Source organism: Meleagris gallopavo, chromosome 27 (assembly GCF_905368555.1).
Source record: "Meleagris gallopavo chromosome 27, MGAL_WU_HG_1.1, whole genome shotgun sequence".
Taxonomy (NCBI): domain Eukaryota; kingdom Metazoa; phylum Chordata; class Aves; order Galliformes; family Phasianidae; genus Meleagris; species Meleagris gallopavo.
This window is the reverse complement of record NC_139430.1, coordinates 1110295-1642766: the sequence shown is the minus strand read 5'-3', so window position 1 is coordinate 1642766 and position 532472 is coordinate 1110295. Positions and strand designations below refer to the sequence as shown.

The 532472-nt window shown below is 49.7% G+C and overlaps 104 protein-coding genes, 3 long non-coding RNA genes, 1 other non-coding gene and 6 pseudogenes across 138 annotated transcripts in view; 48 read left to right on the top strand and 66 right to left on the bottom strand.

The window, feature by feature from the left end:
- Window positions 1–9056, bottom strand: part of LOC104914421 (uncharacterized) — a 12873-nt gene extending 3817 nt beyond the window's left edge. Inside the window, 7 exon segments of the mRNA XM_085209563.1 lie at window positions 1–3057; window positions 3278–3582; window positions 3584–3772; window positions 4568–4840; window positions 4964–5423; window positions 5882–8298; window positions 8762–9056. The exon segment at window positions 1–3057 is cut by the window's left edge and continues 3817 nt beyond it. Coding sequence (XP_085065689.1) covers window positions 1–3057; window positions 3278–3582; window positions 3584–3772; window positions 4568–4840; window positions 4964–5423; window positions 5882–8298; window positions 8762–8899 — 6839 coding nt within the window. The 5' untranslated portion in view covers window positions 8900–9056.
- Window positions 9057–13623: 4567 nt separating this feature from the next.
- LOC100539174 (uncharacterized) lies at window positions 13624–15198 on the bottom strand. The gene is made up of 2 exons (XM_010723895.4): window positions 14950–15198; window positions 13624–14840 (listed from the first exon to the last, which is right to left on the bottom strand). The coding sequence occupies exons 1-2, from the start codon at window positions 15085–15087 to the stop codon at window positions 13830–13832; spliced, it is 1149 nt and encodes a 382-aa protein (XP_010722197.1). The 5' UTR covers window positions 15088–15198; the 3' UTR covers window positions 13624–13829.
- Window positions 15199–22973: 7775 nt separating this feature from the next.
- Window positions 22974–23903, bottom strand: LOC146542716 (uncharacterized). Its single transcript, XM_085209745.1, has one exon. The coding sequence runs from the start codon at window positions 23901–23903 to the stop codon at window positions 22974–22976; it is 930 nt and encodes a 309-aa protein (XP_085065871.1).
- Window positions 23904–24288: 385 nt separating this feature from the next.
- Window positions 24289–29517, top strand: LOC104914420 (uncharacterized). The gene has a single exon (XM_031556928.2). It carries the CDS (start codon window positions 27351–27353, stop codon window positions 29136–29138), a length of 1788 nt encoding a protein of 595 aa, XP_031412788.2. The 5' UTR covers window positions 24289–27350; the 3' UTR covers window positions 29139–29517.
- Window positions 29518–34371: 4854 nt separating this feature from the next.
- Window positions 34372–35096, top strand: LOC109371030 (uncharacterized). Its single transcript, XM_085209871.1, has 2 exons — window positions 34372–34659; window positions 34750–35096. Exons 1-2 carry the CDS (start codon window positions 34376–34378, stop codon window positions 35000–35002), a joined length of 537 nt encoding a protein of 178 aa, XP_085065997.1. The 5' UTR covers window positions 34372–34375; the 3' UTR covers window positions 35003–35096.
- Window positions 35097–40567: 5471 nt separating this feature from the next.
- LOC104914413 (uncharacterized) lies at window positions 40568–44323 on the bottom strand. The gene is made up of 2 exons (XM_010723894.3): window positions 44275–44323; window positions 40568–42545 (listed from the first exon to the last, which is right to left on the bottom strand). The coding sequence occupies exon 2, from the start codon at window positions 42522–42524 to the stop codon at window positions 41559–41561; it is 966 nt and encodes a 321-aa protein (XP_010722196.2). The 5' UTR covers window positions 42525–42545; window positions 44275–44323; the 3' UTR covers window positions 40568–41558.
- Window positions 44324–53312: 8989 nt separating this feature from the next.
- Window positions 53313–54677, top strand: LOC104914422 (uncharacterized). Of its 2 annotated transcripts, XM_085209792.1 has the most exons (2): window positions 53313–54301; window positions 54386–54677. In XM_085209792.1, the coding sequence occupies exons 1-2, from the start codon at window positions 53313–53315 to the stop codon at window positions 54675–54677; spliced, it is 1281 nt and encodes a 426-aa protein (XP_085065918.1). The 2 variants fall into 2 exon arrangements, with proteins under 2 accessions (XP_085065918.1, XP_031412776.2); XM_031556916.2 differs by having other exon boundaries at window positions 53313–54677.
- A 4655-nt stretch (window positions 54678–59332) lies between these two features.
- On the top strand, window positions 59333–60271 carry LOC104914415 (uncharacterized). The gene has a single exon (XM_010723896.3). It carries the CDS (start codon window positions 59333–59335, stop codon window positions 60269–60271), a length of 939 nt encoding a protein of 312 aa, XP_010722198.1.
- Window positions 60272–72646: 12375 nt separating this feature from the next.
- Window positions 72647–73318, top strand: LOC146542715 (uncharacterized). The gene has a single exon (XM_085209546.1). It carries the CDS (start codon window positions 72647–72649, stop codon window positions 73316–73318), a length of 672 nt encoding a protein of 223 aa, XP_085065672.1.
- A 10415-nt stretch (window positions 73319–83733) lies between these two features.
- Window positions 83734–84336, top strand: LOC104914418 (uncharacterized). The gene has a single exon (XM_031556917.2). The coding sequence runs from the start codon at window positions 83734–83736 to the stop codon at window positions 84334–84336; it is 603 nt and encodes a 200-aa protein (XP_031412777.2).
- A 17587-nt stretch (window positions 84337–101923) lies between these two features.
- LOC104914417 (feather keratin B-4 pseudogene) lies at window positions 101924–102857 on the top strand (annotated as a pseudogene). The gene is made up of 2 exons (XR_014879845.1): window positions 101924–101991; window positions 102266–102857. The product of XR_014879845.1 is annotated as a feather keratin B-4 pseudogene (transcript).
- Window positions 102858–108540: 5683 nt separating this feature from the next.
- Window positions 108541–113225, bottom strand: LOC146542714 (feather beta keratin-like). The gene is made up of 3 exons (XM_085209545.1): window positions 113186–113225; window positions 109077–109159; window positions 108541–108885 (listed from the first exon to the last, which is right to left on the bottom strand). Exons 1-3 carry the CDS (start codon window positions 113223–113225, stop codon window positions 108541–108543), a joined length of 468 nt encoding a protein of 155 aa, XP_085065671.1.
- LOC100550719 (feather keratin B-4) lies at window positions 112332–114006 on the top strand. Its single transcript, XM_010723897.3, has 2 exons — window positions 112332–112432; window positions 113214–114006. Exon 2 carries the CDS (start codon window positions 113235–113237, stop codon window positions 113589–113591), a length of 357 nt encoding a protein of 118 aa, XP_010722199.1. The 5' UTR covers window positions 112332–112432; window positions 113214–113234; the 3' UTR covers window positions 113592–114006.
- Window positions 114007–117307: 3301 nt separating this feature from the next.
- Window positions 117308–119431, bottom strand: LOC100538652 (scale keratin). Its single transcript, XM_010723902.3, has 2 exons — window positions 119203–119431; window positions 117308–118118 (listed from the first exon to the last, which is right to left on the bottom strand). Exon 2 carries the CDS (start codon window positions 118096–118098, stop codon window positions 117703–117705), a length of 396 nt encoding a protein of 131 aa, XP_010722204.1. The 5' UTR covers window positions 118099–118118; window positions 119203–119431; the 3' UTR covers window positions 117308–117702.
- Window positions 119432–123601: 4170 nt separating this feature from the next.
- LOC100550565 (scale keratin) lies at window positions 123602–124072 on the bottom strand. The gene has a single exon (XM_003212768.4). The coding sequence runs from the start codon at window positions 124070–124072 to the stop codon at window positions 123602–123604; it is 471 nt and encodes a 156-aa protein (XP_003212816.1).
- A 3626-nt stretch (window positions 124073–127698) lies between these two features.
- LOC104909342 (scale keratin-like) lies at window positions 127699–128457 on the top strand. Its single transcript, XM_085209933.1, has 2 exons — window positions 127699–127960; window positions 128015–128457. Exons 1-2 carry the CDS (start codon window positions 127713–127715, stop codon window positions 128175–128177), a joined length of 411 nt encoding a protein of 136 aa, XP_085066059.1. The 5' UTR covers window positions 127699–127712; the 3' UTR covers window positions 128178–128457.
- Window positions 128458–130124: 1667 nt separating this feature from the next.
- On the bottom strand, window positions 130125–130615 carry LOC146542713 (scale keratin-like). Its single transcript, XM_085209926.1, is given in 2 exon segments — window positions 130125–130231; window positions 130234–130615. Coding segments are annotated over 2 exon segments (489 nt in total).
- Window positions 130616–134315: 3700 nt separating this feature from the next.
- Window positions 134316–134825, top strand: LOC109371027 (scale keratin-like). 2 transcript variants are annotated; one of them, XM_085209918.1, is made up of 2 exons: window positions 134316–134551; window positions 134603–134825. In XM_085209918.1, exons 1-2 carry the CDS (start codon window positions 134316–134318, stop codon window positions 134823–134825), a joined length of 459 nt encoding a protein of 152 aa, XP_085066044.1. The 2 variants fall into 2 exon arrangements, with proteins under 2 accessions (XP_085066044.1, XP_085066045.1); XM_085209919.1 differs by having other exon boundaries at window positions 134316–134692; window positions 134747–134825.
- Window positions 134826–137691: 2866 nt separating this feature from the next.
- Window positions 137692–138057, bottom strand: LOC146542712 (feather keratin 3-like). The gene has a single exon (XM_085209943.1). It carries the CDS (start codon window positions 138055–138057, stop codon window positions 137692–137694), a length of 366 nt encoding a protein of 121 aa, XP_085066069.1.
- A 1127-nt stretch (window positions 138058–139184) lies between these two features.
- On the top strand, window positions 139185–139550 carry LOC104916561 (feather keratin 3-like). The gene has a single exon (XM_085209939.1). It carries the CDS (start codon window positions 139185–139187, stop codon window positions 139548–139550), a length of 366 nt encoding a protein of 121 aa, XP_085066065.1.
- Window positions 139551–142024: 2474 nt separating this feature from the next.
- Window positions 142025–142672, bottom strand: LOC146542711 (feather keratin 3-like). 2 transcript variants are annotated; one of them, XM_085209923.1, is made up of 2 exons: window positions 142591–142672; window positions 142025–142455 (listed from the first exon to the last, which is right to left on the bottom strand). In XM_085209923.1, exons 1-2 carry the CDS (start codon window positions 142670–142672, stop codon window positions 142025–142027), a joined length of 513 nt encoding a protein of 170 aa, XP_085066049.1. The 2 variants fall into 2 exon arrangements, with proteins under 2 accessions (XP_085066049.1, XP_085066051.1); XM_085209925.1 differs by having other exon boundaries at window positions 142025–142411; window positions 142591–142659.
- An 844-nt stretch (window positions 142673–143516) lies between these two features.
- LOC146542710 (feather keratin 3-like) lies at window positions 143517–143882 on the top strand. The gene has a single exon (XM_085209942.1). The coding sequence runs from the start codon at window positions 143517–143519 to the stop codon at window positions 143880–143882; it is 366 nt and encodes a 121-aa protein (XP_085066068.1).
- A 2473-nt stretch (window positions 143883–146355) lies between these two features.
- On the bottom strand, window positions 146356–146721 carry LOC146542709 (feather keratin 3-like). The gene has a single exon (XM_085209941.1). The coding sequence runs from the start codon at window positions 146719–146721 to the stop codon at window positions 146356–146358; it is 366 nt and encodes a 121-aa protein (XP_085066067.1).
- An 840-nt stretch (window positions 146722–147561) lies between these two features.
- LOC146542708 (feather keratin 3-like) lies at window positions 147562–148232 on the top strand. Of its 2 annotated transcripts, none has more exons than XM_085209929.1 (2): window positions 147562–147647; window positions 147833–148232. In XM_085209929.1, the coding sequence occupies exons 1-2, from the start codon at window positions 147562–147564 to the stop codon at window positions 148230–148232; spliced, it is 486 nt and encodes a 161-aa protein (XP_085066055.1). The 2 variants fall into 2 exon arrangements, with proteins under 2 accessions (XP_085066055.1, XP_085066056.1); XM_085209930.1 differs by having other exon boundaries at window positions 147575–147643; window positions 147846–148232.
- Window positions 148233–150328: 2096 nt separating this feature from the next.
- Window positions 150329–150956, bottom strand: LOC100543747 (feather keratin 3-like). The gene is made up of 2 exons (XM_085209940.1): window positions 150889–150956; window positions 150329–150713 (listed from the first exon to the last, which is right to left on the bottom strand). Exon 2 carries the CDS (start codon window positions 150692–150694, stop codon window positions 150329–150331), a length of 366 nt encoding a protein of 121 aa, XP_085066066.1. The 5' UTR covers window positions 150695–150713; window positions 150889–150956.
- Window positions 150957–151817: 861 nt separating this feature from the next.
- On the top strand, window positions 151818–152183 carry LOC146542707 (feather keratin 3-like). Its single transcript, XM_085209938.1, has one exon. It carries the CDS (start codon window positions 151818–151820, stop codon window positions 152181–152183), a length of 366 nt encoding a protein of 121 aa, XP_085066064.1.
- Window positions 152184–154642: 2459 nt separating this feature from the next.
- Window positions 154643–155255, bottom strand: LOC146542706 (feather keratin 3-like). Its single transcript, XM_085209967.1, has 2 exons — window positions 155136–155255; window positions 154643–155068 (listed from the first exon to the last, which is right to left on the bottom strand). Exon 2 carries the CDS (start codon window positions 155006–155008, stop codon window positions 154643–154645), a length of 366 nt encoding a protein of 121 aa, XP_085066093.1. The 5' UTR covers window positions 155009–155068; window positions 155136–155255.
- A 594-nt stretch (window positions 155256–155849) lies between these two features.
- On the top strand, window positions 155850–156520 carry LOC104917257 (scale keratin-like). Of its 2 annotated transcripts, XM_085209927.1 has the most exons (2): window positions 155850–155935; window positions 156121–156520. In XM_085209927.1, the coding sequence occupies exons 1-2, from the start codon at window positions 155850–155852 to the stop codon at window positions 156518–156520; spliced, it is 486 nt and encodes a 161-aa protein (XP_085066053.1). The 2 variants fall into 2 exon arrangements, with proteins under 2 accessions (XP_085066053.1, XP_085066054.1); XM_085209928.1 differs by lacking the exon at window positions 155850–155935 and having other exon boundaries at window positions 156140–156520.
- Window positions 156521–158595: 2075 nt separating this feature from the next.
- Window positions 158596–159243, bottom strand: LOC104915611 (feather keratin 3-like). Of its 2 annotated transcripts, none has more exons than XM_085209921.1 (2): window positions 159162–159243; window positions 158596–159026 (listed from the first exon to the last, which is right to left on the bottom strand). In XM_085209921.1, the coding sequence occupies exons 1-2, from the start codon at window positions 159241–159243 to the stop codon at window positions 158596–158598; spliced, it is 513 nt and encodes a 170-aa protein (XP_085066047.1). The 2 variants fall into 2 exon arrangements, with proteins under 2 accessions (XP_085066047.1, XP_085066048.1); XM_085209922.1 differs by having other exon boundaries at window positions 158596–158982; window positions 159162–159230.
- Window positions 159244–160088: 845 nt separating this feature from the next.
- On the top strand, window positions 160089–160454 carry LOC146542705 (feather keratin 3-like). The gene has a single exon (XM_085209936.1). The coding sequence runs from the start codon at window positions 160089–160091 to the stop codon at window positions 160452–160454; it is 366 nt and encodes a 121-aa protein (XP_085066062.1).
- Window positions 160455–162928: 2474 nt separating this feature from the next.
- Window positions 162929–163576, bottom strand: LOC104915606 (feather keratin 3-like). 2 transcript variants are annotated; one of them, XM_085209920.1, is made up of 2 exons: window positions 163495–163576; window positions 162929–163359 (listed from the first exon to the last, which is right to left on the bottom strand). In XM_085209920.1, exons 1-2 carry the CDS (start codon window positions 163574–163576, stop codon window positions 162929–162931), a joined length of 513 nt encoding a protein of 170 aa, XP_085066046.1. The 2 variants fall into 2 exon arrangements, with proteins under 2 accessions (XP_085066046.1, XP_010724822.2); XM_010726520.3 differs by having other exon boundaries at window positions 162929–163315; window positions 163495–163563.
- A 678-nt stretch (window positions 163577–164254) lies between these two features.
- On the top strand, window positions 164255–164850 carry LOC104916560 (feather keratin 3-like). Its single transcript, XM_010727591.3, has one exon. It carries the CDS (start codon window positions 164421–164423, stop codon window positions 164784–164786), a length of 366 nt encoding a protein of 121 aa, XP_010725893.2. The 5' UTR covers window positions 164255–164420; the 3' UTR covers window positions 164787–164850.
- A 2409-nt stretch (window positions 164851–167259) lies between these two features.
- On the bottom strand, window positions 167260–167625 carry LOC116217763 (feather keratin 3-like). Its single transcript, XM_031557691.2, has one exon. The coding sequence runs from the start codon at window positions 167623–167625 to the stop codon at window positions 167260–167262; it is 366 nt and encodes a 121-aa protein (XP_031413551.2).
- Window positions 167626–168774: 1149 nt separating this feature from the next.
- On the top strand, window positions 168775–169140 carry LOC104916796 (feather keratin 3-like). The gene has a single exon (XM_010727802.4). The coding sequence runs from the start codon at window positions 168775–168777 to the stop codon at window positions 169138–169140; it is 366 nt and encodes a 121-aa protein (XP_010726104.3).
- A 2125-nt stretch (window positions 169141–171265) lies between these two features.
- On the bottom strand, window positions 171266–171890 carry LOC146542704 (feather keratin 3-like). The gene is made up of 2 exons (XM_085209972.1): window positions 171849–171890; window positions 171266–171652 (listed from the first exon to the last, which is right to left on the bottom strand). The coding sequence occupies exon 2, from the start codon at window positions 171629–171631 to the stop codon at window positions 171266–171268; it is 366 nt and encodes a 121-aa protein (XP_085066098.1). The 5' UTR covers window positions 171632–171652; window positions 171849–171890.
- Window positions 171891–172783: 893 nt separating this feature from the next.
- Window positions 172784–173201, top strand: LOC116217762 (feather keratin 3-like). The gene has a single exon (XM_085209934.1). It carries the CDS (start codon window positions 172784–172786, stop codon window positions 173147–173149), a length of 366 nt encoding a protein of 121 aa, XP_085066060.1. The 3' UTR covers window positions 173150–173201.
- Window positions 173202–174898: 1697 nt separating this feature from the next.
- Window positions 174899–175511, bottom strand: LOC146542703 (feather keratin 3-like). The gene is made up of 2 exons (XM_085209966.1): window positions 175392–175511; window positions 174899–175324 (listed from the first exon to the last, which is right to left on the bottom strand). Exon 2 carries the CDS (start codon window positions 175262–175264, stop codon window positions 174899–174901), a length of 366 nt encoding a protein of 121 aa, XP_085066092.1. The 5' UTR covers window positions 175265–175324; window positions 175392–175511.
- Window positions 175512–176410: 899 nt separating this feature from the next.
- Window positions 176411–176776, top strand: LOC146542702 (feather keratin 3-like). The gene has a single exon (XM_085209937.1). It carries the CDS (start codon window positions 176411–176413, stop codon window positions 176774–176776), a length of 366 nt encoding a protein of 121 aa, XP_085066063.1.
- Window positions 176777–178479: 1703 nt separating this feature from the next.
- LOC146542701 (feather keratin 3-like) lies at window positions 178480–179128 on the bottom strand. Its single transcript, XM_085209970.1, has 2 exons — window positions 179065–179128; window positions 178480–178865 (listed from the first exon to the last, which is right to left on the bottom strand). Exon 2 carries the CDS (start codon window positions 178843–178845, stop codon window positions 178480–178482), a length of 366 nt encoding a protein of 121 aa, XP_085066096.1. The 5' UTR covers window positions 178846–178865; window positions 179065–179128.
- Window positions 179129–179829: 701 nt separating this feature from the next.
- LOC104916579 (feather keratin 4-like) lies at window positions 179830–180349 on the top strand. Its single transcript, XM_019611406.2, has 2 exons — window positions 179830–179858; window positions 179962–180349. Exon 2 carries the CDS (start codon window positions 179984–179986, stop codon window positions 180347–180349), a length of 366 nt encoding a protein of 121 aa, XP_019466951.2. The 5' UTR covers window positions 179830–179858; window positions 179962–179983.
- Window positions 180350–182046: 1697 nt separating this feature from the next.
- Window positions 182047–182464, bottom strand: LOC146542700 (feather keratin 3-like). Its single transcript, XM_085209935.1, has one exon. The coding sequence runs from the start codon at window positions 182462–182464 to the stop codon at window positions 182099–182101; it is 366 nt and encodes a 121-aa protein (XP_085066061.1). The 3' UTR covers window positions 182047–182098.
- An 893-nt stretch (window positions 182465–183357) lies between these two features.
- Window positions 183358–183982, top strand: LOC104916788 (feather keratin 3-like). The gene is made up of 2 exons (XM_085209971.1): window positions 183358–183399; window positions 183596–183982. Exon 2 carries the CDS (start codon window positions 183617–183619, stop codon window positions 183980–183982), a length of 366 nt encoding a protein of 121 aa, XP_085066097.1. The 5' UTR covers window positions 183358–183399; window positions 183596–183616.
- Window positions 183983–186108: 2126 nt separating this feature from the next.
- Window positions 186109–186722, bottom strand: LOC109365197 (feather keratin 3-like). The gene is made up of 2 exons (XM_085209965.1): window positions 186603–186722; window positions 186109–186534 (listed from the first exon to the last, which is right to left on the bottom strand). Exon 2 carries the CDS (start codon window positions 186472–186474, stop codon window positions 186109–186111), a length of 366 nt encoding a protein of 121 aa, XP_085066091.1. The 5' UTR covers window positions 186475–186534; window positions 186603–186722.
- An 899-nt stretch (window positions 186723–187621) lies between these two features.
- On the top strand, window positions 187622–187987 carry LOC100540100 (feather keratin 4-like). Its single transcript, XM_085209544.1, has one exon. It carries the CDS (start codon window positions 187622–187624, stop codon window positions 187985–187987), a length of 366 nt encoding a protein of 121 aa, XP_085065670.1.
- Window positions 187988–191026: 3039 nt separating this feature from the next.
- LOC109365198 (uncharacterized) lies at window positions 191027–191734 on the bottom strand. 2 transcript variants are annotated; one of them, XM_085209916.1, is made up of 2 exons: window positions 191326–191734; window positions 191027–191280 (listed from the first exon to the last, which is right to left on the bottom strand). In XM_085209916.1, exons 1-2 carry the CDS (start codon window positions 191732–191734, stop codon window positions 191027–191029), a joined length of 663 nt encoding a protein of 220 aa, XP_085066042.1. The 2 variants fall into 2 exon arrangements, with proteins under 2 accessions (XP_085066042.1, XP_085066041.1); XM_085209915.1 differs by having other exon boundaries at window positions 191027–191734.
- Window positions 191735–194874: 3140 nt separating this feature from the next.
- LOC146542699 (uncharacterized) lies at window positions 194875–195546 on the top strand. The gene has a single exon (XM_085209917.1). The coding sequence runs from the start codon at window positions 194875–194877 to the stop codon at window positions 195544–195546; it is 672 nt and encodes a 223-aa protein (XP_085066043.1).
- A 7812-nt stretch (window positions 195547–203358) lies between these two features.
- On the bottom strand, window positions 203359–204895 carry LOC109365196 (feather beta keratin-like). Its single transcript, XM_085209968.1, has 3 exons — window positions 204854–204895; window positions 203931–204044; window positions 203359–203730 (listed from the first exon to the last, which is right to left on the bottom strand). The coding sequence occupies exons 2-3, from the start codon at window positions 204033–204035 to the stop codon at window positions 203359–203361; spliced, it is 477 nt and encodes a 158-aa protein (XP_085066094.1). The 5' UTR covers window positions 204036–204044; window positions 204854–204895.
- Window positions 204896–209546: 4651 nt separating this feature from the next.
- Window positions 209547–210978, bottom strand: LOC104917256 (feather keratin 1-like). The gene is made up of 2 exons (XM_031557814.2): window positions 210880–210978; window positions 209547–209918 (listed from the first exon to the last, which is right to left on the bottom strand). The coding sequence occupies exon 2, from the start codon at window positions 209895–209897 to the stop codon at window positions 209547–209549; it is 351 nt and encodes a 116-aa protein (XP_031413674.1). The 5' UTR covers window positions 209898–209918; window positions 210880–210978.
- A 2651-nt stretch (window positions 210979–213629) lies between these two features.
- LOC104917255 (feather keratin 3-like) lies at window positions 213630–213980 on the bottom strand. The gene has a single exon (XM_010728457.3). It carries the CDS (start codon window positions 213978–213980, stop codon window positions 213630–213632), a length of 351 nt encoding a protein of 116 aa, XP_010726759.1.
- A 5311-nt stretch (window positions 213981–219291) lies between these two features.
- On the bottom strand, window positions 219292–220027 carry LOC100544060 (feather keratin 2-like). Its single transcript, XM_085209946.1, has 2 exons — window positions 219928–220027; window positions 219292–219612 (listed from the first exon to the last, which is right to left on the bottom strand). Exon 2 carries the CDS (start codon window positions 219586–219588, stop codon window positions 219292–219294), a length of 297 nt encoding a protein of 98 aa, XP_085066072.1. The 5' UTR covers window positions 219589–219612; window positions 219928–220027.
- Window positions 220028–222809: 2782 nt separating this feature from the next.
- Window positions 222810–223524, bottom strand: LOC100543439 (feather keratin 2-like). Of its 2 annotated transcripts, none has more exons than XM_085209956.1 (2): window positions 223458–223524; window positions 222810–223130 (listed from the first exon to the last, which is right to left on the bottom strand). In XM_085209956.1, exon 2 carries the CDS (start codon window positions 223104–223106, stop codon window positions 222810–222812), a length of 297 nt encoding a protein of 98 aa, XP_085066082.1. In that variant the 5' UTR covers window positions 223107–223130; window positions 223458–223524. The 2 variants fall into 2 exon arrangements, with proteins under 2 accessions (XP_085066082.1, XP_003214292.1); XM_003214244.4 differs by having other exon boundaries at window positions 222810–223135; window positions 223463–223524.
- A 2193-nt stretch (window positions 223525–225717) lies between these two features.
- On the bottom strand, window positions 225718–226014 carry LOC146542698 (feather keratin 3-like). Its single transcript, XM_085209957.1, has one exon. The coding sequence runs from the start codon at window positions 226012–226014 to the stop codon at window positions 225718–225720; it is 297 nt and encodes a 98-aa protein (XP_085066083.1).
- A 2711-nt stretch (window positions 226015–228725) lies between these two features.
- Window positions 228726–229022, bottom strand: LOC109364956 (feather keratin 2-like). The gene has a single exon (XM_031557685.1). It carries the CDS (start codon window positions 229020–229022, stop codon window positions 228726–228728), a length of 297 nt encoding a protein of 98 aa, XP_031413545.1.
- Window positions 229023–231749: 2727 nt separating this feature from the next.
- Window positions 231750–232485, bottom strand: LOC146542697 (feather keratin 2-like). Of its 2 annotated transcripts, none has more exons than XM_085209944.1 (2): window positions 232386–232485; window positions 231750–232070 (listed from the first exon to the last, which is right to left on the bottom strand). In XM_085209944.1, the coding sequence occupies exon 2, from the start codon at window positions 232044–232046 to the stop codon at window positions 231750–231752; it is 297 nt and encodes a 98-aa protein (XP_085066070.1). In that variant the 5' UTR covers window positions 232047–232070; window positions 232386–232485. The 2 variants fall into 2 exon arrangements, with proteins under 2 accessions (XP_085066070.1, XP_085066071.1); XM_085209945.1 differs by having other exon boundaries at window positions 231750–232075; window positions 232391–232485.
- A 2795-nt stretch (window positions 232486–235280) lies between these two features.
- LOC146542696 (feather keratin 2) lies at window positions 235281–236016 on the bottom strand. 2 transcript variants are annotated; one of them, XM_085209951.1, is made up of 2 exons: window positions 235917–236016; window positions 235281–235601 (listed from the first exon to the last, which is right to left on the bottom strand). In XM_085209951.1, exon 2 carries the CDS (start codon window positions 235575–235577, stop codon window positions 235281–235283), a length of 297 nt encoding a protein of 98 aa, XP_085066077.1. In that variant the 5' UTR covers window positions 235578–235601; window positions 235917–236016. The 2 variants fall into 2 exon arrangements, with proteins under 2 accessions (XP_085066077.1, XP_085066079.1); XM_085209953.1 differs by having other exon boundaries at window positions 235281–235606; window positions 235922–236016.
- A 2795-nt stretch (window positions 236017–238811) lies between these two features.
- LOC146542695 (feather keratin 2) lies at window positions 238812–239547 on the bottom strand. 2 transcript variants are annotated; one of them, XM_085209949.1, is made up of 2 exons: window positions 239448–239547; window positions 238812–239132 (listed from the first exon to the last, which is right to left on the bottom strand). In XM_085209949.1, exon 2 carries the CDS (start codon window positions 239106–239108, stop codon window positions 238812–238814), a length of 297 nt encoding a protein of 98 aa, XP_085066075.1. In that variant the 5' UTR covers window positions 239109–239132; window positions 239448–239547. The 2 variants fall into 2 exon arrangements, with proteins under 2 accessions (XP_085066075.1, XP_085066076.1); XM_085209950.1 differs by having other exon boundaries at window positions 238812–239137; window positions 239453–239547.
- A 2795-nt stretch (window positions 239548–242342) lies between these two features.
- Window positions 242343–243078, bottom strand: LOC146542694 (feather keratin 2). 2 transcript variants are annotated; one of them, XM_085209947.1, is made up of 2 exons: window positions 242979–243078; window positions 242343–242663 (listed from the first exon to the last, which is right to left on the bottom strand). In XM_085209947.1, exon 2 carries the CDS (start codon window positions 242637–242639, stop codon window positions 242343–242345), a length of 297 nt encoding a protein of 98 aa, XP_085066073.1. In that variant the 5' UTR covers window positions 242640–242663; window positions 242979–243078. The 2 variants fall into 2 exon arrangements, with proteins under 2 accessions (XP_085066073.1, XP_085066074.1); XM_085209948.1 differs by having other exon boundaries at window positions 242343–242668; window positions 242984–243078.
- A 2795-nt stretch (window positions 243079–245873) lies between these two features.
- Window positions 245874–246609, bottom strand: LOC104915817 (feather keratin 1). Of its 2 annotated transcripts, none has more exons than XM_085209954.1 (2): window positions 246510–246609; window positions 245874–246194 (listed from the first exon to the last, which is right to left on the bottom strand). In XM_085209954.1, exon 2 carries the CDS (start codon window positions 246168–246170, stop codon window positions 245874–245876), a length of 297 nt encoding a protein of 98 aa, XP_085066080.1. In that variant the 5' UTR covers window positions 246171–246194; window positions 246510–246609. The 2 variants fall into 2 exon arrangements, with proteins under 2 accessions (XP_085066080.1, XP_085066081.1); XM_085209955.1 differs by having other exon boundaries at window positions 245874–246199; window positions 246515–246609.
- Window positions 246610–249225: 2616 nt separating this feature from the next.
- Window positions 249226–249522, bottom strand: LOC100541489 (feather keratin 1-like). The gene has a single exon (XM_031557545.2). It carries the CDS (start codon window positions 249520–249522, stop codon window positions 249226–249228), a length of 297 nt encoding a protein of 98 aa, XP_031413405.1.
- A 2603-nt stretch (window positions 249523–252125) lies between these two features.
- Window positions 252126–252422, bottom strand: LOC146542693 (feather keratin 1-like). Its single transcript, XM_085209959.1, has one exon. It carries the CDS (start codon window positions 252420–252422, stop codon window positions 252126–252128), a length of 297 nt encoding a protein of 98 aa, XP_085066085.1.
- Window positions 252423–255028: 2606 nt separating this feature from the next.
- LOC146542692 (feather keratin 3-like) lies at window positions 255029–255324 on the bottom strand (annotated as a pseudogene).
- A 2608-nt stretch (window positions 255325–257932) lies between these two features.
- On the bottom strand, window positions 257933–258229 carry LOC104917079 (feather keratin 3-like). The gene has a single exon (XM_031557744.2). It carries the CDS (start codon window positions 258227–258229, stop codon window positions 257933–257935), a length of 297 nt encoding a protein of 98 aa, XP_031413604.1.
- Window positions 258230–260836: 2607 nt separating this feature from the next.
- On the bottom strand, window positions 260837–261133 carry LOC146542691 (feather keratin 3-like). The gene has a single exon (XM_085209964.1). The coding sequence runs from the start codon at window positions 261131–261133 to the stop codon at window positions 260837–260839; it is 297 nt and encodes a 98-aa protein (XP_085066090.1).
- Window positions 261134–263741: 2608 nt separating this feature from the next.
- On the bottom strand, window positions 263742–264038 carry LOC146542690 (feather keratin 3-like). Its single transcript, XM_085209962.1, has one exon. It carries the CDS (start codon window positions 264036–264038, stop codon window positions 263742–263744), a length of 297 nt encoding a protein of 98 aa, XP_085066088.1.
- Window positions 264039–266646: 2608 nt separating this feature from the next.
- LOC104917290 (feather keratin 1-like) lies at window positions 266647–266936 on the bottom strand (annotated as a pseudogene).
- A 4770-nt stretch (window positions 266937–271706) lies between these two features.
- On the bottom strand, window positions 271707–272003 carry LOC146542689 (feather keratin 1-like). Its single transcript, XM_085209961.1, has one exon. The coding sequence runs from the start codon at window positions 272001–272003 to the stop codon at window positions 271707–271709; it is 297 nt and encodes a 98-aa protein (XP_085066087.1).
- Window positions 272004–274607: 2604 nt separating this feature from the next.
- On the bottom strand, window positions 274608–274904 carry LOC146542688 (feather keratin 1-like). The gene has a single exon (XM_085209960.1). The coding sequence runs from the start codon at window positions 274902–274904 to the stop codon at window positions 274608–274610; it is 297 nt and encodes a 98-aa protein (XP_085066086.1).
- Window positions 274905–277508: 2604 nt separating this feature from the next.
- Window positions 277509–277805, bottom strand: LOC104916764 (feather keratin 1-like). The gene has a single exon (XM_010727774.3). It carries the CDS (start codon window positions 277803–277805, stop codon window positions 277509–277511), a length of 297 nt encoding a protein of 98 aa, XP_010726076.1.
- Window positions 277806–280493: 2688 nt separating this feature from the next.
- On the bottom strand, window positions 280494–283965 carry LOC100542256 (feather keratin 1-like). The gene is made up of 2 exons (XM_010728157.3): window positions 283828–283965; window positions 280494–281231 (listed from the first exon to the last, which is right to left on the bottom strand). The coding sequence occupies exon 2, from the start codon at window positions 281208–281210 to the stop codon at window positions 280914–280916; it is 297 nt and encodes a 98-aa protein (XP_010726459.1). The 5' UTR covers window positions 281211–281231; window positions 283828–283965; the 3' UTR covers window positions 280494–280913.
- Window positions 283338–305076, bottom strand: LOC116217796 (feather keratin 4-like). Its single transcript, XM_031557745.2, has 2 exons — window positions 304774–305076; window positions 283338–284065 (listed from the first exon to the last, which is right to left on the bottom strand). Exons 1-2 carry the CDS (start codon window positions 304783–304785, stop codon window positions 283751–283753), a joined length of 327 nt encoding a protein of 108 aa, XP_031413605.1. The 5' UTR covers window positions 304786–305076; the 3' UTR covers window positions 283338–283750.
- Window positions 305077–307648: 2572 nt separating this feature from the next.
- LOC100550780 (claw keratin-like) lies at window positions 307649–308038 on the bottom strand. Its single transcript, XM_031557512.2, has one exon. The coding sequence runs from the start codon at window positions 308036–308038 to the stop codon at window positions 307649–307651; it is 390 nt and encodes a 129-aa protein (XP_031413372.2).
- Window positions 308039–309636: 1598 nt separating this feature from the next.
- On the top strand, window positions 309637–310026 carry LOC109364255 (claw keratin-like). Its single transcript, XM_031557513.2, has one exon. The coding sequence runs from the start codon at window positions 309637–309639 to the stop codon at window positions 310024–310026; it is 390 nt and encodes a 129-aa protein (XP_031413373.2).
- A 2315-nt stretch (window positions 310027–312341) lies between these two features.
- LOC146542687 (claw keratin-like) lies at window positions 312342–312731 on the bottom strand. Its single transcript, XM_085209667.1, has one exon. The coding sequence runs from the start codon at window positions 312729–312731 to the stop codon at window positions 312342–312344; it is 390 nt and encodes a 129-aa protein (XP_085065793.1).
- A 1255-nt stretch (window positions 312732–313986) lies between these two features.
- Window positions 313987–314376, top strand: LOC146542686 (claw keratin-like). Its single transcript, XM_085209670.1, has one exon. It carries the CDS (start codon window positions 313987–313989, stop codon window positions 314374–314376), a length of 390 nt encoding a protein of 129 aa, XP_085065796.1.
- A 2349-nt stretch (window positions 314377–316725) lies between these two features.
- Window positions 316726–317115, bottom strand: LOC146542685 (claw keratin-like). Its single transcript, XM_085209669.1, has one exon. The coding sequence runs from the start codon at window positions 317113–317115 to the stop codon at window positions 316726–316728; it is 390 nt and encodes a 129-aa protein (XP_085065795.1).
- A 1261-nt stretch (window positions 317116–318376) lies between these two features.
- On the top strand, window positions 318377–318766 carry LOC146542684 (claw keratin-like). The gene has a single exon (XM_085209672.1). The coding sequence runs from the start codon at window positions 318377–318379 to the stop codon at window positions 318764–318766; it is 390 nt and encodes a 129-aa protein (XP_085065798.1).
- Window positions 318767–321021: 2255 nt separating this feature from the next.
- LOC100541538 (claw keratin-like) lies at window positions 321022–321411 on the bottom strand. The gene has a single exon (XM_031557741.2). It carries the CDS (start codon window positions 321409–321411, stop codon window positions 321022–321024), a length of 390 nt encoding a protein of 129 aa, XP_031413601.2.
- A 1518-nt stretch (window positions 321412–322929) lies between these two features.
- Window positions 322930–323319, top strand: LOC100540933 (claw keratin-like). The gene has a single exon (XM_085209671.1). The coding sequence runs from the start codon at window positions 322930–322932 to the stop codon at window positions 323317–323319; it is 390 nt and encodes a 129-aa protein (XP_085065797.1).
- A 2247-nt stretch (window positions 323320–325566) lies between these two features.
- On the bottom strand, window positions 325567–325955 carry LOC146542683 (claw keratin-like; annotated as a pseudogene).
- A 1242-nt stretch (window positions 325956–327197) lies between these two features.
- Window positions 327198–327587, top strand: LOC146542682 (claw keratin-like). The gene has a single exon (XM_085209673.1). It carries the CDS (start codon window positions 327198–327200, stop codon window positions 327585–327587), a length of 390 nt encoding a protein of 129 aa, XP_085065799.1.
- Window positions 327588–329845: 2258 nt separating this feature from the next.
- On the bottom strand, window positions 329846–330234 carry LOC100540781 (claw keratin-like; annotated as a pseudogene).
- Window positions 330235–331496: 1262 nt separating this feature from the next.
- Window positions 331497–331885, top strand: LOC100548527 (claw keratin-like; annotated as a pseudogene).
- Window positions 331886–334235: 2350 nt separating this feature from the next.
- LOC104915591 (claw keratin-like) lies at window positions 334236–334625 on the bottom strand. The gene has a single exon (XM_085209668.1). The coding sequence runs from the start codon at window positions 334623–334625 to the stop codon at window positions 334236–334238; it is 390 nt and encodes a 129-aa protein (XP_085065794.1).
- A 1255-nt stretch (window positions 334626–335880) lies between these two features.
- On the top strand, window positions 335881–336270 carry LOC100541083 (claw keratin). The gene has a single exon (XM_010727589.2). It carries the CDS (start codon window positions 335881–335883, stop codon window positions 336268–336270), a length of 390 nt encoding a protein of 129 aa, XP_010725891.2.
- Window positions 336271–338585: 2315 nt separating this feature from the next.
- LOC104917209 (claw keratin-like) lies at window positions 338586–338975 on the bottom strand. Its single transcript, XM_010728376.3, has one exon. The coding sequence runs from the start codon at window positions 338973–338975 to the stop codon at window positions 338586–338588; it is 390 nt and encodes a 129-aa protein (XP_010726678.2).
- A 1598-nt stretch (window positions 338976–340573) lies between these two features.
- LOC104917116 (claw keratin-like) lies at window positions 340574–340963 on the top strand. Its single transcript, XM_031557751.2, has one exon. It carries the CDS (start codon window positions 340574–340576, stop codon window positions 340961–340963), a length of 390 nt encoding a protein of 129 aa, XP_031413611.1.
- Window positions 340964–367924: 26961 nt separating this feature from the next.
- LOC146542681 (uncharacterized) lies at window positions 367925–370565 on the top strand. The gene is made up of 2 exons (XM_085209849.1): window positions 367925–368002; window positions 369440–370565. Exon 2 carries the CDS (start codon window positions 369461–369463, stop codon window positions 369902–369904), a length of 444 nt encoding a protein of 147 aa, XP_085065975.1. The 5' UTR covers window positions 367925–368002; window positions 369440–369460; the 3' UTR covers window positions 369905–370565.
- An 11377-nt stretch (window positions 370566–381942) lies between these two features.
- LOC146542680 (uncharacterized) lies at window positions 381943–383697 on the top strand. The gene has a single exon (XM_085209799.1). The coding sequence runs from the start codon at window positions 381943–381945 to the stop codon at window positions 383695–383697; it is 1755 nt and encodes a 584-aa protein (XP_085065925.1).
- A 2536-nt stretch (window positions 383698–386233) lies between these two features.
- On the top strand, window positions 386234–388936 carry LOC146542679 (uncharacterized). Of its 3 annotated transcripts, none has more exons than XM_085209802.1 (8): window positions 386234–386447; window positions 386544–386765; window positions 386832–386948; window positions 387165–387590; window positions 387699–388031; window positions 388248–388535; window positions 388644–388688; window positions 388743–388936. In XM_085209802.1, the coding sequence occupies exons 1-8, from the start codon at window positions 386237–386239 to the stop codon at window positions 388934–388936; spliced, it is 1836 nt and encodes a 611-aa protein (XP_085065928.1). In that variant the 5' UTR covers window positions 386234–386236. The 3 variants fall into 3 exon arrangements, with proteins under 3 accessions (XP_085065928.1, XP_085065927.1, XP_085065926.1); XM_085209801.1 differs by lacking the exon at window positions 386832–386948 and adding an exon at window positions 388038–388085 and having other exon boundaries at window positions 386237–386447; window positions 386544–386720; window positions 387000–387401; ... (2 more) ...; window positions 388603–388655; window positions 388728–388936; XM_085209800.1 differs by lacking the exon at window positions 386832–386948 and adding an exon at window positions 388062–388085 and having other exon boundaries at window positions 386237–386696; window positions 387306–387833; window positions 388422–388936.
- Window positions 388937–391513: 2577 nt separating this feature from the next.
- Window positions 391514–393082, top strand: LOC146542678 (uncharacterized). Its single transcript, XM_085209869.1, has one exon. It carries the CDS (start codon window positions 391514–391516, stop codon window positions 393080–393082), a length of 1569 nt encoding a protein of 522 aa, XP_085065995.1.
- A 1907-nt stretch (window positions 393083–394989) lies between these two features.
- LOC104916008 (uncharacterized) lies at window positions 394990–396364 on the top strand. Its single transcript, XM_085210081.1, has 2 exons — window positions 394990–395013; window positions 395741–396364. The coding sequence occupies exons 1-2, from the start codon at window positions 394990–394992 to the stop codon at window positions 396362–396364; spliced, it is 648 nt and encodes a 215-aa protein (XP_085066207.1).
- An 18988-nt stretch (window positions 396365–415352) lies between these two features.
- LOC104916010 (uncharacterized) lies at window positions 415353–416631 on the top strand. Its single transcript, XM_085210033.1, has 2 exons — window positions 415353–416111; window positions 416353–416631. The coding sequence occupies exons 1-2, from the start codon at window positions 415353–415355 to the stop codon at window positions 416629–416631; spliced, it is 1038 nt and encodes a 345-aa protein (XP_085066159.1).
- Window positions 416632–426101: 9470 nt separating this feature from the next.
- On the top strand, window positions 426102–427130 carry LOC104916006 (uncharacterized). The gene is made up of 2 exons (XM_085210032.1): window positions 426102–426353; window positions 426453–427130. The coding sequence occupies exons 1-2, from the start codon at window positions 426255–426257 to the stop codon at window positions 427128–427130; spliced, it is 777 nt and encodes a 258-aa protein (XP_085066158.1). The 5' UTR covers window positions 426102–426254.
- Window positions 427131–429016: 1886 nt separating this feature from the next.
- On the top strand, window positions 429017–430284 carry LOC104916007 (uncharacterized). 2 transcript variants are annotated; one of them, XM_085209691.1, is made up of 2 exons: window positions 429017–429129; window positions 429493–430284. In XM_085209691.1, exon 2 carries the CDS (start codon window positions 429514–429516, stop codon window positions 430282–430284), a length of 771 nt encoding a protein of 256 aa, XP_085065817.1. In that variant the 5' UTR covers window positions 429017–429129; window positions 429493–429513. The 2 variants fall into 2 exon arrangements, with proteins under 2 accessions (XP_085065817.1, XP_085065816.1); XM_085209690.1 differs by lacking the exon at window positions 429017–429129 and having other exon boundaries at window positions 429514–429767; window positions 429897–430284.
- Window positions 430285–441446: 11162 nt separating this feature from the next.
- Window positions 441447–444353, bottom strand: LOC146542677 (uncharacterized). Its single transcript, XR_014879841.1, has 4 exons — window positions 443749–444353; window positions 443095–443240; window positions 442734–442868; window positions 441447–442416 (listed from the first exon to the last, which is right to left on the bottom strand). It is a non-coding gene; the product is annotated as an uncharacterized LOC146542677 (long non-coding RNA).
- A 1991-nt stretch (window positions 444354–446344) lies between these two features.
- LOC146542676 (uncharacterized) lies at window positions 446345–447361 on the bottom strand. The gene is made up of 2 exons (XR_014879844.1): window positions 447293–447361; window positions 446345–446884 (listed from the first exon to the last, which is right to left on the bottom strand). It is a non-coding gene; the product is annotated as an uncharacterized LOC146542676 (long non-coding RNA).
- A 2590-nt stretch (window positions 447362–449951) lies between these two features.
- Window positions 449952–451467, bottom strand: LOC100544640 (protein MRP-126). Its single transcript, XM_010726979.3, has 3 exons — window positions 451314–451467; window positions 450620–450778; window positions 449952–450318 (listed from the first exon to the last, which is right to left on the bottom strand). Exons 1-3 carry the CDS (start codon window positions 451380–451382, stop codon window positions 450127–450129), a joined length of 420 nt encoding a protein of 139 aa, XP_010725281.1. The 5' UTR covers window positions 451383–451467; the 3' UTR covers window positions 449952–450126.
- A 3039-nt stretch (window positions 451468–454506) lies between these two features.
- Window positions 454507–456167, bottom strand: LOC116217686 (protein S100-A12-like). Its single transcript, XM_085209812.1, has 3 exons — window positions 456085–456167; window positions 455605–455809; window positions 454507–454794 (listed from the first exon to the last, which is right to left on the bottom strand). Exons 2-3 carry the CDS (start codon window positions 455797–455799, stop codon window positions 454630–454632), a joined length of 360 nt encoding a protein of 119 aa, XP_085065938.1. The 5' UTR covers window positions 455800–455809; window positions 456085–456167; the 3' UTR covers window positions 454507–454629.
- Window positions 456168–457889: 1722 nt separating this feature from the next.
- Window positions 457890–458968, bottom strand: LOC104916257 (protein S100-A8). Its single transcript, XM_010727302.2, has 3 exons — window positions 458731–458968; window positions 458498–458654; window positions 457890–458248 (listed from the first exon to the last, which is right to left on the bottom strand). Exons 2-3 carry the CDS (start codon window positions 458648–458650, stop codon window positions 458021–458023), a joined length of 381 nt encoding a protein of 126 aa, XP_010725604.1. The 5' UTR covers window positions 458651–458654; window positions 458731–458968; the 3' UTR covers window positions 457890–458020.
- A 1564-nt stretch (window positions 458969–460532) lies between these two features.
- LOC100541081 (protein S100-A6) lies at window positions 460533–461898 on the bottom strand. The gene is made up of 3 exons (XM_003213906.5): window positions 461740–461898; window positions 461066–461217; window positions 460533–460732 (listed from the first exon to the last, which is right to left on the bottom strand). The coding sequence occupies exons 2-3, from the start codon at window positions 461201–461203 to the stop codon at window positions 460592–460594; spliced, it is 279 nt and encodes a 92-aa protein (XP_003213954.1). The 5' UTR covers window positions 461204–461217; window positions 461740–461898; the 3' UTR covers window positions 460533–460591.
- Window positions 461899–462533: 635 nt separating this feature from the next.
- Window positions 462534–463387, bottom strand: LOC100540931 (protein S100-A4). 2 transcript variants are annotated; one of them, XM_003213905.5, is made up of 3 exons: window positions 463253–463387; window positions 462850–463024; window positions 462534–462775 (listed from the first exon to the last, which is right to left on the bottom strand). In XM_003213905.5, the coding sequence occupies exons 2-3, from the start codon at window positions 462988–462990 to the stop codon at window positions 462611–462613; spliced, it is 306 nt and encodes a 101-aa protein (XP_003213953.1). In that variant the 5' UTR covers window positions 462991–463024; window positions 463253–463387; the 3' UTR covers window positions 462534–462610. The 2 variants fall into 2 exon arrangements, with proteins under 2 accessions (XP_003213953.1, XP_085065936.1); XM_085209810.1 differs by lacking the exon at window positions 463253–463387 and having other exon boundaries at window positions 462850–463077.
- Window positions 463388–464732: 1345 nt separating this feature from the next.
- LOC109364632 (protein S100-A4-like) lies at window positions 464733–467370 on the bottom strand. 4 transcript variants are annotated; one of them, XM_085209818.1, is made up of 3 exons: window positions 467287–467370; window positions 465372–465518; window positions 464733–464933 (listed from the first exon to the last, which is right to left on the bottom strand). In XM_085209818.1, the coding sequence occupies exons 2-3, from the start codon at window positions 465513–465515 to the stop codon at window positions 464775–464777; spliced, it is 303 nt and encodes a 100-aa protein (XP_085065944.1). In that variant the 5' UTR covers window positions 465516–465518; window positions 467287–467370; the 3' UTR covers window positions 464733–464774. The 4 variants fall into 4 exon arrangements, with proteins under 4 accessions (XP_085065944.1, XP_085065943.1, XP_085065941.1 ...); XM_085209817.1 differs by having other exon boundaries at window positions 467278–467336; XM_085209815.1 differs by lacking the exon at window positions 467287–467370 and adding an exon at window positions 466891–467004.
- S100A16 (S100 calcium binding protein A16) lies at window positions 467307–470078 on the bottom strand. 2 transcript variants are annotated; one of them, XM_010727299.4, is made up of 3 exons: window positions 469928–470078; window positions 468008–468174; window positions 467307–467913 (listed from the first exon to the last, which is right to left on the bottom strand). In XM_010727299.4, exons 2-3 carry the CDS (start codon window positions 468158–468160, stop codon window positions 467749–467751), a joined length of 318 nt encoding a protein of 105 aa, XP_010725601.1. In that variant the 5' UTR covers window positions 468161–468174; window positions 469928–470078; the 3' UTR covers window positions 467307–467748. The 2 variants fall into 2 exon arrangements, with proteins under 2 accessions (XP_010725601.1, XP_010725600.2); XM_010727298.4 differs by lacking the exon at window positions 469928–470078 and adding an exon at window positions 469651–469805.
- Window positions 468112–471487, top strand: LOC146542675 (uncharacterized). Its single transcript, XR_014879840.1, has 2 exons — window positions 468112–468251; window positions 469472–471487. It is a non-coding gene; the product is annotated as an uncharacterized LOC146542675 (long non-coding RNA).
- A 1031-nt stretch (window positions 471488–472518) lies between these two features.
- Window positions 472519–475044, bottom strand: LOC100550012 (protein S100-A14). The gene is made up of 4 exons (XM_010727297.4): window positions 474699–475044; window positions 474384–474469; window positions 473059–473205; window positions 472519–472973 (listed from the first exon to the last, which is right to left on the bottom strand). Exons 1-4 carry the CDS (start codon window positions 474889–474891, stop codon window positions 472854–472856), a joined length of 546 nt encoding a protein of 181 aa, XP_010725599.2. The 5' UTR covers window positions 474892–475044; the 3' UTR covers window positions 472519–472853.
- An 839-nt stretch (window positions 475045–475883) lies between these two features.
- S100A13 (S100 calcium binding protein A13) lies at window positions 475884–477716 on the bottom strand. Of its 3 annotated transcripts, none has more exons than XM_010727293.4 (3): window positions 476796–477716; window positions 476399–476575; window positions 475884–476074 (listed from the first exon to the last, which is right to left on the bottom strand). In XM_010727293.4, the coding sequence occupies exons 1-3, from the start codon at window positions 476976–476978 to the stop codon at window positions 475937–475939; spliced, it is 498 nt and encodes a 165-aa protein (XP_010725595.3). In that variant the 5' UTR covers window positions 476979–477716; the 3' UTR covers window positions 475884–475936. The 3 variants fall into 3 exon arrangements, with proteins under 3 accessions (XP_010725595.3, XP_010725597.1, XP_010725596.1); XM_010727295.4 differs by having other exon boundaries at window positions 476399–476556; window positions 476796–476931; XM_010727294.4 differs by having other exon boundaries at window positions 476399–476632; window positions 476796–476923.
- A 1067-nt stretch (window positions 477717–478783) lies between these two features.
- S100A1 (S100 calcium binding protein A1) lies at window positions 478784–481039 on the top strand. Its single transcript, XM_003203253.4, has 3 exons — window positions 478784–478940; window positions 480517–480665; window positions 480748–481039. Exons 2-3 carry the CDS (start codon window positions 480525–480527, stop codon window positions 480889–480891), a joined length of 285 nt encoding a protein of 94 aa, XP_003203301.2. The 5' UTR covers window positions 478784–478940; window positions 480517–480524; the 3' UTR covers window positions 480892–481039.
- Window positions 481040–481582: 543 nt separating this feature from the next.
- On the top strand, window positions 481583–489340 carry CHTOP (chromatin target of PRMT1). Of its 2 annotated transcripts, none has more exons than XM_085209866.1 (6): window positions 481583–481771; window positions 484016–484097; window positions 485529–485682; window positions 486762–486945; window positions 487043–487180; window positions 488561–489340. In XM_085209866.1, exons 2-6 carry the CDS (start codon window positions 484033–484035, stop codon window positions 488761–488763), a joined length of 744 nt encoding a protein of 247 aa, XP_085065992.1. In that variant the 5' UTR covers window positions 481583–481771; window positions 484016–484032; the 3' UTR covers window positions 488764–489340. The 2 variants fall into 2 exon arrangements, with proteins under 2 accessions (XP_085065992.1, XP_085065991.1); XM_085209865.1 differs by having other exon boundaries at window positions 486759–486945.
- A 266-nt stretch (window positions 489341–489606) lies between these two features.
- Window positions 489607–498660, top strand: LOC146542674 (SMAD family member 4-like). Of its 2 annotated transcripts, none has more exons than XM_085209859.1 (12): window positions 489607–489750; window positions 492390–492638; window positions 493632–493806; window positions 493914–493934; window positions 494051–494239; window positions 494337–494468; window positions 494575–494700; window positions 494804–494857; window positions 494952–495135; window positions 496240–496408; window positions 497564–497702; window positions 497802–498660. In XM_085209859.1, exons 2-12 carry the CDS (start codon window positions 492402–492404, stop codon window positions 498011–498013), a joined length of 1638 nt encoding a protein of 545 aa, XP_085065985.1. In that variant the 5' UTR covers window positions 489607–489750; window positions 492390–492401; the 3' UTR covers window positions 498014–498660. The 2 variants fall into 2 exon arrangements, with proteins under 2 accessions (XP_085065985.1, XP_085065986.1); XM_085209860.1 differs by lacking the exon at window positions 489607–489750 and adding an exon at window positions 491610–492141.
- A 225-nt stretch (window positions 498661–498885) lies between these two features.
- SNAPIN (SNAP associated protein) lies at window positions 498886–499978 on the top strand. The gene is made up of 4 exons (XM_085209867.1): window positions 498886–499069; window positions 499291–499337; window positions 499430–499548; window positions 499642–499978. The coding sequence occupies exons 1-4, from the start codon at window positions 498960–498962 to the stop codon at window positions 499744–499746; spliced, it is 381 nt and encodes a 126-aa protein (XP_085065993.1). The 5' UTR covers window positions 498886–498959; the 3' UTR covers window positions 499747–499978.
- A 212-nt stretch (window positions 499979–500190) lies between these two features.
- Window positions 500191–504049, bottom strand: ILF2 (interleukin enhancer binding factor 2). Of its 3 annotated transcripts, none has more exons than XM_085209862.1 (15): window positions 503936–504049; window positions 503817–503856; window positions 503570–503614; window positions 502826–502930; window positions 502648–502725; window positions 502391–502493; window positions 502249–502314; window positions 502024–502140; window positions 501855–501933; window positions 501624–501711; window positions 501415–501476; window positions 501044–501158; window positions 500879–500969; window positions 500444–500613; window positions 500191–500361 (listed from the first exon to the last, which is right to left on the bottom strand). In XM_085209862.1, the coding sequence occupies exons 1-14, from the start codon at window positions 503938–503940 to the stop codon at window positions 500453–500455; spliced, it is 1155 nt and encodes a 384-aa protein (XP_085065988.1). In that variant the 5' UTR covers window positions 503941–504049; the 3' UTR covers window positions 500191–500361; window positions 500444–500452. The 3 variants fall into 3 exon arrangements, with proteins under 3 accessions (XP_085065988.1, XP_085065987.1, XP_085065989.1); XM_085209861.1 differs by having other exon boundaries at window positions 500191–500341; XM_085209863.1 differs by lacking the exons at window positions 503817–503856; window positions 503936–504049 and having other exon boundaries at window positions 500191–500341; window positions 503433–503579.
- Window positions 504050–504314: 265 nt separating this feature from the next.
- TRNAM-CAU (transfer RNA methionine (anticodon CAU)) lies at window positions 504315–504386 on the top strand. Its single transcript has one exon. It is a non-coding gene; the product is annotated as a tRNA-Met (tRNA).
- A 288-nt stretch (window positions 504387–504674) lies between these two features.
- Window positions 504675–514491, top strand: NPR1 (natriuretic peptide receptor 1). Of its 2 annotated transcripts, XM_085209851.1 has the most exons (21): window positions 504689–505488; window positions 506192–506394; window positions 506683–506796; window positions 507406–507541; window positions 508260–508351; window positions 508436–508571; window positions 508645–508729; window positions 508807–508927; window positions 509051–509125; window positions 509196–509273; window positions 509343–509447; window positions 509573–509644; window positions 509732–509891; window positions 509967–510122; window positions 510824–510992; window positions 511068–511214; window positions 511521–511713; window positions 511796–511970; window positions 513166–513264; window positions 513332–513423; window positions 514198–514491. In XM_085209851.1, exons 1-21 carry the CDS (start codon window positions 504807–504809, stop codon window positions 514258–514260), a joined length of 3153 nt encoding a protein of 1050 aa, XP_085065977.1. In that variant the 5' UTR covers window positions 504689–504806; the 3' UTR covers window positions 514261–514491. The 2 variants fall into 2 exon arrangements, with proteins under 2 accessions (XP_085065976.1, XP_085065977.1); XM_085209850.1 differs by having other exon boundaries at window positions 504675–505488; window positions 509196–509447.
- A 1133-nt stretch (window positions 514492–515624) lies between these two features.
- INTS3 (integrator complex subunit 3) overlaps window positions 515625–532472 on the top strand; it is a 31729-nt gene continuing 14881 nt past the window's right edge. Inside the window, 13 exon segments of the mRNA XM_085209852.1 lie at window positions 515625–516259; window positions 518706–518789; window positions 519713–519796; window positions 523046–523159; window positions 523343–523427; window positions 524540–524606; window positions 526952–527096; window positions 527638–527767; window positions 529845–529942; window positions 530293–530484; window positions 530910–530997; window positions 531300–531379; window positions 532419–532472. The exon segment at window positions 532419–532472 is cut by the window's right edge and continues 38 nt beyond it. Of these exon segments, the coding sequence (XP_085065978.1) occupies window positions 516158–516259; window positions 518706–518789; window positions 519713–519796; window positions 523046–523159; window positions 523343–523427; window positions 524540–524606; window positions 526952–527096; window positions 527638–527767; window positions 529845–529942; window positions 530293–530484; window positions 530910–530997; window positions 531300–531379; window positions 532419–532472 (1323 nt within the window). The 5' untranslated portion in view covers window positions 515625–516157.

The window sequence follows — 532472 nt, the reverse complement described above, 5'->3', positions numbered from 1 at the left end:
TGTGTCTTCACGTACCTTGCCGTTTCACGGGGTCTCCTCGACACCTCTTCTCTGTCCCTTTCTTGGGTTACACGGCGGATCTCTACATCAGCTTCGGCTTCAGCTACAATGTCCTCCCGAGTCCTCACATACCTCTGTGATTCACGGGGTCTCCTGGCCTCCTGTTGTCTCTCCCGTTCCCGGGAAACACGGCGGATCTCAACATCGGCCTCAGCTTCAGCCACAATGTCCTCCCGTGTCTTCACGTACCTTGCCGTTTCACGGGGTCTCCGGGCTTCTTCTCTGTCCCTTTCTTGGCTTACATGGCGGATCTCCACATCAGCTTCAGCTTCAGCCACAATGTCTTCCCGTGTCTGCTCAGACCTCACCGATTCACGGGGTCTCCTGGCCTCCTCTTGTCTCTCCCTTTTTTGTGTCACACGTTGGATCTCCACATCAGCTTCAGCTTCAGCCACAATGTCCTCTTGTGTCCTCTGGAATCGGGCTGATTCACGGGGTCTCCTGGCTTCTTGTCTGTCCCTTTCTTGGGTTACACGTCGGATCTGCACATCAGCTTCAGCTTCAGCTACAGTGTCCTCCCGTGTCCGTTCATACCTCTGTGATTCACGGGGTCTCCTGGCTTCTTGTCTGTCCCTTTCTTGGCTTACACGTCGGATCTCCACATCAGCTTCAGCTTCAGCCACAATGTCCTCCTGTGTCTTCACGTACCTTGCCGTTTCACGGGGTCTCCTGACTTCTTCTCTGTCCCTTTCTTGGGTTACACGGCGGATCTCAACATCAGCTTCGGCTTCAGCCACAATGTCCTCCCGTATCCGCTCAGATCTCACCAATTCACGGGGTCTTCTGGCTTCCTCTTCTCTCTTGCGTTCCTGGGACACACGGCGGATCTCCACATCAGCTTCAGCTTCAGCCACAATGTCTTCCCGTGTCTGCTCAGACCTCACCGATTCACGTGGTCTCCTGGCCTCCTCTTGTCTCTCCCTTTTTTGTGTCACACGTCGGATCTCCACATCAGCTTCAGCTTCAGCCACAATGTCCTCTTGTGTCCTCTGGAATCGGGCTGATTCACGGGGTCTCCTGGCTTCTTGTCTGTCCCTTTCTTGGGTTACACGTCGGATCTGCACATCAGCTTCAGCTTCAGCTACAGTGTACTCCCGTGTCCGTTCATACCTCTGTGATTCACGGGGTCTCCTGGCTTCTTGTCTGTCCCTTTCTTGGCTTACACGTCGGATCTCCACATCAGCTTCAGCTTCAGCCACAATGTCCTCCCGTGTGCGCTCACATCTCACTGATTCACGGGGTCTCCTGGCTTCTTCTCTCTCCCTTTTTTGTGTCACACGTCTAATCTCCACATCGGCTTCAATATCAGCCACAATGTCCTCCCGTATCCGCTCAGATCTCACCAATTCACGGGGTCTTCTGGCTTCCTCTTCTCTCTTGCGTTCCTGGGACACACGGCGGATCTCCACATCAGCTTCAGCTTCTGCCACAATGTCTTCCCGTGTCTGCTCAGACCTCACCGATTCACGGGGTCTCCTGGCCTCCTCTTGTCTCTCCCTTTTTTGTGTCACACGTCGGATCTCCACATCAGCTTCGGCTTCCGCTACAATGTCCTCCCGAGTCTTCACGTACCTCGCTCTTTCACGGGGTCTCCTGGCTTCTTGTCTGTCCCTTTCTTGGGTTACAAGTCGGATCTCCACATCAGCTTCAGCTTCAGCCACAATGTCCTCCTGTGTCTTCACGTACCTTGCCGTTTCACGGGGTCTCCTGACATCTTCTCTGTCCCTTTCTTGGGTTACACGGCGGATCTCTACATCAGCTTCGGCTTCAGCTACAATGTCCTCCCGAGTCTTCACATACCTCTGTGATTCACGGGGTCTCCTGGCCTCCTGTTGTCTCTCCCGTTCCCGGGAAACACGGCGGATCTCAACATCGGCCTCAGCTTCAGCCACAATGTCCTCCCGTGTCTTCACGTACCTTGCCGTTTCACGGGGTCTCCGGGCTTCTTCTCTGTCCCTTTCTTGGCTTACATGGCGGATCTCCACATCAGCTTCAGCTTCAGCCACAATGTCTTCCCGTGTCTGCTCAGACCTCCGTGATTCACGTGGTCTCCTGGCCTCCTCTTGTCTCTCCCTTTTTTGTGTCACACGTCGGATCTCCACATCAGCTTCAGCTTCAGCCACAATGTCCTCTTGTGTCCTCTGGAATCGGGCTGATTCACGGGGTCTCCTGGCTTCTTGTCTGTCCCTTTCTTGGGTTACACGTCGGATCTGCACATCAGCTTCAGCTTCAGCTACAGTGTACTCCCGTGTCCGTTCATACCTCTGTGATTCACGGGGTCTCCTGGCTTCTTGTCTGTCCCTTTCTTGGCTTACACGTCGGATCTCCACATCAGCTTCAGCTTCAGCCACAATGTCCTCCTGTGTCTTCACGTACCTTGCCGTTTCACGGGGTCTCCTGGCTTCTTCTCTGTCCCTTTCTTGGGTTACACGGCGGATCTCAACATCAGCTTCGGCTTCAGCCACAATGTCCTCCCGTATCCGCTCAGATCTCACCAATTCACGGGGTCTTCTGGCTTCCTCTTCTCTCTTGCGTTCCTGGGACACACGGCGGATCTCCACATCAGCGTCAGCTTCTGCCACAATGTCCTCTTGTGTCTGCTCTGATCGCGCTGATTCACGGGGTCTCCTGGCCTCCTCTTGTCTCTCCCTTTTTTGTGTCACACGTCGGATCTCCACATCAGCTTCAGCTTCTGCCACAATGTCCTCTTGTGTCCTCTGGAATCGGGCTGATTCACGGGGTCTCCTGGCTTCTTCTCTCTCCTTTTCTTGGGTTACACGGCGGATCTGCACATCGGCTTCAGCTTCTGCTACAATGTCCTCCCGTGTCCGTTCATACCTCTGTGATTCACGGGGTCTCCTTGCTTCTTGTCTCTCCCATTCCCGGGAAACACGGCTGATCTCAACATCGGCCTCAGCTTCAGCCACAATGTCCTCCCGTGTCTTCACGTACCTTGCCGTTTCACGGGGTCTCCTGACTTCTCTGTCCCTTTCTTGGGTTACACGGCGGATCTCCACATCAGCTTCAGCTTCAGCCACAATGTCCTCCTGTCTTCACGTACCTTGCTGTTCCACGTGGTCTCCTGGCTTCTTCTCTGTCCCTTTCTTGGGTCACATAGCGGATCTCAACATCAGCTTCAGCTTCTGCCACAATGTCCTCCTGTGTCCTGTCAGATCCACTGATTCACGGGGTCTTCTTGCTTCCTTTTCTCTCCCATTCCCGGGACACACGGCTGATCTCCACATCAGCCTCAGCTTCAGCCACAATGTCTTCCCGTGTCTGCTCAGACCTCACCGATTCACGTGGTCTCCTGGCCTCCTCTTGTCTCTCCCTTTTTTGTGTCACACGTCGGATCTCCACATCAGCTTCGGCTTCCGCTACAATGTCCTCCTGAGTCTTCACGTACCTCGCTGTTTCACGGGGTCTCCTGGCTTCTTCTCTGTCCCTTTCTTGGGTTACACGGCGGATCTCCACATCAGCTTCAGCTTCAGCTACAATGTCCTCCTGTGTCTTCACGTACCTCTGCTGATTCACGGGGTCTCCTGGCTTCTTCTCTGTCCCTTTCTTGGGTCACACGGCGGATCTCCACATCAGCTTCAGCTTCTGCCACAATGTCCTCCTGTGTCTTCACGTACCTCTGTGATTCACGGGGTCTCCTGGCCTCCTGTTGTCTCTCCCGTTCCCGGGAAACACGGCGGATCTCAACATCGGCCTCAGCTTCAGCCACAATGTCCTTCAGATCTCCACGTACCTCTGTGATTCACGGGGTCTCCTCGCTTCTTCTTCCCTTTCTTGGGTTACACGGTGGATCTCCACATCAGCGTCAGCTTCTGCCACAATGTCCTCCTGTGTCTTCACGTCCTCTGTGATTCACGGGGTCTCCTGGCTTCCTCTTTCTCTCCTTTTTGGGTCACACGGCGGATCTCAACATCAGCTTCAGCTTCAGCCACAATGTCCTCCTATGTCTTCACGTATCTGGCTGATTCACGGGGTCTCCTGGCTTCCTTCTCTCTCCCGTTCTTGGGTTACAACGCGGATCTCCACATCAGCTTCAGCTTCTGCCACAATGTCCTCCTGTGTCCTCTGGAATTGGGCTGATTCACGGGGTCTCCTGGCTTCCCCTTCTCTCTCTTTTTCTTGGGCTACACGGCGGATCTCAGCATCGGCTTCAGCTTCTGCTACAATGTCCTCCCGTGTCTTCACGTACCTCGCTGATTCACGGGTGCTCCTGGCTTCCTGTTTTCTCTCCCATTCCGGGAAACACGGTGGATCTCAACATCGGCCTCAGCTTCAGCCACAATGTCCTCCCGTGTCTTCACGTACCTCTGTGTTCACGGGGTCTCCTGGCTTCTCTGTCCCTTTCTTGGGTTACACGGCGGATCTCAGCATCAGCTTCAGCTTCAGCCACAATGTCCTCCTGAGTCTTCACGTACCTTGCTGTTTCACGTGGTCTCCTGGCTCTTTCTCTGTCCCTTTCTTGGGTCACATAGCGGATCTCAACATCAGCTTCAGCTTCTGCCACTACATCCTCCTGTGTTCTCAGTAATCTCACTGATTCACGTGGTCTCCTTGCCTCCTCTTTTCTCTCCCATTCCCGGGACACACGGTGGATCTCCACATCAGCTTCAGCTTCAGCCACAATGTCCTCCTGAGTCTTCACGTACCTTGCTGATTCACGGGGTCTCCTGGCTTCTTCTCTGTCCCTTTTTCGGGTTACACGGCGGATCTCCACATCAGCTTCAGCTTCAGCTACAATGTCCTCCTGAGTGCTCTCACGTACCTCTGTGATTCACGGGGTCTCCTGGCCTCCTGTTGTCTCCTCCCTTTTTTGTGTCACACGTCTAATCTCCACATCGGCTTCAATATCAGCCACAATGTCCTCCTGTATCCGCTCAGATCTTACCAATTCACGGGGTCTTCTGGCTTCTTCTTCTCTCTTGGGTTCCTGGGAAACACGGCGGATCTCCACATCAGCTTCCGCTTCTGCCACAATGTCCTCCTGTGTTTTCACGTACCTCGCCGTTTCACGGGGTCTCCGGGCTTCTTCTCTGTCCCTTTCTTGGGTTACATGTCGGATCTCCACATCAGCTTCAGCTTCAGCCACAATGTCCTCTTGTGTCCTCTGGAATCGGGCTGATTCACGGGGTCTCCTGGCTTCCCCTTCTCTCTCCTTTTCTTGGGTTACACGGCGGATCTCAGCATCGGCTTCAGCTTCTGCTACAATGTCCTCCCGTGTCTTCACGTACCTCTGTGTTTCACGGGGTCTCCTGGCCTCCTTTTGTCTCTCCTGTTCCCGGGATACACGGCGGATCTCTACATCAGCTTCAGCTTCAGCCACAATGTCCTCCTGTGTCTTCACGTACCTTGCCTTTCCACGTGGTCTCCGGCCTTCTCTGTCCCTTTCTTGGGTCACATAGCGGATCTCCACATCAGCTTCAGCTTCTGCCACAATGTCCTCCTGTGTCCTCTGGAATCGGGCTGATTCACGGGGTCTCCTGGCTTCCCCTTCTCTCTCCTTTTCTTGGGTTACACGGCGGATCTCAGCATCGGCTTCAGCTTCTGCTACAATGTCCTCCCGTGTCTTTACGTATCTCACTGATTCACGGGGTGTCCTTGCCTCCTCTTGTCTCTCCCATTCCGGGACACACGGTGGATCTCCACATCAGCCTCAGCTTCAGCCACAATGTCCTCCTGAGTCTTCACGTACCTCTGTGATTCACGGGGTCTCCGGCCTTCTTCTCTGTCCCTTTCTTGGGTTACACGGCGGATCTCAACATCAGCTTCGGCTTCAGCTACAATGTCCTCCTGAGTCTTCACGTACCTCTGCGATTCACGGGGTCTCCTGGCCTCCTGTTGTCCTTCCCGTTCCCGGGAAACACGGCGGATCTCCACATCAGCTTCCGCTTCTGCCACAATGTCCTCCTGTGTTTTCACGTACCTCGCCGTTTCACGGGGTCTCCGGGCTTCTTCTCTGTCCCTTTCTTGGGTTACATGTCGGATCTCAGCATCGGCTTCAGCTTCTGCTACAATGTCCTCCCGTGTCTTCACGTACCTCTGCGTTTCACGGGGTCTCCTGGCCTCCTGTTTTCTCTCCTGTTCCCGGGAGATACGGCGGATCTCTACATCAGCTTCAGCTTCAGCCACAATGTCCTCCCGTGTCTTCACGTACCTTGCCTTTCCACGTGGTCTCCGGGCTTCTTCTCTGTCCCTTTCTTGGGTCACATAGCGGATCTCAACATCAGCTTCAGCTTCTGCCACTACATCCTCCTGTGTCCTGTCAGATCTCACTGATTCACGTGGTGTCCTTGCCTCCTCTTTTCTCTCCCATTCCCGGGACACACGGTGGATCTCCACATCAGCTTCAGCTTCAGCTTCAATGTCCTCCTGAGTCTTCACGTACCTCACCCTTTCACGGGGTCTCCTGGCTTCTTGTCTGTCCCTTTCTTGGGTTACACGTCGGATCTCCACATCAGCTTCAGCTTCAGCCACAATGTCCTCCCGAGTCTTTACATACCTCGTCGTTTCACGTGGTCTCGTGGCCTGTTCTCTGTCCCTTTCTTGGGTTACACGTCTAATCTCCACATCAGCTTCAGCTTCTGCCACAATGTCCTCCTGAGTCTTCACATACCTCGGAATTTCATGGGGTCTCCTGGCCTCTTCTCTGCCCCTTTCTTGGGTTACACGGTGTATCTCCACATCAGCTTCGGCTTCAGCCACAATGTCCTCCTGAGTCTTCATGTACCTTGCCCTTTCACGGGGTCTCCTGGCCTGTTCTCTGTCCTTTTCTTGGGTTACACGTCGGATCTCCACATCAGCTTCAGCTTCAGCTTCAGCTACAATGTCCTCCCGTGTCCTTTCATACCTCTGTGATTCGCGGGGTCTCCTGGCTTCCCCTTCTCTCTCCCGTTCTTGGGACACACGGCGGATCTCCACGTCGTCTTCATCTTCAGCCACAATGTCCTCCCGTGTCTTCACGTCCCTCACCGACTCACAGGGTCTCCTTGTCTCTTCTCTGCCCCTTTCTTGGGTCACATGTCTGATCACATCAGCTTCGGCTTCAGCCACAGTGTCCTCTTGTGTCCATTCAGACCTCACTGATCCATGGGGTCTCCTGGCTTCCTCTTTTCTCTCCCTGTTTCGTATTACATGTTGGATCTCTATATCAGCTTCAGCTTCTGCCACAATGTCTTCTCTTGTCCTTTCATATGTCATGGATTCACGTGGTCTCCTGCCCTTCTGTGTTTTCCCTTGTTCATAGTAGTCTTCTTCTAGCTCCTTTGTGTTATTGTATCTGTGTTCTATTACTAGCGGTTCCTGGAGGTATGACTGATGCAGCCTTTCTGAATCCAGGTATTCAGACTTGCACAGCTGGCGGCTGCTTCTTTCAAGTTCTTTTTGTTCCAGCTCACGTAGGTGGTTGCGGCTTCTCTCATCTTTGAGTAATTCAGGCTTTTGGATTTGATTGCGCCTTCCTCTATCTGCTTCTTCTGGCTCATGTGGCCGACGGCTGCTTCTCCCATGTGCCACTGCCTCTTGATCTTGTGGTCGATGGTTTCTTTGATCATACACTGGCAATGTTGATTCACGTGGCTGACGGCCACTCCGCCGGTCTGGCAGCAGCTGTGGTTCACAGGAATGGCTGCAGCTCCTCACGTCTGCTAGTTGCTCTCGATGAGGCTTCTCTTGATTTTGTCTCTCATCTCTGTGTGCTGTCTTCAAGCTGCCGCGCTTGTGGTTTTGTAAATCTCCCAGTCTGTCCAGCTCGGGTTGCTGACGTCTTCGGCTGCTTCGTTGGTCGCATGGCTCTTGGTTTTGTTCTTCATATTCTTGAGGGATCATTTCCCTTGGCCTGGTGCTTTGTCTTGCATCAGCTCTACTTTGTGTGTTACGTTGCTGGCAATGACTTCCCGTCTCCTCGTGTGTCTCAAGATCCTGGACCCTGGTGTCTCGTGGTTCAGGTATGCAGGGGGGATGGCAATTGCGTTCAAGTGTTCGTGATTCCTCTTCCTGGAACTGCTGACGGCTCCCTCTGTTCTTAATTTCAGGCTCTTGGACTGTCTTGCTGCTGGTTATCAGCTTTGTTCTTTGCAGAAGGCGTTGTCCCTTCTGCAGGTACCAGTAGCAGGCTTTAGCCACTCTGAATACTAAAAGCAGAAACTCATTAAAATCGATTTCTCCATCCCCATCCCACTCCAGAAACTGCAGAATCTTGTCAATTGTCTGAGGGTCGTGTGGGTTCTGTAGAAAAAACACACATAGAGAAACAAAAAGCCTTGCTGCTCCTTGTCAGGAAATGCAAATCCAGTGATCATGACAATCTCTTCTACTTGCATCTCTCTTAGGTTCACTTTTGTTGCTCAGCATCTCCTCCGTGGCTGTGTTCCCCATTTTCCTGGTAGTTCCCTGGCTGCAGCTAACCATTTGGAGATGCCATATCCCTCCACTAGATACATTTCTTTCCTATCTTTAAAAGTAAACCACCTCACAGTTCTTTCTCCAATTTTTCCCATTTGTTCACAGCAAAATCTATAGGAAGAGCTTTTGCAGACAGTACAGAACCACACATCTGCTGCTCCCCGTTGGCAAAAGCCTCTGCATCCCATTTCCCTCTGGTTATAAGAATCACTCCCTCTCCAGAAAGTTTTCTGGTCCCCACATTTCAATTTTATCCTTAATCTTTGCCCGTCACTGCAGCACTCACCACTATGGCATCTGCAAATTCCTTCTGAATGAACTCCTTCATCTTTCTTCGGTTGAATTTGGATTGGTCTCCATCTTCCTTTGCATGTTGGTGAAAGACAGTAATGATGGTGGAAACACTGTCTAAGAAGTGAGACATCTTTCTGCAGATTCAAGCAAGCCTGCAAGAAAAGTAGCAGACCTAAGGATGGGAGAGTTTTTGGCTGAACATGGAAGAGGGGGAGGATTGGTGGGGTCAAGCTGTGCACATTAATGAGAGTCTGGGTGCCTCCGCTACTCTCTATGGCAAGCTGTGCTTTACCAGAGCACTGGGAAGATATCCAAATGCTTAGGGGTTTTGGTGGGATGGGGAGTGTCCTCCAACTTGTCTGCTGATGTATTGGAATGACGTTTGGTATGGGATGGCAGGATGCCAGCATTTTTGTGTTGCAGGGAGGGGATTGGGGATGGTGACTCAAGAGATACCCCAAGAACCTGTCCCTGTGGGCTCTACCAGCTCCTTCAGTTTCCAGAACCAACGCAGCTCTTTCTGCTTGGCATTGAGATACACCAGCTCCTCTGGAGAGGTCAGAGGATGTCTAAGGCAATGCTGGAACATCCTGAGAGAGGACCCAGCTTGGGCAGAGGTGGATAGAGCATTCATAGAAGGTTAAACGAGCCCTGTGACCGGCAGCAATGCAAATCAAGCGATGAATCTCATGTTACAGCATCAGCTTATTGTCCAACAGATTTTGGCCAAAGAGAACAGTCAGATCACCCAGGTCAGAAATATTTATTGAATTTAATGGCAATCTCCTGGGCAGAAAGCAGTGCTCATACTTGAGCTTTGTGTCTGGAAACCTAAAAATGCCACCTCTGTGCTCCTTGCAGGATCCCCAAGCCTGTTATCGGCTGCATTGGTGCCAGGATCTCGGCTTGCAGCTGGGGAAGCTGCTCCCTGCCTGCTTGCAGTGTGCACACATGCATGAACATGTGCACGCACCTCTGCATGCAAAACCTCCGTCTTGCTATTTTTACGGAAAACCGAACGCTTCTTCAATCTGTTCACCCTGGGTGGGAGATGAATGCAGACCAAAGTGAGGCGCCAGACCTGGCTCCATCCCTCCCTTTTGTTTGGAGGAAAACTGCCTTTCCACACAACACACAACAAAGAGCACGCAGCTGTCCAAATGGTGAAAAATAACATTTCATTGAATATAAACCCGAAAGATGCCCGGAAAATACTGCAGCAGAAACTTCATTGCCACCCAAGACAGATCCTACAGAAATCATTCATTTTCACCCAGCAAAGCATGCTTTTCTGAAGGAACGACTTACCCAAGTCACCAACGGGATCGAATGGGATTCCTGTGAAGCCGTGCGGAGTGATTGGAGGACCCGAGCGCTTTTATAGGGTCCTTGGTGGCGGAGCAGAAAGGAGCCACCCTTTGTGGACATTGTCCTGATTCATCTTTGGCCAAACCCAGCTGCTCCTTCATGTCCTCAAACGGGTTATTTAACTTATCATCCCATTACCTATCATTTTAACCCAGAAATAGCAGTTGCCATGTGGCAATTCAGGCATCTGCTGGTTCCGCCTAATCCGGACTGTAAAGTTATTTTACGGGCTGATTGTATTTCAGATTTAAAAAAAGAAAAAAAAAATCTAGACTGTCTATAAAGTATATATATACATTAATGGGAGGATGTATTTTTTTATGAACGTGTATCTTTGTAGGTATGCATTTATGTATGCTTAATACATGCACATAAAAATAGCACCAGAGTGAACCTGGGAGGGTGCTGTAAGCAGATGTGGGGACCTGCCCACCGTTTTGCAGATCCTTGGGGCTGGGGTCTAGCAGTTTGACTGGGTTTTACTCATGGAGGAAGGACGGAGGAAGCCCCAAGAACTACAGAAGTTAAATTTAGGTGGGCAGCAGAGAGATCTCCAAATGCTGCAGGAGATCTCTGCTGGTGTGGTGATCTTGTAGCATGTGCTGAAATACATATATATATATTTTTTTCCTTGATAACTTCTTACCGAGGAGCCTTTCATTGTATTATCCAGGTTTTTGTTGGGGAAAAAAAAAAAAAGAAAAAAAAAGAAAAGCCCAAACCAACAAAACCTTTGTGAACAGTAAAATCTGCAAAATGGACTTTTTAACCAGAAAACGCCTATTCAAAGTGCAACGGCTTTTCATTGAGAAAAATGATGATACAACATGTTTTTATGTTAACTCTTTTCCGTGAGCGGATTTCATTCCAACTTTTCTTGATCTTTAATTAAAACTAAAAGTGGAAACGTCTCGGCTGGGAGCTTGATTCATGTTGAAGCTTCATCTGGTCGCTCTAGGCAACTTTTGCTGTAATTGCCTCTCCAATCCCCCTCCTTTTTTTTTGTTTAATATCCTGCAAGTGTAAATGAATTAGAGACCAATGGGTTCCTTTATTGCTCCCAAATTCTCCCCATACAGGGAGCATACAAGGAAAGCTTTAGCCATGCCACTTGGGCTCCGTGTTGGAGCTGAGCTGCATGACATGACGGAGACATTGCGGGCAGCTCCGGAGCAGGAACTTGCCACACAGCCTTGGCTAAGCTGCTCATCTGTCCCATCTGATGGTTAGAACGTACTGGGTGTAGGAGCCTAATTAATTAGTGCTGGTAACACCTTGGGGATACTCATACAAGTGCTCACGGAGGATTGTTACTAACCGTGCTTCATTTTTGAGCTTTTTTTCAGGATTAAATTATACTGGTGTAAATTATACCCCACCTGTGGGATAATGATACCCTTGGGAAACTGTAATTTTATGGTAGATTGCAGTTATTATTAAAATTAGAGCATTACAATGTGGCTGGAGCTTGTACACACGGTGTCCTATAACAGTCTGCAATCCCCGCAGGGGCTGGGGACATCGGGAAGCACCGGGCAGATTTTGGGGTTTTAATAGAGGCAGAGGTCCACAGAAGCAGCACCAAACCATGTTCTCCAAAGGCTTGGGTGTCCCCAGAGTGGACTCTCAAAGGGGGGATTTGGGTCAATTTTTCAGTGCTGTTACCCAGCAGGGTGGGCTCCATTCTCTTCTCTCCATCCAGTTCTGTGTGAATCACTGTCTGTGTTCGTATAGGGTGGCCAAGCCTCATTTGGTTGTTGAGATCACTCATTGGTCATTAGGGCCATCTGTCAGTGGGATCATCCATTGGTGTTTGGATCATCTGTCAATCAGTGAGATCATCCAATGATCATTGGGATTGCCCATTATTTAATAGGATCGTCCAGTGATCATTAGGATTGCCCATTGTTTAATAGGATCATCCATTGATTCTATGATTTAATCTCAGAAGAATTGGGCTCCTCATGGGGCATATAAAAGACTTTTAACACCTCCCAGCCTTGCAGGTGTCTTAAACAGGTCCTTGTGTGTGCGGGGTAATTTTCACTCTGCTGTAATGTTCTCCTTAAAATGAACAACAACAACAGCAACAAAAAAACCTCCCCCAACTTCAAATACAACACTCCAAAAGTAGAATAATTTGGAATAGTGTATAATTATCACATCATTAACAGGACTTGGGGGTCGTTTTTTTACTGGTACTGCAAAAGGCTGTAGTTGATGGACTGAGGAGTCTGGTGATGGGAGAACTGAGGCGGGGCTGATAAGTAGCAAAGGGCTCTTCAACAGTCCTCAACTAAGAGCTGAAAACTGGCATTTTCTGGAAAAGAAAATGTTCTGAGGAACATATCAGATGGAATGGGAGTTTTGATGGATTTGTGATGGAATCTAAATCTTGTCTGTCCCATTTCATTTTGACAACACTCACAGCTGCCATTAAGGTGGGTCGGGGTCTGCTTTCTCCAGTGTGTTTTATCATCACAAGAGCAGAGGTAGTGCATTTTGTGTCCAGCGCATTTAACTGTGACATCAGCGCCTATAGACCAAATCATTTTCAAAAAGTGTCTTCTTAGAGATCATCTTGAAATGCTGCTTTTTCGGTTCTGATTCAGCACTCGGCAAATTGTGAAATTCCGGTGTGTCCCGGAGCAGTGACGTTCTGTTTCCCGGTGAGGTCTCTGTGTTCTGCTTGTCACCGGCCACAGAGCAGGAGGTGCGGGTGCATTTATCATCCACTGATTTGGCTGATAGGTCGCCGGCAAAAGATAATATGGGGAAAAACAGGCTGAGCATCACCTCCCTGCGGGATGCGGAATCCTGGTGGTCCGGCACATCCAAACCCATAATAACCCCTCTGACTTCAGTGGGCTGCTTGCACCCACAATCACCCACATCCCTACGTGCACATCCGGAGCTGGTACCCGAAATTCCCGAGGCTGAGGCCAGGTCCACGTGTGCATGGATTGCGTGTCAGCTTTTTGCACTCAGCCTCCCAGGTGTTACTGGGACCATGTGTATGTGAATAATGGGGGAATAATTAATATCCCTCTGCTCCTCTCAGAGCATTCAGTAGCTAATAGGGATTTTCAATTTTCATACGTGTTCTGCATCTCCCCCTTTATTATTATTATTATTTTAATAAGTGAGGATAAATAAGACAAATCCCTCCCACTGAGCATTCAGAGCTCTTGATTCTTTTTACAGCAGACATGCACAGCGTCTGGAGCAGATGTATGCTGCCAGGTAGCTGCTCAGTGGTCATCATGCCATCGCATCAATCCCAGCATCCACCCTATCTGAAGACACTGGATGTCACATCCCTGCCTGCAGGGACCCATTGATTCACCTTGGGCTGCATGCCCCCAGGACACAGCACCCCAGGGCCATGCGGCTCTGTGTCATGCATGGGATGGACACTGAGGTCCTTTGTGGTAGCTCAGAATGGTGCAGCAATACATCAGGACACCGTGCTGATTTGCAGTCAATTTTATTGCTTTGCTTATACAGGCAGAGGCAGCCTAATACAGGATAAGAGAGAAGGTCTCAAGCCAGGAATAGTTCAGTACAAGCTAGGGGTGCAAGCAAGCTCAGGGTTAAGAAAAGATTGGACAAGATATAACAAACAGCACTGGACAAAATATCCCACCTTGCTGGCACCAATAGCCACAGTTGCTCTGGGCTCACTGCAGTTCTTATTTCCTCGGAGGCCACTGAGGCTGCAGGTGCTCCTGCTCTGCCGCATGTTTTCCTTTGCCATGAGGCCCATGTTGCTGTTGTCCTGGGACACGTTCAGCCTCAACCCCGCTGCCTTCTTGCACCACCACTGTGGGGTGAGGAAGGTGAGCTGTGTCGTGCTGGATCCCTGAGGCCTGGGGATCCGGGTGGGGGCTCGTGCCCCTCACTGGAGGTGGCAGCTCTTGGGTCCCTTTGGGACTGGGGTCCTGCCAAGGAGCTGCATGGTCCTTGGTCTTGTCCGTGGTTCTTTCTGGTGTCTTGGTGGGAGAAATGTGGCTCTGCTCTGCTGGCTCCAGCTCTTGCCTCTGGTGATGGTTCTGTCCTAGCTTTGGTGTCTCGGTCACTTTGTCCTGGTGGGGCTTGGGGTCATGTTTTGGTATTTTTTCGATTTTTTGGGTATTTCTGTCCTTCTCTGAGGTCTCAGTGACTACGTTTTCACCTCTCTTTGGACCCTCTTCTCGTGCCTTGGCCCTGTCATCCTGATGGACATTCTTTGGCATCTCGCTCTTCTGTTTCTGTTGGGTGCCTTGGTTGCTCTTTGGTGTCTCAACCTCCTGAGTCTTTTGAGTATCTTGAATCTTTGGTGTCTCACTCTTCTCAGTCTTTTGGGTGTCCTGGTTCTTTGGTGTCCCATCTTCCTGATTCTGTTGGGTGTCTTGGTGCTTCTTTGGTTCCTCACCCTTCTGGTGCTGCTGGGTGTCCTGATCCTGTTGGGATGTCCCACCCTCCCGCACCTGTTCACTCACCCCCTCCTCCAGGACCTGCTTGTGGTGCTGCTCCCCATCTGCCTCCTCCTGCACTGTAAGCTCCTGATCATCTTCTGGCTCCAGGTACTGCTGGAGTTGCCCGTGGCAAGCCTTGGCCACGCGGAAAACCAGGTTGAGGAACTCACTAAAGTCAACCTTGCCACTGCTGTCTTCATCCAGGAAGAGCAACACCTTCTCAACAGTTCTGGGATCCCGGGCATCCTGCAAGGAAACAACATCAGCAAGGCCCATGAACCCTTTGCAGGACTTCTCTGGGATCAATCACTCCAACAGAAACCCATCCCCATGGCTCGTGTTGCTCGATCCTCACCATGATCACATCCTCAAATTCCTGCTCGATGAGCTGCCGCAGCTCCCCTCTGCTCAGCGTGCTGCAGTCGCCGTCACTGCTGGCATAGGTGTAGAAGGTAGTGATGATGCCATTGATGTTCTCCTGGAGCTGGGCCATCTCCCCACAGAATAGAGGCAGCCTGTGAGAAAGATACCAAAACAACAAAAAGGGTCTTTTGCTTGGTAAGCCCCTCTCATACAGTGCAGCTGGACAGGAAGATGAGCCAGAAGGACTCAATAAAACCAAACAGAGTGTTTTTTCCTTTAGGAGAGCTCAGCTTCAGGAGAATGCTCAGGGCCCTGAGCTCCCACTTTCCTGCAGGGTCTGTCTGGGCTTACCTGGGTGAGAAGAGTATGGTGTGCAGCCAACCTGCTCCCAGCAGTCTTATATACAGCAGTATCGTGCAGGGAGACAGCGTCAGCAGGGTGCCGCATCCTCGCCCAATGAAACTGTCATCCCCCTGTCTTCATTTGTCTCTTGCTCATTAACTTCTGCTCTGGTGCTTTACTCCAGAGTGAAGAGATGATCCTTCCTAAGCTCACCCCACCTGCGGATGCATTTCAGAGGAATTAAGCAGAAAAGGTTATTTTTAGTGCTGTGGGATTTAGCTGGAGGTGATGCCCAAGCAACACCCAGGTCTCTCTAGTGAACGTGTTTGGTGAGCGATGTGAATGACTGACACGGGAGGAGGCAGCCTGGGAGTGCCCGTATGGGAATGAAGAGAAAACAAAACAAAGGGTAAAAAATAAGGATACGCCATGCCCAAATCCAAGTGACCCCCTTCCCCAAAGTCCCACTTTTGGGTGCTGGCAGGGAGGCACCCGGCGAAGAAATCCTTTCCAACAGTGCCACCAAGTGGCACGCGGAGGGGGATGGAGGGGTGGCACGAGCTGCTGTCACCCCTGTACAGCATGGGGAAACTGAGGCACAGTGCGAGGAGGGGACACCTGCTCCTCGAGGTGGTGACAGCCCCAATGTGCCACTTGTCCTGCTGGACGTGGCTACTAAGAGAGACTGAAAAATAATAACACTGGAAATCCACATAGCTCACAACGTATGCTGGGTTTTGGATACAGAAAATAACTCACAGTTTTGTGCAAGAAAAGGCATTTTCAGGAAAAATGCCTGGCTTGGGGAGAGGTTAATAGGAACCAGTGGTAAATCCCTATGGTTGTGCTGGGATGGGATAAGTGGGGGAGCCAAGGAGCCCCCCACACAGCTGGGGCTGCTGCAGGACAGGAGGCTTTGGTGACCCAAACTGAATGGAGGAAACTTGAAGTATGGATTCTGCTTTAATTCCTCTCCATTAATCCATCTGTTTTACCCCATGAAGACTCCTCTTCAGGTGGGGCCCATCTGCTTCTCATTAAGCTGCAATGGGGTGGGGGGAAGTTTCTGGGGGCATCAGAGAGGCAGAAGTACAAGGGGTGTTCTCACAGCTGCTATTTCTGGGCACCAGGACCCCATGCAGAGCACTTTCCTGCAGATAACCATAGACAATAACAGGTTTATGCTGCTCAGGGTTTCACACTTGCTTTACAAAGCAGAAAGGTTGGGAGGTTAGGGGGTAGGTGAAGTTAAAGAAACAAAATGCTGCTTTCAGCAGAGCTTGAAGCAAATGGCCACAGAGCGAAGGGCAGGTGCTGCAGAGCCCTGTGCTGATGAAACCACCTGAAATCCATCTGAGCAATGAAACCACCTGAAAATATTAAGAGGCTTTTAGGGCTGCTCCCCTTGTTCGAAGCTCCCCAGCACTCTGTGACCCTCCTCAAAGCACTGCAATGCTGGTGGGTGTGACGGGGGGGGGGGGCAGGCATTGCAGCACTGGTTGTAGGGCAGGATTTTGCTTTAATGTGACTCCTTCTCCTGTGATGCCACCTGTGCTCGTGAGAAGAGCAAATATTGTGGGAGTTTGCCCTGGAAACAGCCACAGGGCAGCCAATCCAAGAAAGCACTGAGCAGGGTCTGCCTAGGCACAGCATGAGGTGTGGCAGAGCAGCGGGTCTGCAGTTTGCTCGCCGTAACCATCCCAAATCATTGAGGTCTGTTTACCAAAGGAGCTCCATCTTCTGAGCTCACTGGTAGGAAATGTGCTGGGCACCGGGCAAACCCGCTTCTCTGGTAGGCATTGTGTGTTCAGGCTTGGCTGCTGGGAGCCTTTGTGCTCCATTGCCTCCTTTAAAGAGTCGGGCCTCCTAGTTTTTTCCACGTCCACCCAGTCCGCCTGTCTTTGTCTCTTGGGTACAAAGGAGCCTCTGTGCATACCAGAGTGTGTGCTCATCCCCAGCTGGGATGGGGGTGATCCAGTGCGCTTGTTTGGAGATGATTCATGTCAGACGTGCAGCAAAATAAAAGAAAGGTGTGGAAAATGCAAGTGTGGAGCGTTGCACAAGAGGCTGGAAAGAATTTAGCGGCTTTGATTGATATGGGTCTGCAATGTAGGCCAGGCTTAAACCTCTCCCACTGTATTTTAATGTGTAAGACCTAAACTTGGGGTGAACCAAACTCACCTGATGTTCTGTTTGTTGAAAATGGAGCCTTAGGAAACTTCAGAAAGCCCTCGAGATTGAGGGCAGTTGAGATGGAGGGGATGCAGGGGCAGTGCTGCACATGGGGGAGCAGGGGCTGGTGCTGAGATGTGGGGCAGGGGGTGTATGGGGTGGGGAGGGGTCTGTCCCAGAGGTTGAATTTCTCAACAGAACCGCAGCAGGAAATTCCTGTTTATTCCCACATGACTCAGTTTAATTGTTCCTGCTCAGCAGGGAAGGGCAGAGGGGTGGGTTAGCACTGAGGAGGGGGGTGGTGGTGGTGGTGGTGATGGTGGTGAAGTGTTGCACCAAGTATTCAAGGTGTTGAAATGCAGGTTTGGGGGAGATGGGGAGCTCTTGGGGGGCTGAATGGCCCACGTGTGCTTTGGGGGTTGGAGGATGGAGCCAACACTGCGGTGCCTTTGCCCTATGCAGCACTGGGAGGCAGTGGCCATTGCAATGAGCGCCTTCTCGGCCTTTTCCCCTCTTTGTCTCCAAGGGCACCTGGTGCTGAGCCCCATTCTGCCTCACTGTACACACAAAACACCATTCCCAAACTCTCCCAGAGCCCATTATGCAAAGCACTTTATCACTACATCGATGTCATTATCAGGAATTAAGCTAATTGGAGTAAAAATGCTTTATTTTCCTGCGCTGTCTAGGCATTTCAGCAAGTTATTTCTGTTGCTGCCTTCTTCTCTGCTAATTCATCGTGACATTAAGGAGCGTAATACATCAGCTTTTCTCTAATACATGTTTCTATTTTTTTTTTTAACATGTTAATGAGCACATTTAACATATTTCTTCAGAGATAATTGGATTCCGAGGCTCCCTGTGGTAATGCACCCAAAACCAACGAGCGGCGCCTCTAATATCGAAAAGGCTTTCCTGCATTTGAATAATCCCACAATGAAAATTAGGAATTAATCTCCTGGCTGAAACAAGGCTTTCCAGGATACTTTGTTTTGAGACACATTTAATACACGTGTTAACCATCATTCTGGAGAATCTTAATTAAACTCTTCCTTTGCGTTTCTAGCCCAGGACCCACAGAGGGGCACAGGTATTTCGGATTATCTCATCCCCTTAATCCTCCTCGTGAAGGCAGGATTTGTCTGCGCTCTGTTTGCTCACAGCTTATCGAGACGGCTGTTTGAATGCAAAGCACAGAAGGCGGTTTTGAGCACATTGTTTCCTGAAGGGGCAAAGGAGCTTCTGAGTTTCCTTTCTTCTCCCAGACCCAGATCTGCTTAAACATACGTAGCTCCCAGTGCGCTGTCACTATGGTGCTACGCTGAGAACGTGTAGGAATGCCTGTATCTCATTTTAAGCAAATATTTAGTGATTAGAGATAAAAAAAAATAAAGCTAAGAGAGCAGGAGGAAGGTGAGATGAGATTATCCCGTGTTTTCTGAAGCACTGCCTGTATTCTCCCTGCAACGTCTGCACCAGTGGGAATCAGCGCAGAGCGCAGCGCGCACCGCCAGAGGGCGCGCGGTGTGCGCGTGCACAGATTTGTGCGCGTGCACAGCGGTGCACACAACGGTTGGGGGCATGCAGGACTTCAGATCTGCTGCTCCTCACCTCTCCCCCATGATGTATCCGGCTTTGAGAATTTCTTGGAAAGCTTCTGAGCGCAAAGCAGCTCAGAATCACAGAATCATGGAATCCTTAGAGTTGGAAGGGTTTGAAGGCCATCTATTCCAACTCCCCTGCAATGAACAGGGACACCACAGCTAGATCAGGTTGCCCAGAGCTTTATCCAGCCTTGCCTTGAAAGTCTTCAGGGAAGAAGCATCAACCACATCACTACATAACCTCTTTCAGTGCCTCGCCACCCTCACTGTAGAAGATTTTTCCTTATATCTAACCTAAATCTAACCTCCCTGAGCTTGAAGCCCTTGTTCTGTTGCTACAGACACTGCTAAAGATCCTGTTCCCTTCTTTCCTGTTAGCTGCTCTTTAGATCCTGAAAGGCTGCTCTCAGATCACCTCACAGCCTTCTCTTCTCCAAGCCAAAGAACTCTCTCAGCCTGTCCTTACAGGAGAGGTGTTCCATTCCATGGATCATTTCTGTGGCTTTTCTCTGAACTCTCCATGTCTCTCCTGCACTGAGGAATCCACATCTGGATGCAGCACCCCAGGCTGCTCTTTGTGGCAGCACGCAGAGGCCAGACAGGCTGTGAGCTCTTTGCTTTTTTCTCCCTGCTGTGTGTTAGGAGCTTGGAGACCCCCCCCTTCCTCCCTGCACCCAGAGCTGCTTGCTGTCCTCTCCCTGCCCAGCAGCTGGGATGAGGCTCCACACTCCCTTTGGGCTCACTCTGCTTGGGGCTGAGGGTTTGGTGGGGACTTGAGTCACCTCCTGTGGCTCTGGTGGTAGTGAATCACCTGTGCTCATTTCAGCTGCTTCCAGAAGTGGTGATGGGGACAATTTCAGTGCCTTTCCCCGTTAGCTTCCTTGCTGCTCAGTGCTTCAGAGGGAGAGCCTGGTTCTTTTTGCTAGCTGCTTTAGAAGGGAGCTGCAATGTAGGGTGATGGATTTTGGGGGATGAATGTACTTTCTGCTGCCTGGAACAGAAGAGAGCACAGCAGCACCCAGGGCAGGCACAGAGGACGTGATGGGGAAAGGCTGGGAGGCGGCTGTGGGATGGGATGGAGCAATAGGGATGTGTTGGGAAATGTGACCTGGTGGAACTCCATGAGAGGTGGGAGCAGAGCTGGGGTGGTGGCAGCACAGAGTGAGGAGCTGCCTCTTAGCCTGGCAGTGCTGCAGCAACGCAGCCCCAGCTTACTGCTCTCCTATACCTCCAGCTGGGGAAACCACTGACGTTCCTTTTAACATTGCACTGATCTTCCTTCAGTCTGGCTTTCCTAAGCAGCACAGTTTTTTGATGCTCCCGGTTGTTATATCCTAACCTATTATTTGCAACCAAATTTGGCTCAGTGATATGGTTAAAACAAATGCTAAATTTCTACAAATCTTATGACAAAAGAGTAGAAGCATGGATAATGCTGCCGCAGCAGAAGGAAATGACCTGTTCTCCCTTTGTGGGGTTGTTGGATGTTGGAGAGGAGGAAACCAGGCTCTACCAGTTCTGCCTGTGGGCTGCTGTGTACAGAGTAGTGTATGTTTGCATGGAGATGGTGCTGGGTCTGGATGTTCCAGGAGCTTCTCTCCCTAAATTTAGAGCTGTGCTGTGCTGGAGATGGAGCCGGCCATAGCCCATGGGCCAAAGCTGCCTGACACTGAATATGAACTGGATGAATGCTGAACTGGATCCTGAAAACAAGAGGGAAAAAAATAGTATTTTTACCCAGAGCCAACCTGGAAATGTCTGAAGGCTTCTTGTTAAGTATATATTGTGAAGTGTGTCCTGGATGCACTGATGTGAGCACTGTGTACAAGGAGGATGTGTCCTAGCCTGGCTCCTACTTATTGCCCCCATTGAGGCAGTGCTTGAGGTTCATTTGGGGAATTAAGGATATCTGCTCTCCAGAAGGTGGCATTTTGTCTTTCCCTTCCTTTCTGTAGGCAAGGGGCAGATGACGAGCTGATATGTTAGGAATGCCACAATCACACCTCATGCTTCTCCTCCAGCTGTACCAATTACACTCCACCCTGATGTTGATGAGCTGTCACAAGGCAGGAATAATGACAGATGAGAGGAGAACATGGCAACTGCCAAAGGAATGGGGTGCTGGGGGAAGGTGGTGGTGCCCCAGTTTGTTTGAGTGAAGAAATTGTTGGACTGGATGATTTTGGTGATCTTTTCCAACCTTTATGATTCCATGAAATGTCCACTGAAACTAAAAAAGCAAAAAACTAAGTTTCTTGAGGTTAAATTGTCATATAAAACACAAGAAACCTTCAATAACTGTGGGATGCGGTGTCCTTTGAAGAGCCAGAGGAGCCTTTATCTGGGTCTTGGTGAGCATCCCATGGAGCTTTGGGAAGGAAACTGCAGCTTCCTGGAGGAAACAGACTCAGGCTCTGCTTTGTTGTCTTTATGTGCTCAGAAGCAGCCAGGATGATGCCAACAAACCCTGAGCACCATGAATGGCTGTCTGAGCACCAGATGTGCTGGGATGGAGCACTGTGCTGGCATTGCTAAATATGGGGATAGGAGAAGCACAGCCAGGGTGATGTAAGTGTGTAAGGAAGTTATTATTTGAGACGATGTGGGAGAGCACAGCAGTTTGTGAAGGACAGCTTAGTAATAGGGTGTCAAAAGAGGGTCTTGTGGCAATAAACTGAGCCTGTCTGACTTTGCAAGAGCGTGTTTGGGATTATAGTAAACAGTAATCCTCTGCCTCAGTTATTTTTATGTTACTATAGGCTATCTCCACTAATGTTTGATTTATACTGTCTCTAAATATAATACTGCAGATCTAATCTAACTTGTAAAAGAGTCACATTGCAACACAATGGGTATATATAGTTCCAGGCACAAGAATCTGGTGGAGTGGCAGAATGAAATCTGTTGATTTATTTACCGAGAGGGGAAAAAAAAAAAGCAAATGGACAACAGATTCAGATTGATGAGAATTTATTCCCTCCACCCACTAAGCTTTAATTCTTGCTCCAATATAAGGGCTCACTTACACTTTGCAAACGCATGCAGGGCACTAACATGTAGGGATGCTTTATTGGATGCACACACGGAAGCAGAACAACCCTTGCTAACAGAAGACATTAAAGACCCAACCATAATCCAATAAAAATGGCTTTCATTGGCAGCTGTCTAGATGCCTGCAGCAGTTCCATGCCATTTCCAGGCAGCAATGCCCAGGCTGCAGGAGCCATTGGTTTATCCTTCTCCCCATGGTATTTCTATGACTCCTTTACCCACCCTCGGCATAAAGCTGCTGTGGATATTTAGAGAGAGAACTCCACTGCTGGGGAATGCTGTTATGAGCAGAAAACTTTTAATTATACAGCGTTTACCCCAGACTTCACCGGACATTGTGTGGTAGAACTTCAATTTCTCAGCATTATTCTTCCACTGCTGTTCACTGCACATTTTCTGTTCAGCCTTTGCTCTTTCCTCACCCTGGGTGCCTTCTGTCATTTTATATCTCCTTAAAAGACCTTTCTGCTGCTGTTAAAATCGCACCTCTGAGCTACTTTCCTCAATATTCTCATAACAATTTCAATCTAAGAGACCATTAGAAAAAGAAGATAGAAAACCCAAAGGCAGAATCCTAACTGAATTTAAGGCAGATTATGAAAGCAGTTATTTATATGTGGGAAGCAGAAAGGCTGAAGGTGATGAAACGGGGCTTGGCGAACGCAATTAATACATGCATTGCACTTTTGCCATGATTATTGCAGCCCATATGAGGCAATGAAGAATAAGGAGTGTAATTAACAGATGATTGAAAAATTTTTATTTAACGCGAGGCTGTTTTCTCGCCTGTTGATATGGATGAGAAAGCAGGAACTCACCAGGGGAGCTGATGCAAAGAGCCCTTTCCTCACTTGGTACCACGTAGCCAGCTCTGACAGCGGGCCAGGCAGCGCTCCACGATGGCAGCAGTGCAGGTGTTGAGGCGGAACGGTGCCCGTGGCCTGAAAGTATTGCTGGGGCCCTGGGTGGCTGCAGAGCTGCAGGGCTCTGTGCACACCGAGGTTTGAGCCGTGCAGGGATCCACGCATGGAAGTGGGCACTGCTCGGGATGGGAAGCGATGGCAGCCTGGGGGCAGCTGGGATCCTCAATGCAGATGGTGGGGGGGGTCTCCGTGCAGGCTTTGAGCACCTCAATGGTGCAGAGTGGTTTTGGGTGCTGCAGGGGAGGTGTTTCCATGCAGGTCCCAGTTGTATTGAGGATGCAAAGCTCCACTGGTGTGACCCCATGCTGGCTTGGACAGGTCTCCACACCCATCCCTGCTGCCTCAGGGGTGCAAATCTTCACGGACAAGACTGGGTGCTTCACGGGGATGGTTTCCACATAGATCTCATTTGTCACAGGAGTGCAGGGTGACACGGTGTGCCGGTGGGGGAAAGCTTCCACGCATGTCCCCACTTTCTCAGGGGCACAGGGAGCTGATGGAGAGGTGGAGGACTGCAGCAAGATGTCGGTCTCTGGCTGGCATTGCTGCAAGTCACAGGGGTCCTCTGCTGGGCACACACAGGTGGTGACACACTGGGATGTGCAGGGGTCGCAGATGTCCTCAGGTGCAGGGACAGTGGGAGGCAGGCAGGTAGGGCCACAGACATCAGGGCAGGAGGGCACAGCTTGGCACATATCCACCCCAAGAATCTGCTCGGGACAGGGACATGCATTCTGCACAGAGCAGGTGTCAGGTTGTGCAGTGACACTGCATGATGTGCAGAGGTCAGTGGGCACAGCTGTCCCCACACAGGCAGGAGGTGGCAGGCAGGACTGCTCACATGGCTCCAACATCTTCCTTCCTGGAGGAAATAAGAACAACTCAATGTCCACTAACCCAATGCTTCCAAACGGTTGTTTTCCTTATTTCTAGGCTCCCCAGGAAGGTTTGTGCTGATTGTGTTGTAATTCAGGTATGAGGGAAAGCTCAGTAGAGGGGAAATCAGATGTTTGCTATTTCAAAGTCTACAGGCATTCCTTACCAAAAGAAGCTTGGTTATGCTGTATTTCTGCACAGACACCCAAACTCAAGTTCTATATTTAAAGTCAGTGTTCAGCCAAATAATTTCACTCCAGCAGCCCTTCCTTGTGCAGATAAGGATGGATTTAATTAACACTCCTAGCAGAGCTTTGTGCTTCTTTTTTCCCTCTCTTTTCCAGGTGCTTTCTCCTCACCCTGTAACACCCTTGCAGAACACCCAACTCATGCAGCCCTCTCCATCCCACCTTTCTCACTGCTGAAGGCAGCAAGAAGCTCAACAAGATGGAGCCAGGAGTCGCTGGCATGGAGCTCAGTGCTCTTACCTGGGACCTCAGCTGCTGCCGTGTGCGATGCTGTGCTCTTTTTGCCCTTCCACGACAGCTATGTGGCTTCTGCCTCTAAATCCAGTGCTGGGATACCGGGAAGCATTTCACAGAGCATCCGTGGGAATTACAGCAAAATGCAAAGGGAGAAAATGATTACTCTTATCACCAGTAAGATGGAAGAACTAACAAGCAATTCCTCATCATGAAGATGGTAGCAGCAGTCATCTATCTCAGGGGAAGCCTTACACCCTAGATGTTAAAGCCTAAGGATACTCACCCAGCTAAATATCAACGCATGGAGATGGCGAGCAGACCCAACAGCCTCAGCCTGGGATCTGCTGTGTGCACACAGGAGCCTGGCCTCTGGAGACAGGTGCCCCAGGCACACAGACAAGCAGCCCTTCCTAGCACGGCCCTGCTCCGCCTCTGCCCTCTGATGGATTATTTGACTAATTATTTTTAATGGAAACCGGCTATTTCCGTGGCTGCAGCATAACCTCGAGTGATCCAAGATGGCTTGTGAATTCATGTGGCCTTCCAGTGGGGCTGACGTCAGGGAAGAATTTGGGAAATGAATGGATTCTTGGCTTGCTGGCAAATAGCCGGTCAGTCACAGCTCAGTTTTTCCTCCAGCCCAACACATCATCGTTGGCCACTAAGTGCTGGATGGGATGTGGGATATGGGGGATTCTTTGCTTTTTAGCCACAATTGACCTGCTTCTGTCCCTGCCCGTGTCCTGTTTGGATGCGGTGCTACCGGCTGTATGCTCCTGACATGCTCATGGAAACTCTTGTATCATCACCGGTCTCGTGATATTTTGCATCTTCTCCTGGAGCTCCAACTTGAATGACAAAGCACTGTTCCACCACATAGACATTGCCTTTACCCTCGTGTAGGTGCACCCCTAGAGAGCAGAAGGTTGGCAGGAGCATTGACCACCACCGTCCCCATTCAGCCCATTGGTTTACCCAAGTCAATTCAATTATGCCAGTTCAAACCACTGTGGTCGGCAGAACACTGACAACCCAAGTGGTCATGCATCCTGATTTGATTTCAATTTCAGTAACCAAAAGCCACTACATGGGGCATCACCATGCTCAGCAGTGTGAGCACACACTTAAAGGGAGGGCAGAGCGCAAACACAAGAGCACTCCTTTGTCTCCAGATGATATATGGCCATGTCTCTGACTGCAAGTAATACTGGTTCCATGTCTGTGTCACAAGTGACTTAAGGCCAATTCGGAGCCAGCACAGAAGAAATTCTCAGTCTTTGATCTCTTGGAAGCACTTCATTCGTTGACTCTCCATTCTCGTTTATAACCAGGGGATTTCCAAGGAGAACATATTTCCTTCACTTCAACTGTGGCAGGCAAAACAACTGCCACATTGCGTTGCTGCAGTGCCACACAGTGTGCTATCCTTTATGAAGGGTGTATCTTGGTCTTGGTTTGGCCTCTGCACCATAGATATGGGCACAATAAACCCCAAATGGGCACTACTGTGGTCAGGGCACCAAAGGCAGGAGGTGGGTCATCACCCTACAGCGTCACTGCAGAGGGATGGGCTGCGGCAGGAGGTGTTCTACGAGGAGCCTAAGTGACATTAAAAGCCTTTGCACAGTGTAAAGTCTTCCCTGGCTGCCTTACTGCCAAAATGCTACGTGTTCAAGTCTGGCTGGAATGCTGCCTTTGGTTGAAGAGCACACGAAAGAAGCAAGAGCATGGATGCTTGCACAGGATAGTGCTATCCTACCTGTAGCCCTGGCCTGTATGGGTGTCATGGTGGAAGGTGCTAGAACACATACCAAAGTAATATTTATCCGAATATGAGTTAATCCCAAAGGGGATTGTTTCCAGGCTGTATCACCAATGGTTTGTTCCCTAACTCCCGTACATAATACGTGGATCAGGAATTCAGCCTTGCAGGCAGCTGTCATAGTGTCGCATGTACCACCTCAGTGGCTAGGTTTCATTAAAAATTATAATGTAAGCAAGTAATTTTAGGATTGGAGGTGGAGCAGGTCTGGATTATTAAAAAATTGTATTTCCATACCCCTGAGGTGTCTCACTTCCGGAGACACAGACATTGAAATTGTATAAAAGGGTTCATATTGTAGTGTTTCCCAAGCCATTTTGGTTTCGTTTGCTTGTTCCTGGTGGTGAATTGGGTAAGTCTCTCTTGGCTTGCTGGGATGTAGTGTAAAGGCTGGGGAGATTGGGTTTTTGAATGGTACCCGCAGAAGCAAGTTAGAAGACTTACAAGTGCTTCTGCTTAGTAAGATTCGTATGCGGCACTTATCAAGCAGCTAAGCTAAGGGTAAATATCCATTTCACCTTCTTCCAGCTTCTATTTGCTGTGTGTTTTGCAATTGCTGTGTTTTCTCCGTTGGGGTGTATCTCAGGGCAGCTGAGAGTGGACCAACCTTCCCCTTTCCCAGGCACAGTACTGCCCTGTTTTAACCAGGAAATTATTGGGTTTGAGAGGGATCAAAAGGCAAGACAAGGACTTCAAAGACACAATAGTGGGAGGGAAGATAAGAAGTGGAGCCTCACAGGCTGCGGGGTAAGCCATGCCTGGAAGGGAGTCTGGATGAGAGGAGCTGAGGACTTCTGTGGGCAGGTGGAGGCTGTTGTGCCTTCTGCCCATGCAATAGAATCTGGCAAAGTTTGCTTAACACCGTTTTTCACTCCTGTTCTGAGAAGCAGTTTGAGATGTACGTGCAGTGAGCAACTGCAGCTGTACCTGAGATGCTTCCACGTGGAGTTAGTGCCCTGCTGTGATTTCAGTGCGCTTTCCCAACACGTTGCTCAGTATTCCAAGGGAAAAAGTATAGGGTACCTCACTGCATAAAACAGCCTTGTGAAAGATGAGTGCCTCTGTTTTCCACACAGGGTATTTCTCTCCCTCTTTCAGACTTTCCTCCTCCCTCAGCCATGCTTTTCCAAACCGACTGCCAGCGCAGACAGCCCTGCCTCCCACCTCATGTCGTCCTGGTGAGGAATTTGCCCGTCAGAAGAAGCGTGGATCCTTGCAGCCCTGTCTGCAGCGTCTCACGCCTGAACACATGTGCAGAGCCATGTTACTATGCCAGGGTTCCTCAGGGCACCACCACCTACCTGAAACTTGGTAGCTGTGATGTGAGGCAGATTGCCTTGGATCCCTGCTGCCTTGGGATCACCACACACGTGGATCCCTGCTGCCAGGATGGAACCCAGTGCACCACTACATGCGTGGATCCCTGCTGTCAGGATGTCACCAAGTGCACCACCAGGTGTGTGGATTCCTGCTGTCAGGATGTCACCAAGTGCACCACTACATGCGTAGATTCCTGCTGCCAGGATGTCACCAAGTGCACCACCAGATGTGTGGATCCCTGCTGCCAGGATGGAACCCAGTGCACTACAAGATGTGTGGACCCCTGCTGCCAGGATGTTACCAAGTGCACCACCAGATGTGTGGATCCCTGCTGTCAGGATGTCACCAAGTGCACCACCAGATGTGTGGATCCCTGCTGCCAGGATGTCACCAAGTGCACCACCAGATGTGTAGATCCCTGCTGCCAGGATGTCACCAAGTGCACCACCAGATGTGTGGACCCCTGCTGTCAGGATGGAACCCAGTGCACTACAAGATGCGTGGACCCCTGCTGCCAGGATGTTACCAAGTGCACCACCAGATGTGTAGATCCCTGCTGCCAGGATGTCACCAAGTGCACCACCAGATGTGTGGATCCCTGCTGCCAGGATGTCACCAAGTGCACCACCAGATGTGTAGATCCCTGTTGCAAGGAAGTGACCAAGTGTACTACTACCAGATGTGTAGACCCCTGCTGCAAGGAGGTGACCAGATGTACTACCAGATGTGCAGCTCCCTGTTGTGAGGAAGTGACCAAGTGCACCACCAAGTGTGTGGATCCCTGCTGTAGACCTGGGACCAGATGTGCTACTGCATGTGTGGACCCATGCTATGGCAGAGTTACCAAGTGCACCACCAGATGTGTGGACCCCTGCTGTGGAGCAGTGACCCGATGCAGCACTAAGTGCGTGGAACCGTGTTGTGAGGAAGTGAGCAAGTGCACCAGCAGGTGTGTGGATCCGTGCAGTGGAGCTGTGACCAGGTGCACCACAAAGTGTGTGGATCCGTGCTGTGGCAGAGTGACCAAGTGTGCAAGATGCAAGAATCCCTGCTGTGAGGAAGTGAGTAAGTGCACCACCAGATGCGTAGATCCCTGCTGTGGCAGAGTGACCAAGTGTGTGGATCCGTGCTGTAGGGAGGTGACCAGCTGCAAAAACAGGTGTGTGGATCCCAGCTGCAAGGAGGTGACCAGGTGCACCCCCATTTGTGTGGAAACCTGCTGCACTGAGGTGACAAAGTGTGCCACTACATGCGTAGATCCCTGCTGTCAGGATGCCACTAAGTGCACCACCACATGCGTGGATCCCTGCTGCAAGGAGGTGACCAAATGCACTACCACGTGTGTGGACCCATGCTGCCAGGACGTGACCCAGTGCACGACCAGGTGTGAAGATCTCTGCTGCCAGGATGCAACCCAGTGCACCACCACCTGCGTAGATCCCTGCTGCCAGGATGCAAACCAATGCACCTCCGCGTGTGTGGTTCCCTGTGTCCCCCCCTGCTTTGCGAGGCCCACCCCACTGTGCGCCAGCATCTGTGGCCGGCACTACTCCATCAGCTGTGCTGACATCTGCTGCCGCAAGTGAACAGCTCCTTAAGGGGTGGTCCCACAATGGGAGCTGACAGGGGACCCCTCTGCTGTGTCCCTGCTCTGTGCAGCCCCAGCAGCTACGGAATGAAAATGGTTTGCAGACCTCCTGAGCCCTCTGATGTTTTCCTCACCTCTTGGCTCTCCTCATGCCCTGTCCGTCCAAGGGAGGGCAGATCCTCACATGGTTTTCCTTGCATTCTGCATCATATATAATAGATTTATCTGAAGAGTAATGCCTTTCCTTGTAACATGTAACCAGTTGATTTTGTGCCCCCAGGATTATTTGCCTGGGTGAGAGATTCTGTCGTTCTTTTCTGCAGTGATGTGGTTGGAGGAATTTGTCCTTCCTCGCCATCATCTCCTTTTCTTAAATGAAGCAATAAAAACATTTGATCTTGGCACCAGCTGTCTACAAGCTCTCCTTCTCTTTTGCACTCCCCCATTCTCACACCTTCTCTTAATTTCTACCTAAAAGAGTGATCTCTGCAGTGGCAGCTCTTGTTGGAAGGTATGACAAGGTGTAAGGCAGCACCCAGAGACCCAGCACTCATCTAGACCTCCCCAGATGCTGGCTGGGAAAGGGGATGCTGTGTGTCTTGAGGAAACATGCTGAAGTGGAGCAGCTAAATGTTCCCTTCAGAGCAATGGGCAAATGAGCCACTAACGAGGGGGAAGACGAGCAGGACTAAGAGCCTGTGCCTTATGACCCTGTTGCCCTTCATGAACATTGATTGACAAGGATCCAAGGGGTTCCTCTTTAACACCAAATCTGTTTGCAAAGTCTGAGAATAAGCAACCTGCCCAAGAACTCAAAGCCCCATCATTGCTTGTGCCAAGGACACTGCTCTTCAGTTCTCTAGGTGCAGATGCTGCAGGGAGCTCAGCAGCTGCAGAAGGGAGGGAGGCAGCCACCCATCCACTGAGCAGCAGCGTGGGTGCACCTCTGTAGACACCCACTGCTTTGTCTTAAAGGTGCACCAGGGCTTGAGGCTGATGACTAACCTGCAATTAACACGTCTGGGTTAGCTGGACCAGTAGTGGGATGAGCTCAGTCCTACCCATGGACATGGCATTGCACTCTATGGGAGGTCTGGCATCGTGCAGATCATGCTGCCCACATGCAAATCACACTGCCTTCTCATCTCTCCTAGTCCCATTCTTCCTGCAAGCTCTGCTGCTTGTAGGCAGTGCTCAGGGTCCTCACCTAGTGCTCAGGTGCTGCCTGAGTCCCATTGCTACACCACAGATGGACTAAGCTATCAGGGCTGGCTAATTACCCCTCTGTGGAGATCTGGCATGACTCCAAGGCTCCTCCAAAACTCACTATACAAGCAGGGATTACCTTTGGTCCTGCTCCCAAATTTGATGGAATGCTGGATAGTTGGAAGTCTATGGCTCTGAGACTATTATAACAGTTGTTAACAGCCTTCAGTGTTTGCTGGGACAGCTAATGCACTCTGAGCTCTGAAATGTACTCCTCAGGGATTGAGACATAGATTTATTCAGGGAAGAAAAGTCAGATTTGTGTTCTTGAGTGCTGGAAAATCAAAGCAAGTATTTGCAATAGTCAGAAGGCAAAAGCTAGTTCCTCTTTTTCAGCCTTAATGGCATTCAGCTGCTCACTTATCATTCTTCACGGAGCATTCACCTTCCTGAGTAAACAGGAAAAGAGGCGGATAGTGCTGGACTGGGGTTCCTCTTGGCCCAGAAGTAACAATCTCATTACTTGATCAAACAGTCCCTGGGGCATGGACTAGACAAGCCACTTGTTTTCATGTGATGCTAATTGCGTTGTACTCAGTCTGTTGGCATCTCAGCTATGTGAGGATTTCCAAACTCCAGTGATGGCCATAGGAAACCTCCCTGGTGCTGAGTGCCTTTCTGCTGGTAGGTAATGATGGGAGGGGAAAGTCGGGTGTAATGAAGCCCCAGACTGAAAGATGTAATCACAGGAGAGCACGCAGGGAAGTCTTCGCTGTGCTAAGAACAAAGGGAGAATCCTTATTTTCTATGGAAATGCTTTGTACACCAAAATATGGGTGGTGTGCTGAATGGGATGCTGCACAGACACAAAGCTTCTTCCAGTTGTGTATGAAATCCCTGATGCCAACAGTGCTGGATGCAACAGAGGAAGTCTTACTTAGGAGGCTCTTGGGCAAAGCAGAGGATGCTAAGAAATTCACAGGTGTCCGATCTCTAAAGTCTTCAGGAGACTCTGAAATAATTCTTTCTCACTGAATAGCTCAAAGTAGCGCAGCCAAAATGGCCACCAACGGTCATTGCTGCGGAGTGCTGACTCACTGAACTTAATGGGAACAGTCAAACAGCCAAATGGCTCATAAATGTAATAGAGATCCACAAATAAGTGCTAATTTAAAATAATAATCCAGCACTTTGGTGTTCCCACGTATTACAAATGTGGATCAGTTTATATCTCCTAAAATATCTATTTCTCCCAGAACTCATTACAATTTCTTGCTAATCAAATATAACAATAGGGTATAGAATAACACAGTACAAAAAGGGAGAGGTAGGAGCAGCCCTCACCATTGGCTTCAGAATTGAGCCTGGAGCCCTTGGTAAGTGTGGAGAATGGAACAAACCAGTCCTAGAGAATCTTCTCAGTGAGATAAGTGATGGTGGCAGCTGCTGTGAAGGGGCCTTGAGGTGCTGGAGGATGCCTGCTTTTTGAACATCATGGAGGAGGGTTAGTGCCAGGAAGAGGAGATGGGGAGATGTTCTTCCACCAAGATACTGAGCACCTGAATCTCAGGTAGTTGCTCTTGTATGTTTTACAGTCTGCGGGGTCTACTTGATGGGTCTTTTTCCTCACACTGAAACAGATGTCTAACATGAGCAAACCACACCTTATACGTTCCCTTCCTTGGCAACCCTGCACATAGCAGGAGGGTTGAAAGTAGATGATCATTATGATCCTTTTCAACCCAGGCCATTCTATGATTCTATGATTCTATGATTTCATGATTCTGTGATTCCTATCTCTTACAAAAGCTGTAGTTCAAGCCTAGGGAGAAAAAAGGCATGTGATGCACCACGTTCCTGCTGTAAAGGAAGAGAGAAGTGGAAAGAATGTATGAACCATGAGGTGCTGCTGGGAGGATGTCAGGAGAAATGCAAATCTGCTCACACAGGCTCAGGACAGGAACTCAGGTTCCCCATGTAAACACCAGAAAGGAATTGGTACTGGTGAATGATTCTCCAGCATAATCCTTGCGTCTAGTATAAACAGGATGCATCATGCATAGATGCTGAATGGGTTGTTGGCTTTTTTTCTGCCCATTCAGCTTTTTTGTTAGTGATGCAGTTGGCTGCCTACGCATAACTTAGTGATGACATTCCATCTCCATGAGTGGAACATTTTGGAGAAATGAGCATTTTCTTTGCTGTGTATCTGAGTGGTGTATCATGGCTAGGTAAGGGCTTCTATAGCTTACATGGAGCCCTGGGCCTAAATTGTGTTTAAAATGAAGTGCTTTACACTGCTCAGACAATGAAAAATAGTCCTTAGAATGTGTACCCCTTTTCTATTTATTACCTCAGTATCTTGAAGAGGTCCCATTGGAGTTGTGTCCCCATTGGCATTGCCAAGTATGAATGTTGCTAATAGGGGAACAGTGGGTAGGAATGGGTGAAGAACATTTGGGGACCAAAAAGTGGCAGGTGGAAGCAGAAATCTCAATATATTCTGGGAGCATTGGTGGAATACTGTAGGAAATGATCTTTCTTACTATGAGAAGTAGGATGCAATGTTTCTCACAGTAAATCTGATCAATTGCCCACGTACCCTAATAGTATCTGTCTGTTTTTACTTTACTGAAAAAAAAAAAAACAAACAACAAAGGTATTGTTCAGGTATTTATGGAAAAAATGAGATGAATACATCCAGGCGTACTGAATCTTGTTGGAAAAGCAATTCATCTAGTACTTACATGATTTTTTTCCAATTACTGTCTCATTCCCATTGGGATCTGCGTGACATAAGGTAGAAGCAGGATTTGCTCAGGATCACGTTCTACCTGGAAAAAGGTTTCCATCAAAAATTAGGCTGTAGACAAATATGTAAAGCATGTGCAGGTGGAGCCTATGCAGGTTGTTAGTGGTCAGGTCTCCATACCCCTGGGCTCCCTTGTTTCCGGAGGTGACGCCACTCACGCCATATAAAAAGGTTTGCATTTTGATGCCCGCATCAGTTCATTTGTCTACTCCCTCACTCACTTGTGTTGGTGAACGGTAAGTCTTTCTTGTATTTATCAGAGGATAATTTGATGACTGTGCTTCTTGGTTGTTCTGGTCAAAAGGATATATTAACTGCCACAGGAAAGCTTTGCTTCACGTGCTCCTATTCCAGGATCCACCTTGGAATGGGAAGAGGATGTTTGACTCTTAGAGATTGCTCTTCCTTAGGTAGCTTGCAAATGTCCTGTCACATCTTTAGCAACCGTCTGTCTGTTATCCTCATTCATGTTCTATCTTCATTAACCTTTTTTTTTAAACCTCATTAAGTCAGAAAATTACAAAAATTACTGGATACTGCAGAGTAAGACTCGAGACTTCAAAGGAGATGGGTGGGAAGAAGCATTACCATGAAGAAGGAAGCTGAAGGACACCTGAGGGCTGAGCTGCAGGAGGCGACTGGGAGAGTTCAGTGTGGGGAATTGAACCAGAAACAGGAGCTGCAACCTCTGGGCTAACACTTTCCTCATGAAGGAGAAGCCCATTAAAACTTATACAACTCCAATGCTGTACTATGATACACAGTACAGAGTATCTGAACTGGTGGTCTTTGGGCTTTCTCCTCTGGGATTAGCAGCTCGATGTCTACACAGGTGGGATTGTGCTCTGTGGTCTGTTTGAGGAGCTGAAGAAGTGACCAGCAAAAGATGTGCTGTGGAATGTCTGCTGATATAATTAAGAGAATAAGGAAATGGGCTGTTGTTACGTTATGGTTTTTACAAATCTAAACTGTGTGCAGCAGTTCTGAGTTCATAATTGTGGTTTTCCTGGCAGTGATGCCTTTAGGTTCCTGAGAAAGTGTTAGCTGTATGTATCCAGATCCAAAAATCATTCAAGCATGAAATTTTCCCTGATTGACTTCTCAGTCCACCAACTAACTGCTATGCCTCTTTGAAGGGCTTCAGTTGTGAACAGTGGCTTGGGGAGAAAAGAGTCATGATTTGTTTGCCTTGTCTTTGCCTTCCAGTATCCAGCAGGATGTCTTACTACGAGCAGTGCAAGCAGCCCTGCCTGCCGCCTCCCATCTGCCTGCAGAAATGCAGCCAGCGTGTGGAGCCCTGCAGCAACATCTGCGTAAAGCCGTGCCCAACACAATGCGTGGAGGTCTGCCAGAACCCATGTGCTTCTGAGTCCACCACGTGCTGCAGCACCCAGTGTGTGGAGCCCTGCAGCACCCAGTGCAGCACCCAGTGCGTCACCCAGTGCGTGGAGCCCTGCAGCACCCAGTGTGTCACCCAGTGTGTGGAGCCTTGCAGCACCCAGTGCAGCACCCAGTGTGTCACCCAGTGTGTGGAGCCTTGCAGCACCCAGTGCAGCACCCAGTGTGTCACCCAGTGTGTGGAGCCTTGCAGCACCCAGTGCACCACTCAGTGTGTGGATGTCTGTCCCCCTACGTGCATTGATGCCTGCATCAAGCCCTGTGCCACCCAGTGCTCCACGCAGTGCCCCGTTCCATGTGTGGAGCAGTGCAGCACCCAGTGCAGCACCAAGTGTGTGGAGCCCTGCCCAGCACCATGTGTGGAGGTGTGCACCAAGAAGTGTGTAGATACATGCGAGACCGTGTGCCTGGAGCCGTGCGGCACCGTCTGCACTCGTCCATGCTAATTGCCTTCATTGCATGGGCCTTGCGGGCACCCCCAATGCTTTGGTGTATTGCAATATCTGCTGGCTCGTGAGAACCCAGGGAATGAAATACAGATGACAGACCTACCTTCAATGTATCAAAACCTCTCTCTGTTAACCCATGCTTTCTTTGACTTGGAAAATATTTCTCTGCATTTTTCTTCTTGTATCTCTTCTTCCTGTGCTACATCTGCAATCTCAGCACTTTTTTCTTGGTAACTGCAGTTGGCTAATCTTCTATTATCTTGGGGAGATATTCTGCAATGGCTGTACTGTGAGCAGTTGGTGAAGGTGGCTCCCCTTCTATTCTTCAGCTCTCTTCAAGTCTTCAATGTTTGTCCTCTTCCCTTTCAATGTCTACATGCAGCAATAAAAATTGACCATCGATGGCATCAATGTGTCATTTTGTCTTTCTTTAGTCCCCAAATTCCCATGTCTTCAGACCAAAGAACACATTCCTTTAGTTTTCCTCTTAAAAAGCTGGTAAGGTCATGGAGGATTTGTGCCTACAATGCTGCAAACCGAGCTTGCATCCTAATGTTGAACAAAGCCAATAACATAAACAAAACATCACCCCATGAATACCGCTCTGACAGATGTCACAGTTTTATTCTACCTCAAAATAATGGTATTTTTGGTCTTCGTGGCTCTGGATTTTGGGGCCAAATCTGTTGAAAGAATACTTCAAAAGTAACAAAAACCCTAACCTGAGGGAGAAGGCATTGAGAAGGCATTAAGATCACTAGTGTGATCTTAATTATTCATTTAAACCAATCCAGAGGAGATGAAAATGGCCTTTTCAGGCAACTTTTCCTGTGATCCTCATTGACTGAAGACAGAAAATAGGGGATCTGGCTTCAGGAGGTGAACCTTGTCATCATTCAGGAGCAGGTCCTTGCCCTGCAAGGCTGCAGTTTTGTTCCCAAGTTTGCTGCAGATTCTTTGTATGACTTTAGGCAAGTGTCACCATTATTACCTATCCATTCTCTATCTGCAATAAGAAGTTAACTCCCTAGCTGATAAAGCAATTGGCATTGCAGGTTCATTAACATCCGGCAGGAGTCAATAAGGTTTTAATTCATTCACAAGCACACGTTATTTATTTGGAGTTACAATTCTGAAGCCAATGGAGAACCATTGTCTGGGCGGAGTTCTAACCACTCGGATGTCAAGTTTCAGAGATAATGCTACCTTTGTCTTACACACCTGCATGTGACTTGCTCACCTCTGTCTTCATGATGGCCCTAAAATTTCCATGTCTGGGACAGAGGATTATTACCCACCTACCATGTCATTATGGCAAGGGTGGAGAGAGACTGATCTAGAAAAGAAAAGAGTTATATTTAGGTGTGTGTAAACACTGTTACCAAATCAGGTTTTAATGAAACCTTGTGTGCAGGTGTAGAGTTTGACTGTAGATTACTTTTTGTCTTATTTCTGTCAACACCAAAAGGTACAATCACTAAACAGGAACAATGACAGACAAAATGTATCTCACGAAGGCAAACTGTTTCTACATTAGAACACACATTTCCACACGGAGAGACAAAGTGATGGCAGGTGGATCAGACAGCAAGAAAGGGGAAGGCAAGATGGAGACCACACATACACTGTTGAACACAAACTTTTTGTGTCCAATGAACTTTGCCATCCCTAACCCCACAAAGCATCAGTGCCCACTTCCGGACGTGGAAAAAAAATCTGTCAGGCAGTCATGTGCAGCTGCTAGTGAGATCTGTTGTCCAGTTTAGTCACCTCTGACTGATTCCAATCCCCTTCATCCAGCTCTATCAGCCACATTAGTCATTTAAGTTTCCTCTTCTCCCCCTCTCTGCGAGCACTGCTCTAGGCACAGTAATGATAGATGTGAGCATGCTGGGGGAAGTGGAAGAAAGAACTGCTGGGCCGTGTCCATTGTGCTTCCTGTGCCTGATGGACCATGTGTTGCAAAAGCCCTGACACATCGCTCCCCTATGCACCTGTGGTCAGAGTTGTGCATTGCTAAGATTCTCCCATGCATTTAGAGCAAATGAATGATGTTTCGTCCGTGTTAACCTCATGGTCATTAAGACCCCTGATTAATCAGCAATGAATAGAGGATATTACATGATGGAACCTGCTCTCCTACAGCCAGCGGAAGCTATGTCCATCGTTTCTTTGCATATCACACCACTACTGGTGGTGTGGAGACTGGTTGGAGACTGAGCTGTAATTCGTAGGGCTGAACGTGACCCCACAGGACACAGTACTGAGGAACACTCAATGAAGTCCTGAACTACCTTTTCCATTAGAGCTAGAGGTAATGTTTCTGTTGAAAGATTATCTCTGTTTCTTCCTTGGGAAAAATTCAAGAGGACTGACATTTTTCTCAAACGTAAACCCATCCCCAGCAAAAGGAATCCTGCCATGATCTTAGCAAGCCAAACCCAGTGCTTGTAACAAATTTTAGATCCTTCAGTGAAAAACTAAGGGAAATCTCAAGGGAAGGTAAGGGGGAAGATCTCTATTTCTTTTTTTGATAATATAAAATGTTCCAGTTCCCTTTTGGGATGGAAATGGAGGAGAGAAGCAGCAACTGTCCTGGTGATCATGGGCAAAATTACCAGGAGACACCTCAACTTTATGCAAACATGTTTTAATGACATTGGATCTGAGCTGGAGCTGAAATCTGAGTTCACCTGTGGGATCTTTGCCCAGGGTCGGGACGGGATGAATTATTAATAAATTAGCTAGCTATTACCAGATTGGGTGTGCCTTGTATTAAAAACAATAAATCCCCCACACCCGAAAGAGGAGGCATCTCTGCAGCCCTTGACTGAGGTCCAGGAGTATGGAGGTGTCAGTGGAGCAGGTTCTGGTTGTGAAAGATTCTGGTCATCAAGTTAATCTGTTGTCATCAGCTCCTGGGGCTGCCTTTGGAGTACGTATAAAAGCCTTCTGTTCCTGAGGCTCCTTGTACCCGGTGGCTTTTCCGCTTCTGCCAGCAGCAGCTGACGCGAGGTGAGTCCATCTGTGCAGATCCAGCAACACTGGGGGTTGTCATGGTGCTCTCCTCTTGGGAAATGGGATGGTTTCTCTTTATTTTGTTTCTCTGCTGGCAACTCCAGCCCATTTTCTCCTACATGTAGGTGAAAGCCATATTCTTTTATTTCGAGACTTTACGAGGCTCCAGACAGTGGCTCACTGACTTTCAATCAGCAAACCCTTGTTATCCCTCAGCATTTTCTTCCAGCTGATAAGAATCCTTTTGGATAACCACCAGGTGTTGAGGATCAGGCACCAAAAGATGGCATCCACCAACTTGCTCTGTGTTTGCAGAGCAGTTGTGTGCCAATCACCAGGGCTCTGAGTCTCACTTGTGTGCACAAAGTGGTAGCAGCAGGAGGACAGTTCTTTGCATTTGCAGCAGGGGACACAGCTCCTGCTCTGGGTTCTTAGTGTTCTATGCAGAGATGTGATCATAAGCAGAGGGATTGCTATACAACTCTTCTCTCTTCCAAATAAACCACTTGCAACACTGAAATATCACTGGATTTTTGCTCCTCTTGCACCAAACAAATACTGCTTTGAGGTCTTGAGCCTCCAAGATTTCATCACAATTTGTCTTGCTTCTTAATCTATCAATGTTCAGAATACATCGAACAGAAGGAAAAACCCACTCATTGTTTCTCTCCTCCTCTTCCCTCTTCTTCTGGAACCATTCACCTGTTGGGATCACAGCTTCGTTAGGGCAATGCTGTCCTCCTGCATTCTCTTCTGATTCCATACAGTTATGCCCCAGGGCCTCAGCAGAGCTCCATAGAGCCCAGAAATGAAGTATGGGGAAACTACGACAGGCTGGAGTCACTCATACAGGGTTGGTTTGAACAGCCCCATCCTGAGGGATTTCTAAGTTTTTGTTGCTTTGGGTTTTTTTTCTTTTTCCCATGTTCTTCGACTGCTAGAAATGACTTTTAAAGGCTCCTCATTGCTATCTTTGGATCAAGGCTAACAAAGTGACTGAAGCTACAATATCCAGAAAGAGATATGGTAGCTACACAGGTAGGGCTCAAAGTAACCAGAGGGGAACCTTGCTTTTCTTTCAGGCTCAGCAGAGATGTCTTCCCACCAGCAGAAGCAGCAGCAGCAAATACCTGCCCAGTGCCAGCAGAAATGTCCTCCGAAGGGTGTGGAGCAATGCCAGGCCCCCAAAGGACAGACCAAATGCCCTGTGAAGAGCATCCCACAGCAGCAGCAGCAGCAGCAGTGCCCCAAGCAGAAGTAGAGCTGCCAGCAGTGACCACAAAGGGCTGTGGAAAATGCAAATGGGTCTTTCCGTGCTCTCTTTCTGCTTTCCAGCTCTGCCTGAACAGCTAGAAATTTCCAAGGCGCCTTCTTTGCTTGCAGAAGTCACAAAGAGATGCAATTCATTATCTCAGATTTATTCATTTTCCACTATAAAAGAGCCATGGGGCTTTTTCCTTCTGATCTTTAATTTGTGACATGCTGCAATAAAAAGTGTAATTAACCTCCTCACTTGCTTCCTGATATATATATATATATTTAGCTTTACTTGTGTCAACCATTATCTTTTGCTTTCTTTTTGTAGTCAGAGTCACCTTTCAGTATACACATGCATATAAGGCACACCCACAGGGGCCCATGCACATCCAGGTTTCCTATGGAGGAAATGGCATTCTCAGGTTTGGATTATGAAACTTTGCAAGTTGTTTTCACCCTGAGCTGGAGCAAACCAGGCAAAACTCAGTTTTCTGCAAGGTATAACGTTCTGAAGTACATTCCTGTGGGATTTATCAAAGCAATTAATCATGACTAGGAGCCCCAGATATAGAATAGCTGCAATCTTTGGATGTTCTAACACTGAAAGGAAGCTTTTGATTACTTCGAATGATTATTTCCAGTTTTAAAAGAACCAGAAACAGGATTTAAAATGTTTCTGTTTCTCGGCAGGAAATATTGGCTCAGCTAATTGATTTCCAGCCAGCTGTAAAAAAATGCAGAGGAGGAACATTATCACAGAGGCAGAGGCGGTGAATGATGTGATATTGATGCCTTGCAGTCAGATATCAGCAGGCTCTGCAAGCCAGAGGCTGTGTCTGGTGCAGCTCTACAATCTGATGATGGGACTGCATGCATCCCACACCCATCCAGCAGAGCAAGGTGAGATCGAATTTCTCCTGGCTCAGCAAGGGTGGGAAATCTGTGTGCTGCTGCTTGCAGCTTGCCTGTAGATGGTGTCTGAATAGGGCAGATGGAGCAGGACATGAGCTGCGTCCTGTTTCGGGGTGGAGCATCCTGTGGAGGTGTGTCAGTGAAATTCATTAGTGTTTCAATGCACAATTAATTAGTGTTGCAGTACAATCAGCCATCCCATGGGCTGGTGCAACACGTGGTCTCTTGCAGGTGCTTGCAGAGGAGCAGAAGACCCAGCATCCCCCTCAAGCACCCACATTTGAGTCCCCAGTCACCTGGCATTCAGCCTGAGTGACGTGCAAGCTGAGAGCCCTGGTTTTCTTTGTGCGAAGAAGCTATTAAAAGTCTCACAGCTCAGTATTAAAGTCATTTTTATTGTCCATTTTCACAGTGAAATAAATCCTGGATACAACATCAGCCTAAAACAATTAGGGTGAAGCACCAAACACATATGCAAGAGCAGTGTGTGGTGAAACATGTTGCAGGGTATAACTTAGACCGTGCATGCTGCCTCCTTCATCCTGTCTGACAGCTGGAAGCTGTGCCGGGGGTTAATCTATTTCAAAACACGTCTGGGTTGCATTTAATTACCTATATCTTTTCCATGAATACTCTCAGCTTGAGCTGCTCCTGACACATCCTAGAAAATCTGAGGTGAGCTCTCTCAGGAAAATGCTGATGACAATTAGTTTAGCAAAGCAGATAATTAAGAGGTGATGGCTCTTTTGTAAAGATCTATCCCTTTCCTCTAGCTCAGTGGGTTTTTTATTGCATAAAATATTCAGCACTGTGGATTCATGGTCCAGAAAGCCTTGGTGCCACCAACCAGAACCACTTAGCTGCAGCTTTAGTGGAAACCTCAGATCCTATTAGTGATAGGCAAAGCCCTAAATGTGAGGTGGGAGATTGTGCTAGTGTGCAGGGAGCTGGGGAGGGTTGCATGGGAACCAGGAGGCAGCGTGCAGGTCTGCAGGATGCATTGACTCATCGGGTGAAGGTGGAATAATTGGTGTGATGAGCCCTGACTACAGCCCACCATCATGCTCTTCATTTTCTCTCCGGATGATTGAATGATTGGGAGACGGCAGAGATTCAGGTTGCTGGAAAGCCAAGTGCTCATGCCTGCACCACCACTGGGAGCTTCCTATCTATGGCAGCCCTGACGTGTCAGGTAGCATATAGCTGTTAGTGGGGACAACGTGAGCGTTAGTGGGGGGAGCTGGGAGCTGTGCTTAACAGAAATTCTGCAGTGGGTAAAAGGGTGTTGGAAAATGACCTGTGTGAGATATGGAAAGAGGTCTTGCATCCTGCTTCTCTCTTTGGGGCTTCCCTTGTCAGCTGCAAGTTATTTCTGTGTCAGTGGCCATGGGCTGGGCTGTTTTACCTGCTGCTGCTCGAGGGGAGGATGCTTCTCAGGAAGGGAGCTCTGCTCCGGCTCTGGGCCAGGTGCAGGGATTGGCACAGGGACCTCCTTGCACTCCTGCTTCTCCTGGGGACATGGTACAGGGTCAGTGTTTTGGACAGGGACCACCACTGGGATCTCTTTGCACTCCTGCTTCTCTGCAGGGCATGGGGTGGGCACGGGGACCTCTTTGCATTCCTGCTTCTCCTGGGGGCAGGGTGCAGGCTCAGGATTTTGGACAGGGACCACCACTGGGATCTCCTTGCACTCCTGCTTCTCTTGGGGACACGGTGTAGGTTCAGGCTCTTGAACAGGTTCTGGCACAGGAACCTCCTTGCATTCCTGCTTCTCCTGGGGACAGGGTACAGGCTCAGGGTTTTGGACAGGAACTGGCACGGGGACCTCCTTGTGCTCCTGCTTCTCCTGAGGACACTTTGCAGGTTCAGGAGAGGTAACAGGGTCTTGCACAGGGATCTCCTTGCACTCCTGCTTCTGCTGGGGGACAGCTTCAGGGCAGACAGCAAGTACTGGCTCTGGCAGCTCTTTGCATTCTGACTTCTCTTGGGAGCATGCAACAGGCTCAGGCTGTGATACTGGAGGGAGAGTTGCTGGTAGCTTGCTTTGCTGCTGCTGCTGCTGCTCCTGGGGTGGGCACTCAGGTATCACGACTGCTGGTGCTTCTCCCTTGCCTGGTTCCACTGATGGTGCTGGCAATGGCTCTGTTTCTTCTGGATACTGCGCCACTACAACTGCAGTCACTTCTGTGACTTGGGCTTCAGACTGGTGCTGCTGAGGGCATGGGACAGGCTCAACGCTGGGCTCTGGCTCTTGATTTTCCTTTGAAATCGTTTTGCTCAGGCCAGGTGGGAGAATGATTTCCTGCTTGCACTGCGTCTGATTCAAAGACATCTTTGCAGGAAACAAGATTATCTGAAAGAAACGTCAGAGTGTTATTGTGTCTGCTGAACGAACTGCACTGGGATAAGAGTGAAACAATTATGAGAAACATTAATCATCTGCAAGACTAACGTTCTCTTAGCTTGCCCTTGGTTACCCAAGGCAGGTTGGCTCAGGAGGAATTATGATTTGCTCTTTCTTTTTCATCCTATCTCTGACTCTGCCTTATCTTGTTCCTCTGCTCTGCTCTGCAGTGTGGGACAGGTCTAGCAGAGGTAGAATCACTCCTTTGAAATCGGAGCTGATTTACACTTCAGAGCTCTTCCTCCCTGTTGCTTTGCTCTTCCATACGTGTTAACTCCCTTTCATTTCTTTCCTGGGGGACTGAGGAGAGGAGCTGGCAAATAACAGATCTGCTGGATTGATAGCGGTTTCAGAAAGTCAAAATAATCGTAATAAAACAGACTGCTAAAGACAAGCATTTAAAAAAAAAAAAATACGGTGCATCAGAAAGTAGAAAACATGCATCTGGGTCCAACAGAACACCCCACACTGACAGAAATGAAATCATCTATTTTGTTTGCCCCTTTTTAAAATAGTTTCCAGATTTTTCTTGGAATTAAGGCCTCAGGGTGGACCTCCCTCGTAAGTAACATCTTTGTGTAGTGTTGGGAGCCTTAGAAGTGCCCATGTCACGGGTCAGCTCCACCTCAGTGCTATCACTCACTTCATGGTGATGTAATGGACCAAGGCTGCAGTGTCACAGTCCTTCCAGTTGCCATGGAAAGAATTAGCAGTGGTGATGCTGCCCTACATTTCTGGACTATCATCACTAGCATCACTCATAATGCATGTAGTTCACATGAATCAGGATAATCAAAAGGGATTTCTTCTCCCAGGATGTGCAATGTGCCAAATGGGTTCTCCTAAAGATTTATGAGACTCCCTCTCTTTGGTGCACTGCCGAAGCAGGATCAGGCTTGGCTGCCTGGTGCTGCGGCTCTGGCAAATCCCATGCTGCTCTTTTTCTAAGGGACACAAAGAAAAGGTTAAAATCATGGAAGCATGAATTGGAAGAGTTGTTCTTAAGTCCTGCCAAAAAGGACTGGAACCAATGCAGATCAAGTGTGTGTGCAAGTGTTCTCCCTTCCCATGGCACCTGCCCTGCTCAGCACATCTTCAGAGCAAATTGTTGCTCTCTTTTCCATCCTCCCAGATCATCCAGATCATTGTCTGATGCCCTTACTGTTTCCTTTCCTGATGGTATCTTAAGCCATGGATGACAGAGCACAGGAGGAGTAATTTCTCCCTTCTGCTCTATCAGCCCCTCATACTCACAGGTCTGTCTTTGGAATAAATAATTACCCAATGAAATTAAAGTTTAAAAAACTACCATATTATAAATAACAGTATCACAGAAAATGGATTGGGAAGGACCTTCAGTAGGCCGTTTAGACCATCCCTTTCCTTGAAGGCAGAATCAGTTACAGTTAAACCAACATAATTTTATCTAATTTCTTCAGAAAGGATCTAATTTAGCACTTAACTATCTCCGAATTTGCACACTATCTGAATTTGCCTTGCAGAGCCATTCCCATTCTGCTGGTCCAACCCCAATGCCCACAATTTTTCTCCTCTGTAGGAATCTTTTGCATGCTCAAAGTTACCAAATAAAGCACGTCTTTAAAGAGCCTGCCTACATTAAACCTCTGTGAGATTCTAGCTAGCATTAAATCATAAGGATCAGTATTCATTGACTTACCCAACCAGTCAACAGGGAGAAGTGCAAAGTCGAGTGGATGGAGCAGCGTGGAGATTTGGGAACTTTTATATGGTTTCAAAGCCCTGCCTTCTGGGGATGAGTCCTCCAGGTAATGAGCTCACTCTTTCACAACTGCCGTTGTGTGTTTCCTCCACAGACTTGTTTTACACGTAGGCAGTGTGAAGAGACAGCTATTTTTTTTTGTGCAGAAAGCATTTTGATCCCTTTTCTGGTTGATCTGAGCCAACGCAAAACTTTCTCTGCGAATAAAGGTCATTGCCTTTGGTTAACACTGTCACCACAGAACCACCGAGGTCTCCCATGCCAGCTAATGGTCTTGTCCCCATTTCTTAGGATGCATTTGTGGCTTAAGACCTGGGGACTGTTCCTATTCTCGACATCTGCCACCTCTTTTTCATCAATGAATTCTCTAAAGCGATTTCCTAGTCATTCTATCTGCTCATGATGGATGGGTTTATTTTTTTCCCATTAAGATCTCCATAGCTTTCATTCTTCCCTCATTTCAGAGCAGATTATTTCGAATGCATGTTGTCATCCATGGTATGGTTCCCAGCTAGCAAACATGACAGAAGTGGGACCTGCGTGTATCTTCATCTACCATATGAAGAGTAAAGGGACTTTTAAGAACATATGAGATTTATCACAATAGGATGGAACTGGGACATCACACTGGTTTGGATGCTAGGATGGTATTTGAGAAGAATGTTTCAATATAGCAGTGAGATGAAGGGAGTTTGTAGTGCATGCAGTGTATTCTCAGAGCGTTATTCCACGTTCAAAGTATATGAAGTGAAAATAGCTCACTGATGATTTCCTTCAGATCTCATGGTGCTGTTAGGATACAATCACACCATCCTCACCATTGAGGGTAGGGGCAGTTTGATCCCACACAGTAACACATCCCACACAGAGGTGAATTTCATCACATTTGGTCGTCTCAGCTCTATCTTTGTCTCCTCTCCATGGTTTTACCAGAGCAACTTATCACAGCACGCACTGCAGATGCAATCATTGCAACAGGCTGAGCTGGTACCCAACACTGCTGGGGTTCCCGGTGCAAACTCGCTGGCTCCAGCTGTGGTGTAACTTTCTCTGCTGATAATCATTTAGCAACTGAAGCACAGAACACCTGAAGTTTAGACCACGCGTTGTCTTCTGCCATAGCGTCACTTCACCCATGCAACTTCCTTTCTTGCCTCATTGCAGGTGGGGCTGAGCTGGTGCCTGGTTGGCTCTGGAACCTGCTGAGTTCTGGTTACCAGCAAGGGATGGTCCCAGCCTGTGATCTACCTGCATCTGAAGCCTCACCCATGCTCTACTGGCACAAATTGCAGCCATGGCCCCACTGAAGGCAGGAAGCAGAATGCTTTCCAGACACAGATAATCTGTCTGTCTGCTTTCTAGGTAGCATCAGGCTTCGTGGTTACCAAAACCCTTTGGCTGAGGTTGCTTTAGGACTACAGTCCTTCAAAGCAGGGCTATAGGAATACAGCAAGGGGGAATAAGGCCCTAAACCCTGAATTTTATAATGCATCCATTAGCCTGGAGAGGACAGAGCAGCTGTGTTCAGAGTGAGACAGCACATTTCACTAGGTCAAATATGGCAATGGAGAAAAGCAAACGTGCAGGTTCAGGCCAGAGCTTCAGTAACCTTTGTTACAGCCATCGAGGAGAGAGAAATTGGGCACGTAGCACCTGTGTCCAGCACTGAGGCAAAGGCAGCTACAGGTGCAACCACCACGGCCCTGTGTTGAGACACTGCTTTCATTTAAGCAAGCAGTCAGCTTTCGGGAATATACAACCAATTTGGGTGCCAATTTTCCAGACTCAGCTTGCAACATTCCGTGAGTAAAGAAAATCACTTTCCATAGCTGGAGGGGAGACGACCTGCGCTGTGTCTGCAGACCAGGCGAGGCCGTCCTGACCTTCCGCCCTGGTTTGGATCCAGCTCTGCAGAGGCTCCAGAAGGTCATTTCATGTCCACGGTTGCAACCTCAGCAGAAAAATGATGGCAATTATCACTGGAGAGGCTCTGAACTCAGCCTGTGGATAGGGAGTGAATGTTTTTCACACCATAGCAAGATAATTGCTTTCCCCTTCCATGCGAATTGCACAAAGGCTATTTTTAGAGGCAAATGCCATATGCAGTGAAACCTGCCTTGCTCAAACCTCTGGGGAACTACGGGAGAAACGTGCATCAAGGAAAGTGGCCTGGCAGCTAATGTGGGCTCAGTTCCCGCCTGGCGGAGCCCTGGCTCTGCTCCTGCTGATCCCAGCTTCACACCACTAATTCCAGGCAGTGCAACACCACAGCTAATAGAAGTGTCCTGAGCCCATCCTTCTTCCTAGACAGAAATTGCCACTGCAGGTTCCACTCAGCTCGTGGGGGTGCTGAGCTACCCTCAGTCCCCTGATGGTTTTACAAGCGCTAATCACATCATTAATTACTCTGGTCCCCAGAGTCTAAGATACCTGTTGGTGTGCACAGCAATTACACTAGCAGCTCCAAATGGATGTCTATAACTGTCTGATGCACCATGGAGGTGTCTCAGTACCTCAGTGATCCCTGCTGCTATACTACTTCACTCTGAAAGAAAGGAGGAGCTTTCTTAGAAGCACTGCAGAGCACCTCAGCTCAGGAGGTGAAATGTGACCCTCCCCTCACATCCACAAGGGTGCTCGTTGATTTCTATCTATGCAGGGCTTGGAACCTTTGTGCACAGAGAAAACGATCTGCAGAAGCTATTGCTCTCCTGGATTTCACGTCTTGGTGTGTGATTCATGAGCTGCTCAACTGGATCTCCCAACGCAGGGCTCACCCTGATGGCTTAATTAGACACTGTTTCGTTAACACCCCATCTTGTTCTTCATTATTTTGCCTGTCATCACTTCGGGGTGGACACCTCGATTAGCTCATCCCATGAGACAAAAGACTTAATTACCAGTTACTGAGTTTCCTAGTATCGGTCTGTCTGCTGCCATCCCAGTAACTGAACCATCTACAGACTCAATCTTCCCCAGTCCCACAGGGATGGCCAAGCAGTCTGCACTTGGCTTTTTTTCCTCTGCCTGTTATTCCTTGAGAGACTTCTCTCTTTTTTTTTTTTTTTTTTTTTTTTTCTGTAACGCAGCACCCAAGCTCCCCACGATTACTTTAATAGCTCTCAAGAGACAGACACGGCTGAAGCACTGAATTGTCTGTGACTCCACATTCAGAGCTCTAAAAGCTCTTCTGTAAATCCACCAACCTTCATTTTTAAGATTTTTATACATTTTACTTCCAGTTCTCTGAGATGACAGCCAATTCCAGAGCCCCCTGCACTGCCTCTTGGATGCCTAATTCCCAGCCTAAATGTATTCCTAACTGCTGCTGCAGAATTGCTCTGCTTCTCAAGTAAAATACAGTGCCTCATTGAAAACCCATTGGGCACATCAGGAACACTTTCCAGGCAGTCAGCACATCAAAGAGGCTAATTCTCAATTGCTTCATTCATGCACTGGTGCTCAGGAGCGGACTTGTTGGAGCTAAGCCTGCCACCAGCCCTTTCTGGCCCAGGCAGGAGGATTTGCAAATTGCAAAACAGAACAGCTCCAGGAGTCACCCTGAATTTGTGCTCAGCTTTGCAATGCTGCTGGTGGGGAACAGGGAGCAGCTGGAGTGCTAATACAGATTCCTGTGCTTCTGGGGAGGGGATGAGATGGTGAAATGGCATCTGCACACAGGCAGGGTCCTGCTGCAATGGGGAGCATTGCTCGCCTTCAGATTAAGGTTGCTTTATGTTTCTAAAAAGACTTTGAATATCTCTGATGTTCAGGTACTGCTTTTGCAGCCTGAATTGCATTTGTTGTTATTTCTGGCAAGACTGAAGCTATAGGGCTTTAGATGAAAGCATTTGAAAAGTGCTAGAACAAGAAGGAGCTCCCAGGCTTCAGGTGCATCCAACAGTCTTCAGCTGCTAAAATACAAAATGCTGGAAAAGGGGGAGCATTCACTCCCAAAAGTCAAAAGGAAGCACCTGTGATAGAGCCTTCGTGGGAAGTTGAGCTCCTGGGGGTTACAAGGACTTTTCTGACACTCCAGGCCCTTCCCCTACCTTTGCATTGATTCATTGCTTCACTGATGGGTGGGGTGAGTTATATTCTGGTGAATCTGTTAAATATTGTTGGTAAGGCTGTGCAAAATATGACTTACTGTGGAGTTACAGTTCAGCAGTGGCAATTTCGGACTCTTCCTATTGCAAATGGAATTAATTGAGATTGAATAGCAGGAGCTGCAGGCTCTTATGGAAAGACCAATTCTTCTCCAGCTGTTTCTGCATCTGTTTAATGCCACAGATTAATGGAGATAATCTGAGTCATACCTGTGCCAATCTCATGACTTTGATGGCATCATACCACTGTACAAGGAGATTACAGGAAAAGGATCAGGCCCAGAGATTATACAAACATGCGTTAATCCTAAAACCATGCTGCTAGTTGAATTGATATGGATAAGGGAAACTTTTAAAGTTCAGTATGTGGAGAGTATCTGATGTAATAATGAACCCTGGCTAATAGAAATCCTCCCAACCCCAAGAAGGGGAGGAAGAGGCAAATCCCAGAGCAGCAAAGAAAGCTTAGGGGCTGCAAACCAACACTAAAGTGGCAACCATGTTTTGGGTGCAATCAGGTGCTGGTAGCAGCAGCATTCCAGCTTCTCTTGCACTGGAAGCCTAGTTGGTGTATCTAATGGATGTGGTGCTAGGGGCAGTGTTGAAACTTCAAGTCACCAGAGCTATTGCAATCATGCAGTCAAATTTCTGCAAAGGTTGACCTCATGGAGCCTGGTGGCAGCCAGAACAAAGAGGTGCACTGGGGCTGCTAATTGCAAAACAGCAAGAGTTCATTAAGTAATAAGAAGCTTTTAAAATACAGTCAGGAGTCTATGAGAAGATTTTTTTTTTTAATTTTTTTTTTTTTAATGCATGATGATGAGGAGGTTTGTATTTTGCCTTCAGCACTGTTAAATCATTGAAACATCTATGCTTCAATTTTACAGCTTGTTGGGCTAATAGTATGCTAAGTTTTATTATCTGCAGCTTGCATCCTGCTATCTAATTACAAGTCTGATACAATAAAAGTATACTATGTCTGCTTATTCTCTTCTTTTTCCCTGTTCTTCACCTCCTCCTCACTGTGAAGCTCCCTGCTTGCAGCCTGGCATCTGTTTCACGTTGTTTTCAATGCCCAGAAACACGCATGCATGTAAGCAGCTGGAATGGGGACAGGAGGCTTCAGGTGGGCTGCAGGATGCGTTGATGGCTTTGGTTCAATACCTGCACTGCTTTGAGGAGCATTCAAACGTTACAATGCTCTGATGCAAAGGCAGCAATTTGGGCTGAGCTCACAGGCTGCCAGGTCAGGCAGATTCATTTCTTGGAGAGCAGAGAGCATTGGGAAATGCATTCCGAGCTGCTGTTGTCTGGTTGTGCAAAGCTGCTGCAGGAGGTGATTATATGTGCATATGCTGCGCTCTAGTGGCTTGTAGGGCTTTGAGGACACGGCTTTGGCAATGCTGGAGGATGTGGCCACCCCAGACCTGTGCAGTGACCTTAACCAGTGGTTGGCACCTGAGGGTTCTCCTTATGCTTGTGAGGTGTTGAGCAGAACTTGTCCTTGATGGTACTCCTCCAAATCCTTTCTTTAAGGAAATGCCCTCTCATTTGCCTCTGTTGTAGCCCCATATGCACAATGTCCTTTGTTAAACACTATTTTATTGTAGCTCCTTCCTGCTTTACAACTCTGTCTCATTAATCACTGTTTTCTTGTTAAATTTAATGGAGCAAGGCTAATTCTATGCTGCTTGAGATTTCAGCCTGGTGTCTTGGATCACACCTGGCCTATTTACTTTGTTTCTTCCATCTTCTTTTCTCACCTGCTTGCTCTTTCCAACCACACTTCTATACCTGGAACAGGCCAGGAGCTGTGCATTCCTGGGGCATTAGCTCATGCTCCCAAAATGCCACTGTGTGACAGTGCTGCTTTGCATTCCTGGCTTATTAAAGAGAAGGCAGTGGTTTCCTAGCATCTCCCCTGGCATCTCCTCTAGGAGGTTTTTCATCTTCTCTCTCCATGGGAAGATACTTTGGCTCTATTCTAACTTAATTTTCCACTTCTATCTCAAGCTGTTGCCCATACTGCCAGATCAGCCAGGTACGTTGAAAAGAGCCCAGAAAGTTCCCATAGGTGACAACCACTGCTGGAAGAAGGTGGATCCTACTGGGGTGTCAGCAGATGACAACAGAAGCACACATTTTTGACAGGCGTAGTCGTGTGAGAGTGAAATGCTCATTCAAATGTCATGCAGTGAAAGTCTCCCAAGTTGCCCTGCTGCCAAAATTAAAGTGGATCCTCATTCGTTTTTCTTTCTTTGAGTCTAGAGCTTTGGAGCGTGCTGAGAAAGTGGATTTAGATGCATATTCATGTACATATAATGGGGTATGGACATAAAAGACAAGTTGTCATTGGGATCTGCTAATTAAATTTGCTGTGGCTTTCAGTGAGTTAGGCAGGTAGTCATGGGTTGCATCCAAGTATTGAATGAAATAAGGATTTGTTTGAAGGTTGGGGCAGTGCCTGCATCTAGACTAGAGTAAAACTAATACAAATGTGAATTGCTCACCTCAGTAACAGGGAGGATCAGACCTGCAAGCTTTGGAGCTGAAAAGCAGTGAGGAGTTATGGTTTTGGATCAAAGAATGGGTTTCCATGGGAGGGATGCCACAACAAAGCCACACTGCTTGTGGTTCAGCTAATGATGAGCACACTCAGTGCTGGAGATGCCTATGGTAAAGGGAGCATTTCATTCCCTGCAATTCTTGCCTAGTGAAATCCAGTTTTTCACCCATGAATAAACCTTGAGAACCACTTTCATTGCTGCACAAAAGAGTTGCTAGGCTTTCATATTCAGTTGCATTATGAAGCTTTTTATGGACCTCATTCCTAGCCTCAGTAATCACATGGGAGGGCTATTTCTGTAGCTCACAACAAACTGAGGTTCTAATGAGCATGTTCAGGAGCTGCCCTCCTTGGGGTGAGCTCCTTCTCCCCCAATGCTCAATGCTGGTGTGGCTCAGCACTGCTCTGATTCAATCCCCACATCTCTACATGGAGTCAGTGGGGAGAACGTGTCTCTTTATGGAATGTTTAATGGGCCAAAATGCACATGAAAGCATTGATTGAATCTTCAGAAAATTAATATCCTCATTTTCTGATCTGGGCACGGTGTGTGATAAGATGTTGACTCACTCAAAGGCACCACAAGACTAAAGGAAGTTTATCTGCTCCTGGTGCTGCTGGTGACAGCTGAGTTACGCAATGTCCGCAATCAGATGTGACTGTAGATCATCTTTTCCGCTCATATGAGAGTCACTGGATGGTGTGTTCCTACTGCTCTGATGATGCTGACTGCATTGGGATCATGGGATTATTGGGATTGGCAGCCACGCTCCAGAGCTACGTGAGCTGAGGATGCAGGTGGCCCTGGATCACCCACCCAGGGGGGTGATGTGGATTCCAATGGGAGCTTCTGGTTTTCCCTGGAGGAGCCAGTGTCTGTGTCCAGCTGCACACACAGCTGGACATTACAGTGGGGATGAGAGGTGCTGGCCTAACCAATGATTATGGGTAGAGAAGGATACGGAGAAGTCAATGAGAGCCATTTGTGTGCAGAAAGAGCCTGTGTGTTGGGACAGCCCCATCTCTAGGGTCCACCAGGCGGTTTCTGAGGCTGAAAGAAGGGCTTTGGAAAGCCACCACTGCTTGATGGTGCATATATTCCTCCCTTGCCAAATCTCGGCAGGTGGGTCCACCACTGCCTCTCCAAATACCATTCAATCTTACCATGCCAGGGAGGATTAGACAGGAGGTAATTACACGTACTACGGGGAGCGGACATCCAACTACTCATCCATGAGGATGAGCGAGTTGATGCTAGTCACTGTGAGCATTGCACACAGGGCAGCTTGTACACGGAGCTATTAGGCTGTGTCGTGGGTTCCTCATGCCTTAGGGGCACACTTAGCAGCTATATAAAAGGTCAGCTTCCATTAGGGCTCACTGGTCACATCACAACACTGTTCTCATCGGGGAGCTAGGTAAGTCTGCTTTGTGCTGAGCTTCTGTGGCTGTGGAAATGCAGATTTCTTGCTGCCTTTTTGCATATGAAATGCTTTGTGGGTAAGATTTTTAATGTTAGTGAGTGTGAATTGCTGCGTTAGTGTAGGAATGCACTCCTACTGTGTCTCCAGCTGGGTATCTGACCCCAAGGGCCACTTGTGAGCAATCTGAGGAACAGCTGTTAGCAGTAATTGGGGTGCTGCTGCTGTAGTTTGCTTTTGTGGATGTCTGACAACACGCAGAGCTGCTTTGGTGTATCAGGGAACATGGTGCTAGAAGAGCTGTAAGCAGGCTGTGTTCGGCTGTGGTATTGCTGCCCCTTAATTGGCTTTGGCTTCCTAATGAGGATGAACTTGGTGATGCTGAGACCAGGCTGTGAGCTTCTGTGTGTTCGTGGTGCTGTGGGGTCAGCAGGCAGTGTTGCCTTGGGTGCTGCTTTTCTCCTGCTATGGCAAATGGGGCTGGAGGATCTGAGATGCATCTGGGCCGTGGCTTTTTCTCAATACATCAGCAAGAGTTCATATGTGGTCCCCAACAAAACCAGAGGGCAAAATCTGGGCTTTGTGGTTGAAAGGCAGCTCTGATGAGGAATTTCTCCTCTGACCTCAAAGATCAGTTCTTCCTTCTTGCAGGTCTAAGTGATGGAGAGGGAGATGAGATCCGGGGGGATATTTCACGCTGTGTATCTCTGAATGTCCCTACTGTTAGACTTACTGCCATGTTTCTGAGTTATAAGTTACAGGTTGGGTACAGCTCTGGGACTGCGCCATGGATGGATGCACCTCCAGCACCCATTGGGTGCCTCTCTAAGAGCTCTGCTCTCTCACCTCTCATTCCAGCCCTGCCCAAACCTCACTAAGATGTTGTGCTACCAACAGCAGTGCTTTCCTCCTCTCCACCAAGAGCACATCTCCATTAAGTGCCCCCAAACACACCCTCTGATGCACAGATGGCAGTCAACACTGTGCACCCCGCAGTACGTGACCCCCTGCACTCCTCGGCAGCGGTTTCTGTCATCCAGCTTCTCCCCGCAGCAGTGTGTGACCCAGTGCATACCACGGCAGCAGTATGCAACCAAGTGCATTCAACAGCAACAGCGTGTGACCCAGCACATCCCACCAGCCAGGTGCGTGACAACCTGTGTGCCACAGCAATCATGTGCCACCCAGTGCACGTCGCAAGAGGCTTGTGTGACCAAGTGCATGCCCCAGCAGCAGTGTGCAACCAAGTTCATCCCACAGCAACAATGTGCAACCAAGTGCATCCCACAGCAGCAGCATTCAGCCCGGTGTGTGACCACATGCATGCCGCAGCAGCCATTCCTGACCAAGGGAATCCACCAGCAGCATAGTGCGACCATGTGCATCCCGCAGCACTGCGTGACCACGTACACCCCACACCAGCAGTGTGCAACCAGATGTGTGACCACGTGTGTGCCACGGCAGTGTGCCACCAAGTGTATCTCGCAGCGCTATGTGACCGCTTGTGCCCCGCAGCAATGTGCCACCAAGTGCATCCCACAGCAGCAGTGTGCAACCAGGTGTGTGACCACGTGTGTGCCGCAGCCATGTGAGACCAAGGGTGCCAGCATTTGTGTCCCGCAGCAGCACCAGTGTGCCACCAAGAGTGTCCCACAGCAGCACCAGTGTGTCCCACAGTGTGCCACCAAGGGTGTTCCACAGCAGCACCAGTGTGCCACCAAAGGGATCCCACAGCAGCACCAGTGTGCCACCAAGTGTGTCCCACAGCAGTGTGCCACCAAAGGGATCCCACAGGAGCAGCAGTGTGCTACCAAGTGCATCCCACAGGAGCAGCAGTGTGCCACCAAGTGCATCCCACAGCAGCACCAGTGTGCCACCAAAGGAATCCCACAGCAGCACCAGTGTGCCACCAAAGGAATCCCACAGCAGCACCAATGTGCCACCAAGGGCAGCCCACAGCAGCACCAGTGTGCCACCAAGTGTGTCCCACAGCAATGTGCCACCAAATGTGTCCCACAGCAGCACCAGTGTGCTACCAAGTGTGTCCCACACCAGTGTGCCACCAAGGGTGTCCCGCAACAGCAGCAGTGCGTTACCAAGTGCGTCCCACAGCAGTGTGCCACCAAGGGTATCCCACAGCAAAGTGTGACTCAGTGCGTCCCACAGCAGCCGTATCAGTCAGGTGGAGTGAAAATTTCAAGCCATGCTAAGAAGTACTGCTCTGCATCCAAATGGCCCTGGTAAAGAGGAGGGTCCATGGAAAATCAGTGAGGTATGGCTTTGGGGCAAAGTTATTTATCTTCTTCTATCACCTGCCAATTTATTGCTATTGTTTAATTCTGCTTTATCTCTGTTTTCCAGTCCTTTCCCTGTAGCTCAGCTCTGTTTTGGGCCAAGGTGAAATATTAATCTCTGCGTTCCAGATATCTGTGGCTTGTTCCTTAGTCTGCTGCAAGAAGTAGTTTAGTATGTTACTAAATTCTCACCTCATTGAAAGGAATAGTTTTAATAGGGGAAAAAAGTAGAAATGCCAAAGGAGTCCCTCTGATGACAGCATCAAGAGGACCAATGGAGTGGCCAACAAGGGCTCTGGGCTCAGTCCTGGCCTACAGGAAACGATACCCAGGCTGTCCTGGATCCCCCAAGGCTGCACATTCTCCAAAAGAGTCATTGTTGCTCACAGATTTGGAAGCCAAATGTAAATTTGCTAAGCAAAATGTATCTGAGTCTTGTTCCAACAGCCTTCATTGCAGGAGGTGGCCAGCAATCCCTGCTGACTCCGCATTGACTTCAGCGGAGTCCCTGAGCGAGGCAGGATCTCTGGTCAGAGGAGTTGGTTCTGCTGAAACTTTATATGTGAAAGTTTTTTTATATTCACTTGGTTGCTATGGTTAATGTGGAAAACAAAGCCTGAAACAAAAGAAAGTCTTGGAAATGAAACTGAAAGCTGTAGCACTACTCCTTTGTAAATGTTTGAGATACTGAAGTGATAAACTATGTTCATTATGCTGCCTGAAGATGTGTACTTTGCATTGTATTGAAAATAAACTATATATATGTATATTTATGATATACATATATATATACCTAAATAAATATAGTTCTCTGACCTCAGAGTAAACATTTTGTCTTTCTGCCCTTTGGTGGTTCTTCTTTATTACAAACAGTGTCTGTGCAAAATACAAAAATCCTATGGCATGCCCTATCATTAAGAGAATGAATCGGAGGCTGTTCATGCCAAGTGGATGATGCCTTTTGGAAGAGCCAAAACAAGTGATGCAAGAGGAGCTGGGTGTGACCCAGGCTGGGACGCTCCCTTGGATCCTACCTGGTTCTGACCCACTTGGTGACCTTGGGGTTCCACTGTGGGCTGTGCTGGGAGGTGAGGGATGGCTGTGGTCAGAGTGGGGCAGCTGTGTCCTGTGGGGTGCGGGGTGTGATGGAAGCTGAGATCCCACCTCCTCAGAGCGCACATGGAAGATAATTGGGGATGGAGCATGAGTGGCACTGACCATGGCTCTTCTCTCCTGTGTGGAGCTAGGGATGATCTTGCAACCCAGTGCTTTGCATTCCTTTATGGGAAGACCATCACTGCAGGCTTTGGGGAGACTTCACACCATTGTGACTTCCCTGTAGGAGTTAGGATGGCTGCAAAAATCACCCGAGTTGCGGACCTTATCCCATGGATTGGAATGGCCATGAGAGCAGAGAGCTCAGATTGGAGCCTGGCGCTGGCCCTGACTCATTGGGTGACTGCAGAGCGGTGTGCCTCGATTTCCCCTGTGCTTAATTGGGAATAATAACAGCCCCCGCAACTCTGCCCTGCGCTACACTGTGCGTCTCCCTGAGATGAAAGGATTTCAGAGGACTTCCCAGATGCTAATTAAGAATGTTTGGATGACAGAGCACGATGCTATCATCGGGTTAGTATTTTGTTACCTTATTGAAAACACTAAAATATACATTTGGATTACTTGAAGGCTACCAGACCTGGCTCTACAATATGAACTGGATTCATGGAGCTTATAAAAATGTTCTTAATCTGCTTAGCTGCTCTTTCATTCCTGCTCTTGGTTCCTAAAACCTTGGGTCAGATTATTTAATATTAGGAAGGGACATTTCATGGTAAGGAAGATCATTTAATTGTAAGAAGGGTGTTGTAATTCAGGGGAGTGAAGCACAGCTAATGGAAGCACGGGCAGGAATGAATGCTTTTGTCTTCAGCTGTGGCAAACAAGGTAAGCCTAGAGAGCACACGTGTCCCTTCAGTTAATATTGCTCTTGGAGCTTGGTTTCCTGGCACTCTAAATAGTTCAGCAACTGGAGATATTCTCTTTCTTATGGATGAGAAATTTTCCACCTTCTCCTCCAAGAGGACAAACTTCAACTCTTTGTGCTCTAGCAGGGAAGGCCTCTCTCAGATTCCCAGTGTGCTGAAGCACAGTTGATAGGCATCTAATTGGCATTAAAAGAGAGAGAAAAAAAAAAGCCAGGGCCTTTGTTTATGTAGACATGGCTGTGTTAAAACTCATTCCCTGCCAGCACTGGATGCTGCTGTTAATTTCCCCTTGGGTTTAAAACTAGCTTAAACAGGGAGCAAAGAGCAAGAAAGGGGATTTGTGTGTTTAGGACTGCAGGGATTCAGCTATCCTTCTCAAACTGCCCCAGCGCTGCCCCTTTTTTCTGCCCTTTGTTGTGCTGGGAAGGCATCATCTCTCAGCACAGGCTCTCTGGTGTGGATCATTCCAGCAGTGGCCATGCCCTTCACCCAAGGCCTCCTTAGCCCCAGTCACCCTCAGCTCCTGTGCAGGTGGAGGAAGTCTGCATGCCACAGTAATTACGGTCTGCAAGAAATTTGCCGAGAGTCCTTCCTGGATGGTGTTTTCAAAGGCACCAAAGGGCCTTATGCATGCAGCTCTCCTGGAAATGAACAGTCCCTTGGGCAGCCCAGACCCTTTCCTCTGTTTATCTCAGCCAGTATCTTTTTCTCTGTAGAAAAACACAATTTTACTGCCCTGGATTTGCCACAGTGAAGCAGAGGAGCTGTAGCACCACGCATGGAGGCTCACAGCATCAGAGCCACTAACAGCACGTGCAGAGGATGCCCTTGGCCATCGAGGTGCTCTGCTTAGCATGGGGAGAAGCAGGATGTTCTCACAGGGTCCTCCAGCTCAGCGATGTCCCCTCGGTGCCCCAGTGACAACAGCACGGCCATTCCCTCCAGTATGAAGCTGCACGTGGCCCGGCTGGGACTGGCAGCAATTAGAGCATCGCGGGCCAAACCACCTCACCCCCCAGGGCACTTATTCACTATATAAAAGCTCAGCCATCACGGGGCTTTCCTAGGCACTTCTCTCCGGTTGTTCTCACTGATGAAGTGGGTAAGTCTGGCTTCTCACGGAGCTGCTGAAATGTTGCTTTGTTCCCCTGGGTGGCTGCAGCAGGCGGCGGTCCTGTGCTCACGGAGATGCATCCTATGGGGATGTGCGTGGCTCTGACAGCAGGAACAGCTCTGTGCTGAAAGGAAGGATGTTGGGCAAGCACCTCCTGAAGGACTGAGGAATTGGGAATGGGATTTGTGGGCTTCTCTATGCTTGCTGTTAGGTCTGTTCCAAAGGAAGCTATGGGCTGCATGAGGGTCTTGGTGCTGCTGGGAGTCAGGCATGAGCCCACATGTGGAAAGGCGGCTGATCTAAAGGATCTAGTGGAATTTTTCTGCCATTCCATGGAATTTGAGCAAAGCAGCTTTTCAGAGGACAGCAAGAAGCCTATCGACTTCAGAATCAACGTGAAATCAGCAGAGATTCTCCAGACAAACCTGAACATGTTTACATTTCTCCATAGGCTAACAGCCAGGGGTGCAAACATCTCCCTGGATGTGAATAATCCCCCTATTCTAGAAATTTTTTATCTTGCTGAGCATCACCAGATGCTTTGGTATTGTATGTGCAGTAGAAGCATTGCGATTGTTGTTTTTCAATGGCTGTTTATATTAGTCAATGATTATTGTAATCATAGTGATAATGATAGCAACGCGCAGTGATGTTATTATTAATAGTCACCCAGCAGTAGGCTTTTGGGCACTGTACTGTAATTATAGACAGAAAGAGGGGTGCTCAGAAGATGCACTTTTTTTATGATCACTTAATTACAGACTTTAATTCCTAAACAACGTCAAGATGAAAACAAAGAAAAATAAAAACCTGAACATTTTCTGAGCACTTTTCATATGCCATTGCTTCCAATACTTGGGCAGGACTGGGGTGAAACCTGCCAGAGATTCTTCCTTGATGCTCCTCCTTCCTTCCTTGGTTTCAGAACCAAACAGAACGCTTCTGCTACTCTTCTCTTTTTACTTATCTTGATGCTTGCCCACGGGACAGCACAAAGCAGGGACTGCAGAGGTGCTGCTATGGTATAAGGGACCAGGCACTGATGGCAGCTCAGCTTAGATGTGCTCCACAAACCTGTCCTCAACCCTCAGTCCTTTTAACTACGGTTTGGCTTTGTGCTGCTGAGCTGCAGCCACGCCTGAGGATTGCAGCATGGGCACACCTTTAATTCTGGCTTGTCTTTCATCCTCAGTGCTTGGGAGGTGCGGGATGGGAACTTGAAAGAATGTCCCAGTGGGGATGGGGGAGGTTTAATATTTAGCTCATTTTTGAAGGGCAGCAAGCAGCCTCTTTGTTTTCCTGGCTCTGATTGTTTTGGGGCTCATCAGGATATAGGGGAGGGAGCTGAGAGCAGCTCCCCTGGGTAATCCCAGCTGGGTTCTGAGTCACCTACAGACAGTGACCTCCAGCAAGACTGTGTGCAGGCATCACCATGAAACAGCCTATGTGGGTGTGAACTGTCCATCTTCTTCCTGCTTCTTCCAGGCTTAACAACCTCCCAGGACCATGCACTATTATGGGGAGAGGTACAAACAGCTGTACCTGCCGGGCTCCAGCTACGTCACTGAAAGCCACCAGCATTGCACATCCCAACCTGATGCATGCAGCACCACATGCCACCCGCTGAGCATCATCAAGAGCCCGATGCCCAGATGGCAGAGCTACGTGCAGCCTTTCACCTATGTGTGCTCACAGCCCAGTGTGACCCACAGCACACTGCTGCCCTGCCAGCCCTGTGTGCAGCAGTGTGTCATACTGAGCCCGGAGCCCTGTGAGACCACACATCTGCTGCCCTGCAGGAAGCCCAGCGTGCGGCTCAGCCCTGCTCAAGCTCTGCAGTCCTGTGAGAATGGTCACTTGGAGAAGAAACGTGTAGCCAAGAGCCTCCCACCCTGTGCTCCACGGTGCCCAGAGCCAGGCAAACTCAAGTTCCCACCATGTGGGATCAGGTATTCATCCTCCTGCAAGGATGAGTGCAGGTCAAGGAAGGTCTCCAGGTGCCTGTCACAGCGGTATGGTACAGAGAACCGCTGCCTGCAGGGGATGACCAGTGGCTACTCCCTGCCACTTCGAGGGGTCACTGAGTGCCCCCCGCAGCAGTGCGTGACACAGTGCTTCCTGGAGGAGTACATCAGCCCCTTCCCCCACCAGAAGTGCTCCAAGGGGTACCCAACGCAGGAGTGCACCACCACTTGCACCTCACAGCAGGTGCTCAAGTGCCCCCCTGGGAGCGGGGCCAAGGTGAGCTCATCCCAGCAGCGCCTGGCCAAGTGCTCGCTGCTGCAGGAGGGAGCCAAGCATAAGAGCTCATCGACTCAGCACATCAACAAGTCCAAGTGCCTCCACCCATGTGCCATCCAGCGTTCACCGCGGCACCATGCGGGGGATGTGAAGCGTTCGAGTCACTCCAAGAAGAGCCGCTGTGCTTCCAAATGGCTCTGGTGAAGGGGCTGAAACTGCTGTGACAACAGCAAGCCATGTAGTTGGGGCCTGAGGTTGTGTTTTCCTCCGTTCCTAACCCCTGGAAATGCTTTGCCCAGTCTTCCCCTTATTGTAATCAATGCTAACCTTGTATGATACCTTGCCTTCCTCCTGCGGTTCCCCTGTAGTTATTCCTGCAACAGAATTTATATTAATGAGACACTAAGTAGCTCTGAGCAGGTGCTCAGATTTGAGCTTTGAGCTGATACAACTTTGCCCTAGCATTTGCACTCCAAGAGATTGTTACTGTTACTTCATCAGTGATTTTAACTGGTTGTGCCCAGTGTATTAAATCTCAGGTTGCAGCCAGATCCCTGCTGTCTACTGTCTCATTCATTTTCTTTGTGTTTCTGTCTGTTTTTTCACTCTTTCCAACACCGCCTGACAAAACTGCTCCCTGCTGTTGTGCTTTCCCTCTTTGTAAAATAAAGAAAGCAGTCGTGCTGTTAGGACTAGAAAGGTTTACGGTAGTGGGAACTGATCCTGGTGCTGGATAGCTGGGCAGAGATGCAGAAAAACAGCAGCACAGGCTGTGATACAGAGGAAAACTTCATTAGTGCAATGAGACTCATTAGCAGCTGTCTGCTGTAATTTCACCAGTGCTGAGCAAATTATGAATTTGATTCTGTGGCACAGCCCCTGGGATAGCAGAGGTGGGAGGGTGATGCCAAAGGTCCCTGTGATGCTGTGACTCCAGGCTGGCTCTGTCTGCTTTCAAAATGATCAGCATCAACCGTCTGCGGTGATGAATCTGCAACCAGTTGGACAAACAACTTGCAGCTCCAGCTGTTACCACACGGGGACATCTTCCTAGAGAGCAGGAATCAGTGACCTTGCTTGATCGGTATTTTGCCTAGCTGGTGTGTACATATAAGGTCCCAAAGCACACCACCCTGTTTCTTGAGGGAGCAGTGCAGGCAGCGGCCCTCTGCCACCACCTAAAGGCGCAGCTCAGGACCTGGTAGCTCCTCCCAGTGCTGCCTTCATGCTGAGCTGTGTCCTGGCTGATAAACTCCTCCTGATCCCTCTGCTTCTTCTACAGCCCGCCGAGCAGGATTTCCACAGCTTCCTTTTTCTAATAAAGTGACAGATTTGCTCATACAAAGAGACCAATGCTGCTTGCAGTCCTCCCACACTGGAATTGTTACTCCCTGTAGGGAGAGAGCATTCATTTAGGGACATGATTTAGCAATGGGTTGTTAGAATTAGGGTAGTATGGTTAGGTTGTGGTTGGACTTGATGATCTTGAAGGTCTTCTCCAACTTTAGCAATTTTATTAATTTTAACTCTGGGGAATTAAATGCAAAAAGAAGAAGCTGAGCGAGCTCCTGGTGACCTCCCCTGGCTCAGCCCCTTTCCTGTCTCATCTCAATGCAAACCTGGCTCCTCCTTCATGTAGCACACATTACAGGGGCATGGGGATGCAGCCGCACAGGGAGATGGAGCTCCACAGCTCATAAGGGGAAGCTCTACCATCTGCATTTATGCCACTTGCACAGCTCAGTGCACTTCACTACTCTCAGCTCCTCTAAGAACCAAAGGGTCCAACATTCCCTTTGGTTTCCATGAAAAAGACCAGCAGAAGGTTTCCTTTTAAAAATTGGAAGTTGTTTCTGTGCATTTTGCTTTTGACAAAGGTGTTTGGGCTTTGATAAACAAAAAAGCTGACCTCTCCATTAAATGGTGCCTGGATTTTTTATACTGTTTTGTTGGTGAGAGTCAGTAATATAACTCTGTCTTGCAGAGAGCAGCTAGAGAAAGGATGAAGAGCTCCAGGTGCCTTTGGCCACTTTGCTCATGCTCACATGGCCACTGCTGTATCCCAAGTGCATCATTTCCCCTCTTCCCTAAGCTGCTCTGGCAGCAGATCCATGCTCCATCACTGTCATTGGGTTGGATCTGCTCACAGAAAGTTCAGGAGCTCTGCAGAGAGCTGATGGCCCTGAAGTTGACACAGCACTGGTGGCCCTGAAGGTGAAGTAGCTTTGGTGGCCCTGGAGGTGACATGAGGCTGTGCTGCATCCTTGTGGCAGTGAAAGCCAACCACAGACTGCCTGAGCCACAGTGTGGGCAGGAGGAAAGTGATGATTTGCCTTCCACTGGCATTCAGAAAGCCACATCCAGAGTTTTCACATTAAGTATTCATTGGCACAAGGATTGGAGCAGACCTCTTCCACCCCCAAGGGAGCCCTCAGCATCTGTCTCTGAGTGTTCAGCTGGGCAGTGGCAACAAGCCAGGGCAGTGGGAGTGAGAGGAGAGCTTGGTGGGTTCATCTTACTTCTGCCTTCACCCACCACATAAGGGTTGAGAGAGGATGGGCTCTTCTCTGATGCACACAGTGATAGGATCAGCTACTAAGCAGCTTTCTCTGTGTTTAATTTCTCTTGGCACAGCCTTGCAAATCCTAGCACTGGATAACCCCTCCAGACAAGCTCCATAGTGACCACTGTTATTAATTGGTGCAGGATGTTCAGGATTGGGTTGCTAAACCCAATCCCAGGTTGGTTTTGTGCAGGTAACATCTGAAAATTGAACAGATGAGGAGGTGTCAATGAGTTTCCAGTTTGAGTATTTGGGTACTCTGCAGGTAAAGCAGCACAGAAACAGGAATTTCCTATTTTCTGAGAAACATGAAGCACAATTATATGCGAACTGTCTGCCGTCCCTATTAACAGAGCTCAAAAGGGCTCAATGGGGAACCTGGAATCCTGGCTCTGGCTTTTCAGAAAACTTTGTGTGAACTTTTCACTGCTGTTTGTGAAAGAATGGGGAAAATAACCCCAACAACTGAGACTGGTAAGGTGAGGTTGCCACACAGCAAGGAATGTCAAAGGATTTCCAAAATATTCATTATCGCTTTATGCATGCAAAGAGTTTTATCATTAGACTATTAATAGCACGTTAGCTGAGATAAACACCTCAGGGCTGAGTAATAGCATCATAAGAATATGCATTTTTTTGATTGAAGTGCCTACGCTGTTCCCACAAACAGGATGTTGTTTTGAGCCCTGATAACTCACAGCATTTTGCATTTTCATTAAGTGCTGCATTTCTGTTCGCAATCAAAAGCAATCATTTCAAACGGGTTAGAAGGGCTTCTGCTCATATCCCCACACACCAACAGTTGCATCTCCCCATTGTCCAGGCTGTTCAGACGAACCCCTGCTGACTGCTTATCAGATCCACTGCTCAGAGCATCCATGGATGGAGACTCCATGACATCTCTCAGCAATTCCTGCATGTCAGTAATCACGTGAATAAAAAAATTCCTCCCTGCTTAATTCTCTCTATGATGGACTTTTGGCCCACGACTGCTTCTCTTGTTTTCAGCAAGTATAAACTGCAACTGAATGCTTCCATTTTTGTATCTACCTCTAATCTGCAGACATTCTTGCCTTATCTTCCCCCTCCCCTCCCCCCCAGTCTTCTGTTCTATAATTGAGCATCATTCAAGATTATGTTTTTTAAGCTTCTGATCTTAGTGACTGGTGCCAGATGCTCACCAGCTGGTCGATACCTAGAGCACAAGTGGGGATACCCAAGCAGAATGTCAGCTTCCATCAATAAAGCTGTGACAATAACAGGAATCAAATAACCAGATTTTTTCCATCAAAATTGGGGATGTGAAGTCAGCAAAACTTTGCTCTCCCCTCCTCACAGTGATTACAGGGGTGAACACCACAGTGCTCCCATGTAAACACTATGGTGGATGTAGGGGCCTGAATTAAAGATCATGTACCTTGGTGCATATCATATTGCAATGCTTTGTTTGTTATCTGCAAACCACTGCTTGCACAGTCAGCCTGAAGCCAAATCCAGACAAACTGGAGCTCAGTGCATTCCCACGCTAAGACTGGCGGAAGTGGGAGAATCACATCAGCAACAAATTCAGACCATAAAGATACACAGAAGAACCCTCCAGCGTGTAACAGTATGTACTGCTGAGAATTGAATAATGTTGGTAAACAATGTTAAAATAATTACAGTAATTATAAGTGTTACACATGCAGGAAAAATTGTTTGGAAAGTAATTAAGACCTCATGCACATGTCTCATCTTCCTGGAAGTTGAAGAAGGAATATAAAACTCAAAGGATTCAGAGCTCCTCTGGCCATTTCTCTTGACTTCCTCCTGGACAGCTGGTAAGTCCCATTCACATCTATCTAGTTATATCAAGCAAGGTGTTGCTTTAACATCAGCTGGGATTTAAAAGCAAAGCACTCTGGTTTCCAAAAGTAGAAGGGGGATTCTGTCTAGAAAAGTCTGCTGGAAATTACCTGGTTGTAGACCTGGACTGTGTTCAGCCTCAAAAATGCATCAGAGGAGATTCGCATCCTCATTAAAAATGAAATCTAATTTTCTTATTATTAAATAATTGTATATATCTGCGTGTTACCTAATAAGAATGATATTCTAACCCTAATTTGGGTAGAATTTGGGTAACTTTTTCCATTGGAAAAGATTGGAAAGGATTGGAAAAGAACCGAGATATTCAGGCGGGGTGTGCAATGACAACCATACTTGCATGTGGAAAGAACAGCGTTCACTTCACTAAGAAGTACTGTCTCCCAGACTTTGCCACCAGGTATTCTTGCTGCTCTGTCCATAGCTGGAGCCTTCCTCTTTGAGTGACACTTTATTGGAGCACTAAGAGGAGGAAGTACCTCTGCAAAGACAATAGTTTTCATGCTGAGCAATTTCAGGGCTTTTGTCACGAGAATATCTGATGCTGAGCATTGACAGATAAGAAATGTTATAGGAGATGGGTGAGGGGATCCCTTAGATAGTTTTGTGTTGATGTGGTGCCCGGTGCAATCTCAGCAGAGGTGCAGAATCCTATTACAAGAGATTGTCTGAATAAGGGCTGGATGTGCTCTGTCACAGCCACCACAATGATCCCATTTGGCAGAGCAGGGATATCGATCACGATATGCATGACGAGCAGCTTTGTGGCACCAGCAGTGCTTTGGTTGAAGCTGCCAGCCAGGATCTGTAGCTAGAAGTAGAAAAGAGGCACCAAGCAGCTGGAAATGGCCCATGGATAAAAGGGAGAAATTGAATGGGATGGAGAAGGATTAAACCTGGAGGATTAAACCACCACAGGATGAAAATGGTGTTGGGGATATGATGGGGATATGAGTGGAGCAAGAGGACTGGAAATAGGCTGGGAATCCTGGACTGACCAAGGAGCTCCATCTCCTGAACTCAGGCTTGAACTGTCTCTGCTGCAGCACCTATATTATATGCACAGCCTCTATGGCTGAAATACCTGAGCCAGGTTCTTACCGCTTGCACTGTTTGTGTTTTAGGGTGCTGGGCAAGGTGTCAGCACTTCACAAATCCTCACTCTGCGCTGCAGCTCCGCCACCATTCCTCCCAGATGTCCTTTGGGGCCGGGTGGTATGCAGGACCCTGCTCCAATCCCTGCTCCACACAGTGCCCGCAGCCTCTTGCTACCAGCTGCAATGAACCCTGTGTTGTATCCTGCCCTGCCTCCAGAGTCATCATATTCCCCCCTCCCGTCATTGTGACGTTCCCAGGGCCGATCCTCACTACGTGCCCACAGGAGACAGTGGTAGGAAGTTCTGCAGTCTCGGATGGATGTGCATCAGCCTCCCTGGCATCTGTAGGGACAGAAGTCCTGCACTCAGAGCCATCTGCAGAAAGATCCATCCCCAGACCCATGTCCCAGTGCACTCCACAGTGCTCTTATGTGTTTGCTTCCCAGTGGGTGCACCCTTGCAACAGAGCCAGCTACAGACACCACCAATCGCCTGAGAGCGAGAAGGAAGAACACATTCCAGAGAAGGAGAAACCAGAAACAGAAAACACAGATACAGCAAATGAAGATAAAGAGACCTCAGAAGCATAGCACAGCAGTACAGGCCCCAGCCAGCATGTCCAAAGGTGTTGTACATTCCTTCTGCCTCTCCCAAGCAGACTTACCTATGTCTTCTTGAAGTTATGCTTTACATTAGTTCCATAGTATTTTCCTCAAGCACATTCTCAGGCCAGCGGGCAATCCAGCCAAGAAGAAATGGCCCCAGTTCCAGTTTGCATTAACAGGACCTTTGAAACATCCGGCATCTCATTCTCAGGAAAAATTTGCTCTTTTTTGCATTGTTTTTCCAGAAAAAAGCAGGCAGCAGTAGTTTCAAAATCAACACAAATAGAGTCAGACAAGAGATTACAAACCCTTTCCTTGCTGAAGCTTGTTAGACTGGTCCTTGCACTTTGGGAAATTAGTCATCAGGAACTTCACTTTTTCCTTTGATAAACAAACATACGTTGCATATACACAAGCCATTTGCTTCTGCCTTTCATCTTCACTGCACGGTAGAAGTCTAGCAGAAGAGAATTACTGTATATATATTTAGTTTTATTTAAGAAAATAAAAATGCTATTTGGTGAAATGTGTCACTGGTATACAGAAGGCTGAATGCAGCATGAGAATGTCTGTATCAGCATCTCAAATGGTGTCCTTTGCTCTGTTATTTATTCCAGCAGCCTCATCCTGTCCTCTCCCTCTCCATTAAAGTTATTCTGCATCATTATTGTGGTTTTCTCATTTTCTTTCTCTTCTGCTCCAAATTTTCACATGATTTCTGGTGCAATTCACATGGCCAGGCCAGTTTAAAAACTGCTCATCCACAGAGGGACAAAATAATCAGCCCACTGTGCATCCCCAGTCCCATGCAGAAAGAGCCTTCATTTTCACTTTCATCACAAAACTTTCACTCAGCCCTCATCCTGTTCAGTACACTCTGTGACTTTGAGAGCTCATGGCTTAACCTGCTGCTGCAAGCAATAAGAAAAAAAGGGACAACACGCTGAGGAATATTCCTTATGACTTATTTTTGCTCAGAAAAATAACCTAGCTCCCCTTCAACTCTATGTCCCGATTCCACTAAGGATTTGTGCACATTTTAAGTACATGCATTGCTTGATCCCAGGAACATGTGGGTACAGTCCGCGTCTTTTGTAAGCTAACAGCCCCTTCTAACCAAGGCAAAAAAAAATGCACAGGCAAACATGTTCCCAGCACAAGTATAGAATTATTTAAAAGCAGTGAAATGGGACAGCTGGCTGAATGCTAATTTCCCATTGCTGCTGAGCTGTGAGCAGATGATGGGAACACCAGGGTGTGCACTTCGTGCTGGAAACAGTCTGTGCAGCCCCACAGACACAGATGCTTTGCCAGAGACTTCAAAGGGAAAAGGAATTGCAGGGAACTTTACAACAAGGTGAAAGCAGCTGGGATTCCTGCCAGGAATGCCGGCTTGCCCTGCCCTGCCTGTTGCGAAGCTGCAAGTGCAGCTCTCTGACACTGTCTGTCTTTCCGCTTGTCCATCAATCCATCCATCCATCCATCCACCCATCCACCCACCCACCTACCCATTTATCCATCCATCCATCCATCCATCCATCCATCCATCCATCCATCCATCCATCCATCCATCCATCCATCCATCCACTGTTTTCATCCTCACACCGCTCTGCTCACCTGGATGTCCACCTTGAAGACAAGCAACCCATGCATGCATTCTAACCCCCAAAACCTGTTTTTCCTCACATGAGCCAACCCCTATCTTCCAATATAAGGTTGCTCTGCTCAGCCAGTGAATCCTAAAAGGCAGAACTTGGAGAGATCTGAATTGCTCCTATAACAAGACAGGAACTCTTCAAATCTTCTTGTTAGTCACTGATGTTAGCATGTGCCCTACTTTATTGATCCGATATGGATCAATCGCTGCATCAAAGGATGAGCTTGTGAACTGGGCCTCGGTTCCCCACCCTTGATAAGATGGGAGGCAGTGCAGGCATACAAGCCCATGTTGTTTTCTTGGATCATGCAAAAAGTGTTGTAATGTTGAAAATGTTGGTAATGAGGTCGTTGACAGGGTGGGGTTCCCAGGAGCCTCCGATCCCAAAGACCCAGTCTGATTCACTGCCTCCACCCCATCCAGTCCAGTGGTTCAAGGGGTTTGGGGATAATCCAGTTGCACAACAGGGTTCAAGGACCGATTTTCACCTGCTGAAGATGACACACAAATTATTTTTTAGAAAAAAAAAGTACAAAGCCTGAAAACAGTTTGTTTTTGGGAACAAAGCACCTTGCACAAGCCCTGAGCATCTCAGCATAGAGACTTGGAGCTCAACACCCACTGCAGAAGTTTGTGTAATATCCAAGCCATAGCTTGAGAGATTTTGATAAACAGCTTAGCAAAAAATCCATTATTCCTGATAATATTGCATCTTCCTGCATATTTAACCTCCACTATTGCTCTTTTCTCCTTTACCCAACTCAAATGCACCGCCACAAACATACTTTCCCTGCCTGACCCTGTGTGTTTCAGTGCTTTCTACCTATTTTGACCTGCACGTGGGCACCTCTGCCTCGCCCTGTTTTTCCATTTACTACCAAGGATGCCACCTTTCATTTTTGAACGTCCTACATCACCACTGCTTCTTGCAAGCTCTCATTCTCTTGACACCTGCATGGCACAGACAATTATCGCTTTATGAGATAACTGCTACCTAAAAGCTATCTAACCTGTCTAAGGGCACTCTATACAGAAGGGTGGATCTAGGATTTAGACACACCTAATTATCATTAGTCTTAATACTTATAACCTGTCATTATAATTCTAATATTGCACATTAGCCAAATTTATGATGGAGGCCAGTCAGGCCAAGGCACGGGATGGGCAAGAGAAGGAGTAGAATGCAACATGAATGCTTGCTGCAAAAGAGGATCTGGCACTGTAATTCAGATGTTTGCTCTGGATGGCACAGTAAAACAAAATAAAATGGCATAGTAGAGCTTTTCTGGTTGGTTAGTTGGTTGGTTAGTTGATTTTGGAGGCGATAACTTAACAATAAACTCATTTAATTGTCTTCCGTGCCACCAGAACAGAGCTTTTTTTTTTTTTTTTTTGCCCTATAGGCTTGAAGGAACCTATATCTGCTGCCAGTTCTTCTTGCTGAGATTAGAATGCAAAAAATATAAGAAAGTGATCTTAATGCCAATAAATACTGACAAACTGTGGTGACTCTGTGATCTCCATGTCAGAGGGATTTCTGAACTTCCAGTGCTTCCTAAGTCCAATTCTGCAACGGGCAGCGGAACTACTCACTTATAAATCACAGAATGATTTTGGTTGGAAAAGACTTTTGAGATTCTCAAGTCCAACCACCAACCTGACATAATGAGAGCCATCACTAAGCCTCATCCTTTAGTGCCACAACATGATGAAATGTGCTTGTGGGAAGGTGAATGCACGAGTAGATCTCCAGGTGCTACTGAGTGTTCCTGCTGTCTACAAGAGAAGCTGAAATATTTTCAATACCTAAGTCCACCTGGGTTTGATTCTCACCCCTGTGTCCTCCTTTCTCCTGTGCCAACCACAGAGTTTCACAACCAATTGCTATGGTAAAATCTGTAGAAAAAAATGAGGGCTAAGGATAATGCTTTGTTACGATCTGCAATAAGAAGATAGGCCATTTCCTTTCAGACAAATGAACCTTCAGACCAATTTAGAAAATTATAGCATGGCACAGGTGAGGGCAATAGCAATTAAGGCGATTTCCTCTTTAAGATTTAATCTTCATATGCAAAGCAACTGTGTGAGCATCAGAGTGCTACTCTGGGATTTCTGAAACCAGAAAATCAATGAAGGCCAACAGCATCAAAAAAGCAACATTTTCATCCACATTTTGATTTTTCTTTTTCATGAGGTGAATTTAAAATCAACATTATGAGCACCAGCTCTGTGCTTCTTCCACCAGACCAGATCACTGGGTTATGTAGTTTGCAGCTCTATATCCAAAGTAAGAAATTCTTTAGGGTGAAATATAAGGTCCTAGCTTTGGGTTTTTTTTTTCTTCTTCCTATATTAGAAACATTTATTTTTCATCTGGTGAAAGAGGATGCTTATTTTTCCATCTATGAAATAATTATTTGGTGTAAGATAATAGAGATTCAGGTGATGTAAAATGAATGCTGCAATATTGTCAGTTACTCCATTGCATTTTCATTTCCCACACTTTTTTTTTCTATATATATTCTTTTAAGAACGTTCACTACAGTTTGGCTTGAAAAGCATCATTTGATATGTACTTCTTTATTTTTGTTTTTATTTTTAATCTTATATAAACCATGAATTCATCTCACTTAGCACTGTCAGGGAAAAACATTGGTCATAATCATATGAATGACTAAACCAGCACCATGTTCTGCCTACAACATTGGAGGTAATTAAGAAGCTGTGATTTGAGCGAGTTTGTGTATATATGTATATATATATACATATTTAAAAAAAAGGAACTCAAAAGTTTTGAGCTCCTTATCTTTCTCTATGAAATATTTGGTTTTGTAACTCCTTTAATTGCTTCTGCTATCGATCACTGTAATTATCAGTTACTTTTCATTCCCAGAAATTATGTGACTCATTGTACTATTCAGATTGCTGTCACATCTCTATTGGCTGCATGCGTTCCTCTGGTTTTTATTCTGATTTGAGGGTCACAAAATAATTTAAAAAAAAAGTAATAATAATAATAAAAAAGACAAAGTGTAGATGACTTCATTTTAGCTTTGGCTTTAATAATCTGCCACACAGAGATAACTCAGAGGTGAACGATGTAAATGTGATCAAATGAATCGTATCAATGCTTGTCAGGCCTTGTAAATTTATTTGGGTTGTGGTTATAGGTCTGTATTTAAAGTAATGTTTTCTCTGGGGCCTCTGTTCCCAGACACCAGTGGCTCTTTAGCATGAAATATTGAATGTGAGTATATTTCCTTTAAAAGGAAAAATTCCCTAAGATTGTTATCTGGTATGTCAAACAATCCTTTGTTTGCCCACAGGTCATTGAGTATCCAGCTAAGCAATCCTCACAAAGGCAACAGTTTGAAGGAAAACCAACCTAATTTTACCATGAAATTTTCCAGAAGAGACAAGGTGGGGGGAAATGTGTATAACATGCTGCGTGGGACTGAAAATTATCTAATAATCATAAGCTGATATCAAAACAGTTGCAACAAAGGATAGTATCACTGGGGAAAACATTCTGTTTCACAAGATGTAGGGAATGATTGCGTAAAGGTGTCTCCCAGTTTCTCTTCTCTATGACAGCATATAAAAGTGCTCGTAACTGCGGTGTCTTTAGCTGCCTCTGCTGACTTATTCCTCTTGGTGACTGGGTAAGTCCAATATAACTGTATCTGTTTGGAATTATAGCTGTGGTTTTATAGGTGGCATTAATACGTGGTTATATAACCTATCTTCTGGTAGGGTAGGAACTTATTCTCTATGAACATCTTTGAAACCGTAAATGCACGAATAGGGTGGACGAAGGCATCCTCATTTGAGCAGGGAAATAATAATGGGAGTTTCAAAAATGTGGATGGCAGCGGTTCCTAGGAATTCAGCTATTATCTCCATTTAGAAGAATGGGAAAATTCTGTTTCTTCTCTTGTTGCTCTTTCTGATTTTTTATACAGAAAAGAGACCAAAAAGTTCTAAAAGAAAGCTGTGAAACCTTTAATGAAAGGCAAAGTTTCATATACAGTATGAGATCAGGAGACTGGGTCAGTTCTTATGATGAATACTGCAGTTTACAAGAGCTTTACAATAAAATTACAAAGAGGGTTCCCAGTTCTCATGGGATCTGACTGATATTGCTACTTTGAAGCTGAGCAAACTCATCCCACATATGCATATATCTATTTCTTCTCTCTTACTACTTTTTATTGCAGTTTTCTAAAATTATTTCTACATCTAGACTACAAATTAAGTAGCATAGTAGTTTCGGCCCTTCATGCATTTTGGCTGTTGAGGGAAGTGGTGTTATACATCAAAGTCTAAAGTACAAGATCTTTTTAAAGAGGATATCTAAGGATAGAGAACGCTCCAACACTATCAGAATAGCTCTGACCCCCAGAAAAAAAAAAAAAAAAAAAAAAACAAAACAACCTACAAAAGCCAGTGATGTGAAAAAAGGATAGAATCTTATTTAGGAATACACTATGGGACAATAGAGCATTAGAGAGTAATGGAAGTTGGCTAGAAGTCTCTACCCAGTGATTCCTCTCACTTGATTGGAGAGATCTGCAATGCACTGTCTCTTTTAGGATGGAATGGACTTTTCCTTAGAAATGGTGATTTATTTTTTTAATCACTAGCTGTTTGTATATTATTGTCTGTTCAGATGTCTGTCACTCAACACATGTACAGAATCCAAGTTGCTATTATACTGTTTGTTCTTTCACTCCTCTAGTTGTAACCACCAGGCTAGTGCACTCTGCCTTTCAGGTTGACTTGCCTTCTGGAAAGATGTCCAATGGACAGATGATGAGCTTCCGCTGCGCTCAACCGTGTGAGGTGTCGTGTCCACAACCATATACCGACTCTTGGAACGAGCCATGTGTTGCCACGTGTGGAGATTCAAGAGCAATTGTGTATGCACCACCCGTTGTTGTGACTTTTCCAGGACCCATTATCAGCTCATGTCCTCAGGAAAGCATCGTGGGAACTGCCATACCTGAAATTGAGGGTGGAGGCATGGGCTCTGGAGGTGGAGGCATGGGCTCCGGAGGTGGAGGCATGGGCTCCGGAGGTGGAGGCATGGGCTCCGGAGGTGGAGGCATGGGTTCCGGAGGTGGAGGCATGGGCTCCGGAGGTGGAGGCATGGGCTCCAGGGGTGGAGGCATGGGCTCTGGAGGTGGAGGCATGGGTTCAGGTGGCTCCTATGGTGGAGGAAGTTCTTATGGTGGAGGAAGCTCCTATGGTGGAGGTGGATCCTGTGGGATAGGCTCCCATAGCTCTGGGGGCTCTTATGGTGGAATGGGAGGTGGTTCATATGGCGGGGAGGGCTCATGTGGTGGTGGATTCTCTCGTTTGGGAGGCTATTACCGAAGCTCATTTTATTCAGGATTTGGTAGAAATTATTTCCCATTTTATTCTAGGTACTATAGGTACCGCTATGGAAACTGTGGGCCATTTTAAGTCTTTAAGACAGAGTCATGACTGAAGAAATGATAAGATACAAACCAATGGTTGACATATAGGGCTGGAAATCAGATGTGTCAAGTAGCCTCTGCTCCAGCTGAATCAGTAGGAGCTGGGGTTGCTTAGCATCTCTTTGCGCTATGTTTTGTCTAAGGCTTAAAATCTCAATGTTGCCTCACTTTGTCATTTGCTCATGTTATGTTTTGATCTTTCCAAACCTGAAGAGGGTAAAACAATTAATGGGACTTGACTGTGGATGCTTCTGGCTGAAAGAACACCTTGTGGACCCTGTGTTCTTCTGAACACCTGATCAATTGTAGTCCTTGTTGAAATGGAAATTACATTCTTTGTCTCTGTGTTGCCTCATTCTACAAGAATGTATTCCACATCTTGTTTGTATTAAAACCCTGTTGCATCATAGCATGGTCTTCTGGCTTTCATTTTCCTGCAGTTCCTTAGCTACAAACCAGTCTTAAATAATTTTGTGCATCAATTCTGAAGCATCAATGACTATAATTAGGGACATGATTACTGTCTGCAGTTGATATCACTGTCAGTTACTCTTCCTTTGAGTAACTTTCCCCTTTCTGTTGTATACACTCTAATAAATAGAACTCAATTATAGACTAGTTTATGTTGTAAGGACCTCTAGAGGTGGTCTGGTGCAGCTCCTCCTCAAAGCCAAGATAACTTCGAAGCTTAGAAATTCACCTTGATGGCTGTGTCAGACATTTGGAGCTGTTTAGATTGTGTTGCTGCTCACAAGAATGGACTCATGCGTAGGCTGAGCACAGGCTGCTCTGCCAAGCATAACATTCACTTCCTCACTTTGATTGTCTTAACCCTTGTGGTTTGTTGATTTAATTGGAGTGTTTATTCAAGAAATGATCAGATCTCGTCAAGAACATTGCAGTTGGGTCCCTCAGGCAACAGCTACAAGGATGTCCCCATGCTCTCAGAATTAAGGATCCTGAAGTGCCTCACACTTGTTTTCACCCCACAAATTTATTCTCTTTTTTTACAATCAGACATAAAAGTAAAAAATATTTCATATCTTTAATATAGGTCTCCTATACTTGCGAGTCTTCTGATGAAAAAGGAATTTAAATCAGAAGATTTTGGAGAAATATTCTGATACCTATACTCATACTGTGGGTTTATGTGTACAATATACACAGTGTTAGTTAGTGTAGTTAGTTAGTTAGTTAGTTAGTGTAGTGTTAACAGAGTTTTGGTGGAATTATGATTCCCAGCATTTGTTTATGTGAAGTCTATTGAGCTAAACAATAATGTTCTGTTAGTCAGACCAGTACACATAGAATTAGGCAATAATACATATTTTGATTGCATGGAAAGCAAGATTGCTTTTGTTTGGATAGACATCCTTTCTCTTAGTGCAAGAGTGGTGTTCTGAGTTGTAGGCTGAGGACATGTACAGTGATGCATGTGTTTGTTGTATGTGTGTGAGAACCAGGGTCCAAAAGTACTGATGGAGTTTTGGACCTGGGGCTCTGCCTTCAGCTTTAGCCCAGGAGTATTTTTCTTTGGATTTTTTTCAGTGCACCACAATCAGCCTGAGGCAGCAGTGCCCCAGCAATTTTCACTCCTGTTACTCAGAGTTTCGTTCCTCAGATTATTGAGTAAGAATTGCATGAGGGGTGTAACTCTCTTTAGTAAAGCGTGAGGCAGAGCCTTCACTGATGCCACGTGTGTAATAGTTTATATAGACATTCCTGGCTCAGCCTCCAATCCTCTAAATCTGATCGTCTTAGTTCATCTTGCATATCTTACTGGGGAGGTGAAAAATAGTGAGATTGATGCTCGCATGCAGCTAGGCATTAGGACATTGAATTCCACTCCTATTTGTGTACATGAAGCACCACCTGCTATTTTGACTCCTCTTGAGTTTGATTTCTCTCAGCCTAGTTGGTAAAGCAGAAGGAGAGAAAAAGAAAACTAGAAATCTAGGGCTATAATTCAACAAGACTTTTAATATGACATGAAGTAAGCATTACAGAATGGAAGAGTGCAGTCTGATAACGGTCTATTATACAGTCCAAAAGCAGCCAGAAGGTCTGCACTGATAACAAAAGGCACTGTACTTTGTAAAGTAAAGCTGAAATCTTGGCAGAAAAGTCCCACTTTCAAGTTTCAAAACATTTCCACTCCACCAGGACAGACATGGTGCAAGGCTAATAACAACTGAAGAGAGAAGGGATTACATGAAACTGCTATTGATAGAAGATAAGGCATGACATGGAAAGGAGGCATGACCCTGCTTTTTGGAGGTTTCAAGCAAGGGAGGCTCCGACTGACACAAAGGGTTTTTGCATCTCTGGAAGCCAAGCCCAACTGCAGACTCGGACCTTGTGCGATGTGTGCGGATCCCAGGTCGATGTGGTCTGCAGAGATTCATTCAGGCTGCTTTAAAAAGATCCACAGTTTCCAAAGCGGGATCCACGGTAGCTTCTGTAGGACTGCTTGCTGTAACAGCTCCCTATCCTAGAGGAGCCCCGAAACCCAAAGGAGCCCCCATTTCCAAAGGAGTCCCCCATTCCTGACAGACCTCCACACCAAGCAGAGCCCCCCATCCCCAACATGCCTCCATACCCAACTGAACCCTGAGATCCAAAGTAGCCTCCCATTCCTGACACCCCTCCAGCCCCAAAGGAGACTCCCTTCCCTGACATGCCAATGGAGCCCCCCATTCCATGGGATTCCTCAGAGCCATACTGGATTGCAGGACCATACGGCTGGGGAATTGAAGTTCCCACAATGCTCTCCTGGGAGCAGCTGGCAAGGGTTGGGCCTGGGAAGGTGAGGACAACTGGAGGGGCGTACACCACAGCTCTCGAGTCCCCACAGGACGTAACACAGGGCTCAAGGCTTCTGCTGCAGGCGTAAGGCTGTGTGCATGCCACCTCACAGGTGGGCAAGCACTCAGAGCTGATGTTCATCATTCTTCTTGAGGAGTGCAGTTGTAGCTAGAAAAGACAGTGTTCTGTCAAGAAACCATCATACACAGGTTTCCAGTGCATGCATCTCATCCTTCCCAGCAGCTGCCCACCAAGTTCTAGCTCAAGCCTCTCTTCCAGTCTCCATTTTCCCCACAGTTTTCTTCCTGGCTGACCCCTTTTTAAGGCTTCTCACTTCCTCCTTTGTGTGCCAGCCACATCTTTTATTCTTCATATTCTCTTGGAAAGCATTTCCTTCTTATTATCTCTGTTATCTGATGCTTATACAATTACTTGGTTTAAAAAGTCCCGTTCATTCCCTTTTCCAAGTCAACCTGCAAGGAGGTTTACTTCTAAGAAAATCTCCAGTAGAAAGGAGCAGGTGAGGCTCTTCCTTACTCTGTTCTTCCCTTTATCTTAGTTTTCTTCTATTGAATTCTGACTCTTTCTTCAACATTTCTAAAATTACTAGCATTTTACAGGATAAGAAAACATACATAAATTTACGTGATCTATAGCTACAGACATGCACTGAGATCAGACTTACCCTGTTGTCTCCAAGGAATATGTCAGTGGAGATGGAAGGATAGAAGATTTCTTATTTCCATACCCTGTTATATATGGTCTTAGACAATAGGATGGATATGAGGTCATCCATTGTCCATTGAATACTTGTCATTTATCACAAAAACATATTATTCTAAGCTTCCTAATTGTTCACCTTTCAGTTCATAATTAGTGAATGACAACACCCAGCAGTTCTCTTTTGTCTAAACTTAATGATTCTGGTTGAAACAAGAGTTGATCTTTCTGTGTGTTTATCCATAATGGCTTTCAGGAAGGTACCCAGCCAATGTGTCAGCCCCACAAATTATTTGCAAGCCTTGGGTTTAGGTATAATACCTCCCAAATTGCATCACTTTTGATGGGGGAGTCAGCATTCTTTGCATCCCCACCTGTACTATACTGACTGAGTGGTTGATCCAGCGCCATGGCAGAATCAGGCCTCTTGGATTACTGTGAGCATAGACGAGGCATTGACCTGGGAGGTGAGAACACGAGTTCTAAGCCTGCAGATGGGACTTCTTTTGGAGATGGGGAAAGCCTTTTGTGTCAGTAGGAGTCTCCCTTTCTCGATACCTCTGAAATGCAGGCCCACACCTCTTTTTGGCTTGGTTTTATTAATGACAGCTTCTGTTAATCACCCTATGATAATGGATACCTATTTTCATTATGCCAGTGTAAAGAAAAAAAAAAAAGGTCATTGGAAAAGTCTGACATGGGGATTGTGGAGATTGTCAATAAAACTGTGACAGAATAAGAACAACAGATGGAAAGTCAGCTCCTCACATACAGTGCTGGCTGTAGCTGTCCCTGGAAGTGAGAAGGTTTCTGCTTCAAGTTGGGGTGCTATCTCATTCTGCAGTGTATCCTATTTCCCCTTGGAATTAAAAACAAACTGTGTTCAGTTTTTTCTTTCTCCCAAGGACAGTTTTGGTCCTATCTTTTCCACTAGTTCATTAGGCTTCCTAGAGTTTTTAATGTCACCTGTGAGTGGCAATTATGTGTTTTTATGGTAATATGATAGTAATTGCTTAAGTAATACAGGTGTTGTGAAAATGAATAGTTGAATGAGGCATTCAAAATTAAATATGCAAAGCAGTTTGGGATTGCATTTCTGTAGGGCGCAGAGGTTTCCGAAGCTGATGACTCAATAATTTGTGCTGGTGTAGGAACAGGGAACAAGCAGAAATCCTTTGCCACAGACAACCCTCAAAGAAATCTTCCATCAGAGCAAATATTTAATTTCATGTCAAATGAGGGATGAGAGCTGAAATGTCACATCTCAAGGAGATCAATCATGTCATCTGCCTTGATTTTGGCAAGGCTTTTGATACTGTCTCCCATGACATCTGGATAATGAAGCTGAGAAAGTGTGGAAAAGATGAGTGGACGATGAGGTGGGTTGAGAACTGGCTGACTGGCTGAGCTCAGAAGGTTGTATCTGGTAGAGCAGAGTCTGGTTGGAGACCTGTGACTAACAGTGTTCCCCAGGGGTCTTGATTTTATTCAGTATCTTCATCAATGACCTTGATGAGGGGATAGTTTCTACTCTCAGTAAGTATGCAGATGATACAAAGCTGGGAAGAGTGGCTGACACACCAGAAGGCTGTGCTGCCATTCAGCAAGACCTGGACAGACTGGAGAGCTGGGCAGCAATAAACCAGATGAGGTTTAACAAAAGCAAGTGCAAAGTCTTGCACCTAGGAAGAAATAACCGCACGTATCAGCATAGGTTAGGACATGACCTGCTGGAGAGGAGCTCTGCAGGACAGGACCTGGGGGTCTTGGTGGACGACAGATTGGCCATGGGCCAGCAGTGTACCCTGGTGGCCAAGAAGGACAATAGGATCCTGGGGTGCATTAAAAGGAGCGTGGCCAGCAGGTCAAGGGAGGTGATCTTCCCCCTCTGAACTGAGTCTGTTCAGCACGGAGAAAAAAAAGACTCGGAGGTGATCTTATTAATGTTTACAAATATCTTAATTGTGGGAAACAGAGAGATATAGCCAACCTCTTTTCAGCAGTCTGTGGGGACAGGACAAGGGGAAACAGCCATAAACTGGAGCATAGGAAGTTCTGTACCAATATGCAAAGGAACTTCTTCATGGTAAGGGTTACGGAGCACTGGAACGGGCTGCCCAGGGAGGTTGTGGATTGTCCTTCTCTGGAGATATTCAAGACCCACCTGGACGCCTACCTGTTCAGCCTGCTGTAGAAAGACTGCTTTGCAGGGAGGTTGGACTCGATGATCTCTGGAGGTCCCTTCCAACCCCTACAATTGTGTGATATGTCTGATTTGATGTCTGAGATTGACCGCCTTGTATTTGCAGGATAAACTGGAGAAGCAATTGGGGAATTTTCTTTCAGTATGGACTTATCAGTGGGCTGTATTTATATGACAGCATAATTGCTTTCAGGTGATGGTGGCATGCAAGGGAGAGTTTCATAAGTGATGAGTAACAGGAGACTGAGAAATAATGCCCTGTTTTTTGTTTTCTATAATTACTGCTGGGAGTAGAAATGCAAAGAGATTAACGGGTGAATTTCCAAGACATGTCTATTGAATGCTAAAGACACGTTTAAGCCTGGCTCCCTTGTTTTTGGCTGACGTCACTTGGAAAATATATAGTTAAAATCAGGAACCAAGCAAAGATTTATTTGCCTTTGTTTTTAATATTTCATGTTTTACTATAAAATCATTCATGTTTATGCAATTGTGAAGGATGAGCTGAAACGTGGAATCTATCAGCTGAGACAGATCACAGAATATGACTGCCTTCAGTCCCCAGTCCCACTTTGAAAATCTAGCCTCCATATCTTTGTCAAAGTTAAGATGAAAATAGAGGTCGGATAAATAAATGAAGCTTTTTTGGATACAGTAGAGAAAAAGGTTTTTTTTTTCTCTTACAGATTTGAGCAACCAGTGCTCAGCTGTCAGTCAGCTGCATGAATAAGTATTTCATAATCAAAGAGATTTCAAGGTGAAAAGGTGAAAAAGAAAACCATGAGGCAAACGTACTGATGCAAGATAAGTTTAATGACAGGGAAATACAGTGCACATTTGGTGAAGGCAGTCACAGAGCACACAGGATATTTCCCTGTGAGCTCAGTGCAGCCCAGGAATGGGAGACAATGGCTTTTCAGAAGTAACCACAGCTTCCCCCACCAGATCTGCGGAACCCGGAGGAGCCGCTGCCTCCATAGCAGCTCGCTATGCCAAAGGAGCGCCCTCCCCCAAAGGAGCCACCGCCGTAAGAGCTGCCTCCTCCAAAGCCGCCTCCGTAGCAGCTCCTGGAGCTGATGGATCTTCTGCCTCCAAATGAGCCTCCGGAGCCAAACGACCTGCCCCCTCCATAGGAGCTGCCTCCTCCATAGGAACCCCCAATGCCCCCTCCATAGGAGCTGCCTCCTCCATAGGAGCCACCAGAACCAAAAGAGCCCCCTGATTCACTGGAGCCCTGTGGCCCTGAGAAGCCCCCAATGGGTGATGGGAATGAGTTGCCCACGATGCTCTCCTGTGGGCAGGAGTTGAGGATGGGGCCTGGGAAGTTGATGAGCACAGGCGGGGGATAGATGACAGCACGGGAGTCCCCACAGGAGGTGACACAGGGCTGGCTGCAGACATTGGCATAGGGCTGCGGGCAGGTCACCTCGCAGGGTGCATAGCATCTGCTGCTCATCAGCTGTCCTCCTGAAGACATCTTTTGTGATGCAGATATACCTGCAGAAGGGCATAAAACAGAAGGACAGAGCTCAGAAGCTGGAGTGAAAAAAGCTTGCAGCACTGAAGTTTTGGATCAGCATGGAAAAAAGGTGAAAGATGACTTGAGAAAGGTTCAGATTTATCTCCCTTACAAATTTTTTTGCACATGCATGAACTAGCAGCTGGTACATCACAATTGAATCCCTGCTGCTCTAGAAATACTGATTAACATAGAGAGCAGAGTCAAAATCTATGAGTCTTTAGAAGACCTTTTAGATTTTGTTGGTTTATAATGCATAGCTCTGGAGTGATCTGACAACACTGAATTGATCAGAACATCTGCAAAAATTCAGTCTTACTGTTAAAAATTTGTATCTACAAAGACATGCCTTAAAATGACATTAAATCTAGAAGGAAACAACATAGCTTAGCAGCACATTTCCCATACAAGAACTATGTAGTCAAAGAAGAGCAGAAAATAGTTTCCTAGAGCTTCCTATAGAGAATGAAGGAGATCCAACTCACCGGATCTGGAGAAGTGTAGGTGAAGAGTGGCTGTGGATGACACTGCAGCACTCAGAGCACTTGTATTTATATCCCTTCTCAGACCACCAGTAGGATGTGAGCCATGCTTTGTGCAAGAGCTTCCTACCTCTTGCCAAACTGTGTTTTGCTATATGGATTATTTCGTTAATTGTTCTAATTGTTCTCTTAAGTGATGTGATCACAACTTTATTCTCAACTCCAAGTCACGTTACAAGCATTTTACAAGCATAATGAGTTTTAGTTTATTCTCTGACCATGACAGATTCACATAGCAGTTGACATTGTTCCTGGCCCTCACTGAAATTGAAATGGGAATGGTGCTATAATTCTATGTAAGGACTCTATCCAGATGATAAACTGCTTTTATGCATAATATTCCATTTCTCTTCTTCAAAATTGGGATAGCAACAGTTGGGTGGTGAACAGAATGCTGCCACTCACCCGTAGTGGGAAGAAGCAGAAGGCAGTGCCCAGGGTCCTCCATGTAAATTGGTATTTCTCAACTGTAGACGATTGACATTAACTGAGCAGCTAACGAAGAACTGCTGACTAGCAAAAACTGTCACATCATGAGCTGCCCACTGATGCCTGACAGAACTCGTTTGCATTCTGATGCAAGGTTTTAACTGTATAAGCTCTTTGTGCTCTATTTTCTAATGGTGTTTGAAAACACAGGAAACCTATGATGGAAACATTAAGTACAGTGTGACAAGTGGAACAGGCTGGAAACCAAACCAATTCATTTTGGATTATATGTGGTTGCTCTCTTTGCACAGCTGTGACTGAGAGCTAAAGTCGACAATTACTTCACATTATTTGGACTCAGCAGCAAAGCACTGAAGTTGGATGTTTGATACTGCTGACATCTATCCACCTGACACTCGTTACAACCCCACAAAAAGGTTGATCACATCTGATCATCTCCCCCTGGTTATTGGTAAAGGAGATTTTGCATGGAGAGATCTCTTTCTATTTATGGACTCTTAGCCCTGTCTGCTGGTACATGAGACTTCCAAGCACTATTCCAGAAATACTGCTGGGGTATTCGTGAACAAAATAAAATAAGTCTTTTTCCATTCTTAAGACTCTTACAGCTGTTTTATTTTAAACCACCTTTAGACATACTCCACGTGCATTCATTCCATTCCCAAAAAGTCTTTATTTTTTCCCTTACTGATGCCTCCTGAAGAACATCCGTCTTGCTAAACCATCACAGCTCTCCTGGAAGGTGACAAAAGAAGGAGAGCAATAAAAGCATTAAATGTTCTCATGCAGTTCTTCCTTGTAGTTAATTGGATGACAGTGTACATTTGATGAAGCTCCTCTGTAAGCAGTTATTTGGGTGGATGTTAGACAGAACTGACCTGCCCCATCTGAGGAGCTGCAAGGATGAAATTCGCAACTCTCCCAATTATTTGCAATTCTGAATTTCAACAGAACCTTCTGCAGAACAGAAATGTTTCCTCTGACAAAGGAAAACTCATGTCTTCGTCTTCCTAAAGACTGATGTCTTTACCTTGGTCAGCAAACAGAGCTCAATTCATTGCCACTGCAATTCAAATGAGGTCAGGAGATGGCACTAGTCATAAAAACGAATAGAAAAAAACCATTTAGGTATTACAGTAAGACAAAGGGCGTGTTGAGTATATAGAATGATGCGGGGCTGATTTACTAGCCATTATCAGTTATCAAAATAATTATTACAATTAGAAGTAGCTTATACAGCAAAATGCTTTGCTGGCTAACTACTGTGCCCCATGTGCAGGAGTGTGTTGCGTATCCTGCTAGCAGTTGGAAGGACTGTATAAAAGCACTGCATTTCTTCCAGGTTCACCAACGACTTCACTTCATCAGATTTTCTTTGTGAGCCTGGTAAGTATTTCTCCTTAAGTTTCTTTACAGTTACTGAGATGTTTCTATTGCTGTTACTGGGGAATTATTATGCTATTATTGCTGTAACTGGGGAATGAACTCTATGTCAGTTCTCTGTGATGCTCAGAAATGTCGGTTTTGTTAAATATTAGGATATTTGTAGCTATTCAGCTGTAGCCAATGGTAGATATGTGGTCTTTAAATGTGAGGCTGTGTTCATCCAAAGGGAAGCGGTCAGTTAAATCCCCTTAATTTGATATGGAGGTTATAACTTGGAACTCGGCAGTAATTAAGAGATGTGTATATATTAATACAGAAGAGATAACCTCAGTTGATTTTTGCTTGTAACTACACAGTCTGATAAATCTGTTTCTAAAATAACCCATTAATTGACAACATTGAGGCAGAAATTGGTCTCTAGCAGATCTGATCAGTGGTGGAACACTGATCAGAACAAACACTGGTTCAGAAGCAAGGCAGGAGGAAGGTACTTTGGAAAGATTTATTCCTTACTGGCTGCTACACCAGACTGCAAGAGAAGTTGCTTTAGGATCTGTATTGTTTAGACTTAGCCATACTGAGCAATAATACTTCAGATTGGACAGAAGATACGAAGAATACAGTAAGAAAGTAGTCCCATATTGTAAGAAAATAATTTATTCTGTAGGAAGCACACAGTTTGTGTCATCACAAAGCTGGTACAAGAGCACAGAGATGCACATATATTTCATTTTAACTCCTTACTCACTGCTGCAGGTATATCTGCATCACAAAAGATGTCTTCAGGAGGACAGATGTTGAGCAGCAGATGCTCTGCACCCTGTGAGGTGGCCTGCCCGCAGCCCTATGCCGATGTCTGCAGCCAGCCCTGTGTCACCTCCTGTGGGGACTCCCGTGCTGTCGTCTACCCCCCACCTGTGGTCATCACCTTCCCAGGCCCCACCCTCACCTCCTTCCCACAGGAGACCATTGTGGGCTCTTCATTCCCATCACCCATTGGGGGCTTCTCGGGTTCACTGGGCCCCAGTGAATCAGGGGGCTCTTTTGGTTCTGGTGGCTCCTATGGAGGAGGCAGCTCCTATGGAGGGGGCATTGGGGGTTCCTATGGAGGAGGCAGCTCCTATGGAGGGGGCATTGGGGGTTCCTATGGAGGAGGCAGCTCCTATGGAGGGGGCAGGTCGTTTGGCTCCGGAGGCTCATTTGGAGGCAGAAGATCCATCAGCTCCAGGAGCTGCTACGGAGGCGGCTTTGGAGGAGGCAGCTCCTACGGCGGTGGCTCCTTTGGGGGAGGGCGCTCCTTTGGCATAGCGAGCTGCTATGGAGGCAGCGGCTCCTCCGGGTTCCGCAGATCTGGTGGGGGAAGCTGTGGTTACTTCTGAAAAGCCAGTGTCTCCCATTCCTGGGCTACACTGAGCTCACAGGGAAATGTCCCGTGTGCTCTGTGACTGCCTTCACCAAATGTGCACTGTATTTCCCTGTCATTAAAACTATTTTGCATTCAAATTCAACTCTCCGTTGTTTTTTTTTCTCCCTTTTAATCTGTGTTTTCAAGTCACCTTTTGAGTAATTCAGCAAACCTGCAAGTATTTGAAAAGAGAATCAAACCCCTTTATTACACCAAAATGTTGTGGTTGATGGATAAGACTGATAAATTTTACATCAGATTCTTTGGTATTTGTTGTAAAGTCATGCGACATAGAATCAAAAAGGTAAATCAACCAGTGCCTCCCTAGAAATACAGCCTAGTGACAGCCATGCTCCTTTTGAGAATAGGAACCTACAATACCTGTTTAAATCAATTATAATGTAATAATTTGTTGATATGAGGGGCTTTTGTTTTTGATTTTTCTAAAGAATTTCTGGATATTGGGATTTGTGTTCATGTATGCCCTTGGGCTCTGGCTTAACTAAGTGCTCCATGTGCCGCTTAATTCCTATGTGGATACTTTCCCGTAATAACATGACTCATCCTTATGAATCTGCTCATGCCTCTCTGCTCACTATGCTTTTGTGCCAGAAGGAACTTCTGGACTACTTAAACCAGAAAATATTACCCAGTACTTTAAATCTACTCCATAATTTCCCACTTTTGATGTAAAATCTTTGGGAATCATTCATTCCTGTTAAATTATTTCAATTGCTAATTGCAGTTATAGTGATTTTTTTTTTTTTTTTTTTTTGCATATTCTTCCTTCTCTAATCACAGCCTACTTGGAGAGATCTCCCCTTTACCCAGAGTTATTTGCATCTATTCTTGATCTTATTTCACAGAAACTATCCAGCACTTTTGATTTACTTATTTTAGAGAGGCTCACACAAAAGGATATGAAATTGTACAACATTTCTTCAAGAAGAAAGGAAGTAAAAACCCTTTTATATCCAGTGGGATAATAGGAGATGAAGTCATTGGCTTACAGTGCAACGAAGAAGAGCAAAATCAGTTTGAGGGGGAAAAAACTCCCAACTGCAGAAGCAGTGAGGTGCTGACATACAAATGAGACAGTGGTATCCCAGGGCTGGGACACTGTTGAGAGCAGCTCAGACAAACCTTTTCCAGAGATAATTCAGGGGAGAGTATGGGATGAGAAACCTCAGCAGTTCTCTTTCCGTAGCTGCTTCGTATAATTGCACTTTTTTTCCAAAACGATCTCTTTTTTGAGCCCTTTGAATTGCTCAGCAGTTTCTGAAGGATGTTCTCCTCCTCACGCAATTCACATCCATGTAGTTTACCTGTTCATAACCACACTCGTTACTTCTCTATTTTCTGAGTTATCCAAAAATCCTCTCCCAGAGGTGTCTGCACAACTACCTCCTCATCACTGCCTGTAAAAATGTAAACAGATATCATCAGGAGAATAAATGCATGCGTGAATGTGAGAGCTGGGCTCAGGTGCTCCCTCTAGAGTTGCTCCCAGAGCTCAGGTAGTCGAAGGAGGCTGCTGCAGCCCTGCTCCTGCTGTGGGATCTGTGGGAAGGGAGGCTGAGGTTGAGGCTGAGGCTGAAGGGGTCCTAGGCTGAGGACAGGAGGCTGAGGGCAAGAGGCTGAGGCTGAGGGCTGAAGGCTGAGGGTAAGAGGCTGTGGGCTGGAGGGTCCTGAGGCTGAGGGCTGAAGGCTGAGGGTAAGAGGCTGTGGGCTGGAGGGGTCCTGAGGCTGAGGGCTGAAGGCTGAGGGTAAGAGGCTGTGGGCTGGAGGGGTCCTGAGGCTGAGGGCTGGAGGCTGAGACTTAGGGTTGGAGGCTGAGGCTGAAGGGGGCCTGAGGCTGTGGGCAGGAGGCTGAGGGCAAGAGACTGAGGCTGAGGACTGGAGGCTGAGGCTGAGGCTGGAGGGGTCCTGAGGCCATGGGCACAGGTGAAAGCCCCAGGAGGAGGCTGCCGAGTGGGCAGAGCACCAGCAGAGTGCAGAAGGTGGGTTGAGAACTAAGGGAAAGAACTGGATGATGCAGGGCTCTGCTCTCTGAAGGTGCCAGAGGCTGACATGTCAGGCTATGCCTGGGCAGAAACCATTGAAATCCTCTCTCAGCATCACGTCTCATCTCCCCTGAACAGCTCCAGAACAGTGTGTAAAAGCTGCAGCTGCAGCTCTGTCTGGGTAAGAATAATTCTGATTGTCACCATGCTCTTCGGTTCATCCCAGCAAAGGGTGCCTGCATATGCTGAATCACTGAATAGTTTCCTAACCGCACCCCCCTTCCTCCCCCAGTACCCATATGTACACATTCTCCTTTATTAGTTATGTCGCAACTTCAGTGCTATCAATTATCTCTTGGAAGCAAAGGGATTTCAGAGGATCCTCTAGGCAAGAGCATTTATTGGAAATATTCTGAGGAAATGCTTTCAGACAGTTTTGCAAACACCCACTAATGTTTTATACATGCAAAGTATTGTGGTGTTAGGAGGTTAATAACAGGCTGCCAGTATAAAACTCCACAGTATTGAATCATAGCGTCACTTTAAAATATATATGCCAGGGCCACCCATGTGATTCTCTGATTCAAGCAATGATAAGCACCTTGGGAATTTGGATCTCTTTGTTTTGTTTTGTTTTGTTTTTGATTAAAAGCCAGCTCTGCATTTGTTAGCCTAATCATACTATTTAAAATATGTTGGCCAAATATTCACCTTTCTAAAACAGGGCATATTTACAAAATTAAATAGTATTATGTCATCAGAGGGGGCTGGATCTGTGCCTCAAACACAGGGAGATGCTGTTCATCACAGCAGGTCAAACTGGGCACAGAGTGGTAACTCTGAATCACCAAAGCCTTCCTGAGCGATCTTAAATAAAACAGTGGTGCTCTTTTCTCTGGCTTGCCTGCATGGTAAATGGGGATGTTCCAGCCTTGCTTGCTTTGCCAGAGCTCTGCTCCCTTATCTGGGTCAGGCACACTCCGATCTCCATATTTAGGAATTTTTCTGATGCAACTGTGACCATAACCACTGGAGAAGTGACTGGAGGGACAGTGATTTAATCCAAACCAGACTGAGCAGTTCCTAGATCCTGCTGTCACCAAAGAGAGCTTTCTCCCTTCATGTTTCTTCCTGGGTTTGGCTGAAGCTGCCGCCACACCAAGCCTTTGCACAGTAATGCATCCCTGCTCGGAAGAGACTCTGACATGAAGTGAGGAGCGACCACAGGCAATGCTCAGCCCCAGGAGTGTCTCTCCAAGGCAATCCTGGACACTACACTCATACAGTGACTATAGTTTCTGTAAACATGCCCTAACTAGCTTCATACTAGCAAGCACACTTAGTGCTAATATTAGGTTAGGCTCTTATGCATTCTTGGAGGTCAAGATGCTTAGGGAAGGAAAACAAACCCGTTTTCTAAGGAATGGAGTCCCACAGAGGCTCTGAGTTGCTGCAGCATGGCTGGGGTTGTGTGCAAGCCAGAGTTTACTGCTATAGGCTGCCTTCATGTTCTCAGGGCTTCAAGAAGGGGTTTGATGCTTAAAATCCTGAAATGAAAGGAATCTGGGGATGGGACTGTTGGAGTCACATGCTGGTTAGAATAGGGTAATCAACACAAACAGCAAGCAAAACAATTACTGTAATTACACGTCAAATTTTGTTTGGGGAGTAATGGAACCTAATGCACGAATATGACGTTATTTTCTTGCATCAGCCTGGTGGTCCAGGACGGTATATAAAACCACCCATGATTCAGACACCTTTCAGCAGGTTCTCGTGACTTCTCCTCGGTGAACAGAGTAAGTTGGATTCTGATATAATTTCTTCTTTCTAAAAAGAAAACAAAAGCAAAAGCAAACAAAAAAAAAAAAACCAGAAGATCAGCATTTATTGAAATATCTGGGTTAATTCTGGGGTTGAATTTTGGATTAATATTTTGCAATTTTGTATAATCGTCAGGAATTTATTTTCATAAGAAATTCATTTGCTTATTATTCATTTGAAGACGGCAATGGACTGAGGCTTTAAAATACATTTGAAATCTGGATAAAATTAAAGGCATCTACTTTTGTTATATAGAGATTTAATGCATAAGGCCTTTAGGGAGCCTTAGTTTATTTTAGCAAGCAGTACACATTTGGCAGCGTTTTTCAGACCTCATGGCTACTGATTTTTATCTTACCTTGGGCAGAGACAAAATGGGTGAATATTGAGATAGGCAATACAAACAGTGAGATGGTGAGATGGCTGTAGTCCCCCCTCAGAGCAGAGGCAGCCCTCAGGACACCGCGTGTCTGTGGATGTGGCCCTGCAGAGCTCTTGGTCTGAATTTGGGAATGATGCACCTGAGACCCTCTTGGGCACTTGTCCCGAATAACCCAGGACAATATTTTGGCACTGCTAAATGCAGCTCTGCAGAAGAAATGGCAACAAAGTGAATGTCTACTTAAGGTGTACATTTCTCCAGGAGTTGCTTTGGGTGTTTTTCTACTATTTATGCAAAAAAAATGCTCTTATGCAAAACATTCAACAGGTTATGAAAGCATATATTAATCTATATATATGCTTTGTACTGTATGTATGGATTTGGGTTTGATTTCTTAGGCATTCATTTCCCATGGATTTGATTCTGCTGAGGGAGTTGCAGGTCAGTTGAAGAGCACCGGACTGATAAAATGAAGCAGCTTGAAAGGGTGGGAGCCGAAAGATGTCTGGATTAGCGTTTAAGGACCAGGAGAAGCTTAGGTGAATAATGTCTATTTTGGCATTGTGTCTAAAACAAAAAACAAAAATTCAAGAAAAATAGCTTGAGTCAAATTGAACCCCACCTAGGCTTTTCTAATATACTGCTCAGCTAGAGAAAAAAAAATAAATAGGTAATCGTTTTGGCTAAAAACAGAGTACTCCATTCAATCTCAAACAACAGATTGCCTACCTCCTTTATTTGGCCCTTTGATTAGGCATTTGCATAAGCTTGAAATGACAGCTCAAAATATAGTTTTATGTTTTCCAAATTATTTCTCTATTCTTTGATTTAGTTTAAAAGTGAAAGGACATAGAATCCATGGTGTCTCTTCAGGGTTAACATTTGCTTAGCTTCAGCATTGACCTTGCCCTGTTGGCTCTTTGAGGTGATATTTGCTCCTCTCTTGCAGGTCTACAGCACAGCTAAACAATGTCTTGTGAGAAAACCCTGTGCACAGAGCCATGCGCTGCTGTAGGCAATGTGAAAGGCCCCGAGCCCTGTGCTGCTGCCTGCACTGAGCCCTCCGTCATCTCCTGCCCTGACTCCCGTGTCATCATCTTCCCACCACCTGTGGTCGTCACCATCCCAGGGCCCATCCTCACTACCTATCCACAAGAGACCATCGTGGGCTCTACGGAGTCAGCCGAGCTGGCCAGCGCACTGGAGTCAGGTGTAGCCATTGGCTCAGCGCAGAAGGGGGTTGAGTGTGCACTGCCCTGTGCTGAGCCCTGTGCTACAAAGCTTGTGACAAAGTGTGAGGTCCCGTGTGTGGCACCGTGTCCACCCCCGTGTCCACCTCCATGTCCACCTCCGTGTCCACCTCCATGCGTGCCCCAGTGTGTGCCCCAGTGTGAGCCTCAGTGCGTGCCTCAGTGTGTGCCAGAGCGCTCCTACACTTATTCCACCCAGTGGAAGCATCCTTGCCAGAGAGGCTTCTGCAAGAATCTCTAATCAGCATACCCCAGAAAATAATCACAGGAAAACAGCAAGCAAAGGAGTGAACGGATATGGATCGTCATTTACAGGCATGGCTTTCAAGGTTCTTCCAACTACAGAGGGAAGCACCCCAAAATCAGGACCTTGCTTCTAATTCCCATATAGTGCTTTAGCTTAGATTAATGCTTTCTTTATTCTTGTGGCTTTGCACCTTACATCTGTGCTTTTAACTTCCTCTACACAGTTTGACTTTGTGATTTAAACAAACAAAAAAACAAACCTAGAGATTTGAATGTCTCACTCAGCAAAAATGAGGAAAAAGAACATCTTGATGAAATGCACCACACTGGAATGGGTAACTGGTTCTAGCTTTCCTTGTTTCTAGAAATTTACGCTTTTCTAGACTTCATTATTCTTTCTGCAAATGTTTACTCCACTCTGCATTCACATTAAAAGGCTGCTGCATCAAACCATTGGCCCTCTGAATCTCCTTTTTCCTCTGCTACTCATTCGCAATGCTTTTCTGGAGATACTATATTATATAGAGGAACAGAAGCTGTCCTTGACCCTTTTCCCAGACCAGTCACAACTTGATGCCCAGGGGAAACTAAGGGTTTGGTTCTGCTGTGAAAAAATGGAATATCTTCTGTTCAGTCTAGTCTGCAGCCCGGAAATCAGTGAGAGCAAGTTTTAGTCATAGGGAAACATGGATTTTCTAAGGTATATGCCTCGAGATTATAGCAAAATGTGTATTTTCTAAAATTTTATATTCTAATGTGTATCCAGTCCTATGTGGAAGTCTTCTGACAGGTTGCAGTTCTTCATATTTCTGCATTAAAACCTTTCCAGCCTGCTTTTGAGAAAAACAAACAAACAACCAAAAAAAAAAAAAAAAAAACAACCCACCTTCACTCATGAATATTAGCAGTCACCTGGAGACTTGAAGCACCAGTTCATTACTTCTATGTCTGCCCAGCTGGTGCCAGCAGTGAGTCCCTCCAGGCAGACGCTACTTGGGAAGTCAGCTGTGTCCTGTTCATGCCAAGCAACTTCACATGCTGTTTTTATTCTAAAGATTATTTTGATTTCCTTCTTCTCTAAATGTGTGCTGGCTTATTTAAAGCACAGTCTCTTTGTGCCTAGGAAATACTACGTCATTCTGGCAATTATATCCACTCAGAAACATCCCAAGATTTCCGCAGAACAAAGGGCCGCCTGGGTGCCTCACTGGCACCTTCCAAGGTATTACACATGTAACATGGTATGTTAATACAATGTTAATAGTATATTACTTGGGTTACATTCCCCAAGACTCTGTAATAACTCTGATCTAGAAAGAAAAAAAGGTCATGATTTCACATACATTTACCTCCGTGTTTACTCAGGATATTTTATTTCAGTAAATGGACAATTTCCAAGATCAAGTTGCTTTCTTTTGTTTTATGATGATAGCTTTTAACAATCAAGACAGACAGCTGCTTCCAATCATCTTGATTTCAAAAGAGAGGCATGCTGGGACCCCTTAGCTGAGCAATTCCAGGTATACAAGATCATCTTCCAGGTGCCTACATTTTAGAAGGCGCTACTTTTTAATAATAAAGCAGTTGACATGACAAAACACCAAAAGTATTAAAGCAGAGGTTCTGGGCACCAGCAGAAACATCTTCCTCTGCACTGCCCTTCCCTGCCAGGTGGGGCCGTCCTTGTAGCAGGATATTCCACCATGGGGGAGCTGCTGGGACAGTGGGGCTGCTTGGAAGTGCAGACCCAGCCGGAAGTGCAGGCCGCAGCAGAAGTGCAGGTCCACCAAGAAGTGCAGACCGCAGTGGAAGTGAAAGTCCAGCCAGAAGTGCAGGCCCTGGTGGATGTGAAGATCCAGCCAGAAGTGCAGGTCCCGGTGGAAGTTCAGGCCCCAGCAGAAATGCAGGCCCACCAAGAAATGCAGGCCCTGTTGGAAGTTCAGGGCCCAGTGGAAGTGCAGGCCCACCAAGAAGTGTAGGCCCACTCCAAAGTGAAGGCCCCAGTAGAAGTGCAGGCCCCAGTGGAATGGAGGCCCACCCATAATTGCAGGCTGCAGCAGAAGTGCAGGCTGTCTGCACACTGAAGCTGCTGCCCTCCTGTGGCGCCAGCCTGCTCCTCTTGGGCCTATGGAGAATTCTCAGAATGTGCTGCAGGCAAGCTGAGGTGCAAATTTAACTGCAAATGGTGGTGCAAAACCTGTCTGAAAGCCAAGGGGCATGCTCCAGTGCACACCTTAGGCCAGGGTCATGGTGAACCAGCCATAAAAGCGGCCTGGCTGCATGTCTAGAGTCCTTGATGCCAACTGCACCAGGAGAGCTGCTGCTACACCACAGCCTCTGCAGAGCTTCATGGTTGCCTCTTTGTAAAAATAAACCTGATGAAAGCCTGTGCCAGCCCCTTGCTTTGCCATCTTTTTCTGTTTACCCTGGTAGAGAACTCCAAGTGTCACTTTCCCTGCTGCTTTGCTTTTCACCATTTTATGCTGTTGCTGATGTTTTATTGAATGTGGGTTATGATTATGTTGTTTTTCACAGAAAATTGTATTTGCTGCCTTAAAGCTAAATGACACTTCCATGGAGAAGCTTGGATCAGACTCAGCTGTTGCTATCTTTTGACACATCTGACAGAAATGATAGTATTTCCCAAACACGACAGCTGAGTTCTGGTGTTTAGTTGCTGATATAAATGAAGCAGAAGAGAGATTTGGCCATGCTAGCAGGGAAAAACAGCTAGACAAGGAAGGAAAGAAACGTGTTTGGGAAGACTTTTTTGTTCACGTTTACAAGTGAGGAAGACCTGCTCAGAATGTGGTAAACTTTCAGAACAGTTTATTGAATAAAATCCCTGGAAAGTCTGGGCCCCCTGAATTCATGTGTGACACAAAACTCCATGGGGAGAGTTCAGAAGCCTTCATCTTCATGTTGCTACTTTTGAGAGTTACTTGCCCCTACATAATGCCCTTCGCTACCTGTGATTATGGTTATTCTTTAAAACTGCTTTGATAAAACACAATACCAAAGGTAATATGAGATTGACAAGTATCAGCAATTATTGCATTACGAGCAAGCAGCATTTTCAGAACAGTAAGGAATGTTTCATCACACATTGTGCTCACAATGCCATATCCTTCATCAAGATCTAATCTTTGCACATGAGTCAGCCCTGCAAGTCTTCAAGGCAATATTTAGTTCCCAAAACTTGAGTCAGTAAAACATGCAAATGAACTAAAAGATCTTATTTTGCGAAGGTAGTGTGTAAAAGGTAGATCCTCCCAAGCAAGTTCCTATTCCCTCCCTGTAACACTCCCATGGCAGCCTACAAAAATAAATCATCAGGTTCTAAGTGGCATAAGGAATAGATTTATGCCAAATGAGAAAGAGCGAGAGAGACCTGCTTTCACAATATTTCTAATATGCATATCTGGAGCCCAGTGCCTTCCAAAGTAACAGCTGACCACATATCATATATATTCAGACCAAAGCTTATTTGTGTTCAGAAAAGAAGGCACGGTGTATTTAATGCAGAAAACCCAGGCTGTTGTCTTAGTTCTTAGTGATGATGGCTACACTTTACTGGAGTAGGTCAGGACATAGCTCTGTGCCCTGGGTTTACTCATCACTCTTCACCATATCTGTGTTTCTGTGCTTAATCTGCTCATGCTTTTTTTTCTGTGTTGACGAGCTTGTTGCCAGTGTTTCAAAATGATCTCTAGATTATGTTGAATCACTGTAGAGATCCTTGGAACAACAGCCTGGGAAAGTCTTGGGCTTGTTCAGAACAGGTGCTTCAGGAGACATTGAATTCAGCTCTCTGACCTCAGTGCCGTGCAGGGTTATTAGCATCCCAGAAATTGCTGGAGTGAGATTCCCCAGTGTTGAGTAATTGTTCCTGTCTAAAACATAACACTGATATTATTTCAGTACATTGGTTAAATTAAAGTTTTTTTACTTTACATTTCTTTTTTTTTTCTTTTTTTTCTTTTCTTTTTTTTTCTTTTCTTTTCTTTTCTTTTCTTTTCTTTTCTTTTCTTTTCTTTTCTTTTCTTTTCTTTTCTTTTCTTTTCTTTTCTTTTCTTTTCTTTTCTTTTCTTTTCTTTTCTTTTCTTTTCTTTTCTCTTCTCTTCTCTTCTCTTCTTTTTTTCTTTTTAAATACACAGCCTTTACTCCTGCACACAGTCGAGAGCATGGCTATGGCAGGGAGCTCATGCTTGCATGGAGATCGTCAATTGCACATAGCTGCTGCCTGGAGGGTGCTCTGATGTTGCATATCCCTTTCTTTAGCATTTAGAGGAGGGTTGTGCAAAAATGTTCACTACTTTGATGGCATAGTGTTACTGATGTTGTACTGCGTAGCCTGTTTTGCTTCCTGGGAATAGGGTGAGGAATGGGAACAACCTGTGAGATGGTCACAGGCAAAGGATTCCAACAATGACAGATTGGGATTCATCCTTGTGCTGACTCTAATTGTGTCTAATTGATGGGTGTTTGAAGGTAGTACTCCAGAACACGTGTTATTATACAGTTCAACACTTCTGGCTCTAAGGATTTCTTTAGAAGCTTTTGATTCTGAACAGACTTACAACATCTAACCTGAACTGTGGACATCCCAAGGCAATTTCAGTCACTGTGCTCCACTGCTCCACTGTCTTTCCTAATACATGCCATGCTCAGGGAGGAGGAGCTGGCTTGGTCTGACTTGGCAAGACAACACATATTCCCCATTAAAATAACAGCCTCAGTTTTTCCTGGTAAACAAATCATCATGAAATTTACAAGAGCTCCGAGCTCAACCAGAAAACTCACCACTGAAGTTGTGTTTTTATGCTTTCATTTCATTTTCATTCATTTGTTTTTGCTACTGATGCACAAATGCTAGAGTCCAATGTTGACCAGCACAAACAGGACTGCTGAGTGAAAATATTAGAAAAGTCAGTGGCAATGCTGTCAAGGTCAGCTTTAAAGCAATTAGCATGAGCACTGTTTCTTAACAGTCATTACTATTCTAACACTTATTAGCATCTACTGGTAAATCTAACTACCGTTGTATCACTATCACTCTAAATTTGTCCACTGCTATTTTTGCTAATAATTAAGGCTTATATGGCAAATTCTTCAAGTTTCATGGCTTGACTTTGTGTAGTATCTGTCCCTTGAGGGTTTCCACTATATCTTGAGCATCAAACAATTGGTGAAATTTAAAAACTACACAAATCTACATGTCCATAAGTTCCAATCTGGAATTTTCTACTGATTCCCAAAAAAGGGTGTCAGCTATGTCAAAAACCAGTCTAGCATCTTCCCCCAGGAATTCAGTCATGCTTGTGCATTATTTTTACTGATTTATCATTATGGCTCCATGCTGCAGGTAGTTGTAGCGTTGATGGTAACATCCCTGGCATGGTGCATGGTGGCTCCCCATCCTCATCTGCTTTGGGTTTGGCTGAAGGTAGCATCTCTTTGAGATACCAAAGGACAGGGATGAAAGGTGATAGCAAACTCCCAGTCTGCAAAATTGACAGACACTCGTAGAGGCTTTGCTTGCAATAACTGTGATTATCAAGGTCTTGGGAGAGAGATTCCATTGGACAAAATTCTGTATTATAGAACTATAAAGAGGACCTATGGACAAGGCTGAAGTGGCAAAATGCAGCCTTCTGAGTAGGTATCTTGCCATTCAGTTCAGCAAGATAAAAGGGAGGGTGCCTCCCATGTAGGCTGAGCAGCATAAATATGCCTTTCTTCAATTCATTCCTCTCTTGTGCTTGTTTACACCCTTGACAATTTAAGCGTTGTTCTTTATAGCATAGATTACAGTTGAAGTACGTGGGATGGTTATGAGGAAGCTCTAGGCAATGTTTATCTGGGTTGTTCTAATTTTTCCACAGAATAAAAGACTTCAAAGTACCTCTGCATGATTAACATGGTGTAGATACAGTACTCTGTTATGATAAAATTAATGGCATGTTACTGCAGTTTTAAGTCTTGGTAATGAGTAATAGTTTCACTTTAAAACAAGATCTTATCTCCCTAAGCAGACCCTTCATATCTCTGCAAGTCCAAGTTATTTTCTTTGCCACGAAAGACAGACTCTGGTCATGTTATGCTGAAGTTGAGTAGGTAAATTTTGGAGACTTCTGGTCTTTACATGATGCAAATTGAAAAGAAAAAAAAGGGGATTACCCTTCACAAAATGTGGACTTGTATTGTTTAAAAAAAGATAGAAAGCTGTCCTTGCAGTTCTCCTAATTAAACATATATAATACAAATGATAAAATCCCTACTTCTTCAGTGGTAGCTTTATTATTTCCCTGTGTAAAGAAGTTGTAACTCTCCGTGGAGGTGGAGAAGCCATAGATATATTCAGTGTCTAGCTCTGCTTCCAGCTGGAGGTTTGGATTTCAAGCCAAGCTTTTCAAAATCTAATGAGGAATTGTGCACGCTTACTTTGTAAAGAAACTTTTCAGCTATAACTAGTGATCATAAAGAAACCTCAGTCATTTCTCAATTGGGTGTCACACTATTTGAGTTAAGAACTGTTTAACAATTAACCATAAGCAAAATAATTACAGCATTGAAGGAACGATTCTCACAACAACATCTGATTTGCAAGTAAATAAGATAATCACCAACAAATAGGTCTCGTAGCAAGCAGCTGGAGGAAGTACAAAACACTTGCAGCTGAAAGCTGTTTACTTATTTCTTCCAGCTTTCTCTCTTCAGTGCATCAAGTAAATCTGGGTTTATTTATTTATTTATTTATTTTTGACTGTTCTATCTTTACTTTTAGTTTTGGTTCAGAGCTTTGAGGCTCTCAGAGCTGCTACCTATAACCAGGTCTCTAATGGAAGCAGTCTACTGTGTGGTCTGACAGATGTGGGTTTGGGTTATTGGCAGACTTTGAGTCCTATGTGTACTTAGGGGCTTTCTGTTGCGAATGAAGTATTGAAATTCTCATAGATACTGGATATTGGCATGATGGTGATTAGTTGAATTCTTGTCAAATGTTTGTTATCTCACATGCTGCAACTGAAGATTGAAACTCTAACCTTTATTCTCTTTCCATGTATTCACAGGTTTCTATCTCCTGTGTGTATTTAAGGTCTAGGTGAGTGGAAATACATAAAAATCTTTAGTTTTCAGGATAAGGAACAATTTTGTCCTGAAAAGTAATTCCATAATTGAACGCTCCAGCAACTTTTAGTTGTAAGCCTTGCCTGGTGTCATTTACCACTGTATTTGACCTGGCATTTTCTATAATGACCCCTTTGACTGTGAACATTTCTGAAAAGCTCATTATTTTGTATTTAATGTCTTCCTTGTGCCAAGAGGATGCACTATAGGTAGTACCCTGAGGGGCACTGAAATTCACCTAAAAACTACTGGGCTTTGGGCTGGAGAGCTGCTGTGGGCGGGATTCTGCTTCTGCATTGGTTCCAGGTGTGACCACAGAAACCTCAGACGGTTGTGCTCCAAGCTAGAGTTCTTCTGAGCCCTGAAAGTAGCCAGAATTTCTAATGGTACTTATAAATGGGAAGAATCAGGTCTAGTTTGGAATGAGAATGAAACTTTCTGTTTGTTTTCAGGCTGGCTGTTTACAGAAATCAACCTATCCTATGCTATAGCAAAGCACTCAGCTCTCCGAGCCTCTGTGCACTCGAAGGCTGTTTGTGCAGCCTTCATCCCTAGTGTGGACATGGGCTGACATGTGACATCCTTCACTGCAGGGAGCTGTGCACATCTGGCAGAGAAATAAGATGTCATTCTGCTCTTCCCCTTGTGTTTCAGGCTTGCCTACTTTACAGAGCAATGTCGTACTGCAGAGATGTGTGCATACCATACAGCAGCTCATGTGATGTGACCTGTCCTCCTCCCTTGGCCAGAGCCTGCAATGAGCTGTGTGTGACATCGTGCGATGACTCTAGAGCCATTGTGTACCCACCAGCTGTGGTCCTAACTTTCCCTGGGCCAATTCTCAGCTCCTGCCCACAGGAAAGCATTGTGGGTAGCACTGGACCACTGGGCTTTGGTGTCTCTTTTGGTCCTGGGGGTTGCTTTGGTTACAGGGGCTATAGAAATCCTGTTGGTTTAACGGGCTCCCTTCTTTTTGGGGAAGGATATGATTCTGGGAGTGCATGCAATTACACCAGGTATTACAGTTCTGCATATCCACCACTGGGAAGGGTGTTTTGTAGCCCATTTTCCTACCGCCGGTACAGCACTTCCAGCAGAGTTGGCTCAGGACCATGCTAAAAACATCAGGAAAGCTCACTGCACCGAGCAACCAGGGTCTGGAAAACGTGGCAGAAAATCATGAATAGGAAACTGGATTTGAGCCTGAGCAGAGCTCAGATCTGTCTGCTCTGAATGGAGCCAGCAGAAATGGGTGCTCTCAGGGGTATCTCAAAAACATTGTTATAGGTGGAGCTGGGTAAAGTGTATAACATGTGCACAGCCTATAAGCATCTTTTCCATTTAACACCCCAAGCTTTTGGCACTTTCTGTTTCTGTCTTCCCATCTCAGCATTTATCCCACTCTTCTTGGGGATGGGCTGGATGTTCAGCTATGGGAGTGGGGGGTGAATCCTGTGTACTGCAAGTGTTCTCTGGGGTGCCCTCAATGCCCTTGAGGTTAACTTAACGTGTCCTGGAAAATTGTATGTTGTTTTGTGGTCTTCCACAAAATAATAGAATAATAGTGGAAACCTCATAAGTCTTAGTATCATTTGCTTTAAAATGAATTCATTATAAAAGGGTCAAAATAGAACATATAACTCCAATTATACAGCTATAATAAGGAATGTAGAATTACTTATATGAAACGCATGCCTTTGTATCATAAACATTGCTTTTAATACTTGAAACTCCTGAGGTGTCTGTTTTTCATCTCCTGTGTTATTGCAACTGTTAATTCTGTTTATCACATCCATTAAAAGCCAAACTACACAGCACTGACCTGATGTTTGTTCCACCTCAGTTTTCTTCCCCTTACCTCTGTCTTGATGAAAGTATTTCTCTTCCTTCCAAGTTCCTTGATTTCTCTGCTAGATCATGTCATAAGTCTTTAGTAATTACCAAAAGCAGTTTTCTTCCAGCCAGAAATACTCTGTTTCTTTGGAAAGAAGAGCTTTGCACCTTCAGTTTTAGCTAAAAAAAGAATGCTCTTAAGAGCAAGTGGTTGCCTTCCAGTCATACCCACCGAACACTTCAAAGCACTGCTTTCTGCTCTTTGGGGCCAGCTCTATGCTGGAGCTTTCCCAGGAAATGTACTGGTTCTAAAAACTTTATTGGGCAAAAACTTTACTCATCGCGTTTACCCATTGGAGAGCTGAATTAGATTACACATGATGACTAGTTTTTTATAGAAACCATGTCCCTGCCCTAGTGTGAGCTGTAATCTGTGCTTGTTTGGCCATATCGGGTCGGATAGAAATGCTTTCTTGTCTTTGTTGTTTACCAAAGATAAAGATGTTCCTTGAACCTGCTATGGCAACTACAACACAGAAAATGTATCAAGTCTAAACCCAAGACAGGGCAAAGATGCCCAAGTTAATGCATAGCAATCTACAACAGATTCCCCAGGAATCTGGGGAGAGTTTTTTAAGATGTTGTGGTCATCCTGTGTGTGCAGGAGTGAGGGCAGCCCACCCTCTTTGTGAGCAATTCCAGTGTAGTGAGGCAATAGGAATCCTTCCTCTCATACTTAGAACTAGTTGGCTTTGTTACTCCTTCCTGAGAGCACTGACTGTCTCAGCTCTCTATCTGGCTGCCAACCTCATTTACATAAACTGTCAGATAATAGAATGGTAATTATAAATAATAATGCTAACAAGTACAAGACATGCCTGAGATCTCCTCCCAAAGTCTCACTTAATTGTCAAGGTCTGCTGGTAAATTATTTGGCCTCTGTCTTAATTGTCCCCTCTAGAAATCATCAGCAGTAATTTCCCATTTCATGTTGGCTGTTACACAGACTTGCCCAGAGCAGTATTATACCTGCTGGGCAAAATGCTTAATATAGTATAAAACTGCAAAAGGGAAAGACTGGCTTGAAGGCAGGAGAAATCAGAAAGAAAGAAATGGCTGTGGTGTGCACCTAGATTATGCCTATGTGAAAATAGTTTAGTTTGAATGAGTTTTATAGACCTCATGCTGGACTCTCCAAGTCTTGCAACAACTCCTTGGTCCTGTGGATGAAATCCTTGGTCCTCTGGAATGTAATCCTCAGTAAGTCGGGTGGGTCGTGGTCACATTTGCCAGTACAACACCAACAATCATCTGAGTTGGGGTGGATTCTCAAAAGGATGGTAGAATAGTGAAGGGTGGTGAAGGATTCCTACAATTTCTTTATGTACAGTGTGGACAGTTCCCTATAGGAATAGCTGTATCTGCTACAAGGTGTATTCTATATAGGTGTATACATACATACCCTGCTGCTGCAACATGGAGGAGGTGTTGGGCTGAGGAGTGGGGAGGTAAAGCTGCAGTTCTGGTTGCCAGAGTGAGCACAGCAGTGGGTTAAGGGAAACACCAAACCTGCATTTTCTGGTTCTAGCCTTGCCTTACAGGCTGGACATCTCTAAGAGGGTAGGTGTGTTCTAGGCAGAAGCCTGAGCTGGTAGTGACCTATCTCCTTTCAAAATGAAGAGCATATACAAAGCCAGTTGAGTGAATTGGGCTGTTTTTATTGATTTTTTTTTTTTTTTTTGATAGAATTACCAAAAGACAGGCTAAATAATGTGCTCAGACACACTTGTTGTTTCAGAGGAAGAGCTGGGAGGAGAACCTGAGCACACCAACTCCTCTTTTATTTTCTGTCACTGATCATTGTTTGGAGAACTACGAGACACAAAAGAAGAGATAGTCCAGCTACAAGGCACTGACAGCCTAAATACACATCTCCAAGGCAACAGAAAGAACAATTACTGTCTACACAACACAAAAGAAAAGCTCCTTTAGAGGAACTTAAGGCTACACAGTTGATACTGTCCAATATAACTGACAGAACTTCTGGGGCGGGGATGTGATGGCTAACACAGCCTGCTGACATTAAGTCTTATTTCTGCCTTTCACCTCAAAATACATTAAATCTTTAAGATTATTAAAAGGTATTTCCTAAGCCAAGGGCTGATCAATATGACAATACTTTTGCCTCAATTCCAAGTTCAGTTACATCAGCTGAGAGCTGGGCATGAGTTTCCTTATTTCATAGACAATTTAAGACCAATTATACTAAATAAGCCACAGCCTTATACTCTGTTTTGCAGTGCTCTGTTCTGGGTAGTGGAAAACGATTTCCCTTTACAGCAATTTCCAGCTAACAGTCCTATGCTCAGGATAGACTTTGAATTCAAAACGAAGGATTTGCAAGTATTGCTCGAAAGTGCAGATTTTCTTTGTTTGAATGGAAATAGGAAATAGTAATTAAAGGATCAGACAGACTGCTGTGGCTTCAGGCAGAAATCTGGGACCCTTATTGCCAGCTTTGACCTAGTATTTATAATACCACAAAACACACGTAAGCATCAATATATGGCCACTGCATATACAAATATTGGTTAAACGCAGCAACAAATTGTGAAAAGTTACTTTGAATCTTCGTAACAAAGCAAATCTGATTTCCCTTTGTTTCCAACAAATTCAATAGTTACAGTAAAGACAAAGACAGTCCCCACCACTTTGACATGTAAGACATCTGCAGACAATAACATAGATATATTTCCATGTAGGGTGGAGTTGCTCAGTTAAGAGAAACAATGCACAAAGCAGTTAACTTGACTGACATGTGCAAACAGTGGATTTGGTAAATGGAGGGACAAGGACAAATGATGACATGAATGCAAAGTAGGGACTATATAAAAGTCCCTGCAGCCCAGAGCCTTCAAGCCACTTTGGTTCTCCTGGTTTTGCATCTGCTGTTGGACCAAGTAAGTAATACTCTTTGTGGGACGGGGGAGAGTAACATGAAAAATGTCATTTCCATTTCCATTCAGGTAGAGAGTGCTGTATTACTTAAAAATGTGGAACAAAGTAATGGGAAGTAGAGTAAAATTTATTCCATCTTTCTGACCTTTCATTATGAACAATTTCCTTGTAGCATTCGCTCTCAGCATGTGTTCCTTCACTGTGATGGCTTTGGGTAAACGAGGGCTGCACTGCACTGTAACCCTTGACCAGAGCCTGCCTCTCTCTGTCTTCCAGGCCCACTTCCATCCCTACGATGGCTTTCTATAGGCAGCCTTGCGACTACGGCCGCCCCTTGCTGCCCTGTGAGGTGACCTGCCCACAGCCCTATGCCGATGCCTGCAGCCAGCCCTGCATCACCTCCTGTGGGGACTCCCGTGCCATCGTCTACCCTCCACCTGTGGTCATCACCTTCCCAGGCCCCATCCTCAGCTCCTGCCCTCAGGAGAGCATTGTGGGCAGCTCAGCCCCGCTGGAGCTGGGCAGCTCCTTTGGCCATGGGAGCTACCTGGAAACCCAGAGCTTGGTGGGTCCTGCTGCAGCCGGCCGCTACTCCAACTCCTGCTACACCCACCGGGCAGCATTCCGCCCTCAGAAGCCCTGCATCACTCTGCCACCTCCACCACCCACCAAGACCTGGCAAGAGCAGGAACAGGAGCAAATCCGCAGCCTCTAAGCAAGCACAGAGGTGCAGCTTCAGAGGGCATCGCCAGGAGCTGGCTCCACACTCAGCCATCCTGAGGAACAAGCTTAAATGCCAGTCCCCCTTTGCATGAGGTCTCTGCTCAAGATCTCCTTGCACTCTACTTAATCCCCTTTTCCTTTTCTATCGTGTAAATTTAACTCAATCCCTCTGCGTTGTTCCTTGCAGTATTGCTGTGCTCTGATAAATCCCATTTGTCATTCTCAATAAAATCCTTCCTCCTGCATGATATAAAGTTTTCTTCTTTTATTAATTTGGTTTCTAGTCTGCAGCTCACTGATGCTGAAATAATCCTTGATGAGTAGTATCTAATAAAGTCTTTAAAGGAGATCCCAGGCCTTGCTATGGATCCTAAACACTTCACATGGATGTTATACAAGTACTATATTTTTGGTGCATTTGAGAACCTGAAGTTCCAGAAGAAAATCTGACAGAGGCATACCCACAGTAAAGAGCAACTTGTACCCTTCCATGTTTCTACTACAGGGAAAAGCTCTCTATTCAGTCCTTGCCATGACAAGCTCACACAAGAGTGTTTTTTTCCCTGAACAAAGGAAAAAATGCATCCTCAGATGGTAAGTTAGGTGGGGATTACTGATTTCCTCTCCTGTCAACATCTCTGAGAGCTGGGCTTAAGCAGGAAAATGCCCAGCATTATGCAAGCTATAGTGCATGAACTGGCAGAGCTGAGCTTAGCTAATCATATCACAGCTATGCTTACTGGCCACAACAAAATTGCAAGCTGCAGCCTCATTTGAAGAAATCAGCCTTCAACAGAACATTTTCTATCACCTCAACCATGCTGACATACATCATAAGGGGTGTCCAGAAGAGATCTGACAGGTCAGCACCATTTTTCCACTTTCCGAAGAACTCATGAATATGAAACAATATTGTCCATGAGGTCACACTGCTTTACCAACCAATATTTGTAGCATGTGCAACTTGCCTGGATGATGCAAATTTTTTTCCTGACTTATCGTAATTACTATGATGTTCTCTTCTTCATCATGTTGTTATGCAACAATGCACCTCATGTTTCAGCTCCTTTCAAGACTTCAATGACCAGATACTTCCTGGTATCAATCCACTCCCTCGGTTGATTTTGAGTGGGAATGAATCAGGATCTTCCTATGTTCCCTGATTTTTGCTTACTTCTCTGTCCTAAGCAGTATCAGGCACCTGACTGTGTGGTCCGTGATGCCGTGACAGCGGATATTATCACTATAATTCATTATTTCCTTAGTATCTGGTTGCAGGTATTAGAAGTCTCTTGCACCTTGGAGTTTCAAGGATAATACAGTCCATGCCTCAGCTCCAAATGGATTTTACAACGAATTTTAAGCATTTATAAGATATCGTACAATTGTCAGCCAGTTTCATCCCAACTGAGGTACTTTGCAATGCTATGGAGGGCTAAAACCTGGGACTTGTTTCAGAGAGGCCAGTATCTGGTGAATCTGTATGGGATCAAGACGTTTATAGTAGGATGACGTAGAGAGGCGTAAAGGGAAGCTGGGAATTGCCTAATAGATGCCAACAGTGAGTAAAATGATTACATACTATGAGATGTAATCACTTCTGTTTTGAATCTGATCAAACCTCATACACAGAAGATGCCTCAGATCCTCCTGGCTAGCTGAGAAGCAGCATAAAAGCACGTGCTGCTCACCTCTCCTCCAACAGCTCTTCCTGACTTCTCTGCGACTCAAGTAAGTTGTTCGTTCTCTTTCCCTTTTCAATATACTCTTTTAATGATAATCCTAAGTGAGTCTTACGTGGGTATTTGCTGGTGCACAGACTGGGCAGCCTTTCCTTAAAGGCAGATTGTTGATCCTGCAGAGGATGTGGGGCTGGTGTTATCCAGTTCCTTGATGGACCATGCTAAGTTCTGTACTTCAAGGTTTTTGAGACATCTGGTTCCTAAACCTGCTATAGAAACTGCTGCAATAGGGCAGTGTAACCAGGGGAGCATTGTGTATAGACACAGCAAAAATAGGGGTTGTTTGGAGTACAGAGAAAGGCTAGGAGGAGTTGAGAACTTGGCAAGTAGAGAGGACAAATGTAACTCAAGGATGGAAAGACAACCAGGAACTACAAAGCCATATCAGCTGTGCTCAACAAACTACTCAACCTGGTAGCATCCACAGCAAATACACCTGGATGTGCAAACAGATCCCTGTCCTACCACTTCATCCACATGTATTCCTCTGTCTTCCTCTGTTTCAGATCCACTTCCACTGCAAAACAATGTCTTCCTACAGACAGCTGTGCAACTACCAGTGCTTCAATCCATGCGAGGTGGCCTGCCCACCACCCATTGCCAACACCTGGAACGAGCCATGCGTCACATCATGCGGTGACTCCAGGGCAGTGGTCTACCCACCCCCTGTTGTCATCACTTTTCCTGGGCCAATTCTCAGCTCCTGCCCTCAGGAAAGCGTAGTGGGATCCTCAGCACCAGCTGGCGTTTGGGGCTCACTTGGCTATGGGGAGTCCTATGGCTACAGAGGCTCTCTGGTTCATGGGGGATCACAGGGAAGCAAATTCTCATACCCTTATTGCTCCCAGAGGTTCAGTGGCTATCGCTCTAGAAAATGTGAGCCCTGCCAAACCCAGCAAGAATATACTTGCAGCAAGAGCAGTCAGGAGACTGAATGCAAGATCCAAACTCAAGAGTAAGATAAGAAACATGAGTTTTAAGATGCTGGCCTAAAAAGGATAATCCTTGTTAATGCTTTACAGTATATTTGTGCTCATATCTGCTTACATACTTCTTCCTTTGTTAGAAGTGTGCTCTTCTATTCTTCTTATGGTCCAGATTTTCAAATGTATTAATATTTCTTCTATGCTCAATTGTATGTTATACAAGCATAATGGAAGAGTTGTGATTCTGGGACTTTTTTTCAACTGACACTGCCTGGTGTCCATCAAGAGCTATATTAAGGGATGAAAACTGGACTGCCTCATCAAACTTAAAGCTGCAGAAGAAGAAGAGAACACTGTGCTTGAAATGAAGATTCCTGAAGAAGAAGCCTCGCTTGCTATAGCTTCAATTTCTGTTTTCTGTATGAACATGTTTTTTCTACTGTAAACTTCCCTGCGCTATCTCCTATTAAAAAGTCACTTTGCATTATATTTGTATTCTTGTTTTCTTTTCTATCTGTTTTTCAAGTCAGCTTGCTAGAGACAATCTTCTAATCAGAGTGCTGGTGCTTCTATCCTAGTTAAGCTCCATACAAGAGGGGAGGAGAGACCTTAGATGACTAAAAGTATTACGTTACTCTTCAGCATAGCAAGTTTTCCCATGCTACTGATATATACTGGTTTGCTCAGCCACAGGGAGAAGTATATTAGTTTAAGGACTAATATATTAGTCTAGCAAAAGGAATCAATGAGTGCTAATTCTAAAGCTTTCCATTTCAACTTTGCTTGGTGGGTGAACAACCTTCTTTTCTCTCAATTCTGTTCAACAAGAAGCACTAGAGTGCTTAATAGATGACTTATCTTTGCATTTCACAAAGTGCAAGGATGTTTTCCTTGGATTTCACATATATTGTTTTGGAAGTCACTCATTATGGCCTAACGAGAAATGGACATTTGCCAAAGTGGGGAAAAACAGCGAAAGGTCAGCCAAAAGTCTCATGAATTAAGCTGATGGTGGAAAAATGGGGATAAAGTAAGTGGAATATGATCACCCTAGACACTACTGCACAGGCCAGAGGGATATTACTGACATACATGAGTTCTTGGAAAAGACTGAATATGTATACGAATGTACTGCATATGTATGTCTTAATGCATATGTATGTTCAAATGCAGAACTTGAACTCTAAAATTTTGTGCTTGTTTTGTCATCACCTGGTATGAATTATGAGGAATAAAGGAATGGTGCTTTCTGACACCACATCGATGTTAGAGAGTTTTCTTCCCAAGTTTTGGATGATGCTGTGTTCTTGCTTTAAACTTTGCACTGCTAGGACTTATCGATGTCAAAAAATAATGCAAGGGAAGGAAAGGAGGCACACAGTGATTTTCATGCTCAGACAAAATACATGGAGGAAGCATAACAAGACAGCACAGAATAGTCAGCAGAATGCAGCAGCTCATTAAGGACCCTCATCACAACATGGAGCAGAGTTTGCATTCAGCAAAGACTTTACATCACACATTTAATTTAATTGCACTTATCCTTAAGACAGTAAACTTGAACAGTTCTGATCTAGAATAAGCAAGTTACTACGCAATACTCTTCTAAATGGATTTAATATAATAATAATGCCACAGTAGTAATGTAACAGCTGTGAGGTTACTTAGCTAATTGCTCTCAATTTACACCTCAACAACTGTTTATCGTTTTCAGATGGTCCTTAAGCACTGCTGGATCACTCCCTATTTATTGGGAGTTCTCTATGCTTCTTTCACTTTAAGGTACTCTTCTTGTGGTTATCTAAGCTACTTTCTGAAAGGTGACTGTGTTGAATTCTTTCTTATTCCTGAGGTTTCTACTGAGGCGCTCCTTTGCACAGAAGCTGAAGAAGGGAATGATATCTACTCTTGGTTGTTTGCAATCCCAGCTGAGATAACTTTATGATCTCAGGGAGCTGGTGTCACGCATTCATGGCTGTCCGCTGGTATTCCACATCATAACACCACGTAGTGCACTGGAAAAGTACAGAGGACTCAAATTTCCTTTATTTTAGGCTTGGGTTTCAACTATGGATAATATTTTGTCACTGAAAAGTTGTCTCTGTTGCTATGCACCTGGTAATATTTCCTCTTTATTTCTTTATGCCACCTAAACTTAACTTAAGCTAATATTCACTCTCTATTTCTCTGCTGTGTGGAATTGGGATGGCTCTGATTGAAAAGGCAGGGGAAATAAGGATGAGAAATTGGAATAGTTTTAGAGTGGATATTTAGTATTCCACAATGGTCTTGATGCTTTTAACCAAAGGCTGGGCAGTTTTCTCACACGTGGTTCCTTGTAAAGATTAAATCACACACGCAGTCAAGCCTGGCATGTTGTAAGGAGAGTTACATGATGAATGGATCCCTAGGCACTATGTAAACACTGCTGATGAGTGCACAGCATTCATCTCCTCGATCTTTGAGATAAGAGGGTGGTTGGGTTCAGTTGGTTTTCTGAACCTGCATTACTCCAAAACAGAGACAGCAAACGTGAATGGTATTTGAAGGCGTTCTTAAGTCTTTGTTGGGAGGAAAGAACTATTCATTTTCAGCAAAACAGTGGAAGCAGTGCTGGATGGACTTGGCTGCATCAAAAAAGGGACAGTTTAATAATCTGCCTCAAATGTGAACAGGCACTGGAGGTGTATAGTGTTCTTATTCATTGGAGTTTAAGGCTCAGATGGGTTGGATGAGTCACAGTGCAGGATCCATCTGTGGATCTTTCCCATTAGACAACAGGACATTAGACATATGGCAATAAAAATAGTATTGAAGAAATAACACATGGACCCCAAAAAACATAAACACATGTGGATTGGTTTCAATAATGCTAGTTTTTATTACTGTGACACTGATAAACACTTTGCATAATGAAGACTTGAATTTCTAAGAGTGGAAAAGATGCAGTTTTGAGTAATATGACTTAAAAGCCAAAAGGATTATAAGAAGAAGGCAAGCAGAAGGGCAGTTCCATAGACTGGTGGTTCCCACGGGGCTCAAGGGAACAGCTGGTAGCTGTGGGCAAGCAGGGCTTTGGGGTGACCCTCAGCTCTGCTACACCTCTAGCTCCTGCTGTTGGTTCCTTGCCATTTCTCTACCCCTGCACCTTTAGCAGTGCTCAGCAGGGCCTGCAGTCTCTGTAGCGCTGGCTCCTGCCTTGCTGGAAGGAGGAGAAGGAGCCTCCGTAGATGGCGGAGCCCTGCAGGCCCCTGGGCTGGTCCAGCCCCAGTGGGGCTGAGCTGCCCACGATGCTCTCTTGAGGGCAGGAGCTGAGGATGGGGCCTGGGAAAGTGATGACCACAGGTGGGGGGTAGACAACAGCACGGGAGTCCCCACAGGAGGTGACACAGGGCTGGCTGCAGGCATCAGCATAGGGCTGGGGGCAGGTCACCTCACAGGGTGGCTGGCAGCGGGAGCTGAGCTGCTGGCTCCAGAAGGACATCTTTAGGGTGGAGAGGCAAACCTGCAACACATTGGGGGAGCTGAGTCCTCCTAGCACCCACAATCCATCATAGGGTCCACCCTGCTCAGCCCCCATGCAGCTCTTTCATCCCCTCCCCCAGGTTCTGCACAGCTTTCCTCCAAAGCTATGAGCTGAGATAGCACGAACCTTAACTCTAAAGAGGACAAGGGAAGTTAAGGAATCAAACTTACCTGTCTCAATGAGAAGGAGAAGTGAAGTGCTGTGGTTTGAGGACTTCTGAGCCCTGAGCCATTATATACCACCCTGCGTTTGCCTGCGGGAAATGAGACATCATTTCGAGTTCATTTTGTTGCAAAATACAGCAGTGAGTGTCACTCCCCAGGCTTCTATGATTGCTTTATTCAGTCTTTGTCTGAACAATTATCAGTTTCTCCCAACACCCTCTTGTTTGTTCCTTAGATTTTTGAAGCCACTTCACTTCCTGAAACACAGATCATTATTATTATTTTTTTTCCCTTCTGGTATTCCGAAACTGTTGGAAAACTATTTATGCAAATACTCTACTTTATCCAGCGTGTGCCAAGCACTCTTCAGAATCATAAGTAATGCAATGCTCTGTGGGCTGATTTTCTTCTCTTTAATTCCTGCTGACATTGAGGAGAAGCGCTGCAGGGCTTAGATTGCAGGTGGGAGGTCAGTGGATGCTTGCAGTGTTCTCAGAGATCCAATGCATCATAGCTGGTCTGCATGAAGAAAAGCAAGGGGTAAAGTCTTCTATATCTCTTGACATTGCCAGTGAAAATGTGACAGTGGTCCCCAGTAAAGTAATAAGGTATCCGGAGCTAAAATACAGACATGAATACAATGGGAGAATTTAAAAAAATGTTCTGATAGAGTATCTTTAATGACTCCAAAGAGAAACAAAACCAAACCACAAACAGATAAATGGAGGGAAGCCCATTGGATGACTTCTTCGAAGGAAGAATGCCGAGGAAACCCTGAGCTGAGTAATAGTGTGGAAGCCATTAAGAGAGTGAGGAGTGATGCGCAGCCTGTACGTTCCAGGTTTGTCAGCTCAGACACGAGTTCTCTCTGCTCAAGTCACTCTCAGTGAAGCCACAAGAGCGCAGTGCTGAGTCCTGCCTTAAACCTATGGATATTTATCCTGCGGTCAGTTAGGTTTTGCAGCCATCCCAGCCACAGTTTAACTTGGCCACAACAACAGCAGTCACATTTTTGGCTTAAACTATAGTCATGGTAAGGCATATGTGTTATTTTTAAAGCACTGAGAAATACTTGTTCTCAAGCAGAAAGCACTGCTCAATCTTCCTCCTTGGCAATGACTCCTTTTCCTTTGCATTCTCTTCTCTTTGAGGTGTCTCATCCACTTGGGTGCTGTTAGTTGATGGGTGCTGTTAGTTGACTCCTCCTAGGGTGTAGTAGACATGCCATTGCAACTTGGGTGTGCTGTCACCAAGCGAGACAAATTCCACCCACTCTATATGAGATGGACTAATGGATGGATGATTCCATGGGCTTGGAAAAATCACACAGAAATGTTTTGGCGTCATGGCCTGGGTTAGGATTTCATTTAGAATCTGGAATGAAGGGTGTCTAATTGTTGTTTATTGTAATGGTCCTCTGAACCAGCTGGGAAGAATTGTCCACCATTCTCTTAAAGAAATAATCTGAAATCAGTTCATGAAAGCTTTGCAGGTACATCTGAATGTCTTTTTGATGGTGTTAAACAATTTTTTTTTTTTTTTTATATAGAAAGGTTTTTTTTTACACTAAGTTAGGGAATGTCTTTGATAGTTCAAATGCGAAGGATCCACATTTGTGGTACTGTCAGTTGACATAGAAGAAATATATGCAAAGCTATTCTGTGCTAAATTTGCTTCTCAATGAACTACTTGTCTCTGAATATTGTTTTATAATGCATTTGCACAGACAGTAATGGCTGAGTTGTTCAGACCAGCAAAAAGCATACGAGAGAAAAGCATTAAGATGGGAATTTAGACCCTGCTTTTTAAAATAAAAAACTTGAAGCATGGGGCTGCCACTGTAAACACTGTGAGTCAGAAGAACAACTTTGGGGTGTCAGCAGTATCAGTAGATTCTCCTATGCAGTTTCCTCTGCCCTTTCTGGAGGGCAGGATGCTTCGGAGAAGGCTGCATCTCCAAGAAATATATGATTCATTTGCAAGTAGCACCATGGCTGTCATCACCCATCTCCAAACCGAGTGAAACCAGGTGTGGTTGAGGCAGCAAGAAGAGCCCGGGTGGGTCATTTCCCCAAAATGTGCTCCTTCCTCCTTCCTCCCTTTGTTTCTATTCGTGTCTCTTATTTGTGTGAGTCTTTCACTACTGGTAACTTCAAAGGTGTCTGTAGACATTGCTGGGAATTGACAGGGAAGCCCCAATGCAGCCCTGGGAGAGGCTCCCCAGCCTTTTGCAAGGGACACCTCACAGCATCATTTGTACTGATAACAGTTACCAAATGCAGGAGGTGAGCTGGAACAAAAATTGTGTTTTGGAAGAGGAGTCACAAGGTTACTCAAAATCAGGGATTCAACCTCAAACTATCATGAAAGGAATGGATTTTAGAGGTGGAGAACACACCACCTTGAGGACAGAAACAAGATTTAGTAGCATTACATCAGTGTGAATACACAAAATGCATAGATTATACTGAAAATAACTTTATTGGTAAATAACTGGAGAACTGAAGCTAGGGTATTGGATCAGCAGAATAGAGCTGCCAAAATAAGCAGCCAATCTTTCTGCATCAGCTGCAACTGCACTTAAAGATTTCAGCCTCAGGTTTCTGTAGGGTGATGCATGGTTTGGCTCTGAGATCTTCAGTAATGACCCCATGGAGTCCGTGATGATGAAAGCTGGACAAAAATTTCCCATTGTCCAGGGTCCCTATTATCCATGGATAACATTTACGTATCACTTTGTGCTGTCAGAGCTTGAAGTGGGACGGATGATTTGTATTTGTTTCTTGGCCAGGAGGACTGAAACAAATGTTTCCCACCTCTAAACCCATTAAACTGTCTCGGAAGGTGACTATAGAGCCTAATGTGTCTCATGTAATTCATAGGAAATAATACACATGGGTATGATGCGATGAGTTGCACAATGGCCCCTTACTGAGTGATAATTTGGAAAAGTGGCATCCCAGGTACTGTGTTTATGGATAAATTTCTGAGCAAACTTTGCTCTATGAGGAGTTCAAAAAATTAGGGGGAAAAAAAAAATCATTCCAGAACAAGAGGAAAAAAGATGTATATGTACCTGTAAGGAATTTACAGCTTGAAGCTTCATGACGAAAGCATTCATAAGGTTTTTTTCTGTCATGGTAACAATGACAAGAGCACAATAGCAATCACTGTCACTGAGCAAAATAATTGCATTATCTGGGGCAGTTACAGGTGGAGTGAATTTCTGTTTGATAATGCATTAGGACGTCACGTGTGAGGAATGTCTCACATCCTCCCGATTGCCCAAGAAAGAACATAAAAGCACTCACAGTGCTGGGCTACTCCAACCGACTCTCATTGCTGCTCTGTGCTGAAGAGGGGTAAGTCTGAGCCTTTTTCCTTCTGTTTTTATGATATTTCTACAGCAGTATTGGATTTGAACTGGCACAGAGCTATGATTTTTAGAAATGATTAAAATGTTTGAAGCTTTCTTTTGGTGAGGACTGTCTTCCAGGGAGTAGCAGGCTGTAAATGGGCACGAAAAGGGTATTCAGAGCACTTTAAGGTTTAGAGTAAGTGAATTTAGGTATAGTGAAATGTAGTGGATTTGTGTGTCCTGCAGCTTGACCATTCCTCCTTTAGGAATTTGCCTTCTTTTGTACGCATTGACTACCATAACAAGTGAACTCTGGCTCTAAAATTGAACAAGAAATATACTTCCAGCCATACAGTTTTGTCTCATTCTTTACAATTATTTCTGAGTTTGCAATTATTTCTGAGTTAATTGGAAACCTGTCAAGCATGGTGCTATGTTGTTGTTAAAGTCAGGGCTTTGCTAATTTTATTCAGTTCATTTTATGAGTTTCCACAATTTAGAGTAGAATTTGAGGGGAACTGCAAGGAATGCCTAAAGGATTTGGGAGTAATGCTGTCTCTGACAACAAGCTTGCCCACATCTAGCCCCGTCCCTCCTGTTACTTCACCAAATGGCTCTGGACAACACATTCATTTCTCAGCCTCAATTCCCTCTTCCTTAGAGCTGGAAAACCAATGACTTGCCTTATGCAGTCGCTGCCACAATCACAGGCTATACAGAACCCACCAAGGACATTCCTATATCCTGATCTTCCAACCTTTTCTTGCTCTGTCATTGTGTTTCAGATCCATCTCCATTCCTAGACGATGTCTTGCTACAGAGAGATGATCAGCTCCCGCTGCCTGCCGCCCTGTGAGGTGACCTGCCCCCAGCCCTATGCTGATGCCTGCAACCAGCCCTGTGTCACCTCCTGTGGGGACTCCCGTGCTGTTGTCTACCCCCCACCTGTGGTCATCACCTTCCCAGGCCCCATCCTCAGCTCCTGCCCTCAGGAGAGCATCGTGGGCAGCTCAGCACCAGCTGGCATTGGGAGCTCATTTGGATACGGGAGCTCTCAGGGTCTTGTGGGCTCCTATGGCTCTAGGGGCCTGTACAAATATGGGAGGTCCTTTTCCTCCTATGGATATGGTGGTTATGGTGCTGGGAGCTGCAGACCGTGTTAAATGCACAATGAATAAAGGAAAAGGAGCCATCACCCAACACAGAGGAAGATGCACTTCTGCAAACTCTGGTGGTGGTGTGGCTTTCCTGGGGCATGAACTGTATATCTCTCAATACCACACTTGCATGCAACTGTCAGGCTAATGATTTAGTTTAGTTCTCTGATTATTTCCTCCAGTGACTCCATACAATAACATCTTAGTTATATCAAAGATCTTTACTTGTTGAAAGCTGGGCAAGATTGTGTAAATCTTCCCCTGCTCTTGAAGAGTAATGTGTGTGGAATGTACAGCCTTGGAACAATTCTTTGCCTTCAGTCTTTAATAAGAACCTGACAATGTATCACCTGTATTTTTTGTTTTCTGTCCATCTTCTTCTTATTATTCCCTCATTAAATTTTTCTGCATCAAAACTCAATGTATTTGTCTTTTTTTTTTTTGATCCCCATTCTTTATTTATATACCACTCTTGTTGAGTATCAACCTTTGTAGGCAGCCATATGTGTGTATTCCTTCAGCACCTCAAGCTGGAAAGTGATGAGGTCCTTTAACAACATATGGAGTGCCTTCTGCACAACAGTATTCTATACTAAATAAACATGTTTTGCGACTCATACAACCAAGTTTGAAATTGCCTCCAGGAAAGGTGTGGTTACGATGTGTATTAGCTACATGCCAGCAAAGTAAGTTACAAATGCAAGTGATTTTGAAGGTCTTTCCTATTTCACTGCTTGCCCAAGGCTCTGACTTAATTATATACCTTATGTTGATTTTATGACATTTTCCGTTGTTTAAAAATAGTATGCACCACTCTATGGGTAAAACTTTCCTTGGAATCGCCATCAGGAACGTTAAACTGAACGGCAAGTCTTTGCCAAAATGCTGTGAATTCTTGGATTTGCCCATTAGTACCTCTAAATTCTTGTCAGTCCTAGTTAAAGCAAGTAGGAGAATAATTCTGAAGTCTTCCCCACACATATAAATCAATTAATATTTTCCATATCAGACTTGCACATTAATTCCAACTTACTCATAGATGGATGTGAATTCCAGGCATGTTCAGCATTTCCCTTTGTTGAACAGCAACAGGGTTCCAGGCTGTTGGTTTTTAATAGCTGCGTTTTGCAGAGCTGTCATCATCTGGTGGCATCCTGCTTGAACAGAGAGGAGGAGAACATTGGGAGGCACTCACCTCCTCCCAGCAGCTCTTGTGGTCGCTGTTCCAAACTGGGCTCCAATGGACCAGAGGTCAGACATTGCTCAGCACTTCTGTTCCCTGTGTGAAATGCAATGCGGTGACAAATCTCACCTTGCTCCATCAGACTAATTCCAGGTAATGCCCAGAGTCATGCTGGAGAAATTCATTTGGGCAGGATGAAGCATGTGGCAATAACTTCAAAGAGACTAGAGGTGTGACTTCAGTTGTAAAACAGGCTGGAGTGAGAAGAAGATTGATGGCCAGGCAGCAGATCTCTGTTGTTAGGATGTGTCTGAGGTCTTTGGCTTGTTCTTGTGCTCTGGATGATTATTCCATCACAAGGATTCTGTCAAAAAAAAAAAAAAAAAAAAAAGAAAAAGAAAAAAGCGACCATTCATTTGCATAGGTACGCAGAGAACCATGGCAACCAGCTCAGATATTTTTTAAATCATATCCCTATGCCTTTGATATCTACAAACGATGCTCTTTTCCATAGGATTATTTTCATTTCACACAGACCTTCTTCTAAGCCCACCTCGCTGCACCTCTATGTTGAACTTGCAGCAGCTTTCACTTTGAGCTATAGAGGTCACTGCACTCTCATCTACATGTGTTCCCACCCTAGAACAAGGTAACACGATCAGCAAAGGTGGTGCAATTAGAAGTTGATTCATGAAGATGTTGTAAACACAGTCCATAAATACTCCTCCGCACTACATCACACTTCAAGGCAGATACCCGTGGGAGCTAAGCTTCTCGTATCTGATTTAAATAGATGGATTTACTATGTACCTACTCCCTACTCAAGCCTAATGGTTTTTCACACATTCAGACTCTCACCGCTGGTTGATGTCCCATAGGTGCAATGGCTTAGAGCAGCAGGACAGAAATGTGCCCTGCTGGGTGCCAGCTTCCTCCAGGACTTCAATCCCAGAGCAATTAGTGGCCTCCTTATAGTCACCCTTTTGCTACTTTTGCAATTGGAGAATCTGAAGTCAAAAGATTCAGATGTTTTAAATGAAGTGATCCATCCCTGGAGGTGTTCAAGAGCAGGCTGTATGTGGCCTTGGGCAACCTGGGCTAGTAGCAGATCTGGATGTTGTGGCCATGCCTATGTCAGAGGATTAGAACTTGATGATCCTTGGGGTCCCTTCCAACCCAAGATATTCTATGATTCTATGATTCCATGATCTATCAGAGAAACCTGAAGAAGCAATTTTTTGTTGTTGTTTTTCTCCCCTTTTACTTATAAGACAAACTCTACAATAAGTCATGTCTTGACTCTCCTGAGTTTCCTTTGTTGTGTATGTATCAGCTAAAATAAGAAAGCAGCCATGGAAATGTGTCAGTTTAATTATCTCATTTTCAGTTCTATTTAAAAAAAAATGTAATCAGAATATTTTCTATCTTAAACATCATCATAATGTACTCACACCCTGCAGTCAGAACAGCAACATAAGTGACAGGCAAATCCAAATTTTGAGATGGGAACTGACATTATAGAAATTCTCCCCATCCCAGTGTATACCAGACAGGAATGCTCCACTCTGTGCTCCTTATCTGCTGCTGTTTCCTCTCTTTCCTAGAGGAGAGGGGAGTGGAAATGAAGGGTAAACCAGTAGCATAGAAAATTCAAAACAGAGACCATAAACCCACTGTCAGATGGGGACATTGCAGAGAGCTTGTTCCTATGTTTTGCCAGGCAATTCCTATGTTGCCTAATTTTTTTTTCTCAGAATAGAATGCACAGCCTTCAATCTCTGTGACAAAGATGTCTATTATAAAAAAAATAAAAGAAAAAAAAAGAAGCGGGGGGAGGGTGGGGGAAGAGCAATGCAGCTCATGCTCTGCTTGTCGTGTCTGCTTGCTCTGAAAGCATTTGCGGGCAGGGTTTGGCTTCATTCTTTGTTTGCATAGCACCAAGCATGTCTCATTTACAGCTTCACTACATTTTGACCCGGTGTATTACCAGCAGCTTAGAGCTCTGTGTCTGCTGCTCCTGATACTGAACAACAGTTATTTCTTCAAGGGGACAGCGATTATTCCTTTCTCACTGGGACAGAAAGGGCACAAGAAGGAAAGTCAGCTACTGGGGATGTCTGAGCAATAGTAGTGCTATAGGCTGAGCATCTGATGGACGGATTTTTTTGGTGCACATTTACATTTGGAAAGACCTCTGCTGGGCAACACCTCAGTGGCATTTGTTCTCACCCTGAGCTCAGCATGGAAGCCTACAATTATTGCTTTGAATGCTCACAGAAAGGCCCCACTGCAATCACGTTTGCATAACCTGAGTTAAGATACAACATTACTTTAAAACCTCTTGTGCCTCCAGAGGATGGAAAGCTCTTCCTCAGGGGTGTAATTACAGAAACAGTTGTGACACTGTGTAGCTTCACTCTGTGTTGTAGTGTTTCATAGGAGCAGTTCTTAATTACCAGTTTGGGTCTGCCCGTGGGAGAGCGCTGTGGAAGGGAAACCAGGAGGCTGCTGTGGGATGCAACAAAACTTTAATGAGAAAGAAATGCCTTTGTTTGCAAAGCAAGATATCACAGAATGTGAAAAAAACAACAACAACCAACAACAACTGCTTCCAGACAGTTCCAGAGAATGTTCAACAAATGTCCTGCATAGAGATGAGAGACTGCTGTCCTCAGTTGGTTTTGTTCTCAGCAGCTGTGCAGCTCCTGGTGAAGATCCCATTAGGAGCGATGCTTACATTGCATGTGCTGCCCCACAAAACTGGGACAGCTGGAACAGGTGATAACAGTGAACACCGACCCAGAAACTGAAGGGAAAACCAAAAGCAGATGAAAGACCAGAAATGCTAAGTCGAAACCGGACTGCTGGTGCACCAAGCCCCGTCCTCATTGCTCTGCTTGGGCCTTCATGTGAGATTCCCCTGCCCTTCTGCCCTTAGCAGGGCCCACAGCTGCCCCGCAGGATCCGGCTGTAGCGACGAGAGGAGAAGGGGCTGCAGAACCCACTGCCGAGTGTGGAGAGGGCTGAGCTCCCATAGCCGTACTGCGCTCCATATCCCAAGGAGCTCCCGATGCCATAAGAGCTTCTGGAGCCATAGAGGCCCCCCAGCCCCAGGGAGCCCCCAAAAGCAGGTGCTCCAGAGGAGCCCACCACAGCTTGCTGGGGGAAGGAGCTGAGGATGGGGCCGGGGAAGGTGATGACGACGGGTGGTGGCTGGATGAGGGCTGTTGAGTCGGGGCATTGCCGGACGCAGGGATCATTGCAGCTGTTGGCAATGGGCTGTGGGCAGGCGATGCTGCTGGTGGTGGGGCACAGGTCGTAGCAGGACATGGCTCAGAAGAGAGGTGATTCTGAAAGAGAGGGCTGAGTGAACACAAAGCACGAGGTGTGCTGGAGCACAACATTTGCTGCTGGGTTGCTGGGGAGCAACCCAGTGATGGGCTGATGCACAGGCAAAATTGGTGACACTGCTTAAAGAGTTTCTTGTGCATCAGCACCGCTTTGATCTTCCCCATCCAGCAATCCCTGCAACTGTCACTTCAACCTCTGCCTTCGGAAATTGCTGCTGCTGGTTATTTGCTTTTTTGTAAACTGTCTCCAGGAGGAGCAGAGTGCCAGGAGCACTTTTTGTGCTCAAACACAAATGTTCTCCTCCCTGGGGAATGTGCCTCAAAACCACCAGAGCTGACTTCTTCACTGCACAGAATGGGACAGAGGCAGGTTTGGGCTCGGGAAGTATGCAAAGGAGACATGCACACAGCACTGCTCTAATTGCAGGTATCATGCTCCTTTTCTGTTTTTTTTTTTTTTTCTTTTCTGTTTTTTTTTTTTTTCTTTTCTGTTTTTTTTTTTTTCTTTTGTTTTATGCTCTTTGGGATAATTCACTTGAATGTTTTCTTTCAACTCTACATTCCCTTAATCTCTGTAATCCCCCTGGTAAAATACTAAAGAATTTGAGCCCAAGATGAATTTGAACTCATGATTCATATACTTGCAATGTTAAACATAGATACCCTATGTAATATTTCTGTCCAAGTATTTCTTGGCATAACATTTTTTCTACATGGAGTATGTTGGAAAATGTAAAGAGCTGATTTCCTTTGTCAGATAAACACAAGCTAGGATTACTTTGCAATAAGTATAATAAGTAATAAGATTTCTATGTGTATAATGCTCTTTACTCAGTGGTTCCTCAAACAGCTTTGTATAGAGCCATGGTTTAGGTATTAACTGAAGTGCTACAAGAGAATTTTGCATTTTGAAGCCTCTGCCATCTGATATTTTCAATCTGCTCACAGGATGGAAATAGCAAAATAAGAATAACAGAATTCAGAGCTCCAACCCCTGGTCTTGAGCCTAAAACTTGCCAGTAACATAGCTTGCAAATAATAAAATAAAAGATGAAGGGAGAGAAAGAGAAAGACAAAATCTCACCTGATATGGAGGAGATTCTGCAGGAGGAGTTGGAACTGGACTGCACAGGGTTCCTTTTATACAGCTCTCCCCAGTGCCTGGGGGGGTCTGAGGCACCTCACACATGAGGTCATAATCATAAAGCAGCCCTAATCTGAAGCACACTGAACTTCCCAAAATGATGAAATTGTTTTTGCTTTGCTGTTTGCAAAATCACCCTAAATCTCTGAGTAGCATGGTAGGCACATTCCAGTTCCCAGCACTCTTTCATCTCAATGTTTAATTGACCGGCTGCAGTGCTGGTATCATTCCACCCTTCTCACTGGCATCACAAGAGACATTAAACTGTTTCTATTTATTTAGCACTTCCTTCATTAACTTCCTGTAATGATTTTAATCAGAGCTGTAGCTTGCTGTGCATGTTTGCATTTGAGCTCTGCAGATCTGGGCTATAATCTGATCTGCTTGAGCATTTTGCAATGAAATGGTCAGTGAGATGGAAGACAATTTTTGGTCCTGCTCCGACCCACAGCCCCAAAAATGTGGGGGTGACCATCCCTGTGGAAAGCCACAGTATGGAAAGTCTATGGGCTTTGATTCAGCAATGCTGAATTTTCCTTGCTGCCTGGGAGCACCAGCAGAAGAGATTGCTTTAGTATCTGAAACAGTGATTAAAATGAAATCTGAAGGGATACCAATGTATTTCACAGTTTGCCCTATCTACACCTCTGCCTTATAGAAGAATTGAATTTGTGTTTCACTGGATGATCCCAAAGAAACAACTTTAAATTCTTTCTTCCCAGACATGCTGGTAGGTGGCAGAAAGATGGAATATTACAGGAGTAGCATTATTTTCCTTCTCTTTCTTCCTGGATCAGCAAAACATCTCCTGCAGAGTGATCTCCTTGCCAGATTCCAAGCGATGTGTAAAGCACTGATTCAGGCTTTCCCTGTGCTCAGTAGGGAAGAACAAGAATACTACAAGACACTCATGCTGCCTCATGCTTACTGGTATTTGTATCATCCTCAAAACACACCAATTTTGCTGTCATTGACACACAATGTGATTAATGAAACACCCAACTTCTAAGCAGGTGAGGTGCACTGAGATGCATCCCACCCATATTCCAAAATCCTGGGCAATGGACAGTGCCCAATCCACCCCTACGTTTCCCCATTTGCTCATGGGTCAGTTGATGTTAAATAGCAATTCCCACAATATTTGTGCCAGAAATTATCCTTAATTTATGAGGGTTTTTTGAGGCAGCCTAGGGGGATCACGGCACAATAGCACTCATAAGGGATGTTAAATTAGTTTTTGTGTGTGGTTTTTAAGTGCTCCATAAAACATTTCTAATGGCTTAGGTATGAACGGATGTATCATCATTGCCATACAGGTATGTGGTCAGATTTGAGCAGCCCAGAGCTTTGAAATGTAATTTTGAAATTGCACTGGTCAGGTGCATTCTTCCTGTCCTTTTCACCAGCTCATGATTTCCAGCATCAGGCTTTCAATTGATTTCTTCTTCCAGAGGAGTTCTTCATTTGTCTGGTTGTGGCACAGAGATCTCCAACCTCATGTTTGGAAGCTTTCCCTGGTGCTTTCCAAGACTACTTGTGAGCTGTCTGCCTTGGCTCTATGACTGAAACACATGCTTGGCTTCCTCTAAAATACATATTCCACAAGCTATCTGTCTTTTGTTGTGGCAAACTGATCTACAGAATTGGTAGTTTGCCACACAGGGTAGGGGGATGGATGGTTTAAAAAATGCTTTGTAATGTTTCTCTTGATTTTTCATCCAAAAAGTGCAGAGTGGTCCTGTTCCACCCTCATGTAGATTGTTGGTTTCGCAAGAAAGACGCCATGGTTTGTCTCAATTACACGTTATCTAGCATGAGTAAGAAAGGATGGAAAGAAAATCTGCATATGAAAGCAGATGGCAATTACAGTGGACTTATGAGCCACCATCATTATGTCAGCTAATAAAGAAGAAGTAAATAAGTGAAGCCAGCACAATTCCTCCTATCATTCTAATGTAGTTAATGGAACATTACCAGGAATGAATCTTGCCAATTAAGTGCTAAGATGAAAGAAATGTTTGTTTTGTAATTTGCATTTCATGCCGAGTAAGAATTTGAATCAACTAAGAAACATAAATATTGAGCAAAAAACTGATTCATCATTTTGAGGTGAACCACCTATGATAGATGTGGGCTGGAGTTAATGGGAGCTTCGGGTCCTCCAGGCAGTTCAAGGAAATGCATATAAAGCCCTCCTCAGAACAGCCTTGTATTTGTTTGTCTTGCCTTCTTCTTGGAGCCAACTATTTTCTAGATGTCAAGCTGTTGATTTCTGTGACATTTTGAAATACTCTTTTGTCACTTACGAGGTGACAATGTTATATTCTGATTTTTAGGGCCCAGCTGGTATTTTTCACCATGTATTCTCAGGAACTGTCAGCTCTCTGTAAGACCAGATCTCAGGGTTACACTCTGCTGAACAGAAACCCAAACCCCTGCAGCCCTACAAACTGCACTCTTACCCTCTCAAGACCTCAGCCAGGACCTTATTTAATAAACAATGTGTCCACTTGGTCTTCCAGGTGCCATTTCAACTTAGTTCACATGGAAGAAAGCCAAAGCTTTAAAGGAACGTGAGGAAAGCTTCCTTGGTGCAAAAAGGGCCCCCTGGGTGCTAGGAGTTGAGTGAGCCTTCTCATTCAATAATGGAATGTATCCAGATTTTTACACTTAGCCTCAGGCCATTTAGAACTGATGTTTATCAGTAACAAGGCACAGGACAAGAGCGGCCATATACCTGGTGAAGCATGTGACCACCTACATTCCTCTGTTTTCACCACACAGTGATTAACTATTATCTAAAAGTATTTTCCTAGAGGGCTCATACACTTCTGAGGAACTCCATTTATCTGACCAGGTAGATCTTGGCTGGTTGGCTGCAGTTGGGTGGGGTGGTCTGGAATTATGTGTTGCTATGACTTTCCCATCACCATGAGATCTGAGCTTCTCCTGTTTCAGGGTATCACTGATACCCAATTACACTTTGTCATGTTTCCTGCTGTTCACTCTGTATCTCTCTGTGGCTCCAATGCCAACAGCTGCCCTGAGTCGAGGGCGATGAATCACCACCACATGTTGGCATCTCCTCCCCAGCCCAATGCTTGGTTCCTTCCTTCAGGACAACACAGTGGGATCCTTGGCAGCACACACACTTTGGGGCTCCTTCTCTTAACAAGAGCTTTGATTATGCTGGTCTTTCCCACAGCATTTCAAGGCAAGACGATGAGTTGTGCATCCTTTCTGGCTGCTGTTTTGCTGTAGATAAATATGTAGCCTAAGACCTTTTGGCAGCAGAATCACAGGAAGAAACAATTTTATAAGATAAATATCTGCTTCATCAGGAGACATATGCTCTTCTGATAGCAGATAGGCCAGATGTAGTGCAGTACTTTTACTTGGTTTGAGGCTATCCATAGAATATCTATATAAAATATATTTACATATTATAAGTATGTTACCTAAAGAGAACCAAAGAACTCTCAAAACCAGGAACCTAAACAGAAGTACTGTGAATATATGCAAATGGATTGGCAGAAGTATCACCTACACACAGCCAGGATTTACCAGAGAAAGACACTTCAAAAGACTGGACTCAGGCAGATCTGTGCCAGAGAAACACAAATTCCAAAACTAGTTTGGTATCAGCTACCAATCTTCCATTAAGGGCTGTGGTTAGATTGCATTATGACATCAGATTAGAAGTCTGCAATGGAATAAGCAAGGACTCAATGTGTAGGTAGTTCAAAGTTTTATCTCACAGACTCATGAGTGGGAAATCTAATGGAGTAATGTGTCAAGAAAGCTCCTGCTCATCTATGGCAGATACTTTGTGATCATGTTGGTGTTGATCAGTGGTGAAACAAATCTAGAAAGGGCTTCTGGTGGACTTCCACCGTGTGGAAGTGCTATTGTAGCTCTATGTTCAACAGGCAGCTTTATCCAGAGAAGCTGGCAAAGTCAGAATGAAAAGAACTGATGAACTACAATACACTTTTTTTAATTTAATAATGCAGTGGAATTTTAATGAGAATGGAAAAAATAAACAAGTATCACCGTATCAAGTATATATATGCAGGAGACAGATGCATTTGGAAAGGAACTATGTTACATGTCTCACTGCACTCAGAAACAAGTATGATAAAATAGAAATAAATAATTGAACCCACAAAGGTACCAGAGAAGAATTCAAAGGGAAAATGTAGAGGTGTGGAGCATACAAATGGCAGAGTCCTGAGCAGGATTAGTGAATGCTTTCACAAAGCTGTCACTCATCTACTTGCTGGTAAATCTGCATTTCTTTTTCCACTGGTACTTCATTCAGTGGATTTTTCTGTTGTGTTTAGCAGGGCCTGCAGCTGCCACGACCATATCTGCTATATCGGTAGGAGTAAGGGCTGCAGTAGCCAAAACCATAGGATCTACCATAGCCATAAAGGCCCCCGTAACCCAGGGAGGAACCCCCATACAGACCCCCATAGCCCAGGGAGGAGCTTCCATAGCCCCCATAGCTCCCAAGGCCATACAGACCCCCATAGCTCAGGGAGGAGCCTCCATAGCCATACAGGCCCCCAGTGCCCAGGGAGGAGCCCCCAAAGCCCCCAAGAATGGGTGCTCCAGAGGATCCCACCACAGCTTGCTGGGGGAAGGAGCTGAGGATGGGTCCAGGGATGGTGACAACAACAGGAGGTGGCTGGATCACGGTCGTGGAGTCAGGGCACTGCCGGACACAGGGCTCGTTGCAGCTGTCAGCGATGGGCTGGGGGCAGCTGATGCCACTGGTGTTGATGGAGCACAAATCGTAGCAGGACATCTTTTGGGGATGGATGTAAGCTGCAACACACACTGATAATAAATAAACAGAAGGCACAAACTCTACTGAAGAGATTAAAAGTTGGACACATGGGTAAGAATAATGGCTTTATCTCTCAAATCTCAGCTGAATTTCTTCCTTTTCAATCTAATTCATCAGTATCTCTCTCTCTCACTTGTAAAAACAAGCACTGCTCAGGTTCCATTCTGAAAAGTCACTCCTTTTATCGTATCCTTCCTAATTTCTCATGCTTGGTTTCCTATTAAAAGAAGTTCTTTTTCCTACTCAGCTCTTGATCACTACAAGAACCAACCACTTGCTTTGCCAATTGCTTCCACTATATTTTGCAGTCACGCTCACAATGTCATTGTCTAAGAGGTTGTTTCACATTTTATTTTATACTGGCAAAAACAAAGCAGAGTAACCTGAATACTAGCGAAGCTCTTGCAGTAAATTAATGGCTAACTGGAATAACAACTCTGACATATTGACTCGTAATTTGTTTCCAAAAGCAATAGCTAAAATCATGCTGCCGGCATCCTAAGCCTGCTAGAAAAACAGATTAAATAAGACATTCCCTGCTGTGAAGTATTTGCAAAGTAGATTGAAAGTCACAGGGCGGATGAGAAGATTATCTGTTTGGTTTCTTCAGAGTGAAACTGGTACACTCAGGCAGCTATAGATTGGCCTTTACTGCAGACACGTTTGTTGGGTGCTGAGCTCTTCAGAAAGATTGTTACCACAGGATCGGAGCCGATTTCCAGGAAAACCCATGGAAAAGGCTCAGTACCTTCTCTGAACAGTTCTTTCTTCACTAGAACCTTACAGAAACATAGAGCTACGGAAAATAGTAGATTAGAACAGATTTCTGAAGGTCATTTGGATCAACTCCTTGCTTAGATGGAGGACAATGTGAAGGTTAAAGTTTTCTAGTTTCATCTCTATATTCCTGTATCTCTTTCAACAGTATTTCTGCATTTTTCTGGCCAACCTGATCTGCTCATAATACAATACATATAAAAAGATTAATAAAAAAATTGTGTATATTTTCCTTAAAAATTTCCTAGTGACATGAATAGCCTTCTGCTGAAGTTCTCAGTGCTGCTTTGGTGGCTCAAGTTTGTATTAAGAGGAAATGGCCACTTTTGAAGAACCTGAATACACTGATGTCCAATACTATACAAGAAAAAATATATTCACTGAGAGAAAATCCATCATTATTAAGAATCTTAGAGTATATTGAGACGATTCCATACATATTTAATTAAAACAATTAAAAAAGAGATATTTGGATTTTAGGCAAGAGATCATGATAGAATGATACTTACCCTCTTCACAGGAAGAATAAAGTAAGCAAGATGGAATGAAGAGCTCTTGGTTCAGAGAGTTTTTATACAGTTCCCCAGATCGTGGGGATCACCTAAGGTACAATTTGTACATGTGCATAATTGGGGCAAACCCCAAATTAATAGGACGTGGAGGTCATCAAAGTTTGGCCGACTGTTGGTTCAAACTCTCATGAAATACTAGAGTTGCATTTTGTCACAGAAGTCTCTTTCATCTCAAATGCTTCGACATCATATTCATTCCTGTTATCACTCTGTTTGTGTCCTTAGTGGTACAGCAGGAGCAATGCCAATGCTTTTCTTCAGCTTTTCCATTGTCTTTGTTTTCATGGTCTGATGTGCAACTGGGAATGACAAAGCTACACCCATTTAATAAGCTGTCTGTTACTGAAAAGTTTGTGTTTCATTTCATATTTCTCCACTGAAGGAAACAATCACAGACTGATTACAACAAGAACTCAAATGACCTTGACTTATATATTTTAATGTGATATCATTTCATAATTGCTAGGCACCTAAATCCGGGTACATGTATTTAATCTAATTGTAAGAATGCGTTCTCAAATCATTGTGGATGATTTGTGGCAGTTGAAAAGACTTGTTCCCTGGAAGCTTGAAAATATTTCCCAGAAAAAGTTTCAACCACTTCAAAGGCTGAGAGACCCACCTGATAATTTATGCTAATCTATGGCATAGAGTCCGCAGTATTAAAATAACAAATCTGTAAACAGGGGAAGAGCCAGCCTTTATTTTTCACAGTTCATTCCAAATGCATAATTGTTCTCTACTTGTTGAAACTGCCAGCTCAGCACTGTCCTGGACTTGAGCATTACAGGTCACAGATTCCTGAGAATCAATGTCAACAACTCAAAACACTTCTGCCCCATTTCTATTCTTGCATCCGAGAGCACAGTTTAAGTGACTGCTGAGAGGAGAAACCCCTCAGCTGATATCTGCACAAAGAAAAATTCCAGCACTCCAAAACCTAAGGACTGTGCTATTTTTCTGCTCAAATTTCAATTTCTATCTAGAATCCTATCCTATGTAGAAAGCAGAATTGAAGCAAAACTTGCAGGTGCCTGGAGGGGCTGCTGCTTTTCAGAGCTAAATTGTATCCTTCACAGCCAAAAGCTATCAACAACCAGAGATGCTGGGTCCTCCACCTGTGGGTGGGGAAGGTAAGCACGCAGCAACCACCCCCAGCCTTCCTACATATTACACTGTCAGTCTTTAACTGCCGTTTGGGCAGGCTGCAATGTGAATTATATGTTCTTAAACAAAAATCGTGTCCATGACAGCAGTTTATTATTCTGATAAAGCCATGAGACACTCTCAAGGTGTTAATACAAGAGGAGCAAGCACAATTCTTTCGTAATTTCAAAGAAGTGACTGGAATAATGCCAGACATTAATTTTCCCCAGCAAGTCACAGGATGAAAGAATTTGCCGTCATCTAATGTAATGTTTATGATCTTTTACAAGAGAATTTTGAAAGGTCTTGTAAACTCCATTAATGAATAAAGCAATGTCATCATCTTGATGGGTTACCTGCATTTGAAATTGGGGCGGGCAACAAATGTTTATCTTGTACCTACGGTTGCTCCGATGGGCTATAAAAGCTCCTCTCCCTCATAGCTCTTCCAAACCTTTCCCTTGACTTCTTGGTGGCTCAGGTAAGTCTTTTTCTTCTCTACTGCTACATCTTTAATGCTGGATTTAACCTCAGCTGATATCTACCATCCATGCTGTTGAGTGCATCTGTACTGTATTGGGACAGAGAACCTAGCATCAGCTCTGGGCTGAAAAATGAACCCGTAATATGAGGGGCATTGCAGAAATATTGCCTCAGTACGAGTTCACTATGAGACTTGCACTGCACTAGCCTGTCTGCCTTGCATTTAACCTATGGCAATTTTTGCATATTCTGGAGTTCACAGAATCTTGGAACTAGTCATTTCAAAAGGGCTTTTTGGAGGACATCCTGGCCCAGAATTTTTGAACATATTTAATTTTGAAATTTTATGGCTTATATCAGGGCAGTGGTTGCCTACATGGGAACTGGGATAATAGCATAACAATTTGTCCTTCACTGTCACGTCAAATGACTTTGCAAGCATCCAGGCAGGGAAAGCCACATAATCTGTGTTTACAGAATTCAGCAAAACTGGCTATTTGCTGCAACTCCTATACTCTACTCATTACCTTTGTGTAAACTGCTATAATCATTTGTGTTGCTTTGTCTTCTACTCAGTCTCATCACCACTGTGTGTTGCAGCTTACATCCATCCCCAAAAGATGTCCTGCTACGATTTGTGCTCCATCAACACCAGTGGCATCAGCTGCCCCCAGCCCATCGCTGACAGCTGCAACGAGCCCTGTGTCCGGCAGTGCCCTGACTCCACGACCGTGATCCAGCCACCTCCTGTTGTTGTCACCATCCCTGGACCCATCCTCAGCTCCTTCCCCCAGCAAGCTGTGGTGGGATCCTCTGGAGCACCCATTCTTGGGGGCTTTGGGGGCTCCTCCCTGGGCATTGGGGGCCTGTATGGCTATGGAGGCTCCTCCCTGAGCTATGGGGGTCTGTATGGCCTTGGGAGCTATGGGGGCTATGGAAGCTCCTCCCTGGGCTATGGGGGTCTGTATGGGGGTTCCTCCCTGGGTTACGGGGGCCTTTATGGCTATGGTAGATCCTATGGTTCTGGCTATTGCAGCCCTTACCGGTACAACAGGTACCGCCGTGGGAGCTGCGGGCCCTGCTAAGTCATGCAGAAATAACCTACAAGAATATCCAGCGACTCCGTGATACATAGCAGTAGTCCCAAAGGAGATAATATGAAGTTGTGATTGGTCCCATCCCACTGCAGTGGAGCTGGGAGCACACAGAGCATCTTTAATTGCCTCACATCCTATGGTCTCTTTGATTATTTTTTCCTCCTGTGTGAATAATTTGGTGGGTACTATATGCAATCTTAATTCTTATAAAATGGTATTTAACCAAAGAATAATTATGGAATGATCTGTCTGCACTCCAATGTTTATTCTTGGCATTCTGTAACACTTTTCTGTGAATGTTTCTTATTAAAGTAATTTTCTTCTGAATCAGATAAATCAACTTTTGGTTTTAATTTCTACTATTGTGGAGAAAAATTCTCTAGATAAAGAGAACTGAAGAAAGATAAATCCTTATGTAGGATAACTTTTAGAAAGAGTTGAAGCAATTCATCTATTAGTGAACATTGTCCCTCTTTGCTGCACTGAGCACATGTTTGTGAGCAGGAATTCTCCTACTCTGGTTATAGAAGAATAGCAGAATGTTTAGAAAATAGCCACATTAAATCTCCCTTCCCTAATGAGCCACTTGGTGATCTTCCCTGATCACAACAGAAAAGCCAATGGCTCTGATGAGCAGATTATGGGGAAATGAGTCACAGCTGAGGCTCTAAGGTGGGAGGGATGCTCCTGCATGGGAAGGAATTTAGGGAGGTCAAGAGTAGTGATAGGGGGTTGTTGAGAGGGAAAAGCTGCAACAAGAAGTGATTCTCAGAGGGGTGTGGCTCTTTGGTGGATGTCTTGGGTGAGAAGTATTGCAGAATAGGCCAGAAACTCGGGAATTTGGGAGACTGGTCTGTAGTATAAAGGGGATGGAAGTGCGGGCTTTAGTTGCAAGGTGCTCCTACATAGGAGGAACTGAGAAACACTGTGTTGAGGATGTGTATATAGCAGTCTAATTTTTCTAATGCTTAAGCTCTTTGGGTATCATAAATACCCTGATTGTTTCTGTTGTTTTTGCTAGCAGGGATGAATCAACACTAATGTAGAACTTTGGCAGAACTGGAGATCTTTTGCATTTTTTTTTTGTCTCTATCGAAAGCTCTTCAACATCTTAGATTTCCTGATTATACAGACTGTTAATCATACCCTGAGCATAAAATTTGCATGAAGCTGACAGGAGAATATTCATTCTTGAAGAGTTTCACAGAAAATTACGTCAATTTTCAGTAAGGTCTCTCCTAAGGATGGTGTTTGAATAGTGGAGTGAATACCTGAAATTCAAGGCGATAACTCAGTGACTCAACTGGAAGAAATCAGCCCAACCCTTTCTGGGAAATTGAAAGATCTTTATATGTCTGAAATACAAGGAGAGTAGAGCAATCGTTCCTTTATTCTGAGGGCTTGAACTCTGCTTTTGTAGACTTGAATTTTTTTTTTTTTTTCTGTGATTTACTTTTGGGATTTTCATCTACATGATGTAGATTTTCAGCTGGTCAGGTTGTACAACTGTTTTAGGCTCCTTAATAAACAAATACTTAGGATAAAAATATAAGAAAAGAAGACCAGAAAGTTGTGAGTTTGATGCAATAAACTTTTAATGATATTGAGAAAGTCATACACATTCAGAGTCTCCAAGAAAATTGGTAACTGATCTTCAGCAAGGGATATATTCACGATTCATTTTCCTTTGTGTGTTTTAGTTTATCTAAACAAGCAGGAATCATTTCTGCAGTTTTGTTACATTTACCCAAGGTATGATGGAAACATAAATGGAGAAGCATTATAGTAGAAACTGAAAGTAGAACTCAGAGGAGAAATTTGTTCGGAGCTGAAGGGGAAAAGCTCCGAATCAGAGCAACATGGAGCTCTTCAGTTGGGAACCCGTTGCATCTCATCTGTTGATTCTCTCTCATTAGGGGAATATTCCTGCATGACTTAGCAGGGTCCGCAGCTCCCACGGCGGTACCTGTTGTACCGGTAAAAGTAAGGGCTGCAATAGCCAGAACCATAGGATCTACCATAGCCATACAGGCCCCCCCAGAGCCCAGGGAGGAGCCCCCATAGCCATACAGGCCCCCAGAGCCCAGGGAGGAGCCCCCATAGCCATACAGGCCCCCAGAGCTCAGGGAGGAGCCCCCATAGCCATACAGGCCCCCAGAGCTCAGGGAGGAGCCCCCATAGCCATACAGGCCCCCAGAGCCCAGGGAGGAGCCCCCAAGGACGGGTGCTCCAGAGGATCCCACAACTGAATCCTGGGGGAAGGAGCTGAGGATGGGACCAGGGAAGGTGACAACAACAGCAGGTGGCTGGATCACAGCTGTGGAATCAGGGCACTGCCGGATGCATGGCTCATTCCCGCTGTCAGCGATGGGCTGGGGACGGCTGATGCCACCGATGTTGGTGGGGCACAGGTCATAGCAGGACATCTCTTAGGAATGGAGATCAATCTGCAAAACATGGGCCTTTACGTTAGCATTAAAGAAATAACAAAAATTAGATTGTGATGAAGGAGTCCAGCAGGGCACCAGTAATAAATCTGGGAAGTACGCATATTCTATTACTGTCCTTTTTTGCATTGCAGTTTGAAGAATGGTCTTCACCTTAATATGCGATTTTCAAATGCGATTTTTGTTACTTGCAGGTGAGCTAATTTCAGCAGTGCAATGTGAGTACCAGTTGAGTACATACTTCTTTGCTACTAGTAGAAATCTGTTGAACATCGCCATAATTCTGCCTATGAGTATGAACTATTCTTTGTCTTAAAATAGTATATAGAATTGTAGATAGTCATGGAAATCCTTTTCAGCATTAAGATGTTAGAAGCCTGGGAATCTAACCTGCTTAAAATATCCTCAAAGTCTTTTTCTGGAGCCTGGCTCCTTAAGGCTCTCATGTAAATGGAAAAACTAAGCATTATTTTCATAAACAATCAATCACAGATCGCTCACAGTCTGGCAGACCTGAAGAGCACTTGTTTCTAAGTTCAAACCAAGAGTTTGTGACAAATTAATCTTTGCAGCTTGAAAGAAATCTGACTTACCCAGTTCACAAAGGCGAGTAAGGCAAGAGAAGTGGATAGGAGGACCTGGAGGAGAGAGCTTTTATACAGTTCCTTCCACTGCCTGGGGGATGTTAGGCATCCCGTGCTTGAGTTCATAATTAGGTACCAACCCCAAACTGTGGGACACGCAGTTCTTCTAAGTGCTGAAATTGTTTTTGCTTTTTTGTTTGCATATTGCAGGTGCTTGAAACCCACACATAGCGTGACATGCATGTTCCACTGCAGACCTCTCCATCATCTCCAGGAGTAATTTTTTTATTTTGTTGCTCTTTAGGGGATCAAGCAAGCTGACTCAACTTATTTAAGAGTCACATATTATTAAGATGACAGGACAGTAATTTCTTTTTATCCATTCACAGCATCTTTTAGTGTAATCAGTTGATAGTTTACCCGCAGGAAAAATTAAATTTATTTAGGAGTTCCATGAAGGCTGAAGGCTTTTTGCAGGCTTAATGCTTCTACCTTCTAACACGCATCACCGGGCAATTGCGATGATCAGGAAATAAGGAGTGCCTTTTAGTGACTTTTGGAGAATTCTCTACCAGTTGTCTTTCAGTTTTGGGAACAGAGGAATACTTCAGCTGGTAATCACAAACCTCTCTGGAAATGGAGTTTTGAGGTTTTTTCCATCAAAATTGACTTTCCTTTATATTATTTTGACATGATATGAAGGCAGCGACTATCATACCATGGGTTGTCATCTTGTTGTTAAATGTTTATCACGTGCAGATTACTTCTTGTGGAAAAATGCATGCTTTAGTAAAATGGAAATGAGATTTCAAATAGAAAGTCAAAGTTCCAAGAAGTGTTATAAACCACAAACTGATTACTTTAAAGACCCAAGTGACCTTAACCTATATATTTCAATGTGATAATCTCTCATAATTGGGAAGTGTTTGCATCTGGGTTTTTAATGTAATACTGACTCAGTATACACAAAGTGGTAATGATTGTTTGTGAGATATTGAAAGTCCATTGGAATGTCCTCATAAAACTTGGGGACAGTTTTCAGTATTATAGTACAGGAAATTTCCTGATCTGGAAAAGCTCATAGTTTAGAAACAATATGTGATATGAAGATTACTAGGTTGATAATTATGATGATTACGATAACCATCATAATGATATGGTATTAAAATAATGCTGTAAAGAAAGAAACCTCAGCAAATGCCACTATTTTCTTTTCCCAGTGATTTCCCAGCTCATAATTGCTTTCTGCTGAGAGATGCTGTCAATCATCATCTTTTATGCAAGTTCAGTTGTAGACCAGGATCAAGGACTCCAGAATCAAGCAAGCTAGGAATTAATTGAATCTCAGGAAAATGTACCTTTTCAAACTCACGGAATAAACTAAGCTGAGTGTTTTGAGTATCTGAATGCTTATTTCTGATATTCACAGGGAATCTGGCACTTCAGACACTGATCTGATCTTAAAGGTGATGCTTTTACCTGTTGGAAATACAAGTGGAAGAGTGGCAGAAACCCTTAACAGCTGCAAATGATCTTCAATTTACATTATGAACATCCAAAATTTGTTCACTATTGCCTTATGTAAGGTACTTAGAACTCTCAGCAGGTTATTTGTGATAAAGTATCATCATTGTATGACAAAGCAAAAGAAGCATTAACTATGTATAAGCAGCTTACTACATGATGCAACTCCAAAGAGGATAGAAAACTGATGTTAGTTTCATGAATCGTGTTTTAGGATGAAAGATGTGCTCATTTCACCCATCACTGTTTTAGATCAAAGACCCTTGCGTGACGTAACGTGTTATGTTGCATGATAATTGGAATCAAGTAATAAGCAAAAACAGAAAGCAAGAGAATTTCATCACTTTATGGAGGTATCAATACAAAAAATGTGTCATGTCAGCTTATTAACTTGATGTCACAAAACCAGCCTCTCACCCCTCAGGCAGTCTGTGCTGTATAAAAGCACTCTCCACTCAGGGTTCTTCCAACCTCATCTCTTCATCTGCTCTTCTTGGTGAATTGGGTAAGTTTGAATCTGCTCTTTATGACTACTGTAATATCTCTTTTCTATGTGATTTAATGCTGGATGGTCTCTAATTAGTACTGATGAGTAAAATTGTAGGTGAAAATTCTACAGAAATGATTTAAAGGATTATGCACAACCATATTCAGTGCTGGCATTTACTTTCAAAACCAACCAAAATTTTCTTGATAGGACATAGAAAGTTGATTATCAGTTTACTTCCAACAGTTGAAGAAATGATGTGACAAGTCCAGTATTTGTTGCTCTTTCAGTAACCCAGATAAATAAACAGAAAATTTTGAAAAAAGTTTAAATCTACATGGTTGATGGGAAATGTTTCCACTTAAAAGTGGACTTTCCATTATGTCTATTATAGATCACTCAAGTTGCTTTAAAATGAACTCAAGAAAAATGGGCATGAATGCTATCAGATTAGGCACTGAATTAGAGAAAAAACACGAAGGAAACGAGAGGTGTTTCTTAACAATAAGGAATCATGCAGAGAACTTAAGGAGGTAACTAGTGAAGAGCTGTTTTTTGGTGCTGATGGAAGTGAGTCATTTGGAGGGAGATTAGCTACAGCGCATTTTAATATGGAGTTCTAAACTCTTTAGCAAAACTGGTCGTAAATATCTTTGCCACAATCTAGTGTTTAGAAAAGGGGGACAATAGCCTTTGCAATTCCACTGGAATGGTCTCATCAAACAAGTTACTGAGCAAATCTGAATAGTCAGTGGTTTATAATCCTTCTCTCAGTAAGGCTCAGCACAGAGAAGAGTGGTAGTAAAGATGAGCTAGAGTCATGAAATTATGCATAACACAACACTGGGTTCTTGGGGACTTCGAGTCCAGTGCTGATCCAATGACTCACCAAAGAATCCCAGGAAATAGTTTTGCTGCTTTGATTTTTCAATTCTAATGCATATGGAGGAATTAGTGTGCTTCAAAGGACTATTTTGTTGAAAGAAAGGTAGAGAACTCTATAGTGGTTATAGTCATGCAAATAATGCCTTGAGCTTAATACAATCAACCTGGTATTATACAGATTGACTTCCATTCCTAAGAGATGTCCTGCTATGACCTGTGCCCCACCAACATCGGTGGCATCAGCCGTCCCCAGCCCATCGCTGACAGCGGGAATGAGCCATGCATCCGGCAGTGCCCTGACTCCACAGCTGTGATCCAGCCACCTGCTGTTGTTGTCACCTTCCCTGGTCCCATCCTCAGCTCCTTCCCCCAGGATTCAGTTGTGGGATCCTCCGGAGCACCTGTCCTTGGGGGCTCCTCCCTGGGCTACGGAAGGTCTTCCCTGGGCTCTGGGGGCCTGTATGGCTATGGGGGCTCCTCCCTGAGCTCTGGGGGCCTGTATGGCTATGGGGGCTCCTCCCTGGGCTCTGGAGGCCTGTATGGCTATGGGGGCTCCTCCCTGGGCTCTGGGGGCCTGTATAGCTATGGGGGCTCCTCCCTGGGCTCTGGGGGCCTGTATGGCTATGGTAGACCCTATGGTTCTGGCTATTGCAGCCCTTACTCTTACCGGTACAACAGGTACCGCTGTGGCAGCTGCGGACCCTGCTAAGTTATGCAGGAATATTTCCTGCATGGGAGTGAACCAGCAAATGGGCAGTACTATCCTGATCCTCAGCTGAGTTCCTGAATAAGGGGCTAAGCATCAACAATTTCTTCTTAATTCAGTGGAGTCAGAATAGCTCCTTAAATCTCATTTCTAATTTTTTTTTTTTTTTCTCAGTCACCTGTTTCATTTCTTCTTCTTTGCCCTGTCAGTGGCCAGGCATGTTCAACTTCATCCATGTCCCCAAAGGTTATTTCTGGGCCCTGCTCTGGCTGCTGCATGGGAGAAACCTGAAGAAGCACCATTCCTGAAGCCCTGGGGCCTCCTTTTCACCAGAGCCTGTTGCATTTCTGTTCTTGTGTCCTTTACTGCCTATACAATAAAGCAAGCCTGTATCTAATGCTTGACTCCAGTTTTTCTTTGCAGTCCCTGTAGGGGTTCAGGTGTCCCTTCCCCTGTGTGTGGCCTGCCTCCCACCCAGGGCAGGTTTTCAGCCCACTTATATTCCTGGCTGAGATGTCTTGGGTGAGAGCCCTTGGTAGCTCTCACATAGTCCTGCAGTGAAGGAAGCTATCTGCCCAGTTTTCCTTTGCTACTGAGATGGAATTATCTTGCATCTCCTCTACGCTGATTATTTCAGCTGTCAAACTTCCAGTGTTTGGTTAGAGTTTAGTGCTGTTTTTGTTTTTAAATCTTGCATAAGTTACTAGAACATATCACTGTGTTCATATATAAAGTGATAAACCTGTCTTGAAGTTCTGTCAAATTACGTTCAGAAAAAGGAACAATAGGAGGAAGATAAATGGGAGATGATTTTTAAGATAGGTATCTGATGAGCAGTGATCAAGCGCTACCTTTTCACTTCTAAGCTAATTGTTGCCTCAAGGAAGTTTTGGCCAAGCCCGTACATCAGCTGAATGAAGTATGAAGAAACATACTTTTTTTTTTAAGTGGAAACATGCTTTACAGATGTTTTAGGGATTATTTCACAGGCACTTTCAATGAAAAAGTGAATGTGTGATTTCTTGAGCTTAGCCCTCAGCACTGTGAAGTAGCAATCCAGAATTTAATTGATAATTTTACTGTCCCCTAAGTATGTGGGTATGTCAGATCGCTCTATGCTGAAAGTAGCAATGAGGTGAAATCAAAAGTAGCCTGACTATTGCATAATGCATCTTGTTTTTATTTTAATATAATATTTTATGTTTACTCATTTAAAAAATACATATTGAGAATATTGCAATCTAAAAAAAAAATGACCCTCATCAAAAGCCTCTCCCATTTTCTTGGCTCCCATTACCACCTGCCCTCGTGGTCCTGGGCTTTTTGTTGGGGATTTGTAGGAAGCTGGGATGGTGCTGAAGTCTGCAGGGCTCAGATGAGGATGTTTTGGTCTCCCCCAAGGGACCCACAAATGGGCAAGCAACACATGCAGCCGGAATGGAGAAGGTCTCCTGCCTTTTTGGTACAAGGAGATTCCTTTCCGTTCCTGCTGCTGCCCTCCAGTCTCACATATGTTGATGCAAGGACACTGCTGTGCTGATTTCTCTGGAGCTAAACAACTAGCATCCTACTTTATGCCATGCCAACCTGCATCTCTTTGGCTCAGGCACCTCTTGAATTGAGCAAAGCCCTGATTCCTCCCAGCTGGCTCATTAACTGCAGCAATTTTACAAAACTGAGATGATTGATTTTTCTCTGTTTCTCTTGTTTCTCTTCTCCTCAACACCGGGATCCCCATTCTCATGCACATCTCTGAAAGGTACTTAGGTGCTGAACATGTGAGCTTCTCCTACCAAACTTCCAATGGATTTGCTGAGAGTACCAGGCAAGCTGCAAGCCAGCTGAAACTAGATGCATATTGTGTTAGACAGCAAGTGCCTAGCCCAAGATAACAAGATTGGTGAGAGCTATTATCACCCAACTAACACGATTGCATAGCTTTATTTGAGCTGGTTGATTGTTCAGGGTGAGGTCATGTCTAGTTGCAAAACAGTGTGTAACTATATTCTTTTAGTCTGTATCTAATATCATTTGAGAACTAAAGGAATGGATGGTGGTTACTGGTTGATTACTTAAGGCTTAATCTTGGAAAAACTGCCCTTAACTGTATGCATTAGTGGCACTGGTTCATCATTTAGAAGCATTCCAATTAACATGCAGTTAGAACAAAGTTGATTGGCATTAAAGGGGAGGGAATCAAACTTTGAGACTGGAAAAGCAAGATAGTTTAATAGATGGGAGTGACAGCAAAGGAATGATTTTTGTTCATTAACAAAGCAAAAAGCCATGCATCTGCTGACTAGGGAGAAAAGATTCTGGAGCAATACAAGCCAAAAAAAAAAAAAAAAAAAAAAAAAGGAAGAGAAGATCTCAATGCAGTGCCCAAAGCAAGGAAACTGGAGGTCTGCAGAAGGCATGGGGATGTAAGTCACAGAGGCAAGCGGAGCAGCCTTGCTTTCTGACAGGACATTTCCTAACGTGTCATGGTGCTATGTGAGCCAGAGCTGCCATAGTCAGGGGCTTTGACTCAAGGAAACACAGCCTGGTGTAGAAGGAAGCTGAGACTGTCCTGTCCAAATGGACTGGCCATGTACAGGGGAAGAGAGCTCTAGAGCTCCCATGCTCCCTGAAAATAAAAGACAAATATTCAAGTGTTGGATGCAACCTTGTTTAATCATAAAGGCAAGAAAGAACACAACAAACAGCAGAGATGCGTACTAGACCCAGGTAGGCAAGAGATGCCTGGGGCTTCAGGAGAGGTGTTTCTCGAGGCATCTTCAAGGCAGTGGCCAGCACAGGATCCAGAAAGGATCATGCATTCATGAATGGGATGAGGAAGGAGCAGGAAGAGAGGAGGCATGGCCTGTGCTTAGCAGGGCCCACAGGTGTTCCAGAACTTCCTGCTGTAGAGGGGCAAGGGGCAGGGGCTGCAGGCAGGAGAAGCGTAGGGTCTGCCAAAGGTGCAGAGGCCCCCCGAGCCCTGAGTGGCCCCGGCGCCGTAGAGGCCCCCCAGCCCCAGGGAGCCCCCAAAGGCGGGTGCTCCGGAGGAGCCCACCACGGCTTGTTGGGGGAAGGAGCTGAGGATGGGGCCGGGGAAGGTGACGACAACGGGCGGTGGCTGGATGAAGGCCGTTGAGTCGGGGCACTGGCGCGCGCACAGCTCGTTGCAGCTCTCAGCGATGGGCTGGGGCACGGCAACGCTGGTTTTTGGTGGGCACAGGTCGTAGCAAGACATCTTGGTGTGAGAGAGATGAGCCTGCAATGGAAAGCCACAAGATGAAGCGTGAGAGAGACGATGCCCTAGCAGAACAAAGCGAGTGACTAGGGACTGCTCTACATGCAGCAGGACCATAGCCTCTGTTGTTGTTGCAGCACCTTGCTCTCCTGCCTGGGAGACCCACTCCAGAGCCAGCCACAGGAGGGCCAGTCACTCACCCTTTCCCCAAGCTGAGCCAGGAAGCAGTGGTGGTTGCTGGTGCTCACACAGGGCAGTGCTTTTATGGGGGCTGGTGAACATGGGGAGGAGCTGGCTGTGGTGGGGGCACGTGGCTATCAGCGGCCAAACCCCAATCTCTGATGTGCGTACCATGGGGCTGTTTTGCTGATCTTGTTTCCTTGGCTGCCCACACCCACTCCCTCAGCCCCTACAATTACCCTGCTCGGATGCTGGCCAGCCCTCTGCTAATGGGCAAATTAGGCCTTCTGCCCTCTCATCCCCTGCCTGTGTAAGAGAGAAGGGAAGGTGACAAGTGCTGAGTGGCAGTTCCTTGCATGCCACAGCACTTCCCCAGGGGCATAGTTTTGCTGTGTCCACATGCCACCTGTGCAAAGCCTCAGGGAGGAGCAGGTCAAAGCACTGGGAAAGGAGAAGGTCTGGCCCAGGCCTCCTGCAAGCCAGCGTCTGAGTGACAAATACTCTATTCTTGTTACCTGCAGAGGCGCGAGGTGATGAAATACCAAATCAAAGGCACTCCTCTCAGTCATTACCTGCTCAGCACTGCACGGTCAGTTCACGAAGCAGGAAGAGGAGGGAATGCAGTAAAGAGGCCTGTACTGGTCCAGCGAGGGGCTGCTGACAGAGGGAGAGTGGGAGCAGGCCAGCCTGGCTTCAACATCAGGGAGTGCCACCTCTGCCCATTGGCCCAGCAGGTGATGAGTCGTGTCTCATCCTGGATAAAAGCTGGGACTGAGAGGAGCTCTGCCAAGCACTGCTCTGGCCTCCTTCTCCTTGGGAACAGGGTAAGTCCAAGAGCACTTCTGCTCCAGACACAGGCCTGTGCCTGGGCTGTGCCTGACTTGCTGCCATCTGCCGCTGTGTGACACTGTCTGCCCCCTTGCAGAGCTCCATCCCATCACACCAAGATGTCTTGCTACGACCTGTGCCCACCAAAAACCAGCGTTGCCGTGCCCCAGCCCATCGCTGAGAGCTGCAACGAGCTGTGCGCGCGCCAGTGCCCCGACTCAACGGCCTTCATCCAGCCACCGCCCGTCGTCGTCACCTTCCCCGGCCCCATCCTCAGCTCCTTCCCCCAGCAAGCCGTGGTGGGCTCCTCCGGAGCACCTGCCTTTGGGGGCTCCCTGGGGCTGGGGGGCCTCTACGGCGCCGGGGCCACTCAGGGCTCGGGGGGCCTCTGCACCTTTGGCAGACCCTACGCTTCTCCTGCCTGCAGCCCCTGCCCCTTGCCCCTCTACAGCAGGAAGCTGTGGAACACCTGTGGGCCCTGCTAAACTCAGGCCCTGCCTGCTCCCAGCATCACCTTCGTCCTCACATGCCTGAACTCCTGGGCCTGGAGTGTTGAGGAGTGCTGAGCATCTCCAGCTATGGCAGAGACCTGAGCAGATGGTAGTGCTGGCACCTTTGCATGCTTTGCCCAGTTCTCCTGCCCATTCCTCTTCTTCCATGGACTTCAACATGAACCTGGCTGGGCTTTTCTCCTCTATCCCCGTCTCCTTATGTTCTGGGAACAATAAAGTTTTCCTGCATTCGCAAATGCCTTCTCCCTCTCTTTGTTGTTCTTTCAAATAAGTACCAGGTGCTTTTGTGACAGCTGAGGTTGAGTAAATCCTGCTGATAAGGATCCCAGGTTTTCCTTCGTACTGTGGGTGTGCTTAAAGTAGATATGGCAGAGGGGTCCTTTTGGTGGGGCTTTGGGAGCTGTGGAAGGAACGGAGAGGAGGACGGTGCTGACCACACTCCCTTGCCCATCCTCCTCAGCTGTGCAGTGGGACCGCTCTGCCAAGTCGTGCTGCTCTGTAGATCTACAGCAGGAGCTCAGGCTCAAAGCAGAATCACAGAATCACAGGAACACCAAGGTTGGAAAAGACCTACAAGATCAATGAGTCCAACCATCCACCTATCTTCAATAGTTCTCACCACACCTGATCCCTCAACACAGCGTCCAAATGTTCTTTGAACACCTCCAGGTTCAGACAGCCCACCACCTCCCTGGGCAGACCATTGCACTGCCTGACCACTCTTTCAGAGAACTAGTTTTTCCTAACGTCCAGCGTAAATCTCCCCTGGCACAGCTGGAAGCCATTCTTTCTAGTCCTATCACCACTTACGCAAGAGAAGAGGCTCACCCCCGGCTCACCACAACCTCCATTCAGGTAGTTAAACAAACAAACAAACAAACAAATAAATAAGCACAGGGGAGGCTGGAGAGTGGTCACTGGAAAATACTGCCCTTGCTTATTGCACTGCCAGTTCCTGGCTGGAATACAGCCTTACAGAAACAGATGTTTGCAGGGGCCACAAAAGGGAAACGTGAGCCTCAAATGTGCCCTGAGGCTGTGATCACTAGGAATGTGAATGGCATCAGCCATAACCTGGAAGCAGGCTGAGTATTGATCACCTGTCTTGATCTTTCTGGTATCAGAATGTGCTGACAGCCATTCACAAATCAGCCTGCTGGTGGCACGTGAATTAAGTTCATCAGTGGTATCAAAGCAGATGTGCTGGGACCACAGGTTATGTGGGGACCACTTGTTCTAGAATGGGGTGAATCACTGGATCTCCAACTTATCAGCAGCGAGGCCTATGTTGGGCTGGGTGACGTAAAGCTCTGACCCCTCTATTGTCAGACGTGTCTCTGGAGTCATTGTTTTCCTCTGAGGAATGAGTGAGTCACTTGAGATCTTGTGAAAAAATCTGAATCTAGGCTACGATTGAATGCATTTGAGGAAGAAAACAGCCTGAAGAGGAGAAGATGCAGGTGACAGAAGTTTTAAAGTAAACTTAGTAGAGGAGATAATGAGAAATACCTCTTTTTACTCTATGCATTTTTGACTGTGTATTCTCTTATTTGTTAGAAATTCAGCTCAGTGTTTAGCTACGTAAACGATGGCGTGTGAGGGAAAGTCTTAATGCTTCATGAGAGGAACATTACCTATGCTGTTAGGAATAATCTCTCCAATGAGAGCGTAGATAAGCACAGATGCTCTCCAGGATAGTAGTGTGGTCAATGTCCAGGAAGAAAGTTTCAATCTGCGGTGTCAGGTGTTGGAGCCTTTATCTTTGGTATGGGTTCCCTTTGATTTTATGATACCCAGTAATTGTCTGTAGTGGCTGTTGGCAGCACAGCTTGAACGCGCACTTGGAGAGGATGATTTTCAAGAAGTTTCCTCACAACTTAATCTGCGCCTTCAGATTGGGCATGGAGGGGATATTGCTGAGGCCAAGGGAGTTGGCAAAGACCCACCCAAGAGGGCGGCTAGCAGGTCTCAGATGCCATGCTGGCACATTTTCTGCTGGTCAGGGAGAATCCTACATTCAGACAGGGCTCATGTAGATGGGCAACAGCACAGTGTGAGCCAGAGGTGGCATGGCCAGGGTCTTTGACCCATGGAAACACAGACTGGCTAAGCTGGGGGCTGAGAGCCAGTTTGGGGCCAGGTGTGGGGCCTGTGCGTGGGAGAAGGGAGCCCTGGGGCAGCCATTGTGCCCAGGAAGAAAAGCCCAAGATTCAAACATTGGATGCATATTAATTTTATTGTAAAGACAGGAAAGGACACAAGATAAAGACGTACTGCAGTCCAAGGCAGGAAGGAGGTGCCTGGGCCTTCAGGAGCAGTGTTTCTTGAGGCATCTTCAAGGCAGTGGCCAGCACAGGGCCCAGTTCAGGGCCATAAAAGACAAAGTGGGCATCACAGATCAGCATGGAGAATGAGGAAGGAAGAGGAGAGGAGTCTTGCGGCTGGGTTTAGCAGGGCCCACAGGTGTCCCAGAGCTTCCTGCTGTAGCGGGGCAAGGGGCAGGGGCTGCAGGCAAAAGAAGCGTAGGGTCTGCCAAAGGTGCAGAGGCCCCCCGATCCCTGAGTGGCCCCGGCGCCGTAGAGGCCCCCCAGCCCCAGGGAGCCCCCAAAGGCGGGTGCTCCGGAGGAGCCCACCACAGCTTGCTGGGGGAAGGAGCTGAGGATGGGGCCGGGGAAGGTGACGACGACGGGCGGTGGCTGGATGAAGGCCGTTGAGTCGGGGCACTGGCGCGCACACAGCTCGTTGCAGCTCTCAGCGATGGGCTGGGGCACGGCAACGCTGGTTTTTGGTGGGCACAGGTCGTAGCAAGACATCTTGGTGTGAGAGAGATGAGCCTGCAATGGAAAGCCACAAGATGAAGTGTGAGAGAGACGATGCCCTAGCAGAACAAAGCGAGTGACTAGGGACTGCTCTACATGCAGCAGGACCATAGCCTCTGTCGTTGTTGCAGCACCTTGCTCTCCTGCCTGGGAGACCCACTCCAGAGCCAGCCACAGGAGGGCCAGTCACTCACCCTTTCCCCAAGCTGAGCCAGGAAGCAGTGGTGGATGCTGGTGCTCACACAGGGCAGTGCTTTTATGGGGGCTGGTGAACATGGAGAGGAGCTGGCTGTGGTGGGGGCACGTGGCTATCAGCGGCCAAACCCCAATCTCTCATGTGCGTACCATGGGGCAGTTTTGCTGATCTTGTTTCCTTGGCTGCCCACACCCACTCCCTCAGCCCCTACAATTACCCTGCTCGGACGCTGGCCAGCCCTCTGCTAATGGGCAAATTAGGCCTTCTGCCCTCTCATCCCCTGCCTGTGTAAGAGAGAAGGGAAGGTGACAAGTGCTGAGTGGCAGTTCCTTGCATACCACAGTACTTCCCCAGGGGCATAGTTTTGCTGTGTCCACATGCCACCTGTGCAAAGCCTCAGGGAGGAGCAGGTCAAAGCACTGGGAAAGGAGAAGGTCTGGCCCAGACCTCCTGCAAGCCAGCGTCTGAGTGACAAATACTCTATTCTTGTTACCTGCAGAGGCGCGAGGTGATGAAATACCAAATCAAAGGCACTCCTCTCAGTCATTACCCGCTTAGCACTACACAGTCAGTTCACGAAGCAGGAAGAGGAGGGAATGCAGTAAAGAGGCCTGTACTGGTCCAGCGAGGGGCTGCTGACAGAGGGAGAGTGGGAGCAGGCCAGCCTGGCTTCAACATCAGGGAGTGCCACCTCTACCCATTGGCCCAGCAGGTGATGAGTCGTGTCTCATCCTGGATAAAAGCTGGGACTGAGAGGAGCTCTGCCAAGCACTGCTCTGGCCTCCTTCTCCTTGGGAACAGGGTAAGTCCAAGAGCACTTCTGCTCCAGACACAGGCCTGTGCCTGGGCTGTGCCTGACTTGCTGCCATCTGCCGCTGTGTGACACTGTCTGCCCTCTTCAGAGCTCCATCCCATCACACCAAGATGTCTTGCTACGACCTGTGCCCACCAAAAACCAGCGTTGCCGTGCCCCAGCCCATCGCTGAGAGCTGCAACGAGCTGTGCGCGCGCCAGTGCCCTGACTCAACGGCCTTCATCCAGCCACCACCCGTCGTCGTCACCTTCCCCGGCCCCATCCTCAGCTCCTTCCCCCAGCAAGCCGTGGTGGGCTCCTCCGGAGCACCCGCCTTTGGGGGCTCCCTGGGGCTGGGGGGCCTCTACGGCGCCGGGGCCACTCAGGGCTCGGGGGGCCTCTGCACCTTTGGCAGACCCTACGCTTCTCCTGCCTGCAGCCCCTGCCCCTTGCCCCTCTACAGCAGGAAGCTCTGGAACACCTGCGGGCCCTGCTAAACAGGCCCTGCCTGCTCTCAGCATCACCTTCGTCCTCACATGCCTGAACACCTGGGCCTGGAGTGTTGAGGAGTGCTGAGCATCTCCAGCTATGGCTGAGGCCTGAGCAGATGGTAGTGCTGGCACCTTTGCATGCTTTGCCCAGTTCTCCTGCCCATTCCTCTTCTTCCATGGACTTCAACATGAACCTGGCTGGGCTTTTCTCCTCTATCCCCGTCTCCTTATGATCTGGGAACAATAAAGTTTTCCTGCATTCGCAAATGCCTTCTCCCTCTCTTTGTTGTTCTTTCAAATAAGTACCAGGTGCTTTTGTGACAGCTGAGGTTGAGTAAATCCTGCTGATAAGGATCCCAGGTTTTCCTTCGTACTGTGGGTGTGCTTAAAGTAGATATGGCAGAGGGGTCCTTTTGGTGGGGCTTTGGGAGCTGTGGAAGGAACGGAGAGGAGGACGGTGCTGACCACACTCCCTTGCCCATCCTCCTCAGCTGTGCAGTGGGACCGCTCTGCCAAGTCGTGCTGCTCTGTAGATCTACAGCAGGAGCTCAGGCTCAAAGCAGAATCACAGAATCACAGGAACACCAAGGTTGGAAAAGACCTACAAGATCAATGAGTCCAACCATCCACCTATCTTCAATAGTTCTCACCACACCTGATCCCTCAACACAGCGTCCAAACGTTCTTTGAACACCTCCAGGTTCAGACAGCCCACCACCTCGCTGGGCAGACCATTGCACTGCCTGACCACTCTTTCAGAGAACTATTTTTTCCTAACGTCCAGCGTAAATCTCCCCTGGCACAGCTGGAAGCCATTCTTTCTAGTCCTATCACCACTTACGCAAGAGAAGAGGCTCACCCCCGGCTCACCACAACCTCCATTCAGGTAGTTAAACAAACAAACAAACAAACAAATAAATAAGCACAGGGGAGGCTGGAGAGTGGTCACTGGAAAATACTGCCCTTGCTTATTGCACTGCCAGTTCCTGGCTGGAATACAGCCTTACAGAAACAGATGTTTGCAGGGGGCCACAAAAGGGAAACGTGAGCCTCAAATGTGCCCTGAGGCTGTGATCACTAGGAATGTGAATGGCATCAGCCATAACCTGGAAGCAGGCTGAGTATTGATCACCTGTCTTGATCTTCCTGGTATCAGAATGTGCTGACAGCCATTCACAAATCAGCCTGCTGGTGGCACGTGAATTAAGTTCATCAGTGGTATCAAAGCAGATGTGCTGGGACCACAGGTTATGTGGGGACCACTTGTTCTAGAATGGGGTGAATCACTGGATCTCCAACTTATCAGCAGCGAGGCCTATGTTGGGCTGGGTGACGTAAAGCTCTGACCCCTCTATTGTCAGACGTGTCTCTGGAGTCATTGTTTTCCTCTGAGGAATGAGTGAGTCACTTGAGATCTTGTGAAAAAGTCTGAATCTAGGCTATGATTGAATGCATTTGAGGAAGAAAACAGCCTGAAGAGGAGAAGATGCAGGTGACAGAAGTTTTAAAGTAAACTTAGTAGAGGAGATAATGAGAAATACCTCTTTTTACTCTATGCATTTTTGACTGTGTATTCTCTTATTTGTTAGAAATTCAGCTCAGTGTTTAGCTACGTAAACGATGGCGTGTGAGGGAAAGTCTTAATGCTTCATCAGAGGAACATTACCTATGCTGTTAGGAATAATCTCTCCAATGAGAGCATAGATAAGCACAGATGCTCTCCAGGATAGTAGTGTGGTCAATGTCCAGGAAGAAAGTTTCAATCTGCGGTGTCAGGTGTTGGAGCCTTTATCTTTGGTATGGGTTCCCTTCTAATTCATGATACCCAATAATTGTCTGTAGTGGCTGTTGGCAGCACAGCTTGAACGCGCACTTGGAGAGGATGATTTTCAAGAAGTTTCCTCACAACTTAATCTGCGCCTTCAGATTGGGCATGGAGGGGATATTGCTGAGGCCAAGGGAGTTGGCAAAGACCCACCCAGGAGGGCGGCTAGCAGGTCCCAGATGCCATGCTGGCACATTTTCTGCTGGTCAGGGAGAATCCTACATTCAGACAGGGCTCATGTAGATGGGCAACAGCGCAGTGTGAGCCAGAGGTGGCATGGCCAGGGTCTTTGACCCATGGAAACACAGACTGGCTAAGCTGGGGGCTGAGAGCCAGTTTGGGGCCAGGTGTGGGGCCTATGCATGGGAGAAGGGAGCCCTGGGGCAGCCATTGTGCCCAGGAAGAAAAGCCCAAGATTCAAACATTGGATGCATATTAATTTTATTGTAAAGACAGGAAAGGACACAAGATAAAGACGTACTGCAGTCCAAGGCAGGAAGGAGGTGCCTGGGCCTTCAGGAGCAGTGTTTCTTGAGGCATCTTCAAGGCAGTGGCCAGCACAGGGCCCAGTTCAGGGCCATAAAAGACAAAGTGGGCATCACAGATCAGCACGGAGAATGAGGAAGGAAGAGGAGAGGAGTCTTGCGGCTGGGTTTAGCAGGGCCCGCAGGTGTTCCAGAGCTTCCTGCTGTAGCGGGGCAAGGGGCAGGGGCTGCAGGCAGGAGAAGCGTAGGGTCTGCCAAAGGTGCAGAGGCCCCCCGAGCCCTGAGTGGCCCCGGCGCCATAGAGGCCCCCCAGCCCCAGGGAGCCCCCAAAGGCGGGTGCTCCGGAGGAGCCCACCACGGCTTGCTGGGGGAAGGAGCTGAGGATGGGGCCGGGGAAGGTGACGACGACGGGCGGTGGCTGGATGAAGGCCGTTGAGTCGGGGCACTGGCGCGCGCACAGCTCGTTGCAGCTCTCAGCGATGGGCTGGGGCACGGCAACGCTGGTTTTTGGTGGGCACAGGTCGTAGCAAGACATCTTGGTGTGAGGGATGGAGCTCTGCAAGGGGGCAGACAGTGTCACACAGCAGCGTGTGGCTGTGCCCCAGGCACAGGGGCCTGAAGAAGGCCCAGGTTTGGGCAGGAGAAGTGCTCTTGGACTTACCCTGTTCTCAAGGAGATGGTGGTCAGAGCTGTGTTTTGGAGATTCCCATATGGGCCCAGCTTTTATCCAGGCTGGAACATGGCTCATTAAATGCTGGGCCAATGGGTAGAGGTGGCACTCCCTGATGCCGAGGCCGGGCTTTCCTGCCCCTGCCCTCCCTGAGTCAGCAGCCTGTGGCTCAACCAGTTCAGGACCCTTTGCTGCCTTCCCTCACATTTCTGCTTCGTGGACCAAACGTGTAATGCTGAGCCAGCTGTGACCGAGATGAGCGCCTTTGATTTGGTGTTTCGTCATCTTGCCCCTCTGCAGATAACAAATGTGCATTCATCACTCAGGTTCCGGTGTGCGGGAGACTTTGGCTAAGATTTCTCCTATCCCCAAAGAACTATTCTGCTCGTCGCTCGGAGGAGGTGGCATGGGACCAGTGAGACATCAGATACTTGGGAACAAGCTGTGGCACTCAGGGTGCTGCCACTCAGCCTGTGTCACACTCCCTGCCCTCTAAGATAGACAGAGGATGAGAGGGCAGCAGGGCTAATTTGCTGATTAGCAGTGGGATGGTGAGTGTCTGAGTGGGGTAATTGGAGGGGCTGAGAGAGCAGGTCGGGGCTGCTGAGGCAACAGCATCAGCAAAACATCCCCGTGGCATGCAGGGAGGAGTTTGGAGTTTGGCTGCTGAGGTCCACGTGCCCCCCTCACGGACAGCTCCTCCCCATGCACACCAGCCCCCATAAAAGTGCTGCCCTGGGTGAGTGCTGGCATTCAGCTCTCTTGCCTGGCTCAGCTCGCAAAAAGGGTGAGTGGCTGGACATCCTCCGGTAGGGGCTGGAGTGGGCTTCCCAGTCAGAAGAGCGGGGGATTGAGGGCTGACTATGGCTGGGCAGCAATGGCAGAGTCTCCAGCCCTGCTGAGTGCAGGGAAGCCCATGATAAGAGGATCTGCTCTGCCAGGACAGCTTTTCACTCACAACTTCAACCTCTTGTAGGTTTGCTTTGCAGGGAAATCTCTCTCACACCAAGATGTCTTGCTACGACCTGTGCCCACCAAAAACCAGCGTTGCCGTGCCCCAGCCCATCGCTGAGAGCTGCAACGAGCTGTGCGCGCGCCAGTGCCCCGACTCAACGGCCTTCATCCAGCCACCGCCCGTCGTCGTCACCTTCCCCGGCCCCATCCTCAGCTCCTTCCCCCAGCAAGCCGTGGTGGGCTCCTCCGGAGCACCCGCCTTTGGGGGCTCCCTGGGGCTGGGGGGCCTCTATGGCGCCGGGGCCACTCAGGGCTCGGGGGGCCTCTGCACCTTTGGCAGACCCTACACTTCTCCTGCCTGCAGCCCCTGCCCCTTGCCCCACTACAGCAGGAAGCTCTGGGACACCTGTGGCCCCTGCTAAACTCAGGCCCTGCCTGCTCCCAGCATCACCAGCATTCCATCGTGCTCAAACTCCTGGGCCTGGAGTGTTGAGGAGTGCTGGGCATCTCTAGCTACGGCTGAGGCCTGAGCAGCTGGCAGTACTGGCTCCTTTGCATGCTTTGCCCAGTTCTCCTGCCCATTCCTCTTCTTCCATGGACTTCAATGTGAACCTGGCTGGGCTTTTCTCCTCTATGATCTGGGAACAATAAAGTTTTCCTGCATCCGCAAATGACTTCTCCCTCTCTTTGTTGTTTTTTCAAATAAGTACCAGGTGCTTTTGTGACAGCTGAGGTCAGGCAAATCCTGCTGATGTGGATCTCAGGTTTTCCTTCCTCCTGTGGGAGTGTTTAAAATAGATATGGCAGAGGGGGCTTTTTGGTGGGGCTGAGGGAGTTGGGGAAAGGACAGAGCAGGATGGTGCTGACCACGTTCTCTCTTGCCCATCTTCCTCAGCTGTGCAGTGGGACCTGCCCCACCAAGTCATGCTGCTCTGTAGAAGCACCGCATGAGCTCTGGAACAAAGCACAGGGGAGGCTGCGGAGTGGTCGTTTGGAAATACTGCTCTTGCTTATTGCTCTGCCAGTAGCTGGCTGGAAAACTGCCTTAAGAAACCAACATGGGCAGGTTGCCGCAAGAGTGGAGCATGACACAGCCATATGCCTTGAGGCTGTGATCACTGGGAAAGTGGATGGCATCAGCCATAATCTGGAAGAAGGCTGAGAATGGGTCAGATGTCTAGATCATTCTGGTGTTAGGCAATGCTGACATCCATTCACAAGTCAGCTGGGGGCCTACAGATTAAATTCATAAGTAGCATCGAAGTGGGGGGACTGTGTCCGTGGCATAGTTGGTAACTACTTGTTCTAGAATGGGGAGAATCACTAGCTCTAAAACTCAGCAGAAGCCAGGTGGAGCGTCTGAAGCTCTGATCCCTCTGCGGTGAAGGATTTCTCTGGGTCATCTTTTTCCTCTGAGGACTGAGTGAGTCACTTGTGATCTTTGAGGGAAAGTCTGGATCAGGGCTATGATTACTGCACTGAATGCAGTTGAGGAGGAACGTGGCCTGAAGAGCAGAAGATCCAGATGACAGAAGCTTTAAGACGAAGTTAGAAGAGGAGATAACAAGAAATATCTGCTCTTTACTAGAAGCATTTTTGACTGTGTCCTCTGTAATTTGTTAGAAATTCAGATCAGTGTTTTGCTATGCAAGGAGGTGAGATGTAAGGGAATGGCTTAATGCTTAATGAGGGGAAGTTTAACTAACTGTGTTCTTAAGAAAAATCTCTGCAATGAGAGGATGGACAAGCACAGATGCTCTCCAGGGAAGTAGTGTGGTCAATGTCCAGGAAGAAAGTTTCAATCAGTAGTGTCAGGTGTTGGAGCCTTTATCTTCGGGATGGGTTCCCTTCTAATTCATGATACCCAATAATTGTCTGTAGTGGCTGTTGGCAGCACAGCTTGAACGCGCACTTGGAGAGGATGATTTTCAAGAAGTTTCCTCACAACTTAATCTGCGCCTTCAGATTGGGCATGGAGGGGATATTGCTGAGGCCAAGGGAGTTGGCAAAGACCCACCCAGGAGGGCGGATAGCAGGTCTCAGATTGCATGCTGGGACATTTCCTGCTGGTCAGGGAGAATCCTACATTCAGACAGGGCTAATTGAGATGAGCAGCAGCGCAGCGTGGGTCAGAGGTGGCATGGCCAGGGTCTTTGACCCATGGAAACACTGACTGGCTAAGCTGGGGGCTGAGAGCCAGTTTGGGGCCAGGTGTGGGGCCTGTGCGTGGGAGAAGGGAGCCCTGGGGCAGCCATTGTGCCCAGGAAGAAAAGCCCAAGATTCAAACATTGGATGCATATTAATTTTATTGTAAAGACAGGAAAGGACACAAGATAAAGACGTACTGCAGTCCAAGGCAGGAAGGAGGTGCCTGGGCCTTCAGGAGCAGTGTTTCTTGAGGCATCTTCAAGGCAGTGGCCAGCACAGGGCCCAGTTCAGGGCCATAAAAGACAAAGTGGGCATCACAGATCAGCATAGAGAATGAGGAAGGAAGAGGAGAGGAGTCTTGCGGCTGGGTTTAGCAGGGCCCACAGGTGTCCCAGAACTTCCTGCTGTAGCGGGGCAAGGGGCAGGGGCTGCAGGCAGGAGAAGCGTAGGGTCTGCCAAAGGTGCAGAGGCCCCCCGAGCCCTGAGTGGCCCCGGCACCGTAGAGGCCCCCCAGCCCCAGGGAGCCCCCAAAGGCGGGTGCTCCGGAGGAGCCCACCACGGCTTGCTGGGGGAAGGAGCTGAGGATGGGGCCGGGGAAGGTGACGACAACGGGCGGTGGCTGGATGAAGGCCGTTGAGTCGGGGCACTGGCGCGCGCACAGCTCGTTGCAACTCTCAGCGATGGGCTGGGGCACGGCAACGCTGGTTTTTGGTGGGCACAGGTCGTAGCAAGACATCTTGGTGAGAGAGATGAGCCTGCAATGGAAAGCCACAAGATGAAGCGTGAGAGAGACGATGCCCTAGCAGAACAAAGCGAGTGACTAGGGACTGCTCTACATGCAGCAGGACCATAGCCTCTGTCATTGTTGCAGCACCTTGCTCTCCTGCCTGGGAGACCCACTCCAGAGCCAGCCACAGGAGGGCCAGTCACTCACCCTTTCCCCAAGCTGAGCCAGGAAGCAGTGGTGGATGCTGGTGCTCACACAGGGCAGTGCTTTTATGGGGCTGGTGAACATGGGGAGGAGCTGGCTGTGGTGGGGGCACGTGGCTATCAGCGGCCAAACCCCAATCTCTCATGTGCGTACCATGGGGCTGTTTTGCTGATCTTGTTTCCTTGGCTGCCCACACCCACTCCCTCAGCCCCTACAATTACCCTGCTCGGACGCTGGCCAGCCCTCTGCTAATGGGCAAATTAGGCCTTCTGCCCTCTCATCCCCTGCCTGTGTAAGAGAGAAGGGAAAGTGACAAGTGCTGAGTGGCAGTTCCTTGCATACCATAGCACTTCCCCAGGGGCATAGTTTTGCTGTGTCCACATGCCACCTGTGCAGAGCCTCAGGGAGGAGCAGGTCAAAGCACTGGGAAAGGAGAAGGTCTGGCCCAGGCCTCCTGCAAGCCAGCGTCTGAGTGACAAATACTCTATTCTTGTTACCTGCAGAGGCGCGAGGTGATGAAATACCAAATCAAAGGCACTCCTCTCAGTCATTACCCGCTGAGCACTACACAGTCAGTTCACGAAGCAGGAAGAGGAGGGAATGCAGTAAAGAGGCCTGTACTGGTCCAGCGAGGGGCTGCTGACAGAGGGAGAGTGGGAGCAGGCCAGCCTGGCTTCAACATCAGGGAGTGCCACCTCTGCCCATTGGCCCAGCAGGTGATGAGTCGTGTCTCATCCTGGATAAAAGCTGGGACTGAGAGGAGCTCTGCCAAGCACTGCTCTGGCCTCCTTCTCCTTGGGAACAGGGTAAGTCCAAGAGCACTTCTGCTCCAGACACAGGCCTGTGCCTGGGCTGTGCCTGACTTGCTGCCATCTGCCGCTGTGTGACACTGTCTGCCCTCTTCAGAGCTCCATCCCATCACACCAAGATGTCTTGCTACGACCTGTGCCCACCAAAAACCAGCGTTGCCGTGCCCCAGCCCATCGCTGAGAGCTGCAACGAGCTGTGCGCACGCCAGTGCCCCGACTCAACGGCCTTCATCCAGCCACCGCCCGTCGTCGTCACCTTCCCCGGCCCCATCCTCAGCTCCTTCCCCCAGCAAGCCGTGGTGGGCTCCTCCGGAGCACCCGCCTTTGGGGGCTCCCTGGGGCTGGGGGGCCTCTACGGCGCCGGGGCCACTCAGGGCTCGGGGGGCCTCTGCACCTTTGGCAGACCCTACGCTTCTCCTGCCTGCAGCCCCTGCCCCTTGCCCCTCTACAGCAGGAAGCTCTGGAACACCTGCGGGCCCTGCTAAACAGGCCCTGCCTGCTCCCAGCATCACTAGCATCAACTCATTCCTGAACACCTGGGCCTGGAGTGTTGAGGAGTGCTGAGCAGCTCCAGCTACGGCTGAGGCCTGAGCAGATGGTAGTGCTGGCACCTTTGCATGCTTTGCCCAGTTCTCCTGCCCATTCCTCTTCTTCCATGGACTTCAACATGAACCTGGCTGGGCTTTTCTCCTCTATCCCCATCTCCTTATGATCTGGGAACAATAAAGTTTTCCTGCATTCGCAAATGCCTTCTCCCTCTCTTTGTTGTTCTTTCAAATAAGTACCAGGTGCTTTTGTGACAGCTGAGGTTGAGTAAATCCTGCTGATAAGGATCCCAGGTTTTCCTTCGTACTGTGGGTGTGCTTAAAGTAGATATGGCAGAGGGGTCCTTTTGGTGGGGCTTTGGGAGCTGTGGAAGGAACGGAGAGGAGGACGGTGCTGACCACACTCCCTTGCCCATCCTCCTCAGCTGTGCAGTGGGACCGCTCTGCCAAGTCGTGCTGCTCTGTAGATCTACCGCATGAGCTCAGGCTCAAAGCAGAATCACAGAATCACAGGAACACCAAGGTTGGAAAAGACCTACAAGATCAATGAGTCCAACCATCCACCTATCTTCAATAGTTCTCACCACACCTGATCCCTCAACACAGCGTCCAAACGTTCTTTGAACACCTCCAGGTTCAGACAGCCCACCACCTCCCTGGGCAGACCATTGCACTGCCTGACCACTCTGTCAAAGAACTAGTTTTTCCTAACGTCCAGCGTAAATCTCCCCTGGCACAGCTGGAAGCCATTCTTTCTAGTCCTATCACCACTTACGCAAGAGAAGAGGCTCATCCCCGGCTCACCACAACCTCCATTCAGGTAGTTAAACAAACAAACAAACAAACAAATAAATAAGCACAGGGGAGGCTGGAGAGTGGTCACTGGAAAATACTGCCCTTGCTTATTGCACTGCCAGTTCCTGGCTGGAATACAGCCTTACAGAAACAGATGTTTGCAGGGGGCCACAAAAGGGAAACGTGAGCCTCAAATGTGCCCTGAGGCTGTGATCACTAGGAATGTGAATGGCATCAGCCATAACCTGGAAGCAGGCTGAGTATTGATCACCTGTCTTGATCTTCCTGGTATCAGAATGTGCTGACAGCCATTCACAAATCAGCCTGCTGGTGGCACGTGAATTAAGTTCATCAGTGGTATCAAAGCAGATGTGCTGGGACCACAGGTTATGTGGGGACCACTTGTTCTAGAATGGGGTGAATCACTGGATCTCCAGCTTATCAGCAGCGAGGCCTATGTTGGGCTGGGTGATGTAAAGCTCTGACCCCTCTATTGTCAGACGTGTCTCTGGAGTCATTGTTTTCCTCTGAGGAATGAGTGAGTCACTTGAGATCTTGTGAAAAAGTCTGAATCTAAGCTACGATTGAATGCATTTGAGGAAGAAAACAGCCTGAAGAGGAGAAGATGCAGGTGACAGAAGTTTTAAAGTAAACTTAGTAGAGGAGATAATGAGAAATACCTCTTTTTACTCTATGCATTTTTGACTGTGTAATCTCTTATTTGTTAGAAATTCAGCTCAGTGTTTAGCTACGTAAACGATGGCGTGTGAGGGAAAGTCTTAATGCTTCATGAGAGGAACATTACCTATGCTGTTAGGAATAATCTCTCCAATGAGAGGATAGATAAGCACAGATGCTCTCCAGGATAGTAGTGTGGTCAATGTCCAGGAAGAAAGTTTCAATCTGCGTTGTCAGGTGTTGGAGCCTTTATCTTTGGGATGGATTCCCTTTGATTTTATGATACCCAGTAATTGTCTGTAGTGGCTGTTGGCAGCACAGCTTGAACGCGCACTTGGAGAGGATGATTTTCAAGAAGTTTCCTCACAACTTAATCTGCGCCTTCAGATTGGGCATGGAGGGGATATTGCTGAGGCCAAGGGAGTTGGCAAAGACCCACCCAGGAGGGCGGATAGCAGGTCTCAGATTGCATGCTGGGACATTTCCTGCTGGTCAGGGAGAATCCTACATTCAGACAGGGCTCATGTAGATGGGCAACAGCGCAGTGTGAGCCAGAGGTCTTTGACCCATGGAAACACAGACTGGCTAAGCTGGGGGCTGAGAGCCAGTTTGGGGCCAGGTGTGGGGCCTATGCATGGGAGAAGGGAGCCCTGGGGCAGCCATTGTGCCCAGGAAGAGAAGCCCAAGATTCAAACATTGGATGCATATTAATTTTATTGTAAAGACAGGAAAGGACACAAGATAAAGACGTACTGCAGTCCAAGGCAGGAAGGAGGTGCCTGGGCCTTCAGGAGCAGTGTTTCTTGAGGCATCTTCAAGGCAGTGGCCAGCACAGGGCCCAGTTCAGGGCCATAAAAGACAAAGTGGGCATCACAGATCAGCACAGAGAATGAGGAAGGAAGAGGAGAGGAGTCTTGCGGCTGGGTTTAGCAGGGCCCGCAGGTGTTCCAGAGCTTCCTGCTGTAGCGGGGCAAGGGGCAGGGGCTGCAGGCAGGAGAGGCGTAGGGTCTGCCAAAGGTGCAGAGGCCCCCCGAGCCCTGAGTGGCCCCGGCGCCATAGAGGCCCCCCAGCCCCAGGGAGCCCCCAAAGGCGGGTGCTCCGGAGGAGCCCACCACGGCTTGCTGGGGGAAGGAGCTGAGGATGGGGCCGGGGAAGGTGACGACGACGGGCGGTGGCTGGATGAAGGCCGTTGAGTCGGGGCACTGGCGCGCGCACAGCTCGTTGCAGCTCTCAGCGATGGGCTGGGGCACGGCAACGCTGGTTTTTGGTGGGCACAGGTCGTAGCAAGACATCTTGGTGTGATGGGATGGAGCTCTGCAAGGGGGCAGACAGTATCACACAGCAGCGTGTGGCTGTGCCCCAGGCACAGGGGCCTGAAGAAGGCCCAGGTTTGGGCAGGAGAAGTGCTCTTGGACTTACCCTGTTCTCAAGGAGATGGTGGTCAGAGCTGTGTTTTGGAGATTCCCATATGGGCCCAGCTTTTATCCAGGCTGGAACATGGCTCATTAAATGCTGGGCCAATGGGTAGAGGTGGCACTCCCTGATGCCGAGGCCGGGCTTTCCTGCCCCTGCCCTCCCTGAGTCAGCAGCCTGTGGCTCAACCAGTTCAGGACCCTTTGCTGCCTTCCCTCACATTTCTGCTTCGTGGACCAAACGTGTAATGCTGAGCCAGCTGTGACCGAGATGAGCGCCTTTGATTTGGTGTTTCGTCATCTTGCCCCTCTGCAGATAACAAATGTGCATTCATCACTCAGGTTCCGGTGTGCGGGAGACTTTGGCTAAGATTTCTCCTATCCCCAAAGAACTATTCTGCTCGTCGCTCGGAGGAGGTGGCATGGGACCAGTGAGACATCAGATACTTGGGAACAAGCTGTGGCACTCAGGGTGCTGCCACTCAGCCTGTGTCACACTCCCTGCCCTCTAAGATAGACAGAGGATGAGAGGGCAGCAGGGCTAATTTGCTGATTAGCAGTGGGATGGTGAGTGTCTGAGTGGGGTAATTGGAGGGGCTGAGAGAGCAGGTCGGGGCTGCTGAGGCAACAGCATCAGCAAAACATCCCCGTGGCATGCAGGGAGGAGTTTGGAGTTTGGCTGCTGAGGTCCACGTGCCCCCCTCACGGACAGCTCCTCCCCATGCACACCAGCCCCCATAAAAGTGCTGCCCTGGGTGAGTGCTGGCATTCAGCTCTCTTGCCTGGCTCAGCTCGCAAAAAGGGTGAGTGGCTGGACATCCTCCGGTAGGGGCTGGAGTGGGCTTCCCAGTCAGAAGAGCGGGGGATTGAGGGCTGACTATGGCTGGGCAGCAATGGCAGAGTCTCCAGCCCTGCTGAGTGCAGGGAAGCCCATGATAAGAGGATCTGCTCTGCCAGGACAGCTTTTCACTCACAACTTCAACCTCTTGTAGGTTTGCTTTGCAGGGAAATCTCTCTCACACTAAGATGTCTTGCTACGACCTGAGCCCACCAAAAACCAGCGTTGCCGTGCCCCAGCCCATCGCTGAGAGCTGCAACGAGCTGTGCGCGCGCCAGTGCCCCGACTCAACGGCCTTCATCCAGCCACCGCCCGTCGTCGTCACCTTCCCCGGCCCCATCCTCAGCTCCTTCCCCCAGCAAGCCGTGGTGGGCTCCTCCGGAGCACCCGCCTTTGGGGGCTCCCTGGGGCTGGGGGGCCTCTACGGCGCCGGGGCCACTCAGGGCTCGGGGGGCCTCTGCACCTTTGGCAGACCCTACGCTTCTCCTGCCTGCAGCCCCTGCCCCTTGCCCCGCTACAGCAGGAAGCTCTGGGACACCTGTGGCCCCTGCTAAACTCAGGCCCTGCCTGCTCCCAGCATCACCAGCATTCCATCGTGCTCAAACTCCTGGGCCTGGAGTGTTGAGGAGTGCTGGGCATCTCTAGCTACGGCTGAGGCCTGAGCAGCTGGCAGTACTGGCTCCTTTGCATGCTTTGCCCAGTTCTCCTGCCCATTCCTCTTCTTCCATGGACTTCAACGTGAACCTGGCTGGGCTTTTCTCCTCTATGATCTGGGAACAATAAAGTTTTCCTGCATCCGCAAATGACTTCTCCCTCTCTTTGTTGTTTTTTCAAATAAGTACCAGGTGCTTTTGTGACAGCTGAGGTCAGGCAAATCCTGCTGATGTGGATCTCAGGTTTTCCTTCCTCCTGTGGGAGTGTTTAAAATAGATATGGCAGAGGGGGCTTTTTGGTGGGGCTGAGGGAGTTGGGGAAAGGACAGAGCAGGATGGTGCTGACCACGTTCTCTCTTGCCCATCCTCCTCAGCTGTGCAGTGGGACCTGCCCCACCAAGTCATGCTGCTCTGTAGAAGCACCGCATGAGCTCTGGAACAAAGCACAGGGGAGGCTGCGGAGTGGTCGTTTGGAAATACTGCTCTTGCTTATTGCTCTGCCAGTAGCTGGCTGGAAAACTGCCTTAAGAAACCAACATGGGCAGGTTGCCGCAAGAGTGGAGCATGACACAGCCATATGCCTTGAGGCTGTGATCACTGGGAAAGTGGATGGCATCAGCCATAATCTGGAAGAAGGCTGAGAATGGGTCAGATGTCTAGATCATTCTGGTGTTAGGCAATGCTGACATCCATTCACAAGTCAGCTGGGGGCCTGCAGATTAAATTCATAAGTAGCATCGAAGTGGGGGGGCTGTGTCTGTGGCATAGTTGGTAACTACTTGTTCTAGAATGGGGCGAATCACTAGCTCTAAAACTCAGCAGAAGCCAGGTGGAGCGTCTGAAGCTCTGATCCCTCTGCGGTGAAGGATTTCTCTGGGTCATCTTTTTCCTCTGAGGACTGAGTGAGTCACTTGTGATCTTTGAGGGAAAGTCTGGATCAGGGCTATGATTACTGCACTGAATGCAGTTGAGGAGGAACGTGGCCTGAAGAGCAGAAGATCCAGGTGACAGAAGCTTTAAGACGAAGTTAGAAGAGGAGATAACAAGAAATATCTGCTCTTTACTAGAAGCATTTTTGACTGTGTCCTCTGTAATTTGTTAGAAATTCAGTTCAATGTTTTGCTATGCAAGGAGGTGAGATGTAAGGGAATGGCTTAATGCTTAATGAGGGGAAGTTTAACTAACTGTGTTCTTAAGAAAAATCTCTGCAATGAGAGGATGGACAAGCACAGATGCTCTCCAGGGAAGTAGTGTGGTCAATGTCCAGGAAGAAAGTTTCAATCAGTAGTGTCAGGTGTTGGAGCCTTTATCTTTGGGATGGGTTCCCTTCTAATTCATGATACCCAATAATTGTCTGTAGTGGCTGTTGGCAGCACAGCTTGAACGCGCACTTGGAGAGGATGATTTTCAAGAAGTTTCCTCACAACTTAATCTGCGCCTTCAGATTGGGCATGGAGGGGATATTGCTGAGGCCAAGGGAGTTGGCAAAGACCCACCCAGGAGGGCGGATAGCAGGTCTCAGATTGCATGCTGGGACATTTCCTGCTGGTCAGGGAGAATCCTACATTCAGACAGGGCTAATTGAGATGAGCAGCAGCGCAGCGTGGGTCAGAGGTGGCATGCCCAGGGTCTTTGACCCATGGAAACACTGACTGGCTAAGCTGGGGGCTGAGAGCCAGTTTGGGGCCAGGTGTGGGGCCTGTGCGTGGGAGAAGGGAGCCCTGGGGCAGCCATTGTGCCCAGGAAGAAAAGCCCAAGATTCAAACATTGGATGCATATTAATTTTATTGTAAAGACAGGAAAGGACACAAGATAAAGACATACTGCAGTCCAAGGCAGGAAGGAGGTGCCTGGGCCTTCAGGAGCAGTGTTTCTTGAGGCATCTTCAAGGCAGTGGCCAGCACAGGGCCCAGAAAAGACATGGGCATTCAGCACGGAGAATGAGGAAGGAAGAGGAGAGGAGTCTTGGGCTGGGTTTAGCAGGGCCCACAGGTGTCCCAGAGCTTCCTGCTGTAGCGGGGCAAGGGGCAGGGGCTGCAGGCAGGAGAAGCGTAGGGTCTGCCAAAGGTGCAGAGGCCCCCCGAGCCCTGAGTGGCCCCGGCGCCGTAGAGGCCCCCCAGCCCCAGGGAGCCCCCAAAGGCGGGTGCTCCGGAGGAGCCCACCACGGCTTGCTGGGGGAAGGAGCTGAGGATGGGGCCGGGGAAGGTGACGACAACGGGCGGTGGCTGGATGAAGGCCGTTGAGTCGGGGCACTGGCGCGCGCACAGCTCGTTGCAGCTCTCAGCGATGGGCTGGGGCACGGCAACGCTGGTTTTTGGTGGGCACAGGTCGTAGCAAGACATCTTGGTGAGAGAGAGATGAGCCTGCAATGGAAAGCCACAAGATGAAGCGTGAGAGAGACGATGCCCTAGCAGAACAAAGCGAGTGACTAGGGACTGCTCTACATGCAGCAGGACCATAGCCTCTGTCGTTGTTGCAGCACCTTGCTCTCCTGCCTGGGAGACCCACTCCAGAGCCAGCCACAGGAGGGCCAGTCACTCACCCTTTCCCCAAGCTGAGCCAGGAAGCAGTGGTGGATGCTGGTGCTCACACAGGGCAGTGCTTTTATGGGGGCTGGTGAACATGGGGAGGAGCTGGCTGTGGTGGGGGCACGTGGCTATCAGCGGCCAAACCCCAATCTCTCATGTGCGTACCATGGGGCTGTTTTGCTGATCTTGTTTCCTTGGCTGCCCACACCCACTCCCTCAGCCCCTACAATTACCCTGCTCGGACGCTGGCCAGCCCTCTGCTAATGGGCAAATTAGGCCTTCTGCCCTCTCATCCCCTGCCTGTGTAAGAGAGAAGGGAAGGTGACAAGTGCTGAGTGGCAGTTCCTTGCATGCCACAGCACTTCCCCAGGGGCATAGTTTTGCTGTGTCCACATGCCACCTGTGCAAAGCCTCAGGGAGGAGCAGGTCAAAGCACTGGGAAAGGAGAAGGTCTGGCCCAGACCTCCTGCAAGCCAGCGTCTGAGTGACAAATACTCTATTCTTGTTACCTGCAGAGGCGCGAGGTGATGAAATACCAAATCAAAGGCACTCCTCTCAGTCATTACCCGCTGAGCACTACACAGTCAGTTCACGAAGCAGGAAGAGGAGGGAATGCAGTAAAGAGGCCTGTACTGGTCCAGCGAGGGGCTGCTGACAGAGGGAGAGTGGGAGCAGGCCAGCCTGGCTTCAACATCAGGGAGTGCCACCTCTGCCCATTGGCCCAGCAGGTGATGAGTCGTGTCTCATCCTGGATAAAAGCTGGGACTGAGAGGAGCTCTGCCAAGCACTGCTCTGGCCTCCTTCTCCTTGGGAACAGGGTAAGTCCAAGAGCACTTCTGCTCCAGACACAGGCCTGTGCCTGGGCTGTGCCTGACTTGCTGCCATCTGCCGCTGTGTGACACTGTCTGCCCTCTTGCAGAGCTCCATCCCATCACACCAAGATGTCTTGCTACGACCTGTGCCCACCAAAAACCAGCGTTGCCGTGCCCCAGCCCATCGCTGAGAGCTGCAACGAGCTGTGCGCGCGCCAGTGCCCCGACTCAACGGCCTTCATCCAGCCACCGCCCGTCGTCGTCACCTTCCCCGGCCCCATCCTCAGCTCCTTCCCCCAGCAAGCCGTGGTGGGCTCCTCCGGAGCACCCGCCTTTGGGGGCTCCCTGGGGCTGGGGGGCCTCTACGGCGCCGGGGCCACTCAGGGCTCGGGGGGCCTCTGCACCTTTGGCAGACCCTACGCTTCTCCTGCCTGCAGCCCCTGCCCCTTGCCCCGCTACAGCAGGAAGCTCTGGAACACCTGCGGGCCCTGCTAAACTCAGGCCCTGCCTGCTCCCAGCATCACCTTCGTCCTCACATGCCTGAACTCCTGGGCCTGGAGTGTTGAGGAGTGCTGAGCATCTCCAGCTATGGCAGAGACCTGAGCAGATGGTAGTGCTGGCACCTTTGCATGCTTTGCCCAGTTCTCCTGCCCATTCCTCTTCTTCCATGGACTTCAACATGAACCTGGCTGGGCTTTTCTCCTCTATCCCCGTCTCCTTATGTTCTGGGAACAATAAAGTTTTCCTGCATTCGCAAATGCCTTCTCCCTCTCTTTGTTGTTCTTTCAAATAAGTACCAGGTGCTTTTGTGACAGCTGAGGTTGAGTAAATCCTGCTGATAAGGATCCCAGGTTTTCCTTCGTACTGTGGGTGTGCTTAAAGTAGATATGGCAGAGGGGTCCTTTTGGTGGGGCTTTGGGAGCTGTGGAAGGAACGGAGAGGAGGACGGTGCTGACCACACTCCCTTGCCCATCCTCCTCAGCTGTGCAGTGGGACCGCTCTGCCAAGTCGTGCTGCTCTGTAGATCTACAGCAGGAGCTCAGGCTCAAAGCAGAATCACAGAATCACAGGAACACCAAGGTTGGAAAAGACCTACAAGATCAATGAGTCCAACCATCCACCTATCTTAAATAGTTCTCACCACACCTGATCCCTCAACACAGCGTCCAAATGTTCTTTGAACACCTCCAGGTTCAGACAGCCCACCACCTCCCTGGGCAGACCATTGCACTGCCTGACCACTCTTTCAGAGAACTAGTTTTTCCTAACGTCCAGCGTAAATCTCCCCTGGCACAGCTGGAAGCCATTCTTTCTAGTCCTATCACCACTTACGCAAGAGAAGAGGCTCACCCCCGGCTCACCACAACCTCCATTCAGGTAGTTAAACAAACAAACAAACAAACAAATAAATAAGCACAGGGGAGGCTGGAGAGTGGTCACTGGAAAATACTGCCCTTGCTTATTGCACTGCCAGTTCCTGGCTGGAATACAGCCTTACAGAAACAGATGTTTGCAGGGGCCACAAAAGGGAAACGTGAGCCTCAAATGTGCCCTGAGGCTGTGATCACTAGGAATGTGAATGGCATCAGCCATAACCTGGAAGCAGGCTGAGTATTGATCACCTGTCTTGATCTTTCTGGTATCAGAATGTGCTGACAGCCATTCACAAATCAGCCTGCTGGTGGCACGTGAATTAAGTTCATCAGTGGTATCAAAGCAGATGTGCTGGGACCACAGGTTATGTGGGGACCACTTGTTCTAGAATGGGGTGAATCACTGGATCTCCAACTTATCAGCAGCGAGGCCTATGTTGGGCTGGGTGACGTAAAGCTCTGACCCCTCTATTGTCAGACGTGTCTCTGGAGTCATTGTTTTCCTCTGAGGAATGAGTGAGTCACTTGAGATCTTGTGAAAAAATCTGAATCTAGGCTACGATTGAATGCATTTGAGGAAGAAAACAGCCTGAAGAGGAGAAGATGCAGGTGACAGAAGTTTTAAAGTAAACTTAGTAGAGGAGATAATGAGAAATACCTCTTTTTACTCTATGCATTTTTGACTGTGTATTCTCTTATTTGTTAGAAATTCAGCTCAGTGTTTAGCTACGTAAACGATGGAGTGTGAGGGAAAGTCTTAATGCTTCATGAGAGGAACATTACCTATGCTGTTAGGAATAATCTCTCCAATGAGAGCGTAGATAAGCACAGATGCTCTCCAGGATAGTAGTGTGGTCAATGTCCAGGAAGAAAGTTTCAATCAGTAGTGTCAGGTGTTGGAGCCTTTATCTTTGGGATGGATTCCCCTTGATTTTATGATACCCAGTAATTGTCTGTAGTGGCTGTTGGCAGCACAGCTTGAACGCGCACTTGGAGAGGATGATTTTCAAGAAGTTTCCTCACAACTTAATCTGAGCCTTCAGATTGGGCATGGAGGGGATATTGCTGAGGCCAAGGGAGTTGGCAAAGACCCACCCAGGAGGGCGGATAGCAGGTCTCAGATTGCATGCTGGGACACTTCCTGCTGGTCAGGGAGAATCCTACATTCAGACAGGGCTAATTGAGATGAGCAGCAGCGCAGCGTGGGTCAGAGGTGGCATGGCCAGGGTCTTTGACCCATGGAAACACTGACTGGCTAAGCTGGGGGCTGAGAGCCAGTTTGGGGCCAGGTGTGGGGCCTATGCGTGGGAGAAGGGAGCCCTGGGGCAGCCATTGTGCCCAGGAAGAAAAGCCCAAGATTCAAACATTGGATGCATATTAATTTTATTGTAAAGACAGGAAAGGACACAAGATAAAGACGTACTGCAGTCCAAGGCAGGAAGGAGGTGCCTGGGCCTTCAGGAGCAGTGTTTCTTGAGGCATCTTCAAGGCAGTGGCCAGCACAGGGCCCAGTTCAGGGCCATAAAAGACAAAGTGGGCATCACAGATCAGCACGGAGAATGAGGAAGGAAGAGGAGAGGAGTCTTGCGGCTGGGTTTAGCAGGGCCCACAGGTGTCCCAGAGCTTCCTGCTGTAGAGGGGCAAGGGGCAGGGGCTGCAGGCAGGAGAAGCGTAGGGTCTGCCAAAGGTGCAGAGGCCCCCCGAGCCCTGAGTGGCCCCGGCGCCGTAGAGGCCCCCCAGCCCCAGGGAGCCCCCAAAGGCGGGTGCTCCGGAGGAGCCCACCACAGCTTGCTGGGGGAAGGAGCTGAGGATGGGGCCGGGGAAGGTGACGACGACGGGCGGTGGCTGGATGAAGGCCGTTGAGTCGGGGCACTGGCGCGCGCACAGCTCGTTGCAGCTCTCAGCGATGGGCTGGGGCACGGCAACGCTGGTTTTTGGTGGGCACAGGTCGTAGCAAGACATCTTGGTGTGAGAGAGATGAGCCTGCAATGGAAAGCCACAAGATGAAGCGTGAGAGAGACGATGCCCTAGCAGAACAAAGCGAGTGACTAGGGACTGCTCTACATGCAGCAGGACCATAGCCTCTGTCGTTGTTGCAGCACCTTGCTCTCCTGCCTGGGAGACCCACTCCAGAGCCAGCCACAGGAGGGCCAGTCACTCACCCTTTCCCCAAGCTGAGCCAGGAAGCAGTGGTGGATGCTGGTGCTCACACAGGGCAGTGCTTTTATGGGGGCTGGTGAACATGGAGAGGAGCTGGCTGTGGTGGGGGCACGTGGCTATCAGCGGCCAAACCCCAATCTCTCATGTGCGTACCATGGGGCAGTTTTGCTGATCTTGTTTCCTTGGCTGCCCACACCCACTCCCTCAGCCCCTACAATTACCCTGCTCGGACGCTGGCCAGCCCTCTGCTAATGGGCAAATTAGGCCTTCTGCCCTCTCATCCCCTGCCTGTGTAAGAGAGAAGGGAAGGTGACAAGTGCTGAGTGGCAGTTCCTTGCATGCCACAGCACTTCCCCAGGGGCATAGTTTTGCTGTGTCCACATGCCACCTGTGCAAAGCCTCAGGGAGGAGCAGGTCAAAGCACTGGGAAAGGAGAAGGTCTGGCCCAGACCTCCTGCAAGCCAGCGTCTGAGTGACAAATACTCTATTCTTGTTACCTGCAGAGGCGCGAGGTGATGAAATACCAAATCAAAGGCACTCCTCTCAGTCATTACCTGCTGAGCACTACACAGTCAGTTCACGAAGCAGGAAGAGGAGGGAATGCAGTAAAGAGGCCTGTACTGGTCCAGCGAGGGGCTGCTGACAGAGGGAGAGTGGGAGCAGGCCAGCCTGGCTTCAACATCAGGGAGTGCCACCTCTGCCCATTGGCCCAGCAGGTGATGAGTCGTGTCTCATCCTGGATAAAAGCTGGGACTGAGAGGAGCTCTGCCAAGCACTGCTCTGGCCTCCTTCTCCTTGGGAACAGGGTAAGTCCAAGAGCACTTCTGCTCCAGACACAGGCCTGTGCCTGGGCTGTGCCTGACTTGCTGCCATCTGCCGCTGTGTGACACTGTCTGCCCTCTTCAGAGCTCCATCCCATCACACCAAGATGTCTTGCTACGACCTGTGCCCACCAAAAACCAGCGTTGCCGTGCCCCAGCCCATCGCTGAGAGCTGCAACGAGCTGTGCGCGCGCCAGTGCCCCGACTCAACGGCCTTCATCCAGCCACCGCCCGTCGTCGTCACCTTCCCCGGCCCCATCCTCAGCTCCTTCCCCCAGCAAGCCGTGGTGGGCTCCTCTGGAGCACCCGCCTTTGGGGGCTCCCTGGGGCTGGGGGGCCTCTACGGCGCCGGGGCCACTCAGGGCTCGGGGGGCCTCTGCACCTTTGGCAGACCCTACGCTTCTCCTGCCTGCAGCCCCTGCCCCTTGCCCCGCTACAGCAGGAAGCTCTGGAACACCTGCGGGCCCTGCTAAACAGGCCCTGCCTGCTCCCAGCATCACTAGCATCAACTCATTCCTGAACACCTGGGCCTGGAGTGTTGAGGAGTGCTGAGCATCTCCAGCTACGGCTGAGGCCTGAGCAGATGGTAGTGCTGGCACCTTTGCATGCTTTGCCCAGTTCTCCTGCCCATTCCTCTTCTTCCATGGACTTCAACATGAACCTGGCTGGGCTTTTCTCCTCTATCCCCGTCTCCTTATGATCTGGGAACAATAAAGTTTTCCTGCATTCGCAAATGCCTTCTCCCTCTCTTTGTTGTTCTTTCAAATAAGTACCAGGTGCTTTTGTGACAGCTGAGGTTGAGTAAATCCTGCTGATAAGGATCCCAGGTTTTCCTTCGTACTGTGGGTGTGCTTAAAGTAGATATGGCAGAGGGGTCCTTTTGGTGGGGCTTTGGGAGCTGTGGAAGGAACGGAGAGGAGGACGGTGCTGACCACACTCCCTTGCCCATCCTCCTCAGCTGTGCAGTGGGACCGCTCTGCCAAGTCGTGCTGCTCTGTAGATCTACCGCATGAGCTCAGGCTCAAAGCAGAATCACAGAATCACAGGAACACCAAGGTTGGAAAAGACCTACAAGATCAATGAGTCCAACCATCCACCTATCTTCAATAGTTCTCACCACACCTGATCCCTCAACACAGCGTCCAAATGTTCTTTGAACACCTCCAGGTTCAGACAGCCCACCACCTCCCTCGGCAGACCATTGCACTGCCTGACCACTCTTTCAGAGAACTAGTTTTTCCTAACGTCCAGCGTAAATCTCCCCTGGCACAGCTGGAAGCCATTCTTTCTAGTCCTATCACCACTTACGCAAGAGAAGAGGCTCATCCCCGGCTCACCACAACCTCCATTCAGGTAGTTAAACAAACAAACAAACAAACAAATAAATAAGCACAGGGGAGGCTGGAGAGTGGTCACTGGAAAATACTGCCCTTGCTTATTGCACTGCCAGTTCCTGGCTGGAATACAGCCTTACAGAAACAGATGTTTGCAGGGGGCCACAAAAGGGAAACGTGAGCCTCAAATGTGCCCTGAGGCTGTGATCACTAGGAATGTGAATGGCATCAGCCATAACCTGGAAGCAGGCTGAGTATTGATCACCTGTCTTGATCTTCCTGGTATCAGAATGTGCTGACAGCCATTCACAAATCAGCCTGCTGGTGGCACGTGAATTAAGTTCATCAGTGGTATCAAAGCAGATGTGCTGGGACCACAGGTTATGTGGGGACCACTTGTTCTAGAATGGGGTGAATCACTGGATCTCCAGCTTATCAGCAGCGAGGCCTATGTTGGGCTGGGTGATGTAAAGCTCTGACCCCTCTATTGTCAGACGTGTCTCTGGAGTCATTGTTTTCCTCTGAGGAATGAGTGAGTCACTTGAGATCTTGTGAAAAAGTCTGAATCTAGGCTACGATTGAATGCATTTGAGGAAGAAAACAGCCTGAAGAGGAGAAGATGCAGGTGACAGAAGTTTTAAAGTAAACTTAGTAGAGGAGATAATGAGAAATACCTCTTTTTACTCTATGCATTTTTGACTGTGTAATCTCTTATTTGTTAGAAATTCAGCTCAGTGTTTAGCTATGTAAACGATGGCGTGTGAGGGAAAGTCTTAATGCTTCATGAGAGGAACATTACCTATGCTGTTAGGAATAATCTCTCCAATGAGAGCATAGATAAGCACAGATGCTCTCCAGGATAGTAGTGTGGTCAATGTCCAGGAAGAAAGTTTCAATCTGCGGTGCCAGGTGTTGGAGCCTTTATCTTCGGGATGGGTTCCCTTCTAATTCATGATACCCAATAATTGTCTGTAGTGGCTGTTGGCAGCACAGCTTGAACGCGCACTTGGGGAGGATGATTTTCAAGAAGTTTCCTCACAACTTAATCTGCGCCTTCAGATTGGGCATGGAGGGGATATTGCTGAGGCCAAGGGAGTTGGCAAAGACCCACCCAGGAGGACGGATAGCAGGCCTCAGATGCCATGCTGGCACATTTTCTGCTGGTCAGGGAGAATCCTACATTCAGACAGGGCTCATGTAGATGGGCAACAGCGCAGTGTGAGCCAGAGGTGGCATGGCCAGGGTCTTTGACCCATGGAAACACAGACTGGCTAAGCTGGGGGCTGAGAGCCAGTTTGGGGCCAGGTGTGGGGCCTATGCATGGGAGAAGGGAGCCCTGGGGCAGCCATTGTGCCCAGGAAGAGAAGCCCAAGATTCAAACATTGGATGCATATTAATTTTATTGTAAAGACAGGAAAGGACACAAGATAAAGACGTACTGCAGTCCAAGGCAGGAAGGAGGTGCCTGGGCCTTCAGGAGCAGTGTTTCTTGAGAAATCTTCAAGGCAGTGGCCAGCACAGGGCCCAGTTCAGGGCCATAAAAGACAAAGTGGGCATCACAGATCAGCACAGAGAATGAGGAAGGAAGAGGAGAGGAGTCTTGCGGCTGGGTTTAGCAGGGCCCACAGGTGTCCCAGAGCTTCCTGCTGTAGCGGGGCAAGGGGCAGGGGCTGCAGGCAGGAGAAGCGTAGGGTCTGCCAAAGGTGCAGAGGCCCCCCGAGCCCTGAGTGGCCCCGGCGCCGTAGAGGCCCCCCAGCCCCAGGGAGCCCCCAAAGGCGGGTGCTCCGGAGGAGCCCACCACGGCTTGCTGGGGGAAGGAGCTGAGGATGGGGCCGGGGAAGGTGACGACGACGGGCGGTGGCTGGATGAAGGCCGTTGAGTCGGGGCACTGGCGCGCGCACAGCTCGTTGCAACTCTCAGCGATGGGCTGGGGCACGGCAACGCTGGTTTTTGGTGGGCACAGGTCATAGCAAGACATCTTGGTGAGAGAGATGATCCTGCAGTGCAAAGTTGCAAAAAGGGAAGCTGTGAGTGTGGAGTTTCCCTGGCCAAGCAGCTTCCATGACATGGGTTCCTCTGCACACCACAGGCCAGAGCGTCCCCTATTTCTGCATGGCCACAGCCACAACCCGGAATCTGGTCTCCTGCCCCGGTACCCCCCTCCAAGCCGTGTCCAAGGAAGCACAGCCACTTACCCTTTTCCCAAGCTGAGGCAGGCAAGAGTAATGGATTGTGGTGCTCACCCAGGACCACACTTTTATGGGGACGGTAAGCATGGGGAGGAGCTGACTGTGAGGGGGGCACGTGGCTCTCAGCAGCCAAAGCCCAATCTCCTCCCTGTGTGACACAGGGCTGTTTTGCTGACACTATTTCCTTGGCAGTCCCCACCTACTTTCTCAGCCCCTGCAATTGGCCTTCTGAGACGCTTTCCAGCCCTCTGCTAATGGGCAAATTTGCCCCACTGCCCTCTCATTCTCTGCCTCAGTAAGAGGGCAGGGAGCTTTAGGAAGGCTGAGTGGCAGTGCTCTGCATACCACAGCACTTCCCCAGGGCCTTGGTTTTGGAGTGTCCTCATGCCAGCTGTGCAGAGACTCAGGGAGGAGCAGGACGGCGGCACTGTGCAAGGAGAAGGTCTGGCTCATGCCTCCAGCTCAGCAGCATCTGAGTGACAAATGCACTGCAGTTATCTGCATAAGGGTGAGGTGATGGAATACCAAATCACAGGCACACCTCTTTTTCACAGCGTGCTCAGCACCGCACATTTGGCCTACAAAGCAGAAAGAAGAGGGCAGTCAGTAAAGGGGCCTGTGCTGGTCCAGCCAGGGATTGCTGACACAGGGAGGGCAGGAGCAGGCCACCCCGGCCACAGCATCAGGGAGTGCCACCTCTGCCCATTGGCCCAGAGGTTGATGAGCCATGGCTCAGCTTGGATAAAAGCTGGTGCGGCACAGAGGTCTCCAAAGCACTTCTCTGGCCTCCTTCTCCTTGGGAACAGGGTAAGCCCAAGAGCACTCCTGCTCCTGCCTTTCATTAAGGCCTGCTTCAGGCCACTGTGCCTGGGTTGCTGCCATCTGCTGCTGCATGACACTTTCTGCACTCTTGCAGAGCTCCATCCCATCACACCAAGATGTCTTGCTACGACCTGTGCCCACCAAAAACCAGCGTTGCTGTGCCCCAGCCCTTCGCTGAGAGCTGCAACGAGCTGTGCGCGCGCCAGTGCCCCGACTCAACGGCCTTCATCCAGCCACCGCCCGTCGTCGTCACCTTCCCCGGCCCCATCCTCAGCTCCTTCCCCCAGCAAGCCGTGGTGGGCTCCTCCGGAGCACCTGCCTTTGGGGGCTCCCTGGGGCTGGGGGGCCTCTACGGCGCCGGGGCCACTCAGGGCTCGGGGGGCCTCTGCACCTTTGGCAGACCCTACGCTTCTCCTGCCTGCAGCCCCTGCCCCTTGCCCCGCTACAGCAGGAAGCTCTGGAACACCTGCGGGCCCTGCTAAACCCAGCCGCAAGACTCCTCTCCTCTTCCTTCCTCATTCTCCGTGCTGATTTATAATGCCCACTTTGTCTTTTATGGCCCTGAACTGGGCCCTGTGCTGGCCACTGCCTTGAAGATGTCTCAAGAAACACTGCTCCTGAAGGCCCAGGCAGCTCCTTCCTGCCTTGGACTGCAGTACGTCTTTATCTTGTGTTCTTTCGTGTCTTTACAATAAAATTAATATGCATCTGACGTTTGAATCTTGGGCTTTTCTTCCTGGGCACAGTGGGCACTCCCGTGCTTCTTTCTCCCACATGTGTTCCCCACACCTGGCCCCGAACAGGCTCTCAGCCCCCAGCTTATTCAATCTGTGTTTCCATTGGTCAAAGCCCCTAGTCATTGCAGCTCTGACTCACATTGTGGTGCTGCTCACCTCAATAAGCCCTGTCTGAATGTAGGCTGCTTCTTACCAGCAGGAAATGCTGCCACAGGGCATTTGAGAACCACTATCCTCCCTCCTGTGGATCTTCCCCATCTCCTATGGCCTCAGCCATATCCCCTCCATGCCTCACCTGAAGGCACAGATTGAGTTGAGAGGGAGCTTCTAGAAATAATCCACTGCAACTGTATCCTGAAGCTGTGCCATCCACAACCACTGCAGACAATCATGGGGTATCATGAATTAGAAGAGAATGCATCCTGAAGACAAAGGCTTCAACACCAGACACCACAGATTCAAACTTTCTTCCTGAATGTTGACCGCACTACTTTCTTGGCGAGCATTTCCACTTGTCCATCCTCTCATTGCAGCCTTTTCCTAATAGCGTAGCTTTTTAAAATTCCTCTCTTGAAGCATTATGCCATTCTCTCACATCCCCACACTTGTCATAGCTAAACACTGAACTCAATTTCTAACAAATAAGAGAGGATACAGTCAAAAGTGCTTCTGGAAAATAGCAGATATTTCTGAGTATCTCCTAACTTTAAATCTTCTGTCACCTGGATCTTCTGCTCTTCAAGTCATAATCTTCCTCAACTGCATTCAGTGCAGAAATCATAGCCTTGATCCTGACTTTCTCAAAAGGATCACAACTGACTCACTCAGTCACGATCCTCTGAAAAAAACAGATGACTGAGAGACACCTCTGACCTCAGTGGGATCAGAGCTTCATGCCACTCAGGCCCACCTAGGTCTTACTGCTCTTAAGTGTTAGATCCAGTGATTCACCCCATTCTAGAACAAGTGGTCACCATCTATCCTGCGGCCCCAGCACCTCCTCTTTGATACGACTGATGAGTTTAATTCACATGCCCCAGCAGGCTGACTTATGAATGTATGTCAGCACAGCCTGTTACCAGAAAAAGAGAGACAGGTGATCCATGCTCAGCCTGCTTCCAGGTTATGGCTGATGCCATCCACATTCCCAATGATCACAGCCTCAGGGCACATTTGAGGCTAGCTCATGCTTCACGTTTGTGGCTGCTTGCCTATGTTTGTTTCTGTAAGGCTGTATTCCTGCCAGGAACTGACAATGCATTAATCAAAGGCAGTATTTTTCATCGAGCACTCTTGAGCCTCACTTGAGCTTTGAGGCAGAGCTCATGCGGTGCTTCTACGACATCGCAGACCAAGACATAGCAGAGCAGGACCCACTGCAGAGCTGAGGAGGATGGCAAGGGGGAGCAGCCAGCACCGCCCTCCTATTGGTTCCTTCCGCAGCTCTCAAAGCCCCAGCAATAGGCCCACTCTGCCATATCTATTCCTCACAACCCCACCGTTCTAAGGGGAACTTGGGATTCTCGTCAGCAAGATTTGTGCTACACCAGCTGCCGCACAACCACCCGGTACATTTTTGGAACAACATCAAAGAGAGGGAGAAGGCATTTGTGAATGCAGGAAAACTTTATTTTTCCCAGATCATAAAGAAAATGGAGTAGAGAGAAGAATTCAGGTCAGGCTCAAGTTGTAGTCCATGAAAGAATAGGAATGGACAGGAGAACTGGGCAGAGCATGCAATGGTGCCGGCAGTGCCAGCTGCGCAGGCCTCAGCCGTAGCTAGAGATGCCCAGCACTCCTCAACACTCCAGGCCCAGGAGTTTGAGCATGATGGAATGCTGGTGATGCTGGGAGCAGGCAGGGCCTGAGTTTAGCAGGGGCCACAGGTGTCCCAGAGCTTCCTGCTGTAGCGGGGCAAGGGGCAGGGGCTGCAGGCAGGAGAAGCGTAGGGTCTGCCAAAGGTGCAGAGGCCCCCCGAGCCCTGAGTGGCCCCGGCGCCGTAGAGGCCCCCCAGCCCCAGGGAGCCCCCAAAGGCGGGTGCTCCAGAGGAGCCCACCACGGCTTGCTGGGGGAAGGAGCTGAGGATGGGGCCGGGGAAGGTGACGACGACGGGCGGTGGCTGGATGAAGGCCGTTGAGTCGGGGCACTGGCGCGCACACAGCTCGTTGCAGCTCTCAGCGATGGGCTGGGGCACGGCAACGCTGGTTTTTGGTGGGCACAGGTCGTAGCAAGACATCTTGGTGTGAGAGAGATGAGCCTGCAGTGCAAAGTTGCAAAAAGGGGAGCTGTGAGTGAGGAGATGCCCTGGCAGAGCTAAGCCCATGATCATGGAAAGCTCTGCACACAGCAGGACTGGAGCCACTGCCACAGGGTCACAGCCACTCCACAACACCCAGCTCTCCTACCATCAAGACCCACATCCAGCCCGTGCCAATGGAGGCCCATCCACTCACCCTTTTCCTGAGCTGAGCCAGGCAGGAGAGGTGAATGCCAGCACTCACCATAGGCTGCTCTTTTATTAGGGCCTGTGTGCGTTGGGAGGAGCTGATCTGGATGGGGTCACGTGGCTATCAGCAGCTGATGCTCACTCTCCACTGTGCATACCATGGGGCTGTTTTGCTGATGCTGTTTACTTGGCAGCTCCCACCTCCTCCCTCAGCCCCTGCAATTACCCTGCTCAGACACTGGCCAGTCCTCTGCTAATGGGCAAATTAGGCCTGATGCTTTCCTATTCTCTGCTTGTGCAAGAGGATAGAGTGCATGACAAATGCTGAGTGGCAGTTCCCTTTGTGCCACAGCACTTCCCCAGGGGCTTGATTCTGCTTTGGCTACATGCCAGCTGTGCATAGCAACAGGGAGGAGCAGGGTGACAGCACTGGCAAGTAGAAGGTTTTTCCAAGGCCTCCTGCATGGCAGCATCTGAATGACAAATGCACTGCAGTTGCTATCTGCAGATAGGTGAGGTGATGAAACACCAAATCAAAGGCACTCCTCTCAGTCATAGCCTGCTCAGCATTACACAGTCAGTCCACAAAGCAGGAAGAAGAGGGCAGGCAGTAAAGGGGCCTGTGCTGGTCCAGCCAGGGACTGCTGACACAAGGAGGGCTGAAGCAGGCCAGCCTTGCCTTGGCATCAGGGAGTGCCGCATCTGCCCATTGGCCCAGAGGGTGATGAGCCATGGCCCGGCCTGGATAAAAGCTGGGTCTGCGCAGAGCCCTCCAAAGCACTGCTCTGGTATCCTTCTCCTTTGGAACAGGGTAAGTCCAAGAGTACTTCTCCTGCTGCTCTTCACCAAGGCCAGCATCAGGCCCCTGTGCCTGAGTTGCTGCCATCTGCTGCTGCATGACACTGTCTGCCCCCTTCCAGAGCTCCATCCCGTCACACCAAGATGTCTTGCTACGACCTGTGCCCACCAAAAACCAGCGTTGCCGTGCCCCAGCCCATCGCTGAGAGCTGCAACGAGCTGTGCGCACGCCAGTGCCCCGACTCAACGGCCTTCATCCAGCCACCGCCCGTCGTCGTCACCTTCCCCGGCCCCATCCTCAGCTCCTTCCCCCAGCAAGCCGTGGTGGGCTCCTCCGGAGCACCCGCCTTTGGGGGCTCCCTGGGGCTGGGGGGCCTCTACGGCGCCGGGGCCACTCAGGGCTCGGGGGGCCTCTGCACCTTTGGCAGACCCTACGCTTCTCCTGCCTGCAGCCCCTGCCCCTTGCCCCGCTACAGCAGGAAGCTCTGGGACACCTGTGGCCCCTGCTAAACTCAGGCCCTGCCTGCTCCCAGCATCACCAGCATTCCATCATGCTCAAACTCCTGGGCCCGGAGTGTTGAGGAGTGCTGTGCATCTCTAGCTGTGGCTGAGGCCTGAGCAGCTGGCTCTGCCGGCACCATTGCATGCTCTGCCCAGTTCTCCTGTCCATTCCTCTTCTTCCATGGACTTCAACATGAACCTGGCTGGGCTTTTCTCCTCTATCCCCGTCTCCTTATGATCTGGGAACAATAAAGTTTTCCTGCATTCACAAATGCCTTCTCCCTCTCTTTGATGTTGTTTCAAAAAAAGTACTGGTTTGTTTTGTGACAGCTGGAGTAGGGGAAGTCCTGCTGATTCGAATCCCTGGCATCAGCCATTACCTGGAAGGAAGCTGAGCATGGATCACCTGTCTTGATCTATCTGGTGACATGCTGTGCTGGCAGCCATTCAAAGTCAGCTAAATGGTGGCAAGTGAATTAAATTCATCAGAAGTATCAAAGCGGAGGTGCTGGGATCACAGAATAGATGGTGAGAACTTGTTCTAGAATGGAGTGAATCACTGGATCTAATACTTAGTGGCAGCGAGAATTAAGTGGGTCTGAGTGGCATGAAGCTCTGATCCCAGTGAGGCCAGGGATGTCACTGCGTCCTCTTTTTCCTCTCAGGACTGAGTGTGTTACCTGTGATCTTTGAGGGAACGTCTGAATCTAGGCTATGATTGAATGAAGTTTAGGAAGAATATGGCCTTAATAGCTGGAGATCTCAGTGACAGAAGCTTGAAAGTAAAGATAGAAGGGAAGATAATAAGAAATATCTGCTACTTACCAGGAGCATTTTTGACTGTATCCTCTATAATTTGTTAGAAATTCAGTTCAGTGTTTAGCTACGGCAAGCAATGCAATGTGAGGGAAAGGCTTAAGTCTTCATGAAGGCAATTTTATCTAACTATACTGTTAGGAAAAATCTCTCCAGTGACAGAATAGACAAGCACAGATGCTCATCAGGGAAATAGTGTTGTCAGTGTCCCAGGAAGAAAGTTTCAAACTGTGCTGTCAGGTGTTGGAGCCTTTATCTTCGGGATGGATTACCATTGATTTTATGATACCCAATGATTGCCTGAAATGGCTGTTGGCAGAACAGCTTGAGCACGCATTTGGAGTGGATGATTTTCTAGAAGTTCCCTCACATCTTAATCTGTGCCTTCAGATTGGGCATGGAGGGGATATTGGTAAGGACATGGGAGTTGGGGAAGATCCACAAGAGGGAGGAAGGCAGTTCACAGATGCCCTGTGGCTGCATTTCCTGCGGGTCAGGGAGAATCCTACATACAGACAGGACTCGTGCAGATGGGCAACAGCACAGAATGAGCCAGAGCTGGCATGGCAGGGGCTTTGAGTGCTGTGGAAACACAGCATGGCTTGTCAGGGGGCTGAAAACCTGTTCTGGGCCAGATGTTGGGACCATATGTGGGAGAAGGGAGCCCTGGGGCAGCCATTGTGCCCAGGAAGAAAAGCCCAAGATTCAAACGTCAGATGCATATTAATTTTATTGTAAAGACAGGAAAGGACACAAGATAAAGACGTACTGCAGTCCAAGGCAGGAAGGAGGTGCCTGGGCCTTCAGGAGCAGTGTTTCTTGAGGCATCTTCAAGGCAGTGGCCAGCACAGGGCCCAGTTCAGGGCCATAAAAGACAAAGTGGGCATCACAGATCAGCACGGAGAATGAGGAAGGAAGAGGAGAGGAGTCTTGCGGCTGGGTTTAGCAGGGCCCACAGGTGTTCCAGAACTTCCTGCTGTAGAGGGGCAGGGGGCAGGGGCTGCAGGCAGGAGATGCGTAGGGTCTGCCAAAGGTGCAGAGGCCCCCCGAGCCCTGAGTGGCCCCGGCGCCGTAGAGGCCCCCCAGCCCCAGGGAGCCCCCAAAGGCGGGTGCTCCGGAGGAGCCCACCACGGCTTGCTGGGGGAAGGAGCTGAGGATGGGGCCGGGGAAGGTGACGACGACGGGCGGTGGCTGGATGAAGGCTGTCGAGTCGGGGCACTGGCGCGCGCACAGCTCGTTGCAGCTCTCAGCGATGGGCTGGGGCACGGCAACGCTGGTTTTTGGTGGGCACAGGTCGTAGCAAGACATCTTGGTGAGATGGGATGGAGCTCTGCAAGAGTGCAGATAGTGTCACACAGCAGTGTGTGGCTGTGGCCCAGGCACAGGGGCCTGAAGAAGGCCCAGGTTTGGGCAGGAGAAGTGCTCTTGGACTTACCCTGTTCTCAAGGAGATGGTGGTCAGAGCTGTGTTTTGGAGATTCCCATAGAGGCCCAGCTTTTATCCAGGCTGGAACATGGCTCATTAAATGCTGGGCCAATGGACAGAGGTGGCACTCCCTGATGCCGAGGCCGGGCTTTCCTGCCCCTGCCCTCCCTGAGTCAGCAGCCTGTGGCTCAACCAGTTCAGGACCCTTTGCTGCATTCCCTCTCATTTCTGCTTCGTGGACCGAACGTGTAATGCTGAGCCAGCTGTGACCGAGATGAGCGCCTTTGATTTGGTGTTTCGTCATCTTGCCCCTCTGCAGATAACTAATGTGCATTCATCACTCAGGTTCCGGTGTGCGAGAGACTTTGGCTACGATGTCTCTTATCCCCAAAGAACTATTCTGCTCGTCTCTCGGAGGAGCTGCCATGGGACCAGTGAGACATCAGATACTTGGGAAAAAGCTGTGGCACTCAGGGTGCTGCCACTCAGCCTGTGTCACACTCCCTGCCCTCTAAGATAGACAGAGGATGAGAGGGCAGCAGGGCTAATTTGCTGATTAGCAGTGGGATGGTGAGTGTCTGAGTGGGGTAATTGGAGGGGCTGAGAGAGCAGGTCGGGGCTGCTGAGGCAACAGCATCAGCAAAACATCCCCGTGGCATGCAGGGAGGAGTTTGGAGTTTGGCTGCTGAGGTCCACGTGCCCCCCTCACGGACAACTCCTCCCCATGCACACCAGCCCCCATAAAAGTGCTGCCCTGGGTGAGTGCTGGCATTCAGCTCTCTTGCCTGGCTCAGCTCGCAAAAACGGTGAGTGGCTGGGCATCCTCTGGCAGGGGCTGGAGTGGGCCTCTCCGGCAGTAGAGCGGGGTACTGAGGGCTGACTATGGCTGGGCAGCAATGGCAGAGTCTCCAGCCCTGCTGAGTGCAGGGAAGCCCATGATAAGAGGATCTGCTCTGCCAGGACAGCTTTTCACTCACAACTTCAACCTTTTGTAGCTTTGCTTTGCAGGGAAATCTCTCTCACACCAAGATGTCTTGCTACGACCTGTGCCCACCAAAAACCAGCGTTGCCGTGCCCCAGCCCATCGCTGAGAGCTGCAACGAGCTGTGCGCGCGCCAGTGCCCCGACTCAACGGCCTTCATCCAGCCACCGCCCGTCGTCGTCACCTTCCCCGGCCCCATCCTCAGCTCCTTCCCCCAGCAAGCCGTGGTGGGCTCCTCCGGAGCACCCGCCTTTGGGGGCTCCCTGGGGCTGGGGGGCCTCTACGGCGCCGGGGCCACTCAGGGCTCGGGGGGCCTCTGCACCTTTGGCAGACCCTACGCTTCTCCTGCCTGCAGCCCCTGCCCCTTGCCCCGCTACAGCAGGAAGCTCTGGAACACCTGTGGGCCCTGCTAAACCCAGGTACTGCCCTCAGCCAGCACCACCAGCATCCCCTCATGCCTGAGCCTCTGGGCCCAGGGTGCTGAGGAGTGCTGAGCATCTTCAGCAATGGCTTTGGCCTGAGCAGACATCAGTGCTGCCATCTTCACTGTCCCTGTGTTCTTATCTGCTTCTCATACTCCATGGCCAGGATTCCCTGCCTAAAATGATATTTGTTCTCTTTTTCCATTCTGCCCAGTGGGAACAATAAAGGTTTAATGCATCCATTCCTGTTTTCTCCTCCCTTTGTTGTGGTTCAGCTGAACTCCTGGGTGGTTTTGCAATAGTTGAGGAAGGACAATTGCTGGTGGTGAGATGCTCAGGTCTCCCTTGGGCCAAGTGGATGAGGGAGGTGAATATGACTGAGGGGGCATCTTCTGGGGTTATGGTCAGCTGAAGAGAATGGGCAGAGAGTGGGAGGGAGCTGCCTGCAGTCCTTTGCCTGTCTATCTCACACTATGGGTGGGACCAGCTCTGCCAAGTTGTGTTGCTCCTCTTTATCTCAGCACCAGATCTGGGAATGCCTGATTCATCCATGGAAATGCTTGCCTGGTTCAGCATCAATTTCTTCCATGTCCTGAGCACGTCATTTGAGATTATCTATGTAATATCAGAGTCTAGGTAAAGAGTACTGCATGGAGTGCAGATTAATAAGAATTTCACGTAACCTGCAAGGGATCCACGAGAATTAAATTTCTTGGAACTACCATGAGAATTAATTTTCTTGGTACTACAAGAAATCAACACAATAGGAAAGCAGTACCGGTTAGGAGAGACTTTGGTGGACTGTGAGTATTCCTAATTGTTAGAAATGGAATGTAACGGTTAGCTATGCAAAGTGCTGGGTCTGAAGAAACTGCTTCCGACTTCCTGCTGCATAAGGGGAGAAGTTCAAGTCGGCTCGTTGGGAAAAGCGCTTAACTGAGAAACTACTCAGGCACAGAACAAACTCTCTGTGGAAGTGCTTTGGACTGAGCTAAAGATTAATGCTGGAATCTGAGGTGTCAGCAGCTGCATCTCCAATCCTCAGGATACCATGACATTCTAATTCTGGATATCCGATGCTCCAACGAAGTGACTTTAGGTGACCCAGTTAGAGAAGGTGGCAGGAGGAGATAACTTCTAGCTGTCCCCTCACAAGTAAGCCAGACGTTTCATATAGGGCTGAGACATGATTTTAGTTGAATCTTGGAAAGCAACTGGTGATGGAAACTGGAGGTCTGAATCTGCCCTGCAGTTGCATGTCATGGAGGTGGGGAGCAGCCTGCATTCAGACAGGGTCCCTGGAAATGTGTGAGCCAGAGCTGCCACTGCCAGGGGCTTTTCTTCAAAGCAGCATGACCTGGCTCAGGCTGTTACTGCCCAAGACCAAGTGGGTGGCTACGTGCAGGGGAAGGGAGCACTGGAACTCCCATGGTTGCTGAGGAAGAACAGCCTGAGAGCCAAGAATTGGATGCAAGTTGATTTTATTGTAAAGACAGGAAAGGACACAATGACAGAGACAAGTACCAGGCTCAAGCAGATAAGAGGTGCCTGAGGCTTCAGGAGAGGTGTTTCTTCAGGTGTCCTCCACGCAGTGGCCATCACAGGACCCAGAAAGGACCCTGCAGGACAAGGTTGGCATCACACATCGATGCACACAATGAGGACGAAGGAGGAGAGGACATAAAGGGCTGAGTTTAGCAGGGCCCGCAAATGTTCCACAGCTTCCTGCTGTAGCGGGGCAAGGGGCAGGGGCTGCAGGCAGGAGAAGCGTAGGGTCTGCCAAAGGTGCAGAGGCCCCCCGAGCCCTGAGTGGCCCCGGCGCCGTAGAGGCCCCCCAGCCCCAGGGAGCCCCCAAAGGCGGGTGCTCCGGAGGAGCCCACCACGGCTTGCTGGGGGAAGGAGCTGAGGATGGGGCCGGGGAAGGTGACAACGACGGGCGGTGGCTGGATGAAGGCCGTTGAGTCGGGGCACTGGCGCGCGCACAGCTCGTTGCAACTCTCAGCGATGGGCTGGGGAACGGCTACACTGGTTTTTGGTGGGCACAGGTCGTAGCAAGACATCTTGGTGTGAAGAGATGAGCCTGCAGTGCAAAGTTGCAAAAAGGGGAGCTGTGAGTGAGCAGTTTCCCTGGCCAAGCAGCTTCCATGACATGGGCTTCTAAGCACACCACAGGGCCAGAGCATCCCCTATTGCTGCAGGGCCACAGCCACAACCCGGAATCTGGTCTCCTGCCCCGGTACCCCCCTCCAAGCCGTGTCCGAGGAAGCACAGCCACTTACCCTTTTCCCAAGCTGAGGCAGGCAAGAGTAATGGATTGTGGTGCTCACCCAGGACCACACTTTTATGGGGACGGTAAGCATGGGGAGGAGCTGACTGCGAGGGGGGCACGTGGCTCTCAGCAGCCAAAGCCCAATCTCCTCCCTGTGTGACACAGGGCTGTTTTGCTGACACTATTTCCTTGGCAGTCCCCACCTACTTTCACAGCCTCTGCAATTGGCCTTCTGAGATGCTTTCCAGCCCTCTGCTAATGGGCAAATTTGCCCCACTGCCCTCTCATTCTCTGCCTCAGTAAGAGGGCAGGGAGCTTTAGGAAGGCTGAGTGGCAGTGCTCTGCATGCCACAGCACTTCCCCAAGGCCTTGGTTTTGGTGTGTCATCATGCCAGCTGTGCAGAGCCTCAGGGAGGAGCAGGATGTGCAAGGAGTAGGTCTGGCCCATGCCCCCCGCTCAGCAGCATCTGAGTGACAAATGCACTGCAGTTGTTATCTGCAGAAGGTGAGGTGATGGGATACCAAATTACAGGCACAGCTCTTTGTCATAGCCTGCTCAGCACCGCACATTTGGCCTGCAAAGCAGAAAGAAGAGGGCAGTCAGTAAAGGGGCCTGTACTGGTCCAGCCAGGGATTGCTGACACAGGGAGGGCAGGAGCAGGCCACACTGGCCGCAGCATCAGGGAGTGCCACCTCTGCCCATTGGCCAAAGAGGTGATGAGCCTTGGCTGAGCCTGGATAAAAGCTGGTGCTGCTCAGAGGTCTCCAAAGCACTGCTCTGGCCTCCTTCTCCTTTGGAACAGGGTAAGTCCAAGAGCACTCCTGCTGCAGACCCAGGCCTTCTTCAGGCCACTGTGCCTGAGTTGCTGCCATCTGCTGCTGCATGACACTGTCTGCCCCCTTCCAGAGCTCCATCCCATCACACCAAGATGTCTTGCTACGACCTGTGCCCACCAAAAACCAGCGTTGCCGTGCCCCAGCCCATCGCTGAGAGCTGCAACGAGCTGTGCGCGCGCCAGTGCCCCGACTCGACAGCCTTCATCCAGCCACCGCCCGTCGTCGTCACCTTCCCCGGCCCCATCCTCAGCTCCTTCCCCCAGCAAGCCGTGGTGGGCTCCTCCGGAGCACCCGCCTTTGGGGGCTCCCTGGGGCTGGGGGGCCTCTACGGCGCCGGGGCCACTCAGGGCTCGGGGGGCCTCTGCACCTTTGGCAGACCCTACGCCTCTCCTGCCTGCAGCCCCTGCCCCTTGCCCTGCTACAGCAGGAAGCTCTGGGACACCTGTGGGCCCTGCTAAACCCAGCCGCAAGACTCCTCTCCTCTTCCTTCCTCATTCTCCGTGCTGATCTGTGATGCCCACTTTGTCTTTTATGGCCCTGAACTGGGCCCTGTGCTGGCCACTGCCTTGAAGATGCCTCAAGAAACACTGCTCCTGAAGGCCCAGGCACCTCCTTCCTGCCTTGGACTGCAGTACGTCTTTATCTTGTGTCCTTTCCTGTCTTTACAATAAAATTAATATGCATCTGACGTTTGAATCTTGGGCTTTTCTTCCTGGGCACAATGGCTGCCCCAGGGCTCCCTTCTCCCACACATGGTCCCAACATCTGGCCCAGAACAGGTTTTCAGCCCCCTGACAAGCCATGCTGTGTTTCCACAGCACTCAAAGCCCCTGCCATGCCAGCTCTGGCTCATTCTGTGCTGTTGCCCATCTGCACGAGTCCTGTCTGTATGTAGGATTCTCCCTGACCCGCAGGAAATGCAGCCACAGGGCATCTGTGAACTGCCTTCCTCCCTCTTGTGGATCTTCCCCAACTCCCATGTCCTTACCAATATCCCCTCCATGCCCAATCTGAAGGCACAGATTAAGATGTGAGGGAACTTCTAGAAAATCATCCACTCCAAATGCGTGCTCAAGCTGTTCTGCCAACAGCCATTTCAGGCAATCATTGGGTATCATAAAATCAATGGTAATCCATCCCGAAGATAAAGGCTCCAACACCTGACAGCACAGTTTGAAACTTTCTTCCTGGGACACTGACAACACTATTTCCCTGATGAGCATCTGTGCTTGTCTATTCTGTCACTGGAGAGATTTTTCCTAACAGTATAGTTAGATAAAATTGCCTTCATGAAGACTTAAGCCTTTCCCTCACATTGCATTGCTTGCCGTAGCTAAACACTGAACTGAATTTCTAACAAATTATAGAGGATACAGTCAAAAATGCTCCTGGTAAGTAGCAGATATTTCTTATTATCTTCCCTTCTATCTTTACTTTCAAGCTTCTGTCACTGAGATCTCCAGCTATTAAGGCCATATTCTTCCTAAACTTCATTCAATCATAGCCTAGATTCAGACGTTCCCTCAAAGATCACAGGTAACACACTCAGTCCTGAGAGGAAAAAGAGGACGCAGTGACATCCCTGGCCTCACTGGGATCAGAGCTTCATGCCACTCAGACCCACTTAATTCTCGCTGCCACTAAGTATTAGATCCAGTGATTCACTCCATTCTAGAACAAGTTCTCACCATCTATTCTGTGATCCCAGCACCTCCGCTTTGATACTTCTGATGAATTTAATTCACTTGCCACCATTTAGCTGACTTTGAATGGCTGCCAGCACAGCATGTCACCAGATAGATCAAGACAGGTGATCCATGCTCAGCTTCCTTCCAGGTAATGGCTGATGCCAGGGATTCGAATCAGCAGGACTTCCCCTACTCCAGCTGTCACAAAACAAACCAGTACTTTTTTTGAAACAACATCAAAGAGAGGGAGAAGGCATTTGTGAATGCAGGAAAACTTTATTGTTCCCAGATCATAAGGAGACGGGGATAGAGGAGAAAAGCCCAGCCAGGTTCATGTTGAAGTCCATGGAAGAAGAGGAATGGACAGGAGAACTGGGCAGAGCATGCAATGGTGCCGGCAGAGCCAGCTGCTCAGGCCTCAGCCACAGCTAGAGATGCACAGCACTCCTCAACACTCCGGGCCCAGGAGTTTGAGCATGATGGAATGCTGGTGATGCTGGGAGCAGGCAGGGCCTGAGTTTAGCAGGGGCCACAGGTGTCCCAGAGCTTCCTGCTGTAGCGGGGCAAGGGGCAGGGGCTGCAGGCAGGAGAAGCGTAGGGTCTGCCAAAGGTGCAGAGGCCCCCCGAGCCCTGAGTGGCCCCGGCGCCGTAGAGGCCCCCCAGCCCCAGGGAGCCCCCAAAGGCGGGTGCTCCGGAGGAGCCCACCACGGCTTGCTGGGGGAAGGAGCTGAGGATGGGGCCGGGGAAGGTGACGACGACGGGCGGTGGCTGGATGAAGGCCGTTGAGTCGGGGCACTGGCGTGCGCACAGCTCGTTGCAGCTCTCAGCGATGGGCTGGGGCACGGCAACGCTGGTTTTTGGTGGGCACAGGTCGTAGCAAGACATCTTGGTGTGACGGGATGGAGCTCTGGAAGGGGGCAGACAGTGTCATGCAGCAGCAGATGGCAGCAACTCAGGCACAGGGGCCTGATGCTGGCCTTGGTGAAGAGCAGCAGGAGAAGTACTCTTGGACTTACCCTGTTCCAAAGGAGAAGGATACCAGAGCAGTGCTTTGGAGGGCTCTGCGCAGACCCAGCTTTTATCCAGGCCGGGCCATGGCTCATCACCCTCTGGGCCAATGGGCAGATGCGGCACTCCCTGATGCCAAGGCAAGGCTGGCCTGCTTCAGCCCTCCTTGTGTCAGCAGTCCCTGGCTGGACCAGCACAGGCCCCTTTACTGCCTGCCCTCTTCTTCCTGCTTTGTGGACTGACTGTGTAATGCTGAGCAGGCTATGACTGAGAGGAGTGCCTTTGATTTGGTGTTTCATCACCTCACCTATCTGCAGATAGCAACTGCAGTGCATTTGTCATTCAGATGCTGCCATGCAGGAGGCCTTGGAAAAACCTTCTACTTGCCAGTGCTGTCACCCTGCTCCTCCCTGTTGCTATGCACAGCTGGCATGTAGCCAAAGCAGAATCAAGCCCCTGGGGAAGTGCTGTGGCACAAAGGGAACTGCCACTCAGCATTTGTCATGCACTCTATCCTCTTGCACAAGCAGAGAATAGGAAAGCATCAGGCCTAATTTGCCCATTAGCAGAGGACTGGCCAGTGTCTGAGCAGGGTAATTGCAGGGGCTGAGGGAGGAGGTGGGAGCTGCCAAGTAAACAGCATCAGCAAAACAGCCCCATGGTATGCACAGTGGAGAGTGAGCATCAGCTGCTGATAGCCACGTGACCCCATCCAGATCAGCTCCTCCCAACGCACACAGGCCCTAATAAAAGAGCAGCCTATGGTGAGTGCTGGCATTCACCTCTCCTGCCTGGCTCAGCTCAGGAAAAGGGTGAGTGGATGGGCCTCCATTGGCACGGGCTGGATGTGGGTCTTGATGGTAGGAGAGCTGGGTGTTGTGGAGTGGCTGTGACCCTGTGGCAGTGGCTCCAGTCCTGCTGTGTGCAGAGCTTTCCATGATCATGGGCTTAGCTCTGCCAGGGCATCTCCTCACTCACAGCTCCCCTTTTTGCAACTTTGCACTGCAGGCTCATCTCTCTCACACCAAGATGTCTTGCTACGACCTGTGCCCACCAAAAACCAGCGTTGCCGTGCCCCAGCCCATCGCTGAGAGCTGCAACGAGCTGTGCGCGCGCCAGTGCCCCGACTCAACGGCCTTCATCCAGCCACCGCCCGTCGTCGTCACCTTCCCCGGCCCCATCCTCAGCTCCTTCCCCCAGCAAGCCGTGGTGGGCTCCTCTGGAGCACCCGCCTTTGGGGGCTCCCTGGGGCTGGGGGGCCTCTACGGCGCCGGGGCCACTCAGGGCTCGGGGGGCCTCTGCACCTTTGGCAGACCCTACGCTTCTCCTGCCTGCAGCCCCTGCCCCTTGCCCCGCTACAGCAGGAAGCTCTGGGACACCTGTGGCCCCTGCTAAACTCAGGCCCTGCCTGCTCCCAGCATCACCAGCATTCCATCATGCTCAAACTCCTGGGCCTGGAGTGTTGAGGAGTGCTGGGCATCTCTAGCTACGGCTGAGGCCTGCGCAGCTGGCACTGCCGGCACCTTTGCATGCTCTGCCCAGTTCTCCTGTCCATTCCTATTCTTTCATGGACTACAACTTGAGCCTGACCTGAATTCTTCTCTCTACTCCATTTTCTTTATGATCTGGGAAAAATAAAGTTTTCCTGCATTCACAAATGCCTTCTCCCTCTCTTTGATGTTGTTCCAAAAATGTACCGGGTGGTTGTGCGGCAGCTGGTGTAGCACAAATCTTGCTGACGAGAATCCCAAGTTCCCCTTAGAACGGTGGGGTTGTGAGGAATAGATATGGCAGAGTGGGCCTATTGCTGGGGCTTTGAGAGCTGCGGAAGGAACCAATAGGAGGGCGGTGCTGGCTGCTCCCCCTTGCCATCCTCCTCAGCTCTGCAGTGGGTCCTGCTCTGCTATGTCTTGGTCTGCGATGTCGTAGAAGCACCGCATGAGCTCTGCCTCAAAGCTCAAGTGAGGCTCAAGAGTGCTCGATGAAAAATACTGCCTTTGATTAATGCATTGTCAGTTCCTGGCAGGAATACAGCCTTACAGAAACAAACATAGGCAAGCAGCCACAAACGTGAAGCATGAGCTAGCCTCAAATGTGCCCTGAGGCTGTGATCATTGGGAATGTGGATGGCATCAGCCATAACCTGGAAGCAGGCTGAGCATGGATCACCTGTCTCTCTTTTTCTGGTAACAGGCTGTGCTGACATACATTCATAAGTCAGCCTGCTGGGGCATGTGAATTAAACTCATCAGTCGTATCAAAGAGGAGGTGCTGGGGCCGCAGGATAGATGGTGACCACTTGTTCTAGAATGGGGTGAATCACTGGATCTAACACTTAAGAGCAGTAAGACCTAGGTGGGCCTGAGTGGCATGAAGCTCTGATCCCACTGAGGTCAGAGGTGTCTCTCAGTCATCTGTTTTTTTCAGAGGATCGTGACTGAGTGAGTCAGTTGTGATCCTTTTGAGAAAGTCAGGATCAAGGCTATGATTTCTGCACTGAATGCAGTTGAGGAAGATTATGACTTGAAGAGCAGAAGATCCAGGTGACAGAAGATTTAAAGTTAGGAGATACTCAGAAATATCTGCTATTTTCCAGAAGCACTTTTGACTGTATCCTCTCTTATTTGTTAGAAATTGAGTTCAGTGTTTAGCTATGACAAGTGGTGGGATGTGAGAGAATGGCATAATGCTTCAAGAGAGGAATTTTAAAAAGCTACGCTATTAGGAAAAGGCTGCAATGAGAGGATGGACAAGTGGAAATGCTCGCCAAGAAAGTAGTGCGGTCAACATTCAGGAAGAAAGTTTGAATCTGTGGTGTCAGGTGTTGAAGCCTTTGTCTTCAGGGTGCATTCTCTTCTAATTCATGATACCCCATGATTGTCTGCAGTGGTTGTGGATGGCACAGCTTCAGGATACAGTTGCAGTGGATTATTTCTAGAAGCTCCCTCTCAACTCAATCTGTGCCTTCAGGTGAGGCATGGAGGGGATATGGCTGAGGCCATAGGAGATGGGGAAGATCCACAGGAGGGAGGATAGTGGTTCTCAAATGCCCTGTGGCAGCATTTCCTGCTGGTAAGAAGCAGCCTACATTCAGACAGGGCTTATTGAGGTGAGCAGCACCACAATGTGAGTCAGAGCTGCAATGACTAGGGGCTTTGACCAATGGAAACACTGACTGACTAAGCTGGGGGCTGAGAGCCTGTTCGGGGCCAGGTGTGGAGAACACATGTGGGAGAAGGAAGCACGGGAGTGCCCACTGTGCCCAGGAAGAAAAGCCCAAGATTCAAATATGGGATGCATATTAATTTTATTGTAAAGACACGAAAGAACACAACATCAAAGACGTACAGTAGTCGTAGGCATGAAGGAGGTGCCTGGGCCTTCAGGAGCAGTGTTTCTTGAGGCATCTTCAAGGCAGTGGCCAGCACAGGGCCCAGTTCAGGGCCATAAAAGACAAAGTGGGCATCACAGATCAGCACGGAGAATGAGGAAGGAAGAGGAGAGGAGTCTTGCGGCTGGGTTTAGCAGGGCCCACAGGTGTTCCAGAGCTTCCTGCTGTAGCGGGGCAAGGGGCAGGGGCTGCAGGCAGGAGAAGCGTAGGGTCTGCCAAAGGTGCAGAGGCCTCCCGAGCCCTGAGTGGCCCCAGCGCCGTAGAGGCCCCCCAGCCCCAGGGAGCCCCCAAAGGCGGGTGCTCCAGAGGAGCCCACCACGGCTTGCTGGGGGAAGGAGCTGAGGATGGGGCCGGGGAAGGTGACGACGACGGGCGGTGGCTGGATGAAGGCCGTTGAGTCGGGGCACTGGCGCGCGCACAGCTCGTTGCAGCTCTCAGCGATGGGCTGGGGCACGGCAACGCTGGTTTTTGGTGGGCACAGGTCGTAGCAAGACATCTTGGTGTGATGGGATGGAGCTCTGCAAGAGTGCAGATAGTGTCACACAGCAGCGTGTGGCTGTGCCGCAGGCACAGGGGTCTGAAGAAGACCCAGGTGTGCGGCGGGAGAAGTGCTCTTGGACTTACCCTGTTCTCAAGGAGATGGTGGTCAGAGCTGTGTTTTGGAGAGTCCCATAGAGGCCCAGCTTTTATCCAGGCTGGAAAATGGCTCATTAAATGCTTGGCCAATATACAGAGGTGGCACTCCCTGATGCCGAGGCCGGGCTTTCCTGCCCCTGCCCTCCCTGAGTCAGCAGCCTGTGGCTCAACCAGTTCAGGACCCTTTGCTGCCTTCCCTCACATTTCTGCTTCCTGGACCGAATGTGTAATGCTGAGCCAGCTGTGACCGAGATGAGCGCCTTTGATTTGGTGTTTCGTCATCTTGCCCCTCTGCAGATAACTAATGTGCATTCATCACTCAGGTTCCGGTGTGCGAGAGACTTTGGCTACGATGTCTCTTATCCCCAAAGAACTATTCTGCTTGTCTCTCGGAGGAGCTGCCATGGGACCAGTGAGACATCAGATACTTGGGAACAAGCTGTGGCACTCAGGGTGCTGCCACTCAGCCTGTGTCACACTCCCTGCCCTCTAGGATAGACAGAGGATGAGAGGGCAGCAGGGCTAATTTGCTGATTAGCAGTGGGATGGTGAGTGTCTGAGTGGGATAATTGGAGGGGCTGAGAGAGCAGGTCGGGGCTGCTGAGGCAACAGCATCAGCAAAACATCCCCGTGGCATGCAGGGAGGAGTTTGGAGTTTGGCTGCTGAGGTCCACGTGCCCCCCTCACGGACAGCTCCTCCCCATGCACACCAGCCCCCATAAAAGTGCTGCCCTAGGTGAGTGCTGGCATTCAGCGCTCTTGCCTGGCTCAGCTTGCAAATACGGTGAGTGGCTGGGCATCCTCTGGCAGGGGCTGGAGTGGGCTTCCCAGTCAGTAGAGCGGGGGATTGAGGGCTGACTATGGCTGGGCAGCAATGGCAGAGTCTCCAGCCCTGCTGAGTGCAGGGAAGCCCATGATAAGAGGATCTGCTCTGCCAGGACAGCTTTTCACTCACAACTTCAACCTTTTGTAGCTTTGCTTTGCAGGGAAATCTCTCTCACACCAAGATGTCTTGCTACGACCTGTGCCCACCAAAAACCAGCGTTGCCGTGCCCCAGCCCATCGCTGAGAGCTGCAACGAGCTGTGCGCGCGCCAGTGCCCCGACTCAGCGGCCGTCATCCAGCCACCGCCCGTCGTCGTCACCTTCCCCGGCCCCATCCTCAGCTCCTTCCCCCAGCAAGCTGTAGTGGGCTCCTCCAGAGCACCCGCCTTTGGGGGCTCCCTGGGGCTGGGGGGCCTCTACGGCGCCGGGGCCACTCAGGGCTCGGGGGGCCTCTGCACCTTTGGCAGACCCTACGCTTCTCCTGCCTGCAGCCCCTGCCCCTTGCCCCTCTACAGCAGGAAGTTCTGGAACACCTGTGGGCCCTGCTAAACCCAGCCGCAAGACTCCTCTCCTCTTCCTTCCTCATTCTCTTTGCTGATTTGTAATACCCACTTTGTCTTTTATGGCCCTGAACTGGGCCCTGTGCTGGCCACTGCCTTGAAGATGCCTCAAGAAAGTTTTTCCTGAAGATCCAGCCTCCTCATTCCTGCCTTGAAATGTAGTACATCTTTGATGTTGTGTCCTTTCCTGTCTTTTACAATAAAATTAATATGCATCTGACGTTTGAATCTTGGGCTTTTCTTCCTGGGCACAATGGCTGCCTCAGGACTCCCTTCTCCCATACATGGGCCCAACATCTGGCCCAGAACAGGTTTTCAGCCCCCTGATAAGCCAGGCTGTGTTTCCACAGACCAAATCCCCTGGCCATGCCAGCTCTGGCTCATTCTGTGCTGTTGCCCATCTGCACGAGTCCTGTCTGTATGTAGGATTCTCCCTGACCCGCAGGAAATGCAGCCACAGGGCATCTGTGAACTGCCTTCCTCCCTCTTGTGGATCTTCCCCAACTCCCATGTCCTTACCAATATCCCCTCCATGCCCAATCTGAAGGCACAGATTAAGTTGTGAGGGAACTTCTAGAAAATCATCCACTCCAAATCCCTGACCTCAGTGGGATCAGAGCTTCATGCCACTCAGGCCCACCTAGGTCTCACTGGTCTTAAGTGCTAGATCCAGTGATTCACCCCATTCTAGAACAAGTGGTCACCATCTATCCTGCGGCCCCAGCACCTCCTCTTTGATACGACTGATGAGTTTAATTCACATGCCCCAGCAGGCTGACTTATGAATGTATGTCAGCACAGCCTGTTACCAGAAAAAGAGAGACAGGTGATCCATGCTCAGCCTGCTTCCAGGTTATGGCTGATGCCATCCACATTCCCAATGATCACAGCCTCAGGGCACATTTGAGGCTAGCTCATGCTTCACGTTTGTGGCTGCTTGCCTATGTTTGTTTCTGTAAGGCTGTATTCCTGCCAGGAACTGACAATGCATTAATCAAAGGCAGTATTTTTCATCGAGCACTCTTGAGCCTCACTTGAGCTTTGAGGCAGAGCTCATGCGGTGCTTCTACGACATCGCAGACCAAGACATATCAGAGCAGGACCCACTGCAGAGCTGAGGAGGATGGGCAAGGGGGAGCAGCCAGCACCGCCCTCCTATTTGTTCCTTCCACAGCTCCCAAAGCCCCAGCAATAGGCCCACTCTGCCATATCTATTCCTCACAACACCACCGTTTTAAGGGGAATGCCTGCAGCCCCTGCCCCTTGCCCCCCTACAGCAGGAAGCTCTGGGACACTTGTTGGCCCTGGTAAACCTATCCTCACAACTCTTTTGTCTGGCAGAAACCATACTTACTTGGAGTATTCAAATTCAATGTCGTCGTTGATTTTTTCTAATATGTTTTCTCTTCCTTTCTGCATATTTGTCTGTAATTCCTCTTTCATCAGTTTCTTTCTTAAAGTGGCCTTTATTACTTGTTGTATATCTATTAATATTTAATTAACTGATTAATTAAGGTAGTCTCCATTTTTTCTTTTTATTTTTCTTCAGCTTTGTATTGCACACTGTATTTATCTCTGCTTGAGTTTTATACTGTCTTTTACAAGCATAGAAATTATACGCTTCTCTCATCGTTCTTACTGTCACTCTCTTTGTTTCCTGTATTATGCTTTATTTCATTTTTATTATTATTAAATCTCTTCTGTGTTAATTTTTTTGCCTTCTTTTCCTTTCTCATCCACAACCTTCTTATGTTGTCTCTTCTTTTTACTTTATATTTTATTGAACAAAATACTTTGCCACGTACAATTTTCTCTCTATCCTTTCAGTTACATTCCTTTATTCTATATTCTCCCTTAATAAACACTTCATCACTCGTTTCATGTTTTATGAGTTGCTTTAAGACACTAATATATTTCCAGACTGCTGTCTGTCCTTTAAAGTGCAGGAGTCATAACCTGTTTTTAAAACATCACCTGTCAACTCTTTAAATCTCACTCCTGTAAAATTCACCTTAATGACTTTCCTGGTTGCTAGAAAATCTATAGAGACACTGGAAAGAATGGGCAGTTTTTATTGCAGGCTCCAGGTTATTACTGAAGATGTCTGCAGATGTATTGGGAAAGGGGTAGACTACCTGGATGAGACGAAAGGAAAAGCAGGGCAGGGACAGGGTTGACCAGACCCAGCGGCTACAAACCTGGCTCTGATTAGAGGAGTGATAAGCCTCCCTGTTCAGCCCATGCTATTACTCACCACTTAGACATGTGCATTGCATTATAACAAAACAGTTCACTTGCATAAATCATTAGTCACTACTTCTAAACTGCTTTGATATCCTTTGTTCCTGACAAGCTTGAGAAAAGCTGCAGTAACTGTTTGTTACCACGGGAACCCCCAAAAGCCATTTTACAATTAGAAGAGCATTAACGTGATAGTGTTATTAAGCTCAGGTAGAACTAGGAAATGGAGAGAGGAAATGGAGATCTTTGGTGTGGGAAGGGTTTGTTGATTAGACAAAGAGTAATGACAAGCAACTTGTTCTGATTGTAGACATAGTGGTAAACTTAGGCAAGGACATCGTATTTAGAGACTGGATGACATACAGATCGCAGTAATTCACCTTTTGTGACTGGATTACCACAGGAGGCCAAGGGACAAAGGAAAAGCATTGAGGCTCACATGCAGCACCACAGGGCTTTATTGGGACACAAGAACATAGCAGGCAGTTACAGAAACTCAAGGTGATCCAAGGGGAAATGGACAATGCAGGGACTGTGCTGAGGCTACAATGCCCTGCTCAGGACCCAGACAACAGTGGAGGAGGCAGGAAGATGCAGGGAACACCAAAGCTGCAGCCAGGGCACATGGTAGCACAGGTGAGTGGGGCACGGGGCACATAGCATCCTCCTGTCCCCACGCTGGGGCAGCTGATGGGTGCTGCCGGTCCCCTCGGCTCCTGCTCCATGTCCACCTGCTGCAGTCCGTGCTTCAGGGCTGGCTCTGGCTCTGGACATCATGGCAATGGCTTTAGAATGCTCCGCAGCTCCCGCGGCGGGATCTGCCCCACCGCTGGGCACCAGGGAGGGAATAGCCAGCACCGCAGGAAGAGAGGCCAGAGCTGTAGGACCTGCCACAACTGCCAAAGCCACTGGAGCCATACTGGCCCCCATAGCCCAGGGAGCCCCCGTAGCTCATGTCATCCCCATAACCCAGGCAGCTCCCATAGCCCTGAGATCCTTCATAGCCCCCCAAACCAAAGGAACCACCATAGCCCCGGGATCCTCCATAGCCCCCCAAACCAAAGGAGCTCCTGTAGCCCTGGGAACTCCCATAGCCCCGGGAACCCCCCAAGCCAAAGGAGCTCCCATAGCCCCGGGATCCTCCATAGACTCCCAGACCAAAGGAGCCCCCATAGCCCAGGGAACCCCCCAAGCCAAAGGAGCTCCCATAGTCCCGGGATCCTCCATAGCCTCCCAGACCAAAGGAACCCCCAGAGCCCAGGGAGCTTTGGGAGCTGAAGGAGCCCCCCATTCCGGCTGGGCCTGACGATCCCACAATGCTCTCCTGAGGAAAAGAAGTGAGCACGGGGCCGGGGACTGTCACCACCACCGGTGGAGGCAAGATCACTGCTCTGGAGTCGGGGCACTGCTGCACACATGGCTCATTGTAGCTCTCGGCAATCGGCTGAGGGCAGCTCACCCCGTAGGGTCTGCAGGACTCCATGCAGCTAGACATCCTTCTTGGGGGTGGTTGTGAGTCTGCAACGCACAGCATAAAGTGGATTTAATTCTAGATGGTGGTGCTTGCTTTATGCTTAATGGATGTCATCACTTCCCAAAATTATTCTTCTTCTAAAGCAAACCTACATCTAGTCATGTCAACCACATCCTAGATTCTGCTTACTGTCAGGAAACCCTAAATGCCATATTTAGATTCAGAGATGCAATGTCACATGCAGTGAACCTTACACATAATATCACTGCTTTTGCTTCAATCATAACTAATCTAATTTATATGACCAGCTTAAACAGACTGTATTTTGGTAGTCCATTAAGTTATGAAAAGAAATGTTGAATAGATCCAGACGTTCCCATAGTAGCACTCAACTTCCAAACGGGAATATTTGCTGTTCAACAAGGAGGTAGATACAATGCTCTATCTGACATTTCTACATTTCATCTTGCATGTAGCTACCAGCTAACATGCTTGGGAAATTGATAGTCAATATGGCATCAAAATCTCCCAATTTTGTTCTAGGACCTTGAACTCTTGCAGATCTCCAGCTTCCCATTCTATAGTATCACGTACAATTTAGCATTAATAGAAAAAAAAAGCTCGACAAGGATAGAAGTTGAGTTGAATAGGACTTACCCTGTTCACCAAGGAGAACGAGCAGGAGAAGTTGATAGAGAGGTCTGGAGTGGAGTGAGCTTTTATACATTTCTCCAACTGCTCACAGGATATGAAACACCCTCCATGCTCCAGGTCTTACACAGTCACAAAACAAGCCTGATACTGAGGGATTTAATTTTGCTTGCTTTGCACTGCCACTCCCCAGCTTTAAAAACAGGTATGAGACAATGTCAGTGGGCATTAGATTGATGACTGATGGCATCTTTCAGTCACTTAGTGCCCAGCACCAGCACTGGGGCATCTGCTATTTAATTGCACTTCAAGATTTCAGTGATGTAACTTGACTACTGTATGGTCAAAATCTTGTGCAAGAACAATAATTTAGAGATGTTGGGATGATGTGCTTTGTTTCATTCTCTACAATTTTGTGCATAAGAGAGGGAGTCATCTAGGAGTGAACATGAGATCTGAGACAATGAGAGCAGAGATTTTAGGACATCTTTTAGCCTCTTTATTTCACAGCCTTCTTCAGCCTTATTCAGGTCACCTTTAAGAGGGGCTCTTGAGTTTTCCATAGAATTTAAGGCATTAGACATTTCAGACATATTACAAAAATGCAGGATCATAGAATCATAGAATCATAGAATGGCTTGGGATGGAAGGGACCTCAAGGATGATCAAGCTACAACCACCGTGTCACAGGCAGGGCTACCCCCACATTTAATACCAGACCAGGCCGACCAGGGTCCCATCCAACATGGCCTTGAACATCTCCAGGTATGGACAGGATATCCACAACATCTCTGTGCAGCTGTTCCAGCACCTCACCACTCTCACAGTAAAGAACTTCCTCTAACATCCAACTTCAATCTTCCCTCCTTCAACTTCAAACCATTTCCCCTTGTTCTGCCATTATCTACCCTGGTCAAGAGTTGACTCTCCTGTTTGTAGGCTCCCTTTTGGTACTGAAAGGATGCAATGAGGTCACCCTGCAGCCTTCTCTTCTCCAGGATGAGGTGAAGCTACTACGCAGCATCCATAGCATGAACCCATCATAATCTCCCAAAATATAATAATGTTTAATAAATAAAGTGCATGACATTGTAAATGAAAATCAAACTCTTATCCAACTTAAAAATCATGGCCTGATGTGGGAAGCAAAATGAGTGACATCACTTGGCGTATTTTGGAATGAAGCTGTTTCATAACAAGGGAACTTCTAAATCCTGCTCTTCCTCATTTCATATCATAATAACAGAAATTGCAAGCATTAAGTATTAATGAGTGCTTGTGGAGCAGCTTAAAGTCATTATCTTACAGGTGCCTCTCATTATTATCAGTGAATTCTGATGACACTTCAAAGGCACAGCTATTTAACAATTTAGGGATAATTAATAGCCCATCTTTTGAAATATCGTTAAATTAGAAAACAACAGACTTGCAAATAATTGTATGATGCCACATAATGATTCAATTAATGAAATAATATTGGGAGAGATACGTTATAATTTCTGACTTTTTCTCAAGCAATCTGTACTTCTGGGAGGGAGAAAAAATAGGAAAATTAGGATTGCTTTAAAACGTGTTTCTAAAATAACTTCTAGGACATGTAAGGACGTGTAAGGAATCTAGGAATCAGTAAAGAATTTTTCATACAGAGGGTGGTGAAGCACTGGAACACGTCGCTCAAGAAGGATGTGGATGCCCCATCCCTGGAGGCATTCAAGGCCAAGCTGGATGTGGCTCTGGGCATTCTGGTCTGGTGGTTGGAGATTCTGCACATAGCAGGGGGCTTGAACTTAGATGATTATGGTCCTTTTCAACCTAGGCCATTCTGTGAGATGATTCTATGACTTTTCTGCTTCTCTGGAGGAATTCCACTCAACCAGCCCTCTGTTAATCCTCCAATCACATGGAGTAACCTTCACCTACTTCTTGCACGTGGCACCATGTGGGCATCCTGCTGTGTATGTATCCTGAACTTGACCATGGGACTGATATGACACACAGTTCTTGCTCTGATTTCCAGTGGGTGACTGCACTGCACCCTTTGGCTGTAAGTTCCGTAAGTCCTCTAATATTAAAATTGCAGGTAACCAATTGTCATCATTATTGTATCACACACCCAGGATAAGTTCTTGGGAGGGACATTGCTGACATGGCAGTATGAAAGCTCCCACCATCGTGTCTGTTTTGTAACAAATTAGGACCAGAGGTACAAAGGGTGACTTAAAGACATCGTCCTGGGAAGCATATAAAAGCTCGTGCCTTCTGCAGCCCTTCTATCCACTTCTCTTGCCTCATTCCCTGAATTGAACAAGGTAAGTGTGGCTTCGCTGTCTTTCTACTATGATTAGCATTTGCTTTAGCAAAGCTTTTATCATGGATGTGATCCCTGCATGGGTAATTGCAGACTTAAAAACTTTGGCTCATCTCATCCCAGTGCAGCTTTAATACTTCTCCATTTACCTTAAACCTGCGTCATACTGTGCGTTGCAGACTAACAACCACCCCCAAGAAGGATGTCTAGCTGCATGGAGTCCTGCAGACCCTACGGGGTGAGCTGCCCTCAGCCGATTGCCGAGAGCTACAATGAGCCATGTGTGCAGCAGTGCCCCGACTCCAGAGCAGTGATCTTGCCTCCACCGGTGGTGGTGACAGTCCCTGGCCCCGTGCTCACTTCTTTTCCTCAGGAGAGCATTGTGGGATCGTCAGGCCCAGCCGGAATGGGGGGCTCCTTCAGCTCCCAAAGCTCCCTGGGCTCTGGGGGTTCCTTTGGTCTGGGAGGCTATGGAGGATCCCGGGGCTATGGGAGCTCCTTTGGCTTGGGGGGTTCCCGGGGCTATGGGAGTTCCCTGGGCTATGGGGGCTCCTTTGGTTTGGGAGGCTATGGAGGATCCCGGGGCTACGGGAGCTCCTTTGGTTTGGGGGGCTATGGAGGATCCTGGGGCTATGGCGGTTCCTTTGGTTTGGGGGGCTATGGAGGATCTCAGGGCTATGGGAGCTGCCTGGGTTATGGGGATGACATGAGCTACGGGGGCTCCCTGGGCTATGGGGGCCAGTATGGCTCCAGTGGCTTTGGCAGTTGTGGCAGGTCCTACAGCTCTGGCCTCTCTTCCTGCGGTGCTGGCTATTCCCTCCCTGGTGCCCAGCGGTGGGGCAGATCCCGCCGCGGGAGCTGCGGAGCGTTCTAAAAGCCATTGCCATGACGTCCAGAGCCAGAGCCAGCCCTGAAGCACGGACTGCAGCAGGTGGACATGGAGCAGGAGCTGATGGGACCAGCAGCACCCATCAGCTGCCCCAGCGTGGGGACAGGAGGATGCTATGTGCCCCGTGCCCCACTCACCTGTGCTACCATGTGCCCTGGCTGCAGCTTTGGTGTTCCCTGCATCTTCCTGCCTCCTCCACTGTTGTCTGGGTCCTGAGCAGGGCACTGTAGCCTCAGCACAGTCCCTGCATTGTCCATTTCCCCTTGGATCACCTTGAGTTTCTGTAACTGCCTGCTATGTTCTTGTGTCCCAATAAAGCCCTGTGGTGCTGCATGTGAACCTCTCTTCTTTTCCTTTCTCCTCAGCCTCCTGTGGGAGCAGCACTCCCTGGTGTGCAGGGTTAAGTGATCACAGCATCTGTACCGTTCCATGTCCTTTCAGTCTGTAGAATGGGAGTTCAACTGAAATCCTTTAGGCATGCACAGTGCTAATGAATATTTGTTTGGCAATGCACAAGTCATTATCTTCCCCAGGATTTAGAATGGGAAGTGTAATCGTTATTGCTCTGAAGATTTCCTGTCGCCTCAAAGGCCCCCTAATCACCATGTAATTTAGAAACTCACCACCCCCTAATTACAGCATTCCTATGCACACATAGGAAGAATCATACTATTCTCCCTCTAATTTTCCTTTATCTAATATTTTTATTATTAGTTATGGATATTTTTTTACTGCAAATTGCTCTTCATAGTGTGAAAGATGAGTCAGAACAATAATATCAGAGATTGCTGAGGATTTATGAGGTCCACAAAAGAGCAGGAGATGAAAGGTCATGCTGCTTGCAAGACAGGATTGGTTTTCCCCACTGTCTGTTAGCTAGGAATGAATATTCAATATTGTACTGAAAGAAATGTGGTTAGGGAAAACACCCCATCAGAAAAAAGGGAGTTTTAATCATTACTTATGTTTTAAATGTCCTTGCTATCTGGTATGGTCTGATTCATATGAAGATCTACTTGGCACTGACAACTTGTCACACTGACAAATTTCTTCCAGAGAGAGATATAAAGAAGAGAGAAAAAAACAACAGAGGAGTGTGTTGTTTATGATGCATCATGAGTTTAATGAGCAAGAAGTAGAACAACAGGTAAAAAAATGAACAGCATAAGAAAGCAATAGTTTTCAATGTGGATTAAACTAATCTCCTAATTCAAGGCAATGCTTTACAGCAGGACAGCCAACTCCTAGTGCAACTATATGTTACATTTTTCACCTCAGAGAAAGGCATTGGATCAGAAATGCCAAGCTACTGCAGTCCCATGAGCTCAGAGCAAAGCTGAGGGTGGTCAGCAAGCATAGGGCTGTGGTCACAAACTCAGTCCTGCATCTGGATCAAGCTTTCAAGCTTCTGGTTGTTATTTCATCTGTGCTTTCTGCATGAGGCTTAGCATGGCCCACAGCTCCCACGGCGCTTGTATCGGCGGTAGGACCTCCCGTAAAGGCCCCCCAGACCCGAATAGCTGAGGATCCCAAGTCCTGAGGAGCTGCCAGAGGAGATGGGGACCCCCGCTGCACTGAGAACATCCCCCACAGCTGCAGAGGCTGAGGATCCCACAGTGGTGCTCTGGGGGAAGGAGCTGAGGATGGGTCCTGGCAGGGTCACCATCACAGGAGAGGGCTGGATGATGTAGGTGGAGTCCTGGCACTGGCGCACACAGGGCTCAGTGCAGCTGTTGGCCAATGGGGTTGGGCCACAGGAGGTGGGAGCACACAGGTCATAGCAGGACATTTCTCTGGGCTGGAGGTAAATCTAAAACACAGAGAAGGCGGTAAGAAAGAAGTTGTAATTACAATCACATGACTGAGCTCCTGAGACAGTGGAGAGTACCAGAAACTCACTAAAGACTGTGGGAAACAAGATGCATTCTTAGGTTGAAAGAAGACCATAGTGAGACCCAAATTCCTGTGCCCTACAGAAGAGATCATAAGGGGCACCTCCACATATCCAGAGCAGTCTGGGAGCTCATTTCTCTCAACACACTTCAAGATGCCTGGTATCTGTAGGAGGTAGGAAGAGGGGACATCTTTATGATCCTCTTGTCCTGGAAAGCCAGGAGATTCTTCACAACCACTTCTACTTTCTCAGTTATTTCTGTACGCAGATTTTAATGTCTTGGACTAGAATGCACCAGTGACTCACTGAAAAATGAATGTGAAGTCTTGTCCCCAGCAAATACAACGCCTCAAAGCTGCTCTTCCCTACAGAAAGTTGCTCTCAGCTCCCCTCCACGCAAGGATCATAGAATCATAGAATGACTTGGATTGGAAGGGACCTCAAGGATGATCAAGGTCCAACAGCCCTGCCACAGGCAGGACCACCAACCTCCATACCTAATACTAGAACAGGCTCCCCAGGGTCCCATCCAATGTGGCCTTGAACACCTCCAGGGATGGGACATCCACAACCTCTGTGGGCTGCTGTTCCAGCACCTCACCACTCTCACAGTAAAGAACTTCCCCTAACATCCAGCCTAAATCTTCCCTCCTTCAACTTCAAACCATTTCCCTTTGTCCTGCCATTATCTACCCTGGTCAAGAGTTGACTCCCCTCCTGTTTGTAGGCTCCCTTTAGGTACTGAAAGGGGTGAAGAGGATAAACTTTATACAGCTATGAACAAGCCAATGCACAAAAATAAAATAACACAAATGCAACAATTCAAAACAGAGAAAGGCAGTGGATTCAGACTTACCCTTTCACCGAGGAGAATAAAAGAGAAAAAGTGGATGGCAGTGACTTCCACAGCGCTGGTTTTTATACTGTGTCCCGAGTGTCTGAGGACCTGAGATGTACTTTGTGCATGAAGCCACTTACCAGCCAATTGCTAAAGATGTCTTGTATGCAAACCATTCCTAGCTGATGATGCACTTCTTCTTCACTGTTGCCTTGTTTTAATTTCATAAAGTATGTGTTCCACTATAGAAGTTTCTTTTATCTTAAAACCTTCTGAGCTCTGTTAATTCCTGGCCAGATGAACTGATTCACCTCAGCTACTAAGGAAGAAATTTTGCATCCTAAACATGATCTGTGCAGCATACATCATTTGACACAGATGAATATGTTTATCAGGAAAGATGCATGGGATAATCACCCCATGAACCCACTCCTTCCACTTCATGAAGTCTATAAGTCACTGAGACATCCGTAGCTACAACTCTGAACCAAACTGATTTTCACTCCAGCAGCTGCACAAAGAAGATAATATCCATTATCCAGAAGATAATGTTTCTACAGAAAGCACTTGGCAGTGCTGACTGCACTTTGCCAGACTCAAAGGTACTTCCTGGGAAACAGCTGATCCAAGGGAAAATGTTGTTTTACTTCCTTGACTCAGGATGAAAGAGCATCAGCAGTTTGACCTGTTCATTTAATATTAAACTGTTGCATTTCCATGAAGGGATTTGAGACGCTGGTCTTCAATTTGGAGACTGTCAAAGTCCTTCATCTCGGGATTTGGCAATTTGAGCTTTATTCCTATGTCAGACTCCAGGAAAAACAATTCAGGTCAAATTGAGGGTGCGTGTGGGTTTTTGGTGCTAAAAGTTCTGCACAGCTTAACTTTGCAATAATTAAAGTTGCCATTTTTACATTTGCTGGTATAGTATTTTCTTCCCTTATTGTGTCTTGCACTATTATACAAAATTATACTCCAAATTAATGGTCGCTACCTACAGAAGTGTATAATATTCTTTCTTCTTCCCTTGAAAGCAAATAACTTTGTCTTCATTTTGCATGCTCTTAAAGAACATTGCAATTTGCAACATTTCAATTTCTTTTTCAAAGACAATTTCTAGATTAAAAAGTAATTGCATACAATGTATAAGAAGACTTTAAGGCAGAGGTTGGTGCTGTAATCTCTCCACTCCAGAGACATGTAAATTGTGTCTAAACTGTGAGTATCTCCATCAGAATCTCCTGGGAAATAAATGCTGATTGCACAGTTTTGAAGAACAAAGGTCTTCAGCATTCACAACAGATTACCATCAATGGCTCAGACATGCAAATAGTGTATTAGCAGAAAATTTGAAGGCGTGCTGCATCATTTGAACACTAGCAGTGTTTGAAATTTGTGACAAGTATGGATGGTGATTTTCCCAAACTACAGCACATTCTGTGACTTCAGAAGTTAGAGTCAGTCCATCTCTTTCTTGACCTTTGAAGAGCTATTTGCCTCAAAAACCCATGCTTCAAAACGTCATTCCAACTATCAGTCACTGGATGTCCATAATTGTGTGATAACATTACCCATACTGTCCCCATTAATGACATTACTGCCTGCAGCTCCTCTATCCCTTGAGTTTTTGTCCAATACAATGTTAAAATACACATTCCTTGGTAACAACTATCTAGTGATCATTATTGAAGCAAGTATTTCTGAAAAACAAGCTCATCAAAAGGTATGGGGATGATGAAAGAGTCACAGATTCTCTCCTGATGGTGATCATGTGTCAAATGTGCCTCTCTGGTTCAATCTTCTCATCCCAGGAGCTGAAGACTTTGGGATATTTCTCAGTGGAATATTACAAAGCAAATCTAAACTTCACTGTCACTGATCAGGGATGAAATTATGCACTATGGTCTTCAATTAAAATTTCTTGCTGCAAAATTGAATGCCATGAAGCAGTGTGACCAAAATGCTGAAGAGCAGACAAAATTCCAAACCAAACTGAATTTTTGACTCATCCACTTCTCAAGAAAGTGGAGTTGGTGTAGTGGAGCCAGGGATACTCAAAGGATACAAACCATAAAGATGAGAGACACCACAGATTGTGGTTTTCATCTACAGCAGGATAAGTCCAGGCAATAAACATAAGCAGTAAACAGAACAATTTCACTGGTGGGAACACAGCCATATGCAAAAAGGAAGAATAATAAATTAATTTAAAGTTAAGGCAGGACTGGTTAGTAAAAGTGCAAGAACACCCCGGGTCCTTCAGGGAGCCTCAGAAACCAATGGAAGCTTTGCCTTTAAGAACCATTCTACGTCTTATCCCTGTAAGCACAGAGATACTGTAATTTTTGCCTTTAGTTTCACAGAGTTTGGTATCAAAATACAACTTCTCTGACTGTGATAGCAAAGACAGTGTCCTGCTTCCTTCTATGGGAAGAAATCCTTCCAGTTGTTCTGTGGCAGACCAACAGACACGGGTTTATAAATCTAGGAGGAATGACTGTGTTTTGTTCAGAGCACAAAAGATGATTACATCAATCCCAGTCTAATGTGGGATGACATTTCTAATGTGGTAACAGTTTCAGAAGCAGCTTGTATTACCTAGAAGGTTTCTCTGTAACACTAAGATCCAGCTCACATTCTGCAGCAGAGAATAACACTTTTCAAATGTTGGGATTGAGCCAAATTTTTGCTTCATAAATTTTATTTCAAAGATGGAAGTTTGAAACAAGGAAACAAGCGGATAATGCACACTCAAGGATTTTTATTTCTTAAAGGAATGAGCATTGTAGCAGACCATTCTGAATACACAGAGATCCCAACCTTGGAAAGACTCCATGTGAACATGTGCATGTGTCGGTCCCTCTGCACTGGGGGTCAATGAGATGAAAGTATAACAGAGAACTGCAAGGGATTATAGCTGTAGAAGAATGTATTTTGGGGAGAAGAAATGATATTGCTTTTCCACTTGGATATGTCGAAGTTACTTTAACTACAGTGCCTCAGCCACTTGGATATAGAGCAACCATAACTCCTCTATGGGGTTTGGATAGGCAGATTGACCTGTATAAGAGAAGTCACTTTGCTGCAACTACAGATGAAGGGTAACTACTCTGGGATGTGTCCAGTTTGATCAAGCAATTGCTCCAGCTGAGAGAGCAAAAAATGAAATCATATTGCACACTTAATTCCCACCAAACTTCTGCTGTATTATAATATCAAACTGCTCAATTTCCATTCTCCTCTGTTGTTAATTAAGAAAACCTGCTCCTTGGAATTATAGATTCTTTCATGGGACTGATGAATCTCCTTTAATTTAGCTCCAGTAATGACTGTAGTCAATATAACTTTGTCAACATCTTTCTCTGGCCTTAATTACAGTTCAGCATCAGAATGCATAGACAGACTCCAAACAAGAGATTTATTTCACAGATGCATAGGGAAACAGGACACTGAATCATCCTGAGCCTTCAGGTAGAACTTTTCAGGCTCTGTCCAAAGACCACATTTATTACAACTCAGACAGCCATGCTGGAACAAAGCAAAGCCAGACATTTTCCAGATTTACAAGGCACAACACACAGCAATACCTAAAGTCACAACCAGAAAGAGCTGGAACTTCCAATCCTTTCATTGATTTCTTCCAGACGTGTTTCCCAGGCCAGCAAACATCAGTGGCCAATTCCTTTGTAAGAACATCGCATCACCTCTCCTCCCTCACCTCCAACACTTCCTGTGATCTGCAGGAGGCTCTGGATTGCTCAGAGGGTTACACCATCCCACCTTCCCCCTTAGCAAGCTCAGATGCTCCCAAGGACAGCAATAAGCACTCCTTTATCTTAAAGGTCCCCTCATTATTCTCACTGGTAGAGCAAAGAACGTCACTATCTTCTTCCAGGTTGGTGAGCAAGTGGAGAACAGTTAAGTGGAAGTGGATCTTCAGAAGAAGATTTATCCCATTTATTTCCAGTGTTCCTCATCCCTGTAGACTTTCCTGCTGTATCTCTATCCCTCTGCCCGCTTTTCTGTGTACATCTTCTTATTTATTATGACTACAGAAGGATAAGGAGAAATACGATCTCCTTCATGGGCTTCTCCCTGAAATTGTACTTGGCCACATAGCACTGAATGGGAACTCTCCCCTTTTCTCAAGCAAGCCCGTTCCTCCTTTCTCGTTCCTCTTCAAGAAATTCCATATCAAAACTAACAATGTTTCATAGAAGAGTGATATCAAAATATTTAAAAGGCTTGTCTGCACCTCCATGGTGCAATAGATAGAGCGTATTTAAAGAAAGTAAGCAGTACTTGCTAGCTTATAACATTTCCTGCTTCTGCTACAATAGGAGGCATACACATTGTAAGGGAACTCTGTTTATTTCTAGCCTTTGAAATTATTTTCTTGTGGTAGGTTTACTGTATAAGCACAAAATAAAAACTCCATCCACAATTGAAATCTGAATCATCCTCCTTTAGCAATTGACTTGGAGTTATTTGCACAGTGGTTTCTGGCACAGATGAGTTGCAAACAAACCTGTTTCACCACAGACAGGTTGGAAAATGGGCTGGGAGTAGAAAGAAATTCAGGCAGACTCGCAGTATAATGCAGCACTAATTTAATGAGGCTGAGGCATGGAAGGAAGCAATGTAAAATGTAAGGAATATATTTCCAGAGTCCGGTAAGGACAGCACCCACTCATCCCTCTTACAATGATATATTCAGGAAAATGAGATCTTCCTTCTTTATGATTTAAATGGACTGTACTACTTCAGCCATGCAGAACAACTCATAATAATTACATATTTTACCTAATCATTGTCAAATACAAAAAAAAACCACACACACACACACAAAGTAGAAGAGAACAAGATATGATCAGAAATATAAAGTAAAGCATAACAAAAGACAAGCAAAGGCCTGATTTTAGGGGATGCCAAGCTCTCACAGCTCCACTAACTTCAGGCAGAATTGTGGGTGTCTAACAACACGTAACCATGGCCAGGAGCTCTCTCCCACATCGAGTCATGCTTCAGTATTTCTGGTCACTTCTTCCTGCCTGCTCCTCGTGCTCTAGCACGGCCCATTGAAGCCACTGCGGTAGGTGTTGTAGCGACGGTAGGGCCGGCTGTACCCGCTCCCCAGACTGGGATAACCAAAGCTCCCAAATCCCAAGGAGCTGCCAGAGGAGATAGGGACTCCTCCTGCACTGAGAGCACTCCCAACAGCTGCAGATGCTGTGGATCCCACGGTGGTATTCTGGGGGAAGGAGCTGAGGATGGGTCCGGGCAGAGTGACCACCACAGGAGAGGGCTGGATCACCACTGTGGAGTCCTGGCACTGGCGTACACAGGGCTCGTTGCAGCTGTTGGCCAGTGGGGTTGGGCCACAGGGAGTGGGAGCACACAGGTCATAGCAGGACATTTCTCTGGGGCGGAGGTAAATCTGAAACAGAGAGAAGGAAAAAAATGCAATACAAGAACTGGATGAAACCCTTCCTGAATATAGCAAACTTGCAAGAGATTGCATGGGGAGCAAGATGATATTTTTGCTCCAGAGTACTTTCAAATCAGGGTTGAGTTGGCATTTCCTTTAAGGAGACTGCTGGGGAAGGTAACACTAATGCATCTTGCTCTGTCACTTACCCTGAAGCCTCCGTGGTTAGTAAACTCACCCAGGAATCGGGGCATGTGGTGCTGCTGAAAACCTCGACGTTCCCATTGCAGAGAATGCCCTAACCACATGGCCATAATGCTACCCTGGAAAAAGGGAACTTTCAACACCTCCTCTTGCAGCTGTGGCTGCACATAGGATAAGTATGTGTGTCCTAGAGAAATAGAGCCTCCAGATGAAGGTTCTCAGCTGGGCCAGGTGAGACCTGGCTTGTTACTGCTGATCCAAAGCTTATGTATTTGCTAAACATCCAGAAATGACAAGCGTCCTATCCAGTGCTCAAACAGCAGATAATTTTTCCTTTTTCCTTCATATCCCATGCTTTCATACAAGTCCCATCTAAGAGGTACCTTCTCCCAGTTTGAAGAAACTGGAAAATACAAGCCGACTACTTGAAATTTTTTGACAAGAACTGGCAGGGCAGGCAGCTGAGTTCAGGAACTACTTTTTGTCTTGCTATTAACATAAAAATCATCAGCAGAAGTTACAGTAGAAATCTGTCTGCAGATGTTTGCTGCATGGGGAGGAGTTGGTTCATGGGCACTCTTTGCCTGCACAATTGCTATGAGGTGAGTTTCACAGACAGACATGGACTGAGGCTTTCTTCATGAAGAACTGGCAACCCAGGACAGTAAAGGATAAAATGCAGTATTGAACCCCTTTTTTTTGCTGTTAACATCTGACCATAGATAAATTTCCTATTAACTTGGGTCTGATTCCCCCATTCCATGATTTTTGTAACAGACCACCAACAGAAAACTTCCTCTTTCATATGAAAATCCCTCTCAGCTTCCTCTCTGCCAAAAAAAAATAATAAGCTGCATGTATGTCAACAGTACAACCATCAAGGCAAGAATTCAATGTACAGAAAGAGAATAAACGAGTTCAGACTTACCCTACTGTCCAAGGCAAAGAAGAGAAGAGAAATGAATAGAAGGACTATGAGTTGCTCAGGTTTTTATACTTCATCCCAAGTTGCCCAACAACTTGGGACGTTCTTTGTGCATGAAATTATTTATGAGCTGGTACTGATTATGTGTTTTTTTGCCTCAGTATTTGTGCTTATTACTGCTTTGCTTCCTTATCTTGGGGCATGTATATCTGACCGCAGGTTTCTTTCATCTCAAAATATTCTGTGCCAAGTTAATTTCTGGTAACATTAGAATAATTAATTCAGAATTTATCCGGCCTTGAAAACACTTTGGGATCTGCCTGGTGTCATTATAGTAGATTAAGCAGAATTTGCATAATGTAGCACCGTGGACAAGCCCTCCTCTGCAAGGTAAATGCTGTTGCAAATCATGATGGATTTTAGCTTTTGTGAGTGGGAAGCCAGTCCATGAGCAGCTGTAGTTGGGAGAGTGCAGATGCTCTAAGGGAGAAAGGAGAGTTTTCCAGAAAATGGCAAGGAACACAATTCACACCCAATTCAGGCACAAAAGTGAGAGAAGAAAGCGTGAGTAGTGCAAGGGGAAGGGCTGTGAAAAACTCAGTGAGAGTTGAGAGGGACTGAAAAGAGTTAGAACTTTCTGCAAAGGCCATGTACATAGAAAAGCTTTTAAGTTGCTGATTCTTTGACATGGAAAAAATCTTGTCAAATGAGATATTATCAAGCTATTGTATTTCTGTGGAAGACTCAGAAGTAAAATCTTATACAGAATCTTGCTTGTCTGTCTCCAGTTAAGGGCTGTTAGGAGCTTTATATCCAGAGAGTCCATAAATACATCTCAATTCTTATCTCAGACCTCATCACATCCACAGCCGCTTTTAGATTAACTTCCATATAGGTGAACATGTTACCATTTGTTCTCAAGGAAGAGTCTTGCAAAAGATAAGACTTTGCAAAACTCAGACTGCAGAAACAGTCACACACAACATTTCTTCCTTCCATAACACTGCATTGACTTCTGCTGCCCCTGCAGAGCCTGGTGCATGGTGTTAGACCAGTGGCAGCCAACCGGAGAAGCGTCAGAAATATATGAAACCTCAGTAAATTCTTCACTTGTAAGCTTTTCTGGACTTTGAAAAGAAATTAGCTTCTTCTATAGGAAAAGTTTGTAGGATAAAAAGTAAAGGGGTAAAATACATAAATGATCCTTGGCACAGAGATTGGCACTCAGGTCTTTGCTCTCCTAGCACTTCAATTACTGAGACATGTAAATCATCACTAAATTATAAGTGTCTTTGGAAGATCCCCTGGGAACAGAAACTTGTTTGGCTTGGTCAGATGTTCCTCAGAACTTCAAAGTTTATCAGAAACTTTTATTAAAACTCCAGGCATGCAAAGTATTATGTTATGTGAAGCTTAAGATATGTGACCTGTGCTTGAATTTTCATATCTCTCTTATAACAATCTATTATCAAGATTTGGAAGTATAGACCAGTCATTGGCTTCTAAAATTTGTGCCACTGTTCTGGGTGGCAGGATTGATGGCTATTTTATTTTTAATTAAAAATAGTTCAAGATTGGTGTCATCTCATATTCCAAAGAGATTCTCAAAGAAATGACTCTCGCCTTTTTTTGGCCTTGCCAACCATGGCCACTCCTCAGAACTTCTCTGTAATCTAAGGAAATAGCAAGGTTTTTCAAAGAGAATATCCTCTGGTATGTAGCACTCATTTGGGGAATTAATTTGCACGACAACATTAGCCTCAGATAATTTTCAGAAATTATTTTGTTCTTTTTTCCAACCTCTACTTGGAAATAAAGAATTCTTTCAATATCAGACTCAGAGTTTAGAAAAGGACCTAAAGATATTTTCAGAGATGTCTGTGACCTTCCTTGAAAGTGATTGCAATAATTGGTGTTCTGAGACCAACCACTTCACTGCACAGTCTGAATGACTTCATCTCCTGATCTTTGGGCTGAATTAAAGTGAGTGAATCAGAAGTTCACAGCTGTTTTTATATGATCAAGGACAGGTCTATATATTCATATTATAATTAAAAGTTTTTGCATAATGTGAGAACATCCTCCTGAGACACCTGTGAGCAACTAAATGTCTGAAGAGAAGCCCTTCATCAAAAGGGAAATGGAATCTTACTCACAGTAATCCCTGTGGAATGGCTCCAGACACACAAGTGACCCAAAATCTGCACATGAAGACACAGACACATGGCAAACAGAGCAGTTTCCCTGATGGGAAGAGATGCAATAACATCTGAGTTATAATTAATTACCTTGTTCAAAAGAAAGAGGTTCTGAGCAGCTGAACAAATGTACAGCGCTCTTTACAGCACAGAACCCTCCCGTGCAGCCCCTTATCTCACTGTCCACAATGGGTTTGATTGTTCTCTCTTTAACTTCAGACCCCAATCTTAGTTGACTGTGCTAATACTAATGTTTATTGACAGTATGACCAAACAGTCTGCACCTCCATTTGAAACTCACCCAGTAAATTAGGAGACCTGGTTCCAGGACATTGGCAGTGAATTCTGATAATACCCTCATGGTGCCAGGCATTGCTGGCTTAGTGCTTACAAAAGGAAATGTATTTGAATGTTAAGGTCCATTTGTTCAGTCAGACTGGGTATCTCTGCAATGTATTGCTGCCATGTGTTGTTTGATGCAGATGGATGAATAATATGCACTGTGTGTTTAATTTGGGGTCATTGGGTATAGGCAGAACCTCCAATATAAGCTTCATCATTTCAACTTGTGCTGCCCCTGAAGGCAGAAGCATTCAGATGTAAGTAGATATATACAGTCCTCAGAGTTCCTACCTATTTCATACATAGATGTTTTCATTGTTAATGTTAGGGTTAGGGTTAGGGTTAGGGTGAGGGTTAGGGTTATTCAAATATTGCTATAAAGGACTTTAAAATCACAAAAGTTTGAGGTTTTGTTTTGCATTGTACTGCGGTCTAATGAGCTTAAACAATTGATGATATAGTTTCTCTTTTTCTCCAAAAAAAAAAAAAAAAAAAGACTGCAAATAATGACTGCACAGATATCCGTGGAGTTTTTCTGCAAAAGGATGGCCTGTGGTGGTGGTGTTGTACCAGGATTCAGTGGGAACAGTGGAAAACAACAGCATCAAAAATGATTTCATGCTGTAGGGAAGAGCTTGTTTACTCAGCAGGGCTTCTGAGGAGTACCACACCCACACTGGGTGGGCTTTGGTTGTTTTCCAAAAAGTGTTTGAATATTTTTTTTTCAAATGTAGATGTTTAATTACATTTTAAATTCTAATAGTGTAATTAGCATTTCTCTACCCATGGCCCTGTGCTGGATCCACCTGCCTTGCAGCCACCAGGACAAGGGGGTTGCTATCATCACTGGGTAGAAATACTTTTCACAATTCAGCATTTATTTGTGCCAGGGGTTATGTGAGACCTCACTGCAATTATATGCCAGGTCCCTGATTTTATGTTTATTTTCATTAGTCATTTAGGAAGGAAACAATCATGGCATACATGCTTGGAGCTGGAGATGCAGGAGGAACACAAACATTTAAATCTTTTCCATCTCAGTAAGAAGAGGTGAATTTCCATACTGCAAATAAACTAAAGTTACAGACAACACCATGGGGTGAACATTCAGCATGTCATTTAACTCCAGAGCTGCCTGCAGTCAACGAATGTATGCAAATACCTCTGCCAAACCCAACATTTTCAGCATGATCTCATGGAGATCTGCACAGAAGAACTAGGAGCTCTGTCTGCATTAGGAATCCCACTTCTTCACTGAAGCAGCCTTGGATAAGGTGGCATTGATTACAAAATAGTATTCAATATGATCTATGGGGGGAACTAGGTTTCCTTTTAGGGCACAATTCTCCCCAAAGAGCACAATGTTTCTCAGAGCATGGTCATCAGAGAGACTTTCTGATGAACAAAACAGATTCAAGAACAAGCAGTTTATGTGCAAGTCTTTATCTCTGTGGTGAAAGCCAGATTTGGGGAAGGAAATCTAGGAAGTCTATCACACCAATCTATTCTGTATACACACCTCTTCTACGTGTCTGCTTTGCGCATACACACACAAACACACACGCACATACACACACTACTACACACTACTGCAGAGTATTTTCCTCGTATCTATAAGGAAGCCAAAGTTTCCTTAGAAACTGTAGAAATGCTGTCTTGGCATAGAAGTAGTAACCCAACATGAAATCATAGCATTTAATTACTGAAAGTAAACAGATATATGGTCAGAAACTTTATCAAGAGCAGGCTGCTCATGGGCATAAGACAGCCAACAAGCACCAGGAGACTTGTGTGATGCAGCATAACTTTAATGAGCAAGAAGTGGAATAAAAAAGTACAAAGTAAAAGCACATCAAGGATTCAGGAAGACAAAAGCTGATGTGTCTTTTCATCCTAGGTTTTGTTTTTTAGTGCTACCATGTACTGAAACAATAAAGTCTCACATATAGGAAAAAAAGTTCATTAGAAATATGAAGAATCCAAAATATAAGACAAGCAAAGGCTTGATTTTAGGGGATGCCAAGCTCTCACAGCTCCACTAACTTCAGGCAGAATTGTGGGTGTCTAACAACACGTAACCATGGCCAGGAGCTCTCTCCCACATCGAGTCATGCTTCAGTATTTCTGGTCACTTCTTCCTGCCTGCTCCTCGTGCTCTAGCATGGCCCATTGAAGCCACTGCGGTAGGTGTTGTAGCGACGGTAGGGCCGGCTGTACCCACTTCCCAGACTGGGATAACCAAAGCTCCCAAATCCCAAGGAGCTGCCGGAGGTGATGGGCACTCCCTCAGAGCTGAGGGTGCTGCCCACAGCAGCGGAGGTGGAGGATCCCACAGCAGTGTTCTGGGGGAAGGAGCTGAGGATGGGTCCAGGCAAGGTCACCACCACTGGCGGTGGTTGGATGATGTAGGTGGACTCCTGGCACTGCTGGGCACAGGGCTCGTTGCAGCTGTTGGCCAGTGGGGTTGGGCCACAGGGGGTGGAAGCACACAGATCGTTTGAGGACATGTCTGCAGGATGGAGAGTTGTCTGAAATACAGGACCAGAAAGCACATGCAATAGAAGCACTTTGTTCAATTTACAAAACTCAGATATGGGGTTAACAGATATGGAAGTAAAGAGACAGGGTGGCTAAATGGTAACTATTTCTTAGATCAAAACCCACAGTGAGCTGTCTGAATACCACATAGAGACTTCTCTTCTTCTCAAAGTTGCCAGAGCTGCTGGCCTCTGAACTCTGCTGCTGATCATATAAGTCCCCCCCTGAACCCACACAGTGAACCCTTTGGGGTTTCCCTCTCCCTAGCCCTCTAGATGGAATCACTGCAGGTATCATGGGAGATGGAGGACAGCAGCTGGAGGTGCAGGCAGGGCTGGAAATGCTGAACTTTATCATGACACTTATCTTGGTTTAGTGCCTTCGTGCCCAGCCAGAAGCATTTGCAAAACTGTAGAAAAGTGTTTTAGAAGCACCTTCTTCTCCCAAAAGTTTAATGAGCAGAACAGGCCAACATAGAGTAGGAAAAAAAGGATTGTTTTCTCAACAAGTTTTGCCCAAATTCATTTTCAGTGAGGCTTCTAGAACCCATCTCTCCTGCCTGTGGAAAAGAGGATTTGAGATATATTCTGGAACTCATACCAGATTTATCTGTTGGCTAGTTCCAATATCTTAAGACAAGACTACATGTTCTCAGCCACATCATTTATTACTAGTCCTTTAGTGCTATTCCCTTCATACCAGCCTCTAAAACGACGCATGGAGATGCATGTTTTAAGGGTATTGCCAGTATCTAAGTCTTGCCTTGTTACACCCTGCTTCACAAATAAATAAAACTTTTCTATTTGGCAGAAATATGCCTTTCAAATTTTCCTCTCCAAAAGGAAAAGAAAAAAGAACCAAGCAATATTTATAAAGGAATAAGAACAACAAAAAGTGGTCATCAAAGTAACATTTAGCATTTAAAAAGACTTTGGGTAGATTCAGACTTACCTGTTCACCTGGCGAATAGGACAAGAGAAGAGGATGGAATAGCCTTGTATTCTATAGGCTTTTATACTGCATTCTAGATTGCCTGCAGACCTAAGACATATGCTATGCATGAAATTATTTAATGATCCATACTTTGGCATGCAAAATCCTCCAAATAGGTTAACTCTTTTTTTCCCTCCCTCCCCCCCCCTCTCCCCCGCCTCCCCCTCCAAATGTCTTCTGGTATTTCTTTATTTTTCCCCTCCCCTTATTATGCTCACATTCCAGTACAGAAAAAGCTTTCATCTTTACCAATGTGCACCCATCCTTGGAAGACTGTGGTGATTCATTTCAATTTCAGCAATAATTATACTGTTTCCTAGGGCCAATGTACATTTTATGTTTCACTTTAGTCATCAAAACACTGCTTAAGGGAAGTGTACAGGATGTATAGTCCTTATTCAGGACTTCACTCCTATTGGTGAATAATCATTAAGCTCTGAGGTGGGAGCCTGTGTTCAGTTCATGAGTATTTCCATGTCAAGGGCTCAGTCTGACCACAAGACGAGATGCATAATAAATATTCCCAAATTTTGCATTTCTGCACTATTTCAATCCCAGACAGACATACAGCTGAGAAGCACCAGATTTCCATAAGTACTACAAGAGGTAAAGATAATTAAGACCAGTGAGAATTGCTGACCAGAGACAATAAAGCACTTTCTGACCCAAATTTTACTTCCAGTTTGTATGAACACAGCTGATGCATACACAAGTCTGCATTTTTTTACTTCTTTGTCCATGCAAAACTCTAGCAACCACAATCTAATGAAAAAATGCTGTGACTTGACCTTTTTATTTAGGGACACTTGTTGATTGCCTCTAATTTTCAATCTGATATCTGCATAGTGTTTCATCTGAAGAATCACCATCATTATTACATGAAACCCTACTAAGTCAAGGAGATGTGCAACAATCTTCACATCAAGTTAAGTACAAATATGGCTAATAAGCTTGCTTTGAACTATCGGTTCTTACAGGCAATGTTCTGTCTCAGCAGAACTACAGCATTGGTAGAAGTTGTACCTAGTAATTCAATTCTCTATTTTGTTCATCATTATGCGTTTTGTTTCACCTCTGCAATCAACAGTGACCTGCAGAAAAGACCTGCATGCATAAAAATTATTCCAAGAGCCGGACCAGTTCTCCTCCCTTAATACCTCCATCCCCCAGCAAGAAATGTGAATTAATTCTAAAAGAAGGGTGTATCACTGTACATGGGTTGGTCTCAATCTTCAGAAGAGCAAAGGACTTCAAAGTTCAGAACAGATTTTCACTAATGGCTCAAATATGCAAAGTTTTGTGCTACTTACATCACAAGGTACACAACAGGATCTCAGCTCTCACGCTGGCTAGCTACAAACCTGATCTCAAGGCGTGTGAGTCAAGATAACTCAAAGGATACACACCTTCAGAAAGCTATTATTCTATTAAAAAAATGGTCATCTATGTTTAAAAAATATCTGTAAATTCCTACAGTTGAATAAGTCTCTACCAAAAAAGGTAATCTCCTTCCCTATGCTTACAATTTCCCTCCCTTGCCAGAAAATCTCTATGTCACATACTACTTGAATTTATTTTATAGATTTTAAAAATATATGATTCTATGATTACAGAAACAATCTCATTAACCACCTCGGAACGTTTTCACTGATATTCTGCCAGTTTAGTCGGCACCCAGAGTTCACTTGGAAGGTTGAGGGCCATTGGATCTTGCTTTTTGCGTTGGCTAAGGTGGTGAACCATGACTTAACTGCTCTGACAGATGAGTTGGTGATGGCGTTTCAAATTCCACCCAATTAAAACCCTCTTGTGTAAGGAAGGGCAGAGTGCACTCATGGGGCTGAAGAACAAACAAATTGCCAAAGAGCTGACAAATTACTTACACAAATTGAAATTTGTATCATCTTTGTGTTGACTTCAGAGGTGTTGAGTGTAACAGTATGAGGCATTTAAATGATGAAAGAAGCTTTGAGGAGGGCTTTTCATCTGATGCCAGGATGAGATGAGACTGGTACATAAACAATAAGCGAAGCAATTTAACTGCTGGGAACAATTTAACTATTGGGGACAATTTAACCTGCTGCAACAGAATCTATGCGATTACTGGACTCATTCAAATGCCTCAAACATTCCCTGGCACGAGGACATCTCAATTTTTACCCCAAAAGCTGTTGCTTTAATAGCTTCAGTGGCTGTACAAATCTGGTTTTGACCTCAGGTACTTACTTCTAGCAGTAATAAAGTATGTTTCAATGAAAAGTAGAAGGAGGAATAAAAATAACAGAGGACTTGGGATATGATAAAAGCATACCTTTAATAACACTAAAGAATGGATTAAAATGCTGCAAAGCAATAGGTTTTGATATGGAAACACAAGCACATCTGATGGTGAAGTGTTCCACAGAGCTCTTTTTTCAGAGCAGGATGACACTTTGAAAATATAGTCCAATTTACTGCTTAAAGTATGTTTAATACCAGGCAGTATCAAATACAGTGATGCGTAGCAGAACTACATACTTGATTAGAAATATAAAGTAGTCTAACAAGAACAGGGCCTCGCTGTAGGGAATAATTAACTCCCACAGCTCCACTAACTACAGGCAGAATTGTGGGTGTCCAACAACACGTAACCATGGCCAGGAGCTCTCTCCCACATCGAGTCATGCTTCAGTATTTCTGGTCACTTCTTCCTGCCTGCTCCTCGTGCTCTAGCACGGCCCATTGAAGCCACTGCGGTAGGTGTTGTAGCGACGGTAGGGCCGGCTGTACTCGCTTCCCAGACTGGGATAACCAAAGCTCCCAAATCCCAAGGAGCTGCCAGAGGAGATAGGGACTCCTCCTGCACTGAGAGCACTCCCAACAGCTGCAGATGCTGTGGATCCCACGGTGGTATTCTGGGGGAAGGAGCTGAGGATGGGTCCGGGCAGAGTGACCACCACGGGAGAGGGCTGGATCACCACGCGGGAGTCCTGGCACTGGCGCACACAGGCCCCGTTGCAGCTTTTGGCCAGGGGGGTCGGACTGCAGGACATGGAAGGACATCTCTCATAGCACGACATGTCTACAGATGGAGGTGGACCTGAAATACAGGACCAGAAGTGAAAACAGCATAGGAGTCATATTGCAATTATGTTTCAGCTCAGGTACCAGGACCGCAGGAGTTTTCCTTGAGACTTTCCAAGAATCAAGTGAGGAACGAAAATAACTTCTTTACTTCAAGAAGATAGAGGCTGAAATTGTCCTTTCTCAGTCTTTGGTGATCCAATTGAACAGCTGGCAGAAGAACAAAATGATATGTACCTCTTTCATGACTTATACTTTAATATTTTTATTGTCTGTATGTCTGGAATACATACCTCAGGTATTAAAGGCATTGTAGAAGTAGTAATTATGAATAATTCCTAGCCACAAATGCACTTACAGTTAGAATTCACTAGACTGCTTGAAAATGAAGAATTATTTCCATGTTCTGACTTAACCTAAGAAGAGGTTTAAATTTCAATATGGTTTGGCATACTTGAAGCTTAGAAGTTTGGAAATCTGTCCCAGATGACATGTCCATAGATGTGCCATCCATGAGAAATCCAGGAGTTCCCTATGCATTATCTGTGCCCAGTTCCTGCACTCCCACAAACACAAATTTCACTATCATCTCCTATGCCCATCTCTGTTGGGTGCTCAGTTCTCTATATTTGTTATTCTGTTTCCTCATAGACTTCGAAACCATCTTCCTAAGCTTGAGGGAGATATCACATGCTGTAATTTCAAAACCCAGGCAGCTAGAATATTTTTATGATATCTGTGATGTTGAAGTCTATGGTGACTACTATAACAGAAGAAGGTTGAAGATATGGGCTTAGAACCACTATCCATATTGAACACTGTGATTACTTCTAATCTCAGTACGCAGCTTCTTTCTTTCCTCATTTAAAAAGTGGTATTTAGATCTAAGTCTTATGGTTCAACATAACTTAAGATCCACAAAACTCTTCTTTAAACCTTCCTATTTTCCTTTCTCTCCAACTATTTCTTCAAGTTTCTGGTTCCTTTTACCCTTCTGTTTCCCACTGCACACAGCAGTAGATTCATCGTAATGAAAACTGGAACACTGAAGAAGGCTTCCACAGCATAAACAACACATAACTCTTTTTTTCTGGACATTTCTGAAAATAAATATATTCACATCTCTTACAAACACCACTGTTTTCTCTTCATTTCAATCTTGTTGAAGCATTACAGGAGATGAATCATGTTCTTGAAGATGGAAAACGCACAGTTCTCCTTGAAAGATAACTAGACACACAGCTTTATGCATTTTACCTATTCTTTTTATTAATCTCTAGTATTATTAGTATTATTGTGATTTTCCAAGTCACTTAGCATACCTGAAAGCCCACATTTGAATATATAGAGAGAGACATATGGAAATATATATATATATTAGCATTTCAAAGTTCTGTATGGCCAGACCTCCAGAAATCCCTGCAATTCAAACAGTGAAAAAGCACTTCATAAAAAAAGCACCAACAATTGTGCCCCCACCCCCACCTCAATCCAACAACTAGCAAAATGGAGGAAAAAAGATAGTAATCAAATTTCTAGGAAGACAAGAATTCAGCAAGTAGAAAAAGAAAAGTAGATCTCAACTAACCTTGTTCACAAAAGAGAAAGAGGGAAGAGAAGTGGTAAGAGAGACCGTGAGTTGAGCTAACTTTTATACTGCACCTTGAATGGCCTGAGGACTACAGACATTCTTTGTACATGAAATTATTTACCAACAAGTATGTCCTGAATACAAAATGCTTCCAACTGAATAACTGCCTTTTTTTGACTGTTTATTACTGTTTTCCTTTCCTTATCTTCTGAAATGCATGTTCTGTCCTACAAGTTTCTCTCATCTTATAGAGTAATGGGCCAAATTTATTAGAGTGCTACCATTCAATCACAACAGAGTTTGTCCTCCAGTGTATGTCTCTGTCATCAGGATAAAGATTAAGGAAAATGTAGGAAATACATAATACATCATTCAGGTTTTTTTCTTTTATTACAAATGAGTCCAAGTCCTTAAATTCCGGTCTCCACTAATGTTTATGGAGCTCTGACTCCAGCTATGCATAAGAGCAATCAAGATTGAACTTATGTGTTTTCTCAAGGGTACCTAAAAAGGCACAATTAGATGCACAGCTGAAATGAAATCCCACTGAATCCAATGAGAAAGGATGAGATCCCTGCGTAAACCTACTCTAGGGAATCTGCACTGGCAGTTGCGGTTGAACTGGGTCTCCAGAGGCCCCTCCCAATACCTATGACTCAGATTTTGTGAAATTCAGAGAAAAATATTGCTATATAAAGCAGTATGATGAAGTATGCCAGCAGAAAACATTTCCAGTGTAAACTGGGATAATTCACATTCTTCAGTAGAGATTCAAATCTGTACAAGATTTTGCTTCTTCGCCATGGATGAAGCACAAAATTTAGGAGCGATCTTGTCTAATTGAGATGTTATCACACTCTTCCACTTTGGTATCTCAGTTTGAGGTGCAGCTGCTATCACCTGGAGGCATATGCAGACCAGTTCTGAACCTGATTTCTCAGGTCTTTCACAAAGAGAACTTATAACTCCCTTCTGTATCATCTCAGACCACAAATATGAATAGCATTTCCCAAATCATCTTGAGGACACACATGAATTTTAAATGATTTTTTAGTATTACCCTCACATGAGTTTAACTGTGGAGTCATTGTGGAAAAAACAACACAACAATTACCTGTTTGCCATCACATTTATTCCCCTTGCAACAGACTTCAGTATAGCAGTGATTATACTCCAGACTAGTGCAAGTTCGTTGCACAACTGGAATACATATTCACAATTTTACTGTTTTCTTTTTTTTAGCTTTAGTACTGTAGAGATATTCTATACAGTTATTCCTTTATCCACTGCACAAGATGCAAGGTTTGAGCCTCTCCTTGGAGAAGTTACTGAATATTGTGTGCGAGAACTCAGTGATATCTGGAAATAGAATTAATTTGGTCTTATGTTACTTAAGAAACTAAAGAAGAAAGTGTTCAGAATCCTTTGCCATTTCCATTAACAATGTGCATATTCATGTAATTAAGTTATCAAATTTCTCATGATGGACAATGAAGTTTGAACGCTCTCATCGTCCATTTATTGGGATATCTTTAAAATCTCCTATCCAAGATCATCTTTTGTCATCTAGGTTTATATAGTGTAGAAATTTGCAATTCAGTGGACTTTGTGAAAAATATCTCTGAACTATTGAAGAAAAATCAACCTTTTAACAAATTTTAAACAGTTTTTCCTATTTTAGTAACATTAGCTAAAGTGACCTGCATACACACTTAAGTAGTTCCCTCCCTTTTCAGACCTAAATAATGCTATCAAGCCATAAATAAATATGTTGCACCCATGTTTTTGACACACAAGTTCTCTGCAGCAGTAGGTATTTATTGGCAACCTGAATAATTAATTTTCTGTAAAGCATGCAACAACGGCCATAGATGTTGCTTTCAACACTTCTGTTCTTCCTTTCATTAATACAAGAGCTTCAATTTGGTATACTAACTCATTTCAAAACCCAGCTCTAAGATCACAGCAGTATTTTCGAAAAGACTCCTGAATTGTCTTCTGGTGGTGAACTGACTCCAGACTGGTCTGGCTGGCTCAAAGAAATCATCCAAGAGGGTTGGAACCCATCTCGGAATTATATACATATTTTTTAAAGAACGGTGAAAAAATTAGATGGCAATTGTACTTAACTAGGTCAGACAGAAAACCACACACAAGCTTTAATAAATGTCTTGGATTCAATCTTGGATTGTATTTCCAAGACACCTGCAAGCTAACAAATTGCTGAGGAGCAGGAAAGAAAGCTTCATTAGACTGCGCTTTGATTCATTTCACACTAACACTAAAGTATCAGAAATAAAAAGAATCCATAAACTGTGAAGATGAAAAGGTTTTAAATGGGTAGAGTATGTTTCTCACGCAATGCCAGGACAAAAGTAGACTGGAAAACTAAAAGCAGAATAATTTCATTATCAAGAAAAGATTCAGTTTGAAAAAACATACATGAAAACTAATTGGTTCATGCAATTGAGGATATCTCACTAGTCTTAAACAGCCTGAGAAGTTTGTAAAATTCCATAATCATACTTATTACATCCATTTCTCCAATCTTAACGTGCAAAGGGGACATGGATTTCAAGCTGACATTCACATTCTTCAGGAACTATCTAATGAAATGTTTAATAAAGGCTTTAACATCTTGCATAAACACTCCTTAGGGCCATAACATCCAAAGGTGGATTCATTCCAGGAGATATATTTATTTAAAACCAACCAGTGTTAATAAACAGACTTAAAGAAAGAAGACGAGGAACTTCTCCAAGCTCCCTCATTCACAGAATCATAAAATCACAAAGATTGGTAAAGACCTCCAAGATCATCTAGCCCAACCATCTACCTCCCACCAGTATTTTCCCACTAAACCATGTCCCTTAGTTCCACATCAAGACAAGCACCACAAAACAGACCATTCAGTATACGCCACTGCGGGACACAGGCCACTTGCCCAGGCTCCTCATTCTTCTGAAACACATTTATATATTCTTAATGCCACATGTCTATCACAGAAGACATCACCATGCCACCAAGAGCAAAAGCATTCCTGGATGTATATCAGTATTATCAGTGATTCCTCACAAATCTGAGTGAGTATCTACTTTCTTCAATCATACCAATTTTGTCAGGGTGACATAGATTCTACTCAGTCTGATTATTCCTAAGCAGATAATTCCCTCACTCAACTGAGAATTTACAGTTTGATTACTGCACGGATTATTTTTTTCATATGATGGTATATTCCACCATAAAGAAAGAGAAACAAGGACTAAAAAAAAAGACAAACATAAAACAAGCTAAGATGCAACATCAGTTTAATGAAAAAGTTATGAAGTACTCTACAATAAAAAGCAAAATATAAGTTTACATGAAGGAAGGAAACCACTTAAACCATTCTAAATGAAGAACAGAAAGCAAGATTGATTTCCTAACACATGAATTAAGAACCCTAAACAGATAATTTATAAGCAGAGCATTAAATAAAACCAATCAGAAACCAAAATTTAAATGCACAAAAAAATGAACAAGAAAGTTTTTGAAAATGAAATATCCATCATTATTCCAATCAGAACAGGTTGGTAATTTATCTTGCATCTCTGCTTAACAGGAGGGCATAAGGGTGCTCAGCCCATCTGGAAACTTTGGCCAGCAGCTCCGTTTTCAGTCCGGTGCCTGACTTTGGGCTTCCACAGGGATAAGCTCATGGGAAATTGGAGTTGCCTTTAATAGGGCAGGCATCTCCTGCCAGAGAAGCGGCTGCCTAGGCCAGAGATGCCAAAGCCACCGGAGGAGATGGGAACTCCCTCCTCACTCAGGATGTTTCCAACAGCAGCAGATGCTGAAGATCCCACAGCGGTGTTCTGGGGGAAGGAGCTGAGGATGGGTCCGGGCAGGGTGACCACCACGGGAGAGGGCTGGATCACCACGCGGGAGTCCTGGCACTGGCGCACACAGGGCTCGTTGCAGCTGTTGGCCAGCGGGGTCGGGCCACAGGGACGGCACAGATCGTAGCAGGACATGGCTGTGGGATGGAGGTGGACCTGGAGAGAGGACAGTAAAAGACAGTCAGTGCAAGAAGCAGCCTGGTGGCCTGCTCACAAAGGGAGCAGGGACAGGTAATGCGAGGTGAGAGAGCGTCTTAGCAGCCCAGATCCCCCGGAACCCCATCAGAGTCAGCGCAAGGCCTTCTCCCACCTCCCCCAACACTGGCAAGCAGAACAGAGCTGGTGGGAGCACCAGCAAGGAGCAAGGCTCACACCAAGGCTTGCATAGAGGGAAAGGCACACTGGAAAACAGAAGAGCAAGAGGAGAAGCAGAGAAAGACGAGGGTGAGAAGAAGGCCGCTGCAGCTCACCTTGTTCACCAAGGAGGAGAAGGCAGGAGAAGTGAATGAGGGAGCCTGATGCCAGACTGGCTTTTATACCAATCTGGACTGCCCCAGGCCCAGAGGCAACCCATGTGTAAGTAGCTGGAGTAGGGCAAGCTCGTTTGTATGCAAAACAACACAATTATAGAAATTGATGGATTAATTCCCTTCCCTGCAACGCTCTCTTTTCATTTCCCCGTTCATGACAAGTCCATTTTGCTGTACAGGCTCCTTTCAAGTGACAGAATTAGAGACCTAAGCATTTCTGAGGCAGGAACTCAAAAGCACAGAGAGAAGATGAAGGCAAGGGGAGGAGATGGCCAATGCTGTCAGCTGGTGATGGCCTCTCATTTTCCTGCAACTTGCTTTAATGCTTTGCCCCAGTGTGTGAGGCCTCATTTCCTTGCAAGCATGGCCTTAAAGGTCAAACTCCAGCAAGGCTCGCATGCAAAGTCCAACACAGCCTTCGCTTCACCCATCTACGTGCTCAGACGGCCCCAGCTGGAAGCAGTCCAAGGATGGATGCTCTGCTCTCTGGTTCTAGCTATTCTACAGCATGAAGCACTGTTCTCAGGAGACCAAAGCCTCACTACTATTCCTCTCCCCTCTGTCTCCAGTTGTGAGATATCCACTGACACCAGCAAAGGTCTGTTTCACAAAAGAGGACATTGCTCTCTCATAATCGGATATGAGTTGATCACTCATCATAAATTGTGATGTCTGCCACAGTCAAACAAAAAGACTGGGCAAAAATTGACTGGTTCCCCACCACCCCCATGTCCATGCCTCGCATCCTGCTTTGCCTTTACATCCTGACACAACAGCACACACCAACAAACACACAGCAACATTTCCAAGTTACGCTGGAAACACATTTGCCCAGTAGCATGTGAAAGATGGGAGGGCCAGCAAGGGGAGCAGGGACAGCAGCAGGGGTCAGGGTTGTTCCAAACACTTATGCCAAAGGAAGACCCCAAACTCTACGTAGTGTTGGCCTGAGGTGACAAGTGTTCAGAGGGAGTGACAGTGCAACAGGCGATACCCAACATACACAGCTCAGGCTCCAGCCAGGCCACAGCCCACTGCACTGACAAAATGCCCTCCGTAATTATGCTGGCACTCCGCCAGGCACTGGTAAATCTCTCATCTCGGAGACACAGCCAAATGTCTCATTTAGGAAGATGAAGAGAATGGAAACCAGGAGCCACACCACCAATAGAACTCATTACACAATGCCTGAGCAAGGGAGATGCAGAAATGGCAGACAAGTCCACCAAAGACCAGCTCAACAAGCAGGTTTGCAGTGCTATGGCAGCACTGATGCCAGGCCAGGAAGTCAGGGTACAGCTCAGGTTCTGATGTGCTGTGACACTAACATGGGCCAACACTCCTGAGCAGTGCCAGAAGAATACAGATACATCCAAGAGGGAGCTGGGAAAGCACTGGGCAACAGTGCACCCAGTCCAAGGGGACAATTACCAAGCACAAACTGACCTATCCGAGAACAGCAGAACCAGACTGGTGTCCCTGAGCTGGAGAGAAGGCTAAGGGCTGATGGCAGAGGCGTAATACAGGCCCTGAGTCAATGGGCCTGAAGCAGTGGGTGTGGTGGGAGACCCCAAGTGAATGTAAGGGAAGCCCTTGGGCAGATCTCAGAGCACTGATGTGCCTGAAGAGAACATCTCCGATGCTCCCGGGACGTAGACTACCATCTTCATCTGCCACAGAAAAGGAAGGGAGGATTTCCTTTGTCCTCAACGTAAACTTTTGTCAATTTCCAGAGTGAAAAATAGGTCCTCGTTTCTCAGGATCTGCCCAAATGTTTCTCGTGCCCTACAGCACCCATGGCCACGTGTTGCGCCTGTTGCCTTCCATTCCGGATATAGTATTTTATGCACATTTTCCTCCTACTCTCAGCTCACCATGCTTTGACAGTTGGTGAAAGGCATTGCAGGGCTTCCCACAGCCCACGGCGCAGCTGGAGAGCTGCCAATCACTCTGCCTTCAACAGCACTGGGAGGCACAGACAAATGCCTCATGTAAGGTGGTCTTGAGCATATACGAAGTAGAGCTCTGTCCCTTGCTTTCTCCTGCACTCCCTGTAGCAAGAGCAGCCATCACATCTGCTGAAGTGAGACAAAATAGCAAAGGCCACTCCACACTCAAATCAGCCTGTATCCCTCTCTGATGCTGGTGGTGTTGCATATGTGGAGCAAAAGGCCAGATGGCACAATGCCTGCAACCAGGAGAATTTTTCCTCTTCGTGTTCTCACTGGTCAGTCAATGACTTGTGAAATGCCTTTAATGTTGGCCAAGGCTCCTCACAAAAGAGATTAAGTCTGGGAGTAAAACTAAGCTTCACAACCCAAGATATCCGATTTCTCCTATGGGAATGTTACTGGGCATCTCATCAAGGAATTTACAAAATGAGACTGATATTACAATGCAACATAACATTTATTGGGTTTGAAGATAGAAACAGAGCATTGCATGGTAGAAGGAATATGGTTTAGGTTGGTATGAGGGCAGCTGGAACTCTGATTGACCTTCAACATAATGGGATGCATGTCTTCCTCCATCACATGGTGAATGGGAGAAGAAGCAGGGCCATCTCAAATTGCTTCAGGATGAACCCAAGGCACAGGACAGCAGGAGACAACAAGGATGTGTGATGATGACAAGAAAGTGGGAGAAGACAACTGGTGTTTGAGTTTCCAGACATTGTAGGCTGGCAACCTCACATTCCTCTCTGCTTTGCAGAAGTCACAAGGATGCTCAACATATCTGGAAACGAAGGCCAGCAGATTCATCCTCAGTCAGCAGTCTGGCTTTGGGCTTCCTGGGCAATGGTCTCATGGGAATTCCACCTCATCCTTAGCAGGGCAGGTACCTACTGCCAGAGAAGCGACTGCCCAGGCCAGAGATGCCAAAGCCACCAGAGGAGATGGGCACTCCCTCCTGGCTCAGGATGCTGCCCACGGCAGCGGAGGTGCTGGAGCCCACAGCGGTGTTCTGGGGGAAGGAGCTGAGGATGGGTCCGGGCAGGGTGACCACCACAGGAGAGGGCTGGATCACCACACGGGAGTCCTGGCACTGGCGCACACAGGGCTCGTTGCAGCTGTTGGCCAGCGGGGTCGGGCCACAGGGACGGCACAGATCGTAGCAGGACATGGCTGTGGGATGGAGGTGGGCCTGGAGAGAGGACAGTAAAAGACAGTCAGTGCAAGAAGCAGCCTGGTGCCCTGATCACCTAGAGAAGAGGCTCAGGCTGGGAAGCAGGGATAGGCATTGCATGGCCAGAGAGAGGCTTGGCAGACCAGATCCTCAAGAGCCTACATGGAGTCAGCCCAGCCTTTCTTCCACCTCCCCCCCACATTGGCAAGCAGAACAGAGCTGGTGGGAGCACCATCAAGGAGTAAGACTCACATCAAGATCTACACATAGAGAAAGACTCAGTGGATGCCAGAAGTGCAAGAGAAGAAGCAGAGAAAAATGAAAAGATCACCACGGCAGCTCACCTTGTTCACCAAGAAGCAGAAGACAAGAGAAGTGGATGAAGGAGCCTGGTGCTGGACGGACTTTTATACTGGTCTAGTCTGCCTCAGGCTTAGAGCAGCAATATTTGCAAAGGTAATGTGTTTACCAAAAGCTCATCTTGCATGCAAATCATAACAATTATTAAAAGTACTGTCTTGCTTATTTTCCTTGTGGTGCTTCCTTTTATTTTCCTGTTCTGCACATACTATTCAACCGCGCAGACTGCTTTCAAGTGCCAACATTAGAGGCCGAAATATTTCCAGATGTAAAAACACATCATCACAAGAATGATGCAGCCAGTGATGAAGAGTGTCTCAGCACTCCAGGGGGTGTCTGCCATTTACTCTCTGGGGCACTGCACTAACATTTGTCCTGATGATTTGGATTCTTCTTCTCCTAAATCTGAAGCTTCAGGCTGGGCATCCATAGGCAAGGAAAGGCCACATCAATCAAGCTCCATAACACTCTGCTTGCTCATATTCTTTTAAAAATCACCTTTCTAGTCAGGGCGCTTCTGCTCTTGGATTTTGGAATATCTCTCCAGGTAATTACTGCCCTTGGCAGCAATGGGCCTGGCTCTTCCTTTGCAATCTTACTTCTTCATACCTCTTAAGTAGCATAGCTCTAAAAATAGCAAATGTAAGTTACTGCCCTCCAATGACTCCTTGCTGGACACCTCTGGTAAACTAGGAGGAATCCCAATGACAAAAGCTCACGTAGGCAATTGATACCTGCCCCTCCACCTGCCCATGTCTTTCACACAAGTCCTGCTTTGGCCATCCAGACTGGCAACACAATGGGCACAACCAAATACTTGATAGAATTTCCACCAGACACGCCACCCTGTTCAGGAGCACTGAGAGTACTCGCAAAGGCAGGTGGCTGATCAACGGCACCAGAGGTTCCCCTGCTATCACTGGAGGCAGGATCAGAGTGGTTGGAGCAAAGCAGAGGTTGTGGATGACAGGAGTATGGGAAGGACGACTGAGACCAAAGTTGGTGGTGTACCACTGCCTCAGTCTCCCCAGCTTGAGGCCTGTGTGGAGGACAAAACTAAGCCTGGTTTGGGACCTCCCAAGCACAGTCTGCTCAGCAGCTGAATGGGATTTCTGGAGGGGCTGCTCCAGACCACTTCCCCTCAGGACGCAGTGGCGAGCTTGCAAGGACTTCACAATGACTTACGAGTTAGACCACAGGATTGCTCCACCAAGGAAGACCATCCTGCTCCTTTCCTGCACTCTGCAGTGGTTTCAGGAGATATCACAGATGCTGCCCAGTTCCTCAGTTGCCAGAAGATAGCCTCTGCGTTTCCAGCTTGCACTCGTAACCATTATACACACCCATGCTCAACACGTACATGCAGTGACAAATCAAAGTAGGGCTTGGGTTTCGGCAGCGTTGGCCTCACTTTGACTTCTCAAAGCGGGGCTCTGTCCGCTTTGAGAGTTTGGCAGATGTTCTTGGAGGAGGGACGGGCAGAAGAATACTCTCTGAGTCGTAGGGTCCGGTCAGAGCTTTGCCTCTTTGAGCACTGGCCTCACAAATACACCATCCGGCAATTCAAATGTTTGCTTCACCAATTGACATTTACAGTGAAAACCTTAGTTCCTTATACATGTAGATATAGATAAATTTGAGAGAGTACCTGGGCGCTCTTGGCATACCTTGTCTAACTACACACCCATTCACCTGTACAGTCCTGCACTAAGTCTCATCTGCCTTGAGAGTAACCTACCACGCTGTGTGGAAAGGAGGTCCAATTAGGACTCTTAAGTACCCACTCTTTTCCCACCCAAAACATCACTTCAACCCCTAGACGAACCCTCGATGAACCAGTCATCCCAACATGGAAGGAACACAAGGAGACTGAGATTACAATGCAGCATAAACTTTATTGAGTTGAAAGATAGAAATGAAGCAATGCATGGTGGAATGGATCTGGTCCAGGCTGCTATGGGGGCAGCTGGCTCTCAGACACACTTCAACCTGAACGGGATACAGGTTTTCCTCATTCATATGTCTAGAGGGAGAAGAAGCAGGGCCATCTTCACTTGCTTCAGGATGAACCCAAGGCACAGGACAGCAGGACACAAGATGACCTCGTGGTGTTGGGAAGAAAGTAGAAGAAGACAACGTCTGCTGGTTGTATTCCCTGGCAGTAATATCTGCCAGCAGTTATGTCCTCAGTTCAGTGCCTGGCTTTGGGCTTCCTGGGCAATGGGCTCATGGGAATTCCACCTCATCCTTAGCAGGGCAGGCACCTACTGCCAGAGAAGCGGCTGCCCAGGCCAGAGATGCCAAAGCCACCGGAGGAGATGGGCACTCCCTCATGGCTCAGGATGCTGCCCACAGCAGCGGAGGTGCTGGAGCCCACAGCGGTGTTTTGGGGGAAGGAGCTGAGGATGGGTCCGGGCAGGGTGACCACCACGGGAGAGGGCTGGATCACCACGCGGGAGTCCTGGCACTGGCGCACACAGACCTCGTTGCAGCTGTTGGCCAGCGGGGTCGGGCCACAGGGACGGCACAGATCGTAGCAGGACATGGCTGAGGGATGGAGGTGGGCCTGCAGACAGGACAGCCAAACACACACAGCGTGAGCAGTAGGCTGGTGATATACTCACCAAGAGAGGATGCTCAGGCTGGGAAGCCTGTACAGGCAGCGTGGGTACAGAGAGTGTTCTGATCCCCAGGAGCCCCAGCAGAGACACACCACTGCCTTCTCCCTCCTCCCTCCACCCCCCACATTTGCAATCAGATAAGTGCAGGTGGGCGGACCACAAAGGAGCAAGGCTCACATCAAGGTCTGCATGGAGGCAACGACTCCCTGGAAGCCAGAAGAGCAAGAGGAGAAGCAGAGAAAGTGGAGAGTGAGGAGAAGACCATTGCAGCTCACCTTGTTCACCAAAGCGGAGAAGGCAAGAGAAGTGGATGTGAGAGCCTGGTGCTGGACTGGCTTTTATACTAGCCTTGTCCGCCCCAGGCACAGAGCCTCCTTCGGATGCAAATGTTTACAGATAGCTCTTCTTGCATGCAAAACACGGACCATTACAGAAAATAGAGTCTTTTTTAACTTGTAGTGATGCTACCATTTTGTTTCCCCTTTCTAGTCGCACCCATTCTATCATTCGCATTCCTTTCAAGTGACTGTACTGCTGTTCAAAATATTGCCAGAGAAGTGGACACGTAGGCACAACCTGATGATACAGCCTGGCATGATGAGTGTCTCACCACTCCAGGGGATGTCAGCGTGTGACTCTGGGGCCTTGATTTAGCGTGGTCCTGATGACCGGGGTTCACCTCCTTGCGATGAAACTTTTGGCTGGACTTCAGTGTCTCAAGATGTGCATCATCACTCTAACACTCTGCTTGCTCATATTCTTTTATAAACTACCTTTGCAGTCAGGGCACTTCTGCTCTTGGATTTTGGAATATCTCTCCAGGTAATTATTGCCCTTGGCAGCAATGGGCCTGGCTCTTCCTTTGCAATCTTACTTCTCTCCTTCATACCTCCGTGCCTTAAGTAGCATACTTCTAAGAATAGCAAATGTCGGCTATGCCCTCCAATGACGCCTTGCTGGACACCTCTGGTAAACTAGGAGGAATCCCAATGACAAAAGCTCACGTAGGCAATTGATACCTGCCCCTCCTCCTGCCCATGTCTTTCACACAAGTCCTGCTTTGGCCATCCAGACTGGCAGCACAATGGGCACAACCAAATACTTGATAGAATTTCCACCAGACACGCCACCCTGTTCAGGAGCACTGAGAGTACTCGCAAAGGCAGGTGGCTGATCAACGGCACCAGAGGTTCCCCTGCTATCACTGGAGGCAGGATGAGAGTGGCTGGAGCAAAGCAGAGGTTGTGGATGACAGGAGTATGGGAAGGACGACTGAGACCAAAGTTGGTGGTATACCACTGCCTCAGTCTCCCCAGCTTGAGGCCTGTGTGGAGGACAAAACTAAGCCTGGTTTGGGACCTCCCAAGCACAGTCTGCTCAGCAGCTGAATGGGATTTTTGGAGGGGCTGCTCCAGACCACTTCCCCTCAGGACACAGTGATGAGCTTGCAAGGACTTCACAATGACTTACGCATTAGACCACAGGATTGCTCCACCAGGGAAGACCATCCTGCTCCTTTCCTGCACTCTGCAGTGGTTTCAGGAGTTATCACAGATGCTGCCCAGTTCCTCAGTTGCCAGAACATAGCCTCTGCGTTTCCAGCTTGCACTCGTAACCATTATACACACCCATGCTCAACACGTACATGCAGTGACAAATCAAAGTAGAGCTTGGGTTTCGGCAGCGTTGGCCTCACTTTGACTTCTCTGGGGCTCTGTCCGCTTTGAGAGTTTGGCAGATGTTCTTGGAGGAGGGATGTGCTGAAGAACACTTTTGAAGCAGTGAGCATTGTAATGCCTTCTGGCAATCCAGTGTCTTCCTTTATCATAGAATATTAGAATATCCTGAGTTGGAAAGGGTCCATAAAGATTTTTAAGTACAACTCCTGTGTCCAGCTATCCAAATTATCCTGTCTCATCAAATGAAAAACAATTTCTAATATCATCTATTGCACTCATTCCCATTAGAGGGAGATCCTGGACCCTCGTATATGAATGAACAGGTCAATGCCACCTACCCTCTATACCCCGCTGTGACTCTCGCAAATACCATCTCGCTTGAGTGTGCTCAAATCCCGTGAGCAAGAAGAAGGTAAATGCCAGGATGTTAAACAACACTCGGATTCCAAGACAAAACATTTTCCCCTGAATTGCTTTCCTATGAATACAAACTGGAAAGAAACCAGAGGAGACTGAGATTACAATGCAGCATAAATTTTATTTAGTCTAAAGACAGAAACAAAGCAGTGCATAGTTTAAAGCTGCTATCAAGGCAGTTGATTAACAGATTGGCAATTAGCTGGCAAACTTCATCAAAATGAGATGTACTCATTCCTCCCTCACAAGGAGTGAAGGGAAAGATCAGGGCCATCTCAACTTGCTTCAGGATAAACCCATGGCACAGAACAGCAGGAGACAACGAGGACTTGTCTTGATGAGAAGAAAGTGGGAGAAGTAGACATGTGCTGGCCATGTTTCCAGACAGCATAAGCTGGCAACCTGGCATCACTCTCTGCTTTGCAGAAGTCACAAGGATGCTCAGCCCATCTGGAAATTCTGGCCAGCAGCTCCATCCTCAGTCCTGCGTCTGGCTTTGGGCTTCCTGGGCAATGGGCTCATGGGAATTCCACCACATCTTAGCAGGGCAGGTACCTCCTGCCAGAGAAGCGACTGCCCAGGCCAGAGATGCCAAAGCCACCGGAGGAGATGGGCACTCCCTCCTGGCTCAGGATGCTGCCCACGGCAGCGGAGGTGCTGGAGCCCACAGCGGTGTTCTGGGGGAAGGAGCTGAGGATGGGTCCGGGCAGGGTGACCACCACGGGAGAGGGCTGGATCACCACGCGGGAGTCCTGGCACTGGCGCACACAGGGCTCGTTGCAGCTGTTGGCCAGTGGGGTCGGGCCACAGGGACGGCACAGATCGTAGCAGGACATGGCTGTGGGATGGAGGTGGACCTGGAGAGAGGACAGCAGAACACACACAGAATGAGCAGAAGTCTGGTGTCCTGCTCAGCTAGAGAAGAGGCACAGACTGGGGAGGAGGGAGAGGCACAGCAGGGACAGAGAAAATCTTAGCAGCCAAGAGCCCCATCAGAATCAGCCCAGGACCTCCTCCCATCTACCTCAACACTGGCAAGCAGAACAGAGCTGGTGGGAGCACCATCAAGGAGCATGGCTCACACCAAAGCCTACACAGACTCAGGCTCAGTGGAGGCAAGGAGAGGAAGAGGAGAAGTAGAGAAAGAGAAGAGGAAAGAGAAGGCCGCTGCAGCTCACCTTGTTCACCAAGGAGGAGAAGGCGAGAGAAGTGGATGAGGGAGCCTGGTGCTGGACTGGCTTTTATACTGGTCAGGACAACCCACTGGTCCAGAGGCATCCTTTGTACGTACCCTGTATGTATCAACAAGCTCATCTTGCATGCAAAACACCACAATTAAAGAAAATAGTGTCTTTTTTTTCTGTTCCCTGCAACACTCCCTTTTCATTTCCCTGTTTGTGACATAGTCCTTCCACCACTAATTCTCCTTTCAAGTGGCAGAATTAGAGACCAAAATACTTCTTGGAGACCTGACATGTCTGCACAAGTAAGTGATGCAAGCCAGTAATGAGCAGTGGGAAGAGCAGCCTCCTACCCTTTGGGCCTTGCTTCAACACTCATCCTGGAGCGGGTTTCCTCCTAACCCTGAAGCTTCACCTGAACTTCCAAATGGGAAGTCCAGCATCACCAACTGCTCTCCCTGATACTATGTTAAAACTTATATTTTAGAATGACTTAGTTTGGAAAGCACCTTTGTATATCATATAGTCCAAACTCCTGACATGAGTTTGGACATATTCCAGTAGGTCTGGCTATTCATAATCCATCTAACCTTACTTTGAATGTTCCCAATGCTGGGGCATCCACAACTTCTCTGCACAACCTGTTCTAGTGTCTAATAAACCCACCTTACTCTACCCTCTTTCACATTAAAACTATTTTCCCTCGTCTTGTCACTGCTGTACCTGGTATATATTCTCTCCATCTTTCTTATAAGCCACCTTTATATTGGAAGGCTGCAATAACATTTCCATGGAGTCTTCTCTTCTTCAGGCTCAATAACACCAACTCTACCAGCCTTTCTTCACAGGAGTACTGCTGCAGAACTCTGATCATCTTTGTGGCCTCCTCTGGACCTGCTCTAGCAGATCTGTATCGTCCTTGTCCTGGGGACCCGGAGGTGAATGCAGTACACCAGGGAGGGTCTTATGAAAGCAGAGTAGATGAGGAGAATCACCTCCCTTGACCTTCTGGCCACACTTCTTTTCACACATCCCAGAATATGATTGGTTTCTGAGTAACAAGCACACAGTATCAACTCAGATACAGTTATCCATCAACCATTATGCCCAACCCCTCCTCTGGAAGGCTGATCTCAGTTGTCTAAATTCATTTCACCGCCTATACTGAAGCTGGGATTTTCTCCAAGAGAAAGGCAGGACTTGCACTTGTCTTTGTTGGACTTCATGAGGTTCACATAGCCCCAGTCCTCACACCTGTCTGAGTCTCTCCTAAGGAAATCCCTATCCACTAGAGTATCAAATACATCAGTCAGATTAGTGAATTCCATAAACTTAGTGTCACCCATGAACACCAACTCACTCAGGCTGTCTTAAGCATTGCATTTCCAGGCACCTCTGCTCTTGGGTTTTAGACAGTCTCTCTCAGGATAACTATTCCTCTAGAGAGGACTCAGATCTCAATTCACACTGTTGTCCCAGCTGCCACTAGTTCTTTTGACTCCTTTGGTACCCTCTCCAATTTAGATTTAGATGTGCTCAAGGAATGGATGAGAAGAAGAAAACATTTAGAGTGTTAACATCCAAACACAGCTTCAATCAGCTGAGCTCTGGCAGGTACAGAAATGCCTTCTAGCAATCCAATGTCTTCTCTTATCATCTGAAAGTTGAAAAACATTCAACTTTGCTCATTCCTGATACGTCACTACAGGGTGCTCAGAAACACTAGTATAATAATGTGCCAACACTATACACCCATCCAGCTACACATCTCTCTTCTAATTAAAAGGGGTTTTGAGGGAATTCAGCACCTTAGCAGAGCAAGAAGGTTCACACTAGGGGGATACTACTCAAATCTCCATTCCAGTAAAAAACTTCACACCGTGGACAGATTAGCTGAGTATCAAACATAGAATGAATATGAGGGAAAAAACATGAGGAGATCAAGATTACAATGCACCATAAACTTTATTGTGCTCAAAGAAGGAATGAAAACAGTGAAAAGTTTAAGGCTGCTACAAATACAGCTGACAAAGACATTGGCCATAAGGAGGGAAACTACAGGAAGATGGGATGCATGTCTTCTCCACCACAATGGGGAAATGGAAGAAGAAGCAGGGCCATCTCAACTTGCTTCCGGATGAACTCATGGCACAGGACAACAGGAGATAACATGGACACCCGATCATGAGAAGAAAGCAGGAAAAGAGGAAAACATCAGCTGGCTGTGTCTACAGGCAGCGCAGGCTGAGACCTTGACTACCCTCTCAGATTTGAAGCAGAGTTGGAGGGTGCACAACACAACCTGTCCAGCAATTCGGTCTGCAGTCCGGAACAAAGTTTTCGGTTTCCTGAAGGATGTGATCATGCGATGACATCTTCAATTTAGCAGGGCAGGTACCTCCTGCCAGAGAAGCGGCTGCCCAGGCCAGACAAGCCAAAGCCACCGGAGGAGATGGGCACTCCCTCCTCACTCAAGATGCTGCCCACAGCAGCGGAGGTGCTGGAGCCCACAGCGGTGTTCTGGGGGAAGGAGCTGAGGATGGGTCCGGGCAGGGTGACCACCACGGGAGAGGGCTGGATCACCACGCGGGAGTCCTGGCACTGGCGCACACAGGGCTCGTTGCAGCTGTTGGCCAGCGGGGTCGGGCCACAGGGACGGCACAGATCGTAGCAGGACATGGCTGTGGGATGGAGGTGGACCTGGAGAGAGGACAGTAAAAGACAGTCAGTGCAAGAAGCAGCCTGGTGGCCTGCTCACAAAGGGAGCAGGGACAGGTAATGCGAGGTGAGAGAGCGTCTTAGCAGCCCAGATCCCCCGGAACCCCATCAGAGTCAGCGCAAGGCCTTCTCCCACCTCCCCCAACACTGGCAAGCAGAACAGAGCTGGTGGGAGCACCAGCAAGGAGCAAGGCTCACACCAAGGCTTGCATAGAGGGAAAGGCACACTGGAAAACAGAAGAGCAAGAGGAGAAGCAGAGAAAGACGAGGGTGAGAAGAAGGCCGCTGCAGCTCACCTTGTTCACCAAGGAGGAGAAGGCAGGAGAAGTGGATGAGGGAGCCTGATGCCAGACTGGCTTTTATACCAATCTGGACTGCCCCAGGCCCAGAGGCAACCCACGTGTAAGTAGCTGTAGTAGGGCAAGCTCATTTGTATGCAAAACAACACAATTATAGAAATTGATGGATTAATTCCCTTCCCTGCAACGCTCTCTTTTCATTTCCCCGTTCATGACAAGTCCTTTTTGCTGTACAAGCTCCTTTCAAGTGACAGAATTAGAGACCTAAGCATTTCTGAGGCAGGAACTCAAAAACACAGGGAGAAGATGAAGGCAAGGGGAGGAGATGGCCAATGCTGTCAGCTGGTGATGGCCTCTCATTTTCCTGCAACTTGCTTTAATGCTTTGCCCCAGTGTGTGAGGCCTCATTTCCTTGCAAGCATGGCCTTAAAGGTCAAACTTCCAACAAGGCTCGCATGCAAAGTCCAACACAGCCTTCACTTCACCCATCTACGTGCTCAGACGGCCCCAGCTGGAAGCAGTCCAAGGATGGATGCTCTGCTCTCTGGTTCTAGCTATTCTACAGCATGAAGCACTGTTCTCAGGAGACCAAAGCCTCACTACTATTCCTCTCCCCTCTGTCTCCAGCTGTGAGATATCCACTGACACCAGCAAAGGTCTGTTTCACAAAAGAGGACATTGCTCTCTCATAATCGGACATGAGTTGATCACTCATCATAAATTGTGATGTCTGCCACAGTCAAACAAAAAGACTGGGCAAAAATTGACTGGTTCCCCACCACCCCCATGACCATGCCTCGCGTCCTGCTTTGCCTTTACATCCTGACACAGCAGCACACACCAACAAACACACAGCAACATTTCCAGGTTACGCTGGAAACACATTTGCCCAGTAGCATGTGAAAGATGGGAGGGCCAGCAAGGGCAGCAGGGACAGCAGCAGGGGTCAGGGTTGTTCCAAACACGTATGCCAAAGGAAGACCCCAAACTCTACGTAGTGTTGGCCTGAGGTGACAAGTGTTCAGAGGGAGTGACTGTGCAACAGGCGATACCCAACATACACAGCTCAGGCTCCAGCCAGGCCACAGCCCACTGCACTGACAAAATGCCCTCCGTAATTATGCTGGCACTCCGCCAGGCACTGGTAAATCTCTCATCTCGGAGACACAGCCAAATGTCTCATTTAGGAAGATGAAGAGAATGGAAACCAGGAGCCACACCACCAATAGAACTCATTACACAATGCCTGAGCAAGGGAGATGCAGAAATGGCAGACAGGTCCACCAAAGACCAGCTCAACAAGCAGGTTTGCAGTGCTATGGCAGCACTGATGCCAGGCCAGGAAGTCAGGGTACAGCTCAGGTTCTGATGTGCTGTGACACTAACATGGGCCAACACTCCTGAGCAGTGCCAGAAGAATACAGATACATCCAAGAGGGAGCTGGGAAAGCACTGGGCAACAGTGCACCCAGTCCAAGGGGACAATTACCAAGCATAAACTGACCTATCCGAGAACAGCAGAACCAGACTGGTGTCCCTGAGCTGGAGAGAAGGCTAAGGGCTGATGGCAGAGGCGTAATACAGGCCCTGAGTCAATGGGCCTGAAGCAGTGGGTGTGGTGGGAGACCCCAAGTGAGTGTAAGGGAAGCCCTTGGGCAGATCTCAGAGCACTGATGTGCCTGAAGAGAACATCTCCGATGTTCCCGGGACGTAGACTACCATCTTCATCTGCCACAGAAAAGGAAGGGAGGATTTCCTTTGTCCTCAACGGAAACTTTTGTCAATTTCCAGAGTGAAAAATAGGACCTCGTTTCTCAGGATCTGCCCAAATGTTTCTCGTGCCCTACAGCACCCATGGCCACGTGTTGCGCCTGTTGCCTTCCATTCCAGATACAGTATTTTATGCACATTTTCCTCCTACTCTCAGCTCACCATGCTTTGACAGTTGGTGAAAGGCATTGCAGGGCTTCCCACAGCCCACGGCGCAGCTGGAGAGCTGCCAATCACTCTGCCTTCAACAGCACTGGGAGGCACAGACAAATGCCTCATGTAAGGTGGTCTTGAGCATATACGAAGTAGAGCTCTGTCCCTTGCTTTCTCCTGCACTCCCTGTAGCAAGAGCAGCCATCACATCTGCTGAAGTGAGACAAAATAGCAAAGGCCACTCCACACTCAAATCAGCCTGTATCCCTCTCTGATGCTGGTGGTGTTGCATATGTGGAGCAAAAGGCCAGATGGCACAATGCCTGCAACCAGGAGAGTTTTTCTTCCCGAGTTCACATTGGTCTGTCAAGGACTTGTGAAATGCCTTTAATTCAGAGATGTTGGTCAAGGGTCCTGCTAAAACTGATTAAGTACTGGGAGCAGAACTGAGCTTCACAACCCAAGATATCCCATTCCACTTTGAGGATTGTTGTTGAGCATCTCAACGAGGGAGGGACACAAAGAGACTAAGATTTAAATGCAGCACAACATTTATTGAGAATGAAGGTAGAAACAAGGCAATGTATTGTGAATGGAATCTGGCCCAGGCTGCTATGAGGGCAGCTGGTACACAGATACACCATCAACGTATTGGGATGCACATCTTTCTCCATCACATGGCGAGAGAGGAAAGAAGCAGGGCCATCTCAGCTTGCTTCAGGATGAACCCAAGGCACAAGACAGCAGGAGACAACAGGGATGTGTGATGATGACAAGAAAGTGGGAGAAGAAGATATCTGCTGGTCATGCGCCCAGAACACAAAAGCTGGCACCCTAGACTCCCTCGTTGCTTTACAGGAGGGCATGGAAGGTGCTCAACATATCCGGAAACGAAGGCCAACAGCTCTGTCCTCAGTCCGCCGTCTGGCTTTGGGCTTCCTGGGCAATGGGCTCATGGGACGTCCACCACATCTTAGCAGGGCAGGTACCTCCTGCCAGAGAAGCGGCTGCCCAGGCCAGAGATGCCAAAGCCACCGGAGGAGATGGGCACTCCCTCCTCACTCAAGATGCTGCCCACAGCAGCGGAGGTGCTGGAGCCCACAGCGGTGTTCTGGGGGAAGGAGCTGAGGATGGGTCCGGGCAGGGTGACCACCACGGGAGAGGGCTGGATCACCACGCGGGAGTCCTGGCACTGGCGCACACAGGGCTCGTTGCAGCTGTTGGCCAGCGGGGTCGGGCCACAGGGACGGCACAGATCGTAGCAGGACATGGCTGTGGGATGGAGGTGGACCTGGAGAGAGGACAGTAAAAGACAGTCAGTGCAAGAAGCAGCCTGGTGGCCTGCTCACAAAGGGAGCAGGGACAGGTAATGCGAGGTGAGAGAGCGTCTTAGCAGCCCAGATCCCCCGGAACCCCATCAGAGTCAGCGCAAGGCCTTCTCCCACCTCCCCCAACACTGGCAAGCAGAACAGAGCTGGTGGGAGCACCAGCAAGGAGCAAGGCTCACACCAAGGCTTGCATAGAGGGAAAGGCACACTGGAAAACAGAAGAGCAAGAGGAGAAGCAGAGAAAGACGAGGGTGAGAAGAAGGCCGCTGCAGCTCACCTTGTTCACCAAGGAGGAGAAGGCAGGAGAAGTGGATGAGGGAGCCTGATGCCAGACTGGCTTTTATACCAATCTGGACTGCCCCAGGCCCAGAGGCAACCCACGTGTAAGTAGCTGTAGTAGGGCAAGCTCATTTGTATGCAAAACAACACAATTATAGAAATTGATGGATTAATTCCCTTCCCTGCAACGCTCTCTTTTCATTTCCCCGTTCATGACAAGTCCTTTTTGCTGTACAAGCTCCTTTCAAGTGACAGAATTAGAGGCCTAAGCATTTCTGAGGCAGGAACTCAAAAACACAGGGAGAAGATGAAGGCAAGGGGAGGAGATGGCCAATGCTGTCAGCTGGTGATGGCCTCTCATTTTCCTGCAACTTGCTTTAATGCTTTGCCCCAGTGTGTGAGGCCTCATTTCCTTGCAAGCATGGCCTTAAAGGTCAAACTTCCAACAAGGCTCGCATGCAAAGTCCAACACAGCCTTCGCTTCACCCATCTACGTGCTCAGACGGCCCCAGCTGGAAGCAGTCCAAGGATGGATGCTCTGCTCTCTGGTTCTAGCTATTCTACAGCATGAAGCACTGTTCTCAGGAGACCAAAGCCTCACTACTATTCCTCTCCCCTCTGTCTCCAGCTGTGAGATATCCACTGACACCAGCAAAGGTCTGTTTCACAAAAGAGGACATTGCTCTCTCATAATCGGACATGAGTTGATCACTCGTCATAAATTGTGATGTCTGCCACAGTCAAACAAAAAGACTGGGCAAAAATTGACTGGTTCCCCACCACCCCCATGTCCATGCCTCGCGTCCTGCTTTGCCTTTACATCCTGACACAGCAGCACACACCAACAAACACACAGCAACATTTCCAGGTTACGCTGGAAACACATTTGCCCAGTAGCATGTGAAAGATGGGAGGGCCAGCAAGGGCAGCAGGGACAGCAGCAGGGGTCAGGGTTGTTCCAAACACGTATGCCAAAGGAAGACCCCAAACTCTACGTAGTGTTGGCCTGAGGTGACAAGTGTTCAGAGGGAGTGACTGTGCAACAGGCGATACCCAACATATACAGCTCAGGCTCCAGCCAGGCCACAGCCCACTGCACTGACAAAATGCCCTCCGTAATTATGCTGGCACTCCGCCAGGCACTGGTAAATCTCTCATCTCGGAGACACAGCCAAATGTCTCATTTAGGAAGATGAAGAGAATGGAAACCAGGAGCCACACCACCAATAGAACTCATTACACAATGCCTGAGCAAGGGAGATGCAGAAATGGCAGACAGGTCCACCAAAGACCAGCTCAACAAGCAGGTTTGCAGTGCTATGGCAGCACTGATGCCAGGCCAGGAAGTCAGGGTACAGCTCAGGTTCTGATGTGCTGTGACACTAACATGGGCCAACACTCCTGAGCAGTGCCAGAAGAATACAGATACATCCAAGAGGGAGCTGGGAAAGCACCGGGCAACAGTGCACCCAGTCCAAGGGGACAATTACCAAGCATAAACTGACCTATCCGAGAACAGCAGAACCAGACTGGTGTCCCTGAGCTGGAGAGAAGGCTAAGGGCTGATGGCAGAGGCGTAATACAGGCCCTGAGTCAATGGGCCTGAAGCAGTGGGTGTGGTGGGAGACCCCAAGTGAGTGTAAGGGAAGCCCTTGGGCAGATCTCAGAGCACTGATGTACCTGAAGAGAACATCTCCGATGCTCCCGGGACGTAGACTACCATCTTCATCTGCCACAGAAAAGGAAGGGAGGATTTCCTTTGTCCTCAACGTAAACTTTTGTCAATTTCCAGAGTGAAAAATAGGTCCTCGTTTCTCAGGATCTGCCCAAATGTTTCTCGTGCCCTACAGCACCCATGGCCACGTGTTGCGCCTGTTGCCTTCCATTCCAGATACAGTATTTTATGCACATTTTCCTCCTACTCTCAGCTCACCATGCTTTGACAGTTGGTGAAAGGCATTGCAGGGCTTCCCACAGCTCACGGCGCAGCTGGAGAGCTGCCAATCACTCTGCCTTCAACAGCACTGGGAGGCACAGACAAATGCCTCATGTAAGGTGGTCTTGAGCATATACGAAGTAGAGCTCTGTCCCTTGCTTTCTCCTGCACTCCCTGTAGCAAGAGCAGCCATCACATCTGCTGAAGTGAGACAAAATAGCAAAGGCCACTCCACACTCAAATCAGCCTGTATCCCTCTCTGATGCTGGTGGTGTTGCATATGTGGAGCAAAAGGCCAGATGGCACAATGCCTGCAACCAGGAGAGTTTTTCTTCCCGAGTTCACATTGGTCTGTCAAGGACTTGTGAAATGCCTTTAATTCAGAGATGTTGGTCAAGGGTCCTGCTAAAACTGATTAAGTACTGGGAGCAGAACTGAGCTTCACAACCCAAGATATCCCATTCCACTTTGAGGATTGTTGTTGAGCATCTCAACGAGGGAGGGACACAAAGAGACTAAGATTTAAATGCAGCACAACATTTATTGAGAATGAAGGTAGAAACAAGGCAATGTATTGTGAATGGAATCTGGCCCAGGCTGCTATGAGGGCAGCTGGTACACAGATACACCATCAACGTATTGGGATGCACATCTTTCTCCATCACATGGCGAGAGAGGAAAGAAGCAGGGCCATCTCAGCTTGCTTCAGGATGAACCCAAGGCACAAGACAGCAGGAGACAACAGGGATGTGTGATGATGACAAGAAAGTGGGAGAAGAAGATATCTGCTGGTCATGCGCCCAGAACACAAAAGCTGGCACCCTAGACTCCCTCGTTGCTTTACAGGAGGGCATGGAAGGTGCTCAACATATCCGGAAACGAAGGCCAACAGCTCTGTCCTCAGTCCGCCGTCTGGCTTTGGGCTTCCTGGGCAATGGGCTCATGGGACGTCCACCACATCTTAGCAGGGCAGGTACCTCCTGCCAGAGAAGCGGCTGCCCAGGCCAGAGATGCCAAAGCCACCGGAGGAGATGGGCACTCCCTCCTCACTCAAGATGCTGCCCACAGCAGCGGAGGTGCTGGAGCCCACAGCGGTGTTCTGGGGGAAGGAGCTGAGGATGGGTCCGGGCAGGGTGACCACCACGGGAGAGGGCTGGATCACCACGCGGGAGTCCTGGCACTGGCGCACACAGGGCTCGTTGCAGCTGTTGGCCAGCGGGGTCGGGCCACAGGGACGGCACAGATCGTAGCAGGACATGGCTGTGGGATGGAGGTGGACCTGGAGAGAGGACAGTAAAAGACAGTCAGTGCAAGAAGCAGCCTGGTGGCCTGCTCACAAAGGGAGCAGGGACAGGTAATGCGAGGTGAGAGAGCGTCTTAGCAGCCCAGATCCCCCGGAACCCCATCAGAGTCAGCGCAAGGCCTTCTCCCACCTCCCCCAACACTGGCAAGCAGAACAGAGCTGGTGGGAGCACCAGCAAGGAGCAAGGCTCACACCAAGGCTTGCATAGAGGGAAAGGCACACTGGAAAACAGAAGAGCAAGAGGAGAAGCAGAGAAAGACGAGGGTGAGAAGAAGGCCGCTGCAGCTCACCTTGTTCACCAAGGAGGAGAAGGCAGGAGAAGTGGATGAGGGAGCCTGATGCCAGACTGGCTTTTATACCAATCTGGACTGCCCCAGGCCCAGAGGCAACCCACGTGTAAGTAGCTGTAGTAGGGCAAGCTCATTTGTATGCAAAACAACACAATTATAGAAATTGATGGATTAATTCCCTTCCCTGCAACGCTCTCTTTTCATTTCCCCGTTCATGACAAGTCCTTTTTGCTGTACAAGCTCCTTTCAAGTGACAGAATTAGAGGCCTAAGCATTTCTGAGGCAGGAACTCAAAAACACAGGGAGAAGATGAAGGCAAGGGGAGGAGATGGCCAATGCTGTCAGCTGGTGATGGCCTCTCATTTTCCTACAACTTGCTTTAATGCTTTGCCCCAGTGTGTGAGGCCTCATTTCCTTGCAAGCATGGCCTTAAAGGTCAAACTTCCAACAAGGCTCGCATGCAAAGTCCAACACAGCCTTCGCTTCACCCATCTACGTGCTCAGACGGCCCCAGCTGGAAGCAGTCCAAGGATGGATGCTCTGCTCTCTGGTTCTAGCTATTCTACAGCATGAAGCACTGTTCTCAGGAGACCAAAGCCTCACTACTATTCCTCTCCCCTCTGTCTCCAGCTGTGAGATATCCACTGACACCAGCAAAGGTCTGTTTCACAAAAGAGGACATTGCTCTCTCATAATCGGACATGAGTTGATCACTCGTCATAAATTGTGATGTCTGCCACAGTCAAACAAAAAGACTGGGCAAAAATTGACTGGTTCCCCACCACCCCCATGTCCATGCCTCGCATCCTGCTTTGCCTTTACATCCTGACACAGCAGCACACACCAACAAACACACAGTAACATTTCCAGGTTACGCTGGAAACACATTTGCCCAGTAGCATGTGAAAGATGGGAGGGCCAGCAAGGGCAGCAGGGACAGCAGCAGGGGTCAGGGTTGTTCCAAACACGTATGCCAAAGGAAGACCCCAAACTCTACGTAGTGTTGGCCTGAGGTGACAAGTGTTCAGAGGGAGTGACTGTGCAACAGGCGATACCCAACATATACAGCTCAGGCTCCAGCCAGGCCACAGCCCACTGCACTGACAAAATGCCCTCCGTAATTATGCTGGCACTCCGCCAGGCACTGGTAAATCTCTCATCTCGGAGACACAGCCAAATGTCTCATTTAGGAAGATGAAGAGAATGGAAACCAGGAGCCACACCACCAATAGAACTCATTACACAATGCCTGAGCAAGGGAGATGCAGAAATGGCAGACAGGTCCACCAAAGACCAGCTCAACAAGCAGGTTTGCAGTGCTATGGCAGCACTGATGCCAGGCCAGGAAGTCAGGGTACAGCTCAGGTTCTGATGTGCTGTGACACTAACATGGGCCAACACTCCTGAGCAGTGCCAGAAGAATACAGATACATCCAAGAGGGAGCTGGGAAAGCACCGGGCAACAGTGCACCCAGTCCAAGGGGACAATTACCAAGCATAAACTGACCTATCCGAGAACAGCAGAACCAGACTGGTGTCCCTGAGCTGGAGAGAAGGCTAAGGGCTGATGGCAGAGGTGTAATACAGGCCCTGAGTCAATGGGCCTGAAGCAGTGGGTGTGGTGGGAGACCCCAAGTGAGTGTAAGGGAAGCCCTTGGGCAGATCTCAGAGCACTGATGTGCCTGAAGAGAACATCTCCGATGTTCCCGGGACGTAGACTACCATTTTCATCTGCCACAGAAAAGGAAGGGAGGATTTCCTTTGTCCTCAACGTAAACTTTTGTCAATTTCCAGAGTGAAAAATAGGACCTCGTTTCTCAGGATCTGCCCAAATGTTTCTCGTGCCCTACAGCACCCATGGCCACGTGTTGCGCCTGTTGCCTTCCATTCCAGATACAGTATTTTATGCACATTTTCCTCCTACTCTCAGCTCACCATGCTTTGACAGTTGGTGAAAGGCATTGCAGGGCTTCCCACAGCCCACGGCGCAGCTGGAGAGCTGCCAATCACTCTGCCTTCAACAGCACTGGGAGGCACAGACAAATGCCTCATGTAAGGTGGTCTTGAGCATATACGAAGTAGAGCTCTGTCCCTTGCTTTCTCCTGCACTCCCTGTAGGAAGAGCAGCCATCACATCTGCTGAAGTGAGACAAAATAGCAAAGGCCACTCCACACTCAAATCAGCCTGTATCCCTCTCTGATGCTGGTGGTGTTGCATATGTGGAGCAAAAGGCCAGATGGCACAATGCCTGCAACCAGGAGAGTTTTTCTTCCCGAGTTCACATTGGTCTGTCAAGGACTTGTGAAATGCCTTTAATTCAGAGATGTTGGTCAAGGGTCCTGCTAAAACTGATTAAGTACTGGGAGCAGAACTGAGCTTCACAACCCAAGATATCCCATTCCACTTTGAGGATTGTTGTTGAGCATCTCAACGAGGGAGGGACACAAAGAGACTAAGATTTAAATGCAGCACAACATTTATTGAGAATGAAGGTAGAAACAAGGCAATGTATTGTGAATGGAATCTGGCCCAGGCTGCTATGAGGGCAGCTGGTACACAGATACACCATCAACGTATTGGGATGCACATCTTTCTCCATCACATGGCAAGAGAGGAAAGAAGCAGGGCCATCTCAGCTTGCTTCAGGATGAACCCAAGGCACAAGACAGCAGGAGACAACAGGGATGTGTGATGATGACAAGAAAGTGGGAGAAGAAGATATCTGCTGGTCATGCGCCCAGAACACAAAAGCTGGCACCCTAGATTCCCTCGTTGCTTTACAGGAGGGCATGGAAGGTGCTCAACATATCCGGAAACGAAGGCCAACAGCTCTGTCCTCAGTCCGCCGTCTGGCTTTGGGCTTCCTGGGCAATGGGCTCATGGGACGTCCACCACATCTTAGCAGGGCAGGTACCTCCTGCCAGAGAAGCGGCTGCCCAGGCCAGAGATGCCAAAGCCACCGGAGGAGATGGGCACTCCCTCCTCACTCAAGATGCTGCCCACAGCAGCGGAGGTGCTGGAGCCCACAGCGGTGTTCTGGGGGAAGGAGCTGAGGATGGGTCCGGGCAGGGTGACCACCACGGGAGAGGGCTGGATCACCACGCGGGAGTCCTGGCACTGGCGCACACAGGGCTCGTTGCAGCTGTTGGCCAGCGGGGTCGGGCCACAGGGACGGCACAGATCGTAGCAGGACATGGCTGTGGGATGGAGGTGGACCTGGAGAGAGGACAGTAAAAGACAGTCAGTGCAAGAAGCAGCCTGGTGGCCTGCTCACAAAGGGAGCAGGGACAGGTAATGCGAGGTGAGAGAGCGTCTTAGCAGCCCAGATCCCCCGGAACCCCATCAGAGTCAGCGCAAGGCCTTCTCCCACCTCCCCCAACACTGGCAAGCAGAACAGAGCTGGTGGGAGCACCAGCAAGGAGCAAGGCTCACACCAAGGCTTGCATAGAGGGAAAGGCACACTGGAAAACAGAAGAGCAAGAGGAGAAGCAGAGAAAGACGAGGGTGAGAAGAAGGCCGCTGCAGCTCACCTTGTTCACCAAGGAGGAGAAGGCAGGAGAAGTGGATGAGGGAGCCTGATGCCAGACTGGCTTTTATACCAATCTGGACTGCCCCAGGCCCAGAGGCAACCCACGTGTAAGTAGCTGTAGTAGGGCAAGCTCGTTTGTATGCAAAACAACACAATTATAGAAATTGATGGATTAATTCCCTTCCCTGCAACGCTCTCTTTTCATTTCCCTGTTCATGACAAGTCCATTTTGCTGTACAAGCTCCTTTCAAGTGACAGAATTAGAGGCCTAAGCATTTCTGAGGCAGGAACTCAAAAGCACAGGGAGAAGATGAAGGCAAGGGGAGGAGATGGCCAATGCTGTCAGCTGGTGATGGCCTCTCATTTTCCTACAACTTGCTTTAATGCTTTGCCCCAGTGTGTGAGGCCTCATTTCCTTGCAAGCATGGCCTTAAAGGTCAAACTTCCAACAAGGCTCGCATGCAAAGTCCAACACAGCCTTCGCTTCACCCATCTACGTGCTCAGACGGCCCCAGCTGGAAGCAGTCCAAGGATGGATGCTCTGCTCTCTGGTTCTAGCTATTCTACAACATGAAGCACTGTTCTCAGGAGACCAAAGCCTCACTACTATTCCTCTCCCCTCTGTCTCCAGCTGTGAGATATCCACTGACACCAGCAAAGGTCTGTTTCACAAAAGAGGACATTGCTCTCTCATAATCGGACATGAGTTGATCACTCGTCATAAATTGTGATGTCTGCCACAGTCAAACAAAAAGACTGGGCAAAAATTGACTGGTTCCCCACCACCCCCATGTCCATGCCTCGCATCCTGCTTTGCCTTTACATCCTGACACAGCAGCACAAACCAACAAACACACAGTAACATTTCCAGGTTACGCTGGAAACACATTTGCCCAGTAGCATGTGAAAGATGGGAGGACCAGCAAGGGCAGCAGGGACAGCAGCAGGGGTCAGGGTTGTTCCAAACACGTATGCCAAAGGAAGACCCCAAACTCTACGTAGTGTTGGCCTGAGGTGACAAGTGTTCAGAGGGAGTGACTGTGCAACAGGCGATACCCAACATATACAGCTCAGGCTCCAGCCAGGCCACAGCCCACTGCACTGACAAAATGCCCTCCGTAATTATGCTGGCACTCCGCCAGGCACTGGTAAATCTCTCATCTCGGAGACACAGCCAAATGTCTCATTTAGGAAGATGAAGAGAATGGAAACCAGGAGCCACACCACCAATAGAACTCATTACACAATGCCTGAGCAAGGGAGATGCAGAAATGGCAGACAGGTCCACCAAAGACCAGCTCAACAAGCAGGTTTGCAGTGCTATGGCAGCACTGATGCCAGGCCAGGAAGTCAGGGTACAGCTCAGGTTCTGATGTGCTGTGACACTAACATGGGCCAACACTCCTGAGCAGTGCCAGAAGAATACAGATACATCCAAGAGGGAGCTGGGAAAGCACCGGGCAACAGTGCACCCAGTCCAAGGGGACAATTACCAAGCATAAACTGACCTATCCGAGAACAGCAGAACCAGACTGGTGTCCCTGAGCTGGAGAGAAGGCTAAGGGCTGATGGCAGAGGCGTAATACAGGCCCTGAGTCAATGGGCCTGAAGCAGTGGGTGTGGTGGGAGACCCCAAGTGAGTGTAAGGGAAGCCCTTGGGCAGATCTCAGAGCACTGATGTGCCTGAAGAGAACATCTCCGATGCTCCCGGGACGTAGACTACCATCTTCATCTGCCACAGAAAAGGAAGGGAGGATTTCCTTTGTCCTCAACGTAAACTTTTGTCAATTTCCAGAGTGAAAAATAGGTCCTCGTTTCTCAGGATCTGCCCAAATGTTTCTCGTGCCCTACAGCACCCATGGCCACGTGTTGCGCCTGTTGCCTTCCATTCCAGATACAGTATTTTATGCACATTTTCCTCCTACTCTCAGCTCACCATGCTTTGACAGTTGGTGAAAGGCATTGCAGGGCTTCCCACAGCCCACGGCGCAGCTGGAGAGCTGCCAATCACTCTGCCTTCAACAGCACTGGGAGGCACAGACAAATGCCTCATGTAAGGTGGTCTTGAGCATATACGAAGTAGAGCTCTGTCCCTTGCTTTCTCCTGCACTCCCTGTAGCAAGAGCAACCATCACATCTGCTGAAGTGAGACAAAATAGCAAAGGCCACTCCACACTCAAATCAGCCTGTATCCCTCTCTGATGCTGGTGGTGTTGCATATGTGGAGCAAAAGGCCAGATGGCACAATGCCTGCAACCAGGAGAGTTTTTCTTCCCGAGTTCACATTGGTCTGTCAAGGACTTGTGAAATGCCTTTAATTCAGAGATGTTGGTCAAGGGTCCTGCTAAAACTGATTAAGTACTGGGAGCAGAACTGAGCTTCACAACCCAAGATATCCCATTCCACTTTGAGGATTGTTGTTGAGCATCTCAACGAGGGAGGGACACAAAGAGACTAAGATTTAAATGCAGCACAACATTTATTGAGAATGAAGGTAGAAACAAGGCAATGTATTGTGAATGGAATCTGGCCCAGGCTGCTATGAGGGCAGCTGGTACACAGATACACCATCAACGTATTGGGATGCACATCTTTCTCCATCACATGGCGAGAGAGGAAAGAAGCAGGGCCATCTCAGCTTGCTTCAGGATGAACCCAAGGCACAAGACAGCAGGAGACAACAGGGATGTGTGATGATGACAAGAAAGTGGGAGAAGAAGATATCTGCTGGTCATGCGCCCAGAACACAAAAGCTGGCACCCTAGATTCCCTCGTTGCTTTACAGGAGGGCATGGAAGGTGCTCAACATATCCGGAAACGAAGGCCAACAGCTCTGTCCTCAGTCCGCCGTCTGGCTTTGGGCTTCCTGGGCAATGGGCTCATGGGACGTCCACCACATCTTAGCAGGGCAGGTACCTCCTGCCAGAGAAGCGGCTGCCCAGGCCAGAGATGCCAAAGCCACCGGAGGAGATGGGCACTCCCTCCTCACTCAAGATGCTGCCCACAGCAGCGGAGGTGCTGGAGCCCACAGCGGTGTTCTGGGGGAAGGAGCTGAGGATGGGTCCGGGCAGGGTGACCACCACGGGAGAGGGCTGGATCACCACGCGGGAGTCCTGGCACTGGCGCACACAGGGCTCGTTGCAGCTGTTGGCCAGCGGGGTCGGGCCACAGGGACGGCACAGATCGAAGCAGGACATGGCTGTGGGATGGAGGTGGACCTGGAGAGAGGACAGTAAAAGACAGTCAGTGCAAGAAGCAGCCTGGTGGCCTGCTCACAAAGGGAGCAGGGACAGGTAATGCGAGGTGAGAGAGCGTCTTAGCAGCCCAGATCCCCCGGAACCCCATCAGAGTCAGCGCAAGGCCTTCTCCCACCTCCCCCAACACTGGCAAGCAGAACAGAGCTGGTGGGAGCACCAGCAAGGAGCAAGGCTCACACCAAGGCTTGCATAGAGGGAAAGGCACACTGGAAAACAGAAGAGCAAGAGGAGAAGCAGAGAAAGACGAGGGTGAGAAGAAGGCCGCTGCAGCTCACCTTGTTCACCAAGGAGGAGAAGGCAGGAGAAGTGGATGAGGGAGCCTGATGCCGGACTGGCTTTTATACCAATCTGGACTGCCCCAGGCCCAGAGGCAACCCACGTGTAAGTAGCTGTAGTAGGGCAAGCTCGTTTGTATGCAAAACAACACAATTATAGAAATTGATGGCTTATTTCACTTCCCTGCAACGCTCCTTTTCATTTCCCCGTTTATGACGAGTCCATTTTGCTGTACAAGCTCCTTTCAAGTGACAGAATTAGAGGCCTAAGCATTTCTGAGGCAGGAACTCAAAAGCACAGGGAGAAGATGAAGGCAAGGGGAGGAGATGGCCAAGACTTGAGACAGCCTCTCATTCCCCTGCAACTTGCTTTAATTTTTAGCAGAAATGCTTTAGGTATAATTTCCATAAAACATGGAGCAGAACTTCCAACAAGGCTCGCATGCAAAGTCCAACACAGCCTTCGCTTCACCCATCTACGTGCTCAGACGGCCCCAGCTGGAAGCAGTCCAGGTTTGGATGCTCTGCTCTCTGGTTCTAGCTATTCTATAGCATGAAGCACTGTTCTCAGGAGACCAAAGCCTCACTACTATTCCTCTCCCCTCTGTCAGCAGCTGATAGAGGACCTAACACCAGTAAAGGTGTGTTTCACAAAAAAGACATTGCACTCACGCAATCAAACATAAGTTGATCACTCATCATAAATTGCAATGTCTGCCACAGTCAAACAAAAAGACTGGGCAAAAATTGACTGGTTCCCCACCACCCCCATGTCCACGCCTCGCGTCCTGCTTTGCCTTTACATCCTGACACAGCAGCACACACCAACAAACACACAGCAACATTTCCAGGTTACGCTGGAAACACATTTGCCCAGTAGCATGTGAAAGATGGGAGGACCAGCAAGGGCAGCAGGGACAGCAGCAGGGGTCAGGGTTGTTCCAAACACGTATGCCAAAGGAAGACCCCAAACTCTACGTAGTGTTGGCCTGAGGTGACAAGTGTTCAGAGGGAGTGACTGTGCAACAGGCGATACCCAACATATACAGCTCAGGCTCCAGCCAGGCCACAGCCCACTGCACTGACAAAATGCCCTCCGTAATTATGCTGGCACTCCGCCAGGCACTGGTAAATCTCTCATCTCGGAGACACAGCCAAATGTCTCATTTAGGAAGATGAAGAGAATGGAAACCAGGAGCCACACCACCAATAGAACTCATTACACAATGCCTGAGCAAGGGAGATGCAGAAATGGCAGACAAGTCCACCAAAGACCAGCTCAACAAGCAGGTTTGCAGTGCTATGGCAGCACTGATGCCAGGCCAGGAAGTCAGGGTACAGCTCAGGTTCTGATGTGCTGTGACACTAACATGGGCCAACACTCCTGAGCAGTGCCAGAAGAATACAGATACATCCAAGAGGGAGCTGGGAAAGCACCGGGCAACAGTGCACCCAGTCCAAGGGGACAATTACCAAGCATAAACTGACCTATCCGAGAACAGCAGAACCAGACTGGTGTCCCTGAGCTGGAGAGAAGGCTAAGGGCTGATGGCAGAGGCGTAATACAGGCCCTGAGTCAATGGGCCTGAAGCAGTGGGTGTGGTGGGAGATCCCAGGTGAGTGTGAGGAGCACCGATAGGCCTCTGGCATACCTAGAGCAGTTATATTCCTGATGACAACATCTGCAGTGCATTCAGGACACAGGACACCATCTTCATCTGCCACAGAAAAGGAAGGGAGGACTTCCTCTTGGTACAAACATCATCACTTGTGGTTGCGTGGGACACAATGCAACATGCCAGCCATACACACAACGCATTACTTCCCTCTCTGATACTGGTGATCTTCCAGATTGCAGTAGAAGACCCAAAATGTACAGTACTCGTTGCCAGAAGAATTTATTTATTTCTTCCTCGTGTTTACTATTGTTATTTAAGGACTTGTTAAACCTCCATACTTGCAGCATTTTGGAAATGCACACGCACAAGCAGTGTCTCTGGGCAGGTCTTGTATTTGTCAATATTTCAGAAATAGAACAGTAGGCATCAAGGGAAGGTGTGGGAGCAGAACTCCCACTGAAGTGGGAGTGTCAGTGCACTGGAAATAGCTGCCCAGACAGCTGCTGGTTATATTCCAGACCCACCTGGATTTTTTCTGTGCTGACAGTTCCAGAAAGCCTGCTTTAGCTGGGGGGTGGACTAGATTGTCCCCTGAGGTCCCTTGCAATCCCATCATTTTATTTCTATGATTCCATGAAATTGTCTTTACACTCCAAAATATCCCATTTCCCACAAAGAGTATGATGGGGCATCTGAACAAGGAAGGAACACAACAAGACTGAGGTTACAATGCAGCATAAGCTTTATTGAGACAACAGAAGAAATCAAAGCAGTGCATGGTGGAAGATCTTGCCCAAGCTTCTATAAAGGAAGCCAAACTCAGACACCCCATCAGCAACATGAGATTCATATGTTTCTCCCGCAGAAGAGAAGAGGGAGAAGAAGCAGGGCCATCTAAACTTGCTTCAGGATAAACCCAAAGTCCAGGACAGCAGGACACAATATGTACTCATGATGATGAGTAGAAAGTGGGAGAAGAAGAAGATATCTTGTGGCATTTCCAGACAATAAAGGTGGTATCTGACTAACAGCTTTGTACTCTATCCCGCGACCGGCTTTGGGCTTCCTGGGCAATGGGCTCATGGGAATTCCACCTCATCCTTAGCAGGGCAGGTACCTACTGCCAGAGAAGCGGCTGCCCAGGCCAGAGATGCCAAAGCCACCGGAGGAGATGGGCACTCCCTCCTCACTCAGGATGCTGCCCACGGCAGCGGAGGTGCTGGAGCCCACAGCGGTGTTCTGGGGGAAGGAGCTGAGGATGGGTCCAGGCAGGGTGACCAAGACTGCAGAGGGCTGGATCACCACGCGGGAGTCCTGGCACTGGCGCACACAGGGCTCGTTGCAGCTGTTGGCCAGCGGGGTCGGGCCACAGGGACGGCACAGATCGAAGCAGGACATGGCTGTGGGATGGAGGTGGGCCTGCAGATAGGACAGCAAAACACAGTTACGGTGAACAGAAGCCGGGTGGCACATTTGCTAGGAGAGGAGGAACAGGCTGGGAAGCAGGGACAGATAGTGCAGAGACATAGAGAGGCTTGGCAGCCCAGATCTCCAGGAGGCCCAACAGAGTCAGCCCAAGGCCGTCTCACACCTACCCTGACTCTGGATAGCAGAAGAGAGCAGGTGGGAGCTCGATCAAGAGCACCTAAGTTTGCAAGGAGGCAACAAATAAGAGGAGGATAAGAGAAAGAGGAGAAGCAGAGAAAGTGGAGAGTAGAGTGAGGAGAAGACCATTGCAGCTCACCTTGTTCACCAAAGCGGAGAAGGCAAGAGAAGTGGATGAGGGAGCCTGGTGCTGGACTGGCTTTTATACTGGCCTTGTCCGCCCCAGGCACAGAGCCTGCTTCGGATGCAAATGTTTACAGATAGCTCTTCTTGCATGCAAAACACGGACCATTACAGAAAATAGAGTCTTTTTTAACTTGTAGTGATGCTACCATTTTGTTTCCCCTTTCTAGTCGCACCCATTCTATCATTCGCATTCCTTTCAAGTGACTGTACTGCTGTTCAAAATATTGCCAGAGAAATGGACACGTAGGCGCAACCAGATGATACAGCCTGGCATGATGAGTGTCTCACCACTCCAGGGGATGTCAGCGTGTGACTCTGGGGCCTTGATTTAGCGTGGTCCTGATGACCGGGGTTCTCCTCCTTGCGATGAAACTTTTGGCTGGACTTCAGTGTCTCAAGATGTGCATCATCACTCTAACACTCTGCTTGCTCATATTCTTTTATAAACTACCTTAGCAGTCAGGGCACTTCTGCTCTTGGATTTTGGAATATCTCTCCAGGTAATTATTGCCCTTGGCAGCAATGGGCCTGGCTCTTCCTTTGCAATCTTACTTCTCTCCTTCATACCTCCGTGCCTTAAGTAGCATACTTCTAAGAATAGCAAATGTCGGCTATGCCCTCCAATGACGCCTTGCTGGACACCTCTGGTAAACTAGGAGGAATCCCAATGACAAAAGCTCACGTAGGCAATTGATACCTGCCCCTCCACCTGCCCATGTCTTTCACACAAGTCCTGCTTTGGCCATCCAGACTGGCAGCACAATGGGCACAACCAAATACTTGATAGAATTTCCACCAGACACGCCACCCTGTTCAGGAGCACTGAGAGTACTCGCAAAGGCAGGTGGCTGATCAACGGCACCAGAGGTTCCCCTGCTATCACTGGAGGCAGGATGAGAGTGGCTGGAGCAAAGCAGAGGTTGTGGATGACAGGAGTATGGGAAGGACGACTGAGACCAAAGTTGGTGGTGTACCACTGCCTCAGTCTCCCCAGCTTGAGGCCTGTGTGGAGGACAAAACTAAGCCTGGTTTGGGACCTCCCAAGCACAGCCTGCTCAGCAGCTGAATGGGATTTCTGGAGGGGCTGCTCCAGACCACTTCCCCTCAGGACGCAGTGATGAGCTTGCAAGGACTTCTCAGTAACTTACGAGTTAGACCACAGGATTGCTCCACCAGGGAAGACCATCCTGCTCCTTTCCTGCACTCTGCAGTGGTTTCAGGAGATATCACAGATGCTGCCCAGTTCCTCAGTTGCCAGAAGATAGCCTCTGCGTTTTCAGCTTGCACTCGTAACCATTATACACACCCATGCTCAACACGTACATGCAGTGACAAATCAAAATAGAGCTTGGGTTTCGGCAGCGTTGGCCTCACTTTGACTTCTCAAAGCGGGGCTCTGTCCGCTTTGAGAGTTTGGCAGATGTTCTTGGAGGAGGGACGGGCAGAAGAATACTCTCTGAGTCGTACCGTCCAGTCAGAGCTTTGCCTCTTTGAGCACTGGCCTCACAAATACACAATCCGGCAATTCAAATGTTTGCTTCACCAATTGACATTTACAGTGAAAACCTTAGTTCCTTATACATGTAGATATAGATAAATTTGAGAGAGCACCTGGGCGCTCTTGGCATACCTTGTCTAACTACACACCCATTCACCTCTACAGTCCTGCACTAAGTCTCATCTGCCTTGAGAGTAACCTACCACGCTGTGTGGAAAGGAGGTCCAATTAGGACTCTAAGTACCCACTCTTTTCCCACCCAAAACATCACTTCAACCCCTAGACGAACCCTCGATGAACCAGTCATCCCAACATGGAAGGAACGCAAGGAGACTGAGATTACAATGCAGCATAAACTTTATTGAGTTGAAAGATAGAAATGAAGCAATGCATGGTGGAATGGATCTGGTCCAGGCTGCTATGGGGGCAGCTGGCTCTCAGACACACTTCAACCTGAACGGGATACAGGTTTTCCTCATTCATATGTCTAGAGGGGGAAGAAGCAGGGCCACCTCCACTTGCTTCAGGATGAACCCAAGGCACAGGACAGCAGGACACAAGACGACCTCATGATGTTGGGAAGAAAGTAGAAGAAGACAACGTCTGCTGGTTGTATTCCCTGGCAGTAATATCTGCCAGCAGTTGTGTCCTCAGTTCAGTGCCTGGCTTTGGGCTTCCTGGGCAATGGGCTCATGGGAATTCCACCTCATCCTTAGCAGGGCAGGCAGCTACTGCCAGAGAAGCGGCTGCCCAGGCCAGAGATGCCAAAGCCACCGGAGGAGATGGGCACTCCCTCATGGCTCAGGATGCTGCCCACAGCAGCGGAGGTGCTGGAGCCCACAGCGGTGTTCTGGGGGAAGGAGCTGAGGATGGGTCCAGGCAGGGTGACCACCACGGGAGAGGGCTGGATCACCACGCGGGAGTCCTGGCACCGGCGCACACAGGGCTCGTTGCAGCTGTTGGCCAGCGGGGTCGGGCCACAGGGACGGCACAGATCGAAGCAGGACATGGCTGTGGGATGGAGGTGGGCCTGCAGACAGGACAGCCAAACACACACAGCGTGAGCAGTAGGCTGGTGATATACTCACCAAGAGAGGATGCTCAGGCTGGGAAGCCTGTACAGGCAGCGTGGGTACAGAGAGTGTTCTGATCCCCAGGAGCCCCAGCAGAGACACACCACTGCCTTCTCCCTCCTCCCTCCACCCCCCACATTTGCAATCAGATAAGTGCAGGTGGGCGGACCACAAAGGAGCAAGGCTCACATCAAGGTCTGCATGGAGGCAACGACTCCCTGGAAGCCAGAAGAGCAAGAGGAGAAGCAGAGAAAGTGGAGAGTGAGGAGAAGACCATTGCAGCTCACCTTGTTCACCAAAGCGGAGAAGGCAAGAGAAGAGGATGAGGGAGCCTGGTGCTGGACTGGCTTTTATACTAGCCTTGTCCGCCCCAGGCACAGAGCCTGCTTCGGATGCAAATGTTTACAGATAGCTCTTCTTGCATGCAAAACACGGACCATTACAGAAAATAGAGTCTTTTTGACTTGTAGTGATGCTACCATTTTGTTTCCCCTTTCTAGTCGCACCCATTCTATCATTCGCATTCCTTTCAAGTGACTGCACTGCTGTTCAAAATATTGCCAGAGAAATGGACACGTAGGCACAACCAGATGATACAGCCTGGCATGATGAGTGTCTCACCACTCCAGGGGATGTCAGCGTGTGACTCTGGGGCCTTGATTTAGCGTGGTCCTGATGACCGGGGTTCTCCTCCTTGCGATGAAACTTTTGGCTGGACTTCAGTGTCTCAAGATGTGCATCATCACTCTAACACTCTGCTTGCTCATATTCTTTTATAAACTACCTTTGCAGTCAGGGCACTTCTGCTCTTGGATTTTGGAATATCTCTCCAGGTAATTATTGCCCTTGGCAGCAATGGGCCTGGCTCTTCCTTTGCAATCTTACTTCTCTCCTTCATACCTCCGTGCCTTAAGTAGCATACTTCTAAGAATAGCAAATGTCGGCTATGCCCTCCAATGACGCCTTGCTGGACACCTCTGGTAAACTAGGAGGAATCCCAATGACAAAAGCTCACGTAGGCAATTGATACCTGCCCCTCCTCCTGCCCATGTCTTTCACACAAGTCCTGCTTTGGCCATCCAGACTGGCAGCACAATGGGCACAACCAAATACTTGATAGAATTTCCACCAGACACGCCACCCTGTTCAGGAGCACTGAGAGTACTCGCAAAGGCAGGCGGTGATCAACGGCACCAGAGGTTTCCCTGGTATCACTGGAGGCAGGATGAGAGTGGCTGGAGCAAAGCAGAGGTTGTGGATGACAGGAGTATGGGAAGGACGACTGAGACCAAAGTTGGTGGTGTACCACTGCCTCAGTCTCCCCAGCTTGAGGCCTGTGTGGAGGACAAAACTAAGCCTGGTTTGGGACCTCCCAAGCACAGTCTGCTCAGCAGCTGAATGGGATTTCTGGAGGGGCTGCTCCAGACCACTTCCCCTCAGGACGCGGTGATGAGCTTGCAAGGACTTCTCAGTAACTTACGAGTTAGACCACAGGATTGCTCCACCAGGGAAGACCATCCTGCTCCTTTCCTGCACTCTGCAGTGGTTTCAGGAGATATCACAGATGCTGCCCAGTTCCTCAGTTGCCAGAAGATAGCCTCTGCGTTTCCAGCTTGCACTCGTAACCATTATACACACCCATGCTCAACACGTACATGCAGTGACAAATCAAAATAGAGCTTGGGTTTCGGCAGCGTTGGCCTCACTTTGACTTCTCAAAGCGGGGCTCTGTCCGCTTTGAGAGTTTGGCAGATGTTCTTGGAGGAGGGACGGGCAGAAGAATACTCTCTGAGTCGTAGGGTCCGGTCAGAGCTTTGCCTCTTTGAGCACTGGCCTCACAAATACACAATCCGGCAATTCAAATGTTTGCTTCACCAATTGACATTTACAGTGAAAACCTTAGTTCCTTATACATGTAGATATAGATAAATTTGAGAGAGCACCTGGGCGCTCTTGGCATACCTTGTCTAACTACACACCCATTCACCTGTACAGTCCTGCACTAAGTCTCATCTGCCTTGAGAGTAACCTACCACGCTGTGTGGAAAGGAGGTCCAATTAGGACTCTAAGTACCCACTCTTTTCCCACCCAAAACATCACTTCAACCCCTAGATGAACCCTCGATGAACCAGTCATCCCAACATGGAAGGAACGCAAGGAGACTGAGATTACAATGCAGCATAAACTTTATTGAGTTGAAAGATAGAAATGAAGCAATGCATGGTGGAATGGATCTGGTCCAGGCTGCTATGGGGGCAGCTGGCTCTCAGACACACTTCAACCTGAACGGGATACAGGTTTTCCTCATTCATATGTCTAGAGGGGGAAGAAGCAGGGCCACCTCCACTTGCTTCAGGATGAACCCAAGGCACAGGACAGCAGGACACAAGATGACCTCGTGGTGTTGGGAAGAAAGTAGAAGAAGACAACGTCTGCTGGTTGTATTCCCTGGCAGTAATATCTGCCAGCAGTTGTGTCCTCAGTTCAGTGCCTGGCTTTGGGCTTCCTGGGCAATGGGCTCATGGGAATTCCACCTCATCCTTAGCAGGGCAGGCAGCTACTGCCAGAGAAGCGGCTGCCCAGGCCAGAGATGCCAAAGCCACCGGAGGAGATGGGCACTCCCTCATGGCTCAGGATGCTGCCCACAGCAGCGGAGGTGCTGGAGCCCACAGCGGTGTTCTGGGGGAAGGAGCTGAGGATGGGTCCGGGCAGGGTGACCACCACGGGAGAGGGCTGGATCACCACGCGGGAGTCCTGGCACCGCGCACACAGACCTCGTAGCAGCTGTTGGCCAGCGGGGTCGGGCCACAGGGACGGCACAGATCGAAGCAGGACATGGCTGTGGGATGGAGGTGGGCCTGCAGACAGGACAGCCAAACACAAACAGCGTGAGCAGTAGGCTGGTGATATATTCACCAAGAGAGGATGCTCAGGCTGGGAAGCCTGTACAGGCAGCGTGGGTACAGAGAGTGTTCTGATCCCCAGGAGCCCCAGCAGAGACACACCACTGCCTTCTCCCTCCTCCCTCCACCCCCCACATTTGCAATCAGATAAGTGCAGGTGGGCGGACCACAAAGGAGCAAGGCTCACATCAAGGTCTGCATGGAGGCAACGACTCCCTGGAAGCCAGAAGAGCAAGAGGAGAAGCAGAGAAAATGGAGAGTGAGGAGAAGACCATTGCAGCTCACCTTGTTCACCAAAGCGGAGAAGGCAAGAGAAGTGGATGTGAGAGCCTGGTGCTGGACTGGCTTTTATACTGGCCTTGTCCGCCCCAGGCACAGAGCCTGCTTCGGGTGCAAATATTTACAGATAGCTCTTCTTGCATGCAAAACACGGACCATTACAGAAAATAGAGTCTTTTTTAACTTGTAGTGATGCTACCATTTTGTTTCCCCTTTCTAGTCGCACCCATTCTATCATTCGCATTCCTTTCAAGTGACTGCACTGCTGTTCAAAATATTGCCAGAGAAATGGACACGTAGGCACAACCAGATGATACAGCCTGGCATGATGAGTGTCTCACCACTCCAGGGGATGTCAGCGTGTGACTCTGGGGCCTTGATTTAGCGTGGTCCTGATGACCGGGGTTCTCCTCCTTGCGATGAAACTTTTGGCTGGACTTCAGTGTCTCAAGATGTGCATCATCACTCTAACACTCTGCTTGCTCATATTCTTTTATAAACTACCTTAGCAGTCAGGGCACTTCTGCTCTTGGATTTTGGAATATCTCTCCTGGTAATTATTGCCCTTGGCAGCAATGGGCCTGGCTCTTCCTTTGCAATCTTACTTCTCTCCTTCATACCTCCGTGCCTTAAGTAGCATACTTCTAAGAATAGCAAATGTCGGCTATGCCCTCCAATGACGCCTTGCTGGACACCTCTGGTAAACTAGGAGGAATCCCAATGACAAAAGCTCACGTAGGCAATTGATACCTGCCCCTCCTCCTGCCCATGTCTTTCACACAAGTCCTGCTTTGGCCATCCAGACTGGCAGCACAATGGGCACAACCAAATACTTGATAGAATTTCCACCAGACACGCCACCCTGTTCAGGAGCACTGAGAGTACTCGCAAAGGCAGGCGGGTGATCAACGGCACCAGAGGTTTCCCTGGTATCACTGGAGGCAGGATGAGAGTGGCTGGAGCAAAGCAGAGGTTGTGGATGACAGGAGTATGGGAAGGACGACTGAGACCAAAGTTGGTGGTGTACCACTGCCTCAGTCTCCCCAGCTTGAGGCCTGTGTGGAGGACAAAACTAAGCCTGGTTTGGGACCTCCCAAGCACAGTCTGCTCAGCAGCTGAATGGGATTTCTGGAGGGGCTGCTCCAGACCACTTCCCCTCAGGACGCGGTGATGAGCTTGCAAGGACTTCTCAGTAACTTACGAGTTAGACCACAGGATTGCTCCACCAGGGAAGACCATCCTGCTCCTTTCCTGCACTCTGCAGTGGTTTCAGGAGATATCACAGATGCTGCCCAGTTCCTCAGTTGCCAGAAGATAGCCTCTGCGTTTTCAGCTTGCACTCGTAACCATTATACACACCCATGCTCAACACGTACATGCAGTGACAAATCAAAATAGAGCTTGGGTTTCGGCAGCGTTGGCCTCACTTTGACTTCTCAAAGCGGGGCTCTGTCCGCTTTGAGAGTTTGGCAGATGTTCTTGGAGGAGGGACGGGCAGAAGAATACTCTCTGAGTCGTAGCGTCCGGTCAGAGCTTTGCCTCTTTGAGCACTGGCCTCACAAATACACAATCCGGCAATTCAAATGTTTGCTTCACCAATTGACATTTACAGTGAAAACCTTAGTTCCTTATACATGTAGATATAGATAAATTTGAGAGAGCACCTGGGCGCTCTTGGCATACCTTGTCTAACTACACACCCATTCACCTCTACAGTCCTGCACTAAGTCTCATCTGCCTTGAGAGTAACCTACCACACTGTGTGGAAAGGAGGTCCAATTAGGACTCTAAGTACCCACTCTTTTCCCACCCAAAACATCACTTCAACCCCTAGACGAACCCTCGATGAACCAGTCATCCCAACATGGAAGGAACACAAGGAGACTGAGATTACAATGCAGCATAAACTTTATTGAGTTGAAAGATAGAAATGAAGCAATGCATGGTGGAATGGATCTGGTCCAGGCTGCTATGGGGGCAGCTGGCTCTCAGACACACTTCAACCTGAACGGGATACAGGTTTTCCTCATTCATATGTCTAGAGGGGGAAGAAGCAGGGCCACCTCCACTTGCTTCAGGATGAACCCAAGGCACAGGACAGCAGGACACAAGACGACCTCATGATGTTGGGAAGAAAGTAGAAGAAGACAACGTCTGCTGGTTGTATTCCCTGGCAGTAATATCTGCCAGCAGTTGTGTCCTCAGTTCAGTGCCTGGCTTTGGGCTTCCTGGGCAATGGGCTCATGGGAATTCCACCTCATCCTTAGCAGGGCAGGCAGCTACTGCCAGAGAAGCGGCTGCCCAGGCCAGAGATGCCAAAGCCACCGGAGGAGATGGGCACTCCCTCATGGCTCAGGATGCTGCCCACAGCAGCGGAGGTGCTGGAGCCCACAGCGGTGTTCTGGGGGAAGGAGCTGAGGATGGGTCCGGGCAGGGTGACCACCACGGGAGAGGGCTGGATCACCACGCGGGAGTCCTGGCACCTGCGCACACAGACCTCGTAGCAGCTGTTGGCCAGCGGGGTCGGGCCACAGGGACGGCACAGATCGAAGCAGGACATGGCTGTGGGATGGAGGTGGGCCTGCAGACAGGACAGCCAAACACACACAGCGTGAGCAGTAGGCTGGTGATATACTCACCAAGAGAGGATGCTCAGGCTGGGAAGCCCGTACAGGCAGCGTGGGTACAGAGAGTGTTCTGATCCCCAGGAGCCCCAGCAGAGACACACCACTGCCTTCTCCCTCCTCCCTCCACCCCCCACATTTGCAATCAGATAAGTGCAGGTGGGCGGACCACAAAGGAGCAAGGCTCACATCAAGGTCTGCATGGAGGCAACGACTCCCTGGAAGCCAGAAGAGCAAGAGGAGAAGCAGAGAAAGTGGAGAGTGAGGAGAAGACCATTGCAGCTCACCTTGTTCACCAAAGCGGAGAAGGCAAGAGAAGTGGATGTGAGAGCCTGGTGCTGGACTGGCTTTTATACTGGCCTTGTCCGCCCCAGGCACAGAGCCTGCTTCGGGTGCAAATATTTACAGATAGCTCTTCTTGCATGCAAAACACGGACCATTACAGAAAATAGAGTCTTTTTTAACTTGTAGTGATGCTACCATTTTGTTTCCCCTTTCTAGTCGCACCCATTCTATCATTCGCATTCCTTTCAAGTGACTGTACTGCTGTTCAAAATATTGCCAGAGAAATGGACACGTAGGCACAACCAGATGATACAGCCTGGCATGATGAGTGTCTCACCACTCCAGGGGATGTCAGCGTGTGACTCTGGGGCCTTGATTTAGCGTGGTCCTGATGACCGGGGTTCTCCTCCTTGCGATGAAACTTTTGGCTGGACTTCAGTGTCTCAAGATGTGCATCATCACTCTAACACTCTGCTTGCTCATATTCTTTTATAAACTACCTTAGCAGTCAGGGCACTTCTGCTCTTGGATTTTGGAATATCTCTCCAGGTAATTATTGCCCTTGGCAGCAATGGGCCTGGCTCTTCCTTTGCAATCTTACTTCTCTCCTTCATACCTCCGTGCCTTAAGTAGCATACTTCTAAGAATAGCAAATGTCGGCTATGCCCTCCAATGACGCCTTGCTGGACACCTCTGGTAAACTAGGAGGAATCCCAATGACAAAAGCTCACGTAGGCAATTGATACCTGCCCCTCCTCCTGCCCATGTCTTTCACACAAGTCCTGCTTTGGCCATCCAGACTGGCAGCACAATGGGCACAACCAAATACTTGATAGAATTTCCACCAGACACGCCACCCTGTTCAGGAGCACTGAGAGTACTCGCAAAGGCAGGCGGGTGATCAACGGCACCAGAGGTTTCCCTGGTATCACTGGAGGCAGGATGAGAGTGGCTGGAGCAAAGCAGAGGTTGTGGATGACAGGAGTATGGGAAGGACGACTGAGACCAAAGTTGGTGGTGTACCACTGCCTCAGTCTCCCCAGCTTGAGGCCTGTGTGGAGGACAAAACTAAGCCTGGTTTGGGACCTCCCAAGCACAGTCTGCTCAGCAGCTGAATGGGATTTCTGGAGGGGCTGCTCCAGACCACTTCCCCTCAGGACGCGGTGATGAGCTTGCAAGGACTTCTCAGTAACTTACGAGTTAGACCACAGGATTGCTCCACCAGGGAAGACCATCCTGCTCCTTTCCTGCACTCTGCAGTGGTTTCAGGAGATATCACAGATGCTGCCCAGTTCCTCAGTTGCCAGAAGATAGCCTCTGCGTTTTCAGCTTGCACTCGTAACCATTATACACACCCATGCTCAACACGTACATGCAGTGACAAATCAAAATAGAGCTTGGGTTTCGGCAGCGTTGGCCTCACTTTGACTTCTCAAAGCGGGGCTCTGTCCGCTTTGAGAGTTTGGCAGATGTTCTTGGAGGAGGGACGGGCAGAAGAATACTCTCTGAGTCGTACGTCCGGTCAGAGCTTTGCCTCTTTGAGCACTGGCCTCACAAATACACAATCCGGCAATTCAAATGTTTGCTTCACCAATTGACATTTACAGTGAAAACCTTAGTTCCTTATACATGTAGATATAGATAAATTTGAGAGAGCACCTGGGCGCTCTTGGCATACCTTGTCTAACTACACACCCATTCACCTCTACAGTCCTGCACTAAGTCTCATCTGCCTTGAGAGTAACCTACCACGCTGTGTGGAAAGGAGGTCCAATTAGGACTCTAAGTACCCACTCTTTTCCCACCCAAAACATCACTTCAACCCCTAGACGAACCCTCGATGAACCAGTCATCCCAACATGGAAGGAACACAAGGAGACTGAGATTACAATGCAGCATAAACTTTATTGAGTTGAAAGATAGAAATGAAGCAATGCATGGTGGAATGGATCTGGTCCAGGCTGCTATGGGGGCAGCTGGCTCTCAGACACACTTCAACCTGAACGGGATACAGGTTTTCCTCATTCATATGTCTAGAGGGGGAAGAAGCAGGGCCACCTCCACTTGCTTCAGGATGAACCCAAGGCACAGGACAGCAGGACACAAGACGACCTCATGATGTTGGGAAGAAAGTAGAAGAAGACAACGTCTGCTGGTTGTATTCCCTGGCAGTAATATCTGCCAGCAGTTGTGTCCTCAGTTCAGTGCCTGGCTTTGGGCTTCCTGGGCAATGGGCTCATGGGAATTCCACCTCATCCTTAGCAGGGCAGGCAGCTACTGCCAGAGAAGCGGCTGCCCAGGCCAGAGATGCCAAAGCCACCGGAGGAGATGGGCACTCCCTCATGGCTCAGGATGCTGCCCACAGCAGCGGAGGTGCTGGAGCCCACAGCGGTGTTCTGGGGGAAGGAGCTGAGGATGGGTCCGGGCAGGGTGACCACCACGGGAGAGGGCTGGATCACCACGCGGGAGTCCTGGCACCTGCGCACACAGACCTCGTAGCAGCTGTTGGCCAGCGGGGTCGGGCCACAGGGACGGCACAGATCGAAGCAGGACATGGCTGTGGGATGGAGGTGGGCCTGCAGACAGGACAGCCAAACACACACAGCGTGAGCAGTAGGCTGGTGATATACTCACCAAGAGAGGATGCTCAGGCTGGGAAGCCCGTACAGGCAGCGTGGGTACAGAGAGTGTTCTGATCCCCAGGAGCCCCAGCAGAGACACACCACTGCCTTCTCCCTCCTCCCTCCACCCCCCACATTTGCAATCAGATAAGTGCAGGTGGGCGGACCACAAAGGAGCAAGGCTCACATCAAGGTCTGCATGGAGGCAACGACTCCCTGGAAGCCAGAAGAGCAAGAGGAGAAGCAGAGAAAGTGGAGAGTGAGGAGAAGACCATTGCAGCTCACCTTGTTCACCAAAGCGGAGAAGGCAAGAGAAGTGGATGTGAGAGCCTGGTGCTGGACTGGCTTTTATACTGGCCTTGTCCGCCCCAGGCACAGAGCCTGCTTCGGGTGCAAATATTTACAGATAGCTCTTCTTGCATGCAAAACACGGACCATTACAGAAAATAGAGTCTTTTTTAACTTGTAGTGATGCTTCCATTTTGTTTCCCCTTTCTAGTCGCACCCATTCTATCATTCGCATTCCTTTCAAGTGACTGCACTGCTGTTCAAAATATTGCCAGAGAAATGGACACGTAGGCACAACCAGATGATACAGCCTGGCATGATGAGTGTCTCACCACTCCAGGGGATGTCAGCGTGTGACTCTGGGGCCTTGATTTAGCGTGGTCCTGATGACCGGGGTTCTCCTCCTTGCGATGAAACTTTTGGCTGGACTTCAGTGTCTCAAGATGTGCATCATCACTCTAACACTCTGCTTGCTCATATTCTTTTATAAACTACCTTAGCAGTCAGGGCACTTCTGCTCTTGGATTTTGGAATATCTCTCCAGGTAATTATTGCCCTTGGCAGCAATGGGCCTGGCTCTTCCTTTGCAATCTTACTTCTCTCCTTCATACCTCCGTGCCTTAAGTAGCATACTTCTAAGAATAGCAAATGTCGGCTATGCCCTCCAATGACGCCTTGCTGGACACCTCTGGTAAACTAGGAGGAATCCCAATGACAAAAGCTCACGTAGGCAATTGATACCTGCCCCTCCTCCTGCCCATGTCTTTCACACAAGTCCTGCTTTGGCCATCCAGACTGGCAGCACAATGGGCACAACCAAATACTTGATAGAATTTCCACCAGACACGCCACCCTGTTCAGGAGCACTGAGAGTACTCGCAAAGGCAGGCGGGTGATCAACGGCACCAGAGGTTTCCCTGGTATCACTGGAGGCAGGATGAGAGTGGCTGGAGCAAAGCAGAGGTTGTGGATGACAGGAGTATGGGAAGGACGACTGAGACCAAAGTTGGTGGTGTACCACTGCCTCAGTCTCCCCAGCTTGAGGCCTGTGTGGAGGACAAAACTAAGCCTGGTTTGGGACCTCCCAAGCACAGTCTGCTCAGCAGCTGAATGGGATTTCTGGAGGGGCTGCTCCAGACCACTTCCCCTCAGGACGCGGTGATGAGCTTGCAAGGACTTCTCAGTAACTTACGAGTTAGACCACAGGATTGCTCCACCAGGGAAGACCATCCTGCTCCTTTCCTGCACTCTGCAGTGGTTTCAGGAGATATCACAGATGCTGCCCAGTTCCTCAGTTGCCAGAAGATAGCCTCTGCGTTTTCAGCTTGCACTCGTAACCATTATACACACCCATGCTCAACACGTACATGCAGTGACAAATCAAAATAGAGCTTGGGTTTCGGCAGCGTTGGCCTCACTTTGACTTCTCAAAGCGGGGCTCTGTCCGCTTTGAGAGTTTGGCAGATGTTCTTGGAGGAGGGACGGGCAGAAGAATACTCTCTGAGTCGTAGGGTCCGGTCAGAGCTTTGCCTCTTTGAGCACTGGCCTCACAAATACACAATCCGGCAATTCAAATGTTTGCTTCACCAATTGACATTTACAGTGAAAACCTTAGTTCCTTATACATGTAGATATAGATAAATTTGAGAGAGCACCTGGGCGCTCTTGGCATACCTTGTCTAACTACACACCCATTCACCTCTACAGTCCTGCACTAAGTCTCATCTGCCTTGAGAGTAACCTACCACGCTGTGTGGAAAGGAGGTCCAATTAGGACTCTAAGTACCCACTCTTTTCCCACCCAAAACATCACTTCAACCCCTAGACGAACCCTCGATGAACCAGTCATCCCAACATGGAAGGAACACAAGGAGACTGAGATTACAATGCAGCATAAACTTTATTGAGTTGAAAGATAGAAATGAAGCAATGCATGGTGGAATGGATCTGGTCCAGGCTGCTATGGGGGCAGCTGGCTCTCAGACACACTTCAACCTGAACGGGATACAGGTTTTCCTCATTCATATGTCTAGAGGGGGAAGAAGCAGGGCCACCTCCACTTGCTTCAGGATGAACCCAAGGCACAGGACAGCAGGACACAAGACGACCTCATGATGTTGGGAAGAAAGTAGAAGAAGACAACGTCTGCTGGTTGTATTCCCTGGCAGTAATATCTGCCAGCAGTTGTGTCCTCAGTTCAGTGCCTGGCTTTGGGCTTCCTGGGCAATGGGCTCATGGGAATTCCACCTCATCCTTAGCAGGGCAGGCAGCTACTGCCAGAGAAGCGGCTGCCCAGGCCAGAGATGCCAAAGCCACCGGAGGAGATGGGCACTCCCTCATGGCTCAGGATGCTGCCCACAGCAGCGGAGGTGCTGGAGCCCACAGCGGTGTTCTGGGGGAAGGAGCTGAGGATGGGTCCGGGCAGGGTGACCACCACGGGAGAGGGCTGGATCACCACGCGGGAGTCCTGGCACCTGCGCACACAGACCTCGTAGCAGCTGTTGGCCAGCGGGGTCGGGCCACAGGGACGGCACAGATCGAAGCAGGACATGGCTGTGGGATGGAGGTGGGCCTGCAGACAGGACAGCCAAACACACACAGCGTGAGCAGTAGGCTGGTGATATACTCACCAAGAGAGGATGCTCAGGCTGGGAAGCCCGTACAGGCAGCGTGGGTACAGAGAGTGTTCTGATCCCCAGGAGCCCCAGCAGAGACACACCACTGCCTTCTCCCTCCTCCCTCCACCCCCCACATTTGCAATCAGATAAGTGCAGGTGGGCGGACCACAAAGGAGCAAGGCTCACATCAAGGTCTGCATGGAGGCAACGACTCCCTGGAAGCCAGAAGAGCAAGAGGAGAAGCAGAGAAAGTGGAGAGTGAGGAGAAGACCATTGCAGCTCACCTTGTTCACCAAAGCGGAGAAGGCAAGAGAAGTGGATGTGAGAGCCTGGTGCTGGACTGGCTTTTATACTGGCCTTGTCCGCCCCAGGCACAGAGCCTGCTTCGGGTGCAAATATTTACAGATAGCTCTTCTTGCATGCAAAACACGGACCATTACAGAAAATAGAGTCTTTTTTAACTTGTAGTGATGCTTCCATTTTGTTTCCCCTTTCTAGTCGCACCCATTCTATCATTCGCATTCCTTTCAAGTGACTGCACTGCTGTTCAAAATATTGCCAGAGAAATGGACACGTAGGCACAACCAGATGATACAGCCTGGCATGATGAGTGTCTCACCACTCCAGGGGATGTCAGCGTGTGACTCTGGGGCCTTGATTTAGCGTGGTCCTGATGACCGGGGTTCTCCTCCTTGCGATGAAACTTTTGGCTGGACTTCAGTGTCTCAAGATGTGCATCATCACTCTAACACTCTGCTTGCTCATATTCTTTTATAAACTACCTTAGCAGTCAGGGCACTTCTGCTCTTGGATTTTGGAATATCTCTCCAGGTAATTATTGCCCTTGGCAGCAATGGGCCTGGCTCTTCCTTTGCAATCTTACTTCTCTCCTTCATACCTCCGTGCCTTAAGTAGCATACTTCTAAGAATAGCAAATGTCGGCTATGCCCTCCAATGACGCCTTGCTGGACACCTCTGGTAAACTAGGAGGAATCCCAATGACAAAAGCTCACGTAGGCAATTGATACCTGCCCCTCCTCCTGCCCATGTCTTTCACACAAGTCCTGCTTTGGCCATCCAGACTGGCAGCACAATGGGCACAACCAAATACTTGATAGAATTTCCACCAGACACGCCACCCTGTTCAGGAGCACTGAGAGTACTCGCAAAGGCAGGCGGGTGATCAACGGCACCAGAGGTTTCCCTGGTATCACTGGAGGCAGGATGAGAGTGGCTGGAGCAAAGCAGAGGTTGTGGATGACAGGAGTATGGGAAGGACGACTGAGACCAAAGTTGGTGGTGTACCACTGCCTCAGTCTCCCCAGCTTGAGGCCTGTGTGGAGGACAAAACTAAGCCTGGTTTGGGACCTCCCAAGCACAGTCTGCTCAGCAGCTGAATGGGATTTCTGGAGGGGCTGCTCCAGACCACTTCCCCTCAGGACGCGGTGATGAGCTTGCAAGGACTTCTCAGTAACTTACGAGTTAGACCACAGGATTGCTCCACCAGGGAAGACCATCCTGCTCCTTTCCTGCACTCTGCAGTGGTTTCAGGAGATATCACAGATGCTGCCCAGTTCCTCAGTTGCCAGAAGATAGCCTCTGCGTTTCCAGCTTGCACTCGTAACCATTATACACACCCATGCTCAACACGTACATGCAGTGACAAATCAAAATAGAGCTTGGGTTTCGGCAGCGTTGGCCTCACTTTGACTTCTCAAAGCGGGGCTCTGTCCGCTTTGAGAGTTTGGCAGATGTTCTTGGAGGAGGGACGGGCAGAAGAATACTCTCTGAGTCGTAGGGTCCGGTCAGAGCTTTGCCTCTTTGAGCACTGGCCTCACAAATACACAATCCGGCAATTCAAATGTTTGCTTCACCAATTGACATTTACAGTGAAAACCTTAGTTCCTTATACATGTAGAAATAGATAAATTTGAGAGAGCACCTGGGCGCTCTTGGCATACCTTGTCTAACTACACACCCATTCACCTCTACAGTCCTGCACTAAGTCTCATCTGCCTTGAGAGTAACCTACCACGCTGTGTGGAAAGGAGGTCCAATTAGGACTCTAAGTACCCACTCTTTTCCCACCCAAAACATCACTTCAACCCCTAGACGAACCCTCGATGAACCAGTCCTCCCAACATGGAAGGAACACAAGGAGACTGAGATTACAATGCAGCATAAACTTTATTGAGTTGAAAGATAGAAATGAAGCAATGCATGGTGGAATGGATCTGGTCCAGGCTGCTATGGGGGCAGCTGGCTCTCAGACACACTTCAACCTGAACGGGATACAGGTTTTCCTCATTCATATGTCTAGAGGGGGAAGAAGCAGGGCCACCTCCACTTGCTTCAGGATGAACCCAAGGCACAGGACAGCAGGACACAAGACGAGCTCATGATGTTGGGAAGAAAGTAGAAGAAGACAACGTCTGCTGGTTGTATTCCCTGGCAGTAATATCTGCCAGCAGTTGTGTCCTCAGTTCAGTGCCTGGCTTTGGGCTTCCTGGGCAATGGGCTCATGGGAATTCCACCTCATCCTTAGCAGGGCAGGCAGCTACTGCCAGAGAAGCGGCTGCCCAGGCCAGAGATGCCAAAGCCACCGGAGGAGATGGGCACTCCCTCATGGCTCAGGATGCTGCCCACAGCAGCGGAGGTGCTGGAGCCCACAGCGGTTTTCTGGGGGAAGGAGCTGAGGATGGGTCCGGGCAGGGTGACCACCACGGGAGAGGGCTGGATCACCACGCGGGAGTCCTGGCACCTGCGCGCTCGTTGCAGCTGTTGGCCAGCGGGGTCGGGCCACAGGGACGGCACAGATCGAAGCAGGACATGGCTGTGGGATGGAGGTGGGCCTGCAGACAGGACAGCCAAACACACACAGCGTGAGCAGTAGGCTGGTGATATACTCACCAAGAGAGGATGCTCAGGCTGGGAAGCCTGTACAGGCAGCGTGGGTACAGAGAGTGTTCTGATCCCCAGGAGCCCCAGCAGAGACACACCAGTTTCCCCCTCACCCATTATGTAAGCAGTGGCGCAAGGAGAGGCTACATAAGCTGCATGGAACACTGAAGAGGAGGGAGAGAAGTGGTGGGACATGCTCATTCACAAAGGGGAGCAAGAGTGATGAGACCGGTGTGAGTTTAAGCTTTCCCCAAAAAAAAAAAAAAAAAAAAAAAAAAAAAAAAAAAAAAAAAAAAAAAAAAAAAAAAAAAAAAAAAAAAAAAAAAAAAAAAAAAAAAAAAAAAAAAAAAAAAAAAAAAAAAAAAAAAAAAAAAAAAAAAAAAAAAAAAAAAAAAAAAAAAAAAAAAAAAAAAAAAAAAAAAAAAAAAAAAAAAAAAAAAAAAAAAAAAAAAAAAAAAAAAAAAAAAAAAAAAAAAAAAAAAAAAAAAAAAAAAAAAAAAAAAAAAAAAAAAAAAAAAAAAAAAAAAAAAAAAAAAAAAAAAAAAAAAAAAAAAAAAAAAAAAAAAAAAAAAAAAAAAAAAAAAAAAAAAAAAAAAAAAAAAAAAAAAAAAAAAAAAAAAAAAAAAAAAAAAAAAAAAAAAAAAAAAAAAAAAAAAAAAAAAAAAAAAAAAAAAAAAAAAAAAAAAAAAAAAAAAAAAAAAAAAAAAAAAAAAAAAAAAAAAAAAAAAAAAAAAAAAAAAAAAAAAAAAAAAAAAAAAAAAAAAAAAAAAAAAAAAAAAAAAAAAAAAAAAAAAAAAAAAAAAAAAAAAAAAAAAAAAAAAAAAAAAAAAAAAAAAAAAAAAAAAAAAAAAAAAAAAAAAAAAAAAAAAAAAAAAAAAAAAAAAAAAAAAAAAAAAAAAAAAAAAAAAAAAAAAAAAAAAAAAAAAAAAAAAAAAAAAAAAAAAAAAAAAAAAAAAAAAAAAAAAAAAAAAAAAAAAAAAAAAAAAAAAAAAAAAAAAAAAAAAAAAAAAAAAAAAAAAAAAAAAAAAAAAAAAAAAAAAAAAAAAAAAAAAAAAAAAAAAAAAAAAAAAAAAAAAAAAAAAAAAAAAAAAAAAAAAAAAAAAAAAAAAAAAAAAAAAAAAAAAAAAAAAAAAAAAAAAAAAAAAAAAAAAAAAAAAAAAAAAAAAAAAAAAAAAAAAAAAAAAAAAAAAAAAAAAAAAAAAAAAAAAAAAAAAAAAAAAAAAAAAAAAAAAAAAAAAAAAAAAAAAAAAAAAAAAAAAAAAAAAAAAAAAAAAAAAAAAAAAAAAAAAAAAAAAAAAAAAAAAAAAAAAAAAAAAAAAAAAAAAAAAAAAAAAAAAAAAAAAAAAAAAAAAAAAAAAAAAAAAAAAAAAAAAAAAAAAAAAAAAAAAAAAAAAAAAAAAAAAAAAAAAAAAAAAAAAAAAAAAAAAAAAAAAAAAAAAAAAAAAAAAAAAAAAAAAAAAAAAAAAAAAAAAAAAAAAAAAAAAAAAAAAAAAAAAAAAAAAAAAAAAAAAAAAAAAAAAAAAAAAAAAAAAAAAAAAAAAAAAAAAAAAAAAAAAAAAAAAAAAAAAAAAAAAAAAAAAAAAAAAAAAAAAAAAAAAAAAAAAAAAAAAAAAAAAAAAAAAAAAAAAAAAAAAAAAAAAAAAAAAAAAAAAAAAAAAAAAAAAAAAAAAAAAAAAAAAAAAATTTTTTTTTTTTTTTTTTTTTTTTTTTTTTTTTTTTTTTTTTTTTTTTTTTTTTTTTTTTTTTTTTTTTTTTTTTTTTTTTTTTTTTTTTTTTTTTTTTTTTTTTTTTTTTTTTTTTTTTTTTTTTTTTTTTTTTTTTTTTTTTTTTTTTTTTTTTTTTTTTTTTTTTTTTTTTTTTTTTTTTTTTTTTTTTTTTTTTTTTTTTTTTTTTTTTTTTTTTTTTTTTTTTTTTTTTTTTTTTTTTTTTTTTTTTTTTTTTTTTTTTTTTTTTTTTTTTTTTTTTTTTTTTTTTTTTTTTTTTTTTTTTTTTTTTTTTTTTTTTTTTTTTTTTTTTTTTTTTTTTTTTTTTTTTTTTTTTTTTTTTTTTTTTTTTTTTTTTTTTTTTTTTTTTTTTTTTTTTTTTTTTTTTTTTTTTTTTTTTTTTTTTTTTTTTTTTTTTTTTTTTTTTTTTTTTTTTTTTTTTTTTTTTTTTTTTTTTTTTTTTTTTTTTTTTTTTTTTTTTTTTTTTTTTTTTTTTTTTTTTTTTTTTTTTTTTTTTTTTTTTTTTTTTTTTTTTTTTTTTTTTTTTTTTTTTTTTTTTTTTTTTTTTTTTTTTTTTTTTTTTTTTTTTTTTTTTTTTTTTTTTTTTTTTTTTTTTTTTTTTTTTTTTTTTTTTTTTTTTTTTTTTTTTTTTTTTTTTTTTTTTTTTTTTTTTTTTTTTTTTTTTTTTTTTTTTTTTTTTTTTTTTTTTTTTTTTTTTTTTTTTTTTTTTTTTTTTTTTTTTTTTTTTTTTTTTTTTTTTTTTTTTTTTTTTTTTTTTTTTTTTTTTTTTTTTTTTTTTTTTTTTTTTTTTTTTTTTTTTTTTTTTTTTTTTTTTTTTTTTTTTTTTTTTTTTTTTTTTTTTTTTTTTTTTTTTTTTTTTTTTTTTTTTTTTTTTTTTTTTTTTTTTTTTTTTTTTTTTTTTTTTTTTTTTTTTTTTTTTTTTTTTTTTTTTTTTTTTTTTTTTTTTTTTTTTTTTTTTTTTTTTTTTTTTTTTTTTTTTTTTTTTTTTTTTTTTTTTTTTTTTTTTTTTTTTTTTTTTTTTTTTTTTTTTTTTTTTTTTTTTTTTTTTTTTTTTTTTTTTTTTTTTTTTTTTTTTTTTTTTTTTTTTTTTTTTTTTTTTTTTTTTTTTTTTTTTTTTTTTTTTTTTTTTTTTTTTTTTTTTTTTTTTTTTTTTTTTTTTTTTTTTTTTTTTTTTTTTTTTTTTTTTTTTTTTTTTTTTTTTTTTTTTTTTTTTTTTTTTTTTTTTTTTTTTTTTTTTTTTTTTTTTTTTTTTTTTTTTTTTTTTTTTTTTTTTTTTTTTTTTTTTTTTTTTTTTTTTTTTTTTTTTTTTTTTTTTTTTTTTTTTTTTTTTTTTTTTTTTTTTTTTTTTTTTTTTTTTTTTTTTTTTTTTTTTTTTTTTTTTTTTTTTTTTTTTTTTTTTTTTTTTTTTTTTTTTTTTTTTTTTTTTTTTTTTTTTTTTTTTTTTTTTTTTTTTTTTTTTTTTTTTTTTTTTTTTTTTTTTTTTTTTTTTTTTTTTTTTTTTTTTTTTTTTTTTTTTTTTTTTTTTTTTTTTTTTTTTTTTTTTTTTTTTTTTTTTTTTTTTTTTTTTTTTTTTTTTTTTTTTTTTTTTTTTTTTTTTTTTTTTTTTTTTTTTTTTTTTTTTTTTTTTTTTTTTTTTTTTTTTTTTTTTTTTTTTTTTTTTTTTTTTTTTTTTTTTTTTTTTTTTTTTTTTTTTTTTTTTTTTTTTTTTTTTTTTTTTTTTTTTTTTTTTTTTTTTTTTTTTTTTTTTTTTTTTTTTTTTTTTTTTTTTTTTTTTTTTTTTTTTTTTTTTTTTTTTTTTTTTTTTTTTTTTTTTTTTTTTTTTTTTTTTTTTTTTTTTTTTTTTTTTTTTTTTTTTTTTTTTTTTTTTTTTTTTTTTTTTTTTTTTTTTTTTTTTTTTTTTTTTTTTTTTTTTTTTTTTTTGACCACAGGATTGCTCCACCAGGGAAGACCATCCTGCTCCTTTCCTGCACTCTGCAGTGGTTTCAGGAGATATCACAGATGCTGCCCAGTTCCTCAGTTGCCAGAAGATAGCCTCTGCGTTTCCAGCTTGCACTCGTAACCATTATACACACCCATGCTCAACACGTACATGCAGTGACAAATCAAAATAGGGCTTGGGTTTCGGCAGCGTTGGCCTCACTTTGACTTCTCAAAGCGGGGCTCTGTCCGCTTTGAGAGTTTGGCAGATGTTCTTGGAGGAGGGACGGGCAGAAGAATACTCTCTGAGTCGTACCGTCCAGTCAGAGCTTTGCCTCTTTGAGCACTGGCCTCACAAATACACAATCCGGCAATTCAAATGTTTGCTTCACCAATTGACATTTACAGTGAAAACCTTAGTTCCTTATACATGTAGATATAGATAAATTTGAGAGAGCACCTGGGCGCTCTTGGCATACCTTGTCTAACTACACACCCATTCACCTCTACAGTCCTGCACTAAGTCTCATCTGCCTTGAGAGTAACCTACCACGCTGTGTGGAAAGGAGGTCCAATTAGGACTCTAAGTACCCACTCTTTTCCCACCCAAAACATCACTTCAACCCCTAGATGAACCCTCGATGAACCAGTCATCCCAACATGGAAGGAACGCAAGGAGACTGAGATTACAATGCAGCATAAACTTTATTGAGTTGAAAGATAGAAATGAAGCAATGCATGGTGGAATGGATCTGGTCCAGGCTGCTATGGGGGCAGCTGGCTCTCAGACACACTTCAACCTGAACGGGATACAGGTTTTCCTCATTCATATGTCTAGAGGGGGAAGAAGCAGGGCCACCTCCACTTGCTTCAGGATGAACCCAAGGCACAGGACAGCAGGACACAAGATGACCTCGTGGTGTTGGGAAGAAAGTAGAAGAAGACAACGTCTGCTGGTTGTATTCCCTGGCAGTAATATCTGCCAGCAGTTGTGTCCTCAGTTCAGTGCCTGGCTTTGGGCTTCCTGGGCAATGGGCTCATGGGAATTCCACCTCATCCTTAGCAGGGCAGGCAGCTACTGCCAGAGAAGCGGCTGCCCAGGCCAGAGATGCCAAAGCCACCGGAGGAGATGGGCACTCCCTCATGGCTCAGGATGCTGCCCACAGCAGCGGAGGTGCTGGAGCCCACAGCGGTGTTCTGGGGGAAGGAGCTGAGGATGGGTCCGGGCAGGGTGACCACCACGGGAGAGGGCTGGATCACCACGCGGGAGTCCTGGCACCGGCGCACACAGGGCTCGTTGCAGCTGTTGGCCAGCGGGGTCGGGCCACAGGGATGGCACAGATCGAAGCAGGACATGGCTGTGGGATGGAGGTGGGCCTGCAGACAGGACAGCCAAACACACACAGCGTGAGCAGTAGGCTGGTGATATACTCACCAAGAGAGGATGCTCAGGCTGGGAAGCCTGTACAGGCAGCGTGGGTACAGAGAGTGTTCTGATCCCCAGGAGCCCCAGCAGAGACACACCACTGCCTTCTCCCTCTTCCCTCCACCCCCCACATTTGCAATCAGATAAGTGCAGGTGGGCGGACCACAAAGGAGCAAGGCTCACATCAAGGTCTGCATGGAGGCAACGACTCCGTGGAAGCCAGAAGAGCAAGAGGAGAAGCAGAGAAAGTGGAGAGTGAGGAGAAGACCATTGCAGCTCACCTTGTTCACCAAAGCGGAGAAGGCAAGAGAAGTGGATGAGGGAGCCTGGTGCTGGACTGGCTTTTATACTAGCCTTGTCCGCCCCAGGCACAGAGCCTGCTTCGGGTGCAAATATTTACCGATAGCTCTTCTTGCATGCAAAACACGGACCATTACAGAAAATAGAGTCTTTTTTGACTTGTAGTGATGCTACCATTTTGTTTCCCCTTTCTAGTCGCACCCATTCTATCATTCGCATTCCTTTCAAGTGACTGTACTGCTGTTCAAAATATTGCCAGAGAAATGGACACGTAGGCGCAACCAGATGATACAGCCTGGCATGATGAGTGTCTCACCACTCCAGGGGATGTCAGCGTGTGACTCTGGGGCCTTGATTTAGCGTGGTCCTGATGACCGGGGTTCTCCTCCTTGCGATGAAACTTTTGGCTGGACTTCAGTGTCTCAAGATGTGCATCATCACTCTAACACTCTGCTTGCTCATATTCTTTTATAAACTACCTTAGCAGTCAGGGCACTTCTGCTCTTGGATTTTGGAATATCTCTCCTGGTAATTATTGCCCTTGGCAGCAATGGGCCTGGCTCTTCCTTTGCAATCTTACTTCTCTCCTTCATACCTCCGTGCCTTAAGTAGCATACTTCTAAGAATAGCAAATGTCGGCTATGCCCTCCAATGACGCCTTGCTGGACACCTCTGGTAAACTAGGAGGAATCCCAATGACAAAAGCTCACGTAGGCAATTGATACCTGCCCCTCCACCTGCCCATGTCTTTCATACAAGTCCTGTTTTGGCCATCCAGACTGGCAGCACAATGGGCACAACCAAATACTTGATAGAATTTCCACCAGACACGTCACCCTGTTCAGGAGCACTGAGAGTACTCGCAAAGGCAGGTGGCTGATCAACGGCACCAGAGGTTTCCCTGCTATCACTGGAGGCAGGATGAGAGTGGCTGGAGCAAAGCAGAGGTTGTGGATGACAGGAGTATGGGAAGGACGACTGAGACCAAAGTTGGTGGTGTACCACTGCCTCAGTCTCCCCAGCTTGAGGCCTGTGTGGAGGACAAAACTAAGCCTGGTTTGGGACCTCCCAAGCACAGCCTGCTCAGCAGCTGAATGGGATTTCTGGAGGGGCTGCTCCAGACCACTTCCCCTCAGGACGCGGTGATGAGCTTGCAAGGACTTCTCAGTAACTTACGAGTTAGACCACAGGATTGCTCCACCAGGGAAGACCATCCTGCTCCTTTCCTGCACTCTGCAGTGGTTTCAGGAGATATCACAGATGCTGCCCAGTTCCTCAGTTGCCAGAAGATAGCCTCTGCGTTTCCAGCTTGCACTCGTAACCATTATACACACCCATGCTCAACACGTACATGCAGTGACAAATCAAAGTAGAGCTTGGGTTTCAGCAGCGTTGGCCTCACTTTGACTTCTCTGGGGCTCTGTCCGCTTTGAGAGTTTGGCAGATGTTCTTGGAGGAGGGACGGGCAGAAGAATACTCTCTGAGTCGTAGGGTCCGGTCAGAGCTTTGCCTCTTTGAGCACTGGCCTCACAAATACACAATCCGGCAATTCAAATGTTTGCTTCACCAATTGACATTTACAGTGAAAACCTTAGTTCCTTATACATGTAGATATAGATAAATTTGAGAGAGCACCTGGGCGCTCTTGGCATACCTTGTCTAACTACACACCCATTCACCTCTACAGTCCTGCACTAAGTCTCATCTGCCTTGAGAATAACCTACCACGCTGTGTGGAAAGGAGGTCCAATTAGGACTTTAAGTACCCACTCTTTTCCCACCCAAAACATCACTTCAACCCCTAGACAAACCCTCGATGAACCATTCATCCCAACATGGAAGGAACACAAGGAGACTGAGATTACAATGCAGCATAAACTTTATTGAGTTGAAAGATAGAAATGAAGCAATGCATGGTGGAATGGATCTGGTCCAGGCTGCTATGGGGGCAGCTGACTCTCAGACACACTTCAACCTGAACGGGATACAGGTTTTCCTCATTCATATGTCTAGAGGGAGAAGAAGCAGGGCCATCTCCACTTGCTTCAGGATGAACCCAAGGCACAGGACAGCAGGACACAAGATGACCTCGTGGTGTTGGGAAGAAAGTAGAAGAAGAAGACGTCTGCTGGTTGTATTCCCTGGCAGTAATATCTGCCAGCAGTTGTGTCCTCAGTTCAGTGCCTGGCTTTGGGCTTCCTGGGCAATGGGCTCATGGGAATTCCACCTCATCCTTAGCAGGGCAGGCAGCTACTGCCAGAGAAGCGGCTGCCCAGGCCAGAGATGCCAAAGCCACCGGAGGAGATGGGCACTCCCTCATGGCTCAGGATGCTGCCCACAGCAGCGGAGGTGCTGGAGCCCACAGCGGTGTTCTGGGGGAAGGAGCTGAGGATGGGTCCGGGCAGGGTGACCACCACGGGAGAGGGCTGGATCACCACGCGGGAGTCCTGGCACCGGCGCACACAGGGCTCGTTGCAGCTGTTGGCCAGCGGGGTCGGGCCACAGGGATGGCACAGATCGAAGCAGGACATGGCTGTGGGATGGAGGTGGGCCTGCAGACAGGACAGCCAAACACACACAGCGTGAGCAGTAGGCTGGTGATATACTCACCAAGAGAGGATGCTCAGGCTGGGAAGCCTGTACAGGCAGCGTGGGTACAGAGAGTGTTCTGATCCCCAGGAGCCCCAGCAGAGACACACCACTGCCTTCTCCCTCCTCCCTCCACCCCCCACATTTGCAATCAGATAAGTGCAGGTGGGCGGACCACAAAGGAGCAAGGCTCACATCAAGGTCTGCATGGAGGCAACGACTCCGTGGAAGCCAGAAGAGCAAGAGGAGAAGCAGAGAAAGTGGAGAGTGAGGAGAAGACCATTGCAGCTCACCTTGTTCACCAAAGCGGAGAAGGCAAGAGAAGTGGATGAGGGAGCCTGGTGCTGGACTGGCTTTTATACTGGCCTTGTCCGCCCCAGGCACAGAGCCTGCTTCGGATGCAAATGTTTACAGATAGCTCTTCTTGCATGCAAAACACGGACCATTACAGAAAATAGAGTCTTTTTTAACTTGTAGTGATGCTACCATTTTGTTTCCCCTTTCTAGTCGCACCCATTCTATCATTCGCATTCCTTTCAAGTGACTGTACTGCTGTTCAAAATATTGCCAGAGAAATGGACACGTAGGCACAACCTGATGATACAGCCTGGCATGATGAGTGTCTCACCACTCCAGGGGATGTCAGCGTGTGACTCTGGGGCCTTGATTTAGCGTGGTCCTGATGACCGGGGTTCTCCTCCTTGCGATGAAACTTTTGGCTGGACTTCAGTGTCTCAAGATGTGCATCATCACTCTAACACTCTGCTTGCTCATATTCTTTTATAAACTACCTTAGCAGTCAGGGCACTTCTGCTCTTGGATTTTGGAATATCTCTCCTGGTAATTATTGCCCTTGGCAGCAATGGGCCTGGCTCTTCCTTTGCAATCTTACTTCTCTCCTTCATACCTCCGTGCCTTAAGTAGCATACTTCTAAGAATAGCAAATGTCGGCTACGCCCTCCAATGACGCCTTGCTGGACACCTCTGGTAAACTAGGAGGAATCCCAATGACAAAAGCTCACGTAGGCAATTGATACCTGCCCCTCCACCTGCCCATGTCTTTCACACAAGTCCTGCTTTGGCCATCCAGACTGGCAGCACAATGGGCACAACCAAATACTTGATAGAATTTCCACCAGACACGCCACCCTGTTCAGGAGCACTGAGAGTACTCGCAAAGGCAGGTGGCTGATCAACGGCACCAGAGGTTCCCCTGCTATCACTGGAGGCAGGATGAGAGTGGCTGGAGCAAAGCAGAGGTTGTGGATGACAGGAGTATGGGAAGGACGACTGAGACCAAAGTTGGTGGTGTACCACTGCCTCAGTCTCCCCAGCTTGAGGCCTGTGTGGAGGACAAAACTAAGCCTGGTTTGGGACCTCCCAAGCACAGTCTGCTCAGCAGCTGAATGGGATTTCTGGAGGGGCTGCTCCAGACCACTTCCCCTCAGGACGCAGTGATGAGCTTGCAAGGACTTCTCAGTAACTTACGAGTTAGACCACAGGATTGCTCCACCAGGGAAGACCATCCTGCTCCTTTCCTGCACTCTGCAGTGGTTTCAGGAGATATCACAGATGCTGCCCAGTTCCTCAGTTGCCAGAAGATAGCCTCTGCGTTTCCAGCTTGCACTCGTAACCATTATACACACCCATGCTCAACACGTACATGCAGTGACAAATCAAAGCAGGGCTTGGGTTTCAGCAGCGTTGGCCTCACTTTGACTTCTCTGGGGCTCTGTCCGCTTTGAGAGTTTGGCAGATGTTCTTGGAGGAGGGACGGGCAGAAGAATACTCTCTGAGTCGTAGCGTCCGGTCAGAGCTTTGCCTCTTTGAGCACTGGCCTCACAAATACACAATCCGGCAATTCAAATGTTTGCTTCACCAATTGACATTTACAGTGAAAACCTTAGTTCCTTATACATGTAGATATAGATAAATTTGAGAGAGCACCTGGGCGCTCTTGGCATACCTTGTCTAACTACACACCCATTCACCTCTACAGTCCTGCACTAAGTCTCATCTGCCTTGAGAGTAACCTACCACGCTGTGTGGAAAGGAGGTCCAATTAGGACTCTAAGTACCCACTCTTTTCCCACCCAAAACATCACTTCAACCCCTAGACGAACCCTCGATGAACCAGTCATCCCAACATGGAAGGAACACAAGGAGACTGAGATTACAATGCAGCATAAACTTTATTGAGTTGAAAGATAGAAATGAAGCAATGCATGGTGGAATGGATCTGGTCCAGGCTGCTATGGGGGCAGCTGGCTCTCAGACACACTTCAACCTGAACGGGATACAGGTTTTCCTCATTCATATGTCTAGAGGGGGAAGAAGCAGGGCCACCTCCACTTGCTTCAGGATGAACCCAAGGCACAGGACAGCAGGACACAAGACGACCTCGTGATGTTGGGAAGAAAGTAGAAGAAGAAGACGTCTGCTGGTTGTATTCCCTGGCAGTAATATCTGCCAGCAGTTGTGTCCTCAGTTCAGTGCCTGGCTTTGGGCTTCCTGGGCAATGAGCTCATGGGAATTCCACCTCATCCTTAGCAGGGCAGGTACCTACTGCCAGAGAAGCGGCTGCCCAGGCCAGAGATGCCAAAGCCACCGGAGGAGATGGGCACTCCCTCATGGCTCAGGATGCTGCCCACAGCAGCGGAGGTGCTGGAGCCCACAGCGGTGTTCTGGGGGAAGGAGCTGAGGATGGGTCCGGGCAGGGTGACCACCACGGGAGAGGGCTGGATCACCACGCGGGAGTCCTGGCACTGGCGCACACAGGGCTCGTTGCAGCTGTTGGCCAGCGGGGTCGGGCCACAGGGACGGCACAGATCGAAGCAGGACATGGCTGTGGGATCGAGGTGGGCCTGCAGACAGGACAGCCAAACACACACAGCGTGAGCAGTAGGCTGGTGATATACTCACCAAGAGAGGATGCTCAGGCTGGGAAGCCTGTACAGGCAGCGTGGGTACAGAGAGTGTTCTGATCCCCAGGAGCCCCAGCAGAGACACACCACTGCCTTCTCCCTCCTCCCTCCACCTCCCACATTTGCAATCAGATAAGTGCAGGTGGGCGGACCACAAAGGAGCAAGGCTCACATCAAGGTCTGCATGGAGGCAATGACTCCCTGGAAGCCAGAAGAGCAAGAGGAGAAGCAGAGAAAGTGGAGAGTGAGGAGAAGACCATTGCAGCTCACCTTGTTCACCAAAGCGGAGAAGGCAAGAGAAGTGGATGAGGGAGCCTGGTGCTGGACTGGCTTTTATACTGGCCTTGTCCGCCCCTGGCAGCGAGGCACTATTTGCACTTGTAATGTGTTTACCAACACTGTCATATTTTATGTTTAGCATTCCAATTATGTAAATAATTTGATTGTTTATTTTCCCTGCAGTGCTTCCTTTTTATTTCCATTTTCATTACTTGCCCATTCCCTCATGCCGTTTCCATTCTAGGTGCAATATTATAGGCCACTATTTCCATTGGTAATTATGCTTAATTCAGGCCCTTTTTTTTCAAGTCAGAATGTTGCCATTTTTTCAGGTGACATCAGCATTTTTCCCTTCTGAGGTATGTCTTTATGCATTGTTGTTATGAGTATGTTTGTGCTTTTGTTCTTTTTTCATTATAAACGTATGATTAAAGAGCAGAGCTTCTTTATCCAAGATCTGGTCAAGCCTATTGCCCTCAGTGCCACCAAGGGCTTTTAAGCTTTCCTAGGCATAATTTTCACAGCAGGGAGAATGTGCTGTCAGGTGTTTCAAACTCTCTATGTGATATGTCACTGCACTCCGTCAGTCTAGCCTCTCCACTTTGCCTTTTTTTCCTCCTTCAGCATTGCCTGGTGATCCCCAAACACCAGACCATGCATATATCAGAAAAGAATGGTGTTACTCTTCCAAAGTCGGTATTAGAGAGATTCTACTGCTATCTTATAGAATCCAAACCTTAACAAAACCATTTTGTTTCTTTAAAAATCTTCCTTCTTCTTTCCCTATGTCCCCATGCTTTGGATCCTTTTTTGCCCCTATGTCCTGACACAGTACACACTGACAAACACACAGCAACATTTCCAGGCTGTATATACATCCACCCAGAAACAAATGAGGTCTGGGAGAGCCACATAGGGCAGCTGGAATAGTAGCAGGAGTCAGGGCCACTCCGAGGACATGTGCCATAGGAGGACACCAAGCTCTATGCAGTGTAGGCCTGAGGCAGCACATGCCCAGGGGGAGAAACTGCCCGGCATGAGATACCCGACATGCACACCTCAGGCCATTTCCAGGCCCTCATCCCACAGTGTGGACAAAAATCCTTCCACAATTACAGTGGGACTCTACCAGACAGGGGAAACTCTGTAATCACAGAGGCACAACCAAATTTTTCATTCAGGAAGATGAAAGGAGCTTCTAGGGCGACAGGATATGTTCATTTAAGCAAATATCTATTCAAAATAAGTTCTCAGTGTGATTGCAATACAGCATCTCTGCATGAAGAAAAAAGGATTTTATTCATACTTTAAGGAATCTTTGTCATCCTCAAACTTTATGGAACATCGGTGTCCTATCCATGCTTCTTTCATTCAAAAACCCTCATCAAGCAAAACACTGCATGCAAAAGAAGTGTTTTCCTACCATCTCTCCATACTTGCAACTCAGATCCCCACGCTGAGGGTCTACACAAGATCTCAAACATTTTACAACACCCTTCTTTCTCAGACTTCATGCTAAGGGTGTTGTCTTCTGTGCCTGGGTATATATTTTGACATGACCTGTATTCAGTAAAAGGCACAGAATGCCATAAAGCATGAAGCAAAATGGATTTTTACTGATTCTGCCAAGCAGAGAGGGTATTTTGAAATCTCGCTGAATGTAAGTTAGAATAGTAGCCATCAAATACGATAGTATCCATCTGGCATAGAAATATACTTTTGTCAAGAGGATACAACACTGAGGTGGACTCTCATTCTACTTTAAACAGGACTACAGAGGCCAGGAGATAAGGATTGCCCATGAAGTAGTAGAGAAGAGGATGGTAGGTTCTGAGAAGAGAACTGAAAATAGAAGCCAAAATCTGCCATGAGAAAGATGGAATAGATGCCAGCTTATCTCTTTGACTCCTTCCGAACTCTGTAATTTGAGGGTTTACCAGGTGCTCATGGAGGAATGGGAAGAAAAATATTCTTAGAATGGTAATATAGCATCAGAGCTTCAACCAGTTGGGCACTAGTCTCAAAACCATACAATTCAACAACTCAGATGTTTGCATCAGCAACTGAAAGACAAAATCAAAACCTTGCTCATTCTTTAAATGAAATTTGAAGGAGCATATGAAAACACTTGGCAGACATTACCAACAATGCTCTGGCTCTCAAGAAGTTCACAACATCATCTCCAATGTCTATCTCCAATACTCAAAGCAGGAAGGAGATCTAATTAGGACAATAGCCATTGACCATTTTCAACAGCAGGGCATTACATTTTCCCCTAGACAGTTTGAGTGAACATCCCAACAGGAAAGAAACAAGAGGAGACTGAGATAACAATGCAGCATAAATTTATTGAGTCTGAAGGTAGAAAATAAAGCAATGCATGGGGTAATGGATCTGGTCCAGGCTGCTACAAGAGCAGCTCGTACTCAGACATCCCCTCACCAGAACGGGATGCACATCTTCCTCCCTCACATGGTGAGAGGGAGAAAAAGCAGGAGCATCTAAACGTGCTTCAGGATGAACCCATTGTACAGAACAGCAGGAGATAATATGGACTAATGACGATGAAAAGAAAATGGAAAAAGAAAATGACATCACAGGGCCATGTTTCCAGACAACGCAGGTTTTGCAGCAGGGCATGAGAGTGTTCAGCCCATCTGAAAACTCAGGCCATCAGCTTCATCCTCAGTCCAGCATCTGGCTTCAGGCTTTCCTGGGCAATGGGCTCACAGGACATCCATCTCATCCTTAGTAGGGCAGGCACCTCCTGCCAGAGAAACGGCCACCCAGGCCAGACAAGCCAAAGCCACCAGAGGAGATGGGCACTCCCTCCTCACTCAAGATGCTGCCCACGGCAGCGGAGGTGCTGGAGCCCACAGCGGTGTTCTGGGGGAAGGAGCTGAGGATGGGTCCGGGCAGGGTGACCACCACGGGAGATGGTTCAATCACCACTCGGGAGTCCTGGCACTGGCGCACACAGGGCTCGTTGCAGCTGTTGGCCAGCGGGGTCGGGCCACAGGGACGGCACAGATCGAAGCAGGACATGGCTGTGGGATGGAGGTGGACCTGGAGAGGGAACAGCAAAACACAGCGTGAGCATGAGCAGCAGGCTGGCAGCCTGCTCACCAAGAGAGGATACACAGGCTGGGGAGCAGGGATAGATAGTGCTGGGGCAGGGAAAGTCTATAGCAGTCCAGATCCCCAAGAACCCCAGCAGATTCAGCCCAAGGCCTTCTTCCACCTCCTCCCACACTGGTAAGCAAAAGAGAGCAGGAGGGAGCACCGTCAAGGAGCAAGGCTCATGCCAAGGTTGGCATAGAGGGAAAGGCACATTGGAAAACAGAAGAGCAAGAGGAGAAGCAGAGAATGATGAGGTTGAGAAGGCGGCCACTGCAGTTCACCTTGTTCACCAAAGTGGAGAAGGTAAGAGAAGTGGATGAGGGATCCTGATGCTGGACTGGCTTTTATACCGATCTGGACCGCCCCAGGCCTAGAGGTACCATTACTGTGAGATACCCAAGCTCATCGTGTATGCAAAACTTGGGAATTAAGTAAATAGGGACACTGATTTTTCTTCCCTGCAATTCTCCCTTTTCATTTAACTTTTCATGACATACGCATTTTGCCACACAAGTTCCTTTCAAGTGACAGGATTAGAGACCAAAATTTTTCCATTGGAAATGATACGTCAGCACAAGCAAATGATGCATCCAGCAGTGTGCAGTATCCAACTACAGCATTTGATGCCAACCTTGTACCCTCAGGGACTTTGCTTTGAAGATTTAAAAAATGCATGCCTCATGTTGCCTTCCAATCCTAAAATACAAGTCTTAATAAGATTTTCCTATGAGAGGAGTAGCTGCCACCATTGCTTCATGTCTCACCTAACTCTGCCAAAATTAAGTATGAGCCTTCCCAGGCAGGTTGAATATACCCTGTTGTGTTTTAGACTATCCAAAATTTAACATCAGGAGACATTCACATGTTCTTTGTCCTTCTCTCTCCACCTGTGAAGTTTCCTGTAGCCTCCAATTGACTGCAGATGGCTTTTAGAGGAGAGATGCTTCTTAACACACCAGCAAAGGCCATTGTTGTGGACTCAGGTCTGTTTCTTTTTTCTCTTCAAGGCTTTCAACAAATTCTGGTTTGAAACTCCATGCTAATTCAATAGACATCACTAAAATAGCTTGGAAACTTTAGCATTCCATAGCATCCCAAGAAGGACACCTAAAGTCACCACCAGCTGCTGTTGACCAAGAACAAAAGCAAGATGCCTGTGGATGCAAGTAGATGTCAAGATCCCCATCTGCATCTCATCACTCTCACACAATTTTCCACGTGGAAATCCTACATTCAGTGCTCACAATCGTAGTCTGCCCAAAGGCCCTGGTGCCCTCCAGCACCCTGCTCCCCTCACCATGTACTGCAGACATCGCTTTCCCTCCCCTGTTACAGCTTTTCAGCACACTTTGCTCCAGCTCAAAGCTCACAATGACTCATGACTGTTGGCAAAGAGTACATTTCCTGAGGGGCTTCTTGCACAGTCAGACTCAGGACTTTTTTTCACGAAAGCTACTTGTTATGGAAGACAAGCCTTTACCTACAGTGTAGGGCATTGCAGGGCTTCCCACAGCATTTGGCACAGCAGGAGAGCTGCCCCTCAGTGCCTCAAACAGGACTGGGAGGCACAGACAAAAAGCATCACTTGTGAAGGACTAGAGCATATGGGAAGAACTATGTAGCTTCTTTCTCCCTGCACTCCCTTAGGCAGAAGCAATCATGACGTGGTGAAGTGAAATGCAATAATATAGGCCACACCACTCATGGGTCAGGCTGTGTCCCTCTCTAACATTGGTGGTCTGGCAGTTTGGGGCAGAAGGGCTAAAAGATGCAGTGACTGCAATTAAGAGAATTTCTCTTTTCCTCATGTGTGCAAGGGTCAGACACTGAATTCCCAAACACCTTCAATTCATAGTTGCAGCTCAGTGGTCCTACAAACACAGGCAGTTACTGTGTAGCAGTTTTATCATTGCTGAGGAATCAAAAAGTGGGGAGTAGGACTACAGGGAAGATCTGGGAGCAGAACTGAACTTTGCAGTCCAGAACATCACATTTCACCTTGGAGAGCATGGTTGGGCATCGCAACAGTGAAGAAACAAAAATAAACTGAGATTACAATGCAGCACAAATTTTATTGAGTCTAAAGATAGAAGAAAAAAAAAAAAAAAAAACAGTACATGGTAAAAGGATCTTACACCCCTTCTCCAAAACGAGATGCATATCTTTCTCCCTCGTATGGTGAGAGAAAGAAGAAGCAGAGCCATCTCAGCTGGCTTCAGGACAAACCCATAGCACAGAACAGCATGAGACAATATGAACTCATGATGATGAGAAGAAAGCAGGAGAAGACATCTGCTGGCCGTGTTTCCAGACACATAAGTTGGCGCCCTGGCTTCCCTCTCTTTACCTGAGGGCACAAGGGTGCTCAGCCCATCTGGAAACACTGACTAACAGCTCCATCCTCAGTCTGGCACTCGGCTTCGGTCTTCCTGCGCAATGGGCTCACGGGACATTCCACCTCATCCTTAGTAGGGCAGGCACCTCCTGCTAGAGAAACGGCCACCCAGGCCAGACAAGCCAAAGCCACCAGAAATGGGCACACCTTCAGCACTTAGGATGTTGCCAACAGCAGCAGATGCTGAAGATCCCACAGCAGTGTTCTGGGGGAAGGAGCTGAGGATGGGTCCGGGCAGGGTGACCACCACGGGAGATGGTTCAATCACCACTCGGGAGTCCTGGCACTGGCGCACACAGGGCTCGTTGCAGCTGTTGGCCAGCGGGGTCGGGCCACAGGGACGGCACAGATCGTAGCAGGACATGGCTGTGGAATGGAAGAGGACCTGGAGAGAGGACAACAAAACACAGTGTGAGCAGCAGCCTGGCAGCCTGCTTGCCAAGTAAGGAGGCACAGGCTGGGAAACAGGGATAGGTAGTGCAGGGACATAGAGAGGCTTGGCAGTTCAAATCTTCAAGAGCCCCAGCAGAGTCAGCCCAAGGCCTTCTCCCACCTCCCCCCGCACTGGAAAGCAGAAGAGAGCAGGTGGGAGCACCATCAAGGAACAAGGCTCACACCAAGGCCTGCACGGAGGCAAAGATTCAGTGGAAGCAAGAAGGGCAAGAGGAAAAGCAAAGAAAGAGAAGAGTGAGGAGAAGGCCACTACAGTGCACCTTGTTCACCAAGGAGGAGAAGGCAAGAGAAGTGGATGAGGGAGCTTGGTGCTGGACTGGCTTTTATACTGATCTGGACCGCCCCAGGCCTATAGTACCTGTTTCTCTTGTAATTTGTGTACCAGCAACATGCTCACCTTGCATGCAAATCACTCCCCACTAGAGACACAGTGTTTAGGATTGATCCTTGCAATGCTCTCCTTTCATTTCCTTGCTTATGGGATGCCCATTCCTCCTCTGATCCTTTCATTTTATCTTCACTAATGTTGCAAATGATGTGTCAAGCAGAGTACTCTTTACTCTCATATTTTGTACATTAATGGTATTCTTCTTGAAAGCAATGCAATCTTCCTTCACTCTGTGTCGCTTTATCATTGGCTTGTCTTTCATGGGGCCATTTAGAAATCAGAATAATGCCAGACATCCTAAATTAGTACATGATCAGAAAAAAATGCATTGTTTGCACAACTTTCCAAGCATTTTTTCCTAAGACTTGTCACACACTTCGCATCTTTGAAATAAATTTTACATTGAAACTTTTTTTAGTAAAAGCAGAACCAAGTCACATCCCTCCATAATGCAGATCTTTAGCTTGCTCCTTTTAAGAAAGACTTAGGAATTTGGTACAACTAAGAAACAGTTTTTTAAAGCGATCCAAAATTATTTTACAAAGCGCTTATCTATGGAAAAAATACTTCTCAGTATCCAGTGCTGGATATTATTGGGTATGGGCTATTGAATTAGTAGTTTCCCATGTCTAATTAGAGGTGTATTATGCTAAGGTTTTATGTACAGGAATAATAATTTTGTGCCCAGAACCTCCACTTATGTTATTCAGACACCTCTTTTATAGGAAATAAATCAAACCAATTTACATCACGTGAGAAGATGGCATCCATGTAATTGCTTGGACACATATTTGTTGATTTATTACCATATCCTAACACAGGAAAAACAAATGCTTCATTGAGGTGGTGTACCAGACAATCACTTCTATTAGACTCAAATAATTTGAGTTGGTAATTTTGGCTTAAGCAAATGAAGAAAAATGAAGAATGTCTGAAGCAAGCTTTTCTGAGAAGAGTTTCGTTTCATTTATGAAAATGGTGCTTAATTCATCACATCTGCAGCAAAACAAGAATTGAACTAACTATGAACGGATCAAAATTATTTTTTTAGCAGTGTTGCTACAAAATACCACATCCTATGATGTTATTTGGTGATTTTTACTCTAAGAGTTTAGTATTTATTTTTCTGTATTTAATAGTCTAGCTCACTCTCATTCTCAAAAGATTTTACAACCATAAAACAAGAAGAAATTCTCAAGAGTGCAGCCCATGACTATCACTGAAGTGAAATAAGTGATACCCCATCCCTGGAGGTGTTCAAGGCCAGGTTGGATGGGGGCCTGGGCAGACTGGTCTAGTATTTGGTATGGTGGCTGGCAGCCCTGCCTGCGGCAGGGAGGTTGGAGCTGGATGATCCTTGGGGTCCCTTCCAACCCAAGCCATTCTATGATTCTATGATCAGTTCTAGGAAAGAGTTCGTACAAAATACTATTTCCTGCTGAAAAGGTATACTTGACTTAAGTTAAAGTTTTCTACCTCACAATATCACCATCACCATCTTTCATTCACTTCCATTATACCTTTAGAAGCCACCAAGGTGTGTCTGCCTGAAGATCCCTGGGGCTGTACAACAATACTGAAGCTTCTCCCTCGGCTTCTTTAAAGAATCAAGCTTCAAAGTTAGTCCCAAATATTCATTAATGGTTGAGACATAAAGTGCATATACTGTGTAAATATTCCAAGTATATGACAAAATTTAAACAGGCATGTCACTTGGATAATAACTTCACTTTAAGTTTGAGAGTCATGGTTACTCCCTAAGCAGACAATATTTAATAACCAGGGTTATTAAATTTTTCATTAAAAAGTAGTTTTGTGTGTCATAATGGCAGTGTTTAAAAACTTCTGGAGCAGATCTTCAGCTGCTCCAAATTCTTCTGACTATGTAATGCAGCAGCATCAGGTAGCAAAATAAAGTTGGAATGTGCTTTTTTGGAGACCATCAACACAAACCAGCCACTTTCCCAAGAATCAGCCTGCTGCTGTACCTGTTGCCACTTCAAAAATATGTGTTTTATACAAATTCTGCCTCTTTTTGCTTCCCTCCCTTTGTGTTTCACCAGTGTGCCCATCTCAATGAAGAGTAATTTCCTTACATCTGCTGAGAGAAGACAAACTAAAGGCGTTTACCTCCAGAGCTGGAGCCAAACGTCTGCTCCAGCCCGAGATCACACCCAGTGATCCCACAGCAGGTGGGCTCCTTCTTGTCTCAGAAGGAAGGGTTACAGACTTTTCCTTCCATTGAAGTCTGAAATAAAAGCAATTGTAATGTACTGATGTGCTGTCTAGACAACTTAGATGATTATTTTAGAAACGGGCCTTTAACCTTCCTCACCTTTTCTGATGGGTAAAGCATTACTCTTCAAGCTCTGCTGGCCCCCAGGATGCTCACTTGGGCAGTGACCCTCACTAAGGGGTCTGTCAGCAAGAATCAGGGTGAAAAGCTGCAACCACCACTGATGACAGCATTTTTTCCTGCCCCCTGTGAAGCTTATCTTTGTGGCAGAAACTGCATTTGACAGCCCACAGGAGGAGCTCATCAGGGAAAGTGCCTCATGTACCCTGAGATCTGCCTTCCAGATTTCCCCATCTGGGGTTGTTTACCTGCTTGTTTGCTTCTCTCATAGAATGGTAATTTTTTTTCTGCAAATCTCTTCCAAATTATAAGGTGTGTTGGAAGGATGCCTGGGGCAGTAAGTCTTATCAGGAAGCTCTGTGACCTCCTTAGATCAAATGTCATATCACAGGTATTCATTAATGATTTATACATGCAGAGTGCAGTGCTATTATATTTAAAATATGGTTCTGGCTTCAGACACCCATGAGTTGTGCAACAGCATCCCTTCAAGATAAACAGATCACAGTCACGCATGTCATTCCTCTCATCAGCTCCTAATCAGGTCATGATTTCTTGCCTCATAATGCATTTTTTTCCCAACATTGTGTTCACACTAAAATCCATTCACACCTTAAACAGTCTCAGGTTACCCCAGTAGATGTCATCATTACAATGATTTTTACCACCAAGAGTAGAAGTCATTGTAACCATATTTTTCTCAGAATAAAAGTCATATCTATTATGGATTATTTTCCCTTCTCATAAGCTTATTTCAGTGATAATTACTTTGGGATCTAGATGTGGAGCCCCTCAGATGTCTTGTTGTCAAGGCAAATGTTTTCTAAAAAAATCAGTATTTTTTAAAGCACTCTGGCTTAATCAGGAGCACTTTGGGCAATGTTTTCATTCTGTCTCCCCAGGATGTCACTTACAGCTTTCACCTGGCTCCAAAGAGACTCACGGGGATCTCAGAGGAAAGATGACAGGGAATCACTGGGCTCTGCATGAAGCAATACTGAAGATATGGCCATAAAATAAGGACAGTCCCATCTACCACCGGCCATGCCCAAGGACCCTACATGCCTAGGGGGAGTGAGCACATATGATCTGATATATAGGGAATATATTTTAAATATATTATATTTTCTTTGTTCCCTCATTTTAGCTCTCCTACACACCACGAGATCTTCATCCTGCCCTGGAGACCAATGGCATAATCTGGAGGCAGACAATCATAGCAGTCAGCTGTTTGGACAAAGCTGATGAGCCAGGATGACTCTTTCTCTCTCATAATGCCAGGATTACATTTGTAGCTAGGTGTGAAAAACTCCTGGCAGAGTTTGATGTACCAACTCCTGAACTATGCAAGTCAGTCTCTTTGGACAAGGTAAGGTGGCTGGGGATCTCTCTCATAAGAGACAGGGAGATTCTAGCATAAAAATTCTTTGTGCTCCATCATCTTTCTCTTAAAACCATTCCATTTCTTTAATTGCCGGCATTCTCTCTCTCTCTCTCTTTTTTTTTTTTTTTTTTTTTAATATAACTAATTCAATCCCTTATTCTCATCTTCTGAATTATCCCTGTGAAGTAGATGCCTTTGTAAAGATCCCAGAGCAATGACAGCCATAGGAAACAGCTGACAGAAGTTTCTGATTAAAGGATTCCTATGCACTTCGCAAGCCTTCATTAATGATTTATACATGCAAAATGCTTATTACCATATTTTAAGTATCCAGCACGATTGCAGCATTTTAAAGCAAAGTTACAAAGTCACCCTGAAATAGGTGTCAAGGTTATTAATATATATTCTCTAGTTATGCGTTAAGGTGCTTGCATCACATGCTTCTTTTTTTTTTTTTCTTTTGATTGGAGTAGCTTTGCAGTGTTGGCAGGCGTCTCAAAATAGGCAGCTGAAATCACATTGCAGAGCAAGTCTGAAACTTTTCATACAAAACCATCTTCTCAAAAGTCACTTGAATGAAAACCTACTTGCTCACTGTCTGTGTACAGTGTTCTTCCCTGTCTAATGTCATGTATGAATGCATGATCTGCTCACCTTTCATTTCATTTGCATTTTGGGAAAGGGGCTTAGAAAGACCTGAAGCATTCATATGCTCAGGTTGAAAAAGGAGCAACAAAAGGAACATTCTTCAATTCCAGAGGCTGTTTCCAGAGTTAGGAGAATGACTCAAGAGATGGCTTAGGGTCTTCTACATTTCCAAGCAAAGAAACCTGCAGGCAGAATATGAATCTGTGTTCTATTTGGGTGCAGCCTGGCACACATGAGCAGGTGGAAGTAGAAACCTGCATGGATAAATAGGACCTCAAGCACAAAAACATCTTTAATCCTTCAGTCAGTTTAAGAACATTTCCACAAGATAAAATTCTCATTCCTATTCTTATTCTTTCCTTTGTTTCTCTCTAACTATTCTCTTCAGAAAAGCACATAAATTCACAGTAAGACAATTCTTTCTTTTTTAACCAACTATCACCTAAAGGATGACTCTCAATGTAGATTTTTATTAAGGGGATTTCTTTTCATTAAAGATCATTATTCCATAGTCATTAACTCCTAGGCATCAGTAATTGCTGTTTTCTTAAATGGCAGCTCAGGTTTCAAAAAAAGACATAAAAGCCAACATAGATTTTAACTGGAGATCATATCCTAAATCCTTCAGAGAGCTTTGAAAAACTTGGCACCTTTTTCTGTTCTACGGGAAAAAAAAAGAAAAAAAAAAAAAAAAAAAAGCACAGATAGAGTCTCCATCCCTATTGAAATGTTATGCTTTGGTCTGAACAAGTTTACCTTCACACAGGCAGCATTTATAATCCTCTCAGATGCTTATCATAGAATCATAGAACGGCCTGGGTTGAAAAGGACCTCAAAGATCACCTCGTTTCAACCCCCTGCTGTGTGCAGGTCATCAACCAGCAGCCCAGGCTGTCCAGAGCCACATCCAGCCTGGCCTTGAATGCCTCCAGGTATGGGGCATCCACAACCTCCTTGGGCAACCTGTTCCAGTGTGGCACCACCCTCTGAGTGAAAAACTTCCTCCTAATATCTAACCTAAACCTCCCTGCCTTAGTTTAAAATCATTCATAGAATCATAGAAATGCTCAGGTTGGAAAAGACCTTGAAGATCATCAAGTCCAACCATACTACCCTAACTCTTGTCCTACCACTATCAACCTATGTAAACAGCCTTTCCCCCTCCTGTTTATACACTCCCTTCAAGTACTGGAAGGCCACAGTGAGACCACTTATTCCTTCAGATTCAATTTTAGAGCTCTTTTCTCTACAAACAGATGTTCCTGAGAGAAGGATGCACCATTACCCAAACCACTGGGTTAGTCATGATCACACACACTGCAGACAACTTTGGGACTGAGTTTTTGCACCAAATCTTCAGTTTTATCATGGAAACAGCACAGGACAATACCACTCTGATGGTTACTCTTGGGGCTCCATCATTTATTAAAACATGGTCTGTGTTTACTTCCTGACTGCCACACATTTCCTATGTTAAAATTGGTGAAGTCATTTCAGGACGTGTCGAAAATTGCTCACCGTGCTTTCCTGTGCTGACAGCCCCTCCCTTAATCCACGTGCATTATAGTTGCATTTGTAAAAGAGATAATAATCCCCTTTCCTTTGTTTCTCAGGTCTAATCTGTTCCAGTGTTTGTTGTTCAGTGCAAGGATTTGTCCTTTTTTTTGCCCAGTGCAATGCAATCTCAGTTAAAGCTTCAAACAGTTGCTGGAATTCCAATTATAAATATGATAAACGCCAAAGAGGAGAGCCTGTTTTACTCCAGGCTGTTCCATTCACTCACCAAGTGACCTCTGGTGATTCATTTAGCCTCTGTGCTTCACTTTATTAAACCTAGATAATAGCTAGAATTAAAATTGGCTTAAGGCAATGAAAAACTGGGCTGCAAGGGAAGCTTTGGGTACTATTTAACACAGTTCCCCAAACTACAAAGAAACTAAAAGTCCCGTGGATCCCCACGATGTAATGTGACACAAAGCACTGATCCACCCTGGGGCATTCCAGGAGAGAGCGAGAGGATGTGGAAGAGTGGTGGTGACATTAGAGATGAGTATGGTTGGCAGCTAAGGGTTTTGTGCCATTATCTCCCTGTGCTGTTACCAAGGTCCGTATCCATTTGCCTGAAGCAATGGCAACAAAGCCTCTGTGGGGCATCATGCTGCTTCAGGTGGTATCCAAAGCAACTCAGTGCTTTGGGAATGGAACTGCCATCGTTCTCTCTGCTCCTCCACACCAACCCCATGGGTTCTCCCACCAGCAGGACCCACACCTGCACCACCAACACAGGTGGTCCTCTTCTTTGCCCACAAAACTAAACAGATGAGCACTTGCTGTCATTAAAGGACCTTTTGAATATAATAGCTCTCCCTGCTAGGAACAGCACCAGTACTGTGTTACAATTGGCTAAAAAATGCCTTTTACCACCGGTAAGTTTTCCAGGTTTATCTCTACTTGGCTTGTGAGCAGCACATGGTGTATTAGTACAACATACACATTGTGAATTAGCACATCTTGCATTAGTACAACCAATTACTCTCTCTGTGGTCAAATTGCAACAATGAGAATCATAATAAGCAAATTCTGAACGAGTCTACTAAATAAATGTATATGGATCTCCAAATGTGTGATTCTATACCTGCAGCACTTCAGCTGGATGAATTCCAATGCACAGCTGTGATGTTATGCAGTCCCACTTTGGCAAAGCAGTGCTTAGGCAGGTAAATGATACAGGTAGATTTTTAGGATATCCCTATTTACCTTTATTCTCCTCTTACCCAGTGTGTTCAGAAATTCTACTTCTAATTAGAAATCAGTTTTTCCCTATTGATTTCTTACTATGGCCATAAAAAATATTCTGGGTAGGAGACAATTTTTAAAAAAAGTTGGGAAAAAAAGCCAATACAGACATAAGATTAAAGAGAAATCCACTTTTCCTCCAAACTTGCCACCTTCTGGCAGAAGAGAAGTGTCACTGCATGCATAATATTCCTCCACAGATGTCTATTCACAGTCAGGAGCTACACAAGAGACAATCAAGAAACAGTGTACTTAATCTACACAATATTTGCCTTCTGTGAATAGAAGCAATATCTCACCTCTGTTACACAGGAGGAACAGGTAATCTTTTTTCACCCCATAGCCTCAAGCAGACATTTGGTTTTGAAATATGCTGGACAAATGATGGCAAATGCTCCAGTAACCTCAAGACCCTTCTGTCAACACAATCACTTCCCTTTGTATTCCAAGCAAAGTCAAGCCATCCTCATGAGAAATGACATGCTTGCCCTTCTCTCCTTGCAAACTAGGAGGCATGATTTTGTTTGTAACTATTTCCTGAAGTTTTCCTTCACATCAAACTATCTGTAGCTTGGGAGGGTGTTCACAGAGGTCCTAAAGCTGAAATATTTACATAGACTCCTGACCAGAACAAAAGATTGAGTTGTTCTCAGTATTTGCGCAGATAAATCACTGTGTGTGTGCGTTAATGCAACACACTGAGTTCTATTCTGCTGAAGTGTTCCCCAGCATGTAAATGAACTATGCCCTTGCAATAAGATTTTAATTAAGAATACCTTTGATGTAATTTTATTTGGAAAAAAAACAAAACAATACTAAACTGCTTCTGATTTATGAGCTGCTGTGTCAGTGAATGACATCAAAAACACTCCCATCCACACTACCTTCTCCGGAAGTCATAGAAAGCAAACAAAGACTGGATGGAAAGACCAGTTTCAGCATGCAGAGCAATCTCTTGCAATCTTCCTTTCCTGTAGTACTGCCCTTTTCAACCCAGTCCATAAACTATTAAAAAACAAAAACAAAAACAAAAAAAAAAAGAAAAAACCCCATCAACAAAACACACAGTCCCATGATTCTCCATGACTTCACTTTGAGTCAGTGACAAAAAACGTGGGTAACATCTGCCTGCCTTTAATTGCAACGTGGCCAAAGCAAATCTGCATCCTCCACTTCAGACCCATGCAACTTCTGTTTGTAAGGACTGAAGTGGATGTTAAATAACAGTGATTTCTCCCCAGAAATCAGTTCTGCACTGAGATGGTCAGTCTCATGGGGAAATGGCTATGAATGTTAACTCTTCCCTTTAGCATGTATATTCACATAACAGCTTCATGTCACACTGTAAAACATTTCAGAGGTAAAGTTTCCTCTCTTCTATGCTGCACAGGAGTGCAAATTTACTAAAAGAAAAGTTCCCTGACAGCAAGTGCTACTGCTGATGCTCCATTCAATTCCTTTCAGATTGAAGTGTATAAATGAATGTTTAATCAAGTCATAATATAACTGACATGTGGTTAATGGAGTCTATCTAGTTCTTTTTGACCCATGTGATGTTGAAGTGAATCCTGCCTGCAGGGTGTAGCAGCACGTTAGCACACTGTGTGAAGATCCAATAGCCAGCAAACAAACAGCAAGCAAAACAGTTTCATTACTTGCAGAAGTTATGCATGCAGCAAACTTTGTTTTGCAACTAATTAAGACTTCATGCAAAAAGGGTGTCACATCCTCCAGGCAATTTGACTAAGTGTATAAAAGCATTTGCTACATAGAACTCTCCTAATCACTTTTCTTAAACTCTTCTCCTTGGTGATCCGGGTAAGTCAATTTTGAATCAATTACTTATTGCTATCTAAATATTAATGAAATAATATGTTAAACTTAGGAAGTGGTAAGGGGATGCTCTTCCAGAAATATACTTTCTGTTATCCTTTAGGTTTAAGTCAAGTGAAGTTTTACACTTCAGAGGCGAACACTGGCATTTGCAAACGACGTTAGCGTTTCAGGCCAACAGTTCATTTAGGCTGGGAAGGGAATATAGGATTCCCTCAGAACTCTAGGAAGTCTCAATTTCATATTGACAAGCATTTCTTTTTTAATACTACAAGAACTGACACATTAAACAATTCAACTTAAAATATTTGTTTGATGCTCTCACCTTCAGCTGTTTCACAGACGGTAATGCCTTTTGTCTTTAAACAGTCAAAGAATGTGTTCTAAATATTTACAAAAGCCTATGGGGACTGGAGCTCAGATTTTCCTATTAAAAGCCACTTTGCTGTTTTTGTTTAAGATATGTTTTAGACAATGCTGAACTACAAATCTAAGAGGAACATATAAATGTTCCCTCTCCAGCTCTATGTGGGTGCAAGGATAGGCTGCATTGAGCATTGCTGTCTTTAGACTGATCCGTGGCAGCAGCTCTTCTCCCTGCCCAAGGGGAACCTAAACACTTAAATCCAGCTCCTCAGCTGCCAATACCTTCTGTCATTGCCTTTTCCTTACCTTCAAGTCAGGCATTAGGGCAATTTACAAAAGCTGAAGATGCAGTCCTGATGATGGGAGAAGACAACGAAGACACATAGCTAAAACAAGATGTTTAGATGGAGAAAACTCAGGGAGATTTCTTGTCTTTCTCCGGCAGACTCAAGTGGTAAATGTTGGGATTCGTGTGGACCCTCCTACCATCCCTTAATCTCTTCCATATCAGTTTCATGTTGATAAAGTGAAGGAACTTATCACTTCTCCCTCACTCTGTTTGCATCACCTAATTAATGTGGGCACAAATCAGAGCAAGGACTGCTTGTCAATATATAATTAAACAATGCCCAAGAAAATCTGTCCTTGATATCAGGTATGGTTTTAAAGAGCTGTGTGGTTTTAAATATAAGATACTGGAATGTGAATGATAAACAATGGGACTAATAAAAAATGGGTGGATCTCCATCCCAGTTCTGACCCACTTCTAACCACGTGAGATGAGGTAACTCACTTCATCCCATGCTTTGGTTTTGCCAGTGCTGAGGATTAAAATTGGAGTCCTAACATGGATTGGAGTTTGGGTTACAGCTTTCAGCAAAGTTCAACAGGTGGTAGGAGGAATCAGCAGTGCAACAAGTTAAGAATCCTGATAAGTAATAACCATTTTAGGCTGAGAACAGCCAAGATCTAGAAAGTATCATTAGATATTGAAACAATTAAATTAAAAAGGGTTACTTATGGAGAAGACAGAAACCAACACCTGTCATAGAGGCATAGAACGGTTTGGGTTGGAAGGGACCACAAGGATCATCAAGATCCAGCCCCCCTGTCACCAACCTCTGTATCCAGTACTAGACCATCAATTACCTAGAACATCTGTGCCTCACAATTCTCCCTTTTGCCAGCATTCACAGTATCCAGCCCACAGCTCTTTCATCCTAAAATCCTGACATCCATCAGAACATCTCCCCACTGGACTGACCACCTCCTCTTCCCCCCTCCTTTCTCCTGTGTTTCAGGTCTGGATCCATCCCATGTCGCCCTTTGATGAGTGCTGCCTGCCGCCAGGGGTGGCATGCCCCGAGCCCTTTGCCCTCACCTCCAATGAGACCTGTGTCATAAAGTACCCCGACACGATAGTGGACATAGTGGAGCCCGACTCGCCACCATATTCTGTGATCTATCCAGGCCCAACACTCACCACTTTCCCACAGCAAACCATAGTGGGAACTACTGCGCTCTTTGATATCAGCAACATGCTTGGTTCCAGGGGATCTCTTGGGTTCAGGGGCATGTGTGGTTCTGGGACAGCATGTAACTCAGAATTATCATTTTTTGATTCAGGAAGCGGTAATCCTTTGTCTCCTCAATTCTCCAAACCATTGTGTTTTGGAACTTGTAGGCCTACCTAAATCTGTGGATATCCGTGCTGGATTAAGTAAAAAAAAAAAAAAAAAAAAAAAAAAAACAGAACTGAAAAAAGACAGATCACGACTAAGTTTATGGTTGACGGATTGTAGAAGTGCTGAACTCCCACAGTTCCCAGTGGAGTCAATAAGGGAATGGCTTCCTGGCATTAAACCTGCACGAGGACCAGAATTTCCAAACAAGAAATTGAGAATTGGTTATTGGTCTTATTCAAAGTTCAGATGAAAAAGAATTCTCCGAGAAACAAGATTTTCAAAAATAAATTTCCTGATTTGATAAGCCTGTATTTCTGAATAAATTCAAGTTTTTATGCCAACACTGATGTTTATTATCAACTTCTCTAGGACAAAAAAAAAAAAAAAGTAAAATAACTTCTTAAAATTATACAAACTGAAAATCTTGGGTTCCAAAATGAAATTTTTAACTGAAATTGACATTCATTTGTATACTCTGCTGAACCTGGATTTACCATCAATAATATTAATAATAATCAGCTCTTAGGCATTTATAAGTCTTTACGCTTTATTTCTGCTTAGAATCATAATGCATAATGTAATGATTTAACAGCTTATTTCTCTACTTATATGAGCTTATATCTCATTTGATGCAAACCAGGGCAAAGCAAAACAAAACCCAACAAATCTAATCAATTGTAGTAGCAGATTTAATTGTAAAATGCTTACGATTAAAGGGAAAAAAAGAACAACCTATGCAGTGCCATGTAACTGGAGATTCATTGTAGACCCTCATGAAGTCCTGGAATTCTTCTGCTTATATCCTATCCATCTCATTTTGCACGTGTAGCACATGTATACTCAGCTTCTTGTTTGCATTAAACATTATCATGCAGCATGCACTTTTCAGTTTTCCTTTTTTTTTTTTAACCTTCTCTACATTTTATTTTTGAACCCTCCTGAGTGCCACCACTGATGGTGTCACCTGCCCGAGGCACAACTCCCACACCAGAATCAACTTGATCACCACCCAATATTTATCGAATTTTCTATTTTTTAAAGCATCCATCCCAACTGCTTTTTTGAATGGAAGAATGATGCTCTGCAATCTCCAATGAGAGCGGTGCAGTGAGCAGCATCAAAGAAGATCACAAAAGCCTACCCAGCCCTACACCATCCTTCGCAGGCTATCAGGAGCATAGATACATGTACAACAGATGCAGATTTTCTGATTCTTAACTGGAGTACTACAATGAGTTTATCAGGCAGCTCTCAAGTCTATTCCCAAGAAAACAGAATAAAATCCTCAGCTGAGCACTTGGAGGTGGCAGCAGCACTGTGACATTCTCTCCAGGTCACTTTTTTGGGACAGCTTGCGCAAAAGAAGCCTGCAGCCTGGATACGTGCAACTTAATGGTGCAAAGCAAACAGGAGTTGGCCAACACTCAATAACAGCTAGAACTAATGAGCTATTAGCCTAAGCATTAGGGAGCTGAAGAGGCCAGGCAGGGGTGTTATTCTGTCTTTAATTGGCTACCCTGTGTGAGTAGGAAGGATTAACACCTTCTCCCTTCCCATGCTTCCAAAATATTCAAGAAAACAGGACAGATATAAGGGGATGACTTGAGGCCTGTGGGCATAAATCCATGAAAAATGACATAAAAATGCACACCCTGAAGTCAGAGACAAATGCTGCTGCCTCACAAGATTTTAAAGTGGACATATTTTCCCCCAATGTAATTTCCAACAGCCTTCCCCATACTCATTCATTCAAGCTCTTGGAGTCTGCTAATTAAACCTGCAGCTTTAACTTCCGTCAATTAGAGCGACTGCTGATCGATCTTTTCAGTAATAGCACATATTCCTGAAGTCTCCAGTATTTCACAAACATTAATTATGTTTGTACACAGGCAGAGTTTTGAAACTCAGCATTTGCCCTCACATTTTGACATCCAGATGTTGAGTAACATCCACACATTAGAAATGAATGCAAGGACTGCAAGCAGCATTTTGCAGGTGAAAAGCTGCAAAATAATGATCTCACATTTCATTTTAACTAACTCTCCTCTCACATACACTGAAGCTTTTTCAAGAGCATGGGACAAACCTCAAGACATTAGCATCCAATCTTGCTCTCTCTCTCCTTCACCAGCCCAGGACGCATTATGCTCAGTATAAATTGGGCACAAGCACAGAATTTTCATGTGTTTGGAATATCACTGCCCTGTAGCAGTCCAGTCCAATAAACCCATCTCCTTTCAAAGGGTCCCAGAGGCAAAATCATTCTCTGGGAAACCACCAGTTGCCCTCAGGGACAGAGTTCCAAAGTACTTCTCGAGTGCTTTTGTGTTTATTTACATAGGCAAAGAACCTACTATAAAATCAATATCATTTACTCAACTTAGATGTCCCAGAACCAGATCTTTACTACTGTCTTTACTACTTATCCGGATCAGACAAATCCAATCTTAAACTTTGAATGTGCAAAATGATTTTATTCATTGTGTCAAGACTTCCCATGAGACAGAATCCACGTTCCTGATTCTCTCCAACTTTTTCTTCTGCCTGTGTCCCATCTCAGAGTACTTCTATGTGCAGGAAGACATAATTTTGCCATCTTCTTTTCCTCAATTCATCAACTTCTCCAATCCTTATCCCTAGTTTCTGGGCTGCCCTCTAAAGGAACCATTAAGCAATAGCATCTACCTGTGTCTATTTTAATAGACAAAACTTCAAAATTATTATCTCAAACTCATTTTTAGGTGGGTTTTTTATTTTTCCATAAAACATGGCCACAAAACAGATGGAACCACATCACATCAGACAACACTTGAATATCAAATACTAACATCATGTTAAAACATGCATTTCATTTATGACACTTTGCTAATGTAGCTGTCATTTCCAATCCCTGACCTTTGAGTACTTTGACTTCCATTGGCAGCCAAGCTCCCCCCTGCCCCCCACAGACAAGTATGGGGGACACTGGGACCAGAGGTCCATTACTGGGCAGCATTTCTCACCCCATAACCATCTCAACTCTGAAGTCTTCCATGGAGGACATGAAATGACTCTCACTGGATTAAGCTGCTACGCCCACAGATTGCTAAAAGTACCTTCTTCATTCTCCTGTATAATTTGTTTACATTCCTGTGGTTTGATCCTGATTAAATGACTTCAGGTTTCCATGCCATAAACTGTTCTTAAATTCTGAGGTGAATGTGTGGGATCACCCTGAGGGAAACATTCACTTGTTAAATATATCCTGCTGAACGCAGAGAGCAAATACTTTCAGAAAATTTTGTGAAGGCTCTGCAATAACTTCTGAAAGTACTACACTGCAGTACTGCAAACAATCACATTTCAGTGAGCTGTGATACCATAGGACTGAAAAATATCCTTTTTTTTTTAATACACCAAAGCCAATTCCCTATGATCTCTATTCATTTCGCTTTCATTGAGAAACAGCTGCTTTAAAGAAAATGCTTCAGATCTGCCCATCACATCTGGGACAACATGATTCAAAATGGCAGAGAGATGGTGAGCCAATGGATCTAATCTAATCATCAACTGATTGAAGATTTTCTTAGGTTTCTTGGTCAACTCCTTCACAGGAAGGATTTTTTTTCTTTTTTTTCCGTCTTCTTATGTCAATGTGAACATCTTCCATTTCAGTTTATTGCTCCTCATTCACGTGCAATGCACCTCCACAAGGGCCTGACTCCAACTTCTCCCTAACTCTCACTCACCAAGGAGGTTTCAGCCTTCTACATTTGTGAGCTGCTCATCTGTAGTGACAAATAAGCAGTGAGAATAGCTTCTTCCACACCTTTTGGCAAGCCAGACTGATGATCTCAGATATGGCCCCATTCAGGGACCATCTCTGACACTGCTATTTTGTAGTCAGTGCAATGCAAGCTTCACTTTGACTCTAACATTACAGGTAATAAATATCAGATATACACCACTAGAACTTAACCTGGCCAGCTCCTTATCCAAATCTAGGAAACCAACCAGCAACTTCAGCACCCATATTTATATTTGTGTTGAAAATAGATAATTGCACACCTAGGAATAAGGCTGTGCACATGACATGTGGCAGAAGAAAAGCAGTTTGCTATTTATGTGCTGGATACCATCTGTGTTCCTGCTTAGGTGTGAAAGCTAAAGAAAACTCAAGACAAAGGGAAACTGAGGCAAGTTATGCAATGTCACACTGGGCAGCTAGAGGGAGCTGTAGAGGCTAAGTAACCCTGGGTTAACTCTGGATTTTAGACTTGGTTGTATGGCTCTGGTTTCTATATACAAACAAACAGAAGAAAAAAAAAAAAAACACAACACAGGGCTAGCAGGGAAAAAACATAAAACCCATGGTAAGACCAAGGACAACATGCAGCGTTAGGTACACTCCAAACACATTTTACATCATTAAAGTGACTTTTTTTTTTTTGAGCTTTCCTACACCCAACAAGCCACCATTTAGACTTCCTGGTGTTACAACATATTTCAGTACTGCTCTGGTCATCATATGGTGAGCTGTGTGCCTCTCATCGGGTCTGCTCCCTTCATCCTCTTTCCCTCCTGTGCTCTTTCAGCACTTTCTTCCTCTAAATTTCTCACATAAATTTTGAGCTTGTGCAAGTCAGTGCTTCTCCTACACTGTCTGCTGGGCTGTTAATACCTAGAAGTGAACTGGTAAAGATGTGGAACAGCCAAGGAGCCCCAGCCCCACAGCATTGGTTCTGACAAGCCTGGAAAACCAAGAGTCCGGCCAGCAAGTGCACATGCCACGAGGTCATCAAGCAAGACAATGTTCCCCTTTTTTATCCACCGGTGTTATTGGAAGACCTTCAGTAAAGGGTCTGCTCAGTTGAACTGGAATAATTCTCCAAGAAAGCCTTCCATAACCCTGTTTGACACCCAGCTTGATGGATTTATTTTAATTTTTCCAGTAGCTGTGCAGCTTTGTTCAATTGTACGCCTTCTTGCCATACATTAGGATTTACGAGGTGTTTCTGGAAACACCCTGTGTAATTAAATGCCATGGGAATGCTGAGGACTGCAAATGTTTCACAAACATTAATACGTGGCCTATGCAAATTGCTGTATAATGACAATAGCTGTAGGTGACGCCTAGTGTTAGGCAAGAGTATCATCTTAAAGGAGATGATCAAGGTCACTTCTGGTACTGTCCTAATTAGACTGCGATGTGCTGCCTCAGATTCTGAATTATTTAACTTTCACTTGTAGTTTGTATAAAACCAGAAAGGCAGAGTTTCTTCTAGTATAAGAAATCATGTTAAATACATAAGAGATTAACTTTTTTTTCGAAATCTGGACTTGCGTTTTAATTTATAATTGCCTAATGGGCAGAATTTGTGCTGATACAATATATTTGCAGATGAGGTAAGCATATAGAGGTTCTTTGAAGTTCAGAGAGTGAACGTTGCAGATCTACATCAGCAGAGCATCCATTCCTAAGTATTTCCCTTTGATTATTCTTTCATTAGCAAGCATTCCTGACTCAGCTTTACAAACAAGTCTTCTGCACTATGAAGTTGAATAGAACTGGTTTGGCCATAGAGATCATATTTTAGCTAGACAAGAGCCATTATTAATGCTGTCCCTGCCTTGCACAAGGGTATAATTATCTAAAATGATTTAAAGTTAATAGGTGCTCACAATATTAACATTGTATATTGTGGTATATGCAGCCTACCTTACTCTTTGTGCTCTGTTGCCTTTATTAGTCACTTCAGAGTACAATATAAAAACTAGAGTGGGGAAAAAATCTAATTCAGCAATAATGCATAGGAGGGAATTCAGAAGAATTCATTCTCTCATAGCTAAGGGAATGCATCTTAACACAACAGCCAGGATTCAGTTCCTGCCTATGTCAGGGATTTCTGAAGTGCCATGGAGATGAAACAAGAATCCACTGTCCTAAGCTAGAATCGTTTTACAGGGGTGAATTCCATTCTTGCTGCATGTGTTCTAAAAGCCATGCTTTGAAATGGCAATTCCTGAGGGCAACAGACTTCTAGACAGAAGTTATGTTAAATTAGAACCACAAGATCTTGGTAAAAAAAAATGGACAAGAACAACATGATTATATTTGCAGTTGAATAGCGAGTTTCCTCCGTGTGTGCAATATTCGTACCACCTCACTGGGAGCAAAGCATGAAAACCTGAGGCCACTTCTGCCATGGCACAGACCCACAGCCCAAACGCAGCCCCAGGCTGCCCCAATCCCCTTAATTCTGCCTCCAGGTGAGCAGAGGAACAGTGCATGATGGGAGGCTCCTGAACACAGGAAGGCTCCCCCTGGTGGCAGAAGACCAGCAGGAGGACTTCAGTGATAGATTCGTGGGGAACACCCATTCTCCAATAAATTAGTTCACTGCATTCCATCCTCCCTCTGGAGGGAGGCTTTGTGCATAAAGACACCAAACACACTTAGATAAATTAAATCCACTGTCTTGATGTTTGCGTCATGAATTACTGTTATTTAGTGAGGCAGCCCTGAACATCCCCCAGGCAGCAGAGCTTATCAGGAATATTCTGGAGACACTGGGAAACAAGAATTCAAAGTACTTCACGAACATGTCAGTATATCATATTTGGAAATCAGTTTATGTTAATAGTAAAGATATCTTAGTGGGTTTAGACTTCTCTGACCTCACACAGAATAAAAAATGTAAAGCATTTGTTTAATCAGCTCCTCCTTTTAGGCTTCAGAATTGAAGATGATTTCATCTTTATTTAAGAGGTAGTTTTGCTGTCAAGTTTTTGCACCAGATACTTCCTCTGAGTTCGTTAAGAGCACTTCCATCAACTCCATTAACATTGTATCAGATGAGAAGGAAGCCCTGTGCCTCTAGAGATTTATCTAGGCGAGGAAGAGTCTATGTCAGTCTGTATTTCCAACAAGGAAAGAGATCTTGCATGCATTGACTCACCGTGATACTGACATCTCCAACTCTCTGTGCACTCATGTTTTTAGCAAAGATAAGTCTCAAAAAGCAGCCATGCATTTTAAATTCCTAACAAAATCAGCAGAGCAAAACCAGGAAACTTCAAGATTAAAGGAACTGGCAGCTTACAGTCTGCATTTTGAGTCATTACTTAACTCAGCTTCAGATAATCATAAACAGCAAGCAAAACAATTACAGGAGTAATACATGCAACAAAGTTTGCTTCATAAGTAATTAAGGTGCTTTACACAAAGGGTGGCTCAGATCCTCCAGGCAATCTGAGGAAGGATATAAACGCTCTTTTCGCACACAGCTTTTCTCACTACTTCTCTTGGTTTGTTCTCTGCGGTATACTGAGTAAGTCTGATTTGACAACTATGAATTTGATGTTATTTTAGTGTAAATCTTGTTAAAAATTGGGACTAAATCCTGCATGAATGTGCTATCAGTGGGATTAGTAAACACCTTTCTATAGATTCTTTTTTTCTCTGCAGGATAAAGGCTGTAAAATAAAATCAAGGGTTTCTGGAGACTCTGGGCTGCTAATTTGATAGGAGATGCAGGAATTTTAATCTCTTCTCTTGGAAAACTTCACAGAAGAGCAGAGAGTGTCTTTTTAGCTCCGTTCTTGCTTATTTGCCATGCAAGGGGATTTGGCAGTTGCTGGTGGGGATGTAGAGGGGGTGGAATTCTGTAGACAGCCGCTGAAGTAAAACTTCATTGCTTGAAATAGCTTTGCTCCGCTATAGAGATGCAGCACTACTTCTATCTGTTATTAACTAGTTTACTTGGAGTCCTAACAAGCTACACCAGCTGATGATTACATACTATTACTTCATATAACTTTGAAAATAAGCTCTCACTTCTAACTATTAGCACATGGTTTTGCTGGCATTTTCATGTCTTTACAGAGGATAAATTACACAATTTTTTCAGGTCAAAGCTGAGTTCTGACCTAAGGGTATTTGAGGAATAAAACGCTATGCATGCCTTCCCGCTGCCCCCACCCTCTGCAGAATGAAGTGTTTAGGGATAGTTTTCTGTTCCCCTGGCTACAGCTGAGAGAAGCAATTAGATTAGAGAGCTCACTGGCTTGCTCCTTCCCTCTGCTAGCCTCTGGTACAAGGCAGCACTGAGCTCCTGAAGTCAGGGAAAGCAGCTTCAGACACTCCATGCTTTGCAATATAATTGTTTATCCATTAGAAAGCATATCTGGCAACCTACTTTATGACACCGTATACCACTTCTCCATTGATAAAACAATTGACCAACCACTCATCTACAATATGAATGCTGTAAGCAACGCATTTTATTTATTAAATCTGTATTTGAAAACCCCCGTTTATTCTCTGCCTTGAATTTTTCCGTGTCTTAATGGAACAGTGCCTGTTAATAGCAGGAATTTACATGGAAAATAATAGAAGAAATAAAGTAGGTTCATAAACGGATAATTCGATATTCAGAAGTGTGGAAAACCCAGATCCCCCAGCTTGCATCCCATCCATACAGCACATAGAGTGGGTGCAGCCCTGGAGGCTGTGGGTGGGAGGAGAGGAGACGCTGTGGGAACAGGCTACTGCTTGTCTGCAGGAAGCACTGCCAAGGGCAGGGAGGTGTCAGAGCAGAGTTAGCTTGGGGGGGTGGGGATGGGAGACACAGGGAAAGGGGAGGATTTGGGCTTTGGGAAGAAGGCAAGGGAACAAGCTTAAAGGAGCAAATTAGAAAGAGAGAAATAGATTAAGGAAAAGGAGATGGGGAGAGGAGTTAAACAGTTTCTTTGTCCAAGTTACCTGTCTTAAGTTCCCTTATAGCCAAGCTTAGAAGCGTCAATTACTGAGCATACGGGGGGGGGGGGGGGGGGGGGGGGGGGGAAAGCAATGACAACCAAGACTTCTATTTTTTTCCCCTGTCTAATTCTACAATTAACTTGCAGGAAACCTGTGCCACAGCCAGGTAATGGCTACCAACCAGCTGGCTTGCTCCAATCCCTGCGAGGCCAAATGCCCCCAGCCGCTGGCCAGCAGTAGCAATGAGCCCTGCGTGGTGACCTGTGGTGACTCCCGGGTCATCATTTACCCACCACCTGTGGTCGTCACCTTCCCAGGGCCCATCCTCACCACCTACCCACAGCAAACCGTAGTGGGGTCCTCAGAGTCCGCAGAAGTGGCCCAGGCTGAGCCCCCCGCCGCAGTAGCCCTACCTGCAGAGGCACCACCAGTTGAGAAACTCACCCCACAGGTCATCACCCGTCCTGAGCCGCGCTGCACCCCGAAGTACTCCTACACCTATTCTTCCCAATGGACACATCCATGCAACTCATATCGCTCCGGAAAGCGGTGGGCATACTGAACACTCGTGGAACAATCTGAAGAAGTTGCTGAGGGAACTCTAGAAGAAAATTAAGGGTGGAGCCAATGGGAGCAGCTCAAATCACCCCAGGGCTGGGCTCCAGCTGAAGAGAATGAGAGCTGTGAGTGCTCAGCACTTGTTGAAGGGAGGCCTGTGTGTGCATTTCCTCATTTTGCCTTTAGGTTAGGTCTGTTATCCTCTGGCTTTCCCAGTTAGTCATCTGCTTACGTCGTGCTTTGTTTCAGTTATGTTATTAACACTGATTTTAAAGAGGTGACTTAGGATGCTAGAAATTGCACACAGGAAATGCACTAAAAGGGAAATAAATAAATTGATTGCATTACTTTGATGATGGTGATGGGCCAAAGCCCCACTGGACCCCCAGAAAGATAAACTTTATATTCTGCCCAACTTATACTTTGTACAATTGTAGAAAAGCTGTCTCCTTCCAAATAAATTTTCTATACCAAACTATGCCCTTTGGTTTTCATTGCCATGTAATCACTGCCTTCTCCTTTCATTCCTTTATTGAATTCGTAGTGTGGGATTCAAATGTTATTAGAGCAAGATAAGAATTTTTTATTTCATGGTCTCCACTGCCAAAGTTTTCTGGGGGAGCTTTCTACTTTACTGGGGAGGGGGGGATTCTCTGATAGTTTTCATTACTTATCCTCTAGATGAACCTTCCCCAGTAATGCATGCTTGGTATATAGGTGAAGTAATTTATAGTCATAGAGATTAGGTAGATGGAGTAGGTTATAGGCACAAAGACTGCAGTTTGTTTCTGTCCAGCCTTCTGAAATACTAATATTTGGTGCTGGACAGACAAGACCCAAGTAATAGAGAATTTAAGGAGGAAAAGTTAAACAATTAGCAATATACATGTATAGATAGCAACATATTTAGTCAGCATGAATATGTATGTAATTTTTTCGTCATACACATTGCAAGAATATCCTGCACGAGACTGGCCAAACCAGGGAACAAGTCATGATGTGCCCAAGAGCCTGAAGAAGCATCAGGAAGGCCTCAAACCACGTCCCCTGCAGGTTTCATTTCTCAGGGAATGATCTCCATCAAACTTCTGTGTCCTTCTCAGGGCAGGGCAACTTCCCAGCACTTGGCCCAAAGCCCAAACAGGAGGTGACTTAATTGGGTTCAGCCTTCAGGGTGGAGAATCCCAGGGCTCAGACAAAGCACAGGGGCTGCCTGCAGAGGGAGGCAAAGCTGTATGGACATTCTGGTGTGCACATGTGAAGCACCACAATAGCATCACACCTGATGGGTTGTAATGGGGAGCAGAGGGATCTGATTTAAAGAGCTGAAGAAACGTCGCTTTGGATCCCACTGGAAGTTTTCCTTCCTCCTTTCCATCTAGGAGGAAGGAAAAGCATATTCATTTAATCTGTATTTTCTTACTTTCAGTGTAAAAACATGTATAAGTTTTCCCAGGGTCTGAACGAGAACAAAATATGGCACTAGTCCAGTATTTGTTCCTCTATAGAACACACAAAACATTACAGAATAACAGAATCACAGAATCACAGAATCACATGGTTGGAAGGGACCTCAAGGACCATGAATCTCCAACCCCCCTGCCACAGGCAGGGCCACCATCCTCCACATTTAATACTAGACCAGCTGCCCAGGGCCCCATCCAACCTGACCTTGAACACCTCCAGGGACGGGGCATCCACAACCTCTCTGGGCAGCTGTTCCAGAACCTCACCACTCTCTCTGTAAAGAATTTCCCCCTGACATCCAACCTAAATCTCCCCTCCCAGAACTTAAAACCATTTCCCCATGTCCTGCAGTTATCAACCCTTCCAAAGAGTTGATTCCCCTCCTCTTTGTAGGCTCCCTTTAGGTACCAAAATGCTGCAATGAGATCACCCCAGAGCCCTCTCCCCTCCAGGCTGAACAAGCCCAGCTCCCTTAGCCCGTCCCCACAGGGGAGGCCCCCCAGTTCCCTGACCATCCCTGGGGCCCCCTTCCGGACCATCCCCAACAGTCCCCCATCCCCTTTGCACTGGGGGCTCCACACTTGGACACAGCATTCCAGATAGGGCCTCACAAGAGCGGAGTAGGGGGGACAATCTTACCTTTGAATCTGGACACAGTAACAAAGCATATCTTTTTGTAGTAGTTTGCCTACACTTCATTTTAAAAGTGATCTCTGAGAGAAAATCGGAGATATTATAAAACTTTTCACCAAACCTGTGAGCTGTTGGATATTTCACATCACTGCTTTGTTATAAACAAATCTCATAGCGAAAGGAAGACCAAACTCAGACAAAAAAGAATTGTTGATGCAATACAGATTCTTTAATGCAAATGGAGAAGGCAGTAGATAGTGATACAGAAAAAAGCACAACACAGAAATAATGAATTACAGTCGTGCAAACCACAAGGCTGCAGCAAGTCTCAACCCAAGGCTTCACCCCAGAGATTCCTCTTCTTAGCATCGTTCAGGAAGCTCAGAGCTGGACGGAGTGGGGAGATCCTCATCCGAGGATGAGCACTGCATTGCTGTACAGAAGTAGAGGGGAACTTCTGGAGGCACTGTTGGAAACCCTGAGCCCTAAACTGCAGATTTGAAAGACTTTACAGTACAAAAAGCAAGGAACAGTAATTTAAAGTAACTGCTTTGGCACAGCCATAAGAGGGATGGAAAGCTACATCTGGTGGTAGAAGAGAAGAGGAGGTATTTGTGAAGACTCAGCAGATGCAGCACTGTACTGCGTGGATATTTGGGGTTTAGCAGGGCCCACAGCTGCCGCTGAGGTACCTGTGGCCTCGGCCCCAGCTACCATATCCACAGCTGCCAAAGCCTCCATAGCCCCCAAAGCCCCCAAGGCCATAAGAGCCTCCATAGCCTCCCAGGCCTCCATAGCCCCCAAAGCCGGCACTACGTCCAAAGGTGCCACCCAAGCCAGATCCAACGGCGGGCACTCCTGCTGAGCCAACCGCAGCATTCTGCGGGAAGGAGCTGAGGATGGGCCCGGGGAAGGTGACCACGGAGGCCGGGGGTTGGATCACCACGGTGGAGTCGGGGCACTGGCGCACGCAGGGCTCGTTGTAGCTGTCAGCCAGTGGGGCCGGGGCGGCCACCCCACAGGCAGGGGCACACAGGCTGGAGCAGGACATTCTTTGGTTCAGGAGATGAAGCTGTGAGAGTAGGCAGAGCCATGGTCAGAATAGAAATGGAACACAAATCCTTCATGCCTCTCTTGCATTTGGAGCATGTGCTGAGGAAATGCTCTGCATCATATCAGTCAGTCAGAGCAAAAATACAATATTCACTTGAAATGCTGTTGTAAAGCACCTGCTCTTCCTGCATGAGACTATGTCCCAGCTGAGCCAGAGGGTGGAGTAAAACTCCCTCACAGAAAGCAGTGAGAAAATCATGGAGAGCGCAGAGGATAAAATTGCATCAGTAAGCTCAGGACATTGCGCCTAAAAGTTTAAATATCCATTATTTCCATATTTCTGAAAAAAAATATGATCACACCCAGACTTATCAGGCACTAAGAATAAAGTGTTAGAGCCCACAGCAAAGAAGCACTTGACAGAAGTACTGCTAAGAAACTGAGGAGATACATAAGGCATAGACTTACCACGCTGAGATGGAGAGTCAAGTGGAGGAAGGTGGATAGTGGACTGCAAAGCCCTCAGCTCTTTTATACCTGTCCCAGACATCCCCAAGCATCGACTTGAGGGCGGTAGTGGCAGAAGCCCCAGATAATCATGAAATAAAGCCAACAGTCTTCATGACACACAAGGAGTGATGCGGAGCAATTATATCCCTCATCACTGGTACCCTGAGTAACAAACATGCCCTGGAGAAGAAGAATGTGATGGGAGGGTCAAACACTGATGCAACATCACATGAAGGACCACGTGCTGTTGAATCTGACCTCACAACACCAACAAACCCCAAAGTGTTCCTAATCCCAAACTTCATCTGTGTTGAAGAGTCAGAGGTATCCTGCAGATGAAGCTTTTTACAGTGCAGCACGCTGCCAGCACACCTCTCATTAACTCCACTTTATGGGCTGGTAAACAGAGGTGGTGGAATTGGGGGCAAAAAATGAAGCCATCCCACCCACCTGGGACCACTCCCAGTTGTCCACCATCACCCTACACCAGTAAGGGCTGAGGGGCAATTGGGGTGTGAGTTCTGGAGCATCCACAAACATTACTTCTGTGAGACATGGGGCATTTCCTGTTCCCCAGTTCCCTAAAGATGCTGAAAAAATGTGGAGCTATGCTGGATTTTACAGGTGAAGGCGCAATTGCATGAAGGATAAGGAAAATATTAGGGTTGATTAGTTCCATGAAATGAGGACCAGTAGCGTTGGGAATTTCACATAATTGCATGTTGCCATCAAATTCTTCCATTTTCTCGTTCTCCACAGCGTGTTTGTGCCTCAAAGTCCACAAAGGGCAGAGATACAATTGCGTCACTTCACTGCTTGTGTGTCATAAAGCCTATTGGCTTTATTTCATGATTATTGGGATCTTCTGAAACCACCGCCCTCCCATCTAAGCTCGAGGCTGTCTGGGACAGGTATAAAAGAGCTGAGCACTTTGCAGTCCTCTATCCAACTTCCTCCACTTGACTACCCTCAGCTCCTGGGTAAGTGCAGATCTCGGAGGCTTCTCAGGACTCCCTCCCATACAGCTCTCCCTAACCCTTTCCTCACTGTGGGTGCCCTTTGCTGGACTCCTTGCTTGTGTGGAAGATGTCCTGCTCCAGCCTGTGTGCCCCTGCCTGTGGGGTGGCCGCCCCGGCCCCACTGGCTGACAGCTACAACGAGCCCTGCGTGCGCCAGTGCCCAGACTCCACCGTGGTGATCCAACCCCCGGCCACCGTGGTCACCTTCCCCGGGCCCATCCTCAGCTCCTTCCCGCAGAGCTCCGTGGTTGGCTCAGCAGGAGTGCCCGCCGTTGGATCTGGCTTGGGTGGCACCTTTGGACGTAGTGCCGGCTTTGGGGGCTATGGAGGCCTGGGAGGCTATGGAGGCTCTTATGGCCTTGGGGGCTTTGGGGGCTATGGAGGCTTTGGCAGCTGTGGATACGGTGGCTTGCGCCGAGGTCTGGGATACCTCAGCGGCAGCTGTGGGCCCTGCTAAGCACAGCACTGCCTCTGTCTGTGGTTGAAGGAGAGTTCTGGAGAAGCTCCTGAAGAAACATGTCCCCACCTGATGCCATGAGGAAGGCTCCCCTCTGGAAGTGCTGGGCTCTGGTGCTTGGACACCTCATACTTGCATGGAGACCAGCACTTTCTTGCTCTGCTCCATCTTTGCTTCAGGACTCACTGCTCTGTGATGATGCAGCCCAGTGCTGACTGCCTGCTCTTTTCCCTCTGACCTCTGCAGGGAGATGGGGACAGCCTCTGGCCAGGGGCTGTCCTTCTGCCACCTCCATCCTCTTCCCCTGAACTTGTAATAAAGGCTCTCTTGCATCACAGATTCCATCTCTGAGTTTTGCTTCACCCCTCTTGTGTCCCCAGTTCCCACAGCATCTGCACAGGCTCTATGGAGCCATTTCCAAAATCTCCCAGCTGGGCCTTCTCAGGAGCGCTGTGGGCACTGCTCCCTCCCCTCTTACCTGCCCTTGGCTCTATGGCTCCAGCTGGAGCTCACCCCATCCAGGCCCCATACCCCAGTGCCTTCAGCAGTTGCTCCTCCCTCAGAGCTCTCTCCCTTTCCTCTGCCCCTGATTCCTGCCTGCCGCAGCCCAAGGAGAGCTCATGGATAACAGTGAGCTCAGTACCCACTCTTGAGCGTCCCTGTGGGTGGCTTTTGCGCTGTGTTGATCATGAACGGCAGTGCAGCCTCCTAGTGGGCAAGGCCACGTCAGAGCATTCTGTGAGGCCATGGTGCAAAGAAAAGAGGCTAAGATTCCCTCAACAACCTTGTCTCTTGCCTCCCAAGATTATCTCCTACACCTCTTCTACCCAGAGCTCCATATACCACTACCATAGGCAGTTTTCACTCACCTTTGGCTCACAATAAATTCCACAGCAGCTTGGGCCACATGGCTCTGTCTGAGTAGGACAACGCTGCTTCACTCAGCCCCATGCAGTGAATGCAGTGCTGAGCCCTCTGCTGCCCTTCTTCTCACACAACGCTCCAGGACCTAGGCCCCACAAAACACCTGGCCATATCAGAGCAATGGGGACCAGCCACCACCTCCCATCAATGGGCCTGCAGACACCCCATGGGACACCACAGGAGGCAAAACATGGGGTTTGGCGGAGCCCCATCACACAGGAGCCAGCAGAGAGGTGAGGAAGGAGGGAAGAAATAGGCATGGAAAGAAGGTCAATGGAGGAAGGACAATTTTCCATTCAACCAGTGCAGGAAACCTATGCCTCTTGCCGATGGCACATGTTCTTCTGATGTCCATAGCACTGACCAGTCTGCTGCTCCACTGCCCAACTTGACATTCCTGGCAGGAATCACCTCTGTACAAGAGCAGCGCACAGTGCTTGGATCACGGGACCAGAAGACGTATGGGGAAGTAAAGGACATCAGACAAGGGGGAACTCCAAACTTTGCCTCAAGACCTTTGTGCTCCCTGGGTCAGAAAATGGCTGTGCTCCATTCATGTCTGTGAGTGGAACCTTGGGAACATGGGGATGTACCTCATTTACCCCCTCCAGTACCCCCTCCAAGTTATGAACATAGGGTCACTATTAGCAGGTGGCAGGAGCCCTGTCCAAGCACTGCTTGTCTTCCCATTTCCTCTGACCTCCATGTGTGATTACTGGCCTGGCAAGAAAGGATGTGAAACAAGGCATGGACAGCCCTTAGTGGGCAGAGGGTGTGGAAGAGGCCCTGTGGAACATCCAGTGAGTGTAAACATATTAAAGTGAGGCTTGTTTATGAGGTGTCACTATACCAATTGTGAGAAGGGAGGAAACTCAGTGGGATGTGCTCTGCAGGACCTCGATGCACTGTGATCCTCAGCAGTAATGCACAGCCCCAATTGGCAGATGTCCCAGAGCCAATGCTTTGGGAGCAGCTTGCAGCCCAGAATCAGAAACTGTGAGATGTGAGGGAAGTAGGGAAGGAGAAGGAAAATAAAAACATCAAGGTCAAGATTACAGTGCAAGAGAGAGCTTTTATTGTAGGTCCACGGAAGGAGGAGGAAGATGTAAAATGGGCAGCTCCTGGCCAGAGGCTGTCCCCATCACCTTGCAAAGGGCAGAAGGATAGGAACATACAGTCAGTGCTGGGCTGTCCCATCACGGGTAAGCCAGTCCTGAAGCAAAGATCATACGGAGCAAAGAAAGATAAAGCTGGGCCCTGTGCAGTACGAGGTGCCCAAGCTCCAGAGAACCGCACTGCCAAAGGGGAGCCATTCCTCACAGCATCTGGTGGGGATGTGCTGCGGCTTCTCCAGAACTCTCCTTCAACCGCAGACAGAGGCACTGCTGTGCTTAGCAGGGCCCACAGCTGCCGCTGAGGTACCTGTGGCCTCGGCGCAAGCCACCATATCCACAGCTGCCAAAGCCTCCATAGCCCCCAAAGCCCCCAAGGCCATAAGAGCCTCCATAGCCTCCCAGGCCTCCATAGCCCCCAAAGCCGGCACTACGTCCAAAGGTGCCACCCAAGCCAGATCCAACGGCGGGCACTCCTGCTGAGCCAACCACGGCGTTCTGCGGGAAGGAGCTGAGGATGGGCCCGGGGAAGGTGACCACGGTGGCCGGGGGTTGGATCACCACGGTGGAGTCGGGGCACTGGCGCACGCAGGGCTCGTTGTAGCTGTCAGCCAGTGGGGCCGGGGCGGCCACCCCACAGGCAGGGACACACAGGCTGGAGCAGGACATCTTCCACACAAGCAAGGAGTCCTGCAAAGGGAACCCACAGTGAGGAAAGGGTCGGGGAGAGCTGTATGGATGGAGGCTGGGAGAGAGTCCTGAGAAGCCTCCGAGATCTGCACTTACCCAGGAGCTGGAGGTAGTCAAGTGGAGGAAGCTGGACAGAGGACTGCAAAGTGCTCAGTTCTTTTATACTATCCCTGACAGCCCAAGGCATACATGAGAGGGCGGTGGTGGCAGAAGCTCCCAACAATCATGAAATAAAGCCAGTACGCATCATGACATACAAGAAGAGATGCGGAGCAATTATTTCCTTTCCCATTGGTACACTGAGGCAAAAACATGCCTTGGAGAACAACAAGGGGATTAGAAGGCCAAATGGCTATACACAATTACTTGAAATAAAAGGTGCAGCTCTTGCTGATGTGTTATGAACCAATTATTCCCTTGTGTGTTCGTAATGCCTTGGCAGGTCAACATTTACAAAGAAATCATAGCCACAGATGTACCCTTGGCTGGCAAGACAGAAATGCCCCGGGATGCTGCACTGGGCAGGCAGCTGGCAACAATCAGGGATGCTCTGACTTCCCAACTCAATTGCGCCCCACTGTTTGCCACTGAAGGGTGGTGGCAGTTGTTTGGGAGCTGTCCCAGGAGGGTGGGATCACTTCATCGCTTTGTCCAAAGTTTACCAGCCCATAAAACAGTGGTAATGAAGGTAATGATAGACATTGTGTTTGTGAGCAGGATTGCAAAGTGCTTTGTCTGCAGGATACCTGTGAGTCTTTCTCATAGATGAAGTTTGGGATTAGGAACACACTGGGGTTTACAGGGGTTGTGAGGTCAGCATCAGCAGCGCATGGTCTGTCTTTCATGTACTTGCTTGTAATCACCTGTCCCTCTCATCACCTTCATGTCCTCGGGGGCATGCTTACACCCCAGTATCTCCACTGATGAGGGATTTAATTGCTTTGCCTCACTCCTTGAGTGTCATGAAGCGTGTTGACTTTATTTAATGATTATCTGTGACTTCTGACACCAATGACCTCCCATCCATGCCCCAGGCTGTCTGGGATAGGTATAAAAGAGCTGAGCACTTTGCAGTCCTCTATCCAGCTTCCTCCACTTGACTACCCTCAGCTCCTGGGTAAGTGCAGATCTCGGAGGCTTCTCAGGGCTCTCTCCCAGCCTCCATCCATACGGCTCTCCCTCACCCTTTCTTCACTGTGGGTTCCCTTTGCAGGACTCCTTGCTTGTGTGGAAGATGTCCTGCTCCAGCCTGTGTGCCCCTGCCTGTGGGGTGGCCGCCCCGGCCCCACTGGCTGACAGCTACAACGAGCCCTGCGTGCGCCAGTGCCCCGACTCCACCGTGGTGATCCAACCCCCGGCCTCCGTGGTCACCTTCCCCGGGCCCATCCTCAGCTCCTTCCCGCAGAGCTCCGTGGTTGGCTCAGCAGGAGTGCCCGCCGTTGGATCTGGCTTGGGTGGCACCTTTGGACGTAGTGCCGGCTTTGGGGGCTATGGAGGCCTGGGAGGCTATGGAGGCTCTTATGGCCTTGGGGGCTTTGGGGGCTATGGAGGCTTTGGCAGCTGTGGATACGGTGGCTTGCGCCGAGGCCACAGGTACCTCAGCGGCAGCTGTGGGCCCTGCTAAGCACAGCAGTGCCTCTGTCTGTGGTTGAAGGAGAGCTCTGGAGAAGTCCCAGCACATCCTCACTTGATGCCATGAGGAAGGATTTCCCTTTGCCATTGCTGGGCACTCGTGCTCAGTTATCCCATCCCTGCACAGGGACTCTGTGCTCTATCTTCCTTTGCTGTGCTTGAACTTCACTTCCGGTCTGGACACCCCATGACATCGGAGACCAGAGCTGGCTGCCTGCACCTTTCCCTCTGTCCTGTGCAAGAGGTTGGGAACATCTGCTGGCCAGAGGCTGCCCTTCCGCCACCTCCTTCAACCATGGAACCTGCAATAAAATCTATCTTGCATCACAGTTTCCATCTCTGAGTTTTCCTTCACATCTCCATTATGCCGACTTCCCACTGAAGACACAAAGGCTCTCTGGGGCCATCAGTTCCAGCTTACAGCTGAGCCTTCTCAGGATCTCTGTGGGCACTGCCCCCTCCCCTCTCACCTGCCCTGCGCACCAAAAGCTTCAGCAGGAGCTTCCCCAGGCAGGCTCCATACAATGCCTTCAGTACCTGCTCCTCCCTCAGAGCTCTCCCCCACTTCTCTGCCCCTGGTTTCTGCCTGCTGCAGCTCAAGAGGAGCTCTTGGCCCCATACAGAGCTCAGGGTCTGCTCTTGAGTGTCCCTGTAGCTGGCCTTTGTGATGTGGGATCTGCGGACAGACAGACGTGCACCCTTCTAAAGGACAAAAAGAATTCCAGAGACTCCTGGGATGCCATGAGGCAAAGGGAGGAGGGTGATAGCCCAGGAGCAACCTTGTCTACAGCCTCTCAAGATTCTTTCCTGCTCCACTTCTTTCCAGAGCTTCATATGGCATCAAGGATGCTGATTTTCCCCACCTTTGCTCAGAAACAATTCCACAGCAGCTGTGAAAAATTGCTCTGACAGGGCAGGGCAGCACAGCCGTGCTTCACTCTGCCCCATGTAGTGAATGCAATGCTGGGCCCTTGGCTGCCCTTCATCTCATACAAACCTCCTGGACTGAGGCTACCCAAATAACCCTCCACCTCAGCATGATGGGGCCCAGCCACCACCTCCCACCAATGGGCCCTCACCCACCCCACATGGGTCACCACAGGAGGCAAAACATGGAGTTTGGCTGAGCACGCTCACACAGCAGCCAGCAGACAGGTGGGAAAGGAAGGGAGAAATTGAGGTGTAGCCAAAGGCAAGGGAGGAAGGACAATTTTCTGCTCATCCAGTGTAGGAAACCTATGGCTGTTCCAGATATTTGCTGCCTTTTCACCCTTCCCTGTCTTCCAGTTGTTGATGAGTGTGTTCTCCTGAGGTCCCCGGCAGTGACCAACGTGCTGCTCCACTGCCCACCTTGATTTCTCTGGCAGGAGTCGCCTCTGTGCAAGACTAGTGCACAGTGCTAGGATTGTGGAATCTGAAGATGTCTGGGGAAAAAAAGGGATGTAAGGAGAGGAGGAACTCCAAACTCCGGCTCAAGACCTTGGTGCTCTCTGGGACAGGATGGCTGTGCCCCATTCATGGCTACCTTGGGTACATGGGGTGCTAATTCCTTTACCCCCTCCACTGTCCCCCTCCAGGATCTGAGCACAGGGACACTGTTAGCAGGTGGCAGCAGCCCTGTCCATGCACTGCTTGTCTCCCCATTTCCTCTGACCTCTATGTGTTATCACTGGCATAACAAGAAAAGGAAGAGAAAGAAGGCATGCAGAGGCCAGGTTGTGCAGATCTCATGGAAGAGGTTCTGTGGGGCATCCATTGAGTGTTAACATATTGAAGTGAGGTTTGTTTCAGAGGTATCATTGTACCGGTTGTAGAAGAGAGGAGGCTCAGTGGAATGGGCTCTGCAGGACCATCTGTGCACTGTGATCCTCAGCAGTAATGCACAGCCCAACTGGCAAATGTCCCAGAGGCAGTGCTGTGGGAGCAGCTAGCAGCCCAGAATCAGTGTCTCTGAGATATCGGGCAATTAGGGAAGGACAAGGAAGACAAAATACCGGGGTCAAGACTGCAGTGTAAGAGAAATTTTATTGAAGGTCCAGGGGAGGAGGAGGGAGGTGGCAGAAGGGCAGCCCTGGCCCGAGGCTGTCCTTGTCTTCTTGCAGAGAGCAGAGGGACAGGAGCAGGCTGCCGTAGCTGGGCCATGCTATCAAGGGTGAGCCAGACCAGAAACAAAGACCAGGCAGAACAAAGAAAGACAGAGCTTGTCCCCATGCAGGCATGTAGCATCCAAGGTTCGCAGTCCAGCGATGCTGAAGGGAAGCCCATTGTCACGGCATCTGGTGGGATGTGCTGGGACTTCTCCAGAGCTCTCCTTCAACCGCAGACAGAGGCACTGCTGTGCTTAGCAGGGCCCACAGCTGCCGCTGAGGTACCTGTGGCCTCGGCGCAAGCCACCGTATCCACAGCTGCCAAAGCCTCCATAGCCCCCAAAGCCCCCAAGGCCATAAGAGCCTCCATAGCCTCCCAGGCCTCCATAGCCCCCAAAGCCGGCACTACGTCCAAAGGTGCCACCCAAGCCAGATCCAACGGCGGGCACTCCTGCTGAGCCAACCACGGAGCTCTGCGGGAAGGAGCTGAGGATGGGCCCGGGGAAGGTGACCACGGAGGCCGGGGGTTGGATCACCACGGTGGAGTCGGGGCACTGGCGCACGCAGGGCTCGTTGTAGCTGTCAGCCAGTGGGGCCGGGGCGGCCACCCCACAGGCAGGGGCACACAGGCTGGAGCAGGACATCTTCCACACAAGCAAGGAGTCCTGCAAAGGGAACCCACAGTGAAGAAAGGGTGAGGGAGAGCCGTATGGATGGAGGCTGGGAGAGAGCCCTGAGAAGCCTCCGAGATCTGCACTTACCCAGGAGCTGAGGGTAGTCAAGTGGAGGAAGCTGGATAGAGGACTGCAAAGTGCTCAGCTCTTTTATACCTATCCCAGACAGCCTGGGGCATGGATGGGAGGTCATTGGTGTCAGAAGTCACAGATAATCATTAAATAAAGTCAACACGCTTCATGACACTCAAGGAGTGAGGCAAAGCAATTAAATCCCTCATCAGTGGAGATACTGGGGTGTAAGCATGCCCCGAGGACATGAAGGTGATGAGAGGGACAGGTGATTACAAGCAAGTACATGAAAGACAGACCATGCGCTGCTGATGCTGACCTCACAACCCCTGTAAACCCCAGTGTGTTCCTAATCCCAAACTTCATCTATGAGAAAGACTCACAGGTATCCTGCAGACAAAGCACTTTGCAATCCTGCTCACAAACACAATGTCTATCATTACCTTCATTACCACTGTTTTATGGGCTGGTAAACTTTGGACAAAGCGATGAAGTGATCCCACCCTCCTGGGACAGCTCCCAAACAACTGCCACCACCCTTCAGTGGCAAACAGTGGGGCGCAATTGAGTTGGGAAGTCAGAGCATCCCTGATTGTTGCCAGCTGCCTGCCCAGTGCAGCATCCCGGGGCATTTCTGTCTTGCCAGCCAAGGGTACATCTGTGGCTATGATTTCTTAGTGAGTGGATGTTAAGCTGCCAAGGCATTACGAACACACAAGGGAATAATTGGTTCATAACACATCAGCAAATGCAGCACCTTGCCTTCAGAGTAATTATGTATAGATATGTGACCATACCATCTCCTTCATATTCCCAAAGGTATGATTATCCCTCATTGTACCCAGTAAGAATGGAAATATTGCTCTGCATCTCTTCTTGTGTGTCATGTTGAGTACTGGCTTCATTTAAAGAGTATTGGAAGCTTCTACGACACCATCGCCCTCCCGTATGTGCCCCGGGCTGTCAGGGACAGGTATAAAGGACCTGATCACTTTGCAGTCCTCTATCCAGCTTCCTCCACTTGACTACCCTCAGCTCCTGGGTAAGTGCAGCTCTCAGAGGCTTCTCAGGGTTCTCTCCCAGCCTCCATCCATACGGCTCTCCCTCACCCTTTCCTCACTGTGGGTTCCCTTTGCAGGACTCCTTGCTTGTGTGGAAGATGTCCTGCTCCAGCCTGTGTGCCCCTGCCTGTGGGGTGGCCGCCCCGGCCCCACTGGCTGACAGCTACAACGAGCCCTGCGTGCGCCAGTGCCCCGACTCCACCGTGGTGATCCAACCCCCGGCCTCCGTGGTCACCTTCCCCGGGCCCATCCTCAGCTCCTTCCCGCAGAGCTCCGTGGTTGGCTCAGCAGGAGTGCCCGCCGTTGGATCTGGCTTGGGTGGCACCTTTGGACGTAGTGCCGGCTTTGGGGGCTATGGAGGCCTGGGAGGCTATGGAGGCTCTTATGGCCTTGGGGGCTTTGGGGGCTATGGAAGCTTTGGCAGCTGTGGATACGGTGGCTTGCGCCGAGGTCTGGGATACCTCAGCGGCAGCTGCGGGCCCTGCTAAGCACAGCACTGCCTCTGTCTGCGGTTGAAGGAGAGCTCTGGAGAAGCCCCAGCTCATCCCACCAGATGCCATGAGGAATGGCTCCCCTTCAGCATTGCTGAGTCCGGGATTCAATTCCTCATGCTTGCATGGGGACCGGCTCAGCCTTCCTCTGCTCCCCTTGATCTTCACTTCAGTGTTCTCTGCCCCATGATTACGCAGCCCTGTGCTGGCTCCCTGCTCCTTTCCCTCTGCCCTCTGCAAGAAGATGGGGACAGCCTCTGGCCGGGGGCTGCCCATTTTACATCTTCCTCCTCCTCCCCGGACCTGCAATAAAAGCTCCCTTACACTGCATTCTTGAACTTGATGTTTTTATCTTCCTTCTCCTTACCCCACATCTCAGAACCTACAAGTGTGTGCTGTGAGCGGCTCCCACAGTATTGCCACTGCCACATTAGGCCGTTGGGGCAGTCCATTACAGCTGAGGATCACCAGTGCACAGATGGTCCTGCAGAGCCCATTCCACTGAGTCCTCCCTTCTCGCAATGCGCGTAATGACACCTCACAAACAAACCTCACTTCAGTATGTTAACACTCAATGGACATCCCACAGAACCTCTACCACACCCTCTTGCCATCCAGGGCTCTCCATGCCTTGATCACCTTCTTTTCCTGCCATGGCAGTGTTCACACGTAGAGGTCAGAGGAAATTTGGAAACAAGCAGTGCACGGACAGTGTTGTTGCCATCTGCTGACAGTGCCCCATGCCCCACTCCTGGAGGGGACAGTGGGGCTAGCCATGAATGGAGCACAACCATCCTGTCCCAGGGAGCACAAAGGTCTTGAGGCAAAGTTTATAGTTCCCCTTGTCTGGCGTCCTTTTCTTCCCCCATACATCTTCTGGTCCCATGATCCAAGCACTGTGCGCTGCTCTTGTACAGAGGTGATTCCTGCCAGGAAGTGAAGGTGAGGAACTGAGCAAAAGGTTGTTCATTGCTGGGACCTCAAGAGAACACATGCCGTCAACAAGAAGCATAGGTGTCCTGCACTGGTTGAATGGAAAATTGTCCTTCCTCCATTGACCTTCTTTCCATGCCTATTTCTTCCCTCCTTCCTCACCTCTCTGCTGGCTCCTGTGTGATGGGGCTCCGCCAAACCCCATGTTTTGCCTCCTGTGGTGTCCCATGGGGTGTCTGCAGGCCCATTGATGGGAGGTGGTGGCTGGTCCCCATTGCTCTGATATGGCCAGGTGTTTTGTGGGGCCTAGGTCCTGGAGCGTTGTGTGAGAAGAAGAGCGGCAGAGGGCTCAGCACTGCATTCACTGCATGGGGCTGAGTGAAGCAGCGTTGTCCTACTCAGACAGAGCCATGTGGCCCAAGCTGCTGTGGAATTTATTGTGAGCCAAAGGTGAGTGAAAACTGCCTATGGTAGTGGTATATGGAGCTCTGGGTAGAAGAGGTGTAGGAGATAATCTTGGGAGGCAAGACACAAGGTTGCTGAGGGAATCTTAGCCTCCTTTCTTTGCACCATGGCCTCACAGAATGCTCTGACATGGCCTTGCCCATTAGGAGGCTGCACTGCCGTTCATGATCAACACAGCGCAAAAGCCACCCACAGGGACGCTCAAGAGTGGGTACTGAGCTCACTGTTATCCATGAGCTCTCCTTGGGCTGCGGCAGGCAGGAATCAGGGGCAGAGGAAAGGGAGAGAGCTCTGAGGGAGGAGCAACTGCTGAAGGCACTGGGGTATGGGGCCTGGATGGGGTGAGCTCCAGCTGGAGCCATAGAGCCAAGGGCAGGTAAGAGGGGAGGGAGCAGTGCCCACAGCGCTCCTGAGAAGGCCCAGCTGGGAGATTTTGGAAATGGCTCCATAGAGCCTGTGCAGATGCTGTGGGAACTGGGGACACAAGAGGGGTGAAGCAAAACTCAGAGATGGAATCTGTGATGCAAGAGAGCCTTTATTACAAGTTCAGGGGAAGAGGATGGAGGTGGCAGAAGGACAGCCCCTGGCCCGAGGCTATCCCCATCTCCCTGCAGAGGTCGGAGGGAAAAGAGCAGGCAGTCAGCACTGGGCTACATCATCACAGAGCAGTGAGTCCTGAAGCAAAGATGGAGCAGAACAAGAAAGTGCTGGTCTCCGTGCAAGTATGAGGTGTCCAAGCACCAGAGCCCAGCACTTCCAAAGGGGAGCCTTCCTCATGGCATCAGGTGGGGACATGTTTCTTCAGGAGCTTCTTCAGAACTCTCCTTCAACCGCAGACAGAGGCACTGCTGTGCTTAGCAGGGCCCACAGCTGCCGCTGAGGTATCCCAGACCTCGGCGCAAGCCACCGTATCCACAGCTGCCAAAGCCTCCATAGCCCCCAAAGCCCCCAAGGCCATAAGAGCCACCATAGCCTCCCAGGCCTCCATAGCCCCCAAAGCCGGCACTACGTCCAAAGGTGCCACCCAAGCCAGATCCAACGGCGGGCACTCCTGCTGAGCCAACCACAGCGTTCTGTGGGAAGGAGCTGAGGATGGGCCCGGGGAAGGTGACCACGGAGGCCGGGGGTTGGATCACCACGGTGGAGTCGGGGCACTGGCGCACGCAGAGCTCGTTGTAGCTGTCAGCCAGTGGGGCCGGGGCGGCCACCCCACAGGCAGGGGCACACAGGCTGGAGCAGGACATCTTCCACACAAGCAAGGAGTCCTGCAAAGGGAACCCACAGTGAGGAAAGGGTTAGGGAGAGCTGTATGGGAGGGAGTCCTGAGAAGCCTCTGAGAGCTGCACTTACCCAGGAGCTGAGGGTAGTCAAGTGGAGGAAGCTGGATAGAGGACTGCAAAGTGCTCAGCTCTTTTATTCCTATCCCAGACAGCCTGGGGCGTATATGGGAGGGTGGTGGTGGCAGAAGACCCAGGGAATTGAGAAGAAAATAAAGCAACGTGTTTCGTAACACTCAAGGTGTGATGCAGAGCAATTATTTCCCTCCCCATTGTATACACTGGGTAGCAAACATCCCCTGAAGGATAAGGATGTGATGTTCTGTTCAGATATCTATGTGCAATTATATTAAAGAACAGGTACTGCTGATCCTGTCTTTGTGGAACCAATAATCACCGATGTGTTCCTAATCCCAAAGTGTAAGAATCACACAAATCTTGTGAAGGATGCACTTTGCAATCCTGCTTATAAATGGAATGACTTTTATTACCTCCCTTTTATGGGCTGGAAAAGAGAGGTGGTGGAAATTTGAGGAGAGAGATGAAGCAATCACACCCACTTCAGACAGATCCAAAACTTGAATCGTCTTCCCTTGCTTCTTGCAGGTATTCAACTGAGAAGGCTGAACATGACATAAACCATGTCCTCTTTGCCTTGTCTCCTCTACCATCCTCTACCTCATATGTCCCCATATCAGATCCTACTGATCTCCAAGCTTTGTCAAGCTTGAATTTGTTGCTCCAGATTTTTCAGTGCCATGAAGTGGATTAGGCACCCCTGAATACTTAAAACCTGCAACCAAAGACAACATGCATGGAGTGGGCCCTGACAGGATCCGCATCCCGCATCTCTCGCTGGCATGAGGAGAAGGTAGGACTGGAACCTACAAGGACAGAAGAGGTTTTTGAACAATCCTTTAAAACTTCAGCTTTCCAGCCAGCAAAAGAGATACAATGACAGGTGTGCTGGTGGTAAGCTCAGTCTCAAAGAGCATATACTGCAAAATGACCAAGACTATTAAAATCCATAAGAATGCAATAAAGAACATTCTAAGGTTTACGAGGGTTATTAGTTCAGGTTCAGCAGTGCCTAGAACTGATGTAATGTCATTTAAAATTTTGTCCTACCCATCATGTCCCTGTTTGACATGGCACACTTACTACTCCATGTATCCGATGATGATATAATTAATCAGCGTCACTCTTTATGTGTCATGAAATGTGTTGGCTTTACTTAAAGATTATCTGGGACTTCTGCTACCACTGTCCTCCCATCTATGCCCCAGGCTGTCTGGGATAGTATAAAAGAGCTGAGTACTTTGCAGTCCTCTATCCAGCTTCCTCCACTTGACTACCCTCAGCTCCTGGGTAAGTGCAGCTCTCAGAGGCTTCTCGGGGGTCTCTCCCAGCCTCCATCCATACAGCTCTCCCTCACCCTTTCCTCACTGTGGGTTCCCTTTGCAGGACTCCTTGCTTGTGTGGAAGATGTCCTGCTCCAGCCTGTGTGCCCCTGCCTGTGGGGTGGCCGCCCCGGCCCCACTGGCTGACAGCTACAACGAGCCCTGCGTGCGCCAGTGCCCCGACTCCACCGTGGTGATCCAACCCCCGGCCTCCGTGGTCACCTTCCCCGGGCCCATCCTCAGCTCCTTCCCGCAGAACGCCGTGGTTGGCTCAGCAGGAGTGCCCGCCGTTGGATCTGGCTTGGGTGGCACCTTTGGACGTAGTGCCGGCTTTGGGGGCTATGGAGGCCTGGGAGGCTATGGAGGCTCTTATGGCCTTGGGGGCTTTGGGGGCTATGGAGGCTTTGGCAGCTGTGGATACGGTGGCTTGCGCCGAGGCCACAGGTATCTCAGCGGCAGCTGTGGGCCCTGCTAAGCACAGCAGTGCCTCTGTCTGCGGTTGAAGGAGAGCTCTGGAGAAGCCCCAGCTCATCCCCACCTGATGCCATGAGGAAGGCTCCCCTTTGGAAGTGCTGGGCTCTGGTGCTTGGACACCTCATACTTGCACGGAGACCAGCACTTTCTTGTTCTGCTCCATCTTTGCTTCAGGACTCACTGCTCTGTGATGATGCAGCCCAGTGCTGACTGCCTGCTCTTTTCCCTCCGACCTCTGCAGGGAGATGGGGATAGCCTCGGGCCAGGGGCTGTCCTTCTGCCACCGCCCACCACTCCGAACCTGTAATAAAGGCTCTCTTGCATCACAGATTCCATCTCTGAGTTTTGCTTCACCCCTCTTGTGTCCCCAGTTCCCACAGCATCTGCACAGGCTCTATGGAGCCATTTCCAAAATCTCCCAGCTGGGCCTTCTCAGGAGCGCTGTGGGCACTGCTCCCTCCCCTCTTACCTGCCCTTGGCTCTATGGCTCCAGCTGGAGCTCACCCCATCCAGGCCCCATACCCCAGTGCCTTCAGCAGTTGCTCCTCCCTCAGAGCTCTCTCCCTTTCCTCTGCCCCTGATTCCTGCCTGCCGCAGCCCAAGGAGAGCTCATGGATAACAGTGAGCTCAGTACCCACTCTTGAGCGTCCCTGTGGGTGGCTTTTGCGCTGTGTAGATCATGAACGGCAGTGCAGCCTCCTAATGGGCAAGACCATGTCAGAGCATTCTGTGAGGCCATGGTGCAAAGAAAGGAGGCTAAGATTCCCTCGGCAACCTTGTGTCTTGCCTCCCAAGATTATCTCCTACACCTCTTCTACCCAGAGCTCCATATACCACTACCATAGGCAGTTTTCACTCACCTTTGGCTCACAATAAATTCCACAGCAGCTTGGGCCACATGGCTCTGTCTGAGTAGGACAACGCTGCTTCACTCAGCCCCATGCAGTGAATGCAGTGCTGAGCCCTCTGCTGCCCTTCTTCTCACACAACGCTCCAGGACCTAGGCCCCACAAAACACCTGGCCATATCAGAGCAATGGGGACCAGCCACCACCTCCCATCAATGGGCCTGCAGACACCCCATGGGACACCACAGGAGGCAAAACATGGGGTTTGGCGGAGCCCCATCACACAGGAGCCAGCAGAGAGGTGAGGAAGGAGGGAAGAAATAGACATGGAAAGAAGGTCAATGGAGGAAGGACAATTTTCCATTCAACCAGTGCAGGACACCTATGCTTCTTGTTGACGGCATGTGTTCTCTTGAGGTCCCAGCAATGAACAACCTTTTGCTCAGTTCCTCACCTTCACTTCCTGGCAGGAATCACCTCTGTACAAGAGCAGCGCACAGTGCTTGGATCATGGGACCAGAAGATGTATGGGGGAAGAAAAGGACGCCAGACAAGGGGGAACTATAAACTTTGCCTCAAGACCTTTGTGCTCCCTGGGACAGGATGGTTGTGCTCCATTCATGGCTAGCCCCACTGTCCCCTCCAGGAGTGGGGCATGGGGGCACTGTCAGCAGATGGCAACAACACTGTCCGTGCACTGCTTGTTTCCAAATTTCCTCTGACCTCTACGTGTGAACACTGCCATGGCAGGAAAAGAAGGTGATCAAGGCATGGAGAGCCCTGGATGGCAAGAGGGTGTGGTAGAGGTTCTGTGGGATGTCCATTGAGTGTTAACATACTGAAGTGAGGTTTGTTTGTGAGGTGTCATTACGCGCATTGCGAGAAGGGAGGACTCAGTGGAATGGGCTCTGCAGGACCATCTGTGCACTGGTGATCCTCAGCTGTAATGGACTGCCCCAACGGCCTAATGTGGCAGTGGCAATACTGTGGGAGCCGCTCACAGCACACACTTGTAGGTTCTGAGATGTGGGGTAAGGAGAACGAAGATAAAAACATCAAGTTCAAGAATGCAGTGTAAGGGAGCTTTTATTGCAGGTCCGGGGAGGAGGAGGAAGATGTAAAATGGGCAGCCCCGGCCAGAGGCTGTCCCCATCTTCTTGCAGAGGGCAGAGGGAAAGGAGCAGGGAGCCAGCACAGGGCTGCGTAATCATGGGGCAGAGAACACTGAAGTGAAGATCAAGGGGAGCAGAGGAAGGCTGAGCCGGTCCCCATGCAAGCATGAGGAATTGAATCCCGGACTCAGCAATGCTGAAGGGGAGCCATTCCTCATGGCATCAGGTGGGGATGAGCTGGGGCTTCTCCAGAGCTCTCCTTCAACCGCAGACAGAGGCAGTGCTGTGCTTAGCAGGGCCCGCAGCTGCCGCTGAGGTATCCCAGACCTCGGCGCAAGCCACCGTATCCACAGCTGCCAAAGCCTCCATAGCCCCAAAGCCCCCAAGGCCATAAGAGCCTCCATAGCCTCCCAGGCCTCCATAGCCCCCAAAGCCGGCACTACGTCCAAAGGTGCCACCCAAGCCAGATCCAACGGCGGGCACTCCTGCTGAGCCAACCACGGAGCTCTGCGGGAAGGAGCTGAGGATGGGCCCGGGGAAGGTGACCACGGAGGCCGGGGGTTGGATCACCACGGTGGAGTCGGGGCACTGGCGCACGCAGGGCTCGTTGTAGCTGTCAGCCAGTGGGGCCGGGGCGGCCACCCCACAGGCAGGGGCACACAGGCTGGAGCAGGACATCTTCCACACAAGCAAGGAATCCTGCAAAGGGCACCCACAGTGAGGAAAGTGTCGGGGAGAGCCGTATGGATGGAGGCTGGGAGAGAGTCCTGAGAAGCCTCCAAGATCTGCACTTACCCAGGAGCTGGAGGTAGTCAAGTGGAGGAAGCTGGATAGAGGACTGCAAAGTGATCAGGTCCTTTATACCTGTCCCTGACAGCCCGGGGCACATACGGGAGGGCGATGGTGTCGTAGAAGCTTCCAATACTCTTTAAATGAAGCCAGTACTCAACATGACACACAAGAAGAGATGCAGAGCAATATTTCCATTCTTACTGGGTACAATGAGGGATAATCATACCTTTGGGAATATGAAGGGGACGGTATGGTCACATATCTATACATAATTACTCTGAAGGCAAGGTGCTGCATTTGCTGATGTGTTATGAACCAATTATTCCCTTGTGTGTTCGTAATGCCTTGGCAGCTTAACATCCACTCACTAAGAAATCATAGCCACAGATGTACCCTTGGCTGGCAAGACAGAAATGCCCCGGGATGCTGCACTGGGCAGGCAGCTGGCAACAATCAGGGATGCTCTGACTTCCCAACTCAATTGCGCCCCACTGTTTGCCACTGAAGGGTGGTGGCAGTTGTTTGGGAGCTGTCCCAGGAGGGTGGGATCACTTCATCGCTTTGTCCAAAGTTTACCAGCCCATAAAACAGTGGTAATGAAGGTAATGATAGACATTGTGTTTGTGAGCAGGATTGCAAAGTGCTTTGTCTGCAGGATACCTGTGAGTCTTTCTCATAGATGAAGTTTGGGATTAGGAACACACTGGGGTTTACAGGGGTTGTGAGGTCAGCATCAGCAGCGCATGGTCTGTCTTTCATGTACTTGCTTGTAATCACCTGTCCCTCTCATCACCTTCAGGTTCTCGGGGGCATGCTTACACCCCAGTATCTCCACTGATGAGGGATTTAATTGCTTTGCCACACTCCTTGAGTGTCATGAAGCGTGACGAATTTATTTAACGATTATCTGCCATCAATGACCTCCCATCTATGCCCCAGGCTGTCTGGGATAGGTATAAAAGAGCTGAGCACTTTGCAGTCCTCTATCCAGCTTCCTCCACTTGACTACCCTCAGCTCCTGGGTAAGTGCAGCTCTCAGAGGCTTCTCAGGACTCCCTCCCATACAGCTCTCCCTAACCCTTTCCTCACTGTGGGTTCCCTTTGCAGGACTCCTTGCTTGTGTGGAAGATGTCCTGCTCCAGCCTGTGTGCCCCTGCCTGTGGGGTGGCCGCCCCGGCCCCACTGGCTGACAGCTACAACGAGCCCTGCGTGCGCCAGTGCCCCGACTCCACCGTGGTGATCCAACCCCCGGCCTCCGTGGTCACCTTCCCCGGGCCCATCCTCAGCTCCTTCCCACAGAACGCTGTGGTTGGCTCAGCAGGAGTGCCCGCCGTTGGATCTGGCTTGGGTGGCACCTTTGGACGTAGTGCCGGCTTTGGGGGCTATGGAGGCCTGGGAGGCTATGGTGGCTCTTATGGCCTCTGGGGCTTTGGGGGCTATGGAGGCTTTGGCAGCTGTGGATACGGTGGCTTGCGCCGAGGTCTGGGATACCTCAGCGGCAGCTGTGGGCCCTGCTAAGCACAGCAGTGCCTCTGTCTGCGGTTGAAGGAGAGTTCTGAAGAAGCTCCTGAAGAAACATGTCCCCACCTGATGCCATGAGGAAGGCTCCCCTTTGGAAGTGCTGGGCTCTGGTGCTTGGACACCTCATACTTGCACGGAGACCAGCACTTTCTTGTTCTGCTCCATCTTTGCTTCAGGACTCACTGCTCTGTGATGATGCAGCCCAGTGCTGACTGCCTGCTCTTTTCCCTCCGACCTCTGCAGGGAGATGGGGATAGCCTCGGGCCAGGGGCTGTCCTTCTGCCACCTCCATCCTCTTCCCCTGAACTTGTAATAAAGGCTCTCTTGCATCACAGATTCCATCTCTGAGTTTTGCTTCACCCCTCTTGTGTCCCCAGTTCCCACAGTATCTGCACAGGCTCTATGGAGCCATTTCCAAAATCTCCCAGCTGGGCCTTCTCAGGAGCGCTGTGGGCACTGCTCCCTCCCCTCTTACCTGCCCTTGGCTCTATGGCTCCAGCTGGAGCTCACCCCATCCAGGCCCCATACCCCAGTGCCTTCAGCAGTTGCTCCTCCCTCAGAGCTCTCTCCCTTTCCTCTGCCCCTGATTCCTGCCTGCCGCAGCCCAAGGAGAGCTCATGGATAACAGTGAGCTCAGTACCCACTCTTGAGCGTCCCTGTGGGTGGCTTTTGCGCTGTGTTGATCATGAACGGCAGTGCAGCCTCCTAATGGGCAAGGCCATGTCAGAGCATCCTGTGAGGCCATGGTGCAAAGAAAGGAGGCTAAGATTCCCTCAGCAACCTTGTGTCTTGCCTCCCAAGATTATCTCCTACACCTCTTCTACCCAGAGCTCCATATACCACTACCATAGGCAGTTTTCACTCACCTTTGGCTCACAATAAATTCCACAGCAGCTTGGGCCACATGGCTCTGTCTGAGTAGGACAACGCTGCTTCACTCAGCCCCATGCAGTGAATGCAGTGCTGAGCCCTCTGCCGCTCTTCTTCTCACACAACGCTCCAGGACCTAGGCCCCACAAAACACCTGGCCATATCAGAGCAATGGGGACCAGCCACCACCTCCCATCAATGGGCCTGCAGACACCCCATGGGACACCACAGGAGGCAAAACATGGGGTTTGGCGGAGCCCCATCACACAGGAGCCAGCAGAGAGGTGAGGAAGGAGGGAAGAAATAGGCATGGAAAGAAGGTCAATGGAGGAAGGACAATTTTCCATTCAACCAGTGCAGGACACCTATGCTTCTTGTTGACGGCATGTGTTCTCTTGAGGTCCCAGCAATGAACAACCTTTTGCTCAGTTCCTCACCTTCACTTCCTGGCAGGAATCACCTCTGTACAAGAGCCGCGCACAGTGCTTGGATCATGGGACCAGAAGATGTATGGGGGAAGAAAAGGACGCCAGACAAGGGGGAACTATAAACTTTGCCTCAAGACCTTTGTGCTCCCTGGGACAGGATGGTTGTGCTCCATTCATGGCTAGCCCCACTGTCCCCTCCAGGAGTGGGGCATGGGGGCACTGTCAGCAGATGGCAACAACACTGTCCGTGCACTGCTTGTTTCCAAATTTCCTCTGACCTCTACGTGTGAACACTGCCATGGCAGGAAAAGAAGGTGATCAAGGCATGGAGAGCCCTGGATGGCAAGAGGGTGTGGTAGAGGTTCTGTGGGATGTCCATTGAGTGTTAACATACTGAAGTGAGGTTTGTTTGTGAGGTGTCATTACGCGCATTGCGAGAAGGGAGGACTCAGTGGAATGGGCTCTGCAGGACCATCTGTGCACTGGTGATCCTCAGCTGTAATGGACTGCCCCAACGGCCTAATGTGGCAGTGGCAATACTGTGGGAGCCGCTCACAGCACACACTTGTAGGTTCTGAGATGTGGGGTAAGGAGAAGGAAGATAAAAACATCAAGTTCAAGAATGCAGTGTAAGGGAGCTTTTATTGCAGGTCCGGGGAGGAGGAGGAAGATGTAAAATGGGCAGCCCCCGGCCAGAGGCTGTCCCCATCTTCTTGCAGAGGGCAGAGGGAAAGGAGCAGGGAGCCAGCACAGGGCTGCGTAATCATGGGGCAGAGAACACTGAAGTGAAGATCAAGGGGAGCAGAGGAAGGCTGAGCCGGTCCCCATGCAAGCATGAGGAATTGAATCCCGGACTCAGCAATGCTGAAGGGGAGCCATTCCTCATGGCATCAGGTGGGGATGAGCTGGGGCTTCTCCAGAGCTCTCCTTCAACCGCAGACAGAGGCAGTGCTGTGCTTAGCAGGGCCCGCAGCTGCCGCTGAGGTATCCCAGACCTCGGCGCAAGCCACCGTATCCACAGCTGCCAAAGCTTCCATAGCCCCCAAAGCCCCCAAGGCCATAAGAGCCTCCATAGCCTCCCAGGCCTCCATAGCCCCCAAAGCCGGCACTACGTCCAAAGGTGCCACCCAAGCCAGATCCAACGGCGGGCACTCCTGCTGAGCCAACCACGGAGCTCTGCGGGAAGGAGCTGAGGATGGGCCCAGGGAAGGTGACCACGGAGGCCGGGGGTTGGATCACCACGGTGGAGTCGGGGCACTGGCGCACGCAGGGCTCGTTGTAGCTGTCAGCCAGTGGGGCCGGGGCGGCCACCCACAGGCAGGGGCACACAGGCTGGAGCAGGACATCTTCCACACAAGCAAGGAGTCCTGCAAAGGGAACCCACAGTGAGGAAAGGGTGAGGGAGAGCCGTATGGATGGAGGCTGGGAGAGAACCCTGAGAAGCCTCTGAGAGCTGCACTTACCCAGGAGCTGAGGGTAGTCAAGTGGAGGAAGCTGGATAGAGGACTGCAAAGTGATCAGGTCCTTTATACCTGTCCCTGACAGCCCGGGGCACATACGGGAGGGCGATGGTGTCGTAGAAGCTTCCAATACTCTTTAAATGAAGCCAGTACTCAACATGACACACAAGAAGAGATGCAGAGCAATATTTCCATTCTTACTGGGTACAATGAGGGATAATCATACCTTTGGGAATATGAAGGAGATGGTATGGTCACATATCTATACATAATTACTCTGAAGGCAAGGTGCTGCATTTGCTGATGTGTTATGAACCAATTATTCCCTTGTGTGTTCGTAATGCCTTGGCAGCTTAACATCCACTCACTAAGAAATCATAGCCACAGATGTACCCTTGGCTGGCAAGACAGAAATGCCCCGGGATGCTGCACTGGGCAGGCAGCTGGCAACAATCAGGGATGCTCTGACTTCCCAACTCAATTGCGCCCCACTGTTTGCCACTGAAGGGTGGTGGCAGTTGTTTGGGAGCTGTCCCAGGAGGGTGGGATCACTTCATCGCTTTGTCCAAAGTTTACCAGCCCATAAAACAGTGGTAATGAAGGTAATGATAGACATTGTGTTTGTGAGCAGGATTGCAAAGTGCTTTGTCTGCAGGATACCTGTGAGTCTTTCTCATAGATGAAGTTTGGGATTAGGAACACACTGGGGTTTACAGGGGTTGTGAGGTCAGCATCAGCAGCGCATGGTCTGTCTTTCATGTACTTGCTTGTAATCACCTGTCCCTCTCATCACCTTCATGTCCTCGGGGGCATGCTTACACCCCAGTATCTCCACTGATGAGGGATTTAATTGCTTTGCCTCACTCCTTGAGTGTCATGAAGCGTGTTGACTTTATTTAATGATTATCTGTGACTTCTGACACCAATGACCTCCCATCCATGCCCCAGGCTGTCTGGGATAGGTATAAAAGAGCTGAGCACTTTGCAGTCCTCTATCCAGCTTCCTCCACTTGACTACCCTCAGCTCCTGGGTAAGTGCAGATCTCGGAGGCTTCTCAGGGCTCTCTCCCAGCCTCCATCCATACGGCTCTCCCTCACCCTTTCTTCACTGTGGGTTCCCTTTGCAGGACTCCTTGCTTGTGTGGAAGATGTCCTGCTCCAGCCTGTGTGCCCCTGCCTGTGGGGTGGCCGCCCGGCCCCACTGGCTGACAGCTACAACGAGCCCTGCGTGCGCCAGTGCCCCGACTCCACCGTGGTGATCCAACCCCCGGCCTCCGTGGTCACCTTCCCTGGGCCCATCCTCAGCTCCTTCCCGCAGAGCTCCGTGGTTGGCTCAGCAGGAGTGCCCGCCGTTGGATCTGGCTTGGGTGGCACCTTTGGACGTAGTGCCGGCTTTGGGGGCTATGGAGGCCTGGGAGGCTATGGAGGCTCTTATGGCCTTGGGGGCTTTGGGGGCTATGGAGGCTTTGGCAGCTGTGGATACGGTGGCTTGCGCCGAGGCCACAGGTACCTCAGCGGCAGCTGTGGGCCCTGCTAAGCACAGCAGTGCCTCTGTCTGCGGTTGAAGGAGAGCTCTGGAGAAGTCCCAGCACATCCCACCAGATGCCGTGACAATGGGCTTCCCTTCAGCATCGCTGGACTGCGAACCTTGGATGCTACATGCCTGCATGGGGACAAGCTCTGTCTTTCTTTGTTCTGCCTGGTCTTTGTTTCTGGTCTGGCTCACCCTTGATAGCATGGCCCAGCTACGGCAGCCTGCTCCTGTCCCTCTGCTCTCTGCAAGAAGACAAGGACAGCCTCGGGCCAGGGGCTGCCCTTCTGCCACCTCCCTCCTCCTCCCCTGGACCTTCAATAAAATTTCTCTTACACTGCAGTCTTGACCCCGGTATTTTGTCTTCCTTGTCCTTCCCTAATTGCCCGATATCTCAGAGACACTGATTCTGGGCTGCTAGCTGCTCCCACAGCACTGCCTCTGGGACATTTGCCAGTTGGGCTGTGCATTACTGCTGAGGATCACAGTGCACAGATGGTCCTGCAGAGCCCATTCCACTGAGCCTCCTCTCTTCTACAACCGGTACAATGATACCTCTGAAACAAACCTCACTTCAATATGTTAACACTCAATGGATGCCCCACAGAACCTCTTCCATGAGATCTGCACAACCTGGCCTCTGCATGCCTTCTTTCTCTTCCTTTTCTTGTTATGCCAGTGATAACACATAGAGGTCAGAGGAAATGGGGAGACAAGCAGTGCATGGACAGGGCTGCTGCCACCTGCTAACAGTGTCCCTGTGCTCAGATCCTGGAGGGGGACAGTGGAGGGGGTAAAGGAATTAGCACCCCATGTACCCAAGGTAGCCATGAATGGGGCACAGCCATCCTGTCCCAGAGAGCACCAAGGTCTTGAGCCGGAGTTTGGAGTTCCTCCTCTCCTTACATCCCTTTTTTTCCCCAGACATCTTCAGATTCCACAATCCTAGCACTGTGCACTAGTCTTGCACAGAGGCGACTCCTGCCAGAGAAATCAAGGTGGGCAGTGGAGCAGCACGTTGGTCACTGCCGGGGACCTCAGGAGAACACACTCATCAACAACTGGAAGACAGGGAAGGGTGAAAAGGCAGCAAATATCTGGAACAGCCATAGGTTTCCTACACTGGATGAGCAGAAAATTGTCCTTCCTCCCTTGCCTTTGGCTACACCTCAATTTCTCCCTTCCTTTCCCACCTGTCTGCTGGCTGCTGTGTGAGCGTGCTCAGCCAAACTCCATGTTTTGCCTCCTGTGGTGACCCATGTGGGGTGGGTGAGGGCCCATTGGTGGGAGGTGGTGGCTGGGCCCCATCATGCTGAGGTGGAGGGTTATTTGGGTAGCCTCAGTCCAGGAGGTTTGTATGAGATGAAGGGCAGCCAAGGGCCCAGCATTGCATTCACTACATGGGGCAGAGTGAAGCACGGCTGTGCTGCCCTGCCCTGTCAGAGCAATTTTTCACAGCTGCTGTGGAATTGTTTCTGAGCAAAGGTGGGGAAAATCAGCATCCTTGATGCCATATGAAGCTCTGGAAAGAAGTGGAGCAGGAAAGAATCTTGAGAGGCTGTAGACAAGGTTGCTCCTGGGCTATCACCCTCCTCCCTTTGCCTCATGGCATCCCAGGAGTCTCTGGAATTCTTTTTGTCCTTTAGAAGGGTGCACGTCTGTCTGTCCGCAGATCCCACATCACAAAGGCCAGCTACAGGGACACTCAAGAGCAGACCCTGAGCTCTGTATGGGGCCAAGAGCTCCTCTTGAGCTGCAGCAGGCAGAAACCAGGGGCAGAGAAGTGGGGGAGAGCTCTGAGGGAGGAGCAGGTACTGAAGGCATTGTATGGAGCCTGCCTGGGGAAGCTCCTGCTGAAGCTTTTGGTGCGCAGGGCAGGTGAGAGGGGAGGGGGCAGTGCCCACAGAGATCCTGAGAAGGCTCAGCTGTAAGCTGGAACTGATGGCCCCAGAGAGCCTTTGTGTCTTCAGTGGGAAGTCGGCATAATGGAGATGTGAAGGAAAACTCAGAGATGGAAACTGTGATGCAAGATAGATTTTATTGCAGGTTCCATGGTTGAAGGAGGTGGCGGAAGGGCAGCCTCTGGCCAGCAGATGTTCCCAACCTCTTGCACAGGACAGAGGGAAAGGTGCAGGCAGCCAGCTCTGGTCTCCGATGTCATGGGGTGTCCAGACCGGAAGTGAAGTTCAAGCACAGCAAAGGAAGATAGAGCACAGAGTCCCTGTGCAGGGATGGGATAACTGAGCACGAGTGCCCAGCAATGGCAAAGGGAAATCCTTCCTCATGGCATCAAGTGAGGATGTGCTGGGACTTCTCCAGAGCTCTCCTTCAACCACAGACAGAGGCACTGCTGTGCTTAGCAGGGCCCACAGCTGCCGCTGAGGTACCTGTGGCCTCGGCGCAAGCCACCGTATCCACAGCTGCCAAAGCCTCCATAGCCCCCAAAGCCCCCAAGGCCATAAGAGCCTCCATAGCCTCCCAGGCCTCCATAGCCCCCAAAGCCGGCACTACGTCCAAAGGTGCCACCCAAGCCAGATCCAACGGCGGGCACTCCTGCTGAGCCAACCACGGAGCTCTGCGGGAAGGAGCTGAGGATGGGCCCGGGGAAGGTGACCACGGAGGCCGGGGGTTGGATCACCACGGTGGAGTCGGGGCACTGGCGCACGCAGGGCTCGTTGTAGCTGTCAGCCAGTGGGGCCGGGGCGGCCACCCCACAGGCAGGGGCACACAGGCTGGAGCAGGACATCTTCCACACAAGCAAGGAGTCCTGCAAAGGGAACCCACAGTGAAGAAAGGGTGAGGGAGAGCCGTATGGATGGAGGCTGGGAGAGAGCCCTGAGAAGCCTCCGAGATCTGCACTTACCCAGGAGCTGAGGGTAGTCAAGTGGAGGAAGCTGGATAGAGGACTGCAAAGTGCTCAGCTCTTTTATACCTATCCCAGACAGCCTGGGGCATGGATGGGAGGTCATTGGTGTCAGAAGTCACAGATAATCATTAAATAAAGTCAACACGCTTCATGACACTCAAGGAGTGAGGCAAAGCAATTAAATCCCTCATCAGTGGAGATACTGGGGTGTAAGCATGCCCCCGAGGACATGAAGGTGATGAGAGGGACAGGTGATTACAAGCAAGTACATGAAAGACAGACCATGCACTGCTGATGCTGACCTCACAACCCCTGTAAACCCCAGTGTGTTCCTAATCCCAAACTTCATCTATGAGAAAGACTCACAGGTATCCTGCAGACAAAGCACTTTGCAATCCTGCTCACAAACACAATGTCTATCATTACCTTCATTACCACTGTTTTATGGGCTGGTAAACTTTGGACAAAGCGATGAAGTGATCCCACCCTCCTGGGACAGCTCCCAAACAACTGCCACCACCCTTCAGTGGCAAACAGTGGGGCGCAATTGAGTTGGGAAGTCAGAGCATCCCTGATTGTTGCCAGCTGCCTGCCCAGTGCAGCATCCCGGGGCATTTCTGTCTTGCCAGCCAAGGGTACATCTGTGGCTATGATTTCTTTGTAAATGTTGACCTGCCAAGGCATTACGAACACACAAGGGAATAATTGGTTCATAACACATCAGCAAGAGCTGCACCTTTTATTTCAAGTAATTGTGTATAGCCATTTGGCCTTCTAATCCCCTTGTTGTTCTCCAAGGCATGTTTTTGCCTCAGTGTACCAATGGGAAAGGAAATAATTGCTCCGCATCTCTTCTTGTATGTCATGATGCGTACTGGCTTTATTTCATGATTGTTGGGAGCTTCTGCCACCACCGCCCTCTCATGTATGCCTTGGGCTGTCAGGGATAGTATAAAAGAACTGAGCACTTTGCAGTCCTCTGTCCAGCTTCCTCCACTTGACTACCTCCAGCTCCTGGGTAAGTGCAGATCTCGGAGGCTTCTCAGGACTCTCTCCCAGCCTCCATCCATACAGCTCTCCCCGACCCTTTCCTCACTGTGGGTTCCCTTTGCAGGACTCCTTGCTTGTGTGGAAGATGTCCTGCTCCAGCCTGTGTGCCCCTGCCTGTGGGGTGGCCGCCCCGGCCCCACTGGCTGACAGCTACAACGAGCCCTGCGTGCGCCAGTGCCCCGACTCCACCGTGGTGATCCAACCCCCGGCCTCCGTGGTCACCTTCCCTGGGCCCATCCTCAGCTCCTTCCCGCAGAGCTCCGTGGTTGGCTCAGCAGGAGTGCCCGCCGTTGGATCTGGCTTGGGTGGCACCTTTGGACGTAGTGCCGGCTTTGGGGGCTATGGAGGCCTGGGAGGCTATGGAGGCTCTTATGGCCTTGGGGGCTTTGGGGGCTATGGAGGCTTTGGCAGCTGTGGATACGGTGGCTTGCGCCGAGGCCACAGGTACCTCAGCGGCAGCTGTGGGCCCTGCTAAGCACAGCAGTGCCTCTGTCTGCGGTTGAAGGAGAGTTCTGGAGAAGCCGCAGCACATCCCCACCTGATGCCATGAGGAATGGCTCCCCTTTGGTAGTGCGGTTCTCTGGAGCTTGGGCACCTCGTACTGCACAGGGCCCAGCTTTATCTTTCTTTGCTCCGTATGATCTTTGCTTCAGGACTGGCTTACCCGTGATGGGACAGCCCAGCACTGACTGTATGTTCCTATCCTTCTGCCCTTTGCAAGGTGATGGGGACAGCCTCTGGCCAGGAGCTGCCCATTTTACATCTTCCTCCTCCTTCCGTGGACCTACAATAAAAGCTCTCTCTTGCACTGTAATCTTGACCTTGATGTTTTTATTTTCCTTCTCCTTCCCTACTTCCCCCACATCTCACAGTTTCTGATTCTGGGCTGCAAGCTGCTCCCAAAGCACTGGCTCTGGGACATCTGCCAATTGGGGCTGCGCATTACTGCTGAGGATCACAGTGCATCGAGGTCCTGCAGAGCACATCCCACTGAGTTTCCTCCCTTCTCACAATTGGTATAGTGACACCTCATAAACAAGCCTCACTTTAATATGTTTACACTCACTGGATGTTCCACAGGGCCTCTTCCACACCCTCTGCCCACTAAGGGCTGTCCATGCCTTGTTTCACATCCTTTCTTGCCAGGCCAGTAATCACACATGGAGGTCAGAGGAAATGGGAAGACAAGCAGTGCTTGGACAGGGCTCCTGCCACCTGCTAATAGTGACCCTATGTTCATAACTTGGAGGGGGTACTGGAGGGGGTAAATGAGGTACACCCCCATGTTCCCAAGGTTCCACTCACAGACATGAATGGAGCACAGCCATTTTCTGACCCAGGGAGCACAAAGGTCTTGAGGCAAAGTTTATAGTTCCCCCTTGTCTGATGTACTTTACTTCCCCATACGTCTTCTGGTCCCGTGATCCAAGCACTGTGCGCTGCTCTTGTACAGAGGTGATTCCTGCCAGGAATGTCAAGTTGGGCAGTGGAGCAGCAGACTGGTCAGTGCTATGGACATCAGAAGAACATATGCCATCGGCAAGAGGCATAGGTTTCCTGCACTGGTTGAATGGAAAATTGTCCTTCCTCCATTGACCTTCTTTCCATGCCTATTTCTTCCCTCCTTCCTCACCTCTCTGCTGGCTCCTGTGTGATGGGGCTCCGCCAAACCCCATGTTTTGCCTCCTGTGGTGTCCCATGGGGTGTCTGCAGGCCCATTGATGGGAGGTGGTGGCTGGTCCCCATTGCTCTGATATGGCCAGGTGTTTTGTGGGGCCTAGGTCCTGGAGCGTTGTGTGAGAAGAAGAGCGGCAGAGGGCTCAGCACTGCATTCACTGCATGGGGCTGAGTGAAGCAGCGTTGTCCTACTCAGACAGAGCCATGTGGCCCAAGCTGCTGTGGAATTCATTGTGAGCCAAAGGTGAGTGAAAACTGCCTATGGTAGTGGTATATGGAGCTCTGGGTAGAAGAGGTGTAGGAGATAATCTTGGGAGGCAAGAGACAAGGTTGTTGAGGGAATCTTAGCCTCTTTTCTTTGCACCATGGCCTCACAGGATGCTCTGACGTGGCCTTGCCCACTAGGAGGCTGCACTGCCGTTCATGATCAACACAGCGCAAAAGCCACCCACAGGGACGCTCAAGAGTGGGTACTGAGCTCACTGTTATCCATGAGCTCTCCTTGGGCTGCGGCAGGCAGGAATCAGGGGCAGAGGAAAGGGAGAGAGCTCTGAGGGAGGAGCAACTGCTGAAGGCACTGGGGTATGGGGCCTGGATGGGGTGAGCTCCAGCTGGAGCCATAGAGCCAAGGGCAGGTAAGAGGGGAGGGAGCAGTGCCCACAGCGTTCCTGAGAAGGCCCAGCTGGGAGATTTTGGAAATGGCTCCATAGAGCCTGTGCAGATGCTGTGGGAACTGGGGACACAAGAGGGGTGAAGCAAAACTCAGAGATGGAATCTGTGATGCAAGAGAGCCTTTATTACAAGTTCAGAGGAAGAGGATGGAGGTGGCAGAAGGACAGCCCCTGGCCAGAGGCTGTCCCCATCTCCCTGCAGAGGTCAGAGGGAAAAGAGCAGGCAGTCAGCACTGGGCTGCTTCATCACAGAGCAGTGAGTCCTGAAGCAAAGATGGAGCAGAGCAAGAAAGTGCTGGTCTCCATGCAAGTATGAGGTGTCCAAGTGCCAGAGCCCAGCACTTCCAAAGGGGAGCCTTCCTCATGGCATCAGGTGGGGACATGTTTCTTCAGGAGCTTCTCCAGAGCTCTCCTTCAACCACAGACAGAGGCACTGCTGTGCTTAGCAGGGCCCACAGCTGCCGCTGAGGTATCCCAGACCTCGGCGCAAGCCACCGTATCCACAGCTGCCAAAGCCTCCATAGCCCCCAAAGCCCCCAAGGCCATAAGAGCCTCCATAGCCTCCCAGGCCTCCATAGCCCCCAAAGCCGGCACTACGTCCAAAGGTGCCACCCAAGCCAGATCCAACGGCGGGCACTCCTGCTGAGCCAACCACGGAGCTCTGCGGGAAGGAGCTGAGGATGGGCCCGGGGAAGGTGACCACGGTGGCCGGGGGTTGGATCACCACGGTGGAGTCGGGGCACTGGCGCACGCAGGGCTCGTTGTAGCTGTCAGCCAGTGGGGCCGGGGCGGCCACCCCACAGGCAGGGGCACACAGGCTGGAGCAGGACATCTTCCACACAAGCAAGGAGTCCTGCAAAGGGCACCCACAGTGAGGAAAGGGTGAGGGAGAGCTGTATGGGAGGGAGTCCTGAGAAGCCTCTGAGAGCTGCACTTACCCAGGAGCTGAGGGTAGTCAAGTGGAGGAAGCTGGATAGAGGACTGCAAAGTGCTCAGCTCTTTTATACCTGTCCCAGACAGCCTCGAGCTTAGATGGGAGGGCGGTGGTTTCAGAAGATCCCAATAATCATGAAATAAAGCCAATAGGCTTTATGACACACAAGCAGTGAAGTGACGCAATTGTATCTCTGCCCTTTGTGGACTTTGAGGCACAAACACGCTGTGGAGAACGAGAAAATGGAAGAATTTGATGGCAACATGCAATTATGTGAAATTCCCAACGCTACTGGTCCTCATTTCATGGAACTAATCAACCCTAATATTTTCCTTATCCTTCATGCAATTGCGCCTTCACCTGTAAAATCCAGCATAGCTCCACATTTTTTCAGCATCTTTAGGGAACTGGGGAACAGGAAATGCCCCATGTCTCACAGAAGTAATGTTTGTGGATGCTCCAGAACTCACACCCCAATTGCCCCTCAGCCCTTACTGGTGTAGGGTGATGGTGGACAACTGGGAGTGGTCCCAGGTGGGTGGGATGGCTTCATTTTTTGCCCCCAATTCCACCACCTCTGTTTACCAGCCCATAAAGTGGAGTTAATGAGAGGTGTGCTGGCAGCGTGCTGCACTGTAAAAAGCTTCATCTGCAGGATACCTCTGACTCTTCAACACAGATGAAGTTTGGGATTAGGAACACTTTGGGGTTTGTTGGTGTTGTGAGGTCAGATTCAACAGCACGTGGTCCTTCATGTGATGTTGCATCAGTGTTTGACCCTCCCATCACATTCTTCTTCTCCAGGGCATGTTTGTTACTCAGGGTACCAGTGATGAGGGATATAATTGCTCCGCATCACTCCTTGTGTGTCATGAAGACTGTTGGCTTTATTTCATGATTATCTGGGGCTTCTGCCACTACCGCCCTCAAGTCGATGCTTGGGGATGTCTGGGACAGGTATAAAAGAGCTGAGGGCTTTGCAGTCCACTATCCACCTTCCTCCACTTGACTCTCCATCTCAGCGTGGTAAGTCTATGCCTTATGTATCTCCTCAGTTTCTTAGCAGTACTTCTGTCAAGTGCTTCTTTGCTGTGGGCTCTAACACTTTATTCTTAGTGCCTGATAAGTCTGGGTGTGATCATATTTTTTTTCAGAAATATGGAAATAATGGATATTTAAACTTTTAGGCGCAATGTCCTGAGCTTACTGATGCAATTTTATCCTCTGCGCTCTCCATGATTTTCTCACTGCTTTCTGTGAGGGAGTTTTACTCCACCCTCTGGCTCAGCTGGGACATAGTCTCATGCAGGAAGAGCAGGTGCTTTACAACAGCATTTCAAGTGAATATTGTATTTTTGCTCTGACTGACTGATATGATGCAGAGCATTTCCTCAGCACATGCTCCAAATGCAAGAGAGGCATGAAGGATTTGTGTTCCATTTCTATTCTGACCATGGCTCTGCCTACTCTCACAGCTTCATCTCCTGAACCAAAGAATGTCCTGCTCCAGCCTGTGTGCCCCTGCCTGTGGGGTGGCCGCCCCGGCCCCACTGGCTGACAGCTACAACGAGCCCTGCGTGCGCCAGTGCCCCGACTCCACTGTGGTGATCCAACCCCCGGCCTCCGTGGTCACCTTCCCCGGGCCCATCCTCAGCTCCTTCCCGCAGAACGCTGTGGTTGGCTCAGCAGGAGTGCCCGCCGTTGGATCTGGCTTGGGTGGCACCTTTGGACGTAGTGCCGGCTTTGGGGGCTATGGAGGCCTGGGAGGCTATGGAGGCTCTTATGGCCTTGGGGGCTTTGGGGGCTATGGAGGCTTTGGCAGCTGTGGATATGGTAGCTGGGGCCGAGGCCACAGGTATCTCAGCGGCAGCTGTGGGCCCTGCTAAACCCCAAATATCCACGCAGTACAGTGCTGCATCTGCTGAGTCTTCACAAATACCTCCTCTTCTCTTCTACCACCAGATGTAGCTTTCCATCCCTCTTATGGCTGTGCCAAAGCAGTTACTTTAAATTACTGTTCCTTGCTTTTTGTACTGTAAAGTCTTTCAAATCTGCAGTTTAGGGCTCAGGGTTTCCAACAGTGCCTCCAGAAGTTCCCCTCTACTTCTGTACAGCAATGCAGTGCTCATCCTCGGATGAGGATCTCCCCACTCCGTCCAGCTCTGAGCTTCCTGAACGATGCTAGGAAGAGGAATCTCTGGGGTGAAGCCTTGGGTTGAGACTTGCTGCAGCCTTGTGGTTTGCACGACTGCAATTCATTATTTCTGTGTTGTGCTTTTTTCTGTATCACTGTCTACTGCCTTCTCCATTTGCATTAAAGAATCTGTATTGCATCAACAACTTGGCTTTTGGTTGATTTGTCTGTATTTGCTCTTCTGATGTTCCACACTGGCTTAAAAGTTTTTGGTAATGAAACTCAAGTCACGTTGTTAGCGATCAGAAAGCAGTTTGTGAAGGTTCAACACCTTGTTTTTTACACCCTTGAGCTGTAGTGTGCAGTAGATGCTAACAAGGTATTAGCCTCACTAATATCAAGTGACATTTTGCATAAAGATTATCACTGAATGAATTTGTTACTTTGAGATCGTTTTGTTAACCAGAAATGTTCAATATCCCCAGATTTCTGATTTCTTCATGCTACATGGTCTGAGAAGTTCAAAGCATTTCTCATTCACTTTGTGCTCTCAGAGTATGTTATTACTGTATTACGTGCATACTGCACTCATTAGGCACTTCATTACTGAATAAGAGTCACTTCAAACATGTATACTGAGGCAATTCAATGTATGCTTCATTTGGAATGGGGCTTTATAGCCTCCCCTTTTTTCATTAAAATGTGGCTCTCTACAAACACAGCCAGGATAGATCCTACAGTTATTGGCTTTGTCTTTCCATCATAGAAATTTGGATTTCTTTCTAGCCCTACCTTAAGACTTCTGAGAGGTAAAGAAAGGTAGCTAAATGCATTGATTTTGAGGAATCTTCAACCATTTCTTAACCATATTCCCAGTTAAGGCCTGTAGAAAAGCCGAGATTCTGTAATAGTGATTATTTCCAGCTAACACCTCCTCTTACTTCATCATTTTAAGACACTGAGTATTTTCCAGATTTTATTTAGTATCGTAATAGGAACCCTCCAGATTTTATTTTGCAGTTTTAGATATTGAAACATTGAAATCATGACCAGCTAGTGCAAAGCTGATTCACCTCAATGACAAGATACAAGTTGAGGATCAATCTGTACCACGCTCCAGAATTAAATGTGTCAGGCATCAAAGTCAGTGCCTTCCCAGAAATAAGCTGCTCAGAAGCCATAAGGGACTCCATTCTGGACTGTGCTGAAAGCATAACCCGAGGCTTTTCTTGTGAAGGTGTTTGATGACGTTCACATTCATGTGCATGGGTTACCATAGCACAATTGAAATCCATTCCTCTTTTTCTACTGCCGTCAAAGTGCCTGTGAGTGCCTTCAAAGAAAGGCAATTACGTTCACAATAAAGGTCCGAGGGTTTAATAGGGATCTCAAAGCACTTTGCCTGCTGTTCTCAGCCGTGACTGTTACAGCATCGTACTATTAAGAGGTTACTGCTGCTGCCAGTTAGGTACTTCTGTCATGAATAATAGTCATTTGGGGCTTGCGTCAGAGGGATCTCGCCTTAATAACATCTGTGTGATGGTGCAGCCTGGGAACTTCGTGCCAATTCATTGTCATTCAAATAGGGCCTCGCAGTAACACTTGCAAACGCTTGTCTTTATGAGGGCTTAATGAGGTGAATGGAAAGTGTGCAATTCTCTGTAACAAATCAGGTCTCTAAATGCAGAAAGTGGCTCAGACACTACCAGCACAAAATCAGCCGAGAAAAAGGAATTTTCTTCCTAATTTCTGGCTTACCCACCTGTCAAAATGGGTTTGCTTGCATTTGTAAATCACTGAGATGTGGTGCTGGTGGTGTTACCCCCAGTGCCTATGCATGTACTGAGATGCTAAGGAAAACTGAAGGGGATTCTTCCAAACCTTCCCTAGGAAATTCCACAATGAATCTCTTCATTTGATGAGGTACTGCTGGGTCATTAATGTGCAAAGTGTTTGCTCATGTGAAAAGATACATAAAAGCTACAGAGCTCAGTAAATCTCAGGAAAACTTATCAGAATATACTGAGCTGGAAACAAAACTGCATACATGTGAGTCAGAAAGCAAAAAACAATGAGGTGCTATAATGCTATAACATTTTAATATGAATAAAGCTAACAATCACAATCCAACATGACAGAGAAGGGAGAAGCAGAAGGAATACATACAGAGATGAATTTGTGCTGAAAATCACCTTGTTTTGCTGGTGCCATTGACTATCATTTTCAAATTGTCCCACTTTGTTGAGTTCAGTGAGTCAAATCAGATTGCATGATCCACTTTCTCTTTGGTATAGCTTTAAAAGCAGTGAATTGAGAAACATATCTAGAGGAAGAGTAGGGCACAGCAGTCCAGATTTCAATAATGGAAGAGCTACAAATGAGTTATCCACACTCATGTCGCGCCCTGCTTCTCTTACACCTCCAGACCCCCACAAAGCAAAGGAAAAAACAGAGAAGGAAGAAGACAAAACAGAATTTCGGAAGAACATTGAAGAAGTTTTACAGAAACAGTAAGCTCCCCAAAACTGCTTTGCATCGCCATTCTGGTCTCGGAGCTCCTGCAAGCACAGCCCATGGATCCAGTAATCAATTCCCAGTCCTCATTTCCCATGAAGTCCTCCTGTGTTTAACAGTTATAGTAGGGGTAGCAGCTTCCGAAGCTGTACCGGCGGGTGTAGCGCGTGGAACAGGGGGAGTAGCAGCGGGAGCTGTAGGAAGGGTAGCAGTCCCGGTAGCCACTCAGCCCCCAGGAGCCGCGGTACCCACAGGGGCTCCCGCAGTCGTAGGTGCGGTAACTGCAGGGGCTCCCGCAGTCGTAGGTGCGGTAGCTGTACACGCTGCCGTAGCTGCACGGGGAGTAGCAGGAATCGTCCCACTGGGTCTGGTAGTAGAAAGTCATCTTGGTGCGGTGGAGGGAGGCGAGCCTGCAACAGCAGAAAGACAAAGCCTGTAAGGCGATGCTCCTCATAGAATCCCAAGTGAATGCTGCAAACGAGCAGTGAGGGAGAGAAAGGCAGAACACCCAGGCATGCCGTCTGAACCTCCCTCTCCTTGCTTGCCTATTGTTCTGCCCTGAATTTTAATGATGCCTTCCCCACAGCACTCCATCCTGCACAGCTTTCTGAGCTCTCTCACTCAGCCCCACTCCTGCCTGCGCTGAATGGGAACCATCAGGGGATAAATAGGAACGTCCTTCATATCTGCACTGACGTAAAGTCTTTAAGGGAAAAGAGAGCTGTGCACAGAGCTGAAACACTGAAATATTCCTGAAAACGCAGGGAAGACAGACTATCTTAGGTATAAATAACACTGATATAATCAGTCCTCCCAGTGCATTAATCTATAGCACCTGCAGCTCAGTAATGAGAAGGGATGAGAGGAGAAGAGGGGAGAGAAAAAGTATTAAACGCCTCTCTCCATTTCCTACTAGCTTTCCTAAACCCATTCTGACTTACCCACTTCTGCAAGGAGGTAAGGCAGGAGAAGTGAATGAAGAGCTGTCAGCAGTGAGGGCTTTTATAGAGCAGCAGTCCCGCCCAGTGCGTGGCCATGCCCCGGATCAGCTCCAATTACCAAATGCATTTTGCCTCCCGCATGACTCTTCTCATTGATATTCCAGTTCTCCCCAAGGTTTCTGATTATTGGCCCAGTGCTTTGACATGCAGGATACGCCCTTCCAGATGCTTTCATCTCAAAACTGCAACAATTAAGTCTTGGTATCATCACGCTACGTTTACTTGTTTAGCACAGCAATAAACTAAAAGATATGCTAAGACATCCGGATTGCCAAATATCCTATTTTTGGATGCTAGGCTTCCAAAATACATTTTAGCCCATGCATTTTTCCTTGCATTTTTTTCAGAGATTCCCGTGGAAGAAGTAGTCCCTTAATTTCAGGTATTTCATAACTTTGATCACAGGTGGAACAGTGCATTCCTACCAAACCCTTCCGACATTTCCTATGACTAGCAAATTGGAGAAGCCCTCTCTGTGATCTTTTGGAATAGACTCCCCATGGAGGTGGTTGAGCCACCATCCCTGAATGTGCTTTAAAAACCTCCTGGATGTGGTGCTCAGGGCCATGATTGAGCAGTAGGTTGGTAGAGTTGGATAGTAATATGTTCGGCTTGAGGTTGGACTTGGTGATCTTGAAGGTCTTTTCCAACCTGAGCCATTCTATGATTCTATAACACCGTCACACAACAGGATATTGCTGGGCTGATTGATTCAGCTGGAAAACTGGCCTATAAACTTCAGAACGGTATGTGCGTGACGTATTTTTAGGAAAAAATATTTCAGAGACCCAATTCCAAAGCTGTGAATTGCAGCTGTAATAAAGCGCAGAACTGGGTAACCCGATAGACGTTTTTAGTAACTGTGTTACATAATATTGGGGCGTTCTCCAGTAATGTGGCATTAATATTTAAATAACAAATCTCTTTGTACACTGAAATGTTAATAAGTATTAATGAAGGCTTTAATATTCAAAATTTAGAGAAAGGCCTGGAACATCTGTCACGCCTGTCATTATCCCGCCTTCAGATGCATGTAAACAGCCACGTTTGGAGGTGAAGGTCACCGAGAAGGCTGGGATGTTGCTGCTCACCAGGACAAGTTGTGCTCACAGCACTCAGTGTTATTCACTATCATTAGCAGCATGAAGCTGAACACCTTGCCAACATTACAAAGATGCTGTGTTCGACAAACTTTGGCATCTGGAGGGCTTCTCTGGAGTAGTGCAGCTGTTACAGAGATATGTTCTGGTTTGCTTTATTTGATCCTTTTATTGCGTGAATCGCTTTTTCTCATCGGGGTGTAAGCAATAACGAAGCAGATATTTGGGATCCAAGTAAATATGCTTTGCTTGGGCAAGCTCTGCTGGAGGCTGAGCGTGAGCATTTCAAGGCTGGGAAACTCCAAATGTTGATATCTCAGCTTGAAAGCCTTTAGATATATTATTCATCTCAACGTGCCTTCATTTTACTCTTCCCCAAAAGTCTCATCTTCATCCTCTTATATTGCTCAAAACCATTTCCACTGCTCTCCCACCAAAAGGGATCCCAGCTTCCCCAGTCTCATTCTGCTTTGTCTTACAAGGTGACTCTTCAAGTTTGTTAACAGCAGCTGATGGAGAACAGCAAAGCAAACTGGATTTCCAACAGAACAACCATAACCTTCTCGTAGCTGATCACAATAGCAATTAACACATTTGTCAATATCAGATTGTAGCAAGGTGATACCAGACATCTCCACCACTAAAAACACCTTTCTTGTACTTCTCTTCTTGAGAATTCAAATGAATAATAATAAATAATGTAAATATTCTGGCCTAAAATTGAGATTTTGAAACAAAAGTAAAAAAAAAAAAAAGAAATGTTTTTATGGGCTATTATTTTTGAAGAAAATGAAACTGATGTTCTTTCTTCTCTAAAAATTCCGGAGTCATTGCAAACTTCATTTACTGAGATTTGTCCATTCCTCCAAAACTGGGGTTATTAATGTCAATCAGTTCTGCTCTCCATGTCCTTCCTTCCCTTTCCTGCTATAGCTCAGATTTCACCACACCAATTCCACAAACATAATTGTCCCAGGAAGTCTGAACATGAAAGAAAACTGCAATGCAATGTCATGCTTTTGGAAGCCAAGAACTGACTAATAATCACAAACCAAGAAAAACAATTACATCAACTGAAGAGTGACGCGCATCAGAAAATTTGTTTTGTGATGAATGTGAGTTTAAAGCACAGTAGGTTCGCTCAGGTACATATATAAAAGGGGGAGAAATTCAGGGCTCTCTACTCGCACCTCCTGGCTTACGTTCTCTTTGAGCTCGGTAAGTGGGACTTACTGCAGTGCTTTTATTGCTGTCTGGATGCTGTCTTTTTGCTATACTGCTGTAAAGAGAGGAGTCAGACTTTAAAAGAGAAGGCTGTGATTTCACGCCATGCAAGTGCAATTCTTGCTTTTAAAAGTGGGACACTGGGACAGTGGCATAAGTTTAGAAATGTTCACCTCCAGCAATGCACTATAAGAAATTTCCTTTTTTATACACCATATGGAAACGTCTTGGGTGTTTTATTTTGCAATGGGAAGGCATAACATAATTTCAGTTATTTCAGGCAAAATGTTAGTATTTTTCAGGGAATAATTAAGGAGACCAAACAAACTAACTGTTGTTTGCAGCTGAGTGCTGCCAGCGTGCACAAAGGGAGGATTCCCTTCCAGCAGTGGCTGAGCTTATTCCTGAACCATTGTCTGTTGCTTCTGGACTTCATGGAAAGATCAGACGCTGGTTTGGGTGAAGAGAGATGAATCCTTGCAGAGCACCAAATCCTCCCACTGTGCTCTCTACAGCACTGTTTCAAATTGGACTGCTGATTCCAAGCAATGACAACAGAAAAAAAGCAATAAGAATAGGGTATTATGGTTTGGTTGAGGTTGGGCTTGATCTTGAAAGTCTTTTCCAATCTGAGCAGTTCCACGATTCTATCATTCTAAATGTTTTTAAGTAGAAAAAGAAGTACACACAAAGCAGTGAGCTGGGCAGGAAGAAGCCAGGGCATAGCCTTGAGTGCACATATTTGGTTGGTTGCTGTGCTCCCCTTTCTCTCCTCTCCCCCTTTTTCACACTTCCATGGAGTTTGCTAGAACTACTGAGTAATCTCAGAGACCTCAAACTCTTCTTCCCTCCTGCTGCTTCAAGCTCAACTTCCTCCAGGCAGTTAAAACTTTTTCTGTCTCTTCTCCTCCCATCCCTTCTCATTACTGAGCTGCAGGTGCTATAGATTAATGCACTGGGAGGACTGATTATATCAGTGTTATTTATACCTAAGATAGTCTGTCTTCCCTGCGTTTTCAGGAATATTTCAGTGTTTCAGCTCTGTGCACAGCTCTCTTTTCCCTTAAAGACTTTACGTCAGTGCAGATATGAAGGACGTTCCTATTTATCCCCTGATGGTTCCCATTCAGCGCAGGCAGGAGTGGGGCTGAGTGAGAGAGCTCAGAAAGCTGTGCAGGATGGAGTGCTGTGGGGAAGGCATCATTAAAATTCAGGGCAGAACAATAGGCAAGCAAGGAGAGGGAGGTTCAGACGGCATGCCTGGGTGTTCTGCCTTTCTCTCCCTCACTGCTCGTTTGCAGCATTCACTTGGGATTCTATGAGGAGCATCGCCTTACAGGCTTTGTCTTTCTGCTGTTGCAGGCTCGCCTCCCTCCACCGCACCAAGATGACTTTCTACTACCAGACCCAGTGGGACGATTCCTGCTACTCCCCGTGCAGCTACGGCAGCGTGTACAGCTACCGCACCTACGACTGCGGGAGCCCCTGCAGTTACCGCACCTACGACTGCGGGAGCCCCTGTGGGTACCGCGGCTCCTGGGGGCTGAGTGGCTACCGGGACTGCTACCCTTCCTACAGCTCCCGCTGCTACTCCCCCTGTTCCACGCGCTACACCCGCCGGTACAGCTTCGGAAGCTGCTACCCTTACTATAACTGCTAAAGGTGAAATAGTGATGCATGGCTCCAGGGAGAATTTGAGCTCCTGAGTCAGTAACTGCAGTCAGGAATAGCACTAGAGCGCTTTCACCTCTCTCCAACCTCTTCAAGCAATACTGAATAACTTGCATTAGGATATGCTCTTCCTTCGTAGTTTTTCATTTTGCTCATGCTGCACAATGTTTTGGTGCAGAGATTTGCACCAGGAGGTGCAGAGCTTGGCCCCAGAGCAAAGCACCTGCTGTGAAGTGTGGAAACTGCACGTATAGAATGTATTCATCTCGGGATGGTCCTCCTTTTCTGCTTATCTGTACTTGCTGTATACATTGCTGCTTCTTCTCATTAAAAGATCTTGCATCATAGCATTGCTTTCTGTGTTTTTTAATGTACTGGTTTGCTTTTACTCTTGGCATTATTAATGATCTTCCCAAGATTTAGTCAAAAGGAGCCCCTAGCTTTTCAGATCTGCAGGTTTAAGCACCTTTGAAGTTCGAGGTGACAGAGGACATACCAGACAACCCAACTTTTTCTCCTTCAGGGCAGTCCTGAAACTCACATCCATCTTATCTCAACCTACTCCACAAAAGACACCAGCATGCTTTTTTTATCCAAAAAACTAACTTAGAAATGTGAAGAGTTAAGACAATTAGATCAGCAGTTCCTGATTACACCCAGCCCAAGCTATGCTACGTTTGAGGATCCAGAATGCAACCAGAGGTGTGCACAGTGCCCAAATTTATGCTTTTTGCAGCTCTGAAAGTAGATACAGGAGCACATGGGAGCCCACATCATCTGCTCCCATTGCACAACAAGGTTTGTATATTGCTGTTTCTCCACCAGAAGGGCTTTGCATGCCCAATGCTGCTCATGCAAGACATGAGACAGCACCCTGCCCTGCCAGTGCGCCTGTTGGGCACAATCCTTCCCACCCAGTCCATTGGGAAGAGCTATTTTACATGAGAGGATGAGAAGAAGGCAGATGCTTGCGGTAAGATGAGGCTATGATGGGAAGTCATCCATCCCCATAATTAACAGCAGGGTACACGACAGGGAAGGAGAAGAGCTGCTGCAGGTAAAAGTGATGGTCAGCTCGATTACAAAGGGATGAACTTACCAGGATGGTTCCCAGGCTGCAGCGGTTGGTAACCACAAGGAGGCTGAGTCGTGCCAGAGATTTCCAACAGGAGACGTCTTTCATCCCCACCTGCAAGAGTTTCAGCCCGGCAGCACGAGCCGGGGAGGTGGAATTAGGGGTTCTGGATGGTGTTTCTATGTGGATGGGCATTTGGAAAGGGATAGCTGCAGGTTTCCCTGCCTCATCCTACAGTGCACTGGGTGCAACTGATCCCAGCAGAGCAAAGAAGTGAGACACAACCTATATGTTTAGCCAACAGCTCATTCAGGAGGTTGGCAGAACACACAGCAAAGGAGGAACAAGAAGAAAACAAATCCATGAGCCCAGGGTTAAGAATTTCCCCATGTGGTCTCCAGGGAACACGGGGTAACTTCAGGAAAGTGGTTTCAGACAAATAACCTGCTGACAAAGGCTGGCTGCATTCAACATGCTGAACTGCTTTATCAACTCCCTTTTAATGAAAATCAGTCTGAAAACACAAATTGAGGGCATGTTTCCCCTACGTGGTCATGGGCTGAAATTCAGAATCTGAACATATTTGGTCTTCATTTGAAAGCACCTCTGTTTTGTGCAGAAATCTATTTTGAAACTTGAAGAGAAGTTACCGGTTCATTTAATGCATTGTGATGTATTCCAGATTAACGCGAAGACAATGGAAACAGATTTTCTTTCATTTAGTATTCATAGGATCCTCCAGGGTTGGAACAGACCTCTGAGATCATCCAATCCAACTGACCATCCATCACCAGTATTCCCCCTAAACCACTTTGTTCCCAGTGTTCGAGTTTAAATTTCATATGCAATGCAAAGAATAACAAAAAATGTTTTAAATTATACGAAATGACATTGTGGTGTTTTTTTTTTTTTAATGAAATCATTAGATTTTTCAATTAATATCATACAGCCAAATCTGTTTTTCGTTGGTCCTTTACATACATTAGTTCTGATATAAACTGCTACAGCACTGCTTGGAACAATGCTCCCAATGAAGGAATAACACCAGAAATATCAGCTGTCTGAGAAATGAAGATGACAGAAAGCAATTTAAATCTTATGGGGATTAAAACCCTCAAACATGCAACGGTGTCATGAATCAGAACTCTCAGCTGCTACGTATAAACACACACATAGATCCAAATATGCATACGAAAGGAAATAGGAAAATGAATCATGTACTCTGTATTGCACCATTGTACCTGCTCATACCATGAAGAAAATCATCCAGAATATCATCAGATGATGCAAATGTAAATCAAGTTTTGTTGCAGTCATAATAGCAACATATTTAGACAACAAAATGGCAATATTATGTTACAGAAAATCTCACTGATGCTGTGTTCTGCTTTACCCAACACCGCCCTCCCGGAGGAGGCAGAGCATAGCGTATAAAGACAAAAGTCTCTTTTTTTCCCTCATCAAATACCTCCTTGGATGACCTTCAACGCAGTGAGCCATGCCTAATTTGCATATTAAATGAGGATAATAACAGGCATTCTGGAAATGCTGAGCCTCGTCAAAATTCATGGTATCAATGCTCTTCCAAAACAGTCATTAAATCCTTAATTTAGCTGCGTTTGTATTATTTAATTCTCACTGGTTGGTCAGGAACTGTGATGTTGTATAACAATCAGCAGAATGGGGATGGGACCTCCTGGGCTGAGCATCTCACAGGGCAGCACCACCACAAATCTCTCATCACTGATTTCTCCCTCTCCAGCTTAGCAGAACCCCCATTGCCATGGGGAACTGCAGCACCTCAGCTGCCTTTTTGCACCACTGTAGCTTGTTGCAAAGGCATGGACTGGTTGAGCACCTCATTGCAAGCACAGCCTCCTCCCGCCTTCCCCAGCAACCACTTCCCACCTGCAGGGAAGAACAATTTCCACACTGCCAACATCTCTGGCCCTCCTGAGGGATCCTTCTCCCTCTTTTCCCAACTGCATTCCCAGTGGAAGGCTGGTAGGAAGCCTGGCTGCATTCTGCACCACCACGTTTTGCAGTAAGGCTTGCCCCAGTCAATGCTGGGACACCATGAGATGTGCAAGACTTTCTAAGGATTTCTTAGAAATTCTAAACGAAAAGAGACTAAAATTAAAAAAAAAAAAAAAAAAAAAAAAAAAAAAAAAAAGCTTTGAACACATTGCTTGGATGCTCATTTATTTGATCCTGTTCTCCTCATAGTGCATATGCCAAATTATAGGCAGGAGAAGAACCTGAAGGAATCAATGGAATGCCTATCATTAATTGTGACGTAAACAAATCAAACCACTTGGCAAAGGCTCTAAGCACAAGCTATAATGTCTTTTTCCATCTCAGGTGTTTAAAGTCACCTTATAATGTGTGGTGTTTGCCTCCCTTGTAGGGGCATAATGTGAAAATAGATTGACGGGTTCCCCACATCCACGGGCAGCGCAGGTCTGTGTATCTTCCATCTCATTCCCAGTCCTCCCCTATGTCCATTCCCAGAAAGTTGTTTGTCCTTGAAAATTGGAAGATGAAAGAGCCCCACGCACTGTAATCACAATTTGTTACCTGCGGAATTTGAAAATTGTCCAAGTTTCCTGTCGAGGAAAACAATTATAGCAATTGAACTGGTGATCTGCTTCTGATATTTGTTCGATGACTACTAGGCAATGGAAGCATGCAGAGAACCGCACTGATTTACATGGGTCGCAGAAACCATATAAAAGTGCTCCCAACCCTGAGCTCCTCACACCACTTCTCTTGGTTTACTCTCCTCGGTGAACTTGGTGAGTGCAGACCCAATTCATTCACTTGGAGTCTCCATTAACATAGAAGTTATTCTGTTACTAACATGCTCTGATTTGTAACAAGGGTAGAAATATTGTGTCCTGTACTTTTCTAAGCTGTTATAGTAAAAATAAGAGGGCATTGATGGGAGAACATTGAGAAAAAGGGATTTGGGTATCGTTGGTTCAGCCTTAAAAGGAGTTTTATCTCTGCACTAGGAAGAAATAGCTCTACTCTATTCCATTTAAACAGACAGAGAGAAAATGTTTCTGTTTCTTTTGACTTTGTAACAATCAGCACTGGCTGTAATGCTGGATAATGGGCAGAATTGTGTAGGCAAAGTAGAAACTGCTGTTTGTGGAGACACGTTGCAATGATGAATGCAGGCACATCACGTGAATTGCTCTGCTTGTATCCTCACTAGAACTGGCACACACAGAGTGCATGAACCAAAGTCAGAAATCTGTGTCAGACAGAGCAACGAATAGTTTTTGAAATGAAAAGCAAACAAGGACATTTTGTGCTGCAAAGAAATCTGTCAGCAGGTCCATCTGGCCGTGCTGATGGGCACCCTGCTCTGGGTGGCTCTCCTGGAGCAGTGATGGGACCGAACCAGGAGCACTGTGCGTGAATGTTTCTAAAATACATTCTGAAAACACACTGTGGGATTCCTGTCAGCCATTAGGACACCCATATGTGCATGTCCTGAGCTGCAGCAGGGACTGACCTCAGCTGCCCATCCTGGGAGCGCCGACACCAAGCGCTCTCAAACACCTGCATTTGGGTGCCTGCATCTGCAGGCTGCATCTCCTCTAGCCTAAGTCCAAAAATACAAGATGTTGCGTTCACATTTTAAGAATAGAGCCTATAGAATAGAAACTGTCTCAGGGTTGAACCTAATGAGGGCATACAGGAACGGGCTGGATAAAAACAGATGCCAAAAGCACACCCCAAGGCTGAGAGATTTTTTCAGCACCTCTCCAAATCCCCCATCCTCACACCCCCAAGCCACTGCTGCTCCCTACAAGCTAAGCTCCCCCCTTCACCTCTTGCTGTTTCCAGGTTTACCTCCCACCTCCTCCTCCAAGATGTCCTGCTACTACGTGTGCTGTCCCCCGAGCTACAGGACTGTGAGGACCACCCGCCGTACCTACAGCTACTGCCGGCCCTGCTATTCCTCCTGCTACAGCCCCTGCTATTCCTCCTGCTGCTACAGACCCTGCTACACCTCCTGCTACAGCTCCTGCTGCAGCCCCTGCTACACCTTCTACTGCAGACCCTACAGCTACCGTAGCTGCTACACCCGCTACCGCCACCCCTCATACTGCACTTACAGCTCTGGGTGCTGCTACTGATAAACCCAAACCGACCTGGCTCATCTTGGCGACGTGTTCAGCAGTGCTGAGTCCCTCCTGCATCAGCTGAAGTTACCAACAATGGGGAGCTTGGCTGCTTTCTAGGATCTCTCAGCACTTCTATGTTATTTGCTCTCTTTCCTTCTTCCTGCATTCCTCAGCTATGAGCTCTCTCGATAGTCTCCTGCATTTTAGACCCCTTTGGCAGAGGTGAGAACAACTTGCAATTCTTTTGGAGCTTCTTCCAGTTGCCTCAGCATTGTTAAAGAACTTCTGCAGCTTGAAAAACTAATCCAGGTCATCTGCATTTTCACTAAGCACTTCCAGCAACGTGCTCCAGCACTGCATAATGGAGAAGCATTCTGGCTATGCCTCCTTTGATCTGGATTTACAAGTACCTTAAGAACGAGCAATACAGCTTCAACAAAAAAGAATGTTCTGTACAGCGTAGCACGGTGACTCATTGACTTCAGCATGCCAAAACTATAATCTTTCTGTATCTGTGTCAACTTTTTTTCTTACTGCATTAAAATTCTCTGTGTGAGAAAAAAAACCAAGCTCCAGTCCTCTTTTGTCAGTCCCTTGGTTATGTGGATACGGGGAGAGCAGTGGCATTCAGGAGGGAATTTCTGCCCCTGAACACATGCAGAACAGCTGGCCTAAGGAAATGTGCTGTATTCCTCAATCTAAACCTCAGAAATTTGAGGAATTCCACAATTTCTCCTTTGCCTTTATTAAATGGAACCTATTCCAGATTGAAGGTTAACATATTTTAGCATAATAGGGCTGTGAATGTCTTCATTATAATTCTTTAAGATAGAAGACTGTGTCCCAGATCTCTATAGAGAATAGATAAAAAATGTTCAGGTGAGTTGAGTAGGCACATTTCTACAAACCAAATTCAGATTTTAAACTGGAAGAGGGGAGATTTAGACTAGATATTAGGAATAAATTCTTTACCAAGAGGGTGGTGAGACACTGGAACTGGTTGCCCAGAGAAGTTATAGATGCTCTCTCCCTGGAAGCATTGAAGTTCAGGTTGGATGGAGCTGTGAGCAGCCTGTTCTACTGGGATGTGTCTCTGCCTATAGCAGGGGGTTGGAATTAGATGATCTTAAAGGTCCCTTCCAACTCAAACCATTCTATGAGTCTCTGATATGATTCTATGAAATGTTCTTCATGCAGAACAGTTCCCAACCCTATTACCATCCACGAGAAAAATTGCATTAGCAGCTGGTGGAGTTTAACATACATACACACCAACTAAATCCAGGGACTAAGAACTAGAAGAGAGAGAACAAAAAAAAAAAATGGAAAAAAGGGAGGCAGCTTTTGAAACAAAACAATACACAACTCTCATCATCCCTATAGCATTTTGGCAGTTCTTGGCAGCCATAGCCCCTGGCCAGGGAAGTGGTGAGGAAAGCACCATCATCATTCTCACCACACAGCCGCAGTCATTCATTTAAGCCAACCCTCTGCCCATAAAGGTCAATGAAAAAAAAAGTTAGGAAAAGCCAGTCATGATCCAACTGTCTTCCACACCGTGGGTTCTGAGCTCTTTCCCATGACCCTGCAGACAAAAACGCCCTGCTGTCTTCCCTTTGGAGGCATTGGACATCCATTTCTTCTAACAAAACATTTACCTCCTACCTCTCTACTGGAGAACCCCTAATAGATAAAATATGATCTTCTTCCAAAATTAAATCAGGATTACCCATTAAGTACAGGAGTTTGCAATCACCTGCATGACCTCTTCAAAATCGCAGAATGGGACAGGTTGAAAGGAGCCTTAAAAAGATCACCAAATTCAACTTCCATGGGAAAAGGAGCATGGATGTTGCTCCAGTGGACCTGGTGTCACAGGTCACACCTGCTGAGGAATCCTAATCACATCCCATTAGCCCAACAGGAGCACCAACATGTTTTAAGTGAACCACTGGTTTGAAATACACAAAAGCAAGAGCCTGGTGCTGTTGAAAAATGCAGAGATGCAGCTGAAGTTTCAGGAGGATAAGGCTCTGTGTCAGGCTTCAGTGTCAGGAGGATAAGACTCGGTGACAGAACCCAGGAGTGCACAAAAGTAAGGATAACTTTCAAACATCCCATCCGTGGTGTTTTTGAAATGGAAGTTAAAAAAGTAAAAAAAAAAATAAAATACTGAAAAACACAGAAATACAGTATTGATGAAGCATAGATTTTAATATGAAAGGCAGATATATTCCAGAATAGAAAGACTACATTCCTCAAGGCATGGTACACCGTGCCTGTACTACTCATTCAGAATATGTTTTGTACATCACTGCAACAAACACAAAAGCCAGGCACTCCAGCAGCATTTCTGGAGTTTGTACAGAATGGGTGTTGAGGGGAAGCAAGCTTTTGCTCCAGCAGTGGATGAAGAGGAGAGTTTGGGAGGTGAGAGAGCAAACAGAGCAGGAAAAGATCATTCATTTTGAGCACTTGGGCAGCAGAGCAGAGCCTCAGTGCCTCTGCAGAGGGAAGCTGCTGTCACTGGGCTCTGTGCATTAGGAAGATGCTGCCGAGATTCGTCGTCGTTCCAGACTGGGGTTGATCCTCACATATCAGCACCATTCCTGCTGGGTTTTACCAGCCCCCATGGCCGTAGCGTTGACCATATCGTGAACCGAAGTGGTGACCGTAGCGGCTGCTGTACCAGCCTGGGTAGCCATAGCAGTCTCCATGCAGGCCCCTATAGCCACCATTCAGACCTCCAAAGCCATAGAGGTCCCTAGAGCCATAGAAGCCCCAGTGACCGTACAGACCATCATGGCCATAGCGGTCCCCAAAGTCGTAGAGGCCACCAAAGCCCCTGTAGTTGTAAGGGCCGCTGTAGTCATAGCCCCGGTAGCTGTGGAGGCCCCTGTAACTGTTGGGGAAGTAGCAGTCATCATGGAGGAAAGTCATCTTTCTGCACTGAGGGCAAACCTGCAACACAGCAGCACAAAGAAGAGCCTAAGTGAGAAACACTTCACAGTCACAGCTCAGACCCCAAAGCCCTCTTCAGTGGTCTCATGGGGCCAAGGACAGATGCAATTTCTTTGTTACACCTCTTCTCCAATTCCCCTTCTCTCAACTTTGTCCATCTACCATAATCAGATTTTTTCCCAATTAACCAAATATTTTAAACCATTTCATTTCCTTTCTTGCTTACCAACTGTAGAACAGACCTGTAACACCTCCAGTCTTCCCTACAGCTGCTTCAAGATTATTTTTAGTGAATATGGTGAGGAATTATCAATCCTAAATTTCTTTTAGGACACCAGCTTTGTATAAAGCTCGGCATTCCCGAATTTGTTAAGACAGACTTCAGGAGAGTTAAAAAGAAAGAGCTTTAAGATTAAGTAAAGCTTAAATCATCTGGTGTTTGCCATAGTGACTCCCCACAGCTGCTGGATCCACAGCTTCAGTCCACACTGACTTCAGAATAAGATCTGAAAATGCTAACAACCCACTCAAGAAGCTACAAAATCATTAGCACACATCAGAACATCTAAAGCAGCACCAAAGCATTGAACCTGCCCACTCTGCAAAGCTGTAAGCACGGATACAAGACAGCAAAACCTTAAAATTCAGGAAGCTGCAGTAATCCTAACAAATTATTAAGCCAATATTTCTAATTCTCATGAAGGCTTACCGAGTTCACCAGGAGGAGGAAGGCAAGAGAGCTGATAGAGAGCGTGGAGCTCAGAGCCCTTTTTATACTGTTTCTTTGCCCTGGCAGCTTATCTAAGACGCCTTGCATATTCAAAAGGTTTGTAGCCTTATTGGTTGGAAAAGAAATTTGCCTGTACTCATCATATCTTCAATTAATATAATTTTCTTCATTGTTTGGGATTATTAGTGTGTTCTCAGCCTCACTTATGTCACACATATTACAGGTTTCTTTCATCTTACACTGTTCTAGGTCAACTACATTCCTGATACCATTTTATTGTCTTCGCTGTCAAAACTTGAGTTTATTTAAATGTAATATAAAGGCATTTGTAAGCTCCCAAAGCCATTAGAGAGAGAAGAAATTTTCATTACAACATAAAATCTTCCTACATTTGGATCATCAGAAACTCTGATGTAGTGTGGCAGGGTCTTCCTATGGAATTTTCTGTTACACTACTGAGCAACTGCAGCAAACAGAACCAGCACAGCCAACAAATAAATCCTAATTGCATTCCTCCAAAATGTTGATCGTGAACAAAAGTCATGCTGCTGCGTAAGCAGAAATAATGTCTTCAACAAAAATGAGACGACTGCATCTTTTACACCTTAATTCATTGGAGAACGTGATCATGAGCTCAGCAGAATGAAATGAAGAAAACAAGCACAAATTAGGACTGGAAAATAATAAATGATAAGAATTTGTGGAGATTTGCTAAATGCTGCTTTCCAAGACAGTGTTTTAATATTTTCTTAGTGAAGAATCAACCTCATGTATCAAATATAGTACAATCATGAAGAATATTGGAGTTTTCTGCAGAACTCCTTGCATGACCTTCACCTAATTTCCTCCGTTAATTTGAATATAAAGTAAGGATAATAATGAGGAAGCAGAATGTTGAGGCATCCTCAGAATTTTGAATACCAAAGCTCTTCATAAACACTCATTAATGTTTTCAATTTGCAAAGTGTTGCAGTATTTTAATGTTAATGGTTTGTCACCAAAAGACACTACCTGATTTAATAATATGGTCAGTTACAACATAGAAGCTCTCTTGTTTCTGTGTCCTAATAGGGTAATGCACTGTATGTCCTATACAAGTCAAAAGCTAAAAATCCTTTTCCAAAATAGGAAGAAATACATGGGAATATCCTTAGAACAGAAATGGAGAAGTTTCTTGAAAATCAGAGCTATGGAACAAGGAATAAAACCAACGCTGCTGGCAAGAGAACCCCACTGATACACCAGGCACGAAGCACTGGTCACAGCATTGCTGAACAGAGTATCTACAGAACACTGCATCTCAACACAAAAGAAAAATCCTCCTCTTCTTCCTTCCACATTGTACCATAAATGAAAATCCCAAGTAAATGGTGCACCTACACACAGATTGCGAAACCAGTAATGGCCTAAACATACCATCTTCCAAACTACAAAGAATTCCATGCAATTTTACTAAAAATGTGCTGAGCCTATTTCTTCCTGTTTTAAGATGAAAGAAATTCTGGAGGTATTACAGGTGTGTCATCACATCGAATTTGAAAACTATGAAAATCACTGACTCTGATTACATCAGTTGAAGCAATAATGCACGCAATAAGATCCATCGTATAGTTAACACTGGAGTTCGAGAGGGTATATATACAGACCTTGAACTCCAGAGCTTCATTCGCTTCTCTCGAGTTCCTCTCCTCAGTGAACCGGGTAAGTCCACACTGCCTCTACTCTACTCCTTTTGATATGTCTTTGTGTGTATGTATCTGTATGCATGCTGTAAAAATACATGTGCGTGTCAGTTCTCAGCTGGTAAATAGAGTGTTTTCTAAGTACTGTTAGATGCTGTGTTTTGCCCAGAGAGGCTGTGGATGCCCCATCACTGGAGGTGTTCAAAGGCAGGTTGGATGGAGCACTGGCTAACTTGGGCTTGTAGCAGATCTGGATGTTGGTGGCCCTGCCCGTGGCAAGGGGGGTTGGAACTGGATGATCCTGGGGGGTCCCTTCCAACCCAAGCCATCCTATGATTCTATATGAGGAAAAAAGTTTGGGAGGATTCAGAAGGCTAAAAACACAAATGAGGTGGCCAAGAGGTAAAAAGCCTTTTGGTGAGGACATGGACTCACTCTGTTCCCTGCTGTGTGTTTCAGGTTTCCCTCCAACAACCAGCAATGACTTTCCACAGGGAATTCTACAACAACGAACACTACTCACCCTTCTGCCAGGAAGACCTGCACGGTTTCTGGGACCTGAATGACCACCGATTCAGGCACCCATACGGCCACCACTGGGGCCACCACCATGATTACAACCAACATTGGAGCCCTTATGGCTACAACAGAGGTTTTGGGAGCCTGTATGGGAACAGGAGCTTGAGTGCTCATGGGGGTTATTACGGGCATGGGGACTTCTTTGGTTTTGGGCACCGCCACCCCTTCTTTTCTCATCATGGCCACAGATACTGGTATTGAAGCTGCTATCCATGCTAAACCAGCAAAAAGGCAGTCGAGAAATGAGACAGATCCTTTGCTAAGTTCATGGTGCTGAGAAACGCTGGGCACCCACACCTCTGGCTGTGTTCAGTGAGACGTGGGTGCCAGGCTGCATTAACACTACCCTATATGTAACTCTCTAATATTTCTATCACTCTAAAGGGCAATTTGAATTAGAGCAAGTATTGAGACAACCTTACACCTTGCTGAATGTCTTGCTTTACTCCACTAGGTGGGTTAGAAAATTTCCTTTTAAATTAATTTACAGCCGCTTTGTGTTGCTATAGTGATATATATGGTTCTATGTCAATGAGAATCAGACTTTAACTGCTATGAAGAAGTCCACTTTGCTCAACTACGAACTTCTTCAAAGACAACATGGAAAGAAGCTCCTGTTACGCTGTGCCTCATACGGTAGTGGTCAGAATTTATGAGCAACTCTGAGCAAGAAACATGCCTGGACTGACAAATTCCACAAAGAGAAATCATCATCTGGCATCAGACCCACTCTACTTGCTGAAGACCCTTTTGTAAAGCTGAAAACTTATTATTTCTGTAACTTCTCACTCTTTACTCATTAAAATGTTTCTGCATAGTAACATCAGTTGTCTAGTCTTCTCCTTTTGTCTTTGCTGACACACCACCAGAAAGGGACCAGCAGCAGTTCTACTGACAAAACATACACTAAGATTAGACTCCAGGTGCCAGGGAGCATTGTCACATCTCCATCTGAAATACTCCAGCCTCAACTTGCTTCCAAAATGAGGAACAAGTTCTATCATTTTTAATTAACCCATGACCCTGAATTTACTCAACATTTCTCCAGAAAATCACCCAGTTGTCTGTCTATACTGCTACACATGCAGTCCTAGATCAAACTGTATTTTGTGCTCGAAAAATAACTTCCAAAGGAAATAATTATTGAGTGGAACTTACATTCAGGTGGTTTGCCAAGGAAAGAAAGCAATGCTTCTTAGGGTTAGAGAAAAACACCCAAGAGAATAGACCAAAGGCAACCAAGTTATGACCTATGGAGAAGTCCTCCGCTTTGCAAACTGAGCAGCCAGGCTGTTCAAGCAGTTCCTGTCTGCCTGTACTATGTTCCCCTGGAACACTGAGCAGCCTTGATTTAGATTTAAAATAGTAAAGATTATAATCTGGCACAAAATGAAATGGTTCAACAAGCACATGCTAGACATAGCTGCATGGAGCCCATGCAAGCCCACTTGCACATCAAAGACATAACGAAGAGTTGAAAAGGCTGTTGTAGATGTGACTTTGAGGGGGCACCTCTGGGCTGATTTCTGAGAGATACCCTACATACTCTTTGTCTCATGGTACCCACCCACATCAGCATTTTCTCAGCTGACAGAGCTGAGGTCAGAGACAGACTGATGGAGCAGAGAGGGCTGAAGCTGTTTCTATAGGCAGAGAAATGATGATAGCTGGCAAAAGACTCCCTTGTTCTGTAGATGCTCTTCCTTCTGTTGAACCCATTTCTTCATATCCTTGGTACTTTCGTGCAAAGCATTTGACCTTGGACTGAAGCACAGGAGAGGACAAGGCCCACAGATCCAGTTCTTCATCTGAGAAGGAGCAGCCTCAGGCAGGAGATGTGCCAGGCTCAGACCTCACCATTTTTTGCCCTACTTCAAGAGAGATGGAGTCAGATAAGGACACCCTGGTGAGAGGGTAAAGTTAGCACCCTCCTCCACCCTCACCTCCTAGCAGGACACAGGCAGCAAATCAGCACAACGCTTTGAAACAAGCAAAAACTGTTGTGACACTCTGTATAATCCTGCTGCCAGCTGCAGTCAGCAACAGGAAGGGCTGGGTTCCCCAGGGAAAACCTTGAGTAAGGTTTGAGGCTCCCACCACGATAACTTCAGCTCATCTCCCCTGGGTGCCTTTAATTACCAGGCAGCTCTGTACCTATGAAGAATATCAGGGTGATCATAGCAGTCCCAAATCATAGAACTGCAGCTCAAACCATCTCTTAGCCCCTCTGTGCATCTGCCAATAGCACTGATGCTCACTTCCCATGGATTAATCCTGAGGTCTCCCTCAGTTTCTCATACATCTGTTCACAGTATTGGGCAAAGAGAACTTCCCCCGTTTTATAGGACTTTTTGCCCTAAGGCTTAAGATTAGAAGAACTCTACCTGCCTGGGAGCACCACAGGGGATGGCTGGCTAATTTAGTTAACAGAACACTAACCCCTATAATTTCCCCTAAACTTCCAAATGGCAGACTGCAGCAGGATGTACTTACTGCATGCATGTGGGAAACTGCCAATTTAAATGCACCTTGTGAGCAGCCCACATGAGGCAGGATAATGCCTTCAGCACAAATATACACAGCCAGAGCAAGAAGTGCTTTTAAAGGGCAAACCTATCCCACATGAGACATTGAGCCCATGAGTGAACGCCTCTGGAAGATTTCTTAGAGTATAGCATCATAGAGAGGAAGGCAAAGTGATATAGGAATCTGCTTTATCAGAAGCAGAAGAGAAATGAGAATCATTTCAAATCTCGTTTCTCTTTAGATGAATATTCCAACCTCATAATGCAAATAATCAACCTAAGAGATGTGAACAATGCTTCTACTATCTTACAAACCACACCAGTGTCCTCTTCAGTACTTAATATCTAAAGGAATAAAAGATGCACTGCAAATAGTTCTGTAGAAATCCACCAGCAAAAACTTCTCCCTTTTACTAACGACTCAGTGCTTTGTGGTGACTGAAAGTCTCAACCTATTACACAGAAAGGGTAAATTTACACTCCAGTTTACTACCGAGTTTTATTTCCAAATATGCCACGAGCAAAGTAATAAAGATCCCTTCATCTGGCTGTTGAGGTTTAGGGGATTTCTTTTGTAGGAAAGGATTTATGTGGTTGAAGCTGGTTGAACCATCTCATCCAGCCATCTATTATGCACCATTATGGTGCCCGCCTGCTCTGTTTTCCTTACATGAGGATATGTATCCAAAGAGCAACTACTCCCAGGTAATGTAACATTCTAGCATTATTATGCTTTATTACCTATAAATTCCTGAGGAAATCTGAAGTTCCATAAATGGACCCAACCAGAATTCCAGAGTTCTACAGCAAAGCAGCAAAGCCTGAAACCAAACTTTTGGCATTGGTTTCATCCTAGAAACACAAACCTCCATGCACCTCTGCACCGATGCTCTTAGCACTGCTGTAGGGAGATTAAGCCTGATGATACCTGGCAATGAAAACACACTGAAAATAAAAGCCAGCTTTGATTCAGCAGTTTCACATAACCAGGAATAGAAGCAGAGTTGTGAGCAGCAGTTTTGCTAAGGGACAGCAATGGCAGGGAGGTGCACACAACCATTCTCAGATCTCTCTAGGCTATCACTGTCCCAAAGCAGGGCAATAGGATCAGCTCAGTGCTGCAGGACAGAGTCAAACCAGGAGCAGAGGAATACACACACACGCAGAGCCCAGGAACATACTGCAAGGTCACATTTAATGAGAAAGAAGCAGATCATACAGAGGCAGAATTATATGGTGCAGATTACAAATTGCTTGCAACCTGTGATTTGATGTGAGGTGATTCATGTAATAGCTGGTGCTGTTTCTTTATTGCAGAGACAGACGTAAAGCACAGAGCATGGGCTGGTTGATTCCAAGACCCTTTCTTACACCTCATTACCCACAGAAAGCACTGACAAAGCAAGCTAAAATGGGATTGTTGCTTGATCCCTACACACTGTCACAATGATACCTACAGGCATCCTACTGGATTACAAACTCAGTCCACTGCACTGAGAACAGAGCACTTAGGAAGATGGGAAAGCAAAAGAAAGCAAAGGGTAATATGAGGAGGATGTGAATGGATTCTTGTTCTTCAGAAGATTGGAACATCTGCAGATTAACTTCACTGACAGCCTCAAAGGTTCTTTGGTTCTTCCAAATGCTGGAGCTTTAGCTACAGGTCTACATTCTGCTCAGCATTCCCTGGATGTTCCTCTTCCAGCAGCTCCTCACCAGGTTCAGCACGGTTTGCAGCTCCCAACTGGGTACCCCCGAGCCCACCGGGCTCCCCCAGAGACCTGCAGGCCCCCAGGAGCTGGGGCACCACTGAAGCCACTTCCAATTTCAGGGGCTCCCACGGACCCCACGGTGCTCTGCTGTGGGAAGGTGGTAAGGATTGGTCCAGGGATGGTGACAACCACTGGCGGAGGGTAGATGACCACCGTCGAGTCGGGGCACTGCACCACGCAGGGCTCGTTGCAGCTGTTGGCCACGGGCTGTGGCACAGCCACCCCACACAGTGAGGGGCTGCCATCAGTGCACGGGCTTAAGGAGTGCGTCATTTAGGAGATGGTTGATCTGAGGTGCAAGGGAACAATATAGGAAGAAGGATAAATTCTCACAAGCTCCACAATCAAATGTTAGATTAGAGAGCTACCAACAGGTTAGAGGGAAAGGCAGAGTTTTTCATAGCTGGGTTCTTGGAAAACATTACCTATTAGGTTTATATCAAACAGAAGTAATAGGAGTTAATCATCCAGACAGCCTTGGAAGATCAGCTTTACCACAGCCAAGAGCCGAACAGCCACAAAATGATGTATTTACATCAAGAAAACTTGAGATTGATACTACAGAACATTTGCATAGGATTCACCCTGACTTAAAACAAGAAAACAAAAAAGGTTTCTTTAGAAAGAAGAATTCAAATCAAGCTTACCTACTGCGCAACAGAAATAAGAGAAATGGTCAGACACGGCCTAATGCTGAGTGTTTTTATACTGGCTTTTAGACTGCCCAAAGCACCTGAGTCACCTGCATGCATAGCATCTCAATCAATTACTAAACACGTTTCTTTCACGACTTAACATCGTTAATGAATGTCAATTGTTTTTAATAAATCACCCTTTGTAATTATTAGCTTGTCCTTCCACCTCTTGTCTATTTCAGAAATTGACATGGAGGAGATACTCTGCATGTCAGAGAAAAAAACCTAAAGGACCATACTGTTCATATGCAATGCCTCCTCCATGAGAGGATTCAGCAGCCAACAGCCAAATGCCTGCTTGGAAGAAGAGGTCCTTGACTCAGCCGAGGTAGAGTTTCAAAAGTGAGGGATACGCTGCATTCTTGGCACGGGGAAGCCGTGTTCACAATTTGGTGATGAAATCAGGCTAATGCAAAGCCTGCTCAAACCCTGGCATTCTGTAGGCTTCTTCAGGCTGAATTCTGCAGCAATATATCCAAATAAGTCAGTGCAGCTCTTCCAATTAGACAGAAGGCACACGTGTCTTTGAAAATGCAAGCTTTGACCAGACAAAAAAAAATTAAAATGGGAAGAAAAAAATAAGACTATATCTTATATAAAATTAAGCATCCTCTGCTGCGAAGCTATAAACCATGACCTGATAAAGGACGTGACAAAAAGGCAATAGATAGAGTGTGGCTTACGCAAGACTTTGGCAGGTCATTTTTGCCAGTAAGTCATTTGTTCTATAAAAGGGCGCCTAAATCCATTGTAATAACACATTACATACCCAGAACATCGAGTTCCTTTTGCTGATGAATCGTGACTGCTGGTATGGGGTTATCATCAGCGTTAAACACGCAGATGGACGCTGAGGTTCACCAACACTCAGCAGCCGAGTCAGCAACAGATGCAATGGGCTATGCCATACAGATGCTCCCCACATCCAACTTGTCCATTCTGATTTACATTTCGCTGCTCTTGTGACGGTAGAGAAGTCTTGTTGGGGCTGCTGTCATATAGGACATCTCAAATCCTTCCCTCTCTGAACAGCAGCACAGTATCAAGGAAAAGACATGGAAAAACTGCAGAATAATTTCTGCCTTCCAACAGATCTCAAAGGGAACCTCAATTCAGACTGGTAGAGAAATGTGTTGGAAGGACAACACCAGACCCCACTGCCTTATGTGTTACTTGGGGGTAGAAACCCCTATCAAGATTTTCACATTCCTTTAATTGCAAACTGAGATTTATCTTCATGCAATCCTTGGTCATTATGATCCTGAGACATCTGTCATTCCTTAGGGGAATTAGCTCTGCCTTTCCTATAATAGAAGATAACCATGCAAATTGCAAACATATGCCTTTATCTCAGCCAAAATCAGAGAGCAATGTAAACCCAACCTAAGTCCTTAAAAAGGGTGGAATTCAAAATCTAATCATCGCTTTCAAGTTAGACAACGAAAGACAGAAGAGCTGAATTTTCTTTTTAAAATGTGTTAATAACATTGTGTTGAAGAAAAGGAGACTACACTCAACATCACTGCAGGGCCTATGTGCAGCACACAAAGGCTAACACCAGCATTACTTGCCCAGATGACTTCTGAAAGCATTCTCAAGCACATCGTAAAAGCTCATTAATGTTCTACACAGCTGATGATGTCACATGGATGTTTAACAAGAGCATTACAGCTCAAGCACCACCAGTGGACAAAGAAAGAAGTGATGCATCAACTGCTGAACCTCAGCCAAGTGTCACCGCCCAAAGCGGCCAGAAGCAAATAAAGCAGGACAACAACATCACGTGCATCAATTCAATTTAACAGCTTGAAAATGCTTGGGAATTACATTTCAGCACCTGAAGATGCAAAGGTTTAAATGTAAATATGGAAATAGTTATCCTCATGTCAAGAAATAAACAGAGATCCATCAATACCTCCAGGTACTCAGGTGCTGATAGAGCATGGAGTTATTCATAATTTAGCCGAACCAGTGGGATTCTTCAGTCATCAGTTGTGTGTCATATTTACAAGTTCCACAACATCATGAAAATAAACCATTAAAATAATAGAAAATCATAGAATGCTTTGAGTTGGAAGGAAGTTCATCCAATTCCAACCCTTCTGCTATAGGCAGGGACACCTCCCAATAGACCAAATTGCTCACAGCTCCATCCAGCCTGGCCTTCAATGCTTCCAGGGAGGGGATATTCACAGCCGCATTGGGCAATCCATTCCAGTGTCTCACCATCCTCACACTAAAGAATTTCTTCCTGATATCTAGTCTAAATCTCCCCTATTCCAGTTTAAAATCATTTCTTGTCACTACCCGTCCTTATAAAAAGTTACAAAAACTTATAAAAATCAGCCATCAGTTTCCTAAGGAGATGCTCTGAGCTGGAAAAAGGGGAAGAAATGAGAAAAAGAGTGAATTTTGGCAGAACTGCCATCGCAATTCATACCATAACCTGTATCAGAGCCAATATACCATATCTCAGCTTTGCTCTATTGGTAAAGCCCTTCCCAGATACCACACCCATGCAGGCCTACATTTACCCACACATAGAACAGAATAGCACTGACAGAGGCTCTGAAACAACAACATCATCAGCAAATCTCTCAGAAATCCTCACAGCTGCCCATTAAAATTGTACAAGAGCAAAGGTCTCCAAGCTGGACTCCATCACAGCAATCATGGGCAGCAAGTTGAAGGATGCACACTGGGGCAGCATGGGGTAATGCCCACTCCATCCCTTGACCCCATTTCCAGCTGTAAGAGCACCAGGCATGAAGCCTCTTAAAGTCAGGGAGGGACCCATAACCTTTGAAAAGCATCGCATCAGGCACACAATGAATGCCAGGCGTTGGGAGCATCTCTCCAAGCCCTGTTCATCCCATAAAGATTCAGCATTGAAAGAACTCAACAGGGTGTGAGGTACATTTCATGCTATTTGGGGATCATGGTGCACTAATAAACCCCAGTGAGTAAAATAATTACAACCAATGAAAGCTGCTCCTGAACAAATTTCACCCATATTAGGATTTGATCCACAATGGCTCAGGTTTTCCAGGCAGCCTCAGAGACTATATAAAAACACATATCTCCATACCTCCAATCCAATTCTTACTCTCCTCTCTGAACTCGGTAAGTTTTTTGCCTGTTTTTATTTCTAATTAGCTAAATGTTTTCTTGCTGATGCTTTCAGTTTGCATCTGAATCTGCAGAAATGCTGCAATGAGAAATAAGTTGGCTGCTTCCTCTGAAAAACTTAAGCTCTTTCCTATTTGTAGGCACAGATAGAGGCATTTGAAGCCAAGCCTGAGATTTACAGAACCTCCCTCTGTTTGGGATGTGGTGATCTGGCAATGTTAGTACCTTTAATCTGCTTTGAAAATCCTGAATTCTACATTTCTGCTGTATTAGAGAGCACTGATTTCAGTAATTTGAGCAACTCTGCGGGCAGCTGACCTCTACCATAGTAACCAATCTGGCTTAGGTGATTTCTACAATGCCACAGAGGCTTTGCTGTTCTGTTTGTTTTACAAACACAGGGAGTACCTGCTCTCAGATTGCAGCAGGAAGATGCTGACCCAGCTTCCTGCAGCCTCCCAGCTCTGCTGATCCCTCTGCAAACAAATTGCACTGGTGGGACCTGACCCTCAGAGCTTTGTTCTCAGGGCAGCCCTGTCTGGCTGCAAACACAGCTGCCACCGCCTTGCAACATGCAGACGCCCAAGTGTCATTTGCTAGCGCTGAGCAAAGCTGATTTGCAGTCAGATTTTGAGTTTTAATTAGGAAATCTGAGGTCTCAGCAGTTTCCCCCCTGTGTTTGGACACCTCATGCCTTCCAGGTGTGAAAGAGGCAGGTCTGATGGCCCACGTTAGGCAATGCCTCTGCCTCCAGGAATTGAGCAGGGCAGCACTGCGTGCTCCACAGCTATGAGCAGACCTTCACGATTCCTGCAGCCCTTTGGTCCCCAGCTCCTACTGAGCAAACTCAGGAGAGAAAGAGCAGGAGATAGCAGAGCTGGGAGAGCAACCACACAGCTGCATCCTGGGATGGAGTTACATTTGACTTTTTAGTTATCTGAGACATGGGCAGCTTGAGCCAGGTTTCAAAAGTTGCTTTTTCTCTAATGAACAGGCACCTAAAAAGAGCTCCTACCACATTGCCCTGATGATCTTCCAAGCTGCAATTCAAATTAGTAAAGCAAATACTTTGACTTTACCTAGTACTAGCAGAAAGCAATTCTGGCTTCATTTGAAGCAGCTGGAAAGCAAATAGCCTTCACTACATGAGGTGAGAACCTCAGCACCAACCCTAGCTATGCTGTTGCTTCAGTAGCAGAAATATGCAGGTCACTTGGCAGCTGAGCCCCAGACTGCCCTTCCAGCAATAATAGCTGCCTACTTCATCTGTTGCTATTAAATAACGTGATTTAAATGCCAGGCTGTGCAGTTTCTGCTACAGAATGAGAGCTGAGAATCAGAGCAGCAAACTCCAACAACATAAAAGACATCAGACAGAAGCAGCAATCTGCAGGGAATTAATCTGCCTTTATCTCCTGCCGTACTTTTTAGATTCACCTCCAATCCAGGACTATGTCCTACTGGTACCAATACAAGCAGCAGTGCTTCATCCCTGGTGGAGCGAAGAACATCACACCAGCGTTCACACAGTGCCACAGCCCTGGCGTGGTGAAGTCAGTGCCATGCACATCTTGTGCTTCCAGGGATGCCAAGCAGTGCACTACCAGGAGGATGGTGCAGAGCAGCCCTAAGTGCCCCACACCGTGCACATCCAGCTGCGTGGAGAAGCACGTGGTGGAGGGACACTCTTCCTCCTACAGCCACCAGTCTGCTGATGGGTGCAACATGATGTTCTCCCAGCCCCACAGGCAGCACCTGTGCATGCCACACTGCAGGCAGGTGGGTGTTATGGAACGCCCTCAGGTGTGTGCTCCAGTCCACGTGGGTCAGCACAACTCATACCCTTGTTCATACCAGTGGTCTGACAGCTACCACTACCACTGTGGGCAGAACTAAGCTCCAGAGGTGCCCACCCCACCACTGAAGAGCAAGATGGATGAAGAACAAGACGCAGACCCACATCCAAGCTCAGCACAGCTTCCAGACGTGCAGCTCATTCCTTGCTGCAGCCACTGGCTTGTGGATAGCCCCAGAACCTCACAATCACCCCACTCCATGTTATATTCTCATAGCTTTGTATCTACAGCCTTCTACCATCTCCATTGCATCCACATCTCAGCTTTTCTGCAATTGCTGGTATAAAGGATACGTGAGCTTCACTCCAGGCATTGTCACTCACACAAATGGCAGTGCATCCTCAGAGCAGCATCAACTATAGCCCAATGCCAATACCAACCAGGTCCTTCTGTTCTAGCACTGTTAAATACACATTTCTTCCTGCTTTCAAGTCTGCTCCACAGGAGATGTTGTAAAAGAGAAACTGCGCATGAGTGCTGTGCTTTGTTATGTATGCAACAAGCAAAAATACAACTCATCAACTGATGAAAAACAGGATTCTGCTTTCAAGCCAAGGGGATGCACTGCGTGAAGCAACTCTCTCCTGAAGCACTGCCTGCTTAAATATCCATCTCCAATGTAGCACCTCAATAAATGGAAGTTCTTGCCTTATTTTCTACTGTATATATGCAATGCATAATAAAGTATCTACTGCATCAAACTGCCCACTCTATTTTTACTCCCCACCTCTAACTCAGCTGCCTCCAAGCAGACAATCCCCCAGCTGTACTGCAGTGTTGGGGGGATGAGCACTGCTTCCACTTGTGCTGGTAACACTGGGATCTCAGAACAGCTCACAATAAAACCTGACTCAGCTGTATGATGACTAACAATTAAACCAGCAGCAAATGCTGAGATTAAACCCAAGAGCCACGTGTCAGGGCTCTGCTCTGAACCCTGGGCCATGCTGTTTGATGTGGCATGAAATTAAGCTATTTGTAAATTGAGGTCATGTGACACCAAACACCAATAATCCCATTTAGATTTGCCCCCAACCATTAATTCTGAATTTGGAAATGAACTCCAGAAGTTCACCTTCCATCATTCAGGGAACGTTTGGGGAACACAGATGCACACTCCATCACAGCACAGCAGCCAAAAGCTCAGCACAAAACACAGCAAGGATGCATCTTTAAAGAGGAAACAGCTTGAAGAAGTAAAGGCAGGGTGATTGTCTTGGAGCTGAAAACTCAGAAAGAGCAGTTCCAAAGCAGCACAATTTCCCCAGAGTCAGCAGAGCTGAGGATGACTTAAGCCTTCTCCAAATCTGCCGACCAGGAGAGCAATAATAACCAAGCTGCACTCCCCACCAAGCAGCCCAGGGGCATCTCTCTAATGTGGTGCATTCAAAAGAGGGCAAAGTGCAGAGGTGGTACCCAGAGAGGGGAGAGCTCTCTCCTGCTCACGAAAGCAGCACATCAGCACACTAAGCACAGAACAGAGGAGTCCTTCTGCACCCCGCCTACGACAGCACAGAGCATCGCCTGCATGGCTTTTCACCCCCACTACAGCCAGGCTTTAGGGGGTTACAGCACAGCAGTCAGCTGGAGAGATTCTTCATTTAGGAGCTTTCTGCTCCTAAACATTCTCTCCACCACTTGCATGGAAATTTAGACGCTTCCCATCCCCCAGCTCTGAGCCCCACCACTTCTGGAGAACAGCACTGCACTGCACTGGAAGCACACACAGTTTCTATTTAAATGCTCCCAAGCTATACAGCTGTCTGCTTTTTCAATAAGCTGGGCGGCAACCACCGTGGTTTGTTTGTTTTTTTTTAATTATTTCTTATTAAAAGCCAAAGGTGTGAGAAATTAGGAAGGCATTAAAGTGTCTCTGCCATTCAGGAATGGATACCTACAAATGAACAATCTATGGAGGCAGACAGACCCATGACTCTGGTTAAGCCCACATTGGGTTAAGTCCAACATACCTGACAGACCCAGCCCAAGGACACCCACAGGTATCGGGTCACAGAGCCCTGACCCAAACTGTCCATTGGATGAGGAGGGGCAGAGGGACAACCCCAGACAGGCAGCTCCCTGTACACCCCCAGATCCACAGTCATATTACATCTTAGAATGGCCTGGGTTGAAAAGGACCACGATGACCATCAGTTCCAACCCCCTGCTGTGTGCAGATCGCCAACTACCAGCCCAGGCTGCCCAGAGCCACATCCAGCCTGGCCTTGAATGCCTGCAGGGATGGGGCATCCACAACCTCCTTGGGCAACCTGTTCCAGTGCCTCACCACCCTCTGTATGAAAAACTTCCTCCTAATATCCAACCTAAACCTCTCCTGTCTCATTTTAAAACCATTCCCCCTTGTCTTACCACCATCCACCCTCACTCCCGACCAGCTCTCACCAGCCAGCACCGACTGCCCAAAACCTTTCATTTATCATGGTCTCAAGCATGGCATTCATTTATCACCATTTTTCAAACACTTTCACGTAATCTTCGGGCTCCATTAGCTAGCAAGGTACAGCAGCTGCATGCTTTGTTTTAATGACAGGAGCAACCCCAGTGCAATCCCAGCTGTGCCCTCCTGTGGGCACCGCCAGCCCCTGCAGCTCCCGCAGCACTTCCAGCAGTGACAGAGCCATGAGCTGTCCATTTGCAACGAGCCGAGTTGCACTTCGAGAGGATGCTACAACTCGAGGCTTTAAAACACTTCGGGATGCCACAGAAGTAATGAGTAGAGAAAATATTATCTAGGAGACTGCAGTACATACAGGCTGTAAGGCTGCTTCAGCTGGACATAGCAGCAAAATCCTTCGTAGCAGTGCACAACACAGTTTAAAGCCATCCAAAATCCATCTATTTCCCTAAGCAAGAACTTTGTAGCATACCAATAGTCGTTCCACAGTGAGGCTGCAGGACATAGCTGCTTCTTGGCTTCATTCCTTCCTTTGCAGATCCATCCTCCAAGAGGAGAAAAGAGGAGACGTCAGAATGGTGGTTCTGTTTGGTGGGTGCCCTCATCATTGAGCAATGAGCTACGAGCAGCTGGGGACAATGCAGCTCCAGATAAACACAGGGGTTTGGATTTAGTGGTTTATTGGGCCTATCAGGTGGTAGTGAAGTGGGCACTGCTGAATCTCTAACGTTGGGCTTTGTTCAGAGATCCGTATTTTTCTGTTCACAATTCTTGTTACTACAGAAGCTGGATGGGAATCTGTTATGGTTTTACTGGTGATGTAGCAGGTTTGGGTTTGTAGAAGCTCATTATGAACAGCTTCCAGAGCATCAGCCTTGGGCTATTCTACATTATTAATCACTATCAGAAGTGGGAATTTGGGGGGATTGCAGACCCTGTGACTTTTGAGAAGAGTGATTTCAAACATTTGAGTGAAGGGAATGAGCTGAGAATACTTTCCCCCTCCTATCCACTATAGAAATCCATTTATATGGTTCATCTCCTCCTCCACAGCAAAATTGCACTATAAAAAGGTTTCCCATTTCCTTGAAGCTGCCTGTTTCAGAGTACTTCTGTCTAGAGAAACAAGCAGCTAAGTTGTCAAGTACAAGAAATAGCTCCAAAGGAGTTGAGAGGCTGTGGGGTCATCTTAGCAGAAGGGGCTTTTCCCATTAATGGCATTAAGTCTGTTACCTTCTCACTATTTGCTGTTCTTGACCATCCTCAATGCTTACCTCAGAGACCAGCTGAGCACCAAGTTTAAGCCCCAGATTCCCCCAGAAAACCCCATTTTCCTCTCGCTTTTTGATGGAGGAGCATTAAAATAATTAAATTCATCCTTTTAAAAACATGGTGAATGTCCTCTTTGGAGACATTCAAAATCAGGGTGGATGGGGCTCCAAGCAATCTGACAGAGCTGTAGCTGTTCCTCTTTGTTGCAGGGGAGTTGGACCTGATGACCTTTTAGGGTCCCTTCCTACTCAAACTACTCTATGATTCTATGACTTCAAGTCAGGAAGCACTGGAACAGCCCGTGACGGCTCCGGCATTGCAGCGAGCACCGCCCCATGGAGCCCTGCCCCAAGGAGCCCTACAGGGCTGCTCCCATCTGAACATCCCGGAGCTCCAATCGCGATCCTGGAGCACCGCCCCGCGGTGGAGGAACGCGCTCCGCACACCGCGGATCGCTCCGCAGAGAGCTGCTGCTCTCCAGGGACCTCTGCAGGGCGCAGAGCCCGAATTCTCCGAACCAAACAGGCGTCCTTCCACCTACATCGCTGATACCGTTTCCGTTCCCCATTGTGAAGAGAGCCGCGACGTTGCCTAAGGTGTTTGGGGCGATTAAAGAATGAGGTGGGCGTGAGAAGGCTGAGCGGTGCAGAGCGATGCGCCCTGCTGTTGAAATTGCAAGTTGCTGCACTGCTGGCAGCCCCCTGACTGAAGGCAGTGATAAAGTGATGCAACGCTGCAGCAGCAGCGATGTAGAAAAGCAGGTCTGTGAGGCTGGGATGTGGTGTTGGCTCGCCCATGACTAAGTGGTGTGATGGAGAAATGGGGACAGCTTTAAAAGGAAAGAAGTGGTAAACCTGTTCCACAGAATCACAGAATGGCCCAGGTTGGAAGGGACCTCAAGGATCATGAATCTCCAACCCCCCTCACACAGGCAGGGCCACCAACCTCCACATTCAATACTAGACCAGGCTGCCCAGGGCCCCATCCAATCCGGCCTTGAACACCCCCAGGGACAGCTTTCAGCTGCAGAGGGCAAATGCCACATCTCCCTCAGATGTGGGGATTGCAGACCCTGTGAGATTCCTCATCCAAATGTGCCAACTCCTTCCTGCTCCAAAGGGAGCAAGGATTTGACATGACTTTCTGGGATTGCTTACAGAGCTGTTTTACCATTGGTTGTGTCTGCCTTTCTTACCACAGCCTCATCTTGGGGGATGTTAGTGGCAGAGAGGAGCTCTGAGTGGAGAAAATCCTTGGAGAGGGTCCCCTGTGTTGGCCACATTCCTCTCTCCAACTGTCCTCGTTCCTATTGGACCAACTGCTGTTGATCTCATCTGAAAACCCGTGAAAAGCCTGTGGGGTGTTCCCAGGCAAATAAGCTAACTGTCGGATATGACCACTGATGATAATGAACGGAGCAATTAAGACTTTTCTTTCGATGACTGTAATTTAATGGGCTGGCACAAACCAGTTGAATAATATGGGAAGGAAGCTGCATTTGTGTCATAGGTAAAAACTGGGCAGATGACCCACTAAAGAGCTGGGTGGGTCATACAAATAGGCAGCAATGCAGCCCGACTTGTCAGGTGGGGAGCAGCTCCTTCCCAGGGGGATAGTCCTGAGCAAAGTCATCATCACCACGTGTCCATGAGGGGCACTGAAATGAGGTTGGCCCTGACGCACTCAGAGTGCTGCTGGGAGACAAATGACACGTTCCCTCCTGGCATCTCAGAAATGCTCCTGTTGCCTTTTGGAAGGGAAGGAGTGAAGATGAGAGCAATGCCCACTGTTGGAGAGGTGCCACGGGGAGCAGCCGTTGCCTCAGTGACAACAAGCATCCTCCAACTGAGGCCTATGGGATGCTGTGCGTGGGGTCCATGAAACTGCTTGTAGGGGCAGAAGGTTTGGGCAAAGCAGGATAAAGTATTTGCTCCAATCCTCAGAGCTGCAGAGAGTGAAACAAGGTAGACACACACAGGTTTCTTGTTCCCTTTGCTGTTCTCCTTCAAAAGATCCTGAGAGGTTGAATTAACGATGGTAAGAACTGCTTGCTTGGGCTTACAGGGGAACATCAGAATTACCTCCTACAAGGGATCTGTGCTGTTCAAATAAGCTGAAAATGTACAAAGGCTCTTCTCACATTGCTATAACTTCGGAGTAGGTTCATTAAAACAAAGGGCTTGAAGATATTTCTTGTGCAAAGCACCAACAGGATGGGCAGCACCGAGCACTTCCCATGAACACTGTGTCACGTACCTCTGAGCCACAGTGCTGAGTTGGATGAGTTGGTAACCTCCAGCAAGAGCATCCCATAATTGCCTGGCAAACCACATTTTCCCACAATTCCCTGGCAAACCACATTTTCCCACAATTCCCTAGCAAACCACGTTTTCTCTTACGGCTGGGGCAGGAAGCTCAGTATGACAGGTGACATCCCTGCCATGGGGCTCTGGGGTGGGTGTGGGCTGGTGATCTCAATCTGTGTCTCTTCCCCCATCTATTAACAGGAGGAAATTGGTCTTTTAAATTGGTCTTTTTCTACCCAAGAAGGCAGCAATAGTCCTGGGGTGTCTCTGGTCACCATTTAATACATCCAATGGGCTCATTTGACTGGAAGTGGGAGTGTACAAACCACATGGAAGAAGGCAGGTGGCAGCTCATTTCTGTGGGATTTCGGTTGCTTTATGCCCATGCTCTGCTGCCTTCTGTGCAAGAAAACCAAGAATGAGCTTTCAGAAACCAGGGGGTGCTTCCTACAATGCAGACTGGCACGGGGTCCATTGCTGTGCCCCTCCTGAGCCTCACTCCATCTCACTGTGGGCACCGAGCATGGGAACGGCAGTGATGGAGCCTGGGTTGACAATTCCCCTTGGTATACACCATGGAGTCTCGGTTGACATTTCCCTTCATGCTCCAACTTTCCTGCCATTACCAAATTGCTCAGCGATGAGACCGTGGGTGTGATAAGAGATCTGCGTACTTAACTCAGCAGGGCTGTTTCTCAATCTTCACTTATCCTTTTTTGCTTTATCTTTTGCTATCTCCCTTTGGTAGACTCCTCTCTAGGTTGAGGCTTGTCTTGATATGCCAGAGCAAGACATGCAGCCCTGTGTATGAATTTTGCTGCGCTTTCTCAAAATTGCTAGATGTTTAGTTATTTAAAACAATAATCTGTTTATCCATGCTGCCATTTCTTACCACCTGCAGCAAACATTGTCTGAAAAAAGATGAAACACTCAGAAAAATGAAGGAAGGGGGGGAAGGCGAGGGAAGGAGGGAAAATGGAAGGAGGGAAGGAAGAAAGAAGGGAAGGGAGGAGGGAAGGGAAGAAGGGAAGGAGGGAGGAAGGGAGGGGGAATGAAGGACAAAGGAAGGAAGGAAGGAAGGAAGGAAGGAAGGAAGGAAGGAAGAAGGAAGGAAGGAAGGAAGGAAGGAAGGAAGGAAGGAAGGAAGGAAGGAAGGAAGGAAGGAAGGAAGGAAAAGAAAAAGAGCTTTCTTTTGTTTGGTAAAGCATTTATCCTATGATCTAGGTTTGTCTGAGTTTGATATAGGTACAAAGAACAGTACAGCACTTCAATATATAGGGGCCAAAAGCCTTGGGAGGGAATCACTTCTTTGTATACAGCAGAATAGCATCCAAACACACTCACTACCAAAGCAGCTGTTAGAAGCACTTTGGCCTAAAGGACGTTGCTTTGACACAGACACTGTGAGATGCTATGCTGTGAGCTGTGTTAGCACAAACTTTGCTTTGTGCCACCACAGAGCTGTGGTGCTGCTGCTGTAGGGCAGTCCCAAGCCATCCCATTTTGTAACCCCATTCCATATTGATAATTTCCCAATGGGCTTCAGACAAAGGAGGAACCAGGATGCAGGAAAGGGGGAAATCAAAAACAGGGTGTGCCCACGGCTTTCATGTATGTGGCAAACAGCAGGAAGCAGAGAAAAGTGAAATAAGGGAAGAACCCATGGCTGGAGTGCTGGATTGCCAAAGCCACTCTATATTGTTGGGGAAAGTCGTTGGGGTACGCCGACCTCATCATTACCTTCCACCATCATCACATTCCTTGACAGTGACACAGAGCACACTCTGTGTTTAAATGAGAAGGTTTACAGAAAGAGCCTAAGCCACAATCCTGAGCTGTTAAATGCAACAGGAAGAAAAAAGAGCAATTTCTCTGTGGATTGTCCTGAGGGGAGAGCTACAGTGAGGAGGGCAAAGGTTCGGAAGCTCTGATCCCCAAAATAGAAGCAGAATGCAAGAAGTGAAGTAAGAGACACTTCCAGCTTAGAAATAATGCCTCCTCTGAGTCTTGCACCCAGCTGGCAAGAGGATGGAGCAGCAAAGGCAGGCTGCACCTTGTCTGCAGACAGGGAGTGAGGAAACAGGCAGGAAAAGGAAGCAGTGCTTTGGGAAGGAGAACACCCTTTGCTCAGCAGAGCTGGATCCGTGTCTTCAGGCCCAGGTGCTGATGGCATGAAAGCAGCAGCTGTCACCTCAAGCAGCACGTGGCATTGTCCTGGCATTGCCTTGTTATTGCTGAGGAGTACCAAGCCCAAGTAGCTTTCAGCAATGTGTGTTCCCAGGCAAGCAACGCATGTTCCCAGGGATGTTACCATGCTGTGGTGGTCCTGCATGCTGCCCAGGATGTAAGGTTGGCTATAAACCCCACGCTGACCCTGCTGCATGCCATGAGGATGGTGCAGATCACAGCTACATGGTGCATAAATGGCTATTTATTAAATGTTTTCTATATTTACTCAGTGAGGGAGAGAAGCTGAGGTCTTTGGGTAGAGACAGAGGAAAAAGTGTCCTCAACTCTCCCATTCCTTGCTCGATCTTCCTCCTTACCCACCACCCTGCAACGTGCAAAAAGCACAGCTGGGGGAATTAAACAAAGAATCTGAGGTGTTCAGACTGCTGCATCTGCTGCCCTTCCTCCAGCAGCACGTCAGGACGGATATGAGGATCACACCTCTTGCATCACCCACACAGAGGATGTAATCAGGAGATACTGAGAAAAGCATCATGAAAGCACATAAACCTCGGTGGCAATTATACTCCACCCTCCTGTGACAACTGCAGGAGCTACAGACTGTGCTTCACAGCACAAGCATTGTTCTCTGGGATCTCTGTATTAAATCATGTGGAGGGAAAGCTCTGGCATCCACAAGCCTCTGTGATGTGGCTTTATTGCACTAAAGAGGGTTTTATCTGCAGGGGGTGAGCACTGCACTGAGATTTTCAAGCTCTGGTTTAAGTCTCAGGTTTGAGGCTTTCCCAAATCACTCCTTTCCATGTGTGAAATGGGAGAAGAATTCTGCTTTGTCTGATTCTCAACCTCTGGTACTCAGACTTTGGGAAAAGGGATCTGCAGTAACTGAAGGAGCAGTTGGTTGGAAGCAAAAATGCTTTTATAGCAGATTAAGACCTCCGATAGCTTGGCTGGAGCTGAGGCTCACCTTAGAGCTCTTCAGTTAATGTGAGCATCTCGCTTTGCTCCTGAAATTCAGGAACACAGTGCCAAACTCTGATTTCTTGCTATCCTTATCAGCTTGGGAATACTCATGTTTTACTGCTGGCAATAGCTCCTGTAACCAACTGGCAGTGTGTCAGAACCTCTGTGTTGCCTTCACCCACCCCACCAAGCCAATAAGCCTCATCTAGAGCAACCAAGCCAAGCTGTGTTATGCCCTGCTCCCCAGGACATGTCCGTACATCCCAGGACTCATCTATTATGTGCCAGAACATGCTAAACCTCTTACTACTGCTTCCTGACTGTTCTTTATCTCAGCGGAGATAAACACACTGTTCCAGATATGCTAAATACATAGTACAACCACGGCCTTTAATTTGGCTTTCAGACAAACAGTGCATCCCTTGACATCTATCTTCCCTGCCCTACTTCCCTCCCTGGTCCGTGCCACTAAATGGCTTTGGTATCACTGCTATTGTGTCTCCTTCACATTGTATTTGTCCAAGTAAGTGAAAACTCAGGCTAGCTGACAGTATTCCAAAAGGTTTCCTGTACAGAGCCTTTAACAGAGCCCATGTGCTGCAGAGAGGGTCCCTTATCACCACTGCATTGCCTCCTGGTATGGTGGCTGTGAGGCCAGTGTGCCATGGAAGCTGATGGGTAGTGCTGCCAAGCATGAAGATGAGGTATGGCTGAGACCTCGTGCTCCAGGGCAGGAAATGCAAGGAGGCAGCAAACAGGGAGGCACCTCGAGATGATGGTGGCATGTATCTCTCCATGGAGACAGGGCTCTGAAACAACAAAGCAAGACAGAGCTGCCCCAGCCAGCTCTGAGAGAAAGATCCTTCCAGTGCTTGACTGGAGCTGCAGGGTTTTGTTGGAGGTATGCTGCTGTTCTTTGTAATCATTCCAGTTTGGCAGAGGAACCTACAAAAAATGATGCTCTCCTTGTAAGAAGAGCTTTCCCTATTCTCACATGCTCCCAAGAGTTTTCAGTAGAGTGATGACTAAATATGCCCACTGAATATAGAACACCCAATACAGTCATGCCTCATTTCAAGGCTGCTCCTCTTCTGTCATGGTCACCCAGCAGAAGAGTCACTGCCCAGAGCATCCCTTTGCCGTTGTGAATATAACTATCAGTTATCACAGCAGTGAAATGGCTCTCGGACTCTCTTTAGCACTAAAATTGTGTAAGCTGGCCATGTCTTGTTAACAGCCCCAGGCACTAGCTAGGTAAAAACATTGGGAAGTACCAATGAAGTTTTAACAATCCACCCCCCAAGGGAAAACAATTGACCATGCTCTGCTCTCGTGCCAAGCTCTCTACAAGCCAGCGTGGTAAAAGAAGGGTCCACATGAAGACCACCTCACTGCTCCTTTGGCTGTTGGGCCTTTTTTCCCTCTGTTACTCTGGAGGTCAATATTTTCAAAGCTATAGAGCACCTGGAGCCTCCTGGGTTACCTTCATCCTCTGGCTTGTTTTGTCTTCTGGAAAGCTCAGGCTCATGGGACTGTAGACAGTGTGCAACCCTGACACTATACCGTGGGTTGTTAATATGCTCCAATCAAGCTTCCACTTGCAACACAAAATAATAACACAGTAGAGTCAAGTCTGAGTGTTCAGAAACATGTTCTCAAATGAAAGATACATAATCTATGCCTATAAAAAGTAAAGTTCCTCTTTTTTTCCCCTCACATTTTTCATTCTGGAAATGTTGGACCTGTGTGGAGGGTGAATGTGAAAGTAAATCCCTTTTTTTTTTTTTTACTGGAAATCCATAAACACATCCACTTTTCTCAGTTTCTTCACTCTACTTAGAATAGGTGGAGCCACACAGTGACTTTGACATAACTGAAAACAAAAGAGGTGGCGGAAGGGAGATATCAATCAAAATTATGCCCAGTAAATGGGTAGTTGTGATTGGGTTTGGTGGATAAATAAATCAATCACTGTTTCCTTGGAAGAGTATAAAAACTGAAGCACATCAGGTTTCCTCACTCCATTGGATTTCCTTCAGCTCGTTCGTGCCGTGGGACACGGTAAGGCACCTCATGCTACTGATGGAAACTCATTTTCTGATTAGCCTTGGAATGCTCAACTGGGAGAGGTGGGAGTAAAAGTGGCTTTGGGATGTCATGATTAAAAAATTTCTCCTTATTTACACTCATTTGATTATTTGTTTTTCTAATGAGTCGCAACTTAATCACATGGAAAAGATTGAGAGCTGAGACAGAAAACAGAATCATCTTCGGAGGGTCTGCTTGTTTTGCACTGCTGGGATCTTTTGAATTCCCTGTTCCATGGCTTCTAATTTTTAGGAGGAAGCAAAACAGTCACTATGTCCTTTTGAAACCAAGATTGAAGGATTTCAAAGTGCCGTGGAGTTACTGTTGTGCAAATGATGACCCGTTGTTTCTTGCATGACATGAAATATGAATGCCTATCCCTGAGCATGACAGCCCTGTCAAAATTCCCAAACCACATTTGGATAAGGGTAATTCTGGTGTACCACAGCCTTATGTACCTCTTCCAACAGAATGCCACCCTGGCAACTTCCTTAAAGAAGTAGCTGTTAAGGAATGGCTACAGTCATACCTGTCCTAGAAAAAATATATATGTAAGGAAAAAAAACTACACAGTTATGTATGGATAGAGGAGGCCCTGTGGAAAACCAAATCAAGGGATATGGAATGATTTGGAAACTTCTCAGGCTCTTCTTGGTAACTGTTTTGGAGCTGTAAGTTCCTCAGGTTGACAATACCCTTTCGCATTGCCTCGTATCAGCCTGCCTGGGGAAGGGGAGGGGGAAAGGAAGAGGCAGTAATGCCACAATAATGCAAGCTTTTCTTCTTCTGCATTTTCTAATGCTCATTTTTCTTTCTCTTGCAGGGCTCTTGGCTCCTGCAACGATGGGTTCCCACCAGCAGAAGGGCGAAGGCCAAGGGATTTCTGAGCAGTCTGGTGGATGCCATGGCGGAGGTGGTGGAGGAGGCTCATGCCATGGGGGTGGCGGAGGAGGATCCTGCCACAGTAGTGGAGGTGGAGGATCTATAGGATATCAGAGCCAAGGATCATCCTGCCATGGTGGAGGAAGCAGCGGCGGCGGCGGTGGCGGTGGTGGTGTTATCTACCAGACCCACATATCATCATCCTCCTTTGGAGGAGGAGGAGGAGGAGGAGGAGGAGGAACTTCAGGCCACCAGGGACAAGAACCCATCTGCATTATTGGAGGAGGCAGTGGCAGCAGTGGTGGTGGAGGTGGTTCCGGCCACCAGAGCCAAGGACCCATCTGCATCGGTGGAGGTGGAGGAGGAGGTGGAGGTGGTTCCAGCCATCAAGGTCAAGGACCCATCTGCATTGGAGGAGGTGGAGGAGGAGGAGGAGGTGGTTCCAGCCATCAAGGCCAAGGACCCATCTGCATTGGAGGAGGTGGAGGAGGAGGAGGAGGTGGTTCCAGCCATCAAGGCCAAGGACCCATCTGCATTGGTGGAGGTGGAGGTGGAGGAGGAGGAGGGGGAGGTGGTTCTGGCCACCAGGGCCAAGGACCCATCTGCATTGGAGGAGGTGGAGGAGGAGGTAGTTCTAGCCAACAAAGCCAGGGTCCCATCTGTATTGGTGGAGGAGGAGGAGGAGGAGGAGGTGGAGGAAAAGGAGGTGGAGATGGTTCTGGTTACCAAAGCCAGGGACCCATCTGCATTGGTGGAGGTGGAGGAGGAGGTAGTTCTAGCCAACAAAGCCAGGGTCCCATCTGTATTGGTGGAGGAGGAGGAGGAGGAGGAGGTGGAGGTGGAGGAAAAGGAGGTGGAGGTGGTTCTGGTCACCAAAGCCAGGGACCCATCTGCATTGGTGGAGGTGGAGGAGGAGGTGGTGGAGGTGGTTCTGGTCACCAAAGCCAGGGACCCATTTGCATTGGTGGAGGTGGAGGAGGAGGAGGTGGAGGTGGTTCCAGCCACCAGAGCCAAGGACCCATCTGTATTAGTGGAGGTGAAGGTGGAAGTGGTGGAGGTGGTTCTGGCTACCAGGGCCAAGGACCCATCTGCATTGGTGGAGGTGGAGGTGGAGGAGGTGGAGGTGGTTCTGGCTACCAGGGCCAAGGACCCATCTGCATTGGAGGTGGAGGAGGAGGAGGAGGTGGTTCCAGCTACCAGGGCCAAGGACCCATCTGCATTGGAGGTGGAGGAGGAGGAGGAGGAGGTGGTTCCAGCCATCAGGGCCAAGGACCCATCTGCATTGGAGGGGGAAGAGGAGGAGGAGGAGGAGGTGGTTCCAGCTACCAGGGCCAAGGACCCATCTGCATTGGAGGTGGAGGAGGAGGAGGAGGAGGTGGTTCCAGCCATCAGGGCCAAGGACCCATCTGCATTGGAGGTGGAGGAGGAGGAGGAGGAGGAGGTGGTTCCAGCCATCAGGGCCAAGGTCCCATCTGCATTGGAGGTGGAGGAGGAGGAGGAGGAGGAGGTGGTTCCAGCTACCAGGGCCAAGGACCCATCTGCATTGGAGGAGGAAGTGGTGGAGGAGGTGGGGGTGGTTCTGGTCACCAGGGCCAAGGATCCATCTGCATTATTGGAGGAGGCTCTGGTGGAGGTGGTTCATCTAGCTCAGGAGGCATGTCCATGCAACAGCAGACCCAGCCTATCTCCTGGCCACCACAGACTAAACACAAGTAGCACAAGTTTAGCAGAGAAACTTGTAATAAGAAAGCCCAGGATGCAAACATTATCTCATTTCTTACACAGGTTAAATGTAAGAATACTTGCATGATTCCTTTCTCCTCCTCCTTGCAATTTTTCTCTTCAGCTCTCCAGCCAACTAGAACCTCAGTGGTGTGTATCAGCAACTTGCAGCCTCATGTGAGGTTACATCATATGTCTATTTTCTGCCTCAATTTTCTAGTGTTTGCACAAGGCAATAAAACTGCAGCTCTAGAGAACTTCAGTGTCTGAGTCCTTGCATTCTGTTTACACCACATATTTTCATTATTTCACTCACCAAGATTTCTTTCTGAGGTTATGCTGTTTTAATAAAACTCCAGAGCACAAATGCGTTGCAAACCCACTGTAGAAGAGAGGTAAGATTCCCTAAATATTTTATGTCATTTTTAAATATCAGTTGCTACACATGACCCTGACTTTTGCCTATCAGATATAGTACTCCAAAGTTAAATATTGGAAAAAGTCTCTTTCATCTAGGTACCACAAAATGCCCAAGGAAGGCGTAGATAAGAGAGGGAAAATGCAAAAACTCTTAACACTTTAGTGCAAAGAATTACAGGATACCTTCACAGGTGTGAGGCTGAGCCCCTTGAATGATGAAGAAGCTCTTGGTGCTCATAGCTGCACTAAGCACTAAGAGATACGAGGTCTGTTAAACCTTGGCTCCAGCTCGGAGCTCCTGAAGCATTCAGCATCAGGGACAGGACATCAGACAGCCCCTTCCAGGGCTGAGATGCTAAGCGTGGAGTAACTGGGAAGCTCCTCACTCACACAGGGATAAAACACTGCTTCAGGTATGAGTCTTCAGTGGGAGTTTCCCTCTGGGAAGTGATTCCTTTGATGTGGTACGTTCTGTCAATTAACAGTTGCAATGCGGAATGTAAAATAAACAGTAATATTTAATTCTTCTGGCAGACAACCTTGGCCGCTCCACTCTCCATTTTATTACTGCTTCAAACAGGCTGGCTAACTAATTTTTAAAAGAAAAATAGTCTTTGAGAGTAAATACCGAAGTGAGAAATACTAGGGGAACTGAGGTGACCCACTGGGTGGGAATGAAGAGTGCCCGTGCTGCTGTTTCCAGTTTTCAGCCCTGTTGCAGTGATGTGGCCTCTCCCAGTCAACTCAATCCCTTGCAATTGATGGCTGTGGATGTATCCCAAGCCCATCACATCCAGGCGATCCAGCCAGGACAGTGCCCAGGGAATCACCAAGCACAAAGTGGGACACAAGGACCCTGCCAAGCTGCACCAAGCAGCATGCAGGAATGGATCCAGCACTGGCCAGGGGCTGGGGCCTCTACCCTTTACCTCCAGCACTTGTATTCTATGCTGGAGCAGCTATCACCCCTAATTCCAAGAGGCAGCATAAATTCTACCTGACCTCTGTACTGCCCATGACTGGACAGGCAAAAAAATGACCCATGCTAGATTGGCACAGTGAGGTGTCCAAGCATGTGGGGATCTTCTACTCCCCTCTGCCACCCCAACAACAGCACTCCCAACTACTGCAGCTCTCTCCTTTCTTCCAGACTTCTCCATTGTGATGATGGGTTGACGGTTGGAGTAGTTGATGTTAACGGTCTGCAACCTTAATGATTCAATGATTCAATGATTCAATAATTCAATGATTCGATGACTCAGTGATTCAATGATTCAATGATTCTGTGATTCTGTGATTGTAATGAATAGTAAACACAAGTCCTCACACCATCCCAGCAGCATCCCCTAGCTCACGTGCAGGGCACTGGAGCCCCACAGCTCCTACCTTCAAACACAACCACGGGAACAGAGCTCACATGAGATCCGCACCCAGACTTTGAGTAGACTAGGAAGTGATGCAAGGGAAAAGCATTGATCTGATTCGATGAGTCAAGAGGACGACTGGCCTGAAGGAGCACAATTTGTCCTGTAAATAAACCCATCATCATTCCCCGGGATGCCTCACAACCCACTTAGCAAAACTAGAGGCAGTATAAAAGTTGCTTGGTTCTGTAGCGCACCACTCACTCAGCATTGCGCCGTTGAACGTATTATCAGAACCAAGCAGGGTAAGTCCATTTCTGCATATGGGAGCAATTCTTCTGATTTTTGTGTTTGCAAAACAGAAATGCCTTGGTGGAGCACACCAAATGTGTGGTGGCTTGAAGCTTAGGGATGTTGTTTTGATAAATTTAAATCTTTTGTGGATATTAGCTGAAGAAAGATCACTCCATGATACTGGAAATCATGAGGATAGAGATCCAGAGGGAACACATATGGAATAAAAGACTCCAAATTCAGGAGTTTATGTTGACTATCTATGGTAGCCATGTGCTGCCCTGATAGCAAAGGCTTCATATATGGTTGGAATACATAGAAGACAATTATCTGTAAGGAAATTCAGAGACTGCTGGAAACAAACCTTGCGATGGAACAATGGCCGTACTGGCTGAGATCATTTTGATTCTTATCAGTAACAAATATGTGATTTCTTGCAGGACCGCTGCACAGAGATGTGTTCCCGACAGAACTCCGGAGGCTGCCACGAGTCATCGTCCCAGTCTGGGGGATGCTGCAGTGGGGGCAGCTCCTCCAGCTACCAGGCACAGGGCTCCTCCTGCTGCACGGGCTCCTCGGGATACAGCATGGGAGGAGGATACGGCGGTGGCAGTGGGGGATCAGGCCAGAAGATCATCATTAGCTCAGGAGGAGGAGGAGGAGGAGGTTCCTCCGGATGCTGTGGTGGAGGATCCAGTAGTGGTGGCTCTTCAGGTGGAAAGATCATAATTACAGGAGGTGGAAGCAGTGGGGGATCCTCAGGATGCTGTGGTGGAGGATCCTCAGGCTATGGCATGGGAGGAGGATACAGCAGTGGTGGTTACTCAGGATCCAAGAGTATCATTGGAGGAGGTGGGAGCAGTGGAGGATCATCTGGATGCTGTGGTGGAGGATCCAGCAGTGGTGGGTCTTCAGGTGGAAAGATCATCATTGGAGGCGGTGGAAGCAGTGGTGGATCGTCTGGATGCTGTGGTGGAGGATCCAGCAGGGGAGGGTCTTCAGGAGGAAAGATCATAATTACAGGAGGTGGAAGCAGTGGGGGATCCTCAGGCTATGGCATGGGAGGAGGATACAGCAGTGGTGGTTACTCAGGATCCAAGAGCATCATTGGAGGAGGTGGAAGCAGTGGAGGATCATCTGGGTGCTGTAGTGGAGGATCCAGCAGTGGTGGAGGATCCAGCAGTGGTGGGTCTTCAGGTGGCAAGATCATAATTACAGGAGGTGGGAGTAGTGGGGGATCCTCTGGGTGCTGCAGTGGAGGCTCCTCAGGCTATGGCATGGGAGGAGGATCCAGCAGTGGTGGATACTCAGGATCCAAGAGTATCATTGGAGGAGGTGGGAGCAGTGGGGGATCCTCAGGATGCTGTGGTGGAGGATCCTCAGGCTATGGAGGAGGATACAGCAGTGGTGGTTACTCAGGATCCAAGAGCATCATTGGAGGAGGTGGAAGCAGTGGAGGATCGTCTGGATGCTGTGGTGGAGGATCCAGTAGTGGTGGAGGATACAGCAGTGGTGGGTCTTCAGGTGGAAAGATCATAATTACAGGAGGTGGAAGCAGTGGGGGATCCTCTGGATGCTGCAGTGGAGGCTCCTCAGGCTATGGAGGAGGATACAGCAGTGGTGGATACTCAGGATCCAAAAGTATCATTGGAGGAGGTGGGAGCAGTGGGGGATCCTCTGGGAGCTGCAGTGGAGGCTCCTCGGGCTATGGAGGAGGATACAGCAGTGGTGGATACTCAGGATCCAAGAGCATCATTGGAGGAGGTGGGAGCAGTGGAGGATCGTCTGGATGCTGTGGTGGAGGATCCAGTAGTGGTGGAGGATGCAGCAGTGGTGGGTCTTCAGGTGGAAAGATCATAATTACAGGAGGTGGAAGCAGTGGGGGATCCTCTGGATGCTGCAGTGGAGGCTCCTCAGGCTATGGCATGGGAGGAGGATCCAGCAGTGGTGGATACTCAGGATCCAAGAGTATCATTGGAGGAGGTGGGAGCAGTGGGGGATCCTCAGGATGCTGTGGTGGAGGCTCCTCAGGCTATGGAGGAGGATACAGCAGTGGTGGATACTCAGGATCCAAAAGTATCATTGGAGGAGGTGGGAGCAGTGGGGGATCCTCTGGGAGCTGCAGTGGAGGCTCCTCAGGCTATGGAGGAGGATACAGCAGTGGTGGTTACTCAGGATCCAAGAGCATCATTGGAGGAGGTGGGAGCAGTGGAGGATCGTCTGGATGCTGTGGTGGAGGATCCAGTAGTGGTGGAGGATGCAGCAGTGGTGGGTCTTCAGGTGGCAAGATCATAATTACAGGAGGTGGAAGCAGTGGGGGATCCTCTGGATGCTGCAGTGGAGGCTCCTCAGGCTATGGCATGGGAGGAGGATCCAGCAGTGGTGGATACTCAGGATCCAAAAGTATCATTGGAGGAGGTGGGAGCAGTGGGGGATCCTCTGGGAGCTGCAGTGGAGGCTCCTCAGGCTATGGAGGAGGATACAGCAGTGGTGGATACTCAGGATCCAAGAGTATCATTGGAGGAGGTGGAAGCAGTGGAGGATCCTCTGGGTACTGCGGTGGTGGCTCCTCAAGCTACGGCATGGGAGGAGGATACAGCAGTGGTGGTTACTCAGGATCCAAGAGTATCATTGGAGGAGGTGGGAGCAGTGGGGGATCCTCTGGGTGCTGCAGTGGAGGATCCTCAGGCTATGGCATGGGAGGAGGATACAGCAGTGGTGGATACTCAGGATCCAAGAGTATCATTGGAGGAGGTGGGAGCAGTGGGGGATCCTCTGGATGCTGCGGTGGTGGCTTTTCTGGCTATGGCTCTTCCAGCTACGGCAGTGGGGGATCAGGCCAGAAGATCATCATTAGCTCAGGAGGAGGAGGAGGCTCATCTGGATGCTGTGGTGGAGGATCCAGCAGTGGTGGATCTTCCGGAGGCACGATCATCATTGAAGGAGGTGGCAGCAGTGGAGGAGACTCTGGATGCTGCAGTGGGGGATCCGGTGGGGCCAGTGGCGGTTCCTCTGGCAACACCATCATTGTCAGCTCCGGAGGAGGCAGTGCTGGGTACGGCCAGTCCTCGCAGCAGAAATGCCCTATTGTCATTCCTCATATCCAGAGCCACCAGACCAAGCAGGCCTGCTACTTCCCCGGCCAGCAGAAGTGAACACCCCCAGCAGCCCAGCACTCAGCAATAACAGCCTTGCCTTTCTCTGCTGCCTTGTCCTCTTTCCTCTCCAAATGACCTCTTCTCTTCTTGTCCTCTGATGCTGCATCCCCACGCTGAGAACTCCCTGATGATTTCTCACCCTTCAATGTGAAGTGCAATAAAAAACAGTGTGTTCGGAAAGAACTGCTTTTGCAGCATTGCTTTTATTCTTTCTCTGTCTCCTGTTTACTTTCAAAAAGTGAATAATCTACTGAATGCATTCTGCTGAGAAACCTTCAGCCTTCAATGCTGCAGCTTATGGATATTAACAGGTCTTGCTTAGGAGAGCCTTTGTTGCATGAGCAAATGGTCTGTGTCCCTCATTAATATCCACAGAAGCTGCATTTGTAACATGGTGAATAGCTCCACTTGTTTCCCCTTCCCACATGAGGAAGCAAAGCACAATCTCTGGGTCTCCTGAAGGGATTTCAGTGCTGACAACAGCAAACTTTGGAAAGACTTAGTCAGGTTTTTATCTCAAGGAAACCATTCATTTTCTTAGGCAACATTCAGCAGCAAGGCTTCTTTGGGACAGTCACAACTATGGCCTTGAGTTCTGCAAATGTTAAGCTAGATGTCTTTTATCCATCTGGCACACACAGAAGGTAACAAAGTTAGGTGTAGAAGCACTTTTCTAGAGTTTATCATCAGCCGTGCAAATGCTTGAAGGGCCACAACTGGTTAGATTCTGCCTGTTGCAGAAAAAATTGGGGACGTCTTATTGGGGAGATCTCACTGGTATCTTCTTCATGGCCAACGCCATCAATTAGCATTGCTGTGCCTGAAGGAAGTTGCTGGGGAAAAGGGCTGCAGGATCTGGCCAAGTTTTTTTCTTTCTCTCTTAACAATACACAGCATTCCCAGAGGAGCTGGAAGTGCAAAGAATGCATGACGTAACCTGACCACCTGTCCTGAGCAGAACTGCTCCAAAGGGCAGAGAGTGGCCTAGACACATCAGAGCGGAGTGGCCCAAATGTGGGGCACTCCCCCCGTGAATCCTTTTCATTCTACCTGCTGAGATGAGCATGTGGCACTGACTCTGTGTTTCCAAGCCCTGCACACACACGAGTCATGCAGTGCTTGCAGGCTTCTTGCCACCCCTGCCAAAAACCTTCATAGCTTTCCCTCACACCCTGGGTCCTGATGAGCCACAATTCCTGAACCACAATTGCCCCTCTGTGCAAGTCCCTACAGGTTAGAGCCAGGGATCAAGGTGCTATGATGCTCCGTAGTAAAACACCCACACTTCATGCGTGGGAGCCAGAATTACTGTCAGATCTGAGCTTTCCTTTGGTGGCTGGAGGAGAGCTCAAGACACTGGAGGGAGTCCAAAGCAGAATACAGGAAGCCCCCATGCCCGCGTGACCAGAGATGAGGCTGATGGCCCTGTCCCCATACCAGTGGAGCTGCGTTGCATGCCCAATGTATTCGCTGTGGGAGGCCTGAGCAACCTGTCACTGTTGTCACATATCCTCTCAGCTAAAACCTCCCCAATTACGCCTTCATCTGCTCCATCTCCAGCAAGGGTGGATGCTGTTGTCAGCCTCCGAGCACGTGTGACACGGTGGAAGGATGCAAGTGCTGCAAAACACAAGAGCCAGCAATGTATACCACGTGCTGATGAGTTGCCATTCTCCAGCAAGCCACATTCCGTGGCCAAACACCCAGGTGTCTCCCTAAACTCAAGTTATGGGGGCTGTCCAGCATAGCAGGACCCCTGAAAAATGACCTGAAGCAGAGGAAGAGTCTAATGTGCTGTGGTTTGAGGGTAGGGTCTTGATGGCCTTCAAGTGCATCTTTGCACACTGAAAGATCTCAAGACATCCCCTGCCCTGACCATGCAGCCTGCTGATTAGGACACCTGGGAAGCTGGAGCTGAGCACAGGTGTCCCCCAGCTCCATCCCGACTCTACTCACTGCATCCTTTACCCTCATCATTCCCTCTAGCCCTGCCTCATTTCAATCTCCATCCTTCAGCCTTGGCTCCGTCCCTGCTCTGCTGAGCACACAGAGACTGCAGCCCAAGAGAAAGACCCGGGAGGCCAACCACAAGCCCCCATGGGACATTCAAACCCAGTACTTCAGAGCATGACTCCTGGAAGTGAATCACTGTGTAAAATTAGCAACTAGAATATAAAATGTAAGTGGAGCACCATAGATCTCCATTGTATCACGGGGCAAGTGAGTCAAAGGACGTAGGTGAAGCCAGGCTCAGTAAATAAATCCATCAGCATTGCCTCACTTCCCTTATGAGTCCGGTATAAAAGCTAACATATCCTAGGGCTCCTCATTCACCTACCACCAAGACTTGCACACATCCAGCTGTGTTGAAGGTAAGCCCATTGATACGGAGATTTTTTCAATCCCTTTGCCTCCTATCCTGCTGTCACTCAAAGAAGAAGGGCTTTATGAAGCTACCATTCCACTACAACAAGAGAATCTGGGGCAGATTGGAAGTTTGGTGTGAAGTTTCAGCACTAGCTCTGAGTGGATCCTGAATAACAGTGCTATTTCTTGCAGGACTGCTGCTCAGTGATGTGTTCCCGACAGAACTCCGGAGGCTGCCACGAGTCATCGTCCCAGTCTGGGGGATGCTGCAGTGGGGGCAGCTCCTCCAGCTACCAGGCACAGGGCTCCTCCTGCTGCACGGGCTCCTCGGGATACAGCATGGGAGGAGGATACGGCGGTGGCAGTGGGGGATCAGGCCAGAAGATCATCATTAGCTCAGGAGGAGGAGGAGGAGGAGGTTCCTCCGGATGCTGTGGTGGAGGATCCAGTAGTGGTGGCTCTTCAGGTGGAAAGATCATAATTACAGGAGGTGGAAGCAGTGGGGGATCCTCAGGATGCTGTGGTGGAGGATCCTCAGGCTATGGCATGGGAGGAGGATACAGCAGTGGTGGTTACTCAGGATCCAAGAGTATCATTGGAGGAGGTGGGAGCAGTGGAGGATCGTCTGGATGCTGCATTGGAGGATCCAGTAGTGGTGGAGGATCCAGCAGTGGTGGGTCTTCAGGTGGCAAGATCATAATTACAGGAGGTGGGAGTAGTGGGGGATCCTCTGGGTGCTGCAGTGGAGGCTCCTCAGGCTATGGCATGGGAGGAGGATACAGCAGTGGTGGTTACTCAGGATCCAAGAGCATCATTGGAGGAGGTGGGAGCAGTGGGGGATCCTCTGGATACTGCGGTGGAGGCTCCTCAGGCTATGGCATGGGAGGAGGATCCAGCAGTGGTGGATACTCAGGATCCAAGAGTATCATTGGAGGAGGTGGGAGCAGTGGGGGATCCTCAGGATGCTGTGGTGGAGGATCCAGTAGTGGTGGAGGATCCAGCAGTGGTGGGTCTTCAGGTGGCAAGATCATCATTGGAGGAGGTGGAAGCAGTGGGGGATCCTCAGGATACTGTGGTGGAGGATCCTCAGGCTATGGCATGGGAGGAGGATACAGCAGTGGTGGTTACTCAGGATCCAAGAGCATCACTGGAGGAGGTGGGAGCAGTGGGGGATCGTCTGGATGCTGTGGTGGAGGATCCAGCAGTGGTGGAGGATGCAGCAGTGGTGGGTCTTCAGGTGGAAAGATCATAATTACAGGAGGTAGGAGCAGTGGAGGATCGTCTGGATGCTGCAGTGGAGGCTCCTCAGGCTATGGCATGGGAGGAGGATACAGCAGTGGTGGATACTCAGGATCCAAGAGTATCATTGGAGGAGGTGGGAGCAGTGGAGGATCCTCTGGATGCTGCGGTGGTGGCTCTTCTGGCTATGGCTCTTCCAGCTACAGCAGTGGGGGATCAGGCCAGAAGATCATCATTAGCTCAGGAGGAGGAGGAGGTTCATCTGGATGCTGTGGTGGAGGATCCAGCAGTGGTGGATCTTCCGGAGGCACGATCATCATTGAAGGAGGTGGCAGCAGTGGAGGAGACTCTGGATGCTGCAGTGGGGGATCCGGTGGGGCCAGTGGCGGTTCCTCTGGCAACACCATCATTGTCAGCTCCGGAGGAGGCAGTGCTGGGTACGGCCAGTCCTCGCAGCAGAAATGCCCTATTGTCATTCCTCATATCCAGAGCCACCAGACCAAGCAGGCCTGCTACTTCCCCGGCCAGCAGAAGTGAACACCCCCAGCTGCCCAGCACTCAGCAATAACAGCCCTGCCTTTCTCTGCTGCCTTGTCCTCTTTCCCATGTTCGTCTGCCTCCCCACCATGTGTCCTCTTGTCGCCCCTTGATGCTCCATCGCTATGCCATAAACTCTGGCCTTAACAATGTTTTGCCCCATGCTGTTTTTGTGACTGCTTTGGCCAAATTCTGCTCAATTTTCAGTGAGCATTTGTAGTACCTAATAAATATCGTGACATCAGAAAGTAGACTTATATTTTAGTTTCTTTTTTCTTGCTTTCTCACAGAGCATCTCAATATCTTGTAGCAAGAAATATATCTGGTAAGTTAATTGAGTCCTCCATTGAGAAGTTCAGCATTGCATTGTCACAGCTCTAAAGCCAATGCACCATAGAGTCCAGGAGGCTGTTGCACCTTTCTTTTTCTCTGGCTCCAAAGTAGAGCAACAACATATTCTAAAGCATCAAACACCCACAGCTTCCATCGTCCGCTTGACTCCTGCATTGATGTTTCCCTTTCACTGTCACCCCAGCTCATGGCTCTGACTCCTCTGGGACAGCAGCACCCAATGTTGATGCCCGTGTAGCAACACAGATCTGCTGGATGGTGCAGCTGAGACTGTTGGGTTCCAACCTGAAGCAGTGGAAGCAGGGACAGTCCACATTAGCAGTTATCACTGCCCAGAGTGGCCCAATGCCATACCAATGTCCATGTCTTTGTGGTACACCTTCCCACCCAGCTTTGCAAAACTCAGAGCAGCTCTGCCCAGAGGAAAGCCTCCCACACGGCATTGGCTGAATGTTCCCTGGGCCAGCAGAAGGAAATAAAGCCAGCAGCACAGCCCTTAGGCTGTGAAAGCATACCACACTATGCCGCCAGGCCTTAATTCCTCCTTGTCCGTGTTTGGCAACCTGCTTTGAAATGAAATGCTGAGGGCAGCAGCACCACCTCTTTGTGCTGCTCGCTGTCCAGTAAATGTGGCCTATTGCCAAAGCTGGGACTCACTGCCTCTCTGGGGAAACTGCTCAGAGTTGAACAGATCTGGTCCAGCACCACGAGCTGAGCTGAGCACGGGGACTTTGTGTGGACACCATGCAAGGCAGTGGCACCAGCACAGCCACTGCACATCCTCAGCACATACGATCAGATCCTGGTGCTCCATGGTCTTCCCAAGGGCACAGCACAGGTAGATGCAGAAGGAAGGCAGCTGGTGGATGACTCTTCCATGCCAGGAATAATCCTGCCACACTGGGTTTAGGTGTTTGGGCATTTAAACCTCTGCAATTATCTCCAGGATCCTTAACCTTTCCCTGTAGCATCCTCACAAATCACCCAAGCTGGCTGCTTTACTCCGACTCAAAGGCAAATGTCCTCTTTAGATAATGTCTCTATGGAGCCATCAGTGAAAGGATGGAGAGATCAGGTGCTGTGTGCAGCCCTGGGCTGCATCCCCTCCATCCTGGATACCTGCTGACCCCATCTGCCCTTGCAGTGATGCCTGTGTTGCAAATGGTGTCATGCTGCTGAACCACATCTTTCTGCCCCTTCTCCGCTCACTGCATGCACCAATCCTCATGCTCAGCATCTCTTACACCCACACTCCCACTCACCTCCCCCAGCAGATCTGCCTCGCAGCTGTCCTTGCTCAGGGCAGGAGGACAGGAATAAAGTCATTAGGCAGAAAAATGGGGTTATTAAGCAGGAGTAGCAATTACTGCTGCATGCAGGACAACGGGGAGATATTGATCGGTTGTCATGAGTCAAAGCAAACATTGAGATCAGTGTTCGATTGGTAAATAAATCATTGCCATTCCTTAAGGTGTCTCACTTCCCATCTATGCTAAACACCGTATAAAAGTTCCCGTGTCTTAAAGCTGTTCATTCAGTCAACTTTAACCTTCTAAATGTGTTTCCGATGGCTGAGGAGGGTAAGTTTGCTTTTTCTGCAGCTTTATGATGGCATATTCATGGGAGTTGGATGGCTTCATTTGGGATCTCGGGGTGTATCTGCAACAGTACCCCACTGCCTGAGCATCCTTAGCACTGTTCTGGTGCTTCTAGCTATGGTGCATCCATTATTGCACTCCCATTTTGCTGCTGGGAGGAGAGGTGAAATCAGACCGCTGGGAGCCACACGCAGGCTGAACACCCAGCTAAGCCTGTGGTGGGCTCAGCACATTGGGACCAGCAGAGCCATCAATGCTTCCAACATGTTTATAAGGTGTGGGACATCTGTTTTATATGATTTAATGACAAGTCTGTGTTGTCCTTCATGGTGGTTACGCACCTCTCACAGCTGTGCTGCTTATCTAAATCCCACTGGGAATGCAATGGGTATAACAATGCAGCCAGCAATGTCGCCTTGCTTGGAAATCCTGATACACCGCTCTTGCAACACTTTAAAAGCAGAATCAGGGATAATCCGTGCTATCTTTACAGCTCAGCCTGAGAATTGAGAGGGGAAAACTGCAGCAGTTCCGAGGTGTTAAATTAGTTCAGCTTTTGATTCTCCAGAAATGCAGCCTAGAAATAGGAAACAGGAAATGTCCCAGTAAATGTTCTCCTATTTGAAAAAGAGCAGAGCATTGCCACGGGACATGGCCATGGTGTAAAAATGAAGCAATAATGGGTGTTGTTTTCTTTTTCTTCTTTCAGATCTTTCAATTTTTCCGAGGGAGATGCTCCCGCCAGAACAGGGGTTACAGCAATGGCATCTCCTCACACTACGGGGGCACTCCGAGCCTGCAGGGACGTGGCTCCATCTTCTGCAGCGGAGAGGGCTCCATCACCTACAGCCGGGGAGCTGCACCCACATCCTTCCCCTATAGCATCACAGCGGGGTGCACACCCAGCAGCGATGGGGTTGTTGTAATATCTGGGGGTGATAGCGAGGGGGCATCTGGATGGAGCACAACGGGAGGGACAGTCCCAACCTACAGCCCCCGGGGGGCAGTGGGATATGGCACTGAGGACAGGGGATGGGGTATGGCTGGTGGTTCAGCAGGTGGTGGAGGATCAGGATGCTACAGTGGGAAATTGGGTGTTGAGAGAGGTTCTGGCTATGGCTATGATGCATCACAGAGGCAAAAGGCTGTAAGCACAAGTGCTGGGCAGGGGCTGTATGGTGGTGCATCGGGCTATGGCACCGGGGAAGAGCTCAGCTCTGGAGGTGCTGGGATGGCACAGGTCATGCAGCAGAAGTGCCCCGTGGTCATTCCCGACATTGAGCCCCAACAGATCAAGCAGAGCTGCCAGTGGCCCCCCAGCCAGAAGAAATGAAGAACCCTACAGATCTCACTCTGTGCTCCAGAAGTGCCACGCTGCAACTTTTACCATGGACCAGGAGCTCTGCATTCCTCCCATCAGGCTGTTCTTCCTGCATCGGGAAGGGAACCTGTGCTTCAGTGACAGGAAAAAATCCCTTCCACCCTCTCCTTTTTCTCATAGGTTGGGAAAAGATTCCTTCCTTCCTTCTCATTTTTCTCTTGGGTTGAGAAATCAAACCTCATGCTCTATAGGAACATCAGCACCAGGATAATTTGCTTCATTCTTCTCTCCTTCATTTGACATATGTACAAGACATCCAAAGAGATCACTTCAAGATGGGCTACAGAAGATTGATTTTCCTATTGATACGATATGTACTTTACAACTAAATTAATTAAATGTCACGTTGATTTTAACACAATTAAAATACGCTATTTACAACAGCAGGAAAAGCTGCTTCCTGGCTCTGGGAGACATCAAAGCCCCTTGTGCTGCGCCCAATGGGGCCCCTCAGCACTGCACACAGCCCGGCCCCTACAAGCAGAGCTGCAGAATGCCCAGGTGATTTCCCCATGATTATTATTTACTACGTGACCTTGAGAATGCAGCTCTGTTTACTGGGACCAATTTCATGGCCGGCCCCCATCCGGCAGATTGCAGGAGATGGCGCAAGCTGAGCACGTAGACATGTGCTTGCACCAACAGTGTGAGGCAACTCCAGTGAGCTGGTTTTGTTGCTCGCAGCAACCTGCTTCGTGGCACTGTGCGATAGGATCAGGCCCTAATTTAGGAGGAGGGAGAGGATGGTTCCTCTGTGCTGAGCTGACGGTTCAGAGCAGAGGTGCTCAAGTACCAGTGATGGTGTTGGCCAAATATTTAGAGCTCCAGGATTGTTCTCTACAAATATCAGTAACGGAACAAAAGCACCCCTAGCTCTGTGCCCGCTTAAAGGGAGAGAAAAGGACACACAACTCCATTTGTAAAATATGTTTTGCCATTTCTGTTTTCACCCATCTGGGAGGATTCTGGCTCTTCCAGCTCCACGAACACCCATAAAACTTCCCCTGATCTTCCTTCCAATACTTGAATGGAGTATATGAACAGGAGGGGGAATGGCTGTTCGTGAGGGTGGGGAATGATAGGACAAGGGGGATGTCTTAAATGGAGACAGGGGAGGTTTAGATTAGGTATTAGGAGGAAGTTTTTCACATAGAGGGTATTGAAGCACTGGAACAGGTTGCTCAAGGAGGTTGTGGATGCCCCATCCCTGGAGGCTTCCAAGGCCAGGCTGGATGTGGCAGCCTGGTCTGGTGGTTGGTGACCCTGCACATAGCAGGGGGTTGGAACTGATGGTCATTGTGGTCCTTTTTAACCCAGGCCATCCTATGATTCTATGATTCTACTTTTCCTACAACACTGCAGCTCCCAGCCCTATACTCAGGGTCACAGTGGGAACTTGCACACAGCAAGTGTTGTAAGATGGAGAGCTGCGGTGCCGGGAGTATTACTCAAGATTTTGTCACCCGCCATAATAATTTCCATTCTAAAATTAGACAGCGTTATCATTTATTGGCATCTATCATGTTTCTCAAATCTAACACTTCATTATTGGTTCCTCTTATTCTCCCTGCTTCGTCTGCTGGGATCAGAGGGAGTGGAGCACTCAGAAAGCTCCAACAACTTCCAAAACCTAATAAAACCCACAGCATCCACAGACATCTATTCAACAAACTGGCCTAAAACCACTCCAAAATCTCATACACCTCAAAAAAAAAAAAAAAAAAAAAAGGTAAAAAAACACTTGAAAAGTCCATTTCTAATTCCCTGTCCCACTTGTGTGGTTCATTGAGGCTCCTCTCAAAAAGTACTGCACAAGCTTAGGTGATAAATGAGCTGGAACGTAATATTAAATGAACCCAGCAGAGGAGGATGCTCTTGTATCTGTGCTGCAGGGCTGTGTCCTTCTGCTGTTCTTTGAACTTCAGCAAATGGGGCTTCTCCCTCCACATCTGGAGAGATGCAGAGTTGTGCAGCTGGTGCACTCTCTCACACCTTCACATTTCCTCCTGCTCACTGTTCATGCAGAGAGGAATCATTCACTTCTCATGGCTGCAGCTCTGCGATAGCATCCCCACGCATGTTGCTGCTTGCAAATGCTGTAGTCACTATGCTTCTGTTTGTAAGTAGGCAAGATGAACCACCAACAGGAGTCTGGCTGCTGGATGAAAGTCCCACCCGATGCCTCTGGATAGAAACTAAAGGAATGGCTTTGGAGATAGCGAGTAGGAGCTAATCCTGAGGTTCCATCAATCTCAGACCACCAAAACCTCACGATTGCAGAGGGAGCTGAGGTGCAAAACAAGTAAAAGCACTGTATGCTGCTGTAACAGCACAGCATGGTCAGGAAAAGGAGAGATCAGGGCTGCTGCAGCTCAGCTCTGGGCCAGGAGCTGAGTAAGTGGTGGTGAAATGCAAAGCTGTGGTTGCACATGGGGATTGCAGGGGCCGGTGAGCAGCCAGGGTTGCAACAGCTGCTGCTTTGCACCCAGAGCACCAGGGAAGAGTGGGGTGAGCTGGGTGACAGGCCCTGACCTCAGCACCTTGCTCACGGCTTGCTCACACCTGGGCTTTGCTCAATCAGCGGCTGTCGGTGCGTGTTTCCCATCACGGACAACGGCCACTGCAGGCAAAGATGTCAGGGGAAAAAATCAAGAAGTATAAAAACAGATATTTTAAAAGAGCAATTCTGTTCTGTGCTTGCCAGTGTTGGCCAGGAAAAAAACATAGGCAATGAATATTAGTAGTCACTGTATCAATACCAGTGAATGGCTGTAAATATCAGGCACAAATGGAAGGAAGATGAGTAGAAGAACAGTGCTGCATGCACGCTTTATTTACAGATTTAAGCCAAGGCTTCCTGAAGCAGTCAGCATTCCTCCCTGGCTTTGCCAAGGCACTTTGCAGCTCTCAGTATGCCCAATGCCCCCGCTTCGTTATCCTCCTTTGATTGCTGTAGGAAATGATGCAGGCAGACAGAGGGGGACAAGAGTGGCACTGCAGAACCACACCACTGGCTGGCAGCTCCGGATGTCTGATGGATGAGAGCACCTGGAGGATGCTCATAGGGGATGTGTGGTGAGGACTTTCTAACAGAGTGCCTCATTTCTGGGACTGAAGGAAGACCCTCACCCTGCACCATCACCTCTCCTCCTCCCCAGGCTTTGGGTGAGAGATTTCAGCAAGGCAGAAACCCAAAATCTGCCACCTTTGCCATCCGTTTTGCAATAGAAAACTCATCCTGGCATGACAGTGAGACAGCCAAGCCACCCACACGGTTTTCACTCTTCGTGCATTACAACCCGTGTAGGGCAGGGTGGCAATTAAAGCTGTGTAACACAAGGAAGACAATCTACCGTATGACAAGTCAATCAAAGGAACCGGGTTGAATAAGCTTTTGAAGGTGTGGGTAATTAAGGTGGGGCTGTTTTGTAAATACGTTGGTCATTTTCCCCAGGGGTTTTCAGGAAGAGAGCGAGGAACCATATAAAAGTTCCCAAATGGGAGAGGAGCTCATTCACTCGGATCCGTTCCCTCTGAGCAACCTTTCCAGACAAGGTGAGTGTTTGCTGCATGGCCAACATTGCATTGCCAGGGAAATGTGCAGAATGGAGCTGTGCTGTGCTCTTATAGGAATGGCTCCTTCTGCAGGTGCTGAGACTATGGAGGTTCTGTTTCATGGGCAGAAGCAATTCTGCTCCATCACAGCTCTCTATCTGCCTCTGCTAGGAAGCAGAATTTGTAGCCAGGACAGAGTTGCTTCAGGTTTCTAGTTATCAAAGGATGGGCTGGAAATAAAAGGAGTAAAGCAGGGGATGTGGGAATGAATGAGAGATGGGGCTTTAATTGCATTAATGAGCCTGACTCCTTCAGTAAGCCGCTTTAGAAAATGTGAATGTTTGTGGGTTGTAAGTATTAAGCTCTCCCTGAAGAAGTCCAGGAAACAACGGAGAAAGCAGATCTAATCTCAGAGTGGCAGGAGCAGCCCGGAGAGCCTCCAGCTCTATGAGCACAGCCTGTGTGCCTCCTGCCTTCTTGCAACCTCAGCCCCAGGGGCTTGCTCCCTCCCAGGGGGTCAAATGTGTGCATAGAGTGCTCCTCGTGCCCTGGTGCATTAGGCAGAAATGAGCTGAGGGTCTGCAGGGCACACAGAGAGTGAAGACGGCACAAAGAGGGAGGGAGGCACAGGAGTTCCTTCATTTTGACCACCTGGCTTTGAAAACGTATTCTGCTGGGTCTCCAATACCACCAGTCCTGGCTGTAAATTTACCACCTGTGCCAGGGAACCCCATTTTGCGGCTCTTTTGTCCAAGTGCTGCTGCAATATAAATTGACAGCAGGCAGCGCATCCACTTCTTCGTGGCATGGATTATTGCAGCACATCCTGCACGAGTGCCTGTGAGGTGCACCCAGGGAGAGCAGGAATGTGAAGCTTGAATGACACGGAGATCAGGGTGACAGTGGGGGCACTGAGTGGGGTGGTGATGTGGAAGCAAAGCCCCGAAGAGGGGAAGCGGGATGGGTGGAGGAGTCAATCCTGCTGGGTACGGAAACACACAGAGGAAATCTGAATGCAAAGCAGAGCATGGAAAGGTGCGTGCATCTCAACTCAAGGCTCTTCTCCTTTCCAGTGCTCCTGCTCTGACCAAAGATGTGCTCCCGTGCTGACAGAGGCTGCCACAGCTCTGAGAGCTCCTCCTGCCACAGCGGGGGTTCCTCCTGCCATGGCTCTGAGGAGGTCACCTGCCACGAAGTGAGCGCCGTGCAGGACGTGACGCCCGTGGTGGTCCTGCAGCCTCAGGGCCCCGTGGTCACCGTGCCCGCTCAGGGCCCCGTGGCTCCCGTTCCATGCCAGCAGCAACAGCAGCAGATCAAGCAGCCGGCGCAGTGGCCCACGCAGCAGCAGAAGTGAAGGGGCTATGCTCATCCCTCACCTCTGCAGGGCACAGCCCTGAGTAGGGGCAGCTCCTGCCCCTTCTCCCCAGCACATATTGCCTCTCCTGATGCTGTGACGTGGCATTGGCACATCAGAAATGTGATTTGCCCTCTTGCATTTGTATCCGTTATTTTCCTGCTTCTGTATCCAGTAGCAAAGATGTGATATTAAAATGTAAGGCTCATAAAACGTGCCGGTGTCCTCGTTGTCTGTCCACCGTTAACCTCTTTTAGCATCATCACCATCTCAGCTTTGTGAATGAAAGCTGCCTTCCACATTGCAGACTGCTTCCCCCTTTCCATTGCAGCAATACATCAAGGCTTCCGTCCCCACCCCTTGTGCATTTGCCAGACAAATCCAGATGCCAGGCTGGGCAAAACTGTCTGGGTTGAAGGTTAAAGCCATCCTGTGCAATGGCTGGCCCTAGGGCTCAGAGTCCTGGCATGTTCTGAAAGAGCTAAAAACAAAGCCTTAGGTTTGCAATACGGAGTTATCCTTATGTGGCTCCCTTTAGGAAGCCTGGAACTCACTGGTGACCACGAACAAGAGGGCATAAGCAGAGGTTCTATGTAATCTTCCTTCTGATCTATTCTATATCAAGAATATGAGGTTAGATAGATTATTTCCACAAGCTGACTCTACCTCTGAAAATGCCAACAAGGGCTCGTATTGCCTAGATGAAATATCAGCAGTTACAAAAAGCCCCTTGGGTACAAGTCAGGCTGTGCACTCACCATTGACTCCCATTGTGAACCGGAGACTCATGACTGAGCATCACATAGAGCTGAGGGAAAAAAAAAAAAAAAAAAAAGAAAAAAAACCACCTTGAATTTTCTCAGCAGAATCCAGAAAAGGGCTGAACTTTCCTAGAAGGGGTAGAAAAACAGGAATATCAAATGGTGAGCTGTATTTCCCATTGTGCCGTGCTCGTCCTCAGGTTCTTCTCCAGCATCCAACAGTGCAGAGGCTGCCAAAATTCATGCCTCCGTGGGCTGAGAGCCGTGCGCTGTGTAATGTGCCAGGTATTTAATTAACGAAGGCTTAGCACTGAGCCTTTGAAAGAAACTAGAAGCTTATTATTAGCACTTGTTTTATTATTACTGTTAATTAAAGCAATGAGGGCATCGTTCCCATTGAGGATTGCAGGTGAAGGGGTCAGAGATGTGCAGCACAGAACTGAGGGATGTTGCATGGTGCCACAATCTGCACCTGTCCCATGGCCACAGGTGCCAAACCCACCCTGGGAGGATGAAACCAAAGCAGACAGAGGCTCTGAGTTGGGCCTGAGCCCGACTGAAAGCAGTTGAGGGAAGGGGAGATAAAATCTGCTATCTTCGTGCTTTTAAAGCAGTCCAAGTTCCCATGTACGTGCCCGTTGTGTTGTGTCAGTGGATGGAGGAGGAGGTGGGGAGTGGAGACAGCAAATCTCACCTGAGCTGGGGTTCTATTATCTCAGCTCACAGTGCTGAGAAGGGAAGCTGGAAAGTGGGTTGTGCCAATCCAGCAAGAAACCATTCTCACTTTCCTCCTGTCATCACAACGCCATCACAACTCAGTGCCAAGAGCATTCCCTGGGGATGGCTCAGCCCAGTCAGCAGCAGAGGAGGGGACAAGAAACGGGCCAGGAAAAGCACAATGAATGCTAAAAGGAACCACCAGAAATGGAAGAGGCCCGGAGTGCTCCCAGAGCACATCTCTTTCTGTCACTTTTTTCCCTGCTACCTTTTGAGATAAGCAGGTATAACCCATAGTGAGGGCCTTCCTACAGTAAACTGGGACTTCTTTCAGTCCTGCTTTGTCCTTGTCTGTGTGATAGCACCTTTTGAATGACGTTATTAGGTGTGATTTATCAGGGAGAAAATAAGGAGTATTCCACAGAAGGTCTCTCCCACCTGCACTATTTACAATAAACAAGGTGCTTGGATTTAGGCAGAGCCAGATCTGTATGGAGGGAGTAAACAGAGCTGGAGTCTATAAGTTATTATAAACCATCAGTCCAATCACATATCTTTGCCTACAACACAGGTACGGGGGGACAGGTGGGGTCAAACTGCAGGGAATGGGCTGGGAGAGGAGATTTTATAGAGACCTCAGTGTGAGGCACTGTTGGAGAACTGGGGCTTTGCCATCCTCTGCCCGCAGCCTTTCGTCTGCTGCTTTTCCTTCCCAACACCTGACTCACCTGCTTTATTTTTACCTCTCTTTAATATGACAACAGATTTACTCCTGCACATGACCGCGTATTCCTAAAGGCATCCGCCAGCTGAGAGGTAAATAAAACTTTGGAGAGAAGTATTTATAGAACTGTGGTGCACATTGTGGTACCACTGCACAGACACAAATAGGGCGGTCCAAGGGATGGCGGTGATTCAGCAGAGCATCACCCAGAATCAGTTCTGCCTGACGCCTAATCCCGCAATGCCATCCTGGTGCTGACACATTCTTGCCTCTTATGTGACAAGAAATTGTAATTGCTGGGTTATATGGGCATGACCTGTATGGAGAAATGGGAAGGAACCCTGGGGTTCACCCATGATTCAGGAGAAAACCCACTGGGAAACGTGCGTCTCCAGCACAGCAGGATGGATTGTGTGGTTTTTCTTAAGTTACAGCCCCATCCCTGTGTATTTCCACAGGAGCTGCAGAAATCTTGTGGCTGAGTGCTGGAAGTGGGACAGCAACACCAGAAAGGCTCTGTCCCAGCTAAAAGTTCATGGGTCACCCTCAATACCATGAAGCTGAAGATCTTCAGCCTTCTATGGAGGTAGGAACGTGAGCCACCTTATTACCACCTCAACTAGTAAACGTTTCCCCAAATTAAACTAAAGGTGTTTCATTTAAAGCGCTGGGAGATAATAGGAATAAATTAAAGAAGGACAAAGGGAACCTAGAATGGAAAGTAATTGCACCTATGGGAAAATGAGCGGGATCTAAGACCAATGGGTGAACCTCAAACCATTGCGCTCTGAGGTTTGGTATCACTGCTATTAGCACAGTGTTGCACACTTAGGCAAAGCCAACACATATAGCAAGAGAAAAAAAAAAGAAATATCACTGTTAGGACATTCCATAAAGACAGGTTGAAATTAGAAATAAGGAACTTCTTAGGGCTAATTCCAAATGTCTCATTAAAGTTTCCGGTTCCGTTGAGCAATTCAGTGAGAATATTCCTGCCCTAAGCATAATCCCCATGAGCTGCCACTCATAATCAATTTTCTTTCACATGGACATGTGATCATGTTTGGCTCTTGTCCCATGTGACATCCCAGCACAGCTTGAAGAAATGATGCTTTACGAATGTCGCTTCCGCTGGGTGCTCGCTGCCCATGACCTGATCTATTAGGATCTCCAGCACTGGCGTCACTTTGCACAAAATACCTTCCAATCTCTTTCATAGGGAGGTGAAGGAATTAAGGCACTATTAATAACCCATGGGACAATTAGAATGCTAAAAGCACAGTGCATCAAAGGGAAAATGTCGGAAGCTGAATACAGCGGATAGAAATGGGCTGGGATGTGTAATTATGCTGCACTTGCCAAGAGATGTCTCATGTCCCAGATAACCCTTCGGAAGAGTATAAAAGCTCTCTCATCCTGGTTTCCCTCATCTGCTCCTCTGCTCCCATACATCTCCATTCCTGTTGCTGAAAGGGTGAGTCTATTTTTCTATTTCTCCTCAGTTTCTCTATGAAACCATCTGCTTCCATACAAGCTTTGTAGAATTGGAGCACAATACGAACTCATTCACTCTGGACCATGTTCATGGTAGAGACCAAGTTGTTGTAACCCACAGGAGCTGTTTTATTAACGAAAATGACAAGGGGAATATAGATTTGCAGGTACAGGCACAAAAAAAAAAAGAAAAAAAAAGATAGAGAAGGACAGACAAAGAACTTTATGAAAAATATTTGTGAAGTTTTTGAAAAGCACTGGAGGGTCTGGAGCTGCCTATGGGCTATGCACATTTGGTGTAATCTTTCCACTAATATCTGTTAAATGTCGTGTAAATAATGAAGAAAGAATGGAAATCACCTCCCAATATCTAAGCAGTATTGAAATCATCTTCTTATTCATGAGTATTTAGAAATTAAGAAAACAGGGAATTCCAGAGCAAATTAGGGAAAGCAGGGGCTGCTGAACCAGCATGACATCTCTCTTTTTTCTTGCTACAGATTTGCCAACACTCCATAAAGATGTGCTCCCGCGGATCCTCCTGCCACAGCCACGAGACCTCCTGCCACGGCTCCCGCTCCTCCTGCCACGACTCGGAGCCCTCCTGCCATTACACCATCCAGAGGGTCCCCGTGCCCAAGTACACCTATGTGACGCCGTGCTGCCCCCCAGTGCAGACCTTCTGCCCTCCAGTACAGCGTTACTGCCCCCCGGTGCAGCCCTATTACCCACCCACCCCCTATTGCCCCCAGTATACCAAGAACATCTGCAAGCTGCCATCATCATTCCCCAAGTACTAGCTGCACCGGCTGCCTGCTGCTCTCGATGCCCAACGCTCGAACTGCCAGATTCCCATTTGGGAACCCCAAATCCCATTTGGAGTGAATCCTTGAATCTTTCTTCTGTGATTAGAATTTCCTTCAAAAAGTAAATTTTATCTGTTTTGATGTATTTAGCAAGAAGCATTCAGTCCTTGATCTTCTCCTGAAGGCTGGGAATGGCTTCTCCTGGTAGCACCTTACTTAATGATGTGTCATCCTCCAACCATGTAGATGAACCAATAAAATTGCATTGCCCATAACAGAAAAAGTTTGATTTGTTGACTCTTTGATGTCTTTACCTAAGAATAATCTTTACCTCTGGTGTTCTCAGCACGGTTTCTTGCTCTTCTCTGCCCACACATCACCAAATGCCCACATGCCAAAGTTTCAAAATGAGTGAGAGCCATTCATCCCAGCCACGTTCCTACAGCGGGTGGATGCCTTTACATGCAGCACACAGAGAACTCTCCTGCACCCTGCCTGGCACTGCCAGTCCCTGTTCCCTAACTCAGTAGTGCAGCATGCTTCGTTTCTTAATCTGACTCAGAATTACGAAGGGTTTGAGGTGTCTAATAAATGCAAATAGGCACCTAAAGGACTTCTCTAACCCTCCTTCTTTCACTGGACTGCAAATTACTATTTTCAGCAAATGCTGCACACAGAATTAAATGCGAAACCTCTCTTTGCTTTTACAAGCTAAGTTAATCCTTATCTCCCAGACGCCAGCCCATCTAGCTGAGATGTCTGTTTCAGAACAGGATGGCTCACTTCCTTCTGCCGGTTCCTCCGCATCGGTGTCACAAAGAGCTCGACAATTAATTTCTTCTTTTGCAGCTGATTTCTGGTAGCCGCACTGGGGTGACAGCACCCAATAGGACTGACATCAGGGTCCTCCCTAAATATACCTCTTCAGCAACCTTGCTGAACCATTTTCACATTGCTTATAACTCCTGGGTTGTTCAGAGGGCTGCAAGTGAGCTTCTCCTTATCCAAGGCTAGCTTATTTTTTTTACTTGAGAAATCAAGAAGTAAAATAAATCTAGCCAAAATATGAAGGCATACTGCCCTGGGGTGAATTCAGCATGATTTAGCATCTCACAAAAGATCGCTATTCTGCCAGATTTTTTTCCTTAATTTATCATGAAAGCAAACTCCAAATGATATCTCTGTCAGGATAACTGCTGCCTCATGAGCTCAATTAGCAACTTTTCAGACCTCCTGTTCTACCTGCAGGAGCACTGATCCAAGGTTTGCTCCTTGAGGGTCCTGCAGCTCCCATCTGGATAATAATCAAAGTATAGGAATGAATACACATTTTATTGCCTTAAAGTCAAGTTGTAGAGCACTGTAAGAGAAAAGGTGAAACACTGCAGAGAGTAAAAACTACAGAACTGTTCAAGTAAATCAGGAGCCCAATGTGATTTGGATCTGAAAATAGGATGCATGTTAGCTAGCAGTTGGCTTAATGGCTGGGATTTGATACCTTCGCCTTCTAGGAGGGATGTAAATAGGACAGTATGATGGCACAAGGGAAGAACAGCAAATCGTTGGCGAACTCATGAGTGGAATTAAAAAATTGGAATTGGGAACATCCTTCTAACGTCATCTCCAGTGATGGAGGCATTAGGTGCACTTGGGCCAGTCATCAGGACTTCCCTCTAAGGATGGTCCACGTGAGTTGCGGCTGTTAATTAATGTCCCTCGTGTCACGACAGATGTATCAGCAAAAATTTGAGTCTGCCACAGCAACCAAGGGGCAGCAGGCAGGGTAGGAGTCAACACTTTGAACTGCTCGTTGATGCAACGCTGATTGCCCAATGACAAATCACTCTTTAACTCCAGGGTTAGGTTCGTTCATAATATATAAATATTTAACTGCCTACAAAATCCTCTTATAAAGCAGATTAGGAAATCCACTGCCTATTAACTTGTTAAGGGAAAAATAATAATTGGTTTTCCTGACCGTGTCAAATCGGAAATGCTAAAAAAAAAAAAAAAAAAAAAAACACCAGACACAAGATAAGTATGAACGTGGTTGATTGTCAGCATTGCCAAAGGATGCATAATCTCTTGGACAAGCCCATTGGGAGCATATAAAAGTTCATATCCACTGCTGTTCCTTCACTCAGCTTCACTTCTCAGTGCTCTTCCCTGCTCCTGCAAAGGGTAAGTTGGGTTATATTGAATTATCTAACACTTGGAATCAGAAATCACACTGGATTTTGGCTGACTGGTTTTGTGTTCGGACCTTGCCTTCCTTGTTTTTAGTCTGTGACTGGGTACCTTTGGGAGCTAGCATGGAATTAATTCCCAAACTCCTTGGAAATGAAGGGAGAGACATAACAACTAAATCACTACTCAGTACCAGTTGTAAATTTCAATCTTCAAATACCATCAGCAATATCTTGCTAGGAAAATTTCCACAAGAGTGGGACCACTGTCGAGTATCCCCAAAAGGAATCAGCATTATCTATTTTGGAGTTAGGATCTCCCATGTGTTACAAAATAGAGGAGAATGAACTTCCCCAGAATAACACAGAAAAAAACACAAGGAAGAATGCAGCAAGTTAGAGGGGAGCTGCTGAACCAGCATGACATCTCTCTTTTTCTTCCTACAGCTTTGCCAACACTCCATAAAATGTGCTCCCGCGGGTCCTCCTGCCACAGCCACGAGACCTCCTGCCACAGCTCCCGCTCCTCCTGCCACGACTCGGAGCCCTCCTGCCATTACACCATCCAGAGGGTCCCCGTGCCCAAGTACACCTATGTGACGCCGTGCTGCCCCCCAGTGCAGACCTTCTGCCCCCCAGTGCAGCGTTACTGCCCCCCAGTGCAGCCCTACTGTCCCCCAGTGAAGACCTACTGCCCACCCATCCCCTACTGCCCCCAGTACACCAAGAACATCTGCAAGCTGCCACCACATGCCCCAAATACTAGCTGCATGATCCAGCCATGCTCCACCACCACTGGCTGCCTCCCCTTGGATAACATGGACATGGATTGACGCATCACTATGGACATCCCAGGGTCTCTGCTCTGTGCCTCATCACTGCTGTGCCTAATGTGCTCCCCCAGTCATCTTACAAGGATTCGCTCTTTCCAATGACTCGGGAAATGTTCTCTCCATGTATTCAGTGCATAATTATAATTGGGAATCTTTTCATGCCTTGCATTTCTGTTTCAGACTCATCTGGCTGCGGGAAACAATAAAGATTACAATTAATTTGACTCGTATTCTCCTTTCATTTCTTTATTCACTTTTCAGGCTCTTGGATTACTCCCTTGCCACTATTGTCAGTGTCCAACAACAATTTCTGGGTACATCTGGGGAGAAAAGAGTCACATTAGTAGAGAAAATAAGTCCTCATCTACCAAAGCTCCATGTAGATCTTGAGGGCAGAGCATCACAAAGTTCCTGCCACCAACCCATCAGCAATTCTGCAGAGGTTCTTCATCTAACTGTCTGGGAAACAACAAAAAAAGACTATTGACTGCAAATTGAACGGTAGTTTCTGGGGACATGCAGAGTTCGTTTCATGAAAGGGTAATAAATAATTCACAGTTGCTATTCTTCTTAGTCAATACATGCAAATAATGTACTCCAAGATCAGCTGTTCTACTTGCCCATATCAGTGCTTTCAAATATCTCAGTATCTCTGTACAGCTGAGAAAACAGAAGTCATGAACTTCTCTTCCCCCACGCCAGCACTGCTTGTTGCTAATACATCCTTTGGAATGAAGAAATGGCCAAGCTCCAAGAAGGTCAGTTTTATCTAAGATTCAGGTACATCAGCGTAGCACCAATCCCAACACTGTAATGCCCTCTTATTGAGAAATCATCACCCAAATCCTGCTGAATGTATCCAGATGTGTGTCAACACCCATATCATTCAAAAATCAGCATTTCCTCACTCTAGGTTGGGCTTTCCTGGTGTACTCCTCTGGAACAGCTGCACACAATGGATGTGAACCCTTCAGTGTCATATTTTCAATGACAGGCCCTGATAATGAAAGATTCAGAAACGTTTGTTAGCAGTGGAACCTGAAGAAGCCCCACTGGGAAATCTGTAGAAGAGGTGGAAAGAGTTGAGGGGATGTTGATATGATGCTGCTGGAGGACAGCAAGAAGAAGGATAGGAACAGGATGGGTGCAGATAGTGGAAAAGCACCAATTTCATCATCTGGACAGGTTCTGTTTTCTTCAGTGATAGAATTGCTAGGATAGGTTGGTAGCTGACGCTGCAGGTCTTGGAGGTCTTTTCCAGCCTAAATGCTTCCATAACTCCATGACTTGCATTTGATAATGTCATTTCCTCTTGACATTAAACAACAGGCAAATTAAAATCCTGAGCTGTCACTTGAACACGGCAGTTTGCCTGTTACAGGAGTCAGCATTTCTGAGCCGTAATGACATTTCTGCCCCTGATGCAATTCCAGATGCCCAATGGCATGCTAATTAACATCTATCAGATTACTGTCAGTCTGCAGGAAACAGGAAAAATACCACTTCCCAGATCTTCACGGGGAATTCGTTAGGAGTGAAATATGGGAGAGAATATCATGCGTCAAAGAGGAAGGGCTAAGACTAGGGCAGCACCGACACGTGCCGTATTGAGAGCGTGAATAATCCCACTGCCATTGCACAGTGGTGCCTCATGCCCAAGATCATCTTTTGGAGCTGCATAAAAGCCTGCTCAGCCCAGACCTACTCACTTGCCATCCCTTCCTGACTCTTCTCCTGTTGCTGCAGAGGTAAGGATGCTTCTCCTCTTCATTCTGGCTGTGTTGCTATATGAAGGCACTGGGGTGGGAAATGGGCTTTGGGAGAGGATGGTGGGGCTCTCTGTGTTGGATTGAAGGTCTGAGCTTTGTGCAGGAATGGACAAAGCAAGTTGAGAGGGAGAGGGTGAGGCAGACCCAAGTGGGCACATGGGATAAAGTTGAAAGAAACAGAATTCAATAAGGAGATCAAGGATAATTTTAATAAGAAAGAAAGGAGTGGTGAGGTTGGGTGAGAAGCATGCCTGGGTGTCTTCTCATAGCCGTGATCTTCTGATCCCAGCAGCTTTGCCAACACTCCATAAAGATGTGCTCCCGCGGGTCCTCCTGCCACAGCCATGAGACCTCCTGCCACGGCTCCCGTTCCTCCTGCCACGACTCAGGGCCTTCCTGCCATTACACCATCCAGAGGGTCCCCGTGCCCAAGTTCACCTACATGACGCCGTGCTGCCCCCCAGTGCAGACCTTCTGCCCCCCAGTGCAGCGTTACTGCCCCCCAGTGCAGCCCTGCTGTCCCCCGGTGAAGACCTACTGCCCACCCATCCCTTACTGCCCTCAGTACACCAAGAACATCTGCAAGCTGCCTCCACCGTGCCCCAAGTTCTAACAGCAGGATCCAGCCATGCACCTGGCTCTGCAACTCATGGATACCTTCCTGCTCAATGCACTGACCTCATCCTCAGCGTTCATTGCTTATCAGCCACACTGCTTCTCCATGAGGAAATGCTTTCAAAGCAGATGGAGGGCCATGCAATAACAGCGTGCACAACTTCTGGTTCATTATCTGTTTGAGCTCTTTCCACCAGTGCAACGCACGGTGTTCACTGCCAGTAGTTTCCTTCTTGCTTTGCTGCTCCCATCTTCAGCCAGAAAATAAAAAGCTGCATTTCAGCCATTCTGGAGGTGTTTAGTCACTACTCTATCCTATTGAATTTGTGGGTTTTGAGCTATGTTATAATCACCGGTGGACTCAGCCATAGTGTAAGGAGCACCAGTGAGGGGTGGAAGTTGGGGAAATGCTCATAGCACTGCACAGAGGGGCTGCAATAACTGCACTGGGTTAATTCTGGGTGAAAACTGAGTGTTTGCACTGAGCAGATGCAGTGAGGGTGTAAGAGTTACAGCCAGGGCCTTTCCCTGCCCAGTCATGTTTGCACTCCACATGGGATCTTTAAAAGGTGCTGCTATATTTGGAAACAAAACAAAGAAAATCCTGCAAGGACATTAACAGCGCCTTGGAACACCCTCAATTAAGCGTTTTCTACAGTGTAAAATGAGCAAAGGTTTCCCAAGCATGATTCATCCATCCTGGGGCAAGCAAGGCTGGGTGAGCTGCACACTAAAATCCCCAGTAAATAACCAGTTGGTGCAGAAGTAATCGGAAACAGTTCTCTATAAGTTAGAGAAATTTGTCATTATGGAGGAACAGCCTCTTTAAAAGGAAAAGCTGCCAACTGAAGACAGAGGGCAATTAATTACAGAGCTGAATCCTTCTTGTTACCATTACTAAGAGATGGCTCACTTTCAACTGGTGGGAAACGCATTAAAAACTCCTTCCCTTCTGCATTCCTCACTTCTCTCAAATCAGGTGTTGGGTCATCAATAATTGGGATGGCTCCAATTGGATGTTGGGTCAATAACTGGGATGGCTCCAACTGGGTGTTGGCTTTTATTGCTCATGAGTGGTTTTGTCTTCAGGTACATGCATTCACTTTCCTTTCATGCCCCAGGCTTTCAACTTTCTATTTCATGATTAATCACAGCACTTTTTGGTTCCTCCTCTAGTCCCACAAAGGACTCACAGCTCTAACTGGGTTATGTTTTCCTCTATGCTTATGCCTGAAGTTTTGTTACCTTCAGGATGAGAAGACATAACAGGAAACAAGAATGAAAGTTTTGTCAGCTTCATCACCTGCAAAGATCAAGCACTGGGTGGATGTTTTGCATCAATACGACAAATAAAAATGATAATAAAAATCCAAGACCATAAGAACTTGCAAAGGGAAGAAGTTCTCCAGGCCTAATGCTTTAGATAGCTCAGGGAAATATTTTTACTCCGCTGCATCAAACAGAGTAATAGCAGATTTCCACAACCAGGGTGAACAATTAGCAAAGCCCTGAAGCTTTAATGAGGGGGAATTTACATTAGTTGTTACATGGCAATGATTGCTTCACCGCGTTCATAATTCACAAACAAAATAAACAACACTGCCTTACTCCAAGCATTTTATGTAGGTCTTTGTGTTTGTTCACTAAGCCTAAAAGGTAATGGGGATTTTTATTTTTATTTTTTTTTAATCTTTCAGTTTGTAGTGGGGGACTGGGGAATTGTTTTCTGGTCCTCAGCCTCTCTGGCCATTCCTCAGGATGGCTTCAGACACAGCTGCTGTGCTCAGCCAGCTCCAACAGCAACACTGCTTTTCCAACCTACCAGCACAGAGGATGAAGCAGTGCATCACATCCATACAAAGCCCCACAGAAATCTGCCTCTTTTTCATCAACATCTGTCCTATCACACTGCTCCCTGTCTCCCCATCTGCAATGTCAGGGCACCCTCCTGCTTCTCTGCAGCTCACCAGTCCTCTCCTGGCCATCCCCTGGGTTGCCCTCCCCTCCTTTCTTATCAGCTGGTGCCCATCTGTATTGCTAATTGGGCTCTAATGATATGCAGTGACCTGGTGCATCTAGGTTGTTAGCACGAAGCTAAACAAATTCCACAGGAGGCAAAGCTCACGTTTTAGCAGATGGGAAGCTGAACTTAGGAAGAGCTTGCTTGGAGAAAGGGAACTTGGTGGTCCCTTTTATGATGGAAGGCCATGAGCCAAGCCTAGCAGCAGCACCCCAACAGAAATGGAGTGGGAACGCATGCTCAATACCACCAGAAGTCAAACTGAATATCAGTAATGACTTCTTCTGTCCTCAGCATCTGTGATTCTGGGTTTTGCTGTGTTCGGGGAAGCTTAGGAACGCAGAAGGCCTGGATCTTCTCCCATTTACCTCAGCAGAAATCTTCAGTGAAGATGCAGGAAGAGGTGGCCTGGAGTCCTTGGGTATTCTCAGGCACACAGACCCTCATGGCATGAGCAGAGTTTGCCCCGAGGTGACATCAGCACAAAACATTTAAGATCCAGTCACGGCCATGGCCCCGTGCTTTCCCCCTGACCGGAGACAAATTGTTAGGCAGACATCAGTTTGGAAACGTCACAATGCTCCATGCATTATGTGAGGCCTTCAGGCCATCGTGCAAAATAAATATTAACAACATTAATGAATAATTGCAATATGATCATTAGCATTGACGCTAATGGCTGCCAGTTGGTGACGGAGAACCAAGCGTAGAGATGTTCTAAAAATACCTTCCGTAGGTGGATCTTCCATTACTCGAGGGCATATGGGAACTTGAAAACTGAATAGGAATTTTGCAGATCAAGTCATGTTAAGCATATGCTAAGTATGTAAGATTTCCAGAAGACTTCTGTGTCTTCTTTTCATATAAAGATGTAAAAAAGGGATTTGGAAAAATACGGACTCTGGTTTGACCCGAACTCAATTCCACATGATTCCATGATGAATTTGCGTGGTTCTTTCATCTAAAATTTCTGGTATTGGTGACACCAAGGGCATGCATTTTCCCTTATCTTGTTTGAGGGATGAGATGTCAAGAGCTTTCTGCTCCACGTTTGCTCTTCTGATGAACAGAGGCCCCATAGAACGTCATCAGGCTTTACTATTTCTGCCTTCATTAACAAAACATGGGGCCATGGAACTATATTTGGTGGAACTCCATGTAAAGAAATAAAAATCATATGAAGGAGTGGCTGACACCCAAAAGGCCCCTGCACATCTCTGGAATCCAGCGCTCCTCAATCTGAATTATGATTTGTATGTTAATTTACCACTCACTACCCATCTAGCATCTCAGTGCCACAGCACTACCAGATGCAAAATGAGCAGAAATGTGCTTGTTAAGTAGTTCAAGAGCACCACACATTAACTTGACATTAAAAAATTGTAAAAAATTCACAGAATAAATTGATAATAGCACAAAATTGAGGGGTTGGTCAAAAATAATGAGGTGAAGACCAAACAGATGAGGGCACATTCAACAAATAAGTATAGGCTTAGTGGGTAAATCACAAATTGCTGTGGGGTACCTCATTTCCGTCAGGGCCATTTTCAGCCAAATAAAAGGTCTCCCCACCCCTTTGCTCCTCATTCAACTGAACCCCTCAGTTAGCAAGGTAAGTGTTACCTAGGGTTGTCTGCTAACAGCGGTTCTCATTTGGCTTTGGTCAAGCAATGAATGGAATTGCTCTTTGATCTACAACTCTGAGACAGCGACTTTCCCATCCTGTTGGTCTACCGCTTGCTGCAAAAGACTGTTGGTGTGCAGAGCTGAGGCCTTGGGAGTGGAAAAGAAGCTTTTTTGGGAAGGGAATTCTGCAACTGATGTTTATCAGTCAGTACAGGGAAGGTAGCTCCCAAGATAGCTCAAAAGATGCAGAAATATAAGTGGGGTAGTGCCAGGTGGCTCAATGTAAATCTTAGTTGCAGCTCAATACAAATAAATAAGAAGTGATGTGTGATATGGCTGTCACCCATGGGGCTAGACAGCAGCATCAGCATGTCAAAATAAAACACATCTCTGAACTTGAAAAGATGGATTGTATCTTAATGTGCATTGTGTTTCAGATCCTCGCTCCCTCCAGCTTGGACTACACTACCAACAAACACCATGTGCCACAACGTGTGCTGCTCCAGTGGATGCTGCTCTGTTGTGAAGAGCAAGACAGTGTGCAGCCCCTGCCAGAAGACAGTCTGCTGCGATCCGTGTCAGAAGACAGTCTGCTGTGATCCATGTCAGAAGACAGTCTGCTGTGATCCATGTCAGAAGACTGTCTGCTGTGAGAAGACTGTCTGCTGTGAGAAGACTGTCTGCTGTGACCCATGTCAGAAGCCTTGTTGTGACCCATGCCAGACTTGCTGTGACCCATGCCAGAAGCCGTGCTGTGACCCGTGCCAGCAGTCTGTCTGCTGTGACCCATGCCAAAAGCCGTGCTGTGACCCGTGCCAGCAGTCTGTCTGCTGTGACCCGTGCCAAAAGCCATGCTGTGACCCGTGCCAGCAGTCTGTCTGCTGTGACCCATGCCAGAAGCCTTGCTGTGACCCGTGCCAGACTTGCTGTGACCCGTGCCAGAAGCCTTGCTGTGACCCGTGCCAGCAGTCTGTCTGCTGTGACCCGTGCCAGAAGCCTTGCTGCGACCCGTGCCAGCAGTCTGTCTGCTGTGACCCATGCCAGAAGCCTTGCTGTGACCCGTGCCAGACTTGCTGTGACCCGTGCCAGAAGCCTTGCTGTGACCCGTGCCAGCAGTCTGTCTGCTGTGACCCATGCCAGAAGCCGTGCTGTGACCCGTGCCAGACCTGCTGTGACCCGTGCCAGAAGACTGTCTGCTGTGACCCGTGCCAGACCTGCTGTGACCCGTGCCAGAAGACTGTCTGCTGTGACCCATGCCAGACTTGCTGTGACCCATGCCAGAAGACTGTCTGCTGTGACCCATGCCAGACCTGCTGTGACCCGTGCCAGAAGACTGTCTGCTGTGACCCGTGCCAGAAGACTGTCTGCTGTGACCCATGCCAGAAGCCGTGCTGTGACCCGTGCCAGACCTGCTGTGACCCGTGCCAGAAGACTGTCTGCTGTGACCCATGCCAGAAGCCGTTGCTGTGACCCATGCCAGACCTGCTGTGACCCATGCCAGAAGCCTTGCTGTGACCCGTGCCAGCAGTCCGTTTGCTGTGACCCGTGCCAGAAGCCCTGCTGCAGCTGCTGTAGCCAGCAGTGCCTGCAGACCTGCTGCCGCCCCTGCTGCTGCTCTGGCCGTCTGTCCTGCTGCTCCTACGTGGTGAAGAAGAAGCCCGTTGTGGTGTGCTGCAGCCCCGTGCAGTACTGCTCCTCGCCAAGGAAGTGCTGTGTGCCCATCAAGCAGTGCTGCACCACCGTCAAGAAGTGCTGCTGAACCTGCCCTGCCCTGCATAGGAGAAACAGCTCTGCCCACAGCCGTCTCTGGTGTGCAAGAAGAACAGCACAAGGAGATGGAGACCTGACCTTCCTTCTGTTTCATACAATGATGGAGTACATACCTAGTGATTTTCTTCTGGTTTCCAAAATTAAGCTATCATCTTCCTTCTTTCACGTTGTCTTTTAATTATCAAAGATCTGCAGTGCACTTGGATATGTCACCCATTTTACAAGGCATGGAGATCTTATATATTCATTCTCTTCTTGGTGTATGGGACATGGGAAACATTTTCTGTTAGTATGGTCATTCTGTATTTTCTCTCTTGAGATGTAGACAATAAAACTTGGCATTAAGCAAAACACAAAATATCTTGTTGCTTGGTTGTTCTTACCTCATGTTGCGTAGAACATGTCCTTGTCCTGGTGCCATTTTCCAAGTCATCTACAGCCTCCTGAGGGCCAACATTTGCTTCAGTTGCAAGGCAGAACATTTGGGAAACAGAACTGCTCAGCCTAGCTTCTCGTTGGCATGAATTAGGTCATGTCTAAAGACGGCAGAGCAGTGTGATGCTGTCTTGCTGATCCTCCGCCTCAGATACTCATCTCAATTTTGGCCATCAATTGTAGTGGTTAAGGGCAATAAAACTGACAGGACTGAATGAAATATGCATAATTCCAAGTTCCGAAAACACCCCACCTCTAACAATGTGTAGGAACCCATCCCTGATGGTAGAGTAGATGTCCCCTGTCTGGAAGCATTGAAAGTCAGGTTGGAAGGGGCTTTGAGCAACTTGGTCTACTGGGAGGTATAGGGAGGGTCGAAACTAGATGGTCTTAAAGGTTCCTTCCAACTCAAATCATTCAATGATTCTATGATTTCAATAGGTACTGAGAGGAATTCGCTACTCATTGAGTAGCAGTCACCATCTCCTTCCTCTAACACCTCTGAAAATAAAATTTACAGAATACCTTTTTTGGTGGATCCTGTTTATATTAGCAAAGATTTTCTTGTGCGGCGTTCCTGGATTATAAGGACTGGAATGAAACCCAGGAGGCAGGATAGAACTTAAAAGCTCCATTCCTCAAATACCACAGACATGAGTCAACAATGCCCTCTCCACCTGGCTGAGACTTCCTTAACTATTAACATTCAGGACACTGCTCTGAATTGCATGTCTCAGGAAAGTGCCTTGAGCACTGTCTTGATTGCTCTTCTCAACCAGACCTTCAGAGTATACACAAAGTCTGCATCAGAATAAGCTTCTCTACCACTTTAGACTCTTTTGAAAAGTTCAGGTCTTTGGGAGCTTTTAAATCACAGGTAAATCATACTCAATGCACTTGTGAAAGGATGTCCTATACCATGCCATAGCAAACCCAATCAGAAGTGTGTTCTGTCATGAAATAAATCTTATGATTGTCAATTTCAGCACGTGCTGGAAAAGCTGCCATTGTAGATTCTTCCCATTTCATAAAGGTACTGCCACTCCCAAACTCATGTAACCACCATGGAATTTTACAAAGACATGGCTTCCCTTGTAATGCATGCAAGATCCAAGATCTCTGATATTTCTGACTCATTTTGTCTCAGTATCTCCTCAACACATGTATAAAACCCTGATTAACAACAGCGTTTGAGGTTCATGTCCATTCCTACAAAGGAACCATCCTGGCCGATATAGAATCATAGACTCATAGAATCATAGAATCATAGGACTACCAAGGTTGGAAAAGACCTTGAAGATCATCCAGTCCAACCATTTGCCTATCACCAATAGTTCTCATTAAACCATGTCCCTCAACACAACCAACAATCAAGCCTGATAAAAGTGCAATAAATAATTTATTTGGTGGATGGCATGTTGGAGTGCTTGCCCAAAGAGGACATTACCTCCTGCAGCAGGTATCTGCCTATTATTGTGTGGCCAATGCTCGCCTGGGGACAATTCCAGGAGAGACACCAATGTCATTGGAGATTCTATTCACATCTTAGGAGGAAATTACGTGTCCCAGCCATCATGGGTCACCTGCCATCACTCCAGCCACACGCTCTGAGCCTGCTGAATGTGACAGCAGATTTTAATTGCCACAAATAGGTGCTACTTCAGCATCTTGGAACTCTGATCCTATATCATTCTCAACGGAAAATCAGCATCTTCTTGTCACACGGAGATGTCCAATGGCCACAGTACATTTTCTCATCCCCAAACCTGTTTCATGGCATCTTCACTGTTTCCAACAGAATCACACAATCAGAGCGTTCGCAGGTTGGGACCATTGGAAGTACAGAGTATTAGCATGGGGAAATGTGATCAGGATTAGTTTCCTTGAACATCATGCTTGCGAAGGACACAGAATCAAATCCTTAGTCTGAAATACTCAACTAACTGATGAAACAAATTAATCATGCCATGAGAACCAAACTACCTTCGCCTCGCATGCCCTAGAAACAACCTCAGAAAATGGAAAACATTGAAACAATGCAGAGGAAAGCTCTATGTATCTAAGAAATAAAACGTGTAGTTGTGAGTACAAAGCACCACTGTAACAGTCCTATGCACAATGGGAAAAGAGAAAGACTTCCACCAACTTTGGATGCACAACCACCTCTCAGAGGCAGGAAAAAAGCAATTCACATTTACCAGTTTTGTCTACTGGTCCCCCAAAATTGCAGCTGAGGGGGGACGTGAACAATGAATGACATTTCCTTTTTCCAGTCATGGTTCTCCCACCTGCTTCAGCACCCCGAGCAATTTGCTGAGTGTTTCAAGGTCATTCCTGAGGAAGCGGATGGGATCACTGTATAGCTACGTCCCATTCCCATTAATGTAAATTGATTAGAAAATTTGCACCTGTTGTTCATACGTGCAACTAATTATGAGGCAGCACTGAGGTGGTGAGCAAGCAGAAAGAAGTCAAGATTAAGTACAGGAAGACATGTGAGAGGCATGCATTGAGGGGATAAAGGGTGAATTGCTGAATAATGCCTCATTTCCAGGGGTACCCTTTGGAGCCATATAAAAGGCTGCCCACCACTCAACTCTTCATTCACTCGTCTTGAGTTCCTCTCACCTGTCCTCTCTGGTCAACAGGGTAAGTTGGAGCTTGAAGCTTGCTTTCTCATCTGTGTTGTATTGTATCTGTGTGCTCCGTAGGAAGTTATCTGTGATTTCCTACACTGTCTTGTTTGAGGTCAGTTCTAGAGATTGGTTTTGGGGTCCACCTGGGTGGCTTCCTTTTGATGGCCACTGAGCCAAATGCACTGGTGGCCGACGCCAGAACATGGAGATCTCAGGGACAGGCTGTCTTGGGATTCTGGACTTTGCCATCCAGTTTGGGATGGACTTGGGGATAAGGATGCCTTAAGCTGCATAAGCTGAAATTCAGGCCGAGAAAATGAGACTCCTGTTCCTTTCCAGCTTTGCCTACACTCCTACCAACACCATGCCCAACGGATGCTGCGGTGGTGGCAATAACTGCACCGTCTGCTGCTACACCAGCAGCAAGTCCTGCAAGACGCCGTGCTGCAAGACACAGAGCTGCTGCCCCTCACAGTGCTGCTACCCCTCGCAGTGCTGCTGCCCATCACAGAGCTGCTGCCCATCGCAGTGCTGCCCCACGCCCTGCTGCATGCCCATGACCTGCTGCTACACCATGAGCAACAACAACAACAACAGTGGCTGCTGCGGCTGTGGCAACTGAAGCTCTGGGCACAGGGCAAGGCTGTGCTCATTCCCCTGCTGCTGCGCTTCCCACCTGGCTCCTTGCTGCTGGATATGGATATGGATACGGCCCTAAGCACCCTCTTTGCTTAGAGACTGCAGATCTCTCCTTTTCTTTGCTCTTTCATCACCAAATGCCTGGAATGTGCTTTGAAGTTTCTACCCACTGATCAGTGTGATTTTCCTTTGCAAGCACTAGTCCTGCTGTTAACTTTGCCTCTTGGTGTATGGGATGTTAAATGCTTTTCATCTCTGTTTCGCTTCAATCTGCCTGGAAAAAAATAATATATATATACCTATTAAAGCCTGTAGTTCATAGCACTGCAGAACTTGTGGTTGTCTGTTTGCTACCTGGTGCATCCGGAGTGCATCACCTCATCTATCACGTTCTCTTTGCATTTTCTTCCAGCAATGGGCTGCTGCTGGATAGATGGTGTGAACTGGGGGGCTTTGAGCACAGAATGAACATCTCGGTGTCCCCAGTGCAGCTCTGAGCTTGTGCATGAGGCTAGACAGGTATAAGCTGGGTGTCTGGGCAAGCAGCCGTCCTACTTTTGCTGTAAAACTACAAAGAAATAGAAAATAATATATAAACTTGTGATGGGTGTGAATGACTTCTGGGAACACTGACATAGGCATGTCACATATAGGAAAGCTTTGTGTGTTTCAACCAGCTGTAGGTTTACTTAAGCACCTATGGAGAATCCCTACAAACAGTTTAACTTATGAGAAGGACATCCTGTCTGTACCAAAATGTCTGGGTTTCCCAATACAGAGCTCAGGAGGTGGAAGAAAATCTGAGATGCCTCCATCACCTTCAAGGAGTGGTTGGGTCATTTGGGGTTACACCATAAGACAGCATGTGAGCTCTGCTCTGTGATCCTCAGTCTGCGTCTAACTCCCTTTAGCTGATTGCACCCCACATCAGTCCCTTTGCACGAGGATCTGTAGCCCACCCACTGAAGTCCATGAGTATCCTAGTTACAAACACATCACTATCATGAGTGGGAGGTGCCCACTTAGATCCTCATCTCTTCCCACTGCAGGATTTGCAAATGAAAACTTTTCCTGCTTGAAGGTGCAAGTGAAGTGTGCCCTTTTGATTCCGCCCCATTAATTCCCTATAAATTAATCAGTTCTCACAGTCAGGCAATGTATGCCTCCTCAGGAGGGATCTGCTAGAAAGGAAATGCCATTCATGTTCTCCTTCCCTGCCTGGAGACCTTGCAATTACAGGTGTTCCTTCTCCAGCATTCTGCTCAAGGAATGACTCTCATTCCAGCAAAGCCTGGGAAGGAGCTGGCAGGATTTAATGCAGGGTGAAGCAGTGCTACAACCACATCTGTCCCCCTTGCATGGTGCAGAAAGCAAAGCAGGATCCTAATACACTCAGGGCTGGCAGCAGCTCAGCATCATAGGACGCAGGGCAGACGCAGGGAACTCACCAGGCGAGCTCTGCCATCCGCTCATTAGGCATCTCTCTTCTTAGGGCAATGGGGCAAAACCTTCAAACGAGAGCCACAAATCTCAGTCACAGAAAAACTTCCTGCTGAGTACTCTGTGTCTCTGCCAGCATCCAGCCCCACAGCAAAAGGCACAGGAGGCCAGCGTTAAACGAGCGTTCATTCCACCTGGCTCAGTTGCCCAAGGCTTTACCTGGAGCTTCCTTCTCCCTCTCCCCTCCCAGAAGATGGTTCCACCTCAGCGACATCTCTTCCTGCATGGCTGCAGTCTCTGCCTCCTGCTGAGCCCCATGACCGCACCTGGGACCGGTTTTCTGTGCTGGTTAACTCTCCTGCCCTCAGCTTCTCTCAGTCCATGCTGTCTGTACAGGCCCTGGCAAAACATCTCTCCCTCCCCATTTTTATACTCTGAAAGGTTGCAGTGAAGTCTCTCTTTCTTTTCCTCAGACTCAGTAACCCCACAGCTGTCTCCACAGCAGAGGTGCCGTCTTGCACAGGGAACACTGCTTTTGGTGCATCCCCTGCTGCCTTTCTGGGGATGTGTGCACATTGACAGCTCATTTCCAACATCCACCAGAACCTCAACTCCTTCCCCACAGCACTGCATTCACCAGCCAGGGTTGCCCTGACCCCAGTGCAGGACCATGCACTCAGTCTTGCTGAACTTCCTGAGGTTATCATGCATCACACCCTTCCCCAGAGCTGTACCTCCTCACGTCGCCATTTGCACAAGTGCAGTCCCTCAACTTTTTAATTAAAATGCAAAATATTCCACAGGGAGGCCAATTCAGTTCAGAGTCTCAGAAAATACTCCCAGGGAAGCAGACCTGGCAGAGCAAAGCAGGAACTGAAGCACTCTTCTTTGTCTTGGTAATGCCCAACGCAAAGTTGGACCTCCCAGCCTGGAGGATGTACAGAAATTTAGGCAAACCAAAGGACAACGCAAAGACGCTCTTGAGATCAGGGGGGAATGATGATCACGTGGAGTCACGTGTAGGTGACCAGGACCCAGGAACTGATGCGACCCTGACATGTCCCAAGCACATGATCTGCATGCCCCTTCCTCAAACGCGTGTCCTGTGACCAGGAAAAAAACATACATAGTTTCATGAAATTCACCAAACGTATGTTTCAGACTCCGGTCCGGTGAAACATCCCATCACACACCCAAAAAACACAGCCTGGGGGGCTTCGGTTTCAGTCCTCACACTGACTCAGCATCAACTACTGCTGAGTAAATCCCTGAGCATCTGTGGCCGTCACAGTCCACGTTGGTCAAACGGATGCAGGGATGCATTTTTTGGCTCCCATGCAAAGCTGCAGCAAGGACAAATTCATTAGTATTCATGGGAGCCCTTTGATTATCTGCAGGCTAAATAGTTATGAGGCAAAATAAAGGTTGTGATCACAGATAATAAGGCAAAGAGTAAACATCAGAAGACACGTATAGCTAAGAAGTATGGGTTTGGGTTAGTAAACAGGGAAGTCTGAATGGTCAATGCCTGTCTCACTTCCAGGAGGAGGGTGTACGAAGGGACTATAAAAGGTCTCAGGGTCTAGAGCACTTCATTCGCTCCTCTCCTCTTCTCTCCAATTCTCCTCACCGTACAGCAGGGTAAGTGAGAGCTTTTAACCTTCCTTCCTATTCACAGAAGAGAAACGCTATGGATATCCGAATAGAGATGGGTAGCTGAGTTGGGTCTTTGGCTAACACTGGGCTTTAGGAAGGGATTTGCTGGGAGCCTTGGGATGGAGAGGCCGTGAGAGCGTCAGTGGAGCCATTCAGAGCAGTGGGAGCATTTCAGGCCAGGGACTGCCTGAGCAGTGCTGTATGACTGCTGCTACATTGTCAGGGATGAGGAGGTGGGTATCTCCACTGCAGCAGAAAGACAGGCAGAAGTTATAGGCAAGACTTATTACCAAAAAAATACCACAGGAGCAGGTTTCAGCTCCTTGAATCTCTGACACTGAGTGAGAGAGCACTGAATAAATTCTGCATTTCCGAATCTGCTCCCCGTCACAGCCTGACTCTTTTTGTTCCCTTCCAGCTCTGCCCACACAACCATCACCATGCCCAACGGAGGCTGCGGGTGCTGCGGTGGCAACAGCAACAACAACTACACCGTCTGCTGCTACAGCAGTCCGAGGTGCTGCAAGACACCGTGCTGCTATCCCTCTCAGTACTGCTGCCCCACGCCCTGCTGCATGCCCATGACCTGCTGCTACACCCTGAGCAGCAACAACAACAACGGTGGCTGCTGCGGCTGTGGCAACTAAAGCCCTGGGTGCAGAACAAGGCTGTGCTCAGCTCCCCTGCTGCTGCGCTCCTGCTGCTCCCACCTGGCTCCTCGCTGCTGGATATGGACATGGATACGGACACGGCCATGGATGTTCCTCCTTCTTTGCTTAGAGACTGCAGATCTCTCCTCTTCTTTGCTTACCTTTCATCACCAAATGCCTGGAATGTGCTTTGAAGTTTCTCCTCGCTGATCAGTGTGGTTTATCCTTTGTGAGCACTAATCCTGCTGTTAATTTTCCTCTTGGTGTATGGGATGCTCTCCTTCCGTGCTTTAATCTCCAATTAGTCATGAAAGACAATAAAAGCTGTGCCTTATGACACTGCAAACTTCTGGTCTGTGTCAATTCCTTTTCCATTTTGTTTTAAGCCATAGCTCTGATCTGGGACTTTTTTTATCAACTGCTTACTTTCTGACTACAAGGAATTTGCCAACAACTCAGCATGCTCCCAATGGCAGCACCCTGGGGCACACAGTGAACTTTCTGGCTCAGTGCTCACCTGAGGACAAGCAGCACTTGCTGGGGTCAGTGTGCCAAGACATTGCAGTCCCTGCCATCTTTTCATGCTTACAAGAAGAACCATCTGCAATAGAAGCACCTTTATAACCCTACAGCAGAGATAAAGGCCCTCTTGTTAATGGAAACTTTCCCAATGCATGTGCTGAGGAGTAAAGCTTCATAGCAGACCAATACTTTACCAATAATATAAATAGACAAGCAAGTGTCCAAACTAAGACAGATGGTGAAGGGAGAGTCGATGAAAGATAAGGAGGTACAAATGTAGTTGGAAGGGTTCAGGAATGCTGTCTAATTCCACCTGGGGTTCTATTAAAACATGGCAGTGAGATCCAGAAGTGAAATATTTGCAAAATTCCATGGGAAGGGCAAAACATCTTTTCTAATGTGATTTAAAAAATAAATAAATAAAAACAAATTCTATAGAAGCAGCATCGTCGTGGGACTGCAGCAACGAGCTGTAAATCAAAACTCCTGCTGGCTCTTCACCAAGGGTTTTTCCATCCTTACAAGCAAGTCCTGTGCCTCCCTGCAAAGCAATTACGTTTTTTCCTGGAGCTAAAGAAGAAATCATCCCAATGAAGCCCTGTGGTCACACCCCTGCGTTCTGCACATGCTTTTCCCCATGATTCAAACCCCACCGCTGCTCAGACAAACTCAGAGCATCACCTCCAGAGCTCCGCTGCGGAGTGGGAGCGCCTTTTGCACGGACAGCCTGAGGCTGCTGAGAGAGATGCTCTGCTGGTGTTTAATCAGAAATGCAAAGAGGAAGAGCTCCACAGGCAGTGAGTCAATGCAGAACCATCAGGAGGTGGACACGGCCCTGGACAAAGCATGGCATCGTTGGTTGGTGAGGTCAGCACCGCTCTCTGTTGTCCTCATTCCAGATTTGCAGAGCATAAAAGGGCGTTTGGTGCTGAACCCGTTCACTTGGGATGAAAAGGCAGAAAATCCTCACTGGTGTTGAGCAGCACCAGTGCTTATTTCCCAGAGTGGGTGAAAAACCCAAAGAGTGGCTTGGGGTGAAAGCCCACTCCACTGCCACAGGGCTTAGGGGTGACCAGGTAGGCTGAAACAGAGTGCAAAAATCAAGCAGACATTAATAAAAGAAGAATTCATTCTTTTTCCAAATTTTCCTTTGGAAAAAAAAATATATTAATAATAAAAAGCCATTTGTTTTGGCAAGGTTATTCGTTTTCTAGGGTGGGTTAATCTTTACCTTCTTTGAACCCTCCCCATGGAAACCCATCACCATTTGCACATTGCTCCAACATCCCATTCCAGGGCAGGCAATTGAGTGTGGGATGTGGGACCCCCATTCCCACTGGTGGGTTTTCCACTGCCACGAGACTTTCTGGCAACATCAGTCAGCATCACGGCATTCCAGGTATCCTTATCCCATATCCCATCTGACGTACATTAGGTAACAGCCTATTTGAGCATGACCGATGGGAGAACTAATTAGATAATGGCCAATGCATATGCAAAGAGCTACGCTGACATTACAGCAAGGGAGATGCTAATTGCAGGTGATTAATCCAACAGTAAGTGCCAGAAAAAAAAAAAAAAAAGAAAAAAAAAACCATGCAGAAGTGGCACTCAGTGCTCAGCTATTAATTCCCATGGCATGTCTCACTGCCAGGAGAACACAACTGTATATAAAAGCTTTTGGCTCCGGCGCGGTCCTCAGGACTTGGACACTGCTCAGCCACACGCCAGCGGTCACAGGGTGAGTTGGATTCCCCCTGCTGTCTCAGATTCCTAATTTTTGCATAGAAACAGCCCCCAAATGCAAAACTCCATTGTTTTCTTTTTCCCAGCCTGTTTATCCCCGAGGGCTTGGCCATCTCTGCTGCACGATGCAGTACCGTAAGGGCGAAGACGATTTGGATGCTTGCAACGATGATGCAACCTGCGGTTGCCATGACAGCCCCGTGAGCATCCCAGATCTGTCTCCATGCCACGACCGTAGCAGCCTCAGCCACGACATCGAGGGGTCCTGCCAGAGCGTGCCACAGGGCTGCCAACCCATAGAGCCCTGCCCGCCCCGCGGCTGTTGCCCAGCACAGCACAGCTGGGATTGTGGTAAACCCCGACGGCGGGTGGAGGTGAGCCCTGTGCAGCCCGTCTGCCCACCAGTGAAAATCCACCGCCGGCCACTGCAGCAGTACCGACCACCACTGCAGAGCGAGGACCATGGCTGCATTAAGCCCCGCAGAAGAGTGGAGCAGTGTCCCTCCGAGGAGCCCATCACACTGCATCCTCAACCCTTGCAGCACCGCTGTCCCTCCATCCCCTACTGCCATCCGCCTGTCCAGCACTGCCGTCCATCTGTCCAGCACTGCCGTCCTCCTGTCCAGCACTGCCGTCCATCTGTCCAGCACTGCCATCCTCCTGTCCAGCACTGCTGCCCCACTGCTGTGCCCTTGCCACAGCATCCTGGCCAGCACCAGTGCAAGCAAGTGCAGATCTTGCCACCCTTTCAGCATAAGAAATGAGGAGGGGTCCCACGCCAGCGCATTGCTCCACACTGTTGCCCCCAAGCTCGGCGTGGAGGTGCTCTGCTTTTTGCCCAAGCTGCTGGTGCTGCCACTTCTGCTTTCTGGCTGCTGCTCTGCACACTTCGAGGATTTCAGGGACATGGTCCCCTGCTTTGTGATGGCACCAACACTCTAAATCCAGTTCCAGGCACAGCTGCTTGGGGAAGACGTGGATGCCCCATCACTGGAGGTGCTCAGGCCCAGGCTGGATGGAACCCTGGGCAGCCCGACCTGGTGGGAGGTGTTCTGCCCATGGCAGGGGGTTGGATCTGTTAATCTTTAAGGTCCCTCCCAACCCAAACCATTCCACAATGCTATGAAATTCCCAGGGGTTTTCTCCACCAAAGAACAGACCTCAATCACCCCAGCCCTACTTTGCTCCTGGGGCTCCCCCCTGGGGGGAAGACAAGCATCCAGATGATGGATGAACACCAGGAGGTGCAGGCAGCTGATAACAAGTGCTCTTTCTCTCACAGCTTCAGTGCATCATAATCTCAGAACTGTTCCAAACAAGGGTTGGAAAAAGGCACACACTGTGAGGGCAGGAGCAGCGGAGACTCTTGCAAGTTGACTTTCTCCCTGTGTATTCAATAATAAAGTTGACAAAATTCCACTGAATTTTGGTCTTGGTTCCTTCTTCTTTTACCCCCAACATTACGATGAACAGATATTAAAAGTCATTACGGTTCTCATAAGGAAATCTGTTAAGTGGAAAACAGAATCTGAGTTCACACATGAGGACCTCAGCCCCAACTACGGCTGTTTCATTGGGCTGAGCTGCAGCTGTGTGCTGTGTACTCCCCTGCATGGTGGTACCCACCAGAGGGGCGATGGATAGAGCTCCCCATGGTCCGTCACACACCCCACCACTGAGTGACCCTAGTACCAGCTGTTTGCTCCCCGTGTTGCTACCACCCCATTAACCAGGCAGTAACACCACACCGGGACGCCATCCATCATGGAAATGTTAATCATGATAATTAGGCATGTGTCCCAGCACGTGAGGTGTGTCTGTGCATGCCAGGAATGCTTTCACTCTGTGGAAGCACAATCCGGCTCTTCACCCACTGTTAGTGTGCTGCTTTACCAGCAAATCTTTCCCTGAATGCATTCATACACAGTGTTCTTTCTTCGTATTGCCCCCAGTCACAGCCCCAAATGTCCCTAGCAACCCCAAGGAAAACCAGAGGAGGGAAAAAAAACACATTTACTTTAGGCAGAAAACCACCATGATTGATTTTTATCTCCAAGGAAATCCCACTTCCACTGAAGCTTTAACTTCCAAAATCCCTCCCTGAGTCCATTCGTTTTTCCCAACCTCCTCCCATCACAGCTCTACGGGAACCTCTGCCCAGAGCTGGGATTACCAAGGGCACTGCAGAGCCGGGAAGAAATGGAAGGGGCTCCATCCACTTCACTCCCCATCCACAAAATCAGTCCCTTCAACACCAAACCCATCGGCATGGTTTGCTCTCAGTGACTCAGTGCTGGCTGTTCCCAGTCCCTATTTGTCCTTCAGGCACCTGGAGGTGCCCCTATGGGGAGTAGAGGGAATGCCAGGGCAGAAACACTGTGCGCATGAAGGCTCCTGACTCATTGGTCACCCATCAGCCTCCACTCAGTGTCTCGGTTCTCTCAGCTGGGCAATAAGTGCGTTATTACCTGCCTCATAGAGCCCATATGAGCTTGAGCACTGCAGTTCCTTTATGTGCACTTCTCAGTAACTGTGGTATAATTAAGAGATACTTATCAAGAATCATGAGTCAAGCAGAACATGCCAAGTCCTGGGAACAGCATCCAAATGGAAGGGATGTTTAGTCAATAAATAATTTAGTCCTCGTTCCTGCAGTGTGTTTCATTTACAGGGAGAAGATCTGTAACCCTATAAAAGAGCTCCGTCCCTTTGCCTCTCACAATCTGCTCCCCTGGTCTGCGTCTGCCTTCCCTCATCACTTGGGTAAGGCAGCTCAGAGCATCTGGGATAGGTTTGAGGTGGTTGGGATGCAGGAGGTCATGCAGTGGGGACACAAGAGCCTTCCTTTGGACTGCACTTAACCAGGGGCTAAGCAGAGGGGAAGCTACTGGGGAATGTGGGTGTGGGATTTTCAGCAGTTCCACTGTGTGCTGCAGCACCTTATGGCTGCTTCTATGCCGGGAGATTAAAAAATCAGTGCAAGGTCAGGAAGAGGATTTGGAAATATTGGGTGATAGCGAGAATGTCTTTCAGATCCGGTCTTGATGACAAGCAGGGCTGGGCTATGCATGGGAAGCTAAATAAAAAGAGTGGATGTGGAAATGAAGACCTATCTGTGTTTTTCAGGTATTTCCCTGCAACTCCAACATGATCTACTCCTCCGGAAGAGAGTCCTACTTCAACCTGAACTCCACCTGGTATGACCCTGCTGGGTCCTGGCTGGACACCCGGCGCACACCGTTCCGTTATGGCTACAACAACTGCTGCTCCTCACGGTGCGACGGCGAAGGCGTGGAGGGCATGAGAGGGCACAACTACCGGCACTACGGCTACCGGCAGCCGGTCTGCTCTGAGAGATGCCAAGGCTACACCACTGCTGAGTCGTGCCATGGAGGTGGAGGGTCCAGCTGCGCCAGGAGACCCACCTACAGCTATGGGTCAACGGGGGGATGTCAGGGCTATGGGAGATCAGTGTGCTCCGAGAGGTGCCAGGGGTCCTCAGGTTCGTGCCATGGAGGTGGCGGATCCAGCTGTGTCAGGAGGCCCACCTACAGCTATGGGTCAACTGGAGGATGCCAAGGCTATGGGAGGTCGGTGTGCTCTGAGAGGTGCCAGGGGTCCTCGGGTTCGTGCCATGGAGGTGGTGGTTCGAGCTGTGTCAGGAGACCCACCTACAGTTATGGGTCAACTGGAGGATGCCAGGGCTATGGGAGGTCGGTGTGCTCCGAACGGTGCCAGGGCTCCTCCGGAGGGGGATGCCACAGTTCAGTTCAGCAGCCACAGTGCAGTGAGCCGGTGCAGTGCATCCCACAGTGCGGCCCCATGCCAGCCCCTGTGCAGCAAGTGCCCACGGCCAAGTGCATCCCCCGCCAGCAACAGCAGCAGGTCTGCAAGGTACCAGCCCGGAAGATAAAGTAAGGGATGCAAAGAGTGGGGATGAGTGAAAAACTTCTCATAGTGTTGCCCTGGTGTTCCACATGTCCTTGGAGATTTCCACTCTTCCTGTCATGTTGCTCGTGATGTGATTTGAAGACGTAACCCACTGTCTCAGTGTGCAATGCCAAGTGTTTTCCTTGTCTTTGTGAGTCATGTAATACTGCAATACCCTCGTGCTGTGATTGATTCACCTCCCTTCGTTCTTTCATGGCTGGTACAGAGACAATAAAAAAATACAGCTCATGACCACCTCGTATCAATGCTTTCTACTCTTCGAATCATCTCTCTGTCTCTTTAAATTGCTTCTGCCCCTTCTTGTGGTGGGAGCTGAAGTCTGCAGCATCCCCACTCTCCCTGGCTTGGAGATTCCTGGTCAGTCTCACTTGGTGCCAAGTTGTTCCTAAGGCACTGCTTCCTGCTGAGATGGAGCCAACAGCTTTTGTTACGGACTCTGTGCAACCCAGCAATTAAATACTAATATACTAATATTTAAGAAACCACATAGACTGCATCAGAGAGGTAAAAATGAAAGGTTCTTCTTGACACATCATTTAATTCCCTGAGAGAGCAGCGGGCACAGTTTGATTTACATCGCCAAGCCTCCAAAATCAGTTCTGGGGAAAAGATCAGGAAAGGAATTGGGAGCAAAGGCAGAGCCAGAGGGAATGCTGAAGGAGATGGAGCCTTTGTCCTGGGGGAAGAATGGGAACGACCTGGCCAGGAACACAAGTCAAAGGAAATTTCAAATTATAGCAGTGGTTGACACTGAGGGGGAATTGGATCTCTGTAACTGGGCAGAAGACCCTGAGGTCCCAGTAGGGCTAGGGCTGGTGGGGTGAGGAGGAGCTCTCTGGGAGGATCCTTGTAACACAGCAGGGATGTGTCGGTGACTCACGGTTCTGCGTCTCAGGAGGCTCCAGGTGACTCCTAGGGTATTCCAGATGGCTCCAAGCAACTCCCACGGGACTCCAGATGGCTCCAAGTGGCTCCTAGAGAACTCCAGGTGTCTCCAGGTGGCTCCCAGGGGACTCCAGGTGGTTGCAAGTGGCTCTCAGGGGACTCCAGGTGGCTCCAGGTGGATCCTTGCACCTCACCCAACCCAGAGCCTCCATCCTCCATGGTCCCCAGCCCCGGCCTCCTGCCTGCCCCAGCTTGCAGGATGTGACACATCACAGAACCAGCTACCCAGCAGCAGTAATGGAGATTTCCCTGCAGCACGACATGGAGAGGAAAAGAAGTTAATACAGGTACCACTTCCTGGGCTGGCGTTTTTATGTATGCATACATGGATCTCTTAACATGCAGCCCTCCTCACTGGGCTTTTCCTCATGTGAAGGTGATGCTGGGACACCTTACAGAGCACACAGTCCCCAAACCAAGTACTGCTCCAAGGACTGCAGCCACAGCATCCAAATCCACCTCTGTATCCCTCTGGTGCTGCTGGGAAAGGATAAGGAGGGCTGGAGGATTGCTCCCTCCAAGGCAAAAATCAGTGAGAAATTTGGAGGTTTCCCACAGATTTTCCCAAGGTCCCACACTTGTTCTGTACTTCATTCGTCATCTTCATCATCAGAAAACCAATAACTGAAATACAGAAGGATCACGGCCACATACAAACTACTCAGAAACCATGGTCCAAACCCAGCTGCTGAGACTCGTATTAAGACAATTGCAATTTCTTTCATTTAAAAAAAAAAAAAAAAAGGAACAAATTATGCATGGAAACAACTTCTAGACAACACGAAGGGACTCAGGGAAGCCTCTCCCAAAACTCAGGTGCTGCACACCTGATACCTGTGTGGGTCACAGGCACCCACCATGGGGTCAGGACTATGGGTCTGCAATGTCTAAGCATCCTCCCTGCTGTGTTCTATCGTCAAGAGAAGTGATAAACATGTTTGTCACCATCTGGATGATCTGGGGTGTAATTAGTGCCCCGTTGTGAATACTAGTTTCACAAGAATCCTCATTCTTCTGCTGTTTGTGAAATATCTCCAGACAGCTTCCGATCTGCTCATGGGTCTTTGCAAAGTGGTGATTCAGCTCCGTGGGTCAGTGATGAATCTCCCAAGCTCTGTTTCATTTCAGTTCAATCTGTGCTATTATTAATATCACAGTGGCCTCTAGAGTCCTGGCTGGGATCAGGCCTGGTGCTCTCTGTAGGCAGAAAGCCACTTTCCTCCCCAAAGCAGAGCTCCAAATGGGCAGTGACAAGGATCCCCATTACAGGTGGGGATGGAGGACAGAGGGAAGAGCCCAGAAACATCACAATACATTCCTTCCCTCTTTTAATACAGTTAAAAGTGGAGAAAGGGGACCAGTATCGATACTGGGAATTGTCCCAGCATCCCACTGCAGGGATGGGATGGATGTCTGACCCTCCTGTTTGGATGCTCTCTGTCTCCCATACGACTTTCAATTCCCTCTGTTTAGGTTAAAGGCTCTCCTTCAGGTCAGAAGGACTGAGTTAACAATATCACAGCACTCCTTTTAGTGCTTCTTCACTGTTTTACTCAGAAATACATTCTCTTATCCTACTCCCATGCCCCAGTTGAGATCCTATTGCCTGCATGCCCCATTCCCATCACTCCAACTGCGTCCAGTGGGAGTTTGCCTCAAAGCCTCCCACCCCAAAGCCCCAAACCTCAGGGATGGGTTTTGACCCCATAGGCCTCTCCTTTCCTTTCATAACCCACCAGGGCTGGCCCTGCTGCCCCGGGGTCACTGCAGGATGTTCTCATTGACAGGACATCTCTGCACTCACCTCCCATCGTGTGCTCATACCTGCATTCCTAACTCCCTTTGCCTCCTTCGCCCACTCACAACCTACATAATTTTTTCTTAGGCTGCTGAAACACGCTCATTTTTTCCTACACATCACCATGTAGTTCTTCGCTGATTTCAGGCCCCTTTTATTCGCTGGATTCCTTGGCAGCTCAGAGGATCCCGTATCCAACATCCCACCCCATTTCCCTCATTCCTATGTGTTCACATTTCTCACGTGGGCTCATGGCAGCTTCGTGTTAGGCGGATACTTCAGGGGAATGCAGCAAGCCCATCCAGAACCTCCCATCCCTGCACATGAACAGGAGGCGTGGAGGGCAATTAGCATTTTTATGGAGTAACACAAGGAATGGTGATCCCAAAGACAGGATATTGATCCATTCGTGACAGGGTGAGTCAAAACAAGAGAGGAAAAACTCCAATTAGCAAAGCACCCACGGTGGTGAACCACTGAGTCTCCCCTGCTGGAGCTCACCTTGTTTCCGGAGGAAAAACTCCAGCTCCCTATAAAAGACCTCATAACCATTTCTCTTCATTCTCACATCTTCACTTCTCCTCTTGTGCTCCCACTGAACAGAGTAAGTCTGGCTCCTCACAGTGCTGTGCTTTACGTGCTCTCCAGCTTTGTCCCTATCTCAAATTCTTGGCCTTCTCTTGCCCTTCTCGTCCCCACTTCTCTCTCTGATGCATTTGCTTATTCCTTATGTCTTCCTTATCTTCTCCTGTATGTAAATAATAGAGAGAAGTGAGGAAAACTCAGAATTTACTGCTTCAGACTGCCGATGGTGAGAATCTTCCAGTCAAGCTCTAGATCCTGTCTGGCTACCACTTCTCACTCATCCTGAGTGCTTTAACATCTACCTTCTGTCTTTGCTAAGCACTGAGGTAAAAGATTTGCCCAAGAGAGGGCATGGAGGGCAATGAGCACTGCTAATTTTAATCCATATTCCAAGAGCCAGGCCTATAATAAGCATCTGTTCTTGATCCATAATCTTGCCTTTGCAAGACTCAAAGGTGATGGTCTTTCCTGCAGGTCTGCGAAGATGTGCTCCCGCCAGGACAAGGACCAGTGCCACCGACAGGAGCAGTCCTCATGCCACAGCAGTGAGGGGTGTGGAGGGGGCAGCGGGGGCTCTGGGTGCCATGGGAGCAGTGGATCCAGGTGCCATAGCAGCAGTGGTGGGTTTGGATGCCATAGGAGCAGTGGATCTGGATGCCACAGGAGCAGTGGTGGGTCTGGATGCCATGGGAGCAGTGGATCTGGATGCCATGGGAGCAGCGGGGGATCCTGCCATGGAAAGCCACAAGATTGCCAACAGCAAATTTATCAAGTGTCCTCAAATATGAAGTGACCAGAATATTACCTGCTGTCCTGCACAAGTTCAGGAATCATTGCATGTCTCCCAGCACTCATAAAACATAATTTCTCTTCCCTCCCCTCCTCCCCCGCCTTGGTCAGTCTTGAATCTCTGATGGGTTTATCTGTGGGCACCAGAAATGTACTGCACGTGTTCACGCTGGCGCGGTGTTCTGTGTTCTATCTATCCATCTTTGACAATAAATGATCCATTGCAATTTGCAGCACATGAGACTTTTGCGTTCATGATTTTTCTTTCACATCATGGCACCACAGGCCACACCATTAGCACAGAGCTGAGGAGTAGGCACTGCCATCCTTTCCTTCAGGGTCTCCTAATGAAGTAAAGAAGAATGGAGATGTACAAATGCCATCTGGCTCACACAGCCACAGCCCCTCCCGTGTCACCTTCCCACTGAGTTGCAGACCCCAAATCTCCCACTGAAACCCCATTGGCTGTGACACTCAAGCCTTCGGGACCACTCTATGGCCACAGCACTCCTCTAGGGCCATGATGGAGGTTGAAATCCCTCCTCCCAGTGCCAAACCCCTGGGCAGCCTCTCCAGAACCCCTCTGAGCAGTGCTTGGAGAGCCTTGGGCTGCCCAGGGGTGTTGTGCGATGCCGGTGGTACGAGATGAACTGATAAATTCATTCTCAACAGGTAATTAAACCAAATTGTGTAATTTATTGGTCTGCTCTTGCCGTTTGTGACATAAATGGTTGTTGCCCTGATAAGATGACTCCCAAGTGTGTCACGATGCTCACAGGCATCCACCATTGGTGTGGGGATAGACATTGGTTGGAAGAGCCACTGATTCCAGCTCTGCCTTCAGCCCAACTGCAGCCCTGTTCCCATGAGATGGACATGCACAGGACCTGGAGGTGCTCAGGGCTGCTGACCCCCAACAGCATCAGATCGACAGAGATGGGAGGAGCTGAGCACAGCACGAAGCCCGCAGCAACAAATTGCGTTGAATGCATTTTTTTCACAGAGAATATTTATTATATTTCTGCTTCTGATGAGTGAACAGAATATAAATAAAAATAAAAAAAGAAGGGATCCAACCTGAGTACGGTTTGCCCTGACGCTGTTTTAGCTCGTAATAGCAATTAAGCATTACAAAAGAAGCATTTGGGTTGCATGCCTCATTCATTAACACAGCCCTGCCCTCCGCCTTTCTAAAAACCCTCCACGTTCCAGCAGCAGTGAATGTGTCAGAGGCTTTCTGGTGCTGGGAACCACTCAGGATCTCAAAACCAAAGGTTTGGGCACCAGGTCCCCCTTACAGGAGCTGGCATTAGGCTGGATGGGCACTTCCATGAACTACTATGACATTGCTGGTGGTTCCATGCTTTCCAAGTACTTTTGCATTGACAAAACCTGAGCAGTTTCTTATTCCTGCTGTCTGCTTGCATTATTGCTTTTAGTCTTGCATTTACTACCTGTATAATAAATATAAAATACCTAAAATACCTCCTGGGAATAGTTACAGAAAGGACAACATGGGACCCGTGATGTGAAGCACAGCCCCAATGCCCACCAGAGGTGTAGGGAAGGTGCAAGGAATATCTCAGATCGTTGCTTGCAATTAGCCCTGGTGCCTGGCCTTGAGGCTCCTGTGGGTCTAAACAACCTTTGGGTTTGTTGCCAAATTACAGGGTAATTGGGGAGCGGAGAAAAGAGCTCCATAAATGATGTTGCTACAGGTTTAGGGAAAGTCCCGGGGGCAGCACTCATGGGTGCTCCACTCATGGCCTCCAACAGCCACCAACACCAACACCCCACCATCAGCCACGGGCCAAAAGTCAACCAAACTGAATCACCTTCCAAAAATAGGAACCAAACTGGATTCCTAATTCCTGTTTTCGTCCTTCTCACAGCAGCAGAGACCTTTTTGACCACACAAAGCTCCATAGGAGCTGCCCTTTCTCTTTTTCTCTCCAGTTATGTCCCATTTTGGCTGACTTTGGCAGAAAGCATCTGACAGTGGCTGTACTCAAACCTCTCTTTGGGTAGAGCTGTCTGCAGTACAGAAGGCATTGTTGGTGCTTCTGGACACATTCATGGGTTTATGGGCATGGAAAGCACCTCAAGACCTTTCCATAGCTGTGTGCAATGATTCTGTGATTATTCCCCTACTAAAGGCAGAGTGCTCCCCAGCTGCAGTGAACACCAAAACATCTTGTGGAAATCAGGGCCACCCACACTCCCCAGTGGGGCTCAGCAAAGGGAGGGTTGGCAATTAAACATCTCTGCAGCACAGGAATGAACGAACGCAGAGAGGCGATACCCAGCGCAGCCACGGTGAGTCATACAGCAACCCAAAGAGTGGGGAGGCAAGGAAAAAAAAAAAAAAAGAAAAAAAAATCTTTGATGAATGAAATAAGCAGATAGAGTTCTGCAATGGGGAGGTGTTCCACTTCCGGAGTGGGTAAAAGGTATAAAAGCACTGTGGTCCCAGAGAGCCTCATCATCTCCGCGTCCCTTCACTGCAGAGAAGTGCGGTAAGGGCAGCAGTCAAACCTCTATGGAGGCAGAAGGGTTGGGAGAAGGCTGAGCTCTGGGCTGCCCTGTGGGTGCTCCTGATGGGGAGATGGGCTGATGAGGGAGCAAAGGGGGAATGCTGCAGGAAAGCAGAGTGCAGAGAAGGGGAGAGGTGCTGGGAGTTGCTTTGCAGATTGGTGATGTGCTAACGTCAAGTTATCTGACTGCACTCAGTAAGGCAGGCTGATGGTCCTGAGGATCATGAAGGTCTTTCCCAACCCTGTTGTATGGCTCTGTGATTCTGAGGTTTGGAGGCTGTGGGAGTTGGGAGGAGCGCATAAATAAAACTTCCAGATTCCTTTTCCATGGCAAGGCAGAAGCAGGACGTCCTGACAGCCCCTCTCTTCATAGGACACCCAGCACTCAGCCATGTGCTCCCGTCAGGACAAGGACCAGTGCCACTCACAGGAGCGCTACACCCAGCAGAGCAGCGGCTGTCACAGCTCTGGTGGAGGTGGCGGCTGTCACAGCTCCGGTGGTGGCAGTGGTGGCTGTCACAGCTCTGGTGGCAGTGGTGGCTGTCACAGTTCTGGTGGTGGTGGATGTCACAGCTCCGCTGGCAGCGGTGGCTGTCACAGCTCCGGTGGCTCCAGCTGCCACGGGAAGCCTCAGGTCCAGTACCACTACCACCAGCAGCAGCAGCAGCAGCAGCAGCAGCAGCAGCAGATCCACCAGCTGCCCTCGCAGAAGATGAAGTGATGGAGCACCCACAGAGCTCTGACTCCCCAGGGCACCCGGCTGAGACCCCTCTCCTGTGTGTCCCCACTCCTGAGGGGCAATACTGCTGTCCCCACTGCTGCCCCATGAGACTGCGCTCAGTCTGGGTGCCAGCAGCACAATAAAGCACGATGTGTACCAGAGCTCTCCTGTCTCCGCGTCTCCTTAAGCTCCCCATCTTCATTTTCTCATTCATACACAAGGGATGTAGCTGGGTTTTGGTGGAATGTTGGGTCTATGGAGTTGGTAATGTCATATATCTTAACAGGGGGATGCATTTCTCTGTGCACATGGAATGTGGCAGTGCTGCTGGAAAGGCAGGGAGACACCAGGAAAGGGGTTCCATAGCTGGGACTGGAAGCTGGGAGATGGGACTGGAAGCTGGGAGATGGGACTGGAAGCTGGGAGATGGGACTAGGACTGAGAGCTGGGAGTTGGAACCAGGACTGGAAGCAGCCCACCCAAAGGTCTCACAGCCCTTCGAAAGGCTGAAAAGGAGCTGGAGTGCAGCCATAAACCACAGCCTGTTCCATGTGACCAGAACCAGCAGCAATGCCTCAAAATCCCAAGAAAACCCCTTAAGTGTTTGCTAGCCATACGTTCTGACATTCCTTTCCTTTACCTCTTGGATTATTTGGTTGTTTCCAGATATTAATGTTGCCCTTTTCCTATAACCACAATAATAAAGAAAGGACAGAGGCGTCTTTGCTTCCATGTTGCTGCCGTTTCTGCTCTTAACTAAAAGCTGAACTGACAGGTGGGAGAGGCCAACAACTGCAAGGAAAACACAGTTATGAAACCTCGTGCATGGTTACACTGAATGCCTCTGTGTGTCCTTTCTCACTACATGAATGACATCACCACCCAAAAAGCAATAAATTCTCCTGCACGGTACATCACCCCTGACCTGGACAAGATGAGCCTGCCACTAACACCTTCTGGAAAAGACAAAAACAGATTGCACAAGGCTCAAGCAATGCAAAGAAATGCACAGAAATGCATTTGTTCTCAGGCTGCAGTCACGGGGCATCACTTGGGGTAGTGGAAGGGATGCACAGGAGCCCTTCAGTGCTCTGACAGCTGCATGGATCTGCTTGCAGCTCCCAGTGGTGCCCGCCCAGCTCGCTGCTAATTGCTCCTCACAATCTCTGCCAGCAGTTTCTACGTGGATTTGTATGTCTTCAGTGGCGAGCTAAGGAAGAACCCACAACCCACATTTCATACTCTGAGCTCTGCCACCCTCCCACCCACTGACCCCTCAGATAAGGGACAGCTCCAGGAGCCACTGGGATGGACATCACCCATCGGATGCAAAGCCGCTCACACCCTACGGACCATCACTTCACCCTTCATCCCACCCAGCTCAGGCTGGGCCACGTGTGGAACACAGCAGCCAGGAGCTCCCACCCACCAGTGGGCATCTGCCCAGCAGCTTCCAGGAAAGGGCCAAAGCTCAGCAGCACTAACAGTGCCCAGTGCATGAGATAAGAACAGCTGAAGTCTTTCTGGGGAAGACATCAGCTTTCAGCTCAGATAGTCCAGGGGGTTCTACCCTCCCACTTCTAAATTTATCTGTGTTTCCCATCCTTATGGTGAAGATGATGGAAATAGTGGGTCTTTGTCAGATAGGAGTTGGGGGCTTTGCTTGGAGACCCCTTGTGGTGACAGCAAGGCTTCCAGCCAACGCTAAGAGTGCCTTCTGGCAGCTCAGTGCCTTTGGGGGAAACTCACAGCCCAGGGAGGGAAGCTAGAAGACCACTGTTAAACTCCTAGGACACCTTTCCAGAGCAATTCCGGGAAGTCTTAAGAAAGGAATAAGGTTTAAGGAAGATATATTTCACCGTGAGGTGGTGAAATCCTGGACCAGGATGCTCATGGATGTCCTTGTCATTGGATGTGCCCAAAGTCTGGTGGGATGAGGCTTTGATCAGCCTGACCAGGGGAGTGCATCCACAGCATTGGTCTGCTTGGTCACTGGGGGCCCCTTCCAACCCAAACCATCCCACAGTTCTGTGAAGCAGCTTTGTTCAGATCAATGGAGCTCAAGCTTCCCAATGGAGAAGAGTGAACAACTCCACACTCCTTTGTGCCTGGATTAGTTCTGGATATATCCAGGGCCGCCTCAATAGCAGGGATTAGACTCTGAGAGTGGAGCCTCATAGGATGGGGCTGTAATTATGCCTGGATTTGATTTACAAAACAAACCCCAAACAGATGAGCCTTTGGAAACCCTGGCACCCACAGGTTTCCCTATTAGGAACAGGTGAGGCTGCCAATTAGATACTTATGTGGCACAGGAAACAGATAAAAAAAGGAGTGATACCAATCTCCAATGAGTCAGGCAGGAGATGTAAACAGAGGGCGGTTTGATGAGGATTGGGGATGAAATTAATAGATGGCAGTGACAGAGAGCTGTCTCATTTCCGGGCAGAGGGATCTGGGACCTCTATAAAACTGCCCCTGTCCTGGAGATTGTCATTCCCTCCTCTTGCCTTCTTCTCAAGCTTGGGTAAGTCTAGCAGCATGGGCTTAGCTTCTCTGGGGACGACATGGAGCATAGGTTGAAGGCAAGCATTGGATGCTCTGGGATGGCAGAGTGAAAGGGAGGAGGTGGCATCCACCTGATCCTCCATGGATGGGTGTGGGGCCACCAGACTCAGAGCCCTCCAAAGGGATCCAGAGACCTTGGGTAGCGTTGGTGGGTTGGGGCTGCAAATGGGGAGGGCATGGGGAGCTGTGGGGTGGTGGGACACGTGGCAGCCCCTGACAGCCCCTCTCTCCATAGGACACCCAGCACTCAGCCATGTGCTCCCGTCAGGACAAGGACCAGTGCCACTCACAGGAGCGCTACACCCGGCAGAGCAGCGGCTGTCACAGCTCCGGTGGCGGCTGTCACAGCTCTGGTGGAGGTGGCGGCTGTCACAGCTCCGGTGGTGGCAGTGGTGGCTGTCACAGCTCTGGTGGCAGTGGTGGCTGTCACAGTTCTGGTGGTGGTGGATGTCACAGCTCTGGTGGCAGCGGTGGCTGTCACAGCTCCGGTGGCTCCAGCTGCCACGGGAAGCCTCAGGTCCAGTACCACTACCACCAGCAGCAGCAGCAGCAGCAGCAGCAGCAGCAGATCCACCAGCTGCCCTCGCAGAAGATGAAGTGATGGAGCACCCACAGAGCTCTGACTCCCCAGGGCACCCGGCTGAGACCCCTCTCCTGTGTCCCCACTCCTGAAGTGCAATACTGCTGTCCCCACTGCTGCCCCATGAGGCTGCGCTCAGCCTGGGTGCCAGCAGCACAATAAAGCACGATGTGTACCAGAGCTCTCCTGTCTCCGCGTCTCCTTAAGCTCCCCATCCTCACTTCCCATGCGTGTTCATGCCATGCATGGGCTGCCTTTCTCTCCTTCAGCCCTTGTGACGCTCTGGCTGCAGTCGATGTGGATCACCGCTGAGTTCTCTTAGCTCTGCCCTCCCCCCCAAGTGACAGAGAAAACCCAAAAACCTCTCCACATCCCATTGATTGCCATGCACCCAGGGTTTCTCAACAACCCCAGACCACCCCGGACCCTACAGGGCTTTGTGCTCCTGCCCCATCCCCATTGGGCTGCCCCACCTCCATAGTGTTTGCACTGCAGCATTGAGCTGCTGGTTGCTGGGACTCACGGCAAGCAGACAGCTTCCCCTTGTACCTCTTTTATTGCCTTTTTTTAAGGTGTTACAAACATTTATGAAAAAAAAAAAAGGGCAAAAAATAAACCAAAAAAAAACTTTGGGATATTTACACTTTGGGCACAGTAAGAGCTGAAGGACCAAATCCTGCTCATGTTGGCTTGGGGAAATATCTTACTGCAGCAAACATTCATCCTTGTGCTTAAATGATTGCAAAGTGAGTCCTTACCAGGAGCTACGTGTCAAACCCTGACTTCCCAAAAGCTCAGAGACGAAGATTGAAGATACAAACATTACAGACCTGATCAATCTCTGTAGTGCCAGCCCTCCTCCCTCACTATTGTTCTACTGGTTTCCCTACGGGGAGTAACACCTCTGCTGAGCACAGAGGGGGAAGGCAGCCCCGCTCCCCATCCTCCATGCCTCCCTCTGCAGGGTGATTACAGAGACCAAAAGCTTTCCTAAAATTAAAATTAAAATAGAGAAGAAGGCAGGGATTCCCTTTTTTTCAATGGGAAAGCAAGCTAGCTGCACTGATGGGGCTGAAACCTCCTGTGTAGTGCTGAGGGGCATTTCTGGTCCCCTCAAACCCACAGGAATGTCACTGTCGACTTCAAATCATCTGGAGATGAGCTCCTAGCCACAGACCTTTAATTTTCCCCGAATAATTGCCTCTCTTTATTCATTAGTACTGGACAGCCTGAGTCAACTAATTGCACGGCTCATTCCAACCCTTCTGAGTAGTGATTTTTCACTTTCTACTCATTAAGGCCCTAGGAGCTGGCAGAGGACAGGGTTGATGCATCAGCCCCTGCTCCGCCGTTACATTTACAAATCTGGCCCCAGCACCCCAAATCTTGAAGCCTCATTTGCAAAGCATCCCAAAGAGACACCTGTGGAGCACTGGGACAAAGGAAATAGGAGAGACAGAGTCAAGTTTTCCTCATGGAGGTAATATGTGGAGTGGGGCACATCCTCACGTCCCCCCCGCTGCGCAATCACACTGAGCCCACTGCTTCTGTGCTTCGTCCACGGGGGAAATCAGGGATCCTGTGGGGAGAAAACTCCATGGGGCAGCCACCCATGAGCACCCCATTAAAGCTGTCAACCCCCAAACCGCATCCATCCACCGCCCACCCCAGGTAGATGCAATGCTTTGCATGGAGCTGGCACCCAATCATCACCTTGCCTCTTTGTTGGCTTTATGAGGGCTGCTGGAATCCCCCTCCCCAACAGGAGGCAAAGCTCCATCCCATTTTCTCTGAGGGAGGTAAAATTGGGTGGGGGACAGACACACTGCCCCAGATGGATCTGTCCCTGCACATCAAGGCAATGCAGCGCACCTCCCTCCTGCTGCCCCTCCTTACCTCCTCCTCTCCGTGCCCCTGGAGCAGCCCTCAGTACACACAGGTTTTGGAGGAGCCCCTCTCCTTCTTGTTCATGGGCTCGGTGTCTGAATCCAGCGGGCTGCCGATGTAGTGGTACTTGCTAGTGGAGGACCTCTGGAGGACAGGAGACCATCAGACCCCCCCCAGGCTGAAGTGAGGGCTGTGTTCCCCCATCCCAAGGGCAGAGGAAGACAAAGGGGGGGGGTCACAATAACAGCTGAACCCTGGGAAAATCAGCGATTTGGGATATCTCACTCTAAAGCTGGATGTGGAGTGAGCACTGCAGGAGCTCTCATCAACCAACCCCAGATGTCACCCAGCACCATGCCCATGTTGATACCTTGACAGGAGCAAACTCCTGCTGGATCAGCTTCTTAAACTCACTCCTGCTGAAGGACTCGGATTTCTTCCCCCTCCTGGCACTGCCATCCATCATGTCAGTGATGGCTTTGATGAGCTTGGACATGTTGGAGCGATGCTGCTGGTCTTGGAGGGGAGAAAAGCATCAGGACACAGCAAGGTAGTTCTGCCTTCTCCCCTCAGAATCACAGAATCACCAAGTTTGGAAAAGACCTTCAAGATCATCCAGTCCAACCATTCACCTATCACCAATAGTACTCACGACAGTCCTCCAGTAATGGAAGATCATTTCAGCCTCTCTAAATTTGTTTGCTGAGAAACCTCGCCTTGCTGGATGCTGAAAGCCAGGCAGCCCCCACCCTTGCTGTCTATGGCATTTCCACCTTCATTTGCTTTGTTTCTTCACTCTCCCTTCCCCTGCTTAAATTTGCAAGTGCCTCATTCCCGCAGCGATCTCCAGCGCTCATTGGGAGGAAGGAATCAGCTGTAGGGAGAAGTGAGGCTGTGCCTTTGGTCGCTGCCCCGAGCCCTGCGGGGAGGACCGAAATGACCCCAAAAAAGCAAAAAAAAAAAAAAAGAAAGAAAGAAAAAAACCACATTATTTCAAGTGCCAAAGGGAACTGCACACACTCACCCTCTCACCCGCGTCCACCAGCTGACGGGCGCAGATCGCACTGGCAGGGAAGGGTGGGAGGGAAGGCTGAGGATTTCCCCCGGTCCGTCCTGTTCTGCATCGCTCCCTTCCCACGGAGCCTCCCTCGGCCTCCTGCCTGCCGACGGTGTTTACCTGAGAACGAAAATGTAGGTCAGCATGGAGCTGTGGCTGTGAGCGCTGCCCGGGGCTCTGCTGGTGGTGGGAGGCTGCTGGGATCTGCGTGGAAAATAGAGTTGTTGGGAGGTTTCCTTCGTTGCTGGATGCCTCCTTTTGGTGGTCCTTGGGGGGGTTTTTTTCTTTTATGATTGCAGTGACTCTGTGGGGTTTTGCAATGGCCAAAGCTTTGGAAAAGTCATTGAGAAAGTAACTTTATGCGGGAAAAAAAATGGGTTTTGTATGGTCCAGTGCGTGACCCCAGGGGTGATGGCAGTGAGGGGACACCGACATGACTCCTGCCCCAGTGAGGAGATACTGGAGTGATGCTGGTCCCTGGGGGAGGTGACAGTGAAGAGGCACTGGAATGATGCCTGTCCTTAAGGATGATGGCAGTGAGGAGATGCTGGAGTGATGCCTGTCCTTGGGAGAGGTGGCAGTGAGGAAACACCGAAGTGATTCCTGCCCCTGGAGGTGATGGCAGTGAGGGGACACCAAAGAGATGCCTGTCCTTGGGGGTGATGACAACGAGGGGACACCTGGGTGATGCCAGCCCAGCTGAACAAGGCCATCGGTCTGAATGTGAGCTGTGAGCTCCCTCTCACAGCAAAGTCACTTGGTGGCTCACGGGGGCAGAGCAATGCACAAGGAGCAGCAAGGCACACGGACAGGAAGCCTGCCCTCATTCCTGTGTGTTCTGAGGGCAGTCAATGAACCCGGGTGTGCACACCTGCATGGGGCCCTCTGAGCCCTCCCTGCCCTGCAGGCTGTGCCAGCTCCCATTGCACCCATAGATCTGGTGGGGAGCCAGGTGAGATCATGCAGTGCATCACTCTGCTCGGCGTGTCTGGGCTAGGAGGGGCTGTGGAGGCCGCCCAGGCCGCCCACGAATGGCTGTTGATACAGCCAGGAGAGGCACCTCTGCAATTAAGTGGGTTGTTAATGAGCTGCAGAGAGCGGTGGAGGAGCTAAATTTTGCCTTGGTGGGATGAAGGGAGAGGCAGCAAGTTGCTGTGGGTTCTGTGCCATGGTGGGTTTGGGTGCAAAGCAGAGCAGCCTGTGGTGCTCCTGGCCCTTGTTGTCCATGGCAGCTCCTGGAAAAGATCTGTGCTGATAAAGTGAGGAGGTGGGCTGCTATCCTGGCTCTGGACACAAAGTGGGGTCTGCTGGGGGGTGGCTGGGCACCACAGGATGTGATTGTGGAGGAGGACTGGAGGACCACGCATGGCAATGGCTCCTCCAGCGCTGCGCTCTTCCCTCCGCCCCAATTAGCGCACATCCGCCCTGGGAACGAGGCGGAAATTTGCAGTGAATCACTCAGACCGGTTCCCTTCCGCCCTTCCCTCCCTGGCATCTGCTGCCACCAAGGTGCCACCGAGCGGCGGTGCGTCCCCAGGGTTGGGGTTGAGCTGCTCTGACCGCTGTCACTCATCCCACCAGGATGGCCACGCTGATAGCAAACACAACTCGCTGAGCCCTCAGCAGCGTCAGCACGTAGGATCGTACAGCCCAGCTGGGGGGTCCGTGGGGTGAGGGGGCTCAGGGGGTCACACTCACGGCCATAAATCCCCCAGGGGGTGCATAGAGATGGAGCTCAGCTCTGCACAGCGATGCCCAGTGTCAGGATGGGGAGCAATGAGGACAACCTGGAGGCCAGGAGGGGCACCGAGCAGTGCCCTGTGCTGACATCATAGATGCTGAGGACAGGAGAAGTCATTACTGATATTCAGTTTGACTTCTGGTGGCATCGAGCCTGTGTTCCCATTCCATTTCCAGTTGCTCGTGGGCTTGGCTCATGGCCTTCCATCACAAAAGGGACCACCAAGTCCTCTTTCTCCAGGTCAGCTCTTCCCCAGGTCAGCTTCCCATCTGCTAAAACATGAGCTTCACCTCCCATGGAGTTCATTTAGCTTCATGCTAATAACCCAGCTTCGCCAGGTCACTGCCACTCGTTAGAGCCTAATTAGTGATAAGGATGGGCACCAGCTAATAAGAAAGAAGGTAAGGGCAATCAAGGAGGGTACTGGTGAGCTGCAGGGAAGCAGGAGAGTGCCCTGATATCGCAAATGGGGAAACCCTGAGCAGTGCAATAGCAGAGATGTTAGTGAAAGAGAGGCAGATTTCTGTGGGGCTTTGTATGGATCACCCTCTGTGCTGGAAAAGCAGTGCTGCTGTTGGAGCTGACTGAGCACAGCAGTTGTGTCTGAAGCCATTTGCTCAGCGCAAACACTCAGTTTTCACCCAAGATTAATCCAGTGCAGTCCTTGCAGCCCCTCTGTGCAGTGCTGTGGGCATTTTCCTGCCTTTTACCCATCCTTGGTGCTTCTCACGCCTTGGCTGAGTCCACCAGTGGTTAAAACACAGCTCGAAACCCACAAATGGAATAGGACAGAGTAGCAACTGAACAACTCCGGAATGATTGAAATGCAGCTTTTATTTCCTGGCTGAAGATGGAAGCAGCAAAGCAAGAAGGAAACTGTTGGCAGCAAACATCATGCGTTGCACGGGCGGAAAGACCCAAATAATGAACCAGAGGTGCTGAACCCCAATATTGCATTGCCCTCTGACTGCTTTGAATGCTCGTGGAGAAGCATCACAGCTGGTAAGCAACGAGGATGAGGTCGGTGCATTGGGCAGGGAGGTGTCCAGGGGCTGCAGAGCTGCGTGAACGGCTGGATCCTGCTGTTAGAACTTGGGGCACGGTGGTGGCAGCTTGCTGGCTGTGCTGCTGTTCTGAGGGCAGAGGGTTTGCACCGGTGGGGAATAGCACTGTGTGGGCACACAGTAGGTCTGTGCTGGAGGGCATGGCATCGTGCAGGGGTACACGGGGGCAGGGATGCTCTGGTTGCTGGAATGGCAGGAGGACCCCGAGCCGTTGCAGGGTTGGGAGCTGTGGCAGGAGGACTCCTGGCTGTGGCAGGACTTGTTGGCACCCATCTCTTCTGAGCGTCAGCAAAGCTGCCTGGAGGAAGAGATGGTTCTGGTGAGAGGAGACCTTGCTGCACTTCTCATCCACCCTCACTCCCTCCCTTCTCTCTCTTCAATATTGCTCTTTATCCCCCCATTGAACTCTTTCTTTCCGCATCTTCCCAAGCCATCCCAAATACCCCCTCAGCTCTGCCTCTCTCTCTGGGCTTTCTTTGTCCATTCCAGTATGAGCAGACCCCCAGGCCGACACAAGGAGCCCCTCCAGCCTCTCCCCAAACCCGTTTCCCACCCATCACCCTGCTGCAGCATATGGAGCTCCCGTCAGCAGTGCACCCATCCCCAGCCACCCCATTCCTGCTGCCCTGTGCCCACTTCTAGGACTCCAGCACCTCTGTGCATGCTGCTTCCTTCTGGGCAGGAGCACGAGGAGAAGTGGCCTTACCTCTGCAACAACAAGAAGAGTGGCTGGAAGGGACAGTGAGTGGAGAGGACTGGGCTGAGTGGGTTTTATAGCCCTCCAAAAGGGTTATTTTGAGCATGAGACACCGCTGCCCAATGCCAAGGGGATTATTAATGCACTTGATATATGTCAGCCAAATGTTGATGATCTCAGCCCTTCTTCTTTGACACCTAATTCTCTCCATTCGTAAGGAATTCCCCCCATTAGGATTTGGTGAGTTGGGGATATTTTTAGAATCGTTTGATGAAGCTTATAAAGGCCACCTGATCCAGCTCCATTAATTAATGGGGGCACGTGCAGCTAGATCAGGTTGCTCAGATCGCTTCTTACTGTTTCCCATACAGTGATGGCCCTCCCGTAAACTGACAGTAATCTAGTAATGTCAAGGAGCGTGTCGTTGTGTCACTGGACACGTGGGGTTGCATCAGGAGCAGAAATGAATTACGACTTGGAAATGCTGACTGCTACAGCAGCAAATTGTGGTGTTCAAGCGACAGCTCAGGACTTTAATTTACACATTCATGTCGGGCGGAAATGGCGTTACCAAATGCAAGGTGGAATCATTCAGGTTGGAAAAGACCTCTGAGTTCTGTAGATATGGAGCTGGGGCTGTTCAGAGTTGGGGTGAGGGGATCAGGGGGTCCTACCTGCGGTCATAAATCCCTGCAGGGAGGTGCGTGGGGGCAGAGCCTGGCTCTGTTTGGTGCTGCCATGATAGGGTGCAATGGCGATACATTGGGCAGCGCTCTGTGCCGTGCAGGTGTCACAAGAGGTTATGGGGTTTCTTCTTTGGGCCAGCCTGCAAAACCATCTGGACGTGGAGCTGCTCCCGTTGGCCGCATTGGAGGAGGGGATTGGAACCGGAGTTGTCCTCCAGCATCAGCTGATCCCTGGTTGTGCGATGGCCGCATGGGGGGATGCTTGGGTAGGTCCCAAGGTGGGGAGCACAGTTCTGCCCCAGCTGGGTCCCATCTCCTCGTTATGGGACCGTTACGAAGCCCAGCCCTGAAGGCTATAGCTCCTTTTTTCTCTTCCTAGGAGGGGTGGGGGCGGCCGGTGCCAGCAGGTGGCAGCAGGGCTCTGTCACAAATCTCATCCTCCATTCCGAACTCCGAACCCTTCCTTAGGACAACCTACGATCAACCCACAAGCCTGGAGCTGCTCCCCTGCGTCCTCCTGCCCCGTATTGCTGCAGAGGTGCTCCCGTAGCAACGGGGCTTTGTGGCTCGGGTGCTGTCTCCAACCCTGGAAGGGACAACGTGGCCCTGATGTTGTGCCATGCGCTGCCCTGATCCCAGAGCTGGCTCAGCCCAAGCGCGCAGCGTGTGGCTGCGGGTCTCCTCTGTGTCTGGCAGCCCTGCTGGAGCTGTGGGATGCGTTTGGGGGACTCTCCATCATAGCAGGACTCGGTGATCACCTCAGCTGTGCTCAGAGCAGCAGGACTTTTGTTCTCTGCATCCTTTGTCGCAGCCCCAGCGGTGACGCAGCAGCAATCCCGCACCCGGGGCAGCGCACAGCCCCGCCGCGTTGGTAAATATCCTGTTGCTGCTTCCTGGTTGGATCCTGGATCCTGGAGGGGCAGGGACAGCCCGTGCGGCCCCAGAACCGGGTTTGTGCGCTTAGGTCAATGCGTAAGGAGAGCTCCTGCAGAACCCAACTGCTGCAACCACGCCGGCTCCGTCCTGGGGTGGCCACGTCCTGGGGTCAGCTTTGCTCCGGGACGCACTGCAGCAGGGGGGTGGCAGGGAATCAGCTCTGCTCTCACCCTGCGTGTGGGACTCCATCTGCTATGGAGACCCTACAGTGCTATAGGATGGGATGTGTGACCCAGCTTGGGATGCAAGGCCCATTTTCGGATGCAGGATGCAGCTTCACTGGGTCACCCAACCCTGCGTGCAGAGCTGAGCAGATCCCATGTTCACCCCATTAGGTATTAGCCTGTAGGAAGGTGTTAGACATGTTTCAAATGTCAAAATCAACCCTAAAGGAAGCTGAAGCAACCTGACCAGCAGCAGTGAAGCAAACTTGGAACAGTCTTGTGTTACCCCGGGGCTGCTGCTGCTTTGGGGAAGCTGGTGGCAAGTTTCCTCACCAAGCGGGGTGATTTCAGGGCTTCCACTCACCCTTAGGAAATCACAACTGTTCCTTTTCATTCCTCTGAAAGGCATTTGCAAATCAGCCTTTCAAATCAGTTGCTGTGTGCGTTCACGGCATGAAGCTGCACAGTGGCATCTCAGGCATTTCCAACCCCCTGAAAGCAGCCATTCATAGCTGCCTCCGTGCAAACCCAAGATGTTGGGAGCCAAACACTGGTGTTGTGCAGCCAAAGTGTCCTAAAAATGGTTCTTCCCCCATCTCTGTCACCCACCACTGCAGCCTGGTTTGAGGACACAGCAGAGCATTCCGAAAGTCGATTTTTCTCAGTTGGAAATGAGGAGGTCGGTCAGATTTTGTGGTCTGCTCTGACCTGTAGAGGACATTGCAAGAGGCACTGTGAAACCTTCTGCAATGAGCAACGCTCTCCCAGAAACCCGTATTGCCTCTGGGAACCTGCAGCCTGCCTCCAAATCTGACCTTCCTGGTTTGAAGCCACGCTGAAGGGGAGAGCGAGGTGAGAAATAACAGGCAGAAACAAGAAAGCTTCAACAGCCTCAGGGCAAATCTTTATTTGGCAGCAAAACCGTCAAACTTGAAGCGATGGAGGAGCAGAGGGTTGGGAGTAGGGAGCGGAGGAATGGGGAGGGATGGGGGGCAGGGGGTTGGAAGGGGAAGCAGGAGCTCAGAGCTCTGGGTGGGTGCCTTCAGCTCAACCCTCCTTAGTGGTTGTGCTGGTGCTGGTGTTGGTGCTGGTGCTGGTGCTGTTGGTCCTCACAGAAGTGGAGGTGCTCGTGGGTGGCGGCGGTCACCCGCATGATCAGGAGCATCACTTCACCAAAACTCAGCTGCTGGTCCTTGTTGCCATCGAGATCCTTGAAGATTTGGTCAATAGAGGCCTGATTCTTCACGTGCTGCAGGAGAAGAGGCAGAGTGCCATTGGTCACAGCCCCGAGGTCCCCCGGATTTGCTGAGACCCTCCTGGGCTGCTGGAGATCCCAGCTGCTGCTCCAGGGTGGCTGTCCTTCATCTGTCCTTATGGCATCTCATGCTGCTGGATGGGGAGAGCTGGGGCAGGAACACGTTGGGAGGGGGCTGCTAGGCTGGATTTGCTCCCTAGGGCACTTGGACTGATAGAAACCAGCGGGGCAGTGGGATCCAACCCAATTGCCTCCCAGCCTGGGGCACAAGAATCCCTCCCCCAGCTCTGCTCACCTTCAGGTAGTTGGCAAGCTGCTTCTCAATCAGGAGCTTCAGCTCCTTCTTGGTCAGGGTGTCTTTGTCCCCCTCCCGTCTCGAGAACTGGTGGAAGACATCGATGATGACATCTATGGCTTTCTCCAGCTCGGAGAGCGGCCCCTGGGTCTGGCAGCCCTGGGAGAGGCAGAGGCACAGAAGGAGGTCAGGACTGCAGCAGATGTTTGCACATCAGCACAGCTCCCTGCAGGCAGGTGGGGATGCAAGCCTGGCTCTTAGTTGTTCTGTTTTCAGGCTAAATTTGAGCTGTTTGCTTGGGTAATCTCCAAACCAAGGAAGGCTAGAGGAGGCTGCAGCCCTGGCTCTGGGTTCTGCAGCAGAACATAACATCTAAGAGCTGATTTTTTCCCCCCAGAATGAGCCTTCTGCAGCTGGGGCAAGGCTCCCACTACGCCTCTGTGGCAGTACAGGTGCTGAGCCTGAGATCTGATACCCCTCGGTGGCCATCCCACACTGCAGGCAGCTTTTTTCCATGAGGACACATCTCTCTCCCCACGGGTTCCATTCCCATCTCCATCGGTGCTCCATCCTCTGCTGGAACACGTGGAGGCTCACAGGGCAAAGAGGAGGTGCCCACCCCTCTGCTGGCTCAACCTGCACCTGGAAAAGAGCATGGAGACCTTAGAACCCCCACCACCACCCTTTGACTTGCCTTGCTCATGTTGGAGAAGCAGCAGATGACCGTCTCAGGTTGAACTGCAGCCGGTCTGGAGAGCAGCATCTCTTATAGGCTGCCTGCCAGCCCCGGCCCCTGCTTGTGAAATGCCTCTGTTTCATCCCATTACGGTCCATCGTCATGACATCGTGGTGTGTTGCTTAAGGCTTGGGGGTAGTTCCTTAAAAGGGGTCTCTGTGGCTTTTCCTGCAATGTTCTCTGGGTGGCAGGGAGGTGGCCTTGTCCCCATAGCCAGCATCCCTTGGCCACCCTTGCTAAGCCCAGCCATTTTGGCAGCTTCCCTCTGTTTTATTCCCCTCTACAAGGGCACTTCTCCACCGCTCCCAAAGCACTGCTGTCCTGGTGGACCTGGTGCAGCCAGTAGCATCCCAAAATCCCACTGCTCCACACCAATGGGGCTGTCTGTGCGACACAGACGCTGCAGCGAGCAGCTCTCCAGGAAAGGCACACAGCCTGCAGCCTCCCAGCCCTGCACGGCTCCAATTGTGGCTCTTTGGGTCTGTTTCTCCCCATCCCAGTTTTGCCCCAGGGGTTGGGTGGGGCTGAAAGGTGGGTTTTTGGTTGGTTGTTGTTGTTGTTGTTGTTTTATTGCATGTCTTCCCTTTGTGGCACTGTGCCCTATTGACTCCAGGTGCAGCAGAGGCTGGGCGCAGGCAGGTTGGGAGCAGAGAAGAGCAAAACAAGATTTTCCAGCTTTATGACAGCTCCCCCTCCCCCCATCCCTGCTGATTCAGCTGGCTTGGCTGGGGTTCATCCAACCTGCTGAGCACGGCCCCCATCTCCAATGCCAAATGAGGGCCAAAGTGGGGCCACCCAGCTCCTAATGAGCAGCCAAGGGGCAGCAGTGCCAGGGGCTGCTGGGGGGGGGGGCACAGCCCAGCCCTCACTGCCAGGGAGGTGCACGTTTCACAACGCGATGCTCCGGTGCACGTAACAGCCAGGGAAGGTCTGGGATGTTTCACAACATTGGGGACCATCCGCTCGGTTGCAGAATTTGGTAGCGATTTCAGGAAACAGAGCTTTGGCCACTGTCTCATCCTGAGGTGGGGTGGGGAGAGGATGGGCTGAGGGTACAGTGTGGGCTGGGGGGCTCAGGGTTAGGGTTAGGGGTAGAGCCAGGGGGTTCAGGATCAGGATTAGGGTCAAGGTTAAGGTTAGGGTTAGGGAGCTCAGGGTTAGGGTTAGGGTTAGAGCCAGGGGGTTCAGGATCAGGATTAGGGTCAAGGTTAAGGTTAGGGTTAGGGAGTTTAGGGTTAGGGCTAGGGTTAGAGCCAGGGGGTTCAGGATCAGGGTTAGGGTCAAGGTTAGGGTTAGGGGGCTCAGGGTTAGGGCCAGGGGGGTCGGATTAAGGTTAGGGTTAGGGCTAAGGGGCTCGGGGTTAGGGCTAAGGCTAGGGTTACTGTTAGGGTTAGGGTTAAGGCTAGGGTTAGGTTTGGGGCTGGGAGGCTCAGGGTTAGGATTAAGGTTAGGGTTACTGTTAGATTTTGGGCTAAGATTAGGGTTAGGGCCAGGACTCAGGCTGGGGGACTCAGGGTTATAAGGTTAAGATTAGCATTAGGGTTAGGGCCAGGGGGTTCAAGGTTAGGGTTAGGGTTACTGTTAGGGTTACTGTTAGGGTTAGAGCTGGGGTCAGGGGGCTCAGGGTTAAGATTAGATTTAGGGCCGGGGGATTCAAGGTTAGGGTTAGGGCTATGGTTAGGGTTAGGGCTGGTGGGCTCAGGGTTAGGGTTAGGATTAGGGTTAGTGTTAAGATTAGGGTTAGAGTTAAGGTTAGGGTTAGGGCCGAGGGGCTCAGGGCAGCAGCTGGATGCTCGGTTGTGCCCACCAGGCAGCAGCAATGATACCCCAGAGCATCTTCTGTCATTCAGTCGCTCAGTGCGGCACATAGCATGAGCCCAGGTACCACTTCGGGGTCCCAGGAAGGTGATGGCACATCATCCCAATGGGCTCAACAGGTCTCTCTGTGCAGCAGAGCCTCCCAGCCCGGTCGCACCCACGCACTGTGCCATGGTGAGCTGCAATCCCAACCCTGAGGCTGCAGCGTTGGGCAAGCGTTGCTGCGGGGCAGGGAGTGGGAGCGGGCAGTGCACAGCACAGAGGAGCTGGTTCAGGGTGAGCAGGACCAGCAGTGCTTGCGGGAACCCAGCCCTGACTGGGCACCCCGTGCTTGGCAGTGTTTGCTGAAGAGCTTTCCAAATACATTTATGAGCAGAAGAGAAGGGCTTGCAAGGCGGGGTTCGTGCTGCTGCATTTCTTGGAAGGTTTAGCATAAGATTGGGAAGGAAGTAGGTCCTGGTTGCTAGATGTGGTTTTAGGGTGGTGAAATCAGGGGGATGCACTGAGCAAGGCAGGTCTTTAAGAACCCTTCCAACTCAAGACGTTCTAGAGACCCTGAGCAGGAAGGGGTCTGTGGTGGTGGCTGGATCTGCCTGAGATGCCCACAGCTGCAGCTGCTCTGATGTCTCATTGCTGCTGCCTGGGGGGCACAAATGAGCATCCAGCTGCTGCCCTGAACCCCCCGGCCCAAACCCTAACCCTAACATTAACCCTAACCCTAACATTAACCCTAACCCTGAGCCTCCTGGTTCTAACCGTAACCTTAACCCAGCCTTTTCCCAGCAGTGTCCAGTGCCAGGACAGGAGGCAAATTGAGACACAGGGGTTGGTGTGAGGGGTGGGAAGCACTCCTTCGTCCCATGGCGACAGAGCACTGGGATGGGCTGCCCAGAGAGGTGGTGGACTCTCCTCCTCAGAGATCTCCAGATGCTTCTGGAGGTGGTGAACCACTCTGGGAGTCACTGGTGGGCAGGGACTGGACCAGAGATGCCCCCAGTGTGCATCTCTGTTGTGCTGTGCCTGTGTTGCTCCAGCAGAGAGAAAATCTAAAATCTCTGGCTTTCCCATGGAGTGGAAGCTATGTGTACATGATGTACTTTCATGCATTCTGTGTGTGTTTCTTTCCCCTGGATTCACACTCCGGCTTTTTTCCCCCCTTTGCCTTGGGCAGACAATGAGTGACCCAGTTGGTGCCCACTCACCACAGCTGTCACAAGTCCCTTCCTCCATGGGTTTTTGGGGTCCTTCACTTGGGCAAACACTTCTCCCACAAATGGTCCCCACTCCCCCAACCCTGAGAAAGGAGCACAGAGATACGAAGGACTCAGGGAGGTTCAGGCAATGCTTTATTATCTTATGGGTGACCCAAGTGGGCTGGACGCAGCCAGTGCCCCATTCCTACATGCAAACCCCTCCAGGTCCTTCCTCAGGGCTCGACTCCATGGTGTGGGGTGGCTCAGTTGCTGTCTGGCTTACATCTGTCATCCTTATGGATGATGCGGTGCGCGTCATCGGTCACCTTGGCCAGCACGATGGTGAACTCCTCAAACGTCAGCTCCTTGTCCTTATTCAGATCCGTCTCCTCAAAGAGCTTCTGCAGGTACCCAGGACGGCTCCTGCCCTGCAGGGGGGACAGGGTGTGGGTCAGTGCCCCTCCCCAGGCTGTGTGCCCACCGGTGGGCACCACCCCCACCCTGTTCCTTTCATTGCTGAGAAGCGTTTGGAGGATGTGGGATCATTGGGATCTTTATTCCCGAGAAGGATGGGTCTTGCCTTATGTGGGACTGTGGGTGTCCCATCCCTGGAGGTGCCCAAAGACATGGATGGGGCCCTGGGCAGCTTGAGCTGGGGGGGCACCCGGCTCCTAACAAGGGTCAGCGTGGGGAGGCTGTGAGGTCCCTTCCAACCCAACAGTTCCATGGTTCTAGGATCTTTCAGGACCCTTCCCACCCAAGGCATTCTGCAGCCCTAGGATCTTTCAGGACCCTTCCCACCCAAGGCATTCTGCAGCCCTACGATCTTTCAGGACCTTTTCCACCCAAGGCATTCTGCAGCCCTACGATCTTTCAGGACCCTTCCCACCCAGGGCATTCTGCAGCCCTAGGATCTTTCAGGACCCTTCCCACCCAAGGCATTCTGCAGCCTTAGGATCTTTCAGGACCCTTCCCACCCAAGGCATTCTGCAGCCTTAGGATCTTTCAGGACCCTTCCCACCCAAGGGATTCTGCAGCCCTAGGATCTTTCAGGACCCTTCCCACCCAAGGCATTCTGCAGTGGATCCAACCTAAGCCACTCTATGAGCATGGCTGGTCCCACAGTGCATGGCTGCGCTGCATCTGATAGACCACAGCCCTTCAGAGATGTTTGCACCCCATTCCCACTGATGCACCCCCAGGACCAGCTCAGCTGAGCCCCCCCCCAGGACACTCACACAGACTTTCAGGAAGTTGGGTGCCTGCTCAGTCAGCATTGTCTGGAAGTCATTGAAGTTGAGGAGGTCCAGCTGACCCTCACGGATGCTGTACTGGTGGAAGATGTTCACGATGGATTCCAGGGCCTTTTCCAGAGTGCAGTTCCCTGGGAATTGCTGGTCCTTGGGTTGTACGGCGGTGGTGTGCGTGGACATGGTGGGATACCTGCAGACAGAGCTTGGGGCCGTCAGGGGACAAAGCCAAGCACCCCACACCGTGCTGCCAGGCACTGCCAGGTTGTGCTGCTCTCAGCAGGTGCCACCCCAAGGCAGAAACTTCTCCACCCCTGCTAACAGTGGCACAGAAATGCCATTACGTGGTATTAACCCACCACCCCAAAGGGGGAAACGGAACAACACAGGTGTGATACGAAGTGATGCACAAAGTCACTTCACCCTCATCCCCCCATCTGCTGCAGGAATCCCTCCAATGCCACTCACCCTTGTCTGCGAGGAGGTTTGCAGAGGATGGGTCCGTTGTAGTGATCCCAGCTCCTGGATGGCCCTTTATATGCACCCGAGGATCTCTTTCATCAGAGGCAGTGACACACCTGGTGCAAGCAACAGCTTGAATTAGCATTTCCCACCCCTGGAAATTGCGAGGTGGGACCTCTGTGCCTGTCCCCATCTCGGTTCCTGGTTGCACCCACCGGGCTTCAGAAATGCTGTCCTGCCACCCCCACGTCAGGACAAAGAATGGGGAAACATCGACAGAAATGTGGAGCCCGCCAAGCCGATGCGCCGAAGCTGCGGGTTTGGCAACGTGCTGAGCGTTCTGTCCTCTGCCACACCAACATAGCAGGAAGATGGGATGTTCAGAGTGATGTGGACGTGTTTTTAACACGGTTGCAGGCCCCGTGTTTTCTGCATTATCAACTGGTTGAACGCAAGCAAAGATGGAAGCGTTATCTTCATGCAACGGTTGGGTTTCCAGATGATTTTCCATTATTTGCTACTTTCACGTCGCTGGCACCAGACTTTCCCTCTTGTTCTTTGGAGTAAACTGAGTTCAAGGAAGGAAAAAAAATCCGGGGTCATGGTCTGTACTGCCCTGAGCTTCAACTGGAGGTTTTGCAACAGCAGCAGGTTCTGAAAGGATGAAGATAATGACAAGATGTAAAAATTAGACAGGAGGTTCTGGGAAGAGGTGGGGACACAAAAACAAAGAGTGTTTTCGGAGGGCGCTTCTCGCAGCCGGGAGCAATAAGCAGATCTGTTGCATGATTTTTATTCTGGTATCCCTGACTCACTTTATTGTTTCTTTCTCTTCCTTCTGTCATTAAGGCTTCTCGACAGTCCCAAATTGCATCCTCATTCCCCACCTGTCATCACCAGGAGTCACTGGGCGGTGTTTGCTGTGTCCCCTCAGGGCAGGGCCACGGGTCCTCCGCTCCCACCCATCTCAGTGATGCTCCCCAAACCTGCAGTGATGTTCTGGAGGGGGACAGCACCCAAATGGGGAACAAGAGCTGCTCCCCAGTGGCTGAATCGCAGCGTCGGAGAGCGACGACTGGCGTCCCTGGGTGCAAACAACCACTCGGCCCCACGTTTCCTTCCCCAACTTGGTGCTGCCAAGTCCCCCCCTCCCCAAGCCTGAGGTTCCCCTCTCCATGCACCGCTGCCCGCAAATGCACAGCTCCATCCTGCTTTTGGGTCAGGTCCCCACAAGCAGGTGGTGGCACGTGGACCTGCTGGACTCCAAGGAACTGCCACCCTGCACAGACAAAAGCATGGGGCTGCATCGTGCAGCACTGCATCCCCAGAGCCCCTCTGCATCATTTGTTGCCCCTCTGCCACACTGTGGCTAGCAGGAAACTGCTGGTTGCTTTGTGGGTTGCAAAAGCATCACCTCCATCTCAGGGTTACCAGCTGAGCTGGGTCTCAGCAGCATCCAGAGATCCCATTCAAGGGCAGGAGGGGCTGCCCAGGACACCCAGTGCTGAGGTGTGGGGTGCAGGGGACAAGCACTGCTGTGCAAGGGGCTCAGGGAGCTGGTGGGGATCTGCTGGGATGTGGGCACTGCAGGACACAGCCACATGAACCAGCCCAGCACGAGCTGTGTGCAGCTTTTCTCCCCCCCAGGGAACAGCAGGATGGATGGGGATGCCCTGTGCCACCCCCTCTTCCCGTGTCCCCACGTCCCATTTCTGCCACATGCTGTCTGCGTGTGACCTCCATGGCTGCAGGTTGAGCTGGTGCGTGTCCCCCCCCCTCCCCCCCAGACCACAGGACACAGCACAGGTATGTTTGGTGCACAGAGAAAAACAATTTATTTCAGTGTCATAGGCAGAGGCAGAGAGAGCAGCCTTGGTTGTGTGCTCATGGGCAGACGGGGGAGATGCTGCTGCTGGAGGAGCACAGCTCTGCAGGAACGGCCTTAATGGTGGGGACCGTGGCCATGGCTGTGGCTGTGGCCATGTCCATGATCGTGGCCATGTCCATGGTCATGGCCATGGTCCCCAGGCTTCTTGTGGGACCGGTTGTGGGCATCGATGGCCACGAGGCTGAGCGTGGTGAGGAACTCGGTGAACTTCAAGCGGCCATCGTGGTTGCTGTCAGATTTGGCAAAGAGCTGCTTGATGTACTCATCAACAGACGTGTTGGGCTGCGGGAGGACAAAATGAGTCAGGGCATGGGGTCCCCCACAACCCCACAGCTCCATCCTGGCGCTCCGCACTTCCCATCACCTTCATCACTGACCCAACTCTGGGGATGGTCCATGCAAAATTGCCCAGTTCAGGAGAACCCCATCAACCCCTCACCCCCTTCAGAGAGTCTCAGCCCTCCCGTGCCCCAGGAGAGCACCACCCATGGAGCTCCCACAGACAGACAGACGCTGAGCAGCGCAGCGCACCGGCACGGTGTCGGCGAGGAAAGGCTTGGCGTTCTCCTTCAGCAGCGTGGCAAATTCATTCCGGCTCAGGTAATCATCCATTGGGTTCCGGATGGCGTAGTGGTGGTAGATGTTGATGGCGCACTCCAGCGCGAGCTCCAGGTCGGTCTTCATCTCACTGGGAAACAAAAGCAGCCAAGCATTACAGAAGAGGCAGAGCCCTCCAGGAGCTCCGCTTGGGGGTCACCACTCACCAACAGATGGTCGTGGGGTTCCTCCGACAGCGATGTGAGCAGGAGAGCAGCGGCAGCGGCGCTGGCTGTGCGGTGCAGCGAGGGCTCTTTTATACTCTCCCTGAGCTACGATTTGTGACACCCTCGAATAACTTTGGGACGATAACCCCAGGAATTGTGCAAGGCCACCGCACGGCACGCAGAACGCCCAGCAGACACATCATGCCCAGCTCCAGGAACCGACTGCTGCCGGCGTTAACAAGGGAGGGACGCACCAAACTCGTTAGGGCAAAACAAGGAAACGCCGAAAGAGACCTTTGCAGAGAGCCAGCAGAGCAGGTCTGTGGTGCTGCAGGGGATTCCCCATTTGGGGTTCCCGGTGGAGATGAAGAAAGTGGGATTTTTCTGGAGCATGCGGGGTGTTGTGGGTGAGGGTCTCCATGGGGTGATGGTGGTTTTTACCACTGTAGATGTGGTTCATCCCAACAGGGATGTGGTGTCTGCCCTGATGCTTGTTCTGGGTGGAGATGGCACTACAGGGAGCTGCCCATTTGAGGTTCCCAGTGGAGATGAAGAAAGTGGGATTTTTCTGGAGCATGCAGGGTGTTGTGGGTGAGGGTCTCCATGGGGTGATGGTGGTTTTTACCACTGTAGATGTGGTTCAAGGGGAATGTGGTGTCCGCCCTTATGCTCGGTTCTGGATGGTGATGCCCAGGACTGCTGGGGGATGCATCCCACCAGTCAGCATCCCATGTCAATCACCAAGTAGCCTGCCCAGCAGCTGGCAAACTGCTGCAGATCAGGACTTGCTGAGTGCTGGAAGCCTCCCAGACGGCACTTCCCAGCAGCAGTGATTGCTGCCTGATGACAGCAACTGTTGGCATTGGCATTGGCAATCGCTGCCAGCCACTCCTACTGGGGTCATGGCAGTGTCACCACTCATGAAGACCCCACAGGATCCCAGTTGTGGGGCTGGGAGCAGAATGCTTTGTGTGCTGGAGGGGAGAGCCCCCTGGGGCAGCCCCACCCTGCAGTGCCGAAGCCCGTTGCCCCATCCGCGCTCCTGGGAGTGCAGAAAACCTGCGATGCCCATTAGGGATTTTTGGAGATGGGAAGGACAGAGGCTCCTCATCACACCTCCTCTCCAGGAGCATGAGGAACTGGTTCCAGGAGGAGCATGCATTGCAAAATGGTGAAACAAAGAGAGGTCTGTACGATGCGTGCACCTCCCTGAGAGGGGGTCCCTGCTGGCGTCGAGATAGAGCAGCAGTTATCAGGTGATAACTGTGTGTCTGTCTGGGCAGGATGCAGGGACACGCATGCAGCAGCACGGGGGTGTGACAAGGATGCACCATTGGAAAGGTGCAAAGGGACACAGATGCGCCACATGGGGAGGTGCGAAGAGACACGGCTGTACCACGTGGGGGTGGGAGGAGATGCACGTGTCCCGTGGGGCAGATGAGAAGGGACACACATGCATACAAACACTGTGAACGCTGGGCTGCCCTCTGCTGCCCACTGCGCTGCTGCTTTGCTGGGTGCTGCTTTCCCAATGCCATGGGGATGGAATGGAGGTGGGGATATAGCAGCGGGGTGGGCACAGGGCATGAAAGGGGCCAACAGGATGGGATGCTCTTCATGCATCGCGCCAGTTCTGATGCAAAAAATCCCAAGTCTGGTCCCGAAAGGACTGAGGGCTCATGGAGGGGGCAGAGTGTGCCCCCACCCCACCCCACCACACAGCGCAGCCACATTCAGGTTCTCCACTGATCTGTGAGGCTTTAATTCCTCTGAAGTTCAACAACGACCACAAACGCAGCTGCAAATCTTTACAAAAAGTTTTATTAGACCTCTTAGAAGCCATTGGGAGGGGGGCTCAGCCCTACTTGTACTGCAACAGGGCCTCGTTGTAGATCATGGCCAAGGCACCCAGGAAGGTGACGTATTCCTGGAAGTTCACCTCCTGATCTTTGTTGCGGTCCAGGTCCTCCATCAGCCCCGCAATCTCCGCATCCTTCAGTTTCTGCAGCCCCAGAGAGAACAGAGCCATTAACAATCGGGGTGCCGGGGGGGGATGTGGCCCCGTGCTTACCCAGAAAGGGGGACCACAGCTGGGGGGCACCATGGGACCCAGCCACGAGCACATCCCCAACCCACGTCCCCTCCAGCAAAGCACGGGTGTTCACATCGTGTCCCATAAGGGCAGGTGCGGGGGGCAGGGCTGCGCCATCCCCCCAGGCGACGTCACGCCTCGTGTCACCTCCCACCCTGCCCATCCCATGCCCATTTTCCGGGTGTGCATCTGCAGTCATTTCTTCTTGGTGCAGCAGTGTTGGTATCGCTGCAGGGCACTCACCGGCCCGATGGTCAGCTCCTTCTGGATCAGCTCCTTCAGCTCGCCCTTGCTCAGGCTGTTCTTGTCGCCCTCCTTGCCCGAATATTTGTGGAAAGTGGCCACCAGGAGCCCGATGGCTTGGTCCAGAGGGGCTGCCATAGCTGTGGTCTGGGCTGTGAACCAGGGCAGAGCTCAGCACCCACTGAACCCCTAATCCAACTCTCCCAAACCCTCAGCCCCCTACAGCCCCCAACCCCCCCATTATCCCGGCGCTGGGGGCACAGCTCCTGAGGTCCCAGCTCAGCACAGCCCCAAAGGTGGGGGGCTGCTCCGTGTCCCCCCTCCCATCCCAGGACGTTGCACAGATCAGGGCCGTGGCTGTGCTGACTCATAGGGCACAGTGCCCGCCGCCTCCACACGCAGCCACGGGGCTGTGGGAGCTGCTGGGGGCTGGGATGGGGGGCAGAGGGGGGCACGAGTGGGGCGGATGGGAAGAAGCCTTCTTGAAGACTCCAGTCCCCGTCGCCTCGCCAGCCCTGAGATGGGAAAGGACATGGGGAAGCTGTTGGCTTCCTTCGGGGGTGGGAGGGTCCCCACATCTGGACTCTCTGCACATCTGGAGAGCAGCACAGAGCCCCGGAACTGCCGCAGGGGTTTGGTGAAAAGGGAATGGGGAGGAGGAAAGGGAAACTTACCGCTGGAGCAGGGCAGGATCCGGGAGCGGGGAAGGGAGGGCTGTGGTGCGCAGCTCTTCTGTGCATTTATAGCTGTGGCTGAGTCCTCCCATCCGGGGGGGGGCCAGGGTTGGATGGGTGCAGGGATGAGGTGAAGCCACTCCTCTGCACGCCATAACCCCACCCCGGGTGTGAACACAACCGAAACGCCGCTCCCAGGGGTTCACTGGGATAGGGGATGGGTCCTGGGTGCCCCATGGAGCAGTGGGTGGGGGACAGCCCCCAACCCCCCACACTGAGCACATCCCACCGGCTCCCTTTGGCATCGCCAAAGTGGGGCTGCGGTCCCGGCTATGGGGTCAGTGATTGCATCGTCACCAGGGCTGGAAGTTACTCACCGTCCCCGTTATCGTGGTGCCATCAGAACCGTTGATTCCTGAGAGCTCCCAACCAGGAGAAGCGGGGCAGGGTGCTGCCGGCGGGGCTGACTCATAGGGGCAAGCCTGCGGGTGGCTCCTGTGCATGGGAATGGGCACCCACGCAGTCCCAAGTCCAGACCCAAAGTCCAGCCCCAAAAGTCCAGCCCCAAAAGTCCAGATCCAAAAGTCCAGACCCTAAAGTCCAGACCCAAAAGTCCAGACTCCAAAGTCCAGACCCCAAAGTCCAGCCTCAAAACCCAGACCCCAATCCACCCTTTTTGTTCTGTGTCACCTTCCAGCACCTGCCAAGCGCATGTGGAGGGGAAACAGAGACTTCCCATGCATGATAGCACACTGACCCCATACAAGAACCCGCTTGCAGTTCACACAGAGGACTGGCTTTGGAGCAATCTTTATTGGAAGAGCATTCAGATTGCAGCAAGGGGTGACGCAGCCCGGCTGACCCCCCCTGCTCACTTCTTGCGCGGCATTTTATCGGGGTACTCCTGGAAGAAGTCGTTGCACATCACAGCCACGCAGGCCAGGAACGTGGCGTACTCATGGAAGTCCACCTCGCTGTCCCTGTTGCTGTCCAGGTTGTTCATCAGCTTCTGGAATCCGGCTTCATCCGTGCGTTTCTGAACATGGAGATGGAGAGGTGGCACCGAGGGTCTCCAAAGGACCCCCAGCCCCGTCCCCCCACCGCACTCACGCTGATGAAGCTGGGCAACTCCCTGGTGAGCAACTCCTTCAGCTCCGCTTTGCTCAGTTTGAACTTGTCCCCCTCCTTCCCCGAGTATTTGTGGAAGGTGGAGACCATCACAGCCAGCGCCTGCTCCAGGGGGCACGACATGGAGACACCGGGGGTCTGGGGGCACCGATGGTAGCTGAGGGCAGATCCCGGTGCAGTGTCACACCCGTGCATCACCACATCCTCCCATTCCCCGCAGCGGGGCTGGGTGGTATCAGGTGAGCAGCCCCCAAAAAAGCAGTGCTGGAGGAAAAGGGGGAGGGGGGGGTGGCAGCTGGCAGAGGGGAGCGCAGCCTCCGGTGCTTGTAGGGGAGGTTAACAGCATCTCGGGGGTGGCCAGAGAACTGTGGGCAAAGTGACTCACCAAGAGCTCAGCGATCCGGGCTGGGTGGGTGAGGGCAAGGCACTGGGATGTGCTGCTTTATAGCCTCACCACCCCCCTCAAGCCCCCCCGGACGGATGAGGAGGAACCAACACTGCGTTGGCCACGTATTGGCTGATGGAGATGGAGAGGAACCCCCACGGGCAGCCCCAACTTCCCCCCCAGAGCCTCCTCCCAGCTCAGCCCAGGGGGTGGGTTGGGTCCAAAAGCGGAGAAAGTGCCCCCGGGGGGGTTGGATGGAAGGCACGGACTGATGGGGGGACGAAGCATTTGTCAATTTTGTCAGAGTGTCAGAGGAGGCACGAGCCCGAGCGGCGTCGGTCCAAGTTGGGGGTTGGAGATTTCCTTTATTTTTTCTGTTTTTAACTCAAACCACCTGCGAGCCATTTCTGTTTCCCAACGCCCCGTTGTGTAACGTGGCTCTATTTTGGTGCCCGCATGGCCCCGCACGTGGCCGGGAGCGTGAGGACCACAGAGCTGCTGTGGGATGGGGACCAGGGACACCAAACCCCACCAACACCACAACGAGTGTCCTGGGTGGGAAGGAACAAAGCAAAATGTCTTTGGGCAAAAGTGACCCTCAGGCATGGAGCTCGTTAGGGAGCAGGTGCAACCTGGTGTTAATTACTGGGAGGGGTCAGAAGTACCTGGGGCGCCTTATAAAGCTTATGGGATGCTGCTGGTGAGGATGGGGGAGGGTTTGGGGTGGACATGGGGAGGGGTTTGTCTCCAGAAGGTGTTTGGGGGATGTGATGAGATGTGGGGTCTCTGTCAGAGCTTGGGGCATGAGGGGATGTGGGGTCTCCATAGGGGGTTAAAGGCATGATGGGATGTGGGGTCTCCATAGGGGGTTGAAGGCATGATGGGATGTGGGGTCTCCATAGGGGGTTGAAGGCATGATGGGATGTGGGGTCTCCGTGAGCATTTGGGGACATTATGGTGTTCAGGGTCTTACTGAGGGCTGTGCTGGGGATGCTCTGTCCCATGAGAGACCCCAGGGGGGAGGGGGGGAAGCACAGCTCAGTCCGCCTGGAGTGACTGCACAGTGCATACTGGGAGCTGCCTGCCACAAAATGGGGTTGGGGTCATCTTCTGCCCCCCAGGATGGGCCCATCCTCAGCTCCAGGGGCTGAGGGTCCCTCTGGGCATCTAGCAATGTTTCCTACCCCCCCCCATGAGAGCACAGTGTGTGGGTCTGGCTGGGTTCCTTGCATGAACAGTGCTCGTTCCTGCCTGGTTCCCCACTCTCGTGCTGAGCTGGGGGAGCTCTGTGTTCCGAGCTCATTGCGCCCCAAACCCCTCCTTAGGACAGCAGTGACATTTTGGGGGGGGAGAAGGGAGCGGATATCTCGGTGTTACACCCAGGGACAGCTCTGAGCCTTTTCCAAAATCGCCTCTGGGGGCTGCAGAGTGGAAAATCCCAAAGAGAGACAGACAGACAGACGGAGGCGTGAGTCACACGTGAGGCTCTGGGAAGACTTTATTGCGCAGTGCTGTGTGGGATTCACTTCTTGCGGGGCCGTTGGGCATCGCGGAAGAACTCGTTGTACCCCATGGCCACGCAGGCCAGGAAGCAGGCGTACTCCTTGAAGTCCACCTCGCTGTCCTTGTCGTGGTCCAGGTCGTTCATCAGGCGCCGGAACTCCCCCTCATCCATTTGCTTCTGTGGGGGCAGCAGGTTTGGGGTCTGGGAGGTGTCTCCATGCGGAGATGGACAGAAGCCCCCAACTCCCTCCATTCTTATGGTGAGAGGAGGGGTTTTCCTTTGTTCCCCCCCCCCAAGGGACGTGACATTTAGGAGCTCTGCAGGCACTGGGGCTGCACACATGCTTCATTCACAAATTTTGCCCCCCCCCCCCCCAATCAAACCATAGGCAGAAGGAGAAAAAAGGGGGGGGGAGAGAGAGAGAAGCACTGAAATGGGAGCATCGCTCTGCTGGTGTCATCCCAGCACCCACAGGTCTGTGTCTGCTCCAGGCATGGGGTCCACGCTTCGGGTGGGCTATGGGGCAGCACGCAGCCCCCCCCCCCCGCTCCTTGCACAGCCCCAGGACTGCTTTGCTCGCAGCAGTGGCTGTGACATGTCCCTGCGTGCACTTACAGTGCCGAAAGCGGGCAGCTCCCTGGTGAGCAGCTCCTTCAGCTCTGCTTTGCTCAGCTTGAATTTGTCCCCTTCCTTCCCTGAGTATTTGTGGAAGGTGGAGACCATCACAGCCAACGCCTGCTCCAAGGAACACGCCATCATCACCTGCGTGGGGACACAGCAGGGTGACCATGGGGAACCCACCCGGATGGATGCGCGCCTTTTGGGAATGCGGAATCCCAGATTGCAGCTGTGGAGTAAATCGAGGGCAAAAAGGGACTCACCGGGGTTGATGCTGAGCAGGGACAGCAGGAGCCGGGGTGTCGGTGCCACTGTCACTGTGTGCTGGTGTTTATAGGGCAGTTGGGGGGTGCAGCCCCTCGCCCCCGGGTGTTCCCAGCCCTGGGTTTCGCCCGCGCCCCATTTTTGCTCACTGAACTGCGTGATGCCATTAATGGGAGAGGGGGGAGGGGCCAGAAATCAGGCAGCAGCCCCAGTCCCATGCTCAGCCATCATACTCTGGGTGCTGGTGGTCGTTCCGGTGTCCCCAGCACCAACCAGTGCCAAGGGATGGGTGGCAGTGGCAGCAATCGTTGCCATGTAAGCTGAGACAGAGTGAGATGCACAGCACAACTGGGCACTGATGGCAACGTGTGCTTTAGGCACATGGGGAGCACTTTGCAGGGGTCTGAGCCCAGTCCCAGCCCCAAAGCTACGCTGGGAGTGGGGAAACGTGCTGGCTGGGAAGCAGCCCTGTTGTCCCTGTGCTCACCCATGGGCTGCTGGTGCTTGTCACCCTCCTGCCCAAGTGCTGGTGAGGGTGACAGTGGTGGTGGCCCATGAGCAGGGCCTTTCCTGGTTCTGGGTGCAGGGATGGGGGTGATTGAGCTCTGGTGGTGTTCCCCCCTCCTGCAGGGTTGGGTGGCTGGGGGGGATACATGGAGAGCACACATTTGGAGCTGTGTTTATGACGGCAGTGTTTATCCCCGGAGATGGGGGGGTGGGGGGGTCCTACAGACCCCAAATATGCCATGGACAGACATGGGAGGATGGATACCCCCCTCCCCCCGGGCTCTGATGTACCCAAGGAGAGGCAGGATCTGTTCTCCCCCCCCACTGGCACCTCACCATGCAGCAGTGCTGAGCTGCGGCTCACAGGGACCGTAGGCTGTGGACATCCATGGGGATGGGCGGGGGGTGCACAACTTTGCAGACCCCTCCTTCCCAAAGGATGCGCGCAGCTGACCTCCGCATGGACACGGGGACGGGAGGCACTGTCCCCTCACCGGACCCGGGGGGAATGAGCATTCCGTAGCCCCTGTGCAGCGGGAAGGAGGAGTGGGGTTCTCCGCACCCGGCGGCTGCGGTTCCCGATCCCGCACAGCGGCTGCGCTGCGCCCGGCCCGGAGCAGCGCGGTGAGTCACGGCCCCGCCGCGCCCCGACGGGATTCCTGCGCACTGACTCAGCGCAGGCGGCTCCCACGGAGTCTCCCCCCTTCATTCCTCCCCTCCCTCCCCCCCCCCCTACAAAACCCACCGGGATCCCCGGGGCAAAACGGGAGGACGCGTGGCGGTGTTGCGGAGTGGGCGGAATTCGGGATGGGTGGGAGCTCCCCGAACCCGAAGTGCTGCCACCCCCTTGTGCTGGGGGATGTGGAGGGGGCACGGGATGTCCCCGTGGGAGCTCAGGAGACGCCTCTGTGCCCGCTGGAGCCCGGGGGTCCCATTGGGGTACGCAGAGGTGGGGCTGCGGGATGGGGTCACTTTGGGACCCGTATGGGGACTCCATACCGGGACGCATCGCGGCTGCGCCCCACGGCCACGGGCAGTGGTGACACCTCGTGGTAACACGCTGAGCGTCATTAGGGGACAGGGAGGACCCCTCCCCACCTCCCCCCTTCCCCCTCGGTGCCCCCATCCCCACCGCATTCACCGTCCTCGCCGTGACCCCGCTGCTCCTCCAAACTTTATTGCTGCAATAAATAACCCGCGGCCATAGCCGGCAGCTCCCAGCCCCAGGGGTGGGCAGGGCAGACCTTCACCAGCCCCGGGGGGGAATGGGGGGGGAGGGTTGGGGGATACTCCATGGAGACTCCAACACTTTGAGGAGGAAAGGGTGCTCCGAGGGCACAGGGGGTGCTGGTTGGGGTGGGCTGAGAGTGGACAGCATTTTTGTTCTAGATGAGGGGGAAGCCTTTCCCTGCGCTTCCAGCCCAGCTCTGGAGTGGGGATGAGGGCAGGGATGGGGCAGGAGGAGCCTCCCGTGGTGACCTCGTGTCCTTTTGCTCTGATATTTGGGGTCTGCGTGCCCTGGGCAGGAGGGGCACAAAGCAGAGGGGCCGTGGAGCAGCGGGGGCTGAGCTCGGGGTCTGGGGGAAGGTTGGACCCAGCTCAGCTACTTGGTGAGCTTGACGCTCTGCTCCTGCTGGCGGATGATGTGGGCGATGGGGCTGGCGATGCCACCTATCAAGGTCCAGTACTCCTCGAAGCTGATGCGCCCGTCCTTGTTCTCATCCAGGTCGCAGATCAGCTTGTCGGCCGCGCGCCTGTTCCCGGTGTCCTGTGGGTCAGAGCGAGACATTGGCACTGGGAACCCACGGGGGGGTGAGATGTGTGGGGACCCCGAAGTCATCCCCGTGTCCCCCCAGCCTCACCGTCAGCATGTGGTTGAGCTCACAGCTCAGCATCTTGCGGAAATCCTTCTTGCTGATGCGCCGCGGCTTCCGGCAGCAGCAGCGGCTCGAATATTTGTCAAAGTTGTTCACCAGCACCTGGACGGCCCACTCCAGCTCCGTGCCCTCCGCCATCGCCCCACGTTCACCTGCAGGATGGAGGGAGGGTCAGGGCTGAGGCACTTGTGGGGCTTCTGCTTGGGGAAACCCATGGGGCAGCACAGAGGTAGGTGCCCGGCTCCCTACGTGACCCCAAAAAAGCATTTTTGACCCCAAGAAGGCGTTTTCCACCCCAAAGTTGAGCGCCTGGTGCCCTGTATCACCCCACATGGCACTGCTCACCCCACCTGCCCCCCAGGGCGGCCACCCCCGGCGCGTGGGACGGGGATAATTATGGCACCGCAGTGCCCGGACCGCGGCGCCCGGTTCCCAGGGCTCATTAGGTTGGAATGGGGCAGGGAGTGGCAGGAATTACCGGCCGGCCCTCCTCTTGCTTCACGGCTCGGGAACACCCCGGCGGGGCTCTCGGTTGAGGCGTCACCCAAAATAGGTCTGGGCCACACGAGCCACGGGTTCCCCAAACCTACAGTCCTACCCTGTCCGTCCGCTGTGCCCCGCGGCCACCCCACACCGGGATTCCTCTCCTATGGAGCCCCTTCCTATGGATGTGCCCAATGGATTGCTGCTGTCACGGGGTCCGGTGGCCACATCCCAGCAGGATGCAACAGGCGGGGACGGAAACGATGCCGTCCGGTCCCGGCTCCTTCCTGAGCGGGGATGGGGCTGAGCAAGGCACAGAGCAATGCTGCTTCTTGCAGTGCTGATTGGTGCCACCGCTGACCGGTGTGGGTCACGGTTGGAGCCACCTCAGGGTGGATCGGTGCCATCCCAGTGCCACCGCGCTCCAATTTCACCCCGCATTTGCACCCATCTTCCCCATTTCAGCTCCATTGCAGGGTCTGGAAGCATGTCGGGGTGCTGGCACAGGGCACGAGGTTCTCCCCGTCGTGTCTCAGTGTGCTCGTGAGTGTCCCCACCCCTATGCGGGGCCATTGAAGGGCCTGGTGCTGGCAGCAGGTCTTGCTGTGATCTGCAACCCCCACTGCATCCCCATAGACCTCCACTTCTGTCCTCTGTTCATCCCAGGCTGTTGAACACCACCACGATTGCAGCAGTCCCAACCAAAGACCCCGCTGGGCCCCACTGCTCTGCTTCAACACTGATTCACAGCACCGGTCCCACCATGCAACCCCAGAGCCACAGAACATCATCCTACTGTGGGGCACAGGGACACCTCATTCCATGGTGGGACGGGGGGACATCATCCCACACCGGGACATGGGGATGTTGTCCCTGCACCGGGACATGGGTGGGTGGGACAGGGCTGATCTCCTGCCTGTTCCTGCCGCCATGATGATTCCCTTCTTTCCTCTCCTCCTCCCACAGCCTCATCCCACAGCCCCACAGACCCCCTGTGCTGAGCTCCCCATCCGCCGCCCGACTCCGCACGCATGGAGCTGCCGAAGGGCTCGGGGAGGGGTTGGGGGGATTTCCACCCTGCCTGCAGCCACACGTTCCAGTGAGCATTCCCCCCGCAGCACCCATCGCCGGGCGCAGCACCTCACCCGTCCTCCCGTCCCGCTGTGTCCGTCTGTCCTCCTGTTGGCCGCGGAGCTGTGGGAGCAGTGCCGCCCGCTCGCCCTCACCTAGCGCCCATCCCATGGGCCCAAGGGCTTTAAGGAGGCTCCCGCCCCTCCCTGACGTCCCAGGGCGTTCCCAGCTCACCTGGAAGCAGCCCCAATTGCAACACACCGCAGTGGGGCCGCTGAGCCCACCCCACTGGGCCACCCCGGGGTCTCCATCCCACCCCTTCCCCGTACCGACGTGGGGAGAGCCGCTCACCCAACAGTCCTGCAGAAAATCTCCCAAAAGGTTTCAGTATCTCCACCACCGGGGCACTGCTTAGCAGCAAAGAAGGAACGAAAACCACGTGCGGAGCTCGCAGCTGGAATTAGGGAACCAAAAGTGCTCACTAAGAGGGTGCAGGATGCATGGGGGGTGGACAGCACTGCTGTCCTAGTGCGGAGTTCCCCTCTGCTGCGAGATGCTGACGCAAAGGGCCAACGAAGGGCCAACGTGGCAGCGATGGGGGGTATGGTCCGACCCAATGGAGGAAGGATCCGTGCTGCCCTTCCCCTTCCATGTGTGCACAAATGCTGAATCCCACCTACTCCCACCCCATGCGCGGGTACGGAATACCCTCTTTGTGCCACAGATAGAATGGACCATGACTCGATGCTTGGGTTTGCACCCCTTGGCTGGGTGTCACCAACCCAGAGCCTACGCCAGCACTAAGGGGCAGAGATTCTGACTTTCCTCGCCCATCCCTCTCTCCTTTCTTTTCCTCTGCCCCCATTTTTCCTCTTTTTCTCACCTAACCCACTGCACATCGTGTTGCGTATCACCATTGGGGTGCAGATGGGTGAACACACAGCGCTGTGCATTAAATGTGGCAGGGGGACACGGACACATAACCCATCCTTTGCGGTCATTCCATCTCCATTCAGCCCGAGGGACTTTGGAAACGATCTGGTTGGGTTGGGATTCTCTGAACCCAAAGTGCTCATGGTGAAGGGCGCGCAGCCCTCCGCAGACACACGGGGACCGGCGATGCGCTGCAGGGCTGTGCCAGGAGCTCACAGCCATAATTAACCAGGCCAGCAAATTGCACCCCGCGTCGGTGCAGCGATGGCGCGGCGATCCAACGCACAGATCAGATACGGAGACACCAGAGCTGCATATTTTGGGATGCAAAGAGGAGGTCACGGCGCCGTGCAGCAGACGCCCACGTTTCTTCCTTTGCTCCGTGGGGACCTCTGCTTTTGGGGCACCGACCCCGGAAAAGTGTTGTGTGTCATCCCTGCTCCCCTCTGCCTGATCTCGGGTTGAGGAGGAGCGCAGTGCCGGTGCTGCAATCCTGTAGGGTGGGAGCCCTCCCCGGCCCCGCGGGCAGACAGCTCACTCTGAATCACAGCCCTCATTACCCCGTGCCGGGCCGATGTCACAACGCAGCCCGTATTTTTACAAGGCATCCAGGGTGTGTGCGTGGAGCCGCCGTGTAGGATCGGGGCCCATCACACGGCAGTTCCCAGACACTGCTGTCGTCCCTGAGAGCTCCTCTTCCCCTGGACCCCCACCTCAGTGTGCCCCTGCGGTGCTCCTTGGGCTCACCCGTTGCCCAGCCATGGGACTGAGCTCCTCCTGCCCCAAAGATCCTTATCAAGATGGTTCAAACCACGGGATCACCAACAGCGCATGACAGCACTGGGGTCACCAAACCCAACTCTGGGGTCCCCCTCCCACCACAGAGCACCCCACAGCCCCTTATCCCCTTTCCCCCTCCCATCACCCCAACCATTTGACACATTTCCTGTCTCTAATTAAATGCACACCACACCTCTCGGCTTAATTTCCATGTATTTATTTCCAAGGCAGGAACAATAAATAGTCATTCGTGTTGTGAAATCCACCCCAAGGTGAGAGGAGACAGAGGGCGGCCGCGGCCGAGTCGCGGTGGCGGTGTCAGGAGGAGCCCCTGGCTCCGCTTTCATCATCTTTCTCCATGTTTTGGGGTTTTTCATCCTTATTTTTATCCTCCCCAGGCACAAAGTGCACAGCAATGCAGGTGCAGAGATGGCACTCATTGGGTCCCCATCCCATCTCCATCCAACCCTATCTCACTCCATCCTCAACCCCTTCCCAACCCCATCTCAACTCCATCCTATTCCCTATCCCAACTCCATCCCATCCCAACCCCATCCCATCCCATCCTCATCCCCTTCCCAACCCCCATCCCAACCCATCCTTGCCCCTTATCCCATCCTCATCCCATCTCAACCCATCCCCATCCCATCCCCATTGCATTCCCCATCCCATCCCCATCTCAACCCCCAACCCATCCCCATCCCACCCCCATCCCATCCCCATCCATGGCCACCTGCAGGACACAGAGCTCAGTGGGAACGCCACCACATCCCAGATGGCATTTCACACAGAAATCCCATCTCCCGTCCACTGACCCCACACCTTCCCAACCCCAGAAACATCACAGCTCCCCCAGCCCAGCACATGAGCACCGTGGAGCCACACATAAACAGCTCAGGTTCTGCTGTGCCCGTGGGGTCCCCATTGTGGGAACCACAGACGTGGGCACCGCGCACCGCAGCACCACGCAGCATCCCATGCACGCTCACCCCATGCAGCCCTTTGCACACCCGCAGAGCTGTGCACACCAGCAGCATTGCATGCACACCAGCAGCATTGCATGCACGCCAGCAGCACTGCACACGCACGGGCAGCACCCCGTGCACGTGCACAGCCCCCGTTGCACCTCGCACTCTCATGCTCTGCAGTGGGATGCGCAGCCCAGCAGCGCAGCCCCGTCCCTCCCTCTCCCTTTTTCCCATGACAGAGCAAGGCCGTCCCATTCCAGCTGTTGTTTTGTTCCATTTTTTCCTTTATTAATTTATACAAAAACGGTTGCACGTGCCGCAAGCAGCTGACATCCCGCCACCGGCCCACCCCGAGCGCAGCCATCAGAGGGGGCACGGGGACCCCACACCAGTGCAGGGACTGCGGTCACCAGGATGGGGGGGGGGGAGGGCAGAAAACACCCCCAAACCACTGACGGTGCCATCGGTGCTGATCCGGAGCCCCACATCGGAGGGGTTTGGGGGACAGGAGCAAAGTCCCTCTCACTGCGGCGCTGGGGGGCCGAAGAGCTCCTCGTGGCACGGGGCCGAAGCGGCACCTTCCCACCCCCCTGGCCCTACTTCCTCCGACAGCCCTTGGCTGCATCCCCCATCATGTCCCAGTACTCCCCAAACTCCAGTTTGGCCTCATCGGGGTCTCCCATGCACTCGATCTTCTCATCCAGGGGTCCAACGCACTGCAGAGAGGCAGAAAAACCATCAGAGCGATGACAAGAGGTGGGGTCTCCAGTCCCCCCCTCCATCCCCGAGCTGTGCCCCCACCTTCCCCAAATGGGGCAGCTTCTGCACCACCAGCTCCCGCATCTCGTTGGGGGTCAGGTACTCCTTCTGCCCTTTCACAGCGTAGCAGTGGAACTGGTTGATGACGGTTTCGATGGCACGCTCCACGTCGGTGAGCTCCTGGTTGTCCTGCAGGGTGGGGATGGGGAGGGGGTGGGTGTGAGGGAGTGAGGGGACCCCAGAAGGGAGGGGACACTCCAGAAGGGAGGGGACACCCCAGGAGGGATGTGGCAGATGTGTTAATGCTCTGTGCCACCGCCCCACACCGATGGCAATGGGCCTTCCTTACGGATACAACGGCCCTCCGCACAGATGTGAGCCCCCATACAGATGTGAGCCCCCATACAGATGTAAGCACCCCCACGCACAGATGTGGGCCCCCAGGTACCGGTGCTGACCTCTCCATAGAGACCTGACACCCTCATACAGATGCGACGCCCCTCCACTCCACTATAGGACCCCCCGCCCCCCATCCCGCTGCATGACCCCTCCATCCAAATGTGGGACCCCCCTACAGACGTGGGGCCCCCCATATAGAACCAGATCCCCATCCACCACTCTCTGCACGATCCAATACCCACACACTGCTCCCATGACCCTTCAACCTCCCACAGGACCCCAACACGACCCCCGGTGGCCCCGTCCCCCCCACCGCTCCCCGCCCCATCCCTAGGCGCACACCCCCGCGTGGGGCAGGACGGGTTCTTCCTCTCTTTGCACAAGTGGCAGTGGAGCTGTGAGTCAGTGCCCATCACGGGGCCACCCATCCCCACCCTACAGGGCTGCAGACCCTAATCCCAGTGGGGGAGAGGGGGGCAGCTCCCCGACCCCGCTGCTAATTAGCAGGAGCTGCATTGGAAGGGAAACGAGGGTGATTCACGGGGCGCTGCGGTTTCCCTTTGAAACACCCCGAAACCACATCAGGCGATGGGGCCATTAGGGAGAACCCAGTCATCTTGTGAGCCCCCACCCCCCACCGAGGCCTCCGCAGGTGCAGAGCACCCAGTGCCCCCCCAAGGGTGCAGGTGGGCACATGCTCATGTCCGAGGGGCACAGGGGACACTCTCCCATCCTCAGAAAGGCTGCACGGAGCTCCAGAGCCCCAAACTTTCCCAGCACCGTCTCTCCAAATCTGAGGAATATCTCCAAATCCGAACCCATCCCAGGGGGAAACCCCAAATCCAAACTCATCCAGGGGGGGTCGCACAGCTCAGAGCACCCCAAGCTCCAAGGGGTGGGGACAAGACTGTCCCCCCAACTACACCCCACAGCTCCCAGCCCTCCCAGTGCCGACGTCGCCCGCAGACCTTGCGCTTCTTGCGGCAGTTGCACTGGCCCATGCTGCTCCTCCTGTGGGGTCTGCAGTCCCTCTGCTCGGGGGGGTCTTGGGGCGCTGCCGGGGGGGAGAGAGTCGCGATCAGCGTCGGCTTTGGGGGAGCGTTCCCCTCCTTCGGAGTCGGGGCGAGGAAGACGCCCTGGGATGCGCCGAGCTGCCGGGACACGTCCCGGGGGTGGGAGCGTCCCTGCAAGTCGTGGCAAAGCCGAGCGTGGGAGGGGGGGGGAGGTGGTGGACCCCTGGGAATGGGGAACCCCCCCTCCCCAGCTTGGGCCGAGCCACTTACCTGCTGCGAGGGCTGTCCCGGCTGTGCGCGCGCTGCGCTGTTGCGGGGTTTTATACCAGGGAGGTGTGAGTGGGAGCTCCCAGCACGGTGTGGTGCAAGGAGGTTCATTTGGGAGCCTGGCCTCCAGCCAGCGTGGGGCTGGGAAACGCCTCCTGCGTGGCCACACCGAGCGCTTCCCATCCAGCATGGCCATGCAGCACCGCGTGGGAACGGGCACCGGGTAGCAGGCACCACGCACCAGGTACCATGCTACGGGCACCAGGTACCAGGCACCACGCACCAGGTACCATGCACCATGCACTGGGTACCATGCTGTGGGCACCAGATACCATGCACCATGCACCAGGTACCATGCACCATGCACCAGGTAGCATGCACCATGCACCACGTACCATGCTTTGGGCACCATGCACCAGGTACCATGCTGTGGGCACCATGCACCATGCACCAGGTAGCATGCACCATGCACCAGGTACCATGCTGTGGGCACCATGCACCATGCACCAGGTAGCATGCACCATGCACCAGGTACCATGCACCATGCACCAGGTACCATGCTGTGGGCACCATGCACCATGCACCAGGTAGCATGCACCATGCACCAGGTACCATGCACCATGCACCAGGTAGCATGCTTTGGGCACAGGTACCATGCACCATGCACCAGGTAGCATGCACCATGCACCAGGTAGCATGCACCATGCACCATGCACCAGGTAGCATGCTTTGAGCACCAGGTACCATGCACCATGCACCAGTTACCATGCATTGAGCATTGGGTACCATGCACTGAGCACCAGGTAGCACCATGCACTGGGTCGCATCCCCAGGTGACCCCGCAGAGGTGGCCTGGAGGTGGCTGCTGCCCACAGCATCACAGCTGAGCCCTGCAGTGCCATGGGTGCATCCTGCTGCTCTGTGGGACCCCGTTGTTGTGTACATGGGGTGCAGGTGGGACCCCGCAATCCAAATCAGCACAAAGGCAGTTTGGAGATGGCAGGATCTGGTCAAGAAATGTATGGATGTGGCACTGAGGGACACGGCTGGTGGGCATGGCAGGGATGGGTTGGCGGTTGGATCGGATGATCTTGGAGGTCTTTTCCAACCTTAGTGGTTCTGTGACTCTGTGGTGTGGGACCACGGGGCTGCTTGCATCGGGGGGCTCCACAAAGAACAGCAGCGATGTCCAGGCCCATGAAAACTTCTTTATTTTGCTTCATGAGTGTCCCCCCACCCCATCACTTCTTCCTCTCCTCCCTCTCCCTCCACAGGGCCCGGACCAACTCGCCCATCAGTCGCCAGAACTCTTCAAACGTCAGCTCCTGGTTGGTGCTCACATCCAGCATCCACATCTGCTCCGCCAGGGAGGGGACATCCTAAAGGGAGGACATGGGGACAGATGGCCACCACTACCAGGGGACACCTCTGTCCCCATATGGGGATCACATGAGGGACAGCACCACAGCCCAGACAGAGGAAACAGGAGGGGCGGATGGACAGATGAATGCTGTCAGTCCCCCCCAGCACAGAAGCACACAGCCCCTCCACCCTGCAGCACCTCAGCCCTTTCTGGACACTTTCACTTTTGCTTTTCCGTTCACACAGATCCCCAGACACAGGGAACAGCCCTACAGCTCAGAGTGCCCCACGGAGACCAGGACCCCCACCGCCACCCCCAGCCCTCCGCAGCCCATCTTCACCTTCATCACATTGGGCAGCTGCAGCCATAGCAGCTCCTGGAACGCGGTGGCTGTCATTGTCCCGATTCGACCCTCCTTCCTCGTGTGGGAGATGAACACGGTGACGATGGTCTCGATGGCCATCTCCACTGGGGTCAGCTCAGCTGCAGCCATGGGGGCTGCGGGGAGAGAAGCGTCCTGGGGGACCCCCACCATTCCCAGCATAGGGTGCAGCGAGTTTGAGTGGCCTCAGCCCTGCAAAAGCGGGGGCTGCCCTTCCACACCGCAGGGATGAAGACCCCCCCACAGCCATCATGTGCCACGGGGGAGTGCAGATGACACCCAGAACGGGACGGTGGCACCACGGGGCCCCATGGCTGCTGCCAGAGGGTGGGAATGGGGTGGTGATCCCACTTACCTCACTTAACTGCAGCCCCCTGCGGGGTCTTATAGTGGCGGATTGCAGCGCGTGGTCCCTCACCCCTGTGCAGGGCTTCCCGTTGGGTTTCCCGTTGCAGACACCGCCTGGCAGCAGCTTCCTGTCCCCTCCCCACACAGCAGCAGCGCTCCATGCACAGCCAGCACCGTGCAGTGGGGACATGGGATGGGTTATGGGACGAACCACGGGGTCCCGGGGCACATTCACTGCACTTAGCCACCCAGATCGTTGTAGGGTGCAAGGTGTGTGCCCCCTCCCCCCTGCGCTTCCCAGGCTCTGTTTCGCTATGGGAATGGGGACACGTATGGGATGGGAATGCTGACCCCTTTGTCCCCTTCATCCCATAACACTACGGTTTGTCCCAGCTGCAGAGCTGGGGCTGGGATCACCCTTCTCCAAGTGAGAGTTGTGACTCACCGCCAGCTGACATCACCCCTATTAATAGTGGGCTTTGTGAAAATTAATTAATCCAAATTAATTAGGAGGTTGGAACTGCCCGAGCGCTCCTCTGTAATCGCGGCGTACGGCAGCCCCAGCACGGCTCCGCTGTGGCACAGCCATTCCCACGGCGCCCTGAGCCGTCCCCATGGCGCAGCACTGGTGGCACGGGATGGAGGGGACACAGGGACCCTCCCCAGCAGCAGCACAGCAGCATCCTCTTAACTGCTGTCCACCCTTGGTCCCTACCAGAGCAGAGGTTTCTGGGGGGTCCCCAAGGCCAGGTGACGCCGAGTGTGACAGTGAGCAAGGACGGGGCAAGCACCCCCACCGCTGCTGTGCATGGATGCAGGGATGTCCCTCGGGGACCCCACAGCCACCCATTTTGGGGACCCGGAGCAGGGTGCAGGGCAGTGTCACCAACCCTGACGCACTCTTTCCACCCATCCATGGGGACAGGGTGACTCCAGCAGCGGGCAGCCCATCCCCACCCTCACACCCATCACACCAGCTCACGGGGCAGGAATTGCCTTCCTGCACTCCATCCGGTCCGTCCCCATCCCGGGGTGACAGGGGGACGGGGACAGCCCTTCCGCTGAGCCCCACGTCAGGGGACCGAGATGGGAAACCGCTGGGGTGAGTCAGGCTCGGAAGGGACGGGGACAAATTGGGGGTGAGTCAGCGCCCCAAAGCCAGGCGGGCCGTGACTCGTCACCCCTGGAATTCGGGGTGCCAGGATGGGGTGAGGAGGGAGCGGATGCTGCATGGCCCCAGAAAGGGACACGTGGGGAGCGGTGGCCTCAGGGCCCCCAACGCTATCAGGACGAGTGAGCATCGCAGGGACTGCAGGTCCTGGAGTGAAAGCTTGGGGTCAGATGTGGGGTCGGTGCCCACCACCACATCCTGGTGCTGTCCCAACCTGTCCTGCTCCACCAGAGAGGGTCATTGCGGGCTGTGACACCGTCCCAAACTCATCGCCCACCCCATCCATTGAGGTGACAAGGCCACCAGACCACGTGCCACCGCCATGTCCCCAACCACGGCACAGCGCACACCCAGCAGCTTCTCCTCTCCCAGACTCCAGGGATGGAAAAGCCTCTTCCAAGCTCCGGCGATGGATCGGAGAGACAAGATCAAGCCCAGCCCCGGCACCAGCAACTGGAGCAACTGGTTTAGCTGGGTCAAAGTGGAGCACGGGAGTCGCAGAGGCTGAAACCTGTTCCAGGCTGTGTGTAAACCTCCTGGCACGTCCCTCGCTGCTCCCAGTTTGGTAAGAGCTGTTCCGGGGAGCTGCCAGTGCGGACAGGCCAGGTGGCACCGCTGCGGTCCCATTCCTTGGACAGACCCCCTCCGATGTGATTTTGGGTTCGTGGCTCCAGCCCATCCCACCATTCAGGGAACACCCGAGCATTCCTTGCTCTCAGGAAGGTTTGGGGTTTGATAAAAAGTGGGGCAGAGCCCAACTGAGCTCGGCGCAGCGATGGGAGCTGTACGGCCATCACCCATCACCCACCCGTACCAAAGGCTGCAGGGTTATTTTTACACCCAGGGCAATCCTGCAGCAGCTGTGCAGGCGATGCAGTGCCAGGACCAGGCAGTCCCGGAAGGGGCGGCCGCATTCTGCCCACTGCTGAGACGGGGACGGAGGTGCCACCGCCGCCAACCCCCCCACACCGACACTGCCACGTAAGTGACACCGGGGTCTGCTCCCCACCTTGGGCTGCGCACAGCCTTCCCCCAACGCCCTGAGCTCTGCTCCTGCCCCGTGCTGGCTGCTGGGTCCTAATGGAAAAAAGGAGCGTGTCCTGGAGTGACGCAGTGCCTGTGCTTTCCCCCAGGACCACCCTCTCCATCCACCCCTCCAGTGCATCCACACAGTTCCATCTGAATTCCTCACCTCCATCCAGACCTCCTCTGTAGCCACCCAAGCTATTCCAGGTGCAGAGCTCCCAGAATCCTGCAATTCACCCCAAATCCAACCCTCCCACCCCTCCGTTCTGCATTCCCAGGACAGGTTCAGGACCCCCACGGGATCAGGGTGGTACAGTTGGGGGGATGTTGGCTCGGGGGATCCCCACGCTGCAGCATTTCTCAACCACAGGGACAGGAAGTGCGGAAAGTGGAAACGGAGGGAGTAGGATATAATTAGCCCCAAATTAGGGTTGGAATCTGGGATAAAGAGTCCGGCACCACCCAGCTCTTGTGAAAACACCACAGCCCAGCACCCAGCAGCCCCCTGCATCGGGGACGGCCCTGGCTGCCCTGGTTTGGGGGCTCAGCACCACTCTGGGGAAGGAGGGAGGACATCCTGGGATGGGGAGGAGCAGCGGGCACGGCCGGGTGGCGCGGATGCTGGGTGGTAACGAGAGCCAGGATTATCAGCACGGCCAGGAATCTGGTTTCTTTAGCCATAGCGTTGCTGAGGCAACCTTCAGGCAGGGATTGTGGGGCTTTTTTAATGGGACAAGGGCCTTTCTGTGAGCAGGGAGCAGGGGGACCGCGCTGCGTCACCCGATAGCCCCCGCCAGTTCCCCCCGCCGGCACCGAGGACACCGGATACCCGCACACATCAGCCACCAAGGAGGGATGGGGCCGGATCCATCCCACACCACAGCGCTGACAGATGGGGGATGCCCAACGGGTCACACTTGGGGTCACGGTTTGACCCAGAGCCGGCTCACCCCGTCCCCAGCATCCCACTGCTGCTCATCCCAAGGGGCCGCAGAGGTGGCAAAAAGGGATGTGTGTGAGGTTACGGGGAGACACAGAGCACCCCAAAGCGCCCTGTAAGCACTGCAAGGGCTGGAAGTGCTCCTCCAGGTGTGGGGTGAGCAGCGGGGCCAGAGGGGTGTCCTCACATCCCAACCCCAGTGAAGGCAGCGCGGGGCGTCCCAACGGTGCCAGCCCGGCTGTCCAGCCCTGGTATCGGATCCTCCCGGAGGGAGGGGGCCTGGAGCTTATTTAACATCCCTGGGCAGCCCAGCCCAGCACTTGGCACGGCGGGGAGCTCAGGTGAGCACCGGGTGACGGATGGACCGCGGGTACCCACCGTGGTTTGACACCATCGAGGGGGTTCGCAGCAGCAGCACCCCATTAAAAAAAAGGGGGGGGAGAGGGGAGCGGGGCACCCCACAGCCTCGCTGATGGCGTTCTGCGTGGCACTTCGTTGGGGGATGCAGGGTGGGCAGTGCTTGCAGGATGGGACTGGGGGGAGAACTGCGATCCAAGGCTGGCCCTGTAACACAGCGGGTGCCTCCCGCAGCCGGAGCCATGGCATCGCAGCTGGAAGGGGCCATGGAGACGCTCATCAACGTCTTCCACCACTACTCGGGCAAAGAGGGGGATAAGTACAAGCTGAGCAAGAAGGAGCTGAAGGAGCTGCTGCAGAGCGAGCTGGGCTGCTTCCTGGAGGTAGGAGCCGCGTTGGGGGACACAGGAGGCGTCCCAGCGGGCTGCCAGCCCCCAGGGCTCACCCCTGTCACCCCTCCCCCAGACCCAGAAGGACACGGGGGCTGTGGAGAAGATCATGCAGGATCTGGACGAGAACGGCGACGGGGAGGTGGACTTCCAGGAGTACGTGGTTCTGGTGGCTGCCCTCACCGTGGCCTGCAACACTTTCTTCTGGGAGAACGCCTGAGCCGGGCTCCAGCCCCACAGCACCCAACCACGGCACCCCCAAAAGCAGAGCCCCCTCCCCTAATCCCCCCCCCGCCCACCCTTTGCTCCTCGTGCACCCGGGGGTCCCGCAGGGACCTGGCTAAGCAATAAAGGCATCGATCCCACCAGCAGCGTTGCGTCAGCTCTTTCATCCCCGGGGAAAGGGGGGGGATGTCTGCTCCGGGCTCATCTACGGGCCCATATTGGGGCTGAGCACTACTGGGAAGGTGACCCCGACCCCGCATGGGGGGTGGGCTGCGGGGGGGCTGAGGGGCGTCGTTCCCATGGAGACACGGCGCGGCACGGCGCCGGGCGGGGCGGGAGGAACCGGTTCTGATCTCGCACCGAGCAGCGCAGGGCCGCCAGCGCCATCGTCTGCCAGGCCGCGGCCTGCCTCAGCGCCTCGCAACGCCCACAGGCCCAACCGGGCCTCGGAAGCGGATGAAGCCTCCGTGAGACCTTCCAGACCCAACCGCACGGCGTTGCCCCGGCCCCGCCGCGGGGCTCAGCTTCCCGCACGGCGCCACGCACGTGCGCAGCTAGGCCGCGACCGTAGGCCCGCCCACCCTGGTCAAAGTCCCGCCCACCGCGCATTGATTGACCAATGGCAGAGAAGGACGGCTACGGCGTCCGCCCAATAGCGGGCAGCGCGGTGCCCACCCCTCACTGCCCCTGCGCGCCGCCATTTTGGCCGGCTGCGCTCTGGGCGGCGGGAAGAAGGCGGGCTCTGCGACGGCCGCCGCCATTTTGTTGCGGGAGCCCGAGTGCGGCGGGAGCGGGCGGCGGAGCTCAGCCCCGGCCCCACAGCCGCTAACAGGCAGCAGGCAGCCCCACCGGAGACCTGGCGACCGTCTGCTTCGGTGAGAAACCGGTTTGGAGGCTGAGGGGAGCGCTGAGGGGAGGCCGGGGCGTTTTTTTTGGGGGGGGGGAGGGGGGGGGTTGTGAGGAGGCCGCAGGGCCGCTTCAGGTGCTGAGGGGAAGGAGGAGTGGGGAACGGGGTTTGAGTCGTTTGGATGCTGCTTCACGTCTCTCAGCTTTTTGGGATCGGTTGGGTCAGGCCTCGGCTCGGTGCTCTGCTCGCAGGCTGGTGGTTTGCGGTATTTAATGGAGAAATTGGGATGTGAGGTGGGTTTTAAGTCAGTTTCCTGCTGGTCCTTGGGCAGACCCCCCCCCCCCCCTCCGATGTGATTTTGGGTTCGTGGCTCCAGCCTATCACTCACTCAGGGAACACCTTGCTCTCAGGAAGGTTTGAGGTTTGACAAAAGAGGTTTGAGAAACCTTGGTACAGTGAGCTGTTGGAGTGAGCCACAAAGATGAGCAGGGGGCTGCAGCACCTCCCTGCAAAGCCAGGCTGGGGGAGCTGGGCTCGTTCAGCCTGGAGAAAAGGAGGCTGGGGATGAGCTGAGTGCAGCCTGCAGGACCTCAAGGGAGCCACAAACAGGAGGGGAGGCAGCTCTTGGGAAGGGGAGATGAGAGCAGGACGAGGGGAATGGCTGGAAGTGGAGGGAGGGCAGCTTTCAGCTGGCTGTCAGGGGGAAGTTGTTTGCTGGGAGAGTGGGGAGGTGCTGGAACAGCTGCCCAGAGAGGCTGTGGGTCCCCGTCCATCCCTGGAGGTGTTGGAGGGCAGCAAGGATGGGGCCCTGGGCAGCCTGGGCTGCTGTGAGACGTGGAGGTTGGTGGCTCTGCATTGGTGTGGGGTTGGAGCTTCGTGATCCTTGAGTCCCTTCCAACCCTGGCCATTCTGTGAAATGCAGTCAGCAGAAGGCTTTGTTTCCCATATTGTGAAGGTGAGCCGTCCTGGGCTGTTAGCTGAGCGTTAGGTTTGATGCTAAGAGCAGAAAAGTAGAAATGAATCGGTGATATGGGTGAGCTTTGTAATGTCAGCACCACAAATCCCTGCAATTCTGTGGTTCTTTAATACTGCGAATGTGAACTGGAATCCCTACGAACTTCACAGTGTTTTATGTACCTGAGGAAAAAATTGCATCTGAAATAATCGTACATTCATTAATGTATTTTTAATTACAAATATCTCTCTCTCTATTTTTATTTGGTCTTCTCTTACAGTCCTTAGGTAGAAATAAAGGCTGTTTCCAAAATTATACGTATTACAAGAGAATTGTTTTGCTCCATTTTTCAGAACATTAAAAAATGTTAAGTCTTTATACACGTTGTAACACTGATAAATATATATAATTTTCTACATTGCAGTGATGAATTCTTTTAATTTAGAATTTGAACAAAAGGGCAACGTCAGCCAAACGGAAGACTTAGAAAACCAGAATGATTTCTAAAAGGAATTTTGCTTTCAGCTTGTTTGTTGTCCGTTTTTGAACAGTTTGCCCAGCTGTGGATGCCTCCTACCTGGCAGCACTGAAGGCTGGATGGGGCTGTGAGCAACCTGGTCTATTGGGAAGCATCCCTGCCTGTAGCAGGGGGTTGGAAGTCAATGATCTTAAAGGTCCCTTCCAACTCAAACCATCTGATGATTTTATGAAAGCGGTGCAGGGTGGGCGAGAGGCCCAAGGCCCACAGCTCTGCTGTTATCAGAGCATCCAAACTGCACGTCCAGCCCCCCCAGCACAGAACGATGGGACCTGATCACCTTGATACTGTGACTTTTTGTTCAGCGATCTTTGAATCTGATCGCAGAACGCAGGATCTGCGTCTGTTTAAAGGCAGTTTGGATTTCCTTCTTACTGAAACCGACAGCTTTGGAGCTGTGGTGGAGTCGTGAGGTGCAGCACTGAGTGGTTGGTGCCATTTTGATGGCTGTGTTCTTGCACTGCTCCTGCTGAAGGCAGGATTTCAGCTTTCTAAACAGAAGGCAGCTTAATGAGTTACCATAACTTGTTAACGAAGCCTGTTGTATCACAGGACTTGATGATCTTGAAGGTCTTTTCCAACCTGAGCAGTTCTTGATTCTGTGATTCTATGGCAACAGGCTAGAAAAACCAATAAAATATGTGCTCGTGTGTTAGCAGTTACCTGCCTGGTTATTGATTTCCTCACCAAAGCAGCTGGGATTGAGGTCTCTGAGTGTTCAGTTGAATAAATGCAGTATCTGAGTGCTGTTTGCTAACCTTAGCTCTTGTGTTTTGCAGATTCTGTTGATCTGAAGATGGCTGCACAGTCAGCACCGAAGGTTGTGCTAAAGAGCACCACCAAGATGTCTCTGAACGAGCGGTGAGGAAGCCAACAGCAGCTTCAGCTCATAAGAAAATTTGTATTTAATTATCACTGTCCGGTGTCCAAAAAGCCAACGTGGTTTCTGCCCTCTTTTAACCTCACTAAAACGAGCAGATGGCATTGCACCTCTGTCTTAAACTGCAACAAATGTGGTACAGAAGGTTAAAAGGGCAATTGTTTCGGAGCAATTTGTCCATAGCAATTAAAATTAAGCCATTCAACACGTAAATGTGGCGGGATGTGTTGTACCAAAAGAGAGAAACCCCACGCCCTCCCTTTTTCTTCCACATGTTTTTACATTTATCTAGTTGATGCTGCAGTATGGTAACATGTTACCAAAGCTGCAGCAGGCTTGCTGCTTTGTCCTAGGCTGACACACGTGCATGTGGTCTGGCCTGTAAGAGGCATGCAGCAGGCTGCTACACCAGCCCAAAGGCCCTGTAACAACGTTTTGGGCCTTGTAAGAGGCAAACGCTTTGCTTCATCTCCATCTCTCTTTTCTCAGTGCTGATTTCTTTCCCTTTCTGTTGAGTATTCTCCTGTTTTTGTTGGTTTTTTTTTTGTTTTTTTTTTCCTATGCCATCGAGCTTTTGCAGTTCTGCAGTGCAGACTAACAGCAACGCTGTGGTTACGTTTTGCTTTCTTGCTAATTGCTCTTGGTTTAATGATCGCTGAGGAAGAATAGAGCTGTTTGTGTGCAGTTCCTGCTCTGGCACGAGCTGACCTGAGCCCATGGCTGGAGCTTCCTCCAGAGAAGGCAGCGTTGAGGTGCAGTGCTGGGAAGGCTGCTGGCCTCACTGCTTCTGGTCAGTCCAAATTCCTCACCTGTAAGCGTTTCCCTGGGATACAACAGGCAGCTGATGGGTTGCTGCTAACCATGCTTACCATCTTGCTGTGTGTTCTGCTCCAGCGTGGCTCTTCAAGACAGAATGCAGCACAGATAGAACCGAGTGAGCGTGCTCAGGTGGTGGCAGCAGTGCTGTGGTGGGGTAGAGGTGCAGCAGTCCGTTCCCAGGGCGGAGTTTTCTCTCAGCCTGTGTGATGAGGTGGAGCTTCATCAGATTTCTCAGCTCTTTGAGGGCTGACGTAACTTTTGCAGTCAGATTTCGCCCCGCTTCTCTGCGACGTCCTCTTCCACCTGTCATCAACATCTCTGCTTCTCGCTTGTTTCCATTCCTTCTTCCATTTCTAAAACCAGTAACCTAAAGCTTTGATCACTCCTGAATTAATATACAACATCATTCCTGAGTTTCCAGTTCTTGCACACTTGTGGAAAGCAAGGAATATGTAATGCCGTGCCGTGACCTAAGTACCACTCTTTACATAAAGGTTCACGGGATCTGGAGATCCAATCTTGAGAACCATGAAATGCCAATAAATGTATGTAATAAAGCTTAATTTAAACACCCATTTTATTCGACCTTGAAGCTTCACTAACATGCTGAAGAACAAACAGCCGATGCCAGTGAATATTCGGGCTACCATGCAGCAGCAGCAGCAGCTGGCCAGTGCCAGAAACAGAAGATTGGCCCAGCAGATGGAGAACAGACCTTCTGTGCAGGCTGCTCTGAAGCTGAAGCAGGTGAGGGGGAAAAAGCTGATGGCTTTTTGGGGTGTGGTGGATAAGCAGAAACATTCCCAGCAATTAAAGATGAGCACTGATGAAGGGACTTGCAGAAGTGCCATTTATCACTTCGGATAAGTCATGCTGTGTAACTTACTGGTTAATATTACTGAGTTTTTTTTTTTCTTGCTGGCTGTTCATATCTCCTCTCTATTTTTTCAGAGAAATGTTCTCATTCTGGGTTTCTGGATCTGCTGAGTGCTTCATCTCTCAATGTAGCTGCAGCAGCACTTGCTGCGGGTTGTTTCCAGCCCTTAGAGCCCACTGAGGCTGGCTGCTCCCATCCCCACCTCCACCCCCTCGTGGTAGCAGCTGCCTGCGAGGACCAGATGAACCAAACTGATACTTGGAGGCTTGCAAATGCCAGGCTGCAGGCCTGGGTTTAAGGAATAGCGTTCTGTTTTCCTTGTGTCTTTATCCCTCATCTCAGTGGGGAATGCTGCAGGTCGTGGTGTGTTTGTTGAAGTAACCCCCTCTGCAGAGCAGATCTAAACAAATCCTCTAGCTTTTAACTCTCTGCTCCCCCACAGCTGTAGGGAAGGGGCAGCAGGCCGGTGTCGGCACGGTCTGCTCCTCATCAGGCTGGTTCAGGCTTTAAAGTCTGCATTTAAATGAGACAGTAGGAAAGATTGGCTTAAAAATGTTTTGTGTAGAGCAAGAATCGGAGCTGCAGGGTAGCACAGTGCAGCCATGCAGTGTGTTTCAATTGCAGCACTGCACAGCTGGACCGCAGAAGTCCAGTATGCTTCTGTATGTTACCTTACACACAGGGAGAGCGCTGGGAAGTTCTCAGTTTTGCTGCTTCACCACATAGCTGGAATACTTAAGTGCTCAGGGCTTAATCTCTGATAAGGAGGAATGCAGCTGTGCATTTGATTGCCTTCTATTTCAAGCTCGAGAACACACTGCAGAGAGCTGGCGGCCCTCTGCTTTAAGAATAAAAACCCGACCTTTTCTTGACAATAAGCAGTTTTTGCTTTCTGTGCCGCTCAGATTGCTGCATGACTTTCCTGTTGTTTAACGATCTATTCCAGAAGAGCTTGAAGCAACGCCTCGGTAAAAGCAACATCCAGGCACGGCTGGGCCGCCCTGCAGGCCCCATCGCCCGCGGAGCCATGGGGGGAAGAGGACTGGCCATGGGGCAGAGAGGTTTGCCACGAGGAGCCATGCGTGGGGGCCGGGGAGGCAGAGCTCTGCTGAGAGGAGGGCTCCCGCTGCGAGGTCAGTGCTGCTGCCGTGGCAGGTCGTAAGGCGGTCTTCTTGACTGCTTGGCTCTGAGAAGCGATGGGTTCTGTGACGCTCCGTTGCTCTCTTGCAGGTCAGGGCCTGCTGCGGGGAGGCCGAGGAATGGCCCCAAGGATGGGGCTGAGAAGAGGAGGGCTGCGGGGCCGCGGGGGGCCGGGCAGAGGAGCTATGGGGCGTGGAGCCATGGGGCGCGGAGGACTCGGCGGCAGAGGTCAGTCTGAGCAGCTCGGAACAAGCTTCAGCTCCCTTTATTTCATGCTTGTGGCTGTGCAGCCCCAAACCCGTTTCACAGAATGACAAAACGGCCAGGGTTGGAAGGGACTCAGGGATCACGAAGCTCCAACCCTCCACTGCGTGCAGAGCCACCAACCTCCACGTCTCACAGCAGCCCAGGGCCCCATCCTTGCTGCCCTCGAACACCTCCAGGGATGGACGGGGATCCACAGCCTCTCTGGGCAGCTGTTCCAGCATCTCCCCACTCTCCCAGCAAACAACTTCCCCCTGACAGCCAGCTGAAAGCTGCCCTCCCTCCACTTCCAGCCATTCCCCTCGTCCTGCTCTCATCTCCCCTTCCCAAGAGCTGCCTCCCCTCTTCTTTGTGGCTCCCTTGAGGTCCTGCAGGCTGCACTCAGCTCCCCCCCAGCCTCCTCTTCTCCAGCTGAACGAGCCCAGCTCCCCCAGCCTGGCTTTGCAGGGAGGTGCTGCAGCCCCCCGCTCATCTCTCTGCTCCTCTGGACCCTCTCCAACAGCTCCCTGTCTCTCCTGCCCTGGGTGCCCCAGCCCTGGGCGCAGTGCTGCAGATGGGGCCTCACAAAGCACAGCAGAGGGGGACGATCCCCTCCCTGTCCCTGCTGCCACCCCTCTGCTGCTGGAGCCCAGGATCCCATCTGCTTTCCGAGCTGCAATCCCACCCTGCTGGCTCACGTTCGGCTTTTCATCCCCCAGGACCCCCGGGTCCCTCTGTGCAGGGCTGCTCTCACCGTCTCAGCTCATCCATACTGATGTACAGCACAGCACTCAGTTACAGCTGCTCGCCCCAAAACGCTTTGCCTTGTGCCTTACCCGCATCCCAGTCCTGCTGTTGCCTGTGGGGTTCTGGGCTCTGTCGCAGCACCGTCCCCTCCTGCAGGTGTGAATGTGCGGGGAAGGAGCTCAGCCTGTTGAGGAACGTTGTGCTGTGTTCCCACACTTAACGCATAGGCTGTGTAACACATAGGGCCGATTCTGCTCAGTGTGTTCTCCTGGGGCAGCTGCTAAATAGGAAGTGCTTCCCCACAGGAGTTTGCGTGTAATGCCTCCTAAAGGCACGAGCTGCTCCCAGCAACGTGCAGACGGTGTCCCAAACCCCGAGATCCCGCACATAGCAGAGAGTTTGAGCCTAAACGTCTGTCTTTCTGACCCGCTGAGTGCGGATGGAACGCAAACAGCAGAGCTGGGGGCACGGCTGGTCCCACACCCCGCAGGGCTGAAAGCAAAGCAAGGTGGGGAGCGGGGCCAGCGCAGCGCAGCCCCCAGCTGGGGGTGGGATTTGGGGCAGCAGCTCTGCCCAGCCCTGTGCTGCAGTCCGTAACCCTTGTGTTGTCTCTGCAAGGCCGTGGCATGGCGGGCCGGGGAAGAGGCGGCTTTGGTGGCCGTGGCAGAGGCAGAGGACGAGGCAGAGGATCGGCACGGCCTGCGCTGACCAAGGAACAGCTGGACAACCAGTTAGATGCTTACATGTCGAAAACAAAAGGACACCTCGACGCCGAGCTGGATGCTTACATGGCTCAGACAGACCCCGAAACGAACGACTGAAGGGTGTTTGCAGAGACTGGTGTGGATGTTGGTGTGTATCCCGTACCCATAAGCTAAAAAAAGGAAACCCTGATTCAGCTGAAAGGACCCACGGGAATAGGGAGCAGCCCTGTTCTACCGCAGATCAGACTTCAGTATGTTTTCCTTTCCTGTTTTGATACTTTATACGTTGTGTGAAACCTTTTGGGATTTTTTTTATCTATTATTCTCCCCCCAAACTGCTCCGAATGCGAATCTGACAGCCCTGCTGCAGTTCCTGCTATGGAGCTGTGAGTCTGCCTGCGCGCAGGGCTCCGCAGAAGCGTTTTGGGATGGGAAACGTCCCCCCCCTCACCCCCCAACTCCTGTTGAACCCATCGAGCAGCCCTTGTACAACACGGAGCCCAGAGCTCCGCTGCTCGGCGCCGTTCCTTGCGGTGTAACCAACGCTGGCTCCTCCCATCCCGCCGCTGCTGGGAGGTGGTTCTGCCCCCCATCCCCCCCCATCCCCCCTTTTCGGTTCTGTTGTGTGACCTCCCGGTTTCGATGGAATCCCGTCTTTCTGGTTTGTTGTAACAAAGGAGAAATTACAAAAGCAGTGCGGGCTCCGGGTGCTTTTATTTTTATTTTTTACACCTGCGGCGAATCCCATCGGCCTCCTGCTGTCACAGCTCGCTGGGGGGGGGGTTCAATACATCCCGTTTGCTCCGCACTCGCTGATGCAGCGGAGGAGCCGCTATAGGAGGAGCTGAACCGTGGGGAGGGGGCTCCGAACCGCCCCGCACCGGGGTTGGGGAGGGGGAGGACAGGGGGCGGTGCTCGGCTCTTCCCGGCCGCTGCCCCGCCCTCTATGTAAGCGCGACCGCTATTGGTCGGCGGGGCGGTGGCCGCCCGTCACGCCGCTTCCCATTGGCTGCGTCCTTGCAGCGCTTCACGCGTTCGGCTCCCCCTTTTGTTGTGGGGCGGGCGGCGATGCGGGGTCCGGGCTGAGCGCGGCGTGCGGCGGAGGTGAGTGCGCAGCCCGGCCCTCCCTCGGTATCCCCACCACCATCCCCCCTACGGAGACCCGCAGCGGCCTCGCCCTGCCCGGCCACGGCGCGGAGCTGCCGGGCACCGAGGCACCGGGACACCCCATGGCTGTGCCCCATTCCGGGAACCCCCGTGGCATTGGGGACAGTGCTGCGTCCCGCTTTGGGGCACCCCATTGCTGTGGGGTCAGTGTTGTGCGCTGCTCCACGACACCCCATTGCTATGGGGTCAGCGCTGTGCCCTCTTCTGGGACATCCATTGCTATGGGATTCCCCATTGCTATGGGGACAGCGCTGTGCCCCCCGCTCTGGAGCCCCATTGCTTTGGGAACGGTGCTGTGTCCCACTTTGGGACACCCCATGGCAATGGGGACAGTGCTGTGCCCTTCTTTGGGGCACCCCATTGGTATGGGGACATTGCTGTGCCCTGTTCCAGGACACCCCATTGCTGTGGGGACAGAGCTGTGCCCCCCATTCTGGGACACCCCATTGCTGTGGGGATACACCATTGCTTTGGGGACAGTGCTGTGTCCCACTTTGGGATACCCCACTGCAATGGGGTCAGTGCTGCAGGGACAGTGCTGTGGGATCAGTGCTGTGTCCCATTCCAGGGCACCCTATTGCTATGGGGACATTGCTGTGCCCCATTCGGGGACATCCATTGCTATGGGGTCAGTGCTGTGGGGCAGTGCTATGGGGTCAATTCTGTGCCCCATTCGGGGACATCCATTGCTATGGGGTCAGTGCTGTGGGGCAATGCTATGGGGTCAATTCTGTGCCCCATTCGGGGACATCCATTGCTATGGGGTCAGTGCTGTGGGGCAATGCTATGGGGTCAATTCTATGCCCCATTCCAGGACACCCCATTGCTATGGGGTCAGTGCTATGGGGACAGAGCTGTGCCCCTCCTTGGGGCACCCCATTGTTATGGAGACAGCACCGTGCCCCCACTTTGGGCCACCCTATTGCTGTGGGGATACCCCATTGCTTTGGGGACAGTGCTGTGCTCCCCATGGGACACCCCATTGCTGTGTGGTCGGTGATCTGGGGACAGTGCTTTGCCCCTCTTTGGGAAACCCCATTGCTGTGGGGACATTGCTGTGGGGACAATGCTATGGGGACAATGCTGTGTCCCATTTCAGGACATCCTGTTGGTATGGGGACATTGCTGTGCCTCACTTTGGGACACCCTATTGCTGTGGGGACAGCACTGTGCCCCATTCTGGGACACCCCATGGCAATGGGGACAGTGCTGTGCCCCTCTTTGCAGCACCCCATTGCTATGGGGTCAGTGCTGTGGGGACAGAGCTGTGCCCCATTCCGGGACATCCATTGCTATGGGGACAGAGCTGCGCCTTTCCTTGGGGCACCCCATTGCTATGGGGTCAGCGCTGTGGGGACATAGCTGTGCCCCATTCCAGGACACCCCATTGCTATGGGAACAGCGCTGTGCCCTGCTCCAGGACACCCCATTGCTGTAGGGACAGCGCTGTGACCCCCACTCTGGGACACCTCATTGCTTTGGGGACATTGCTGTGCCCCATTCTGGGACATCCATTGCTGTGGGGACAGCGCTGTGCCCCTTTTTGGGACACCCCATGGCTGTGGGTACAGCGCAGCTCCCACCCCTCCTCTGCCCCCAACATCCCTCCTGGCTCGTGGAGCACGGCAAGCACCGACCCTGGAGGGAGAGAACTTGGAGAGGGCTCAGAGCTGCACCCCAACCGCAGGGACCCCTCCAGCATCCCCCCGCCCCACTCCATCGGTCCCCCTGGGAGCGGGGAGCCCGGCCAGCAGCTTCACTCCAACACTGGGATGGGGGGGGGGGGGGCGCGGAGGGGGGAGCCGTGGCATCGCGCCCAAGCTGGGGGCCGAGCCAACAACACATCTCCGCCAGGACGGACAGACAGACAGACAGACGGCCGCGGGTCAGCGCACCGAGCGGGGCGAAGGGTTTGTTGTGTCTGCGGTCAGCCCAAGGATTTTCCCAGGCCCCAAAGCGCTCGCAGCCACCCCGGGGCAGGGGGAGGAAAGATGCTGGGGGGCTCCGCACACGCATGTGCGCGCGGCTCTTGGCGTGAGCGTGCCGACAGCAGGCAGCGAGGGGTTAAAGAGCGGCGCCAGCAGCCCGGGCTCTGTTTAGTCTGGGCCATGAGCTGGAGACGGGGCTGAGCAGCAACCGGCACGGCCGGCACCCCGGGGTGAGAGCTCCCATCAGCAGCCCCCAGCGCACCCCTGTGCCCACCTTTGGGCTGCGCTGCCCTCAGGCTGGGGACGCCCCGAGCATCCCACGCGTCGCCGTCACCCCGCTCGTCTTCTCTTCCCATCCCGGGCACGGATCGTGGGAGCCACGCGGCCGGGCTGCTTCGAGGTGACACATGGCTCTGTCCCACGTCCTCGCCGTTTTGCCGTCCCAGGGGGCCGTCGCGTCGCCGGTGCCAAACGGGGTCCACCACGTCCCCCTCCGGCCACCTCCGGATCCTCTCGGGCAGCTGCTCTGTGCACGATGCTGAGCTCAGCCCCGCGTCGCGGCTGCAGCCGTGCAGGCGTGGGGAGGGGGGCCGGAGGGTCCCCTGCTGCGGGGTGACGGGCAGGGCCGTGCCGTGCCGTGCCTTGCAGGGGAGCAGCGCCATGTCCCTGGGCGCGCCCAGCAGCAGCGACGCCTGTCTGAGCATCGTGCACAGCCTGATGTGCCACCGGCAGGGCGGGGAGAACGAGAGCTTCGCCAAGAGGGCCATCGAAAGCCTGGTCAAGAAGCTGAAGGAGAAGAAGGACGAGCTCGATTCGCTCATCGCTGCCATCACCACCAACGGCGCCCACCCCAGCAAGTGCGTCACCATCCAGCGCACCTTGGACGGGCGGCTCCAGGTAAAGCCCCCTTCCCTCACCCCATCCCTGCACACCCCCCCGAGCCGAGGAGACCCTGGTGACCCCCCCCAGACCCCGCTCACCTCCCTGGCCTGGGGGGGATTTGGGATTTGGGCGTCCCTGTGTCCTTTGAAGCATCCCCGGGGTGCTTGAGGAGGCTGAGCACTGCGGTACCCAGTAACCCCCCAGGGCACCGCAGCCCTCCCAGAGCTTTGGCGATCTGCGTGTCCTGCTGTCCCATCACACCCCCCCGTCTTCCCCCCCCCCCCAAATAAGCCATCCCCCAGTCTGGATGGACCTCTTAGTATTCCATAACCCCGCAGAAGTCCCCAACTTTTGGGGACCTCAGTATCTCCAAGCAAGCCATCCCCAAGACGAGGAGACCCGTAGCCCCCTGAGACCCCCAGAGCCCTCCCTAAGCTGGGCGATCCCACATAATGGGGGCAAGGGGAGACCCACAGAACCCCCCCCACATCGGTGGGGCACTCAAACTGCCTCCAATCTGTGGCTCCGAGCCCAGCACTGCGCTGACTTCAGTGTCTGCACTCACAGCCCCCAACCATGACTTGGGGAGGGGGGGACAGGAGCAGGCAGCTCTCAGCAGCATCACAGCACGGGGGGCTGCGTTGCCCTCTGCCTGCAGCCCCCACGCCGGCATCCCCCGGCAGCGCAGCCCCCCTTGTTGGATGAGTCACTGTCTGGCAGCCTGCAGCCGAGGGGGGGGGGGGGGGCTGTGAAGGGGGGAATGGGGGGGGGACTTGTTATGTCTGCAGCGAGCGCGGCTCCGGGGAGGCGCAGGGGGAGCCCCCGGGGTCCCAGCCTGGCGCCAGCCTTGAATTGCGTGGATGCCGGGGGGGTCCAGGGGGGGGTGGGTCCAGCACCCCACGCCTGTGTTGGCAGCACCATCAGCGGGCTTGGATGGAGCGTGGCCCAGCATGACGCCGTGTCCCCACACCGTCATTCCATTTTTTGTGTGTTCCCCCCCCCCTTTAGGTGGCCGGCAGGAAGGGGTTCCCCCACGTCATCTACGCCCGGCTCTGGCGCTGGCCCGACCTGCACAAAAACGAATTGAAGCACTCCAAGTTCTGCCAGTTCGCCTTCGACCTCAAATACGACAGCGTCTGCGTCAACCCTTACCACTACGAGCGCGTGGTGGCCCCGGCCATCGGTGAGCCAGCCCGGCTCCGACACCCCCAACCCCCCCCCAGCCCCCCCGACCCCCACCCCATACCCCCCCCCCCCCCACCCAATAACACCCCCGTCTCATCTCACCAGGTCTGAGCATCCCCACCGCAGGTGAGACCCGGGCGCCGGAGCGTATCGGAGCCGACGCCCCCCCCCGCCGTGCCCCCCCCGAGCCCCGCAGCGGGTCCCCGTGCCCCCCAATGGTCTCCGGTGTCCCCCCCGCCCAGTGCCCCCCGCCCGCCTGGTGAAGGAGGAGTTTGTCCATGACTGTGTGCAGATGGAGGTACCGCATGGGGCCAAGCGGGCGCCGTGCCCCCCCACCGAACCCTACTGCCCGCCGCTGCCCCCCCCGCAGCTCCCTGAATCCCCCCACGCCCCCGGGAGCCTCTACCCCACGCTGCCCATTTCGCCTCCAGGTGAGAACCACACATCCCCCCCCCCCTGTGCTCCCATCCCTAAGGAGTGGTCTGTGATGCTTTGCTGACCCCCCCCCCCAAAATCCTCAACCCGCAGTGGCCCCCGGCGGCTCCCTGCTCCCACTGCCCCACAGCGAGGGGCTGCTGCACATCTCCTGCCCCACACCACCACCAGCACAGCCCCCCCCCCGGAACGGCTTCCCAGCGCCCCCCAAACCGCCCTACCACAGTGAGTATGGGGCTGGCCCCCACCTCGCACCCCCCAGCTTTTGGGGGGGGGTCTCACACTCAGACCCCCCCCCATCCCCTCCCGACCACCCTCTCTCCCCCCGCAGCTTCACCAAACTGGAGTGGCAGCACAGCGGCCATCTACGCACCCAACCTGGGGGGGTCGCAGCCCCCCGCCCAGCCCAGCAGCCGGACCCACTCACAGCCCCCCCTGCACCATCCCAACCATTACTGTAAGTCTGCAGGAAGGGCAGGTGGGAATTGAGGTGGGGAAGGGGCACAGCTTCACACCATTCACCCCATCTTAACCCCCACCCCCCCACCCCAAATTCCCAGGGCCTCCACATCACAACTCCACACCCTACCAGCAGCCCGTGTCCACCCACCCCGGTAAGCATCCCAACGTTCACCCCGATGCCATCCACACCCTGACCCCCCCCTCCAACACCCCCCCCCTCAAATCCCCAACCCCCCCCCTTCCCAGGGCCAGAATTCTGGTGTTCCATCGCCTACTTTGAGATGGACGTGCAGGTGGGGGAGATCTTCAAGGTTCCATCCAGCTGCCCGGTGGTGGTCGTGGATGGATACGTGGACCCCTCGGGGGGGGATCGATTCTGCCTGGGGCAGCTCTCCAATGTGCATCGCACCGACACCAGCGAAAGGGCCCGGTGGGGTGGGGGGCAATGGGGGGGGAGGGGGGAAATGTGGGGGGAATGCGTGGGGTTGGAGGGGATACGGAGGGGGATCGAGGTTGTGTGTGATGGGGGGGGGTGGAGGGGGAGGTGGAGGTGTGGAGTGGGGGGGGGTTAGAATGGGGTCTGAGGGGTGATGTGTGGGGCAGAAGGGGGATAAAAGGGGGTAAGTGGGGGGTAAATGGGGTGGAAGAGGGGTCTAGGGGCAAATATGGGGTGGATGGGGTAGGAGGGATTGGAGGAGAATATTTGGGGGGTAGGAGGGGGATGTGTGGGGTTGGTGGGGTGATGAACAGGGCAGGAGGGGATACAGGGAGTGAATGGGAGATCTATGGGGCAGAGGGGGAGAAATGGGGTTGGGATGGGGGGTATTTGGGGTTAGAGGGGGGAATGGGGTTGGAATGGAGGTATTTGGGGGGGGGAAATGGGGTTGGGATGGGAGGTGTTTGGGGGCAGAGGGGGAAAATGGGGTTGGAATGGGGGGTATTTGGGGGGAGAGGGAGGGAAATGGGGTTGGGATGGGGGGTATTTGGGGTTAGAGGGGGAATGAGGTTGGAATAGGGGGTATTTGGGAGGAGAGGGAGGAATGAGGTTGGAATGGGGGGTATTTGGGGTTAGAGGGGGGAATGGGGTTGGAATGGGGGGTATTTGGGGGGAGAGGGGGGGAAATGGGATTGGGATGGGGGGTATTTGGGGGAAGAGGGGGGAATGAGGTTGGAATGGGGGGTATTTGGGGTTAGAGGGGGGAATGGAGTTGGAATGGGGATATTTGGGAGGCGGGGGGAAATGGGATTGGGATGGGGGGTATTTGGGGTTAGAGGGGGGAATGAGGTTGGAATGGGGGGTATTTGGGAGGAGAGGGTGGGAAATGGGGTTGGAATGGGGTATTTAGGGGGAGGGGGAGGGGAAATGGGATTGGGATGGGGGGTATTTGGGGTAAGAGGGGGGAATGAGGTTGGAATGGGGGGTATTTGGGGTTAGAGGGGGAATGGAGTTGGAATGGGGGATATTTGGGGGGAGAAGGGGGCAAATGGGGTTGGAATGGGGGGTATTTGGGGGCTGATGGTCTCCCTGGGTCAGGCTGCACATCGGGAAGGGCGTGCAGTTGGAGTGCCGAGGTGAGGGCGACGTTTGGATGCGGTGCCTGAGCGACCACGCAGTCTTTGTGCAGAGTTATTACCTGGATCGCGAGGCTGGCAGAGCCCCCGGAGATGCCGTGCACAAAATTTACCCCGGAGCTCACATTAAGGTGGGGAATTGGGGGACCCTGAGATAGACCCCAAATGTCCCAGGGTGGAGGGATGCAGTGGTTGCGTTGGATGCAGTGGGATGGGGATTTCTGGGCTGAGTGAATGGGGTCACGAGGAAACGGGAGGCAACGGGAGGAGCAATACCTGCAGGAAGGGACGGTGCTGCGACAGAGCCCAGAACCCCACAGGCAACAGCGGGACTGGGATGCGGGTAAGGCACAAGGCAAAGCGTTTTGGGGCGAGCAGCTGTAACTGAGCGCTGTGCTGTACATCAGTATGGATGAGCTGAGTCGGTGAGAGCAGCCCTGCACAGAGGGACCCGGGGGTCCTGGGGGATGAAAAGCCGAACGTGAGCCAGCAGGGTGGGATTGCAGCTCGGAAAGCAAACGGGATCCTGGGCTCCAGCAGCAGAGGGGTGGCAGCAGGGACAGGGAGGGGATCGTCCCTCTCTGCTGTGCTTTGTGAGGCCCCATCTGCAGCACTGCGCCCAGGGCTGGGGCACCCAGGGCAGGAGAGACAGGGAGCTGTTGGAGAGGGTCCAGAGGAGCAGAGAGATGAGCGGGGGGCTGCAGCACCTCCCTGCAAAGCCAGGCTGGGGGAGCTGGGCTCGTTCAGCTGGAGAAGAGGAGGCTGGGGGTGAGCTGAGTGCAGCCTGCAGGACCTGAAGGGAGCCACAAACAGGAGGGGAGGCAGCTCTTGGGAAGGGGAGGATGAGAGCAGGACGAGGGGAATGGCTGGAAGTGGAGGGAGGGCAGCTTTCAGCTGGCTGTCAGGGGGAAGTTGTTTGCTGGGAGAGTGGGGAGGTGCTGGAACAGCTGCCCAGAGAGGCTGTGGATCCCCGTCCATCCCTGGAGGTGTTGGAGGGCAGCAAGGATGGGGCCCTGGGCAGCCTGGGCTGCTGTGAGACGTGGAGGTTGGTGGCTCTGCATTGGTGTGGGGTTGGAGCTTCGTGATCCTTGAGTCCCTTCCAACCCATTTTGTCTTCCTGTGACCGCAGGGCTGGAGGGATGCTGAGCTCGTGTTCACCTGAGCAAAGCATCCCCGATGCTGGGCGGGGGGGCGGGCAGGGATGGGACCCTTCAAAAAGAACCGCTGCAAAGCTTCCGAAGGGACTTCGGGAGGAAGCCGAAGGTCCCCCCGCGTTGCTCCCCCAGGTGTTCGATTTGCGGCAGTGCCATCGGCAGATGCAGCAGCAAGCAGCCACAGCGCACGCCGCAGCCGCGACCCAAGCGGCCGCCGTGGCTGGAAACATCCCGGGACCCGGGGCGGTGGGAGGCATCGCTCCGGCTGTGGGTGAGCGGGCAGCGGGAACTGGGGGGGTGGGAGGTGGGGGGGGTGGGAGGTGGGGGGGCACCGCGAGGACCCCAAATAACCGGCGAGGGAATCGCTCAGGGCTGTCGGCGGCGGCCGGGATCGGCGTGGATGATCTGCGGCGGCTGTGCATCCTGCGGCTGAGCTTCGTGAAGGGTTGGGGGCCGGATTATCCGCGGCAGAGCATCAAAAACACGCCGTGTTGGATCGAGGTGCAGCTGCACCGCGCGATGCAGCTCCTGGATGAGGTTCTGCACGCCATGCCGGCTGCCGAGCCTGCGGCGCTGCGCTGAGTGCGTTAATGGGGGAGGGGGGAAGGGGAGGGAAAAAAGTGGGGGGGGGTGAAGGAAAAGTGGGGAAGAATGGGGAAATGAAGTGGGGGAAAATGAAAGAAATGTAGGGGGAATGTGAAAAAAAGTGGGGGAAATGGACAAAAAAAAGTGGGGAAAAAATGTTTAAAAAAGTGGGGGAAATGGGGAAAAAAAAAGTGGGGAAAAATGTTTTTAAAAAGTGAGGGAAATGGAAAGAAATGGTGGGGGGGAAATGTAATAAGAGGTGGGGGAAATGAAAAAAAAAAGTGGGAAAATGTGAAAAAAATGGGGAAATGTAAAAAAAATGGGGGAAAATGGGGAAAAAAGGTGGGGAAAATGGAAAAGAAATGGCGAAAAATGTAAAAAAAAAAAGTGGGGAAAAAGAAAAAAATGGGGGAAAATGGGAAAAAAGAAAAAATGGGAAAAAAAAGAAAAGAAAAAGAAAAAATAAAGGAGAAAAAAAGAAGGAAAATAAAGAAAATGGAAAGGGAAGAAAATAAGGAGAAAATAAAAAGGGGAAAGGGAAAAAAAAGAAAAAAAGGAAAGTAAAGAAAAAATATTTAAGGTGAAAAAAGTAAGGAGAAAATAAAGGGAAAATAGAAAGGAGAGAAGTAAAAAAGGGGGAAAGGAGTGGAAAAATGTAGTAAAAAAAGTTTAAAAATAGTAAAAAAAAAATAAAAAGTACAAAAATGAAGTAAAAAAAAAAGTAAAAAAAAAAAGATGTAAAAAAATGAGGTTAAAAAAGTAAAGTAAAAAAAATAAAGAAAAAAAAGTTAAAATAACGAATTACCCAAAAAAAGCGGAGTTGCGGCGGATTTTAGGCGGCGTTTCGCGACGGCGCTCGGACTCCATTTCCCAGCGGCCCTTTGCGCGCTGACCGGAAGTGCTCTGTCGTCACTTCCGGTGGTAACGCTGTGGTGACGCCAAGATGGCGGCGGGGAGCGGCGGTCCGGCGGCTCGGGAGCTGTTCGCTGAGGGGCTGCTGCAGTTCCTGCGGCCCGCCGTGCGGCAGCTGGACGGGCACGTGCATGCGGTCAGGTGCGGGGCTGTGCGGGGCTGTGGGGGCGCGGTTTGGGCCTGCGGGGCCGCGGTTTGAGCCCGCAAGGCGGCGTGTGGGCCGGGATGGGGGAGGGGCGGCTGTGCCCGTTTGCGATTGGGGCGACTTGGGGGGGGAGGGGCTCCCGTAGGGGATAACGGGGATGGCGTTGGGGGTGCGCGGGGGCTGCGGGTCTTTGTCACGGACTCAGCGCTGCTTGCAGGGAGAGCCAAGTGGAGCTGCGGGAGCACATCGACAGCCTGGCGACAGGTGAGGGGTGGGGGTCAGCTCCGTGCTGGGGGGGATCGTCCAGCTCCCATTGGGGCTGCAGAGCCCCGTTCCCACTCCCTGCCGTCCCCCAGAGCTGTGCCGAATCAATGAGGACCAGAAAGTGGCTCTGGACCTCGATCCCTATGTGAAGAAGCTGCTGAACGCCCGGCGCAGGGTGGTGCTGGTGAACAACATCCTGCAAAACGCCCAGGTCAGATTTTTGGGGGCTCCGTTGTGTGTTTGGATTGAAGGAGGGAGGAATTGTCATCACTTTGTGCTCACAGCTGTTGTTCTCCCAATCCAGGAGAGGCTGCGGCGGCTGAACCACAGCGTGGCCAAGGAGACGATGCGCAGGAGGGCGATGCTGGAGGCAGCAGGCGGATACCCCCAGGGTCTGCCCAGCAAGTGAGCCCCACTGCAGCACCCAGCAGGACCCACAGCCGCCCCTGGGAGCTGGGATGGAGCAGGAGAAGCTCCGAGCGGGGAGGTGCCTTGCAGAGCTGGGAGCCCCGTGTTGGCAGCACAGGAGGGAGCCCCACGCTGCAGCGTGCGGTGCTTCAGCTGCAGCGTAAGGAACTGGGGGACTCTTTTGTGTTTTTAGGGTTGTAGGCATTGTAATAAAAGGGACTGCGTGTTGCTTACGGAATGGTGAGGCAGTGTGTGTCACAGACACGGCCTTACAGGGTGTGCCTCAGTGGAAGCAGAGCCAGGCAGCGGCTGCCAGCACAAACAGAGGGGGAATTAATCACCCCCAGGTAGAGCTTTTCAAGATTAAGACTCCTTTCCAAGTACCAGAGCTTTAACCCCTTTGTGTAGCGTGCATCTTCTCCCCAAAACAGACAGAACTCACTCAAAAGGGAGAATACTTTAATGTCAACCTATAAAAACAAATACAAGGGACAAATGGCATCGGGTGGGTGTGTTTGCTGGGGATGATTTCGTTCGTTCCTCTGCTCAGTTCTTCCAGTGCTTCCTCCAGCAGCAGCCGGTGGTGCTGAGCTGTGCTGCAGGGGCAGAGCAGAGGCTGTGGGAGGCAGAGCTCTGCCCAGCCCCTCCCTGCTCCCTCCTCTCGGGTGCTGCTGGACACCCCACCACGCAGGCTTTACCTGGGCGAATCACTCCTGGGTCTCCATGCTTTCCTCCTCCTCGCCTGCAGCGGGTTCTTCCTGGTTTTCCTCCTCCTCTTCTCCTTCTTTCTTCTCTGGAGGTTTCTCGTAAGCTTTCTCTGAAGGCGTCACTATCACTCCATCCCATGTGGACATCTCAGAAGCCAGATCTGCAGGAAGGGACGCTGAGCGCGCAGCTCACAGCCCCAAAACTACGGGGCAGCACAACACAACCAAGCTCCATTCCCAGGAAGTGACAGCAGGGGGAAACACAGCCACCAACGCGTCCCTGCAGCTGAGCAGCTGCCACCAGCTGGAGGCCACCCCTGCGAGCAACCAGCTGCTTCCCAGCAGAGCCCACGGGGCTGCCAGCACAGCTGCTGCTCTGCCTCCTAACAGCACGGAGGAACCACTCCCACCCCAGAGTCTGCTTACAGCTGGCATCGCCCTCCTGGCCCAGGATCTTCCTGTAGCCTCCGTGAGAGAGGATCCGGACCAGCGTCTGCGCTGTGTAACACACCATGTCCTGCAGCACGGGGATGGAGTCACAGCGGGGACGGATCTGAGTCCCTTCTCCCCTCTGCAGAGGAGGTGGCTCACCTGCTGCTCCAAAGTCATGACCGTGTGGACCCTGAAGTTGCCACTCTCACAGGGATCGGTGATACCAACGGATCCTGGAAGGAAGAGCCCAGCAGCCAGAATCTGAAGGCAGCGCCTGCAGGATGAGACCTTTCATGTTAGGAACGAAACCATTCCCAGCACAGCGACACCAGCAGCCAGTCTGCACAACAGGAGGCACTCAGGCACAAAGCAGCTTCTGATGCGCTGGGGAAGAAGTCAAGCACTGAGCACAGCCTAGGAGCTGCTCGGCCTCAGGTCTGCGAAGCTCTGAGGCAGCAGTGCTTTTATTTGGTGTGTTTAAAACTGAGGGGGGATGAGGGTTCACACCAGAGAATCAAATGGACACAGACCTGTAGGCGATGTTGAGAGCCAGGGGCTGCCTGGTGGGGTTGTTCATCACAGCGTAGTGACCCTGAGGAGATGGACAGAGGACATCAAGATAAGAGCGAAGCACAGGCATCCCAAATCCCGCTGTGGGGGTTACAAGGAGCTGTGCAGGCACTCGGGGAAACAACTCGAGCTGCAGCACATCTGGCACAACATCAGCATTCATCCTCACCAGCAAATCCAGAATCCAGGGGGTGAGGGGCTCAAAGCCAGGGAACCGAATCCTCAGATCCTTCAGCAGCCGGATTAAGACCTTCACCCTGGAGGAGGTGATGGGAGGAGAGTCCATCACACATCCTGCTCGTTCCTGCAGCCGAACAGGAGCTCGCTCTCCCCCCCCCATCCTCCATAAAGATGATTTTGTGGTCTGCGAACCACAGCTCTTCCTTGAGACAAAACTCACGTGGACTGAGAAGCGTTTTCTTCAAACCACCGAGCGTGTCTGATGGCAGCCAGGGCGCTCTGCAGCACTTTGATGTCCACTGAAAGAAGCAGCAGAAAGGCCCGTTTTATAAGCAGAGCAGATGCAGGCCGGGCAGGCAGACGTGGGGCAGAGCCAGCAGAGCCCTCACAGTGCAGCTCAGGGTCCAACTTGCGGAGGTTGGGCGGCACTGTGGTGATGAGGATCTTCACCGTCGCGTCAGCTGAGCTGATCTCAAAGCCAGTCTCGTTGGTCAGCATGGTAAGGACTGGAGAGAGAACAAAGTTCCTTATAGAGAGGCTGGCAAACATTGCCAGTGCCCAGGAATGTCCTCAGCTCTGTGCCTGGGCTCTGTGGCACACCAGGAGCTGCGTACCTTCGCTGGGGTCCTGCGCTCTCAGGCTTTCCACTACTTTGTTTCCCAGGGCTGCCACAGCTTCCACTGGGGAGCAGCAGAAGTCAGAAGAGGACCAAGGGCTGCTCTCTCCCACACCAGCCCAGGAGCTGACGCTACTCACAGGTGGGTAAGATTTTCAGGATGACAACCAGATCGGCCACGTTGTGCCCCGTCGTCATGGTGCCCTTCTTGTAGGAGCCGACCTGGCGAACCTCCTCGATTTGCTGACGGAAAGAATAAAGAAAGGATGAGCAAAAGGAAGTTGGGAGTGGCTGAAAGCAGGGCCGTGCGCTGTGGGTGAGGGTCGGCAAGGAGGATCAGCATCCCCTCAAATGTCTCCTCACAGAACACGCTGTCAGATGAACCGCTTTGACTCACCACTTCAAAAGTCCCCGGCGCTACGATGAGATTATCGATCACGTTGTTGATTTTGGTCACCAGAGAAAGAATAGAAGCCTAGAAAGGAATCACAGGCGGGGAGAGGCATCGCTCAGTCATCCCGCAGCCTGCAGCAGCATCCAGCTTAGAAAGCTGAGCAGAACCCCCTGCACACAACCTGTTCTGCAGCAGTCGGTGCCAAATCCTGATTCCTTTTCAGCAAGGCTTCGCTGAATGCGCTCTCATCAGCTGCAGGCTTCACCCGAGGGAAAGCCATCTCACACTGCAACGGGATCAGATGTCAGAACTGACACAACACACGGATTCTGGCTTTGTTTCTGATGCCCAGCATTCGTTTCTTTTGCAATCCCCAACCGTGCCGCTCAGTTTGTTGCTTCTGTTTTTACGTGACGCTCAAGGAGCACCGAGAGCTGCCTGTGTCCCGCAGAAAGAGCGCAGGGGAACCACTGCAATTCCCCTGGGCTGGTTCTGTGCCAGAGGATTAAACAGCCCCACGCAGAGAAAATCTGACCCCCAGCAATGGGAGTTTGTTAACCACCAAACAAAACAACACGGCTTTGTTTGCTTTGGACGCTGGGGAGCGTTTCGGTCGCTATGACAGCAATTCACAGCCCCGGGGCTGAGAAACCGAGAGTGGGCAAACTCGTTCTGCCTGCGAGGCACGGGGAGGAGAAACCGATTTCCTCCTGGAAGGAGCGGGAATCGCCCCCAGCCCGATCGGGGAGGTCCGACGCGGCGCTGACCGCATCCCGGCCCACACGCACCGCCTCCGGGGTGCGGCTCCGCGTCCGCTTCGGTTCTGAGCCCTTCTCAGGGCTTTCCGGCCGCACTGCCGGAGCTCCCGCCCGACAACGAGGGAAACCCAGCCTGCGAACAGCTCGGTTGGACGCGGTTTACTCACGACATAGAAATCAAAGGGGATGTGCGGCACAAAGGGCCGGAACCTAAAGGGGAGAGAAAAAAGCGCTTCATTCCCCGCCGTGCCGAGCGGGAACGGCCCAAAGGGAGCGGGAACGGGAACGGGAGCGGGAACGGGAGCGGCCCTCACACCTCACAGCCCCCCGGCCCTGCTGCCCCCCCCCACCCCTAGGCCTGCTCTGGGACCCCCGGAGCAGAAGCGGGACTCGCCCACTGCCAGGGCCTCCCCTGGAACCAAAGCGTCCGCCACGGCCTCTGCCTCGGTCGCCCCTGCGGAAGAGAAAGGAAGGAGAACGTTAAGCGAGCGGCGGAGCGACGCCGAACCCCGCTGCCCCCCGAAGCTCCGCACCTCATCGCTGCGCCGCGACGAACAATGACCGCCGCTCAGACACCGCCGGGCTGCGCTCCCGCACCCCGCAACAAACCGCGCGCCCATTGGCTGCCGGCCCCCGCGAAGCTGACCAATGGTGAGAGTCCGCTGAAAACCATTGGTTTGGCTAGCCGTCAATCTACGGCGGCGGATTTTAAGCGGCTAATCATTAATAGCTGCGGGAAGGGAGGGAGGGACGAGTGGGTGCGCAGTTGTGCGCATGCGTCGGGATAACGGCGACCTCTGGAGGGAGTGCAATGCTTGTGAATGAGGCTGAGAGGAGCGCGGTGCACATGCGCAGCTGAGAGGCGGCCGTGAAAGCAGTTTCATATACAGCGGTGGGGAGGTGTTAACAAGCAGCAGAGTGGCGCAGCGGAAGCGTGCTGGGCCCATAACCCAGAGGTCGATGGATCGAAACCATCCTCTGCTAGCGGGAATCTTTTCGTTCTCGCCTTGTCTGTTTTCTTTTTTTATTAGCGCTTTAATTAAGTAATTTAATTACAGTCGTCGCATCCATCGCAGCGCAGTGCCGCTCCGCGGGTGGCTCCGACCCCATCGCGGGGCGAACCGGCGGTGGGCGCCTCGCGTGGGGTCACCGCTCCGGCGGGACGGGAGGGGGCGGCGCGGGGCGATCGCAGCGCGGGTCCGTCGGCTCTCAGCCCCACGCGGGTCCGAACAGCGCCGCCCCACGCGGGACCCCCCCCGCCCCGTAGGCACGCACTCGCACGAACACGCGTGGGGCGGGGTTGGCGGCGGGCGGGCACGAAGGGGTTAAGGCGGCGATGGGCGCAGCCCTCCGTCGCGGCCGGGGAAGGACGGGCCGGGCGCGGGGCCGCGGCCACTCGCGGCGATGCCGGCGGTGCTGTGCGGGGCGCTGCTGCTGTGCGGGGCGCTGTGCGGGGCCCGCGGGGCCGCGCTGACGCTGGCGGTGGTGCTGCCCGAGCGGAACCTCTCCTACCCGTGGGCTTGGCCGCGCGTGGGACCCGCCGTGCGCCTGGCTGCAGCCGCCGTGAACGCGCGTGGGGATCTCCTGCCCGGTCACGCGCTGCGCTGGGTGTTCGGCAGCAGCGAGGACCGGCACGGTTTGTGCTCCGAGATGGCAGCGCCGCTCGCCGCCGTGGATCTGCGGCTCGCCCACCACCCCGCAGCCTTCGTGGGGCCGGGCTGCGTGTACGCGGCCGCGCCGGTCGCGCGTTTCACGAGCCATTGGGGGCTGCCGCTGGTGACGGCGGGGGCCGAGGCGCACGGCTTCGACGACAAACGCGAGCAGTTCGCGCTGACGACGCGCGTGGGGCCGAGCCACCGCAAACTGGGCGAGCTGGGAGTGCGGCTGCACCGGCGCTACGGGTGGGCGCGGCGGGCGCTGCTCGTCTACTGGGACGAGAGGGTGGACGACCGGCCGTGCTTCTTCGCGGCCGAAGGGCTCTACGTGCAGCTGCCGACGCTGCGCAACATGACGGTCCTCGACGTGGTGTTCCGCCACCGTGGGAATTACTCCTTCATCATCCAAGAGATCCGGCAGAAAGGGCGCGGTGAGTGCGGGGCGGTGCGGGGCGGTGCGGGGCGCGGAGCCTCGCGGCGGTGCGGTGCTCCCTGCCGGGGGTGCGCGGGGCGGTGCGGTGCGGAGCGGCCGCCCGAAGGGGAGAGCCGGAGCGCACAGGTGTGTGCGGGTGAGAGCCGATGTGCGGGGCTCAGTGCGGGGCTCAGGCCGTGCAGAGCTGCAAACAGGTGCGCGCCGATCCGATCCGCACGGCTGCACGCCCGTGTGCGCACCCGCACAGCGCTGCGGACGGTCCGGCACGCGTGGGACCCCCGCTCGCACCCCCCGCGCGACCCCGCAGCCCGCAACCGTCCCACCTTCCCCACCCCCCCGAAACGGCGGCATCGGAGCTGCGGTGCTGCCCCTCCGCACCCGGTGGACCCGGGGGGGGCACCGTCGGGATCGCGGGCGCCGATCCGGGAGGAGGAAGCGGTGTCGGGAAAACAGGAAACGTCGGGCCGGGCCCCGGGGGGGGCAGCGGGCAGCGACCCCTCGGTGTCCCCCTCTGGTACCCAGCGGAGGTGTAGCGCACATCGGGCGGGGTGCAGCGCGGGTGGGCACCGCGAGTTTGTAACGGGGGTTATGAGCTTTTCCCGTTACCGATAACCTGGGGCGGGGGTCGGGGGGGGGGTTGTCACCGCCCCCATTGGGCTCGCACTCCGGGGGTGGCCGTGCCGTGACCCACCGCCCCGCAGTGGTGTACGTGTGCTGCGCTCCGGACACGTTGCGGGAGCTGATGCTGCAGGCGTGGCGAGAGGGGCTGACGCGAGGAGATTTCGCCTTCTTCTACATCGACATCTTCGGGGCCAGCCTGCAGGGGGGGGGGCGATTCCCCGACCCCCAACGGCCCTGGAAGCGCGGGGACCGCCACGACGACAGCGCCCGGGAGGCCTTCCAGGTGGGCGGCGGACCCCCATCCCCAAATCTCGGCACACCCCCACGGGTGAAGCAGCCCCGGGCGCACACCCACGTGCAAATCCTCTCCCACCGGCGCTGCCCCCCCCTCCGCCCACCCCCTGCTCACTGCTGGCAGCTCTGTTGGAGGAAGGAAGCGACATCCATTTCCCCAGGTCCCAGCGGTGCCTGCTGCTATTAATAAGGGCGGCACAAAGCCAGCCCTGCCCGGGGCTCGGGGACCCTCCGCGGGCCGTACCGCTGCCAGCCCCCCCCATGTCCCCCCCCCCAGGCCGTCACCATCATCACCTACAAAGAGCCCGAGAACCCCGAGTACCGACCCTTCGTGGCGCGGCTGAAGGAGGAGGCGCTGACCCACTTCAACTTCACCATGAGGGACGGACTGGTGAGGAGTGGGGACTCAGGGACGGGGCGGGGACACGGGGTGGAGCTGGGGACATTGGGGTGAGGGGACGTGGGATGGGGATGGGGACACTGAGGACATGGGATGGAGCTGGGGACGTTGGGATGAGGGGATGTGGGATGGAGCTGGGGACGCTGGGGTGAGGGACACTGATGACAGGGGGTAGAGGTGGGGACATTGGGATGAGGGGACATGGGATGGAGCTGGGGACACTGAGGACATGGGATAGAGATGGGAACATTGGGTTGAAGGACACTGCTGATACGGGATGGAGCTGGAGACATTGGGGTGAAGGGGTGTGGGATGGAGCTGGGGACACTGAGGACATGAGGTAGAGGTGGGGACATTGGGATGTGGGGACATGGGATGGAGCTGGGGACACTGAGGACATGGGATAGAGATGGGGACGTTGGGATGAGGGACACTGATGATATGGGATGGAGCTGGAGACATTGGGGTGAGAGGACAGGGGATGGAGCTGGGGCGGCTGGGACACAGGACAGAGCCAGGCTGCTGGGGGGGGTGGCACGTGGAGATGTGGGGCTGTTGGGGATGAGGGGACGCCGTTCCCACCCCGCTCTGTGCCCTCAGATGAACTTCATCGCAGCCGCCTTCCACGACGGGGTTTTGCTCTACGCTCACGCCGTCAATGAGACCCTGCAGCGCGGCGGCTCCGTCACCAACGCCTCCGCCATCACCCAGCAGATGTGGAACCGCACCTTCTATGGTGGGTGTCCATCCCCTCCCATCCCATCCCATCCCATCCCATCCCATCCCATCCCCATCCCATCCCCATCCCATCCCCTCCCATCCCCTCCCATCCCCTCCCATCCCATCCCATCCCATCCCATCCCATCCCATCCCATCCCATCCCATCCCATCCCATCGCATCCCATCCCATCCCATCCCCATCCCATCGCATCCCATCCCCATCCCCATCCCATCCCATCCCCATCCCCATCCCCATCCCTATCCCATCTCATCCCCATCCCCATCCCATCCCCATCTCCATCCCATCCCATCCCATCCCATCCCATCCCATCCCCATCCCCATCCTATCCCCATCCCCATCCCATCCCATCCCATCCCCATTCCCATCCCATCCCATCCCCATTCCCATCCCATCCCATCCCATCCCATCCCATCCCATCCCATCCCCATCCCCATCCCCATCCCCATCCCCATCCCCATCCCCATCCCCATCCCATCCCCATCCCCATCCCCATCCCCATCCCCATCCCATCCCCATCCCATCCCATCCCCATCCCCATCCCCATCCCATCCCATCCCACAGGACTTACTGCCACCCCATGGCCCCACTCCCAGGTGGGTGTTTTGGTGTCAGACTAAGCAGCCCCCACTGGGCAGCAGAGCCGCTGCCCCCACCAGCACTCTCCCCATTCTGGGGTCCCTGGCCCCCCCACAAGCCCTTTGTTCATCCCCAGGTGTCACCGGGTTCCTGAGGATCGATGAGAACGGAGACCGGGAGAGCGACTACACCCTGTGGGACATGGACCCCACGAGCGGGGACTTCCAGGTGGGAGCTGCACCGGGATGAGGACACCCCACAGCCCCACAGGGATGTTCTGAACCCCCCCTTCTCCCTCTCCATCCCACCCAGATCGTGGCCAACTACAACGGCACCACCAAGGAGCTCCATATGGTACCGGGACGCGACATCCATTGGCCAGGGAACGTCGTCCCCTCCGACGTCCCCCCCTGTGGCTTCGACCACAGTGACCCACAGTGCCGGAAGGGTGAGCGGTGGATGGGTGGGGGTACGACCTGGGGGGGTCCACGGCCCCTCACCACCCCCCTCTCACCCTACAGCCAACCTGAGCACGTTGGAGGTGCTGTCCTTGGCGCTCAGCCTCGTCCTGCTGGCCATCACCGTCATCTCCTTCTTCATCTACAGGTGGGACGTGGGGAGGGGGCGGCCGTGGGGGGGCGAGGGGGGACACGTGGGGGGTCTCACCCCGTGGTTGGGTGCAGGAAGCTGCAGCTGGAGAAGGAGCTGGCGGCCGAGTTGTGGCGCGTGCGCTGGGAGGACCTGCAGATGAGCAGCATGGAGAAGCACCTGCGCAGCGCCGGCAGCAAGCTCACCCTGTCCCTGGTGGGTGTCTGCTGCAGCCCCGCATCCCCTGGGGTGGGGGTGGGATGGGATGGGATCGGGATGGGGTGGGGATGGGGTGGGGATGGGGTGGGGATGAGCTCATCCCACGTCCTTCCCCCCCAGAGGGGCTCCAACTACGGCTCGCTGATGACGGCAGAGGGGCAGTTCCAGGTCTACGCCAAGACGGCGTATTACAAGGTATGGGGACACGGGAGTGGGGCCGGGGACCCCCACCCCAGCTGGCACCCACCACCCCACCTGTCCCCAGGGCAACCTGGTGGCCGTCAAGCACCTCAACCGCAAGCGGATCGAGCTGACGCGCAAAGTCCTGTTTGAGCTGAAGCACGTAGGTGGGGCTGGGGAGGGCTGGGGGTCCCCGCAGTGGGGCAGAACCCCACACTTTGCTGCCCCACAGATGCGTGATGTCCAAAACGAACACCTGACGCGCTTCGTCGGCGCCTGCACCGATCCCCCAAACATCTGCATCCTGACTGAGTACTGCCCGCGTGGGAGCCTGCAGGTGCCGGGGGGTCCCTGCGCCCTGGGGGGACCCATTGCGCACAGCCCACCCTGCTTTGGGTGCACGGTGGCCCCTGATGCTGCCTGGGATGGGGGGACAGCGCTGTGCCCTCCCTGCATCCCCAGGACATCCTGGAGAACGAGAGCATCACTCTGGACTGGATGTTCCGCTACTCCCTGACTCTTGACATCGTTAAGGTAACGAGCCGGTCCCCACAGAGAACCCCATTCCCACTGGGATGGGGTGGGGGACCGTGTCCAACCCCCCCAACCCCGCCCTGCCAGGGGATGCAGTTCCTGCACAACGGCGTCATCATGTCCCACGGCAACCTCAAGTCCTCCAACTGCGTGGTGGACAGCCGCTTTGTGCTGAAGATCACCGACTACGGGCTGGAGAGCTTCCGCGTGGCTCCAGACGGCGACGATTCCCACGCGCTCTTTGCCAGTGAGCCCCGTCCCGCTGAGCCCCGCGCTCCGTCCCCGACGTCCCTGCCCGGCTGACCCCGTCCTGGTGCCGCAGAGAAGCTGTGGACGGCGCCGGAGCTGCTGCGCATGGAGGTTCCGCCGGCCCGCGGCACGCAGAAGGGTGATGTGTACAGCTTTGGCATCATCCTGCAAGAGATCGCGCTGCGCAACGGCGTCTTCTACGTGGAGGGAATGGATCTGAGCCCCAAAGGTGAGAGGGAGGTGGGGGCATCGCCTGGGACGTGCTGGGTTGGGGGCTTTGACACAGTGGTGGGTTCTTGGATGGGCTGTTGGGTTCTTAAATCTATTGTTGGGTTCTTGGATGGGCTGTTGGGTTCTTGGAAGGGCTGTTGGGTTCTTAAATCTATTGTTGGGTTCTTGGAAGGGCTGTTGGGTTCTTGGAAGGGCTGTTGGGTTCTTGGATGGGCTGTTGGGTTCTTAAACCTATTGTTGGGTTCTTGGATGGGCTGTTGGGTTCTTAAACCTATTGTTGGGTTCTTGGAAGGGCTGTTGGGTTCTTGAATGGGTTGTTGGGTTCTTAAATCTATTACTGGGTTCTTGGATGGGTTGTTGGGTTCTTAGATGGGCTTTTGGTTTCTTGGATGGGCTTTTGGTTTCTTGGATGGGCTGTTGGGTTCTTGAATGGGCTGTCGGGTTCTTAAACCTATTGTTGGGTTCTTGAATGGGTTATTGGGTTCTTAAACCTATTGTTGGGTTCTTGGATGCACCATTGGATTTTTAAGCCTATTGTTGGGTTCTTGGATGTGCTGTTGGGTTCTTGGACACGCTGTTGGATTCTTGGATGCACTGTTGGGTTCATGGATCTGCTGTTTGGGTTTATTGTTGGAGCCACTGTTGGGTTCTTGGACTTGTTGGGTTATCGGACCTGCTGGTGGGTGCTCAACTCTGCAGAGATCATCGAGCGGGTGAAGAGTGGGGAGCGCCCCAGCTTCCGCCCCTCGGCCAACGTGGGGTGCCACATGGAGGAGCTGGGCCAGCTCATGCAGCACTGCTGGGCCGAGGATGTCCTGGAGCGCCCCGACTTCAACCAGATCAAGGTCCAGCTCCGCAAGTTCAACAGGTGCCTCCACCTCCCACCGCCCCACAGGAGGAGCCCCCAAACGTCCCCACGCAACCACTGACCCCTCTGCTGCAGGGAGAGCAGCAGCAACATCCTGGACAACCTGCTGTCACGCATGGAGCAGTATGCCAACAACCTGGAGGAGCTGGTGGAGGAGCGCACCCAGGCCTACCTGGAGGAGAAGCGCAAGGCTGAGGCTCTGCTCTACCAAATCCTGCCCCAGTGAGCGCCGGGGGCCCAACCCCCGTAACCCCCACCCCAAAGCCAGCATCCCCTTCCTTCCTCCTGCTGGGTGTGCTCTGCGTGGCTGGAGCTGCTCGGAGGGGCTGGGAGACCCAGGGAACCCCCCGATGGGGTGGGGTGATCAGAGGGACTGCGAATCCCAAGGATCCCCCTGCAGGTTGGGGTGCCCAAAGGATGCCCAACCCAACGATGGGTCTCCCAGCGATGGAGAGCACAGCATAATGTGGGGTTGGGGACATCGAGAGGGGCCGCGTTCCCCCCTCACCCACCTCCCCATGTCCCCAGCTCGGTGGCGGAGCAGCTGAAGCGGGGGGAGACGGTGCAGGCGGAGGCATTTGACAGCGTCACCATTTACTTCAGCGACATCGTGGGCTTCACGGCGCTGTCGGCCGAGAGCACCCCGATGCAGGTGGTGACGCTGCTCAACGACCTCTACACCTGCTTCGACGCCATCATCGACAACTTCGACGTCTACAAGGTGGGGACCTGAGGGGTCGTCGTCGTCCCCCTCTGGGGCGGTGATGACCTCACATCGCATCCCCCCGGCGATGTCCCTCCAGGTGGAGACCATCGGAGATGCCTACATGGTGGTGTCGGGGCTGCCGGTGCGCAATGGGAAGCTGCACGCACGCGAGGTGGCTCGCATGGCTCTGGCATTGTTGGACGCTGTCCGGTCCTTCCGCATCCGCCACCGGCCACAGCAGCAGCTCCGGCTGCGTATCGGCATCCACACGGGTCAGCGGGGGGGATGTGGTGTCCATAGGGGGTGTTGGGGGTGGGGTGGGGATGTTGGGGTGGGGATGGGGACGTTGCGGTGGGGATGGAGACGTTGGGGTGGGGATAGGGACGTTGGGGTGGGGATGTTGGGGTGGGGATGGGGATGTTGGGGTGGGGATGTTGGGGTGAGGATGGGGACGTTGGGGTGGGGATGGGGACGTAGGGGTGAGGATGTTGGGGTGGGGATGGGGATGTTGGGGTGGGGATGGGGATGTTGGGGTGGGGATGTTGGGGTGAGGATGGGGACGTTGGGGTGGGGATGGGGACGTTGGGGTGGGGATGGGGACGTTGGGGTGGGGATGTTGGGGTGGGGATGGGGATGTTGGGGTGGGGATGTTGGGGTGAGGATGGGGACGTTGGGGTGGGGATGGGGACGTAGGGGTGGGGATGTTGGGGTGGGGATGGGGATGTTGGGGTGGGGATGTTTGGGTGAGGATGGGGACGTTGGGGTGAGGATGGGGACGTTGGAATGGGGATGGGGACGTTGGGGTGGGGACGTTGGGGTGGGGATGTTGGGGTGAGGATGGGGACGTTGGGGTGGGGATGGGGACGTTGGGGTGGGGATGTTGGGGTGAGGATGGGGACGTTGGGGTGGGGATGGGGACGTTGGAGTGGGGATGGGGACGTTGGGGTGGGGATGGGGATGTTGGGTTGGGGACGTTGGGGTGGGGATGGGGACGTTGGAATGGGGACGTTGGGGTGGGGATGGGGACGTTGGGGTGGGGATGGGGACGTTGGAGTGGGGATGGGGACGTTGGAGTGGGGATGGGGATGTTGGAGTGGGGATGGGGACGTTTGGGTGGGGATGGGGATGTTGGGGTGGGGATGGGGATATGGTTGCCATAGGGGACGTTGGCATGGGGGTGGAGATGTGGGAGTGGGGATGTGGGAGTGGGGATGGGGACATGGCATCCATAGGGGATGTTGGGGTGGGGATTGGGACATTGGCACCCATGTGGGTGACTGGGGTTGGGATGGAGACATGGCATCCGAACGGGTCAACGGGTTGGGCTGGGGAAATGGCACCCACATTGGTCAGAGGGGACGGGAACATGGCATCCATATGGGGTCAGAGGGGATAAGGACAGAGATATGGCAAACGTGGGTGAGTGGGGGTGGGGTGGGGGCTGGGGGCTCACTGGGGGCCACGCAGGGCCCGTCTGTGCCGGTGTGGTGGGTCTGAAGATGCCCCGGTACTGCCTCTTTGGGGACACTGTGAACACGGCCTCACGCATGGAGTCCAACGGCGAAGGTGAGGGTGTGGGGTCAGATGGGGGTCGGGGGCACCCATGGGTGCTGATGGGGCCGTCCCCATCCAGCCCTGAAGATCCACATCTCGGCGGTGACCAAAGCGGTGCTGGAGGAGTTCGGCTGCTTCGAGTTGGAGCTGCGGGGTGATGTGGAGATGAAGGTGAGCAGCCGCAGCCCCAACCCACCCTAGCGGGGTCCCAGCCACCCCCCAGTTGGGTCCCACCCAATGGGCAATGGATACCTTCCGTACCCCAAACCCGGTGGGACCACAGGCACCCCCTACACCTCCATCCAATGGGGCAATGGGAGCCCTTTGGGCCCCAATCCCAATGGGGCAATAGGAACCCTTTGGGCCCCAATCCTAATCCTAATCCCAATGGGGCAATGGGAGCCCTTTGGGCCCCAATCCCAATGGGGCAATGGGAACCCTTTGGGCCCCGATCCCAATGGGGCAATGGGAACCCTTTGGGCCCCGATCCCAATGGGGCAATAGGAACCCTTTGGGCCCCAATCCTAATCCTAATCCCAATGGGGCAATGGGAGCCCTTTGGGCCCCGATCCCAATGGGGCAATGGGAACGCCTGGGCTCTGATCCCAATGGGGCAATGGGAACCCTTTGGACCCCAACCCTAACCCCGATCCCAATGGGGCAATGGGAACCCCTGGACTCTGATCCCAATGGGGCAATGGGAGCCCTTTGGACCCTTATCCCAACAGAACAGTGCCCATTCTCAGTACCCCGATCCCAACGGGCCATGGGCGCTCCTGGACCCCAATGGGAACCCACTGTGCTCTCATCCCAGTGGGGTACCCCCCTAAATCCCCCCCCTTTCACCATGATCCCAATGGGGCACAGGCATCCCCCATGCTCTGTCCAGAGCCCTCGAAGTCCGCCAGCTCCACTGGGGTAACGGAGCTCCCTGTCTCCCCACAGGGGAAGGGCAAGGTCCGGACCTACTGGCTGCTGGGGGAGCGCGGGAGCAGCACGCGGGGCTGAGCCCCCCCCCAATACCCGGAGCCCCCCGGGTGGGGCCATACTGGGGACGAACCCCACCGCTCCGGAGAGGGGAGGGGGGCTGAGCCCGGCACCGGCCGCGATGGTGAGCGGAGGAGCGGGACGGGGCGGCCCCGTGTCCCGGTGCGGGTCGGTTCCCCCCCCCGGGACGGCGGCACCGGAGCGATGGATTTTTTTGTAATAAAGCTGTGTGTGCGCTGCGCCGCGCGGTCATTGCGTGTCCGTATCTCTGCCCCCCCCCCCCGAACCCTCCCTCATGTCATGGGTCCCATTGAGCCGTGGGGTGCCCCCCCCCCGACCTCGGTCCCGGTGCCCCCCCATCACTCTGTGGGGAACACAGACGTAGGGGGCTCGGGGGAACGGAGAAGAGAGAACTGGGGGGGACGATATGAGGTGGGGGTCATTGGGGGGGGAGGCGTTCCACATGGGGAGACCTGTAGGGGTCGGGGGGGTCCTGGCAGCTCATGACCAAGGAGATGGGTCGGGGGGGCTCGGCTGTGCCCGCCTGGGAGGTATTTGGGGTCCGCGCCGTGCCGAGGGGATCCCGGTGCTCCCGTCCCATCCTACCCCACCCCACCCCATCCCACCTCACACCATTCCTTCCCACCCCACCCCACCACACCCCATCCCACCCCACCCCACCCCACCCACCCACCCCACCCCATCCCATCCCATCCCATCCCACCCACATCCCATCCCATCCCATCCCACCCCACCCCACCCCACCCCATCCCATCCCATCCCATCCCATCCCATCCCATCCGACTCCACCCCACCCTACCCCATCCCATCCCACCCCACCCCACCCCATCCCATCCCATCCCATCCCACTCCACCCCATCCCATCCCATCCCATCCCACCCCACCCCACCCCATCCCATCCCATCCCATCCCATCCCATCCCACCCACTCCACCCCATCCCATCCCATCCCATCCCACCCCATCCCATCCCATCCCATCCCATCCCATCCCATCCCATCCCATCCCACTCCACCCCACCCCACCCCATCCCATCCCATCCCATCCCACTCCACCCCATCCCATCCCATCCCATCCCATCCCATCCCATCCCATCCCATCCCATCCCATCCCACCCCATCCCATCCCATCCCATCCCATCCGACTCCACCCCACCCCACCCCATCCCATCCCATCCCGGGAGCCCCGCGTGTCCCCGTCCCGCGGAGGGGGGCGTGGTCTCTCCGCGCCCAGACCCCGCCTCCACCTTCTCATTGGTCGACCAGGGCGGCTCGACCCCGCCCCTCCATGCCCTGTCACTCAAAACCATCTCTCCGCTTCCATTGGCCAACGAGAGAGAGGGGCGGCAGCTTCCGGCGGCGTGCGCTTCCTCTTCCGCCCAGGCCCTCCCGTCCCTTTCCTAGTGACTTCCGGCCGGCGGCGCTGGGCGGGGGGCGCGCAGCCGCCGCTCCCCTCCCCCGGCACCGAAACCCCCCCCGCTGCCATCGCTCCAGGCCTGGTTCGGCCCGGCGGCAGCCACAGCGCTCGCCCCGTCCTCCGGGGCAGCTGTCAGCCCCGGTGCCTCGCCGTACTCCCGGGGCTCTCTGCCCCACAGGCCCCCGTAGCCCAGCACGGCGGCAGAGGGGGCCCAAGCGTGGTCGAAGAGCAGCCCCCACCCCCCACCCCCACCCCCCCGTGTTCCCCGCCTCACGCACGGGGCTGGTGACCCCCGCACATCCCCACTGCCGGAGCGCGGAGTGCTGCGGAGGTACCGGGGGGTGCCCGTAGAGCCCCCCCAGCCGGGAAGGACTGGGGGGGGCAGCCGGGATTAAACTGGGGACGTAGAGGGGGGGCTCCTCTCAGGCCGAGCCGCCCCCCCCCTCCTTCCCCCACTTCGGGTAGGGGCTCCCCCCGGCAGCAATGGAGATGCAGAAGGGGAAGGGGGGAGCGGCAGGAGGAGGAGGAGGAGGAGGCAAGTTGCTGCTCTCCACCCTTCTGGATGCCAAGGATGAGTTGGAGGAGGTAGGTGTGAAAAGGGAGAGGGGAGAGGGGGGCTGCGAGGTGGGCAGGGGGACTTGTGCTGCACCCATCCCTGCAGGGAGTGGGGTAGTGGGGAGCTGAACCAGAGCTGGGCCACAGGTTGGGCTTTTCTTCCCACAGCATCAGCTGAGAGGTTCCTGCAGGTAGGGAGGGTTTGGGGCTCCCCAGGAGCACCGGGGGCTGTCAGCAGTGCCTGGGAGGTGGGGAAGGGAGCTGGGCTCAGGGCTGTGAGGCTGTGGGTGCTGCATCTCCTCGGCCCCCCTGCAGTACTGGAGCACGTCTGGCTCGCAGGGTGATCAGCTGTGGGCCTCCAACACGGGCTGGGGTTCTGGTTTTCCCCCCCTGCATGGCTGTGCTTCTAGGAGAGCAGGATTATTTATTATGGAATGGAAAAGTGTACTTATGGCTCGTGAAGCAGAGCAGATTGAGAAAACATCACACAGGATTTCAGCTATAGGAGAAAAGCAGGGAGGTAACTGGAATGGCTGGGTCTCGAGGTCTGGAGTCGGAGTGTATTTATGTTCCTTCCGAGCACCCAGCAGTCCCAGTGTGTGCTTTGGGTCCCATCCAGCTCTGGTTGAGCCGTTCCCAGGTCGGCCCCGCGCAGCTCTGCCTGCCTGGCATGGATCTGCTGGGATTTGGGGCACAGCCAGCATCGGCTCCACCACGCAGACAGAGCCCAGGATGGAGAGGTGACCACGAGAGGCCTCCCAGCAGCTGCTCCTCCATCCTTCCTTCCCTCGAAGCAAGCCTGGTTTGATAACACGAGCTCAGCTATCAGCAATACTCCCAAGCATGGCAGCACCGTTGGATTTACCACCACGAGTTTGTTTCTCGTGTGAAGAGCTCAACGAATGCAAAAGGTGCAGGAAAACCCAGGCGTGCTCATCGTGTGTTCAAAGTCATCGGGCTGCGACGTTCAGATGGAAGCTGCTGCCTTCCCCTCCAGCAGCAGTTGGAGCTGATGGCTGTTGGGCACGTTGGTTTGGTGGAGGTGAACGGAGGGCTGGAGCTCATTGGGACGACTCGTGCTGACACGAAGACGTCCCTCCTGCTCTGCTGTGGGTTTTGGCAGAGCTTGTTGCTGCAGTGTGAGCTGTTATGGTTGCTCAGAGGTGGAAGTTCAGTTTTTCCTTGGCTTGCTTGCCCAGCAGAAGCAAGCTGGTACATCTTCTGCTTATCCGTGAGCTCTGCCCCGTCAGCCCTGGGATCAAAGACATGAATTGATGCTGAACCTCCTGCAGAGCTCTTCTAGTGGCTCTCGGCTGCATTCTCTGCCAACAAGTTGTCTTCCTTTGTGCTGGGGTTTTCCTGACTTTGTCTCTCAGCCGTTGGATCTTATTCTCCCCTTCAAATAATTCGTCTGCTTTGGAGTGGGGATTTTCATGGCTGCCCCATTGCTCTTTCTTAATGCCATAGCTGGGCCTCCAACCAAGCCTGTGTGACAGAGGCGTTATCTCTGCGTTGCTGACCAGTGCATCTTCTTTCTTATCCAACTGCTGAGCCTTTTCTCAACAAATTCTTCCCCGCAGCCCCTTTGATGTGCAGAGGAGTCCCCAAGCAGCTCCGTAATCCGAGTGTTGTGATTGCACAGCAGTAATGAGCAGATCAGACGCCGCCAGCTCCAAAGGGACTGCAGGGGATTTCTGTTCTGCTCAGGCTTTCCCTGCCCCAGAGATGAGCACAGCTGTTCCTGATGGAACGATCCCAGGAGAACCTCAGTGGGCTCTGTGCTGAAGGAGGTGTCACGCATCAGCACCTCTGGGCCCTGCAAAGGTTGTGTCTTCACCACCGAAACAGCCAAAGCCAGCAGTTGTTGCTACAGGAGAGCCGGTCTGCAAAAAGACAAAGCTGCTCTGATTGCTCTCTTGCTCTCACGTTGAGTGGGAGCTCTCGCTGTTTGCTTCCCCAGCGCCGTTACGTCGGTGCTGTCGTGACGTGCCGCGTGTTGGAGAGCCCTTCCATCATCTCGTAGGGATGCTCGTGTGGAAACATGGTCTGTTCCCGCTGCTCTGGGCCAGGAGTTGCTCAGACATCGAGCAGCGGAGATCCCTGGGGAGCTGAATGGGCTCGAGGGGTCCTGGGCTGCTCCGGCTCAGCCGTGCCATGGCTGGAGCGGCTCTGTGGCTGCTGCAGGTGGGGAGCTCAGCTCCATCCCAGCTCTGCACGCTGCCTCTTTGTCCCCTCCATCCAAACGGCACCGGTGTTGGTGTCACTGAAGAACGACCCCTTTCCTTTTTGGCTCATGGAACTCCGTCAGCAGAGTGTTTCCAAGCCAAACCTGTGCATGGAGGAGTGGTTGTGAAGCACCTCATCCCTGCTGGCTGGGAGCTGAGGGTGCTGCTGGTGCCGTGGGCTGAGCTGTGGGTTCTGAGCAGCAGCCCGTGCTCATCCCACGCGCTGCTGACGGTGCTTTGCTGTGTTTCAGAGGCTGGAGAGGTGTGTGGGCATCGTGACTTCGCTGACCAACGGGCTGTCAGAGCGAGAGGCCAACGATGCCCTCAATGCACACGTAAGTGTCATCTCCCCCAGAGGGGTGAAATACAGCCTGGAAGGAATCATTCAGGCTGTGCTGTGGATTTGTCAGCTGTCAGCAAGCACAGAGAGCAGAGGGGCATTGAGAGGGAACGGAACCTGCCGTGTTCTCCCTGTCCTTAAACCTGTCTGGGAGCAATTAACAGCTAAAAGGCAAAACATTGCATGGTTTTGATCCTCGTCTAGGATTGTATCTGGGAGGCAATTCCTTGCTGAGAGCTGAGCGTCCACCAGTGTGTGAGCGCTGCGGGGCTCACGTGCTCCCGGTGTTTGCATTTCTGATGTATTTTTGTACTCCTGCACTGCTCAGCTTTTTCTTGGCCTCCAAACAGGCCGAGTGCAGACCACTGGAAAGGGCAGGTTTGGTCCTTCAGCTGAAGGATGGAGCATTTATTTCTATCCCCGCGTGGTCTTAAAATACTCGCCAGCACGCTGCAGATGTTACCCTATAAGGAGAGCTGTTGTGTTACATCCCAGCAGCTCTCAGATATTTTAGATGTGTTTTTTTTCTCCCCAGAACACCTTGGGTTCTTGGAATGAGTGGCACAAAATTGCCTTTCCTTAATGGGAAGAGGGTTGGCGAGTCAGGCTGGGCACACGGAGCTCTGCGCGGCCGGGCAGGTTGTGGAATCTCCTCCAAGAGGAGGCTCAGAGCTGCAGTGCTGAGCGTTGGTGTGCACTGTTCTGTTTGCAAAGCATCCTGAAAAAAGCCCCAAATCTGCCTGCGCTGCGAGCTTTGCACCAGCGCTACCATCACCAAGGCGTGCGAACCTCAGGGAGGTGTTTGCTGTCCCAATCTGCCATTCCCTTTCATTGCCTCGAGATGAGCTTCCCTCTCCGTTTGCCTTCCTGACCGTCCCCTAACACTGCCTGCTCACTGTCAGCGCTCTTCTCTTTCAGATATGCAAAGGAGCCTCCCAACACGAGGAGATCTGCCTGGGGCTTTTCACTCTGGTCCTGACCGAACCCACTCAGGCACAGAAGGTAAAGGCGTGCACCCATCGCTGTGCACAGTGTTGATGCAGGAGGGATTTTGCCTTCCAAGCAGCAGCAGGCACAGCCCAGCACACCGTGTTTATACACATGTTTATAAGAGCAGCACAACAACTTTGGGCCGTTCTGCTTTGGTTCCATCCCCGCGGCGCAGGCGATTCAAGAGCTGCTGGGAGGAAAGCTGGCTGCCACCAGGGAGGGGCGGTTGGGTCCTTTCACAGCCCCAGGATTAATTCATTTTCGTTGTGGGAGGAGAGTACAGGGGCTTCAAGAAGCTGGAGAGCCCTTCCCAGCCTCTGGAGGCTCGGCAGGGATCTGTGTGTTATAGGCTGGCTGTAGATGCCTCCAGAAATAATGGGGCTCTGGAGGAGAGGCATTCAATTCCTGGAGAAAATTGCGTCTTAGCTGTTGGCCTCTATTAATTTTGCAGAGCAGATTTAATTTCTAAGCAACCCTTTTTTTTTTTTTTTTTTTTTTTTAACGCTGCTGCAAAGTGTGGTTTTTAAAAGTGCTGTTAGCCATCCCCGTGAAGATGAACGCTGTGTGTTCTGAGCATCCCAGCTGCGGGTTCGGCGCTGCAAACAGAGGGAGCTGGAAGTGATGCTGTGCTGCAGGAAGGAGGGCTCTGTGCAGCTGAGGGGGTCTCAGAGCCCTCCTGGAGGGGCTGTGTGTGGTGGGGGTACCCAGGGATCCTGGTTTGGGTGCTTTGCAGTGAGCAGGCGTGGTGCAGGATTGAAGGGATTGAAGGCACTGGCTGTGTTGTGTTGTTAGGGATGCACAGCCCCGGGGCTGCGCTGGACTCAGGGTGGTGACTCATTCCCTATTCTCTTTTGATTTAATCACTGCTGTGAGGGCAGAGCTCTCCCCACTGAAGCAGCAGATCCAGATTAGCTCTGGCTGTCCTGGCACTGAGGTCCTTGTCCCAGAAATCGCATCTTACAAGGAAATCACACCTCTCCTGGGAGCCTCGAGGCTCAGCTGCTGGCAGTGCTGGTGCAGGCTGGGTTGCTCCATCTCCTTCAAACCTTCTCAAATCTGTTGGCAGAGTCCCTGCTGCCCTCCAGTCCCGTTCTGCCTCACGGCCTGACTGTGAGGTGTTGGCCACGTGAACCCCAAAGGGCTGAATTGGGACGCATCCTTCCTCCCGAGAAGCGTGGGAGCCAAAGAGCAGCTCTTATTGCTGAGCCACGGGATGGTTCCCCTCCTCCACGTGGAAGAAAATGTTCTCCTCTCCTCCAGGACACAGTGGAGCTCAGCTGGAAAGGAACACTCAGAGCCCAGGAGCTGAGCGTGGGAGCGCAGGACTTGCAGGGCAGGTGCTTTGCTGTGCTGGCAGCGAGTCTGGTGAGCTGTGGCATTTAATCTGCCTGGCAATCACACTGCAAGGGGCCGAGTGGAGCCTCTGCAGTGCCTTCCCCTCTGTAATTTCCTTTGGCAAGGGGACAGGCAGCCCAGCTGCGTGTGACCAAGCCGGCAGGGGGACATAACCTGCTGCCTGCAGCCGTGACAGTGCAACGTGGCTGCTCCCATTGCCCTTGTCAGGTCAGATCCTGGGAGCACAGTGCTTTTCTTAGGGGATAATTGGGTCTGCCAGTCCACTGGGCTCTGCTGTCAGCTCTCAGTGTCGCCTGCTTGGTGTCCAGACAGCGTGGCCAGGGGCCAGCAGTGTTTTTCTGCTAGATTTTGGGGGTGAATTTCTCCTTGCTTTGCTCCCTTGCTCACAAAGAGGGGTTGACACACACCTGGCTGATAGAGCATCTTGTAGGGTGTGTGAGAGAGCACTGCAATGAGTGCTGGGTGGGCAGAGCAGGGGCTCAGCACAGCCCTGTGTGTCTGCAGGACCATTCCCACCTCTGTCCAGGAGCATCAGAGCCACACAGGTGGTGTGGAAGCAGCGTTGCTGTGGACCAAGCATAACCTCACCAGCAGGAATAGCAAAAGAAAAAAGGATATTTGAGATGGCTGTGTTGAACAGGAGAGCACTTCTGTGCTTGCTGGTGGGGCACCTCTCTCCTTCTGCCCCATAGTGGCTCTTAAACCCTCTGCTGTATGAGTGGGGCCGGAGCAGAGCGCCGTGGGGCCGAGCTGCAGCTCTCCCTTCCCGTATCACTGCCTTGACACTCCAGCAGGGAGAGATTAGCTGTGCTAAACGCATCCAGCTGTGAGCAGGGACACTTGACCGCCTTCAAATATCAAAGTGACAGCAGCTGATGTGTCAGGGCTGCCTCCTCTGCCTGGCACTTCTCCCTTTAATTAACGCTCGGTGCGGAGCCGCGCTGCAGCCCGGCTCTGACATCTCCTCCTGCCCTCGGTTGGGGTCCTTTCCCTGCTCTGTGTCTGTTTTATTTCCCACCTCCCTCATTTAAAGCTCACCTTCATCACTTATTCCTTCCTGTTAATTAAGCATCCCCGTGTGAGCAGCAGCTCCGATCTGCCCAGAATGGAGAGAAGGCGATGGGTTGCTCACAGCTTTGGCAATAACCAAAGAATTCAGGTTTCTCCCCCTCATCCCTCAGTGCTGAGCCCTGAAGGTTTCCTCCAAACCTTTCTATGGATTATCACAACCATCCTCGTACTGGGGGCTGCAGTGGGGATCCAATTTGGTTTGGTTTGTTTGTTTGAAATTTGTTTAAACAAATTTGCTGCATGAAACAGGGAGGGAGAAAAGCGGAGCGCAGGAAACCTCATCAGAGGGATCTTCTGAGGCCTCATTAACTCCTCCAAAGGAGGATGCGGAGACCAGACCTCTGCTCTCTGGAATATCATGACATTTACCAGCACAAATTAACGTTCGTGCAGAGCTACTTAGCAAATTACTTCCTAATCATCCTCCACCCCCCGCTGTCCTGACCAGAGGAAGAAGGGAGAGCCGGCACCTTTGCTCTCTGGCCTGGCTGCTGCTCATCGTGGATGAACTGTTTGTTAATTGATCCTTCCTGGCGGACCCCTGTCTGCCTTTCCTCTCTGTTCTCAGTCCCTCCAGAGCTGCAGCTGGGATGGAGAGATGGTTGTGAGCCTCCCAGTGGTGTCTGCTCTGCCATGGGCAGCCTCTGGCTCCTGGGCTGACTGCAGCCACCCTGACAGCTCTGCTGGCTCAGCCCCAGGATGTGGATTCAGGTCATCCCCTGGAGCCCGCCTGCCTTGGTGTCCCTTCCCCGAGATGTTTTATTTGCTGTTATCTAATCAGGTTTTGATAAAAATCATTGCATGTTTTTCATTACGGCCCTTCCCCTGCTACAGTGCTACCGGGACCTGGCCCTGGTGAGCAGAGATGGAATGAACATCGTCCTCAACAAGATCAACCAGATCCTCATGGAGAAGTACCTGAAGCTGCAGGATACCTGTCGCACCCAGGTGAGGGGGGCTGCCAAGCTGGCAGAGAGTGAGGAGGGAGCATTGGAGCTGGGGGGGGAGGAAGGGGGGTCGTGGACCCACCTGGAAGGGATGTGCTAAGGGGGGGAGGGAGGATGGTACCGCATCCCCAGTGCTGTCGTGGGAGGGTCCACCCACCCCACATCCCTTTCTGCTTCTGCCCAGCTGGTGTGGCTGCTGAGGGAGCTGGTGAAGAGCGGCGTGCTCGGCGCCGACGGCGTCTGCATGACCTTCATGAAGCAGATTGCAGGTGAGCTCAGCCACCCCAAACAATGGGGTTACGCATTGCATGCCCTGCTCAGAGCAGCCAAGAACAGAGATGGAGCCCTGAGAGTCATTTGGTCCCGACATCCTCCACGAGGAGTGAGTCAGAGAGAGAGCCAGGAGCTTTCTGGCAAGAGCTGGAAGCTGCCAGGAAACGCATTGGTTCCTGTTGCTGCCAGCTTTCACCTCGCCACGCTGCACGAGGGCACCGGGATCATCCTCAGCGCCTGCTGTGAGCCACGTGGGGTGGCACGAGCAATATCAGTGCTCAGAGGTGCAGGAGAGCTGACAGAACCCCTCCGGGGAGCTGGGGTTGCCCGTGGGGTCCTGCTGTAAGCACTGTGCACACACACGCACGCCTTTCCGGCTTTGCAGGAACGGTGCCTCTTCCGTGTTCCCTGTTCAGCCCCGCTGCTGACGTCCAGGCTGCAGGAATTTGTGTCCCACCATCAAACCTGACGCTGTGCTTTTCGTTGCGGGGCTGGAAAATTGCCTTGTCTGCTTTTCAGGGGAGGAAGGAGGGGAGGGAGCCCTGAGCGCCAGCCAAGCTGTGCCGGCCTCGTTGTCGCAGTGCAAACAGAGCGTTCCACAAACTGCTGCTGAAGGCATCCCTTGTTTCCTTGCTCACACCTCCCCCCCGTGCAGGGCCCCTTCTGACCTGGAAGGGTGCCACTGTCCCCTGCTTTATGATGCTTTAATTGTTATGATCCCATTGTTTTGGCTGTGCTGTGCAGCTGGAGTTCCTCCGCTCCTCGTGTCGCCGCAGCTCCGGGCATTGCCCCACTCGTGGCCTTTGCTGGGGATGTCAGGCATTCCCTGCAGCTGCTGTGTCCCTTTGTAAGCTCAGCAGTTGGGAATCTCATCGAATTTCACCCCTTTTTGGCTTCTTTGCCTTCCAGAAAAGAGAGTTACCCATCCCTCACTCCATTTTGCAGAAGTGCAGTTGTAGCAAAGAGCCCTTTGATCCCCTCCCAGCAGCTGGTGTGCTGTGCTTACACCTGCGGGTGTGCAGGGCCAGGCAGATTCCTCACTTAGCTTTGACCGCAGGGCAATTTGACCTAACGAGCTTTTCTCTCCTGTCATCCTTTTCCTCTGCAGGGGGGGACGTGACAGCAAAGAACATTTGGCTGGCAGAGAACGTCCTGGAGATCCTGACGGAGCAGAGGTACCGGTGGGACGGGGCAGGTGGGAGCTTTCCTGCTGTGCTGAGTGCAGGATGGTGGCACTGGATGCAGTGATGGTGCAAACAGGAGCGTGCCAATGGGGTTTCCTATGCAGAAGCCCCCCTGTGTCCCCTCCCTGTGTCCCCAGCCGTGTTTCCGGGCTGTGGTGTGCAGTGTTTCCAAGCCGTGGTGTGCATTTCTAGCTCTCCAAACCCTCTCGCTGTGGGATTGTCCTCAAGTCTTTCCATTAACCAGCCAACCTCAGGGGCTGCGTTGCACAAGGTTTGAAGCTGCCCTGCGCTGACGGTGCACGCGTGGCTCAGAGCTGATCCCAGGAATATTTTTCCTCCTGAGCATCCCCAGCCTACGGGGGAGGTGTTCCTTTTGGGGGGGAGTAGGACAGAGTTAATTGCCCAAAAAGCTTCCTGTGTATAAACAGCTTCTGCCTCGCTGGGGCTGCAACTTCGATTTGTTGGGGGTTGGCCAGCTGGGAAGCGTTGTCCTGTGGGCTCAGCGTTGTCCTTTGTTGGCAAAGCAGCCGCTAATTGGCGATAAGCTGCGGCAGTCCTTGCTTGTAAATAGCTTTTCACCGAGGGCTGTCGGTAAGAGCAGCGATTCTCTTATTGCTGTGGTGAACTAGCAGGTGGTTAAAGCATTTCTTTGGCCCTGGGAACAGCTGTGAGTGCCACCTACTGCCTCTGTGTGCAGGAGGCAGCACCGTGCAGAGACTCTGCGAGAGGGAGAGACCCCCACTCTGTCCTGGGCTCGTCCCATTTCTGCTCTTCTTTAGCACTTCTGGACTCCCCCTGTGCTGAGCTCAGCTCCTCTGTCCCATCTGAGCCTCTCACCGTGCACTGCTGCCCACCTGCACTTTGCATAGAGCATCTCCACCCTGAGCACGGCGCAGCTCTTCCATTGCAAACCAGCGGATGCAGCCGTCCTGAGCACAGGAGGAGCAGCTCTGGCCACATCTGCCTTCAGCTCTGCAGGAGAGCTGAGGGAAATCCGAGCGTGGCTGCTGGAGGAGTTTGTCAGAGGAGCAGATGGGAGAGGAGAAGCTTTGGCTGCTGATGAAGGCGCTGCTGTGTGTCGGTGCAGCGGCTCGGAAGCAGCACAAGGAGAGAGCTGAGGGTTGGGAAGGAGCCCGGGGTGCAACCTGCAGCTCATTGCCGGGATTTCTGCACTTTGATTAGGAGGAGAACCAGAGCTTTAATTAAAGCCACACGGGTGAAGGTCTGATTCCACATTCGGAGCATTGAGTGCTTGCTTTAATTAAAACCAGGCCCAACAAAGCTGCCTCTCCGCAGCCCCACGGCGCTCGGCTGCTGATGGCAGCGCTTCCCCAAGGGCTGCGTTTTTCTGCCTCCAAATCAATGGGTCCCGGGGGTGTGGGCAGCCCCCCCCGATCCTTTTGGACATTTTTATTTATTTTCTGCACAGCTCACAGTGGGAGAAGGGGGGAGTGCTGACCCCACACCTCACCGGGATCTCTTAATTACTGCCGCATCCTCCCTGGACGTAACCTTTGCGCAGTGCCCAGCTCACTAATTAACAGCTGCCAGCACCCAGCGAGGAGCTTTCCCAGGTTCCCCCCGGTGATTTAGGGCTGCTGACCCGTCTGTCCCCCAGGCCGTGGCTCTTCAGGTGGCAGCAGCATTCGGGCAGGCTGTGATTTAGGGAGATGCCGAGGGCCATCAATCAGCGGAGGCAGCGCGCCGGCCTGGCCCGTTCCTGGCACCCGGCGCCAACAGCCAGGCTGACTGGGTCGGTTTTATGGACGGAGAGGATTTATTGTTGCAGGCAGATAAGGGAGAGCAGAGAAGGCGGCACACCCAGCGGGGCGGCTGAGAAACAAATCCAGCCCCAGCACCGCTCACTGCCCTCCTGGGTGGAAAAGCAGAGCGGATGCATCCCCCTCCTTCTTGCACTTCTCCCCACTGTCTGACCCCCAGCGTGGCTCTTTCTCCCCATTCTACCCTCCTGCCTTTTCCATCTGGCTGCGCTTTGCCTCCTGCCCCTCTGGCTGCTTTCTGGTTGCAGCGTGGGGCAGCAGCACCTCCATGGGAGCATATGGGGACCAATGATGGGCAAAGCTGCTCTCGTGGCAGGCTGTGCATTGAGACCGCAGCTGTTTGCAGAGCTGCTCCCCGTGTTTGCTCCCCAGCTGGCTGTTAGGAGCGCTCTGATTGCTGTGGCAGAGGCCCCGGGGATGCAAAGGGGACGATCAGAGCGTGGCCCTGCACTGCTCCTCTCCTTCAGGCCCTTCTTGTTGTGGTGTTCTCTAAGTCGTGGCTGAAAATGGGGTGTTTTTGTTGTTTTGTTTTTTTTTTTTGCACTTCCTTTGCAGGGAATGGGTACTGAAGAGCAGCATCCTGATAGCCATGGCTGTGTACACCTACCTGAGGCTCATCGTGGACCACCACGGCACGGCTCCGCTGCAGGCGCTGCGCCAGAAGGAGGTGGATTTCTGCATCTCCCTCCTCCGGGAACGGGTGAGCAGAGCAGGGCCCTCCATGTTCACACTGCGTTCCTCCAGCAGCGCTGGTGGAGGCTGTGTTGCTTCCTTATGGTCTCCCCAAGCGCGCAGGCAGCTCGTGGTTCATCCCCACCAAGGCTGAGCTCCCGCTCTGTGTCCCCGTGTCCTCACCCCATCCTTTGCCACGGCGCTGCCCACCCTCCCCCTCCTCCCTCCGGGTTGAGAGGGACCGATGTCACAACCCCCAGCTTCAGAGACTGGCTGAGATCCTGGAGAGAAAATGTCAGATTTATGGGCTGATTGTTTGCTTTACAAGAGAGGGAACATTTTAAAATAGCTGCTGACCTTCCCGCCTGTCAGCCTGCCTCTCCCAACCTGCGGGCTTCAAAGAGGGGCACTGTGCCAGGGGTAGGGGTGGAAGTCTTGTGCACAGGATGAATCATCTGCCACCAGCCTCAGCCTGAAGGACTGCGTGTTCCTCTTTCTCCCCCCCCCCCCCCCCCCACATCAGGTGAGCACTCAACGTGATGTTTTTCCTCTCCTTTCCTCCCCCCCAGTTCATGGACTGCTTCATGATCGGCCGTGACCTCGTGCGGCTCCTGCAGAACGTGGCCAGGATCCCTGAGTTTGAGCAGCTCTGGAAGGACATCATCCACAACCCACAGGTGCTCAGCACGCAGTTCACAGGTGGGTAGGGGCTGTGCCTTGGGGGCTGAGCCCATCCTGCCCCACTGATCCGGCCCCGCTGGCCCCAAAGCTGGGGCTGCTGTCAAGCACAGCACCCTGGGTGCGTGCAGAGAGCTGTAATGACACCGTGTGGTTCCACCTCTGTTAGTGCTGAGGCCCACGTGGCTTCTTGCAGAGCCCATCTCATCGCTAAGGGGAAGGAGGTTCCCCCAGGACTGACCACTGGGGCTGAGCAACAGCTGCTCTGCTCTCCCACCACCACCTCTGGCACTGGACAGCTTCTGCCACTGTCTTAAATGCTGCAGAAGCTTCCTAAGAGGCGTTTGGGTTTCAAACCGTGCTGGCAGACCGTGAGAACGCAGCCTGTGACAGCAGTCATGGGATTGCATCATTGCAAACACTTCAGTTTGTGTTTCTGTGAGCTGCTGAGATGAGCAGGAACACAAAGATAGGTGATATCCGAGCTTCTCTCCAACGTGAGCCCCAAGGAATCCCAGTAGCACTGAAGCACAAACCCAGGGGGTGCAGCAGTTGCCTCTTTCTGAATGGGATTCCATTCATCTCTGCAGCTTTCCACCAAACGCTCAGCTGCGATGCGCTCTGCGCTGCCTGGGTTAGGGTGGATGTGGCAGAGAGAGTGTTTTATTTATGGGTCTTATTGCTATGAATTATTAACTGCTCTCGGGGCTGTCGCATCATTATCTGTCTGCAGTGAGCCCTCAGATGCAGGGCTTTAAAGTGTTTTTCCCCCCTCCCTCCCGGCCCAGCGCCTGCTCTGCTCTCTGGGGCCGCATTAATGCCACGTTAAAGACCACAGATTGTGCCCAGGGGAAGGGGCAGCATGCCTGCTGATTAAATGCTCCTCAGTGCAGCTCTTTGGCTGCTTTTCCAGCTCCAGAATCTCTCCTGTCGGTTCTCACTGAGTGCCATGCTGGCTGGAGGCTGCAGGGACAGCATTCCGCTTTTTGGGGTCTCGGGGGGGCTTGCAGGGGCTCGGCCCCACTGGTGGCTTTTCTCACCTCTGGATCTTCACAGCAGCTCGCGTGTGTTGTGGGGCACCTGATAGGCATCCCTGCTGCTTTGTGTCCCTTCCCACGTCAGCAAGAGCAGCCAGTGGCTCCCTGGTTTGCTGCACTTGGAGCCCAGTGGCCCCACGGAACGATACTGAGTGGGGGCTGACATCAGTGCCCCCAGCTCCTTCCTTCCCTGCTGACAAACGCTGTGGCTTTTGCCCTTATTCCCTTGGTCCCATAGTTTGTATTTACCACCTATTTGCCTGGCAGCACACGGAGCTGACCCGAGGAGCTGTCATGCAGCCGGGTGTCCTGCAGCTCTTCACCCTTTCCCCCAAGCTCTGCTGCACTCTGCAGTTCCCCCCTGCAGCCCTGCAGTGTGAGTTCTGAGCAGGCTGAGCCCTGCGCAGCTCCGGCGCCCGCCTGTCTGCATGGAGCAGCATGCTGTAAATCCTTCAGGTCCCGTCCAGCAGCAGCACAGCCTCCACTCAAGCCATAAATTTCTCTTCTTTGCAGCTCTTTGGGAACGAAAGCGGCTTTTGCAATCTCCCCTCCTGCTTCCCCTGCCTTTTCCATGCACGTGAGGCTTTTTATACGTCTGAGCGTTGCAGCAGGGTGCCTTCACACCGGGGGTTCGTGCTGCAGAGCCTGGAGGATTCTGTGAGTCCTCCAGCCCTGCTGTCTGCTGCTGTGTGCTGCACCTGAAGCCCTGGGAGGAGCAGTAGGGATCAGCCGGGGGGCATCGCTGTGCTGCTTCCCTATGGGTCAGATGGGGAATGCTCCGTGTTGAGGCTCAGTGTCTGCATTCCTTCATCCCTCCTCCAGATCCCGTTCTGCTGTGCTGCACATCCCCCACCCCCCTCCTTCCACACTGCTGCTCTCTGACAAAGCTTTCTCTGGACGAGGGTTGTTCCAGCAGGGCCATTCCCAGCCAAAATCATGATCTCTCTCCAGTCCCAGTGCCTTCAGCATTGAAGAAGGAAGCACTCTGAGCTGACCTCCCCCCCCACCAGTGCATCCCTGCTGGGTCTGTGCAGCCCATAACCCCATCCATCTCCCTGCAGGTGTCCTACAGCTCCTCCAGTCCAGGACCTCGCGTAAATTCCTGGCGTGCCGCCTCACCCCCGACATGGAGACCAAACTGCTCTTCATGACCTCGAGGGTGAGCAGAGCCCTCACCCACCCCCACGTGGGGACGGAGGGCACCCCGAGCAGAGCCGGGTGCTGATGCGGGGTGGGCTGCAGGGAGCTCTGCTTCGGCCTGGCTGCTTTCCAAGGCAGCAAAGGCTGCTCTGCGGTGGGTTATCAGAGCTCTGACAGCAGCAGTGCTGTGCGAGAGGCCCGGGAGCTGCTCGGTGACAGCACGGAGCTCTTATCTGTGCTTACAGCCATGCACATCCACCCCGTCTGCTCCCCCCTGGCCAGGCTGAGTGCTGCTGCGGGGCGGGTGGTCCCGAGCTGGGCTTTAAGCATCTCCTGAGCAAAAACCCACACTTTGCCCTTCCCCTTCAGGTGCGGTTCGGGCAGCAGAAGCGGTACCAGGACTGGTTCCAGAGGCAGTACCTGTCCACCCCTGACAGCCAGTCCCTGCGCTGCGACCTCATCCGTTACATCTGCGGCGTGGTGCACCCGTCCAACGAGGTGCTCAGCTCCGACATCCTGCCTCGCTGGGCCATCATCGGGTGGCTGCTCACCACCTGCACGGTGAGTTCTGACAGCCCTTGCTGCTCCCGCTGCCCTCACGGCCCCTCCTCTGTGATCCCCCAAAGTCCTGTAAGCTGAGAGCCGTGTGGGATCCCTTCCCTGCGCTGGGGGTGACCTCCTGCTGCTGTGAGTTTGGGGGTCAGGAGCTGCAGGGCAGCGATGGCATCGGGCTGTTGCATGCTCTGCATTCCAACTTTGGCTCTGCCACGTGTTAGATCCTTTGGGATCGACTTTCCCAGCTTCACCTTCCATCTTATCACACCCTTTGTTTTTGCTTTACGTGCTTGGATGCCTCTAAGGTCTGTGCAGGAGCGCGTGCAGCAGGAGGTCCCTTCACTTTTTGCTCAGGAATTTTCCCACCTGGTCTGAAAGCTCACCCATGAATCAAATCATTCTTTGTTTGTTTGTTTGTTTTCCTTCTCCAGTCCAATGTTGCTGCTTCGAATGCCAAACTGGCTCTGTTCTATGATTGGCTCTTCTTCAACCCTGAGAAGGACAGCATCATGAATATAGGTACTGTGGGGGTTGGGAAAGGGGGTGATGGCTTTTGGAGCTGGCAGAGGCAGTGGGGTCAGGTGGGAAAGGCCCAACACATCGTCTCCAGAGAGCATCAGTCTCCTTCCGTGGGTTCTCCAGCCCATGGGGGGCTGCTGTGATGGTCAGCAGGTGCCCAGTTTGGCTGCCTGAAATCCGGGGAGCTGGGTGAGAGCTGCGAGGAGCCAGAAGTACCCTCTTATAGCACTTATAGGGCAGCAGGAGGGGCTGTGGGCATCTCCGGGGCTCTCAGCACTGTGCTCCCTGCTTTCTCCCACCAGAGCCTGCCATTCTTGTGATGCATCACTCCATGAAGCCTCACCCTGCCATCACCGCCACGCTGCTGGATTTCATGTGCCGGGTGAGCTGCTCCCTCCATGCAGCTTCTTTTAGGGGCTGCAGCCAAATCCCCTCCCCACGCTCTGCTGGATGCCGTCCCCAGAGCTGCACAGCCTCACCCTGCAGGCACCACCAGTGCAGCACAAACAAAGCAGCCACCAACCAGCACGGTTGCTACTCCAGGGCTGCTTCTGGAGCACCAAGTGTGGACCCACGTGTCCTTCATTAGTGGGAACACATGCAAAACTTCCTAGCTCTGCAAATCAACCCTTCCAGAAGGATGAGGATTAGGAAAAAGGCTTCTGAATTGTTCCCCTGTAGCAGTACTGAATGCATTGTTTGGCCCAGCGTCGCCCCCCGGGGGTAAACACAATCTGGATTCGATGTTCCCCAGCCCAAGTCTCCTTTCATCCTCCCTTTGTCCTTGGGCAGGACGTGGGGCTGTGCCCCCCAGGGCTGGTTCTGGTCATTGGGTCCCAGGGAGAGCTGATGGGCTTCTTGGAAGCAGAATCCCAGAGCTGTGTGTGTCCAACAGCAGCAGCTGACTCAGGATCTGGGTGGAAGGTTCCTGGGCTGAGCCTCATTTCAGGGAGTTGTTTTCTTTCCTCCAGAAGCAGAGCTGTGTGTGGACGGAGCAGAATGTTGCCCACGGTCCCATCTCTTACTCCCCCTCTCCTGCAGCTGCTGCTTGGAGCACAGCTCTGCCTCCAGGGCCTTTTGCAGCCCCCAAGGCAGCACCTGTGTGGTTTTCTCACCCCTGGGAGATGTGCAGGCTGCTCTGCGGGGCAGGGAACCAAGCATGGGCAGCTCCTTCACCTGAGATGCTGCACTCAGCTCTCCCACCCCTCTCAAACAAGAGCAGCGGGGCTCCTGGCATCACAGAGCACTTGGGGTTGGAAGAGACCTTTGAAAGCCATCTCATGCAGCTCCCCTGCAGCAAACGGGGGCACCCGTAGCTCCGTTGGGTGCTCAGAACCCATCCAGCCCAACCTTGGGCAGCCACAGCTGGAGCTGGCTGCGTCCTGGAAGGCACTGATGCCATCGTGTTCTCTCCCTTTCAGATCATTCCCAACTTCTACCCCCCGCTGGAAGCTCACGTTCGGCAGGGGGTCTTC

What these genes read in the sequence shown, in the direction of transcription:
- LOC100539174 (XM_010723895.4), bottom strand. Translation starts at nt 15,087, where the DNA reads ATGGCCCAGCTCCAGGAGAACATCAATGGCATCATCACTACCTTCTAC. An exon ending in AATTTGAGGATGTGATCATG is followed by an intron (nt 14,841 to 14,949) that starts GTGAGGATCGAG and finishes GTTTCCTTGCAG; the next exon opens with GATGCCCGGGATCCCAGAAC.
- LOC146542716 (XM_085209745.1), bottom strand. Translation starts at nt 23,903, where the DNA reads ATGTTGGAGCCATGTGAGCAGTCCTGCCTGCCACCTCCTGCCTGTGTG.
- LOC104914420 (XM_031556928.2), top strand. Translation starts at nt 27,351, where the DNA reads ATGCTTTTCCAAACCGACTGCCAGCGCAGACAGCCCTGCCTCCCACCT.
- LOC109371030 (XM_085209871.1), top strand. Translation starts at nt 34,376, where the DNA reads ATGTCTTACTACGAGCAGTGCAAGCAGCCCTGCCTGCCGCCTCCCATC. An exon ending in GTGGAGCCTTGCAGCACCCA is followed by an intron (nt 34,660 to 34,749) that starts GTGCAGCACCCA and finishes GGAGCCTTGCAG; the next exon opens with CACCCAGTGCACCACTCAGT.
- LOC104914413 (XM_010723894.3), bottom strand. Translation starts at nt 42,524, where the DNA reads ATGTCTTTGAATCAGACGCAGTGCAAGCAGGAAATCATTCTCCCACCT.
- LOC104914422 (XM_031556916.2), top strand. Translation starts at nt 53,313, where the DNA reads ATGTTGTGCTACCAACAGCAGTGCTTTCCTCCTCTCCACCAAGAGCAC.
- LOC104914415 (XM_010723896.3), top strand. Translation starts at nt 59,333, where the DNA reads ATGCACTATTATGGGGAGAGGTACAAACAGCTGTACCTGCCGGGCTCC.
- LOC146542715 (XM_085209546.1), top strand. Translation starts at nt 72,647, where the DNA reads ATGTCCAATGGACAGATGATGAGCTTCCGCTGCGCTCAACCGTGTGAG.
- LOC104914418 (XM_031556917.2), top strand. Translation starts at nt 83,734, where the DNA reads ATGTCTTCAGGAGGACAGATGTTGAGCAGCAGATGCTCTGCACCCTGT.
- LOC146542714 (XM_085209545.1), bottom strand. Translation starts at nt 113,225, where the DNA reads ATGGAGATGGATCTGAAACACAATGACAGAGCAAGAAAAG. An exon ending in CAATGACAGAGCAAGAAAAG is followed by an intron (nt 109,160 to 113,185) that starts GTTGGAAGATCA and finishes CATTTCCCGCAG; the next exon opens with GCAAACGCAGGGTGGTATAT. An exon ending in TCTCCTTCTCATTGAGACAG is followed by an intron (nt 108,886 to 109,076) that starts GTAAGTTTGATT and finishes AATGTGTTGCAG; the next exon opens with GTTTGCCTCTCCACCCTAAA.
- LOC100550719 (XM_010723897.3), top strand. Translation starts at nt 113,235, where the DNA reads ATGTCTTGCTACAGAGAGATGATCAGCTCCCGCTGCCTGCCGCCCTGT.
- LOC100538652 (XM_010723902.3), bottom strand. Translation starts at nt 118,098, where the DNA reads ATGTCCTGCTACGACCTGTGCCCCACCACCAGCAGCATCGCCTGCCCA.
- LOC100550565 (XM_003212768.4), bottom strand. Translation starts at nt 124,072, where the DNA reads ATGTCCTGCTACGATTTGTGCTCCATCAACACCAGTGGCATCAGCTGC.
- LOC104909342 (XM_085209933.1), top strand. Translation starts at nt 127,713, where the DNA reads ATGTCCTGCTACGATTTGTGCTCCATCAACACCAGTGGCATCAGCTGC. An exon ending in TCCCTGGGCATTGGGGGCCT is followed by an intron (nt 127,961 to 128,014) that starts GTATGGCTATGG and finishes TGGCCTTGGGAG; the next exon opens with CTATGGGGGCTATGGAAGCT.
- LOC109371027 (XM_085209918.1), top strand. Translation starts at nt 134,316, where the DNA reads ATGTCCTGCTATGACCTGTGCCCCACCAACATCGGTGGCATCAGCCGT. An exon ending in TCCTCCCTGGGCTACGGAAG is followed by an intron (nt 134,552 to 134,602) that starts GTCTTCCCTGGG and finishes CTCCTCCCTGAG; the next exon opens with CTCTGGGGGCCTGTATGGCT.
- LOC146542712 (XM_085209943.1), bottom strand. Translation starts at nt 138,057, where the DNA reads ATGTCTTGCTACGACCTGTGCCCACCAAAAACCAGCGTTGCCGTGCCC.
- LOC104916561 (XM_085209939.1), top strand. Translation starts at nt 139,185, where the DNA reads ATGTCTTGCTACGACCTGTGCCCACCAAAAACCAGCGTTGCCGTGCCC.
- LOC146542711 (XM_085209923.1), bottom strand. Translation starts at nt 142,672, where the DNA reads ATGTTCACCAGCCCCCATAAAAGCACTGCCCTGTGTGAGCACCAGCAT. An exon ending in TGGCTCAGCTTGGGGAAAGG is followed by an intron (nt 142,456 to 142,590) that starts GTGAGTGACTGG and finishes TTGTTCTGCTAG; the next exon opens with GGCATCGTCTCTCTCACACT.
- LOC146542710 (XM_085209942.1), top strand. Translation starts at nt 143,517, where the DNA reads ATGTCTTGCTACGACCTGTGCCCACCAAAAACCAGCGTTGCCGTGCCC.
- LOC146542709 (XM_085209941.1), bottom strand. Translation starts at nt 146,721, where the DNA reads ATGTCTTGCTACGACCTGTGCCCACCAAAAACCAGCGTTGCCGTGCCC.
- LOC146542708 (XM_085209929.1), top strand. Translation starts at nt 147,562, where the DNA reads ATGCACACCAGCCCCCATAAAAGTGCTGCCCTGGGTGAGTGCTGGCAT. An exon ending in TCAGCTCGCAAAAAGGGTGA is followed by an intron (nt 147,648 to 147,832) that starts GTGGCTGGACAT and finishes AACCTCTTGTAG; the next exon opens with GTTTGCTTTGCAGGGAAATC.
- LOC100543747 (XM_085209940.1), bottom strand. Translation starts at nt 150,694, where the DNA reads ATGTCTTGCTACGACCTGTGCCCACCAAAAACCAGCGTTGCCGTGCCC.
- LOC146542707 (XM_085209938.1), top strand. Translation starts at nt 151,818, where the DNA reads ATGTCTTGCTACGACCTGTGCCCACCAAAAACCAGCGTTGCCGTGCCC.
- LOC146542706 (XM_085209967.1), bottom strand. Translation starts at nt 155,008, where the DNA reads ATGTCTTGCTACGACCTGTGCCCACCAAAAACCAGCGTTGCCGTGCCC.
- LOC104917257 (XM_085209927.1), top strand. Translation starts at nt 155,850, where the DNA reads ATGCACACCAGCCCCCATAAAAGTGCTGCCCTGGGTGAGTGCTGGCAT. An exon ending in TCAGCTCGCAAAAAGGGTGA is followed by an intron (nt 155,936 to 156,120) that starts GTGGCTGGACAT and finishes AACCTCTTGTAG; the next exon opens with GTTTGCTTTGCAGGGAAATC.
- LOC104915611 (XM_085209921.1), bottom strand. Translation starts at nt 159,243, where the DNA reads ATGTTCACCAGCCCCCATAAAAGCACTGCCCTGTGTGAGCACCAGCAT. An exon ending in TGGCTCAGCTTGGGGAAAGG is followed by an intron (nt 159,027 to 159,161) that starts GTGAGTGACTGG and finishes TTGTTCTGCTAG; the next exon opens with GGCATCGTCTCTCTCACGCT.
- LOC146542705 (XM_085209936.1), top strand. Translation starts at nt 160,089, where the DNA reads ATGTCTTGCTACGACCTGTGCCCACCAAAAACCAGCGTTGCCGTGCCC.
- LOC104915606 (XM_085209920.1), bottom strand. Translation starts at nt 163,576, where the DNA reads ATGTTCACCAGCCCCCATAAAAGCACTGCCCTGTGTGAGCACCAGCAT. An exon ending in TGGCTCAGCTTGGGGAAAGG is followed by an intron (nt 163,360 to 163,494) that starts GTGAGTGACTGG and finishes TTGTTCTGCTAG; the next exon opens with GGCATCGTCTCTCTCACGCT.
- LOC104916560 (XM_010727591.3), top strand. Translation starts at nt 164,421, where the DNA reads ATGTCTTGCTACGACCTGTGCCCACCAAAAACCAGCGTTGCCGTGCCC.
- LOC116217763 (XM_031557691.2), bottom strand. Translation starts at nt 167,625, where the DNA reads ATGTCTTGCTATGACCTGTGCCCACCAAAAACCAGCGTTGCCGTGCCC.
- LOC104916796 (XM_010727802.4), top strand. Translation starts at nt 168,775, where the DNA reads ATGTCTTGCTACGACCTGTGCCCACCAAAAACCAGCGTTGCTGTGCCC.
- LOC146542704 (XM_085209972.1), bottom strand. Translation starts at nt 171,631, where the DNA reads ATGTCTTGCTACGACCTGTGCCCACCAAAAACCAGCGTTGCCGTGCCC.
- LOC116217762 (XM_085209934.1), top strand. Translation starts at nt 172,784, where the DNA reads ATGTCTTGCTACGACCTGTGCCCACCAAAAACCAGCGTTGCCGTGCCC.
- LOC146542703 (XM_085209966.1), bottom strand. Translation starts at nt 175,264, where the DNA reads ATGTCTTGCTACGACCTGTGCCCACCAAAAACCAGCGTTGCCGTGCCC.
- LOC146542702 (XM_085209937.1), top strand. Translation starts at nt 176,411, where the DNA reads ATGTCTTGCTACGACCTGTGCCCACCAAAAACCAGCGTTGCCGTGCCC.
- LOC146542701 (XM_085209970.1), bottom strand. Translation starts at nt 178,845, where the DNA reads ATGTCTTGCTACGACCTGTGCCCACCAAAAACCAGTGTAGCCGTTCCC.
- LOC104916579 (XM_019611406.2), top strand. Translation starts at nt 179,984, where the DNA reads ATGTCTTGCTACGACCTGTGCCCACCAAAAACCAGCGTTGCCGTGCCC.
- LOC146542700 (XM_085209935.1), bottom strand. Translation starts at nt 182,464, where the DNA reads ATGTCTTGCTACGACCTGTGCCCACCAAAAACCAGCGTTGCCGTGCCC.
- LOC104916788 (XM_085209971.1), top strand. Translation starts at nt 183,617, where the DNA reads ATGTCTTGCTACGACCTGTGCCCACCAAAAACCAGCGTTGCCGTGCCC.
- LOC109365197 (XM_085209965.1), bottom strand. Translation starts at nt 186,474, where the DNA reads ATGTCTTGCTACGACCTGTGCCCACCAAAAACCAGCGTTGCCGTGCCC.
- LOC100540100 (XM_085209544.1), top strand. Translation starts at nt 187,622, where the DNA reads ATGTCTTGCTACGACCTGTGCCCACCAAAAACCAGCGTTGCCGTGCCC.
- LOC109365198 (XM_085209915.1), bottom strand. Translation starts at nt 191,734, where the DNA reads ATGTCTAGCTGCATGGAGTCCTGCAGACCCTACGGGGTGAGCTGCCCT.
- LOC146542699 (XM_085209917.1), top strand. Translation starts at nt 194,875, where the DNA reads ATGTCTAGCTGCATGGAGTCCTGCAGACCCTACGGGGTGAGCTGCCCT.
- LOC109365196 (XM_085209968.1), bottom strand. Translation starts at nt 204,035, where the DNA reads ATGGCCATGTGGTTAGGGCATTCTCTGCAATGGGAACGTCGAGGTTTT. An exon ending in CTAACCACGGAGGCTTCAGG is followed by an intron (nt 203,731 to 203,930) that starts GTAAGTGACAGA and finishes TCTCTGTTTCAG; the next exon opens with ATTTACCTCCGCCCCAGAGA.
- LOC104917256 (XM_031557814.2), bottom strand. Translation starts at nt 209,897, where the DNA reads ATGTCCTCAAACGATCTGTGTGCTTCCACCCCCTGTGGCCCAACCCCA.
- LOC104917255 (XM_010728457.3), bottom strand. Translation starts at nt 213,980, where the DNA reads ATGTCGTGCTATGAGAGATGTCCTTCCATGTCCTGCAGTCCGACCCCC.
- LOC100544060 (XM_085209946.1), bottom strand. Translation starts at nt 219,588, where the DNA reads ATGTCCTGCTACGATCTGTGCCGTCCCTGTGGCCCGACCCCGCTGGCC.
- LOC100543439 (XM_085209956.1), bottom strand. Translation starts at nt 223,106, where the DNA reads ATGTCCTGCTACGATCTGTGCCGTCCCTGTGGCCCGACCCCGCTGGCC.
- LOC146542698 (XM_085209957.1), bottom strand. Translation starts at nt 226,014, where the DNA reads ATGTCCTGCTACGATCTGTGCCGTCCCTGTGGCCCGACCCCGCTGGCC.
- LOC109364956 (XM_031557685.1), bottom strand. Translation starts at nt 229,022, where the DNA reads ATGTCCTGCTACGATCTGTGCCGTCCCTGTGGCCCGACCCCACTGGCC.
- LOC146542697 (XM_085209944.1), bottom strand. Translation starts at nt 232,046, where the DNA reads ATGTCCTGCTACGATCTGTGCCGTCCCTGTGGCCCGACCCCGCTGGCC.
- LOC146542696 (XM_085209951.1), bottom strand. Translation starts at nt 235,577, where the DNA reads ATGTCCTGCTACGATCTGTGCCGTCCCTGTGGCCCGACCCCGCTGGCC.
- LOC146542695 (XM_085209949.1), bottom strand. Translation starts at nt 239,108, where the DNA reads ATGTCCTGCTACGATCTGTGCCGTCCCTGTGGCCCGACCCCGCTGGCC.
- LOC146542694 (XM_085209947.1), bottom strand. Translation starts at nt 242,639, where the DNA reads ATGTCCTGCTACGATCTGTGCCGTCCCTGTGGCCCGACCCCGCTGGCC.
- LOC104915817 (XM_085209954.1), bottom strand. Translation starts at nt 246,170, where the DNA reads ATGTCCTGCTTCGATCTGTGCCGTCCCTGTGGCCCGACCCCGCTGGCC.
- LOC100541489 (XM_031557545.2), bottom strand. Translation starts at nt 249,522, where the DNA reads ATGTCCTGCTTCGATCTGTGCCGTCCCTGTGGCCCGACCCCGCTGGCC.
- LOC146542693 (XM_085209959.1), bottom strand. Translation starts at nt 252,422, where the DNA reads ATGTCCTGCTTCGATCTGTGCCGTCCCTGTGGCCCGACCCCGCTGGCC.
- LOC104917079 (XM_031557744.2), bottom strand. Translation starts at nt 258,229, where the DNA reads ATGTCCTGCTTCGATCTGTGCCGTCCCTGTGGCCCGACCCCGCTGGCC.
- LOC146542691 (XM_085209964.1), bottom strand. Translation starts at nt 261,133, where the DNA reads ATGTCCTGCTTCGATCTGTGCCGTCCCTGTGGCCCGACCCCGCTGGCC.
- LOC146542690 (XM_085209962.1), bottom strand. Translation starts at nt 264,038, where the DNA reads ATGTCCTGCTTCGATCTGTGCCGTCCCTGTGGCCCGACCCCGCTGGCC.
- LOC146542689 (XM_085209961.1), bottom strand. Translation starts at nt 272,003, where the DNA reads ATGTCCTGCTTCGATCTGTGCCATCCCTGTGGCCCGACCCCGCTGGCC.
- LOC146542688 (XM_085209960.1), bottom strand. Translation starts at nt 274,904, where the DNA reads ATGTCCTGCTTCGATCTGTGCCATCCCTGTGGCCCGACCCCGCTGGCC.
- LOC104916764 (XM_010727774.3), bottom strand. Translation starts at nt 277,805, where the DNA reads ATGTCCTGCTTCGATCTGTGCCGTCCCTGTGGCCCGACCCCGCTGGCC.
- LOC100542256 (XM_010728157.3), bottom strand. Translation starts at nt 281,210, where the DNA reads ATGTCCTGCTTCGATCTGTGCCGTCCCTGTGGCCCGACCCCGCTGGCC.
- LOC100550780 (XM_031557512.2), bottom strand. Translation starts at nt 308,038, where the DNA reads ATGTCCTGCTCCAGCCTGTGTGCCCCTGCCTGTGGGGTGGCCGCCCCG.
- LOC109364255 (XM_031557513.2), top strand. Translation starts at nt 309,637, where the DNA reads ATGTCCTGCTCCAGCCTGTGTGCCCCTGCCTGTGGGGTGGCCGCCCCG.
- LOC146542687 (XM_085209667.1), bottom strand. Translation starts at nt 312,731, where the DNA reads ATGTCCTGCTCCAGCCTGTGTGTCCCTGCCTGTGGGGTGGCCGCCCCG.
- LOC146542686 (XM_085209670.1), top strand. Translation starts at nt 313,987, where the DNA reads ATGTCCTGCTCCAGCCTGTGTGCCCCTGCCTGTGGGGTGGCCGCCCCG.
- LOC146542685 (XM_085209669.1), bottom strand. Translation starts at nt 317,115, where the DNA reads ATGTCCTGCTCCAGCCTGTGTGCCCCTGCCTGTGGGGTGGCCGCCCCG.
- LOC146542684 (XM_085209672.1), top strand. Translation starts at nt 318,377, where the DNA reads ATGTCCTGCTCCAGCCTGTGTGCCCCTGCCTGTGGGGTGGCCGCCCCG.
- LOC100541538 (XM_031557741.2), bottom strand. Translation starts at nt 321,411, where the DNA reads ATGTCCTGCTCCAGCCTGTGTGCCCCTGCCTGTGGGGTGGCCGCCCCG.
- LOC100540933 (XM_085209671.1), top strand. Translation starts at nt 322,930, where the DNA reads ATGTCCTGCTCCAGCCTGTGTGCCCCTGCCTGTGGGGTGGCCGCCCCG.
- LOC146542682 (XM_085209673.1), top strand. Translation starts at nt 327,198, where the DNA reads ATGTCCTGCTCCAGCCTGTGTGCCCCTGCCTGTGGGGTGGCCGCCCCG.
- LOC104915591 (XM_085209668.1), bottom strand. Translation starts at nt 334,625, where the DNA reads ATGTCCTGCTCCAGCCTGTGTGCCCCTGCCTGTGGGGTGGCCGCCCCG.
- LOC100541083 (XM_010727589.2), top strand. Translation starts at nt 335,881, where the DNA reads ATGTCCTGCTCCAGCCTGTGTGCCCCTGCCTGTGGGGTGGCCGCCCCG.
- LOC104917209 (XM_010728376.3), bottom strand. Translation starts at nt 338,975, where the DNA reads ATGTCCTGCTCCAGCCTGTGTGCCCCTGCCTGTGGGGTGGCCGCCCCG.
- LOC104917116 (XM_031557751.2), top strand. Translation starts at nt 340,574, where the DNA reads ATGTCCTGCTCCAGCCTGTGTGCCCCTGCCTGTGGGGTGGCCGCCCCG.
- LOC146542681 (XM_085209849.1), top strand. Translation starts at nt 369,461, where the DNA reads ATGTCCTACTGGTACCAATACAAGCAGCAGTGCTTCATCCCTGGTGGA.
- LOC146542680 (XM_085209799.1), top strand. Translation starts at nt 381,943, where the DNA reads ATGGGTTCCCACCAGCAGAAGGGCGAAGGCCAAGGGATTTCTGAGCAG.
- LOC146542679 (XM_085209802.1), top strand. Translation starts at nt 386,237, where the DNA reads ATGTGTTCCCGACAGAACTCCGGAGGCTGCCACGAGTCATCGTCCCAG. An exon ending in ATGCTGTGGTGGAGGATCCA is followed by an intron (nt 387,591 to 387,698) that starts GTAGTGGTGGAG and finishes GAGGCTCCTCAG; the next exon opens with GCTATGGCATGGGAGGAGGA. An exon ending in CTGTGGTGGAGGATCCAGCA is followed by an intron (nt 388,689 to 388,742) that starts GTGGTGGATCTT and finishes GCAGCAGTGGAG; the next exon opens with GAGACTCTGGATGCTGCAGT.
- LOC146542678 (XM_085209869.1), top strand. Translation starts at nt 391,514, where the DNA reads ATGTGTTCCCGACAGAACTCCGGAGGCTGCCACGAGTCATCGTCCCAG.
- LOC104916008 (XM_085210081.1), top strand. Translation starts at nt 394,990, where the DNA reads ATGTGTTTCCGATGGCTGAGGAGG. An exon ending in GTTTCCGATGGCTGAGGAGG is followed by an intron (nt 395,014 to 395,740) that starts GTAAGTTTGCTT and finishes TTCTTCTTTCAG; the next exon opens with ATCTTTCAATTTTTCCGAGG.
- LOC104916010 (XM_085210033.1), top strand. Translation starts at nt 415,353, where the DNA reads ATGTGCCACAACGTGTGCTGCTCCAGTGGATGCTGCTCTGTTGTGAAG. An exon ending in GTGACCCGTGCCAGAAGACT is followed by an intron (nt 416,112 to 416,352) that starts GTCTGCTGTGAC and finishes GACCCATGCCAG; the next exon opens with ACCTGCTGTGACCCATGCCA.
- LOC104916006 (XM_085210032.1), top strand. Translation starts at nt 426,255, where the DNA reads ATGGCATGTCTCACTGCCAGGAGAACACAACTGTATATAAAAGCTTTT. An exon ending in TGCTCAGCCACACGCCAGCG is followed by an intron (nt 426,354 to 426,452) that starts GTCACAGGGTGA and finishes TCTTTTTCCCAG; the next exon opens with CCTGTTTATCCCCGAGGGCT.
- LOC104916007 (XM_085209691.1), top strand. Translation starts at nt 429,514, where the DNA reads ATGATCTACTCCTCCGGAAGAGAGTCCTACTTCAACCTGAACTCCACC.
- LOC100544640 (XM_010726979.3), bottom strand. Translation starts at nt 451,382, where the DNA reads ATGCTGCTCTCCAGACCGGCTGCAGTTCAACCTGAGACGGTCATCTGC. An exon ending in GCTTCTCCAACATGAGCAAG is followed by an intron (nt 450,779 to 451,313) that starts GCAAGTCAAAGG and finishes TGCCTCTCCCAG; the next exon opens with GGCTGCCAGACCCAGGGGCC. An exon ending in AGCTTGCCAACTACCTGAAG is followed by an intron (nt 450,319 to 450,619) that starts GTGAGCAGAGCT and finishes CTTCTCCTGCAG; the next exon opens with CACGTGAAGAATCAGGCCTC.
- LOC116217686 (XM_085209812.1), bottom strand. Translation starts at nt 455,799, where the DNA reads ATGTCCACGCACACCACCGCCGTACAACCCAAGGACCAGCAATTCCCA. An exon ending in CCAACTTCCTGAAAGTCTGT is followed by an intron (nt 454,795 to 455,604) that starts GTGAGTGTCCTG and finishes TCCCCCCTGCAG; the next exon opens with GGCAGGAGCCGTCCTGGGTA.
- LOC104916257 (XM_010727302.2), bottom strand. Translation starts at nt 458,650, where the DNA reads ATGAAGACCGACCTGGAGCTCGCGCTGGAGTGCGCCATCAACATCTAC. An exon ending in TCCTCGCCGACACCGTGCCG is followed by an intron (nt 458,249 to 458,497) that starts GTGCGCTGCGCT and finishes GTCCTCCCGCAG; the next exon opens with CCCAACACGTCTGTTGATGA.
- LOC100541081 (XM_003213906.5), bottom strand. Translation starts at nt 461,203, where the DNA reads ATGGCAGCCCCTCTGGACCAAGCCATCGGGCTCCTGGTGGCCACTTTC. An exon ending in AGGAGCTGACCATCGGGCCG is followed by an intron (nt 460,733 to 461,065) that starts GTGAGTGCCCTG and finishes CTGGGGCTGCAG; the next exon opens with AAACTGAAGGATGCGGAGAT.
- LOC100540931 (XM_085209810.1), bottom strand. Translation starts at nt 463,062, where the DNA reads ATGCACGGGTGTGACACTGCACCGGGATCTGCCCTCAGCTACCATCGG. An exon ending in AGTTGCCCAGCTTCATCAGC is followed by an intron (nt 462,776 to 462,849) that starts GTGAGTGCGGTG and finishes CTCCATGTTCAG; the next exon opens with AAACGCACGGATGAAGCCGG.
- LOC109364632 (XM_085209818.1), bottom strand. Translation starts at nt 465,515, where the DNA reads ATGATGGCGTGTTCCTTGGAGCAGGCGTTGGCTGTGATGGTCTCCACC. An exon ending in AGCTGCCCGCTTTCGGCACT is followed by an intron (nt 464,934 to 465,371) that starts GTAAGTGCACGC and finishes CTGCCCCCACAG; the next exon opens with AAGCAAATGGATGAGGGGGA.
- S100A16 (XM_010727298.4), bottom strand. Translation starts at nt 469,747, where the DNA reads ATGGGATGGGCGCTAGGTGAGGGCGAGCGGGCGGCACTGCTCCCACAG. An exon ending in ACAGCGGGACGGGAGGACGG is followed by an intron (nt 468,175 to 469,650) that starts GTGAGGTGCTGC and finishes TCCATCCTGCAG; the next exon opens with GTGAACGTGGGGCGATGGCG. An exon ending in AGCTCAACCACATGCTGACG is followed by an intron (nt 467,914 to 468,007) that starts GTGAGGCTGGGG and finishes TCTGACCCACAG; the next exon opens with GACACCGGGAACAGGCGCGC.
- LOC100550012 (XM_010727297.4), bottom strand. Translation starts at nt 474,891, where the DNA reads ATGGCCATGCTGGATGGGAAGCGCTCGGTGTGGCCACGCAGGAGGCGT. An exon ending in ACTGCCGCAAGAAGCGCAAG is followed by an intron (nt 473,206 to 474,383) that starts GTCTGCGGGCGA and finishes CCCACCCTGCAG; the next exon opens with GACAACCAGGAGCTCACCGA. An exon ending in AGCTGCCCCATTTGGGGAAG is followed by an intron (nt 472,974 to 473,058) that starts GTGGGGGCACAG and finishes GCCTCTCTGCAG; the next exon opens with TGCGTTGGACCCCTGGATGA.
- S100A13 (XM_010727293.4), bottom strand. Translation starts at nt 476,978, where the DNA reads ATGTCCCCACTGCACGGTGCTGGCTGTGCATGGAGCGCTGCTGCTGTG. An exon ending in GGGGGCTGCAGTTAAGTGAG is followed by an intron (nt 476,576 to 476,795) that starts GTAAGTGGGATC and finishes GGGGTCCCCCAG; the next exon opens with GACGCTTCTCTCCCCGCAGC. An exon ending in AGCTGCCCAATGTGATGAAG is followed by an intron (nt 476,075 to 476,398) that starts GTGAAGATGGGC and finishes TCCTCCCTTTAG; the next exon opens with GATGTCCCCTCCCTGGCGGA.
- S100A1 (XM_003203253.4), top strand. Translation starts at nt 480,525, where the DNA reads ATGGCATCGCAGCTGGAAGGGGCCATGGAGACGCTCATCAACGTCTTC. An exon ending in AGCTGGGCTGCTTCCTGGAG is followed by an intron (nt 480,666 to 480,747) that starts GTAGGAGCCGCG and finishes CCCCTCCCCCAG; the next exon opens with ACCCAGAAGGACACGGGGGC.
- CHTOP (XM_085209865.1), top strand. Translation starts at nt 484,033, where the DNA reads ATGGCTGCACAGTCAGCACCGAAGGTTGTGCTAAAGAGCACCACCAAG. An exon ending in AAGATGTCTCTGAACGAGCG is followed by an intron (nt 484,098 to 485,528) that starts GTGAGGAAGCCA and finishes TCGACCTTGAAG; the next exon opens with CTTCACTAACATGCTGAAGA. An exon ending in AGGAGGGCTCCCGCTGCGAG is followed by an intron (nt 486,946 to 487,042) that starts GTCAGTGCTGCT and finishes GCTCTCTTGCAG; the next exon opens with GTCAGGGCCTGCTGCGGGGA.
- LOC146542674 (XM_085209859.1), top strand. Translation starts at nt 492,402, where the DNA reads ATGTCCCTGGGCGCGCCCAGCAGCAGCGACGCCTGTCTGAGCATCGTG. An exon ending in GCTGCCCATTTCGCCTCCAG is followed by an intron (nt 494,240 to 494,336) that starts GTGAGAACCACA and finishes CTCAACCCGCAG; the next exon opens with TGGCCCCCGGCGGCTCCCTG. An exon ending in GACACCAGCGAAAGGGCCCG is followed by an intron (nt 495,136 to 496,239) that starts GTGGGGTGGGGG and finishes TCCCTGGGTCAG; the next exon opens with GCTGCACATCGGGAAGGGCG.
- SNAPIN (XM_085209867.1), top strand. Translation starts at nt 498,960, where the DNA reads ATGGCGGCGGGGAGCGGCGGTCCGGCGGCTCGGGAGCTGTTCGCTGAG. An exon ending in GGGCACGTGCATGCGGTCAG is followed by an intron (nt 499,070 to 499,290) that starts GTGCGGGGCTGT and finishes CGCTGCTTGCAG; the next exon opens with GGAGAGCCAAGTGGAGCTGC. An exon ending in ACATCCTGCAAAACGCCCAG is followed by an intron (nt 499,549 to 499,641) that starts GTCAGATTTTTG and finishes CTCCCAATCCAG; the next exon opens with GAGAGGCTGCGGCGGCTGAA.
- ILF2 (XM_085209862.1), bottom strand. An exon ending in CCTGGATTCTGGATTTGCTG is followed by an intron (nt 501,477 to 501,623) that starts GTGAGGATGAAT and finishes CCATCTCCTCAG; the next exon opens with GGTCACTACGCTGTGATGAA. An exon ending in TCATGACTTTGGAGCAGCAG is followed by an intron (nt 500,970 to 501,043) that starts GTGAGCCACCTC and finishes CCCGTGCTGCAG; the next exon opens with GACATGGTGTGTTACACAGC.
- NPR1 (XM_085209850.1), top strand. Translation starts at nt 504,807, where the DNA reads ATGCCGGCGGTGCTGTGCGGGGCGCTGCTGCTGTGCGGGGCGCTGTGC. An exon ending in TCACCATGAGGGACGGACTG is followed by an intron (nt 506,797 to 507,405) that starts GTGAGGAGTGGG and finishes CTGTGCCCTCAG; the next exon opens with ATGAACTTCATCGCAGCCGC. An exon ending in ATCTCCTTCTTCATCTACAG is followed by an intron (nt 508,730 to 508,806) that starts GTGGGACGTGGG and finishes GGTTGGGTGCAG; the next exon opens with GAAGCTGCAGCTGGAGAAGG.